This window comes from Mirounga angustirostris, unplaced genomic scaffold (genome assembly GCF_029215605.1).
Source record: "Mirounga angustirostris isolate CCGP_5_RB_7025 unplaced genomic scaffold, mMirAng1.0.hap1 SCAF_13, whole genome shotgun sequence".
NCBI classification, from domain to species: Eukaryota; Metazoa; Chordata; class Mammalia; order Carnivora; family Phocidae; genus Mirounga; species Mirounga angustirostris.
The window spans coordinates 9,869,006-10,414,404 of record NW_026991721.1 but is presented as its reverse complement, the minus strand read 5'-3'; the positions used below and the strand labels follow the sequence as shown (position 1 = coordinate 10,414,404).

At 52.5% G+C, this 545,399-nt stretch overlaps 16 protein-coding genes and 1 long non-coding RNA gene across 48 annotated transcripts; 11 read left to right on the top strand and 6 right to left on the bottom strand.

Annotated features, from left to right (window-relative positions):
* Positions 1-16,513: 16,513 nt before the first annotated feature.
* Positions 16,514-57,533, top strand: CD6 (CD6 molecule). The gene is made up of 13 exons (XM_064576358.1): positions 16,514-16,668; positions 44,455-44,523; positions 45,477-45,827; positions 46,587-46,898; positions 47,629-47,931; positions 49,291-49,356; positions 51,487-51,627; positions 51,968-52,063; positions 53,116-53,238; positions 54,950-55,021; positions 55,249-55,485; positions 55,786-55,890; positions 56,423-57,533. The coding sequence occupies exons 1-13, from the start codon at positions 16,608-16,610 to the stop codon at positions 56,485-56,487; spliced, it is 2,001 nt and encodes a 666-aa protein (XP_064432428.1). The 5' UTR covers positions 16,514-16,607; the 3' UTR covers positions 56,488-57,533.
* A 55,952-nt stretch (positions 57,534-113,485) lies between these two features.
* CD5 (CD5 molecule) lies at positions 113,486-143,840 on the top strand. Its single transcript, XM_064576600.1, has 11 exons — positions 113,486-113,508; positions 115,175-115,479; positions 135,638-135,943; positions 136,432-136,494; positions 136,734-137,072; positions 139,092-139,385; positions 140,288-140,413; positions 141,249-141,302; positions 142,145-142,264; positions 142,840-142,931; positions 143,557-143,840. Exons 1-10 carry the CDS (start codon positions 113,486-113,488, stop codon positions 142,926-142,928), a joined length of 1,719 nt encoding a protein of 572 aa, XP_064432670.1. The 3' UTR covers positions 142,929-142,931; positions 143,557-143,840.
* Positions 143,841-147,058: 3,218 nt separating this feature from the next.
* On the bottom strand, positions 147,059-173,966 carry VPS37C (VPS37C subunit of ESCRT-I). Of its 8 annotated transcripts, none has more exons than XM_045893575.3 (6): positions 173,776-173,964; positions 164,579-164,690; positions 154,169-154,266; positions 150,843-151,014; positions 150,032-150,114; positions 147,059-149,384 (listed from the first exon to the last, which is right to left on the bottom strand). In XM_045893575.3, exons 3-6 carry the CDS (start codon positions 154,259-154,261, stop codon positions 148,662-148,664), a joined length of 1,071 nt encoding a protein of 356 aa, XP_045749531.1. In that variant the 5' UTR covers positions 154,262-154,266; positions 164,579-164,690; positions 173,776-173,964; the 3' UTR covers positions 147,059-148,661. The 8 variants fall into 8 exon arrangements, with proteins under 8 accessions (XP_045749531.1, XP_045749530.1, XP_064432421.1 ...); XM_045893574.3 differs by having other exon boundaries at positions 164,586-164,690; positions 173,776-173,960; XM_064576351.1 differs by lacking the exon at positions 173,776-173,964 and adding an exon at positions 171,506-171,663.
* An 81-nt stretch (positions 173,967-174,047) lies between these two features.
* LOC123857101 (uncharacterized) lies at positions 174,048-178,503 on the top strand. 3 transcript variants are annotated; one of them, XR_006793791.3, is made up of 4 exons: positions 174,048-174,395; positions 175,604-175,791; positions 176,772-176,849; positions 177,454-178,503. It is a non-coding gene; the product is annotated as an uncharacterized LOC123857101 (long non-coding RNA). The 3 variants fall into 3 exon arrangements; XR_010406833.1 differs by having other exon boundaries at positions 174,048-175,068; XR_008507446.2 differs by having other exon boundaries at positions 174,048-175,791.
* A 14,272-nt stretch (positions 178,504-192,775) lies between these two features.
* On the top strand, positions 192,776-202,448 carry LOC123856363 (pepsin F-like). The gene is made up of 9 exons (XM_045892567.1): positions 192,776-192,831; positions 193,881-194,043; positions 196,980-197,097; positions 197,193-197,311; positions 198,670-198,869; positions 200,355-200,471; positions 201,376-201,520; positions 201,611-201,709; positions 202,136-202,448. Exons 1-9 carry the CDS (start codon positions 192,779-192,781, stop codon positions 202,286-202,288), a joined length of 1,167 nt encoding a protein of 388 aa, XP_045748523.1. The 5' UTR covers positions 192,776-192,778; the 3' UTR covers positions 202,289-202,448.
* An 18,348-nt stretch (positions 202,449-220,796) lies between these two features.
* Positions 220,797-229,273, top strand: LOC123856362 (pepsin A). Its single transcript, XM_045892566.2, has 9 exons — positions 220,797-220,852; positions 221,282-221,438; positions 223,320-223,437; positions 223,956-224,074; positions 224,790-224,989; positions 226,405-226,521; positions 227,539-227,683; positions 227,776-227,874; positions 228,976-229,273. Exons 1-9 carry the CDS (start codon positions 220,797-220,799, stop codon positions 229,123-229,125), a joined length of 1,161 nt encoding a protein of 386 aa, XP_045748522.1. The 3' UTR covers positions 229,126-229,273.
* A 6,146-nt stretch (positions 229,274-235,419) lies between these two features.
* VWCE (von Willebrand factor C and EGF domains) lies at positions 235,420-262,433 on the bottom strand. Of its 2 annotated transcripts, none has more exons than XM_045893573.3 (20): positions 260,164-262,433; positions 257,636-257,730; positions 257,440-257,529; positions 256,990-257,118; positions 254,669-254,785; positions 252,441-252,557; positions 251,425-251,553; positions 250,162-250,595; positions 249,986-250,079; positions 248,265-248,347; positions 246,774-246,861; positions 245,045-245,130; positions 243,610-243,727; positions 243,047-243,132; positions 241,653-241,749; positions 240,527-240,609; positions 239,375-239,465; positions 239,211-239,293; positions 238,810-238,900; positions 235,420-236,704 (listed from the first exon to the last, which is right to left on the bottom strand). In XM_045893573.3, exons 1-20 carry the CDS (start codon positions 260,271-260,273, stop codon positions 236,100-236,102), a joined length of 2,826 nt encoding a protein of 941 aa, XP_045749529.1. In that variant the 5' UTR covers positions 260,274-262,433; the 3' UTR covers positions 235,420-236,099. The 2 variants fall into 2 exon arrangements, with proteins under 2 accessions (XP_045749529.1, XP_064432420.1); XM_064576350.1 differs by lacking the exon at positions 235,420-236,704 and adding an exon at positions 236,854-238,380.
* Positions 262,434-264,528: 2,095 nt separating this feature from the next.
* DDB1 (damage specific DNA binding protein 1) lies at positions 264,529-294,774 on the bottom strand. The gene is made up of 27 exons (XM_045893572.3): positions 294,555-294,774; positions 293,203-293,351; positions 291,870-291,986; positions 291,303-291,524; positions 289,142-289,256; positions 288,155-288,252; positions 287,222-287,380; positions 286,529-286,612; positions 285,820-285,936; positions 285,115-285,217; positions 281,918-281,993; positions 281,713-281,821; positions 279,797-279,975; positions 279,535-279,698; positions 279,346-279,453; positions 278,986-279,193; positions 278,070-278,165; positions 277,849-277,960; positions 276,751-276,874; positions 276,237-276,401; positions 275,430-275,524; positions 269,239-269,409; positions 268,745-268,854; positions 268,309-268,478; positions 267,978-268,080; positions 266,128-266,251; positions 264,529-265,347 (listed from the first exon to the last, which is right to left on the bottom strand). Exons 1-27 carry the CDS (start codon positions 294,772-294,774, stop codon positions 265,264-265,266), a joined length of 3,582 nt encoding a protein of 1,193 aa, XP_045749528.2. The 3' UTR covers positions 264,529-265,263.
* On the top strand, positions 294,026-307,466 carry TKFC (triokinase and FMN cyclase). Of its 6 annotated transcripts, XM_054511884.2 has the most exons (19): positions 294,879-294,951; positions 295,971-296,144; positions 296,318-296,433; positions 299,048-299,237; positions 300,156-300,266; positions 300,341-300,522; positions 301,809-301,887; positions 302,195-302,284; positions 303,036-303,070; positions 303,149-303,233; positions 303,324-303,413; positions 303,962-304,078; positions 304,396-304,515; positions 304,676-304,813; positions 305,911-306,017; positions 306,122-306,225; positions 306,368-306,401; positions 306,506-306,595; positions 306,900-307,466. In XM_054511884.2, the coding sequence occupies exons 3-19, from the start codon at positions 296,431-296,433 to the stop codon at positions 307,059-307,061; spliced, it is 1,737 nt and encodes a 578-aa protein (XP_054367859.1). In that variant the 5' UTR covers positions 294,879-294,951; positions 295,971-296,144; positions 296,318-296,430; the 3' UTR covers positions 307,062-307,466. The 6 variants fall into 6 exon arrangements, with proteins under 6 accessions (XP_054367860.1, XP_045749509.1, XP_045749512.1 ...); XM_054511885.2 differs by lacking the exons at positions 294,879-294,951; positions 295,971-296,144 and adding an exon at positions 294,026-294,117; XM_045893553.3 differs by lacking the exon at positions 295,971-296,144 and having other exon boundaries at positions 294,858-294,951.
* A 500-nt stretch (positions 307,467-307,966) lies between these two features.
* On the bottom strand, positions 307,967-317,071 carry LOC123857094 (lysosomal membrane ascorbate-dependent ferrireductase CYB561A3). 2 transcript variants are annotated; one of them, XM_054511887.2, is made up of 8 exons: positions 316,909-317,071; positions 315,326-315,419; positions 314,551-314,658; positions 313,293-313,491; positions 312,433-312,641; positions 311,632-311,786; positions 310,742-310,898; positions 307,967-310,081 (listed from the first exon to the last, which is right to left on the bottom strand). In XM_054511887.2, the coding sequence occupies exons 4-8, from the start codon at positions 313,474-313,476 to the stop codon at positions 310,058-310,060; spliced, it is 729 nt and encodes a 242-aa protein (XP_054367862.1). In that variant the 5' UTR covers positions 313,477-313,491; positions 314,551-314,658; positions 315,326-315,419; positions 316,909-317,071; the 3' UTR covers positions 307,967-310,057. The 2 variants fall into 2 exon arrangements, with proteins under 2 accessions (XP_054367862.1, XP_054367863.1); XM_054511888.2 differs by lacking the exon at positions 315,326-315,419.
* A 312-nt stretch (positions 317,072-317,383) lies between these two features.
* Positions 317,384-339,007, top strand: TMEM138 (transmembrane protein 138). Of its 2 annotated transcripts, XM_045893567.3 has the most exons (7): positions 317,384-317,523; positions 319,393-319,659; positions 320,706-320,877; positions 322,209-322,284; positions 322,778-322,886; positions 338,258-338,359; positions 338,913-339,007. In XM_045893567.3, exons 2-6 carry the CDS (start codon positions 319,532-319,534, stop codon positions 338,259-338,261), a joined length of 489 nt encoding a protein of 162 aa, XP_045749523.1. In that variant the 5' UTR covers positions 317,384-317,523; positions 319,393-319,531; the 3' UTR covers positions 338,262-338,359; positions 338,913-339,007. The 2 variants fall into 2 exon arrangements, with proteins under 2 accessions (XP_045749523.1, XP_064432419.1); XM_064576349.1 differs by lacking the exons at positions 338,258-338,359; positions 338,913-339,007 and having other exon boundaries at positions 322,781-323,514.
* Positions 336,316-342,579, top strand: TMEM216 (transmembrane protein 216). Its single transcript, XM_045893570.3, has 5 exons — positions 336,316-337,695; positions 338,258-338,359; positions 338,913-339,005; positions 341,520-341,721; positions 342,003-342,579. The coding sequence occupies exons 1-5, from the start codon at positions 337,683-337,685 to the stop codon at positions 342,016-342,018; spliced, it is 426 nt and encodes a 141-aa protein (XP_045749526.1). The 5' UTR covers positions 336,316-337,682; the 3' UTR covers positions 342,019-342,579.
* CPSF7 (cleavage and polyadenylation specific factor 7) lies at positions 341,519-368,368 on the bottom strand. Of its 6 annotated transcripts, XM_045893562.3 has the most exons (11): positions 368,254-368,368; positions 367,524-367,642; positions 360,956-361,174; positions 360,015-360,118; positions 359,247-359,419; positions 355,991-356,405; positions 355,367-355,485; positions 352,998-353,166; positions 352,184-352,351; positions 348,268-348,288; positions 341,519-347,839 (listed from the first exon to the last, which is right to left on the bottom strand). In XM_045893562.3, the coding sequence occupies exons 2-9, from the start codon at positions 367,575-367,577 to the stop codon at positions 352,189-352,191; spliced, it is 1,416 nt and encodes a 471-aa protein (XP_045749518.1). In that variant the 5' UTR covers positions 367,578-367,642; positions 368,254-368,368; the 3' UTR covers positions 341,519-347,839; positions 348,268-348,288; positions 352,184-352,188. The 6 variants fall into 6 exon arrangements, with proteins under 6 accessions (XP_045749518.1, XP_045749513.1, XP_064432414.1 ...); XM_045893557.3 differs by lacking the exon at positions 348,268-348,288; XM_064576344.1 differs by lacking the exon at positions 348,268-348,288 and having other exon boundaries at positions 359,274-359,419.
* SDHAF2 (succinate dehydrogenase complex assembly factor 2) lies at positions 368,361-383,847 on the top strand. Of its 5 annotated transcripts, XM_045893552.3 has the most exons (6): positions 368,420-368,519; positions 371,694-371,751; positions 372,191-372,414; positions 372,499-372,608; positions 375,645-375,730; positions 383,490-383,629. In XM_045893552.3, exons 3-6 carry the CDS (start codon positions 372,191-372,193, stop codon positions 383,538-383,540), a joined length of 471 nt encoding a protein of 156 aa, XP_045749508.1. In that variant the 5' UTR covers positions 368,420-368,519; positions 371,694-371,751; the 3' UTR covers positions 383,541-383,629. The 5 variants fall into 5 exon arrangements, with proteins under 5 accessions (XP_045749505.1, XP_045749506.1, XP_045749508.1 ...); XM_045893549.3 differs by lacking the exon at positions 371,694-371,751 and having other exon boundaries at positions 368,361-368,519; XM_064576347.1 differs by lacking the exons at positions 368,420-368,519; positions 371,694-371,751 and adding an exon at positions 368,531-368,682.
* Positions 383,848-400,131: 16,284 nt separating this feature from the next.
* Positions 400,132-410,125, top strand: SAXO4 (stabilizer of axonemal microtubules 4). Its single transcript, XM_064576342.1, has 13 exons — positions 400,132-402,724; positions 403,173-403,290; positions 403,562-403,715; positions 404,737-404,865; positions 405,475-405,538; positions 406,007-406,119; positions 406,486-406,545; positions 406,684-406,770; positions 407,099-407,212; positions 407,294-407,388; positions 409,039-409,203; positions 409,669-409,750; positions 409,933-410,125. Exons 1-12 carry the CDS (start codon positions 402,559-402,561, stop codon positions 409,736-409,738), a joined length of 1,335 nt encoding a protein of 444 aa, XP_064432412.1. The 5' UTR covers positions 400,132-402,558; the 3' UTR covers positions 409,739-409,750; positions 409,933-410,125.
* Positions 410,126-423,492: 13,367 nt separating this feature from the next.
* On the top strand, positions 423,493-425,495 carry LRRC10B (leucine rich repeat containing 10B). The gene has a single exon (XM_045892564.3). It carries the CDS (start codon positions 423,493-423,495, stop codon positions 424,369-424,371), a length of 879 nt encoding a protein of 292 aa, XP_045748520.1. The 3' UTR covers positions 424,372-425,495.
* A 4,163-nt stretch (positions 425,496-429,658) lies between these two features.
* Positions 429,659-491,995, bottom strand: SYT7 (synaptotagmin 7). Of its 6 annotated transcripts, XM_045893548.3 has the most exons (13): positions 491,285-491,995; positions 467,024-467,127; positions 462,669-462,748; positions 458,556-458,687; positions 457,445-457,669; positions 453,599-453,967; positions 449,583-449,705; positions 444,583-444,718; positions 439,990-440,260; positions 436,513-436,682; positions 435,915-436,029; positions 435,173-435,372; positions 429,659-432,826 (listed from the first exon to the last, which is right to left on the bottom strand). In XM_045893548.3, exons 1-13 carry the CDS (start codon positions 491,313-491,315, stop codon positions 432,722-432,724), a joined length of 2,061 nt encoding a protein of 686 aa, XP_045749504.1. In that variant the 5' UTR covers positions 491,316-491,995; the 3' UTR covers positions 429,659-432,721. The 6 variants fall into 6 exon arrangements, with proteins under 6 accessions (XP_045749504.1, XP_064432408.1, XP_064432411.1 ...); XM_064576338.1 differs by lacking the exons at positions 449,583-449,705; positions 457,445-457,669; XM_064576341.1 differs by lacking the exons at positions 449,583-449,705; positions 453,599-453,967; positions 457,445-457,669.
* Between the last annotated feature and the right edge of the window lie 53,404 nt (positions 491,996-545,399).

The window sequence follows — 545,399 nt, the reverse complement described above, 5'->3', positions numbered from 1 at the left end:
TCCCCTGCCTCCCCTCCTCCCCTCCTCCCCGGCCCCCCGTGGCTCTCCCGTCCCGCTCAGCCTCTGTCCAGCTTTCTGCTTCTTGAGAAATTCTGGGCTCTCCTCGCTTCCTCTTTCTGTGGTAGGGCTGCGTCACATGGTGCTCTGGGGAGCTTAGGAGAAATGAAAGCCTGGGTCACAGGGTCTCTGCCTGCCCAGTTTTCTAAAAACTTCCCTCCCAGCCTGCTCTTCCTACCCCCACCTCTGGAGCCTGGAGGAATAGTTTCCATCTTTCGCTTTCACTTCTTCCCTGGATCCCACTTGGGCTGCATCCTCTTCCAGTCACAATCCAAAGCGACAGCAACAGAACTGGAAATGCCATTTGCATCTTTTGGTTCCCCCCTCCGGGTCCCCAGGAAACTTTACAGATGCAGCGACTGAGGCCCACAAGGACCTGTAGGAAGGGAGGGTGGGGATGACTGCTCATGATAACTCAACTGGGGGTGAACCACCAATGGGGCTCTTGAGTGACAGGGGAAGCTCTCGGAATGCAATTCAGATTGTGTAACTGCTGTTGGGAGGAAGGAAGTGGGGTCACCTTCAGGAAGCATGTGGCACCATAGAGGGCCCACAAGGGAGTCAAGATTGGGAGCAGAGGGACCTCAGACTTCATCCAAACCAGGCTCAGCACTCCCTCCGCAGAGCCCCACAGCACGCCTCTGACCCCTGCCCTCCTCCAACCTCACCAGAGCCCCATAGCCACTCAAGTCCAGCCCCAGGGACCTTCTTTCTGCTCCCCTCACTGCTGAGCTCTGCCCTCTGTTAGAACTGCTCTTCCTCCCGAGCTCTGCATGGCTGCTCTCTTCTCTTTATCCGGATTTCAGCTGAAATGTCTCTTCTTCATAGAGACCTTCCTGGTGGACCTAAGTAGTTGCCTACTGGATTCCCTCCACCTGTCACTCTGTCTTGTGTTCGTGTCTTCAGGGCATGTAATACTCATCCGGTTACTGGTTTATTGTCTTCCCCAACAGAATAGAAGTTCCACTGGGTCAAGGACCTTGTCTTTTTTTTTTAAGAATTGATATTTTTTTTAGGGGCGCCTGGGTGGCTCAGTCAGTTAAGCGTCTGCCTCTGGCTCAGGTCATGATCCTGGGGTCCTGGGATGGAGTCCCCCATCGGGCTCTCTGCTCAGAGGGAATCTGCTCCTCTCTCTCCCTCTGTGATCGCTCTTATTCTCGCTCTTCCTCAAATAAACAAAATCTTTTAAAAAAGAGAATTAATGTTTTTTAGAGCAGTTTTAGGTTTACAACCAAATTGAGAGGGAGGTACAGAGATTGTCATATACCCCCTGCCCCACACATGCACAGTCTTCCCCATTATTAACATCACTCACCAGAATGGTACATTGTTACCAAAGATGAACTGACACTGACACATGATAATCACCCGAAGTCTATAGTTTACCTTAGGGTTCACTCTTGATGTTGTACATCCTATGGACAACTGTATGATGACACGTACCCACCATTATAATATCAAGTAGAGCATTTTCACTGCCTTAAACATCCTCTGTGCTCCACTTACTTATGTGCCTGCTCCCTACCCCCCACCACTCCCAACCCCTGGCAACCACTGAATTTACTGTCTTCATTTTTGCCTTTTCCAGAATGTGATATAGCTGGAATGGTGCAGTGGGTTGCCTTTACAGCTTGGCTTCTTTCATTTAGTAATACACATTTAAGATTCCTCCATGTCTTTCCATGACTCCAAACCTCATTTCTTTTGAGTAATTGTCTGGATGGACCAAAATGGATCCATTCACCTACTGAAGAGCATCTTGTACGCTTCCAAGTTTTGGCAGTTACAAATAAAGCTGCTAGCAGCTTCCTCGTGCAGGTTTTTGTGTGAATGTAATCTTTCAACTCCTTTGGGGAAATACCAAAGAGCAGGATTGCTGGGTCATATGGTAAGAGTATATTTTGTTCTGTACGAAACCGCCAAACTGTCTGCCAAAGTGGCTGTACCATTTTGCATTCTCCCCGGCAATGAAGGAATGAGTTCGGGTTGCTCCATGTTCTTGCTGGCCTTTGGCCTTGTGGGTGCTCTGGAGTTTGGCCATTTTAAGAGGCGTGGAGTGGTATCTTATTGTTGTTTTGATTTGCTCTTCCCTGATGACGTAGGATGCAGAGCACCTTTCCATATGCTCATTTCTAATCTGTTTATCTTCTTCAGTGAGGTGTCTGTGAAGGTCTTGGCTCATCTTTTAATGTGGTTGTTTGTTTTCTTATTGTTGAGTTATAAGAGTTCTTTGTATATTTTGGGTAACAGCCCGGGTATCAGATGTGTCTTTTGCAAATATTTTCTACCTGTCAGTGGCTTATCTTCTCATTCTCTTGATGTTGTCTTTCCCAGAGCGGAAGTTGTTAATTTAACGAAATCCAGCTGGTCAATTATTTATTTCATAGCTCGCGTTGTATCTAAAAAGTCATCACCATACTCAAGGGTGTGTAGGTTTTCTCCTGTTATCTTCTAGGAGTTTCATAGTTTTGTGTTTTCATAGTTAAGCCCATGATACATTTTGAGTTAAGTTTTGTGAAGTGTATAAAGTCTGTGTCTAGATTCATTTTCTTGCACATGGATGTCCAGTTGTTCTGGCACCATTTGTTGAAGAGACTTGTCTAGCTTACCACTTGACCTCTCAAGAGCTGTGTGATCTTCATCGAGTTACTTAACCTTTACCGTTTCTTTATCTGAAAAGTGGAGAATGAAAAATACTTATACTACAGGCTTTTTTGTATCAAAATGAGATAACCCAGCCTGGTGGCTGGCATATCATAAGAACTCAGGAAATGTCTGCGCCTTAATTAACTAACAAATAAAACAAATGTTTAGAGATGGCTTACTATGTGCTGGGTGCTGTTCAAGGGGCTGAGGATACAACAGTGAACAAAATGGACACAAACCTGTGTCCTCGTGGAGGTGATGTTCCAGTGCTTGGGGTCATAGACAAGGAACCAAAGAAGAAAGGGGAATAAAACAGATCAGAAGGTGTATTTAATATCACATATAATAAAGGCTACAATGAAAAATAAAGTTGGAATGAGACACGGAGATGACAGTGGAGGCTTTTCACTTTTATTTATTTTTAAAAAAAGATTTTATTTATTTATTTAAGATTTTATTTATTTATTTGTCAGAGAGAGAGAGAGTGCGAGCAAGTGCGGGGGGTGGTGCAGAGAGAGAGGGAGAAGAAGCAGGCTCCCTGCTGAGCAGGAAGCCTGATGCGGGACTTGGTCCCTGGACCCTGGGATCATGACCTGAGCCGAAGGCAGATGCGTAACCGACTGAGCCACGCAGGCATCACCAGTGGAGGCTTTTTAGATAGGGTATAATATAATCCTAATTTATTATAAATCCAACTTTCTCAACCTTGACACTATGGACACTTCGGCCCAGATGCTGCTTTGTTGTGTTTGTAGGCTGCCCTGTGCATCGGAGGGTAGCTAGCGGTACCCCTCGTCTCTGTGAACAAGACACTACCCGTACTCCAGCCCCTCCGTTGTCACAATCAGAATGTCTCCAGACATTACCAAATGTCCCCTGGGGGCAGAAAACTGCTACTATACATACAGGTCTGCTGGGGAAGGGTGTAGTGGGCTTAATGGTGGCCCCTGAAAAGATACGTCCACAGGCTAATCCCTGGAACCTATGACTATTATCTGATATGACCAAAGATGCCATTAAATTAAGGATCTTGAGAGCAGGTGCTTATCCTGGATTATCCCGGTGGGCTCTAAACGCCGTGGACGAGTGTCCTCGTAAGAGCAAGGCAGAGGGAGAGGAGACTGAGCCACCCAGAAGAGAAGGCACTGGGAAGACAGAGGCCAAGAACAGATGTTGCAGCTGCAAATCCAGGAATGCCAAGGAGCTTGGGTCGCCATGACACGTGGTGGGGGGGCAAGGGACAGACGTCCCTACCGACATCCTGATGTCAGGCTTCTGGCCTCCTGAACTGTGAGAGGATCCATTTCTGGATCCACTTCTGTCGTCTGTCGCCAGATTTGTGGTACTTTACTAACAGCAACCACAGGAAACTAATCGGGAAGGTGTACATCATCAGCGAGAGGGTTTCAACATCGAATGTTCTGATGCAAGATTCAAATTGCCATAGGAGAATTTATGGAGCTGGCTGATGTTGGATGAGGGTGATCTCGTTTGCAGATCACACGAAGCTGGAAAAGTTGGCAAAACAAACAAACAAACAAACAACAACACAACAACAACTTTGGCCAGTGGACTCCAGACACCAGAAGATGTCCGCAGGGCAGTGGACAGATGTGAACGTCAGGCTCTCTCCATGGCGCGCTCAGCCCCACGTGGAAAGGGCCAGGATGACGTGGCTTAGTGGAAGCAGGACAAAAAACAAAATGAAACAAAACAAACAAACAAACAAAAGCCTTGGGGAGGGGCGCCTGGGTGGCTCAGTTGGTTGAGCGACTGCCTTTGGCTCAGGTCATGATCCCGGAGTCCTGGGATCGAGTCCCACATCGGGCTCCTGGCTCGGCGGGGAGCCTGCTTCTCCTTCTGACCCTATCCCCTCTCATGCTGTTTCTCTCTCTCTCTCTCTCTCAAAAAAAAAAAAAAAAAAAACCTTGGGGATTTCATCAATAGATTCAAGATGAGTCAACATTGTTTGGGCCACCTGAGGCCACAACAGAACGGCGGTTGTCAATGTGATGAGATTATAGTGGTTTGTTTTCTTTTCCTAAATTTCCAGAGTTGCTGTAATGTACTTCTAAGGCTTTGTTACCCAAAGGTCAAATTTGGTATCAGGAGGTTTTCCTTCCACTCGACTCCTGGGTTTAGCAGAGCTTTGGGTCCAGCGGGTACCACACTTAAAGGTCCAATGGGGAGCGACCAGGGGAAGGAAAAGCCTTGAAGTCCTGCCCATGGGAGAGAAGAGACAAGTGGCAGCATATCCCTGTTGCCAAAGGTGCCTCGAAGGCTGCCCCTCAAAGAGGGCGTCTTTTTTTCAGATTTATTTGAGAGAGAGAAAGAGAGAGAGAGAGCAGTGGGGAGGGGCAGAGGGAAAGGGAGAGAATCTTCAAGCAGATTCTGCACTGAGCGCAGAGCCCAACTCGGGGCTCGATCCCACAACCCTGAGACCCCGACCTGAGCTGACACCAAGAGTCGGGCGCTCAACCGACTGTGCCACCCAGGCACTCCTCAAAGAGGGATTCTGTGTCTCAGGTAATGCTTCAGAAAGAGCGAGGATTTCAGGGAGCGCGAGGTTTCAGCTCCGAGCCCCACAGCCTTTCCTTTGAAACGAGGAATTTTCAAAGCCGGGTCCATGGGCAGCGCCCTATGAGTCCCCGAGACCATTCCTGGGATCTAGGAGGTCAAAAACTATTTTCGTGCTCATATAAAGATATCGTTTGCCTTTCTCCTGACCTCATTTGCCTGGTACAAAAGCCATGATGGAGTGGCATAAAATTGTCCTAGAAGCCACTGAATTCTAGAACCCTCTGCTCAGAGTACAAGCAGGGAAAAAAACGGCTAGTTTTACTTAGGAATGTTCCTCCACAAAGCAGTTAAAATCGTTAACATTATTAGATTGCAACCATTGCGGGCACAATTTCTTGGCATTCAATGTGACAGGACGAGAATATGCGTAGCGTTCTTCCACTGAGTCCCGCGGTGCGGCCGTCACCACGGGGCTGAGCTCTGATGCTCCTCTCCAATTTGCCAGCAAGCGAGCTGGGCTGTTGGTTTTTTTCCATGGAACACTCTTTACTTGAAAATGATGGTTATTCAGCCTGGAGAATGTGGCAGATAATTTTTTGAAACCGAGCAAAGGAAACCTGTCATTTCAAAGGAAACGCATGACAGTATTTGCTGCCAGTGATGAAATTGGAGTTTTTGAGTGAAACTTAGAAGTTTAGAAAGACTCTCATCTGCCACCGTGCTCTTGACAGCTTCCCAGGACTTAAAAGTTTTCTGATGAGCTCACAGATGATATTAATGAATGTGATTTTTTTTTTTTTTTGGATACCATGCGACGAAATATGTCAACATTTGGAAGATCTGCATGACTTTTGTGAGCCAGTATGTTCCAGAATGACCGACGCATGTTATTACAGAACCATGCGTGGATAAAAGATCCGTTCAAAGTGCAAGATAGGCCAATGGATTTTAATTTAACTGTGGATTAAAGTTCACTGATACAGTTTCAGACCTCACACTGCAACTAACCTTTAGAAAACATCACTTGTCAAATTTTGTTGCAGTATCAGAGAATATCTAAAATTATCTAAAAAGGGTATAAAAAATACTCCTCCTTTTTCCAACTGCATATGATGAGGCCAGATTTTTTTCCCCCGTATGCTTTGACCAAAACAACACCTCTCAACAGATTGAATGAAGAAGCTGATAGGAGAATCCAAGCGTCCTCTATAAAGCCAGACATTAAAGAGATTTGAAAGCGTCTAAAACCAGGCTACTCTTCCCAATAATTTTTTGGGGTTCAGAATATATAGTAATTTTTCATGAAAAGTGTTATTTACATTGACATGTGGTGAGTTCATTGTTGCTATTTTTATTTATTTTTTTAAAGATTTCATTTATTTATCTCAGAGAGAGATAGCGAGAGAGAGCACGAGGGAGAGTGGGGGGCGTGGGGGGGGCAGGGAGAGGGAGACACAGGCTCCCCGCCAAGTACGGAGCCCGACTCGGGGCTTGATCCCAGGACTCCGGGATCATGACCTGAGCCAAAGGCCGACACTTAACTGACTGAGCCAGCCAGGCGCCCTGATTGTTGCTATTTTCAAATGAATTAAATAAATGTTTAAAATTTATCAGTTTAATTTCTAATATGATAGGTATCAATAGATACAACCCACATAAACAAAAGTTCTTTGGGCCCTTGATAATTTTTAAGAATATAAAGGAGGCTTGAGACCAACAAGGTTGAGAACTGCTGTCCTCTCTGTGTGCTCAGAGTGGGGAGACATGCCCCACAGAGATTTAAGCGGCTGCCATAGTGAGGAAGATTTTCGGTATCCAAAGGCCTGAGGCATGCTGGGACGCTGTCTCTATGACAAAGAGCAAGACTTTGCACCTTGCATCCTCTCCCACCAAGAACAAGGCACAGTACCAGGGGGCCTGTTTAGAATTTGGAGCGTAGACTATCCTTAGCAATTCTGTTCTGACCCATTGACCATGTGACTCGAAGGGGCTGCCAGTTCTGCGTGGGGCCCCGAGCAGGAGAAGGCTCTGTGGCAGCTTCCGGGCAGTGGTGCGGGCCGCTGCGCTAACGCGGCCGTAAGACCTGGACAGTCCAATCATGCCAGAGATGCCAAGATGGATAAGGATGCTGTGCCGAGTCTCCGGAAGGCTCTAAAGGGGGAGAATTTGCATCACAAGCTTCCAGAGCCCTGGAGCACATCTCTGACTTCTGCAGCAGAGAACCACTTGTCGTCCGAAAACCATCTCCTGCTGCGTGCCACCACGCACGCCCTGATAGAGACTGCGCCTGATGACGGGTCACCAAGGACGAGGCCACCTGCGGGCCGGTCATAAGCTCGGTATTATCACATACGCCGGGTTGTTAAAGGATTCACTGGACACAACAGCTTCAGGCCCCAGCAGGCCCAGAAGTTGCAAAGAAATGATAAAAACAGATGGCCTTGGCCTCCGTTGCATTCTTGTTTCTCTTTGAACTCATACCTCTAGCTTTCACGGAGCTGCCTCCGATGGAGGGGAAACACCCCTCAGGCCTGGTTCACAAATGGGAAAGCGGAGTAGGCAGTTCCTGACTAGAAATGGAAGTCCTCCCGGGGGCAGGGATGGGGGCAGAGATGTGAAAGTACCTTGGGTCACCTGCTGCCGGTGGAAGGAAGAGGGGCTGAAGGCATTGGTTGTGCATGAGTCCCTGGGTGGGGCCCCGGGACCAAACCCCAAATGTTCTGTGTCTTATGTTAATGCCCAGCAGAGAAGGTCTACCCACGGGAGGCTCCAGCAAGCCGCTGGACCGGGTGCCTTTTCCCGTGGGTGTGGCCAGCTTCTCTCCCTCGGCCTTGGGGTATCGGGAAGCAAGAATGGGGGCTGTCCCTGGGGCAGACCGTTCTGAGAACCATCTCATAAGCCTGACATCCAGTACTACTCGCTAGAGTGGGGCCAACCCAATGGCGTGCCCTTTTACTGACTGTCCTTCTTCTCCTTTGTCACCCCATGTTCCTCTCTGTTCCCCGGGATCACATTCCCTAGTAACCCATCTGCAAGCAAGGCTCTTCTGAGAGGGGACAGGCTGAGCCCCTATTCACAAGTGTGACGTCTCCCTCGCTCTCCTAGTACCCGGGACTCAGCTCTACTTCTTTTCTCGTATAATTTACATTTGTTAGGTCTATTGTTTATGATGTGACTCTCCCACCAAGGACAGCAACATTTGTCTGTTTTGTTCAGTGCTGTGTCCCCCGCCCCTAGAACGCATGACATCGGTGTTGAATGAGTGACCAAGTGAGGACAGTTAATGTATGTACATTTAGGCGCTGGATGTTTAGACTGTGGTAGAAAACGCTGGACCTCAGGAAAGACAAGGAGCTGGCTATGACCGTTGTGGGGACCGTTTCAGGACTCCGGAGACAGGAGAGGGCTTGGCTCGAGCTGGGGCAGGGATGGTCCAAGATTCAGAGCCCTGTAGAGCCAGAGCCTTCCTGCCAAAGAGGCCACGGTTTGGCCAAAGCTTTCGTGCCAAAGGCTGAACTGCCTATGGTTAAGAGCTCAGGGCCCTGGGGTGAACAGACATGAGTTCGGAGCCTAGCTCTCCTCCACGTCTTAGCTGTGGGATCATGAGCAAACGGCGTCTCTAACTTCAGTTTCTTGATCTGCACAGGTGTGTTAGGAACAGCACCTGTCTCCTTGCACTGCTGTGAGAATCGGGGCAGACCCCACGCGAAGCACGGGGCACAACAGGATGTACTCACTAAGGGTCAGTCAGCACGAGGCTTTCCCCTGTGCCACATAGGGTAGGGGGATGCAGTTCTAGGGCTCCCCTTCCTTCTGGCCAGAGAGGCAGACTTACGTCCCCCAATAATGTTGCATATTCCACTTTGCTGGGCCAAGGTCAGGAGAGAGACACAGTCTGGATGAAAGATGCCTGGGCTCTCCACAGCATGGCGGAGCACTAGGTGTTCTTGCAACTTGAGTTCAAAAGGGCTTGGCTCTGGGGCACCTGGCTGGCTCAGTAGGCAGAATATGTGACTCTTGATCTTGGGGTTGTAAGTTCAAGCCCCATGTTGGGCATAGAGTTTACTTAAAAAAAAACTTAAGAAAAAAAAGGTCTTGGGGCGCCTGCGTGGCTCAGTTTGTTAAGCGACTGCCTTCGGCTCAGGTCATGATCCTGGAGTCCTGGGATCGGGTCCCACATCGGGCTCCCTGCTTGGCAGGGAGTCTGCTTCTCCCTCTGACCCTCCCCCCTCTCATGTGCTCTCTCTCATTCTCTCTCTCAAATAAATAAATAAAATCTTTAAAAAAAAAAAAAGAAAGAAAAGAAGGTCTTGGCTCTAAGAGTTATAAATAAAAAGGAGCTCATTAAGGGACACCTGCGTGGCTCAGTCGGTTAAGCATCCGACTCTTGATTTTGGCTCAGGTCATGATCTCAGGGTCATGAGATTGAGCCCCATATTGGGCTCCATGTGGGGCGTGGAGCCTGCTTAAGACTTAAGATTCTCTCTCTGCCCCCTCCTCGGTCCTCCCCCTTCTCCGAAAAATAAAAAGAGCTCATTGAGTTGGGTACCCAGCCAGGTGTATCTTCTAGCTTCCTGCTCAGAGCTTCACATCCATGAAACATGTGACTGAGGTGTGTCCCATCAGTTCCCAAGGATGCACCCCCCATGCTGTCCTGCCTCGACTTACCCTGTGCCCTCTGCCAGAAAACCTACCATTGTTCTGTTTGTCCTTCATTTCTTTTCCTTTCCTGTCCTGACTTCTTATGGTTTTCATTTTTTTTTTTTTTAATGCCAGAAAGAGAGAGAGAGACAGGTAGAAGGAGAAGCAGGCTCCCTGCTGAGCAAGGAGCCCGATGCAGGATTCTATCCCAGGACCCTGAGATCATGACCTGAGCTGAAGGCAGACCCTTAACTGACTGAGCCACCCACGTGTTCCTCCTTACTGCTTTCTATCAGGCTCTTCAACTCATTCCATTTGATTGTTCCGCTGGTTTATCATACACATTTAATTGAACAAAGTAAAAAACTAGTCAATATTTTATGCTTCTGACAAATAATAGACCTTTCCAAAATTGCTCACTCCTTACTAATTCATGTCATTATCTTCTGGTTCCTTATTTTTATCTTGTTTTTTTTCCTAGACCCACAAATTAGACATTATTGTAATCATTGTATACCATCATTGCTTATTTAATTCACCTCCATGGTGACATATTTCTTTGCTCACCATTCCTACTTGAATCTTATACTTTCCTTCTGGGATTATTTTCCTTGTTCCTGAAGAACATCCTTTAAAATTTCCTTAGGTGAGGGTCTGTTACTACTCTCAATTTTTATCTGAAAATGATTCTGTTTAACCTCATTCTTTTTTTTTTTCCGAGTCTGTAACAAGGCCATTCTGGGTTTTTTTTGTTTTTGTTTTTGTTTTTTTTTTTGATTGAGGTATAATTGATATGCATCATATTAGTTTCAGGTATACAAGGTAATGATCTGACACTTGTATGCCCTGCGAATGATCACAAGAAGCTAATCACCCTTCACCACCATAACAAGTTACAAAAAAGTTTTTATCTTCCTTGTGACCAGAACGTCCAAGATCCACCATCCTGGCAACCTTCATATCTGCACCACATTACCACTAACTGGGGTCACCTTGCTGCGCACCACATCCCTATGACCTGTGCATTTCATAACTGGAGTCTATACCTCCTGACCCCCTTCATGCATTTTGCCCAACCCCCAGCTGCCTCCCTCACCCCAGCAACCACCACTCTGTTCTCCATATCCATGAGTTTTGTTTTGTTTGCTTTGTTTTTTAGATTCCACATATAAGTGAGCTGATATGGTATTTGTCTTTCTCTGTCTGACTTATTTCACTTAGCATAATAACACCCTCTAGGCCCATCCATGTTGTTGCAAATGGCAAGATCTCATTCTTTTTAATGGACGAGTAATAGTCCATTGGACATGTCTACCACAATTTCTTTATCCATTCATCCATAGATGGACATCTAGGTTATTTCTGTATCTTGGCTTTGGTAAATAATGCTGCAAAGAATATGGAGCTGCATATATTTTTTCAAGATAGTGTTTTCCTTTTCTTCAGATAAATACCCCAAAGTGGAATTACTGGATCATATGGTATTTCTATTTTTAATTATTTAAAAAAAACTTTTTTTAAGATTTTATTTATTTGGGGCACCTGGGTGGCTCAGTCATTGGGCATCTGCCTTCAGCTCAGGTCATGGTCTCAGGGTCCTGGGATCAAGCCCTGCATTGGGCTCCCTGCTCTGCAGGAAGCCTGCTTCTCCCTCTCCCACTCCCCCTGCTTGTGTTCCCTCTCTCGCTGTGTCTCTCTCTATCAAATAAATAAATAAAATCTTTAAAAAAAAAGTTTTTATTTATTTATTTGAGAGAGACAGAGTTAGCAAGAGAGAGAGCATGAGTGGGGAGGAGAGGGAGAAGCAGGCTCCCCATGAGCAGGGAGCCTGACACAGGGCTGGATCCCAGGACCTCAGGATCATGACCTGAGCCAAAGGCAGACACTTAACCGACTGAGTCACCCAGGTGCCCCTATTTTAAATTATTTGAGGAAACTCGATACTGTTTTCCATAGCAGCCGCAACAATTTACATTCCCAGCAACAGTGCACAAGGGTTCCCTTTTCTCTACATCCTCACCTGCATTTGTTATATTTTGTCCTTTTGATAATAGCCATTCTGACAGGTGGGAAGTAATACCTCATTGTGGTTTTAATTTGCATCTCCCTGATGATTAGTGATGTTGGACATCTTTTCATGTGTCTGTTGGCCATTCAAATGTCTTCTTTGGAAAAAGGTCTTTTCAAATCCTCTGCCCATTTTTTAATCAGAATTTTTTTCTATTGAGTTGTATGAGTTCTTTACATATTATGGATATTAACCCCTCATTGGATATATGATTTGCAAATCTCTTCTCCCTTTCTGTAGATTATTCAATCTCATTCTTAGAACATATTTGAGGTAGACTTATTTTCTTGGCACGTTGAGATGGTATTCCATTGTCTTCCAGCTTCTATTGCTAACATGAAAAAGTTAGCTGTAAGTCTATTTTGTAGTTCTTTCTAGCAAGTAGCAATCTTGTTACCACATGTGATTGGTGTAGATTTATTGATTGATTGATATGTGTATGAAAACATTTTTATTCTTTTTTAAATTATTTCCCTCCCACCCCCCAGTTTTATTGAGAGAGATTTCTTTTTATTTGACAGGTGGGGTGTGGGGAAACTTCTGGGATCTGAGGGCTAGGTATTTCATCAGTTCTGGATTTGACCTATTCACCTTGTTCCATCCTCTGTGTCTCTTAACTTCTGTTTCATAGTCTTCTCTTAGACACTTTTTTGTCTCTCTGTGCGGCATTCTGGGTAAGTTCTTCAGACCTACTGTCCAACTCACTAGTTTTCTCTTTGGCTATGTTAGTCTGTTGCTTAATCTATCCATTGGATTGCTAGTTTTGAAGATTATATTTTTCATTTATAGAAGTACTATTTTTTTTCCCCAAATCTTCCTGGTCACTTAGTTCCTTATCTATAGTCTCTTGTTCCTTATCTACAGCCTCAATTACCAACTGTATTTTTTTAAGCATAAGAAACATCCTTATTTTATATTATGTACACCATAAGTCCAGTAGCTGAAATGTTTGAAGGCCTCAGTCTGTTGCTTACTGCTTTGTGCAATTCTCACTTACAGTGCCTTGTTGTGGTGGTTACTTTTATGTGTCAGCTTGAATGATCTGTAGGGTGCCCAGATATCTGGTTAAACATTATTCTGGGTGTGTTTGTGAGGGTGTTTCTAGGTGAGATTAGACTTGAATCAATAGGTTCGGTAAAGCAGATTGCCTTCCCCATTGTGGATGGGTTTTGTTCAGTGAAGTCCTGAATAGGACAAAAAGGAGTAAGATAGAATTGTCTCTCTCTGCCTGTCTTCAGGTTAGGACACCAGTCTTCCTCCTGCCTTTTGACTCAGGCTCTGACTGGAATTTACACCATTGGTTTTCCCAGTTCTCTGGCCTTTGGACCTGAACTGAAGTGATACACTGGTTCCCCCTGAATTTCCAGCTCGCCAACTGAGATCTTGGGACTTTGTTTCCAAAATCACTTGAGACAATTCCTTACAATATATTTCATATAGGGGCTCCTAGGTGGCTCAGCTGGTTGAGCATCTGACTCTTGGTTTTGGCTCAGGTCATGATCTCATGGGTTGTGGGATCAAGCTCCGCACTGGACTCCACACTCAGTGGGGAGACTGCTTGAAGGTTCTCTCTCTCCACCCTCTCCAACACCCTCTCTTTCTCTCTAAAATAAATAAATCTTTTTTAAAAATCTCATATAAATTCCATATGTTCTGTTTCTCTGGAAAGCCCTGATTAATACACCTGTGTCCTGTGTTTTATTCTTTCTTTCTTCCTTCCTTCCTTTCTTTCTGTGCATGTGAGCTTATATTCCTGGGAACTTTTCTGTGGGAATTCTTTGAGACTTAAATTTAAGGTGAGTTACTTTACTTCAGAGAGGATTTTTGCATTTGTTTCTGCAAAGTGCCCTGGGAACTGCAATCTGCTTTATTATTTTTTAAAGATTGTATTTATTTATTTGACAGAGAGAGATAGCGAGAGAGGGAACACAAGCAGGGGGAGTGGGAGAGGGAGAAGCAGGCTTCCCGCTGAGCAGGGGGCCCGATGCAGGGCTCAATCCAGGACCCTGGGATCATGACCTGAGCCGAAGGCAGACACTTAATGACTGAGCCACCCAGGTGCCCCATGCTATCTGCTTTAAATTCGCCTATTGTTCTTTACTTGTTTGTGGTGGTGGTGTTTTTGCCTCACAAGTAGTGTGAATTCCCTCTCAGACCCAACTGCAGGTGGACTTGTGGTTAAGAGCCTTTAGGGTTAGCATTTCCTTTTCTCCCACTCAGAGTCAATGCTGAGCCAAGCACATTCTCTGTCAGATCCCTTTGAGAGGTGTTTTTTCTTAGTTCATTCACTGTGGATGTTGTTTTTCACTGGTTTTGCTTTAGGGGGTAGGTTTCTGATTTTGCTTTTCATTTGCTCAGGCTCTAGGTTTCGTCTCATTAAACTGAAGTTCTTGGCCAACTGGGATGAGCAGGTACCTCAAGGCAACCTCTGCTTCTGCTCTCAATTATCTCTTTGGATTTGTGTTTTCTTGTCATTTTTGCCTCTGATAATTATTGTTACCTTCTTGCCACCTCAACTTTGCATTTTTAAAGATTTTTACAAATATTTTGTCCCCCTCCATTTTTTTTGGTGTTTTGTATCAGGAGAACTTTCGGCATATACTGCTTATCATATTGTCAGAAATGGAAATCTAGCCATCCTCTCTAGCGCATTCAGCTGTGTTTCTTTTAGGATGCTGCTCATTAGCAGGAGAACTCTCCTTGTGTTCATCTTACCCTGGCCTGTGGTTGGGTCACGTGGGTTTGTGAGCTCCGTGCTCCTTGAGGGCAGGGATATGGTTTCCTGTCTTCACCTTCCACAGAGCCCATGCCAGAATTCCCCACACCAAAGTCTCCCTAAGTGTCAGTTGAACGGAAGTGAACCCAGGAGATGGAGGCCCCCATCGGCTGCCTGTGCTACCAGTGACCTTCCACAAGAGGGCAGCCTCCACTGGTGCCGGAGTCAGGTCCACCCCCTAGGTCTGGGCAAGGTTTACAGTGGACAGACCTGGCTCTCTGTGGCTCCCAAACCTGCAACGTCAGATGCCCCCTTGGCCTGGGACCCAGTGGAGAAATCCTCCCCATTCTACAGATGGGGAAATGAAGTCGAATGGGGAGGAGGGAAGTGTCAGGCCGGGCCAGGTAAATCTGAGAGGTCATACAGAGAAGGGCTATAATAGAACCAATCTCCTCTGGACTCAATTTCTTAAAGGATACTGCTTATACAAGCAAATTAAGTTTTCTGTTCTTTCATTCACTCAACAACATTCATTCAGCATCTACAGTATGCCCCACAGGGAGTGCAGTGGTGAATTAAACACATTAGATCCCTGGGGCACCTGGGTGGCTCAGTCTGTTGAGCGTCCGACTCTTGGTTTTGGCTCAGGTCGCGATCTCAGGGTTGTGAGATCCAGCCGTGACTCAGGCTCTGTGCTCAGTGCACAGTCTGCTTGTGATTCTCTCCCTCTCCTTCTGCCTCTCCCCCCACTCACGCTCTCCCTTGCCCCCCTCTAAAATAAATAAATAAAATTTTAAAAAATAAAAACCCACAGTAGGCCCCTGCTTCCTTTAAAAAATAAAAACCCAATGGGCGCCTGGGTGGCTCAGTTGGTTAAGCAACTGCCTTCGGCTCAGGTCATGATCCTGGGGTCCCTGGATCGAGTCCCACATCGGGCTCCCTGCTTGGCGGGGAGTCTGCTTCTCCCTCTGACCCTCCCCCCTCTCATGTGCTTGCTCTCTCTCATTCTCTCTCTCTCAAATAAATAAATAAAATCTTTAAAAAAAAAAACTCTTTAAAAATAAAAAAAAAAATTTTTTAATTTAAAAAACCCACAACCCAGCGTTTCCCCAGCAGCCCTGGCCTTTTGCTCCTCCTATTCCTTCTGGCCCTTCCAGAGGCCTTCTACCATCTCTGCATTTTGAAATCCTGCTCAATCTTCCTGGACCAGCTCCCATGCCTGACTCTCCCTGAGGAATGAGCACCCAGCCCAGTGCCTGCAGGTGGTGGTCCTGTAGCCTCCTGTGCCATCTCAGGGGACATTTCTAGCCTGTAAGGAGATGGGGAGACAAACCATCCCTCAGTCCCTTCTCCACTGATAATTCTTTGAAGGGAATCTGAGGCTCTCTCCTCTCAAAAGTGCAAGACCACACTCTCCTTCCTAGCCATTAACACACCCAAGGACAAAGTACGTTTTGGGATTTTATCCCAGAAGAGCTGGATTTCCAGGACTGGGACAGGCCGTGGGTCATGCGTCCTCTCTTCTTATGTGTATTGGTTGAGCATCTACTATGTATCGGGTCTCCAGAAAGGGAGCATGCCCCCACTCCCCGTTTCCTTAGGACACAGTTGGAAGAAATGTGTATGTGTGTGTGTGTGTGTCCTACTCTGTGACTCCTGGGGTTCAGCCAGGCTGGGTGGGCTCATAGCAGAGGCAGCTGGGCTCTCCCTCCCAACCCCTGTGATACCAGCCTGGCTTCCTGGAGACCAAAACCACAAGTAGAGCACAGAGGCGTAAGAGACACTCAGAGGCTGGGTTTGGTCGCATGCATGTAAAGGAGTGCTCTCTCTCTTGCAGAGAGAAAGTTATAAACAGAAGGAGCAAAGGTCCGAGCGGGTGTGAGGAACACATAGCAATCGCATCCCCCTCCCGGCCCCAGGATGGCCCTTCCCACGGGCAGGCACGCGTAGCAGTCAAAGATGGCCCCAGACATGTGGCTCCTCTCTACGATCATCGGATTGCTGACAGCAGCCCTCTCAGGTAGGGCCCCTTTCCCATCTCCTGCCACTCATGCTGGAGGATGTGGGTCCTGGCCTCTTGGCCCCCTTGCTGGTCATGTTCTCACTTACCTTCCTAGAGCCTTCTAGCCAGGACTGTCCCAGGGAGGCCCCAACTCTGTCAACGGCGACTGGGGCCTGGAGAGGGTCCAGGAACCCCCTGGAGGGGCCAGGGTTGTGCCTGGACGGTGCTAGAAGACTCCCGGGCATGAGATGATGTGGGCAGCAGGCTTGGTGTCTCCTCAGCAGGCTCCCAGGGTCTGAGGAGGGAGACACTCCCCACCGTAGGTTCGGGAACTCCCCCAGCCCTATTTCTTGGCAACTCTCAGTAGGGAGCGGCCTGCCTTCCAGAAAGGTAGGACCACGGCGATTGTATTCTTGACCCAAAGCTGAGGCTCTGGACTCACTAGGCTTCTGCCATTCATGGTAGAACTGTCCAGACATAGACCGTCGGGGAAGCCAATGGGCACCGAGGACAGCCCGTAGCTCGGGTGCAGCCAGTAGGGGTAGTTTAGGGCACAAATGAGTGGGAAAGCACTTCCTCCCCCATCCTGAGCTCCCCCTGGGCGCCAAGGCCCTTTGCGACCTGGGCGGGGGCATGAGGTGGCCAGAAAGTTTGGGGGCTGGCTGTGCTCATTGGATACTGTTGGCCTCTGCTGCATGCGGGGTCCAAGCTGGCAAGAACCGGGCAGAGGCCCATCCTGCCTCTGTTGGGACCTCACAATTTGGGGATGGGGAGATGCATGGAAACAGAATTCTGGGCCAGGGAGTCTGGGCCCACCTGGCAGGCAAGATACCAAGTGCTTTCACTTTGCTTTCAGAAGGTGACCGAGAGAGGCCCCATCGGGAGGGGCATCCAAGCCAACTAGGAGAACTGGGAGACCTGGGGAGTTTTTTGGGGTGGGGGCAGCTCTTCTCTCTGCCTCTATCTGGAGGCACATGCTCCCCCACACTGGTTCAGGGAAAGCCATTTAGCTCTGGGAGTGGGAAAGTGTGTGCCTTCGGCTCCATGTGGGGCGGCTTGGTTTCTCCTGCTCTGCCAAGAGCACTGGAGCTCAGCCACCTTCTGCCCCTGAGCTAAGACAGACAGACGGTCAGAGGGGCATCCCTCTCACCACCACCTTCTGTCCTTTTCCATGAGGCCCAGCCACCAGCCTCGGCTCGGAAAAGTCTAGGAGGGCAAGGTCTGCTGGCCGGCCCCGGGGAACTGGCCTGGAGTGGTGCCTGACAGCAGCTGGGACTCCAGGGCCCCAGCAGAGCTCAGCAGGGTGAGATGAAGGGGCTCCTGGAGCCAAGGTCCATACACCTGAGTCCTTTTCATCCCTTCCTGACACTCCTGCCTGGCCCACTCCACTCCCAGTACAGATATTTACTTTGTGTTTCTAAAACTGCATTTATAGTCAATGGCCTCACTTGTTACTAATACTAGTTTTGAAAGGAAACTTTATGTCACTACTGTTAAGTGGAAAACTGGTATCATGTGTCAGAAGTATAAGGTGAAGGTAAGCATAAAAATAAGTGGGGATGGAAACCAATTTCTATTACGTGTTAGCAAAAAGTGGAAAGGATGTGGGGTGCCTGGGTGGCTCAGTCATTGGGCGCCTGCCTTTGGCTCGGGTCATGATCCCAGGGTCCTGGGATCGAGCCCCGCATCGGGCTCCCTGCTCAGCGGGAAGCCTGCTTCTCCCTCTCCCACTCCCCCTGCTTGTGTTCCCTCTCTCGCTGTCTCTCACTCTGTCAAATAAATAAATAAAATCTTTAAAAAAAAAAAAAGTGGAAAGGATGCAAAGACCCTGGAGCCTGAAGCCTACACTTGTGTTCTCTGTTGAAGGGGGGATAGGGGACGGGGATAAAGACCCCTTGCCCCCAAGTTGTCATTTTCTCCTTGACTTTCCAGGGGGACTGAGAGCACTTGAGCAGAGAATAATTTCTTTGCCATGAGATTTCATAGCACTAAACGCTGCGTCCTTAAAGCCTCTGAGTGTTCCCCGATGGTGTCTGTCCTCCTGCTGAGAACCAGGGCCTGGCAGGAAGGACATGCAGGCCAAAGGAAACTGTGCTCTAAAGCCCTAGGAGTGGGGCGGGGAGGGCCAGAGCGAGCGGATGTGGGGAGGCCGTTCCCCCCCTCCCAACCCACCTGCCCGAGCCGTCCTTCCCTCCACCCAGGTCCAGCAGACCCCAACCCCGGCAGAACCGGGCCCTCGGTGGGCAAGATGGACCCAGATCTGCTCCAGGGTTCTCCTTGGCAAAATCAGTGTGTGGGGCAGATCAGGTTGGGGAAAGGAAGTGAGGGCCTCCCAGGAGAGAAAGAAAAGGAAAGAAAGACAACAGAGAACAAGGAGGGAGGAAAAGGGGCCAGGAGAATGAGGCCCACAAGGGAGTTCCAGGGCCTTCTGCTTGAGAGCTATGGAGCCCTGATGGGGTTATCAGGCTGTGCCCTGGGGCCATAGGCAGGTGCAGGCTGGCCCTCTGCACCCCAGCAGTCCCGGCCAAGGCCTCCCCTTGCCTGCTCTCCTTTGCAGTCCCAGCGCCAGGCTCCATCCGCGGCCTCACACGGCTATTTCTCTGGCCTGGCTGGCCTGTGTTCTGGGCTGTTCTCTCCTCAGGCTTGGGTGTGTGCTGTTGAATGACCAGGGCAAGGACCACACTTTCCAATTCAGCTGGTGCTCCCTGAAGGCCTGGGTCCAGGCCCAGTTTGTCCCCCTACCCTCCAGTTTTGTGCCTCAGTTTCCTGATCAGCCAACTGGGGACAAAGAGGCAGAGAGAATGAACTTGAAACACTTGACTGGGGAGGACGGGGTGCGGTCAGGAGACCAGAGTATTGCTTGGGCCCGGTCTAATTCACCATGCATTCTTCTCTGATCTGGCTTTTGCGCCAGTGAAAATGGGTGCTTTGGGCAGAAAACCCCTAAGGGCTCGGTCAGATCTAACATTCTGTGTGCAAAATAGTAACAAATAACCCGACCTTTCCCCGAAGGGCCGTGAGGAGTTCCAAGTGGCCCATGATCGGTGAGGTCCTGGGGAACTGCTTTCATGTACTAGGAAGGCCATTTGTGGTTACTCTAAAAAAAGCTTCTTAAACGAACAAATTTTTAAAAATCAGGCTTTTGGGGCGCCTGGGTGGCTCAGTTGTTGAGCGTCTGCCTTCAGCTCAGGTCATGATCCCAGGGTCCTGGGATCGAGCCCCGCATCGGGCTCCCTGCTCAGCAGGAGGCCCGCTTCTCCCTCTCCCACTCCCCCTGCTTGTGTTCCCTCTCTCGCTGTGTCTCTCTCTGTCAGATAGATGAAATCTTTAAAATAAATAAATAAATAAATAAATAAATAAATAAAAATAAAAATCGGGTTTTTCCCTTCACTTGTAAATTCAATATCCAAAAATCGTTTTATTTATAAGTCCAGTAATTTTTAACAGTGACTCTCAGGGAGCCTTTGATTAATATTTCATCAGATCAGGTCGAACGGAGTAAGCTTCCTTAAATAACAAATACCACTCACAAATGCACGTAATTGAGTGCCCTTAGATCTGTCATATCCCATACAGCCACCACCAGAATATGCATTTGAAACGTGGTAGTCTGAGCGCACAAGTGTTGGAAAGGTAACACACAGAGCAGATTTTGAAGATGTGTTCAAAAAAAGAACGTCAAGTATCTCATTAATAACTTGTTTATGCATTACATGTTGAAATGGTATTTTGCATAGGTTGAGTTAAATACATTTTACTGTTACAATTAAGTTGGTCTATTCCTTTTTGATTTGTAAAACACATGGCCACTAGAAAATTATAAATGACCTATGTGGCTTGCGTTGTGTTTCTACCGGAGAACACTGCCTTAGATAATCTAAACTGCATCTACAAATTTAATGAATTTGATTCTCTTATAAATGCTACAAATACCTCTAAGAAACAAGCCTTTTTCAAGGATTTCAGAGAATACTTTCTGCTCTAAAAAACTAACACTTAAACAGAGTGAATATTAAGTTCTCTTAAATATTCTGATAATGTTTACAGACATGGCCAAATTCTCTTAAATTTTTAAATTAAAATTTCAACTAAAGTCGGGCGCCTGGGTGGCTCAGTTGGTTAAGCGACTGCCTTCGGCTCAGGTCATGATCCTGGAGTCCCTGGATCGAGTCCCGCATCGGGCTCCCTGCTCGGCAGGGGGTCTGCTTCTCCCTCTGACCCTTTTCCCTCTCGTGCTCTCTGTCTCTCATTCTCTCTCTCTCAAATAAATAAATAAAATCTTTAAAAAAATTTTTTTTTCAACTAAAGTCAATTACTCGGCCACACACATAAGAAATGCTAGCAGCCAAGTGTTCGTAAACATCACAGATCTAGGACTTACTGCACCAACACACAGCAATTGATCCACCTGACACTTAGCATAAATGTATAATTACTGTGGGTTTCCATGTACTTCCACCATCTTTATTTTTAAAATTCTAATCTTCTTGGGCTTCAAAGCCACTTCCCAAGAAGAAGAGGACTGTCCCAGAGCAGATAACTTGGATGATCCCCAGCAGATGGGGGTGGCTCTGTCTTAGGGACTGCAATGAGGTCAGCTTTTTAATTGATTCCTATGTGCTGTTGATGGGTGTGCAGTGCGCTTTTGGATAGCCTCTGCCTTCCACTCAGGTTGGTCCCTCGACCCATGACCCCTGGACCCAAGTTCTACAAACCTAATTCTCAATGTCTCCCCCACCCTCAACCCAGAGGGCTTCACCACTTGATTGGATTTAAATTAAACAGATGTGTTTACGATTCTCTTCTTCTTTCCCTGCTGGCAAGACTGCAACTGATAGATGTATAAATAATGTATGACCGGCATTTGTACATTTCTCCCCGCTCAGTCTGGCTCTCTGGTTACAGGTCGATGACTGGTGGGGCCATTAGCTTGGCGGTCACCACTGTGGTGATGTGGGACAAGGCAGCTCCAAGGGTAACGTGGGTTATTACAGAGGGATCTAGAATGAGTAAGAAACACTGTCCTCAGACTCCCGTCATTCAGTCTCTATTTATCGAGGCCTGCTCTGAGCCAGCCTCACTTTCTGATTGGAAAGCTCGGGAATTAAATTGGGCCCCCAGCTGTTGGATTCCAAGGCGGAAGAATCAGCTGTCTTCCTGAGGGCAGGGAGGGAGGCCCCAACTCAGGCTCCGGGACAGGGGCTTGGAGGAAAGACCATGAAACCACCAACCACCACCCGTGCCGATGCTCAGCCCTGCACTGAGCAGACCCTGGTGGGGCTGGAATCCCCAGGCCCACCTCCTCTCTACTCAGTGTGTCCTCAGACCCTCCAGCCCACCCTCGGCGCTGCCTACCGCCCCCCCCCCCCCGCCCCCATCCCCACCCCCGGCCCTTGGGGCCAGGGCGACCGGAGTTAGTCAGGGCAGCACTTCCTGGGGGCCCTGGTTCCTGCCCCCACCCAGTGTTTGCCAAAGCTGCCATTTATCTGACAATTTACTTAATACTTTTAATTGATGTTTTAAAGTGTAAATACATGCATTTTTTAGAAAAAAACTTTATGTTCCTCCCTTAAAGATAGAGCCATTGTAAATCACCTAATGGTAGTTAATGGTGAAAATAAACATCATGGATACAAAACAATGTCACGAAATTCAGATGTGTAGCTGCTTTCCCTTTGCTCAAACGGGAGGGTTTCTAGAAATCAGGCATTAAGGACAAGTGCCCTGGGAGATTTTCTCCTTCAAGTAATCAGAAAGGCTGAAAGGGAAATACAGGGCATAACTTCCTTCACTTGGCTAATGTAAGACCATGTCAGTGACAACCTAAAGCATTTTTCAAACCTTTGGATATGTGCCTCACACTTTGGAAGCACTGATCCAGAGAAAGGACAATGGGAATAGACAATCTGTTCCCCTTACCGGACACAGCCCGGGGAAGCCTTCTGTTCACCTTCCCAGGGGACACCCTGGATATAGGGGCCCCATATTAGGCTGTCCCCAGACCCCCTGGGCAGCCCCTGGATTCCTGGTGAGCCTTGAAGTCGGGGATGGTGCCCAGATTCATGTCCCCCAATTTAGCTCTGGGAATCGAGCCCCTGCAGCATGGGGAGAAGGAACCTGGAGGAGGGGGGAGGTGGGGGTAGATTCTTAGAACTCACTGTGGCTCTCAATTGCTGGGTAATCTCGGCAGGCTCATTCCTTTCTCTGGCCCTAGTTTCTTCACTGGATAAATGGGCAAATTGAACACTAAAGACCCAACCGAAAAATCCTTGTACTTTATGTCTGTGCCTCAAGGTTATTACCGTTTGAGGAGCAGGGCTGTGGAGATCCAGCTGTTAGAAACCAGCCCGTGGGGACACCTGGGTGGCTCAGTCGGTTAAGCATCTGCCTTCGGCTCAGGTCATGATCCCGGGGTCCTGGGATTGAGCCCCACATCGGGCTCCCGGCTCAGCGGGGAGTCTGCTTCTCTCTCTCTCTCCCTCTGCCCCTCCCCTCTGCTTGTTCTCTCTCTCTCTCCCAAATAAATAAATAAAATCTTTAGAAAGAAAGGAAGGAAGGAAGAAGAAAAAAGAAAGAAAGAAAGGAAGGAAGGAAGGAAGAGAGGAAGGAAGAAAGAAAAAGAAAGAAAGAGAGAGAAAGAAAGAAAGAAAGAAAGAAAGAAAGAAAGAAAGAAAGAAAGAAAGAAAGAAAGAAAGAAAGAAAGAAAGAAAGAAAGAAAGAAAGAAAGAAGAAAGAAACCAGCTCCTGGTTGGGCACAACATGGTAACCCCAGCCGGCATCTGCCATGTGGAATCATGGACCTTGGCATCAGGCAGACTTGGGTTCTCAGTCCCAGCTCTGTGTGACCCGGGGTGATTTCTTAGCTTCTGTGTGCCTGCATGCTGCAAAAAACACCCACCTCGGGGTACTTGGGTGGCTCAGTCAGTTAAAATCTGCCTTCAGCTCAGGTCATGATCTCAGAGTCCTGGGATGGAATCCCGCATCGGGCTCCCTGCTCAGCGGGGGGTCTGCTTCTCCCTCTCCCTCTGCCCCTCCCCACGGTAGGAAAGTTAATTTAGATAATGCATTGGAAAGTACCTGAACATAGCAGTGCTTTAAAATGTTAGCTTTAAATGTGTTACAGAGCAAAGAAAAGGATCTTGTAAATGTGAATACAGGATTTAGTGGTTAACACGCAGTTTGCACATCGAGCTCGTTTACCCACATGACAACCCCATGTATAGATAAGGAAAGCAGGGGTTCTCAAGGCTGAGAGACTGGCCCAAAGTCTGTAGCTAGTAAGGGTCAGGACTTCAGCGTAAGTGTCCCGACTGGCAGCTCTGACTAGGGAGCCTTGGAGTCTCCTAGAGAGGAGTGGCCTGGCTCGTCTCCCGGCTTGCTGCCTAGGGGGCTCCATGCAAATACAAGGCATCTCCTCCTGCTATTACAGCCCCCCGGCTGCAAGCCAGAGGGGCCCCTGAGGGTCTGGGGTTCCCTGGAAAGCTTCTCGGGGACAGATGGGGTCAAATGGGGCTGCTCTCACCAAGGCCCAGCCCTCACGGGGTCTGCCCTGCACTTACCCACGTACCTGGGCCAGAAATGAATGAGGGCAAAGCTAGAGAGGTGCCATGAGCCTAGGAAAAGCTTGCCCAGCCGGAAGCTTCATCTAGTTCCGCTTATTGAGCACCTGCTGTGTGCCCAGCCCTGTAGGACAGTGAGATGTGAGATACGAAGGTTCGCCCTTGAACCCTTGGAGTGTCGTGAGGAAGATGATAAAACACACACACGAGGGTCAGCCTGGGATAGGTGTGATGACAGGTACAATCCGATGACAGCCATAACTAAGACCCACTGCAGGGCACTTACCATTCTCTGAGCAGTAGCTAGGCTGATCCTGTCCCGCCCTGACATGGGGGCAATCACCCCATTCTACAGGTGGGTCCACTAAGGCTCAGAAAGTTATGTATTTTGTCCCAGGCTGGTGGCTGGTGTGGAGTTTAAACCCATGTCTGTAGGTCTCCAAAATCCACATTCCCCATCACAGGGCTACACTGCCTTCAGGAGCTGGGAGTCCGAGGAGGGAGAGTTCAGGCCTCCTGGAAACACGGGGCGGCTTCCCAGATGGGGAACCCGGCTGTCTCAGGGGGCTAGACAGACAGAGGAGGCTGGCACAAAGACAGTGTTAAAAATGAGTGCACGTAAAAACTGCTGAGGTCTGAGTAAAGTGTATATAGGCTAGTTAGTTTGTGTTGCATCAGTATGAACTCCACACTCCGTAAATTCGTAAGTCATGTGAGGACTAGGACATGTGAGTTATTACCTCCATTTTACTGATGAAGTTGCTGAGGCTCAGAGAGGGGAAGGGACTTTTCCTAGGTCACACAGCTAATAGATGCACAGCTGGTAGATCGTTGACTTGACCTTATGACTCCTAATCCATGTTCTTTCCCAGCCCTGGAAAATAGGCAGGGCTTGGACCACGGACCCCATCCACCTCAAGATTTCTCAGAGAAGGTCTCCCCATTCTCAGGAGACTTTTCATCTCACCCACTGCCAGATTCGCTATCATGGAACCGGGGTAAAAAAAAAAAACAAAAAAAAACCCTGAAGCTACCTGAGTCAGAAGTCACTGCCTGGATGAGTACCCTCTCTGAGCCTCAGTTTCCCCGGTTGTAAAGCAGGGTTGATGGAAACCTCCAGAACACAGGTCTGGGATGAGGTGCCATGAGATGTTGGCTATGAAGTACTTGGGGAAATCTGGAGTTCCTTGGGGGTGCCAAAGAGCCCCACAGCCATAACTGCTGCCGGGCCTGGGGCCACGCAGGAGCTCACGCGGACAGCAGAGAAAGAACAGAGGGAAGCCCCAGTTTCCACCCATCATTTTGTAGATCCCTGTGGCTTGACTGCCTTCTGCCAGAAAACGGCCACCAAGGGAGCCTCCGAGAGGCCAGCCTCAGCAGGGAGGCAGCACGGAGGGAGAAGCCGTAGGGCCCTGGGGAGATGTGGACTGGGATCCCATAATAGGAAAGTGATCCCCTTGCTTTCCCCTGGCCTCCACCTGTGTTAGGAGGTGGCGGGGCACATTAGAAGCTCCACCCTATGTTTCCAGGCTTCCTCCAACCACTCCGTCATGGCCGAGCTGGGCTGGGCTCTCTGGGCAGTGCTGACAGATGCCCAGGGAGCCTACACATGGGGCTGGGGGCCACAGGCTGTGTAAGCGAGGAGCTGGGGGCTTCTCAACATGTCTTGGGGCTCTCATCTGAGCACCCCACTTCTAATCTGGAAGTCACCTGCTGAGCACTGAGCAAGGGAGGACACAGAGGTGAAGTCACTGTGTCCTCACAGCTACACACAAAGCCAAGCACAGCTTTGGCTTTTATAGAAGCACAAACTGATAGTTGGAGAGCTCCAGCCGTGTAGCCAGTTGCTGTCGGAATTGGGACCAGAGTCACTTTCTGGTCACTGTGTCGCCCGCCAGCCCGCTGCCTCTTTCAAAATGGAGCTTGGTGGGGGGAAGGATTTTATCTATGCTTTAGTATAAATTTTGGTAGGGTGCTCACCTTGTCTGGGAGGAGTGCATGGGAGCTGGGCCGGGCTGGGGACAGAGGTGGGAAACCACCATGCCCTGGACAGGGAGGAGGTCCATCCCCCACTCTGCTCGGGGAGATTCACTTTCCCCTCCTTCCATCAGCTAAACTAAAGTAAAGGCACTCTCCAAATGAACTAAACTCCTTGGAGAAATGTGCCACACTCTGCAGACAGGATTCTAGAAATTTCATGACAGTATCTGGGCTGGAAGAAATGCCAGAGGGCCATGATCTACTCCTATTTGTCAGAGGAGAAAACCGAGGTACAGAGTGGGGGGTGACACCCGAGCTCACGGAGCCAGGGTGGGCAGCCCGGTGGGTAGGGGCGGTAGCGGGGGTCCTGCGCTCTCTCAGCCTCGGGCGGTGGTCCACCGTGGTCTGAGGGGAGCACAGGTGACCAGGGCTCTGAGATGTCAGCTTGGCAAAGTGAGGAGCTGGCTTCCTACACGCACTCTTCCTGCACACTTCCATGGCGACCCCGTCCTCAGCCTCTACCTTCTTTTTCTCTCAGGTTTTTTTCTCCCCAACATTTTATTTCAACAAAATTTCAGACTGGCTGAGAAGTTGCAAGTTCCATATGCTCTTCACTCAGATTCCCCAACTGTTAACATTTTACCACAATTGCTTTACATTTTCTCAGCCTACCCATTTTTTGGCCTGTCTATCTCTTACTTTTGGCCTGAATCATTTGAGAGTAGGTTGTAGACATAAGGTCCCTTTCTCCTAAATACTTCAGTCTGTCTTTTTTTTAAAAAAAAGGACATTCTCTGATCTAACCGCGATACACAGGTCAAAATGGGGTAGTTGACGTCAATACAACATTAATAGATAATCCACAGACCTTTTTCAGATTTTGCCAATTGTTCCAATAATGTCCTTTAAGGCAAAAGAAAGTTCTAGTTGGGGTACCATGCTTTATTCTTGTCTCTCTTTATTTTCCTTTAATCTAGAACATTTTCTCAGATTTTCTTTCTCTTTCATGACATTGATTCTTTTGAAGAGTATAGTCCAGTTATGCTTTTTTTTTTTTAAGATTTTATTTATTTATCTGAAAGAGAGAGTATAAGTAGGGGCGGGGGGTGGGGAAGCAGAGGGAGAAGCAGACTGCTCACTGAGCAGGGACCCCAATGCAGGGCTTGATCCCAGGACCCTGGGATCACGACCTGAACCAAAGGCAGATGGTTAACCAACTGAGCCACCCAGGTGCCCTGATAGTCCAGTTATTCTGTGTAATGACCCTAGTCATGGTTGGTTTGATGATTCCTCATGAGTGGTCATACCTCCCGCGGCAGGAATAGAACAGAAGTGCTTGGTGTTCTCAGTGGGTCGTATCAAGAGGCCTGCCGAATCAGCTTGTCCCATCTTGGTGTTCTAATTTTGATTGCTTGGCTAAGGTGATGTCTGCTAGGTAAAGGGACTCTTTTCTTCTTTGTAACCAATATGTATCTTGTGGGCAGGTTCTTTGAGACTATGTAAAAATTTTAGCCCCCCCTCAAACCTTTACCCACTAGTTTTAACATGATTGATGATTCTGGCCTGAACTGGTTATTATCACCACCGTTTCTGGATGGTGATGTTGTAACTCCATCACTCCTTCTACAAGTTTAGTCGCTGACTTGGCTCTCTTTGCTGGTTCAGGGGTTAGGAGCCAATTGGCTCAGTGCCTGGAAGGCTGGAGTTGATGAGCCCATCAGGTTGAGCCTCTGGCAGCCGCCATCCTCCCGGCAAAGCCTCAGACTTCAAGGAGCTTCTATTTTAGTGGGGAAAATAGAGAAATGAGCAAGCATGTTTTATTTTTATTTATTTTTATTTTTTATTTATTTACTTTTATTATTATTATTTTTAATTTTATTATGTTATGTTAGTCACCATATAATACATCTTTGGTTTTTGATGTGGTGATCCACGATCCATTGTTTATTTTTTATTTTTTAAGATTCTATTTACTTATTTGACAGAGAGAGACACAGCGAGAGAGGGAACACAAGCAGGGGGAGTGGGAGAGGGAGAAGCAGGCTTCCCACTGAGCAGGGAGCCCAATGCGGGGCTCGATCCCAGGACCCCAGGAATGTGACCTGAGCCGAAGGCAGACGCTTAACAACTGCGCCACTGAGCAAGCATGTTTTAAAACTGTCTCATATCAGAGAGGAATATGTGCAGCAAGGGAAATAAAGCAAAGCAAGGCAGACGGAGAGTGAGTGGGATGGGGTCCCGGTAAGGCCTCTGGAGGCATTTGAGCAGAGACGTGAATGATGAGATTAACCTGGAATCCTGAGAGATCGAGAGATCAGGGAGAAGGACCTTCCAAGTGGAGGGAACACAGGCGTGAAGGCCCTGAAGTGGAACGGTTGATGGAGTGCTGGAGGAGATTGCCGAGGGGGAGGGAGAGCAGAGGAGATGGAGGTGGGCAGGCTGCAGGTGTTGGGGAGCACCACTCACGTAGGGGCTTGGAATGAACCCACAGGAAATGGGAAATCATCAGAGAGTTTTAGATATCAAAGGACGTGATCTGATTCGCCTTTATGCATATACAATTATTTAACAACCCTTGTCTATGATCAACTCCATATTTAAACCTAAGTCAGTTTATTTAAACCTAGGAATCTTCTATCACCATCATGCATCTCCAACAAATATTACTTCAGTAAATAGAATATGCCCATATAAACAAAACACTGAAAACACAGTGGCATTAAAGAGCCTGCTACCCAAGCCTGGGTCACTCTCCCCTTACGCAGAGTGTTGGGTGTTCAAGGCTGAACAGCACCACCCCACACTTGTAATCCCAAGCCCTGACAAGCAGCAAAAAGACGAATCCACTTGCTGTGGGATTTAGTACTATTTGATATCCAATCTTAAATTGTCTGGTTTGGGAAACGATGCACTGGTGGCAGGGTCAGGTGGGTGGGGGGCAGCAGGGAGAGAGGGGGGCAGCGCTGTGATGGAGGGAAGTGCAGTCTGAGGAGCACCCTCAAACCAGGAGCAGTCAGAGGCCGGAGAGCTGCCTCCCACTCTGGCAGTCAGACCCCAGCTGGCCCAGTTGGCCCATTTTAGCACGGAGAAACTGAGGCCCCCAAAAGGAACAGGGACATACCCAAGGTCCTAATAATGGCTGATGTCAATTCTACCCTCTTTCCTTGTCCCTCCCACCCAAATCCAGCTGAAAATTCACACCCTCCATACACATTCATCATCCTTATGGTAAAAACGTTCTCACAACCACATGAAAAGAAATCTCACCCAACTCGGCCTTTCATTCTGGGAGGAGGGAGTTTGCAAGTCCCCACAGTGATGTGGGTGTTTAGTCTCAGCATGAGGGCGGGTGTGAGGAGGGGCATCGTGCGGGCTTTGATTGGTCTTTGTCAGGGGGCTGTGAGAACGTGGACTCTGGGCTCTGGGAGGCGAGCATTTGATTCCAGGCTCCAGCACCTTCTCTGTGGCTCTGGGCAAGTTCCTGAACCCTCCCGAGGGAAAATGGGCACACCCGAATGCCAGCTCCTCTGTTCTTACACTCTAGATGGGCTTTACGCCCTCCCTGAAGATCCTCACAGACCCCTTCCAGCCACCTGCCCGTGTGCGGGCGGTCTCGGGTCCAGCCATGTCAGCACAAGCCGTGAAACGGTCCCAGGCAGCACTTGGGGGGTCAGACTCTGGCCCTCTGGAAGTGAAGGAGGGGCTCAGGCACGTACCTTGTGAGTTTCCCTCTTCTCCCTCCCAGAATCCCCTAAATGCTCCCATGGGCTCTCCCCAGCCCCTGCCTCTTACAGGCAACCTTTGTTACAGGAATGGGTGACTCAGTTTTCTAGAGCTACCATAACTCAGTACCACAGGTTGGTGTGTGAGCAACAGAAATGTATTGTCTCAAGCTCTGGAGGCTGGAAGTTCAAGATCAGGAGGTCGGCAGGGTTAGTTCCTTCTCAGGCTGTGAGGGAGTGTCTGTTCCAGGCCTCTCTGGTAGCTTCTGGTGATTGCTGGCTTTCTTTGCCTCTCCTTGGCTTATAGAAGCTCCATTCCCATCTCTGCCTTCATGTTCACATGGCATTCTTCCTATGTGCATACACCTGTGTCCACATTTCCCCTTTTCATGAGGACACCAGTCCTATTGGACTAGCGCCCACCCTAGTGACCTTATTTTAACTTGATTACCTCTGTGAAGACCCTCTCTCCAAATAAGGTCACATGCTTAGGTATTGAGGTTAGGACTCCAACATATCTTTTTTGTGAGACACAATTCAATCCATAGCTGTGTGTGTGTGTGTGTGTGTGTGTGGTTCGGGGGTGGAATTTCTGGGTCATGACTAAGGAAATGTTTTCTAAAGTGGTTGTCCTGACTATGCTGCCCCCAGCAATGTACAGAGTCCCTGCTGACCTCCATTCTCAACAGTCAGTATTACCCCACGACTTAGCTGTGGACAGTCTAGTAGGTATCAGGTAGTATCTCCCTGTGGCCCTGCTTTGCATTTGCCTGATGACTGTGAGGCTGGATACTTGCTGTAAGTTTATGGATCTTGTGTGTTTTCTCTACCATGAAATGCCGCTTCTGGCTGTTTGCCCATTTTTCTATTGCTTGCCTTTTCCTTATTGATTTATACACAAGCTTCCTTTTGGAGGAGGGTTTCCATTAGGAAAGGTGAGGAGAGGGGAAGAGGAAAGGGGAATTAGGGCAACTTTTCTGGCCTTAAGTTTGGAGGACTGACCCTCACAGTTACTCTTTCAGGGGAGAAACAGAAAACCACATTGAGTCTTCTGTCTCTTTCTGGAATCCGTGGGGCCAGGTACAATTCAGAATCTGCGATGTTTGGATTTCAGAAAGGGGACAAGGTGCCCTTTTGTAGACTTTGTAATGTCACAACAAGGGCCTGGCTAGGCACTGGAATCAAATACGTTAATATTTCTGCAGCAAAATGTATGATTTTCCACACCATGTGGAATAAACAAAGACTATGAACACCTTGCATCAGGTCAGGTCAGGTGTTGCCACCAACAGAGTTATGAAAACACTTTCAGTTTGGGGGTCTCTGGGGCTTTCAAATTGCAGTAAGGGATTGTGCATGCAAACTTTTAAGTCGGGCCCTGCGGTGCCCCCTTTCTCGGCTAATCCCTTGATTGCTCCACGAAGGGGATATTACCATCACCATTTATGTGGAGAAAGATCGTGGAAACTCAGAGAGGTTAAGAAATACAGATCCTGGATTTGGACTCACATTAGTCAGACTCCAAAGCTCACATGCCTCCAACTTTGCTGCTGTGTCTTCCCCAACCCTTTGGGGGTGACTTCTTGGCTTCTCTGCTCCCCAAGGCTCTGGAGTTTGAAAACAGAGTCACAATTCAGAGGAATGGATTGGGAGGGCAGAATGCAGCTAGGAGTGAGTAGGTGGGAGGTCAGTTGGCTGAGCCAGACCCTCAGCCCAAAGCAGTGGGTGCTGGTGGCCAGAGCCTGGGATGCTCACCTCAAACCTCTGCAGAACTTCCCAAGTGTCCATCATGCTTTGATACTGATCAAACATTCAGCCAGCTCTCTACTCACCCCGGATTGAAGCCTAGAGGCTTGACACCATGGGGAGAGGCACTGACCAGAGATTTTAGTCATCACTGGGGCAGAGGCTGAGAAAGCAACACGTCTTCCCAGTATTTAAATCAGGGCTCGAGCACCTTTGCAGAGAATGGTGGGGAAGCCCCGTGATGCTAGGCCACTGGCAGGGAGAACAAGGTATGTACAGAGAATGGTGGGTCACTGCTGCCCTTGGCCATCTCTCCTCCTGGTCCTCTCACCTCTGGAAATTTGCAGGTTAGGTCTCCCAGGTTGTCTAAGGCTTGGATAGCTCTTTCTCTCCATCACTTTCTCATCCCTGAGAACTCCTACTCATCCTCTAAGACCCCTTCTAATTGTCCCCTGCTCTTTGGACTCAAAGTTATTCCCTCCCACCTCTACTTTTCCCAGAGCCCTTTGCTCTGACCCCTGGGATAGCCATTAGACCTGACTATAATTAGCCGTGAGTACATCTGTGTCCTCCACCACGGCTGGGGCCTGGCATGGAGTCTGGCCGAGAGTGAAGAATGAATGAAGGAATGAATGAATGCACCTTCTTGGCTAAGGGTTAAGAGAGGCGGAAACGTTGGAAGGACTTTCGAGCCACCTCAAAAGCACCCTGCATGTGACTTGTGGAGGAGAGCATGGGGCGACCGTGAGGCCTGGTATCTAAGAATGTGGGCTTGGATCGGAAGTCATGTTCTGTCCCCCGCCCCCCGAGATGTTCTGGTCCCAGCCTGAAGTCATCGGCTTGGGAAGGGCCTGGTTCCTTCCTCAGAGGGAGGCTGATGAATTCCAGCAGCTCTGGGTGCCTGACATTAGGAGGGCCCTTGTCTTAAGGGGGCTTTAGGCCACCTCTGGAAGTGTTAGCCCCACCCCTAGGAGTCAGGGGGATTTTCATCCTGTGCCCACACTCGATCTTCATTCACCCAGAAACTGCAGCTCCAACAGCTCTCAGAGACTCGAACCGGAGTCGCTCCTGAGAGCCAGTGGGTGGGGACAGGTCCCCTGGAAAGCCCTGTGTGGCCCAGCAGGGTTTCGGCTCCCACTGAAACCGGAAAACCAGTCCTGCTCCCCTGCACAGGGGGCCAAGATCTGGGGGATTTTATTCTTGAATTTCACTCCAGCTTAGCACACTAACTAAATCCTTGGTAATTGTGGGTCTGTGGGTCTTTTCCCCTTGCCCCTGTGAAACACTCCTTGACCATCAAGGCCTGGCCCGAAGATCCCCTCCCCTGCAGTCACTTCCCGGACTTTCTCTCCTCTGGGTTCCTTGAGGACACCCTTCATGCCACCAGAGAGATGGGAGTTGAGCCAGCTCTTGACCCCTGGGCCTCCAGGCTGGGCTCTGGGCTGCAGGCCGGCCGGGAGCTCCCTCACCTCCACCTTCCCGCAGTAGAGCCCAGAGAGGGTCTGGCCATGGCACCATCCCGGAAATGTTGGTGGAGGTGAGGTGAGTTACAGAGACTTCTATTAAAAATAATGGTAACTAGAATTTGTTGAGCATTTACTCTATGTCCCGAGGTATTTATCAGGTGGCAACTAAGGCAGCCCAGGAAACCCTCTGTCTGGTTCAAATCCTGCTTTGCCTCTTATGAGTCCTGTCCTTCTAGAAAGTTCCTTAATCTCTTAGACCCTAAATTTCCCCATCTGTAAAATGGGGACAGTAAGAATACCTTTGTCTGAGCATTATGAAGGAGATGAGAGAATTGACCACTATTAAAAACCCATGTAGGCACACAAGAATCATTCACAAGTGGCATTGATATGACTCGAGCAATTTATAAAGGTTTTTCACCTATCTTGTCTTTAAAAAGACCAACTGTTGTTTTTATTTTCATCACCAAAATTATATATAATACAAAAGTTACTGAATTTAGAAAATAATTTCGAAAATAAAGAAAAAAACCACACCTGTCATGTTACTGGTAACTATTGTTACTATCCTGTTAAGGAATCTTCCAGATATTTTGTTAGAGAGGAATATTACACACATATAGAAATGAACTGAGAGTGTTTCAACAATCCCTAGGCATCCCCACCGCCCTCATTTAAGAAATGTTTACATTAAAAAAACAAAAAATGTTTACATTTTTTAAAAGACTTTACTTGTCAGAGAGAGAGAGAGAAAGAGCACAAGCAGGGGGAGCTGCAGGCAGAGGGAGAAGCAGACTCCCTGCTGAGCAGGGAGCCCGATGTGGGACTCGATCATGACCTGGGATCATGACCCGAGCCGAAGGCAGATGCTTAACTGACTAAACCACCCAGGTGTCCCTTTTTTTTTTTTTAAGATTTTATTTAATAATCTGCTTTATCCACCGACTACATGTATGTGCATACACACGTCGGGCACATATACACTTTTGTACTCGTTGACTCAGCAAGATCTTGGATATTTATGTGGGCCAGCTGTTGGGTCTTTCTTGGGATGGGACTTCAGTCCTGGGAGGGTTTTACACCTGTGAGGTGGGGGAAGCAAGTCTGGCATATAATGAGATTTGCCCAACATCCCCTGAGCGTGGAGGAAGCTGGGTTTCGAACCCAGGCAAGTTTGATTCAAGCACCCTACCCAAGACCAGCTGAATCAGAGTTCTAGAGGAGGGACCCGACATCCACCTCCTGCACTCAGTGGTCTGAGTTCTACAGGGGATGAAGCAGGTGGGGCCCGTGAAAGGCCCGTGTCGCTGGCCTGCTGGGCTCTCTTGGAACCCCATCCTTCCTGTTATCTCTTGGGATTTATATTGAGCCACTCATGATCCTCTATGCTCAGTGGCGTCTCGTCTTACCGTCTGGCACCTGCAAAGAAGGTATATAGTCTGGCACGGGAGCCTGAGCAAGCCTTAGGTCAGGACCACAGGAGTCTTTGCTTTTGGAGGAACTCCTGTTATCATGGCAACCGCAGGCCACCTCTCATCTCCAGGACCACCGGATGCCATGCTTGCAGAGCCAGGGAAGGCGGCAGCAAGAAGTGAGTGTGGGGCAGCTCTGCTAAGGTTCATAAGAAAGATGGAGAGGAAGGAGGAAAGAATGCAGTCTTTGGGGAACTGGAATAGTCCTTTTGCGGAGGAGAAGGCTGAAGGGCCCTCGGAGTCATCGATATGCCTGGGACGGAATGTGTAATCGATGGCCAGATGCCCTCCCCTGTGCAGTCTGGACTGGACAAGAGAGAGTAGACCAAAGCCTCAGGCTGCGGGTAATAATGACGGCAGCAATATATCACGTCCTAGGCCTCTCACCTCCGTTCTTCATGCAGCGCTCAGGGCAACACGCTGCAGCCCCCGCATCATATACGGTGTCAGCTTCAGATCAAGTCTGGCAGGGCTCAGGGACCTTCCCGAGGTCACACAGCCAGCGATCAGCAGAGAGGGCTCGGGCCACTATTCTGTCTGTCCCCCAAGTCTGCATTCTGAATTATGAAAAAAGGATTTCCGGAGAGATGCCCTGGTGCGTGGGAAAGGCCATGGACCCTCCCACTCCCAGGATCTTCCGGCCTCACGCATCTCCCCGGCACCTGCCCCAGTCACGCGCGTGGTGAACGGTCAGCGGGTGTTAATGGAATTGAACGCAGGCCAGCCACAGACTCATTTCTCAGCTCCCAGCATAATGTCACTCACACCCCCTCGCTTTCTTGAGCAAGAGAGGGGAGAATGGGGGAGTTCCAGAAATCTAACAGACCCCAGAGCTGGTTATGTTGCATTATTCTTATGGTGGCGCTTCTCTTTCAGTGGAGGTTATGAGTTGTTGTCCTTGACTCCCCGTGGATTTGGGGGTGGAGGAGGTGAATTCCACCTGGGCGTGTAGGGAGGATGCTGTGCATGCAAACATCCTCTGTCGTGTGTCAGGGTGACCCAAGAAAGGTAAAAAGGCTAGATTTCTCTGATGTTTAACCGTGCTCTGCCCCCCAATTCCATCACACTGGGGAGTAGGGCTTCAATATATGGTTTGGGGTGGGGGGACAAACATCCAGTTCGTAGCATGCACATTGAGTTTCCTTTGTGTCCCCAAGCTTTTCCGAGGTAGAAGAGGAGAGAGCAAAAACAAACAAAAACTGTCAAAGAAACTAAGGCCAAAACACCAAATCACTGACTTGCTTTTAGTTTCCAAGGGGAGAGAGGTCACCCCAACCTTCCTGGGCTCGGAGAATCCCAGCAGGTGCTGCCTGGTCTATTCCCCACAGGCGCCCGACACCGGTCACCTCTGTGAGCGAGGGCCATGCTGTCCAACCAAGCCCCCGGGCCAGCCTCAGTCTCTGTGTCAAAGTAAACTCAGACCAACTGGGTGTCACGACCCCTCCAGTCCCTTCAAAGACGGAACACCGTTAGCTGCTCCCAATCAAGTTCAAAGTTAACTCGTGTGAGCCAGCACCATGCTTCTTTCCAATTTTAATGGAATTATAGATTGTTCCGTTTTTCTTTCCAGTTCTTTTTTTTTTTTTTAAGATTTTATTTATTTATTTATTTGACAGAGAGAGACAAAGCAAGAGAGGGAACACAAGCAGGGGGAGCGGGAGAGGGAGAAGCAGGCTTCCCGCTGAGCAGGGAGCCCGATGTGGGGCTCGATCCCAGGACCCTGGGATCATGACCTGAGCCGAAGGCAGACGCTTAACGACTGAGCCACCCAGGCGCCCCTTTCTTTCCAGTTCTATGGATCGCTCCCCATTAACAACTTCAAGGAAAGTTCTTAAAAGAAAAACATTCACACAGTCCCAGCCCCCTCCCTGTGAGGGCGCCTCCCCCAAACGCCCCTGGTTCTGTTGGTGGTTGGTTCTCTTTCTCCTCAGAGTTGAAGCAGGGGCTTCCAAGGGTGCCGGAGCCAGCCTGTGTTGGAGAGCTGGTGTGGAAGGGGCAGGGCAGCTCGTGGCCATGTGAGGGCAGGGGGACAAATGTCATCCCAGGGGCCCCTGCTCGAGGAAGAATGGCCTCCTCATTGCAGCTCATCCTTGGCGTCAGGACCCCTTTTGGAAATTAGTCCCTGGGGCTTGAGTGCTGGGCTGTATCGCCACTGGGGGTTGAGCTATTGTTGCTACGTTCTGGGCTTGCTGAGCAATGCAAAGTTGGAAGGAGTTTAGAAGACCGCCCCCCCCCCCCCCACCGGCTTGTCAGAACTCCCAGCCCCCCACCCTCGGCACGGTCACTGAAGCAAAAACCAGGACGCTGGATTCCAACCTGTGGAGTAGAGTGGTTAAGAGTGTGGTCTCTGGAGCTGGATAGCCTGTGTTCAAATCCCAGCTCCGCCTTTTTCTAACTGTGTCATCTCAGGCAAATTACTAAATGGCCTTGTGCCTCAGTTTCCCCATTTTGTGGGCTTGCTGTGGGAATTAATCTGAATCAATCCATCTCAAGTATTAGAAAAAGACCACTGTCCTGGGAGTCTGACTTGCTGTGGGCTTTGGGGTACACTTCCTTGCCCCGGGACCTCAGATTTTGCATCAATTCAATGAGATCATAGGCCTGGGCAGTAATAATAATCACGTCTGAGTGGTCTCAACAGTTTACAAAACACTCGCTCACAAAAAGCCTTCTGAGAGAAGCATTATGAACTCCAGCTTACGGAAGGGAGAATAAGGCTTACGTGTCTAAATGACTCCTTGATGGTTAATGAGGGCAGGGCTGGGACTCCTGTCCAAGCCTGTGGGTGTGAGGCCCATGTTCTCCCCCACACCACGCTGTCTGATACAAATATGATGAGAGCCACACTTGTCATTTTAAATTTTCCAGGAGCCACATTTTAAAAAGTAAAAACAAACAGATGAAGTTAACATAATGATATATTTTATTTAACCCAGATGTCCAAAATATCGTTTCAACATGCTGTCAGTATAGAAAGTTAACAATGTACTATTTTCCATTCTTTGTGTTGCTTTTTTTTCTTACCAAGTCTTTGAAATACGGTTTGTGCTTGGCACTTAAAGCCCACCTCAATCCAGACATTAAAGTTTCATCAGCAGGACTTAATCTGTATTTAGATTTCATAAAATTTACTAAGGAAAAGGTAGATTTGCAGGTCTATGTTGCTCGAACATTTCTTTGAATTTTTCCCATGACTGGATTGAATATCAGTTTTTAAAATTAAATTTAAGTAAATCGAACTGAATAAAATGAAAATTTTAACCACATTGGACAGCACAGCACTACACAATTCTCCATTTCGGACAAAATGATCTCTAACATGTCCAGATTTCTACTCCTCTGCTGCATTTATACATAAAACTCTTTGCATATGACAAACCTAGCCCTGAAACGATAGACTGAGAGTAGGGGACAGATTTCCCATCTGTCTTGATAGGATGTTGGAAGTTGTACAATGTAGTGTTTTAAAAGAGTGGCTTCTAGAGCCAAACTGCCCAGGTTCTCGTCTTGCCTCTAATACTGACCAGATGGGTGACCCTGGGTGACTTACTTAACCTCTCTATGTTGCAGTTTTCTCTGCGACGACACAAGGATGCTAAGAGTACCCACCTCACTGGGTACTTGTGAGGATTCAAATAGCTACTACAGTGGATAAAGCACAATGTTATCTTCTACGGGGCATACAGTGAGTGTTCAATAGATGTTGTCTTTCGTTATATATTTTATCTAATTATAACAGAAGGATGGAAGGATTAGAAGAGACCAGAAAGCTATCAACCTGTTGTCTTGCAAGTGAGAAAACAGGTCCGAGGAGTATAAAAGACCCAACCAGGATCACACAGAAAGCTAATGGGAGAAATCAGCCGGGACCCGCTTCCTTAACACTCAGCCCAGTGACCCCTCCACTCTGCTCCCAGGGATGTTGACATTTACAGGAGAGGAAACACCTTGGCCCACTGAGCACACGGGCTCTTCATTTCACCCCCAGGAGCAAGGATGGCTCTCTGGCTGACATGGCCACATCGTGCCAGGCCCTCTCCACAGGCTCGGGAGAACAGAATGCGTGGACAGTTGGCTTAAAACTCATTGTTAATACTGCAAGCTAGCCACATGTTCCCCCAGGAAAAAAAGGCTTGTTTGTTTCCTTGGAGACCTTTGATTTTTATTTTGTTGTAGGAGATATTAAAAATTTAGAGCAACAGCAGTCGTTAAGCGTCTGCCTTCGGCTCAGGTCATGATCCCAGGGTCCTGGGATCGAGCCCCACATCGGGCTCCCTGCTCAGCGGGAAGCCTGCTTCTCCCTCTCCTGCTCCCCCTGCTCGTGTTCCTGCTCTCGCTATCTCTCTCTCTGTCAAATAAATAAATAAAATCTTTAAAAAAAAAAATTTAGAGCAACAAAGGGAAAGAGAAAACAACAAAATTCACTGTATGGGTATATTTCTTGCTAGTGTTTATATTTTTCCTATGCTTTTTTTTCTGTAGTAGAGATCGAATTTCATTTATTTATATCCTTTTAGCATCTCTTCTGGGCACGGCACTGTGCCAGGTTCCAGGGATATGGGAGTGAACAAAATAGAAACAGTCCCTGTCCCTATGACCCTGAGAATCCAGCGGGACTGATGGGAGTCAACAGCTCATCACCGAAAGCACTGTAATTGTGTGTGGCCAGGGCCACAGAGGAAAAAGGTCCCAGGGTTCGAGGAGAGGACAGAATGGGGGACCGAACTTGGGCTCCTTCTGGGTCCTGGGAGACCTTCAGAAGCTTGAAACCAGACTGCGCGGGGGCGGGGGCTGGAGGGGAAAGCACAACCATATTTATAGCTTTCCCCACATCATTAAAAACTCTTTGTGAATATATTTTTTAAAGATCTTATTTATTTATCTGACAGAGAGAGAGACAGGAGAGAGGGAACACAAGTAGGGGGAGTGGGAGAGGGAGAAGCAGGCTTCCCGCAGAGCAGGGAGCCCGATGCGGGGCTCCATCCCAGGTCCCTGGGATCATGACCTGAGCCGAAGGCAGACGCTTAACTGATTGAGCCACCCAGGCACCCCTCTTTGTGAATATTTTTTGCAAACATTTTTAATGTGGATCTTCCTAACCAATCCCCCACTTGCTTTTAGACAATTCCTTTGTCTGCAGCTTGGGGGGGCGTTTCATGTTTTTACTATGAGAAATGACAGAGGGAAGACCATCTACCATGCAGCGACTCTAAGTTCTGGCTGTAAGAGGAGTCTTCTCATTTTGTGCTCATGATGAGCTGCAACAGGGTTCCTATTGTTCCCAGTTTGCCGAGCAAGTGCCCGAGGCCAGGAGAAGTTAAATGATCTGCCTGAGTCACACAGTTCGAAAGGGGCCCAGCTGGAGAAAGAAATCTAGAATGTTCCAGTTCTGACACGTGGACTCTAATCTCTATGGGGTAGTCCAGGTTATTTCTGTAGGATAGGTTCCCAGAAGTGAAAATATTGGATCAGACGGACTTTGTTTGTTGCGGTTGCTGTCCTTAAGGCTATTGACGTATGGGCTCGCGACACTTCACACGGATGTTAAAAAGAAAACAGTGTGCACGCTGGTTCTCTCTGTGGGGTCCTCCCTCCACATGGCTGGAAGTCCGCCCTGTCCACCTGCCTTGCCCCCCAACCGCACCCCAGCAGCATCTCTCCCTCATCAGCCACTCGGCAAGCATTTACTACGTGCCTATGCATCCTGAGCACATCTGTTGGAGCTGGGGGCAGCAGGTGCTTCTCTTAGGCCTGGAGGGCTGTGTTGGGTGGGGCGTATGGGTGCCCAGGACGGTGTTCTGCTGAGCCTCTGACGGGACCTGACAGCTTCCCCGCCAGGCTTGCTCTGACACCGGGCCAACCAGCGGGGGCCTCAGCCTCTCCTTCAGTGTCGATACCTCCTCCCTTGCCATGTCCCCCAGCTCTCAAAGCTTCCAGGAATCCCACAGGCCTGGGTGACACAAGAGGACGAGTGTCCCATTTTCTCAGGCTCCAGGCACGGTGACTTCATTTTTCCTGTCCTCAGTCACCTTCGTTTCATGTCCCCTTGGCATCTTGTCTAGGCTACCCTGTCCGAGGTCCTGTCCCGTTCTGCTTGGGGCTAGCCTGAAAAGCTGCTGTCTCCCTGGGCTGGAGGAAAGCTTTTTCTTCTCCCACTCGGACACCCTCTCATCCATCCCTTATCCTTTGCAGAATGGGGGGCACAACTCAAGATGATTTTCTGGGGCACACAGGATAACTGAACTTAGTAGATGAACTTAGTATTGAATAACACTGAGCCGCGTGGTAAGAAAAATATTTAGGGGCGCCTGGTGGCTCGGTTGGGGTTTTTGGCCAGTGCGTTACAAAAGTTGTAACATATTACATTTTCTTCCCTGTATCTTGCTCCGTTCCTCAACATAGCATGGAAATCCTTCCAACTGGTGTGAGTCCAGTTCACTCTTTATAAAGGCTGCATAAGATGACATGCTGTAAATGGACCATAATTCATTCATTTTCCCCAATGAATGAGCACTCACTCTGTTTCCAGTGCTTAATTATCCAAGAAACGGCAATGAACACTTTTTTAAAAAAAGATTTTATTTATTTGGTGGGGAGGGGCAGAGGGAGGAGAGAGAATCTCAAGTAGACTCTGGGCTGAGCGCGGAGCCCGACATGGGGCTCGATCTCACGACCCTGAGATCATGACCTGAGCCGAAATCAAGCATTCGACACTTAACCGACTGAGCCACCCAGGCGCCCCTGCAATTGGTTCTAAGATATTCTCATATCTTAATGCTGTAAAGCAAATCCCCAGGAAAAGGTAAAGGTTCCTTTTCAAGTAATTTTACTGCAGCAAAATGTGAATCAATAAAGAAAATCAAAGAAAATTGTGAAGCATGGGAGCAGGCAAAGGCAGTAACACTGCTGGGGAAGCACCCATCCTACTTGGGCCCTCGGTGAACAGAGGCCTGGATGGAAGGAGGCGGGGAGGTACATTCTGCTTTTGTTCCGATAGGCACAGGTCACAGAGAACAATAGCCAGGATCCCTTCTTGGGATAGGGGACACGAAAACGCCTGTGAGCCAGAAAACAAACCCTTGAGTGTGAACAAACTGCGTTGGTGAGAGCTGGGCTTGTAGCCGGCCGTTCCTGCTCCCTCTTCCATCAGTCAGTCAATCAATAACCACTGAGGTGGGCACCCTGGGGGACACAGGGCTGGTTCAGCCTTGGGCCCTGCTCTCCAGGGTTTTCTGGTCTAGCAGAAAGCGTGTGTTCTTTCACACATGAGAAAGTGGTTTCCCAGACCCAGAGAGCCCTCCACATACACACACATGGCTGCACACACGCATACACACAAAGACACTTACACACCAATGGTCACGGCCACACACTCACACGCCCACCACAAACACACACACATACTGCGGCCGGCACCCCAGTCTCCCCCGTGCCCCAGCCCACGCACTGAAAACTACCCTGGGACACTGGGGCCGTTGCTGTGGGAACCAGGATTCTGCCACCCTACTTTGTGGGCCTCTGAATTCTCGTTCTGAATATTACATTAGCCATGGAGTCTGTGCTCTGAATTCTCAGTCCCCGCCAGGGGGTCAGGCTGGGCAGCCAACCAGGGAGTTGGTGAGGACAGGCAATTCTAGGCCTGATGACTTTCTGTCTGAGTGATGGAGTGGCCCAGATGGATGCTTGTAGGAGAGCAGTGTCTGCAGGCATGAGGGGGGGCGTGCGCGTGCGCGCGTGCACATCTGGGTGTGAGTCCCCAGTATCTGCTCAGGGGAGGCTGAGACTACGCAGCAGCATGTGTTTGTAGCTCCTAGCAGTCAGGCCAGGCCAGGCTGGGCTCCGGTAACAAGCGCAGGCTGAAATCTTCATGGTTTAACCCAATAAAGGTTCACTTTCTGGTTTGGGGGCTTTTTTGGGTTTTTGTTTGTTTGTTTGTTTTGTGGGGGGTTTTTTTTGTTTGTTTTATTTTGGGAGGGGGCACCCGGATCTGAATAAGAATATGGGTTCACTTCTTTTTTTTTTTTTTAAGATTTTATTTATTTATCTGAGAGAGAATGGGAGACAGAAAGCATGAGAGGGGGAGGATCAGAGGGAGAAGCAGGCTCCCCGCCGAGCAGGGAGCCCGATGTGGGACTCGATCCCGGGACTCCAGGATCATGACCTGAGCTGAAGGCAGTTGCTTAACCAACTGAGCCACCCAGGCACCCACGGGTTCACTTCTTACACAAAATTCTAGCGGGGTCAGCATCTGCCTCCATCTTGCAGTTGCATCAGGGCCTCAAATCCCGGCACCATAGCGAAAAAGAGATGGAGGACGCTCACTGCCTCTTATCTACGCTGGCCCGTCAGCAAGCACACGTCCTTCTTCCAGACAGCAATGGCCCAGCCTAAGTATGAGACCCTGAGTGCAGCGGAGCTCCTCTGGGAGCACCACGGTCTCCGCCTCAGCCCTCCTTTTGTGCTTCTGCCAGCAGGAATATTCCCGCCCGGCAAGGAGCTGATTCCGCGCAGACAGTTCAAATCCAGGTCCTGCTTCTTGCTGAGCTGGGTGGCCTCAGGCCATGGGTCAGTCAGGGACCCAACAGGAAATGGGTGGCACTATCAAAACAGGAGCGTTTGAAGGGGCTTATTTACAAAGGGCAAGGTAAGCAAGACCTGGAAGCCGAGGAGCTGTTGCCACCCCGGGGGCCCAAGGAGGCAAGGGCAGGGAGTGGTCAGTGAGACCAGAGGAGAGAGTCAAGGAGAGGAGGGATCACCTTCAGGTGGGGGAGCTCACAGAAAAGGAGAATAAACACCACCTCTCCACTCTCCTCCCTCCCTCCCTCCTATGTCTGCTGTGGCTCCCTATTGGCTGAGCCAGGCAGAAGCTGAAGGCCCCAGGAAGTTGCTGATTTATTCCCAACAAATCAGCCCATCAGGGCCGAGCAGACAGCGGCTCTGGAGGGATGAAGGGGCATCACCTGGCACAAGAGATGGATTTCTATCTCTGGGCCCCGCTTTCTGAGTTTGTAAAAAGTGAATGTTCATATCTACCTCCCGGCGTGGTTGAAGGGAAAAGGAATAATGCATGTGAATAATAAGTGCTAACCTATGTCCGGCCCTCGGCAAATGGGAGTTTTTCAGTATCTGAAAGCTTTACAGTTGGATGGTCCCACCCCACGATGCACCAATCACCCTAAAGTCTGGTATGAATTTCTTTTTTTGTTTCTTTTAAGATTTTATTTATTTATTTGAGAGAGAAAGCACAGAGGGAGAGTGTGAGGGAGAAGCAGGCTCCCCACGGAGCAGAGAGCCCAATGCGGGGCTCGATCCCAGGACCCTGGGATCATGACCCAAACCGAAGGCAGACGCTTAACCATCTGAGCCACCCAGGCACCCCCGGTATGAATTTCTCAAACAGATTTTCCAAACGAAAATGTTTTTCCTAACAATAACTCCCATTTTTGAGCTTTTTCTGTATGTCAAGTATGGTACAGACATTGACTCCTCTTTGCACAACACAACCCCTAGGTGCTGTGGCCAATAAATTGGGACTCTGGCCAAGAGAGGCTGGTAACTCATCCACAGTCACTGAGCCATTAGTAGGTCGGGCCCCAAAGCCCACAGTTGTTCCTCCCTGCTCTACTCTGATTTCTGAGTGTGTTTGTACAATTCAAAGACGAAGCAGAAGATGTTGCAGCAACAGAGCTTGAGAATTTCCCTACCCTCAATGAGGCAACCCTGCCCAAGGCCCAGGACCGTGGTCTTTCAAAGTCCCCATGTAGCCCCAGCTCCAGAAAGTGGCCCCTGACCTTCAAGGCACCTCTGTGCCTCTACCTCTGAGCTCGCTCACCCACCGGCTGCTGCTGGTTGATTCCAGGTCACCCGGCTCTAACTCCATCTGACCAGCCCAACACCAGCAGTGCAGAGAGCCTGCCCTTTGAGCCAGGTGAGGAAAGAATCCCTCTGGGGGCCCACAGCCTGCTCTCTGACACCAGGTAGGCGGTGTCCCGGGTGATGGGGAAGGAAAACGGACTTTTAGGGTGTCAGGGAGGCTCCCTAACTTCAGACAACACTTCTTCCTGGCTCAATGCCCGAAGGGCCACCATTCCATCCACTCTGAGAGCTTAGAACTACCATCTTCAAAAGGCCACTGATCAAATGTCACGTACGTGTGGGCAAAATGATCAGTGAGCATTTTAATGGGATTTGTTGAGAACGAACTAACGGACTCTTGGTGGGGGTGGTGGGGTTCCATCAAGTGGGTCCTTGATTAACTCAACAGGTATTTATTGAGCAGCTCCTCTGTGCAAAGCTGTGTGCCACCCTGGGGGTGCAGTCCCAGGCAAAAATGGGCAGGTGGCTCCCCAAGGAGGGCGTCTGGGGAAGGGAGAACCACCATCCCAAGCAGCCTGGCTTCAACCCCATCACCAACCCTGTATCCATCCCCCAGGGCTTCAAGGTCATGGTGGCACCCTCCAGAACAGCAGAGGGGCCTAGGAGGGGGAGGCGTGGCACCCACAGTACCAAGGAGGGCCCCCGAACCCAGAACTCTGCCCTTCTTTCATGCAAGGGTACCCTGGAGATAGAGGCAAGAGAGGGAGGTTTGTGGGGACTGGACCCCTGGTTCTCTGTCACCCCACACCTAATGAAGGCACCCTAACCTCTACAGTCACCCTCAGCCCCCTTCTCCGGATGCTAGGGAGAGTCAGGCCTCAAAGGGGCCTTGGGGATGGACCAGCCCAGCCCCATTTTGCAGATTGGAAGGCTGAGGCCCAGGGCCCAGTGGGATATTGTCCAAGATAACCGGGTGGAGCCCCTGGCAGCCCTCATCCCCACCCCCATCCCTGAGACCTGCCGCCCCGGTGGGCGGAGGCCTCAGTGGGCGTCTGGCTCTTCCAGGACAGCGGCTGGGGGTCCGTCTGGTGAACGGGAGCAGCCGCTGCAGTGGGGCGGTGGAGGTCTGGCTCGGGCTGTCCTGGGAGCCGGCCTGCGGGGCACTCTGGGACAGCCTGGCCTCCGAGGCCGTGTGTGGCGCGCTGGGCTGCGGCGGGGCCTGGGAAGCCACCCAGCTCACCTTGCCGTCCCTGGAGCTGACGCCTGGGCCCGGCGCCCGGAACACCAGTGAAGCCACCAACGCCACGCTGGCCCTGGCGCCCACCGTCCTGTGCAGAAGTGCCGAGTGGCAGCTCTGCAAAGTGGTGGAGCACGCGTGCGACACCAACGGGAGGCCGGCCAAGGTCACCTGCGCAGGTACGAGCAGACCACCCCCTGCGCCCTGCCTGCCCTAACTTCAGGCTTTCAGCCATTGCCCCTCACTCCTGTCCCCAGTCCTCGCCACCGGACCCAAGCCTTACCCTCCAGACTTCCCCCCGCCCTCCACCCCACCCCCATCACAAACACAGCTGGTTCCCACGTGCAGCACTGCCTCATTTCCAGCTCTGAGCACGTCCTCTGATCTGGCCCCCACACCTCTCCCCCTACTAGATCTCCAGTTTGACCACTTGGGTCCCCAATCCTAACTGGGTCTCGGCACTTACTGACGGGTCCCGCGCCTTCTCTCGCTTAAGACCTCTATCTCTGCCCCTACCCGCCATGTACATAAATATGCCAGGCTCCCCAGTGTCCCTTAGCATTGTCACTTTCCAACCCCCACCTGCTCTTCAGGCCCCGCCCACCAGGCCTCTAGCCCCACCCACCAGTCTGCAGCGCTTCCCCCCCACCCCCCAGCCCTGAAGCTTCCCCTGGCCCGCCCACCAGGTTACTAGCCCCTCCCACCGGCTCCATAGCCCGCCCCTCCCCCCCCAAGTCTCCCGCCCCGCCTGCAGGTCCCTAGTCCTGATGAGTCCCCCACATCTGCTCACTAGGGCCCCAGTCCTAACAGGGTTCCCCAGTCCTGCCCACCGAATTACCAGCTCCTCTCACTGGGTCCGGAGCGCCCACCACCCTCCCAGCCCTGCCTTCCTCGAGCACCCACCAAGCACCCACCAACGCTTTCCCCTCCTTCCGCAGAGAACCGCGACGTGCGGCTGGTGGGCAGCAGTAGTCGGTGCGCAGGCCGCGTGGAGATGCTAGAGCAAGGCCGGTGGGGTTCGGTGTGCGACGACACGTGGGACCTGGAGGATTCGCACGTGGTGTGCCGGCAGCTGAACTGCGGCTGGGCGGTTCAGGCCCTGCCCGGCTTGCACTTCGCCCCTGGCCAAGGACCCATCCACCGGGACCAGGTGAACTGCTCAGGGGACGAGACCTACCTGTGGGACTGCCCGGGGCTGCCAGGAGACGGGTACTGCGGCCACAAGGAGGACGCCGGCGTGGTGTGCTCAGGTCAGCAGGCGGCGGTGGAACCGGTCAGCCACCAGTCCTTACCGTGCCCGGGTGCGGGGAGGGATGGCCCCGGCTGGTGCGAGGTCAAGTCCACCAGGGAAGGTAAGACCCAGGCAAGCGCCATCTGGGGGAGAGAGTGATAAACGCCCTAGGAAAGGGGTTGAGTGGTAGCGGGCAATCCAGAGGGGGAGGGACAAGCCTGCCCACCTCCTGGAGGAAACCACATTGGAGGGGAGACTCTTCCCCAGTGTGAGTTGGTCACCTGGTTCAGAGCAGCAAGGAGAGACAGAGGCAGGGAGGCCCCTGAGGAGGCTGTCAGCAGTCCGGAGGAGGCCATGAAGTTCTGGTCCAGCCAGGGCTTCTCCGTATTGTGCACAGGAATGGCCGGGGGCGGGGCGGGGGGGGGGGCGGGGGGGGGGGCGGTTCTCGATAAAGATAGATTCTGATTCAGTAGGTCTGGGCAGAGCTTGAGATTCTGCATTTCTAACAAGATTCCATGCCAAGCTGATGCTGCAGGTCCGCGGACCACACTTTGAGTAGCAGGCATGCAGTGCCAGCCGGAGCAGATGAAGCAGATGAGAAGGGGATGCAGACATAGGAGGGAAAGCACACAGGATCTGGAGACCGATGGGCTGTAGGGTGTTTGCATTCATGAGTCTGGTCTGGTGGGGGTTTCAGCCCAAAGGATCCTGATCTGACTCTGCCCCCGCGCCCCCCCTCTCCCCTGCAGAGCACCAGTCCTGGCGCCTGACTGGGGGCCGTGACCCCTGCGAGGGGCAGGTGGAGGTCCATTTCCGTGGGGTCTGGAGCACAGTGTGTAACAGTGAGTGGTACGCGCCGGAGGCCCGTGTGCTCTGCCAGGCCTTGGGCTGTGGGACCATGGTCAGAATACCGGGCGGGCTGCCCCACTCCCTGCCGGGCAGAATGTACTACTCGTGCACAGGAGAGGAGCCCACCCTCTCCGACTGTGCCTGGCGGTTCAACAACTCCAACCTCTGCAGCCAGTCGAGCGCAGCCCAAGTCCTCTGCTCAGGTATCCCTCCTCCCCACCCCTACCTCACCCTCTCCCCCAGATTTGCACTAGGAATTCCACCTGAATCCGAAGCCTAAGAACTTGGACTAGGTCAGGGATGACAATTGCTGACATTAGAGTCACTTACCATGTCCGGAAGCCAGGGCTAATTAATCAGGGCATTCTTGCCCACAGAGCCTCAACTCAGCCCCCACATATGTATTAAGGCCTTATTATATGCTAAGCAGGGATCCCTGTTGACTGGAATTGGCTCAGGAGGTGAAACCAGCTGCCATCCCAGGGCTGGTGATCATAGGTGGTCATAGCGAAATGATATTGGGAGACAGGGTCTGGAGCCCCGATCATGTGGCAGGCACTGGGGAGCAACTGATACCTCTTTTTTTCAGCTAAGCCTCATGTCCATGCTATGAATTGGATTCTGCCATATTTCACCAAATCTCAGGTGGCATCGAGATGTCACCCTATTATTATTTTATGTCCCATAAAGGACAAAACTGCTGCCAAAATAAGCTCACAACATGTCATCAATTGTAGCAATTGATGCCATCACCCCAATTTCAGAGGAGTTAAAATGTGAAAAAGCCAGAGCATTAGACCCAAAGAAACATGGTATTAATATCCCTATTGGGTTCAGGCACCTGGCAATGAACTCCAGCTCTGGGGCTCACCCACTGGGAGGCTTCAGTTCCACGAATATGTGGATGCTGATCCTAACCACTTCACAGGGTAGCTGGGAAATCAGGTAATATCCACCAAGGGGCTTTGTAAGCTCCATCCCTTCCTTACCTGTCAAATGACTATGATAATGATCATCATGTCAGCTTCCCAGCTCCCAAGACCAATGTGAAGAGTGAACCCAAGACTTTTTTTTTTTAAGGTTTTATTTATTTATTTGACAGAGAGAGAGAAAGAGAGAGAGCACAAGCAGGGGGAGTAGGAGAGGGAGAAGCAGGCTTCCCGCTGAGCAGGGAGCCCAGTGTGGGGCTCGATCCCAGGACCCCGGAATCATGACCTGGGCCGAAGGCAGACGCTTAACGACTGAGCCACCCAGGCGCCCAGAGTGAACCCAAGACTTAACAGAGAAAGGGATCTGTGGTCTGTAGCAGATTTTTACAGAAAGAAGGGATACTTCTTTTTATTAGCCTCTTATTCTAACCAAAGAAGATCCATGAGATCTTCCTTATTGTGAGGGGTGGAAAAGGCAGGTTTCCTTAACCATATGCCCCGCCCCCCACTTCCCTTGGGACCACGCCCCTCACTACAGGTTACTTGTCTGTCTGCTTCGGTGTCTAACCCAAGGACTGGCACACAGTAGGTGCTCAGTAATGTGTTGAGGGCATGTACGGTGTTTTCTGACAGGCTCCCGGAGTCTGCTCAATCTGTCCACTCCTGAAGTCCCTGCAAGTGTTCAGCCGGTCACTGTAGGTGAGTGTCACTTGGTTCACGGTTTCTCAGAGCGGTGGGTGCACGTGCGCAGGGGGTGCGTGAACGCGTGTGTGCACCTGGGAGGGGCCCGATGGGTCATCCCCCATCCCCCACCTCCAGACAATGCTCTTGCCTCTCCCTCCGCCCCCACCCCGCCCCACCGCTCTGTTCTGGGGGTGCTTTTGTTCCTCTCCCCTCCCCTCCCTGCCATGTCAGCTCCCCAGCTCCCCGAATCCTGGTACTTCATGGACAGGAGCCCACTCTCCCGTCAGCTCCTGTCGGGCAGGAGGATAGAGCTAGAGAGAGCCCGCGCTGGTCCGGTAGGCCTCCGGCCGGTGGTAGGTGTACCAAGGGTGACAGTGTGTTTCTCACACCCTGGGCACTGTCCCAGAGCTCTACCAAAACTCTTTCCCGGCCCTGTAAGCCTCCCGGTATCCCCATGGGGGGGAGGTCTCCTTAGCCGTGCTGGTCTGCCTGCCAGCTATGGATCGTTTGGCTGACTCCAGGAAGACTCCCGAGGCTCAGATCCCAGCTGTGCCTCCCACCAGCTGTGAATGGTGGGCGAGTCTGAACCTCTCTGAGCCTCAGACCCCTTGGCTGTAAAATGGGGGAGATAATCATGATAACTTTCTCTAGCGTTGCTGTGAGTCTCCAGTGAGTTAATTTTTCCAAAGCCCTTGGAACAGGGCAGAGTCCACAGTGAGCAGTGTCTGAGTGTTAGTTATTCTTGTGATTATTGAGTCCAGGCGTGGAGCCCCTTGGCAACCCCAAGATAGCCACAGGGGCTGGCCCAGGTTCACGGCCTCTAGGCCGTCCCCTGCTTCCACCAGAGGAGGGTGGGCAGGGGCTTGGGGATGGAGTGGAGGGGCACCAAGTCCTGACAGAGAACCTGGCCGTGGAGGAGGGCACGGAGGGCACGGAGAGGGAATGAAAGGCTGGGAATGAAATGCTGGTGAGCTCCAGCCAAGACCCTAGACACCCACTCGCATGCTCTCTCTCTCTCTCTGAGGTCAGGGCCGGGACCCCACCTCCCAGGACCACACTCTAGCCCTTGGCCCAACAACCCGGCCCTCAGCCCCTGTCCCTCTGGGCCCGAATTCACTGGTCTCCCCATACCCCCCACAGCCCAGCCTCGCTCTTGCACTCACTTCCTGCTGCTAAGCCCAATTCCCAGGCTGGTCCAAGTCACCCCCTTTGCAGATGGAGGAGAAGGAAGAAAATGAGAACAGGGAAGGGGTGATCTCTGGGGGTGGGGAGCAGACACTATCCGCAGCCAGGGGATTAGGATGGTCACATCCCTCCGCCCCCTGTAAAGCTGTCACTACCCTTCATCCAGCCCTGTGGCCTACGCACCCCGGACCTTATACACTGAGCAGGAGGTGGTTCCCGTCTCCCCTGGGACGAGGGCTCCCAGCACCTGCCCCACTTCAACCTCTCTCCAGGTTTGGGGTTCTTTTAAGCAGGGGTGGGGTCGAGAGAGAAGACGGTAAGCCATACCAGGGCTGCAGGGCTGGGAGGTCCAAAATCACGGCCCTCACCCCTACCCTCAGGGAATGCATGTCTGGTAGGAAGGATGCATCCAGGGCACAGAAAGGAGATCTTGCTCTCCGATGGCCCATTCGCCGCCAGGCAGCTCCAAGTCCCCTTCTCTGGGAAGCCAGCCTTGGTCTTCCACCCCAGAGAATTAGGTGCCCCTTGTAGGGCCTCATGCCTGCCCATACGTCCATCCCAGCAAGCATGGCACCGTATTGGATCGAGCCAGCGTATGGATCTCTCCACGAGACAGCGCCCTCAAGGCCTGTGATCCTGAGGTCATATTCGTATCCCTAGGGCTTAGTGGGCACGCAGTGGGCACTCAATAATTGTTGAGCAGAGAGAGAGAGATCCCTGTGGGCTGGTGGCCAGGGGAAAGTTTCCTTCAGTCAGTTATTCATTCAATATGGATTTCTTGAGCCCCTACTAAATACAAGGCACCTAAAAGCAAATGGGTAAATTCGAAAAAAAGAAGAGGGGAGGAGGATAGGTCCAAAAGGGAAGAGGGTGAGCGCAGAGAGGCTGGAGAGGCAAGAAGGGCCAGGAGAAGTCTATGTCCATTCCTCTTTCTCCTTGATTTGGGGTTCTTGCTTCTAGAATCTTCTGTGACCATGAAAACGGAGGACTGGAAATCACGGGAACTAATGCTCCTCATCTTGTGCGTCATTCTGGGGATTCTCCTCCTTGGCTTACTCATCTTCATAGCCTTCATCCTCTTGAAAGTTAAAGGAAAATACGGTAGGTACAGAGTTCTGGGAGCCACAGGAAAGGCTCAGAGAGGGAAAGAAGCAGGCCTGAGGTGTGACCCTCTCAGGGGGATGTGGGCCTTGCGGGACTCCAGCAGGAGTGGCAGTGATCCGGCAGTGGCCACCCAGCCCTGGCCCCGGGGGGCACCTCCCGATGGGAAGGATTTTCCCAGCATGCCCAGCGGAAGTGGTCCATGTATGGAAGGACCGACCAGACTATATGTGTACGCGCATGTGCGTTTGAGGAGGAAGGTGTTTCAATGAGAATAGGACCAAGTAGACTGGGAGAGAGTAAAAAATGACTTGTAGGATCTCTGCCTCCCCTCCCTCAGCCCTCCCTGTGACGGTGAACAACCAGCACCCACTCACCACCACCCAAGAAGGGATCAATAGCTATCAAGATGTTCCCATCACCATTCCCAAAGAAGGTAGGATGTCCCCCACCCTGGGGGTGGGGAGGGCTGAGGAGGACAGGAAGGGTATCCTTTCTGGAGGGTCAGTACTGCTTAGGTCAAAGCAGTGCCCCCACTGGAAAGGAGACCTCAGCGAGCCCATTGGGGCCTGTGGGACCTTGAGCATGTCATGTCTCAATCTGGGCCCTGATGGGCAGATGACCTTCCAGGGTAGTCATTCTCTAGGCTTTGGAGTTCTGGAATAAGACAGGCTCAGCGCATTTCTCAGAGGACAGTTCTGCCCTGCTACTTGGTTGGTAGGTCTGGGATAATATGGCCTCTTCCAATGGTCTGCTCCATCAGCCTTCCTGCAGAGCCCCATCAAGATTTTCCTGGAACATAATTTTATTTAATATTTTCTGAATGAAAGAAAAATGGAAATCAGTCATCCATCTTTTACAACATATGGGTTTATACTCCTTGAAAGTCTTATAAAGGAACTCAAGCTTAATCACATTGCATTGGGACTGTATTAAATCACCCTTATTTGAAAGCATTCAATGACAGGAAAATCAATACAAATCTCAGCCAAATAATATAAATATTCCCGGTGCACAGAATCCATGTGTTCAAGGGAGGAATATGAATACAGAACCTAGCCCACAGGTTAGGCTCCGGGCATTTGCTCACTGACTATTACGGGCTAAGGGTTAAGAGCCACACTGCCTGCTTCTCTGGGCAAGGTGAGGACCTCCCTGTGCCTTAGTTCCTTCGGCTGTAAAATGGGGACACGGATGCACCTACCTCACAGAGTTGCTACGAGAATCCCAATGAGATCGTTTATTTAAATGTCCGAACAGCGCTGGGCATGCGGTGACTGCTCTGTGTTTGTGAAATAAACAAATGTTATTAGGTCCCCATGTTTGAAATGGGTGGGGGGAGCTTGGAAAACCCGGGCTGGATGGTCTTGTACAAGACGGGCTACCTGGTCCTCTCCCTGACCCTCTGTCTCTGGCCCCCACCCTCCATACTCTCTGCTCCCTTTCTGCCCACCACCTGGCCACGCCCCAACTCTGCTCTCTCCCCAGTTCCCAAGCTGCCCATCCAGGTCCAGGCCCCACTCCCCAAGGACTCGGACTCCAGCTCGGACTCAGACTATGAGCACTATGACTTCAGCGCCCAGCCTCCCGTGGCCCTGACCACCTTCTACAGTGAGTGCCTGGGCCTGGGCTCCCCGGGGGCCCACCTGACCCAACCAGGGAGAGGGCCCTGGTGGCTGGGGAGCTTCAGTGGGTTCCACCTGATCACCCCTGCACACCCACTGGACTGACTGGAAATGGTCCTGCCCTGAAGCTTTCAAAGTGCTTTGTGACCCCAGAGACAACTCCATGTCTCCAGCCTCCTTCTTTCCCACCTTTGTCTCTGGCCGTGTGGGGTCTTAAGACCCGCCCCTCGACCTTCACCTAAAGGTGTGTGTGTTAGACAAGGAAGTCCGGGCAAGAGACATGCTCGGATGGCTTCTCACACGCTCACACCCCTTCTGTGTCCCATCCTGCCGGTCCACCTCACCCCTTCCTCTCCCTTCATGGCGAGCCCAGCTTGACCCTCTTAGCCGGCTTTTCCAGCTCCCCTCCCTGCCTGCTGGGGATAGGAGGGGGGAAGACAGTGCTTAAGGCAGGGCCCACACAAGACTGGAGGTTAGGCCAGAGAATCCCACACCTACTGTGGACTCCCTTAGGAGCTTGTCCAACACTCCCCAGCTCCCCCCAGGACCCACCACGTAAGTTAGGATGAGAGTTTGACTGTGTGTGACCGAGGCCCCCAAACGACGGTGTCCTAAGTAGTTGGCAGGGGCCCAGGACGCTGCTTTCTTGTTGCTGTGCAGTCCCTAAGATGTTGCCCTCGTCCACATGCTCCAGCCTGGCTCACTACCATGCCCACATGCTGGGCAGCAGGAGGGGAAGGGAAGGTGGGGCAGGCGGTACCCTGAAAGGCAGGATGCTGGAGACGCCCACATCACTCCCGCTCACAGCCACACACACACACACACACACACACACACACACACACACACCGGCCAGAACTTAAGCCCATCAGCTGCAAGAGAGGCCAGCAGACGAAGCCTCTGTCCTGAGCAGCTGTGTGTCCAGATAAAGGCCAGAGGGTCTCCTACTCCAGGAGGGGAGAATGGATATGGGGGACAGCTAGCCGTCTGTGCCCCACCTGCTGAGCCAAGGCCTCTGGGGTGGGCGACGGGTGATTCCACTTCTGCCATGCCACACACCAGCCTTTGGGAGCCACCGGGATGCGGCATCCCTAGAACCTGAGGTTCTGCACCCAGGCCTGTAAGAGGCAGGACTGAGAGTCCAAAACCCTAAGACATTTTGTGACTCAGATTCAGTGGTACCAGGTTCGAGAGAGCAGAGTCCACGATCCCAGACGCTCAAGTCCTTAAGACTCAACAAATCCATGTCATCTCTCCAGTTTCGAAGCGAAGGTGCCCCAGAGCCTGCGAGGCAAGGATTCCAGACCTTCCAGCTTCCTCTCTGAGAAGGTTCCTAGATGGGGAACCATCCCCCAGAACCTCCAGGGCCCAAGGAGAGAGGCCAGGACTTGCCCCATTTCCTTAAGCAGAAGGAGGGGTGGCTGGGGAGCAGCAAGGTGCAAGGCACTAGGGCTTCTGGCCAGAAGCAGCCTGATCCCGAACTGGTTAGAGAGTGAGGCTCAGGGTCTGGCTGGACTAGGACAAGCACCTGGGATCTGATGGGAAATGCTAAGACCCTCTGTACACCTGGGGTGGTTCTCCCACACTGTTCAGCCTCAGGGCACCCTCCCAAGTCCCAAGGCACAGTGGCCCTTCCTCCGGGCTCCCGGGACGAGGAGGTGGACCTGCACCCCTCCTCACCACCGCCCTGCTTATAGATTCTCAGCGGCACCGCGTCACGGATGAGGAGGTCCGGCAGAACAGGTTCCAGATGCCCCCCCTGGAGGAAGGTGAGTCAGGCTGGGGAGGCACGTGGTGGCAGTGATAACGATATCAGCCCTGACTCCAGACTTAGCAACTCAGCCCACCCTGAGAAATGCGGGCAGCAACCCCCCTCAACAGGTCCTTCCTGATTTGAACAGTTCCTCTTGGCAGTTAGTTCTTTCTTGAGTCTCATTTAAAGCCCTCTTGGTGTATTGCTGCGTCTTTCCTCACTGTACCCCCTTTCCTGGGCCAGGACTTGAAGAGACGCATGCTTCCCAGATCCCACCTGTCAGCGCTGGGCATTACACGGCGGACGCCCCCTCCCTGGGCTCTCAGAACCACCCCAGGAGCAACAGTGGGTCCAGCACCTCCTCTGGGGAAGATTACTGCAATAGCCCCAGAAGCAAGCTACCTCCGTGGACCCCTCAGGTGTTTTCTACAGAGAGGAGCCCCCTCTTGGAGCTGGATGGCTCCCAAGGTACTTTTTCAGGTAAGCGGGGCCCAGGAGGATTCCGCGTGTGCCCCAGACTCCCATCCTACAGCCGACCTGGCTGGGGGAAGCATAAAGCCGGAAGCCCTGAGCCAAGCTGAGTTGAGGATTCTAGCCCCAGCTCTGTGGCCACTTGCTGTGTGCCCTGGGACAAGTCTCCACCCCTCTCTGGGCCTTCATTTCCTCATTCATGGTCAAGCCAGGAACTTGACTCTCGTGAGTCATGAGGGCCTCCCAGCTCTGGCATCTCTCGAGCTGGCTGTCTCCAGGCAGAGAGTGATTGGCTCTGGGTGTTTCCAGCAGGGCCCTCGGCCGATGACAGCTCTAGCACCTCATCCGGGGAGTGGTACCAGAACTTCCAGCCGCCGCCCCAGCCCCCCTCGATGGAGCAGTTTGAGTGTCCAGGTGCCAGTGGCAGGGGAGGTGGTCCTGGAAGGGGGGGGAAGGACAGGAAGCAGGGGGTGGATGAGTGGGGGAACTCTGGATCCATTGGATTCATTAGCCCAAGAGGAAAAGAAGAGAAGGAAAGGGATTTTTTTTAAACAAACAAGAACATGAGGAGGTCGGAAAAATGGATGCGGATGGGACAGAGAAAGTTCCAAAGAATGCCTTGAGAGGGAGTGAGCTCCCCATTAGTGGAGGCATTCAAGCAGAGGTAGCTGATGTCCCCTTGGGGGAGACTGTGGTAGCGGGGGGGTGCCAGCAGTCAAGTCGCCCATCATTTCCTGTGCAAGCATGGAGACTACAGCCCTAAACCGCACAGATGAGTCTCTGCCTTCTGGGCTGACATTCTAGCAAGGGCGATGGTGGTGAACAAGACGACGTGAAGGGAATCTGGTCACTGCACCCCACACAGCTTCACAGGGGAGGGGTGTGTCCCATGGGGCAGGAGGGGCGGTGATCAGTCTCCCGCTGACCCGAGCCTCCTGCCACACAGGGTCCCCCACCCGGCAGCCTGATTCCCTTGACAGCGAGGACTACGATGACATCGGAGCAGCCTAGGCTGGGCCCAGCGAGGCCCCAGGCGGCTCCTTTCTGCTGGTCTCCTGCTCTCCCTGCCCACTGCTCTCCCACCCCGCCCTCCCACATCCTCCCCCAGGTGGCTGACAGGCCTTCCCTGGAGAGATGCGGGGGAAAGCCCTCACCCTGCACTCACCGCTCAGTCTCCATCCTTCAGAGAGAGCCTGCTGGCACAGCCCTCCCTCAGCCCCAAACAGCCCCAAGGTGGAGGGCCCTGCCTCTGAGAGGTAGTGAGCTCTCGGGCTCAGGGATGGGCAAGCAGCCTGGGCCACGTTTCAGCAGGCTGCAAGGAGGGGTTGAACGGAATGCGTCCTAAGGCCCCTTCTGTGCTTTGGTTCCCTGAGTCTCAGCTCAGGGCCCGGAGGTACTGAGAGAGCAGAAAGGGGCCCCATCCCAGTGCTGCCCACGTGTAGGGGCTGCTGAGCTGCTGTGGCTTTGACAGGTGGATTCTGGGGCTGGGGGTGACACACCCACCGACCCAGGTTGGCGACCACCCGGGCACAGAGTCCAGCCTTCCTAGGAACAGCCAGCTGACAGCAAGCAGGACGACTGCCCCTCCCCCACGACCGAGGGGCTGGGGCCTCGGCCAGCGCTGCCTCTAGAGACCCTGGAGCCCACCAGGGCACAGCCCTGTTCTGCAGGGACTGTCCCTGGACAGAAGATCCTTATTCTGAGCTTCCTATGGCTTACAAAGATGGCCCTAGCCCAGCTTCCCCAAAGACTCAGAGTTGGGCCCCAGGCCCCGTGGGAGCAGACGTGTGCACAGAGATGTCTGCCGGGAGGGGCCCAGAGGCTGCACTAAGCCCTGCGTGCCCATCTGTCTGCTTGGATTGCTGGGAGCTTCCCTGAGGAGCACATGAATATGCGGCGTGTCACCCGGAGCCACGGACACGTCCAGGTGGCCTCCAGAGAGAGGCCAGAGGGCTCGGAGCCAGCTACTGGTGTCCTGGTCTGAGTGTCCTGAGATTAAAGTAATTGCTGAATAAAATCGGGGCATAGAGTGACAAGTCCTTGAGCTTTTACAGTGCCCAGCCTCTATGTGTGTGTGTGTGTGTGTGTGTGTGTGTGTGTGTGTGTTGGGTGGGGGCAGCTCTATCCATCAAGGTGGAAATGTTGGGGACCTGGAAACCTCCCGTGGCCCGGCGCCATGAAAAATGCTGGGGACACAGGAAAAGGAAGGCAGGGCCTGCCCTCCCGGAGAAGGTGGACCCAGACATGCCTGTGAGCTTAGCGGCCCGCTTCCCTCTCTTCTCGGCCCCACTCAGGCCCTGGCTCAGTGGCTCCCAAGAGTTTCGGAGGAAGGGCAACGCGGGGGGCTTTTATGCTCCGAGCCACCTGGAGAAGAATTGGCTCCAGGCCGGGAGGGAAGGGCTGGAGTTGAGGTGTACATACAGTGGGGAGGGGTTGTGGTTGTGTCCTCGCATCTGCTCAGAGGCTGGGATTTTCGCCCAGCTGCCAAGGCCAATGGACAGCTCTGCCTTCTGGGTGAGGGCTGGGGTGCGGGGTTCCTCAGAGCAGGCAGGTGTTGGAGGAGGCTGGGCTGTGGATCCTGACCTGCGGGGCTGAGTAGGGCCTGTTTTCCGTTCACCTGTCCCAGGGGGGGAGACTCAAGCTAGCACTCCCCAGGGCAACCGTCACAGGATGTGGTTGCTGGTGACAGCCCCCTTCGGGCCCTCTGCGCCCTCCCCAGCCAGCGGGGGGATTCCTAGGGGAGGAGCCAGGGCTGGGGTGGGCCGGGACAGAGGCCCGGGGTGGTTTGTGCAAGCCTTTTTTGTCCGACAGCCTGGGTTCAAATCCTGTCTCCTCCCCGTGGGGCCATTGGCAAGCCCCTGGACGTCTCCGAGCCTTTGCCGTGAGGCTCGTCTGCGAGGCGGGCACGGAGCTATCACAGGCCACACAGTGGCTGCAGGGGTCGGAGGCTTAGCTGGAAGTGTTCCCTCTCCGTAGAGGCGAGAGACCTCGTGCAAGGGAGACAGGGGAGGAGAAGGGAGGACAGCCAGCGATCCCCGGGGTCGCCATACACTGGTGCTGGTGGAGGCTTGGGGAGCGTCTTGTCCCCACTCTCACTCGCCAGATGAGGACGCTGAGCCCCGGGGGTGGGGGGCAAAGGACTTGTCCAAGGTCACTCAGAGTTAATAGCCGAGTTGCAATTCAGCCCTCCCCCTCCTCCCCGGCCCCCGGGGGCTCAGACAGGGAGATGGTGACACCCTCTGGGCTCTCTCTCATCTCTCACTCGAACCACCTCCCCATCCCGGGCCCCCTCTCCACCCACCCACACACCAGTCTGAGAGAAATTGGGAAACTCTGACACGTGTCTCCCTTGCCCCCTTGCAACCTGGCGACACCAGGATCACACAAGTCAGGAGGGGCTTTCTGACCGCTACTGCCCAGGGCCAGTCTCCCCCAGATGGTGACAGGGGCTGCGCACAGACAGGGCCTTTCCTGGCCATCTCTATGCCTCCAGGGCCCTCAGCCATTGCTAATGGAACCAGACTCGGTGCTGGAGGTGGAGAGGCAGAGATCAAGGACATGGGGCTTTGATCTGAAGGAGGGAGGGAACGGGAGCCTGGCAGGGAAGTCCCAAACATAAGCAGGTGCGCTCACCCTCCACTCTTAACCAGGCATCAGAATTAGCCTCCAGGATCTGGGAGAGCAAACACCAAGATGTTAAATGGATGTGGCAGCTGAATCGATTTCAGGAACATCGATGTGCAGGGAGGGGCTGCATCTGAGCACAGAGGCACTGCGGGAATTTTATGGCTCTGCAAGCCAGTGAGGGAATGAGCACAGCCCAGGAGAGCCCCTGACCCAGCTGGAGAGAGGCCATCCGGAAAGACCTTTTGGTGGGGGGCGGGGATGAGTTGGGTTGTAAAGGATGAGTAGGGTTGTAAAGGATGCCTGAGTTGGGTTGTAAAGGATGAGTAGGAGTTTGCTATCTAGGAGCAGAGAGGAAGGGGCATTCCAAGTTGATGGGATGGCATGAGCAAAGACAGCACAAGAAACCAGGTAGCTCACAGGGTAAAGGGTGGTCCAGCCTGATAAGAGAAGAGGCTGAGGACAGTCAGTTCTCATACCGGCTCTATTTTGTAAGTAAGAAAATGGAGGCTCAGAGAGGTTAAGTAAAATGCCCAAGTCGCCAAGCTAAAAAGCAGTAGCTTTTACGTGCTGTCTAGCTTCAGAGTCTGAGCATTAGCCGTGGCGCTTCCAGTGGAAACCTGTTCCTGTCCCTGTGCCCACTGGAGCCCCACTGCTGGACACAGCCAGAGCCCCAGCCTAACTCTGAGACTGGAGACGCCAGCCTTGTCTGCCCACCGACAGCACAGGCACCTACTGGGTATGGGGATTCCGGGCTCAGGGATGGAGACTGACTCACTGTCTGGGCACCTATCTGGAACCATGCTCTCTGCTGGCCCTGGAGCCCTTCACTTGGGGAAACGCACACAGATACCAGCAACTGCGGGATCCGCCATACAGCGGTGGTGCTGAGTGGCATTTGCTATGTGCCAGGCATACGACATTTCACCAAAGCTCATAAGAGCTCTCGCAGAAGGTATCGTCCTCCCTAACGTATAAATAAAGAAATGACGTCCAGAGAGGCTATGTGACAAGCCAGAAGCCACACAGCTTGGCAGGTGGGACAAACTTTTCTACCTAACTCCAAAGCCCCGTGTGAAACGACTGCGCTGCACATGGGGGCACATTTAACCCACACACACTTCAGTGTGTCTGCTCAGCAGCAAAAGAGAAAGAAAAGGAACAATGGAGCCCTCAGTGAACAAACATCGGAGGGAGGAGGGAAGTGGGAACTGGGGGCCCCCCTCTTCTCTCAGACCCTGAGAACTATGCACCGCCTGGGCATCTTGCCACTTTAGTCACTAACAGCTAAACTTTTTCAAACACGGTGGGCCTGAGCATGAACCCGTCACTTCATCTGGGCGATCCAACGCTGGAGGGAGAGGTGTCTCGGGTGGAGGCGTGCAGGACAGGCTCAGATACGGGAGCCTTCCCAAAGGAGCTTGCTTTTTCTTTCCCTCCCTCCCTCGCTCCTTTCCTTCCTTCCTTCCTCTTTCCTTTTCTCCTCCTTTCCTCTTCTTTCTTTTAAATAGTAAACAGTCCCATGGTTCAAAACTCCAAACAACATACGAATGCAGAGCATCAAAATCTTGTTACTCACCCATCTGCCCTCTCCCCTCACTCTTCCTCCTCCCCAGATAAACAGTATCGTTCCTCTGATGCAAGCACAAGCAAATGCGAATATCTCTTGCTTCCCCATGCCCCTGCTTGCTAAACAAAATTAAAAAAAAAAAAAAAAAAGGCATTCTACCCACACTCCTAGGCTCCTTGCTTCCTCTCACTTCTCAAGGCATGCCAGAGAATTCTCCTGAGGGATTTTCGAAAGTAGCGTTGACCATGTCTGAGTTTTGTCCCACGTGCTATCCAAGCTCACAACCTCTACTTTTTGTGACTCTGACACAGTGCTCCAGAGGGCTCTGCGGACAGAGCGGAAGAAGCCACTGTCTCTAACAGAGTTTGCTGGGGAGAGTAGGACAAAACAGAGAGAACAAATGAGTCAACCATTGAGGGATGAGTAGGAGTTCGCTGGACAGGAAAGAGAGAGAAGGGCGTTCCCAGTGGCAACATGGGCAAGCATGGTGCTTGTCGGCCAAAGCCTGGGGGGTGCGGGGAGGTACAGGGAGTCCACAAGTGGGGAAAAAAAAACACTGGGGAACATCTCAGAGGGTCTATAACCTCAGCCAAGGCTTTGGTCATCGTCCTCCAGGCACTGGGGAATCCTGAAGAGTTTCTAAGGCAGGGAAGTGATTGGATGAGACGGATGCTCTAGAAAGATCACTGCTGTGAGGTGGAGGTAGGTTGGAGGGAGACCAGTTGGGGGTGGTCACCGAGCGTTGATGGCCAGGACCGGGGGAGGGGGCGTGGAGAAGGATCCCAGGAGGTGGAGGGTGACCACATAACAGGAGGAGACTTTCTAACACGGCACCCTCCAGCCACAGTGACAATATGACAGTGACATTAAAACAGCGCCCATTCCCCAGAACTTACTATGCGTCAGGAGCTGTTCTGGGAATATTCCAGGTACTGACACAAAATGGAGCATTAGCTCCACCTCACGGCTAAGGAAACCCACGCTCGGGAAGACTCAGAGTTTTCTGCCAGGGCTGGCAGCTGCTCACAGTGTGGCTAGGCCCTGGCCACCACTCCACGTGGCCTCCTGAGGTGGGAAGGCCACGCTAAAGGCTCATGTCTGTGCTTACTGATCTGAACGCCCAGCCGGGAGCACCATACCCTTTATGCTTCAGGCCTCACAACTCATTGGCATCCTCCAGACATCTGGGAGAGCCCAAGGGAGGAGGCCGGGAGGAGGCTTGGGCACGATTCTCCTCCCAGGGGCCCATCTCCAGTCTGCAACCTGGGCTGCAGCAGGGGGCTCTGAGGCCCCTTCTGGGAGCATGGGCTTGGGTTTCCCTGTCCCGGCCGGGCATCGCCTGTGGGTACTCGACCTTTCCCACTGGAAACCTCACCTCCAAGCCACATCTGCCAAGTCCGGCTCAGGTCCCCATCCCTGCCAGCTGCCCCATCTGCGGTTTCCACTTCTACCCCTCCCTGAGACCCTCCCCACCATCCCGGAGGTGGCCAGAGCCCCGCGTGGCTGCTCGGCGTGGGCCGCCCTTGGCCTTGGCCCCAGACCCCGGTTCTGGGTTTGTAAAGATGGGATGGAGTCTCCAAAATGGGGAGGAACTGGGGAGACCCATCGAAGAAGGGATGAGTTCAAAGTAGCATCAGTGGAAAGTTCATCTCCCACCACATCCTTCAGCTGTTTACCAGTTTGACGCGGTTCTGGCATCCTGACATGAAAAGAGGCTCACCCCTCACCACCATCATTGAGGAAGGACCAAAATAGCAGCAGAGGAAGATAAAGAAGAGTGCGACAGAGGCAGGGAGGAGAGAGAGGGTGCGTGATGAGACAGGGAGGAAGGTAAGCAGGAGGCAGCATGGTGGTGTGCAGACAGTGGGAGAGACAGCAAGACCAGATGAAGCCTCCATCCCCCTCCCTACCCCTCCCCCTGAGCTGGGCACTGCCCTGAGTCCCTTACCTGTGCGGCATCACTTAAACCTCAAGGGCTCTCAGGGCAGCAAGATACTCCCATCTCCTTCCAGGGAAGAAAAGGGAAGCCCAGAGAAGTCATGGAACTTGTTCAAGGCCACCCAGCTAGGACCCAGATGGAGGGGTCAGTAGTGGCTCCCGCACGTCGGCAGGAAGGAGAAAAGGGAAGAAGATGGACAAGTAGAAGGCTGGAGAATGAGATGGGACGAGATAGAGGCCCAGGGAGGATGGTGAAGCATCCTCTGTTAGGGTGGGATTGCCCCCCACCAACGGGACCCCAGGGGGCCCCTTCCTGGCTCCTCCCACCCACCCGCCCCCCCCAAGTGCAGAAGGAGAGAGGAGCAGTCATCCTCCATGGCCTTCATTGTCTTCTGAGCAACCCCCTTTGCCTATGGGGTCTTCCGCCCCCCCCAACCACTGAGCAGGGCCCACCTCGTCCCCCTCCAGTCTCTCACAGCAAGGAGAGAAAAATGATCCACATCTGCACTCACAAACACATTCCCCCCACGGGTCTGTGAGCCACACTCCCCTGTCCCTCTGGAATACATGAGCAGGGGTCCTACTTTCCTCCAAAGCCTCCCCTTTGAGGCACAGCCACCCCTCCCGTGGGCCTCACGCAGACACCCGGGCCTGGCGTGAAGGCAAGTGGGGGCTACTCTCATCTGAGGAAGAGATGCTCACGTAACTGGAGTCAGTGCCCCCCAACTCTTCTGAGAGACTGAGACACAGTGATACCCTTTGTCACACGTCCATGACAGCCTCTCTCTTCTCCCCCAAACCCGTGGCCCCTTCCTGCTCTCACCCTCAAGCCTCCCCCTTTCTGGGAACCCGCAGGACCCCCCAGGGCTCATACCCACACTCCCCCTCTGGCAAGAACAGCCTATCCCTGGAGAAGCCCCTGCGGGGTCTCGGATTGTGCAAGGCCATCATGACCTTCTGTCCCCAGGCCACCCTCCTCGGGGATCAGTGCGGGACCCGAGGTAGCCAGGCCATCCTGCTCCTCTGGCTGCTAGGGAACACTCCAGAGTGTGGGGTGATGCAGCAGCCTTGGTTCTGAAGCGCCCAGTAAAAATCCTGAGCTACCTTCCCTCTGGTTCCAGAAAACTCATCTGTCCTATCCATATTCAAGTCTTCCGGCTGCTTTGTTGGGCTTTCTTCTCCATTCTCAACATTATGGGCTGTTCGTTCAGCGACCCATGCAGCTGAGATCTGCCCACATCAAAGCATGCCTTCCTCCCAGCAGCTGACCAGCCCCCAGGAGGGAGCCCAGCGCCGCCCCCCCCAGGCCCTGCCCCCCGAGGCTGATTTCTGCCCAGCGGTCTAGAATAGCTTCTGTCTCGTCGCTTGATCCACAGTCTCTAACCCAGTGGGATGAGGAGCCAGGGGCGGAATGAAGTTGATGTAAACCAACGTTTCTCAAACCTCAGTTTTCCGCGTGCCTTCATGGTTTCTCTTTATCGGCGGACCATTTGTTCTTCAGTTACTGAATCCGGGCATATCTCATTGTATTGCGCTTCGTTTTATCGTGCTTTGTAGATCCTGCGTTTCTTTTTTTTTTTTTTCCAGTTTGAAACCATACTTTATTTTTAATGTAGCTAGAAATCAAATAACTATATATTTTTAAGCAGAAAAAAACTCCTTTAGTTTTCCTTCTTATATGCTGGGTTTGAGATCCTGCGTTTCTTACAGATTGAAGCCTCATGGCGACCCTGCAACAAGTAAGTCCCTTGGCACCACTTGGCCAACAGCATTTCCTCCCTTGGTCTCTCTGCGCCTCGTGTTGGTAATGCTCACAATATTTCATTACTGGGATCGTTGCTATGGTGATCTATGATCAGTGACCTCTGATGTGACCATGGGAATTGTTTTGGGGCACCCACGTAAGACGGGGCACCTCATCCATAACGTGTTCTCTGTGTTCTGACTGCTCCACGGACCAGCCACTTCCCATCTCTCTCCCTCTCCTTGGGCCTCCCTATCCCCTGAGACACCACAACATTGAAATTAGGACAATTGACAAGCCCATGGTGGCCCGGAGGTGTTCTAGTGAGGAAGGGTCAATCAGTGCAGCAAACTTCATTGTTGTCTCATTTTAAAAACTTGCCAGAGGCACCCCAGCTTTCAGCAACCGCTATCCTGACCAATCAGCGGCCACCAACATCGAGGCAAGACCCTCCACCAGCAGCAATGATGACCCACTGAAAGCTCAGATGATGGTCAGCATCTTGGGGTGATATTTTAAATTAAGGTATTTACACTTTTTTTTTTAAGACATAATGCTGTGGCACGCTTAATTGACTACAGTATAGCGTAAACATAACTTTTACATACACTAGGAAACCAAACGGTTCATTGAACTTTCAATGAATTGCATATTTCAATACTCACTTTATGGCGGTGGTCTGGAATAAACCTACGATATATCCTAGGTATGCTTGCAGTTTTTCTATAGATAGATTCATATATTTTTTTTAACTTAGGTGTACCGTAAGAGAAGTATTTAGCCATTTCACAAAACATCTGGCACATGCTTTTCAAAAATGCTAATATTCCAAACTACAAAGATCCAGGAACTATTTCAGACCAAAGGAGCTAAGGAGATCTGGCAACGGAATTCGAGGTGTGATCTGGGATTGCCTTTTGCTACAAAGGATGTTACTGGGGCGGATGGGGAAATGCAAATAAGGTCTGCAGATTAGATAGTAAAGCTCTATCAGTGTTAACTCCCTGATTTTGATACATGAACTATAGTTACGTATGAAAATATTTTAGCTTTTAGGAAATGCACACGAAAGCATTGAAGGATTTATGAGTAAAGTGACAACCTACTTTTAAACGGTTCAGAAACAAACACTCTCTGCTTGGGGGAGGGGGCTGGGTAGGGGGAAGGGGGTGATAAAGTAGTAAAATAGTAACCCTGCGGGATACCAGAAATGAGGGGTATCCAGGGATTCTTTATATCATTCTTGTAACTTTCCTCTAAGCCTGAGATTGTTTTAAAATTTAAAACATATATAAAGGGAGCCCAGGGAGCAGGCACACGTTTAAAGGAAACGTGATGTTGTTGTTCTAAGGGGAAAACCAGTATCACTTGCTACAAATTGAAGGTAATTCTTTCAAAGCAACCACTGCTCTTGCTATAGACACATTAGTCGGCTGAGTGTGAGCCTAAGACCCGCCCGTTCTTGGTTATGTGTGGGGATGGGCAAGGGAGGGAGGGTGTTCAGACGCCCTCGCTCTGGCCTGAGGTGCTCCTTGCTGTCAGAGAAAGGTTGGCACAGGGCCAACAAGGGCGTCGCTTTCTCACTATGTGATCTGACGATAGAGTCCTGTCCTATGGCAGTGAGCTCAGGGACATTCATTTCGTGAGAGTTTAATGGGCACCCTCAGTGCCAGCTCGTTGCAGAGCCCTGGCACGGAGAGAGGACAGGATCCTGACCAGAGACAGTTAGGGGTGGTACTAGGATGGAAAGGGGTCCCAGTGGAGCTCACTTCTCTGAATCCAGTGTTTCTGAAGTCCCCAGAATCCAAAGATGGCGACCCCAGGGGAAGGGGGGTAGAAGGTGCCCAGGGAGCGGGCACACAGAGCTGGGGAAGAAAAGAGATCACCAGTGTGTGAGAAACAAGGTGAGAACCACCCCCACAGCCCATCACACCCAGGAAGACAGAACAGCCTGAACCGACTCAGTCTTTAGTGTCTTGTTTTGATTCCCCTGTTACCCTGCACCCATGCTCCTCCCTGCTCGGATGGCAAGGGAGACTTTCCCCCCACTTTTCTTATGACATATCTCATTTTTAAGAAGGAACTTTTTGTTTTAAAATAGTTTAGATTTACAGAAAAAATTGCATAGATAGTACAGAGTTCTACACCCCACACCGTTGCCCCCTGTTACTAACACCTTACATTAGAATGGCATATTGATCATGATTAATGAGCTGGTGTTGATACATTATTATGAACTAACGTCCATACGCTCTTCGGATTTCTTTAACCTCTACCTAATGTCCTTTTCTGTCCCAGCGTCCCACCCAGGATGCCACATTATTACGAGTCTCCTTAGATTCCTCTTGGCTATCACAGTTTCTCAGACTTTTTTTTTTTAATAACAATGACAGTTTTGATAAGTACCATTTAGGTATGTTGTAAAATGACCCTCGTTTACGATTTGTCCAGTGTTTGTCTTGACCTTAGACTGGGGTTGCGCGGGTCTGCGGGAGGAAGACCAGAGGTGACACGGCCTTCTCACCCGACGCAATCGATGGTACGTCTATGAACAGGACTTAACCCTGACGATGGGGAGCTGGCCGCGGTGGTACCTGTTACATTTCCTCACCCGACAGTCCTTCTTTCCCTCTTTCTACGCCATACTCTCTGGAACGGAGTCTCTGTGTGCAATCCCCACCTCGGAAATAGGGCATGGCTGTTTCTATGTCCACTCAGCTGACAGAGCAAGAAATGCATGTATAGGCACTCAACTGTGTGTGTGTGTGTGTGTGTGTGTCAAAAAGTCCATGAACGCTTCCAACACAGTCACCTGTCTGCGTGTGCAGATAAACATGAGCTCATACGGATGCCCCCAGCTCTAGTCCAGTACCATCAGGTCATCCGGACCTTCTCCTCCCACCAGCAGTGGGAAGCTGGCTCCCGCATCCGCTACCCATTTCCTTAATTGTCTGATTCTATGTTACTTTCCTTTCTTAGATTTTTCATATTTTCTCCATTAAGACTATACGTTCCTCAAGGGTGAAGCCTGAGCATTTTTTTGTTGTTTGTTTTCTCTCCTCAACCCCCTTCACACCAATGTCTAGCTGAATGTCCTCAAGGAAAAACAATATAATGAATATGTTTACAAGTGTCTACTATGAGCCATACTCTCCGCTCATGTCGAGGGATGTAAAGATGAGTAGGATGTGGTGCTGACTCTCCAGTTGCTTCCATTGCCAATAAATACTCATTGAACGTTAAATGAAAGATCTTGGCTCCTGCCCGGCCCGACAAGACTTCTAGATCACAAATAGAGGACCACGGAAAAAAGAGAGCTGGATGGAGCCTCAACTCATGCAGGTGGGGATTTTTGCCTAATTTGCTTACTGCTGTATCCACAGCACCCAGGGCAGAGTCTGGCATATAGTAGATGCTCAGTAAATGTTTGAGAAAGGGAAGGAGGGAGAGATAGAGGGAGAGAAGCGGGGAAGGAGAATAGGAGGGAGGGAATGATGGAAGGAGGAAAAGAGAAGGGAGCAGTCCTCAACTATTGTCCGAGTACCTCTCAGATGCGTGCACTTGGCTCCTCACACACAGACACGTCTAAACATCTCCTTGGTGCTGCACCTGAATCACTCATATCAGTGGATGGATGAGAACTGGAGCTCCTACTGCCTGCCAGCCACCTCCCAGGGGTTTGCTTGTGCCCTTATTTTGATATGATGGATTTGATATCATTCTATCAAATGAATGGGAACTGGAAAGGGCTCAGTTTCAGTAAGAAGCATCCATGTCAGTAATCCGGTGTAGTTAAGGCAAAGTAGAAACCATCTGGCCCCTGGCTCTGCAAAGCTCTCAGGAAAACCCTTGCAATTGGCCCTGAAGTCCCCCTTGCCAACCCATGTCACGATTTCTCCCTGTCGCTGGGAAAGGATGGGACGAAGAGGCCCTGACTGGACTGAGTCAGGTGCAATGGGCACACGAGCCCTCCGAGAAACAGATTCTACGGCTTTTATCCAGCATCGGAAGGTCTCTGGTTAATTGTCTCTCCATTTGAGAAGCAGGCTTGCTGGTTCCTTTGATGAGTGTTTCTATAAATAGATAGAGCTGCAACCTGAACATCTGTGTCCCCAAAAGGGTTTTTTTAAGTTGTCAATGGTTGTCACTGTCATCCCTCATTTCTGCTCCAATGTAAAACAATGAAAGGGCTCAGCCTTGCTCCTCTCCTACTCCCTTGGCACCTCCCCACCCCCCATCATGCCGCCCTCCGTGGGACACGCCTGATTTTCTGAAGGTTCCAGACCCACCCCAGGGTTGTTCTTTGTTGTCACTGAGCCCCATGCTGTAGGAGCCCAGGCCCCACCTGTGGGGGGGGGGCGGGGCGGCTAGAAGACCCTCTCATGCAGGCACAGAGCCCGGCATGAATCGTGAGCACCACCTCTGAACAACAAAGTCCCTGGGTATATTACTTCTTAATTAAGCAAGATGAAAAGATGAAACAGAATTAGAGAACAAGCCTTTGGGGCATGGTGGTGGGGACCGGAATGCTCTCCAAAAGCAGAGAGAAAGAATTCTTGCATAGTTGGGGTTTAGAACGAATGTCCCGTCCCCCCCCCCCCCGCTCATTCGGTTTGCTTTCATTCCATTTGCAGCCTGCTCTTCCTCCAGAGGCTTGCTGTTTGCTCTGCACCGGGCACCTGAGGTGCCTGAGGGATCCGGACAGCCCTCCACCACAGCCACCGCTCCTATCTCTCCTTTGTACAGACAGAACAACACAGACCTGGCAGCGGGCGGGGTTCTAACCCAGATCTGTGGGTCACGATCACGGCCACGGTCACAGCGCCCGCGGCGGGGAAGATATGGTGGACCCATCTCTAATCTTCCTGTAAGGGGAAAACGCCCACGCAAAAACCGGAAAACAGTCATTCGAGGCAACAACATCAGAGCCATCTGAGCCGCCGCCCCCTCCCCAGGGTCGCGATCAGTGGGATCTAAGCATCTCCCGTCTGAGAAGCTTCCTCGGGTGGGTGGAGGGCCCGCAAGGCAGTGCCTAAAAGGCCAAGATGAGGCAGTCACCCGGGTAAGTCCCGCCCGCCCTTCCAGAAGCATCCAGAAATGGAGCGGTGGGCCGCACCTCCAACCCACCAGATGACTGGCCCCAACTTCATTTCTCTTGTCATCAGGAGACACTGCCAGTTTCTGAGTCACAAAAGGAGGGACATTCATGAGGATGCCTGCGAGGTGGGGAACGAGGATCCCACCTGGGAGATGAGGAAATTGATGCTCTGGGGACCTCAAGTGACAGGCCCACTGGCCACACGGGCAGTGCCAGAGTGGAGGCTCATCCTGGCCCCCGGGGTCCAGACTTCAGGCTTTGCCCTCTCAAATGCCTCAATGTTGCAGCCTGGAGTCCAAATTTGACCTACAGATGTGCTTATTGAGGCCAGCTTGGTGGCCAGAGAGGAGACCTTTTGAGATGGGACAGGGCTGCTGGTCACCCAGGCTAGGACCGTGTTGGCACTGGGTTTGTCACCCCCGCCCCACTGCTCAAGGCCTGTCCCTGCACGAAAGCTGGCTGGGCCACGTTGGACCCATGGGGAAGCAGAGCGTGCTGGTACCCCGGCTGGAGACACTGGGGCAAGTCCGAGGGAGACCCCTTCCTTCTGTTTCTTGGGCTTCCATCTGTCTGAGACCCCAGGGCATAGCCCCCTGGAGTGCGTGGGGCATTGCACAGGGTCCTTGCAGGGGGCCTGAGGCAGCAGGGCCTGTCCCTGGTCTGCCTGTAAGTCACGTGGCGCATCTGCACTCCCTGCAAGCGTCACACGAAAGGGGGGCTCTCCATAGACAGAGACGGTGGGGGTGAGAAGCACCCGCCCGGTCCTGCTTGAGCTCAGCCCTGTTTCAGGTCTGTTCTGTGCCCGGCCTTCCCTGAGGCGGCCACGGGAAGTCTGTGGGCTGGGAGTGAACCGGGAGTGGCCTTTAGGGAAGCTGGTGGATGTTTGTCATGGGACGGTTTGTTCAAACCTTTGCTCACCACAAACGCTGAGACTGAGTGACGCTGGGAAGAGCCCCCTTCACCAAAACCGTGGCCGCCAACCCACAGCCAGTGCCCGGAATCCTGCCGTTAGCACTCCACCCCTTTGGGTTAAAGAGTTACCTCTTCAGAGGTCATTTTTACTTGTATTTATTTATTTATTTTTAAGATTTTATTTATTTGAGAGAGAGAGAGTGCGGGGGGATGGGGAGGGTCAGAGGGAGAGGGACAAGCAGACTCCGTGCTGAGCGTGGAGCCCGACTTGGGGCTCCATCCCAGGGCCCCGAGATCATGACCTGAGCCAAAATCAAGAGTTGGGCGCTCAACCAATTGAGCCACGCAGGCACCCCCACTGGGGTCATTTTTAAAGGTGAGTACTCCTGGGAGGTATTGGCCATTAGTACCCGAGTATGAACTGCTTTCCCAGACTTGCCAGATTTTTAGAGTTGGAAGAGAGCTCAAACACCACTCTGTCCTAGCGGCACATTTTTCCAGACCAGAAGCCCGAGTCCCAGAGAGGTGGAATGGCTTGTCCACGGTGAGGAGCAAAGCCAGAGCCGCGAGGCGGTTTTCCTTGGTCTGTGGTAGGCACACATCTTCCGTGAAGGGCCAGATAGCGAATACTCCAGGCTTTGCTGGCCATACGGTGCGTGTCACAGCCACTTGGTTCTTCCAGAGTGCTGGGAAAACAGCCAGAGACAAGACGTAAATGAGTGAGGTTGGCCGTGCTCCAGTCAGACTCTGTTTATGGGCACGGAAATTTGAATTTCACACCATTTTTTATGTGTCACAAAATACTCTTCCCTGTACTTATTTTACTTAAAAATGTAAAAACCATCCTTAATTTGCAGGCCACCTGCGACCAAGCCCCGGGCCTGATGGCCCAAGGATGAGAGTTGGCTTGCCCCCGGTTTAGGGAAGGCTTTCAAGAAAGCTACATCGGACGCCCTCGGACCTTCTTTGCTTGTTTTCTAAAATGTTGCATCAAGGGTCTGATGAAGCAGGATGTGATTCGCATTTCTTCCTCAGTGTCCTATTTTAAATACCGGCATTTTAAAAGAACACTGTTACCGTCATGCTTTTAAATGAACCTAGTGGAATAGAACTTTGATACCCACCATCATCCTTTTCTCCTCCCAAATATTCTTATTGTGGCAAAATACATACAACACAAAATTTACCATCTTAACCATGTTTAAGTGTACAGTTCAGTGCATTAAATACATTCATACATTCATACACGCCCCAGGGGAGGCAAATTTTTACCTCTATACCGTAGAGGTATTCATTCGTACATGCCACCATCCATAACCATAGCCTGTTTCTTCTTGTAAAACTGAAATTCTGTCCCCATTAAACACGCACTCCCCTCCCCCCCACCCCAGCCACTGGCAGTCCCCGTTCAACTCTCTGTCTCTACGATCTCGACCCCTCTAAGTACCTCACACAAGTAGAAGATACAGGATTTAATTTCTTGTGACTGGCTCATTTCCCTTAGCATAATGTCCTCCAGGTCCATCCATGCAGCAGGTGTCAGAAATTCCTTCCTTTGTACTCAGCCTTTGAGGCTGAATCACATGGAAGTATACGCCACATTTTGCTTATCCACTCACATCTGTCAAAGGGTTGCTTCTAAATTTTCCCCTGGTGAACAGTGCTACCAGGAACAGGGGTATCGGAGGGGTGGCAAAATATGCCACCCCAAGATACACCACTCTGGCGTAAGGATTATGTTGAGTGAAAGACACTTGGAAAACAGCAAATACAGGAAAAACACTCTGACCTTCTTTCTTTTTCTTAAAAGCAGGAGATGAAATCCCCATATGAAAAATGTCTTCCTTAACATACCAGAAGCAAAGTAGCATTCTTATCATCAAGGACCAGAAGTTGAGACGGAGAAAATTCTGTACACACAGACTTTGCTATAATCATTCTTATCTCCCTTTAGCCTCTCCTATGGTTTAGTTTCTTCCCCACAATCACCCCCCTTTGCTCAACCTGCTGTAGAAGCACTCAGGTTTCACCATGTCTTTGGGGCTTCACAAGGGCTCCCAGGCATGTAACACTTTCATAAATGTGGTGCTTTTTCTCCTACTAACTAATCCATTTTATGTCAGTTTGTCAGGCACACCCAGAAACCTAAGAGAGTGGAGGTAAAAATTTGCCTCCCCTGAGGCGCGTGGCTGGCTCAGGCTTGATCTTGGGTTGTAGGTTCAAGCCCCACGTTGGGTGTAGGGATTACTTAAAAATAAAATCTTAAAAAAAAAAATTGCCTCCTGCACAGTGTACGACCATTTAAAAATACAGTTGACCCTTGAGCAACATGGGGGTTAGGGGTGCCAACCTCCCCTCCCTGCCCACTCGCAGTCAAAAATCCGCATTTGACTTTGGACTCCCCCCAAATTTAACTACCAGTAGCCTACTGTTGACCAATAACATAAACAGCCAATCAACACATATTTTATGTGTTATATGTATTATATACTGTATTCTTGCAATCAAGTAAGCTAGAAAAAAGAAAATATTACTAAGAAAATCATAAGAAAGAGAAATACATTTACAGTACTGTACGTATATGGATAGGAAAAAATCCGTATGTAAGTGGATGCGCTCAGTCCAAACCCGTGTTGTACAAGTCAATTGTATATGAGGAAGCTCTTCTTTACCAGTTAGTATTACCACATCATCCCTTTTCCTCCTCGAACACTTATTCTACTCCTTCCATATAATGTTATCCTCATATATTTTCCTACTTTCATCCTATTGTGTTTTGAAACAAAAATATATCTACATTAGGGCGCCTGGGTGGCTCAGTTGGTTAAGCGACTGCCTTCGGCTCAGGTCATGATCCTGGAGTCCCGGGATCGAGTCCCGCATCGGGCTCCCTGCTCAGCGGGGAGTCTGCTTCTCCCTCTGACCCTCCCCCCTCTCATGCTCTCTCTATCTCATTCTCTCTCTCAAATAAATAAATAAAATCTTTAAAAAAAAAAAAAAAAAAAAAAAATATATCTACATTAAAATATTAAAACTTTACCATTTCCTGGGTCAGAAGGTTCTGGTAAAATTTCCCCCCTTGACCACAATTGTTATTACAATTATTCTTAGCGCACAAATAGAAGGAACATGGGTGTTATAATTTTGATAAATGATTATTAGCTACAAAAGGCTACATTTTTTTGGAAATGTATCTCTCTCTGAATTAGGTGTTAGGATCTTTCCCCCCTCATTTAGTTAATGTATCTGTGGATGGATATTATTTGTTGCTAAAACAAGATAGGTACAAGCATCCTGTTTTTCATTTTTATGGATGCGCAGGCTGGCCAGTGACACTGGAAGGGACTTTTTTTATAGTGATGCCACTTAATTTTTTCAACTGTGTCCACTTTAGAGGCTAAACTCCACAAAGTAATCTAGCATCAAATTACTTCTTGATTCAAGATTCTGTTGAAGATTAAAAACCAGAACCCATCCCACTTGCAAAATGATTTGTTCTCTTGGAGTCATTTAATTCCTTGTCACCAGGGCCGACACCTCAAATCATCCCTTTGTGGGTGCCCCAGTAGTTTGTAAGGGGGTGGGTTAGGCCTGTACAGTTTTAGTAAGGGGAAGAGGGAAAATTATGAAAGAGCACGAAAGGACGTGGTCTGGGAGGAGTACAAAGTGGATTTCCATTTCTAACTGGAAATAGAGTCCCCGAGGACCCCCGGGGCCCCTTCCCATCTGAAGACCAGCAGCCTGGGGCAAAGATGAAGAAAGGCAGACGAGCCGAGAGCTGCAGAAACCCTCGGCATGAACTTCCCAGTCCAAGCCTCTGCACTAGGGGATTGACCAAGCTCCTAGCAGCCTATGGCCACATCCCTGGGGTAACCCATCCTCCTTGAGCTCCCGTCTGCAAAAGCTCGAGGTGGCCAGAATAATTTACCATTTGTTCCAGAAAACACCCGAGGCTGGCTCCCTTTCCACGGAGCATTTATTGAAAAAAAAAAACAAAAAAAACCAAAAAACTTAAAATTGTAAATCTTTTCTCTGTCCCTCTGAGCTGTACATGCATCTCCTTCCACCCAGGGGTGTCTCAAGGACTGGAGAGCCATTCCTTTGAATGCAATTGTCAGGAAGGACGGGGCCTCTGCCTTCCTGTCTCAAGGTAGAATCCGAACTTTGAGGAATGCCACTTAGCAGACACTGGGTGACCCGATCACTTTGACATTCACCCACCTCTCACCTGCTTTTTGTCATTTTCACTTCCTGACTCTGCTCCGGCCCCCCACCCCTAGCTGCCTCTCCCAACACCCCCATCCCCTCTTCAGAGGACCCGGTCGCCCTGTGTGAAAGGCAGTTGACCAGACTGTCCTCGCGGTGCAGGACTAACACATCCCCTCCCCGCAGCTCAACTACCGATGGGCTACAGTGCTCTTCCCCGGGGAACCTTCTCAGGCGCGCAAGGCCCTCACCGACACTGGACGCGGATCGGCCCGTCCAGCCAAGAGAAAGCAGCGGGCTTGGCTGGGCAGCTGCCCTCGCCCCCCGGAGGCCCGCCTCCCCCGGGGCCTCTCCTCTGTTAGCAGAGGAGTGATTTGCCGGTCCTCTGGGAAGCCCAGAGCAGACTCTTTCAGAGAGAACACACCGCAGTCCTTCAAGCCAAGAAAAGGGACTCCTGTCTGGAGGGGGAGAGACCGGACCCTCACATCTGGGGCCTGGAAGAAACCCTCAAGACCATGAAAGATCGTCTAGTGCCAAGGTCGCATTGTGTAGCGAAAGTGGAAGCTGAGGGCGCCAGGTGACGTTCCTGAGGCCCGAGAGCTAGTCAGAGGCCACCATGCTCTTCCAACAACCCTGACACTTGTAAACGGTGCTACGTGGCCTGACACATGGCATGTGCCAAATAAATGTTTGCCTAACTGACAGAGGGCAGCTCCACGTCCCTCACACTGCACACAGCAGTGAACCTCGGCCCACTCCGAAGCCAGCAGCGGGAGGCCCGAGAGACTGTTCTGGGCGTGGAAAGCCAACATCAGGCTGTATATGGTAAAAATGTAAGTTGACACTTTCCTTCTTTTGAAATGTGGCAGGGTCCCTCCCCTGTGAGGATACTAGGCTATCCTCTCATGGTAGATTCTGGAAATCCTGAGGCTCGGTGCACTTCCTAGGGCACGGTTAGTGATGACCCTACTCACAGGGCCACCGGCTGCTTGACCCTGAGTGGCCCCAGCTGCACAACGTCTAGCCTTGTGGCCCTCCCTCGCGGCCTCTGGAGTGACAGGCAGAATCCGGGTGCAAGCGGTCAGGTGCCAGGGTCCCCTGGAGGGGGAGCGGTGGCAGAAGCCTCTGAGCTAAAGTTAATTATAGAGACCTACCCACTCTATTTAAAGCTCAAGAGAAAAAGAAAGCGGGAAAGGAAATGTGAAAGGCAAACAATCTTTAGGCACATCAGAGATGGTGCCTTGGCGGGGAGGGGCCCAGGCTGCTGGGAAAGGGCCTAGAAATTTCTGTGCACAGAGCCCCGTACAGTGGGGGTGGGTGCTGGTACCAGTGAAAAACAGAAAACATCCTAAACGCTATCAAAAGGAGACTGCTTACTCATTTACAGCACACAGCCCACTGTGGAATGTTCTCTGGAGAACGATGTACAGCTGGATTTGCTGGTTTAGGGAGAAGACCTCAGCATATTTTTGAGGGAAAAAATAAATTTAAAAACAGCATTTGGGGCGCCTGGGTGGCTCAGTTGGTTAAGCGACTGCCTTCGGCTCAGGTCATGATCCTGGAGTCCCGGGATCGAGTCCCGCATCGGGCTCCCTGCTCGGCAGGGAGTCTGCTTCTCCCTCTGACCCTCCTCCCTCTCATGCTGTCTCTCATTCTCTCTCTCACAAATAAATAAAATCTTAAAAAAAATAAAAAATTAAAAACAGCATTTGTAGTGAGATCCCATTTATGTAAAGTGGTATCTCACACACACACATGAGAGTATCTGAAAAGTCAGGAAACAGAAGCAGGGTCAGCATCATGGGTGTAGGACCTGTGCAGGGCCCCACACTCAGAAAGACCGTGCACGATTCAATGCTCTGCTACCAGCTTCATAATTCTTAATTATGCAGTTGACTCTGCATAGAAAACACTCACTTAAAAAAAAAAATCAACTAGGGCGCCTGGGTGGCTCAGTCAGTGAAGCGCCTGACTCTCAATCTCAGCTCAGATCTTGATATCCGGGGGGTGAGTTCAAGCCTTGCGTTGGGACTTAAAAAAAAAAATCAGGGGCACCTGGGTGGCTCAGTCGGTTAATTGTCCGACTCTTGGACACTTGGTTTCGGGTTGGGTCATGATCTCATGGTTGTGGGACCGAGCCCTGCATCAGGCTCTGAGCTCCGTGCGGAGTCTGCTTTGGATTCTTTCTCCCTCTCCCTCGCCCTCTGCCCCTCCTTGCTCTCTCTCTCTAAAATAAATAAAATCTTTTTTTTAAAAAATCAACTTTGCAGAGGCATAATTTACATACAACAAAGTGCATCCATTTTAAGTGGACAGTTGAACAAATTTTCACAACCTTGTCTATCCGTGTCACCACCACCACAATCAAGACAGAGAACATCTCCATCACCCCCAGAAAGTTCCCTCCTGCTCCGACCCGTCACGCTCCCCCCATCCCAGCCCCAGGCAACCACGGACGGGCTTTCTGGCACTCTAGCTGACTTTGTCCTTTCCAGACTTCTACAAAAATAGAATTGGGCAGTATGCACTCCTGCTCTGCCTTCCTCCCCCGGTGCCCTGTTCTGAGGTTCATCGTGCAGTTGTATTATCATTGTTTGTGCTTTCTTATTGCTGTGATGATATATGGCTATACCACAGTTTGTCCCTGTGGATGGGTATCTGGGAAGTTTCCAGTTTGGAGCTATTATGAGCATTGCTGCCGTGAACAATTCGTGTATAAGCTGTGTCTGGACATATGCTTTCATTTCTCTCAGGTGAATACCTACAAGTGGAATTACCATGTTTATGGTACAAGATGCATGTTTAACTGTACAAGACATGGTCAAACCGTTTTCCAAAGCCGTTGTACCATGTTTATATTTCCACCAGCTAAACTCATTTTTAAACAGCACGTTAAAATTTCAACACCGTGCACAATGTTTTTCTTCATCCTCCAGTGCAACAGAGTTTCCAGAAAGTCTAGAAATTCACATGAAATGGCAATTATTTATTGCACTTTTTTTTTCAGATTAACAATTGGACACATTGCTTCAAATTTAGAGGTCTTTCACATGAAACAGTATCTAGAGGTTGAAGAAAACAGATTGGAAATGTAACTAACATTGGTTTAAAACAAGCTTATACTATTTCCCGAGATTTTGAACACCCCGATGGTGCAAAAATGACTCGGCGGGTGGGGCGGGGGTCACCTGGACGTTTTAGGCTGTGGTTTACTTCCTGGCCATGAGAGCTACACTTATTTTGTAGAAAATCAGAAAATACACAAAAGAATAAAAGTATGGCTCAAAATCCTAATCATCAACTTGTTAGAATTCCTTCCTGTGTGTTTTGCTAGACGGCCATGTGTGTTTCATGATGCTGATTGGATTTTGTTAACTTCCTAACATAGCTCTTCATTTACAAAAGCATTACTTCCTCCTAGCAAAAATTCAAAAATAAAATTTTGGTTTTAAAATAGAAATAAGACGTCTTCCTCAAAGTCAACAAGCTGCTGTGCATTTTGCCAAAATTGCCACTTCTGTTCAGCCCTTTCCGTACTTACACGTAGAGGGACACTGTCCTTTTAAACACATATAATTTAAAAATGCATAGGATTTTACATCCTACGTTTTTTCACCTAATAATATATCATTAAAATTCCCTAGAAAACAAGGTTTTTAATGTCCACTTAGGAGTCCATGTATAAATACACCTTAATTTATTCAACTATTATTCAAATGTTGAACACTTTGGATGAGACTCTTTCCCCTTTTTTTGTAAAGATTTTATTTATTTATTTATTTATTTATTTATTTATTTATTTGAGAGTGAGAGCACAAGCTGGGGGGACAGGCAAAGGGAAAAGGAGAAGCAGACTCCCAGCTGAGCAGGGAGCCTGATATGGGGCTCCATCCCAGGACTCTGGGATCATGACCTGAGCCAAAGGCAGATGCTTAACCGACTAAGCCACCCAAGCCGCCTCTTCATTGTTGACTTAACTTGCATGTTCATGATTATTAGAGAGATAGGGGTTTTTAAATACACTTGCTGCCAGGCCTATCTTTTCATTTGCAAATTGCTATCATGTTCACTGGTTTTTCCATTAAGGTCTTATCTTTTTCTTATGGAAATATAAAAGTATATAATATATTTGTGAATACCCAGCATTTATAACAGTGCCTTAAACATCACAGCACTCAATAAATCTTAAGGGAATGAAAAAATCCTAGGGATGTTCATCCTTCTTCCTCCATGCTGCAAATATGTGCTCTTATCAAATGCCTTAAATTTTTGCTCATGATGCTTTTTGGCTGTATACTTTGTTTACATTACCCTTTTTATTTTGAAATAGATTGACAGTTGCCAGAATCAAGTTCCTGTGGGCTCTTCATAAGGCTTTCCCCATTAATAGCCTCATGCACCACCAGGATACATTGTAAACAGTAGGAAAACATGGGTGCAAGATTACTTTTTAGAAAGATTTATTTATTCATTTTGAGAGAGAGCATGGGGAGGGACAGAGGGAGAAGGAGAGAATCTCAAGCAGACTCCCCGTTGAGTGTGGAGCCTGGCATGGGGCTCAATCCTACGACACCGAGATCAGGACCCAAGCCAAAACCAAGAGTCTGACACTCAACCGACTGAGCCACCCAGGTGCCTATATTATTAACTTCCATACGTGTATAACGATTTTTTGTTATCATTGCACACCACTTTCTAGTACAATATCTGACACATAATTAGCTCTACATCAATATTTTTAAATATTGATTGGCTGAGACTATATGGAGCAATCCTATTTTAGTCGAAAGTTCTTCATCTGTGAAAGTATAAGACTGGGGTGCCTGGGTGGCTCAGTCATTAAGCGTCTGCCTTCGGCTCAGGTCATGATCCCAGGGTCCTGGGATCGAGCCCCGCATTGGGCTCCCTGCTCGGCGGGAAGCCTGCTTCTCCCTCTCCCACTCCCCCTGCTTATGTTCCCTCTTCATGGTGTCTCTCTCTGTCAAATAAATAAATAAATAAATAAAATCTTAAAAAAAAAAAAAAAAGAAAGTTTAAGACTGTTGTACAGAATGCCTCCACCTACTATTTTTCTTTTTTTGATTCTCTTTGCCGGTTTCACCCCACCCCCACCCTCACCCTACCCCACCCCCTCTTTTGGCAACGGCCAACCTGTTCTCTGTATTTATGGTCTTAGTTTTTTTCTCCTTTCTTTTTTAAGATTCCACTTATAAGGGAGATCATACAGTATTTGTCTTTTTCTGCCTGACTCATTTCACTTAGCATAATGCCCTCAAGGTCCATCCATGTTGTCACAAATGGCCAGACTTCATTCTTTTTTGTGGCTGAATAATATACCACTGCATATATATAATGCCACTGCATATATATAATAATATGCCACTGTATATATATAATATAATATATTATATATATTATAATAATATATATTATATATTATTGGCATTATATTATATAATATATAATATAATTCCACTGTATATATATGCACATACATATAATATAATATAATATAATATAATGCCACTGTAATAATATACCACTGTATATATATAATATATATAATATATAAAATATAATGCCACTGCATATATATAATATAATATATTATATATATTATAATAATATATATTATATATTATTGGCATTATATTATATAATATATAATATAATTCCACTGTATATATATGCACATACATATAATATAATATAATATAATGCCACTGTAATAATATACCACTGTATATATATAATATGTAATATGTAAAATATAATGCCACTGCATATATATAATAATATGCCACTGTGTGTATACACACACACACACACACACACATATATATATACACCACCATTTCTGTGTCTGTTCATCCACTGATGACACTTAGATTGTTTCCACATCTTGGCTATTATAAATAATCCTGCAATGAACATGGGAGTGCAAGTGTCTTACAATGTATAGTATTTTCATTTTCTCTGGATGTATACCCAAAAGTGGGATTGCTGGGCCATAGGGTACTTCTATCTTTAATTTTTTGAGGAACTCCATACTGGTCTCCACAGGGGCTGCACCAGTTTGCCTTCCCATTATATGTTGCAGGTATGTGCTTAGGTATCCAGTAGCTTACATTTTTGCTCGTGATGCTTATTTCCTTACAGAACTTTAAAATCTACTTCCATTTTCCTTTTGTGTTTTTATTTTCATTATTGGGTGTTTAGTAAGTCTTTTCTTCATCCTTCCATCAGATAAACACAGGTCTGTATAAGCCTCTACTTCTGTTTTCATAAAACACTAGAATTTTTTTTTTTAAAGATTTTATTTTTTAGAGAGCGAGCGAGAGGGAAACAGCATGAGAGGGAGGAGGCTCAGAGGGAGAAGCAGGCTCCCCGCTGAGCCAGGAGCCCAATGTGGGACTCGATCCCTGGACCCTGAGATCATGACCTGAGCCGAAGGCAGACGCTTAACCATCTGAGCCACCCAGGCGCCCGATAAAACACTAGAATTTTAATAGCTGGAAAGGCAAGCTTTCTTTTACCACTCCCATTTTTCTTTTTTTTTTTAAGATTTTTTATTTATTTAATTGACAGAGAGAGACACAGCGAGAGAGGGAACACAAGCAGGGGGAGTGGGAGAAGGAGAAGCAGGCTTCCCGCTGAGCAAGGAGCCCCATGCGGGGCTTGATCCCAGGACCCTGGGATCATGACCCGAGCTGAAGGCAGACGCCCAACGACTGAGCCACCCAGGCGCCCCTTACTACTCCCATTTTTCAAAAATGTCCTGGTAATTCTTATCAGTCTATCCTTTAGGTGAACCTGAAAATTACTTAAATCCACCCTCCAGCCCATGACACACACATCAATACCATTTGGATTTGGGGAAAATGGCCTTTAACCTCTAAGTTATGATATTTGGTCTTTCCATCCAATATTTCAGGATGCTTTTGTGCCAATCCTCCCTTTACGCCCTTTGGATGCCTGTCGGCTTGAACTGGAAGAGATGTGAGAGGTCATGAAGCCAACCGTAGGTGACGCCCACGGCACCCCGGAGCTCTGCACCAGCCTCCCGATTTTCCGCCTGACATACCTCGAACAGCTTCAAGATGACAGATTCATTTAGCAAATATTTTGAAAAGACAGTCACCACGTTGGAATGTAAATTGATAGACCGCTTTTTAAGGCAATTGGAAAATATTTGCTGAGATTCGCAATGCTGATCAGGAGACCCACGTTTAGGAACTGCTAAGAACACAGTGTGGATGAACATCTATGCACAAGCATGTCCTTTAGCACCTGTAGCACAAGGGAAAACTAGAAATAGGTGCCTGGCATCTAGGAAAACCATTCAGTCAATTCTGGAATGTGGATCAGATAGAATTTTAGGCCATTTTCAGAAGTGACTTTTTATAAATTCCAGCAAACAATGATGGTCAGGCTGGATGGAATTCTTTTTTCTTTCTATCTAAAAAAAAAAAAAAAAAAAAAAGTTTTCCATTATGAATACTTATTTCTTTGATGGTTTTTAAAACCTATTTTAAATGAGCCATTACCGGTTTTCAAAATTAATACACTTTTTTTTTTTAACTTTTCTTTCTTTCTTTTTTTTTTTTTTTTAAGATTTTATTTATTTATTTATTTGACAGAGAGACAGCGAGAGAGGGAACACAAGCAGGGGGAGTGGGAGAGGGAGAAGCAGGCTTCCCGCCGAGCAGGGAGCCCGATGCGGGGCTCGATCCCAGGACCCTGGGATCGTGACCTGAGCCGAAGGCAGATGTTTAATGACTGAGCCACCCAGATGCCCCAAAATTAATACACTTTTATTATAACAAATCCATACTCATTGAAAGAAAATAGGCTAAATGCTGCTCTTCTGCTGTATAGAAGAAAATTTAAATAATCTAAAATCCTACCACCTGGAGAGACTCACCTCTAACATTTTGTTGTACAATAACGACACAGACAGACAGATGATAAATGGATAGATAGATAGATGATAGATGATAGATAGATAGATAGATATTACACACACACACACACACACAAATGCTGTTTTGCAAATTGCTTCTTTCCTTCATTAATATGTCATGGACATCCTTCCATATCAAAAGTCAATCGACCTCATTCTTTTTTAATGGTCTGCATTATAGTATTTCCACCCACACACCTTGTGGGTGGATGGACCATTATTTATTTAACTAATCCCCTATTGATGCACACTGAGGTCGTTTGCAATATTTCACTCGGTAATTAACATTATCAGTAAGTGAGCCGGGTGGGGAGTCAGCCTCCCAGCTAGCTGTCATATCTACTGTTAATTCACTATTCCCGTCATGTCCTCAGTCTCCTCCTTTGTAAGAGGAGGACGTGGAGGGTGTCACGTGAACGTTGAGATGCCTCCAGCTGCAGCAATCCCTGATTTCTTGAGGTGGCAGCCGATTTTTCAAGAACATGAAGTGCTCAGTGCAATTCAGAGTAAATGGCACAGCTAAAAATAGTGTTCCTCTGTCAAATGATACTGTGAAGGCCCCAGATCCCTGCCAGGCTTGCTTCCTGATCTGGAGGGTGGCTGGAAAGTGACTTCCAATGCCATCTTGGGCCATAAACACTTAGGAAGGCAGCTCTGTCTTCAACCAGGCTAGCATCCCTGGGAGCGGTGCGGGGGCGATGTGGTCCCCTGCCACCCACCCAGTCACCGACACACTACCCTCAGTCCTGCCCTTCTTCCCCGCATCTTTCCTCAAGCCTCAAAAATGCAAGCACTGGGGTGCCTTGAGTTCTGTGTTTGCTCTGCAGCATATCTCCCAACCATCCCCTACTAGCAACAGCTGCAGATGCCCCGAAACAGGCCTCTCCTTTGCCAAGAGCTTTTGATGTTGTGTAGCAAGACGAGAGTGGCCTTCCACTGGGCGAAATGGCACTGACCCAACGGCAACCACAATACAACCGAACTGAGCACCTACTACGCTCTAGACACTGTTCTAAGCACACATCACTTTATTTCTGAGGCCTGGGCAGATCCTGGAGCACTTACGAAAAACCCTCGTCAAGAATCCCAGCTTCATCAGGCTCCCTGCTCGGCGGGAAGCCTGCTTCTCCCTCTCCCACTCCCCCTGCTTGTGTTCCCTCTATCACTGTCTCTCTCTGTCAAATAAATAAAAAAATCTTACAAAAAAAAAGGAATCCCAGCTTCGGGAGCACCGGGGTGGCTCAGTTGGTTGGGCGTCCAACTCTTGATTTTGGCTCAGGTCATGATCTCAGAGTCATGAGATCGAATCCCATGCTGGGCTCCACACTCAGCGGGGAGTCTGCTTGCGATTCTCTCTCTCTCCCTCTGCCCTTCTGCCACCCTCTCAAATAAATAAATAAATCTTTAAGAAAGAATCCCAACTTTACCCAGTGTCTCTGACGCTAGAAACCAGGCTTAGAAAGACCCAATCCTCTAACATGTAAATCTTTGCTGGGACCGTAAGTAAGGCCTCTTCCACAGGAATTAATTTGCTTTGGTCCCTAAAGAACTGCTTTCACTGAATTGTGCTTTGGAGCAATTTGTAGGCATTGAGGGATTTCATAAGAAAAAGCCCCATGAAACTTGCTGTTGATCACTCATATTGGTGACAAGAATGTCTCTCAAGACAGAAGAGAGTATCTTCAGGCCCCTGGGTTTAGCTCTTTGCTTTGGCCACCAGGTAACTCAGAAACAAACCAGGGATGGGCGCCTGGGTGGCTCAGTTGGTTAAGCGACTGCCTTCGGCTCAGGTCATGATCCTGGAGTCCCGGGATCGAGTCCCGCATCGGGCTCCTTGCTCAGCGAGGAGTCTGCTTCTCCCTCTGACCCTCCCCACCTCATGCTTTCTCTCTCTCTCAAATAAATAAATAAAATCTTTAAAAAAAAAAAAAAAAGAAAAGAAACAAACCAGGGCTTCACCACCTATCACATGGACAGACCCTTTGGCATCATGCATCACGTGGACAACCTTCCCCCCAAAATTCATCTTATATTCTATCCTTATTTTCCTATCATGCAGATTTTTCTAATTTTTTATCCTGTTCCCTTTTATCCACTGCTGCCTCATATCCTTGGCGGAACGAGAAGGGAAGTAACTGGATGTTGGAAGGGGCCGAGGACTGGTCCCCGGACTCCCAGCCCCTTCACCACATCCGATGATTGGGTGACCTGAGGAGGAAAAGGAGTTACCTTGATCAGTCACAGGTGGATCTGAGTCACCCCTAGTCCCTAACTTCAGAAGAAAGTGCATCACAGGCCTCTTTCCACATCTTCAACTATCAAAACAGACCTATTTTCCTCGCCCACCAGGTAAAGCAACAAAGTCGGGAAATTAAAATTGCCCTTGAAACCCCCCCTGCCCCCCGGGACTCCAGGACTCTACGGTAGCAGCCGACCTTGTTCTAAGGTGACTGAGAAAAAGTCTCGGTTAAAAACACAAAGCAAAAGCAACAAAACCTTTCACCCGCTAAAGCTCCCATGCTGTTGCAGAGACACAAGCAAGAAATTCACCTCAGGTGCCCCTCTGCTCCCCACCTCCACCTCCAGGCCGGGGAGGTGGGGGGGGGGACAGGGGGGCGTCCCTTACTTGGAACCCAAGCCGCTGCCAGATCTTAAAATGCCAGCAGCGTTTGAAGTGACATCACAGAAAGCTACCTGCTTGGCTGGTTGCAACCTTTCCTTTGTAACTAAATTTCAAAGCTGTCCTGAAGACCTGGCCTTGGCCAAGAGAGATGGTAAGCTCTCCGCACCGCAGGGTCTACCGGGGGTCCACATGAAGAGAAACCCCATGCCCAGCCAAGCATCACGAAACAGTGCTCCTCAGGAAAGGCTCCTGAGTCTACCCTGTGTACCCGGCAGACCAAGCCTTGGCTCATTGCACGGATGTTGCCTCCGTTGCAGCTTTGACCTTGAGCCATTACTCCGCCTGACTTCTTACCCTGGACGGTAGGTAATCGTGGCACCCCCCTCGCATGACTAACTGGCTGTTGACTTCCCCTCGCTGTCGGCTTCCTCATCCCCCGGGGGAGGTGATTCGAAGTGAGCCAAGGCGGGAGAGGCGCTCCGAACAGCACACGCCCACTACGAACGATGATACGGTTATGATTCTTGTCACCATCAAATGAGTGTGACAGTGCGGCCATCTCTGCGGGTGCTCACGGCTCAGCGCCCGGCAGACAGTAAGTGCTCAGTAAATCCCAGCGGTCGGTGCTCTGGGCTTACTACTGCTTCTGAGTTTTCAAAGCCCTTGACACCTGTTTTTCACAGGCGCAGCTATCACAGCCCGTTCCCCACCCCGGGCTCACCCCTGGGGGGAAGACGATGCTTTCGCTTTTCTACTCTTTTTCATTTGGTCAGGAAACATTTCATTGGATTTTCTCTGCTGTCCTTTTCAAAATGAACTGACTGAGGCTCCTCCAGGTTCTACCACCGGTGGGGAGACAGACATGGGCAGGAGTCCAGAGCAGAGAGAGGCCGCCCGGAGCCCATTCTGTGCCCCCCCACAAGCCACTGGGCCCTGAGCTGGGCCCCGCTGGTCCTGCTCCATGTGACTCCGTTTCCCCACATGGCCTCACTCGGTTCTGCCTTGTGTCACATCCTGTCACATCCCAGAACCTCCCTGGGGTGCTCTACCACCTCCCTGCCAGCCCTTTGTTTTTGTTTTAAGATTTTATAGATTTATTTATTTTAGAGACAGAGAGCACAAGTGGGGAGAGGAGCAGAGGAAGAGGGACAAGCAGACTCCCCACTGAGCACGGAGCCCGACGTGTGGCTCGATCTCATGACCCTGAGATCATGACTTGAACTGAAATCAAGAGTCAGATGCTTCACTACTGAGCCACCCAGACGCCCCCCCAGCCAGTCGTTTTCAATGACTGCTCAATTTGAGTGGCTTTTTGGGTCTTCCCTTAGTCACATGTGAGGTGGCACATTGGTTTCCTATCCAGTAGTCCAAGTCCACGGTGGACATTTGAACACACAGATCTCTCTTCCTTCGATTGTTTCCTTAAAGTTAACATGTTTAAAACAAGAAATGTAACCACATGTATCCTGATTTAAATGTAATATATAGTTAAGGGAATTCTACTCCTGAAGCCAACATTGCACCGTATGTTAACCAACTACAATTTAAATAAAAATTTGAAATACAGTTAAGGGAGATCAGAGCACGCCACCCCAAAGTAGACCACTTGGCATAAGGATTGTTTTGAACTGAAAGCAATTCACCCTCCACCCTCCACTTTTCCATTGGAAAGCGGGGCATACATTTCCTGTTGCAAAGGTAATATAAATTCTCACTGGTGAAGGTGTCCCTGTCTCCCATACAGGGAAGAGAAGGATACCTCTTAATCACTGGCGATGTCTCTTACCAATGGCAAAGGCATCAACTTGACCCCTCATTACAGACCTCACTAAATAACCCTTAATTTCTATTAGTTTCCCTCCTATACTTATCTTCCCACAAGAGACCTCCCGTAGGAGCCCAACCCCTCTTCCTTTGTCTAGTTATTTCTCCATGGTTGATCACCTTTTTTTGTCAATTGATCATCATTTTGTCAAAATAATGAATGCGTTCCCGAGTCTAACTTCTTCAGCTTTTCACTTCTTTCCTGTGAAGCCCTCATATTCATGCAAAATAAACTTTTTCTCCTATTAGGCTTTCTTTTATCAGTTTGATTTACATGCCCCCAGCACTGAACCTAAGAGGGTAAAGGTTTTTTTTGTTTTTTTTTTTTTACCTCCCCTACATAGTGATATGTTGACATTTTTAAAAATGCACAAACATCCAAAAAAAATTTAGTTGCCCATAAGGAACTTCTCCACCCCTGAGACAATCAGTGCTCCCACTTGGGCATCGTTTTTTCTAGCCTTCCTATCCCCTTTCTGCATCAATACATATGACACGTGTGTCTACAGAACAACGCAAAGATCAGGGGGGTTGAAGTCACAGAGAGCCGGGTACCCCTGCTCTGGCTCTTTCACCTCCTAGCCATGTGACCTTGGGCATATCATTCAACCTTCTTAAACCTCATTTACCTTATCTGAGCAATGGGGAGAAGAGAAGGATTTGCCCCAAAGGGTTGTGAGGCTTCTATAAGACAAGACAGAGCATGGGCTGTTTAGAAGGCCTGGCACACAGTGAGGGCCCACTAGGTGGGAGCTATTTAAGTATAAACGTCGCTTTTGTGATTTATTAGTAGCCAATATTTTAAAAATTAAATTCTATGCATACATTATATATTTAGTATTTTATAAATCCAAATGCACTTATAAATGACAACTTAAAATATATCACACAGCCGTGATTACACCGTAAATCCACAGGCCTAGCCTGGCACCGAGTCAGCAGTGGGTCCCATCGTTATGGGCTGTCGCAGGGTTTTTCATGAAGGCATAATCCTCACTCCCCGGGATGTTTTATTTTTAACAGAACTCATTGTTCATCTTGATGCCATAAAGATACAGCCAGGGTAGGAGAATCATTGAGATCCCTTGTTCCAGCCCCTAAAAAGGCTGTTTCCCACCCAGCCTCCCTTCGACCTCACTAAAATCTTTACGATAGTGGCTTTCTGCATATTTGGGCCTTTGATTTAAAATCACCAGCTAGGGGCACCTGGGTGGCTCAGTCATTAAGCATCTGCCTTCAGCTCAGGTCATGGTCCCAGGGTCCTGGGATCGAGCCCCGCATCAAGCCCCACATCAGGCTCCCTGCTCCACGGGAAACCTGCGTCTCCCTCTCCCACTTCTCCTGCTTGTGTTCCCTCTCTCGCTGTGTCTCTCTGTCAAATAAATAAAATCTTTTAAAAAATAATAATAATAAAATAAAATCACCAGCTAAGAGGAATAAATCATCCCTAGAGGAAAGAGTGAACATTTCAACTCCAAGGGCTTAGACAGAACTATCCTCTTCCTACCAGCCCAGCAGGTACCCACAGTTGCCTGGGAAGGAGCCCCCAAAAATGAGAGGCCCGAGCAGAGCCACACGGCAGCCACGGGGCCTCTCAGGCTTGAGCCGCAGGGTGTTTGAAACATGCTCAGCAGGAAGCAGGGTAGGTGTTGGTGCCCATTCTACAGGTGCGGACACTGAGGTTGGGAAAGGTGAAGTGCTTGGACCAGGGTCACACAGATAATGACAGAACCGGGATCCCACCAGGTCTGGCCAGGTCCCTGTCCAGTGCCCTCCTTACTCCATGACGAGATGAATGTCCTCCCAGGAGAGAAGCTTTGAGACAGGAGTCTCAACTAGGACAACCAGCTCCTGGAGGTCCCTTCCAATCCTGACCAGGGCCCTCCCACCCAAGGCCGGAAAACCCAGTATCCCACATGCCAACCTGAACCCCATGTGCACCATATATCATCCTGGGGTAGCTCCAGGCACGCCGTTGCTGCCACCCAGCCCTGCCTCCCTGGAACAGATCTTCCAAACCTGGGGGGATAAGGTGAGCCTAGTCTTTGCCCCCCATGACCACAGGGATCTGGGCTGAGTGCTAGATCCACAGATGGGGACCCCTGCCTTGCCCCCATCTCCCCAGCCACGGCCTGATCCCTGGAGCCTGAAGGGGTCCTGCCCTGGGGGCCAGAGACCTGGGTAGGTAGATGTCCCAGGTGAAGCGCTAGCATGAACAGTCAGTCCCCAGCACGACCAACACCATCTCCCCAACACCATGGAAGGGGAAACAGACCAGAAAATGCCATTTGTATGCCCTAGAGTGGCTGGCTTCTTGGTTTAGTTTCTTGGCACCTGTGAGCTTCACAAATGAACATCAGAGAGCCGCAGTGTTCTGTGAACTTCTAGCTCTCCTACCTGGGGAAGCTGGGTCAAGCCCCAGTCACACATCACTGTCCCCCTTCCCGCTGCAGGAAATGAGCTCTGTCTCTCTGGAGGGAGGGAGCCACTAGTCAATGGAAATTGATTTGCAGGCCTCAGCAACCTCAGGAAATGGCTAGCCTGCCCATGCCTGTCCCTTGTGGCAAAGCTGGAGGAGAAGAATAGAGGGGGAGGAGTGGGGGGAGGAGGGGGAGGAGGGGAGGAGAAGGAAGAGGAGGGGAGGAGGGACTTTGAAATTCAAATGGGAAAAGAGCTGTCCAGGCTTCCGGCTGAAGGGAGGGGCCAGGGGACCATGGAATGGGTTTGGAATTGGGCTGGCGGGGTTCGAGACCAGCTCTGACACTTCCTAGCAGGTTAACCAGCAAGATTTCAGCTGTAAGATTGGAACAGTCACAACTCTTGGCACTCAGTGTCTTCTGCTGTAAAATGTCACGGTAACGGCCTGAGGGCCTGGTGGCGATATTGAATTGGTGGTAGCCTGGAGCTGGGGTGGAATGGAGCCTACAGGTGGACACAAGGGATCTTTTGGGGTGATGGTAACATCATGAAAGTGGATTGTGGCGATGGTCATGCAGCTTTGTAAATTCACCGAAGATCATTAAATTGTTCAATTAACACGAGTGAATTTTATGCTATGTTAATTATCCATCAATAAAGCTGTTTTTAAAAAGTACCTAGAGAATAGTGTTAGATGGTAAAGATTCAAGTCAGAGACCGTGAACAAAAGTGTTTTGAAAACTGTAATGTGTTCCGGAGATGCCAGTCCTATTATTAAAAAGACCACAGCCAAGCTTGTGCAACCACACAGCACACGGGGACCCAGTGCTTGTGCTCGCTGGCTGGGCCCCCGCTCCTCCATCTCTAGAGCGGGGAGAGTAACAGTTTCACGGGGCTGATGTAGAGATGAAATGAGGTAAAGATGAAAGTCGCCTAGTACGTGCCTCGCAAATGGCCGTGTGCTCAGTAACCAGCATCTCATCACAACCTCATCCTAGCTATTACTATCCCAGCAGCTTGGAGGAGCTCCCCAAGAACAGGGCTGGAGACAAGTCCCCTTCCCCACAGTGTCCCTTCTGCAGCTCATGGCCCTCTGCCCAGTCCCTTGGGCTTTGGATTAGACTCGGTCGTTCAACCCGAACTCCCTCACAGCCACACACCAGCCCAGAGCCAGGCTATGCCTATCATAGGGTTGCTTCCTGTTCCCCAAGCACTGGCCATGCGGGGTCAGCCTCAGAGCCCCCCAGGGGGGTAAGGAGGGGCCCCTGGGAGGGGGCCAGGGGCAGAGGCTGGTCTGGGACCAGGGAGAAGCCACAGGTTGAGCAGCCCAGAGCCCAGGAAGGCACAAAGAAATTAACATTGGCTAGTGCATACTGCACCTGAGTGCTCACCCTGCTTTACAGTCAAGAGAACTGAGGTTCAGAGGGACGGGACACCTTGTCCTGTGTCTCACAGCAGAAAGGAGCAGGACAGGAGTCAAACCTGCTCTGTCTACACCAGAGGCCAAGTACAGGTACCCAAAAGAGATGGCTAAGTGAAGGGGGTCGGGATAACTAGGAAAGGAAGGGAAGGAGGGAAGGAGGCTCTGCTCACCTCCCCCATCTACACTGAGCTGTAGAAATCACTCAGAGAACACTTGTGAACATGCGGGTTCCTGGGCCCTCCCCACCCCCAACTAGCTGAAAAGGGGAACCTGCATTTTAAAACATGTACTCAGGTAATTCTGAAGAAGTTTGAGAACCACCAGCCCCAAATAATACAGGGAAACAGAAATGCAAATAGAAACGCAAATAGAGAAAGATCCAGATGTCAGCAGATCATGATGAGTTCTCTGTGTCAAAGGTAATAAAAACTGAGAAGCCCCAGGCTGATGTTAAGGCTTCAGATGTGCACAGCTCAGAAGCTGCAAAGTGCATTGTAAAGCAGAAGCCTTGCACCGGGCCCTCACAGCAACCCTCTGCTGGCAGGCTCACAGATCCCCAAGCGCAAAGGAGGAAACTGAGGCCTGGAGTGGGGAAGTCACGTGGCTGGCGGCTGACAGACCTGGCCCGCTAACCCAGAGCTATGGACCACACGAAGCCAGTCATCACCCCATTGGCTGCAAGGCTGAGTCAGTGCAAACCCCAAACCCCAGACCAGCATCATGAAGACCCCAAAAGTGCTTTTCCTCATCTCATCAATGTTTCATTACCCCCGTGTGTGACCAGACATGGGGTGCAAGGTCTCTGAAGAGTAAATACGGAGGCTGGGCCCCGGTGGGACTCATCTGTCAGCAGAGTGCTGCCCTAAGGTCCCGGGGCCTGCATGACGGGTTGACCTTATGTCCACACGGCCCCTGATGGCTTATGCGGTGCTTTTCCAGCATTATCCCCATTTGCTCCCGGTAAGAATTCATAGTCACAGTGACAAATGGGTTTGGCCCTAATTTGCAGAATGGGAGCTGAGCTCAGAGCACTCTGAACCCCGATGTCTGTGGTCACCCCAGGAATCCTGACTTAGCTGGTCTGGGGTGCAGCCTGGACAGAGGGATTTTTTTAAGCTCCCCAGGGGATTCTAAAGGGAGCCCCTAAAGGAAGCCAGGCTGGATTCCCCTCTCCTTCGAGGCTCGGCCACGTTCTCGGTGCTTTTCCCTGGACTGTTTGGACACCACCCTCAAACCCACATGTCCCACAGGTTCTATGGCCCCGGCAAGCTCACTTGCTTCAAGCCTTCCTTGCCCCCCATCCCATCTGTACCCTGACAGCCACAGCGATTCTTGGGAAAACACATTATAGCCGGATCCCAGAGCACGCCCCGGTCAAGTCGCCACCCCGCACTCTGGCAACTCAAGTCCAAACCCACCTCCTTGGTGAGACCAGCACAGAGTCCCAAGGATCTGCAGCGGGCCCCTCCCCACCCCCACAGCACCCAGCTCCCACATGGCCGGGCACGTGGCACCCCTACTCCCGAGCACGTGGGTCAGCTCAGGGCTTCAGGCCCTGAAAGCAGGTTAGGCCGTTACTCATCACCCCTGGGGAGTGACGGTTTCAGCTGTGAACTGCCTCGAACACTCATCGACAGCCCCGTGGTCATGACCGATGCCGATGCGAGCCGTGTGCTACGTGGTTTCCATGCATTCTGACAGTCAGTCCTCAACCCTAGGCTGTGACGTCCCTGCTATTATCAGCCGCATTTTACAGATACGGAAACTTGGGCAGCTAAGGGGCAGAGTCTGGATTCGCACCCGGGTCCGACAGACACTGCCCCACCTGTCCCCGGGGTTCACACCAGCACCCACGTGGCAGAGGGGACACGGCAGAAGGGAGAGCACCAGACAGGAGGCAGAACCGCTCGGCTAGCTGCTGGCTGCGCTGCCTCGGAAGGTCAGGGGAAATGGCCACGTCCAGAGCCCACGGGCACCTTCTAGCTGCTGTGTGATTTAGCCCCCGAGTCAGGGCACTTTGGGGACTGAAAGGGACTATTAATAATGACAGTGGGACAGTTGGTAAATATCAGGACTGTCCCGGGCAAACAGGACTTAACGGTCACCCAACTTGGGACCGAAGGTGGCTGTTCTGTACCTCCGTCTCCTCACGTTTAGAGTGAGGATATTATAAGGACCCATTTGAAATAATCTGTGCAACCACACTTAATAAACTCTAAAACCTTATGTGCAGGGAAGGTGTTTTGTTTTGTTTTGTTGATTTCCGGTGGCACTGCTGAGACTCGTGCACGTATTCATGGTCTCACGGGACGCTGGGAAGTCACCGCCACTCAGGACCTCCGTTCCCCTGGTGGTGCAGTGAGGACGCCTGACCGCATTCGAGTTGCAGACCGACGGCTCGTGGGCCAAGTTTGCTCGGTCTGACGGTTTTGTTTGGTCAGCACAGAGGGTTGAAGTGTTTGAATGTGAGCACCAGAGCCGTGCTGCTCCCCGTTGGCAAATCCCTGGCCTGATTCACATGACTTGGTCACCTGCCTGGCCCCGGTGGCCATCTGAGCTTGCAACCGCTCCACTAGACACATCCAGAAGCCCCTTCCAGTCCTGACACTCTAGGGCCCTTCCTCGCCTGGGTCTCTAGCACTGATATATATTCCAACGGAAGCTCTGTAGGCAGATGAGGTGCAGCGAATGTCCAACATTGACCTATTAGAGAGGTCACGTACAGCATTAATCCAGAAACAAGAAAATCACCCCTCATGCCATACCACGTGGTTAAGTCAACTGTCAGCTGGGAAAAATAGAGTCACAAAATCAAAGGGTCATCACATCTCAAGTGGGCGTTTTGGTTTTCCACCACTTGAACCACTGTCAACCTCTTCAGGTTAACCTTGAACCTGACAACTGGGGAGAGGACGTAGGGGAGAGGAAATCTTTTACCTTCAGTCTCCTGTTCCAAAAACTCCAGAGAGTAACGTGCATGTGACTGGACCGAAAGGCCTTGGTGACTCCACTGGGCACAGAACTCAGCCCGCGAGCCCCTCTGGTCACTTCCACGCTCACCCACCCACAGTAGGTAGAGTTGAAGCGGGGTCACTCTCTACAAAGAACAAATCCACTCTCTATAAAGAGCAAATCCACCCTGGTCTTTCCCGTGTGAAGCTTCTTGCCAAAGCAACGTGGCCATGCTTGAAAGCAGTGAATTTGGAGTTTCAGTAACGAATCTGGATCCTGGCTGTGCCTCTCAGGGGCAGTGTGACCTTGACTGAGCTCCTTGACCGCTTTGTGTCTGTGCACCAGCTAAAAGGGGATAATGACCCCTGTCCTGCCCACCTCACAGCCCATTGAAACCCTACCTGTGAGATCTTGCAGGGAACCATGTCCATGTTAATAGTCCCTGTTGACTGAGAAAGTCCTCAAGGAGAACCAAGCCCTTCATACTTCCTACCTTCTCTACCACTGAGCTAATTCAAAGGAATATCACATCCAACCTTTCATTTTCCAGCAAGGACTATCCATAGTTATGATCTACACAGGCTGAATGGTCCCAGGGGTCTGATTCTCATTTGGGGTATTAAGTAAATACTTTTCATAGAAAAAACAACAAACGAGATGAACAAATACGTCAATAGCTGGATCCTATCTACAGATGAAGCCAAGATTCTAACATGTAGTCAGTAGATTTAGTTCTTCATTATTCACGATACACGATCAGGGATGGACCCAGACTTTGCGAAGCTTGTAGCTTATACAGTCTGGGTGGGAGGGGGAGGTCTTCTTTGAAAAGGATCCAACAGAACACAAATAAAATTAGATAAAGGGCCATGGAAGAATCCTGGCAAGTGAGCAGCCCCGAGGCTGACCTTCTCCAGCCTCCAGACCCATCCACCTGAAGTGTGGGGAGGGGCAGAAGGGCACCCTCTCTGCCCCAGGACCTGTCTGCACATTGACCCTTGAATTTCTTCCCACTGGTCCTATATCACAGATGCATTATTGAAGACACAGACTCAGGCTCTGAGAGGGAGAGGAACTTGTCCAACCAAGTTGTCCAGGAAGAAGCAGAATCCACATCCCATATTCTTTCAGCCACACCACACATCTCTTGAACACATGTTCGCACATGATGCGGGTAATTGGCAATGATGAAGGGAACATGAATTTGGGGCAGGTTTCAGGTTCACCTGGTCTGCACTTCACCCAGCTCCTCCCAGAACTCCTGAATATCACGAACATTCAGCCGGGACCCCACACACAAAAAGTCCCAGGTCATAACGGTATTAGAGTAATGGAAAATGAGAAAATGGAAAAACCTCCATCATTCCCAGCAAAGACTTGACTGTGCCCTCACAGAGCTCCACCTCGTTCCCACTGAGGCAGCTTCCGGCAAGTGCCTGTTTGTTCAAGCAGCAAGAAACTGAACTCGTGCTGATCTGAATGTCTTACCCCCACTCACTTGCTTCTCTCATGATGACAGGCAGCTCGGCTGAGTTTCACAGCATCCCCAAAACGTGCCAGAGTGGGCTGGGCGAGACTCTCGGGGCTCAAAGTCTATCATCACATCTTAGTTGCGACCACAGAGGGTTTTTTTTTTTTTAACAGCAGTTGAAGAGCAGAAGAATTAGTCAGGGCTCAGAGGTTCAGGAACGCCACTGTATAGGATCATAACATCACTGTAAGGCCCCACAGCTGGGAGCAGTGAAAACTCCCAGGTACTTTACCAGACACTGATAACAACGTCCCGTTTGGGACACAGTCATCCGGTGTTCCAAGTTCTCAACCCATGGTAAGTGTGCTTCGTGCTTTTGAAACTGAAAGACGCATCCAACAAAATCTAGATGGCACACCATGACTCCCCTTCCCGCCCCCCGCCCCCCACCCTGGGGGCTCAATCCCTCTCATACCTGAAGTGAAACCAGACTGGTCAGTGTCTGTCGATTTCACTTCCTGTCTCCTGGTTTCCTCCCACCAGCGAGAGGAACTACTGGGCTGGATGGATGTCACACCCTCTAGAAGAAGCACATCCCTGGCCTGGCTTGAAAGATCAAGTGGTATCAGGCATCCAGCCCACCACTCATTCCAGGACCATCCATTCAGTCAGCCTCTCTGGAGGTCTCTTCCAGCCAGGCCGAGCTTTGCCAGGAGTTTCGTATGGAAAGACAGTTCTGTCCACTCAAGGGGTTCACAGTCTGGGGAAGACGGGCAGGCAAACAGTAAATGCAGAGAGATGGGGCCTGGGGTGGGGGCCATGGGCGCTACAGGATCCAGGGGTGTGGGGATGTCTGATCTCAAGGAGTCTGCAAAGACGTCTCAGAGAAGATGACAACCAAGAGAAGAAGGATGATACGTTAATGACAGCGACAACGTTAACTCACACTGGCTTAGCACGACGATGCACCTTCACGTGAGTTCGTCGACTCCTGCAGTCTTCCCAGTCAACCTTTGAGATAACTTCCATGATACTTTCACTTTATGGAGGAGGGAACAGAGGCACCAAGATGTTAAAGAACTGGCCCGAAGTCACCCAGCTGGCATGAGGACCACAAGAGGACAAGTTGACCTGCCGCAACAGCGTACGGATCAGGACGTGGGAAGTCACAGAGATGAAAGATCATGGCATTTAGGGAGAGTCGCTGACATCTTGTGAACATATAGCATAGGGCAAAGGTCACAACATGTGGGTATCTGGCTCACAGAAATCCTTTGTTGGTGGCCCATGTGGCCTCTTTTAAAAAGCATGAACCAACATTTGAAAATCAGATTTCAGGGCGCCTGGGTGGCTCAGTCAGTTAGGAGTCCAACTTTTGATCTCAACTCAGATCTTGATCTCAGGGTCATGAGTTCAAGTCCCGCATTGGGCTCCATGCTGGGCAGGGAGCCTACTTTTAAAAAAATGGGAGATTTCATCTAAAAACCCGGATTTCCCAGGTTGTGTTGAAAAATCAGGACCTGGGAATATTCTTCTATGGCAAGAAGGCTGGGATGGTTCTCCTTAGATGGGGTGCAGCCACCCTCCTCATTCCAGTTCACTGCAACCCCCCACTCCCTGGTGTCTCCCCTGCCTGGCATTACCTGCATGCTGGGGAAGGGGCTGAATTGCTTAGAATAAAGGGTTTTAAGTGGGGGGAGTGCAAAGGTGGTGTGACCAGATTTCTGTTGTTCAGAGAGAACTCCGGTGGCAGTGGGGAATATTGGACAGAGCACATGGTGGGAGGTAGGCAGCCAATTCAGAGCCCAGTACCCCATGCAGGATCCAGATTGGGGGAGGCATAAAGAGGGGCCCTGCCCCTCTACTGAACTTCCCTGGGGATTGGATTTGCAGAGAATCTTTTCTCTATTTTCTCCCTGGGGGCTCAGGATGTAAGTCTCACTTAGAAAGCAATATATTCCCAGATGGAAGCCTGATCCACAGAGTACCTACCAACATAACTTGGAGTCCAATGGGAAAATAAGGAAAGGTGCTCTGGGGAGTTAACTTGAAGGTACTGCAGCATTAAATAAGGTGACTCCATTCAGGGCTAACGCAAACCAGTCCTAGAAGCCAGGTCAACAGCGTGCCTAACGAACTAACTTCACACCCAAGCCCAGAAACCTCTCCTCCCTGCTATGTTTTCAACGTGAAGCCGCATGTAATCAAGGGAGCAATGTCAGGACGTTCGGAGGGAAACAGAGGGGAAGACCCAAAGCCATTTCCCACAAGGAGAGGGGATGGGGCCGTGCCCCACAGAAGGGCCAGTGAGAAAAACAGACTCTATCTTCATTTTATCTTATTTTCTCTCCTTTTTTTAAATTTAATTCAATTAATTAACATAGAGTATATTATTAGTTTCAGGGGTAGAGTTCAGTGATTCATCAGTTGCCTGTAACAACCAGTGCTCATCACAACAAGGGCCCTCCTTACTGCCCATCACCCAGTTGCCCCATCCCCCCACCCCCCTCCCCTCCGGCAACCCTCAGTGTGTTTCCTATATTTGCAAATGTCTTATCAGATAAAGGGCTAGTATCCAAAATATATCTCCATTTTACATACGCCATTAACGAGCTCAACTCAGGACACAGTCAGCAGCCGGCCAACAGGGTGACATGCTGACGGTGTGGTCAGGTGAGAAGCAGAAAAAGAATTCAAGACCTGGGGGATCGATGAAGACATTTCGCTTGGCAGTAGGAGGGTCATGGGGGTCACACGGGACGATCTGGGCCGTTCTTAGCTGGGTGGCCCTGTGTACATCACTGAACTTCCCTGTGTCTGTTTCCTCACCTTTAACATGAAGACAGTGTTACTCTTCAGGGTGGGAGGAGCACGTCCTAAGTCTCTGGAAGAGCACTTCGTGAACTGTAAAGCGACCTACAGACACGAGAAGCATGTTGCTGTTGGGTTGTTGTCATCACTGATACTTGTCTGTTTGTGAATCCCCGGCTGGCTCCAACTCAAAAGAAGTGAGGCAGGAGGGTCAAGCCCTCCATCTTTTGTCCTCTGCCTTCTCAAAGTTCCCGCCTCTGATGTTCCAAGACCCTAGCTCCCCCATTTCTGGAGTGGTCATATGTGTGTTGTGCATTTGCTACCCGTGTAGACAGAATATCTAGCCTCTTCACGCGGGCTCCCCCAGAAGTTTAGACTTGTGCAGACCCAGCCTCAGAGCAGGAAGGCGGAAGATCCGGGGTCTGCTGGAGGAGCCCTCCTCCCCCCAGAGAACTGGTCTTAACGTCCCGCCGAGTATTTACTCCATCATCCATCTCACTTTGTTTTCTAATGAAAGCACCCTGTCATCTTTTACGTTTCCACTCAGGAAACGGCGACCACGGAACCAAAAAAATCAAGATCCCATCTCCCTTGATGGATTCATTTCGATACAACTTCACTCAAGAGCTAGCCGCTTCCTGATTTCACATTTCACCATCAAAGACGAGGGCCAGGGCATGGCTGGGGGGAGTGGCCTTATCAGCAGCAGGCCTGGCTGAGCAGCTTCCACCTGCAGAGGGATTCTGGGATGGCAGCTTTGGACCCCAGCAGCCGACCAAGAAGGAACATTCTGAAACATCCCCCACTTGTCCCACCGAGCGGGCTCCCACAGCCAAGTGCAGCAACAGCGGACAGACTGAGACAAAGCCAAACTACCTGTACGGATGAGGGGAGCAAGGCCCAGAGAGGGCAGTCATGTGTCCACAGTCACACAAGGCTCTAGCAGCCAGTCTCTTCACCCTGGCTTGGGCATGTCACCCCTGCAGCATGCACTGCTTCAGGCTACTTGACATAGGGATGTCCCCACCCCTGTCCTCAAGGTGGGGACCAAGGGGTCACATCTAGGGCTCACGCAACCCCAGAACCAGGATTGTAACAAGGTGGTGGTTTGCTATGGCCTTGATGAACAAGACGACGTGCCCTCCGCAGAGTAGGGGGCAGGGACAAGGACTCTGGACGCTGGGTCCTCTTGGTCCTTGGCAGGTAACCCAGCGTGGCTGTGAGGCTGTCCACCGCTGAAGTGACCACGCACCTCGAGTCCAGACCTGGCTAATGTCCACTGAAGAAGGACGATTCATTTGTTTATTGGACAAGCTGTGCCAGGCTCGTGCCAGGCTCTGTGGATACAATGCTGAAAGCGACACAGCATCTAGGTCTTCACGTTGCTTAGAGCAAAATCATTAACACTAAATAAAATTGTGTTCACCCAACGGAAGACAACACAGCGACACGTGAGCACAAACCAGCACCACACGCAAAACCACGGATGAGTTTCACAGGCAGAATGATGAGAGAAGGGAACCAGACAGGAGGGTACATACTCTGGTTCCACTTAGGCGACGCTCCCGCACAACCAAAACTCATTGTTGGTGATGGAAGTCAGGGCAGGGCTTGACTCTGGGAGGTAGGGGGTTACTGTGGGCAAGAGGCGCAGAGCAGCCTCCCAGGACGGATGGAGACGCTCTGTCCTGAGCGGGGCGGTGGCACCATGGGTATGTGTGCGTCTGCTCGTGTGAGTTGTGTGTGTGTGTTATGCCCCACTCTAAGCTTTCTTTAAAATCGTTAACAGGGCACCTGGGTGGCTCAGTTGGTTAAGCGACTGCCTCCGGCTCAGGTCATGATCCTGGAGTCCCTGGATCGAGTCCCACATCGGGATCCCTGTTCGGCAAGGAGCCTGCTTCTCCCTCTGACCCTCTCCCCCTCATGTGCTCTCTCTCTCTCATTCTCTGTCTCAATAAATAAATAAAATCTTTAAAAAAAAATAAAATAAAATAAAATCATTAACAGTGTCTGTTTACCCATCTGTTTCAGAGCTAACCCTATACGTGCTATATGCTTGATCAGAAGATGAAAAGGCTCAGCCGGAGACGGTTTTGCTGAGTCTGGATCTTTCCTGTGAAATATGAGACCAGGGACTCTGCAACCCCATTTGTGTGTCCCCGTGATCACCGCACATAGCTCTCCTGCTCCTCTCGGGGGAGCGAGTCTGGCCATCTGGCTGCGGAAATGCAATGAACATAAGGCCTCTTCCCATGGCTGATGCTTGGAACCTGCTTTCTGAGCTCTAGCGAGGTGACCAGAGCTGTATGCGGCCCAGATGGCACTCTCTGGGAGCAGGGCCACACGAGTCTCGGATCAATGACGGACATGGCGTGGAGGCCCCGGGCTCCAGAGTGACCTAGTTTTAGAGCAGGCTGGGTCTGGCATGGATGTCCTCCAAAGCTCTTTCCTCTGTTCAGTGGGGGCAGGGGGAGCCCAAAATAGCAACCCCCTCCACACCCCACACAGAGACAGCAGGTGCCTGCAAAAGGAGAAGTGGTGGGTGGGGAGTGGCTGATGGGCAAAGCAAGGCAGGCTCCAGGTGGAACTTTGGGCTCTCTTCTCTGAGGCTCAAAGGAGAGGCAGAGAAAGGCCAGACCATAACTTCACATGACCACTGCCCACCCCTCTCCCACGTCCGCTTCCTGCCCTTACTCTCTTCAGTGCATGCTCCGCACGGCATACCGAGTTATCCTATAACAAGGCCCCATTACGTCTCCAATCTCACATCCTACTTCTCCACCCTGCTCGCACTGTTTCCACCACATGGCCTTCCTGCCATCAAACCCCAGATAACCCCTGTCTCAGGGCCTTTGCACAGCCTGATCCCTCTGCCTGGAAAGCTCTTCCCCCCGATATCCACAGGGCTCCCTCTCTCATCTTAGGTGTGACCATCCCTGGCCACCCTACTTAAAACTGTCACCTCCCAGTTCCCCTCTGCAGCATTAATCACCATCTGACACACAATGTTTTTATTTGGTGTGTTGTCTGTCTCCCCAAATGAGAATGTTGGAAGCATGAGGGCAGGGGTGCCTTTGTTCCGTTTTGTTCACGGCTGTCTCCCCAACCCCAACAACAGTGTCTAGCCTGCGGGAGACACTCAAAAACCCGTTGGATAAATGAATGAGTCCAGGTTCAGCGACCTCCCTCTGGGGCCATAGCCTCAGCCACGAAGGCTTCCTTTCCTCCCAGCCCCTCACTACCCACACTCGGGGTAGGGCGTGGTGTGCAGTGTGTCTCCAGCAGGTTCCCGTGTCCCCTCAGTTCTCATGGCTCTCCCACTGCCCTCATTCAGCCTCCAATGTGCCCCTTGCCTCCTTGTCCCCCTCACATCTGTCTTGCCTTTTGCAAGATACAAAGAGCTTTGTCTTCATCATATCAGCTGAACCCACACATAAACCCCGAGCAAGGTTCCAGCATCCCTGTCGCACAGGCCTTGTGGTTGATCCCCTTTCCCTTGGCGCCCTGGGGCTCGAGGGCACAACCCTCCTCCGTGCAAGGTGGTTGCAGCCCTGCACCCGCAGCCCTGCACCCACACTGCCGGCCGGGGAGTCGGAGAAGCTGTGAGGCAGCGACTATGCGAGCAGGGAGGGATGTCGAGCGGGGCTTGCCCCCCACGGGCCAGCAGATCCCACATGCCCCTGACTCAGGCCACTTGGGGACCAAGGGGTCACATCTAGGGCTCACGCAACCAGAACCAGGACTGTAACAAGGTGGTGGTTTGCTATGGCCTTGATGAACAAGACGATGTGCCCTCCGCAGAGTAGGGGGCAGGGACAAGGGCTCTGGACGCTGGGTCCTCTTGGTCCTTGGCAGGTAACCCAGCGTGGCTGTGAGGCTGTCCACCGCTGAGGTGACCACGCACCTCGAGTCCAGACCTGGCTAATGTCCACTGAAGAAGGACGATTCATTTGTTTATTGGACAAGCTGTGCCAGGCTCGTGCCAGGCTCTGTGGATACAATGCTGAAAGCAACACAGCGTCTTGGTCTTCACGTTGCTTAGAGCAAAATCATTAACGCTAAATAAAATTGTGTTCACCCAACGGAAGACAACACAGCGACACGCGAGCACAAATCAGCACCACACGCAAAACCACGGATGAGTTTCACAGGCAGAATGATGAGAGAAGGCCCAACAACACACATTGGAGAGGGTAAGAGGACCCCTCATCCAGACACCCAGCTTGGCCCTCACTTGGTTGCCCTGTCTCTGCCCCCTGCTTCCTCTAGAGCCACCAAGGCAAAAAGCCGGGGAGGCCAGAGGCCGTGCTGGGCAGAGGACAGGCAAATCAGCTCTGGCTGTGGGGGAAGAATGAGCCAGCCAGAAACCAGGAGACCAGCCCCTGCGAGGAGGATGCAGAAGGGAGCAGGGGGCTCAAGCAGCCTGGGGGACACCAGGGAACTGGTTTTCCCCCAACCGAAAGCAGATGCTGATGCAGACGCAGGAAGCCATACCCCAGCCTTTTAAATGTGCATCCTTGTGGCCCCGTAATCCCGCAACTAGAGATTTGACGCGAGGCTGTTGCCTGGTGACTGTGCGGGGCTGGAAAGACAGAACAATGACCGTCCGAGTGTCCACAGCAGGGCAAGGGAGCCAGAAATCACGGCTTCCCGGAAACCATCTCCCAACTCGGGGAGACGGCCATGACATGGAGCATGAAGCCGCGTGCTGGCTCAGCCCATCCTTGTTTTCTCAAAGGCGGGACCACAGTGGTGGTCCCTAGTTAGTGAGCCCAGGGGGAACCTCCTCTTTTTAAAATTCTTTTCCGTATTCTATGAATAATTTACAATTAGCTTATATCAATATTCTTAGTAAGTAAGGCAGAAAACGTGCATCCATTTTAGGGAAAAAACACTCGCCCCTGCCGCCAGACCTTGGCACCCACCCCTGAAGAGCAATCGAGGCAGAGCCCCTGGCGCGCGGGCCGGCCTCTCCTCCCCGTGGCGTCAAGCCCCCGTGTGGGACTGAAGACGGGGAAGCAGAGAGAAAAGAACCACTTCCTGCAGAGCTGGTGGGGGTGGCAGCTCTGGGGGAGGAGAGTTGCCCACCTTAGTGAGAACCAGAGGCTCGCTGAGCAAATGGCGGCCACCCTGATTCACCGGGGCCAAGGTCAACCACAGGCCAACCGGGTCACAGGCGAGGTGGGCCCGGCAGCACTCGGGGCCCCGTGGGGACGCTGAGCCTGGCCCTGTCGTAGGGAATATGGTCTGAAGCAAGAGGGAGCACAAGGCCACAAGCAATGGAATCCCCCATGGGTCTCCCGAGCCACTCCTACATCAGAGCCTCCGATGGGATCCTGTCCAACTCCAAGGAACACTTGGGCTTGTCCCCAGCATCCTGGGGGGAACTGAGCCCACCCCCTGCTGCCACCACCAAGGGAAAGGTATTCATCCCAATCGGGTCAGAATTGGTGAACTTGACTGTGTTCCATCCACCTCTGTAGGCGGGGTGCCCAACCCAGGCCGGGTGCTTGGTGCATACTTACTCAGTGAAGGTATGAAGGAAGGTATGAAGGAAGAGAATGAGCCATTCACAAAGACGAGCCACAACACTGTTTTGAAAATAAACATCTCAGCTCATGAGCTTCTCGGGGTTAGAAGTGCCTCTATGTCCGGAGGGAAAAAAGCTCTTTTGAAAGACACAGAAAAGAACCCAGACCTGGGGTCATGGGGCCCCGTTACAGAAACGGGGCCAAAGGACTTCACCTACCCCACCGTGGAGGGTGAGAGGGAGTCAGCTTCTGGGAAGAAGTGGGGCCTCACCTGGGGCAGTCCCAGAGGAGGGAGGTGACAATGACGGAGCTGGGCCTCAGCTTCCTGCCTTCAGCGGGTGAGGACCAGTCCACACGGGTTCAGGATAATTAGGCCCAAGCCTCATTCTCCGTAGGCATCCACCCACCCGATGAAGACTCTGGGCTCTTCTGCCCAGACTTGGGGGTGGGGGCTTTCAAGCTTTCTGTGGACCCTTGCCTGGGGCAGAAGGGGCCCGGGATTGAGCACGGGTGGTCTTTCCCTGAGCTGGGAATCACAGCGGCAGATTCCAGAGAGCTTGGTGCTGGCGGGGAGATGGGTCACTCGGCACATCAAGATGGCTTCTCAGTGAGTGTGGGCCTGAGGCCGTCACAACCTTCCCCACCCCCCACTGTCACCAACACACGGTACCTACGTTGTTCGCTGCCCACCAGCATCCCCCAGCACACACGGCCTGGCCGTGGTCACACTCCGACCAGCAGGATGGATGCACAGAGCCGCGGACCCAACCTGTGGTGGCGAAGCTAAAGGACACAGAAAGCCAGCTCTGGCGGCCCAGATGCCGGTGGGGGATTCAGAACCACCTGTTCCAGCTGCTCTTCTGCCCCGAGAGAGACTAGCCCAAGTCAGAATCCCACCCGGGATCAGAAGCCAGAACCCCAGAGCCCATGGCGAGTTTTCTAGATAAAAGTCGGGGCTTCCCAAGAGGCCTGAGTCAGGGGCATGTGGGATCTGCTGGCCCGTGGGGGGCAAGCCCCGCTCGACACCCCTCCCTGCTCGCATAGTCACTGCCTCACAGCTTCTCCGACTCCCCGGCCGGCAGTGTGGGTGCAGGGCTGCGGGTGCAGGGCTGCGGTGCAGGGCTGCAACCACCTTGCACGGAGGAGGGTTGTGCCCTCGAGCCCCAGGGCGCCAAGGGAAAGGGGATCAACCACAAGGCCCCCACAGAGCCTTCCCGAATTCTCCTGGCTCCAACACGCTGTGTGGCTTTGGGCAGGTCCCTTCCCCTCTCTGGGACTCGTTTCCCTGTTCAACACGATCAAGATTTGGGGCTCTGAGTTTTGAGAAGCTCTGACCCTGAGAAGCTCTGAGTGGCCAAGCCCGGACACATTCTGACTAAATCAGAGAAAAACAACCACTCACAAATTATTTAAAAATAGGGGCACCTCAGTGGCTCAGTCGTTAAGCATCTGCCTTCGGCTCAGGTCGTGATCCCAGGGTCCTGGGATTGAGCCCCGCATCGGGCTCCCTGCTCAGCGGGAAGCCTGCTTCTCCCTCTCCCACTCCCCCTGCTTGTGTTTCTGCTTTCGCTATCTCTCTCTGTCAAATAAATAAATAAAATCTTTAAAAAAAAAAAAAAGGAATAATTCAATTATAGAACCTGAAGGACACTTCACATCTACTTCAATCTTCTCTCTACCAATAGGGAAACTGAGGCCCAGCACATAAGTTTTACTTACTCTAACAATAGAACCTCAACTGGACAAGTTCCATATTGTTATCACGCTAATTCTACTTCAAATCAATCCATACATTCATTGAGATTTAAACCTAGTGGGATTTCAGGGCTGGGAGATTTGGCAAATTTATCTGAAAATGAGTGAGAATAAAGAAATGTTTGAGAAGAAGAATAATGTCCTTCCACCTATCGAGAGAATATTTAAGTCTACAGATTTATTGGAACTAAAACTGTGTGTATCATTTTGGGGAATAGATTAATTAATGGGAAATAAGAAAGAATCCAAAAAAATAAAAATACCCAAATTTATAAGGAAATTCAATAGCGTGGTAGTGTTTCTAATTGGGGGTGGGGGGAACGTGCAGTTTTCAAACAGTAGTGTTAAAGCAAATGCTTTCCTTCTGGGAGAAAAAAAATTAAAATGTAAAAACTTTAAAGATAATTTTAAATAATTAAAACGGGCCACATCTCACACCATACTCAAAAACCATGCAGGAGGGTTAAAGATGTCTGCATAATAAAACAAAACAACAAAAATACTGGAAGGAAATATAGAGGAAAATTTTTATAATTTCAATGTTGAAAAGCTCTTTCTAAGCATGATATAAAAACCAGATGCCATAAAGAGAAAGAAAAAGAATTCTGGGGGCACCTGGGTGGCTCAGTCGTTAAGCATCTGCCTTCGGCTCAGGTCATGTTCCCAGGGTCCTGGGATCGAGCTCCGCATCAGGCTCCTTGCTCAGTGGGAAGCCTGCTTCTCCCTCTCCCACTCTCCCTGCTTGTGTTCCCTCTCTCACTGTCAAATAAATAAATAAAATCTTTAAAAAAGAAAAGAAAAAGAATTCTGACCACATACAAATTTAAAACTTACGAATAGTGAGAGATACCATAAAAATAAGTTGTCACAAACAAAAGAGAAGGCTGGGACAAAATATTTGTAACGTGTAATAGACAAAGAATTCATATCCATTCTATTAAAGAGCTTCTATGAATCAACAAGGAAGAGACAGACAACCCCGAAGAAAACCAGGCAAAGAATATGAATAGGTAAATAACCAATGAAGAAATATAAATGTCCACAAAACATATGAAAAAGGGTTCACCTTCCCTGATAATTAAAGAAATTAAAATTTAAAACACAATAAGATATTTTACACTTATCATAGTGATAAAAGTTAAAACTACCAATAGCTCCCAGAATTGAGGACCTCGGGGGGCAAGGAGAGTTCCTACCTGGACAGTAATCATGTCCACCTGTTCAGCTGTCTTAAAGAACCATTTAGCATTATCTTCCAAAATTGTAAATGCTCCTGGGCACAGAGCAGCACCACCTCTGGAAATACATCCTAAAAGATAACTAAACACACCTGCTTAAAGGCACATTTGCTGCGCTCTCCTTGTAACAGGGGACCAGATATATGTTGACAAAGAGAAGGATAAGAGAAATCATGGCACATTCATAACGTGGATGATGGGCAGGTGTTACAAAGAATGACCTAATCCCCCTGTCCTGCCCTGAAAAGTCACAATTCACTGGGGGAAAGAAAGGGAAGCAATTTTATAGTGAGAAGTAGATTATGATCCCATTTTGTAGACTAAACAAATGAATGAAGATTCAAACCAAACTTTTAGCCCTGGTTACACGTGGGCAGCGGGCTTAGTGGAGAATGATAAAGATGAGAGGATGTTGCTTTTTAAAAATTTATGTTGGGGTTCTTTGAATGTTTCAATGATATGTGTGACTTTGCACATATGTATAGTGTGTGTGTGTGAGAGAGAGAGAGAAATTAACAACAAAACATGTTTCACAGGCCCCCACACAATATCGCTATTAGTTTTATTTTAGAGGTGAGAAAACAGCCCTGGGTTATATCACTTGCCGGAGACACTCAGATGCTGTGAATGCTAAGAAGGAGCTCAGTCTCAGCTTGCTTGAACCGAAAGCCAGGGAGGACCCTTCCCCACCACAGCCCCCCGGTCCTGGACCAGAGCGTGGCCATGTCAATTTTGTCTCGGCAGACCGTGGCTGTGGGAATAAGTGGTGGCACATCATTTCTCCAAGCGCTGTGTTTAACATTTCTGATCCTTCAAGTATTGGAGTCAGCACTTGGTATAGAAATGCTAAGAAGCAGGAAAAAATATATCAACCACCGGTATTTACTATTAATATTTTGGAATATTTCTTCCAATATTTTCACCACCTTTTTAAAACAATTGATAGTACATTGTAGGTATGATTTTGTATCTTTCCTTGAATATAACATTGTATCAGAGGCATTTTCTTATGTCATTAACACTTCGTAAGTATCACAATTTAAAAACGTATCGATGTTTCAAGTAGTGGTATTTTATTCACTATTTAATTTCACTCTGCTTACCCACCCCCCACCCAACCTAACCCACAGGCACCAAAGCGTCCCATCTGAGATAAAATGTATTGACTATATATTCTACGCCAGGCACAGAGATGACTAAGACATGCCATACCACATAACACACAGCAAAATTATTCTGGGTGGATTAAAGAGCTAGAGGAAAAAAAAATCACAGAAAGACTCGAATAAAGTTGATGAGAGAATTTATCAAAACTTTGTGAGGGGGAGGACTTTCTAAGCCTAAAGTGATGGGAGAAACCACAAAAGAAAAGATCACGAGATTTGGCTACCTAATTTTGATACTCTGTAAACAACATGAACAAAAAGTAAAGGTCAAGTAGCAACCTGGGGAAATTATCTGCAACAAATACAATAAAAGATAAATAGCCATAATGTAAGATTAATAGCTGTAATATATAAAGAGCTCATGCAAATCAATACAAAACATCCACTGAGACTCCAGTGTATAATTGGAGAAAGAGTCTTAAACCTGTGCTATCCAATATGGGAGCCAATAGCCATAAGTGGCCATTTAAATTTAGATTTAAATTAATTTAGATTTAAATTAAATCCTTAAACTAAATTAAACCTATATTTAGATTAAGTTAAATTGAAAATTCAGTTTCTCAGTCAAGCTAGGCACATCTCAAGTGCTCAATAGCCCCATTTGGCTAGTGACTAACCTACTGGACACTAGATACAGACCATTTCTATCCTCATTAAAAGTTTGATTGCAGGGCACCTGGGTAGCTCAGTTGGTTAAGCGACTGCCTTCGGCTCAGGTCATGATCCTGGAGTCCCTGGATCGAGTCCCGCATCGGCCTCCCTGCTCTGCGGGGGGTCTGCTTCTCCCTCTGACCCTCTTCCCTCTCGTGCTCTCTGTCTCTCATTCTCTCTCAAATAAATAAATAAAATCTTTAAAAAAAAAAAGTTTGATTGCAAAGCGCTTAATTAATAATTAACAAGCACATTTAAAAATTCAACTTCATTAGGAATAAAAGGAATGCAAATTAAACAAAGTAATATTTTATATTCATCTATTCAGGAATAAAGTGGATATTGCTAATTGAAGAACAGAGTTACCAACCATCTGTAAAACAATTTGGCATAGAAATTAAGAGCAATAAAAACCCTCGGCCCAGTAATTCAATTCCTGGGAATATATCCTTAAAAAAATTGAAATACAGAAACAGTTTTATGCAGAAAGTTAGTTATCTCTGGGCTCTATATAAATTCAGAAAGAGAACCCAACCTAAAAGTCCAGCCTCTGGGAAGTGATTACACCCACTAAAGACCTCCTACTCGATGAACCGATCAATCATCAATAAAAATCAGCTTTTTCTGAGAGGGTCTGATGACTTGGGAAATACTTAAGATGTAAGATTTAAAAAAAAAAACAAATCGTTCAAAACTAGCCAGCTAGGATAATATCCACTCTAAAAATACAGGGATGATGTATGCACAAAATGCTGACAGAGGTCAGAAATAAACATTACAGTGCAATGGGGTTCTGCATATTTTTTATGCTGTTCAGAAATTTCTGAATTGTTAACAATGATCATTTGCTGCTTTTCTATGGAACTAGAAACATTATTAAAAATTCAGAGGAGGAGACATAATAGAGTGATTAAGAACATGGACCTTGGGGCAGGAGGGCTAGCTCTCCAGCCTCAGACAAGGTCACCTCAGTTTCCTCCTCTGAAATTAACAACAGCGCCTGCCTCAAAAGGTTATGAGAAAATTAAGCGAGCAGTTGCCTGCAAAGTGCTCGGCAAAACCAGCACACAATAGAGTGTACAAGTCACTATTTTTATTAACATGGGAAATGGTTATTCACACTATTGCAGGACAGACCAGGACCCAGAATCCTCCTCTATAGAACACTCTCGCAACTGTAGAAACATATGCTTTAGACATACGCTCTAAAAAAATGTCTGAGATGACAAGGAACTATTCCAAATGCACAGTGGTCACATCGGGGCCGCGGGATTATGAGGCCATCTAGCTTCTTTGCTAGAGAAGCAAGAACATCTCTTTTTTCTGTGCTTCCCAAATTTTCCTCAGTGAGCGTGCAAACGTTACAATAATAAAAATGCTTTCAAAATGAAGAGCCAACACTGAAATACATTAAGGTTAACCGGCTGTGCTCAGGAGGTCAGATTTAAGCCGGCATCTCTGGGTGATGGGATTCAGGGAGGTGATTTAAATTTGTTTTCCGTGTATTTCATGTGCCTATTGAACAGGTCTTAATTTTTCTAATCACACACACACAAAAAGGTAGTTAAAAAGAAAACCAGGCTCCCTGACACCGACTGGGGAAAGAGACGGAGTCAGACAGAGACAGGTACTGAGGGGGTGGGGCTGAGGCTGGGGGCTGGACCCTGTCCTCCCGTCTATCCTAGAGCACAACACAGCTGTAGACCCAGCCAGGAGGTGAGGCCAGGTACCGGTGGCTGGAAGGGATCCCTTTTTATCTCCTCAGCTCCCCACGAGACATCTGTGAGTTTTTTTCCCTGTGGGAGCGAATAACAAAGGAATGTACATATCACGGTGCACATAGCTGATAACAGATCTATCCCATTTCTGTCACTTAGCGTTTTTCCCCTGAGCACCTGGGAGTGGCCGTCCCCACTCTGTCCCCCATGACCCCTCCAGAGCTAGGCCCAGTCATTCCCAAACCCACAGGTCGCAGGCCACACACGTAAAGAGGCAAAAAAAAAAAAAAAAAAAAAAAACACAAAAAAAACAAACTACAAAAAAAAAAAACAACCTTTTAACTTCCAAAAGGTCCCATGATGGGAACGGGGACTCCCCACATGGGCTTTGGCCACCCCATCTCCACCAGGCAGAGCTGTGTTGTGTGATTCCAGCTCCTGATCCCCGAGCTCCCCAAAATCCCTCAGGGCCTCTGACAAAGTGGGGGAAAGCTCTTTGTCAACCAGGAGCGGGGATCGGGTGGCACTGGGGCCGGACACCGAAGCCTGGTTATCGATCCATCCACACTGGGCAGTGAGCACAAAGCGGAGACAAGATCCCAGGCCACTTGCGGGGTTGTGGTGAGCGGCGAATGCGTGGAAAGTACTAGCGAATATTAACTCCCTCGGGCCCCTGGTCTCCTGTTGCCATAGCAACGTGGAAGGCAGACAGGTTGGAGAATGATGGGAGGAAAGGACCGAGGACTCAGAAGAGGAGGAAGTCCCAGCTGCCACGCCGGATGAGCTGGGCACACCTGTGCTGGCCACCTGACTGTGGGGGCCTCAGTTTCCCTCTCTGTGCAGCCGGGTTCATTTCACATCCAGGCCCCTGCCGCCAGAACCATGCCAAAGGCTCCTCGGGGTCTGAGTCAGGGAGGGGACGTAGTGCATGCGAGCTGAGCTGTCATCTCGGGCGGGACAACTGATGCACACAGAGCCCAGCGGTAGAGACAAAAAGCACACAGCCTGCGTCCCCCAGCAGCGGTTTACCAAGTGGGGAGAAGGTACATTGTCTGCAGCAAAACCCAGCAAACCAACAAAACATGAAACCACACTTCCATGGTGAATGGCTGGTCCTGCACCGGGGGTTCTGGGACCTCTTAAGGGGCGAGGGAGGCACAAAGGCTAAAGGGATGGCCTGTTCCTCCCAGAAAATACACACTCATGACAGTGGGCAGCTCGTGGAAGTTTAAAGCGCAAACCTGGACCCCGTGGTCAGGACCCCCGCCCACCCTGGGCTCAGGGGTGCCCTAGACAACTTCCCCAGCCTGGACAGCCCCCCAGGGGAGGCAGACACCAGGCTAGAGGCCCGGCAGCTTTCTGTGATATGCCTGAGCCGAGAGCTTCATCCCCAGCTCTGGGCCCTGACCGCCCATGCTGGTTCATCCCCTTTCCCAGGGCCCCCAAACCCTGGGGCAGAAGAAGTGAGCTTCTCAGCTGGCCCCAAAAGCCTCCCTTTAGATTCACTTACAACTAGAAATCAGTGGGTAACCAGGTTCCCAAAAGCTCGGGCTGAAAGACCCCACCTCCAGAGGTGTCCTATACCATTCTGGACCTCGACATGGTGGGGAAGCCCCTTCTGCTCCCTGACGCCCCCCTCCGCTCCCCCTCTGCCCCCCCCCCCAGCCTGCAGCCTCCCTCTTCAGGGACCCAGGCACCAGGGACAGGGAGGACACCCAGATGACGGTGGAGCCCTTGAGAAAAATCCTCATTCGTGTTTTAAATATGCTATTCTCTCCACCGACGATCTGGATTTGACCCAGAACTTCACAGTCCATCCTGTGGCCACACTGACCGTACCTTTAGCAGAGCCTGGGAAGAAGTAAGCTCTCAGGATCACAGAATTTTAGACTTTTAGCTTTTCTTTCCAACCCCTTTATCAGAGGGGGGAAGTCGGAAGGGAGTTGAGAAGAGAAAAGAAGATGGAGGGTGAGGAGGCAGGCCACGCCTCACTGCAGAGGGGGAACCAAGGAAGGCTTCCCGGGGGGAGGAAGCCTTGGGCACAGGCCTGGCTGAAAGTGGGGCCTTTCAGAGGAGAAAAGTGGGGGCAGGACCAGCTCCAGCTTCCTTCCGCCCCCCACACTCCTTCCCACGCCCCGCCCAGACCTCACCCCTGGGTGCATTGCCCCAGCACTGAGCCCGGCCCTTCCTCCCTGGTGCCTATCTCATCAAGGGCCTAGGCCAGCCCTACACATCCATCAGTCCAACCCCACAGGGGCACAAAGGGCAGGCTACCTCCCCCAGTGCAAGCCCACAGGCGGCGTGTGGTTTATATGTCATGAGAGCACATTTTCCTTTCCAGCCTCTTGGAAACCTAGCAGAGTGGCTTTGTCACAGAATCAAGGAACAACACTTGATTATTTAGGCGCGGGGTCGATCTGTTCATGACAGTCACAAACCCCTTCCCTTTTGGAACCTTGGAGACGGGTTTGTGCTGGTTCACCTTTCCCCAAAGCCAGGCGCATGCCCATCCTGAGCCGCCCTCCTTAGCAGGTGGATTGGGGGGAGTGCTCGGTGCCAGGAGCCTGTTTGGGCTTTGCCTCATTTAATCCTCATGACAATTCAGAAAATTTTATTTTTCTCATCTTACTGAGGTTACTCAGCTGGCAGAGCTTTCCAGGTAATAAAAAGGGGGCTCTAGAAGCTCATTTAACCCCTATCCTCACCAGGCAGGCTGCCCTAGACCCAATCTGTCTTGGGGTTCTCTGCTGATGCTCATGTCCCAGGCTTTCCACCCCAGCCCCATCCTGCAGGCAGCGGGATGCAGGAGCCTCGGGCTCTCACCTGGCCTGACCCTTCTTATTGTGTGTCCCGAGGCAGCCCCCTCACCTTGCTGGGCCCCCACCTCCCCGTGTTTCAGACCCCAAGGCCCCGGTGTGAGCTATGTCCTAAAAGCAGGGCTCCCCTAGAGGACAAGGCCCAGTATGGCAGAGAAGGGAGTATCCCCTTGGGCCCTGGGTCCCTGTTGGCTCCTTACTGGGCCCTGTGACTATGGGCCAGTCACTTCACCTCTCCGAAATATGGGGCAAACTTGATGTGCGCTGTCTTCCTCCCAGGGTGGTTATGAGATCCACTACAACAACAAATGTGAAAGTTCACCGCTCTGCTCAGGGAGGACGGCAGGTAGGCTTTGTCGGTCATGGTGACCATAGCCCTCCCCAGGGAGGAAGCAGGGACCCTCCCCCTGTTTTGCAAATGAAATGAAGTCAGGCTCAAAAGAAGGTAGCTTCTCACTCCAAAAAGCCAGGCACTCGGTTTGGCTTTAGGTCCTTCTCAGAAAGCAGCGAGAATCCCCCAGCCACGGGGGTCTCCCTGGCCTTACAAGCCCCCCGAGATGTACCAGGCAGCTGGGAGGAGGTACAGATAGCCAAGGATTTAGTGGCAGGAGATCTGAGCTCAGATCCGGGCTCTGTTTCCTTTTCCCCACGTGCTGGTGGAGTCACTTCTGTTGGCTTCCCCTTCCTCATTGATAGCATGGGGACAAGGCACCCGCCACCGGACAGGGCTGTGAGGTGCTGCTGGGAAAAGCGCTTTATAAAGTACAAGGCCACAAGACAGCCAGTGAGATCGTGCAAACCGCTCACCACGCCAGCCACCTCAAGGCCACCCTGCACTGAGGAAAGCACTAGTTCTGTAATTGTGGGTTTTTGTGTTTCACACCCTCCTTGGTCTCTAGCTCCTTGGAGAAGGTCCTGTTTACTGTGCAGTGTGCAGGTATCTGTTGGGGGCAGCAGAGCTTCAAGCTTTGCACAACCCCAGTGGCCATCTCGGGAGAAGGGGTAAATAAATTGTGATAGCAGCAGGCCGTGGAATATTATATGGTGAGGAAGAAGACCCAGCCCCTGCCGTACGCCATAATACGGATGAATCTTCCGACACAGTGTTGGCTAAAATAACGCCAGACGCAAAAAAAGTATAAACTGTGTGATACCAGTTAGATAAAGTTCAAGAACAGGCAAAAGCAATCTGTGATGATGGAAGTCCGGATGGTGGCTACCTGGGGAGCAGGTGGTGAGGGGCTGGGAGGACGCACGGGAGGGGGGCATCCAGGTGCCGATTACATGGGCGTGTCCAATTTGTGAAGTCACTGAAGCTATACGTGTATGATACAGGCACTTTTGGGTGTGTATCCTTTACTTAAATAAAATATTTTCTTAATTTGGCATCTGGGGCCAAAACCCAGCTCTACCATTTGTATATTGTGTGACCTCCGGCCAGTTAAACTCTCCGCTCTGACTTCTCCAAAATGGGGATAATAATGGTTTCTGCCTTTAATGGTCCCAAATGTCAACTATTTAAGTTCCACCTTCATATTGACCTTATAACACCAAGCATTAGTATTTTCCCTTTAAATCAACACAGCAGTGTTTGCTAAATAACCTAAAAATGAAATTTTATATTGCTCTCATAAATCATGGATTTGGTATGCTAATTATCTACTTTCTAATATATTCAATTGACACACGTTAAACACATAACTATTAAGATAAAAATGGTCATCTGTGAGCCACCTCAAATTATCCTCCAATTCAGTGATGGTTGCATATTCACACTGGGAAGAACCAAGATAATGGGTTACTCAGAGCTCCTAGCACTGTGCAGGCCCTTAGCACGTGGTAAACATCATCACCACCATCATCACCAACATCATCACCAACATCACCATTATCACTAACATCTTCACCGTCATCACCATCATCATCACCAACATCATCACCATCATCACCATCATCACCAACACCATCACCATCCTCACTAACATCTTCACCATCATCACCATCATCATCACCAACATCATCACCATCATCACCAACATCACCAACATCATCACCATCATCACCAACATCATCACCATCATCACCAGCATCACCAACACCATCACCATCATCACTAACATCTTCACCATCATCACCATCATCATCACCAACATCATCACCATCATCACCAACACCATCACCATCATCACTAACATCTTCACCATCATCACCATCATCATCACCAACATCATCACCATCATCACCAGCATCACCAACATCATCACCAATATCACCAACACCATCACCATCATAACCAACATCTTCACCATCTTCACCAACACCATCACCAGCATCACCAACATCATCACCATCATCACCAACATCACCAACATCATCACCAACATCATCACCAGCATCACCAGCATCACCAACATCACCAACATCATCACCAATATCACCAACACCATCACCATCATAACCAACATCTTCACCATCTTCACCATTATCACCATCATCACCAACATCACCAGCATCACCAGCATCACCATCACCAGCATCACACACAGAATCAGTAAATACTTGCTTCCAGACCATCTCATGGGGCCAACTCAACATGGCCCTAACCTCAGCAGAGCTTAAAGAACTCAGGACATGGAGCCTATTCTGAAGTTTTGGGACCTGCTGGGATGCGCATCCAAGTAAGGGCTCCATGTGGGTACAGACCGGATGGAGAACACTAGGCTGTACCCTCCCACACCCTGTGCCAGGCCAGAGCCAGTCTCTCTCTAGAGGCCTGCGTTGACTTGTCTCTTCCTGCAGGCCAAGTCTTACTGCACCTGGGCCTAACCCCCCATCGCTCAGAGCTTTACTCTCCTCATCTCTACAACACAGCAAGCTCCTCCAAACCTCCCACCAATGGGCCCAGAGCACTAGACACACAGAAGTCATCATAGGAGAGCTCTGGACACTCAGGAAATCATCAAAAATGTGCCAATATTATTTGACATTCGCCCTCTGGGATGTGTGTGGGCCCCTCCCTCACTGACTGTCAGCAGGTACCCAAAGCACCCACTCAAAGAGTAGGAAAACCCTGATCCTGAAAGTGCTTGTCTACCTATGTGGGTATGGCTCTTGTTAATTAATGCAGCCAATGAGGATGTAGATTTACTAGAACTCAGCTGGGGGTGAGGGGGGTCACTAATTCAATTTTTTACAAAGGCTTTTGGTACTTAAAATGGCCATAATCGAAGGAAGGGAAAACCAAAACAAGATGAAATCAGAGAGGAAGACAAATCATAAGAGACTCTTAACTCTAGGAAAAAACAAAGTTGCTGGAGGGGAGGGGGGTGGGTGATGGGCATTAAAGAGGGCACCTGCTTGTAATGAGCACTGGGTGTTATATGCAACTGATGAATCACTGACCTCTGCCTCTGAAACTAATAATACACTATATGTTAATTAATTGAATTTAAATAAAATTAAATAAAAATAAAATAAAATAAAGCAAAATGGCCATAATCTTTGATCCAAATAATTCTACTTAAAGGAAGTAAGGATATTTTTTAAAGATGCTTGTACAGAAATATTCATCACAGAATTATTTTTTAATAGTAAAAAAAAAAGTAAACACAAATGTCCAGTTAATAGGGATTAGTTAAACAAGCATCAGGACTTTTATATATTGGCTATTATAGACCATTTAAAAAAAAGCATGTTATATAAGTATATGACATGAGAAAACACTCAAAATATACGATAAGAGAAAAAACAGTTTATGAATATATATATGTTTGTGCATGTATATATATTTATATATAGATCTTTGTGTGTGTATATATCTTAATATGTACATATATACATCTTTTATATGTATAAAAATATCTCATATATAATACTAATCTTGAAACAAAATATAATTATTATAATTATAAATAGAAAAAATAATATAAATATATGCTCTAATACATTACCAGTAGTCATATTGGATGGTAAAATTACCGGTGGTTTTATTTTTTCCTTATAGTCTATTGTACTTGCTGATTTTTCTCAATAAACACGCATTACTTTTATTCTTAAGGAAAATGGAAAATGATATTAAAATGTGGTATGTGATACATAACCACACATGGGGCTTTGTTCTTTAACAACTTTTCTGCAAATCCCTTTTACATTATTTTTTTAATTTATTATAAAATCATAATATACATTCTTTGAAAATAGCTAAACAATACAGAAGTGCATAAAATAAAAACGAAAGTCCAACCCAGCCTTTCCCTCATCTCTACTGAATCCTGTCCCCAACCATTAATCTCTGTTATCATTATTTTGATGAATATCCTGCAAAACTTTTTTCTGTTAATGTAGAAACATTTTGTCCAGCTATTCAGTTCACTCATATTTTTATGAAAATAAGTTTGCAGTAGGCAGATTGTCCTGAAATGAGCCTTTTCACTGAGCAGAAGGGCCATCTCTCCGAGTGGGCACACTGTGGTCTATGTCCTCTTCCTTGATGGCTGTATCCTATTCCAGAGTGGACTTGGGTGGAATTTATTTGCCCACTACCCTGCCTTCCCGTGTGGTCATTATCCCTAAGTGACCTAAACACTCTTACGTATATTGCCTTCCACCCAGAGGGAGTATAGGAGAGCTCTCTAAAAGTAACACTGTGTATGAGGGTTTTTGTTTTGTTTTGTTTTGTTTTGTTTAATGTTGTGGCTTTTGCTACTCTGTCTTTCAAAAAAAGGGGCGGGCTGTATAGATTTGTTAGATTCTGGTCAACGGCATCCTTGAAATAAGATCTCAAGTCTTAACTCACAGATTAAGAAATCTTGGGGACCATCTGGTGTGGCCCCTTTATTTCATGAATAAATTGAGACCTGGAGGAAACACTCCACCCTAGACACAGAGCCAGTGAGGGGCTGAGTCAGGACTGACCCCCCAGGTCCCCCAACTTCTCGACCCCCTCACTTGTAGTTACACAGTTACTGTGCTAACATGACCCAGAAGCCTTTGCCCTCAGCCTGAAACACTGATCTGCTGCCAAACTGGCAAACTCCTACTCACCCTGCAGGTCTCAGCCTGGATGTCACCTCCTCCAGGAAGCCTTCCTTGACTTTCCCAGGGGCTGGATTGGACATATCTCCTCCTCCGTGCTCCCTCAGGCCTAGCCCTGCTCTGTCCCAACTGTCATTCAGGTCGTGTCCCCACTACACTGGAAGCTCAGGGCTGGGGGGTTGCTTGTCACTGTCTCCTGTGCCCTTGCTGAAAGCCTCCCTGTCATTCATTCCTTCATCTGCTCAAGAAATCGCTTTGTGGTGGGTGCTCGATGCTGGGGAGAGAAAGCTTGGGTCGGAGAATGAAAGAGATAGGAGAGCTTCCAACAGCTGCCAGGGACTTCAGAAGGCTGAGTGCTGCCCCTTGGGGCTGGAGAGTCCGGCGCTCTAAACCTACTACGCTAACAACCCACTGTGTGCCTTTTCCGTGAATGCTCTCGGCCAGTCCTCAACTAGCCTCCGGGCAGGTTCTGCTCCGCACATCTCACAGAAGGGAGGCTCTGAGAGCAGAGGCCAAGGACATACAGCTGGCCTGCCGGCCTCCATGCCCCCACAGTCTCTACTGTAACACAGTGGGACCCCCAAAGGGCAGGGGAGGTCCCAGCCCGAGATGCCTAAGAGGCTGTGCCAGGGAAGGGTGGCCCACAGCCCAGGAGACCTGGGGGTCCAGGCCAAACCTCGCTTCCAGTTGGCTGTGTGCCCTGGGGAATTCGCCATGCCTCTCTGATCCTCAGTTACTTCATCTGAAAAGTGAGCTTGGTTAACACTTGTCCTACTCTCTCTACTAGGTGGCCTTATTTTCTCAATCTGAACTCGTGCCCCATGGTGTGACAAGTCCAATCTTACTTACGGAAGCAACGGAAGAGAAACTGTGAGCGCTGAGTCCTTGAGATATGTGATTCACACCCCCCATGGGGCCAGGGGCTGGGGACGTGTTTCTTACACATCCACCTTGGGGAGGCCTGCTGCAGGTCCCGGGGTGCAGGGTGGGGGTCAGGGTGAAAGGGTAGGTGAGTTCATTCAAGGGCATCTGCTGGGCCTCCATGCAAACAGCCCCAGTGAGGAGTGTGAAGAGGCCCTGGGGCTGACTGGGGTAGACAAGGCCTCAGCTGACTGGCCCTCACACTCCGAGGAGTGCACTAGGGTTTACAAACCCTTCATGTCATTATGATGGAAACTTCCAGAAGCCCCTGCAATGCAGGGATCATTCCCTACTCCATCTTATAAAGGAAGTCCCCAAAAGGGAAAATAACCTGCCCAAGGTCACCCATCTAGTCAGAAGGAAAAGCCAGCTTCCAGATCCCCAAACCCTCTACTCCCCACCCTGAAATGTTCATCACAATATAACCAAGGTTCCCAGAACGCTTATGAGGAGCCAGGATTGTGTTTTGCTCTTTACACGGATTATTCTGGCTTCATCTTCAAAAACATCACGATTTATAGATGAGGAGTCTCAGTAACTTGCTTGAGTACTATCCCCAAGATTTCGCCACCAGGAGGTGAGGCCAGTATTAACAGAGAGCAAAACCAGGCTCCCAGGAGGGGCTGGGAAACATGGGGGCGGGGGTTGGGGGGGGAGGTCGGTTAAACATCTGCCTTCGGGTAGGGTCGCAATCCCAGGGTCCTGGGATGGAGCCCCACATGGGGCTCCCTGCTCAGTGGGGAGCCTGCTTCTCCCTGTGCCTGCTGCTCCCCCCGCTTGTGCACATACACACTTGCGCGCACGCTCTCTCTCTCTGACAAATAAATAAATAAAATCTTAAAAAAAAAAAAAAAAGACTGGGGCGGGGAAGGAGCCCTGACCTGTCCCTGCCGGCTGGACAGGACCTTGAGGGCAGCCCCACCTACCTGGGACAGGGGGAAATGCACACACCGAGCCACCTCACAGAGCCAGCACACCCCTCTCCGCACAACCTCCAATCCTCTGCCCGCTGCCCTTTGCCAAAAGCCCAGCACTTGACACCCTGTCACACACGAGGAAGAGTCAAACCCTTCGGGTCCCAGAACAGAGAACCAACTGACGCAACCCCAGAGGCTTCCTAGAATAAGAGAACGGGCCTCAGGACCATCCAGCCCCATATGTTACAGACAAGATAGCTGAGGCCCTGAGCATCCACCTGGCAATCTGGGGCATAGCTGGGACTGCCTGGGCCAGAGCCCCTCCACCATACCTGCATGCCCCTCAGCTGTCCATCCAGAACCAGAATCCGATCTTATCCGGTCCCACTTTCTCCCTCCTCCCCCGACCCCACCCCCACCAATGATCTGATTGAGCGGGAGCAAAGCTGGGGGAAGGGATGCACTTCCTGATACGGAGGAGGAGGGCGGGATGCTTCTGCAAAGCCTGCTCACCTCAGTTGGCCCCCCCTCCAAGGTTTTCAAAGATTGAGGTCACTGAGCCATTTAACGAATACTTGCAGAGCTCTTCCCACCCATCACGGAGCAGAAGCATCTCCTCTGGCCACCAGGCCATCCCGAGGTCTTTGGCAACCATCCCATAGATTCATTCGACAAACACTGAGGTCCTACTAGGCACCAGTCACATTTCCTCTCCTCCCGCCACTCCTCCCTGCCTCCCAGGGCTCAGCTCCTCCCCCTCTCTCCTGCGTCCCCTTTGCATTGGCAAGAGGGCAAATTCTGGGGGGCGCTGGGGAGTCACAGAGCCCAGAGGGGCTGACAGACGCATGCACACCCCGGGGTTACCTGGTGTGGGCCCAGGGCAGCGCAGGCAGGTGCCTCTCTGGCAGAGGCCAAGGAGGTACTGACGCCCGGGCCCTGGGGGCTGCTCACGCCCTCCCCGCCCCCCACCTTTGGCCCCACGCCGCTGGGCTGCTTGGAAAACCCAGCCCCGGCTCAGCTGACTTCCTCTTGTGTCATGGAAAGTGTGGTGATGAGAACAGGAAACTCCCACCTGGGATCTGGGGTCTCAGTGGGGACAGTGAGCCTGGAGGTGGGAGGGGTAACTCGAGGGGGGTGGGCATGGAGGGAGGGCTGGAGAAGGCCGAGGAGGCCGAGGAGGGAGAGGAGAGAGCCCACCAAGCCCGGGGAGGGAGGAAGGCCTGGGTGGAGGCGCCCTGACGGAGCTCCCAGGCCCTGAACTGCCTTCAGTTTTCCAAAAACAAACAGAAAGGATTAGAAACCCTGACCGCCCTTGCCTGTGATCACATAAATAGCCAAATTTTCTGTTTGTTTTCTTTGCTTTGGGTCCTGGGGCTGGGGGAGGGGGCAAGTGGCAGGGGTTTTAAAGAGGGAGTAAAGAATGAGCGTTCAAATCTTAGTTTTGGTCTCTTTTTTCTTTTTTTTAAAGATTTTATTTATTTATTTGAGAGAGAGAAACTGAGAGAGAGAGCACATGAGAAAGGGGAAGATCGGGAGGGTCAGCGGGAGAAGCAGACTCCCTGCCGAGCAGGGAGCTCCATCCAGGGACTAGATCCAGGGACTAGATCCAGGGACTAGATCCAGGGACTCGATGCAGGGACTCGATCCAGGGACTCCATCCAGGGACTCCAGGATCATGACCTGAGCCGAAGGCAGTCGCTTAATCGACTGAACCACCCAGGCGCCCCCTAGTTTCGGTCTCTTGGGGCCAAGTGCATTGCTTTCTGAGCCTCAGTATCCTCATCTGTGAAATGGGAAACCACCCCCCTCCCACAATGCTTGGGAAAAATAAAAGAGGCCCCACCCGGGCTCACCGAGGTGCTCAGTAAAATGCCTTCTCCCTTTCACAGTGCAGTTCTGTAAACCAAGTGTTAACCGGGCCTGTGAAAGGCCACTTGCTACGTGGGGCTAGCGTGACCAATACAAGCTTGCTAAACACTGAGACTTTAAGAGAAAAACTATCCAGAGGGGTCCTCGGAGTGTAAGCAGAGCAGGGCCCATGTCTGTCCCCTTCATCTTTGCATCCCTGGCAGTTAGCATGGGGCAAAATTCTGTTGCATAAATGAATGAGTGAAATAATGGATAAAAAGTCTGGGATTTCGGGGTGCCTGAGTGGCTTACTCGGTTAAGCATCCGACTCTTGATTTTGGCTCAGGTCATGATCTCAGAGTTGGGCTCCATGCTGAGCATGGAGCCTGCTCAAGATTCTCTCTCTCTCTCTCCCTCCTTCTGCCCCTCCCCACCTCTGTTCGCACGTGTGTGCTCTCTCTCTCTAAAAAAAAAATTCTTTTTTAAAGTCTGGGATTTCCAGAGTCCCAGGACAGGAGGGAGGGATGTGAGGGCAGGGGGCAGGGCCTGGAGGGCTGGCTGATGCTAAAAAGGCCCCTCCTATGCCTATACAGGTGGTCAGGGCTGTCCTGGGTCCTCAGTCTTTGATCCGGCCTCCATTCTTGCCTCTGGTGAGCGGATGCAAGCACCTGGAACCCCCCACGGAGAGATGGGGCAGTGTGGAATGCTAGGGAGCCAGGTGCCCAGGGAAGGAGGGGCCCAGGAGCTGGAGCCGCTGAAAGGGCTTGGAAGGATGTGGCTGGGAGGCCTTCACACTCACTTCACGCTTCATACCTGTTCACAGTCAACTGTGTGTCTCTGAACCATTTCGTGTCTCCTGGCGTGGCTCAGATTATAGGAAGCCCGAAGGAGCCCGTGGTCTGGGTCTGCCCTGTCCTGGAGAGCAGAGGGACTGAACCTGGCCGGGGCCCAGGGGCTGCAGCCCTTCCCCCCATGCTAGGTACCCCCCAGCTAGTTTGCAGAAACCCAGCCACCCTGCTCTTCCCCAACAGGCCAGAGGTTGCTTCCAGCCTCTGTGTGGGCAACATCGCATGGAGATCACACACACCGACATAGAAATCACACAGACCGACAAGGAGATCACACGCACTCGCACGCACGCACCAGGCCCAGCGTTCATGGAGGAACCCTCGTCCGTGCTCTATGGTAAAATACCACCTGTGGAGCTTCACCTCAAATTCCCACCTCATCCCCGTGAAGGGGAGACAGAGGTTTCATCTGGTTTTCCACCACTATGCCTTTGGCAAGAACTGGTGTGGCACCCTCCACGTCCCCTTGTCACCTCCTAGCACAGCTTAGCGCCCTTATAGTGAGACCGCCGCCCCCCCAGGCCCCTCAGGCCTCCTCCCTCCCAGCCGCCGGGCCCAGAGCTGCCCCATGCAGTGGCCCCGTCCCAGCGTGGTGTGGTGGGGGCACTGCCCCAGCCCTGGGCACCTCAGGCAGGAAGCTGGCAGAGGCCAGGGCCGCCATTCGAACTGGGGCAGATGGTTTTACCGGGAGGAAGTTGACAGTTCGACTTCAAACGTGGGTGACGCAGGCCCCACGCTGTCTCCTGCCTCCCCCCCCCGCCGTCCCACCCCTGCCGGCGTCTGCCCGCCCCACCCCCTCCTCCCGGAGAGGGAGACCCAGGACCAGACACCTTTCACCCACGGGTGCCGAGCTTGCCAAGGCTGAAGCAAGAGGAGGCCGTGCCCATGGGGTTTCAGCAACCGCCGCCAGCCGCCCTGTACCTGCTGGGGGTGCTGGGTGAGTACCGGGGCACATACCGGGCTACTGGGACTCGGGGTGCAAGGGGGGGTGCCAGTTCTTGCCCTGGTCTGATGCAGGCCCGCATGTCCCCTCTCTGGAGCATCACAGAGGGTTGGGGGCTGCCCTGCTTGTCCCCCCATCCTTTTACCACCTGTCCCAGCTTTGCTTCGTTCTTGCACTGTGGGGGTCTTCCTGCACCCATCTAGGTGGGACCCACGCGAAATCAGACTCTCAGCCCCCATCTGCGTGAGCCTCCCCTGCAGCCCCCCCCCCCCACCTTAAGTGTCTGGCCTTTCCCTAGATTCACCCAGGCACAGGGCACCCACAGTCTCCTGGGCAGTTCTGATGATGCTCTGAGCACAGTGGGCCATGGCAGGGTGGGGGCTGCCTCTGAGAACACAGCTGAGCATGTGCCAAAGACTCCCTTGGTTCCAAGTCCTCCTGACTCTCCCAGAGGTGCCCCAGCCAGGCTGGCCAGCCAGGGTGTGAGCATACACTGGGTCTGCTCTCACTCCAGGCCCAGGGGAGGGGCCAGTCTGGAAGCAATCTGGGGCCTCTGAGAAGCTGGCTGGGGGTCAGGTTAGAGGTGGGTGAGCCTGGGGCCTCCTGTTTGCTGGGAGGGAGTTGATGGAAGCTGGCGGTCCCCGAATTTATGAAATGCAGGGGGTGAACTGGGTGAGGTCTGACCACTTCTCAGGGGTTTGGAGGGTACTGCGGGGTGAGAGAGATGCTCGACCGCAGGCCAGGTGGGAACAGGGGGGTGTTTCGGCTTCCCAGTTTGGAGGGAAAGGACCGGGGGCCATTGCCTGCCTGATCAGGGAGCCTCAGTCCCTCCTAGACAGGCTGGTGTGTAGTGTGAGTAGTGTGAGTAGGTGTGAATGTGTGTGTGAGGATGTAAGTGTGTGTTGGTGTGTATGAGAGGTGTGTGTGTGTTCATGGGCCAGACACATCTCCACATGTAGGTTTCCCTTCTGCCCATGCATGTGATGATGGCCCAGCTGCTCGCATGTTCACACAGCCCTTCTCACATGAACCGCAAGACATACAAAATGCCTTCTGTCCCCAGGGCAGAAGACTAGAGATGGGACCCTCCTGAGGAGCTGCTGTGGCCTCCTTGGCCCTGGGGATTCCTAGGATGGGGTCACTGATGCCACCGGGGCAGGGAGGCTGGCCAGGCTGACCAGGGGATGGGAATGGGGTCCTGCTCTCCGGGCCTCCCATCTGAAGCCCGTCACGGGGCCAGGCTTCTGGCAGGATCAGGCAGCTCCCCGAGGCCAGCAGAGCCGGGATTCAGGGAGACGGGGAGGCAGCACCTTCCCCGGGAGTATGGGAACCATCTAGAACCCCAGGAGCTCATGCTTTCCGGTGTGTGTGTTTGTGTGAACTGGCAGATAATAAGCATTCCCATTGTTCAGTGGGTCACCGCTTACAAAATACCTTTAAAACCATTTTCTTCTGTAAGCTTCAGAATAGCCTAGGAGCAGGGCAGGCCCCAGTGCCCCATTTTATAGTCGGGAAACCGGAGTTCCAGAAAAGCCAAGAAGCAAAGCCCAGGGCACGGCAGCTAGTAAGCAGCAGGGACCCGGGGCCCGCACTCCTGCTCTCACGGAGGCCCCCTGTTACCCTAAGAGCACAAACACACCAAAGCCACTCCCACAAGTAGGAAAATGGCCACAGGTCACAACTACCTCATCAGACATGCCCCACCAAGGGCAGGGGACACCGAAGGCCAGGGCTGGGGCTGGGGGCCAACAGCACGCATACCCTTTAAGCCATTCCAGGAAGAGACACCTGGCCACCAGAGCCCTGGGGACGCTGTGTCTCCTGGCTGGCCATCAAGGTTGTGACTAGGGGATCTTTGGGGCACGAAGATGCCCACAGCACGCCTGGGGTGGTAGTGACAGCTGGTCCCCTCTGTCACTGCCCTTAGCCCCAACCTGCCTGGGGCTCACCTTGCTGGGGGAGCGGGGTTTGGAGACAGCCCTGAGGGTTAGGCCCGGCCACCAGGATGGCAGAAGCCAGCACTGGGGCCATGGCAAAGTCAGGGGCTCTGCAGTTTGGATTCTGATCTGCCGCTTGCCAGCTGGGTGACCTTGGACCATACTGTAAGCCTCAGTTTCCTCCTCTGCAAAACGGGAATAATAAGAGTCTGTGTCTCATGTAGAGATTTGTAAGGATTAAACGAATCGATGAATGTGGAGCTCTGCGTAGGAATGTCAGTTCGAGCGTAGTAAGTGCTCAGGAAGCATGGAATGTCCTAGTAATTACTACCATCATCATCACCAGGGTCGGAGTCGGCAGGGAGCAAGTGAAGTAGGGACGTGGTGGAGAGTCTCGCCAGATGCCAGCCTGGCCCTCGCTCCTTCTGTTCCCCAGTCCTCTGACCCCAGGCGACTCCCGCCTTCATTCATCCACCTACAAATATTTATGGGCCATCTGCTGTGCATCCAGTGCTGTGTAAGGCGCTAGGGCTCGTGCAGGGAGCACCCAAAATAGTTACGAGTTCCTAAATATTGTGGTGAGTGCGAGGCAGAACACAACAGCACCCGTGACTCGGTGGCCAAGCTCCCAGAGGAGCAGGCCCAGTCCAAGGGGAGGGCCTCTCTGAGGCGGTGGCATCTCCTCAGAGACACGGACGCAGGAAGGAGCCAGCCAGGCAGAGCAGAGGGGGAAGTGTCCCATAGGGGTTGGCAAGGACAAACGCAGCGGGCGGGACAGGACCAAGAGGGGCTGGGCATCCACAGGAGACAGGGGGGCGGCCCGGGGGCTCTAGCTCCGAGCAGGCTTGCCCGGCCCGCTGTTCCCTTGCTGGCTCTGGGCGCAAAGAATCCAGCGCCCAGCCCCCCAAGCTCCCCACTCCCAGTGGGGAATAGAGAAACCCGGCGGCTCCGGGGCTGGCACTGGCCCTTCTGGTCACTCTGTCCAGCTCCAACACTTCCCCGCAGAGCCAAGGAGGGATTTCAACTCCGCCTGATGAAACTGATTGAACACCTAGCCCGTGTGTGCATGTGTGTGTACGTGCGGCGTGTGTCCTTATGAGCGTGTGTGTTTTGTGTGCACGCATGTGTGTGAAGGCCTGTGGGGTTTTGGAGTCGCGCGGATTGGGGTTTGATTTCCTTTGAGCCCCTCACAAATGCTAAGAACACTTCTCAGAATCTCAGTCTTCTCATCTGTAAAATGGGGATAACCACCGCGCCCACCTTCAAGGACAATGCAATTGTAAATCTGGTTCATTCACTCATTCAGACAGCAAGCGTTTATTGAGCACCTACTATGTGCTGGCCACTATTTGAAGTGCTGGCGACACAACTGAACCATCGAAATCCCCGCCCCGGCAGATCCAACATAAGAATCGGGGTGTGATGGGGAGACAGACAGTGACGGCATGGGTGCTGGGAGGTCATGAGTGGGGTGGGGCTGGGGGGTTGGGAGTGCTGGGCACCATGCTTACCCAAGGAGGGTGCAGCGGGTCTCGTGAGAGGATAATGTTTGGGCAAATGCTTGTAGGAAGTGAGTGAGTACACAGTGTGGGCCTGGGCAGGACGATCCAGGCAGAGGGGCAGAGTAGAGGAGGAAGTGTGATGAGTGTCCTCGAAAGGAACGGTCCCCCACACCTTTCCAGGTCCACACACCCTTATCCCCAACCTTGGGCCAGATGCGTTTGGGAATTCGGAATTTTCCAGATTGTGGGTCATACCGTGTATGTGCTGTGTGCTCATCACCTGCTAACGAGGTCTTGGGCAACACCCCCGAATCGAACACATTCCCATTCAGTGAAACATGAATTCACACCCTAAGAGAGACCCATAAAGTCTGCAAATACCCTCCTGCCAAGTGCACTAGAAAAGACTTACGGTTTTGGGTTCTGAGTTGCAGATGAGGCATTATAGCCCCAGATCACTTCCTCCATAGATACTACCATCATCACCATCATGTCAGGTCCCCACGGGACCTCTGAAACTCCCTTTGCCGTTGGGGCATAGCGGGGACAGATGTGGTGGGAACAGGATAGGAAATTGGTGGTGACTGGCAGAGGCAAAAAGCGTCCTGTGCCAACACAATCACCCATGGAGACATCCACGGTGAGCCCGTCCCTCCTTGGCCTCAGTTTCCCCTCTCTGTACCCCGGGGTGAGCAGGCTCCAGGTTCTCCCAGTGGTAGATTCCTGTGATGCGGTGGTGATGGGGTTTCTTGTCCTGACTCTACCATCAGCAAGCTGTGTGACCTTGGGCAAGTCGCTCGGCCTCTCTGAACCTCAGTTTGCTGATCTGAAAATGAGAATGAGCGTGGGCCATGGGTGGAAAAAACTTTGGGATTTGTGACGCTCTGAACAAAACGGAGGGCTTGTCACTGTCCCAGTGGAGATGCAGTGGAAATTCGTGCAAATTCAGTTGGACACAGCAGGCCACCAGCGAGAGAGCGCTCACGATTTAGACTGTGACAGCCATTCTGCCCGCGATCGGCTCACATCCACGGGTCAGTGCAGGCCCCGTGAGTGGGATTAGAGGCCCGAATCCGCTGTTCCTTCTGTGGGCACCAGTCCCGGGCTTCTCCTGACATAAGCTCGGCGTGACTCTCTGCGTGTCTTGCACATAAAAAGGCTCCTGATCAAAAACCAGCCACTTCATCTGGTTCTCCACCAAGAAACAGAATTTGGGGCCTTTGTGATCTCTGCTTCCCTAGAGCCTTGATACAGACACGGGGTAGACAGCGCTCTGCTGATTAGTGTCATTTCAGAAAAAGGGGGTTTCTGACCTTCCAACCCAGCCTCTCATCAGAGGACGAAAGGAAGAAACATCCAGAATGCCCCCAAAAGGCAGTCCGACATGTGGTGCTCGCTGTGAATTGATGAGACGTTTGTGGACTATTAGAGCGACTCCTTGTTCATGGAAAATACGGAAAATCTGACTTCCGACCTGGGCTAAGTCCTTCTGATTCCTGAGCTGGGAATCAGGGTGCTAGTAGCCCCCTTAAGTAAGGCTGTCAGGGGCGGGGTCTCCCGTGCAGAGAGCTCGCCCTGGGGTCTGCACGAGGTAAGAGTGCCATAAATGTTCACCATCACTGTTCCTATCAGTGGCATCCCAGCTCCTCGCTGGGTCCCCACTGCCTTCCCAGTGAGTAGCAGCTGCAAAGGCAGATGTTCGCAGGTCCCAGCAGGGTCTGTGAGTGAACCTGGGGCCGGCCAGCCTGGGCCAAGTTCTGGCTCTGCTGAGTCCTGCAAAGGGGAACCGCTAACACGGAACACTCACCAGACATTCCAAAACCCAAACCACACCTACAGATCTCTGGAAAACGCCTTTGGTGCAAATCCTGACCTGAATGAATGGCAGGCTATTTATAATCCTGCGCATCCCACATAGTGTGACAATTCACATTTCGCTGCAGAACCCATCGCGAGTCTGAAGCTGGAGCTCCAGACACAGGGGGACAGTAAGGTGCCTCGAGGCGCTGGTAAACCAGATCCAACAGGTTGCCAGCTGGGGCTCATGGGGATGCAGCCCAATGTGGCCAGAGCATCCTCTTTTTCTTTTTTCTTTCTTTTATTTATTTTTTAATTTTATTTTATTATGTTAGTCATCGTACATTACATCATTAGTTTTTGATGTAGTGTTCCATGATTCATTGTTTGCATGTAGCACCCAGTGTTCCATGCAGAACGTGCCCTCTTTAATACCCATCACCAGGCTAACCCACCCCTCCCACCCCCCTCCCCTCTAGAACCCTCAGTTTGTTTCTCAGAGTCCATAGTCTCTCATGGTTCAGCTCCTCCTCCGATTTCCCTGCCTTCATTCTTCCCCTCCTGCTATCTTCTTTTTTTTCTTTCTTAACATATATTGCATTATTTGTTTCAGAGGTACAGGTCTGTGATTCAACAGTCTTGCACAATTCACAGCGCTCACCATAGCACATACCCTCCCCAATGTCCATCACCCAGCCACCCCATCCCTCCCACCCCCCACCACTCCAGCAACCCTCAGTTTGTTTCCTGAGATTAAGAATTCCTCATATCAGTGAGGAATGTAAGGTCATGTAATACATGTCTTTCTCTGATTGACTTATTTCGCTCAGCATAACACCTTCTAGTTCCAGCCATGTCGTTGCAAATGGCAAGATTTCTGTTTTTTGATGGCTGCATAATATTCCATTGTATATATATACCACATCTTCTTTATCCATTCATCTGTTGACGGACAGCTCAGCTCTTTCCATAGTTTCAGCTTATTTTTCAAGAACATCTGGCTCTTGGGATTTTTTTTAAGCCAAGCAAAACAGAAAGAAACCTTTTTTTTTTAATTGAAAAACAGGTTAAGCACCACGCAAAGCAAATACAACCCAGCCAGGGCCTGATGTAACCTACCATGTTGCTGCATCGAGAACCAGAGCGAGAATCACCGGAAATGCTGGGGAGGCAAGAGGACGGGGGTGGGGGGTGAGGGTATAAAAGTCTGGGGGCTGCCTTCAGGAACGCATGCACTCCTCACAGAGATCCTGCCAGCACAGCAGGGTTGGAATGGCTGAGTCTCTGTAAATGGGGGGATGAAGAGAGAGGCCAGGAAAGTGAAACGCCTTCTAACTCTCTCGGGCTTTCTCGGCCCTGCGCTCAGCCTGCGCTCAGCCACTCCAAGCCCGAAATTGTAGGGGCCCAAGGGGAGGCTGACAGGGGAGAGAAGGGGCCTTTGGAGGATTCTCGTTCCTGGCCCCAGCTGCTCGGCTGCAGCTGTGGATGGCGGATTAGGAAATGGCAAGTGCATCCAAGCCCTGCGTCCCTCATGGCCCCCAGGGTCTCCAGGCTTCTGTTTGCAGCTCCTGCAGCAGTAGAGCCGGGGACCTCGGGCTGCATGCGGGGCCGGCTGAGCTGCAGCCCCGGATGGTCTCGGAGAGAACCTGAGCATAGTCCGCAGGGTTCCAGGGAAGGAGGCCCCTGGTTGCACCCCTGTGAGGAGCAGCTGAGAGAATGAAAATATGTCTCGGACAATGAAAACCTGAGCATATCTCTGGACACACAGAAAGAAGAAGCATCCAGAAGGCTCGGAGTCAGTCACTCATCTCACATCCACTTCTGCCCGGCCCCTGCCAGCCACTGAGATACATCAGGAACCAAAGGTTATAGATCAGAGAAGTCTGAACGGAGAAGAAGGTGAGGGATTGTGGCGTCAACTTCCTCATTTTACAGATGAGGAAACCAAGTCCAAGGAGGTTGAGTGACTTGCCAAGATCACAGAGAGCAAGTTTGTGGAAAAGTCTCCTCATGGCATGTTTCACTAACTGAACGGAATTCCAAATTCTTCCCGTTCCTCAGGTCTGCACGCCACGAACATGCAGGGAGTTGGTGAAGGGAGGGGAGGCAGCTTGGCCCAGCAGTCAAGAGCACAGAGTCTGTGACAGATGGCTTGGCTTTGAGTCCCAGCCCCAGCAGTGACCTGCTGCTTAGCAGCTTAGTTCATCTTTCTCCACTTCTTCAACTATAAAATGGAGATCAAAACAATAGTGCCCTACTGGAGCACCTGGGGGGCTCAGTCGGTTAAGGACCCGACTCTCGGTTTCAGCTCAGGTCGTGATCTCAGGGTCCTGTGATCGGGCTCTGTGATGGATGGGAAATCTGCTTGAGGATTCTCTCTCCCTCTCTGACTGCCCCTCCCCTCACTCGCACATGCTCTCTCCTCTCTCTCGAAAAGAAATAAATAAATCTTACAACCAACGATAGTGCCTATTTCATAGAGCTATGGTGAGGTTTGAGAGAGTTAACATATACAAACGCCTGGTTAAATGTGAACTCTAAAAGTGTTGCCGGTGGTGATGATGGTGATGGTGAGGCTGATGGTAAGGCTGATAGTCATGGTGAGGCTGATGATGGTGAGGCTGATGGTAGTCATGGTGACGGTAGTCATGGTGATGCTGGTGACAGGGACAGTGATGGTGATGGTGAAGGAGGGAAGAGCCAGGAAATACTGCTCCACCGAGGACATCAGGCGCCCAGACGGAGGCAAAGCCCTGGGATACCAGACGCCCTTCCTCAACAGAGCATTTTGAGGATTTTACTTGGTTCTCCAGCTTGTTCAGTCTTTCCCAAGAACGTTCTCTGAGAGGGGCCTGGGCCATCCTGTGTGAGATCTGCCAGAATGGTCTGGTCTGGCCCCTGTCTCCAGGGGTTCCAACATCTAGGGGCTCAAGCCCCTCGGGGACAGGGTCTAGGCTGCGTTCATCTCTGCATCCCCGAACTTGGCACTCTGGAGGCATAACGAGGTGGCAGCGAGCACGGGTTTGGAAGGCAAACTCACAGTTTAAATCCAGGCCCTGGCAGTTGCTGGAAGTGTCCCCCTGGACAGGGCATTCTCCCTCTCCCAACGTCTACACCATGAATATATTCAACTGACATCACGGAGCCGTGTGGAAGAGTAACAGTGATAGCTGTCAGGAGCCACCCTGAGTGCTGAGTATACAGTAGGTGCTCAATAATTGGTAGCTGCTGTTAATAATGAACATTGACCATGGTGACCTGGGGAATATGAAGTTCTTGAGTGGGTAAGAGAAGTGGCGGGCCCTCCACGCATCCCAGGCCGGCAAAGCACCCAGCCGTCCTCCTGGTGCCTGCCCCAGGCCCCGCCAGCTCCACAACCAGTGGCCCCAGCTCCGAGCACTGGACGCCAAAACCTCACAGTGTTATTACCAGGAGCCTTGGCTGCGGGGAGAGGGCCAACTGGCTGGGGCCTGTCTCCCCTTACAATTCTACCACCAGCTCCAGAACACTCAGGCAAAAACAGGCTTTTTAAAACACACCTTTTTTTTTTTTTTAACACGTGTCAACAATTTCTCCAAAGCAATTTCAATGGAACCATTTACTTCCTAGTCGTCATCCTGACTGTCCCTGCTCCCGGTTGCGAAGCGCCCAGGGGTCAGACAGATGGAAATCAGAGCCCCGACTTCAAGGCTGACAGAGCTAAGCGGCAAACATTGGGGTGGGGGTGCCCTGAGGCCACACAAGCGCGCCCCCCTGCCCCAGGCCCGCCCAAATCCGACCTCCACCGCAGCCACAGATGAGCTGGCCATGGGGGCTGCTCCGTGAGAGTCCCTGCAATGAGCCAGTTCGCCCCCCAGCTCCGGAGTCAGACGGGACTTCCCAAATGGCCCCCGTGGCTATTGAACGGGCCTGGGCAGGAGCCACACCAGAGGGGTGGCCAGCTCCCCAAGACCCCTGTCCACTGGGGCTCTGGTCCTGACTCCTTTGTGCCCCCCGGTTGCACTATCTCGGGGGGGGGTCCCCTCCATCTCCGAGCTTCAACTTCCTCCTCTAAAAGCTGAGCCATTGAAGATAAATTGCTCTCATTCCTATCCTGCCTCGGGGATACTAGAAAGTAGCAAATGATGCCTGGGGTGCCCATTCTGCGTCATTCCTCTGGTTCTCTACACCTGTGAAGTTCAAGCTCTTTTAGATTGAAAGCAACGCTCAGGAGGGGTTTACCCTGCAGCCGAAACGCACAGAAAGGGATCCTTATCCTCACAACCAACCGTGTACTCTGACATTCTCTATTCTAGTCCATTTCATTTTGTAAAAAACGTGATGGTTGCATGACTACCTAATTTTTAAAAAGTAATGGTTGCAAGGCCACCTATCACTGCAAAGGGAGAGCACGAGGAAACATTGGGGGGTGATGGAAATGTTACCTTGACAATGATGGTGATCACCTAGATCTCTGTATGTGTTAACATTCATAGATCTGTGCACCAGAGGAAAATCCACTTTGCTGATGTTCATTTAAAAAGTAAAGTTTTAAAACGGGGAAAAATTTGATAGTTGCAACCCAATGAATTGGTTTCATGACCCACCTAGGGGTTCTGATGTATAGTATGAAACCCTGAACCCCATATTGGGGGGGGTGCAGAAGAGGCCACTGCTCAGGCTGTGGGTGGGTGTGAGGTGGGGTGGGGGGCTGGGGGGCAGGAGGGAGGCTCCACTTCCTGACCCTCCTCTCTCCTTTCTGCAGTCACTTCCTGCCTCGGGGGGCCCTACTGGGAGGACTCAGGTAAGGAAGAGCCCATACAGAGGCCTGGAGCAGGGGGTGATGGGGGGGCAGGGCTGCGATTCCATCAGGCTATAGGGGGACCTGTCAGAGTGAACCCCACCCCACAGAGAGAGAGAGCCCCAGCATGCCCAGACACGTACACCCACACTCGCATATACATTTAGATGCCCATGTGCCAACGGATGCCCTCAATGGCCTGAATGCTAGTTCTCAGGATAATTTCTATTACGACCCACTCACCATGCAGAGAAAACATACTGGCCCATAATGCACCCTGCAAAGTCCTGTTTCCTACTCGCTCCTGCCAGATCTCCCCAGTCAAATGCATTTGCAGCTGATGCTGTAGAGAGAGGCTGCACCAGATTTAAAGTAAGTGGAATGCCCTGCCTTCAAGGTTGGACTTTAAGAGGTTAGTGTTTCCCAAACAGGGCTCATGGAACGTGTTGGATAAAGGTAGGCAACACCGTCCCTCACTGGAGACTGACTGTGTCTACCGACCTGGGAAAGGCTCTGAGGAGTCCTGCAGTGAAGAAACCTGTTCAGTAATTTTTAACTCAGCAGTTCTCAGATTCACTTCACCCCAGACCTCACTCTTTCACATTTCTTGAGATAACATCATGCTGAATGTGTTTTTGGGAGAAATGTGGCTAGAGAGTCTCAGAAGCCACGTGCAAACAGAAGGAGCCGCAAGGGCCTTGGGGGGCCCTGTCCAGGACCTAGAGCCCTGCGGTGGCATCCTAGCTCTGAGCTCTAGTGAGTGCTTTGTCCTCTCTAAGCCCCAATTTCCCCACCTATAAAATGGGGAGAACATCTGCTCCCTGGTGAGGATGCAGTGAGTCTGCTCAGGAGGGAAAGTGCAGAACATCCTCCCAGTGTCAAGGGTTGGACGAGCCCCCTTTGTCTCCAACTAGTCTAGCGCCCTTGCCAAGCCCTAGCGCTGTGCTCTAGGCCCCAAGCCCCAAAGAAAAAGGTAGACTGCCCAGAAGTTTCCAACCAGGGAAAAACCTCCATCCCCCAATCACTTGGAAAAACATTTTACATTTAAAAAAAAATTCTTGAATAGGTAATACAGTTGCCTGGCTGAAAACTTTAAAAATATAAAAAGACCTACAGCGATGAGCCTCATTTCCATTTCTGTCCACCATCTGCCCAGTCTTTCCCCCACCCTAACACCCCAGGTAACAACCACATGGACTCCTGTCTTGTCTCTCCTTCTAGAATCTGTGCAGATACAAATATATATCCTTTTATCCTTCACGGAGCTTTAGAAAATCACACTAGTCCCGTTCCTACCTATGATCCAACAATTCCACTCCTCGGTATTTACCCAAGAGAAACGGAACACGTGCCCACAACAGACATCAGTTCACGAACGTTCCACGCGGCTTTGTTCACAGCAGCCAAATGGTGGCTAGATAAATAAATCGTGGCATAGCCACACAGCGAGACCTTATTCCACAACAAAAAGGAATGTGGTGCATGCAACGATGCAGAGAAACCCCAAATGCCGAGGGAAGGGGATCAGATGAGAAAAACAGAGTAACAGAAACACAAACACGCTGCATGATTTGCATGATTCCATGTACATAACATTTGAGAGGAAGCAAAACGCGTCCCTAGCAACAGAAAGCAGATCAGTGGGCGCCTGGGGCTGGATGCAGGGGAATCAGCTGCACCTGGGCACGAGGGAACTTTCCAGCTGTGTGATGGCAGTTCCAGACGTGCATGCGTTTGTCAAGTTCCCCTGAACCACTCTCACAATGAGCGCATTTCACTGGGTCTAAATCGTACCTCAACAACATTGATTTGAGAAGTCAGAAAGAGAAAAATAAAAACGGGCAACAGGCCCTATTTCTACTGAAGCAGAACTTGCAGAGTGGGGCGATCCTGCTGGACAGTGGGGTGCTGAGCACCCCCTTGCCCGCTGCTCTGAGTTCCCCTCAGCTCTGAGGTCTCCAGCCCCATCCCCTGGGCCCCGGCTGCAGGGGACCGCCTGAGTGTCTGGGAAGCCCCCCAGCCCCACCCCGCCATGCCCACGAGGACAAAGCTCCCGCGAGCCAGGCAGGCAGCCCACGGGGTAGAAGGCAGCCTGGCTGGGTGGGAGCCTAGTGGGGAGAGGGCAGAGGAGGGTTCCCAAGGAGGGGAACCCCCCCCACACACACACCTCTTTGACCCCCAGGGAACCCGGTGAGACTGACAGGCTCCAGCTCGCCGTGCCAAGGGCAGCTGGAGGTCCTCCTCGGGCCCACGTGGCGCACAGTGTCTAGCTGGAGCTGGAGACAGAACCCGAACCGCTGGGAGGACCCCAAGAAGGCCTCGAAGCTCTGCCGGAGCCTGTCTTGCGGGGACGCCTTGGCCTTGGCCCACTTCCCTGACTTCAACAGTCCCCAGGGCCCGGTCACCTGCCATGGCCACCTGGGGTCCTTCTCCAACTGCAGCTCCAGTGAGGCCACCCAGAGGAGCCCTCTGGGCCTGATCTGCCTAGGTGGGTGACTAGCCGGCCACACGGGTCCCCTGGGCCTGCGCATCAGCCCCTGGGGAGACTGCCCAGGACCTGGGATCTGGGGCCCGAGCTGGCAGGTGGGAGGAGGTCCTGACTTACAACAATCCCCCCGCAGAAACATATACTGGTGGGGAACTGGAGGGGAAGGGCTGAGGGGGTGCTGGCACCTGTCTGGGGGGATGGAAGAGGTCGAAAACCTGGTTCTGCCATTGCTAACATTCCCGTCTCCTCTTAACCTTCACTTTACCAACGGTAAAATGGGCTGGTGCTGCCCACGCACAGGACGCTTAGAGACAATGTGGATCAAGTGGGCCTAATGGGGCAAATGGCACTTACATCACGCGTTCTAGGTCTTTCTCCAAACTGTCTGGTACCCCAGCCCTCCCCCCGACCCCGCATTCTTTCCCCCCAACCTCCAGTCCTCCCTCCCAGGGCTCCTGCCTCTCCCTCACCAGAGTATCTCGTTGCAGAGCCACAGAAGACAACAGCTCCTCCCACGAGCCCCCCACCCACCACCACTCCAGAGCCCACAGGTAAGAGAATTCTGAGGTTCCTGGCGGCAGGGTGCGGGATTTAGCAAATAAAAACCCGGGATGCCCCGTTGCATTGGAATTTCAAGTGAACGTGAAAAAATTTAGTCGTAAGTAGGTCCTGAGCAACATTTGGTAGCTCACCACCTCCCACAGCTGTCGACCTGTCTTTCCTTGGAGTCAGGCAAGCGACAGCCACCCGGGCAGCACTCAGGCCCGCTCCCCGCTTTCTCCCTCCACAGCTCCTCCCAGGCTGCAGCTGGTGGCCGGGCCCGGGGGCCTGCGCTGTGCCGGCGTGGTGGAGTTCTACTACGGCAGCCTGGGGGGGGCCATCGGCTACGAGGCGCAGGACCAGGACGGGACCCAGGACCTGAAGAACCGCATCTGTGCGGCCCTCCAGTGTGGCTCCTTCCTGAAGCATCTGCCGGAGGCCCAAACGACCAGGACCCAAGATCCAGGGGACAGCGAGCCCTTGCCCGTTCGATGGAAGATCCAGAACGCGAGCTGCGCCTCTCTGGAACAGTGCTTCAGAAAAGTCCCCCCCTATGAGGGCGGCCAAGTTCTGGCCCTCGTCTGTTCTGGTGAGTGAGACCCCGCAAGGACCATGGGGCGCCCCCAGATGCTCTGCCACCACCTGGTCCCAGAAACCCCTGCGTGGAGCACTGGGCACTGGGCACCATGGAGAATGGGAGGGAAACAGAGGGCGGGGTGGGGTCAGGAAGCTACACTCCCACCCAACGCCCTGGAGATCTCCACAAAGTAACATGAAACAAGCTCAAATGCTCCGGCGGCCTGGCTGCCGCTTGGGAAGGTGGGATCAGCCAGGACGTCCAGGAGGAGGCGAGGTCCCCTCAGGGGTTTGGAAGGAGGAGAGGAGAGTGGGTTTGGTGGAGCAGAGATCCCACCTCTTTAGGTGGGACTCGTGACTTGTGGCAAGGATTGAAGCAGGTGGAGCATTGGGAGGGGACCAGCCTTGCAGGAGGGGACGGAAGAGGCTGGAGCAGGGGTGACAAGTGGGAGGTCCCCCGGGCACAGCAGGCAGAGGGAGACCAGAGCAGGTCCCCAGAGAGCTCCCCGAAGAGGCTCCTGCACAATGACAAGCAGCCTGGCGAATCTGGTATGGCTGAGGGGAGGAGACCGAAGAGGATGGTCTTGGGGACCCCAAAACCAGGATCACTGGGGAAGTGGAGGAGGAAGAGACCACAGGTCAGAGTAAGAATAATCATAGCATGCCTCGGGAGGGAGTGGGTTCCCATCACCAGTCCAGACTATAAGAAGTCAGACTTACTGAGCACTTCCTTGGTGCTAGAGACCTTCCCAAGACGGTCGTTCATTTTCACAACAACCTGAGGAGGTGGGTGCTATTATTATTCCCACTTTACAGATAAGGAAGCTGAGGCTCAGAGAAGTTAAATTTCTTGCCCAATATCACAGAGCATTAGCAGTGACACTCAAGCAGTGTCACTCCAGAGCCTGCTGTCTAAGCCTTAGCTACCAAAAGCATGGTCCTGGACCAGCGGCACCAGCTACATCAGGCTGGATAGAAATGCAGATTCACAGGCGTCACCCCAGACCTACTGAATCCGATCTGCATCTCAGCAAGGTCCTATGGGTGTGTGTGCACACATCTGGGAAGCCTTGCTCTGGACCACTGGGCTATCCCGCAAGTACACCCGCCCCCACCCCCTACCCTCCCCACCCCCCAACCGCCCCCCAGCCCCATGGATACCTGGTGTGAATTAGTGAGACACGGCCCCCTCCAGGTAGAAGCAGCCCCCAGGGTTTCTCGGCCCCAATGAGGGGAGATGGTCTGGCTCTCAGCCCCACCCGCCACTGCCCTCCCGCAGTCTACAACCTGCAAAAACAGACAGGGAGGGCTTGCCTTTGAAATTCTGTTCTAAGTAGAAAATTTCCTAGGGCCTTTTAGATGGATGTTGCTTTGGAAACAGGCCAAGCTGGTGAGATCACAACTCACTCTAACCTGAGCACAGGTGGGCCTCAGCCCTGGAGCCCAGGCCCCACCCTAACAAGCAGAAATGGACTCAGTCCTTTCATGAAAGCCCCACCCCTTGAGGCTGGGCAGCAGGATTCCTGGGTCCTGTCTCACCCCTGAACTGCCAGGACCCAGAGCAGGAAGTGTTTCCCGTTCCTGGGCCTCAGTTTCTCCTTTCTGAAAAGCCCTCCCACCTCCTAAGGAGCAGCAGGCGAAGGAGAGGATGGTTCTCAGAGGGACTTGGACCCAGGGGGAGCCTGTTTCTCATTGCTCTTCTCTTACCCTCACCTGCCTGGGGGCCCCGGGCATCGGGCATCGCCACTCTGCAGCTTCTTCCCTGAAAGCGCCCGTGGTGTCACATCTCAGGGTAACTACCAGCAGCTGCCCATACATGCCAGGGCAAGAGCGTGATGCGGGAAATGCCAGAAGATGCCAGAAGGAGGGAAGGACAGAAAGGAAGGTGGTACCAGCCCCCCCAACAAGCTGGGCTTTGCCAGGGCCCCCCCTTGGCCAGCGACACGGGGCCCCAGTGGCCAGGCACGTAGGCTAGGGCCGAGGGAGCGCCCTCCAAACCCGCCATGTGCCTTCCGTTGCTTCCCCTCTCCAGATTTCCAGCCCAAGGTGCAGAGCCGCCTGGTGGGGGGCAGCAGCTTGTGCGAAGGCTCCGTGGAGGTGCGCCAGGGCAAGCGGTGGGACGTCCTGTGCGACGGGCCCCGGGCCAAGGGCACAGCGCGGTGGGAGGAGGTGTGCCGGGAGCAGCAGTGCGGCAAAGTCAACTCCTACCGGGTGCTGGATGCCGCCGAGAAGACCTCCCACGGCTTCTCCTGTCCGCAGGAGAAGCTGTCCCAGTGCCACCAGCTGCAAGAGAAAAAAGCCCACTGCAAGAGGGTGTTTGTCACGTGTGAGTTGGCCACAGCCCACCGGGGCAGAGGGCAGTTCTGGATTTTCCCCCTAGGACCTAAACACTGAGCGTGTTTCTGAAGGACAGGCTCCAGGATTAGACAGAGAGCTGCAGAGCCCTGGAAAAGGATGGAGAGCTGGCAAATTGGGGGCGGGGGGTGGCAATGGTGTTCAGAGAGCAATGAGCATGAGCCATAAAGAGGAGACTGGCCTTGATGGATGAGAGAGCTTTCATTCTATCTTCTAGTCTTCCAGGATGGAAGACAGAAAAGCAAGCGAGAAATAGTAATCGAATAACACACAAAAGAGGGATGGACGGGTGGATGATGGATGGGTGGACGGATGGATGGACGGACGGATGGACGGACAGGTGGGTGGATGGTTGGATGGATGGATGGATGGATGGACGGACGGATGGACAGACGGACGGGTGGGTGGATGGACGGGTGGATGATGGATGGGTGGACGGATGGATGGACGGATGGACGGACCCGTGGGTGGATGGATGGATGGATGGATGGATGGGTGGACGGATGGATGGACGGATGGACGGACCCGTGGGTGGATGGATGGATGGATGGATGGATGGCTATTAGCATATGATGGCAAGGTGATCACTTATAAGCAACTGGCAAAGGGTAGAAAGTTAAATAGTTGATAACAAGAGTGGCCAATGATAGCTGGATGATGAAGTGCTGGATAATAAGGAGTAGATAGATGAATGGGTAGCAGAGAATTCCAGAGACGGCTGGAGAGGCGGGTGTATAACTGCCTTCTGCACATGCTGGTGTTACTGCCAGGAGCAAGGGGGGGCGGGGGGAGCCGGCCAGCCAGCAGCCTCCCTCTGAGCAGACGGTTCCGATGGCCCGGGCAGCACCGCCCTGACCTCTCTGCCTCCCCCAGGCCAGGACCCAAACCCGGCAGGCCTGGGCGCAGGCACCGTGGTGAGCATCATCCTAGCTCTTGTGCTCTTGGCAGTGCTGCTGGTCGTGTGCGGCCCTCACGCCTACAGGAAGCTGGTGAAGAAATGTAGGTGCGGGTGCCCCAAACCCCGTCCCTTTCTAGCCCCCGTGAGGGGAGCCGGGAGGGGCGGAAGAGGGCACCTCCGCTTTGCCACCCTTCCCCTCCCCTCCTCGCAGCCCCTCTCCCCCCCAGCCCCTCCTCCTCCCCCAACCCCTCCTCCCCCTCTGCCCCCCCCGCCCCTCCTCTTCCCCCCCTTAGGAACAGAAAATCAGGAACCTCGTAAGCGCTGATTGGCCCACACCTGACCCCGCCCCCACGACGCACCCCCAGGCCGAAGGGGCGTGGCCTTTTTCAGACTGGAGCACGCCCCCAGCCTCGGGATCTGGGTTCCAGGGCTGGCTCCACTCCCTAGCGACTGCAAGACACTGATTGAGCCACTTCCTCTCTGAGCCTCAGTTTCTTCATCTGCCTAATGGGCGATTGCGCACAGTGTGAATATAAGGGGCTGGTATCCTTGCCTTGCAGAGCTCTGAGAAAAATTATTCAGAGACAGGAAGTGGATTAGAGAGGCTGAGGCTGAAAAGAGAAGGCCTGGAGATGCGCAGTGTTGGCCAGGTCCCTAGCGCCCTCCTCGGCTTTATTCTGGTTGTAATGCCCCGTGGTTGTTTCTTCTGGAGAAGCAGCCCCCTCAACACGCTCCTTTAGCTCTAGGTGGGTCCAGTTACCCTCCTAAGCAAATCAGAAAACTGAGACGCGGAAAGACTTCAGGGGGTTAAGTCCAGCAGTCCCTCCTTCAGCTGCACCTACCGCCTCTTGCCTCCCTTCCCCCCCCCACCTCCCCATCCTTCCCTCCCATGATCCCTGCCCACCCCCGTCCTCATGTGCCTTTCCTGTCTCCCAGTCCGCCAGAAGAAACAGCGCCAGTGGATTGGCCCCACAGGAATGAACCAGAACAGTAAGTGTCCCGGGAGGCATGGTCCTCCCTCAGCCCCAGCCAGTGTCCACATGGGTCATGGTTCATAGCTGACCACTATCAAAGCCAGCAGCAACTTGAGGCCTCTGGTCTCCACCATGCTCGTCTAAGGTGGGACTGTGGTCAACAGATGTTACCAGGTGGTACCCCGAAAGAGGACTCCATGTTCATATAGATTTAGAAATCAGTGAGTTAAGCAACATTAGACTTGGTTCTTTATCTCAGGACTTATCAGAACCTTAATAGGCATTTTTGCAAGAAGGGCTGTCCAATCTTTTTCTCATGGAACAACTTAAAAAGGCCGGTCTTAAAACATTAAAACCGTCTGAAGCAGCTAGCCCATCCCGCACCCTCGTTCTTCATCCTCTCTCCCCCTAGCCACAGCCAGACCATCCTAATGGATAGAACCATGGCCCTCCTCCCACTCCACATTCTTCCTTCCCTTTTGCAAGTCAAGGTGTGTTGTGAAGTCTCTTTTACAATATAGAGCCCCTCCGCTCTAGGAGAGGAGGGATGTTATCTGCCCTATCACTTGTATTCCAGTTCCCTGCTTAATAAATGCTTGATGAATGACTGACGGGCGGAAGGGCCACCCCGCCAATCAGACTGCTGGCCAACCCCAAGCTGCTCTAAAACTCTGGCCCCTGCAAGAATGAACCTGCCCAGGGAGAAAGGATAGAGGGATGCACTGAAGGAACTGTGGGTGCCCTTGCCCCCCCCCCCATCACACAGCAGGAACAAGAAATTTAAATTCCCAGCCCCTGTTGGGAAGGAGGAGGGACAGAGCAGCGAGGCTAATGACACCGTCTCCTGCCTCTGCTCAGTGTCTTTCCATCGCAACCACACGGTGACCGTCCGGTCCCAGGTTGAGAACCCCACGGTCTCATCCGTGGAGAACGAATACAGTCAGCCGCCCAGGAACTCCCACGTCTCTGCTTATGCAGGTAAGCGGCCGCCGATGCTTCCGGGGATGAAGGCGGGAGGCAGCACGGGTCACGTGATTGCCCAGAGAAGGGATGCCCCGGGGGACAGGGGGCTCTCACTGCCCTTTGACAGCGGTCCCAGTAGGGTATGGAACGGATCCAGCCTTCCCGGGCCTCGGCTTGCCCCCTGGAGACCGTGAGCCGCTCAGCTCAAGAGAAGAATACGCTGGGATGCCATTAACCACAGCACCGCTGTGACCTAACAGGCCTGTTTCTCCACAGGGCCTTGTGGGCCGGATGGTAAATGAGGCTCCTTGGATTCCTTCCAGGCAGAACAGAGCTAGCAGGGGCCTGCAGAAGCCCTGTATTGTAGGCTCCCTGACTGGCACGAACAATTAAGCCCCAGGGAACCTGGAGATCAGTATCATTAGTGAACACTGGCTGATTTGATCAAAACAGATACAGGACTGTCAAGGCACCAGCTCATAAAGCCCCTGTGATCTTCAGGCCCCCACGGGCTCCTGGGCTCTGAGGGGCTCTCTCTGTGTTGCCTGGTGGGGTAAGCCTGCTGCAAAGGGCCTCTTTTCTTTCTGCAGCTCTGGAAGGGGCCCTGCATCGTGTTTCCACCCAGCCTGATAATTCCTCCGATAGTGACTACGATTTGCACGGGGCTCAGAGGCTGTGAAAGGTGAGCCCCGCTCCCTGGCCCCCTGGGATCCCCGAACAGCCCCACGGATAAGCACCAGCCCCTCAGTTCCTCACCTCCTGCCCGCCCTGCCCGTCCGGAATGGGGGGCTCTGCACATCTTGACTCTTTTTTTTTTTTTTTAATTTTATTTATTTATTTGAGAGGGAGAGTGAGCGAGAGAGAGAGCACAAGCTAGGGGAGGGGCGGAGAGAGCGAGAGAAGCAGACTCCCCGCTGACCAGGGAGCCCCATATAGGGTTCAATCCCAGGACCCCAGGATCATGACCTGAGCTGAAGGCAGACGCTTAACTAACTGACTAAGTCACCCCGGCGCCCCACATCTTGACTCTTGCAGGCAGAAAGAATAAGCATTAGCAATTTAGGTGACAGGTGCTGATTTGGCAATTATAGCAGAAGGATCATTGACCTTAACCCCTCCTCCTAAACTGCATCTTAGAAGGCCACCCAAAAGAGCCCCTGAGACCCCTATAGAGCTGTCAGCAGGAAGAGGGACAGCCTCTGATCCCTGACATCAAACCGGGGGCTCAGGGCCTGTCCCCCACCTCCCTGAACCCTCTCCGGGGTGTGAGGTTTCCTCCTCTGACCTGTTTCCTTCTCTCCCCACAGAACCAGGCACCAGGCACGAAAAACATCAAGAGCCAGACCTGTCTCCTGAGAACACTCTTGCATCCGCCACCTGGAAATAATTTGTGCCCCAGCCAGAACATGGACCGAGTAAAGGGGGCCTTCAGATAGGTCCCCTGTCCCTGCAGCTGCGGGCTGCTGGAGCCTGGCCCAGGGAAGACCCCCAACACAGCCGGGCTGCCCCTCCGCATGTGGGAGCCGTGAAAGGCACAACCCAGAAACGAGACCCCCCCCCCCCTGCAAGCAGACATGTGGGGAGCGGTAGCCAGAGGAATTGGTTCTCTCCTCAGACTCTGACCCCAGTGAGAAGGAAGCTCCGCTCTGGGGCGCGGGGGGGGGCGGGCGGGGGGGGGCTCAGTTTTCCAGTGTCTTTTTAATATGTTCTTTGTAAATAACACTTTTTCTACTTCCTGCGAGCCAGAGGGCCTCCCCTCCTCAGTGCAGGGTCCAGCCCCTGCACCCCTCTGGGGACAGCGGTGTAGCCATCCTGGTCAGACGGAGCGGCTTGGCATGGCGGGCAGAGGGGAGGACGAGCGAGAGGGGGACAGTTCACTGGGAGCCTGAAGACCTAGAAAAGGCAGAGGCCAGGCCGGGCCCCACTAAGCCCTTGGGCACCAGTCTCCTAAGGAGGCCTCTTGGGTCACAGTCTGCCACTGTCTGCACCAGGAGCAGCAGCTCTTCACAGCCCGAGCCACAGAAGCCAACGCTGGAAGAGCCACGGGGAGTTACTAGAAGGATATGGGGGAGGGCTGCTCACAGAATCAGGGGACCCAGGGGCACTAGCGTGCCAGAGGAGTCTGGTCAGCCCTCTGCCAACACCTTCCAACCGGGCCTCCCGTCCTCTCCAGAGTCCCGTGAGAGCCCAGCGGGCGAGCCCAGCTCTCGGACCTGCCCCGACCATGCTAGGGATCCGGACACAGGGGCCCCCAGTACCCTTCCTACACTTGGCAGGGGTGAGGGGTTCCTCAGGAGGGAACAGAGAGGCGGCTTTTAGGGAGAGCCGTCGGGGAGCAAGAATTCCGGTTCCCCCAGAGGTCCTTCGAGCTGGACTAAGAATCAAACTGACGTGAGACGGAGTAACAGGAGAAAATCAAAGTTAAGAGGAGTGTGTACGGGGAATCCACACAGACGTGGAAATTGCAAGGCCAGGCCAAATGAGGTCTGTGTGTCGTTTTGAACAAAGGAGAAGGCGTAGGGCTCTGGGACTTCAAAGGGAAGGAATGCTCTTCACAGGGCAGTAAGACGAGCAGATGTTTGGTGATTAGATGTTTGCCCTGCTGTACAGATGGGCCACTCAGATAACATTTATCTCTGGCAGTAACTCTTATTCTGGAAAGACCTCCAATTTAGATTCTTCTATGCAGTTGAAGGAGGGGCAGCAGTGTCTCGTGAGCACTCAGAGTCCTGATGGCCTTCAGCTCAAAACAGTCGCCGAGCCAAGCGGCGCGTCTTGGGGAGGCGCACCCTCCACCCCTATAGGGCAGAGGCTGTGAGGCGCCAAATGTCGCCGACCAGCACCTTTCTTGGTAAAAGCTCTCCACTCTCCAGCTGGGCCACCGTGCACGGCCTCAGCACAACCATGGCCTACTTAAGCCACCCCCCCCCCCCCCCCGCAAAAAAGGAGCTGCATTGAGGTGTTAGGTCTCTTTAGAAAACGGTTTTCCAAGTGGTGGCGGGCCTGGGTGGGGCGCCCCCCAAAGATGTGTTTGGTAAGCAGTTGCAGAGGCGCGGTCTCGGCCTTGGAGGTGCCTTTTGTCAGGCTCCGGCCTTAGCAGGAAGACTCAGGCCACAGGCCCGGGCTGGGCGCTGCTCCCCGCCGTGAGCCCCTCACGGGCCACCTCGCTTACAGAAGAGGAGCCTGGAGGCTGTGCCGCGGCCTGGGCCGCCTCGGGTCCACCCTCTTGCCTTACAGCAAGCTGCCAGAGCAGAGTAGGGGCCAGCGGCCCCCGAGCCAGAGAGGATAGGGCTCACTGCGTGTCCCCAGCCCACCCCCACGCCAGCCCATTTCCCTAAATTACGGCACCCGCCTGACCGTCGGGGGCATGTGAGCGTGCCGAAGCCTCTCTCCATCAAGCCCCTTCGGAGAAAGTGGTGCTTCCTCTCGTCAGCCCCTCGTGCCCCCTGCCGCCACTCCAGGACCCGGGGCAAAGCCAGTGACTAGACCGTGTTGCCAGAGTGCGATTTGTTGGCTTCTTCCTACAGAGCCAAGTTGGCTTCTGACTCTCCCTGGTGTCGTGTGTCCTGAACCCTGGACACATGGAAGGCGCCACCAGAGTTCAGGAGGGGGCAAAAGGCAGTAAAGGTTTGACTAAAGCCCAGGGATTCTTAACGTGGGCTTCCATTCCGCAAGCTTTCTGCAGGGCGGTGGCCTCTTCTGACACCACAAAGGCACGGCCTGGTGGCGGAGCAGGTCAGCCAGCCAGGTGCCAGCCCGGCCCCCGCCCCTCCAGGCTAGGCCACCGGGTCCCTGACCCACCCACCCTGCAGTCTCCTCCCTTGCTTAAAATTGGGGGTCAAAGGGCTGTCGAAAGGACCCAACAAGACGATGCATGCATGTCGGGTGGCCCTGTTGCATATCCGGTACTGACAATCCACAGCATCTCTGCACGTTGCCCACAGGCAGCCTGTCCCGGTCACTTGGCCGGGAAGGAAAAGCAGAAGCGCTGACTGGAGGGTCCATCAGAAGCCCCCAAAGCTGCCCTTACTGCCGAAAGCAGAAGACATCCTCCCAAACCTCATGATAGAACCAGCTGAGCTCAGGGTGGGCTGGAGAAGGAGCAGGCTGGGCAGTGGCCGAAGACCACCTAGCTCACAGCCAGCGTCACGGCCCCTCTCTATCCGTTCAGAAACTGGACGGGCTGACGGCCGGGGGCAGGAATGTGGCGCCGCCCTCGCTAGGCTGAGCCCCGTACGCCCCCTGGTGGCGACCTGTGGCAAATATGCAGGTCCCCGCGTGGAAAGGCCGAAGATGGAAAACCAAAGTGTAGAAGAAAGGAAAAGGCCACAGGAGAGTCAGAAGCCAACTTGGCTCTGTAGGAAGAAGCCGACAAATCACACTCCGACAACACAGTCTAGTCACTGACTTTGCCCCGGGTCCTGGAGTGGCGGCAGGAGGCACGAGGGGCTGATGAGAGGAAGTACCACTTTCTCCGAAGGAGCTTAATGGAGAGGCTTCGGCACGCTCACATGCCCCCGATGGTCAGGCGGGTGCCGTAATTTAGGGAAATGGGCTGGCGTGGGGGGTGGGGTGGGGACACGCAGTGAGCCCTACCCCACCAGACCCGGGGCAAAGGAGCAGGGGAGGGCAGCCGCTCGAGAGAGGATATCCAGATAGATGAGGCTTTGTGGACATGATCAAAGAGGCCCTTCAGCAGAGCATGATCCTGACTTCCACCCCCCCACCTCCCCCCGACCCGGGCCCCCAACCCCCAGCCCCAGCAGCCACACCTTCACTTCGCAAACCCACCGGAGCGACCGCACGATGTGTAACTCCTCAAAGTTTATTATGGCAATTAATTATACAAACATACCAGCGATCGTTCACCCAGTTCAGAAGCTCTCGAACCAGTAGAGTCCATTAGTGATTTCTCTTCATAAATAACTTAGGAGAAGCAAGCACAATTGGCAAGCAACCGACGCGCAAACGGAGCATCTCCTGGGGAATACCCACTGATGGCACGCAGGCCAGGGAGGGGGGCAGGCACCAGAAGGTCGAGTTTCCTCGTGGGCCCCCAGCACCCCGGGCCCACCAGATACTGGGTACTCAAGTAGTGGACATAGCAAGGCACATATGACTTCCTAGCAGATAGCAGCTCCAGAGTCTGCCCTTGAGACCTGGTTCATATCCGGAACAATCAAGTTAATGCTTCGTTCATCACACCCCTTTGGTCTACTGCCTTTGTTATTACTGAACACGCGTCAAACCCCCAGTGTGCCGGGGGCTGTGTGGGGCACGGAGTCACATCCCTGCCCTGTACATTCTGAAGACGAGAGAGAAGCACAGAAATGGACTCCGTCCGACAGAGCGATGGTGTCTGCGAAGCACCAGGTGGGAAGTCACTGTTCGGGCGTCCTCTGTCTGAGGAGGGGTGCTGGGGCGGGGGTCGTAACACCAGAGAGCCAGAGGACAGAGACGAAGTGGGGGGGCGGGCTGCTGTGGATGAGATTCAAGGCACTAGAGGAGTGGATGGATGGGGGGTGGGGAACCCCAGAAGTCAACCGGAAATGGAGGGCCCCAGAGAAGAGAGGGCGGCTGGGGGAGGTGACCCGGCCCCCCACTCCTAAATGAGTCCGGTGTTGAGCGCTATCTCCCGGGCCAGAGCTGCTCCCTCTCCTTCAGCCAAGGCGACTCCCGGATTCTCCAACCAGTGTGAGCAAGGTCTGGGGTCCACCTTCACAATCCCCAGCTTTCTCGCTGCTCCAGCTGCCGCCGTTCAAACCAGCTCACAGAACACACTTCTCTGACACCGGCCTATCAGAGTTCAATTATGGCTTTTTGTGGGACTTAAAAATCAGCAAGAGTTCTTCCTAACTGCGCCCTCCCCCTGATCCAACTCCAGCCATGGTACGTGGGGCAGGCCATCCTTGAAAGGACCGGACAGACACAGAGCTGCATCCCTGGCCACGAGCACCAGGTTGAATGCGCCAAATCCCAGGAGGGAGGGAGGGGGGTGAGCAGGGGCTGGAGACCGGCCCCCTCGTCACTGAGATCATTGCATTTGGTTCCAGTGTCCGGGAGCGCAGGCCCAAGCAGATGTCCACAAACGCGCGCCTGCTCACTCACATGGACACCCACGAAGAGGGACCAAACTCCCCGCCTGGCTAGCACCAGGAAAGCTGAAGCCAGTCACCGAAAGGAGGCACTCCCTTCCCCCCAGGAAGCCAGCAAGTGCTGTGACCAGCCACGCGGCCAAGCCAGTCACACTGCCTGGTGCTCTCCAGGCCTGCACGCTCCCAACCAGGCCCCCCCAGGGCCCCCGTGTGCTGACCCAAGTCCACTTCCAATGTAACCTCGAATCTCAGTGGTAGGCGGGCCAAGGGCTGTGGCACAGGTGGGAGTAGAGAAGGGCCGAGGGCCAGGACGGTGTCTAATACCCAGGCCAGGCAGGACCCTGAGGTGGTGGAAACCCATAGGGAGGGGCAGGCCCAGGGGGGTAGGGCGGCTGAGGGGGGCCTGAGGGCTGGGGCTGACCTGGGAAGCTCGGGAGCGGGGACTGCGTTGGGTAGGGAGGTCTTCGTCCTGGCGAGAGGTAGGGGGCCTGTTGAGGATAACCAGGACTGGGGGCCCGGCTCCCTGCCAAGGGGTACCCGGGGCCAGAGGCAGTAGTCGGGGCCACGGGATAGCCTGGCCGGGAGGGTGTGCTCCTCTGTGGGGACCAGGAGTAGCCCGCAGCACCCTGGGGTCCCGGGTGGGCTGACGGGTACAGGGGGCCCAAGGGCCCCCTGTAGGGAAAGGAGGGCTGGGACACCACGGGGAAGGGGGCCGGCTGGAGTGCGCCCTGGGCGGTGGGGCCCATGGGTATGCCAGGAGACGGGCTATAGGGCAAAGGGTAAGGAGGCACTACTGATGGGGGCGGGGGCGGCTCTTCGGCCACAGGGGGTGTCGCCTGCGCAGCCGGCCGAGGCGGGGGCGGCGGGCGTGGAGGAGGGGCGTCACCGGCCGGCTCCTGGGAAACTCTGGGCTTCCTCATCACATCCTGGAGCTTCTCCACGCGCACCCTTCGCAGATGGGACAGCATCCTCATGGAGGAAAAGTTCTCCAGAAATGTTTCCAAGGGCACCTCGCCCTCCAGGAACTTCTCGGCCATGGCCTAGAAGACATAAGGTCTGGTGACAACAGGGGCCTGCCTGGGATCAAGGCTGCCCATGGTCCCCAGGATCAAAGGCCACCTGCGGCCCTCCCGCACAGCCCGCTGCAGGCGCTCCCTGTCTTCTCTGGCCCCCACTTGGGACTTTCTCCTTATGGCACTTATCACCGCTGACCTCTTCTACCTGCACTCGCTGGGTGTTCTGTCTCCCTCACCAGAATGGCAGCTCCTGGAGGGCAGGGGCTGTGGTGGCCACTGCTGTCCCCTGCCCCTGGCATCGTGCCAGGCTCACGGCGGCTCCTGCATGGCTGTGATGTATAAATGGATGAACACTAGCTACTCAGTTGCCAGTGCAGGCGGGCCCCGGGCTGGGAGGACCTGGCAGCTTCTTCCACCCAGGGCACGGAGAACCGGAGGGAGCCCGTCTGCCCACAGACTGAAGAGATGGCCAGAGGGAAGCAAAACAGAGAGGCCAGGCAGCAGGGGTGGGGCCGGGGGCCAACAGGGCCTCCACTGGGACTAACCGTGTCATCCACCTTTGCCATCTACTAATGCCCCTCGTCCCAACTTTGCAGACACCCAGTGCTCATTCCAAAGGGTTCTCGCTCCAGGGCCTGACACGGAAGAGGGTGTGACAACAGCCATCCTACCTCAGACTCTTCTTCGATCTTCATGCCTTCGATCTGCAGAAGGTCTAACAAGGTCTCTGGCTGCAGTGCTGAAGAAAATTTCTCTGGAAGGGAGGGCAGAAAGATCGACATTCTGCAAGTGCCTTTCCATTCAGTGTTGGAGGCTGAGCTTTCGGCAAAGACCCTCACAGCGTCCTCTGTGTGCTCAGAGGCCCAGCCCTGGTCAGGGGGTCTGGGGTGGAGCCCAGTTCCCTGAGGTCCCTTCCTGAGCAGAGAGGGCTCTACCAGGCCCGGCCCAGACCTTGGCTAGCCAGCCGTCTCAATGCCAGCAGAAAGGACTCGAGCACCAGAGCCCACCAACCAGCCCCAGCCCTGTGCTGCCTCATGGGGGCAGGGGGTGGGGGGGTGGAGGTTACTGCACTGTCTGAGCACCAAGCTTCTCCACGGCTGAGACCGACAGCCCCCCTCACTGATGGCAGGTCCCAGGACACGGAGAGCCCAGCCCAGCGCCGCAAAGCGCGGTGTTGCCCAGCAACAGCGGGGAGGCAGGCTCTCTGGACTCATGTCCCAAATCTAGCCAGAGAAGCCTGGCCACGTTCCTGACTCTCTCTGAGCCTCATTTTTCTCATCTATGGAACAAGAACAACAGTCCCTCCCCTTCTAGGCTGTTGGGAAAAACATACGTAAGCACTCAGCGCAGGGGGCCGGCAGGGGGTCTTTCCTATCCTGGGGAAGGGGGAGGGAACGTATCCTTCCGCACTATTCCCGGAGCTTGAACGGGGCCTCCAAGTTGACAGACAAGCACCCAGAGCTTGCTCCAGGCCGTCCCTACCAAGCTTCGCCTTCTGCTCCTGGCACCGCTCCACGAGCTTCCGGAGCTCCTGGTACTTGTCTGAGAGGTTTGAACGGCTGATCTCCAGGGGGCCTTGGAACTCCAGGTTCTGCTCCGCCAGGCTCCGGTTGGTGGCCAGTGCCATCTCCCGTTCCAGCTGCAGGTCCTGGACCTAAAAGAACAGGACGTTGACCGTAAGAACCATCCTCACCATCACCACCACTCACCTCGTGGCAGGCTGCACCTGGGGCTTCTGGGACTCGTCGCTCCCGGTGGGAGAAGGGGGTAATACCCCCAGCTTGGGTCCAATGGACCTGAGCCAAGCACTCTGACCCGGGCGCCTCACTGAATCGCTAACCCAACACCCCATGCGGTGGACACAGGCAGGAAGCGCACTGAAGGTCAGCAGCTTGCCCAAGGCCACGTGACGAACAGGAGCCAGGCTGCCACAGCCCTGCAGAGCTCCAGCAAGCAGGTAGACCAATTAATATGCACGAGGCAGAGGCTTTCTAGGAGGGAAGGGACCAAAATCCCAAACTACTTATCCCCAAGATTCTGAGGCAGGAGGCCTACTCTGAGGTGCCTGACTCACAACCACAGGCCGGACATGCATGAGGCCCCAGAACGGTTACTCTAAGGGGTGAGAAAGGCAGGGCCAGACCGGGACACTGACTCAGGGGAGACCTGTCCTTGCTTCCTGGGCCACAGGTAGGTCCTGCAGAGAAGCTGTGCAGATGAGCTAACAGCGGCGTCCCCAAGAACTGGAGGGGCCTCTCAGCCAGCAGAAGGCACCCACCGACACGGATGACCTGAGGCCCTCATGCCAACCTTGGCCCCTGGCTGTGCCCCCCCTGAAAGCACTTCCCCAAGCAAAGCAGCGCCTTCCCCTCAGCCAGGTCCCTTGTGGCCATTAGCAAGAGAGGCGACAGCCCCAGGAGCCCTTCCCAGACCTGCTACGGCCTGAAGCTCCATCCCTGCGTCGGAGTCCTCTTTACCGGGAGGAGGGCGGAGAGTTGGACCCACCACCCCCGAGACAGCGACGGTCCACCGAGAGCCCCGCGTGGCATGAGAAGAGAGCGCTCAGCGCCCAGTAGAGGGCTCAGGGCACCGCTGCGCATGAGTAGCCGCCACGGTTGGCACGTGATGAACAGACCGGCTCATCCCCCACAGGCCAGGGGTGTCCCGGAAGCCTGCCCTCCTGCTGCTCCCCGGCCACAGGGCCTTGAGCTCCAAGCTCTGGGGCGGGCCTGGAGCCCGCTCTTCACGCTCCAGATGGGACAGAGGGGGTACAGACCCGCCTCCCCTCCACAATGCAGCCGCTGGGGCCCAGGGATCCTGGGGCCTGCCTGGGGTCTCTCCGGTCTCCCCACAACAGCAAGCTGCCCCACATCTGGGCTGACCGGTTTGCTGCCATGAGCACTTCGGAGCCACTCGGCGAGCTGCAGAGTGGGAGGCCTGAAGCCCTCTGCTCAGCTGCCCCACTGGCCCCCCTAGGTGTCCACGGCCTTTTCCCTGGGTCTCAGCCAATAAATGTAAGCTGTGTCATTCAGCCCTGCACCTTGTCCTACACATTCTGGCCTGTTCTCCCACAACCTCCCCCAAATCTTTCTCCATGGGGGTTCACTATGAAGCCTTCCACCAGTCATTCCGAAGAGGTCAATAAGACAGTTCTAGCACCCCGCCCAGAGGTGCTCACCAGGCCTGCGTGCACCCCACCAGTCACTGCCCTCTGTGGAGAGAGCCCCCCTACTAGCTAGCTTTCTTCTCTCCAAGCAACGTCCACATCCCACACCGAACCAGCTCACGTCTCTCTGCACAGCCACGCAACTAGGATGTGTAAAATTATGTTTGATAGACCATGATGGAAACCTCGTCAAGGGGTTTTGCAAATCTAAGTAGCTTGCCCTACTTCGCTTCCCCTTGATCCCAGAAGTGTTTTTCCCCTCCAAGAACTCAAATCGACTGGTCTGACTGGCTGTAGTCCACAAAATTCGAGTCGCCTTCAGCCCCAGAGGTTGTCTGCGCTTACATTTTCTGCAATTCTGCGCTTCGGCATCAAGTCTATCAGCCTGCTCAGCTTGGAAATCAATTAATTATACTTATGTGAAGGCTCGCTTCTGCCAAGTTTCCCACACTTTAGAGCTGGCCTTGGAATTCCTAGAACGCTGTGCTCACGGCAGAGTCAAGAAACACTTATGCTTAATTCGTGACAGACAAACGGAGGATGAAGGAGGCCGGCATGGTGCTGGCTGGGCCAGATCCTGGCCACGTCACAGCCTGACTGACCACTGAGGCGGGCTTGGGCTTAACCAACACAGGCTTTGCTTCCAGTCCTCGCCGAGCGAGGCTCAAGGCAACAGAATGTGCCACACGGAGCCCCCCTACCCGTCCTCACACCCTGCCCCCTACTCTATCCCCCCTACCCCCCAGCAAAGATTGCTCATTTGGGTAGCGGGGCAGGTGGGGGGAGGTGGGGGCAGCCAGAGCACAAGCTAGGAAGGGGCAAGGGAACACGGCCGCACTAGGCACACCGTACAGAAGGCAGGGAGAAGCTGGACAGGGTGACTTCCCTTGTGTTGAGAACAGACTGTGAATCCCCAGCAGAGACACACCATACCTGTTGATCAGTGAAAATAAAAATCTATTCCGAACGCTAATCCAATGAGATGGACACTGCTTGTACTTGTGTCCGTCCCCAGCATGAGGGGCGGCAGGGGTAGCTCCCAGAGCAGGGGACAGGCTGCAGCTACTCGAGGCGGGACTGTGGGTATACCCAGCTCTTGGCCCCATCCAGTCACCTGACCTCGCGGGGGTCACGGGATCGAGGAGACGGGAAGGCCTTTATAAATATAAGCAGAAAGTTCTATACATTCGGAAGGGTTATTTTATTCCCACGGGGACTGTGATGAGCTGAGACTGGTTAGGTGCCAGTTATTACAGGAAACGGGATCAAACAGGAGATGGGCCCATACCCCAGGCCAAGAATGGCTCCTTCCCTAGATGCAGGGCCACACAAGGCCCTTGAGGAAAGACAGCCGCAAAATGGTATGAGTACTTGCAGAAACCGCCTCCAGGGTCAGGCTGGAACAATATGTGCCAACTCACAGGGGGGCCCCGGATGCCCCAGCACTGTCCCCCAGAACTCCCAGAGAGCCCAGGACCTAGACTCAGATCTCAGGGATTCCCCTGGCTTGGTCCAAACCAGAGGGAAGGCCACAGAAAAGGGAGAAGAACATGGCCCCAACTCCCACCAAGCCAGTGTCCCGAAGCAGGGCCAAGGTCCCATCTGCTGCCCTTCCTCAGGTCCCATGACAGCCTTGCTCTACCTCGGGGGCCTCCTGGGCCAGCCGGTTAATGGCCTCCGGGTCATTCTGCATCTCCTCCAGCTCCTCCAACGTCTTGTCTTTCAGAGTCTCCATCTTCCCTGTGAACACAGAACAGAGGGAAAGACACACTGTGGTTTCCCACTATGCTTCCACTGGGCAGGAAGCCTCAGGGTGGGACAAGGGTCCCAGCAAGCAGATCCCGGCCACCCTGCCATCCCCTGTCCCCAGGGAGACCAGGGAGCCCCACTCCTTCCACCAAACCAGGAGCAACAGGATAGGTGAAAGCCCTTGGCAGCCAGAGGCAACACCACGACTCCTTGGGGTGCTAGATAAAGCTGCCCAAGGATCACACAGGAAAAGGCAGAAGGAGAAGCCAGGCAGCCAGGGACAGAGACAAAGCTGGGCCCAAGGCCGCCTGTGAGCCTGGATGCCAGCAGGCCCTCTGGTGTCTATTTCTGCCTGAACCAGAAACACACCCGAACCTTCACATGCGGGGGCTCTACAGACTCAGCATCCCAGACTCGAGGGCATCACTGCTTGTTCTGCTTAGTACCCTGACAACCTGGGGTTTCCCTCAACTGTGCTCGGCGACCACAGTCCTCTCCACGGGCCACAGAAATGGACAGTCACAGGCAGGGCCTCCTCGGGGAAGAACAACAACAACAATCATCACATTGGCCCCCAAGGCACTCAGAAGGCAAAGAAAACTGACCGACCCCAACAGAACATCCGCCTGGTCAAAAGAGCTGGTTTCAGCGGGCCTCCCCCTCCTCTGTCACTCTGCCAACAAGGACACCGACTGTCTGTGTGACAGATAGAGGGGTCACAGCCAAGCCCCAGGAGGGAGCCCCGGGGACCAAGAGAAGGAAGTGCAGACACACTGAGGCCACTCTTCCTTTCTGCCGACAAGGTCCTCTGTTATCTTTTCTAGACATGCATCTTATAGCCCTGATGTCGATCTTTCTCATTACAAAAGTGATGTTCGTTTTCAAAAGATTCCAGGTTCCGGAGAGACCCAGACGGGGAGGCCCTTGTCCTCCCCGGCACCAGTGCTCAGCCTGCGGGATCCCATGCTGCCCGTAGTGGCCCACGCCAGAGGCGGTAATAATAAGTAACTTCTCTAGTGTCGGGGCCCTTCACCAGCATTTGTTCCTTAAGCCCACGCTGTGTCGGCCTCATCTTACTGAAACTTACACCTGCCCATTTTGCTGATGGAGAACCTGAGGCTCAGGGAGGTCCCGGTTGTGGGAGGTCCCTCGGCTGGGAAGTGTAGTAAGTGTAATAAGGTCCAAGAAGGGGCTCTGGAATCGAGGACCAATGTGGCACCTGTGTGGCCAGAAGTGACCTCCAGGTCCTAGCTTCCCGTCTGGAATGGAAGGGAATGGTCTCTCCTAGGCCATCGGACAGATGAAAGGAGAACCTGATCAACAGTGACAGCCTCCCATTGGCCAGCAAAGTGCTGGTTTACTCCTCACGTGCCGGCACAGCTTTAACGGTGCCCCCTTCTCGTGTTCAAAACTCGTTTCGACAACAAATTCTAGGGTCACTCTCCTGAGAAAGAGCTGGCCAAACAGAGTAGTCAACCACCATCTCTTCTCTCCCGAGGGTTGAATGTGGTCCCCAACCTCTAAGGCAAGGAATGCTGAGTTTTGCACGTGCGGTCTCTTCTGATCCTGCCAGGGGCGGGGGGGTGGGGGGGTAAGCAGGCAACTGTCCCTTTACAGGTGGGGATCAGAAAGGTTAGTAAAGGGCAGAGTGAGAATCCAAACCTCCCTTCTGTCCCCATCTCACCCTGCTGCTCTAAAAACTTGGTCTGAAAGCTGGCGCAGGGGAGTGGCAGACTACACAGGCCGCGGGAAGGAGAACTCTGGGGGTGCACCGCTTCCCACCCTGCAGACCGAGTGAGTCCACCATGAACGGGACCAGCGGGGCAAACACGACACGTGGAGCAGCGCTCTAAAAACAAACCTCGTCTGAATCCTGGCCCTGCCACTTCCCAGCCGAGGGACCTCCCACAACCGGGACCTCCCTGAGCCTCAGGTTCTCCATCAGCAAAATGGGCAGGTGTAAGGCTCGGTAAGATGAGGCCGACACAGTGCGGGCTTAAGGAACAAATGCTGGCGAAGGGCTCCGACACCAGAGAAATTATTACCATGGCCTCCGGCATGGGCCAGATCCCCGGGGCGCTGGCAGTGCCGAGCCGGGCTCCAGCACAGAACCGGGTGTCCGCCAGCTCCTGCAGTCGGGGCCGGGCCCAGAGAGCCCGCGGCCGAGGGAAGCTCCGGCCTGGGCAGCTGACCACACACCCCCTGGCGCGGTCGGCAGGGTGTCTGCGGAGGCCCCGGGCAGGTGCACTCCCACACACGGGGGGAGCCCTGAGCGGAGCAACTGTCTCCCAGCCCCTTCCCAAGGCGGGTGTCACCGTCCGTGCTCAGTAAGTCCCACACAAGGCAGCACGGCCTCGAGCAGTGGATCACATGCTTTCTGGTCTCAGGACACCTTTCACCCCTGACGTTACTGAGGAACCCGAAGAGGTCACCCTTATGTGGTGGATTTTAGGTATTAGTATTGACCATATGAGATATTAAAAGTGAGAAATTTTTCTACTTTATTTTCTTTGAATGTTCACAGCAGCTTTCATTGGAACAGCCTGGAATTGGAAACAACCCAAATGATCTCCAGTTAGCAGAGAGTCTTACAAGCTGTGCTACGGCTTATAGTAAAGCGAGACTCTCCGGTAAAAAGGAAGAAATTGATGTCTGTGACTTGAATGGATCTCAAGGGAATTTTTCTGAGTGAAAGGTCATTTATAGAACATTCTGCTTATATAACATAGGATTCTTTTTATATAACCTTCTTAAGATGAGAAGGTTGTCGAGATGGAAAACATGCTCGTGGTTGCCACGGGGAGACATCTGTAAATACAAGACTATGCAAGCGCCCATATGTCAGAAGCCACCAGAAGGATGATGTGATCGCATGCCATGTACCCTCCAAAAACCCCACTGTATACTCATGCAAGAAACACAGTAAAAAGGAAAGTAACACCTTAGATTATGAGAATCATTCTGACCTCACAGGCAGCCTGAAAGGGTCTCAAAGACCACCCCTCCACCCAGAGCTCCCAGGAACACACTTTGAGAACCACTGGCCTTGAGGTTAGAATGGACTCTGCAGCCAGATAGCCTGGGTTTGAATCCCTCCCTGTCACCTACAAGCCCTGTTGTATAACTTCTTTGTGCCTTAGGTCCCCCATCTGTTACAACAGCGGTGCATGGAACACAGCGAGCATTAACCACTTGCATTACGAGGACCCTCGCGACCAGCGGATGCAGCGAGTACTGCCAGCACCCGGCCTCGCAGAGGAGGCTCAGAGAGGGGAAGTCACTTGCCCCGGGCCCTCCCCAGTGGGGGCTTTGCAGCATGCCCCTCAAAATCGCCGGAGTCCCAGGTCCTCCTCCAGACCCAGAACTCTCCAGGACTCTTCGTGTGACTTTTAATGAAGTTTTCATTCTAACTTCTACCCAGGGTCAAACTCGTGTGGCATCTGTGGCCTTTCTTTCCCCTTCGTCCGGCACTCTGAGGGAACTCAGGTGGGTGCAGCCTCCCCTGACAGAGGAAAAGCAAAGACCCTAGAGAAGAAGGGGTTCGTCAAGCAGTCCATGCGGAGGCAGATGCGAAGGCGGGGCTCGATCCCCTGTGTTGTTTCTACTGAGTGACCTCTGCCAGGACCCCAAACACACTTCCCTCGGGTGCCTGTGGCTTGCCTCGTGTAGGCAGGGTGGGACCAGGCATGGGACGGGGTTCTCCCACTCCAGGACCGAAGCTCCAGATTTGCAGCCCCATGGCAGGGGGCCAGGCGAGGCAGCCTAGGCAGCCTACCACAGCGTCAAGACCAACCAGCAGAACGTCGAGGCTACAGCTCCCGAGAAGACAGCCCAAGCTCTGGCCAGCTCCGTGGGGAGACCCACACAAAGAGCCTACCTGCGACACTGTCAGACTTCTACAGGCCAGGAGACCCACGCTACCCAGAGGCCAAGTCAGGGGAAGTCCAAGGGGGGAGGGTCCGCACTGGGCTCAAGGCCCAGAAGGCACTGGGAGCACGGGGAGCTGGCCTGACTGGAAGGCCCTGACGCAGAACCCACCCTGCAGCCAACCGGGAAGACTGCCTTCTTGACCGGCTCACCTTCACCAGCCACTTTCTCTCCCCCACCCCCCAAAAAGGGAAGTATTTTCATCAGAGGAAAGTCAGCAAAACAAAATCTTTGTAAAACATTCAAGTGTTCTGTAACATTCTGAACTGTTTTCTCACGGGGGCTGACAAGCTGTTATTGATCTCTCTTACTGATATCTCTGTGGACCTAGTGTGTGTCCATCCCGGAACCAGCAGTGCGCACGCACGTTCAGTGGATGTCTGTGGAAGCAAAGCGGCCAAGTCCCCTCTCCAGGTCACACTTAAAGGGGCCCGATATCACTATAACTGGCGCGGGGTTGGCACTGCTTCTGTGAAGGACAGGGACAGCTATGGCACCAAGGATGTAACTTGTCATCAAAGCTTGGCAGTAAGTGACCGTAGACATTTAGCCAGAGAGGGGACTTTCCTGGGTTAAAGAGTGCTGGCCAATCAAGAAATAAGTGTACTCCCCACATAATTCTGGGGCGCACTGAGGTCTGCAGCCCCTCCACCCACCACCCCAAATGACAGTCTTCCTCTCCAGTCTAGAGCCCCACACCTGGCTCTGTTTGATGGCCTTGAAATCCCAGAGACACAAATCTTCCAGCTGGTGATCCGAATAATCACTGTCTTTTAGACAGTGAGAATTCTCCCCGAAGAAGGTCTCATACTGAGACCTTCCTCTCCCAGCTCGGGTCCCTGGTTGGGGGAATCCCATCCCCAGCGGTGTGCTCCTAGGTGCTAAGGTCACCCCCACTTCCCTCGGAGGCTGGGTATGCACTTGCTTGAACTCGGAAGACCAAAGGGACTGGAGAGTGTTCTAGCTCAGGTCTGGGAGGACTCCCTCGGCCACTCCCTGATTGGGAAAGATGACCGCCCCCATATTCAGAAAAGAAACATTGCAGCCCCGTGGTTGCAAAAGACCTCTCTCCTGTGTCAATCCCCTTTCGTGGCAGACTTCCCAACAGGCCACGCACGCTTTGAATGCCTCAAGAACTTCAGGTCTGAAACACCTCCGTTTTACAGCAGGTCAGCCCCCTTAGACCCAACTCTCAAGGGCGGCCTGCATCTTCTGGCAGGCTTGGCCTCAGCGGGATGGGGGCCACGGCACTTCCAACTCCACCTTCTCTGGTCCCACTTCTACCACGCCCATTTCACAGGTGGTGACACTGAGGCCGAGTAGCAGATAGCTTGCCTGTGCTGACAGAAGAGGGGACACCTGGCCTAGGAGCCTGACCCTGGCCTGCTGCTCCTTCCGCCAGGCTCCCCACCTGCTCTGTGCCCTGGCCTCCTCACACCACCTCACCAGCTCAGCGGGCACATGTAAGAGCCACGCATCCCCACTTCTTCCAGAAGGAGGTGTGCTCGGGATCCCACACCCAAATGTACCACACATTCCTTTTAGGGACTCAACTTTCCTTACCTGTGAAATGGGTAAACAGTCCCTGCCAGTCACATGGCTCCTTTCTTCTGAGATCAAAGCCCTCTGCAAACTCCCCCATTAATTTATATAATCGCTCCAGGGACTAAAGCAAATACAAGGCTTAATTACCCCTATTTCAGAGATGAAATGAAGCCCAGAAACAAATAAGGGTATTGCCCAAGGTCCTGTAAGCTGTTGGGGTCAAAGCACCGGAGGTCCAAGTCCCCTTCCATCCCTGGTGTTCTAACATCACAAGCATCTTTGCCCCACCTGCTCCGCCCATCACGGGAGAGCCATGAAGATTAGTTATAAGGCTGTCCAAGTTGCAGAGCTTACAATCCCACGCAAGCCCGCTGATTACCTAGGCCCAGCTTCAGTCCCTGCCTCCAGGATGGAGGTGGCTCACGTCCTCGCCCTCTGACAACAGTTCTGGGCCTGGGCTTTACTGTGGCACTGCCCACCCCTGGACGTTACCGATGCCTTTCTTTCGGAAGTCACAGAGACGTTCCCTGATTCTCAGGGCCACTCAGTGAGGTTGAACACAGCACGCACCTCTCTGGGTTCGTAATTCAGAAACGGCGGGAGAAGCACACGACACTCTGCCCAAGGCCCACAAAGCAGATGCCCCTGAAGCCCGGTCACCCGATGTGCCAGAAAAATCCAAACTGGCACTTCTCACAGTGGCCACAACCACCAAGGATGTCACCATGCAGAGAACTGGGACATTACTGAGAAGTCACCTGGGGCCCCAGGGTCCAGGGGCTCTGTTTCCGGAGGGCCTGACAAGTGCAATTACCAGGCCCCTTGGCACCCCAGGCCCTGACTCAGACCCCCTTCTGCTTACCCAGGGGCCCAGGAGGATGCTGGGTACTGCTCAGGTGGTGTCTGGGGACTGCTGCTTGGGGGAGGGGACAGGAGAGAAGACACAAGCCCCTTGAAGGCAGGGAGATTGTCTTGCTCACCTCTGTCTTCCCAGCGCCTGGCCAAGCCTCTGGCACGCTGATAGCTCACAGCAGTGCTTGCGAAAGATGGACCGAGGCAGGGAGGGAGAGACCCAGGCAGAGAGGGAGAGACCCAGGCAGGGAGGGAGAGACCGAGGCAGGGAGGGAGAGACCCAGGCAGGGAGGGAGAGACTGAGGCAGGGAGGCAGAGACCGAGGCAGGGAGGGAGAGACCCAGGCAGGGAGGGAGAGACCGAGGCAGGGAGGGAGAGAACAGGTCGGTCAGCTGGCAGACAGTCAGACAAGACACGGAGGTGCGGGAACAGGGCTCCCCCCCTTCTCCCGCCCCCCCTCATTTCTCCATGCCTTCACTGAGTAAACATTTATGGAGCCGTTACTACGTGCCAAGAACTGCACCAGACCCCACGGCAAAGGAGGCAGGATGAATGAGGTGTAAATAAACACCAAGTTCTTACTATGTGCCAGGCACAACCTGAACGTATAAACACTGGTACTAACTACCCCCAGCTCAATTCCGTTTTAAAAAGCAAAAACTTCACCACCACTCACAGCGAGTGCAGGTACCAGGGGATGTGACACAGCTGGGGGCCGGAGCAGTAAGCTACGGGGAGGTGGCCGGCTCTGAGGGCTGGGGGCTCTGAGGGCTGGGGCGTGAGAAGCCCGCCAGGCCTCCCTGAAGGTGGGGGGAAGTGCTGCTGCTTGTGCGGGGACAGGAGTCAGAGGGCCACAGGCAGGTGACAGCGGGGCCCTGGCAGGAGCGGCTGCAGATCCCCATGGCTGGGAGAAGGGAACCGGAGGCTGCCGAGGCAGGCAGGTGGCTACACAGCCCTCACGGGTCCAGCAAGACCAACACCTCTTTTGGGGGGGTGACGCCATCGACTCAAAGATCAGACAGGGACCAGAGTGGGAAAGGCCACGCATGTGCTAATCCGTGTTCCCTCCACAAGAAGAGAAAAATCTCAGTTTCCCTGTCAATAACCCAAGAAGGAAAAAAACTTCCTTTCCTTTCTCTTTTGGCTCCTCTGCAGCTTTCACCTCCAGGCAGGCACCTGCGGCCAAGGCCAAGCCACCGGATGGGGAGTGTGTCCCTCTGGAAAAGCGGGGGCTCAGCCCAGCTCGGGTACTTCCTGCGGGCAGGGGGGCAGCCAGGCTTGGCCAGACCTGCTGGGTCCCCCGGGGAAGCTAGAAATCCAGATCCAGGTGACCTCTCTCCAACTTTTAAGTTGTAGTAGCCAATTCAAAAGTTGTAAAACAACAACAATAACAACAACAACAACTGGGCGGGGTGCGGTTTGTCAACAGCTCCCTCCAGGAGAGACACGTGCCTGCCACAGGAAAGGAGGGAGGGCAGGGGGCGAGGTGACAAACACCTTCCCCAGGCCCCCTGGAGCTCCCCTCCGGCAGCAAGCAGAACCAAGGGGGCAGGATCGAGTGAAGATAGCAGGCCCAAAGGTGACTCCACTACACCCCAGGGGACTCAGGCCACTTTCCCACCGCTCCCTGGGGTGGGGAGGAGGGGGCTGAGAATGGAGCTGTGGAGAGGGGATGCTGGGAAGGGCTCAAACTCTGGGCCGTCTTCCAGCTCTGTCTTTAATGGGGGTGGGGGGGAGCAACGTCTGGATGGCACTTGCTCAATGTGGATCTTTGCCAGGACTGTTGAGCTCAAAAAGTTTCAACTGATATCAGAGCCTTTACAAGCATAAATTAAAAAAAAAAAAAAAAAAAAGAGTAAAGACAAAAAGCAAAAGACAGTCTTTTCTAAGCTCAGATCAGAATAAGGTGTGCCAGCCTTGGAGATGGCTTGCGATGCCCAGGGCCCCCTGCCTCTGTCTGAACAGTCAATGCTAGCTCTCCCCTGATAGGATGCAGAGAAAAGCACTGATGCCCGGGGTTTGCCCTTTGGCTCCATAACCCTTTAGCTGTGTGACCTTGATCAAGTCTCTTAACCTCAGTTTCCTTAGCTGGAAAATGGGCACCATGACGGTAATCCCACCTTAGGGGTTGTGTGCCTCGGATGAGCAAACGGCCCTGGAGAGGGCTTTGCAAGCTCCTGAGCATGGGACAAATGTTAATTACTCTGCCTCTTGGGGGTAATCCGATGATTAGGGGCAACTCTTGACACCCCTGGGGCTCGATATAGAGTCAAGCAAATGTGACTGCTATTACTGATTCAGAAGACAGAACTGGGACTAAGCAGGGTGCCTCTGTTTCCCCGGCTCCCACTGGCAGACAAAGCACATGTTCCTATCACTCCCCTCCTCACCATAAGGAGACCACGCTGACCCGCCAGCTACTTCAAGCCCAAAATCACACTGCAAGGAGAGTTGCAAAGGCCTTGGGCTTGTGAAATTCCCACATCCCCTTACGGCAGCACAAGAAGTAGTTACCATAGCAACCTGCACAGCTCAGTGTGCCTGAGTTAGAGAGACCTGGCCCCATCCCAGCCCTCCTGTCAAAAACACCTGCGGTTGCCTTAGAAACCTTCCTATTCCTGCTGCTTAATGACGACAGATTTGTTGACCTGATCTAGTTTTCTTTCCCTAGAATGATTCTAGCCGTGCACCCGAGTATCAGACCATTAGTCACCTGACTTCCCACAGGAGTTAATAAAAACAAATCAAACCATCATGCGCTCCTCACTTGGTCCAAAGCACCATGGACCTGACCTTCCCTTCAATTTTAAAGTTGGTGTGTAAGCGCCAGAAGGGAGCCTCCTGAAGTTTCCTCTCTAAGGAATTTCTGAGGTTGGGGCAGGGAACTCCTCCCCATTCCCCAGCGCTAAACAGTTAAGACAGCAGGAAGGGAAGTGGAAAGAGTTCAGGGCTTAAGAGCCAAATATTCCTGGATTTAAATCCCAGCTTGACCTTTTACTAGCTCTGTGACCTTGGGCAAATTATTCCGCCCTTCTTACTCTGTTTCTCTTTGGCAAAATGGGGCTAACACTACCAACATCGCCGGCTGTTTTAAGGACTTAAAGAGAAGTAAGGGAGATATAACCTCTAGAGGTGCTAGAAAAACCACCAAGCAGTCGCTAGGTAGCATTAATCCACACACTCACACCTTACCACTGTTGCAAAATGCTGCCTGACACCCTGGCCAGGCACCCAGCCAGGTTCGGGAGGGAGGGCAGGTCCTCTGGAAGGCAAAGGGTGGGGCTTTCTGAAACAGTCTCCAAACCGATCTGAACAAAGATCCTCAAATAGAAGTGTGCTGACACATCGATGGGGGCATATACAACCTCTCAGGACAAGGTCTTTTGACGGCAATTGTCATCTTTACATAAATATCTACGTAACAACCACATGCTCCTCAGGTCCACTGAATAACTCCATCTGATGCCCCCTTCCCCCAGAGGCAAGCCACTAAGTGGGAAGACCCAGGAAGGATGAGCCCCTTTCCTGTGCCGAACATGGGGACACGGGAATGGCACAGGACTTCGGCCAACTGCTTTCTCTACTCAGTGGGCTGCTAGCCAGGCTGGGGTGGTCCATCAGCAGAGGACACCTGCGGAGCCGGAGGGCAGGGCTGGCAGGGTGTGGGGCCCCTGGCTACCTACAGTCCTTGGATGGGCCAGAGCCCTGTGGAGGCCGGCTGAAGTCTCTGGGAGAAAGAGCAAGAGATGCTTCCCAGAGGAGCTGACCTCTGAAGGACAGGCAGGCACTTTCAGGATGGGGAAGGCCCAGGGCAGAGTATTCCAGGCAGACGGAAGGCAAGAGCAAAGCCAGGGCGCTACAGCTGGGGACGCCTCGCGGACAGGAGTCAGACCAGGCTTTACCGCCACCACTCAGCTTCCCCTCCAAGCCGCGCTGGGCCACCGGCAAGAGAGAAACGATGACCGTGCGGAGCACTTACAACGTACCGAGCAGTGTCCTAGGCGCTCTGTCCACAGCAGCTCGTGGGATCCTCACACCGGGCCCTCGCGGCTGCGCAGCCTTCGGCTCTCCTCATTCTCCACACGAGAAACCTGGGTCGAGAGAAGACTTGTACCTGATCCCAGTCTCACGACGAGGAAATGATTGAGCCCAAATTTCACTGCGGTGCTCTGGCCCTGGGGCCCGTACCCTTCACCACGGCACCATGCCGCCCCTCAGTCAAATGCACGCCCATGCAACACGGTGCCCAGCTCTGGGGGCAAACTTAGGATGCGGTCATTCTTGCTGACATCTTTCCATTAGACTTCTAAAGAACAGGGGCTGGCCACACAGCACCCCGGGGCCCCAGATCTCCCAACACCTCCTTTGGGCCCTCGCCCTGCAGGGACAGCCTAGTGGCTAAAGGCTCTGGGGGACAGACAGCCCCGTGCCCTCGGTCACTACTGGCTGGGGAGCCTGGGCAGGTCCATCTCTCTGGACCTCGGTTTCTCTTCTGACACAGGCCTTTTACAAGGATGAAATGAATTAGTGCCTGTGAAGTCCAATGCCCGGCTCTCAGGCCGGGCTCAACACACGGTCAGGATCTTCTTCATCACCATGGCTGAGCTCCCACCCGGCCCATTCCCTCTGCAGATGCGGAGGACAGAGAACTGAAGATTCCTCCGGTGCCACAGAAATCCAGTGGCTGGATGTAACACAGATCAATAACGTTCCACTTCAGTCAATATGATGGCCAAGAAACAGGTTATTTAGTAAGTAGCCCATTCCTCAAACTTCCTGACAGTAAAACACAAGCGGGACACTTTGCAAAGCCTCTTCCTCCTTGGCCCACGGCTGAGTGAAAAGAAAACCATCCTAAGCTACTCCACACCCAATGGCCACTTGTTTCTCTGTTGCCCCAACTGTTCGAATGACTCAGAAAGGATTTCAGGCTGCAGCTGTCAGCCTCCCCCCGACCCCCACCCCAACTTCCTAACCGACACAGGGCAAGCTGAGCTAGCAGGTTCGACCATCCCTTTAGGAAGGATCAGGATTAAGGTCAAGGCAAACACCCAGGAGTCTGTATGAGGTCACTCAAGGTCTGTCTGTTCAAAGGCCAGGACAACGAGACCATTGTTCTCACTGACTCGGGGCCATCCTAGGCTGGCAGAAGGCGAGGCACCTGTAGATCCTCTCCCTGCCAGGGATGTCGGACGCTATGGACTTCTGGGTCCCCCAGAGGGAGGCAGGTGTGCCGAGGGCAACAGTGGAGCCACAGAAAAAGAGAAACTAGGCCAGAGCCTCCTCATATCTGCTCTTGACTCAGGCAGGGATCCATGAAAGCCGTTATCAAACGCACGAAGGCCATTATCAAACAGGCAACACGCTATCAGCAGCTACACCGGGCTCTGGACCCAGTTCCATGCTCCGGCAGAAGGCCTACTCTGAGCCAGCCTCTCTGGCAGCTGACTGCCAGACTCTAATAGACTCCACCCTCTGCAGCCCTCTCCCACACACCCCAGGACTCTCTAGAGAACACAGCCAATCAGAGCTCTCACATCCCTGCTTAGAACCTTCCATAGTTCCCCAGTGCTTTGGTATTTCATTCAAAACCTTGTGCTCCTGTGCTTGGCATAGAAGGCCCTGTATCAGCTGACCCCAAACCTCCCTTTTCAGCTAGATTTCCTTCCACTCCCCTCAGGGACTGCTCACCCCACCCCAACTCTCCATTCTACCTACTATTCCCAGAAGAAGCAACATGCTTCCAATCACTTGACAAATATTCTGTACCTATAAAAAGATCAGTATGACAGGGATCCTGCCCACAGGAGTTCCCAGCTCTGCCCCCCAGCCTTTGTCCCTACCATTCCCTCTTCCTGGAATACTCTTTCCTATGCCTTCTACAGCTTGAAAATGCCTGCCCATCCTTCAAATTTCAGCTCCTTCTCCCAAAGACTTCATTCTACCCTCCCATGGTGCTCTGTAAGTACTACCTGGCATTTATTATATAGGAATCGGGCATGTTTCTCCATCCAGACTGTGAGCCATGTTGCTCAGGTCTGCATCCCAGCACTAGGTCAATGCCTAACACACAAGGCACTCAGTCAGTGCTGACTGGACAGGGTCATCCAACTCTGGACCAACAGAGAGGAACAGGGGCCAGATTTCTCTCCTGCCTCGACCAACCAAAAACCAGACAAAATAAATGGAACAACAGTTTTCAGACACTGGACATCAGGCATTGCAAGAAAGGGATTCCTGAGACGGGAGAACACACGATTGTCTGCAGCTCACTGCCCATAAAGAGGTTCCAGGCCATGATACAGGGACAGAGTGCCTAGGCAAAGCCTGACAGTCTCGGAGCCCGACAGTCTCCCCACACTGGGGAAAGGAAGTTGGGAGTCCTGGGAGGCCAAGGCAGCCAGACTTTACAGGGCCTATACCAGAAAGGAGATAGCGACACAAAGAGAGAACTCTGGAAATCTGCAAAGGGTCCTTCTCCATTTTTCAGCTGAGTGTTGACAGTACAGATCAGGATTAGGGGGAACACTCCTTGGACCTCAAATTGAGCCAAGAATAATTTGTATCTCGGCCAGAGTGGAAAAACCTAGTAATCCACAGGGTATCCGTGGAGCACTGAAGAAGGTGCTGTTTTGTTAGTGGGGAAAAATTAACCCTGGTCTAAAGATTGTTCTGATCCCAGGTAACAAAACTTAAGAGCAAGCCTTTAAAGAATGAAACTGTTTCCAAGTAACTTAACAGTGTCTCAAAACAATGCCAAGAACATACACAGATATACAAAAATATCCAGCACCCAAGGGGGGAAAATTTGCACCATCTGATGCTGACAAAATTACGAGACATACAAAGAAGCAAGAAAATGGAATCCATGATGAGGGAAAAATCAATCAAGAGAAACAGACTCAGAAATACAGATAACGGAATTTGCATAAAAGGACATTAAAATGGTCACTACAACCATATTCCATATGTTCAAGAAGCTAAAGCAAAAACTGTTAAGTAGGGACGCCTGGGTGGCTCAGTCGTTAAGCGTCTGCCTTCGGCTCAGGTCATGATCTCAGGGTCCTGGGATCGAGTCCCACATCGGGCTCCTTGCTCAGTGAGGAGCCTGCTTCTCCCTCTCCCTCTGCTGCTCCCCCTGCTTGTGCTCTCTCTCTCTCTCTCTGACAAATAAATAAAAATCTTAAAAAAAAAAACAAAAACTGTTAAGTAGAGACATGGAAAATATAAAATAAGATCCAAATATAAACTTGCAGAGACAGAAACTATAATGTTGAGATAAAAAGCATACTGGATGGAAGTAACAACAGATTAGGCACTACAGAAGAAAAGATCGGTGAACTTGAAAAAATAACAATATGAACTACCCAAAACAAATCACAAAGAGAAAAATAAAAAGCCCAGGGGAGGAAACGAATGAAGCATCAGAAAGCTGTGGAACAACAGCGATCAGACCTCCCAATATACCTGTAACTGGAGTCCCCAGAGAAGAGAAAGGAGACAAGAGAAACTATCTGAAGAATTAATGGGCTGCAAACTTTCCAAATTTGATGAAAGCTATAAATCCACAGATCCAAAAAACTCAAATAACCCAAGCACCGTAAACAGGAAGAAAACTATACCAAGGCGCATCATGATGATTAAGTTGTTTAAAACCAGTGATAAAAAGGGGCGCCTGGATGGCTCAGTCAGTTAAGCATATGCCTTCAGCTCAGGTCATGATCTCGGGGTCCTGGGATTGAGCCCCACATCAGGCTCCCTGCTCAGTGAGGAGTTTGCTTTTCCCTCTCCCTCTGCCCCACTCCTGCTTGTGCTCTCTCTCGCTCACTCTTTCTAAAATAAATAAATAAAATCTTAAAAAAAAAAAAAACAGCGATAAAAGAAGGAAAAAGGGCACAGTCGAAATGGAACAACAAAAAATAAAAAGGACAACTGATTATTCATATGAAACAATGCAAGCCAGAAGACACTGGAACCACATCTTTAAATGTTGAAATTATATGGACCAACTTAGAATTCTATACCCAGGGAAAACACCTTTCAATAACAAAGGCAAAATAAAGACTTTCTTAGACATCCAAAAGCTGAAAAATTCATCACCTGCAAGAAATATTAAAGGAAGTCCTCAAGTCAGAAAGAATGTGAAACAAAATGGATCTACACAGAGGATATAAATATAAAATAGATTTTCTTTTTGATTTCTTTACAAAATAATTGACTGTTTACAGCAAAATAATAATAATGTATTGTGGGATTTATAACATATGTAGAAGTGAAATGTGTGACAACAAAAGTACAAAGTCCAGGAGGAAAGAAATAAATGTATACAAAATGGTATATCATTTGATGACAGACTGTGACAAGTTAAAGATGCATACTATGGGGGCGCCTGGGTGGCTCAGTCGTTAAGCGTCTGCCTTCGGCTCAGGTCATGATCCAGGGTCCTGGGATCGAGCCCCACATCAGGCTCCCTGCTCCGCAGGAAGCCTGCTTCTCCCTCTCCCACTCCCCCTGCTTGTGTTCCCTCTCTCGCTGTCTCTCTCTCTGTCAAATAAATAAATAAAATCTTAAAAAAAAAAATTTTTTTTAAAGATGCATACTATGAATCTAAGGCAACTGCTAAAAAACAAACAAAAAAGAGTTACAGCTAATAAACTAGCATAGGAAACAAAATGAAATCATAAAAATTACTCAACCCCAAAAAGATCAGGAAAAAGAAAAAAAAAGGAAATGGGAAGAAAGAATATTGGACAAATTGAAAACAAACAGCAAGATAATAGTTAAGCCCAACAATACTAATAATAATATTAAACGTAAATGTTTTAAACAACCCAATTAAAAGGCAGAGATTATAAAACTGAATTTTACAAAATGCAAAACCTATCCATATGTTGCCTACAAGAACCCACTTTAAAGACACACATAATTTAAAAGTAAAAGGACATAAAGAAATACACCAAGCAAACATTGATTTTTGAAACACTATCCATTTTTAAATTGTAATAAAAAATATATAACATAAAAATTACCATCCGAACTATTTTAAAGTGTACAGTTTTATGGCAGTAAGTACACTCACACTGTTATACAACCATCACCACCACCACCTCCAGAATTTTTTTTATCATCCCAAATTGAAACTCTAATTCCCATTAAACACTAATTCCCTATTTTTCCCTCCTCGGCCCCTGGCAACCACCATTCTTCTTTCTGACTCTGAACTTAACTACTCTAGGAACCTTACATAAGAGGACTCATGCAATATTTGTCCCTTTGGTGATTGGCTTGTTTCACTTCACATTATTTCTTCAAGTTTCATCCATGTTGTAGCACATGTTAAAATTTCCTTCCTTTTTTTTTTTTTAAAGATTTTATTTATTTATTTGATAGAGATAGAGAGAGGGAGAGCACAAGCAGGGGGAATGGCAGGCAGAGGAAGAGGAAGAGGCAGGCTCCCCGCTGAGGAAGGAGCCCGACGTGAGGCTTGATCCCAGCACTCTGGGATCATGACCTGAGATGAAGGCAGCTGCTTAACTGACTGAGCCACCCAGGCGCCCCAATTTCCTTCCTTTTTAAAGCTAGATAATGTTCTATGTATGTACCACATTTTGTCTGTCCATTCATCTGTCAATGGATGTTTGGGTTGCTTCCACCTTTTGGCTACTGTGCATAATGCTGCCATGAACCCCAGTGTACAAATATATTAGTTGAGTCTCTGCTGTGATCTCTTTAGGGCATATACCCATAATTGGAATGGCTGGATCATATGGTAATTGTATATTTAATTTTTTGAGGGATTGTCATACTGTTTTCCACAGCAGTTGTGCATCTGACATTCCCACAGCAATAATAAGAGTTCCAGTCTCTCTACATCCTCTTGCCAACACTTCTGGGTTTTTTGATAACGGCCATCTTAATGGGTGTGAAGTGGTATTTCATTGTCATTTTGATTCTCATTTCTCTAATGACCAGTGATGTTGAATATCTTCATGTGCTTATTGGTCATTTGTATATCTTCTTCAAAGAAATGTCTATTCAAATCCTTTGCCTATTTTCATCAGATCACTTTTTTTGAGATGTAGTTCTGTATATATTCTGGATATCCAATAATTTGTTAAAAGCCGGATTCACTATATTAATATGAGATGAAGTAGATTTCATTACCAGGGGTTGAAAGGGTCAATTCATCAAATGACACTCCAAAATGTTTATGTATTTAATAACAGAGCTTCAAAATACATGAAGCAAAAACTGAAAAAACTACAAGGAGAAATGGACAAATCAACCATTATAGTCATAAGTTTCAATGACCCTTTTCCACTAACTGATAGAACAAGTAGACAGAGAAAAGCAGTAAGCAGTTAAGACTTAAACAGCACTACCAACCAACTTAACTGACATTTATTCAACACTCCACTCAACAAAGCAGGAAACACATTTTTCCCAAGTGTTTATAGAACATTTACCAGGGAAGACCATATCCCGGGCCATAAAACAAGTCTCAGTAAATTAAAACATTTCAAATCATACAAAGTACATCCTTTGTTTACAAAGAAATTAAGTTAGAAATCAGTGTTTACTGGACAGAAAGAGAAAGTATTAGTATAATGCTGACTTTGTGTCTTCTACTACTTGTTATCCTGCCAAGGATAGATACATTAGCAGGGGGACGAAAGTACTTAATGTCTTCGATGCTAGGCATACCTGACCTGGGCTATCTGTTTGATACCGTGTTCATGGTTGAGTCTCTCCTCTCCTCTCCAGCCCATCCTAAGCCCCAGGGGCCCCACTTGTCAGCACCAGCCAAATCAGGACAAACCTGTTTGGTATTTGCTCAAGGCTCTCACAGAAACCAACGAAGGGGAAGAGAAATGCAGTAGAAGGAACACCTGCGAAGTATACATACCTTTTAAGTGCCCCAATCCTCAGAGACATCGCCACTACAGAGATCTCTGTGTTACAGGGCAACTATTCAGGAACAAACTGGAACCTTATGAAAACCCTAGACCCTGAACAGAAACTAACAGAATTTTGGAACAAGAGGATCCAGTGGGATGAAAACAAGGTATTCAATGACCCGATTATGTCAGCCTGGAAAAACCCTACTGGTACTGGCCAAAAGTATCTGGAAATGATTCACATGGCTAGTTAGCCCAATGCCCTTTTGATGGCAGATTTATGTCAGATTAGCAAATTTCACAGCAATAAGTAAAAAGAAAACAAGAATCCTTAGAAATAATCTCACTTCCAAGTATAGAAAATCTACAAAGTCCTTAAGGTGGTGCTTCTCAAATTTGACTTTCAAAAAGAATCACTCAGTGCATATGTAAAAAATACTGATTCCTGGGACCCCTCCAGACAATCTCCAGAAGTTTGGCTCTGTATTTTTAACAACCACCACAGGCAATTCTTTTTTTTTTTTTTTTTTTAAGATTTATTTATTTATTTTCGAGAAAGAGAGAGAACAAGAGAGGGGAGGGGCAAGGGAGAGAGAGAGAGAGAACCCTCAAGCAGACTCCCTGAGTGTGGAGCCCGACACAGGGCTCAATCCCAGGACCCCAAGACGATGACTGGAACTGAAACCAAGAGCCAGATGCTCAATCAACTGAGCCACCCAGGCTTCCCTAAGCATCACAGATGATTCTTAAGGTCCAGCAAGAACATTAGCTTTGAAATGAGACTAAGGGGTTAAAAATCCTGACTCGGCACTTCCTGGCCCTGTGACCAAATTATGTAACATCTCTGCAACTCCCTTTCCACCTGTAAAATGGGATCACCACTGAAGTGTTCTCAGAATTCACTATGTTCACAAAGCCCCTAAAACAGGCCAAGAGCACATGGCAGTCAAGCAAGAAATCAGAGCTAGTGCTACTTAAACCCAGCCAACAGAAGCTGCCCAGATGAAGAAATCTAAAATGAAATGTTCTATCTAATGGAAATTACAAAGGCACCAAGCCAGTTTCCAAGATAATTGAGGAAAAAAGCCTTTCTGGGCACTATGACCGCCAAGAACAAAGACTCTCACTTCAGCAGCCAATAGCTACCCAAGCCCTTCCTCCCACCCAGAACCACAAGGTCCAGGCCTGGGCTGCAGCTTTGCACAAGAGCCAAAGAAAGTCCTTCCTCCCCAAATCCCTCTGTCACCGCCACCTGCAGCTCTAGGGCCGACAGTCCTAAGAGTCAGGTGGCAACATCTCGGGGGCACCAGTAGTAAACAGAACTCCTGGAAAATAGGCAAGGAGCCAACGAAGGGAGTGGAAAAGGGCTGAGTCAGCAACAGGATTACTTAGTGAAGGGCAGTGAGTCTGTGAAGTTTCCAGGGCTAAAGGAGGCATTGCTAGGGTGGGTGAAGCCCGACACTGTGTTGGAGTTGATGCAGGGTCAACTCTGCCAGTAACTCACAACACAGCCCGAGGTAGCTCCTTCTCCCACCCATAATGTGGGAAACTAAGCACCTTATTGGATGTGGGGAAGAAATGAGGAGGAACCAGGCACCTATGAGAGATACACTGACACGCAAACACCCCACTGCCCTTTGTACCCAAGGGGAACGGGACATATACTGGAGAGAGATACAAATACATACAGATACACACACACACACACACACACCAATGCCCTTTGCACCCAGCAGGTCCAGGGGTAGGGTTTGGTCAGGGATGCTGGGCGCTCCTAGTCTGGGTACAGAAAAAAGGAGAACAGAGCCGAGGCTGAAAGCCCCTTTCTTTCACTGTCCTGGGGAAAGGGCACAGGCAGGGAGTCACAGACCAGAGTCTCTGTGACCCCACCCTGCCACCGGCCTCCCGTGTGACCTCTGGCTCCCACTCTTAGGCCTGCTTCCCCATCTGTACAATGGGCAAACGCGCTCTAACGTCACTAGAACTGTGCCCAGCAAGATGCTCAAATATGGGGTGGAGGGGTGGAGGGTGGAGGTGAGGAGTGGGGCGGGGCCGGAGGCGCCACCTGCAGGGGGAAGGGACGGGAGCGCGCTAGGGGCAGGGGCGCCGGCCTCCCTCCCTCCAGCGGCGAGGGGCAGAGGCGCCCGCGGCAGTGACGCGCCCCTCGCACCCAATCACCGGCCTCTGCCAGGATGAGGCCGACAGGCGGAGGCGCGCCGGGAGCCACTGCCAGCGCCACCCCCTTCCCCGTCCTTGCCCCTCCCCGGGTCCCGCTCACCTGCCCGGCCGCCGCCACCGCTGCCGCCACCGCCGCCGCGGGTTAAACCACGGCCCGCGCCCACACTTCCGGGGCCCGCAGGCCCGCCCCCTCCCGCCGGATGTGACACCCCTCCAACGTCCGGGCCTGGGAGAGGGGCCCGCGCCGCTCGTCCCGCACCACGCTGGGTGGCCCGTGGGTCTGAGTCACCACGACACCGCTCCCCGCCTTCACCCCTCCCCCGGGCCACAGCCACGGGAGTCCCCACGAGACCCTCCCGCGAGCGGCGGACGCCCGGCCCCGCCCCCTAAAGGCCTCCGCCCCTCCCCTGGGAGGGGCACCGCCCATTGGGCGGAGACTCGACCGCCCAGGGCGAGTGCGCCTGCGCAGACATCTGGCGTAGTCTCTGGCGGGCGAGGAAGGGGCAGGTCCGTTTTATGCGGCTCGGCTTTGGGGAGGCTGTTGAAAGCGACCCGAAAGGGGCCCGAGAAGAATCGAATGGAATCCCAGCACGTGGGGAACGCCCTAGGTGGTCCGAGCTCAGGCTGAGGACCACACGCCCGCGGCCGTGACACCGTTTGGCCCCAGGACGGGAGTCACCACGGACCTGTCTTGTGTCCTTGCTTGGCAGATAAGTGCCTGTCAGTTTGGAACTGGCTGGCGGGTTCCTCAAAACAACTCTGCGTAGTTTCCCGAGGCCCTAGACTGCACTTTTAGTCCATTCTGTGTGGGTAGTGCTTGACGGATGTCCTCATACATCCTCCCTTGCCCCGAATCACGAGACTGATGACCTGGGAGGAAGGGCCTGATGCCAGCCAGCGCTCTCTTCCCTGGGCAGCCCAGTCCCTGTTTTGCCTCTCAGCAGGGTCCATGATAGCTTTGTAAAAGTGGGGCCCCAGGAGGAGAGCTTCTTAGACCAAGGAAACCGTACCGCCCAGAACTCGCAATCTTATTAGGTGTTGAATTAAGACCATCATTGCTAGTGACAGAAACCCAACTCAAACCAGCTTCGGGAGATTGGGAATTATTGGGTCACATAACCATAAAGTCCAAGGCGGATGGTAGCACCAGGCACAGCAGTATTCAAGGCCTCATCCTCCTTACTTGACTCTGCTCTTTCCTTTGTGACATCAAAATTCCTTTCAGAAGATAGTCTCAAAATTTCTATTTCAAATTCTAGAGAGAATGGATCTGATTGGCTGTGGTGATCACCACCGCCCCTGTTGGGCAGAGCTTCCTCTTTCTTGCCCTCTCCCGGCTGCCAGGTGGCTTATGGATCAATCACCCTTGGGCCAGATGATCACACTTCACTCAGTGAGCACCCCTAGAGCGCAGAAGGGATCATGAGGAAGGCAGTCTCAGCTACTGACTTATTTGAGGGATATCATGGCTGGTTTTTGCAAACATCTCACTTTGAACATAACATCAGAGTGGCTCCTGTTGACAGCAGCTGTCCGAAACTGGGGTGAAACTGTTTCTGAGGGGTTGGGCGGACCAGGGCAGATGACCTTCACTTTGTGTCATAAACCTTTTGTGCTATATAATTTTTAATCTTGTGCATATGTTACTTTGGTGGTTAAAAAAAATTAGAAAACACAGGGCGCCTGGGGGGCTCAGACAACTGAAGATCCGACTCTTGATTTTGGCTCAGGTTATGAGATCGGGCCCTGCATCCCGCTCGGTGCTGAGCTTGGGATTCTCTCCCCTCTCCCTCTGCCCCTTCCCCCTTCGCTCGCGCACGCATGCATGTACTCTCTCTAAAAAAAAAAAAAAATTAGAAAATACTACTGATGGATTAACTTGAGTTTATATTCAGCAATCCTTTCATTCACTGCTACTGTGTTGGCAGGTGAAATGGGCATGTGATGCTTGGAGGGAAAGTAGTCATCTTGAACTGTGACTTGACCGTGGAATGGAGGCCGTACCTGGAGGCACAACAAAACAGAAGGAGCCTGAGCCCTGGCGCCATGGAGCATCGTGACACTGCTGGATGCTTGCCTCTGGACTTCCACGGGAGAGGGAAATAAACCACCTTGTGTAAGCCACGCTTGTTTGGGGTTTTCTGTCACTCGTGCCCCTTAGGTATTAGACTCTACTGGAAAGCCCCTCTTGTACCCCCAAGACTCGGGAAGTGCCCCCTCATCTGTTCTTCAAACACCCCACACTTTCCTTTCTTAGCATTTACTACATTTTTGTGTAACTGACCTTTCACTCCCCCTGGATAGTAATTTTCATAAGGACAGGCAGAACCTATTTTATACACCATTTTCTGCAAATGCTAGAAACTCCTGAAACAGTGACAGTAATAACTTGCGAAGGTGACAGACACAGTGATTCCACCCAGGGTGTTGAAAGGAAATGACAAACTGCTGCATACTTTCCGCATCAAACGGGTCATTGCCAAGTCATCTGGGTTTGGGAGGTGGGGGTGGGGCTGGCCCTAATAAATCACCAAAGATGGAGAATTAGGGCAAAGGAGGGAGGGAGGAAAAAGTGGCAGGAAATTTGAGTCATCTGAAGCAGATGGCACCGGGAAAGGGTGCTCTTCCTACTTTGTTTCCTCCATTTTTCCACTCCTGGCTCTTTTCAGCTCCCCCTGGCTCTAGCCCACCCCCTTTGGTCCTGGTGTCCTATCACTGGCACTTATGTCCCCTCTAACATGCCTCATTTATACCCAATTTCATTCATATTTCAGAGTGACCCTGATACATGCAAAAGAGAGGGAGAGAGAGAGCGCAAGAGAAGACAGCTCCTTATTCTTCTCTTATTCTTTCATTCCACACACATTCAGTGCTAAGAACTGCAGATACAAAGGTGAACAGACACCATCTCCAGCCTCAGGGAAGTTACACTGTTGGTTGGAATTTGAGAGGACACAGGAGATCTGTGTTCCCCAAGACATCTCAGTCCTTCAGACAATCAAGAACAAAAAAAATAGCAAAGTCAAAATATTCATTGTGTTTCCTCTCTACCCCCTTCTACAAAGTGTTTGTTTGTTTGTTTGTTTGTTTGTTTAGCTCCTCAGCACTGGATCTTGTTATGTCCATTTATTGGATGGGGAAGTGATGTCAACGGAAGTGAGGAGAGCTAGACAGGTAGGTCAGAGTTTAAGATATAACAAGATATTTGAGAAGCTGAGGTATTGGGGGGCAGGGATTTGGGAACTGACTGAAAAAGCAGTTTTAAAGGAAGTTTCAACCTGCGGTATGCATGATCCCCAATTCGGTCTCCAGGAGATCTTCAGTGAGGACTTTGTCTAATTTTTTTCTGGACTTGCAAGTCAGATTGGTCTGGCTGGTTTCTCACTGGGGCTCCTTCCTTCTGACTGCCCCTCCACGCTCAGCAGTTCTACCTGTACGACTCAGAAAGAAATTGCACACTATGGTGGGGGCTGGTAGCTCCCAACAAAGTTACCCACTCTCTGGCCTTCCTTAAAAACTAGGATATATTTTATTTTATAGCAAAGTTCCCAGTAGCTTAAAAACTGCAATTCTCAACCTCCTTTGCTGTTATGACTGGGTGAGTAGGGGTGCCTGGGTGGCTCAGTTGGTTAAGCATCTGACTCTTGATCTCAGTTCAGGTCTTGATCTCAGGGTCGTGAGTTCAAGCTACTTGGAAGGCTGCTTTAAAGGAGCTGAGTCAGCTGGGAGGTGAGTCATTTTGCCTTCCCCACCTTCTTAACGGCTGCTTCAATTTCAGATGTGATGGCTGGAACTTCTGCAGCTGTATTGGACCATGAGGTGACCTAGAAAGTGGAAACCATTCAAGCTCTGGATGGCCTACCCCCAGACTGGTTTAAGTGGGAGCGGGAAAAAAATTAAGTTTTATCTTGTTACAATTACTTTAGGTTTTTTGTAATGTGTATCCAAACTTAAACCTGATATGGTTATGGTTAATATGGTACTGCTTTATTATTATCTGGTTGGGTTTGGTAAATGAGTTTATGTTTTACAAATTTCTTTCCTTTATTATTTTATTAAATTTATACAGAAACCACACACACACACACACACACACAGTCTTCTGTCAATGCAACATTGTTATTATAAACATATATGCTCTCTTAAAGTATAGCTTTTGAATTTTTTTTCTTTTCATTTTTTGCCCAGGGTTTCCCTACTTATTAACAGCCTAGTGTATATCCTCTCATATAATCTCATCCAAATCTGAATCTACTGACTGAAAGAGGCTGAGGGGCAGGGTGGGGAGAAGCAAAGGAAAGTAAAGTACAGGCACGTGAATGAAGGTGGAGACCATTATTGCTTGTCATAAATATTCTAGCTGGATCACATTTTCCTACCCCCCCTCCAGCCACCCCCCCCTCCCCGATTTGCCACGACTGTGGAATTTACTTTGGCCACTGCAACGTGCGCAGAGGTTACTATATGTCACTTCCAGGTAGAAGCCTTCACAAACCAGAGTCCAATTTGCCACCCATCCCCTTCCCTTGCATCAAGAGGGCACATCCATCAGCTTTTCTCCCTGCGTGACTGTGATGAGTAGGGCACCCTGTTAAGCCATGTCAGATGTGAGTAAGCAATAAGTCTTATTAGAGTGACAATTAGAGTGTGGAGAATAAAAACCATATCTCCTGGGCCGCCTGGGTGGCTCAGTTGGTTAAGCTTCTGACTCTTGGTTTCAGCTCAGGTCATGATCTCTCGGACATGAGATCAAGCCCTGCATCAGGCTCCACGCTGAACATGGAGTCTGCTTCAGATTCTCTCTTCCTCTCCCTCCCCCTCAGTTCCTCTCCCCACTAGTTTGCTCTTTCTCTATATATCTCTCTCTCTCAAATAAATAAATAAAATCTTTTAGAAACCAAGTGTCCTTCCATGGACTTAGGAATGAGTCAAGTGAGATTCCTGCCCTCCAGAACTTGTGGTCTAGCAGGGGTTTCAGAAAATTAAGCAAGGGCAAAGCCACATGGCAGAGAAAACTTCAGGGTGCTCTAGGAAAATATGGGAGAAAAACTTAAGTGGGTCGAGGTCTCGGTCTATCAGTTGCCTGAAAAAGAAGCAGAAGACCATCTTAGGTCTTCTTAGGTCAGTGTCCCCAGAAATAGCCCAAAACATGAGGTTTCATGTCAAAGAAATGTATTTCAAAGTTGCTCTCAGAGAAACCAGTGAGGGGCAGGGGAAGCAGGACCGGGATGGGACCAAGACAAGCCTGGGTGTGATTCTGCACGAGTCTGCAGACGGAAGCTCCAGCCTGCTCCCACAGCAAACCCTGGAAGGTAAGCCTGGCCTCCAAAATGCCCAACCCAAGGCAGAGGAGCTGGGCTCTCCCGCGGCCACAAGCTCGTCTGAGAGCCATCCTGTGGCCACTGGGCCGTCGTAGTAGATCCTCCAAAGACAGGTGACAGGTGCTGCTAGAAACAAAAGCACACCAAAGCCAGGGAAAATGCAACCTCAGATAATGTCGACGTGTCTCGAGCCCCCCCCTGCTCTCACCAGTGTCAGCTCAAGAATCCCACCAAGGCATAGAGCCTCTTCTAAGTCTCTAGAGTGAGCCCATTCTGGTGACCTAGGGAGGAGCCCTCAGTTGGAGCAAGAGGGTACATCACCGCAGCATTTAAATCCCCCCACACTCCCCACATAGTCACACAGACACACGCGCGTGCACACATTCATAGACACACTCACCCACTCGCACGCACGCACGCATGCATGCACGCACATTCCAGGTTTTTAAGAGCAAGAGGGAGGGCATGGTGTGATTGCTGATGAAGTGCTCAGCAAGACAGGCCGGCTCAGTGTCCAGCTTGGGCTCCCAGGAACTTTAAGCCTTGGTGTCCCACCGTGGCTCCCCACGCTTCCATCCACACTGGCCTTGGGATGGGCCATGATAAGGCCCGCAGTCAAACACAGCTTCCCACGCCCAGGGCCAGCTGGTGTCAGAATGGAAGGACAGCCTCTCCTCTAGGCCGCAGGCCCCAGGCAGACCCCACCAGGGGGAGGTCAGGCAGCTTCAGGCTAGAGGCCCACCACGCAACCCGTTCATCCCAGGCTGGACAGCCCCCCAGACCTAACATCACACAGCCAGGGAGAGGCCGACTCGGGCCTCAGACATGGGCTCCACCAGGCCTCAGAGCTCCAGTCAGTTTTGTCACTCAGTGGTCTTGGTCCGGGGTGACCTTGGCCGAGTCCTTGCTGTTCTCTGGGCCTTGATTCCTCATCTGTAAAGCCAGAGATGGAACCAGATGGCCCCTCAGTCATGACATTGCACTAAGAGACAGCTCCCTCTTAACCCCTAAACCCCGGACAGTCTTCCCACATACAGCAGTCTAACGGGTATGAATTTAAGTCCAAAATACATGATCAACTTTATGTAATATTCACATAGCACCTACCAAGAATCGAAGCACCCTACACATATTAACACAGAAGGCTCTGTTATTGTTCCCTCTTTAAAGGTGGCGATGGGCACCTGGCTCGGTAGAGCAAGGGACTCTTGATCTCAGGGTCCTGAGTTCAAGCCTACTTAAAAATAAATAAATAAATAATGAAAAAATAAAGATGGTGAACAGGAGGCACAGAGAGAGGAAGTAACTTGTCCAAGTTCGCACAGCGAGTCCATCTGGCCTCCAGCGCTGCGTTCTTAAGCTCTGCTCCCACTCCTTTATAAGCAATGTTACATCCTTTCATTACCCTGACTCAAGTGCAGTCTTCCCTCCCTTCCCGGCCACAGAATCCAGTGAGATTTGCAGACTGTTATGGGGTCAGGAACAAATGGGGGTGGGGTCCAGACAACATGGGGGTCACCCATACAACCGGAGCTCCCCCCCAGCTACGGACGGTGACATGTCAGTGCCCTCTGTCTCTGGACAAGTCACACAGGTGCCCCTCCCAGGGCCAGCCCTCGGGGGTCCCACCAGCTCCTCTGAAGGCCACATGCTCAGCACCCTCCTACCTCCGATCACTGCCCCTCCCGGCAGAGCTGAGTGGGAAGAGAAGCAGCCTCGGCCCTGCATGGAAGCCGCCAGGCCCTGTGTCCCCCAGAGAGGGCCTCCCCCTCCTTTCCATCCTGGCACCTGCTTCTGTACCCACCTGCCCACTGGCGGGCGCCCTCATGGAACCTCGCCCCCCAAACCCGGGCAGGGGCAGGAGTTTTCTGCAGGGTGGTTCTGCACCATGGCAAAGCTGCCATTCCTTCTGTCCTGCTATGAGAACAGGAAGGAAATTAACATTTCCACATATTACACCAAGCTCCTTTCTGTGCAAAGCGCTTGGCAAATAGTTCAAGGAACAAGAAGTTGATAACAGAAGGTGTTACAAAATTCAAGTTAAATCTGTCTTCCCACAGTTGAAACTTGGCCCTGTTCCACTGTGAAAATTCGCCGTAGAGTAAGTCTAGTCCCTCGTTTTATCGAAAACCTTCCACCTCATGGAAGTCTTGATTTTCCAGGGTCAACAGCCCTCCAGGACGTCTGTGCCCTCTCGCTCTTCCCCATCGCCCCTCCCTCTCTCCCCTCTCCCACGACCTGTCCACACACTCCCCCACCCGTTTCCCCAGTCCCCCTGCTCCGTCTTATGTCCTCCCTTCCTCTTAACCTCCTTCTTCTCTTGCAGCCTTCTCCTGGGCCGGCCTCCTTCGTTCTCCACGGTCTGACATCTCACTCCCCTACTCGGCGCTCCCCATCACGCAGGACGAATTCCACGCTCTTGAGCGTGGCATTCAAGGCCCACCCGTGGCCATGACCTGGTCTTTGCTCTCCTTTCCCGAGTTATCCCTTGTGTATCATTAGTGCTGTCCTCCCAGATTTTTCTAGTCTTCATTCTAAACACATGCTGGATTACACTTCCATGGTCCCTTGAAATTCAGCATGGCCCTGTGACTCGTTCAGACCCGTGAAATTCGAGCAGTAGCGGCGCGTGGCACTCCGGGCAAAAGGGCTGTGACGGCCCGTGTGCGAGCTCGCGTGGGCCCCGCCCCCGCCACGGCAACCGGAGGCGCTGGCGGGTGGCCAAGTCTCCATCGGTCTGCGTCCCCGAGGGGCGGCATCTCCAATCACAGCCCCACATGACCTGCAATGGACACACGGAAGTCCTAGAAAGAAACATTATTTTTAAGTGGGGTGTTGCTTGTTGCTGCCCATTCTAATATAATGTGTCCCTTGGGCCTATGACCTTTGCAATTCCACCTTGCCTGGCTACTGAACGTCCCTTGGGCTCACTGGGATGCCAAGGCTGCCCTCTTTGACTGACATTCTCTGCTCCCCGTGCCCCCTCAGCAAAATCCTCTCATCCGTTGAGACTCAGGGCAGTTGCCACCCCTACCAGGAAGCCCTCCTAACTTTCCACCCAAGGCAACGGAAGGGAAGGAAAAATTCTTCTCTACCCTCAAGGTCTTCTAGCTAGACTAAGAATTCAATTTACATGAGACAGACTAATAGGAGAAAATAAAAACCAAAAGATTTATTACATGCACACAGAGGCCAAACAATGAAATCGAGATCCAAAGAAATGACCAAGGCAGGGAGTTTTTATACTTTTTAGACAAAGAGACAATAAATTTGTGAGGAATTGACAGGACAAAGAAAACTTAACTTTGGGAGCTTTGATTAGGAATTCTAAACAGAATTTGTGCTGGGGTAAATTAGTAAAAAGTAACAAGGGTCATTTACACAGTCTTCTTGGATCTAAATTTCCCATCTCTGGTGATAAGGATCTCTTTAGCTCCTAGTACAGGGCGGGGACCTTTCACAGGGGAGATTTATTTTCTGCTTTCACGGGAACAGAGGAGGGTATGAGTGCCCTTCTTGCCAGACTGTCTCTTAAGTAACTTCTATTTAAAATAATCAATATGCCAGGGCACCTGGGGGGCTCAGTAGGTTAAGCTTCCGAATCTTGATTTGGGCTCAGGTCATGATCTCAGGGTCGTGAGATCAAGCCCCGCGTCGGGCTCCACGCTCAGTGCAGAGTCCGCTTGAGATTCTCTGCCCCTCCTTGCCTGCTCTCCCTCTAAAAAGAAAGTGTTCACTGAAAAGAAGAGTCTCTAACATATCTAATAATTATGCCCTCCGTCTCCCTTCCTCCCCTCCTGTCGCTCCCCCACATCGTGTCCTGACCCCCACGCCCAGCATTAATTGACAGAAGAGCAGTCAAGAGCATGGAATTTGCAGTCAGGCAGACCTGGGTTCAAATCACGACTGTACTACTCACTACTAGCCGTATCTCCTCAAGGGAGTACTTGACTCCTCCAAGCCTCAGTTTCCCCATTTGTAAATTGGGGACAATCTCAACCTCGTAGGGCATCCATGGAAAGCACATGGGAGAATGTATCCAGCATCTGTGGGGCTCCTTGAATGAGTCAGGCTCTAGGCCTGGGAGACTGGAGTGGCCACGGAAGGCCTCGCTGAGGAGGGGATAGTAGAGATGACAGCTGAAATGGGGAGGAGCCAGCCATGCAAAGGGCTGGGAGAAGAACATTCCAAACAAGGGAAGCACAATTGCAAAAGCCCAGGGTAACCAAATTCCATAAATGGCCACTTTTCCCTGATGGCTAATGATGATGTATTTACCCCAAAGACACAGATGTAGTGAAAAGAAGGGCCATAAGACCCCAATGTTCATAGCAGCAATGTCCGCAATAGCCAAACTGAGGAAAGAGCCGAGATGCTCTTCAACAGATGAATGGATAAAGAAGATGTGGTCCATATATACAATGGAATATCATTCAGCCATCATCAATGATGAATACCCAAGTTTTACATCAACATGGATGTGCCTGGAGGAGATTATGCTAAATGAAATAAGTCAAGCAGAGAAAGTCAATATCATATGGTTTCACTTATTTGTGGAACATAAGGAATAGCATGGAGGACATTAGGAGAAGGAAGGGAAAAATGAAGGGGGGGAAATCGGAGGGAGATGAACTATGAGAGACTATGGACTCTGAGAAACAAACTGAGGGTTCTAGAGGGGAGGGGGGTGGGGAGATGGGTTAGCCCGGTGATGGGTATTAAAGAGGGCACGTACTGAACGGAGCACTGCGTGTTATACAAAAACAACGAATCATGGAACACTACATCAAAAACTAATGATGTAATGTATGGTGACTAACATAATAAAATAAAATAAATAAATAATTTTTTAAAAAATGGCCACTTTTCCACCTCCAGTCTTCCTTGCACACCTCGACATCCCACAGCCCACCAGGGGACATCTAGGCCACACGTCACCCACATGACTTCGTCACATACTTCACTTGTGAGTTACCAGCAAGGGCCTGCTGCAGACTGAGGCAGGAAGATCAGGGCGGAACTGCCAAATGGGCTCTAGGCCCTGGGCTGTGTGGATAAGCCGGCTATCACCGGGGGCCCAGGGGCCATCATGCCTCCAGCAAAGGCTCTGAGTCCCTCAGTTTGCTTATCCTCCTGGGTGGAACCTCCAGCACACCGATAAGGCCAAGAGGAAAGTAAATGCTCTTGTCTGATCTTCCCCTGTGTGATCGCCAGAGGTGGTGGCTACCTGGGCAGAATCCGGTTCCTCCGTTCCTTCTCCAAAGACGGCCACGGGGCATCAGCATCAGCACCCGACCCTGAGGCCTGCTGGCTGGAACTCAGCTCGCAAGCAGTTGGGACGGAGGTAATGCCCAGCCTGTCCTTATGGGTCTGCCCTTTTCCTCCATCCAGATCCACACAGCACAGTCCCCATAGAGCGGGGGTGGTTTCATCCCCCATCAGGGCCCTCAAAGCTCCAAGATCTTTCCGGAGCATCAGACAAGTCCCTTGTCAGAGGCTCCTGACTCGGCCACGTATTCCCTGAAGAGCAAATAAAACATTGGGTAGAAGTTGCCAAAGGCTGAGCAGAAAGGGTTCATTGCTCTAAATTCCGGCCCATGCCGTGCCATCCAGCAGGGTGGCTATTGCCTGCCAGGGGAGGGGGAGCCGTGGGACTACTGCACTGGGCATGAGTCAGGGGCTGTCACGGCTGCCTCCTGCATCCGCGTGCCACTCCAGCTGGCCCCGGGGAGAGCCAGCTCCCAGGATGGCTTTCCTGCTGGCCCCAGAGGCAGGGCTGCGGACGGAAGCTGGCCAGACTGGAGAAGGAAGGGGAAGGAGCTCAGCTCTGGCACCAGCCGGCCTCTGAGAGTTGCCCACGGAGGCTGGCAGCAGGGAGCCTTCTCTGAGCTGTCCCGGCTCAGAGCTCTCCCAGCCTGAGGACCAGACACCTCGAGTCCCAACGCTTCGCTAATTCACCTTGCGACTTTTTGGTAAGTGACACTCCCCGGCCTCGAGTTTCTTCCTCTCTAGAATGAGGGGATTGGACTTGTTCCAGGAAAACAGACTGCACGCCAGTGCTGGTTAGTGTGACAAGTGGCTGGGGGTGCACATTGCTCAGGACGGCGAGGCCACATCCAGCGCTCAGATTGCCTGGCCGTGTCTGCCCCGCACTCGGGGTGGGGGGATGGCAGACCAGGGGCCATGTAACTGCCACCCACGAGCTGGAGGGCCTCGGGGCCCCATCCCGCAGAACATTCTGCCCCTCGGAATCTGTGGTCAGGAAGTTAAAAGGCAGACGTTACCAGCGGGAAAGTTGTGGATTCTTCAACAGAAACCCAAGTCAGGCTGATGAATCACCTCTCCTAAAGGAATAAATACCAACAAAAGGACTCTGGGGACAAGACGTGACAGGAAGGTCAGCTAAATCAGACAATATTTCAAATGTTTTGGATGACCTGCCCTCTTGCTGTCCAGCTTGAGAGGATGCCGACAGCTAGGGAGTAATTGAAGGGCCACCAACTGTGGTTGTCCCTCTTCCCCATGACCCACTAGCAATAAGGATGGCTCTTACCACCTCCATTCCAACAGGGCATGATGGCACCTCCAGCATTTCCTGGAAGACCCAGGGGGGCTTGACCCCTGGTCGGTACCATTCCTTCTTCCACGTCCCAGTCCCTCCTGGGTCTGCACAAGCTGACCCCCTCTCCTTCCTTTCCAAGTCTCCCCCACCCCCCACCTCACTCCTTGGCTCCCTCCCTACCCAGGCCTTTCCCTCACCCTGCAGATGGCACCAAAGAAGAGGGGTCCAAGGAGGGGCATGCCCAGTTGGGTTTTTCCTAAAAATGTCCTCATCCCTTCCACGTCCAGGCCCTGGCATGTCTCCTCAAAGTCTCAAGCTGGATGGTCAAGCAGCCCCGGGTGGGAGGGAAGGGGGCAGTTCTCAGGTGAAGAGCGGGAGGGTGAGCAGTGGAGGCTCCCAGTGACTCAGTTAGCAAGGTCCCATCCACATCTGCTCTTCTTGGACCCCTTGGGGTAACACTAAAGGCAGAAACTTCAAAATGCAAGTTTGTCAAACTTCTGATTACACAAAATCTTTCAAACCTAACAAAAGTGAAAAAGGATAGTGTCATGAACTCCACAATAGCATCACTCAGCGTCAAGAGTTACAACACTACTCCTCAGCCCAAGCCACCATAATGAAAGACCATATAAACTGGAGGCTGGAAGTCCCAGATCAAGGTGCCGGCCAGTTCCGTTCCTGGTGAGAGCCCCCTTCTCACTGTGCCCTCACATGGTGGGGGGATTGAGGACAGCTCTCTGGGGTCTCTTCTTTAAAGGCCATCAGGAGGGCCCACTTTCACGGCCTCAGCTAAACCCAACTCCCTCCCAACCAGCCCACTTCCAAATACCATCGTATTGGGAGTTAAGCTTCAACATATGAATTTGGGGGGCAGGGAGGGAGATACAACTCCGTCCATAGAAATTACGCAAATCTTTGTTTTATCTAGACCCTCATGTTTAAAAATGTTGTTATTCATTCATTTTTGCTGGTGCACTTTAAGACACAGATTACCATTTCACTTTAAGACTTTATTGTACATCTCCAAGAGGTAAGGATTTTTAAAATGTATGTAATCACAATGCTATTGTACCCCAAACAAAATTACCAATAGCTTTAATATCATCTAATGTCCAGTCCATGTTCAAATTTCCCTAATTCCCTCAAAATGCCTTTTAATGGTTTATTGATTTGAATTAGGGACTAGGATCTAAAGAATATATACATGGGTTGCATTTGGTTGTTGTCTAAGACTTTGAATAAATAATACTTTCCCGTTTTTATGCTTTTTTCTTCAAAAAGTGAGGGAGCGAGGGGCGCCTGGGTGGCTCAGTAGGTTGAGCATCTGACTCTTGATTTCGGCTCAGGTCATGATCCCAGGGTTGTGAGATCAAGCCCCATGTTGGGCTCTGCACTCAATGGGGAGTCGGCTTCTCACCCTCTGCCCCTCCCTCTGCTCTCTCTCCTTCTCTCTCTAAAATAAATAAATAAATCTTTAAAAAGTGGGAGTGGGTGGGGGTCACTTATCTTCTAGAATGTCCCAAGTATTGGGTTTAGATGATTGCCTCCTTGTTCCTTTATCTACATACTTCCTGAAGACTGCTAGTTAGATTCGGACTTAAGTTGAAAATTTTTTATTGGAATACTTCATAGACAGTTCCGTGGATCTCTTACTACATCATTTCAATAGGTACATAATTGATAGATGCTAGGGTTGATCAGTGGGTCCTGATGTGATCAACATCTATTGGACTTCCCCCTTCGACCTCTCATTTATGGGTCCAATATCCGCTGATGCTCTTCCCCTAGATCCATTGTTTTATTAGGAACTGCAAAACAGTGATTTCTTCATTCTACCATTCCTTCTGAGTTTAATTTCTAGAATTCTTCAATAAAGAATTTTCCTTCAGCATTATTTGTAGTTACTTGAAATATACCTGAAATATTCGCTCAGACAAAAACAGCATACATACTGATGATTATTTCCCTTTCTCTATCAATGATCAGAATAATGAGTCGGTGCCCTAGCAGTCCCCCCATGGTGATGAAGTAGCTGCCGTATAGTATCATACGGAACTCATGGCTTTTTGTGTGTTTAATTTGTTTCGATTGAGTTGATGTGATGCTCAAATTGTCCCACTTTTGGCCACAGGAAGCCTCCTCCTACTGATTCCCGAGCCTTGGACAGGACTCCAGTGATCTTTGGAGGCTCCCAACTTTCTGGACTTTCAAGATATTCTTGGCTCCTTCTGTGCATTTCTTGGCCCAGCCCTGGAATCAGCCATCTCCTCAAGAATCCCTGATCCTCTAGTGGTAAATGGTATCAGTATCTGGAGGCCACAAGCTGGGCCTCAGGATACTCCATGCTATCACATTATCATGGCTTCTAGGTTTTTCGGCTGCCAGAACCAAGAGATACAGTCAACTCGTGAACAACACGGGTCTGGGCTGTGCAGGTCCAGGTCTGTTTACACACAGAATCTTTGCAGTACATGGGGTGCAGTGCTATAAACATATTTTTCCCTTCCTCGTGAACTTCTTAATAACATTTTCTTTTCTCTAGCTCACTTTATTATAAGAATACAGGACATAATACACATAACATACAAAATATCGTATAACATAACATAACATACAAAAGTGTTCATCGACTTTTTAGGTCATCGGTAAGGCTTCTGGCCAACGGCAGGCTGTTAGTAGTGAAGTTTTAGGGGAGTCAAAAGTCATATGCGGATTTTCAGCAGCCCGTGGAGAAGGGGTCTGTGCCCCTAAACCCCACATTATTCTCAGGTCAACTCTACATATTTTGTTAGAAAGAGAAAAATAATTAATTAGTACAAACTTAGACTTCCAGTTCAAGTTTTAAGATGGCAGGGTTTTACTTCTAACTTTTTTGTTGTGGACTTACATCTCTTTATTCTTCCACTGAAAGTCTTGGTTCAGGACAACATTCGCATAATTAATTACTGACTGGCTTTAACCTCTAACTTCAGGGTTTCAAAATAACAGTGGCAACATGACCAATAATAAGGTTACTAGAGGAAGTTGCAGATTTCGTTGTTTTTTTCCTTGTTGTCACTGTTGTTTATCCTTGGAAAGTACCCCCCACCCTGTGAATGTAGAGTCAAAATTCTGCATTTTAAAGACACTTGAGGGGCACCTGGGTGGCTCAGTGGGTTAAGCCCCTGCCTTGGGCTCAGATCATGATCTCAGAGTCCTGGGATCGAGTCCCGCATCGGGCTCTCTACTCAGTGGGGAATCTGCTTCTCCCTCTCCCTCTGCCTGCTTGTGCCTCTCTCTCTCTGTGTCAAATAAATAAATAAAATCTTTAAAAAAAAAAAAAATAGGGGCACCTGGGTGGCTCAGTCAGTTGAACGGCTGCCTTCGGCTCGGGTCATGATCTCGGGGTCCTGGGATCAAGCCCCGCGTCGGGCTCCCTGCTCAGTGGAGGGTCTGCTTCTCCCTCTCCCTCTCCCTCTGCCTGCCTCTCTGCCTACTTGTGCTCTCTCTATATATCTCTGTCAAATGAATGAATAAAATCTTTAAAACAAACAAACAAACAAAAAATAAAGCCACTCAAGGTTTTTTTTTTTTTAAGATTTTATTTATTTATTTGACAGAGAGATTGACAGCGAGAGAGGGAACACAAGCAGGGGGAGTGGAAGAGGGAGAAGCAGGCTTCCCGCTGAGCAGGGAGCCCGATGTGGGACTCGATCCCAGGATCCTGGGATCATGACCTGAGCCGAAGGCAGACGCTTAATGACTGAGCCACGCAGGTGCCCCTCGAGGTAATGTTTTGCTCTGTGTGGTTATGTTACCAACTTGGTAACCGTTGGGTTCATTTGTTTTATTTTATTATTATTATTCTTTTAATGAGCAGAGAGCCCAATGACGGGCTCCATCCCAGGACCCTGGGATCATGACCCAGGCTGAAGGCAGACGCTTAAACAACTGAGCCATCCAGGTGCCCCGGGGTTCATTTGTTTTAGTTCTCAATTTTGAGGGATGTCTTTTTGATCAATGGATTCTGTAAAACATTTACCTGGTGGCAGAGTCAAACTAGAAAACAAGAAAAATCTCACCTCTATCCCTGCCTTTCCCCATTAATACCTAGTCTTATTAATTTTGGGTTTCTCCTTGCACTGATTCTTATTAAAAACATGCGTGTCTGGGTATGTAAAAGCAGCAAGCTATAAATACTGTTCTGTTCTGCCCCCTCTTTTTTTCTTTTAAACAAACAATATACCCTGGAGATTTCAACCATCCCCTTCTTTTTGCCATCTGCATTATACCCAGTTGTGCGGCCCGCATTGTAGCTTATCTGACTGATGTCCCCGGTTGATGGTCACTTCGGGCACACTGCTAATGTTTTGCTTTTGCAAATAACATTGCAGTGCAGAGCTGGTGCGTACGTCTTAAAAAAAATCACAGGCCCAAAATGGCATCACTTAGGCCAAGCCCCCAGTGGAAGCTTAATAGAGAATCTAACTGCAGTTTCAACCTCCCCCAGAAAGGTAATCTTAACTAGTCAGTCAGGAATTTTCCGATGCCCGCCAATGAGTCAGCCAAACGGGCCCTCTCCATCCCCTAGAGGAAGATGAGGTGATCTGTCTGATAAGACGGCTTGGTTTCCCCCCCAAGGGAAAGCAGCCGCACCTGGAAAATCTTTTTCTTTTGCTGGTAACTTTCTTACCCCACCCTCCTTCCATGAATACTTTCCATGTTGTACAAACGCCTCAGGAGTTCCCCTCTATTTGCTAGAAAGGATGCTGCTCGATCCGTGAATTGTCCACTAAAGCCAATTAGACCTTTAAAATTGACTTGGTTGGCTTATCTAACAGTAGTTTTCTATTGTTGTCAAAATGTGTCTTTGGATTAGAATCCTAGAAGTAGAATTGCTACATTTAAAAAGGGCATGTAGGGCGCCTGGGTGGCTCAGTTGGTTAAGCGACTGCCTTCGGCTCAGGTCATGATCCTGGAGTCCCGGGATCGAGTCCCGCATCGGGCTCCCTGCTCGGCAGGGGGTCTGCTTCTCCCTCTGCCCTCTTCCCTCTCGTGGTCTCTGTCTCTCATTCTCTCTCTCTCAAATAAAGAAATAAAATCTTTATTAAAAAAAAAAGGGGGCATGTATGTGTCATTTGCTAGATGCTGTCAAATCCCTTCCATAAGGTTGGACCACCAAAACGAAATTTTAACAATGCGGAGAATTGAGGGGTAAGATGCAGTGCTCCCCACTCCATCGGCCACCCAGGCCTGGGGACCAGGCCAGCCTCCTACTCAACGGTCAGGCCTGGACAGATCTCACAGAGGAACACTAGGTTCCCCAGCAGTCCTGGAAGGAGCCATAAAGTTCCATTCTCCTTACTTTGGCTGGAATGATACCAGTTTGATAGGTAGCCCTGTTCATCTCAGGCTGAGCAGAAGCTCTGGATACTTTTTTCTTTTTTTTACCTTCTTTAATTGACAAACTTAAAAATTAATTATTCCTCTGTGCATTTGGTTTGGCAGACAAAATAGTTCGAGGTATGGATCCCATGGGGGAGCTATGTCAGGTGCTCAGCAAATGGAGATTACTGGTAAGTTTGTTAGTTGATCTGACCTTGGTGGTCTTTCTTTACAAATGCAAGGAAAACTCGCATGGCTAGGATGCATTCAGTCTCTTCTTCATCCAACCAACGTGAATTGAACACCCCCTCAGTCTGCGCCCTACTTCCGCCTCTAGGCTAGAAATAAAACCCTATACAGCCTACTTGTTGACTCCAGCCCATAGTGGCTTGAGGCTTGGCTCACCCTATGTTTGTGGGTCTGTTTTTTGTTTTTATTTTTGTTTTAAGAAAGTAGTTGCTTACATGTGAAGATAAGGATTTCACATAAATATTGAGACTTCTTTTTTTTGCTGAGCAGGGAGCCCGATGCGGGACTCGATCCAGGGACTCCAGGATCATGACCTGAGCCGAAGGCAGTCGCTTAACCAACTGAGCCACCCAGGCGCCCATAAATATCCAGACTTCTGACATCTCTTGAAAACATGGCCAGTCTGGCATCGCCAGCCAGACATGGAAACTGCTGGTGGGAACAGGGTAGAAGGGGCCTCCTTGTCATGGGGTTCGTGCTGCCCCGGGCCCAGGATGCCCATCCAGCCCTTCCATTCATCTCCCTCACCTCCTAGATCATGAGTTTGTGAGCCCCGCCCTTGACTGCTAGCTTCCTGAAGGCAATGACCACTAGTGTCTTTTTTTTTTTTATAATCTCTACACCCAACGTGGGGATTGAACTTACAACCCCCCGAGATCAAGCGTTGCATGCTCTTCCAAATGAGCCAGCCAGGCACCCCAAGGACCACTTGTGTCTTATTTGACTTTCCAGCATCTAGCCCAGGCTCCAGCACACAGTGGGGCCCCAATAAGTGTTTGTTGTATGAATAACAGATCTCTTGGATGCCTGCATCACATTTCTTCTAACATTAAAATTATGCAATTGTAGGGCACCTGGGTGGCTCAGTTGGTTAAGCGACTGCCTTCAGCTCAGGTCATGATCCTGGAGTCCCAGGATCGAGTCCCGCATCGGGCTCCCTGCTCGGCAGGGAGTCTGCTTCTCCCTCTGACCCTCCTCCCTCTCATGCTCTCTCTCTCATTGTCTCTCTGCAAATAAATAAAATCTTAAAATTATGCAATTGTAATGTGCAGAGCGGCATCATGCGTGCCCCTGGTCTGTGCCATCCCACCACCTAAAGTCACTTACATGCCCGTGTGCTGTACTTGGTGTCCTCACGGTGACATTTGACCCCCTTCCTCCTAGCAATCTCCTCTCCAAATGAGGATAGCAATGCACACCTCACGGGCCCTGGGGAGACTGCACAAGATCAGAAAAGGCAAGCATAGCACCTGCCACTTATTTTTAGCACATTATTATCAGCACCTTTATCTCCAAGATAGGAAGAGTCTCCCCACTCTTTGTTAGAATTTATGGTTTAGGATTGTTTATTTGGTTTGTTTTTTGGTTTTGTTTTTTTTTTTCAGCCAAGCTCCAAGGAAGAGATCACAATAGAAATCTCTGTATTCTGTGAATTTTCTAAATCCCCTCCTCACAAACACTGATGGGGATAGAGATCTTATCAGAGAGGGTCATATGTCTTATCAGGTCTACTTAGCAGCCCTCAGGGACGCGACTAAGGCAGGTCAGATCACATATAACAAGCAACTCATGCTGGCCATTGCTTGCTCAGAACCCAAGAAAAAAGCATGAAGTGGTTTGGGGTCCTCGGGCTGGTGGCCCTCTCAGAGTGCTTAGTCACGTAAGTACAGGGCATGCAGGCGGCATCAGCTCTCTTTCTGGGCTCTTTCTTGCCCTCTTATTCTCCTGCCCATCCATGGATAGAGAAGAGAATATAATCACTCCCAGACTGTTTTAAAGTTCAAGGCTCCATTTATTGATCAGTAACTTACCACATGCACTGTGGGGTCCAGGTGACTTGAGACAGGCCTGCAGGATTGTACAACTCCAGGAGTGCCAGTCATATCATGAGCTGTATGAAATGGCACCCCTTGGAATTGTTCAGTGCACAACCTGTGCAACTGTAGACATGGTCCTGTCTAGGAACAGCATTTTTCCTGCATTTGTTTCTAGGTCTTCTCTCTGCTCTCACTCCATTTTCATATGTATATGTCTCTGTCTTTTTGGATGTCTCTCTCCATGCAAAACTGTGTTTTTCCTACTTTGAGTCCTTCTTGTTTCTCTATCCTCTTAATTTCTCTAATTTATTCCCCATCGCCTCACTTCCTTCATAACCCCTCTCTTTAGGTTGAGCCCTGGAAAAAGATCAAAAGGGCTACTGGTAGGCCCAGTTTTGCCTCTAACAAGCAGTGTGACAATAGCCAAGTCACCAGCTCCCTATAAAAAGAGGATGATGATTTCCATTCTACCTCCTTCCCAGGGTTTCTTTGAGAAAGACACAGAAAGATGACAGTGGCAATAGGGACAACTGCCACTGTCAAGAGTTCCTATCTGTCAGGTGCATGATAGCCGTCATTTTGCTTAACACCCCAAACATTCTATGTGAGGGGGTTATTATCATTCCACCTTTTTGTAGGTGGGAAAACTGAGGCACAGAAAGGCCACATGGCTTACCCAAGATTACACAACAGAACCTATATTCAAACCTAAGTTTCCTGCCATAGTCTTTCCATGGTGTTGGGTGGCCCATCCTGATGATAAGATGACATCATAAAAATATTTGGGAAATATGGTAGGATTACAGCATGAGATGTAATAGTTATATTGTAACACAGGGCAGGTGAGATCGCTGTCTCTCATTTGTTTCTCTTTCCCAATGCTGGCTTAAAGAATCCCTCTGACAAGGATCAAGTCCATGAGAGAAAACCTCAGGGAGAAAGACAGGCTGAGAGATTACCTGGAGAAGCATCCTTACAACCTGGCCTACAAGTTTGTTGAGTCTGTAGATCCGGACCTGGGGGTATATTATGAACCCATGAGGAACTACCTGGATGTAAGTGTGGTGGGGAGGAATTGGGGGGAAGCGGGGGTGCGGAGGACTCTCCAGAGCAGACCCTAGGGCTCCGGCCAAGTGCTGGGGTTCATCTGGAAGTGTGAGCAGAGATGCTGGGGCTGGGGCTCCTGCAGGCAGAAACGCCAGGGAACAGGGACCCCCATCCCCAGAGGAGAAGTCACCCCCACCCTTAACTCCTGGCCTGTGGTGACCAGGTTCAGCAATGAGCAGGTGACAGGAAACATCCATTTCGGTGCCGACGATACATCCTTGGCACGTATGCACCACCGCACTTGGCTTGAGGGATTTTGTTCTTTCTGAACTAAGCAAATCACTGAGTTAGAGTAGAAGGGTGAGCATGTCTGCTCCAACGACAAAGCCCACTGCAAACCAAGTTGGACACCCCAGGCAGAAGCAGTTCAGCCTCCCCAGCCCCAAGAACGACACCAGTAAAAAAGTTATTGAGCGCCTACAATGTGTGAGGCCATAAAAAACTAACATAGATTGCTGCCTGTGTTCTCCTTTAGGATGTTGATGGACTCCTGTCTCACATTGAGGTCTTTCAACCATTTGGAGTCTACTTTTGTGTGTGGTGTAAGGAAATGGTCCAGTTTCATTCTCCTGCATGTGGCTGTCCAATTTTCCCAACACCATCTGTTAAAGAGACTGTCTTTTCTCCATTGGCCATTCTTTCCTGCTTTGTCAAAGATTAGTTGACCATAGAGTTGAGGGTCCATTTCTGGGCTTTCTATTCTGTTCCATTGATCTATGTGTCTGTTTTTGTGCCAGTACCATACTCTCTTGATGACCACAGCTTTGTAATACAACTTGAAATCCGGAATCGTGATGCCTCCAGCTTTGTTTTTCTTTTTCAACATTCCTCTGGCTATTCGGGGTCTTTTCTGGTTCCCTACAAATTTTAGGATTATTTGTTCCATTTCTTTGAAAAAAGTGGATGGTATTTTGATGGGGATTGCATTGAATGTGTAGATTGCTCTAGGTAGCATTGACATCTTCACAATATTTGTTCTTCCAATCCATGAGCATGGAACGTTTTTCCGTTTCTTTGTGTCTTCCTCAATTTCTTTCATGAGTATTTTATAGTTTTCTGAGTACAGATTCTTTGCCTCTTTGGTTAGATTTATTCCTAGGTATTTTATGGTTTTGGGTGCAATTGTAAATGAGATTCGACCTCAGCCACAGCAACTTCTTCCTAGAAACATCGCCAAAGGCAAGGGAAGCAAGGGCAAAAATGAACTATTGGGACTTCATCAAGATAAAAAGCTTTTGCACAGCAAGGGAAACAGTCAACAAAACCAAAAGACAACTTACAGAGTGGGAGAAGATATTTGCAAATGACATATCAGATAAAGGGCTAGTATCCAAAATCTATAAAGAACTTATCAAACTCAACACCCAAAGAACAAATGATCCAGTCAAGAAATGGGCAGAAGACATGAACAGACATTTTTCCAAAGAAGACATCCAAATGGCCAACAGACACATGAAAAAGTGTTCAACATCACTCGGCATCAGGGAAATCCAAATCAAAACCTCAATGAGATACCACCTCACACCAGTCAGAATGGCTAAAATTAACAAGTCAGGAAACGATAGATGTTGGCGGGGTGCGGAGAAAGGGGAACCCTCCTACACTGTTGGTGGGAATGCAAGCTGGTGCAGCCACTCTGGAAAACAGTATGGAGGCTCCTCAAAAAGTTGAAAATAGAGCTACCATATGACCCAGCAATTGCACTACTGGGTATTTACCCCAAAGATACAAATGTAGGGATCCGAAGGGGCATGTGCACCCCGATGTTTATAGCAGCAATGACCACAATAGCCAAACTATGGAAAGAGCCAAGATGCCCATCGACAGATGAATGGATAAAGAAGATGTGATATATATATACAATGGAATATTACTCAGCTATCAAAAGGAATGAAATCTTGCCATTTGCAACGATGTGGATGGAACTAGAGGGTATTACGCTGAGCGAAATAAGTCAATCAAGGAAAGACGTGTATCATCTCAGGAAACAAACTGAGGGTTGCTGGAGTGGTGGGGGGTGGGAGGGATGGGGTGGCTGGGTGACAGACATTGGAGAGGGTATGTGCTATGGTGAGCGCTGTGAATTGTGTAAGACTGTTGAATCACAGACCTGTACCTCTGAAACAAATAATACATTATATGTTTTAAAAAAAGAAGAAGAAGAAGATAGCAGGAAGGGAAAAATGAAGGGGGGGAAATCAGAGGAGGAGACAAACCATGAGAGACTATGGACTCTGAGAAATAAACTGAGGGTTCTAGAGGGGAAGGGGGTGGGGGGATGGGTTAGCCTGGTGATAGGTATTAAAGAGGGCATGTACTGAATGGAGCACTGGGTGTTATACACAAACAATGAATCATGGAACACTACATCAAAAACTAATGATGTAATGTATGGTGATTAACATCACATAATAAAATAGAATTTTAAAAAAAGGGGAAAAAACTAACATAGGGTTATCATTATTGTTAACATAGGGTTATCGTTATTGTTAACATAGGGTTATTGTTAACAAAAGGTCTCATCCCTTCTCCAAGAATGCATAGCCCAGCCTGAGAGACAAGCAGAAAGTAAATGAATGTCAAGGAAAAGGGCCAACTGCATGGTATTGATGTTCTATTTTGAGTTCAGAGGAAGTGGTCTGGGGTAACCTAGGAGGGCTACCTGGAGGAGGAAGCACTCAAGCTGGGCCAAGAAGGGTGGAAAGGATTTAGTGAGCTGCAGGGGACACTGAAGAGCTTTTCAAGTGGAGGCACTGGCCTGAGTAGAGGCTATAAGGTAGAGTGGTCGAAAGCTGATTTCAGGACACCCGACAGAGGCAGGCACCCTGGGGGTCAGGGAAGACTAGGGCAACCTGCCTTAACCATCCCTTCCCGGCCCCTGCAGCTGGCCTACGTCGGCACCATCAGCATTGGAACACCCCCGCAGGAGTTCAAGGTCATCTTTGACACGGGCTCGTCTGACTTGTGGGTGCCCTCCGTCTACTGCTCCAGCCCTGCGTGCGGTGAGCGCCTGCACCCGTCTCGTGCCCCCCACCCCCACCCTGCCCCGTCCTCTGTCCTTGGCAGGCTGACAGATGCTCACCTCCTGTGTCTGCAGCTAATCACAATGTCTTCAACCCTCTGCTGTCCTCCACCTTCCGGACCTCGGGCCGACCCATCCACCTCCAGTACGGCTCCGGGAGGATGTCAGGATTTCTGGCCTATGACACTGTTCAGGTAACGTGGAAACCAGAGGCTGAGGAAGGCTGGCCTGGGGAGAATTGACGGCTTATAGGATCAAATGTAGGGTCAGGTGGGAGCACCTGTCTTTCTCAAAGTCCCCCAGCCTGCCCTGTGGGGCTGGCTCCCTAGGGAGACAGTACCCCTCGCTGACACATGGAATCCCAGAATAGCTAACCCAGAGAGTGGGTCACCGTGCTGGCGGGGCTTGGAGGCATGGATTTGCAGCTCCTTTCCCCTTGGTTAGCTCAAGGCTGATTTGGGGGGAACAGGGAGAGGTGTGGAAAAACCACCCACTTTTATATTTTCAGCACGGTGCTGGGTGCTTTCATGGTAAGAACTTGTTTGATCCTGCACCAGCCCTACGTGCCAGGCACAGTTACTACCATCATGCAGATGGGTGAATCGAGGGAGAGGGAATGCCTTTCCCAGGGTTATGCACCTGCTAAGTGGCAGAGCTGGGATGCGAAGCAGGGCTCACACAGATGGGGGATGTTTTGGAGAAGAGGGCAGAACTGATACGGAGCCTCTGGGTGCAGCTGAGGATCCAGGCACCCAGGCAAAAAAACCAAGGGCCACAGAAGTGGGGAGGGGGGCTGAAAAATGGGTCCTTACCCTTGGGGGCCTCTGAGACTCTAATAAAAACTATGAGCTGCCTCCCCTAAAGTGCCTGAACACACACACACACACACACACCAGCATATTTCCCAGGCAGAATTTTCCTTTTTTTTTTTTTTTAAGATTTTATTTATTTATTTGACAGAGAGAGACACAGCGAGAGAGGGAACACAAGCAGGGGGAGTGGGAGAGGGAGAAGCAGGCTCCCCGATGAGCAGGGAACCCCATGTGGGGCTCCATCCCAGGACCCCGGGATCATGATCTGAGCCGAAGGCAGACGCTTAACGACTGAGCCACCCAGGCACCCCCAGGCAGAATTTCCTAAGAGCTCTGATGGCATGTGGTATAACAGGCATCTCTCCTCGGGCGGACATAGAATCCACAACTGCAATGAATTCACTCCATTTCTGTCATCAGATCACAGTCATGCCCAAAAGAAGACTATCCTCCTCTCTATTCTTTTTGTCCTCGAGTGGAAACAATTCAGTCCCACTCTGAGTCAGTTTCCCCACCTGTAAAAAAAAAGGGGGGGGGATAACGTCAGCAGGAGGAGCAGGTGTTGGTTAAAATCCCCAGGGTCCACGCACACAGAACCTATATCTCTGTTCTGGCTTGTCATAGCAGCCGAGGTCCCCAAGAGCACAGCCACACCTTGGTTTTTCTCTGCTGTTAGTGGCCTCTCCCAGCCCAGCCCCACTTTCCAAACCTTTCCCTGGTGACACCCTCTTCTCCCACAGTTCGGGGGCCTTATCGATGAGTCCCAGGCATTTGGCCTGAGCTTGAGGGAACCCAGCAAGTTCATGGAATATGCAGTCTTCGATGGCATCCTGGGCCTGGGCTACCCCAGCCTCGGCCTCGGAGGGACCCTCCCCATCTTCGACAACCTGTGGAAACAAGGTCTCATTTCTGAGGAGCGCTTCGCCTTCTACTTGAGCAAGTAAGTCTGGGCTGGACGAGCTGTTTGTCCAAATCAGCTGTAAGATGCTTCCAGTTACATGAAAAAAGTGTAGACTACTTGATCCTGAAGTTTCTTGAGAGATAGCCTGATCCAGGGGTCAGCAAACTATGGCCTGGGGGCCCTATCTGGCCCAGCCCCTGTTTTTGTAAATAAAGTTTTATTGAGATGCAACCATGCTCATCTGTTTCCATCTCGTCTGTAGCTGCCATTGCTCTACAACCACGGAGCGGAGCAGACACAAGGGCTATCTTGCAGGCGGCAAAGCCTAAAATCATGATGATCTGACCCTTTACAGGAAAACTTTGCTGACCCCTGTAGTCCAAGTCCCTCATTTGACCGACAGGGGAACTGAGGCTCAGAGGGAAGCTTTGCACAAGATTGCCCAGGCAGGTGGCTATAGATGGGCTGTAGCAAAGGCCCCTGAGAGCTGAGGCCTCTGTGATGGGAGAGAGCCGGCCTGCGGAGGCAAAGTCCCAGGCAGAGGGAAAAACCCGTGCAATGGTCTGAAGGAGCACCCGAGGCCCAGCGAGGGGGCCAGTGTGGCTGGAGCACTGGGGGAGGAGGGGAGAGGGAATGGAGCCTGGCAGGGAGGCCGGGGCAAGGTTCCCCTGGGGTTCTGCACCACGTGGGAGTGGAGGCCTCTGGCAGGGGTGAGGCAGGGAAGAGACATGATCCAATTTCCATTTTCGAAAGCTCACCCTGGTTGTGTGCTGGAGAATGATGCAGTGGAGTGGAGGCAGGGAGGCCAGGGAAGAGGCTACAGCAGACTCTTTAGGAGAGAGAGGGTGGCAGCTCGGTCCAGGGAGGTGGAGGGAAGAGCGAGAACAATGGAAGGAGTTGGGATATATGTTGGAAGAAGGGGCAACAAGATTTGCCCACAGGTTTGCTCTGGAAGGAAGGGGAGGGGTCAGCAGAGACATGTCCCCCCTCGCGAACAGTGTGCACCCAGGACCTTCTACATAATTTGCAGGAAGAGTGCAACATGAAAAGAGGAGGCCCCTTGTTCTACAAGTATTAGGAATTTCAGGACAGGGACAGCAGAGAGGCGGGACCTTGCTGAGCATGGGGCCCCACAGCCCGCACCCCATGTAAGCCCGGACACTCGGCTTTTCTGAAAGAGGACAGGCCAGACCTCCCTGGCTGGCACGTCCCCCGACCACGTGGCCGAGTGCTCTGATCGCCGAAAGGGACTGGCAGAGGGGGTGGTCAGAGCCAGCCCTGCAGCCAAACTGTCCAGGTTTGAACTCAGCTTCACCATCCATTAGCCAGGCCTCAACCCCTCTGTGCCCCAACCTTCCTGTCTGTAGAATGGAGAGCAGAGGAGTGCCTCCTCCGTGGGACTTTGTGACGTGTGGACAAGTGAGCCACGAGAAGCGTGTCTTTAGACGATGCTTTAGACAAAGCAAATCCCCCCTCCTGGTTACTTTCCCCTCACAATGAACACTTTCCCCCTCCCCCTCTCAGAAAGGAGGAGGAGGGCAGTGTGGTGATGTTTGGCGGTGTGGACCACTCCTACTACAGCGGAGAGCTCAACTGGGTGCCTGTGTCCAAGGCCCTCTACTGGCAGTTGTCCGTGGACAGGTAAGCCCGTCGCTCTGAAGGTGGCCCCAGGTGATGCCCGCACACGGACACACATGCGCACACACAGACACATGGACACACACACACCGCGCACAGGTTCTAATAGCCCCACGCCTCCTGACAAGGTCCTGATACCAGCAGACAAAAGCTTAAAATGTCCTTTGGAAGCTTCCGTCGCCCGTGTCCTGCCCCCTGGGCTAGCTCAGGCATTGTCTGGCCAGGGGCCCTGGCATCTGAGCTGGGAGCTGGTTGAGCAGCCTGTGACTCCCTTCCTGTCATTCTGAGCACCTGCTGCCCATGAGAACCTCCATCTTCACTGTGTGGGCCCCATAATGAGCCAGACACCAGATATAGGTCTCTCGTCCCTCCCTCACTTACTGGTTCATTCATTCATTCAACAAACATATGTTCGGCATCTGCTGTGTGCTGGACACTTGAGGGAGGAACTGAGGATAGAAATTGCTCTTACAGAGTACATCTAACAGGGCAGATGTACATGAAACAAGTCACACAAATAGTGAATTTACCACTTTGATAGATGCCAGAAATGAGTAAAAGTGTGCCGAGGTGACCAAGAGAGGAGCCTGACTGAGTCTGGGTGTAAGACTTCCCTAAAGAAGTGACAGTGAAGCTGGAACCTGGAAGATGAGGAGAAATTAGCCAGACAAAGGGAGTGGGGATGGTTCTAGAAAGGGGAACCGGCACATTCAAAGGCCCTGAGGCACAAGAGAGCTTGGGACATTCAGGAACTGAAGGAAGTCAAAGAAGGTCAGTAGGATCAGAACAAGGGGAAACAGCTGTCAGGTAAGAGCTGAAAGGGTGCCCTGGGGTCAGCCAGGGAGGGGGTGGTAGTGAAGGGAGCCCCCAGTGTGACCCTGGTACCTGCTTCATCCCCGTCTCTCAGCATCTCCATGAACGAGATGGTTATTGCTTGTGATGGTGGCTGCGAGGCCATTATTGATACCGGAACCTCGTTGCTGATTGGCCCATCTGACGTTGTCTTCAACATACAGAAGATCATCGATGCCAAGCAGTCCTACAGTGGCGAGGTGACGGGTCATGCCGCAGGGACACTCTGGGCTCTCCAGGCATAGAAGGATCGGCTGGGCCAACCTTCTCTCTCGCTCTTTCTCTGACAGTACATAATTGACTGTGACGCCGTCAGCACCCTGCCTGACATCGTCTTCACCATCAACGGCATCAACTACTCAGTGCCAGCCAGTGCCTACATCCGGGAGGTGAGGAGCCCACCCTGGGACCTGGTCCTCAAATCTGGGACTTGCAGGAATGTGGGGTAGCAGCCGGGAGGAGGAGGCCCCCTGGAGGCCAAGCCACACCATTGCAGACGCTGCCGAGTGGCCGCGGAGGGCCCGCCTGGGGCCTGGAAGGCTGCCAAGAGAGGGGCTGAGCTCAGTCTTTGGGAGCGGGTGGGGGTGAGGAGAGAAGGAAAGGTATTTTCCGCAGAGGGAACAGCCGGAGCGTGAGTCACAGGAAAGACAAGGCAGAGTGTGAGGACAGCGGCAGAGAGTTCTGGTGCCTGCATGGGCACCCCACTTCTGCAGCTGCTCAGAGAGCCACGTGGCTCCCGGGAAAGGAGGGAGATCCAGCAGAGAAGGGCTGCAAGTGAGGGCTCGGGCTGACTGGTGAGTTTCTGTCTCCTCCAGGATCATCAGGGCACCTGCTACAGCAACTTTGACGAAGGCAAAGGCGGCTTGTTGCTCTCGGACTCCTGGATTCTGGGTGATGTCTTCCTGAGGTTGTATTTTACCGTCTTCGATCGAGGGAACAACACGATTGGCCTGGCTCCGGCAGTGTAAATACTGGAGCTGCTTCAGGAAGCAACCACGCCCGTCCCCCCCCCCCCACACACACACACAGTCACTCGGGGCATTCCCGCCCAGGGGCCATCCTGAACTCTGTCTGGGGCTCTGTAAAGCCTGCTCTCGGTAGAGAATAAAAGACCTCATTTTCCATGGTGCTGAAATGAACCAGCGCCTCTCTTTGCATGGGGGGGGGGGGGGGTTGCATCAGAATCAGGCAGGACTCCAGAATCGAATCTGGACGACCCGTGAGAGAAGCCCAAGGCCAGCTGGCTTCAGTGAAGAGGGAAACTACTGGAAGGCTACTGGGGACCCAGGATGCAGGAACCAGAGCAGGTCCAGAGGGCTCAGTGACCCAAGAAATCAAAAGCCGTCAGCTCATTCTTTCTCTCCCTCCCTCTTTCGCTTCTCTCATCTTTGATCCTCTTCGCCTGGCAAGTTTCTTTCCTCGGTCTTCTACGAGGGCCGAGGGCCGAAGGACCCTACTGCTGCCCGCCTCAGGGCTTTCTAGCCTTAAGGGATGCAAACGGAAAGGAAGAAACCCTAGAGAGCAGCTTAGTACCAGGCAGGGCTCTGATTGGCCCAGCTCGGGTCATGTGTCCAGCCCTGGACCAACCATTGCGGCCCGGACCTGGGGTACTCTGATTGGCTCTCCTTGGTCACGTGGCCTCACCTGGGCGGTGGGTGTGATTGACAGTTTCCTACACAACCACTTGGCAGCGTGAGCTGAGGAGGAACAGTCCCCCAAAGAAGTGGCAGAGGTGTGTTCTGGACAGATGAGCAGGTTCGTGGCTGCCTCCCCAGTCGCCACCACCTCCACATTCAGAGGGACGGGAAAGGATCGAAAAAATAGATTCTATTCTGACCGCAAAAGACCAGTTGGCAGTGGCCCTCTGCTGCAGAGGGTCTCTGAGTGAGGCTCTTCAAACTCGGATGGTTCCACCCTGGCCCCCCATAGCAAAGCAAGCAAAGGACTCCGGCCACCAGCTCGCTGCCACCCACGCCTACAGTGTCCTTTCCAGTCCTGCTGCCCGAGTGACAGGCCCACGTGGATGCCTGAGCTCTCCCCACCCCTCCGAAGCCCAGCAGGGCCCTACCCTTGGCCTCTGAGACTGTCTTGGGGAGACTGACCCCATGTAAAAGGGGACCCACAGTGCACAAAGCCTTCAGCCTCCCAGAGCATGCCAGCCTGAGCCCCCTCCAGGCACACAGCCATGACACCATTTGGTGTGAGCTGCCATGGTTTGGGAAGTTTGGGATGGAGGCATCACTTCCTCCCACCTGGACACCCCAGGCGGTGGCCCAGGATGGGGCCGCAGGAGTCAGAAGGCAGAGGGAGGGAGGCCCAGACGGAAGAAGGAGTACAAAGGTGGAAAACAACGTCCTATCAAAGTGCATCGTGCTGCCATTAGTCCGGTGGGACAAACAGCAGTGACAGGGACTTTTCTTCATCCTGCATCCTCTCATGGATGTGCCACACATTTACTGAGCACCTACTATGTGCCAGGCAGTGTGGTGGACCCCTGGGATAGAAGGCAAGGAGAAAGAGAGAGACAAATGAGAACACCCACCGGTGAGGGCCGGGTGGGAAAACAACAGAGGTGTTAGTAGGAGGCCAGAGCACTGATGGGCTCTCTCTTGGGGAGCCAGGGAAAGGTTGGGGGGGTGGGCATTGACCTCAATCTTGCCACCTCAGCGTGAAACATAGCCCCAAGCCCTGCAGTTACCATCCGTGTGAGATCCGCTGTATGTCCACAGTTCCGTCCCAGTCCCTTCAGGAGGACAGAGGATTACGATCACGTGAGGGGAGGCAAAAGAGGACTAGATGCAGAGCTGATGGAGGGTGAGGCTACAATTGGTAATGTTTTCAAACAAGTAATAAAAATCAAAAACGTGGGGCGCCTGGGTGGCTCAGATGGTTAAGCGTCTGCCTTCAGCTCGGGTCATGGTCCCAGGGTCCTGGGATCGAGCCCCGCATCAGATTCCCTGCTCGGTGGGAAGCCTGCTTCTCCCTCTCCCACTCTCCCTGCTTGTGTTCCCTCTCTTGCTGTGTCTCTCTCTGTCAAATAAATAAAATCTTAAAAAAAATAAAAAATAAAAAACGTAATGGAGACTCAGCTGTGTACAGTTTGTAAACTCATTTTCCAAGGGGGTCTTCATGGAACCATAGGCCACTTCTCTCTTGGTCGGAAGCCACCTATAAGAGCAAGAATAATAGGTCCAGGTAATTGCCTATGCTGTCTCCCCATGACCCCCTGCGAGGCAGGAAATGTCGCCCTGATTGTACAGATGAGGGAGGTGTCCGAGCTCCTGGCTCCAGCTCCCAGTGACAGACACAGAGTAGGCCCTCAAGAAAGACACGTTGAATAAATGAATAGATGAATTAGTTAGTGCTCCCACTGGCGCATCCTGCTGCATCCACGGCGGGAGACCTGGGTGGTATCAGCCTGGCTTCCTGCCATCACCTCAACCATAAAAGGTCGAGCCCAAGCTCAAGGCTGGAGCTGACGGCTTTTAATGAACCAAACTTTCCTCGAGGCTCTGTGTGTGTAGCCTGTGCCCCCAACAAGGGCATTAATTCTGATCTTCAAAGCAAAGACCCCTCACCCCCCAGCCCTCCACTTTGATCCTTTACCAGTCGCATCCCGAGGGGATGTTGATAGCCTTTGGTGAGAGAGAATGTAGGGAAAAAGGAAAAAGATAGCTTTTGAACACTTCTTGTAAGAATGTAAACTGGTACCAAGTTTTTAGAGCTGATTTGTCGTTAAAATAGGGTGGGGGTGGGAAGCTAAGCATTATTCAACGAAAGAGAAAGGTTTCCAACAGAGAGGAGACGCTGTGGTTGCGCTGGAACAAATAAATCCATTCCCATAGACAAGCCATCCGGGAACAGACTGTGACGTGCTGACATCTGGTGGCCAAAGTGGATATTGCACACACGCTCTTCCCGGTCACGGCTGCACCTGCCCCCGGGTTCCATCTGCTTGAATGGCTATTTGGCAACATAAAACCATTGTCACATCCACTCTCCCACCTTTAGACCTGCTGATCCCTGTTCAGACTTAGACAAATATATTCCAAATATTTATACTTAGCTGAAACTTATTTACTAGCTATACATATTTTCCCAGGAAGCTATACTAATACAAGTTGGGAAGTGGTACGTAAAGAAATGTGCAGCTGGAATTGTGGGTCACTCCCTCCCTCACCGCCTTCAGGTGTGTACTGCAAAGGCCCCTCCTGGGTGGGGGGGGGGGGGCTTCACTGGCGCCTGTCTCTACAATGTCAACCCTCACCGACACTCCCCGTCCCCTTCCTTGTCTTCACTTCCCTCCACCATCACCATGTCACACACAATATAATGTATTTGTTTCCCTTGTGATTATCTGTCACCTTCCCTGGAGTGGAATTTCATGAGGGAGCGATTTGGGTCTATCTTGTTCCTTGATAGATCCCCAGTGCCTAAGTTAGGGCCTGGGCCATTAGAGATGCTCCATAAATATCCTGGGGATGAATGTTATGTGAAACCACTGTTAAGAAAACCACATCATCGGTAACGCTGAGCACAACTCTGCAAAAGCAAGAAGTGTGGACGTTATCAACTAACTGTTATCAGTTTGCTCCGGCTGCTGTAACAAACACCATGGACTAGGGGGGGTCGGGGGGCTTACACAACGGAAATTTATTTTCTCATGGTCCTGGAGGCTGGAAGTCTGAGGTCAAGGTGTTGGTAGGGTTGTTTCTTCCGAGGCTCCTCTGCTTGGCTTGTAGGTGGCCACCTTCTTCAGGTGTCTTCACGTGGTCTTTCCTCTGGGTGTGTCTGCATCTTAATCTCCTCTTTTTTAAAAAGATTTGTTTATTTGAGAGAGAGAAAGAGCATGAGCAGGGCGAGGGGCAGAGGGAGAGAGAGAGAGGATCCCAAGCAGACTCCCCACTGAGCACAGAGCCCCACATGGGGCTTCATCTCACAACCCACGAGATCATGATCTGAGCCGAAACAAAGGGTCGGACGCTACACCGACTGAGCCTACCAGGCACTCCTAATCTCCTCTTCTTATAAGGACGCCAGTCAGATAGGATGAGGGCCACCGATATGACCTGATTTCATCTTAATCATTTCTTTAAGGACCTTGTCTCCAAATACAGTCATATTCAGAGATCCTGGGGGTTAGGACTTCAACGTATGAAAACGCTGGGGGAGGGAGAAATCATTCAGCCCATTACACAGATAAACACAACTCCTGGGATGTGTCAAAAGAATATAGGAGTCAGATGAAAGGGGTTCGGGGGCCAAGCCCAGGACAGTCTAGGCATGAAAAGGAAGAATAATAATACCGGATTATAACTCACTAAATAAACCAAGAATCTACGAGTACAAACAGATAAATAAACACATACAGTGAAAGGACAGCTAGTCCTCACCATAGACTGCCAATCAAAAAATGTCAATAAAAATTGGCATCAGTTTAATGATCGATTCAGGCACAAATCCTCAAGGGATGCTTCAACTTGGGTGAAGGTCTCACGGGGAACAGCCTGTTTGCACAGTCTCAAAGCACCTCCCCACAGATCACCTTAGTAATCTCAGTGCGAGAACCGCAACGGACAACCTGGGAAGCAGTGCCGCCTTAGCCAAGTCACCAAAGTCAGCAGCACCCAGAATGGGACAGACCGGCACCTGGTGCCTCCCGTGACATTCCTGCGGAAAATAAAACAAAACAGAACAAAAAAAACACACATAACCTGAATCAAAAAGTACGAATACCTCAAACAAGCCCAAATTCAGGTACTCTCTGCAAAACCAGCCCATATTCTTCAAAACTGTCCATGTCAAGAACAGCCAAAGGCAGGCTAAGGAGCTGTTCCAGACTGAAGGGGAGTGAAGAGACCAGGCAACCCAAAATAAGGCGCGGTCCTGGATGGAATCCTGGGCCAGGAAAAAAAAATCACTTCGAGGGACAATCTGAGGATAGCTGGTGAATTTAAATACATGCTGTGTATCAGATTGTGTATAGTATTGTGTCAATGTTAAATTTCCTCAATATGACCATTGTGCCGTGGTTATGTAAGCCAATGTCTTTGTTCTTTGGAGATACACTCTAAAGATTTAGGAGTAAAGGGTCATGATGTCTGCAACTGACTCAGATTATTCAACCAAAATAATACTCCGTGTGTGTGTGTGTATACACAGAGCAAAATGGCCAAATGTGAATAACGGGTGAAACTGCGTGAAGTATACATGGGAGCTTGCAGCCAATTTTTCTGGAAATTTGAAAGATTTTCAAAATAAAAAGTTTCAAAATTTAGAAATGGTTTCATGCTTGGTGCCAGGGGTGAGACAGCCCCAGGACTGGCAGGGGAAGGGATGGTGCCTTACCTGAGCCAGCCCCGGGACAGAGAGAACAGATGGGGGCTCCGCTGCCAGCCCACACGGGCCCGCCTCCGGCTGAGAAAGGTGACCCATGGTGCAGACACACCAACAGTGTGATTTCCTGTCCTTAGTGATCACGAGCTCCCTCCAGAGGGTCTGTTGGGGTGCTTGACCGCTCACCCAACATCTGCTCTGTGCCACTTTCAAATGCCTCTAACAAGTTGGTTCCCCCTGGGAATCTTAGGCTTCTCTCATTAAGACAGTTCAAATGCCTCCTCCTCCATGATGACCTCCCAGATGTTCCCTGGAAGTGAGCTCTTTTTTCTAAATGGCCTGCAGCACCTTGACTCTTTTCGGTATCCTGCTCTAGTGAACGATTACGATCATTTTCTGCCCATTATTACAGTGATTTAAGTCTGGCTCTTATTCCTCCCACTCAGATGTGAACCCAAGGAAGGCAAAATTCATGGCTAATTTGTCTCTAGCAGACCTATTGTCCAGGACGTGGAATGAATGAATGAATGAATGAATGAGGAGATGGACCAGGCAAAGGACTCATGGGGAATCTGGGTGCTCAGGGACCAGTCCAAGATGGGTGATGCAAAGCAGTAAGAGGGTCTAGAAAGACGCCAGAGGCTTCTGCATGCATTCGTGGCCTCACCACCCACCCCTAGGCCAAGGCCAGACGCCCTGTGCACTCCTGCAGCAGGTCCTCCGGCTGGATATTCCAGCTCTTTCAAGAACAGCTTTTTTCATCTGGAGCCCGAGGCCCAGGTCAAGGGTTTTAAATACCCTCTGGCCACTTCCCCAGCTCCCTCCACTTTAACCAAACATGATAAAGCCACAGGTCAGAAGCCAGGACCCAGGTCACCGCCAGAAAGAACAGGGCCTCGATCAGATCAGATTGGACCAGAATGGACACAGAGGATCAGGTCCAGAGGCGTGCTCACCAGGGAGTAAGGTGGCATTCGGAGGATAAAAGAGCTGGTGCCCTGTGGGGCCGGACTCCTTACCAGTGACCTTGACCTCTGTCCCCAAAAGGAGTTCACCCCAGGCCACCAGGCAGATCCAGCTCCAGGGAGGCACCCTGAGGAGGAGCAGGGGCTGTGAGGGGCAGAGGGGCTCTCTGAGAATCCCTTTGTCCCTGCTGCAGGACTTCAGGCCAACTCCTTGGTTATGCTCCAGTTCCCGAGAATTTTCCATACCCTGGTTAATATCTCCATCCTCTGCCAGCCCACTCCCAGGCTCCAAACATTTCCTTCTCTGCTTCCAATTAACCCCTGTTCTGCCCACTTCCAAATGCCTATCTCCCCCAAGCCCTTCTCTTGCGTTTTACCCAAAGCTGGGCTGGAGGCTCTGCTTACATCCCTCCCGCAGGGCAGAGCTCGCTACCTCTCTGTTGCCTTATCCATGGTCAACAACTCCATCTGCTTGAGCAGAACTTCTCCCCCTAGTTGGGCCCCAGGGACGAACAGCGGAAGTTCAGAAATTGGGTGTGTGCATCGGTGTGTGTCTTCCCCGGGAAAGTGGCAGTAAATGCTTACAAGCTTGGGCTCAGGCTCCAGACAGCCTGGGTTTGAACCCCAGCTCTGCCCCAGCTGTGAACTTCGGTAACCTTGAACCAGTCACGGAGCCTCTCAGCAGCCTACCAGTAAAACCTGAGGAGGGGGCAGCCCTTACTCACAGGATTGCTGAGATGAGCCTTAATTCCCGGCACACACTTGCCTTTGCACCTGTCAGTCATTACCATGCTCACTGGCATCCATGCCTTATCATCACTGCCGCTGACCTGCCTCTTCGTCCCAGGGGCTGGCCTGGGTGGGAGGGGCTTTGTCCCCCTCCCCCCCGCCCCGGGGGAGATGGACTGGGCCAGGACGAGTGTCCTATCTCCCCTGTGCCATTTGCCAGCCCTTGGAGGTCTGGAAACCAAACCAAACCAATTAGAAATTCACTTTCCTTTTTTTTTTTTTTTTGAGATTTTATTTATTTATTTGTCAGAGAAAGAGAGAGAGAGAGAGCACAAGCAGGGGGAGCAAAGGCAGAGGGAGAAGCAGGCTCCCCGCCAAGCAGGGAGCCCGATGCGGGACTTGATCCCAGGGTCCCGAGATCATGAGCTGAGGCAGACGCTTAACCAACTGAACCACCCAGGCGTCCCGAAATTCACTTTCCTTAGTGCATAAGGAGGATCCAGAGCCAGAATGAAGAGACTACCTGCTTTTTCTTTTTTTTTCAAGTGTGAAGCATAACCAACATGTAAATAGGCTTCAAGCATAAATACATGATTTAACACATTATCATGAAACACTTATTGAAATTGAAATTGAAGAAGACACAAAAAGACCCCATGCAGGCCAAGAAATGGAACACACCAGCCCCCGGAGGCCTCTCACATGTCTCCATCAAGAGAATTTTCACCCTTACTATCCCAAGAATCTCAGGCCCAGCAGGGCAGGCAAAGTCAACAACAGACCCTCTGGGCAAAGGAATCAAGGGTGCCAGCTCAGCCTTCCACTGCTCTGCACTCTAGGCAAGCTGCTAAACCTCTCTGAGCCTCAGTTTTCCAGCTATAAATCTGTGAAATGGTGCCATAGAGTCCTAGACCTATCTCCCAGGGAGATCTCATGCAGGCATGTGGGTACCTGGCCCCACACAGGTGAGTGCTCAACACCTGCAGGCAATTACTTCTACTAATTTGGGTGGGGACAGCTGTCGGGGTGGGGGAGAGATTTCTAGGAGGGCTCTCACCTCTGCTCCCCCAAACTCCAAATCTGCAAATGAGATAGATACCCAAGAGGTAAGTGTGAGAAGAGCCTCTGTTGCACGGGTTTTTCAAACTGTGTACCTTCAATTCCCAGGGGTGCCATAGAAATATCTTGTGGGGTTGGTGGGTCTTCATGCCCTCTGCTGCCCAGGCAACTCAGCTGTTCCCCTTTTCCTATAATGGCATTGCATGCATGTAAGATTTTATAAAGATATTTTGTCCCTAGACAATTAAATTATTGATGCAAAACTCGTTACAAGTTGCAATGAAAGACAAGCAATGTAATTGTTTTTTAAATGAGCAAAAGAGCAGGCATAAATGGCCAATAAGCACAGGAAAAGGTGCTTAGCTATTACTATTCAGGAAATACAGATTAAAACCACAATGGGGAAAAGCTGAGAGCCTTTCCCTTAAGATCAGGAACACGTCAAGGATGCCCACTCTCGCCACTATTGTTCAACATAGTACTAGAAGTCCTAGCAACAGCAATCAGACAACTAAAAGAAATAAAAGGCATCCGAATTGGCAAAGAAGTCGTCAAACTCTCTCTCTTCGCAGATGACATGATACTTTATGTGGAAAACCCAAGACTCCATCCCCAAATTACTAGAACTCATACAGCAATTCAGTAATGTGGCAGGATACAAATCAATGCACAGAAATCAGTTGCTTTCTTATACACTAACAACGCAACTGTAGAAAGAGAAATTAGAGAAACGATTCCATTTACAATAGCACCAAAAACCATAAGATGCCTTGGAATAAACCTAACCAAAGAGGTAAAGGATCTATACTCTAGGAACTACTGAACACTCAGGAAAGAAATTGAAGAAGACACAAAAAGATGGAAAAACATCCCATGCTCATGGATTGGAAGAATAAACATTGTTAAAATGTCTATGCTACCCAGAGCAATCTATACCTTCAATCAAAATTCCAATGACATTTTTCAAAGTGCTGGAACAAACAATCCTAAAATTTGTATGGAATCAGAAAAGACCCCCAATTGCCAAGGAAACATTGAAAGAGAAAAACAAAGCTGGGGGCATCACGTTGCCTGATTTCAAGCTATACTACAAAGCAGTGATCACCAAGACAGCACGGTACTGGCACAAAAACAGACATAGAGACCAAGGCAACAGAATAGAGAACCCAGATATGGACCCTCAACTCCATGGTCAAATAATCTTCAACAAAGTAGGAAAAAATATGCAATGGAAAAAAGACAGTCTCTTCAATAAATGGTGCTGGGAAAATTGGACAGCTATATACAGAGGAATGGAACTCAACCATTTTCTAACACCATACACAAAGATGAACTCAAAATGGATGAAAGACCCAATGTGAGACAGGAATCCATCAAAATCCTAGAGTAGAACATAGGCAGTAACCTCTTTGACATCGCCCACAGCAACTTCTTTCAAGATACATCTCCAAGGGCGCCTGGGTGGCTCAGTTGGTTAAGCGACTGCCTTCGGCTCAGGTCATGATCCTGGAGTCCCTGGATCGAGTCCCGCATCGGGCTCCCTGCTCGGCAGGGAGCCTGCTTCTTCCTCTGACCCTCCCCCCTCTCATGTGCTCTCTCTCTCTCAAATAAATAAATAAAATCTTTAAAAAAAAAAAAGATACATCTCCAAAAGCTAGTGAAACAAAAGCAAAAATGAACTTTTGGGACTTCATCAAGATAAAAAGCTTCTGCACAGCAAAGGAAACAGTCAACAAAGCAAAGAGGCAACCCACAGAATGGGAGAAGATATTTGCAAATGACACTGCAGATAAAGGGCTGGTATCCAAGATCTATAAAGAACTTCTCAAACTCAACACCCAAAAAACAAATAATAAGTCAAAAAATGGGCAGAAGACATGAACAGACACTTCTCCAAAGAAGACATCCAAATGGCTAACAGACATATGAAAAAATGTTCATCATCATTAGCCATCAGGGAAATCCAAATCAAAACCACACTGAGATACCACCTTACACCAGTTAGAATGGCCAAAATGGACAGGGAAAGAAACAACAAATGTTGGAGAGGTTGTGGAGAAAGGGGAACCCTCTTACACTGTTGGTGGGAATGCAAGTTGGTACAGCCACTTTGGAAAACAGTGTGGATTTTCCTCAAAAAGTTAAAAATAGAGCTACCCTATGACCCAGCAATTGCACTCCTGGGTATTTACCCCAAAGACACAGATGTAGTGAAAAGAAGGGCCACATGCACCCCAATGTTCATAGCAGCAATGTCCACAATAGTCAAACTATGGAAAGAGCTGAGATGCCCTTCAACAGACAAATGGATAAAGAAGATGTGGTCCATATATACACTGGAATATTACTCAGCCATCAGAAAGGAGGAATACCCAACTTTTGTATCAACATGGATGGGACTGAAGGAGATTATGCTAAGTGAAATAAGTCAATATTTGTGGAACATAAGGAATAGCATGGAGGACATTAGGAAGAGGAAGGGAAAAATGAAGGGGGGGAAATCGGAGGGAGAGATGAACCATGAGAGACTATGGACTCTGAGAAACAAACTGAGGGTTTTAGAGGGGAGAGGGGTGGGGAGATGGGTTAGCCCGGTGATGGGTATTAAGGAGGGCACATACTGCATGGAGCACTGGGTGTTATACGAAAATAATGAATCATGGAACACTACATCAAAAACTAATGACGTATTGTATGGTGACTAACATAACATAAAAAAATAAAATTTTAAAATAAATAAATAAAAACCACAAGAAGTTACCTCCTTACACCCACTAGACTTGCTAAAATTAAATGGCGGACATACGAAGTGTTCACCAGAACATGGAGTAGCTGGAACTCCCATCCACGGTTGGTGGGAGCACAAAATGGTACAACCACTTGGAAAACTGTTTAGCAGCTTCTACTAGAGCTGAGCCGACCCTATGATCCAGCAAGTCCACTCCTGGGTCTACACCCAACGGAAATGCATCCATAGGTTCACCAAAACGCACGTATTAGAATGTTAATTGCACCACAGCTCCTAAGAATCCCTACTCTGGAAGCCACCCAAATGCCCATCAACCAGAGAAGAGGTCCAGAAAATGTATATTTACGCAACGGGATGACATACAGCAATGAAAATCACCGACTTGCAGCTGCCCAATACTGAGGTGAATCTCACGAACGTAATTGGGAGCCAACAAGTTAGACCCAGAGCATGGGTGTTAGATGGTGCTGTTTCCCTAAAATACTGAAACAGGACAAATTAGTCTTTGCTGTTTGAGGTTAGAGTGGTGATTTGGTTTGCGGTGGGGGGGCGGAGGGCAGGTTTGGATCTGGAAGGGGGCACGAGGGGGCTCTGTGGGTCCTTGTAATGTTCTGTTCCTTGACCTGGTAGTGGTTTATGTGGATTTGTTCCATTTGTGAAATTGCATCAAGCCATTCCCTATGGCACGCATCTTTTCGTGTGCACCTTATACATCAAGAAAAGCTTTTAAAATGATGGTGTAAGCTGACAAGAAATCACCTGGAAAATACACAAGCATTTCATTTTTCTTTTTTTTTTTTTAAGATTTTATTTATTTATTTGCCAGAGAGAGAAAACAAGCAGGGGAGCAGCAGGGCAGAGGGAGAAGCAGGGTCCCCACTGAACAAGGAGCCCGATGCCGAACTCGAACCCAGGACCCTGGAATCATGACCTGAGCCAAAGGCAGATGCTTAACTGTCTGTGCCACCCAGGAGCCCCTCATTTTTCTTTTAAAAACAGGCTGCAAAACAGTGTGTACTGGACTGGCCCCATTTTTGTAAGAAATAAATATATTCCTTTGCAACATTAATGCTGGATCATTCTGGGTGGGGTTGAGTCGCTTTAAAAGTTTTATTTGCCTATAAGTAATCTATAAGGGACATGTATTATTTGTAGACTTGGGCCCAAAAAAATGTTATTATAAATTTAATGTTAAAGCCTGTGCCCATCCCTAGAGCAACTCCGCAGATCGGGGACTGGGGAATGGAAGTGTGTGGTGGGTGTTGTCAGAAGATTGCGTGCCTGGGGCGAGGCCTTGATTGAAAGCCCCTAGGGGACCAGCCGGCCCACTGCCTAACACAGCAGCTCGATAACACTTATCGTGCTTAAATGCTCCACTTCGGTCTTGCCAGAATTGGGTTCTTTAGATCTCATTCCATTGCTTGCTTTGATAATGTTCGCGGAACATTTCTGAACACCTGTGCCTTTGGCAAGGGGTGCCCTGCCTTGGGGATGGTGTTCCCAGTGCCCCTCAAAGCTGAGTGCCGGGCAGGGCTAATGGCAAAGTACACAGTGTTGTCTAATCTTTCTGCCAGGCCAGTCTGGCACGATGAGATTACCTGGCATCCCCCCCCCACCCCTTGGCAGCCACGAAGCGGCTCTGGCTGACGATCAGACCTGCTCATGGAGGACACGTGGTCCTGGAGTTGGGGCTCCTCTTTCCCTCCCAGGAGTTCCTGTGGGCACCGGGCGGAGTGGCTTCCCTGAGTGTCCCCGGGATGGAGGCTGTGTGGGTCATGGAACGTCCACTTGATGCTCTAACCTACAGGCAGGACCCAGGTGGGTGGGTGAGGGCACGGAGTCGGGCCCGGGGGAAACAGTCTCCCAAGACCAGAGGCTTCTGTGACATGGGTTCTAGTCCCTAAACAGTGCCACTATTTAGTTATATGAACCTGTGTTGACCACTGAAACCTCCTGGATTGTAGGGATAATGCAGGATGATCATTTTTAAAAGCTCATGCATCTCAAAGCACTGAGAAAAGCCTGGAGAGCCATGGAAACACATGTCTTATTGTCTGGTTGGAGGCTTATGTGTCACCTCCCTCCTTGTCAGATCGTTCATGTTGCCTGGGCAGAAAACTGGCTTGCAGGGCTCTGGAACGGCCTCGAGTGGGGACAAGCGGAGGTGGTTATGTGGATCTTTGTGGAATTTTCAAGGGGGTTTCTATTGTACTAGTTTCTATTGCTGGTGACAAATTAACACAAATTTTGCAACTTGAAACAACTCACATTTATTATCTCACGGTTTCTGTGGGTCAGGCATCCAGGCTCAGTCTAAGTGGTCCTCTGTTTCAGTGCCTCTCATAAAGCTGCGGTCAGGGTGTCAGCCAGGGACATGGTCTCATCTGGGGTTCAACTGGAGAAGGGTCCGCTTCCCAGCTCCCACAGTTGTTGGCAGGATTCAGCTTCGCGTGGGTTGTCAGACTGGGGGCCTCAGTTCCTTGCTGGCTATTGGCTGGAGACCACCCCCTGTTCTTCGCTGTTTGGAGCTCTGCATGGGGCAGCTTGTCTCATCAGAGTGAGCGAGGGAGAACATCTATACAGAGAGCCTACTGGCAAGACAGAAGTGATGATCCCACATAATGTAATCACAAAAGTGACATCCCATCTGCTCTGTCATATCCTATTGGTTAGAAGCAAGTCACAGGTCCTGCACACGTTCGGCCGGGGGCGGGGGAGCAGGACAAGGGGCATGGATACCAGATGGCAAGAATAGTTGGGGGTCAACATAGACTGTGCCATAAGCTGAGAATTGGTGCCACCAAGCATTTCAGCCTCCCTCAGGGTGTTAAAATCTCTAATATGGGAAGACTCGATTATCTTCACCAATTCAAGAGCTTCCCATTAGTGCGATCCAAAGATCTAACCGAGGTGGGAAGGAAAGAGCCTCCCCCCACCCAAATCATCCGCCCTCTCTTGACTTGACCACAAACCCCTTGAAGGCTTGGCATATTTCCATTCTGCTCTTGGATGTACCCCCAGCCGCTGGAACATGCCTACCCAGCACGTAACAGGTGCATAATAAAAACGTACTGAACGAATGTGTAAATGGCTCCTTCAGGTTCCTGCCAGAGGAGCCTTCCTTCTGTTTCCCAAACATATTTCTCCTCTGTCCGAAGTTCCCAGGTGGGTCCCACAGACAAGCTATGCCTCCAAATAGACGCCCGTCTTCGGACTCTAAAGCCCTCAACCCTCTAGTGAGCCCAGAGGAGCCTGGACACTATCTGCCCCTCCTAGGAGGACCCCAGCCACCCCACCCTTACCCCCAGGATGAGGTAAGAGAGCCCGCCAGCCAGTAGCTCTGAGGAAGGTTGTGGTCAGAGCTTCTCCTCAACGGGCCAGCTTCGTCACTGCCGCCATTTGACGTGGAGGAGAAAAGCAGACTGTGACAGATTTTACTCGGGGTTCCAAAGGACCAAAACGGAAGCAGGGATGATGAATGTGTCATCGTTCTTTTATTTTGCATTTCCTTTAATGGTATTGCAACATCTTATTTGAAACAAATCCTGTGTGTCCCCTCCAGGGCGCCCCACAGGCAGAACCTAGCGCCCAATTTCCCTTCGCCCCGTCCCTTGTGTGGCTATCACTGGCTGAACGCATCACCTGTTGTAAAGTCAGGTGCATCGCATCTGACGCCCTAGAGTGAAACGTACCTTTCCAAGTGTACGATCTAGAGAGAGAGTATTTCCACCTCCCCAAAGTCAACGTCTTCCCCTGCACTCTCACCTGTGTTCTGTTCCCATTATTTTTGCCTTTTCCAGAATGTCATATACAATGAGATTCATCCAGTAGCTCATTTGTGTCTATTGCTGGGTGCTCTTCCATCAGGTGGCTACAGCACCATTTGCGCATCCAGGGAACAGCTAGAGGACTTCCAAGTTGTTTCCAGTTTTTGACAATTATTTTTTTTTAAAGATTTTATTTATTTATTCTTCAGAGACAGAGAGAGAGAGAGAGAGAGAGAAGCAGAGGGAGAAGCAGGCTCCCAAGGAGCAGGGAGCCCGATGCGGGACTCGATCCCAGGCCCCTGGGATCATGACCTGAGCCGAAGGCAGACGCTTAACCATCTGAGCCACCCAGGCGCCAGTTTTTGACAATTATGAAAAAAAGCTGTTTGAAATATCTGTGTACAGGTCATTGTGGGGACATAAGGTTTTCATTTCTTTTCAGTAAATACCCAGGAGGGGGATGGCTGGGTCAAATGGTAAGTGCATGTTTACTTTATACAAAACTGCTAAGCCTTTTTCCAAAGGGGCTGACCTCTTGCGTGCCCCCTGCTGTGGTGGCCCAGCATCCCCACCAGCACGTGGGGTTGACGGTTGCTTCCATTTTAGCCACTGTAAGTGCATGGCTGATTAGGGGCGCCTGGGTGGTGCAGTCACTTAGGCATCCGACTCTCGGTTTTGGCTCAGGTCGTGATCTCACGGTGGTGGGATAGAGTCCCGAGTTGGGCTCCGCATTCAGTGTGGAAGCTACTTGAGATTCTCTCTCCCTCTCCCTCTGCTCCCCCCCGCTCATGCTCTCTCTCTCTCTCTCTCTCTCTCAAATAAATAACTTAATCTTTGAGAAAAAAAAAAGTGTGCGGCTGGTTAACATTCCATATTTAATCCTCACAACGATCCCATGAAACTGGTGGGACCATTATCCCCATTTGACAGACAAGGAAACTGAGTCTCAGAGAGACTAGATCACTAGCTCCAGGTCTTACAGACATTCAGAGGCAGTCTGGGATTCCAACCCAGACCCTGGATCCAGAGCTCTTCATAAGATTCCTCCATGGCCTACAGTAAACTCCGGTCAGGGGACTGAGGCAGAGGAAGGCACAGGGACCCACAGAGACTGGCCTGGATTCAAGCTCCCTCAGGCAAGTGGCGCAACTTCTCTGCACCTCAGTCTCCTCATCCATCAAATGGGGATCATAATATTACTTTTCAGAGTGAGCGAAGAGTAAGAGGTCAATAAATCCAAGCTCCTCTGTCTCCTCTAACTGCCAAGGGAGGGAAATATATGGGTGATGCTGCTCCAGGTAAATTAGCAGAGTGGCTAATTAGGGACTCATGACCGCACTTGGAACCATGTTCCCAGGCTGCTCTTAGCTCTTAGTTTGCCCGGGATTAGTCAAAACACGGTGGTGAACACTCCCGTGCACCATATAATCCACGGAGGGAAATGAAAGATGAATAAAACACACATAATGATCTTCGTGGTTCATTCCCCACACCTCAATCCTGAGGGCTCCCTGACTCTCCCTGCTACCACCCTCCCACATTTCCCTTCATTTCCAAGTTGAGAAGTAGGCACAAAAGACTCGGTCCTTCTTCCTTTCTTTTTAAAAAAATTCTGATGAGGGCGCCTGGGTGGCTCAGATGGTTAAGCGTCTGCCTTCGGCTCAGGTCATGATCCCAGGGTCCTGGGATCGAGTCCCGCATCGGGCTCCCTGCTCCTTGGGAGCCTGCTTCTCCCCCCACCCCCCCTCTCTCTCTGTCTCTCATGAATAAATAAATAAAATCTTTAAAAAAAAATTAAAAAAAAAATTCTGATGAATGGTTTCAGATACACATGACAGATTACATAGAGTATAAAGAATAATGATGAGCACCCAGGTACCCGCCCCCCAGTGTAAGACCTCAGTTACCTTTGAAGTCCTAACGAGCAGCCCCCCACACATCGCCCCACACACCTCCCCCCCACACACCCCCACATTTCCTCCTGCCCCGTGGCAGCTTTGAGCCAGGGTTTTATCTGGAGCTCCCAGAACTTAGGCAAGCATCTGCAGGACCATCAACTCCACCATATAAGGGCTGAGATCAGCCCACAGGTCAGAGTGAGGAAGGCTGGAGGGGAAAGAAAAGAGAGGAGAGGAAGCAGGTACCAAAATACGCAAAGGATCCACATTTGGGGGTACAAAGATGTCTTAACGGGTAAGTCTGAAATGCAAATGTGCTATGTACTAACCACGCCTGGTCCCGAACTTGAACCACACTGCCCACCCCTCCAAGCCCACCCAGAGGCACTGGGCAAAATTTGGAGCTTTCATAGGATCCGTGTCTCCGGATGCTGGAAAAATCAGGGGTGGCCCAGGGAATCAGATTTCAAAACAAGACCCACAGATAGGGCTTGCTACTGACTGGCGACCTCCCTCCTGCCTATCTCCGTCCCCCACAATTTCTTTTTTTTTTTTTAATATGTTCTTCATAATTTTTTTTATTCTTATGTTAATCCCCATACATTACATCATTAGTTTTAGATGAAGTGTTCCATGATTCATTGTTTGTGCATAACACCCAGTGCTCCATGCAGAACGTGCCCTCCTCAATACCCACCACCAGGCTAACCCATCCTCCCACCCCCCTCCCCTCTAGAACCCTCAGTTTGTTTTTAAGAGTCCATCGTCTCTCATGGTTCGTCTACCCCTCCGATTTCCCTCGCTTCATTCTTCCCCTCCCGCTACCTTCTTCTTTTTTTTTTCTTAACATATACTGCATTATTTGTTTCAGAGGTACAGATCTGAGATTCAACAGTCTTGCACAATTCACAGCGCTTACCAGAGCACATACTCCCCCACAATTTCTGAATCAAAGTTTTCACTCCACTTTGTCCACTGACTAAACCCCACAAGGTAGAGAATCCTGTGGGTTGGTAAGCATCCTCTTCTAAGAAGAGGATCCTCTTTTTTTTTTTTTTTTTAAAGAGGATCCTCGTTGAAATCACTCACATGCTAGTATGAATTTGCCCAGATAGCTTTGCTCTACTGTAGCTGCTTGGGCCATGTTTTAAGCATGGAGCACCTGGGAGAGTCAGCCCCTGGTGGGATCGCCAAGGTGGAGGCTTCCAGCAACCTGAGAGGGTAAGAGAGGAGGGGGAGAAGGGTTGCAGAATGAGAAAGGCGCAGATTCCAATGACAAACCCAGCCTGGTTCAAGTTTGCTTCCTCCAGCAAAGGAAGGCATCTTCTCCCACTTGCTTGGCTCCCTCCCCTTCCTCTGTGCTGCACGCCCCACTTTCCCAAAAGTCAGCCCAACTGCTGTGAGAAGCCTGTAGGCTAGTTTGACACCCAGCAATCCCACAGGAGGACATTTCTGTGTGAAAACATGTCCTGAGTCCCGAACCACCGACCTAGAAATGTGCTTTGGGGAAGCAGCTACGGGAACACGGTCCATGGCTGAGTGGCGGACTGTTCTCGCAGGCGCATCCCACAGCGGCGGGGGCGGGGTACAGTGAGCCCCCTCGACATCTGTTCAGTGTTAAGTGCACTTTAGAACAGTTTTGTCAAAACATGCAGCTTGTCAAGTTTTAACGAATTCCATTATTTAAGAAATAAGCCACCGCTCCGTAGCTTGCCCTCTGCAGGTCCATCCCCACTGCAGGGGTTCGGTCCTGGTGGAAATCTACTCGATTGGAAACTTCCCAGAACAGAGCTGAGGGGCGGGGACAGTCTTATCAGGAACTTTTCTATCTGGGGTTATGAAAACGGGTGACATTTGGAGGCTGATAAGACTGACCCCCAGCCCTTGGACTGTATATAAGGAGCAGCTCCTGCCGGCTCTCCTGCACTTTCCAGCCTTCGACCCTTCTCTGGAGATCGGGATCGAGAAGAACCATGAAGTGGCTGCTGCTGGTCACCTTGGTGGCACTCTCTGAGTGCGCTATCATCAGGTGAGTCTCGGGGACGCACAGCCCCCGGCCTGGCTTCCCAGGGCTGTTTCCTTCTGCTGCCTGTCACGTTCCTTCCTTTCCCCTCACATTTTTCTTCCTTCTTCCCTCGTCCAACTCCTCTCTGCTCTGCCACCTCCAGCCCCCCTTCTGGTCTCCCTCTGCCCTTTTGGGGGACGTGCATCTCGAGTCGTACCCGGGCTGGGTTCCCGGCTCCAGGACCGGGCCGGGTGACTTTGGGCAAGCACTCAACCTCTTTGCGTTCGTGTGCCAACAAGAGAAGCGTCTCCCCTCTTGGCTTCCCCCTCCTTCTCCCTCTCTTGGGCCAGCTTCCTTTTCCTTCCGAGGCTTCCGCGGCGCCCCACGAGCAGACTCCTCGCTTAACTACTCTGCCTCCTCCTAAGCCCCCTGTTTGCCAATGCTCCGTCGCAGGGTTCCCCTGGTCAAAAAGAAGTCCTTAAGAAAGAACCTGATGGAGCATGGGCTCCTAGAGGACTTCCTGAAGAATCACAGCCCCAACCCAGCCAGCAAGTACTTCCCCCAGGAGGCCGCTGTGATGGTCACGGAGCCCCTGGAGAACTACATGGACGTGAGTGTCCAGGCCGGCCCCGGAGGAGAGAGAGGGGCTCCCGGGGGTCTTGGATGATGGGCCGGGGCTCCCAGGCAGGAACCCAGGGGTCTGTGCCCAGGATCGCAGATGCGCAGGGGGTGCAGGAAAACTCACAGAGCTGTGGTTCTCATTGGCTCTTTTGTTCAGCCATCCCGTGTTCATGCACACAGAGCACCTCCTTCAGTGCCAGGCACTGTGCCGGGCCCAGGGGCAGCTGCCGTGGACAAAACCAAGCACAGCCCCTGCCCTCATGCAGCTCACAATCTAGGAGGGAGAGACAGACAGCAAGCGAGGAGCCTCACAAACCATGAAAAGCACAACGGGGCCAAGGGCTGCACAGTAAAGATCTCAGGCTCAGAGGGTGCGGCCGGGGCAAGCAGCAAAGGAAGAGCTGGGGTTTCCAGGGGACAGAAGAGTGTCCCGGGGGGTGATGGCTCGCGCCAGATCCCGTGACAGTGGAGAACAGAGTGCATGTGAGGAAAGGAGACTGGTATTCATGGAGAGCGGAGAGCGAGGGAGAGAGGCACAGCGAGGCCTGCAGGGTCAGTGAGTGGAGCCAAGTCAGAGTCTCAGGAGGGTCTGCAGCCTAATTGGCACTGAGTTGCCTTCACCGGAAGGGCTGACATGACCAGATGGGAGCTTCAGGAAGATCACTCCGACTCTCCGATTTGGGACCCCATGGCAACACCCAGCCCTTCGGTAGATACTATGCGTCCCTACCGTGAAAGGCCCTGGGCCAAGGGTATGAGACCAGGTTGCCCGTCCTTACGAGCTTAGCCTATTTAAAACCTCCAGCCCTGGTGCCTCGGCTCTCTTGCTTGGGAGCCACGTGACTTTGGGCAAGTCATGTACATTCTGAGTGAGCCTCAGCTTCCTCGTCTGTAAGACAGAACCACTAATATCTACCATCAGGGTGTTGTCGCCAGTAATGGATGCAGTAATGTTTTTTGGGGTGCTTAGCATGGGGCCCGGTCCTTGGTAAGAGCTTGGTAAAGTCAGCCCACCTGTTCACTTAACAAATATTTATGAAGCACCTACTATGTGCAAGCAGCTAAGGAAACAGTGGTGGAGAAATAAAGTTCCTGGAGCTTATATTCTAGAGGGAAAGACGAATAAGAGACAAATAAATATGTAAGATAATATCAGGGAATGACAAGGGTCACAAATTAAAAATCGAGTAAGGGGGGGCAGTGGGGGAGGGGCAAATGTAGGTAAAAGGGTCAGGGAGGGCTGCTTGGCAGAGGGGACATTTGACTGGAGCTCTGAATGAGTGATGAGTAGGAGCCAGCCAAGGAAAGATCTAGAATAAATATCTTCCTAGCACAAGAAATAGCAAGTGCAAAGGCCCTGGGAGGGGAAGGAGCTTATCATCATCTAAGAATCACGAGACCAGCGGGGCTGGAACGGAGCTAGCAAGGGAGAAGTGCTGCCCATCGTTAGGTGACTCGTTGATCTCCCCATCGACAATTTACTGAAAAAAGCATTTCAGCATATACTCTGATGGGTGTGTCAGGTTGCACCTCTTTCTGAGAACGTGCATTCTCTAGGACAACGAGACTAAGCTATACGAGACGAGAGCTGAAGGGGGTGCAGCAGACTGGGTGTTCATGGTGCTTAGAAGAAAACAGTCAGAGGGTAATGGGGGAGCAATCAGGGAAAACTTCCAGGAGGAGAGGAGACCAGGCTGGGCCTTGAAGGATGGATGCATCGGACAGGGCGAGAAGGACCAGGAGAACAGTGAAGGGAAAGGTGGCAGATAGGCTGAGGAGCCGACCCAGACACAGTCCCCGGGGACGCCGGGCTGGGGAGTCCCAGGGAATGGTGCTCTCGGTGACCTGTGCCCCCACCCCACCCGGACAGATGGAGTACTTCGGCACCATCGGCATCGGAACCCCCCCTCAGGAGTTCACCGTCATCTTCGATACAGGCTCCTCGAACCTGTGGGTGCCCTCCGTCTACTGCTCCAGTCCTGCCTGTGGTGAGTGCTCGGCCCCGCCCGGCCCAGGCTCCCCATCACCAGCCCTTCAGGGAGCCCACGGCACTCAGGGATTCACTCCACAGGCATTTACTGAGCACCCACCTTGTGCCAAGCATGGGGCTTAGGTGCCCGAGGATAACAGGGTGAATCACACACAGCCCCTGCCCTCAGGGACTTCAGTCTACTGGCAGAGAGAAGCGTGAAGGTGCTTAGCACCGTGGCTGGCCATGAGCCTGCTCTGCTCAGGGGAGCAATCAGGGAAGACTTCCAGGAGGAGGGGAGACCAGGGGGTCCTTGGGGACCTCCCATCGGGTGCATGGTCCCAACTGGCCCAACTAGACAGAAGTGGAAACTGGGGATGCTTGGGCTCTAAAGTTTGGGGGAAAGGTTACTTTTCTCCTCCAAAGCCCCCCCCCCACCCGCACAGAACCAAGACACTCACCCTAGGAAGACACTCTCAGCCCATGACTCTCACTCGGCTTTTTGAGTTTGACGTCATTACTTCTCGCCCCTGGCAGCCAACCACAACCGCTTCAACCCTCAGCAGTCCTCCACCTACAAGGGCACCAGCCAGCCAGTCTCCATCGCCTATGGCACTGGCAGCATGACAGGTGTCCTGGGCTACGACACCGTCCAGGTGAGCACCTGCGGGCCGGCCACCTCATCCTGCGCAGCCCTGGAGCCATCTTCCCAGGACCCTGGGGACCACAGTGTACCCCCAGAGTGAGCTTATTCAAGCAATGTGGGTCTCGGTGACGACAAAAGTAAGCTGAAAGGGGACGCAGGAGGGGAAAGTGGCAAAGATGTGGCAGCCATTTCTAGGTGGAGCAGTAGTGGGTGAGGGGGTGGGGCGCCGGGAGCCACAAGCCAACTTCAGCACCAAGTTGAATGCCAGGTAGGGGACAGGCGCAGAAGGCAAAAAGGCTCAGTTCTCTTTCAGCACCTCCTCCCCCTTTTCATACCCCCACCTGCAGCCCCCCTGAGTCAGGTGAACTCCACGAGCCCCACCCCCCACCCCGCAGGGTGCAGCAGGGGTCAAGGGCTCTGACTTGCCTGGGGTCTGCTTTGCATCCAGTCGTCAGAAACACACACACACACACACACACACACACACACACACACTGCGACCATCTGCTCTGCAGCAAATTCTCCCTCTGCATCTCAGACCATGGCCATCTGGAGATCAGTAACAAGCACTCCCGGGGCCAGTCCCTCCCCCTTCCTTCCAGCCTGCCGCCCTGGAAGCCAAGTCCTACTCGAAATGAAGCAGGGATGCTCTGGGCCCACGGCGGGCACCACAGTGCTCAGTCAACACGTGCTGATGGTGAACATCTTGGTTTCCCCCGATTCAGGTCGGAGGCATCTCAGACACCAACCAGATCTTCGGCCTGAGCAAGACTGAGCCCGGCTCCTTCCTGTACTACGCTCCCTTCGACGGCATCCTGGGTCTGGCCTACCCCCAGATTTCATCTTCCGGGGCTACCCCTGTCTTTGACAACATGTGGAACCAGGGGCTGGTTTCCCAAGACCTCTTCTCTGTCTACCTAAGCGGGTAAGTTGGGAGGGTGGGGGGGGGGGGCGCAGCAGGGGGCCATCCAGGGCTGGGTGAGGTGGATAGCGTCTCAGCAAGCAAGGGATTTGAAAGGTCAAGGTGTAAGTCTCAAGAGGTAAATCTTGGAGACAATGGTGCTAAATCCCCATTTGCTCCCCAGCACCAGTACCCTCGTTGTTGGCCCCCAGGAGTGGATTAAGTGAATCCACTTAAAATGGGGGCCAAAATTCCATAGCACAAAATGAAAATAGGACTTTGTTCGAGACAAATGTCTTGAACAAGGGAACTTTTAACGGATGAAAGCAAGTTTCTTCTGTTAATTAACAAAATCTAGATTCCGGTTGTGACTATGAGTTAATTGGAACAACGAATAAAGAATAAGCCAAGGGCTGGTTTGGTTGAGTAAAGGTTTATGCAAGAATATCAGAGGGTGTCATAAATTTTCTTGAGACACTCACCCTTCCTCTGACACATCCTTCTCTCTCTCGAAGTGATTTGTTGTGCTCAATGTTTTTCTCGAGTTGCTAACTGTTCTGCTGTAATCTCACTGGGTCGCATCATACGGTCGGATGTTTGCAGGGAGTTGAGGTGGGGTTAGGGGAGTGGGGATCGTTTTATCTGTGGCCAGTTCTTCCTTGGTTAATTTCCTATCATTGCCCGCCTTTGCTTCTCTATCTGACCCGAAACCGCAGAGATTTAGAAAGTGAATGTCCCAGTAACAAGGACTCCTACAATTTACAACAGGGGGAGCCATTCATCCGTTTCTCCTCTTGGCCACTTAATATTCCAGTCGTCTCATGCACATAACCTGTCTTTATGGCTACTTCAGTATTTCTCTTATTTCTCCAACCGATCAGGGTTTTCTCCATCACAGCACTCTGGACATTTTAGACCAGAGAATTCTTTGCTGTTGGCCGGGGAAGGGGAGGGGGGGCTGTCCTGTGCATTGCGGGATGGTTAGCACCTCCCCGGCCTGTCTACTAGCTTTCAGTAACACCCCCTTACTCCTTCCGAATCACAATCAAAACACATCCCAGATGTTGTCAAATTGGAAACCACCCCTGGCTGAGAGCCAGTGAACTACACCATCAGGTCCTTACAAGCGGCCACTGCCATGCATTCGCTTCTCTTGAGCTCCCCGCAGCAATGGGAGTGAACATGGGGTAGAAACCACACACCTTGGAAACAGAAGGACATGAGCCACTCCCTGGCTGCGTGACCTGCGAGTTGCCTCATGTCTTTGAGCCTCACTGCAAAGTGGAAATAAAAATAGTGACCCTGTCTGTCACTCGCCACAGCTCCTGGCACTGGCAAGAGCGTGATCAAGGGCAGCTCTTAGGATGGGCATGGTAGATGTTCAGGAGAATGAGTGAATGCGTGAATGAATTCCTGCCTCTCACCCCCATTTTCCATAGCAATGACCAGAGTGGCAGTGTGGTGATGTTTGGCGGCATCGATTCTTCTTACTTCACTGGAAACCTGAACTGGGTGCCTGTTTCTGTTGAGGGTTATTGGCAGATCACCGTGGACAGGTGAGAGCACTGTGGACGGCCAACACCCTGCCGTGGGCCCCCCGTCTCCTTTCCATATAGACTCGGAGGTATAAGCTTTCTAGAATCCCCCTGGAAGAGCCAGCGCCGGGAAAGGTACCCCAGGGGGAGAAGGCGGAAGCTGGCCAAGCCAGAGAGACCCCAAGAAAGGTACCTCACTGGAGAAGGAGAGTCACTTTCCTTCTGGTCAAGCGGGCAGGACAGTCTCCCAGCAGACATGTCCACACATCCCAGCACTTAGCGGACCTTGAACTAGCTCATGACCCTCCCTCCCACCCTAGGGTGAAGGGGCTGACTTGTTTCAGGGCATTCCCTTTCTACTCTCCCCTTTGGGGCCCGCCCCTCCCCCAAGCAGCCTCGGTCCCCAGCTGTTCGTCGCCCAGCTGGCCTGCCAGGGTGACCAGTGGCCCAGGTTTGGCCGGGAATGAGCCGTTTCCTGGGACACCAGACTCACAGTACTGAACCCGGGACGGTGCTGACCAAACTGGCACGTAGTGGTCACCTTGCATCTGCCCCAGCCCTGCTAAAGCTTCATCACGTCTTGCACCTCCCGCCCCTGCTCCGTATCTCCCTCACTCCCTGCCTGTGATGCCCTCCTCCCACTCTGCGCCTCCTTCGCAACCTCGGGGGTCTGCTTGCCGGAGAAGCCTTCCGCGGCACCACCACCCTCCCCCTGCATTATGCTTCCATTCTGCGGCCAGGTGTCCAGCTCTTCCTGCTCTTGTTCCACCAAAACCCATCTTTCCAGCCAGACCGTGTGCTCGCAGCAGCCTGGAGCCATGCGGCTGTCTGGTTCTGCGTCTCCCATGCCTAGCGCAGAGCCCGCACTCAGTCGGTATTTGTTGAGTAACTGAATGCGTGAATGAATGAGAACGGCTGGAATTTTATGTACTGGCCAATGGATGGAAGGGGGGGCCCTCTGGGGCCACCTGGCTCCTCCTTGGGGAGACATACACCCCCTGGGGACTCCGGGGACCCTTACTGGCATCTCGTCCTTAGTGTCACCATGAACGGAGAGACCGTCGCTTGTAGTCAGGGCTGCCAGGCCATTGTTGACACAGGAACCTCTCTGCTGACCGGCCCAAGCAACGCTATTGCCAACCTCCAGAGCTACATTGGAGCCAGCCAGGGCTCACAGGGCCAGGTGAGTCCAGCCCTGAGTGCCCTGTTCTAGACCCAAGTGGTGGGTCTGCCATGCAGAAGAAACGAACGTCTCCTAACCCTCACTCTTTCCAGATGGTGATCAGCTGCTCAGCCATCAACAACCTGCCCGACATCGTCTTCACCATCAACGGCATCCAGTACCCTCTGCCTCCCAGCGCCTACATCCTGCAGGTAAGGGGGCTCTGGGCCAGTCACCTACAGGTACCTGCAGTGAATGTGGCCACACACCATGGCACTTTGCACAAGGGAAAGTGCTCTTCCAAGGGCTGAAGCTGACATCTGTTCTGCACAGCCTCCAGAGAAAAAGAAGACATTTAAAATAAATGCAAGAATGAAAATGTGGATGCAGCGCCCCCCCCCCAAGGGGAAAAGTGAGGCAAAGACTGGTGGCAGGAAAAGAGGATTTCCGGTTGGACACCTGAGTCCAAGTCCTGGGTCTCAATGACCAGCTCATTGATTCCGAGCCAGTTGCAACCTCTCCCAGCTCTCAGTGTCCTGGTCTAGAAACTAGAGATGTCAGCGTTCCCCACCCCCAGAGCGTGGGTAGGGTAATCGAGTGGGATCGACCACATCAAAGCTACAAAGGGTTGAGCAAATGGAAACCATACCTTCCTTAGGGTCAGGGCTTGTGATGCTCCTAATGTCTCTGCAAGTAACAAATATCTACTTGGTAGGGTATGAGCCGCAGGACGACGCTTCACCCACTATTATAATGCCAGGTGGAAAACCAGTTCTGCCCTGGGAGTCGATGTTATTCAGCAAGAAGTATTGATGGCCAGGCGGTTCCCTCGCAGGGATGCCGATTAATTAAGAGGGGGCGTGGCCTAAGCAATGAAGGGGGGTTGGGTTTCAAAGCTCCCCAGGTGGTTCTAATGTGCAGCCAAGGTGGTGGCCCGGTGCCCTAGTGAGTGAAAAGGACTAACAGCTGATCTGCTTTGCCACCGGACGGGGTCAGAATGAGAAAAGGCTGTGTCACCAGGGCTTCCAAAATCCTTCTCCCTAAACCTCTTAGCTCCGATGCTTGATGTCAGGGTTTGTACGTTTGCCAGAAACACTGGTTCATGTCTAGTAATCCCTGGAAACCAATAGCAGAGCTAACAGCTTATCCAGGCAGACCCCCGGCCAAGAAGAGCCAAGTCCCCAGACACAAGCCAGGAAATTCTTTCCTTGCACGTGCCATGCGGTGGCCCGGGGACCTTGATGCTTCGTCCCTGGCACCCTGGCACCTCAGAGTCTGTGCCCCGTCTCCAGCTTTCTTCTCCTTTCCTCCAGAGCCAGGAGGGCTGTGTCAGTGGCCTCCAGGGCATGAGCCTCCCCACCCCCTCCGGAGAGCTCTGGATCCTGGGTGACATCTTCATCCGCCAGTACTTTGCTGTCTTCGACAGGGCCAACAACCAGGTCGGCCTGGCCCCCGTGGCCTGAGCCGGCGTCTCTCCCGCCGCGTCCCAGGAAGATCTAGCCTTAGTCGCCCGCTCTAGATGTATATAATTCTCCCGATTGTTCTTCCTATGGGGCTGTGGAGGTGGAATCTTGGGCCCCTCCCCTGTCATACCAATAACGTAGAATAAAAACCTACCCTCCTGGAAAGTGTGCCTTGTATTTCTCCCCACACCACCAGGGTCAGAACACCAGGGCAGGGGGACAAGATGACCACGTCCACTTGGACAATACCAAACAGTAACAGGGCCACACACCCCATAATAGAGCCGGGAAGATGATCGGCCTTCAGCAGGTCCAGCTGGGAGAAAGACGGGCACCAGAAATACCAGGCCTTTTGCCTCCTCGTGGAATAGAGCACCTAGGTTCTTGGTGAGGGAGTCAGCTTCTTATTTCTCCCAAAGGCAGTAAGAGATAGTGAGAAAAGGGAAGAGATTAGGGGGAGGTAGCATTCCACTAAGCAGGCCAGGCAGGGGACTGAGGGGTGACCAAAGCTGACACCCCCACATCTACCGGGCTGCTCTCTGGGATTAGCTGGTTGGTCCAGACTAACACTTGAAGACCCCTCGAAGCTCTGGGTGCGGGACACTGAACTGATCCGGTGGTTTTCCACTGGGGAGGGGGCGTGCAGAGGTTGTGAGAAGGCAGTGGGCATGCCCTTTAGCAAATACACCCTCGCCTGCAAGTGGAAAAAACCTAGAGCAGCATTTCTCCCAGTGGGTTTGGTAGCCAAACCTCCAGTGAAAAACAAAGTTACAGAATAGCATGCGACATGTAGCATTCCAGGCCCTGCTTGGAGGTGCAGGAGGCCCGTTTCCCGAAGGCTCTGAGAAGTGCTCCCACAAAGTCATCTGTTTGACCTTGACCCAGCTCAGCCTGATGCCCAGTGCCTTTCTTGCTCGCAAACCTTTTGCAGTCCTATGCTCCTCGGCTGGACTGTTGGAAAACTCCCACAGCTGGCGAGCTGGATTCCAGGCAGAGGGCTGGCGCTGGGCCTCCCTGAGGGGAGGGAGTGACTTTGGGGTGTCCAGAACGGGATGGCTTGGGAAACTCTCTTGTCACATCCTCCTCCAGTTTGTCGTTTGTCACTCACACAAATATAAGATGTTGGGCTCTAGGATGCCCTGGGTCTCCCCAATGTCACGGATCCCCTCCCTAGCCCATTTTCCAGAGCTGAACAGTCTTTTTGAAATAGAAATCTTGATCACATCTCACCCTTGCCTAAAACCTTCAACTAACGCCTTGCACTTGCACTTGGAATAAGACAATACATCTTCCAAGCTCTACATGCTCTCTGGCCCCCGAGTACCTTCCCTGCCTCACCGTGACCCCCTCCCCTCATCCTGAGCCCCCCACCCACCCACCCTGGCCTTCTGCCACCTCCACAAATACCCAAACTTCTTCCCTACCTCTGGACCTCTGCACACCTTGTGCCCTTTGCCTGGATTGCTGCTCCTTTTCTCTTGACCTGCGACCACTGAGCATCCTGCAGATCTCAGCTTACAGAGCACCTCCCTGCGAAGCCTTCCCCGACCACCCTCTCAGGGAGCCCGGCCCTCCTATCTGTTAGGGCACTCGGCACACCCTGCAGTCATGCATTTCTGCGAGTGCTCGTTTTAGATCCAAGAGGGCAGGCACTGCTGAAGCCCCGGCATCAAGAGCAGGGCCTGGGGGCGCCTGGGTGGCTCAGACGGTTAAGCGTCTGCCTTTGGCTCGGGTCATGATCCCAGGGTCCTGGGATCGAGTCCTGCATCGGGCTCCCTGCTAGGCCGGGGGCCTGCTTCTCTCCCTCTGCCTCTGCCTCTCTCTCTCTCTTTCATGAATAAATAAATTAATTAATTAAAAAAAAAAAAAGAGCAGGGCCTGGCACATCGCAGGTGCCCAATAAATATTTGCGGGCTGAGTGATGAATTCAGGATGACTTTTTGAAAGGCAACAACAAGGAAGTGGATCTGCTTTCACTGAGGGCATGCTTAAGACAGCAGATGGGTCCACTCCCACCCCCACCAACGTTCTGTCCCAGTCCTATTTTATTTGGTCCTGAGACAAACAGGTGGACTTCTCGGGTTTCTGGGGAGGAATTTCACACTGTCCTGGCTCCTTTGCTGTGTTTGTGTTTCTGGCATTTCCCGAGCACCTCCCATGAGCCAGGCAGCGTGCTAGGCTCTGGGGATGCGGGCCCGTACTCCTGGATCCTTCCTGCTCTGCTCCTGGCCCCTGCAGCTGCAGCTCAGCTCCTCCTTCCCGCCCCTCTTCCGTTTCCTCGCCCTGGGATGCCTGGATCCAGACAGAATCTAAAAAGACTCCCCTTTAAACAGGCCATTTGGACTGGGAAACCTGGAGCTGACATGTCTGATCTGACTCTTTCCGCTTTGCCCCACGAGATAAGATAGATTCACATTCCTGTTCTACGGTCTCAGGCTTCCCTCCGTTCATCTTTCTCCATTCCCTGCAGGCCTTGGGGGTCTAAGCACAGCTCCATCCATCCTTCCGCTTCACATTTGTCCAGGAGTATATTATCATCTCCTAGGTCTCTGCTCCACTCATCTGTGGAGCCCACATCCTCCCCGGACGTGGGGTCTCGTGCAGTGCCGGTGGGAACATAAACTGGTAGGCTCCCTAAGGAGCGCCACTTGGCAATATCTATCAAAATGAGAAATGTGTATACGTTCTGGCCCAGTAACTTCCCTTCTGGGAATTTATCTTTAAAACATACACTTGCACACGTGCAGAATGATGTAAGTACGAGGTTATTCTTTGTAGCATCTTCTGCAAGAGCAAGATTTGAAACAACCCAAATGTCCACCCATCGGGTCCACCCTGGTTAAGCAGGCTATGGTGTGTGCCCATAAGGAGCTACTCGGGGGGATCATGACCCGAGCCAAAGGCTGTAAAAAGGTTAAAAATGAGTATGCTCACATGCTCGCTTCGGCAGCACATATACTAAAAACGAGTATGCTCACCAGATGCTGGGAAAAAATCTTGAAAAGAGATTGTTAGGGGAAGCACACACATGCACACAAACAGGTGACAACCAGGCTTATACTATGCTATCTTCGGATTACAAAGAAAGAAAATAAGATTTGCTTGCACTTACACAATGGAACTGGGAAAGGACACCCAGAATCAGAAACCGTAAAAGGAAGAAGAGGGGGAGCTGGGTAGACGTGGGATGGGGGAGACGTCTCACTGAATACAATTTTACATATTTTTATTTCTAATGATGTGAACGCATTACATGTTAGAAATAAGTTAAGGGAGGGCACCTGGGTGGCTCAGTTGATTAAGCCTCTGACTTGGTTTTGGCTAAGGTCATGATCTCAGGGTCGTGAGATCGAGCCCCACGTCAGGCTCTGCACTGAGCGTAGAGCCTGCTTAAGGTTCTCTCTCTCTCCCTCTGCCCCTTCCCCCACTCTCTCTTTCCTCTCTAAAACACACACACACACACACACACACACACACAAAACAAAAAACAGGGCACCTGGGTGGCTCAGTCATTAAGCGTCTGCCTTCGGCTCAGGTCATGATCCCAGGTCCTGGGATCGAGCCCCGCATTGGGCTCCCTGCTCCGCGGGAAGCCTGCTTCTCCCTCTCCCACACCCCCTGCTTGTGTTCCCTCTCTCGCTGTGTCTCTCTCTGTCAAATAAATAAAATCTTAAAAAAAAAAAAATCTCTTGGGGCACCTGGGTGGCTCAGTTGGTTTAGCATCTGCCGTCAGCTCAGGTCATGATCCTGGGGTCCTGGGATCAGGCCCCAAATCGGGCTACCAGCTCCGCGGGGAGCCTGCTTCTCCCTCTGCCTGACACTCCGCCTACTTGTGCTCTCTCTCTCTGTCAAATAAATAAATAAAGTCTTTTTAAAAATTATTTTTAAAAAAAGTTAAGGGAAGGTAACCTCTGAGTTATCCTAATTTTTTTCAAAGATTTTATTTATTTGTGGTTTGTCCTACTCGGCTTAGTTTGTCCTTGAGCCTATTGATCTAAAAACCTCCAAAATTAGGTCTCTTGAACTGGGTCCGATCATTGGGCCCTTTGGGAACTCCCTGGGTCCGGTGAAACTGACACCATGGACCAGGCTTCAGGCATCCTCTCTTCCGCATCCTCTACTGCTTCTCAGAAGATTCCTGAAGTGTGGAATCCAGGTAAGGGACCCTGAATTGTGTGTTCACCCAAAACCAAACTCCCCCCCCCGAGTGTTAGAGCCTGAGAATTCAGACCAGCTCCTGTCATTCATTAAAAGCAGCCCTCACCCACCTGGGGTCTTGAAGGCAGTCCCCCGGCCTGCTGGAGCCAGCCAGCCCTGGACAGGGGCCCAAGCATCCTGAGGCTTCTCTCGGGCAGAACATGTTCTCAGCAAGTTGGATCCCACCGGGGCCTTCCAACATGTCACGTCAATACTACCTGAAGGAGGACAGCTCTGAGCCCCCCAGGGGTCCTGGGAAGGGACTATACTGACCACAGTGTGAGGGAGTGAGAATCCTGGGCAGCCCGGAGGCCCTCGGCGGACAGCTCCCTCACCTCTTCCCCAAGAGCCTGCATGTGCCCAGGGGCCAGTGGAAAGGAGGCAGGCTCCATCCTCGGCCCCAGCCAGCTGGACGTGCTGGAGAGCCAACAGCCTGGGAACAAGAGAGGGACGAGAGTGGCATCCTCAGGCCCTCGGGAGGACAATGCGGAGTCGTGTACCACACGGTCTCCCAGAGGGTCTGCAGAAGGACTGGGTGCCCATCGCCCATAGCCGTGACCCGCTCTGTAATGCACGGTGGTCGGTTTTCTTCTTATCTCTGTCTCACCACCCCTTCCCTCACTGTGCTCCCTGGGATCACCCCCCCAAGGTCAGTGACTCCCCCAAATATTTCCCTCTAGGTCTGCTCCTCGGGGAGCCCAAACCAAAATAGGGTAATCACAGTGCCCTCCACAAACTGTCTCTGAAACCAGAAGAATCCCACCAGGTGTGATGCGTAGGGACGAAAGCGAGCCTGGGAGTCAGAGAACAGGGCTCTCCTCCCAGCTCAGACGTACAATCCATGCAACCTCAGGACACTTCTCTGGGCCTCTGTGGTCCCCGCTGTCAACGGGGAGAGGGAGCCCAGAGAAGCATTCTTTAGATTTGGACCACCTTAGGGAAAATGTTTACAGCTATCCTCCTGCCCTTCGTTTTGTTTTTTTTCTAACGTTCAAAATAAACACGATTTACTTGAGCTCTATGGAGGAGAAAACTCCAACTGCACACTTTATTGAATAGCGATGAGCAAATTTTGGCACTGACTCTCAGTTACTACCACCTTGACAGCTGGATTGTTCCAGAAGTGGCAACGTGGAGACAGCCAGCATACTGCACGTTCATCCTGAAATTAGATCCCAGGGGGCATTGTGATGTGGGCCGGCTGCCCCGGGGTGCAAGCAGAAACCACTGAGAGGTTTGGAGGCATTAGCACATGCCATGGTCACAGCCACCTGGGACATTTACAGGTGAGGGAGGTGGACCTAAGGTCGCTGGGCGGGTCACAGCTGACCAGGGCATCCCAGACCTCACTCTCCATCACATACCTCAAGTCTTACTGGACAAGAAGGTCTCTAAGTCCTTTGCATCTCTCAAGCCTTGGGTTTGCACGCTCCCAGCTAGAAATTCATTATTCCTGCCACCGCGCTGGGATTGGGACCTCACTGCCACACTGGGGTCTGGGTGGGTGCCTCAGATGGCCTTGCATCCAGCACCTCTGCAGATGCTCCGCCCTGGGGTGTGTGCTGAGCAGCCGGGCACAGAAGAGCTGGGGGGGGGGGCGAGGGGGGCGGGGGGGGGCGGCGCCCGCAGTTGTGGGCGGGGTCTGTGCCCTGGGGGTTGCCAAATGAACGGATTTCGGTGATAGCAAGCTGGTGACCAGGTGACAGCTTAGCTCCCTGTCTTTCATCTCCATCCCGCCCCCATTAACGATAGCACCTTCCTCTTTCCATCTGTCCTGTGAACTGGGCTCCACCACCCAGATCCCCCCTCAGGACTGATGATGTGGTCCCGCAGCTGCTGGCAAGGTTGTCCGCCCTCTCGGGGAACCGCCTGGGCTGAAGGGAGCCGCCAAGGTCACGCCCCTTTCCTGGGGCAGCCCAGTTAGAACTACTGGTCAACACGGGGTACAGAGCCCTGGCTCCTAGCACCAACTCGGGACAACTCTGAAGGGCCATCCTAGCCGCAGAGGGGGTTGGCTGAGGCTTGGGACTTCTCCCTCGCTGCTGCCCTCCCCCCCTCCCGCCCGCCCGTGGGTGCCACTGCTGAGAGGGTGCCCTCGGGACCTGCCCGCTCCCGTTCCAGCTCTGAGGCTCCCACCCAGGGTACCCAACCCGCGGGGCCGCCTCTGTCCGTCTTTTCCCTTCTCACGGGAGGAGCCCCCGCCAGCCAAAGGCAGCAGGTGCTTCCACAAGACGTCACCCCACGCCACCCTCATTTGGTGCCGGCTTTTCTCCCTCGCTGGAGGGTTGAGGTGGGCGCTGGTTCACCACCCGTGGGCTTGGAGTGACACTTCCCCACCTTTCCAAAGGCGAGAGTGAACGAGCAGGGCAGTCTGGGGGAGACTGAGACAGCCTTTAATCAGGAAACCTCAGGGAGGGAGGCAGGATGGCTGGTGGCACAGTCCCAGGGAATCCCAGGCCCTCTCCGACTCTTCTCCTCCAGAGCGGGGAGCTCAGCAGCCCGACCTTCCTCAAAAGACAGGCCGGCCGTGGTGTCCAAGGAGGATACTGACCATGGAGAGTGCCGATTACCTGCTCTCACAGCACGTTCCAAATGCTTCTTGGGGACAAGGCTGCGTGGGGCCCTGGGGACTTTCCATCCCTCCAGGAGCCTTGCAGAAGTGAGCGTCGGGTGTCACTGGCCTCATTGGCCCCAGAGCCTCCCCGCCAGCGCCCAGGGCTGCTGGCCGTTTTCTCTGTCTGGCGTGTCCCAGGCACGGCCCTGACCTGGAGGCCTGCTTACCCGGTGGACTCATCCTCCCGTGAGGTCCCCGTGGCGGGCCGCTGGGGGCTAGAGCTGGCCGCGGCTGCGAGGGCTGCAGAGAGTCTGGAGGTGGCGGGAGAGGCTCTGCGAGGCCTGAGGAGGGTGGCGGCGGTCTCTGAGGGGCTGGGGGCCATCGTGGAATGGGCTGAAGCTTCAGTCAGGACAATGGCAGACAAAGAAGGCCTTCTGGTCACTGTCTGGGCCCCAGAGGCTGAGGCTGAAGGCTCTGGAGTAACAGGAGGAAGCCTAGGAGCCCCGGGCGGGGCTGGAGGTAGAGTGGAGGCTCCTGGAGGGATCGAAGGCCCTGGTGAGGGCTGGGAGGCCCCAGGCTCCCCTGGGAATGTGCCCCCAGGCCCCAAAGGGGGTGAGGGTGAGGCCTGGGCTCCTGAGGGGCTCGTGGGTAAAGTCTGTGCGTTAGACAGGTTCGTTCTGAGATGGAGCTGGAGGACGTGGAGCACCGACTTCTGAGGCAGCACTGCTGGGGGGCCTGGGCAGGAGCTACAGTTCACCGGGGCCTCAGCATCTCCACGGGCACTCCGAGCTGCTTTGCCGACCTCCACCGCCTTCCTCTCTGGGCCATCTAGAGAGAGGTGGAGGAAACAAGATGCACTGGGGTTCTCCCGATGGCCGAGGCGGCCCCAGGACGAGCTGCACGGGGAGGGACAGGGGCTGCTCACACCTGGTAAGGACCAGTGGCCCCTGCCTCCAGGGGGAGACCAAAAAGGAACCATGAGCAGAGGGAAGCAGTCCGCCAAAGTCACTCTGCCAGGCCTTGGCTGTGTGACCTTGTATGAGGCGCATAACTCCGCTGGGCTTCTGCGTCCTCATCTGTAAAATGGGCATCCTAACAACTCACAGGGCCACTCTGAGCACTGACTGAATGGTGCGCGCGGGAAATCCCAGCCCAAACCCGGATGTTAACCACGGACTTGGGCTGATAATCCTGTGCCAGTGCGGGAGGCTCACGGATTGTAACAAATGTCCCATCTGGCGTAGGCTGTTGTTAGTTGGGGAGGCTCTGCCTTCACTCACTTTTGCTGGGAACCGAAAACTGCTCAAAAAAAATAAAGTCTATTGAAAAAAATAATTTCTTTTAAGTCTCAGCCTGGAGCCTGGCACATCATAAGGGCTTGATATATGGGAGGAGAACAAGCAGAGGAAGAGGCTAGGCACAGAGAACATGGGGCGGGAAGAAGCACAAGAAGGAAGAGTGTTGGAGAAAGGTATATGATCAGGAAGAGACAGATGCTGTCAAGCCCGGAAAATCTGGAATGGACTGTATTTTAAAAATCACCTATAGGACGGTCACACAACTCTGAACCTGCCTGAAGGCATCGGATTGTATACTTTGAGCATGTGAATTGTACGGGATGTGATCTATACCTCAGGAAAACTGTGACTTTTATGAATTATCAAAAGGAAACAATTCATATTCTAGTGCAACAAAAAGTGCTTTCTCCTTCTATGGCGCTCTTGTTAGGAAGAGGCGCGTGCGAACGTAGCCAAAGCAGTGTGTTCCAGGAGAAGGGGCCCGGCTCTGCACCTCACCTCCCTGGGCCTCTGTTTCCCCATCTGGAAGCAGCAGAGCACAGGGGAAGGAATCAGAGAGACCTGGGCTTGAGCCCAGCGCCGCCAGCTAGAGTGCAGCCTTAAGACAGAAACCTAACATCTCTGAGCCTCCATTTGCCCATCTGCAAAATGGAGATATAATCACAGCTGAGGTAACACGGGTCACACGCTCCACACGCGGCCTGGCATCTTAGCTAACGATTAGTCTCTGGACTAATCAGGGGGAATAATCACCATCGGCTTGCTGAGGAGTCTGTGGCGGGTTAAGTGAAGCAAGATCTACAAAGTGCTCGATGGTTCTCAAAACAGGGCTATAGGGGCTCAGGATGCTTCCAGCCCCCCCAGTCCTGACGGCAGCTCTTCTTCAGCCACGGACCTAAAGAGCGACCCTAAATATGGAGGATCCTCTTCAAAAGGCCAAAGGAGTTAAACAGGTATTTCATCCAAGAGGAAATCCAGGCCACAAATCAGTAGAAAAATTCAATGTCTTCCTGGAAGTTTAAAAAACATAAAGCAGGGGCACCTGGGTGGCTCAGTCGTTAAGCGTGTACCTTCGGCTCAGGTCATGATCCCAGGGTCCTGGGATCGACCCCCGCATCGGGCTCTCTGCTCAGCGGGGAGTCTGCTTCTCCCTCTCCCTCTGCCGCTCCCCCTGCTTGTGCTCGCTCTCTCTCAAATAAATAAAATCTTTTTTAAAAAAGAAGCAAAAAATAGCCACATTTAAGGTACTTTATGGACATGTTAAATCAGAAAAATTCAATTCAAGACACACAGCGTAGAGTTGGTGGGAGTATGGGGAGCCAGCTACATCATGGTGAGTTTCCTGTTTCTCGAGAACCCTGCTCAGATGAGGATCCCCATCTGGTGCCGCGCTGTCCTGCCCCAGGAGGTCCCACACCGCTCCCAAAGCTCCACCACCCAGTACTCCACCTGCTAACCACAGGGCCCCAACCATGTGTCCTCACCACATGCTGGCTGTGTGACCTCGGGCAGAACACATTCCCTCTCTGAGCCCGGGCTTCACACATCCAGCCCTTTACAAGGGCTAGGTTTCTGGGAAGAAGAGTAAAGTGCAGGAAGACACGGAGAAGCTTCAGGACCCAGAGGCCCACTTACCTGGGCAGGAGGGACAGCAGTCCCCGGGGGGCCCAGAGGGGTCGGAGCAGGCCCGAGGGCAGGGGACCTTCTCACAGCTCACCTCTCCCAGCTGGGGAAGCACAAGCACACACATAAGGAAGCCCAGATCGTCTCCCCTCCTGTAACAGTGCCCCTAGGCGCCTCTTCCACCCACAGAAAGATCCTGGGATGGAGGCTGACACAGTAGGGCTGCTTTAAGGAACCCACAAAGAGGGAGGATACCATCAAATCCAAAGGCATTCTAGCTGCTGTTTAAAGTTGGGAAGGCAGGAGGAAGATGGGCTTCTGTGGCCTAAGGGGGCTCAGAGTTTCGCAAAGGGACAAAAGGCAAGCAGCAGTCCCCTGGCCGGGCCGCTCCCGAGTCCCTAGGCCCAGCTTACCTGGCATGTGCACTGGGTACAGGGCTCATCATCCAAGGTGAACACCTGGCCGTTCACCACCTTCCTTCCCTCGTAGTTGCAATCTGCAGGGGTGGAGGAGACCAGGCCGTGAGCCAAGGCCTCCCCGGGAGCCTGGGACACGAGGCAGCGGCTCCCCCACTCACCTCTGCACACCGGGCAGCACTCCCCATCAGGGTGGAAAGGGTAGGTGCAGGTGATGGGGCAGTCCACAGGGGAGCAGGCCACGGAGCCCAGCTGCACGACACAGAAAACACACGAGTCCCTTTGTTCTGGGCTGCCGATGGGACACTCGGGAAGGATGGCCACAGAGCCACTGAGTGCCCATCAGAGCCCCCGTGGTGCAGGGACAGGTTCATTCACTCAGTCAAGAGTCTGTCTTCCTGACAGAACGCAAGCCCCATAGGGCCAGGGGCCTGGCCTTGTTCACGCAGCTCATCTGTCAAAAGGCCCTAGCGGAACAAACCCACGAATTACCCGGGAAAGGTGAGCACCAAATACCAAGGAGAGAGAAGGACCCAGAGCCTGAAGCTCCCCGAAGCATGTGAGTGAACAGGCCCACTCAGAGGCCGAGACGTTCGGCGCTAAGCTCCTCTGATCCCGCAGACCTGTCGCTGGCCACGCTGCGTCCTGACCCACTGTGAGCAAGAAGCTCCACCGGCATCGAACGTTTCCAGCAACACAGGCAGGAAGGCCTTTCTGCCCCATTTTCCCAGTCCTAAACAATACAGACAATCCCATATGCTTTTTCAGACTGAGAGGCAGTCTGGCTTCGGGGCAAAGTGCACCTCTGAGATCACGGCCTCGGGATACCAGGATTCCGTTCTTGGCACTTCTCGCTGTGCCTCATTTTTCTGACCCACAGATGGAAAGGAGAGTGGCTCCCACCTCACAGGATTCTTGCAAAGATTAACTGAGCTCATGCAAGGAAAGGGCCGACAGCCAGACTGGCACACGGTAAGAGCCCCATCGTGTGAGTCTGAGACCGCAGCTCAGAGTCCTGGGCTGGAGTCCCTCACCTGTGCTCAGGGAGCACTCCCACGCTATACTACAAGGAGCCCCCCAGATGCCCTCTGGTCACCCAGAAGCAGAGGACTTTTGCCATGCAGGCTTAAAAACGATTTCTCTGGCCCTGGGTAAAGATTCACCCCAGGCAGGGCTAGAGGGAGCCAACCTTCCCCGTGACCCAGAGTGACCCTTCTCATGGAGGGTTCTGGATTGCGCCTCCAAGGTCCAGGAGCTGGTGTCAGCCCCTGGGGAGTCTCCACAGACAGGGGTCAGGGCTGGGGGGGCCGTACCAGGCAGATGCAGCTCAGACACGGGTCCAGCACGGACGGGAAGGTCTGGTTGTTGTAGAAGATTCTGCCTGTGTAGGTACAGCCTGCCAGAGAGAGCACGGGGGTGAGCGCCCGCCGGGCAGGTGGCCGGTGACCAGGCTCCTGCCAAGGGCTCAGGTCCAAGAGCTTTCTGGGTAGCAAAGGTCAGGCCAATTGCCTCCCCAGGCAGTCACCCCGGGGTTTGGGGAAGGGACAAAACACAGGTCTGGACTGGGTGCCACCTCTTTTTTTTTTTGCCCTGGATTTAGCAGAGGGATCAGAATGTTTCCACTTCCAGGGAAGGGAGTGTTTACTCCTCTGCCCCTCCCTGGGCAGGATCAGGCCAGAGGGGCTGGCCCAGGCACCACTGCCATCCTCTCTGCTCTTTCCCCCCCAGCCACTCAGCCAGTCCCCACCTTCCAGAACATTCCCCCACACCCCTCCCCTGGGCTTCCCCAAGCCCACTGAGGTCTGATCTGAGTGTTGCCACCTTGATGACATTTATCACATCCTAGGAAGCAGAGAGCAGATGATAGGACAACAGGGAAATGTTTTAGAACATCTGTATGTTATTTGTTAGATACAGACACATGTTATAGACCTGGGACATAGAGACAGAGACACTTCACGAAGAGAGATTAGAAAAACAAAACCACGAGGCTAAAAGTGATAAGGGGCCCTTTTTTAATTGTTTTTATTTTTGCTTTCTGTATGTACTTCAGTAAAATGTTACTTCTGAAATCATGGAAAAGCGGAGCATTAATATAAAAAAAGAGCAGCATTGTTATGTTCTCTCACTGTTCCCTGATTGTTTCACAGGGATGGTTCCTTGGTCCCCCCACCCGGGCTGGAAGCTCAGCGTATCTCCACATCTGCTTCTGGCACCCAGACAGGGCCGGCCTTGGGCAGATGGCTTTGTATCTCTGAAGCCTGCGTTCATCATCTGTACCACGGGCTGGCCCCGTGGGGCTGCGGGGATGAAGCCCGTGTGGTCCATCCTTTGCACAGAGGAGCCTGGTGCAGGACAAGCCCAGAAGCAGGGGGAGGGGGGCAGGATCCCGCCAAGAGGAGCAGGGGGTGCTGGGCAGCCCCCCAAGGAGGAAATTACCTGCAGAACAGTCCGGGCAGCACTGTCCAGGGATCCGAATTGGGTGAGGGCAGGAGTCTACGCAGTCTGTCCTCTTGCAGCTCACTGAGCCATCTGCCTGAAGGAAGGAAGAACTTCACCAAGACCCCACCTGTAACACCAGGCCCCGCCTCCCTGCCCCACTCCGCCCTCCCAGCACCCCCCACCCCCAAGAAAGGACAGTGCTGCAAACTGGCCGAGGCTTGTCATGATGGGAGGTGGCGGGTCCCCCACAAAGAGGACCGGCTCCTGGGGAAAGGGGGTGTGAGCCTTCCACGAAAGCCTCCCTATCTAAGGAGAAGGAAGGTCAGAGAGGGGTTTCGGTCTCCGTGGCTTCCTGTCCCTCTCCAGCACCAGCCAAATCTCACCACCACCCCATCCAAATTCTTTCACTCAGCTTTTGCCTGGAACCCTCGCTCACCCCAAACCTACGGAGTACCATAAAATCCTATTTTTATAGAAAACTATTCCACCGGAAATGTCTATTTCAGAAGACAAAAGCACCACATATGGTTTCTTTCTTTCTTTTTTTTTTTTGTCTAAGACTCTGAATGTTGATGAAGCTTTTGTGTAGCTTTCTCATACTATGAGTGCCCTGGATCAGTCATAAAGGGGAAAGGCAGCGGATATGCCCTCCTCCCAACTGTAATTCCGATGAAACGCTTCCAAGTTTTGCAAGGGTCTAAGGCTTTTTCACAAACGGTGCATCCGAGACACTCGAAGGCCGTGCCTCTTACACACCAGTCACCCGGGGGATTAAAATGCAGATTCTGAGTGTGGAGGTCTGAGTAGCCAGACCTCTGGATCTGGAGATTCTGCACGTCCAGCAGGCACCACTGGGGCACGGACCTCATTTTGAGAAAGAAAGCTCTAAGCTCCAATGGACGAAAGACTCTTCTAAAGCAGAAAGGAAAGCCAGCGTGTACTTCAACAATGAGCTGTAACCAGTGTTTCCTGGTAAGCGGCTGTATTTGCATCTGGGCCCATCTGACTCTAAGACCCGCGCACCGTCTCCTTATCCGTTTCGGATGAGCTGAGGTCACAGATTCAGGTCATGAAGGAAAAACCCTGCAGTGTCGCAGGAAAGGCCCGAACCACGGAGCCTCAGGTCACCCCACTCCTTCAGTTATCCGTGCCCAGGGAAATTCTACCCTTGGGACCCCTGACTCCTCCCAAGCAGCAGGTCACACCCCCTTCTGTACAAATGGAAGCTGCCGGCATAGGAGGGAGAAGGAGGGCAGGCTGAGGTGGCCCAGCTTCGGGCGCAGCAGGGAGGCCTGGCCAGGAGGGCCCGGTCAGGGCCGAGGGGTCTGCTCGGGGTGAGGCAGGGACAGCCGGAGCGGGGAGCAGCTGAAGGCGTGCAGGTTGCCATTCACCTGGCAGATGCATAACTCACAGGGGTCACCGGGAGACCAGATCTGTCCGATCGGAAACTCAACCCCGTTGTCGTCCAGAGAGCAGCCTGGCCAGGGGACAGTGAGGGAGAAAGCGCGGGTGGGCACAAGGGCCGAGGAGGGCCCTGAACGCCTGCCCAACCTACAGCGTGCCTGCCACCCAAGGACAGCCGCCTCGGCTCACTCCCACCACAGAGGGTCCCGCAGAGCGTCCATCGCCCCACCTGCTGGGCCCAGGGGCTGCCTGCAGCTGCCGATCCAGCTCCAACATTTAGGGACTTTTCCCCCCAGACACGTGCCCGGTCCACACAGGCAGCTCACGCAAACAGATGCTTACCTCAGAGCCCGTAAATGCGCACTTACACACAGTCGCACAAACACGCACCCTCCCAGAGACATACGGGAGCAGATGCCGCTCCCACACACACAGACACGCTTCCAGAAACACACACAGGGTCTCAGCAGGTGAAGCGCCGCCGCCCTCCTGGAGGGCATCCAGGCCCCAGGTGGGGCAGAGGCCGGCATGCAGGGCTGGGGGCCCTCACCTGTCATGGGTGTGGGCTCCCGGCAGGCGAAACAGCACTGTCCAGGGCCCAGCCACCAGTCCTCTCGGGGGCAGTCCAGGTCTGGACATGGTGTGAAGGAACATTCTACCTCCCCATTCTGGAAGAGAACCAAGGGCACAGGCCAGTGAGGGCAGCTCCCCAGCCTCGGGCCGTCTGAAAGCTAAAGAGGAGGCTGGCAAGCGGCTGTCACCCTCCTAAAAGTGACAAAGAATCTGTGGGGGGTGGGGGGAGGAGTAGGAGGAGGGGGGGTGGGGTGATGTGGGGGAGGGGGGCAGAAGTAGCGGGGAAAGGCTGGGAGCGTGTTCTGGGATGTCCCGGCTGTTGGGCTGGGGGTCCCTGCCTTCCCAGGCTGCAGCCCCAGCCCCACTTCCCCTCACTTCAGCAACAGCCTCCTGCTCTCCCTCCAGTCTGCCCTCACTCCGCGGCCAGAGAAAGTTCTCGTGCACCAGTGGGATCGCACGGCTCCAAACCTAAAACCCATCAGCAGCTCTGCCAAGCCCAGAGCCCTCAGCCTGGCCGGCAAAGCCCTTCATGACTGAGTCTGAGGTAGAGGCTATGGGGCCCCCTCCTCCCCAAGACCCCTTCCCCTAAGTACTGCCCTTGGCTGACAGGGGATGGGCCCTCCATGTACCTGGACGGTTCCTTCTCCCCCCACTCCGCTCTCCGGGAGCAGAGAGAACATACACAACTGACTGATGCCCAGCTCCCTGGCCTCTGGGCACAGCCATCTCTGCCATGCAACTCACTCCAGAGCTCCCTGTGGGATCAGCCTGAGACCCCGTTGTCCCCTGCCTATCCCGCTTCCCTGGCTGGCTTCTCCTGAGAATCTTCGGAAAATCACTTACAGGCCCCAGGCCCTGCTTCTCGGACCCCAACCCAAGCACCATCCCTGTCTGCAGCGTCTTCTCCTGCCTGACTCGTCTCCCACATTCTGCGCCCCAACCAGAAGGGACACCTTCAGGCCCTGACAACAGGCCACACGCTCTCACCTCCTGCCATCTGCTCATGCCAGGCACCTGCTCTGCCTCGGATCCTCTTCTAATAAATCCCTCACCCCTCAGATCTCGACTTAGCACCTCTCCCTCCAAGAAGCCTTCCCCTCCAGTCAGGAGCCCTAGTCACCTGCCCATGGCCCACCTAGGCTGTGGGCCCCCTGAAAGAGGGGACTGGGGCTGTCCTGTGCTTAGCTGTGTCCCCAGCACTCAGCATTGCTCCAGGCATACAGTAGGTGCTCTATAAATAGTTCTGCTGAAGGGTGAACTTCATGGAGACTGTGGGTAGCCCTTGGTGAATGCAGGTCCCCATAATGCCTTTGCTGCCTCAGTGTCCCTTCTGCTGCATGGCAGCTCCTATTCTTCTGGTCAAGGCATGCCAGCGAAGGCCTGTGCCCGGCCTCTCTCCTGCACCCACCTACCTGGCAGACACAGGTGGTGCACTCGTCACCACCCCCACTGAACACAGCCCCGTCTGCGTACCACCGGCCGTGGAAATAGCATCTCACTGCAGGGGAGAAAGGGAGAGGCAGCTCAAGGTCTTTGGGCTGGGGCAGCTAGAGAGAAAGGGGAACAGTGGGTCGGGGGGGCCTTGGGGAAGCTAACACACTCCCACCATGCTCCACAGCATGCACCACGCTCAGGGAGCCAACCATTCCCCTCCAAACCCTGACACAAACTAAGCTGCTGCTTAAAAACTGATGGAGAATGAACCACATGTAAACTAAGATCCCTAACCAAAAAGGGAGGGGACTTCCTGAATCACTAAAAAGTAAGAGAAAAGCAGAAATGAAAAGAGACTGCCCCAGGGGTTCCTGGGTGGCTCAGTTGGTTAAGCATCTGCCTTCAGCTCAGGTCATGATCCCAGCGTCCTGGGATCAAGTCCCGCCTTGGGCTCCCTGCTCAGCAGGGAGCCTGCTTCTCCCTCTGCCCCTCCCCCTGCTTGTGCTCTCTCTCTCTCTCTCTCAAATAAATAAATAAAATCTTAAAAAAAAAAAAAAAAAAGGAAAGAAAGAAAGAAAAAAGAAAAGAGACTGCCCCGGATGCCTAAGACAAGGTCTGGCGCCGAAGCCATCCCCTGGAGACCAGGAGAAGTCAGTGAAAACCTCTAATCCGAGGATCCCCCCACCGAAACAGTCCGCAAGCTAGCCCAGGCCCACCTGGCTTAGTCAGACTGCCCTGGGTTCAAATCCCAGCTATGCAACTCAGTGGGGAGGGATTTGAGGCAACATCCTTAATTTCTCTAAACCTCAGTCTTCCCATCTGTAGAATAGGGTTGATAAGAGCTGATAACGGTTACTACTTCATAGGCAGTATATTAACTATTCAAAAATGTCTTAGCTAAAAATAACATTTAAAAGTTAAGAAAAACATTTTTTTAAAGAACACCAGCTTTGCAAGCAGGTAGGCTTGATTTCAAGTTCTGTTCTTGTATTAACTGGTTGTACGTCTCTGGGCAGTGACGACCTCAGTGAGCCTCGGTTTTGTCACCTATACAATGGGGCTCTGAATAGTACTCCCTCGAGGCTGAGCCACATGGATTCAATGAGATCAAGGGCTGGCAAGCAACAGCACAGAGCCGTCAGGGAACATTCGTGATGATGATGAGGTCATCCCAGGAAAAGAGAACCACATTTTTAACAAAGGACCAACTCATTAGTGGGGAAGGGGAGACGCCCTCCCAGCCTCAAGACAGAGCCATGCCAAGGGTGGACTCACACCCCTTCCTGGCTGTGTTGAAGGCGCCTCCTGGGGCGGGGAGCCCTATCTAGCATCCAAACCACTGTGCACAGAGTAGGTGCTCAATTAAACTGGTACTTTGAAATGCTCCACTTGATCTGAGTTTCTTTTTTTTTTTTTTTTTATTTGAGAGAGAGAGAATGAGAGACAGAGAGCATGAGAGGGGGGAGGGTCAGAGGGAGAAGCAGACTCCCCGCCGAGCAGGGAGCCCGATGCGGGACTCGATCCCGGGACTCCAGGATCATGACCTGAGCCGAAGGCAGTCGCTTAACCAACTGAGCCACCCAGGCGCCCTTGATCTGAGTTTCTAAAGCAAAAATCAATCCCTATCCTCTGCTCCGCTCACCCTGCTCCCAAAAACACACAAAAGAGCTAAACTACCCCCCACCCGACCCCCAAAGAGTCACTGACCTGGAACACAAGTACAGCAATCTGACTTCAGGGAGGTCTGACAGGGGCCGGGAGGACACTCGGGGGAGATGCAGGACACATTTCCGGCCTGACGAGGGGAGAGATGGTGCTGGGTGGGGGCAGAGGGGAGGAGGAGAACCAGGCCCTCCCGCCTCTCAGCTCATTCCCTATTTCAAGCCACTCCTCAGGTCTCCTGCCCAACCCCAAAGCCTCCTAAAGGAAGCCATCCAAGATCTCTGAATGCCACCACGGTGACAACAAGGACAGTGTGCAGGGACCCAGGTCCTGGTGTTTACTACGGTGTGCTGAGAACATCCTCCCACAGCATACAGAAGCTCTGGAAGGATGCCGGGGAGAGGCGAACAGAGGTTACTCCACCGGAGACACCTTCCTGTGCATCTGAGTTTTGAACCAGGTGACTCTATTGGCTAGTCAAAGAATTAACTTTAAAACTAAATTTCAAAATTTGAAATTAAGGCAAAAAAAAAACCCACAAAAAAACAAAAAAACAAAAACCCTCCTCTGGAGCCAGCCAGAGCTGAGAAGCAGTGTTTGCTCCTCCACTGAGTCATGTGACTTTGGCCAATGTACGTCAGCCCGCTAAGCCTCAGTCTCCCTATCTGTGAGGAGCTGGAAACGGCGCCTCCATTGGGGCTTGCGGAGGATTCGTGCCACATGACCCACGAAAGTGCTCGGCCGCTGCATATGCGTGGCACCCGAGGGGGGGCTCGGTAAAGGGTGGTGCTCATCGTCTCCATGCCCCGCCCTCTGCCTTCCATGACGGCTGCCACCCTTCGCCACCAGGCCAGTGATGGTCAGAGGGAGGCAGTGAAGGGTGGGAGGAGGAGCCCAAGCCATGGATACAGAGAGACCTCGCCTCAAAGCCCAGCTCATGCCTCCGTCTTTTCATCTGTAGAACAGGGACAGGAAAGCTGACCCAGACGAGCTGCCAGGAGCCACGGGTGAAGTGACAGAAGAAAAGCCCCAAGCCCCGAGCCTGGTAGCACGGAGTGCTCCTAATCTAATCTGTGGGACAGCACCTGGCCGTGTCCGGAACATAGTAGGTGCTTAGTAACTATTCTTAGAGAAGCAAATTGGCCTACAGCAAAATAATACTCTTAACAAGCTGAGCCTGGTAATAAGCCTCCTCCGTCCCAAATGTGGATACCTTTATTGTGCTGGCAAATATTTTGCCTGGAGGGAAAAACAGCCTCCCTGGTGGGAAGTTTCCGAGGGAGTTCCATCACCTCCCCTTCCTAGACAGATGGACCCTGTTTGCCTGCTGGCTCTTCGCTGCTCAGCACAAGGCTCCTCGAATCCACAGACCCCCACGCCTTTAAATTCGACAGGTTCCGCCCAAAATCCACAACCTGGGAACTGTCCCTCCATTTGACAAGCTCACCTTTAACAAGCTCATCTTTCCCTCCTCCTCTAAAACCCCCAAAGGTTAGGAAAATACCCGCAAGGCTTTGGGGCTCTTGTGATGCTCACCAGGCAGACACACACAGTGCAGTTCTCGTTGGGAGGGGAAAACACGTCCCCTTCAGCTCGGATGACGCCACTGTCAAAACAGCCTTTGAAAGACAAACAGGAGTGGAGGCATCAGACCTCTTCAAAGTAGAGGAAGCTTGAGGTCTCATTACTTTTCCAGGCGTAATGTACCTGGAACTTTCTCTCACCAGCCAGGACGCCCCAGGCATGGCAGATCCAGGTACCCAGGACTGTGCTGTCCTAGGACCCCTGGAGAAGTAAGCAGGAGACACCCACAGAAGATGGCCCAGGAGGGTTCCATTCATGTCTGTAAACCCCGGACTCTATTGAGAACATGGCATTTTATTCCCATATGGCAAGAAAGGCAGCCAGGCAGCCCTGGGTTCAAAAACCTGGTCTGTCTGTTCAGTTAACCTGAGTGACTTTGGACATGTCACTTAACCTCTACGGACTCAGTTGTCTTTACCGTAAAATGGGAACACTACCACGTGCCCTGCAGGGGCCTTGGAAGGATCCACAGCCTCACACGTCAGGTGCCCAGCCATTCACATTCAGGGCTCAGTATATAGCAGGAACATGGCAAAAGGTCACGATTATCATTAAGAAACCACTACGTCTATTCTCATTCTAACCCTTCAGAAGATGTCTTCACTGCAGCGTCTTATCCCCAGAGCTTCAGAGAACACAGAATTTCAGGCCCCTCCCCAGATCTACGGAATGAGAAGCTGTGTTTTAACAAGATCCCAGGGATCCCCCTGTGGAGTGAGTTTGAGAAGCTCTGTCAAAGGACTCGTGAGGATTTAGGGTCTGTATCCCAACAGCAAGGGGAAACAAGTGAAAAACTGTAAGCAGGTTATGGGAGTAAATTGGAAAGGGGACAGACGAGCGCCTGGGTGGCTCAGTCGTTAAGCGTCTGCCTTCAGCTCAGGTCATGATCCCGGGGTCCTGGGATCGAGCCCCACATCGGGCTCCCTGCTCGGCGGGAAGCCTGCTTCTCCCTCTCCCTCTCCCCCTGCTTGTGTTCCCTCTCTCGCTGTGTCAAATAAATAAATAAAATCTTTAAAAAAAAAAAAAAAAAGGAGCGAGGACAGAATTTACAAAGGATTACTCTCCCGGCTGTAGGAGGAGAGTTGGGGCAGGGTAGGGGGACTGCTGGGTAGATCTGGAGAAACTCACTGAATGAATGAATGAATGAATGAATGAAGCTCAAAAGGATCCCCAGAAGATGAAAAGTTCCCCCTGAGGGATACCACAGCATACACCAGTGGTTCTCAAAGTGTGGTTCCTGGACCAGCAAGAGCAGTATCACCCGGGATCTTGTTAGAAATGCAAACTCCTTGGGGCGCCTGGGTGGCTCAGATGGTTACGCATCTGCCTTCGGCTCAGGTCATGATCCCAGGGTCCTGGGATCAAGCCCCACGTCTGGCTCCTGGCTCGGCAGGGAGCCTGCTTCTCCCTCGCCCTCTGCCTCTCCCCTACTCATGCTCTCGCTCTCTCTCTGTATCTCTCTGTCTCAAATGAATAAATAAAATCTTTAAAAAAAAGAAATGCAAACTCCCAGGCCCTGCCCACACCGGATAAATGAGACCCAGGAATTAACCTCCAAGTGATTCTAATGTCCCCAAAAGTTGGAGAACAGCCTTTCAGCTGCAGAAGGGCTGGGGAAGGGAAGAAGTCGGACCATGTGGGGAACTCACAGCCTTCCCCAGACCAGCTCCCACCTGTACACGATGGGCAGCACCCCCCATCTTTGGAGGGAATCGGGTGAGAACAAGCAGCTTCACACGTCACCTTTTCACAGGTCACCTCCCCGTTCTGGAAGCAGAAGCAGGAGTTCCAGCCATCACAAGGCCCCGGACACCAGACCCGGGCAGCCCCCAGGATCCCTCCCACCTACCTGACACCAGCACTGGGAACACCCAGGCTCTGTCCAGCGGCTCCCTGATTCATACATGGCTCCCAGGTGCCAGCAGGCAGAGAACCCCGGTGCCATCTGTGTGGCTGCTGGGCCCTTGGGCAAGGGCGGGGTCACCTCCTGTAGTCGTGAGGGAGGTCCGAGGGTCCCCAAGAGGGAGGCACCAGGCACGGGGGTGGCCACCAGGGTGGCCAGCAGCCGAGTTGGGGCGGAGGGCAAGGATGTGGGTGGCACAGGGGTGGGAGACAGCAGGCTCGTGGTCCTGACCCCAGGTGGGGGCCCCGGAGCCCTGGAAGGAGGGCTGTGTCCGGGGGAGAGGGCAGGCCGGCCCGCCTCTGGGGGCAGCAGAAGCATCTTGGACGGGTGCTGCAGGGGCTGCAGGATGGCCGATGGGGCCAGCACGGCTTTCGGGAAAGCTGAAACGGAAGACCAGGGGGCTTAAATGCAGCTCCTCCACCACCAGTCACTGGATGTCTCTGGACCAGTTTCTTCATCAGCAAAACGGGTCTAATACCACCAGTTCGACCCAAGACCACGGGGGCTGCAGTGACGATCGCACAAGGGGGATGGAAAAGCACCACAGGAGCAGGCCCAAGTGACAGGTTAGGAGTGGGTCCCCTGCTCCCGCCCCCCCCAGATGTGGCTTCCCAGGAGGGCATGCTGAGGTCGGGATGAAGGAACAGTCTGGGGAAAGCTTGCCGTGGACTAGAAAGAGCATGCTCAGTATTTAGATGACCTTGTACGCATGTTTACGGGCGCACTGCTGACGTATGTCAGAGTGAGCTGACCCCACACTGCCCAAAGTGTCCCTGGGAGCCCAGGCTCCCGGACTCCTGTCACATGCTCCTCTATCATTTGTTTTCCCCTTTTACCATTTGCAAGAAAACAAAAGCGCTAGGGAAACGGTAAAATGACAAGGGAGGATGAGGATAAAAAAGTGGAAGGCGTAAATGAGAAAGTGAAGAGTTGGAAATAACAAGATGAATTGAAAGAGAATGGATGGAAAAGGAAGAAGGCCCAAGGCCGGCAGGGTGCGGGGCCTGGGAGGGCCAGGGGCGGGGCCTGTGTGTGAGGAGGGGCCCGGGAGGGCGGGGCGGGGCCCGAGAGGGTAGGGGTGGAGCCCGGGAGGGCAGGGGCGGGGTCTGGGTGAGCCGGGGGGCGGAGGGGGTGGGGCCTGGGTGGACCGGGGCGGGGCCTAGCGTTGGGTCGGCGCCTGGGTAGGTGAAGGCAGGGCTGGTCGCTCACCTTCACAGGACACGCGATCAGCTCGGAGCCTGAAGCCAGGTCGGCAGGTGCACAGGAAGCTGCCCACGGTGTTATGGCAGGAGTGGTGACAGACTCGCCTCTCCAGCGGCCTCCGACACTCGTTTACATCTGTAGGAGAGCCTCGCTGCCAACAGCTGCCTTGTTGGGGCGATCGACCCCTTCTTCCAACATCCCTAAGCCCAGAAAGCTGGGGAAGTCTCCTTGCCATGTTCTTATAGGGTCTATCCCTGCCTCAGGGTGTGGGACGTGACTCAGACGTCTAGGAGTGGGGCTGAAATCCCTTTGGAAGGTTCATACACCCAGTTGGCATTTAATGGATGCACCAGTGACTCATCCCCCAGCACTACCCAACGATGGTTACGCCCTGGCTGGTGGGGATGAGCCCCGCTGGGAATCTCATCTCCAAACCTTCCACCTTCCCACGTGTGGGTAGGGGATGGTGTGGCTCCTTCTGAAAAAGAGTCTCAAGAAACGTTGCACTGCTCAAGGTAGGCTTTGGGACAAATACCAAACTCTGCCAGAACAAGGTCTGTTTTCAGGCCCATGGGACCCCACCTTCAACCCATGAGCCAAGCTTAAGCCAAACATGCCAATCCCTTTCTGGAAATTTCCGCTAATGGGCTGAGAAAACAGGGGTCTCCTTCTAAACCAGAGGAACCAAGACATAACATGCTTTATTTACCAAGGGGAGGAAAGGCAGCCAAGAAAATGGGTGAGCAGAGAGGAATCCTTGGGGCGTATCTGGGAGAGGGGTGGAAGAGAAACATAACAGGATAAAAGTGGCACGTGGCCAGGAAAAGTCCAAGACAGGGTCTTTCACGAGGAGCCACGCCAACCCCAGGGAAAGGCAGGCTCTGAGCAAAGGCTCAAGTGCTTACAGGCTCCAGGCGGCCAGGAGGTCCAGACCGCTGGCCCTTCCCTGTCCCTGGGCTCGCCCTGCCCATCTTCCTGACGGGCATCCTAAGTATGAAGACGATAGGGTCCCCCCACCTTACCTACACAGGAGTGCCGGTTGCCATGGAGATGGAAGCCGGGTCTACAGGAACACCGGTAGCTGCCTATGCTGTTTTTGCATCTCTGCTGACAGGGGGTCCCGAGGCATTCGTCAGTGTCTGCAAGGGACCAGGGCAAGGCTGCAGCTCATTTCCCCATGGAGTGTCAGAACCGTGTGCTCCCCTCTTCCTCTCCCGTTGCCATCCCCTCCCCCACCCAGGGCCGTGGGAGACCCTCCTAACCCCTCCTTTTCTCACCACCCACATTCAGCCTATCAACGAAGTCCTCTCTGGGTCAGCCCTCTTCTCTCCATCCTTACTGCCCTACCCCAGCCTGGGCCACCTTTGCCTCTGGTCTGGAGAAGAGCAACAGCTTGATGCATCTCCCCTTGCTCCTCCCAAGCCTTGTGCTACAGTGTCCTGGATAATCTGACCAAACATCTGAGCCACTCTCTGCTCCCACAGGCATCGATGCCGCACCACAGCTCACAAGCCCTGGACGGCCTTTCCCACCTTCCCTGTCCCCCACCTTTGTTCTGCCACCTTCCAAATGCACCATGTTCTTGTGGGCCTCCCTCTTTGCCCATGTTCTTTTGTCTGCCTGGGATCCCTGTCCATCTTGTCTGGGGGAAAACTCCTACTCATACCTCAAAACTCAGCTTCTATAGTACCTCCTGTGTCAAAGCTTCCCCATGCCATTGTTTGAAATTGTGAAAAACTGGAAATAATGTATATGTCCATCAATAAGAGAAGAGTTAGTCCACTGTGGGATCGTTGCACTGCAGAGCCCCAGGCAGCAGTTAAAAAAAGCAAGGCCGGTCCATTTACCCTGATGTGGAGAGATCTTCAAGACAGATTGCTGAGAGGAACAAGCAAGCAGAGGCTCAAATCCCAGCTCTAACATGATCTTGGGCAAGTTACTTAATTTCTTTAAGCCTCAGTGTTCCTATCAGGAAAATGGAAATAAATAGTACCAGCCTCACAAGTTCATTACGAGAAAGAAATGAGAAAATGCATGTAAAGTGCTTAGCACGATGCCGGAATCCAGCTCTGCACCTGTTAGCTGCTCATCCTATCTCTGTGAGTGTGTATGTGTGTGTACACGTCGTGGGGATAGGCAGGGAGGACATGCATCAGAGCAATAACCAGGTGCTAGGGTGAGCTGTGTTCCCCCAGATGCACATGTTCAAATCCTAACCCCTCATGTGATGGGATTTCGAGGTGAGGCCTTTGGGCAGTGATTGGGCTTAGATGAGGTCTTGAAGGGGGCTCCCTCATGATGGGAGTAGTGCCCTTATAAGAACAGCCCTCAGAGCTTGCTCTCTCTCTCCATGAGCACATAGCATGGAGACCGTCTGCAAGCCAGGAAGGGCTGTCAGCCGAAAGTGAACGGGCTGGCACCATGACCTCGGGCTTCCCAGCCTCCAGAACCGTGAGAATAAATTGTTGTGTAAATGGCCCAGTCTGTGGGATTTTGTTATAGCAGCCCAAGCAGACTAAGACATCAGGGTTGTTCCCGTGGGAGAGCGGAGCGCAGGAGTAGCAGAGAGGGTCTGGAGGTAGCCATTTTTAAAACTTATTTTACAATTTATGACTATTTCAAACAATAGAAAACAATACCACACTTTCACGGGGGATCTTTTGCCTTATCTGCCTCGCTTCCTTCTGTAAGTAAAAGGCATCTTCAAGGAAGAGGTAATTATGTTACAAGATCTCCCTCATCCTGCTCACTCAGGAGCAGAATCCTTCTCTTCCTGGGGCTCCCCCAGAACTTACCCCTCACCCCAATGTCCTCCTGCCCCTCCCCACCAGATAGGGCAGCCAGGCCGCCAGCAGGGCAGATGGAGTTAATGAAGGCAGTGGGTGAAACACCTCTCCCATGGCCCTCCCTCATCTCCGTGGCCTCCTCCGTCCTGCCCCTGGCCCTCCCCTAGGCCTCTCCTGCCCTATCCCTCCACCCTGCAGAGCCAGCTCAGAGCAGGGGCCCTAGAGTTGGACATGCCAGGATTCAAGCTGACCCCAGCGCTTCCTGCTGGAATGGCCTTGGGTGACCCTCAGTTTCCCCATCAGTAAAGCAGGGAATGATAACAGGATCTGCCTCGGGGGACCGGGAAATGCAGTAATACATGGAGCGCACACACGTTGGGCTGGGCGGGGCCGCCATGCCTTCGACTCCAAGCCCAGCCGCCGCGGCAACGGCATCATCATTACCTGTCCCCGGGGCCACTCACCTTGGCAGCTGTGGCGGTCGGCAGCCAGCTGCATGCCCGGCCCACACTCACACACAAACCCGCCTTCCGTGTTCACGCACTGGCCCTCGCAGGAGGCGCTTAGGCATTCATCGATGTCTGCGAAGAGAGAAAGTATCCTTGCACAGACCACTCTGCACGTTGTTTGCGTACAGGGGAAGAAAAGCGACCCCACAAGGACGCTGTTCCCAAGCAAAGCCTGCCTTCAGCAGGGGGGAAACCACCACCCCCCCCCCGACACACCCCAGGAAGAAAGACCAGGCACCACCAGGAAAGTCATCAGCCATGAGGGAACCACCAGAGAGCAGAGGCCGAGGGGCCAGGCTCCTTTGTGACCCACACAGACCAGAGGACAGAGAGGACGGCTGAGACAGAACCATTTCCAATGGCCCCACCGCAGGGCAACCCTAGCAGGGCAGAGGGGAGTGAGCAGGAAGGCTGATTCAATTCCATTAAGTGCTTATTGAGCACCACCTGTATGCAGCAGATCTGGAGGAGGACCGCTGAGGACACAAATGTGACCAAGACATGGCACAGACTCTCTAACTGGTTACAGTCTGATAACATTAAGAGCCACGCCACATGCCCACGAGGCCGGAGGAACGCCTGGAGGACAGATGGGCAGAGGACCAGGAGGCACTGGGAGGAGAGAGAGCCTGAGGAGCTTCCTCCCACCACCAGGCTGGCCAGAGCTGAGGTTCCTGCTGGGGCAGCGGGAGGCTGGAGCAATGGGTTGAGGCCCGGCTGTGGAGTGCCGAGGAGGCCCTGAGGCTTCTGCCCAGGGTGGGGTGACTAGATCCAAGCAGTCCTTTGGGGAAGTTCAGGACTGTGGGGTGAGGGGCACCACCGAACAGAACTCCCCACCCTGGTTTCACGGCCTCCCTTCTCTAAGAACCACGGCGGCTCTCTAGGACCTACAAGATCTGTGTCTCCCACCCCCCGACCCCATGCCTGCTAGACACCTTCATTCTCCCCACTTGCTCTCCCCACAGCCAGCCCCTTGGGACCACACCCACCGCCTCTAGAAGCCCACCCTGACTAACCCATCCCACTGGGATCCCTCATGGTGGTGCCCCCCCTCCCCCACCTGGGGCTAGCTTTGACAATGTTCTCTGGCTGTCCCCAGTTCCGGTTTGCCTCAGCAACAAGAAGTGTGTGCAGAAAGTGCTCCCCAGGAAGCATTCAGGGGAGGATGAATTGCTTCAGCCTTCCTCTGATGTTGCAATGAGCCCCGAGCACCAAAACTCCTCAGTGAGACCCTTGACCCAATGGTTCTCCCTCTGAGAATAAGGAGAGAGGCTGATGAGAAGCCTCTTTACTGCAGCCTTTACTAGGAGTAGTGAAACCCTGCAGAGAACCTACAGACACGGCCGCAAAAAATTATGCCATAAGGACTAGTCCCCCCCACAATATAAAGTGAGAAAAAGAATAAAAACTCTGCATAAGGTATGAGCCCAATTTATAAAACACACACATATGCACACCTAACACACACACACACACAGGTACACACACTCACAAACACACATCCAGGGAAAAGGGCAGAAGACACAATTTCATTTTAGTAACAAATATCTCTGGGTAGGGACTTTGGGGACATGTTAGTTTTCATCTTCTACCCTTCTTTTACTTCCCAAAAGTTCCAAAATAAGTTATTTTTTACTTTCATGTGTGCAGAAGAAACATTATTTTTACCAAGTCAAAACTCAAAAAAAAAAAACCCAAAAAAACCAAGGGTGGGGGCTTCCTTTCAGCTCTCTGGAAAGATATGCAAGAAACTGGTCCCAGTAGCTGCCTGTGAGGACGGTGACAGACTTTGCCTGTAAGAACGTTTTAGAATCCCAAACACACAGCACTTTTACAAAATAAGTATTGAGGTTGGCTTTCCTCGTCTTTCAAACATCACGATCCCAAGGGAGCCTTCCGCGGTCAACCCACCTGCAGTGCCGGTTATCTGCCCCTCCGTGGGCCCGGCTCCCGGCACCTGGCCAGTTACGGCCCCATCACATGGGACCATGGTTATCCTGACCTGTCTCCCCTCCTCCTGTTCAGAAGCAGGGACCAAGCCACCACGCGTCACCGCAGTCCCTAGCTCAGTGCCTGGTCCATAAGAGGTGCTCATTAGCAGAAGGGGCCCATTTCTTGGGTTTGCCTGCCTCCCTGCCCACGCTCCCAGCAGAGCTCAGCCTCGCTCGGCCTGGCCTGCATCTCTCCGGAGACTGTCCTGGCAGGATGGACAGACGGACGGAGGAGGAGACAGAATTCCCGCCCGCTGCACCCCCCATGGCGCCCAGGTCTCTCACCAGTACACCTGATGCCGACAGCCGTCTCTGTCATGGAGAAGCCCACAGGGCACACTCGGGCCACCTCCTGACAGCCGCCATGATTACAGGTAAGGTCACAGCCGTACTCTCCACAGGGTCCGTGGGCTTCTAAAACAGGCACCACACCCGTGAGCACACCGCACGCCGCAGTGCCCGCCACCCCCACCTCACCGGGGCTCCTCCTAAATCCTGCTGGGAAGGTGGCCCTGGAGGCTTAAATCCAGCTCTGGCACTTACTAGCCAGGTAACCCTGGGCAAGCCACTAACTTCTGTGCCTCAGTTTCCTCATCTGTAAAATGGGGATGAGAAGGCCTACCTAAGTGGGTTGCTGGAAGATGATATTCTAAGTAAGACAAAAGCCCAGTGCCTGGCACATAGTCGCAGCGCCAAAAGAATTCTTCCCATCAGCCATGGCCCAGCCCCGGTTACCTGGGCAGGTGGCTCCTTGCTCTCCATCCTGGCAGGAGCAGACGTTGGGAGCAATGCAGATGCCACTCCCACAGCCAAAGGAGCAGAGGGCTGAGAGGAGAAATGCAGGTGAGGGAGTGGGGGCCCTACTCAGGCCAGCCCAGGGAGCCAGCGCCCTGCTGGGGAGGGTGTCTGGGGCATGGGAACAGGCACTTACGCAGGGTGCAGTGCCCGCTGCCCACGGAGGGGGCCCAGCCAGGGCAGCAGCCACTCCCGAAGCCCGAGAGGCAGACGTGGGGGCCCAGCCGGCGTCTAGGAGAGAGGAGAGAGCACTTGCCACATTTCTGTTCTGGGTGAGGGATTGGCCTGCCGTGCAGTGAAAGCCTCCCAGCCAGTCAGTAAGTCAGTCAACAAACAGTTCTTAAAACCCACCAGAGGGGCAGTGGGAAGTTCCCAAAGAAAAATGACCCAGTCTCTCCTGGAGGCAGGACAAAGACAAAGGTGTGAGAGAACAGACAGCAGCCTCCTACAGAGACCTGCCATGTGAACACGGAGCAGAGTGGCTGGGGGAAGGGGGGCGGGGCAGCCTCCTACAGGGACCTGCCACACGAACACGGAGCACAGTGGCTGGGGGGGTGGGGTGCTCAGAGGGGCCTCAGCACTGAGGGGGAAAGATAGCAATAGATGAAGAGCCCCAGGCATGGCTGCCATAGGGCCTTTGCACTTGCAGTTCCCTCTATCAGGAAGGTTCTTGCTCAGAAATGTACCCAGCTCACTCCCTCCTTTACCCAGGTCTCTTCTCTGCTCATGCACCTTCGCAGAGAGATCCATCTTACCCATCCTTATCTTGCTTTATTCTTCTTAACACTTACTTCCTGGGACCTTAAATTACTTATCAATTCGTTGATTCGTTCATTGTCTGTCTCCCCTCTCATTCTCTGAGGAGCAGGGCTTCATCCTTTTTGTTTCCCTCAGTGTCCAGAGCAATGCCTGGCACATAGCAGGTGCTCACTAAATGGCTGTTGAGGGAAAGGTTGAGAAAGGAAGCCAGCAGAAAAAGGAGGAGGGCAGCCCCAGGGGAGCCAGAGATGTCATTCCCCAGGTGTGGGTGCCAGTAAAGGGGAGCCAGAGTGCCCAACACTGGGTGATGCATGGCAAAAGAGCCATGAACGAGCCACTTTCCCCTCCCCCAGGGGCGCTGGGCAGACAAAGACCCAGGTGATAACAAAACAATGTAACCAGTGCCCCACAATGGGACAGGCTTTGGAGTCCCGAGGAGGGTCAGGGGAGGTTTCCTGGAAGGCCAGGATCTGGGCTGAGACAGGCAAGAGAAGGGGCAAGCTGTGGGAGTGGAGAAGGGGAGGGAGCAGCAGGTGCACTGCCCAGCCGGGGTCGGAGGCGGTGACTGGAACTGGTCCTGTGATGGGCTGGGCAGAGTGATGGAGTCCAGCCCGCTCTTAACTGGGAATCCTGGCACCACGGAAGAGGGACAAGAAAACCCTCCCCAACTGTGCGCTCCCCCTGCTGGGAATATCCTGCCGGTCAGGCAGTGTACGGAGCACCCCCCAGGTGCCAGGGGCGGCAGCAGGCACTGGGGGACAAGGATGGCGAAGGCAGACTCGCTCCACTCAGGGAGAAGAGCTGTCAAATGTGACAAGTACTCTGGGAAGGAGAACTGCGGGCACGTGGCAGCACAGAAACACCTGCAGCAAACTGTGCCTGGAGCCTCAAAGAGACGTTTCCTTCTCTGAAGTCATCACAGAAGAAGCAAGGAAGCGGGGCCCTGGGGGTGGGAGGTGCCGGCGGCCGCGCTGTGTCCCCACCGCCCCGGCTAGAGCCATTATGGCGGCAGCCTGGGAAAGCGGAGCCCGCAGCTCCTTCTCAGACGGGGCTCCGGAAGGATGCCCCGGAGGCTGGTGGAGCCGCACCCTCGGGTGGGCGGGGGCCGAGCGCCCCAAGGAGCCTCCTCGGGCGGGCGCTGACGGGGAGACAGGTGGCTGGAAGGCTCCGAAGCGCCGCGGAGCCGGGCCCATCTGGGCAGGAACTGGCGGTGGCTGCGGAACACACGCGCGAGCTGCGAGCCCGGCGGGGCCGCCCCCCTGCGCGCCCCCCGAGGCGGTGGCCGCGGGCCAGGCCGCGCGCTGACACCGTGTTCCCTCGCACGGAGCATCACGCACACACGCGCTCGCGGCCCGCGGCGGCCCGGCCTTCGCCGGGAGGAGACTCGAGGGGAGGGTGGCATCCATCGGGAGAGAGCAAAGGGGCAAACACCCCGCCCCCGCCCGCGCGCACACACAGGCGGAAAGCGAAACGTAACCCAGGGAGAGCCCGGCGGTTCCAAGGTCCACGGCGTGCGTGCAGCCTGGACGCAGGGGAAGCCCCCAGCCCCGGAGCGGCCGCGCCGGCCGGGGAGGCCCGTTCGCCAGCGACGGCCAGCCGCTCCGGAGACCAGGTGGCACGTCCCGGGCTGCCCTCGCCAGGGGTCCACGCCCCAGGGCAGACTCAGAGGGGCTCACGCAGCGCCTGGATCTCCAGCCCCCCCCGCCACCGGTCCTTGCCAGGACAGCTCCCGCCCAGAGCACAGGCTGCTGTCTCTTTGTCCGGACCCCCTGGGCTGCGCCCGCGCGCGGACAGCGCCCCGGAGGGGAGCCCCGGCCGGCGGCTGCCGGCGACTCCCGGGAGCCCCTCTGCCCCACGCCGGGTGCGCCCCCGCGACGGGACAGGGGAGGGGCGCGAGGCGCTTACCTCTCGGCCGCGAAATGCCCGGGCGGCTTCCTCCCGGTGTAGCCGCGGGCCGGGGCCCCCGGCAGGAGGAGCGCGACGCAGGCGGCCCGGAGGAGCAGTCCGGCCCACATGACCGGCGGCGGCGGGTCCCCCCGGCTTGGCTGGGCTCTGGCGCGGCGCGCGGGGGAGGGGGCTGCCGGCCCTCGCCCCTCCTCCTGGCGCCGCGGGGAGCGAACCAGCGAGCCCCGAGCTGGCACGCGGAGCGGAGCAGGGGGGCTGGGGACTCCGAGAGGAGGGGCCGGGGGCCGCGAGGAGACGCGGCGGACGGCTGGGGGGGGTCTCTGGCACCTCGGAGCGAAACACACAAAAGGTAGCGCCGCCCGCCGGCCGGTGGCCTCTTGGGGAGGCGCGGAGCCCGGGGCGGGGGCAAAGATCAGGGACCCCTGGGGGCGGGGTTTCAGCCTCGGCCCACGCCCCCTGCCCGGGTTTGGGAGTCGGCTTCCTGCGAAGGGGTGTGGGCGTCAGACTGAGGCCGGGGGAGGAAGGAGACTGCCGGAGCAAGGCTGGTGCTGGAGGCTGTGCGCCCGGGGAATTGCTGGTCTCGGTGGAGCCGGAGTTGCCAGCGTTGTCCCGAGAAGGTGGGACGCTGGGTCATTTCGTTGCTGGGCAGTTCTAGGCTGGCTCTCCGCCTGCCAGCAGCAGGTCTGCACACTGGTCCTGGGTGTGCGGGTCAGTGGATCCACCCCTGGCCAGGGGGCACTAGAGGGTCTTGAACCTAGAGGCTCCTCTTTGCCCCCTTCTGCAGCTGCCCCAGGTCACAATCAGAGACTGGGAGGCGGGCAAGTGGTGAGCAGGTGGAGGAAAATCGGGATCATCCAGTGGGAGGAGGCGGGAAGGATGACCCTCTGCCTTGTGTAGGAGTCCTCCCTAGGCACCCAGATCCTTGCTTAAACACTTCCAAGGATAAGGAACTCACTACCTGTCAAAAGGCAGCCCAAGCCAGTTTTGAAAAACTACATTTGTCAGCAAGTGCTTTTATTTCTCAGCTAAATAACCCCAGTTCCTTTGGTTCTGCCTCTGCAGCTGCCCTCCCACTGGCTACCTTAGGCTGTCACTGAGCTCCTTTACACTGGTGACCACAAATGACCATGGGGTGCCAACAATGGTCTGTCTGGACTCTAGCTTCCTTCCTTCCAGATACCATACTTTTATTAACACAGCCTAATAGGACTTGGTTTTTCTGGCAAACGCATGATGCTGGTGGTTCATAACAGTCTCCACTGGAGGTGTTTCTGGCTGTCACCCTTTTATGTTGCTACTGTTGTTTCCTAAACACAAGCAGCTTACTAAGGCAATCTCCCTACCTGAACCTGTGTGCTTGAGCTTTCCCAGACGTTCAGATTTAGGCCCACTATCTCACCTTGTTAGTCTTGGTCCATCTTCTAATTTAAGCAATACATCCTCAGCAAGTAGATCACCAAAATACTCTGTATCATGAGTGCAACTTTCATACGTATGTCCATCCTGAGTCCTAAGGACGCTCAGGCTCCTAAAGAATCTTTCTTTTATGCCTTAAACATACAAAGGCTCACTTTCTCCCTGCGCTCCTCATGCTGAATTCCTCACTGTTACTTAAAAGGTGTTTCAAGGGGCACCTGGGTGGCTCAGTCGGCTGGGCGTCTGCCTTCAGCTTGGGTCATGATCCCAGGGTCCTGGGATCGAGCCCCGCGTTGGGCTCCCTGCTCAGTGGAGCGTCTGCTTCTCTCTCTCCCTCTGCCTGCTACTCTGCCTACTTGAGCTCTATCTCTGTCAAATAAATAAATATTAAAAAAAAAAAAAAAGTGTTTCGGTGTTTGGGCACCTGGGTGGCTCGGTGGGTTAAGCGTTTGCCTTCAGCTCAGGTCATGATCCCAGGGTCCTGGGATTGAGCCCCGCATCGGGCTCCCAGCTCAGTGGGGAACCTGTTTCTCCCTCTCCTCCCCAGCTTGTGCGCTCTCTCTCTCTCTCTGCCAAATGAATAAATAAAATCTTTATCCAAAAAAAAGTGTTTCCGTGTCCACATTGTCGAGAATCTAGCCTTGATTTATTCAAGAATAGGGATAAACACAAAGCCCTTCCTTCACTTGAGCCCACAAAACCTACACCACTGCCCTTTATCTTTGCTACCTAGGCCACCACTCAATGTCAAACAGGTGCTCCTTCCTGATACTAGAAGCCCCCCACAAATGCTCAACACAATTACGCTGGACAAAAATTCCTTTTTACACACCTGTCCCTCCTCATGGCAATCCTCTCCCACACTCCGGCACACCCCGCCTACCTCCTCCCTGAACTCCGCTACTCTCCCCCCCCCCCCCCCCAACAACCCCATCCCCGCCTCAGGCTCACCGGGAACTACGGCAGGGTTTGCTCCAGACTGGTCAGTGAGCAGCGGGCATAGCTGAGATGCAACTTTGTCCTTGAAGAAAATCCTCATTTTCCCTCCAAACTCAGGATATTTAAGACTTAGCAAATTCATACTGGTGAATTTGAAAAGAGACACCTCTCTAAATAGCCCCTGGCATTTCCTTCCTTCCCCTAATGGTTCCTTTTGACTTAATGGCATTCACCTTGCTCCTCTTAGAATGTTTGCTTCTTTCCCTTGGTGTTTGCTCCTTTTTGCCTTTTGTTAGACCTTGAGGCTTCTCAAAGTTTGAGCTCTGAGAGATTCTAACTTAATATTGTTCATCTTCAAGGACTGGTTTATCCCCTGGTTACAGCTCCTCCGTGTTTCCTCCCCACTTCTGTGGCCTGTGGCTTCTCCGTAACAAAAGGGACCCTCCACTGAGGGTGGAGGATCCAAGTTGTTGTTGGCTGCAAAAAGGCAGCCTCTGGCTTGTGACCCTTCCAAATGGTCATGTGATGAGTCAGTGTTTCTATTATTCTCCCAAAGGTCCATTCGTGCAGAGGCCTGGAGTGAGTGGCTCATCAGCGCCTACATGGAAAGGAGCCATTCCAGCTGGCTGCAGCAAAGCTCCAAGGGCAACCTTTCACCCCTGGAGAGGTGATTAATGGTTTTTAAGAGGGGATGTGGGAGTGTGGCAGCAGAATGTCAGTTTCCAAAGGACTGCTAGAATTCAATCCTGAGTGAATATACCCAAGATTATAGAAAACAAAAAAACTGCAAGGACTCCAAGGCTCCCAAAGTCAAGCCTGAAGCCACTGGTAATAACCTTCTACTCCATGCAGCAGGTCTCCGTGGTGCAGGTCAGACCACGAAAAAGCACCAGAATATTCATCCCACCACCTTCTCTTTCTGATCTTAGCACCTTATAGGCAATCCTCCATCCAGGATTAACATTTTAAAACGATCACCATCTGGAGACCGTTGCTTGCTTGCCCCATTAAAGCTCGTCTCTGGCATGGGGGCAGGCCTTTTCAATTCAAACCATGACTTGAAGAATTCAAATCACAGTGTTGAGTTTCAAGTTCAAACTGTGGTTTTTGAGAGATGCTGATGATTTTTTCCCTTTAGGACCCTTATCCCCCACCCTCAGAAATCCCAGAAGAAGAAGGGGAAAAGAACAGTAATGAAACACAAGGAATGCCTCCAAGGAAGGAAACGGACCCCAGAAGACCCCCAAAGTAGAGATGCTTCCTTGCCCTTTCTCTTTTAAGCTAGAATCTCTCAAAACCACAGTTTTCCTGACACTGTGTCAAAGGCTGGTCTTGAAGGCGCCTGCCAATATGCCTAGGATCAACCCTACTCCCCACTGTTGGGACAGAGCAGCCTTTATTCCCACTGGATCACTGGTGGAAATGTGGGCCCAGGCACTCTGACCCACTGAGCTGAAAGAAGACAGGCTCTGTTTGCTGCACAGAAGGGTGAACCCCAAATGTGTCCTACTCCTGAATTTTCAAACCAAAGGCGCCAAAGGTTTACTTGATTAAACCAGAGGAAATAAAATCAGCCTCCAAAGGGCATGTGCCAACAGGAAGCTGGGAGGTGCATGAGGAGCCACTTGCCCCGGCCAAGGAGCAGCGCCCCGGGGGCTAGCTGGCCGGGCGCTGTGCACACATCTAAAATGAGATCAGCAAAGGCAGCCCAAGCGACTCCCAGGCTCAGCAGGTTACTAACAGAGACAACTGGGAATCACATGGTGGCTAGAGAGTCAAGAGCACCCAAAGACCACTGAATTTTGAAAACCTGACACCCGTTATCCTTGGGATCCCACCAAAAATGACCGCATGGCAAAGGAAAGACACAGAGCCCATTTCACTATTCGAGAGGAGCTGTGGCAGCAGCCGCTGCCCTAAGGAGGGAGACAACTGTGCCTGGACTGGGCGTCGTGTGACTGGGATGCTGGGAAGCTGAGGAGCAGGAAGGAAAGCGGAGGCAAATGGATCTTTCTTCTTAGATTCTACTTTATTTGGTAAAACTCAGAAACTAACAACCAATTCACGGCCCCCCACCTCTTTCCCTCTGAAGAAGGCAGCTCCCCAGAGATAAAAAGGCTATGGCGGCTTGGGTATCACCCACCATCTCCAGGTTTCAGACTCGGGCAGCTCATGGCCTGGTGGTCAGGCCTCCAGACCCAAAGCTCTCAGGCAACAGAGAAAGCAAAAGGAAGCTCTCACTTCAGAGACAATGAACCCATCCCGCCCCTCTTCCCCCCCTACCCACAGCATCCCCGCACCCCCAACCTAAATAAAAAGATAGCAGAGGACAACGCATGAGTGTGAGACACACGCACGTGCGCGCGACACACACACACACACACACACACACACAGCACACGCACAGAGCTTCCTTTCAGCCCAAGAGCTGCAAAATCCCTCCCTGGAAGGAGGACAACTGGCAACACCAATCAATCCTTGGTGTCCAAAGTGATGGTTGGAATCCTCTGGGACTGGTAAAAATCCAGGGAGAAAATATTCCACCTTCACCCCATTCCCAGGTCTCCAGTGAACTGGTTTTAGTTCAAAGAAATCCCCATTTCCACACAGGTAGACTGTGGCTTCTGGGACAGCTGGCTTAGGGAAAGGCTTCCCACAGCTGAGAAGACAATGGTGGGGGAGGGGAGCAGGGCAGGAGAGCAAAGCCTTCGGGGAGGGCCTGGGAAAGGGGCTCCCAGCCCTGGGCTAATGGATCCGCGTCAGCTCCTCCACAACCTTGATCAGGTCATCTGCCGTGGCCTCTCGCTTCATCCCGCTGCCATCATCATACTGCAAGGAGGAAAGGGGAGGGCTGTGAGGGCCACAAGGGCACTCTCCTTCGCGGGGGGAAGGGGACAATCACAGCAAGAGGGCACCTGGCCCCACTGCTGCCATGGCAAGGAGGAAGGTCTCATCAGAAACCCACACCCCTCGGGCACCTGGGTGGCTCAGATGGTTAAGCGTCTGCCTTCGGCTCAGGTCATGATCCCAGGGTCCTGGGATCGAGTCCCACATCGGGCTCCCTGCTCCTTGGGAGCCTGCTTCTCCCTCTGCCTCTCTCTCTCTGTCTCTCATGAATAAATAAATAAAAAAAAAAAATCTTTAGAAACCCACACCCCTCTCCTGAAAGCCACAAGTCAGCAAGGTCTACTGATGGCAAAGCTGGTTTGGAGGCCACCATCTGGCATACATCTCTCCCCTTCCAGGATGTTCCCCAGAGGCACCATCTCCAGGGAACAACACCCCAAAACTCCACACTGTGGAAACTTCTCTGCCCTGCAGAATCCTGACCTGATCCCTGTGCCTCCAGTCTGGGTTGCCAGAGATCCCTCACATGCCCGAACACGCCCTCGCTGCTGCAGCGGGGGGGGGGGGGGGGGGTTGTTCCTAGTACTGTGCCATGCCCCTCAGCTACATCCCCTGCCCTCAGACTCCACTTTCCCATGGGGGAAGGGCCATCTGCACTTGGGGATCGAGGGGGCGGCACCCGGCACTCCGACGCTCTCCAGCACGCCCGGCCCTGCCATGGATTTGGGTCACAGGCCCAGGGCCAAACATCGCACAGCTCACCTGCAGGTTTGCCACAACCTCCTGCATCTTGGGCCGGCTGATGTCCAGGAAACTCTCGATCAAGTCTCCATCGATGAAGCCCGTGGCTGGTTCTGTCTTTCGCTCAGTATGAAAAGATCTCCAGGTGGACAGGTGAGTTAAGGAATGTGCGGTATCTGCAAACAGCCTTACTCTCGGTCACCCCCACCTCTGCACAGACCACAGTCTAAAGCAATCATCAGGGGCACCTGGGTGGCTCAGTCGTTAAGCATCTGCCTTCGGCTCAGGTCATGATCCCAAGGTCCTGGGATCAAGCCCCACATCGGGCTCCCTGCTCCATGGGAAGCCTGCTTCTCCCTCTTCCACTCCCCCTGCTTGTGTTCCCTCACTGTGTCTCTCTCTGTCAAATAAATCAAATCTTTAAAAAAAAAAAATAAAGCAATCAATCATCAGGATGAGAACAGGAAACATTTTCAACTAAAAATCACATTGCTTTTTAGACAGCTTTGGGACTGAAAGACATTAGGCAGAATTATTACCCAATCTAATGATTTTCAACTGGGGTGATCTTCAAGACAATGTTTTTAAAACTACAGATCAGGGGGCGCCTGGGTGGCTCAGTCGTTAAGAGTCTGCCTTCGGCTCAGGTCATGATCCCAGGGTCCTGGGATCGAGCCCCACATCGGGCTCCCCGCTCGGGAAAGCGGCGCGGGGCGGGACGAGCTTGCGGCACCTCTGCCAGTCAACTCCGAGGCGGCGTCCAGCTGCTCGCCCCTGTCCCTCGGAATGCTGCTGAGGGAAGGGGCCCGCGTGGCAGGGCACCCTGCACCTGCTTCTCCCTCTCCCACTCTCCCTGCTTGTGTTCCCTTTCTTGCTGTATCTCTCTCTGTCAAATAAATAAAATCTTTAAAAAAAAAAAACAAAAAACAAAAACTACAGATCAGACCCTCCTTATTAGCGCAGAGCCTGGACGTATATGGACATTTTCTACAAGTGCTCCAGGTAGTCAGATGTGCATGCCTAGGAAGAACCATGCTCCTGAGTCTAGCCTTGACCTTCACAGGTGAATAAACTGAGGCTTTGTGGGACCAGAGCCAACACACCAGCCCATCGCCTCCCTCCCAGGCGAGAGCAGGAGCCCTCCCACCCCCTGCTTGGGGAGGACCCTTTCCATCTCCTGGAACAAGCAAATGTCCAGCAATACTTGGATCCTGGGTGTCCCGGGGCAGGGGGCTGATCCCTGGGCTTCTGGATTTTCCGGCTTCTTCACTTTTCCCCTCTTCTTCCACTAGCCTTTCTCACAAGGGTTCTCAGACACTGCTGTCCCCAACAAGATCTCCGAAAGTATGTTCCTAACGTGGTCATCCACACTTCCCGTTTGATGTGTAAGGCCAGAAAGACCACAGGCAGACATATTTCAAGAACCTTTCCAGGGGCACCTGGGTGGCTCAGATGGTTAAGCATCTGCCTTTTGCTCAGGTCATGATCCTGGGGTCCTGGGATCAAGCCCCACATCAGGCTCCTGGCTCAGCGGGGAGCCTGCTTCTCCCTCCCCCTCTGCTCATGCTCTCTCTCTCTCTCTGTGTCTCTGTCAACTGAATAAATAAAACAAAAATCTTTAAAAAAAAAAGAACCTTTCCAAGATGAACCAGGTAAGCTCGGTGGCGGTACACGGGGATTCACTATACAATTCTCTCTACCAGCGTGTCTGAATTTTTCCATGAGCAAAAGTATATTTAAAAAACAGGACAGAAGCCTGTTCCCCACAGGAAGCTAGTCAAGACATTTCCTGAACGGACCGCAGTTTCCAGAGGCAGCTTAGGGTAACGCGGCGGTCTACCTGTGCTGGGACATGCCTCTGGGAAGGATATAAGGAGTGCTCGATCTTGCCCACACTCTTGATGACTTTATTGAGTCGATTCTGCATGTCCAGCAGGAGGTTGTACCAGCTCTCTGACAGTGAGGTCACCAGCCCTGAAGCAGCAAAGGGAGCCGGGAGCTGCAGAGAGCTGCGGAGCGCGGAGCCCACAGCGAGCCGCCTCTACCAAGGGCAGCCCGGGAAAGCGGCGCGGGGCGGGACGAGCTTGCGGCACCTCTGCCAGTCAACTCTGAGGCGGCGTCCAGCTGCTCGCCCCTGTCCCTCGGAATGCTGCTGAGGGAAGGGGCCCGCGTGGCAGGGCACCCAGCAGCGGCTAGCCTTACCGATCATGCCGTTGACTGTGCCGAAGAGCACCGAGCCCTGTGTGGGGGTGGACGTCTCGCCCAGATTCTGCATGACCAGGGAGCCGTGGCAAAAGACGTTGACGAACTCGCCCAGGTGGAAGAGACCGACCTCCTGGAGGTGTTGCCGCTCCTCGTCGGTGGTGGCAGCGCTGAAAGGCAGTGTGCGAAACTCACTGCCCGCACCTCCTGTCCCCGCCACGGGGCCCCGGCGAGGACCCCATGCGGCGGACACCCCGTGCTCAGCCTCCCTGGTGAGCCCACAGTGGCAGAGGCGGTCCGAGAAGCTGACTGTTGCGGCCTCTTTCCCTCGTGAAAGAACTCTACCTCCGCGAGGAGGAGCACCTACGCCTGCGAGGGCACCCGACGTCCTCATCACCAGACCGGGGGGCCCGCCCCGCCCAAGCCGGCCACTCACCTATCCTTCTGACACACAAACAAGTTAAAGGCATTTTCAGCCCCCAGGAAATTGTCATCATCCAAGATTTCCACAGCACTCATCCAGTTAGGATTAAAGTCTCGAGCAATCTTAAAGTAGATAAGGTACAACAAGAAAATATAATCACCAGTTGCCCAGAAGCCAGGTCTGGGACTGGCCTCTGGCCGGAAGCCGAGAGCCTGCCCCGCAGAAGATGCAGCCCCGTGTTTCACAACCGCCACTCTACGGGGATTCTACCCCCGATTTCCGGCCAACACATCCCATTTGGTTGCAGCTGCCCAGAAATGGAGCCTACTCAGATTCAAGTTGGGGGGAGGAGGTCTCGGAAAATACCTCATCAATGCAGAATGTATGCTCCAGGAAAAACCTTCTGCCCCGGCCCCCGCCCCGGGCTTGATGACCCCTCACCACCAGAGAAACACTTGCAGGAGCCCCGTCCTAAGTGAGAAGTCTGCCCCCGTCCCCCCAACTACCTCTTCAAAGTTCCCCTCCATGGGCTTGTAGGCAAGCAGCAGCACTGAGCGCATCAGGTCGCCCACCAGGATGAAGTCGCCCTTGGTCTTCAGGTAGAGGGCCATGATGTTGTTGTAGTGATTGCACTCGGTGCGAAGCTCCTTTTCTGTTGTCCACTCATAAAGCCGCACCTGGGAAGGACATCTCGTCTCTCTCAATTCCAGGGGCCAAAACCTCTCGGACTGACCGCTGTGAGTCTCCTCTCTCCTCCATCTGCAGCACCATTTCCCGAAGTGCAGCATGGGATGTGACATGGTTTGCCGTGGTACTTGCGTGAATGTTTTTTTATTTTGGTATTATGCATTTACGAAATATGAAAACAGAGCAAGCACATCAAACCGGTAACAGTTTCCCTTTACATAAAAAATGAGTCAGTGTAAAAAATACTAGTGGCGCAATACTAAGGACACGACAAAAGATGGTTTTCTTGTGACTGAAGGATAACTGACCTACAGAAAATATTTCCGAAAAAAAATCCATCTCCAGTTTCCTGATCAGAAAGGAACAAGATCACCTCCAAATGGACTGTCTTTTCTGAACCCTTCTCAAAATATACGGTCCCAGAACATTCTGACGTGAACCCACTGAGTAGAGCAAATGGAATGGAAATTCCGAGAGAAACATTGTCAAACAGCTAAAGGACTCTTCAAGCACGAGTCTGTGGCCACCCCTCCACCAAAGGGTTTCTTCCCCCTTTCTGACTTCTCCTCTGCAATGTTTCTTCAGTTACGATCACACCTCCAAACCAACGAAGATGCTTTACAATCAGCAGACAGACCCACAGATACCAGTCAGAGGAAGACAGACTCAACCCCTGGAGAAGCCTGCCCTGGCAGACCCTTCAGGATCCCGGTGGTCCCACCCATGGCTTCTGCACACACAGGAACTCCTGGGCAGAATGTATCAAGCCATGATTTCTCAGGGTTGTAAAGAACCCGAACTCCAATGGGGCGCCCTCCAAGAATTATGCATGACAATTACATTGGCTACCACACCTCCCATCGGCAGGGTCAAGGGTGCCCAGAGCCCCCCATCTTTGTTAAGCCCAGCCTAACAGTGGAGTGAAAATGGGGCCAAATGTTCCATGTGCTATTGGCTACACCCACTACCCCTCCACTCCACACTCTCAGCCTCCCTATCTGCTGTGGAAACAGTCAAGGCCAAGGTAAGACACTACCAAAAACCCAAGATGCCCACCCTTAACCCAATAGGCTCTACATCTCTGCTGCCTAATATGGCAGCCACTAGCCACATGTAGCTACAAAGCACCTGAAAGGTGGGGCGCCTGTGTGGCTCAGTCGGTTGAGCATCCATCCAACTCTTGATTTCCACTCAGGTCTTCATCTCAGGTCGTAGGATGGAGTCCTGTGTGGGGGGCCCTGTGCTCAGCAGGGAGTCTGCTTGAGATTCTCTCTCTCTCCCCCTTTCCTCTCCCTCTGCCCCTCCCCCAGCTCACATACATGCTCTCTCTCAAATATATAAATCTTAAAAAATAAATAAATAAAAGGGGGCGCCTTGCTGGCAGAGTCAGTTGAGCATCCAACTCTTGGTTTTGGCTCAGGTCCTGATCTCAGGGTCATGGGATTGAGCCCCATGTCAGGCCCCGCACTCGGCGCAGAGGGTGCTTGGGATTCTCTCTCCCTCTGCCCTTGCCTGCTCGTGTGTGCACACACGTGTGCGTGCGCGCTCTCTTTCTCTCTCGAAAATAAATAAATCTTTAAAAAAATAAGAAAGCAGGGTGCCTGGGTGGCTCAGTCATTAGGCATCTGCTATCAGATCAAGTCATGGTCCCAGGGTCCTGGGATCAAGCCCCGCATCGGGCTCCCTGCTCCGCGGGAAGCCTGCTTCTCCCTCTCCCACTCCCCCCACTTGTGTTCCCTCTCTCTCTCTCTGTGTCTGTCAAATAAATAAATAAAATCTTTAAAAAAAAAATAAAAAAACAAGAAAGCAAAAAACCCACCTGAAATATGGCTAGCCCAAATTGAGACGTGCTATGAGTGTAAAATATAAATCAGATTCTGAAATCTTTGTATGAAATATATCCGCAAAACATCTCCTAATAATTTTTGTATTAATTACTTGTTGAAATAATAGTTTAGCTCTATTGGGTTAAATAAAATACATTCCTAAAATCAATCTCCTCTGCTTCTTACTTTTATTCACACGGCGACAAGAAAGTCTAAAATCCCACCTGTGAGCTCCTGTGATGTTTCCATTAGACAGCAATGGCCTAGACACCTCCTACCCAACCTTGCACCCAACGCTCCCGACTTCTGTGCACTGCTCTGCCCCCGCTCGAGCACGGTCACTGGGCCATCCCCTTGCTCTAACTCAAGTGTGGCTCTTTCACAAGGACCCCAGGCCCTCTCGGCTTCTCCCTGCCACTGTCCCCGTACAGCTGGGACTAGAGGAAAGACAGCCCTCCATGCACTTCCTGCTGGCCCTTTCTCACTTCCATCTTGCGTCCTCCCTAAGGTGCCAGTCCCGAAGCTCAGCCCCCCAGACTCCGCCCGCACCGCCAGCCTGAGAGCAGCCATGCACACCCTCACCCCGCCACTCTCCCCCACACAACCTTCCTGTCATTCTTGGTGACTTCTACATTCACAGAGAAGACCCAATACCGACCTCCTTCCTTTCTTGACTCCCTTTTTCCTGCATTATCTTGTCCATCCAGCAGTTACCCCTCAGAGCCTGTCACTAAAAATTACTCCAGAATTGGGTGCCTGGGTGGCTCGGTCGTTAAGCGTCTGCCTTCGGCTTGGGTCAGGGTCCTGAGGTCCTGGGATCGGGCCCCGCATCGGGCTCCCTGCTCCGCGGGAAGCCTGCTTCTCCCTCTCCCATTCGCCCTGCTTGTGTTCCCTCTCTCGCTGTCTCTCTCTGTCAAATAAATAAATAAAATCTTTTAAAAAAACCTCCAGAATCTTGTGTCCTCAGTTTCACTGCTTCTCAGATGCCCCAAGTCCCTCACCATAAACCTGCAGATTCTCAACCCCACTGCCCTCTCTGTCGTGATCCTGCTCACCAGACAAAACCAGACTCTGGCATGAGTTTAGTCTTCAACAACAGCTGAGGAAAAGCAATGGATCACTTGAACTTCGAGACCACTTGTGACAGTGAGCTCCTCAGGCTCCCCAGTAATTGGATACTTTCCCGGTCCCGAAACAAGGAGCCATACCTCCTCAAACCTCTGCTACCTCCACTTCCACCCTTCCTCTCGGCTCCTTCACGGAGGAGGGACACAAACAAGAGAGGACCTCCTGTGCTTTCACCATCTGAGGCCCACATGGAGGACTGGGTCCCACCTCCCATCAGTCTATTCAAAAACACAGCTCCGGCACCTCCTCTCTAATGGACCATTCTTATCAGCACAGAAACATGCAGCCGCATTTCCATGCTTGAAAAGCTAACAACTCTATTGTCCTGCCGCCGCCCCCCCGCCGCAGTCACCCCATGACTCTCTTCTCCTTCACCGCAAAACCCCCCGAAAATGTTTTCTAATGCTCACGGACCTCCCAGTCCTACTCAAACCTTCTTCTATCAACTTTCCACCCCACCACTCAGGCAAAGGAGCTCTGGTCAAGGGCAGCACCACCTTCTCCGTTGCTAAAACCTGCGGCCAACTCTCAATCCTTACGTTACCTGACTTCAGGCAGCACTTGCCATTTACCAATTCCCTCCTACCTGAAGTGCTTTCTTTCCATAGCTTGCAGAAGTCTTCTCTCCTGGTTCCTCTCCTACTTTACTTGTCACCCCTTCTCCATTTGGAGCGATCTTCCTCATCACTCCAACTTTTAAAAGCTGGAAGGCCCCAGGGCTCAGCCTTCCCATCTCTCCTCTACCTGCTCTCAGCGCCCGGGGGAGCTCAGGCCACCCCACCCAGACTGCTGGCATGTTAAACGCCATGCCGTTACCACTGCCCCGCCAATCCCCAGCAACCACCCTGACATCTTCAGCCACCCTGACGACTGAAACGACACATGTCCAAAATCAGGCCTCTGGTTTCCCCACCGGGACCTACTAAGAACGCTGTATTTGGTCTCCGCCCCCAGTTCCTAACCCAGTGCTCCGAAAACCCTTGTAACTTCCTAAGTGTGAGCAGTGTTTTACACTGAGTCCCTCAATCCCCTGGAATTCCCTGGGTGAAAGGAGTCCTTTGTTCTGATGAGGAAGCTCTTGGTGGTTCCTGGATAGCTCAGGATGTGGGCTGGTCACCACGATTAGAAGCCTGGACCTGTCAGCCCTCCTCCCCCATCCTCCAGGGAAGGGAGAGGCCAGAGATTCACTTAATGATCGATCAGGCCTGTGTGATGGAGCCTCCATAAAAATCCCTCAAGCGTGGGTTTAGAGAGCTCTCAGGTTGGTGAAGACACCCACACACTGGGAGGATGGCATACCTCAACTCCACAGGGACAGAAGCTCCCGCACTCAGGACCCCTGTGGACCTCACTTGATGTTCATCTGGCTATTCGCCTGTACCCTTTATGATAAGCCAGGAAATATAAGTAAACATTTCCTTGAGTTCTGTGAGTTGTTCCAGCAAATTATCAAACCTGAGAGGGGACTGTGGGAACCCAACTTTGTAGCCATGTTGGACAGAAGTTTGGGCACCCTAGAGCGCCACTGCTTGGGATGATGTCTGAGGTGAGGACAGTCCCTGTGGGACTGAGCACTTAACCTGTGACATCTGACACCAACTCCAGGTAGCCAGGGTCAGAAGTGAATTAAATTACAGCACACTCAGTTGGTGTCAAGAGTCGGAAAACTGGTTGGGGTGGGGATAAAAACCCCACACATATGGTGTCACAAGTGTTTGGAGTAAAGAAGCGTTTCCTTTTACCTTCCAAACGTGCTCTACTCAGTCTTACCCCATTAGTAAATAAATGGTCATGCCACCCATCATATTGTTCAGGCCAAAACTCTCGGCCCTTTATTCCACCCGACCCCAGCCCGTTTCCTGTGTAGCACCGAAGTCTCTCGGGGCTCATGTGCGCAGAAGAGGACCACGCCTCACCTCCTCCAGCAGCGCCCGGAGGCTGCTGTCTGCGTTACCGATGTGGTCACCACTTCTGCCCTTGGGCCCCTCCAGCCTTTTCCAAGGTGTAAAGTGATCTTTCCAAGACCGAAGTCCAATCACTTCCAAACATTTGCTCAAACCCTCCACAAGTTTCCATCGTCCTCAGAGTAAAACCCAAAGTCCTTAAACAGCCAGTGCCTTCAGTCCCCTGGCTGCCGACTGACCTCTCCCTGCACCTCCGGCTCACTCCCACCTCCCACTGCTTGCCCCTGGCTTCTCCCGTACACAGACATGGCTTCTCCCTCCCTTCTCTCAGGAACCCGCCCAGAAGTCACTGTATCAGCAAGAACCCCGACCCTGTGACAAAACAGCCATCCCCACCATGTCCTCCTTCTAACACTCCTCTAGTCCCTGCCCCATTTTTATTTCTCACCATCTTGAGAACATATATGTACTATTTGCTCGTAAGCCCAGAGCAAATAGTCCATTTGCTTTGTCCATTTTGTCCACTGCTATATCTCAATACCTGAACAGCACCCAGCACACAAGTGTTCAATGACTAGGTTGTGAATAAACACGACTACTGGAAAGCCTCAATTTAAAGTATTTAATTGATGCTTTTTCACTCCCTGACTTCTCAGCACCTTGAATATCCCACAATGCACTGGGGAGCTCCAAAAGGGCATGCAGGACACGGTTATTTCCCAAATATATTTGACTATGAAACTTTTTAAAATCTTTTTGCAAGGGAGGAGGAATCATGGCAGAAGAGAAGCAGACTTTCATGGGACCAGTGTTTCAGGGACATACTTAAGATAACATGGTCTGGCTCACCTCGTTCCACACAGATCAGAGTCCCCCACAATGACACACTCGGAAGTACAGGGGCCATGGCTCTTACCCTTTCCTCAACAACCACAGCACTTAGGGTCTGATTTGCCGCGGGGGTCTCCCATAACCAAGGCTAACATCTAGGCCAACCTGAGCTCCCCGGACTCCCAGCTCCACCCTCCATTCCCACCACTCTGTCATTCTTAAAATCTAACGCATACGTGGCCCCAGGGAACATAAAGGAGACATGCTCTGTAGACAGTGGTGTGCAACCGAGGGTGGGATACCAAGCGGTGTGGGCCTCACCGTGCTGTTGATGCTGGCTAAGAGCTTGCCGTTGAACTCCACCATGGAGTACACAGCTCCTTTCACTTCCTTCTCGGCCACAGTCTGTAGTTTTCCTGAGGGGAGAAAGAAAGACTCTGAGTCTCCTTTATGAGCCCACACTTCAACTCATCAAAAGAATCCTGATTTCCCCTCTGACTCTAATTCCTGCTCCCAAACCATGCATCTGAATGTAGGAAATAGAGTCAGTGTCTACTGCGGTTAACCATCACCACAACTATGAGCCCCGACAGAATGTGCAGGGACTGCAGACTGTGTCCAAGGGCTGCCTCCCCCGCAAAACTGCAGACCCAACTCTCAAGATGGAGACCAAATTCCACCTCGCCCATCTGAGCTGAGATTTGGGGGTTGACAGTCTTTAGAACCATCTTGCATAGGGGAATTGAGATGAAACAGATACGAACATGAAGTGCTAAAGCTGGAAAGAAGACCTACTTGGCTGAGCAACCAAGTGGAAAGCAAATCTAGGATTCCTCTGATCCTGGCCACTAGATTCTCTTACCAGTACTTCACCTCTCCCTTCGTCTTCCTTTCAAAGAGTAGAAAAGGAAAAAATTCAAGCCAGATTTTACTCGTGTGTCTGCTCGCTCCCCTCCCCCAAAACTCATTCAGACCACCAGCAGCTTGAGTGGAAGGAACAGAAAGTCTCGTGTCACAGCAATTAACCCAAGCTCTTCCACTGCTTAACTAAAAGCTCTGAAACCAAAACGGTCTGTTACTTTCCCAGAATTTCAAATCTCTCAAAAGCTGGGGACTGTGCCCACTTACCGTCAGAATACTGAAAGACCACGATTCGACCCTGCTTGGGCTCCGCCTCTTCAGGATACACCATGGCTGTTCCCACGATGAAGTACGTGTTGGGGTCTTTGCCCAGCTTGCAGGAGACCAGGCTGAGGGCATATTCATTCTGCAGGAACTGGTGGGCATGAAGCACTGGAAGGAGAGCCGGAGGCGTGACTGGCTGCTGACCCCCACGCACACGTAACCCTGTACTCCGGGGGGGGCCCCAGCCCGGGTCCAAGCAAGGTGTGGGTGGTGGCGGGGCACCAGCTCCGGCTGCTCCTGTCTCCTCAGCCTGTCCTGCCCTCACCAGCCTGCACTGAAAGGAGGAGGCCCAGCACCCTGGACTCCTGGCCAACCCAGAGGTCTCCACCCCTCCTTTCGACTCCTCCTAGGATGGTCTGTCACAAGGTCTACCAAACCATGGAATCTGTCAGAGCCCAGAACAGGCTAGTTCAGGGAGGCCGTAGGCACAAAAATGATAGGAAGAGCTCATCTGCACCTTCGAAGGTGTGCTGGTCGATGATGAGGAGATTGTGCACCTCCACCTCTTCTCCAAAGGAGGTCTCGTGCGGTGCTGTGCTGCTGGAGAACAGCTTGCTAGAGCTGACGCTGCTGGACAGGGCCTGAGCACAGAGAACACACACCCCCTCTCAGAAGCAGACCAGGGGCTGGGAGCATCTGGGTGAAGGGGACAGCCAGGATCAGGGAACAGAAGCTGAGTCTGAACGAGGAAAACTCAAGGTTGGCAGCTCAAGCAGAGCCTTAAGAACAGAGAGCTCTGGAGGACAGGGCTCAGGGACTGAGGATAAGGAGCCAAATTCTGTATAAAATTGACACAGCAGTCCAAAATAGAAAAATCTAAGGGTTACTAATGACCATTAAAACAGTGATGCCAAGTCAATCAAAGCTAACGAAGAACTACAGCAACCTAATAAGGGGAGAGACTCCACCTCGCTCGATGGGAAAAGCAGGGAGCACGTGAAATAAAAAGAAAAGTGTAAAGACTGTATATTCTGGATTATGGAAAGATGTCCCACCACAGATGTTTGGGAGCAAGAAAAACAAAGAATACGTGACCTAAGATGATCAGCTAATATCTCCACCGAGTCTACTCTGTGGGGCTGTAGACTGCCCTACTATCCTCTGTATTGCGCAGATGAGGAATTTGAAGTTTAGACTTGCCCAAGGTCACACAACTAGCGATAAACCTTGAAGCCAGTTCTGTCAGACTCCAAATCCCACCTCTTACCTATAACGCTATGCTCTCCCCAATTACACACACCCTACAAAGCGTCCAAATTGATGACAAGAGAATTATTCATCCTGCAAGACTATGGAGTAGCAAAAATCACTGACTGCCACACTTACCCCAAATTCCTCCCAACCCTCCAAAGAGGGGGCCACATCCAGCTCGCTGCCCGTGTTCACAAATAAAGTGTGACTGGAACCCAACTATCCCACCTGCTGACTACGGTGGCTTTTGTAATGGCCAATTAGAGTAGTTCCCGTATGGCTGACAAAGCCATACCTGTTCCATGACCCTTTCCAGAACAGTCTGCCAGCCCTGCTCCAATGCCATCTTTGTCTGCACCCTCACCTGGGTGCTGGCACTGGGCCTCAGGGCCGTTGTGCCGCCACTCGTGTCCTGGACTTCGATCCGGCTGGAGAGGACCCCAAAGCACTGGGACACTTCCTGATAGCAGATCTTCCTGGGGAGCAAGTGTGGACAGTGCCTCTCAGAACAGCTCTGAGAGGGGAAGCACCTCACACCAACACCCAGACCATGGCGCTCTGCAGCCCTCCTCCCCTGGCCCTCACCTGGGAGACTCGTAGAGGGGAACCGTGCGGATGTGCAGCTTCTGGATCTCGTCGATGGTGCCGATGGTGAGGGTGCTGTTGTTGGCCAGTGCCAGGCTGGAAAGAAGGGTCTGGGTTTAGACTGAGTAGACCCAAGGAAGGAAAGGATTCTATGAGGCAGCTCCGTAAGGGGAAGAAAAACAAGGCAGAATTACACTAGCTTCCTCCAGGCAGTGGCTCTCACCTCTGACTCCAGGCTAAGAATCACCTGGGGAGCCGTGACCCGTTCTGATGCCTGGTCCCACTGCTACTTCCCATCTTATTGAACAGGTCTGGGTGAGCCTCAACTGAGGTTTTTAACTGCTTTCTATTTAATGCTAACTGCAGCATTAGAATCTAGAACAGTGATTCTCAAATGATCATTTGCATCAGAATCAGCAGGCGTGCTTGCACTTCTTAAAGCTGACTGCTGGGCCCCACCCCCAGAGTTTCTGATTCAGTCCCCTCCCCCTGAAGGCCTGAGGAGTTTACATTTCTAAAGAGTTCCCAGCTAGTTCGGTGGCTGCTGGTGGGGGACCCTACTTTGAGAACCCCTGCTCGAGAGGCATACAGAATGATCTCTAAATCAGGGGTTCTGAAACCTGACTAACCATTTGAATCACTTGGGAGGTTTTCCTGAAAATACAGATTCTATGGCTGAAACCCCCGATCTACTGAATCAGAATTGGAGTAGGATTTGAAAAAACCTGTACTTTTTCAAAAGTGCCCCAAAGATTTCCGATGGGTAGCCAGATAGGAGAACCTCTGCTCTACACCTCCCGCCTCAGCGATTTATACTGATTCGACTTTGGGAGAAGGCGAGAGAGAAAGGGCTTGAGGAAAACGTCAGGCTGCCCTCAATGAGTGGCTCTTGCTGAAGAAAGAAAAAGCGGCTCACCTGTCAGGATAGCCATCAGAGTTGAGGGGACACATGTAGTTGACTTCCTTGAGGTTGACATTGGAGAAGACCAGTTTGTGGTTGCTGCTGTAGATGACAGTGGGACGGTCAGAGCAAGCAAAGACGTTGGTGGTAGAAAGAGAACGGAAAGTCCTCAATACCGTGGGCTGGGTGCCCAGAGTCACCTTCTTACGGTCGCTCAACAGGCCTACAGAGAGAATGGCATCAGGAGGAAGTAGGAAGGAAAGGAAACAGGACAAAGAGCTGGGTCGTGAAGGTTCAAAAGCAGTACCCCGAGGCTAAGGCAACTCCACACTCCTTGTTTCTCCGAGGGCCCTCCATTCAAAGTGTTCTTCTCACCTGTCTCAATGTTGAGCCCGAAGTAGAAAAGCGCCCCATCTCCCAAGGCACAAAGGAGGTAGTGGCTACTCTCAAAAGTGGTCATCAGGATGGAACGAGGAATGATCTCTGTGGGAGAGGGGCACATTAAGATCTTGTTCCACATTCTGACTGATCCCAACCCTTCAAAGGTCCTTACAAGCCACCTACCTCCACCCAGCATCTCTTTGTGCAGTAGCTCAAAAGAAGGCAGCTTCAAGATACGCGCCGAGATGTCGGTCCAGAGGCCAATGGCACAAAGAGGGGACAGCCCACTGCTGTCCCCCAGTGGGGTGATGTCCAAGCAGGCCACTTCATGTTCCATCTCTGTGTGGCTGAACAAAGAGGAGTATGGCCGAGGAAGGACTCCGAGGATGAAAGAAGCCCCGGAGAACAGGGGAGGGGGACAAAGAGCAGACAGATAAGCACACACCTGATCTGCCGGAGCTCCTGAGGACGGATCTGCAGGTAGTAGAGGGCCCTTCCCACCGCCACCACCACCTGGCTGCAGTTGCAGGAGGCCACACTGATGTTCTTGCCCTGAGGCTCCTTCCACTCACCGACCAGAGCCTTAGGTTCCTGAGAGACCAACCTCACAGATGCTGAAGTGATCTACAAAAGGAAGAGAAAGGTCTCCGAGCACCTGCTGGGATCCACACACCAGTGGGAAGGTGGTAAACGCTGCCCTAGTGGAACCCTAAAAATAAACTACAGCAACCCTCTTCGCCCTGTTTTACCCCAAACCCAAACTCCTACAACAGTTAGTTCTGACAGATGCCATTTTGAGCTGAAGTCCCGAAGAAGACTGGCTTAAGGCCGCTTCCACCTTACCTATCGGCAACCTGTTTCATTCTGATGAAGTCCTGGGAGAGGGATCAATGGAGGAAGACCCGGTGACTACAGTCTAGCAGTTTTTCTCATCCCAAAAATCAGTTCTCTAAAATAGCCACGTTCTTTACTGTGCACGAACCATTAAAATTATTTAAACTTCTGGGGTGTCTGGCTGGCTTGGTCAGTGGATTGAGCATGCGACTCTTGACCTCAGGGTCGGGAGTTCGAGCCCCACTCTGGGTGTGGTGACTATTTAAAAATAAAACCTTAAAAAAAAGAAAATTCTTTTTTTTTTCAAGATTTTATTTATCTGACAGAGAGAGAGACTGAGCACGGGGAGCAGCAGAGGGAGAGAGAAGCAGGCTCCCTGCTGAGCAGAGCCCAACGATGTGGGGCTCGATCCCAGGACAGGACCCAAGCCCAAGGCAAACACTCAACCAACTGAGCCACCCAGACATCCCAAAAAATAAAATTCTTTAGTATAGGCTATAAAATTATCTTGAAATATGCTTAATCAATCTATTTCATTACTGAAATAAAACAAAAAGCAGGCTGATGACACTGTAACGGACGTTATGAATTCATCTTAGGATGAATTAGGATTGTCCCTATCAAAGCTGAGCTCCTATTTAAAGAGGAAAACCCTTTAATAACAGATACATGAGCTGGTGCCAGTCTTCAGGCCACTAGTTAGAAAAAACTCAAAGCAATGAATCATTAGTAACTGGGCACCTCCCACACTTGGTCCACAAACCAACAGAACGTTCCGTCTGGCTTTTGTCAAATCCACAACTGCCTGTTGGCTAAAAGGAAGACCCAAGTGGATAAAAAGATGGACAAGATTCATTCATCCTCAGCACACAAGTACCACACCCAACACTGGCAAACACTGACTCTAGCCACAGTTAAGAAAAGTTCCAAAGGCTAAAGAGATGTGCAGAAAGTGAAGACCGCCAGGAGTCACTGAACTCAAACAACCAGGGAGTAGGCAGGTGCTCAGAAATCAGACTCTCGTGGCTAACAAGGGCCAAAAGGATATCTGACCCCCATATCGCATATAGATTTAAAACAAAATCAGAACAGAGTAAAAGCTCTGGTTCTAATAATCAATGTGGAAAGTGCTGCCAACAGTCATATATGGACGGGAGCACTAAGACTAAATAGGTATGTATTAGTACAAAAAGGGAAAACACGTGTCTCAGAAAACTGGGCATAATTAGTGCGAAAATGATACCCCAAACCATAAAAATATTATGATCCCAGTCTGTAAAAGACAATACAAATAAATACTACATATACTTACAGAAGAAAAATAAAGCTAAAAGGAATAACTCCAAAGTTAAGGAGCTGTTAAGTTGTTTTCTCTGAGTGGCGGGTTATCAGGTAATTTTAAAAATTTTTTCGAGGATCTGTTACTTTTAGAGCCATAAAAACAGACTGTGGTAAAATCCTGCAGTGCTCTACACTGCACTCTAAATCAAATTTAAGTCAACAGGGCTTGCCCCTTTGAGTCATTACCTGGATGAGTTGCTGATGAGCCACGTTGCCACAGAAGAAAGTCTGCTGATCATCCACGAAACCCATCAGTTCGGTTTCTTCCACCTCTTCTCCGTTTAACATGAGAACTCTGCAGGGGAAGGGAAGGCCTGGGTCAGCCAGACCAGCTCTCCCACCCTGTAACCATCACGGAAACGCATGCAGGAGGCGCCAGACTCACCCTTACCTTGTTTGGCCCACAAAAGAGAGCACCAGAGTGTCATCAGTCTCCCGGTTAGGGTCAGAGCGCAGTGGCCACAGACCTGGAACAAAGATCAAGGATAAAGATGCAGAGCACAGCCCAACACTCGACTCCCCACATCTAAGGAAAGGCAGCCAGGCCTCAGGGAGGAGCAGGAACTTTGTGGAGTCCGTCCTGAAGCTGAAACAGTCACTCTGTTCTTTCCTGGTTTTAAGACCCTGAAGAAGTTATTTTTAAAACTGCTTTGAGCCTAATATTTTAAAGTGTTTCCTTTGACTTTGGATAAGATGATACATTTCTATGACTCAAAATCAAAATTTACCTTTAAAATGTGTACAGAGAAGTTTCACTCCTATACCTCTCCCTGAAACCTATCCCCCAAATAAATCAAGTCTCTTATTCTTCAAAAAAATATATTTTTTTTAATTTAAGGAATTCGGTAGTCACTGTTTTATAACCAAATACAAATATAGGGGCGCCTGGCTGGCTCAGTCGGTAGAATGTGTGACTCTTGATCTCAGGGCTGTGGGTTCGAGCCCTGTGTTGGGTGTACAGGTTATTTAAAAATAAAAGTTAAAAAAAGTTACACACACACATATATATAAAACTGCCCATCATACACTGTTCTGCACTATGCTTTTCCATTTTATACTAAAGCCCTTATCACAATGGAACAGGACCTTGTTTTCGAAAGCTACACAGCATTTAATGACACAGATGTACCAGTTTTAAGTCTCCACTGATGGATACTTTTTCAGTATTGTGCATACAATGCCACAACAAATGATCTTATATTTACATCACTCTGTATAAAGGTTTAGGGAGTAGATGCTTAGAATTAGTCACTAAATTAAATGCAGGTGCAGTTTTGGCAGACGTTACCAATGAGCCTGCTTAGCTCCTCCCGGCCCTCACCAACACAGTGTTGTCAAACTTTTGGATTCTGGTCACCTGGTAAAGAATGGTATCACTATTCGATTTTGATTTGCATCTCCCTTAGTACAAGTGAGGCCTGCTACCTGTCCATGCATACCCTTCGCCAATTTGGGGGCAAGAATTTTGGTGACCTTCTTTGTAGAAATGTTTCGATAAATTAGGCCTTTGTCTGTAAGATGAACTACAAAAGTTTTTATCTGGATTGCCATTTCTTATGACTTAGCTTTACAGAGTTTTGTTTTTGCCATGCAGAAGTGTTTCATGTTGTTGAATTAACCAATCTTTCCCTTTGCTTCTGCACTTTGAGTCATAGTTTAAAAGGCCTTCCCCACTCTAAAATCATAATAAATCGAATAAAGGAATTTGACTTTTTCTTTGAACTTTTATATGGCTTCCTTTTTACATTAAGTCTAATCCATTTGGGTTCTAGCAAGGCATACAAAGTACAGTATGGATCCAAACTTACCTTTCCCAGTTGATAACTGGGAACACCATTTATTAAAAACCATTTATTAAACATTTAAAAAAACCATCTTTATCTCACCGAACTGAGATACCACCACCATTGTACACTAAATTCCCACATGTAACTGTGTCTATTTCTGGACTTTTTTTTAATTTCTGGATTTTTGAGTCTGCTCAAGGAACTCTGCCTATTAGTGCACCAAAACCACACTTTCATTTACTAAGGTTTAATGGTATGTTTTAATATCTGGTAGGACTAGTCCTGTCTTGCTGATCCTTTTTAAGTCTTCCTGGCTTTTCTTGCTGCTTCCTTTTTCCGTTTGGACTCTGGCTTATCTAGGTTAAGAAAAAAAACCTCTTGATATTTTTATTGAGATACATTAAATACAAAAATAAATAGGCCAAAGAGGGGCGTCTGGTTGGCTCAGTTGGTTAAGCGTCTGCCTCTGGGTCAGGTCGTGATCCCAGGGTCCTGGGATCGAGTCCCACATCGGGCTCCCTGCTCAGCAGGGAGTCTGCTTTTCCCTCTGACCCTCTCCCCTCTTGTGCTCTCTCTCTCAAATAAATAAAATCTTAAAAAAAAAAATAGGTCAAAGAGAGACCACTTTATAATTTAATTTATAGGATCTTGGTATGTTTTTCATTTCATCAATCTATCCTTTGAATCCTTAAGAAGTATTTTAAAGTTTTCCCTGTATAGGTTTTACACATTTCTTTTTAAATTTAGTCCTTGGTTGGGACACCTGGGTGGCTCAGTTAAGCATCTGCCTTCGGCTCAGGTCATGATGCTGGGATCAAGCCCCACATCGGGCTCCCCTACTTCTCCCTCTGCCTGCCACTCCCCCTGCTTTTGTGCACACACATGCACTCTGACAAACAAATAAGCTTTTTTTTTTTTTTTTTTTTTACAAATAAGCATCTTTTAAAATAAAATTTATTCATTGGCATTTTGCCTTTTTATTACTATCGTAAATTAGCTCCTTCCCTCCACTATACCTTCAAACGGACTGTGTTTTCATGTGAATGCTACTGATTTCAGTACATTAATTTTATATCCTGCTGCCTTAATGAACTCTCACTGTCTAGTTTTCAGTTGATTCTCCTAGATTTTGTACTTTTATCATCTCTTCCTTTCTAATTCATAAACCTCTATTTCTTTATCTGTTCCCATCCTCTTATCTTCTGATAGTCTAAATAACTTTTTTCTGATGTACCCTATGTTTTACTTTATGATTCAATCGGATCATTTTTTTCTTACAATAGGTGAGTTTAGCCCATTCACATTTACTGATACAACATGTCAGATATATCAGACACATGTGCAGATTTCGTATCATCCTGAGTCGTGTCTACTACTTATACATCATAAAAGTCTTCCACTACGTAGTCTTCCTTTGATCTTTTTGTTATAGTTCTCCTGGAATTTAACTATGTATTTTTGTTCTAGAAGTTAATAACTTCACACTTACACCTTTGTATGATATTCTCAGTCTCCTCTTTTTTCAGGAATTCTATCAGTTCCCTTACAAAAACATTAAATTTAACTTACAAACTTTTACTTTCCATTTCTCTACTCCATGATCCAATTTTGGTCAATCAAGTTTACTCTGGTACTTTTAAATATGTTTAAGCTTCTACCACTTATTTGTCATTATGACTTTTTTTACTCTTCATCTGACCTGCTTTCCTCTAGCTCCCACCCACGTGCCTTCACAACACATGAGGCCAAAGGCCAAGGTCACTTGAATACGATATGCATCCTATGTCTACCAAAGGGTTACCTTTGATGCCGGGTAAGTCAATGCTGGCATGCTCATGGATTCCAATTCCGTTCCGGATGATCCTCAAGGAACCTTCCTTGAAAGCCCCAGAGCAAGTAACCAGCTGCAAGCAGAGAAAAGCTTTCTAAATACCTCCCTCCAGAGCCTGAGGCCATCATACCGATGCCCAGAAAATAAACAAGCTATACCTAATCCCAAGGACCCTTTTAGTGGAGCTAGGTTTGAGGAAGCTCACTTAACAGAGGCTGCTTTCCAAGCCCCCAAGTTTACCAAGCGGACAGGACGTTCGAGTCCAAGAAGCAGAAAGCAACTACCACTGTTCCTAGCAAGCTGGCTTCCATCCATAGAACCTAGTTTACTAGAAAGAGCACAGGATCTAGAGTCAGACACACCTGCGACTTGGAGGTTATGTGACCTTGGACAAGTTACTTGATCCTTCCCAGTCCCAAGCCTCCCTCACTTCTGAAATGGTCAAGAATTCCTATCTAATTAGGGTGCTCATGTGACCACAGATGATGTAGATCTGTATCACAGACCAAGCGATACACTCGATAAATGGTAGTTATCCTTGCATTATTGGGATTAGTGAGTGATCCTAAAAGTTAACTTCAGTGGGCACTCCACACTCCAAACAGGCAAGTCTAGGAGGACACGGTTTGAGTGGGCAGGCGTATCAGCTATTCATTTCTGGGATGACCCCCTTACCTGTCCCTGCCCCTGCCTCTCCAGGTCCACTACGCACATGTCCACGATGGGTCCTAAATTGGTAAACGTTTCCATGGCCACTACATAGGAGCCTTGTTCATTGCTGTCAACATTGAGCTAAGAAGAAAAAAAGAGTTAGTCCTGGAATGCTCTTAAGAGATTCACCCTAGAGAGATGGTTATCATCCAAAAGAAACTCTCAGTCCTATGAGATTGCCCTTCTTGTGCTCCACTGCATGCTTCTAGAAGGGGACTGCTGACTAAGAAACATGGTTGGCCTACAGGCAAGCCTACAGGAGACCCACTAATCAGTCAGGAATTTCTAATCTGTGAGTCCCGTGGATGGATTTCAAAGCAGCAGTTTGGAAATTAATGCAAAATGCTCGCAAGCATTTTTCTGCAGGGAAGGTCCAAAGTTTTTGTCTTCTAGAGGGGGTCCAGCACAGCAGACTATGACCTATTTGAAGGTAGCAGCTAGGTCTTGTTCATAATTGTATCCACTGCATCCAGCACCTTGCCTGACACATCTGTTGAATGAACCTTTAAGACAAAGAGCTAGTCAGGGGAGGATGTGAAATCAGCCAAGGAGAAAGCTGCATAGTACGGACATGGATGAACTGAAGAAATTCTGCGAGGCTCCAAACACAGGAGAAACCTGAGGAAGCAGTGAAGGCACCAAAGTACCCAAAAAGAAGAAAGTGTCTTCTCACCTTCACAAGCTGGGAGTCCCCAAGGCGAGACCCAACGAACACAACACCGTTATCGAGGTATGTCAAGCATTCAGCAATAGAGGTCTAAAAGAGAGTCAATGGCATGAGAGACATCAGAACGAACACCCCATGGGAGACTGACATGTCCTACCACCTCCTCAACACCTGTTAAGAAAATGAACAGCTGTGGCCGTGAGTCCTGAAACAATTCTCCATTTCAAATCCCCAGGTCACCCTAAGCAAACGTTCCTAAATCTCTGAAGCTTATGACTCCATTTATCACATCCTTACAGTCAGAAAAATCTACACTTTATCTTGCAGGTGCCTGCCCCAAACGATCATTTTAATCCCAATGGCTCTAGTCTCCTCAAAATAATTAGAAACCTCTAAAATTCACTGCATAATTCTTAAACTTTTGGGGGAACCTCTTCCTGGAATTAAATATCAGCATTAAATTAATGTTTAATTCTGAATGCCATCCTTTTTCTCTTCCTTTTTATGCTTGAGGTAGTGCCCAGCTGTCTGTGAGATTCTCCAACATTTCACTTATTCAAAAACCAACTTCCACAGCAGGACTGACCAGTTGTTGCTGGGTGCTAAGTACCACAAATCTCACACTGCTCACACTGTGAGTCACATTCCCACATTCGCTATACCCCTAGGAGAACGTAACAGATGTGGGTCAAGCCCCACCTCTCCGAGGAGCTCCACACGGAGATCTTTGAGGGTGACAGTGCCATCCATCTGTTCCTCCTTCTCCAAAAGCAGCATGAAGAGCCGTCCTTCCATGTCTCCCAGCAGATAGCGGGAACCATTGGGGTCCACACGATTGTGACACACAATTGTGCTTTGCTGCCAAGAGGGAAGACATGATCATTAGAGATTAAATGTCTCCCATAACCAAAGAGCAAACCCTTGTGAGGCACTCCCTTTACCAAACCCAGCCATTTCACAAGCAAGGAATCCACTTAGCTAAGACTATATGTGTGATTAAAGATGGGGACATTTTTATTCTGAAGACAATTTTCTGAGGAACTCAATATACCTTAAATGGTTATTCATGTATTATTCCACAGGAACACAGAAATATACAGAAAGTAGGAAGCAGCTCTAAGTATTCACTGGACTATGGATACTATCACAGATTTTGTTATTTCCTCACTATTACTAATTACCTCCCACTGCTAATGCTATACCATGGATTTTGTTATTTATCCTTTAACTTACTTTTGTATTAATCCTTATGACTTGAAACATTAAGATTTGAAACTTTTAGGACTAGTTAAGTCTATACAACTGATTGCTAAGTTACCTTCGCATGACCTGAGCTCTGAAAACATTCAAAAAAATTTGCAAAATTCTTCCCTTCTTAAAGTTGCCCCAGTTGATGGAAACGGTACACCTACTTTGATTACTACTTCTTTCTCGTAGTTAGCAACCAAGCTCTCAGTAAGCAAAACCAGACCAGTCTCTCTTTGTATTCCCAATGACCAACACAGTATCTTCCATAGTAAACAGTATAACAGACATATGTAAATATCCCTTTGACGAAGAAAGAGAAAAAGAGGAGCAGGGTTAAGAATAAGGGCGAAAAACAGGAGGGAAAAGTAAAAGACCGCTGCTCACCTTGATGATAGGAGGGGCAATTGCCAGGTACTTGTCACCATTGTGATAGGTGATGGATTCCTGTCCAATGATGATGGCCCCTCCGAAGGGCTCTGGGACTGCGGGAGAGAGGGCAGCATTAGAATGCTCAGCACTTCGCACCTGCCAAGCACTGCAGCAGCAAGGGCACTGATCCAGCCATCTCTGAGGCAAACCTTAAGATAATCATTCTTTTTAAAAAAGACATCAAAGTCCAGGGAACATGATAGCCTTTAACTGAGACTGCTGTCTGAGAAATTTCAGGCTGGCATTATCTAACCCTGGTTGATATTTTTATTGTCACTCTTTTGGTGTTTCTGAGTTCCTAGGGGTGAGGAGTCGTCTGTGCTCTTCTGCCTGCATTCCTCCCCTTTTCTCTCCTAAACTTTGGTCCTTTTCAAAGTTTTTTTTTTCTTCCTTGTTCCTTAGCTTAATTTCCCCCATTAGCAGGGCCACCATTTAGAAAAGCCAATTCTCACTTGAGAGTTTTAAAATTTCTCTCCTAAATGAGACACACAACGTAACGTCGTGGGGAGGATACAGAAGGAGCAGAGGCCTGGAGTCAGGCACAGGCATGGGCAAGCCCCTCGGGCCAGGCTTCCTCATCTGCGAAACAGTCACATTAGATTAAACTCTGTGGGTTCCCTGCAGTTTTTAAATGTTATGCCCAACAATAAAATGAGAATAATTTCTACATGCCACTTTGAAAATCAATCTCAGTGGTTCATAGTTAACCCCTCTACCCCAAAATAAAGGAAAGCTATACTTTTGGGAAGGAATAAAAAAAGAGATAATCCCAAAGACAGCAATGGGAAAAGCAAAGGAAAGCACATTTAGATATAGGAGACCTCAGGGCTGCTGAGTAATAAGTGTGCGTAATAGCACCTGAGCACTGGAATGAAGGAGCAGAGGTGAGGCAGGAACAAGAGTAAGGAACAGGCCCTGGACATATCCAAAACCCCAACCAACCTGCAATCACCATGGAAGCTTCAGCTTCTACGTTTTCCTGTTTCCAAGGGCCCTTATTGAACTCCTTCTCTCGGAGAGATACCTCGTAGGTTTTCACGTGCCGCCCCTGAGGGTCCTAGGTGGGGAAAGGTGGAGTGGTTAGCCCTTAGGACGGGCGAAGCTTGGACTGGAAAGGAGTCCTGAAAGGGACAGGCCACTACCACCCAGCATGTGACCATCCTATCACGTTGGCCTTACTATCCTGACCCATCTGTATGTTGACAGCCACCAACTAAGCCTGAGACTGGGTAGACTGAGACTCAGACCTACTGTTTCTAACAATTCAACCAAGCAAGACAGGGTTAAGAATTAGAAAAATCAATCTGACACACTATACTAATCACCATAGGAAATACAATGTACACAGGTATTATCTGTGGGTACTTATAAGATATATGCATGTTCTATGGCCTCAAGGAATTTTTGAAATAGCTTAAAAAAAAAAAATACATTGAGAAGCTAAATATACACCTAAGAGATTAAAAATTTTGTTTGAGGGGTGCCTGGCTGGCTCAGTTGGTGAAGCAAGCAATTCTTGATCTCGGGGTCATGAGTTTGAGCCCCATGTTGGGTCTGGAGATTACTTAAAAAAAATTTTTGCTTGGGGGGCGCCTGGGTGGCTCAGTGGGCTAAGCTTCTGCCATCTTCCCCCTCTTCCTCTGAATCATGACTCAAACCAGGCCTAAGGCTGTCAAAGTCACCTCTGAGAGACTAAAAGAGCAGGGACGGGGAGGGTGCAATCAGCCAGCGGGAGACGGCCTCAACAACAGCCAGATGAAAGCCTAAGAAGTTATGGAAAGAATTCAACACTGTGTTTCGGGGCAGGGGCCATATCTTAATCACTGTTAATAGCTCCTGACATACTTATAATGACTACCTTTTGCACAGTAACTCTCTAAATATTTACACCCATATTTGAATTTTGGGCACAAAACAGGAGATAGTCATTTTTAGTTGATGAAAGATCTTTCCATCAATGACCAGGGGTAAGACTGAACTTCACAAAAAGTTCAAGCTGGGGGTTTGATTTGGGCCCGAGAGCACACGCACACACCCGCGCGCGCGCGCGCACACACACACACACACACACACACACACACAGGAATGAAGATGGGTCACAACTGGCAGCCCTGAGGCTAGGAACAGAGTCAGCCTTGAATAACCAACATCAATGTTTTAATGACCTGGTATTTACAAAACTGAAGAAGGGAAAGAAATTCTAAGTTTTTATTTCACCTATGATCAGTAAAGCACAGTGAACAAGATCAAACAAAATCCCCTGAAGTAATTTCAACCTTATTCAATTGAACTTCATCCCAACAAGCCTCTGAACTCTAGCACTTATGGTGACACTAAGGAATATACAAAAATACATCAGTGTTCCCAATACTTAACACAGCTACCAAACGTGCCCACACACAGCACTTGGACTCGGACTATGTTTCCTTCCACCATTTATTCAATCATATGCAAGTGAAATGACCGCATGCTGTATGGCTTCTTGTTAAAACGCTGAGATTTTACCAAGATAGAGCAAGTTAGTCTGATGCTCTGCCACCCCACCCCCCACTTAACAAATCTGGCTCAGAGAACAGCTGCCCTGGATCAGCTCTGCTAAAGTTTTAGGCACAGCCTAAAATAGAAGTCAACAGCCAACAAGTCACCAGAAAGTGAGTGCTGGACAAAATGCAAACCCCTTCTTAGAAGACATAAGTAAGTAAACGTCACCAAGATGTTTTTTTCTTTGCTTATAAGGGCAATTTCTAGATCATTTCTCTACAGCTAAGTTTTAATAATCCCATAGCATGCCGTTAAGAGACTCAGACAAAGTATAAACTGGGTCACCCTATAAAATCTCCAAGGTCCACAAGAATGTAATCTCAGGATTAAAACCTGCTACCAGCGCCAGAGAGCTTCCTGCCTTATTAAGTACTACTGCACTGCAGACGCAACTGAAACCTGACCCATATTAATTATGCTGTTCAAAGCATTTCAGGACAAATACATTACACTCTCTGCCTACCCTACTACCAAATCCAGACAGTCCAATTAGTGAAAATCAACTCCCACAATGTGAAACCACATAGCTTTTCCCTCTCTCCTCCTCTCTCTCTACCAATACCTGGTAGACAAAGCAGATGGTAGGTGCTTGGCAACCATATAGAAACTTGACGTCGATGACATGCAGCTCCTCGAGGCGGATGTTAAAGGCCTTGAGCTCTTTATTGTCCCGATCTAGCGGAATAACCTTGAAAAGGCCATCATAGAGTCGCAGGCCAATCATCCGGCACTCAGGGTCGATGATGCCAATAATGCCCGTCTCCGAGGGGCGGCCAATACGGTCCTGGGAAGTAAAATTGGGGTTAGGGAAGCATCTCAACACTCAGAGTAACAGAGGACATCGGGCACCTCTTCCCCAAGATGATTTTACGGGTGGTGATAAAGCTAGTGGCATCCAACTGACACGCCAGGGAGGCCAATTACAGTGCATACCTTCTTGCAAAACGCTAATTCTCAATGTTAGTGCCCTGTCCCTTGGACTCTTCCTTTCTTCATAAAAGCTTAAACCCTTAGTGTTTTCTCCCTGTTTCTCTGATCACAGAGAGAGCCCCCAGCAGTTCAATTTTCTTTATCAAGTCATGACAGCTCTATCCAAAAAACTCTCATCAGCCTGAAGCAACCACCTCACCTGGACATTGCCATGGGCTCGTGTTATGATATCAATGCTCTCGCCACTCTGCTTATACTCCAGGATGCAGGCATTGTATTTAGCTGTCAGGATAAACAGTAGGTCCTTGCTCTCGCCCTGGAAACCAACATAATACCATCAAAAGAAGTTCTTTTTGAAACAAGAATACTATCCAGCCTCTAAGCATTTTTCTTTAAGGATGCTAAATTCCTTAAGAACTTTCTTTTCTCCCTGAAGAGAAAAATCCATAGTGAGTAGGTAACACACATCAGATGCATACACCCTAAGGGTGTGTGCAAAAGGCCAGAACTGAAGCTGGTAAACATCTAGTCTGCACTTTGATGATTGTACATCTCTTTGCCCTACCTACAATAATGTCTTGTCTATTTCCATCTCAAGCTAATCTCACTCATTCCATTCAAATTCTGAAAGATGAATGTAATGCCTCCTCTAAACATCTCCCAACTATTTGAAGGGAGAAAAAAACATGATTAACAATGCAAGCTAAAATGGATCTACAAAGTCTTACCTACTTATTAACAGAGTCCCCCAAAGAGTGAATATTTTGTTCAAAGGGTTACAATTAAAATTTTGAATCCACTGTGTTCTTGTCAGATTCAATTAAAATATAATGAAACAATATGGATGAAAACATCTGAATTACAATAATGATAATACTATGATAACTGTTAACACCAAATGTTTGCTATGATTTAATAGCTCCTATGTTATTAAACATTTCATCTTCTTAATAACCCAGAGATTTTATACTGCGATCCCCATTTGGACAGGCAAATAAGGCTCTGAAAAGTTAGGTGATACCCGAAGTTAAAATTAAGAAGGAATAAAGCCAGGACTGCCCTAACCTAGAGCCTACTCTGAATCAGTATGGTGACCCACATTTCAAACTGCTTTAATTTCCCCTTCTAAAGAAGTCAACTTAATCAATTTTTTCCTAGTGACTCTCTTCTACTTCTAGGAACCTTGTTCAAGAATATAAATTGAGGGAAGCCTCAGTGGCTTAGTTGGTTAAGCATCTGCCTTTGGCTCAGGTCAGGATCCCAGGGTCCTGGGATGGAGTCCCGCATCTGGCTCCCTGCTTAGCGGGGAGCCTGCTTCTCCCTCTGCTTGTGCGTTCCCTCTCTATCTCTGACAAATAAATAAAATCTTAAATATATACGTATATATATATATATATATATAAATTGAAGCCCGCCATTCAAAAGAAAAAGATTTTCTCTCCTAAACCTCACTCCACCCACCCCAAGCAAAAGTGTAAAACAACGTAAAACCATCTAAGTTCTCGTTGCTGGGCCCAACCCAGAGCACTTACCTTGGGCCTGAAAAGCTCCATGACTGCAATCTTCCCATACATGCCCACCTCTTTGACGGGCCGAAGCCCCTCAGCAGTGACCACATAGATCTCTAATCTCGTGTTTTTGGCAATCAACAGGTTCAAGTCTTCAGCTGAAGTAAAGTGTCCTGAAAGGAACAGATCCTCTAACTTTTGAAGCCAGAGCAGTACCTAAATAATCCTATCACTTCTACTTAAATGCCTCCAGAATTCTCATTTACTTCACATATTTCTCTGGCTCCCTCCATTCACTTAACTTCTCGCCAAATCCAGCACCTCAAAGAGTCTCACTTCATACATTCAAGAAAGCTACTTCCCTAATCAGACTAAGAAGAGTGGACTGGGCCTAAGAGCAGCATGTCCTTCAACTGACAATGACTGTGAAAATCTTTCAGATGGCTCTGTGCCCTCAAATTTGACTTTTCCTACTGCAGTGGCTGACTTAGATCTAATTAAGGGACGCTAGAAAAAGTGTACATCTCCATTCAGTCCTTATCTAAATTTTCACAAAATCTTGACCAAACAGAGCAGAACAAATGCAAATTCTCAGAGCTTTATATGAAAACACTGCTTTGTCCACATCTCTTGCCTTCCCCGCAGTCTACCAATACCCTGGTCCACACTCCTTCAGAGCTTCCCACTCTACAAACAACAGAGTTTTGTTTTGGAATCATGATCAGTATTTACATAAACATACAAATTTGAGGTCTTCATGTTCTGCTGAGAACATGTGGATCATGATGCTTATTCCCGGGTTCTGGACATCTGTGTCCTTTGTAATCCTTGCAGTCAACAAGGCAAACCCAGCACTGGGCTGGGCCACCCGAACCCTCTTCTCCAGCAGCTCCCTCGAGTAAACAACAGCCCCGGGCAAAGAGAACTCCTCTCCTTTGGGTGAGTGCGTGCATTCCTCACATCCCTCCACCTCCTGCACCTCCCAGGCTCTCCCCCAAGAAAATTCTGACCCTCCAAGTCGCCATCACCACGGCCCCTTCCCCTAACCACACGAGGCCAATCTGGGGGCCCAAGCACCACCGCACAATCAACTCACACATCGCTCTCTGCCCCAGTGGGCCCGCCCCTGTCCCCGAGGCCAAGTGACCTCCCAGGACGAAAGGGGACCCTCGAGCGTAGCTTTTGCTCCCCAAAAGGCGCGTGCTGAAGACAGCTTCTTTTTAAAGTCGTGGGCTGGGGGGAGCTCCGTCGGCCGCCAGCACCTCCCATTCCCGGGACTCGGTCCCGCCCGGCCGCCCCAGGGGCCGCGGGCCTCCCTAGGCCTCGGTTCCCCCCAGCTCCCTCCCTCGCGGGGTCTCCTGCCCTGGCAGCCTCACCGGTTACGCAGCCGTTCACGGCGGTGGGCTTCTGTGCCGTTACCACGTAGTTGTACGACATGTCGAGGTCTGGGACAGCCCGTCGGCACCCGAGCGCAACGATAGGGAAATGGACACAGGCGAAGAGACAGGGGCCCCCACCCGCGCGCGGCGAACTCCACTGCCGCTGCCTCCGCCCCAGAGACACGTTGCAGGCCAGAGCGGCCGGGGCGCGAGGCATCACGGGACGGCCTCTCCTGGCCTCTTGGAGGACTCACGGCGCCCTAGGCGGCCAACCAAAGGAGGCCCCGCCCTCCAGAGGCCCCGCCCCGTCTCTTACCGCCAGAGCCCGGAGTACCCGGATGAGGGCGTGCCGTCGGGGGTCGTTGTGAAGCGGCAGCGACTACGGAGGTGGCTGGTGAGGGCGTGAGCGGGTGGGGGAGGTGCGCGGACACCCCCTCCGCTCTCGGAGCCGACCCGCCGCCCTCAGCCCCGGTCCGCGCCCTTCGCCCGTCCACAGACCCTGTCCTCTCCCCCTGCCATTGCTCCGGGAGCTCTCGGGGCTGCTCTCCCTTTTGGAACCGGAAGTACTGCAGAGGTCTAGAGGGGGAGGGGCCTGACAGCAATTTGTGCACCTCCCAGACTAGAACCGAGGTCCGGACCTCCCTCTCCTTAGCACCCCCAGTTCATCCAAACTCAGCCGGTACCCTCACCTGACCCTAGAATGATTGATCACCCCACCTCACCTCGAAGGACACCAGGAGGCTCGCCTCTCCCATTATAAACTGTTCTATTTTTCAGGTTTTGAAGGACCCACTGGGCCACTTACCCAGCATTATTCGTGCCCCTGTTGCTGTGCAAATTCTGACCATCAAACACAATATCAGAATTTCCTGGATGAGACCCTTAAAGGCCCAGGAAAGCAGTCAGCCCCGCAATTTCCAAGCCACTCCACACCAGAGAGGCTTTGCTAGGAGTAAGGGGGAACCACGTGGCTGAGAGTACCTTCAGAATGCCACAGAGAAGGCGACCCCACTTTACAGATGAGGAAGCTGAGGTTCCAGGGAATTTGTTTACCTAGGATCCCCCAGTAAGTCAGAGGCAGAGCTAGGCAGGGACCCTGGTGTGGATTCTTTCTCTTGCAGACCCAGCATAGGACCCTGGACGACCCCAAAAGACCTCTGAACAAGGCTGAACTGTGGGGAGCTAAAATGTCATTGTAGTTTACCTGTGTGATCTCCCACACCAAGGACTCTGCCTGACTTTGGGGGTACTGAATTACCGCTAGAAAGAACACAGGCTTTGTAGAAAGACTAGGTGTGGGTTTGAGTTCTGGCTCTTACCAGTGTGACCTTGGACGAGGCACTAGAGCTCTCTGAGTGTGGTCCCCAGAAGTAAAATGGGGTCAGAGATTCAGCTGCCTCCTTCCTGGTGCAGTGCCAAGACCAAGTGTGTGAAGATCTTCATAAACTAATTCACTGCACATGGTGCCCACGTAAGAGATGAAGTTACTCGGTGGGTAACTGCCCGTTGGTGATGAGTTGGGGTGCTGTTCCTGGGCATAGAGGCAGCCCAACATGGATCGATCTGTCTTCTGGCAGCCAGGTGCAGGTGTGAACCTTGGTCAGTCCCCATGCTCTTCTCCATCCCCAGTGCACGTACTAGAGTTTGGACTTGAATCAAAGTCTGGGGCAGCTCCCTCATTACCAGGACCCTGGAAGCGTGATTGTGCCAGTAGGCTGCCAGTGCCTCCAGCAGCCCATACTGTTCCCCTCCTTCTGCAGGTGCTGCTGCCACGTTCATTGTGCTTAGATCCCCGTAGCACCCACAGGGTTGCCCGTCCTCCAGTGCCTCAGTGCGAAGGTGTGAACTCAGCGTGCTTCAGAGCCTCCCCACCATGGTGAGTCCCACGAGGGCCAGGGTAGGGGAAGGACACTGTGGTCTTGGAGCAGTGGGGGTGCCAGCCCTAGGTGTGCTGGAGTTCCTTACACCTTGACGAAGAGACGCTGCTGCCTCCTGAGGTTCAGAGAGGTTAAGAGACAGCGTCATCGTCCCTCTCAGGGCAGAATCCCTGCTTCCCTCCATTTCCCAGCTGGTCCCAGCCAGGCCCGGGGCTGCAGCTCCTGAGTCCCTGCAGGGCCCATCTGGCCCTGGTCTCGGTCATACATTTAGATTGGCACAATTATTAATTACCTACTCTGTAATAGGCACTGTACCAGGAGCCATGAGGGATCTGATGCCTGTTCCTGAGCCTAGGACAAGTGTGGGCTGGTCCCAGAGGTGGGATCTGCACTGTGGGAGGCTCAGCATGCCCCTGGGAGCATCGCTCCAGGCCCACTCTAGAACTAGATCTGAACCAAAGCAGGCCTTGGACAGACCTGGGTTCCAATTTCAGCCTGTCACCAACCAGAGACCTTCTTACAAGAGACTTGATCTCTCTGAGCTTTTTTTGCCTTCTCATCTGCAGTGTGAGGCAGATTAAGGCCCAGCCTCCAAGTGGCTGCAACGCGTTAATCAGACCAGAATCCTGGGGGCCTCACTCAGTGCCTGATCAACTTCCTTTCCTTTTCATCCTCTTAGGCTACTGAGAACCAGGTTTGGCACTGGTCGCCGAGCCCTCCTATGGCTCTGGTTCAGAAGGACTGTCAGGGGTGGTGGGGGGGGATACATTCTTGGAGGGTGGTGGCGCTGGAGGCTGGGCTTCAGGTTGAGACCAACTCACAGTTTCTCTGCATATTCCAGTCCCCGGAGGGCTCTGAGAGCCACAAGCCCATGCCCTTACTAGGGCAAGACCTCTAGCAGTCTCAGCCTCCCTTAAGCCCCTGGGGAAAGCAGCATGATAAGGCTAAAATGGAACCATCTTTGGAGCCAGGCCAACCTGGATACTTGCTGGCTGTGTGACCTTGGGCAAAGTCATTGAACTATGCCTCAGTTTCCTCTCCAGGCTAATCTTTCCTCCACGGGGTTATTGGGAATATTGAGTGAAACATGCTCAAAAAGCGCTTAGACCCTGGGCCTGGCTCTCAGTCACTACTTGGGAACAGAGCCAGTAATAACAGAGTTACCATTCCGCTTGCTTCCTGCTGACCTGGACTGCTCTCCTTAACCCAGAGCAGGTGGCTTGGCTTTGGCTCCTGCCAGGCCCAGGAAAGGCCAGAATTTGCTCAAGGGAACCAGGTGCCTGCAGGTTTGGGGTAGGAGCCTCCGGGAAATGCCCCTTGACAGGACCTGGCTCAGCTGCAGCTGCCCAGGGCCACCAGGCGGCGCTAGGAGCCTGCCTTCTGGGTCCTTACTGGGCTCCAGTCTCTCTCTCTCTGTGACAGAGGCAGAAGTTCCAGCCTGGTCTGCACACCTCGTTCAGCTAGCAGCACCTTTTCAGAACCTGCTTGAAAAAGGGAGTAACTGCCTTTTATTCAGTTTTTAATCTACAGCAGGTATATTTTACTCTAGTTTAGTAAGTCCCCGATTTGCTGAGTAGGACAAAGGTCAGAACAACAAGGTGTCCTCCCTGAGTTATCACAGCTGGTGAGAGGCAGACAGGGATTTGAGCCCAAGAGCTTGTAACCATGACCGCAGAACCCAAAGCCTTTGCCACTCTAGCCCCCACGCTGTCTACTTCTGCCTGCACCCCATGTCAACTCAGCTCTACCCTCAGGCCAGCTGCCCGAGACCCTCCCACCAGAGGTTTCCCATGGCCAGGTTCCACTTGCCGCTTGTGAGGACCTGCCCACCTCTTCCTGGTGGTCACTGGTTGCTCAGGTCATTCTAACTTGCTTCCTGGCCCGGCCACCGAATGATTTCACACCTCCAGACCCTGATGTATACTCTCCTTCTGCCTGGAATATCCTCGTCCTTTTTGCCTTCCCCCATGCCCCTCACGCCCTTTACTTCCCTAACTCCTGCTTCTCCTTCCCGAAGACTCCCAGGATCCACCGAGGAGGTGGTACAAGCCCATTCCTCTCGTGTAGCACTTCACACAGCATGTGGAGATGATCTCTCTGTTTCCATCAAGGGCAGGACCAGCATTCTGTCTGGACCAGCACTGGGCACACTGAGAGGCTCAGGAAATGTTTGTCTGGCACCAGAGGCCCCGTTGGAATAGCAAAGGAGTGTGGGGCCTGTCTCGTACCTTCTCTTGGCACAGGAGCCTCAGCTGGGGCTTCTTCTCCTTTGACAGAAGAAGGCTGTTGGGCCCTAATTTTATTAAATTTTTCTAGACTCAGGACTCCAGTTCCCTTCTTTGGTCTATACTGAAGCCCTTCTTCCAGATAAATTTAAGCCGTAGTCCAAAACACTTCATAAATTTTGCTCTTAATCAATTAATCCCAAATTAAGAGAACTCACAGAAACCTCCGCTTGAGAAAGTCATGCCCAATTCAAGGTACTGCCATGTCCCTGGAGTTTCCCTGGAGTCCTTATGGCTAAGGGGGCTCAACCATAGCGGTGTGGCTGGGCAGGATGGGAGTGTCCCTGCCAGCCACGCCTGGAACTTCCTCCCGGCTCCTATCTTGCAGACCTCCAAAAAGCTGGTGAACACGGTGGCGGGCTGTGCCGACGAAGCCTTGGCTGGTCTGGTGGCCTGCAACCCCAACCTGCAGCTCCTGCACGGCCACCGCGTGGCTCTCCGTTCTGACCTGGACAGCCTCAAGGGCCGGGTGGCGCTGCTGTCGGGTGGGGGCTCTGGCCATGAGCCTGCCCATGCCGGTGAGTAGTCTGGGACAGAGGTAGGGGGGCAGGTGCTGGGCACAGTGGATGGGGGCTCCTGGGAGATCCTTGGTGCTGCTAGGAGGTCAGGCCCTGGTTCCCGCTGTCTCAGTCCCTCAGGCTATCATCTGGGACCAGTCATGGTCTTTCTCTGGGCCTCAGTCTCTACATCTTTAAAAACACAAGGTTGGGCCAAATGATCTCTCGGGCCCTTCCAGCTCTGAGAGTCAGTGATTTTGTGAATCCTGGCTTTCCAGGCCCCTGAGCCCTTCCCCTCCTCCATGAAGCCTTCCTGACTTTTCTAACCTAGAGTAGTATCCCTCTTCTGAATTCCTACCCCACATTTCCACATACATCACAGACAGCCCTGGATTGTTTCCTGCTCAGTACCAGGCATGTGAGCTTTCCTCAAGAACTCCTGGCGGGGGCGGGGACCAGGCTTTGTATCCTCTGTTCCTTTCCTGTCCCCCTCGGCAAATCCATCCATCCACTAAGCACCCTTCATGAGCACCTGTCGTCATCTGGCACCGTTTGGGGCACGAGGGATATAACGGTGAACCAGAAAGACAAGGTGCCTGCCCTCACAGAGCTTCTGTTCTCCTTTGGGGAGACCATAACCAGGTAAATGCATAAGTGAAAGAGAGTGTTCCAGAGCATGTTAAGTGAAGTAGCAAAGATGAGAGCGGGGAAAAGGAACAGGGAGTCGCTGGGGATGGGGTGATGACTGCCTCCGTTGGGAGGTCAGGGAAGGCCTCTCCAAGGAGACTGCTCCCGAGGAAAGGTCTGTGGAGGGCGACCCAGGTGCTCTTTCAGCACCAAGCCCACCGCGGGGCTCACCAAACCATGAAGCCCAGCAACGTGGGAAGGCCCCGGGGACTGCAGACACGGGTCCCAAGCCAGTATCTGCTCCGTCTCCAGGTTTCATAGGGAAGGGGATGCTGACGGGGGTCATCGCGGGGGCCGTGTTCACCTCCCCGGCGGTGGGCAGCATCCTGGCAGCCATCAGGGCAGTGGCCCAGGCAGGCACAGGTAATCCTGGCAGGCGGGAGGGGCTGCTGTGGGGAGGGCAAGCGCTGATGGGGCCCTGCTGGCTGTTCCTGCAGTGGGGACCCTCCTCATCGTGAAGAACTACACTGGGGATCGGCTCAACTTCGGGCTGGCCCGAGAGCAGGCCCGGGCTGAAGGCATCCCTGTGGAGATGGTGGTCATTGGGGACGACAGTGCTTTCACAGTCCTGAAGAAGGCGGGCAGGCGGGGACTCTGCGGCACAGTGCTCATACACAAGGTGAGATTTCCCACCCGGGACACTGGCTGGCCGGCGCCCCCCTTCCTAGCCTTCTCTTTCCAGGCAGCACCGGGGACCTGGACCTTTCCAGCCAGCCCATGCCCCCCGCCCCAGGAAGCCACTCCTTCCCCAGGACTCCCTGATCCAGGAAGGCCCACCATCCCCTCAACTCCCTAAGCCCAGAATCTAAGCGTTTTCCCAGACCCTTCCCTCTACTTCCCCCACACCCAGCCAGTTGCCCTGTCCTCGTGATCCAACTCCCGAATTGCCTCTACAATGCACGTGCCTCTCAGAGCCCTGCCCTTCCTGTCCCAGCCTTGGTTCAGTGCCCATGTGCTCATGCCCACCCAGCCGCAGCTGCTCCTCACGGGGCTCCCCACTTGCTTCCTGCCTCCCCCTCCAATATGTTCCCCATGCTGCCCCAGAGATACCTTTCAAAAATGTGTACCTGACCAGGTTGTTTGCCTGCTGAAAGCTTTCTAGGGTTCCAAGAGTCAATCTAGGCTCCTTGGTCAGGCGCCCACCACACTCTTGCCCCTGCTCCCCAACTTCCTAAGTTCATTTCCCGTCGTGTCTCTTAGGCTCCATTAACACCAGTTCACTGCATGCCTGGGCTGCGGCTTCCTTCTGGGGCATTGCTGGTGCTTCATCTAAGGCTATGAAAATCCTTTCTTGTCCAGCCCCGCTTGGGCCTGGCTAACTCCTACGATTCTGCAAGGGCCCACCACCGATGTCCCTCCTGTGCAGAGGCTTCCCTCCTCCGTGCTCACATGGCATGCTGTTGTGATGGACCACCTCACATTTAGTGTTCAGTTTGTGTGTGTCTGTTTCCCCAGCGCCACCCCAGATTCAGAGTCCTCCAAGGTAGGGACTGTCACTCCGTCACCTTTTTTCTTTTTAGCACACACTAAATGCTTGGCAAACGGTAGGTGGGTGTGTGAGTAGGGAAGGACAGCCACAGTGTATATGCCATGGAGAACCAGCTCTAGGCTAGTAATCAGGAAACTGGCCCCCAACTAGCTATGTGACATTGGACTAGTCACCTCCCTTCTTTGGGCCCGTTTCTCCATTTGTAAAGTCCCTTCTGGCTCCCACAGATTGGGGTTCTTGAAGATTCCAGGCAAGTGCCCTTTGAACACAGAAGGTGCGCTGTTCTGCCCTAAATATGGTGGGCTAGGCTGATGTGGCAGTACCGAGATGCCTTCTTCCCAACTAGAAACTCAGGCCCAGCCTGTCTCCTCCCCGCGAGCCGTACACTGACTCCTTCCTCTTATCTGTGGGTGCAGGTGGCAGGTGCCCTGGCTGAGGCAGGTATGGGGCTGGAGGAAATCACAAATCGGGTGAGCGCGGTTGCCAAGGCCATGGGTGAGTGCTGGCCCAGGGATTTGGAAGGGGAAGGCGGGAGGTTGAGGCTGACCTTGGGACTGACTAGGCACAGGTTCCTTGTGGCTGCATAGGACTTTCCAGGTGATTCCCCAGGGGCTGGGGGAAGGTCTCCCTGGGGGAGTTCCTAGGGACTGGTAGCGTGGGGTCCCCAGGCTGGGTTTCTCCTTCACCACGGAGGTGATGAATGTGGCATCCTGGCTCAGTGAAGAGGCTGCAGTGGCCAGGGCCCCCGAAGCCTGACGCCAAGAACAGAACAGTCACCCTTTCCACACCTCACTTCCCGTAGGGACCCTGGGAGTGAGCTTGTCCTCCTGCAGCGTCCCTGGCTCCAGACCCACCTTTGAGCTCTCACCGGATGAGGTAGAGCTGGGCCTGGGTAAGTTTGGGGCCACCTCCTGTCCTGGGCCTGCCTGCGCCCTGGGTTTTGCCCGCATCTTATGCCCTGGGAGCTGGTGCCAAAGTGGTCTTAGTATTTTTTCTAGGCTTTCTGTTTTTTTTAAGTTTATGTATTTAAGTAATCTGTACACCCAATATGGGGCTCAAACTCACACCCTTTGAGATTAAGAGTCACATGTTCTTCTGACTGAGCCAGCCAGGCGCCCCAATATTAGTATTTTTAAGTGGGCACTTGAGGCCCTTCTGGCCCAGCCTGTCTGATCTCTACCCGCTTTGCCGTCCGTACCCAGGGCTCTGGCCACAGGGGCTCTGTGCCCCACCTACCTGCTTGCCTTTGCTCACGCCCTTCCTGGGCCCTTGGGCCCCTGCCAAAATGCAGCCCTTCCTTCAGAGGCGGTTCAGAGGCTACCCAGCTCCCTTCTTCCTCCCCCCCCATGCTTCCAAAGTGATGGGCAGAGACCTCAGGTAGCCTTGGCTGTGATTGCCTCTAGTTGAAGCTACTTAACTAGTTAGAAGTTAAGTAGTTAAGGCTCTGGTTGTCTCCAGCACCCAGCCATAAGCTCCCAGAGAGTGGAGACTGTGTATTTTTCTTTATTCTGTCCATCATCCCCCACACCCCTCACATCCACAGCGCCTAGCTAGTGCTGAGCGCTTCGTAAATCCTTGAGGAAAACATGATGAGTGAGTCCCCAGGCCCTGAGTGGGTCAGCAGTGACCAAATCTGTCCACAGGGATCCACGGGGAAGCTGGCGTGCGCCGGATAAAGGTAAGTGGACTCCCTGGCCCCGGGTAGTCTAGGACCAAGGCCGTCCAGCACAGCTCATGCTGGCTCTCGCTCTGACAGATGGCAAGCGCCAATGAGATTGTGACGCTCATGTTGGACCACATGACGGCCTCCTCCAGCGTGTCCCGGGTGCCTGTGCAGTCCGGTGAGGGGCTGTCACGCTGTCTCCCAGCCTTCTGTCCTACGCTGGGCAGGGGCCTGGAGAGTCTCACGCTGGTGTTGTGTCTGTCCACAGGCTCCTCAGTGGTGCTGATGGTCAACAACCTTGGTGGCTTGTCATTCCTGGAACTGGGCATCATAGCCGACGCTGCTGTCCGCACTCTAGGTGAGCCCCGCACCAGAAGGGGGCCTCCCCAAGCCCTGGGGCTCCTTTCCCTGCAGCTCTCTGAAGCTGGACAGAAGAAAAGCAGCCACGATGGAGTCTTGAGATGGCCCTGAGCGGGGGCTGTGGGGGCAGACAAGCCCAAGTCAAACCATCACTGAACCAGCTGATTGCTGGGTGCCTTGAGCCTCTCTTCTTGTCTGTGAAGAAGGGGCAACAGTAGTTCCTGCCTTTTAGGGTTGTCATGAGGATTACATGAGATTAAACATACGTGTCACACTTAGCACAGGGCCTGGCACCCAGTGAGAACTCAGAAAAGGAGACTTGTAATTACCCATCTTCCCTGTAGAGGGGGCACCTCCAGGGAATGTGGTAATTCGGGGCATCCTTGAGGGATGGTGGGAGGGAATCTGGCCATCTCCCTACTAACCTCAGGGTCCTAGCTTCCAAAGTCCTTGTTTTCCTCTTCCTGTTTCTTTCTCTGATGCTCTGAGGATAAGTGCCCATCCTCCGCTCCTTACCTCATGGACTTCCATGCTCTGGTATTGCAGAGGACCGCGGGGTGAAGATTGCCCGTGCCTTGGTGGGCACCTTCATGACAGCCCTGGAGATGCCCGGCATCTCTCTCACTCTTCTGCTGGTGGATGAGCCTCTCCTGAAACTGATCGGTGAGACCTGGAAGCTGCGGTCATCCAAGCCAGGCCTCCTTGTGGCCAGAAGGAGCCACAGGGCACTTGGAGACAACACCCCATCAGGGCTGACCATCACCTCTGTAGAGACACCCTCTGTAGAGACACTCTAGCCTTCAGCTCTCACTTGAGGAGTTGGTATTAGGATCCTCCCCAGGGACCCTCCATGCTTCCCTTGTATACAGTAGGCATTCGGTACTTGCTTGTTGATATGGTGGGAGCCAGGTGGGGAGTCCAGGTCCCACTTGATCCCTGACTGGCTGACCCATGTCTACGAGTCATCCTGCTGTCCCTAGATGCTGAAACCACCGCGTCAGCCTGGCCTAACGTGGCCAAGGTCTCTGTGACTGGGCGGAAGCGGAGCCGGGCCGCCCCTGCTGAGCCTCTGGAGGCCCCCGTTTCCACTGTTGCAGGAGGTACCAAGCCCTGCTGTTGGCAAAGGTGGCCCGGGGCTTTGCCCTGTTCTCTGAAGGGTGCAGGGTAGGCGGGGGCTCTTGTACCCACACCTTCCACACTGGTCAGGGTGGGTTGTGGGAAGGCTGGGTGGGCCTCTGCACCGCTGTCCTCCATCTCCAGGTTTGACCTCGGAGCGGGTGGTCCTCGTGCTGGAGCAGGTGTGCACCACCCTTCTGGGCCTGGAGGAGCATCTGAATGCCCTGGACCGTGCTGCCGGTGACGGGGACTGTGGCACCACCCACAGCCGCGCTGCCAGAGGTGGGTGCAGGGTCCCTCTGGGGTCCAGAGAGGGCTGGTGTAGAACATGGGTTCTGAGATTTTGGCATTTCGTGAACCGGAACAACTTCAAAAGCATGGCGAGTGTTCGCGTGGAATGGCCAACATTTATTTTGCCAAGAGAGATCATTCACAGAACCTGGCACCCCTTTCTCCTTTTTCCTAAGAAAAGGCTCTCCTAACACTACAAATGTAGAAGGGTTGTTATTACAAAATAAAATGTAATCTTTTTAATGTTTTTTTATTTTGAGAGAGAGTGAGGGGGAAGGGGCAGAGGGGGAGAGAAACCCAGACTCCACACCAAGTGTGGAGCCCGGCACAGAGCCCCATCCCACGACCCTCAGATCATGCCCTGATCTGAAACCAAGTCGGACGCTCAACCAACTGCACCACCCAGGCGCCCCAAATGTAATTTTTTTAAAAAAAAAAATACGTATTTACGTAGGTGTGTATGTATGTACCCCAAAATCAAGAGTCACATGTTCTGAGCCAGCCAGGTGACTCAAAAAGTAATGTTTTACAGTGAATAATAACTTTAGGTTCAAGGGAAACTCCTACAATTGTCCTTGTTTTTCTCAGCTTAACGGAGACTGATGAAAAGCTCTTAATTATCCAGCATAGTTCTGTCAAGAATCAGGGCTACCCCGGGCCTGGCACTGATCTTGCTGCTCTGAATACAACAGTGAGCAAAGCAGATCAGACTCCCTGCCCTCACGGCTCGTGGCTTATGTTCGGGTGGGGGAGGCACACCGTCAACAGGGACTATCAGGAAGAGATAGAGGGTGACGGTGCGCGGGGCTGAGGAGGAGAAATGAAGCCGGGAAGCGAGGCATGGAAGGTCAGGTTGAGGGTGTCTGGGGCACGCCCCAGCTTCTGGGTGATGGCCAAGGTTCCTGCCAGTCCCTGTTTCCCACCTCTCCCCAGACCACACCCGGGATGTAGAAGGGGAGCTTTGGCAATCTCCTAGGTTGGTTCCCTCGGCCTCTGCCAGGGGCCATGCCTTCCACTTGGCGGTGAGGTTGGGGCGTGAGCGGATGGGAGGGAGGGTCTCTGAGTTCATCATTTTTCTCTGCCTGCAGCCATCCAGGGGTGGCTGAAGGAGGGCCCACCCCCTGCCAGCCCTGCCCAGCTACTCTCTAAACTGTCCCTCTTGCTTCTGGAGAAAATGGGAGGCTCATCTGGGGCGGTGAGTGCCAGCAGCCCCTGGGACCAAAGGGCTGACCCAGAGGGGTCCCGGACTGGCCGAGGCCCTGGCCAGCCCCATGTGCTCAGCGTTCTGGTCCTCCCCAGCTTTACGGCCTGTTCCTGACTGCAGCGGCCCAGCCACTCAAGGCCAAGACCGACCTACCAGCCTGGTGTGCTGCCATGGATGCCGGCCTGGAGGCCATGCAGAAGTGAGCCCTGCAGAGCCCCATGCCTTAGACCAAGGGGGGTACTGGGCGCAGTGGATGGTGTCACCTGCTCCCAGCCAGGCCCTGTCCCCACCCCCACAGTGAGTCCCTGCAGGGAGTCTTACTCATCCTATTTCCCTGCCAGGTACGGGAAGGCTGCTCCAGGGGACAGGACCATGGTGTGTATTCAGCCCAGCCCTTCCCTCTTTGCAGTATAGAAGCCTTGAGGGCCACCCTCAGTGGCAGCGCCTGTCCTTACTCCCCTTTCCCTCACCTTGTCCAGCTGGATTCCCTGTGGGCAGCAGGACAGGAGCTCCAAGCCTGGAAGAGCCCAGGGGCCAATCTGTTGCAAGTTTTGACCAAAGCAGTCCAGGTGAGTGAGCAAGTTGATACCTTTCCTGTACCTGTTTCCTCCTCCAAACACGGAGAGCATTACCCGTCTCAGAGGGTTGCTGTGAGGCTTGAGGTACGTGGCGCCCCAGGGCGTTGAGGACATAGCAAGCCCTCAGTAGATGGTAGCCTCTTGCCCTGCTAGAGGTAGGCGAGAGGTGATCTCTCCACCCTGGTGACAGTACTTAGGGTGCTGGTAGGGCTGGGACAGGAGGGTGTAGGGCCCATGGGAGGAAGGAGGCCTACTGGCTTGTCCTTGAACCTGCCCTCACGCTCCCACCACTCAGAGCGCAGAAGCTGCAGCCGAGGCCACCAAGAACATGGAAGCTGGAGCTGGAAGAGCCAGTTACATCAGCTCTGCGCGGCTGGACCAGCCAGACCCTGGGGCAGTGGCAGCCGCAGCCGTCCTCCGCGCCATCCTGGAGGCCTTGCAGGGCCAGGGCGTGTGAGGGCCTCCTGGGCCTCGGTGCCTCTCTCACTGCTGTGCAGAGGTGACCACTGTCGCTTCCTCCTGTCTTCCAACTGTTATCCTCCCTCACCGCTGGCCCCCAGGGCCTTGTCCTGAGTTCAGCAGGGAACCTCTACCAGCCTCCAGAATTCCTACAGGAACGGCAGGCCGAGTGGGTCGTGTACCACTTTGGCCCTGCCTTTCCCCTCTTCACGGAGGTGGAATTTGGGGGTCACCCCCTCTGCCCCCAGCCACCTCCGGGCCTCCACGATAGGCATTTTCCTTGGGTGGCAATATGGCCTTGAACTGGCCATGCTGATTCAGTTTTAAGGCTCTTTGTGGAAGGCCTTCTGGCATTGAGTGAGTGTAGAAAAGCAAGCGAATAAAAAACCACATAGAAGCAAGAGCTCCTGCTTCTGCTGAGGGACCTTTTTCCAGGTGTGTGAACCAGTGGGCCCACTAATGCCCCAGGCACAAGGCCTCAGCCCCGGGTTGAAAATGATCATGACCCATCCCCTACCACCTGAGACCCAAGGGCAGGGTCTGCGCCGCTGGGCTGTTTCCCCATTCCTGTTTTCCAGTACACACACCACACCCGATAGGTGTGTTTTTCTCCACACTAAACTTAAACAGAATTCACATATTCTTCGGGAATCAAATGGGACACTGGAAGAAATCACCACATTCTAAAGCTCGGTGGTTGAACAGAAACTGCACCCAAGCCAAACCCCAGGTCTCTCGAGAGCAACACTGACGGTGAGTGGGCAAGCAGGAAGGGGCTGTGGAGTCCGGTGCACGACACACGCCTGGCCCATCCTTGGTGCAGGGGCGCGGTAAAAGGCACCGGCATGGACTCAGACCACACTAAATCCTCATTCTGCTTCCAACCAGCTACGTAAACTCAGGTCTACTATTTAGCCTTTTGGGACCTGTAAAACCAGAACTGTACCCGTCTCATGGGGACATGGATGAGCGCTGAAATAAACTGATGAAGGTAAAGCCCCCGGTACAGGCCAGGTGCTTATTCACTGAGAGTCACTATCATCACCGTCCCCAACTCCTTCTGGGTCGTCTGCTCCACCGCCAGGAGGTGTCCACAGCTGGTCACCTTGGGAAGGGGGCTCTCCATCACAAGTTTGCCCAAACTTGGCTGCAGGCCCCCTCCATCCCTGGGCCTCTCTATCCAGGGTCCCCTGTCCCCCGTGGGTGTGCACCATGGGTCCCGGATCGCTAGGTATGGCTATCAGTGTGCACAGGATGCACATACCCAGAAGCTGGGAAGGAGACTGACATAAACATCTGGCCTGTGGATCCCGACTCTACCACTTCCTGGCTGAGGGACCTCAGTCACCAGTGACCAAGTCCCTTATCCTTTTTGAGTTCTGGATTATAAAACAGGAAACATCTCCTTCCTTGTGAGATAACCCAGTACTCAAAAGCTCTTCCTTTTTAAGGACGTCCACACAGACCACGAGTCACATACGATTCCAGGAGGACAATCATGGGATCTTTGGTGCCTTTTGGATTTCTGCTCCCAGGGCTGAGGGTCAGAACTGTCCAGAGGCTTTAATAAGTTTCTCAGAGCTCATTTAACCACAATGTCAGTACAGTAGAGAAGGCTTTGATTCTTAAACACATGATAATCGGAAATCAAGCTTCAGGTTACAGGCCTCCCACGTGGAAAGGGGGGGCGCTGGTCACGCTGACTGAGGTGTCTGGCAGTCATCCCGGTGGCTTCAAACGCTCCATCCCCTCAGGAAGTCCCGTCACAGGCCCGCCAGCGGGCCACGTCACGGTGTGGTGGACAGTCAGCCTCGTCTCCACCTGCCACAGTCAGTGCAGCCAAGGCCCGGTGGCCTGCTGCTTGTCACTAAGGACAGCAGTACGGAGCCGGGGGCCTGGCAGGGCGGGAAAAGCCACAGCGCCATCTCGGAAGAGAGGAGCAAGAACCCCGGCACCCCAACCCCAGCTTCTCCTCGGGAGGCGAGCAGCTGCTCACCCTCTTGTGTAACGGGAGACTGGATTGGGCCACGCAAGTCGCCCGAGGGGGAAATGACGCAGCCTGCCACTCAGCAGGGAGCACCTCGGGAGGTGGTCGTGGCCCCAGGGATCTGCCGGGCACCATGCACCACAACTCTGGCTTGTTTCACGCTGAGCTGGAGAGTGAAAATCAGCTGGGCGGGGGTTCTGCCGGCCTGCCCGGGGACAGACAGAGAAGCCCTGATCCGGGGAGCGGCAGCTTAGGAAGCCTGAGGCCCCCCTGGCGCTCAGCCCTCCCGGGACAGTTGGGGGAGCAGGCTGCCAGGGTTCGTCGGGTTGCCTGACTGTGACGGGGGTGCATGTCACGGGGCGAGGCCAGGACATAGGCCAGGGCTGTAGCAGCAGAGGGGAGCCGCACGGTCCCAATGCAGGCGGACGTGAAACAGAGTGGCAAGGGGCAGTTAGCCCCTCCGCCGCTCTGCTGCCGTTCTCCCCGCTCTCCTTCCGTCACCTCAAGATGTGCGTGCCCAGGCTCACGTGTGGCTGGGCTGGCTGGAGGTAACGGCAGATGATGCCCACCCCACGGTGGGGGCGGCCCAAAGGAAATGCAGGCCTTTAAGGGAAAGCTGCTGGACGCCGCCGCCTCCCTCACTTCTCACATGCGGACTGCACTTGAGTCCGGGCTCATCCGCGCCGTCGAGATTTTCTACCACATCCTTAGGGCTCTAGAGGGGAAGTCAGCTTGACTTCACACGCAGAGCGGGGGCAGCAGGAGCAGCTGTGGTGGGGCCAGGGGGGGCATATGTAAATGAAGACCGAGAAGTTGAGGCCAGGAAGGAGCACGGAAGCCGAAGCCACCAAGCAAAGCGGGCGGGCAGCACTGGCGGAGGGAGCAGGCCCCGCATGGAGGCCAGAAGACGTCTGGGCAAGGAGCCCGGGGCAAGTGTTGCTGAAACCAGACAGGAGCCCCAGGCAGAGCAGAGCTGCTGAGGGGAAGCACCTCCACCTGCTCCTGGCTCACTCCCCATCACGCAACAGGGGCTGGAAAGACAGGCAGAGGCACGGCGGTTAACAGCCTCACATCAGAATAGCCCCTAACGTGCAGGGGCCCCCCGGGCCTGAGCTGTTCAGATAGACCCCCAACCTGCAGAGCGGTCCCCGCCCAAGCCACCACGGCTTTCAGGGATGCCCCAGAGCCCCTCGGCCTGATAGACACCCCATCTCACCGCATCCTTCAGGCACCTGAGTGGCCAAGAACAGGCAAAACCCACTCTAAGCACTCACCCCTTCGGTAAGCGCCCATTAGGTAAGCTCCCGCCCCACAAGACTAGCCCCAAGGCTGGAAGAGTAGAAATTACAACACCCTTTCAGCATGCCCAAGCCCATCCTTGGGGGAGAGAAGGCCACACTTTCCCCTCGTGAAACCACAGGAAGTTGGGGAGGGGCATAAAGACCAGTCCTCTCCCAAGAGACAGGCCCCCAGAGCCCCTGAGCCTGAGCAGCTGCATTTGCCACAACGGCTGGGGTACGCTACTTTGATACCAGTGCTCCCCATCAGCCAACCTAACCCCACCTTCAAGCTACTTGGTTTCCCACCACGCCACTGAGTGGTCTTCCTGGCAAGGCCCAAGACTTTCCTGGGCGACCCCTCTCGAAACCTGGCCCTACCCCAACCTGGAAGCGGAGACCAGGACCCCATACCTGTCCTTCAGTCAGGATCCCTGGCTCTGGGCGTTTCCAAGATGAAACCAGGAGGATGTAGAGCACCAGGAGCCCGAAGATCACCACCAGCATCCCAAGGCTGTTGGCAAAGATAGCCTCACTGGGCAGACTGGAATATGGCTGGGTGGCATTGTTCCTGAAGATGACAAAACAGTATGGGCCCTTGAGAGACTTTCCACCTGTTTTTGCCCAACACCATTAGCAGATGGTGAGAAAAGCTTCCAAGGACCATCTATGACCTGGAACGTTAACATACTAAGTCCCTACCACCATGCAAATATCTACAGACTGCTTTCTACCTCTGAGGGAACTGAAGCTCAGAGAGGCAGGTGAGCTTGCCCAGAGTCAGAGAACTAGTAACTAGTTAATGGCATAGCCAAGACTTAAACCCCAGTCTGACCTCGTACCTTATTTGCTTTCACTACCCACCCCCCTGTCTTAAAAGAATGGGGGACGGTAGTGGTTAGGCATGCAGGCTGTAATCTTAACCCAAACCCCAGCTCTGCCGCTTACTGGCTGTGTGCCCTTAGGTAAGTTAGTTAACCTCTCTGTGCCTCAGTTCCCTTATTTGTAAATGGCAATGGCAATGACAACAGTATCTATGTTGTAAAATGATTAAAGGATTAAATTTAAGGTGCTTAGAAGAGTTTCTGACACACAGTAGGTACGAAGTCAGTTTGATGGTAGATAAATGTTTGCTGACCAATTTACCAATCTCAACCTAAAGACTCCAGGACCTTCCAGATCAGGAACAATCCCAACCCCAAAGGCTCCCCTCCCTTGGCTAAGTCCTATGATCACAGGGTACATCTTCTGAAGACCCTATGCCTTCCCCTCCATGTCAGAGTTGGGGGCCCCATCCCACTCACAAACTGAAGAAAAGCTTCTCATTAATGCCGGAAATGACAGACGCGATGGACAGAGAGAGGATGATGACGCCAAAGAAGAGGTGGATGGGTTTAAGGAGGCTGCGCAGCCACACAGATGCCCAGGGCAGCAGGAAGACGGCAAAGCCCAGGAACCACTGTGGACACAGGGAGGAAGGACCTGACTGCCCTGTGCTGGGCCCAGAGGTGCAGCAGGCCATCCTGCCCCACTGGGACTTCCTACCCTGCAATGGTCCCTCACCCTTCTTTCCCAGCTCACACCTCCCACCAGGTGCCACCCCTAGCTTCCGCACTATGGTCGCTTTCTTAGCCAAACCAGAATGTTCCATGAAATGCTTAGCTACAAGCCCAGTCTCCTGAAAGCCCAGCCATCCTTGTAGGTCTCTGCTTCCTTCCAGTCCTGGCCCATGAAACTCCTCACTTGTACGGGGCTGACCTCAGAATGCGGAGACCGCTTTCAGAATTGCTTCTGGTTCAAAGAAAGGTGGGAATGGGGAAGGTGGAAAAGATGACCTAGAGTCGGCGTGGCATGTGCTGTGATCGAGTCAGCTCAGCGTGCTCCAGGACGACAGAGGGGCAGCGTGACAGGTAAGAGAAGGAACAGACGAGTGTGGGAACCGGCAGTCTCCTACGACCATTTAAGCTGCCGACGCTATGGGGTGTGCCCTACGGGGCCGTCTCCAGGCGGTGAGCAGAGGGAGTATGTGGTGTGGGTGCAAGGGAAGCCCCAACCAGAGCCCACGGCCGCCAGCCAGCAGCAGGAACCCAAGCGAGAGCACGCACCTGGCAGGCAAAAAGGAAGACAGTGACAATGCCCAGCCAGCTGTGCAGGGAGTAGAGTTTGGCGACCTTGGAGTGGTGGTGGAACTGAAAGACGGCGACCATCCCCAGCACGGTCAGGATGAAGGCCAGCAGGTGCAGGGCCGCGTGGCCAATCTTCCATGGCAGCTTGGGCCCCACCCAGGACCGCGGCAGGCGGTACACCAGCGAGGCTGCAGAAGAGAACATCCCAGGGCCCGGCCTCTTCCCCTCGTACTCCCCCACACTACTGTGATCGACGTTATCATCGTTTCCATTTTACAAGCGGGGAAATGAGGCTCCCCTGGGCCCCGGAGCCCAGCTCTGAATGCATGGGGCAAAGCTGGGTCTGGCGGGAGTAAGCAGCTTCCTCGTGGAAGGACCTGACTAGGGCATGAGAGGCTTCAATCTCCTGCTCCCTAAAGCAGAAGTTGGCAAACTACAGCTCACGGGCCAAATCCAGCCTGCCACATGTTTTTGTAAGCAAAGTTTTATTGGAACACAGCCACGAACATGTTCTGGGGTTATCTATGGCTACTCACAATACAATAACAGAGATGAGCAGTTGCAACACAGGTCATATGGCCTGTAAAGCCTTTGCCATCTGGCCTTTTACAGACAAAGTCTGTCAATCCCTGCCCTAGAGTATCTGTAAAGCTACCCTCCTCAGACGCCCCCATTCTCACTACTTCTTCCTGCAAATGACACCTGGGCCCAGAGACAGCCCGACCTACCCCACTCCCAGAGCCCCAAACCCAACAGTGACAAAGGCCAGCCCCGGGTAGGCAGAGCTCTGCCCCAGCCAGCTCTGGGTGATGGTATGTCTGCCATGACCGCGTACTCACCAGCACTGTAGAGTACCACTAAGCCCACAACCATGAGCACTGGGTGATAGTTGAACATGAGAATGGTGCCATCCCAGGCAAAGCCACCATGCCATAGCTGCATCCAACAGATGGTGAGGATGATGCACATCAAGCCCAGGAAACACAGTGCGTAGAAGGACAAGTAGAACCATCCCACAGCCATTCTGAGCAGGCGCTCCTGGAAGAAGCAGAAGTCACACGTCCCTGCTGGCTCTGCGGGCTTGAGTGCACCCCACCTACCTGCTACAGGAGTAACACCGAGCTCGCTCTTGCTGGAAGGGTGGACACTCTTCAATTTAGTTCTCCTGCCACCAGCCTGGGCACCGCCCCATGAGACCTGGAGCGCTGGGCAGGCCTGATCCCTGATTGTGGACACTAAGGATGGCCCCACCCCAGTACCTGGCAGCACACAGTGCTGGGGCCGGCTCTGGAGAGGGGCTGGACATCAAGGCTCTCAGCCCAAAGCCCTGGGGTTAGCCTCCCTTCATAGAACCAAAAGGTAAAGAATCCACCCCACCGTACCCCACAAAAAAGGGACAGGAATCCAAATCCAGGCTAGATCACACAAATGCCTAGGCCCTCAGTTCTACCAGAAGGAGGCAAAATTATCATCTGCAAGGAGCCAACACACTATTAGGCCAGCTGAGAGGAAGTCCTATGATCTCCCACTTCTACAGGAAAGTTCTTCGCCAGACGGTGAACTCTGTGTGGCTAATCCTCCCACTGAGGAAGTAAGATCAGACCTTCATTCTGGGGTCCCCACACGCCACACCTTGAATTGGACAGCAGCCCTCAGATGTCTCTAGGCCTGAGACTTCTGCTTTCTCTTCCTCTGAGGAAAGTTCAGAAGAGAAAAGAGGAAGCAAGAACTCATGGTCTAGAAAGCAAGAGTTTATTTTGAGATTTCTCCATGTCCTTGATAAACTCAGAAACCAACTCTGGTTTCAGACAAATGTCTAGGGCCCTGAGCAGCTGGTCTTACAAACCAGGCAGCTGGGCGTGAGGGCTGGCAGGCACACACACAAAGCCACGGGACCACCTCTGCTTTCAGGGAGCGTGTAGGCAGCACGGGCCCAACTCTCAAGGCTGTCACCCTGTCCCGCGGACTCACACCAAGGAGGGGACACTGTGGCATCCTGCAGTTGAGATCCCTCAATCTGAACCAGCTAACAGAGAGAAAAGGAAGTCCCTGAAACAGCCGAGAACTCCCATGGCGATAAAACACTTGATTCCTCACCTTTAGACTTAGTGACAAGCTGACAGAGTGGTGGCCGAGGCTCCAATTCTTATGAAGTGGGGCACCTTGAGCAAATCATTTAGCATTTGTAGGACTCGGTCGTCTCATCTGAAAGAAAGGCATGGTAATAAGAATATACTAAAGAGCAGCTATGAGGAGACACCCGACTAGAACCCATGAACATTATGATCCCATTTGCTCCCATGAGCAGTTATCATCCCCATCTTATAGACGAGGAAACCAAGGCTCAGGAAGATTAAATACCAGCATTAGGACCCAGTAAGTTTCAGGAAGTTTCAAAGCCTTGTCTGTTTGGCTTCAAGGCTCCTGTTTTTTCCTTGACCACAGGTTGTCGAAAGGGCAAGTGAGAAAATGTCCGTAAGGACATTGTGAGAGCAAAGTACTCTCCTTTTCTTGGTGTTGTCACAGCAGTTCATCCTACCTACAAACTACAGCCTGAAGCTCGTGGCCTTCATGGCAGCCCAGGCCTCTCGGTGGCCCTGATACTAGGCCGTACCAATTCTTTCCACGGCTTGTGTCCACCTAACCAGAAACAGACACTGAACTCTCACAATGTGACCCGAGTTGGCAGTAATCACTGAGAAAGGAAGATCCGAGGGGCTGGGGGAAAAACAAGCTTCCGTAAGGCCAGGGGAAAATAATGCCACCATCTTCCTAGAAGTTTCATCACTCAACTACTAAGCTCAGAGATTTGCCACCCAGCCTCAGAGGTGTCCCCATAGGCCCCGGAAGAGCAGAGAAAGTTTCAGGTCACCAGATGTTCAGTCACCCCCCCGGTGAAGTCGGCATGAAGCACTTGGTCAGCAGGCTCCATCCACCAGACAATTATCTTTCATGACTTCCTTTCCCTTTGGAGAAGAAAAAACAAAAGTAAGTATCATCCAAAAGGGCTGTGTCCACCCTTCTCAAAGAGGTCCTGGATTACTGCTCTGGGACAGACTTAAGAGTTCACGATGGGGACACTTTTCTGACAACGGGCTGTGATGTTATACTGCTCACAGTACACAGATGACCCTACCTCTACGCAAAGTGCAGAAGAAAAAAGAAGAATGCAGTGAAATTGCAACCCTAACACCGAGAATATTCTATCATTTATTCCAAGAAAGTAGGTTGTGCTATGATTTCAGGATGTGTTCACCATTGTTGGGTCTTTGATTCCGCCCGCACTTTGTAGAGCCCCATGCTAAGGCAGAAGTCAGCATGCCCTTCCATAAGGGCCGGAATGGAAAATATTTTAGGCTTTGCAGGCCATAGTCTCTCTCCCAACTCTGTCATCAACTCTTCTGATGTAGCGCAAAAGCAGTCATAGACAGTACCTTCACAAACGAACACAGCCATGTTCCCAAAAAACTTTATTTATGGACACTGAAACTTCAGGTTCAGATCATTTGTACAAATCAGAAAATATTATCCTTTTCATTTCTGTTAATCTTTTAAAAATGCAAAAACCATGCAGGCGGTGTGTCTTACTCTATCCACCATGATCTAAGAAATGTACTCTCCAACCTAATACTCTCCTCAGTCCCTTGACAAAAAACGATTCTCCCTGGCTGCAGTAAAAGAGGTCAGGCCCCCGTGTAAGAAATGGGTAAGCTTCCATTCAGCCCTTGATCTTAGGAAAAGGCTCTATTCCAAACTCTTATAATATTACTTTTATAATTTAGAACTACTAATAGATGAAGGAACAGAAAGTCAATTGGTTGCCCGGCTTCCAGGATGAATGGTGGGGATTTTGGAAATCCTGAGAATCAGACTTCAGGTTCAAGTCCTACACTCTTCTCTTACAGATCAAAATCACTGGAACCCAAAGAAGGAAAGCGACTTGGCCACGCTGAGTGGCAGAGCTGGTACAGGAACCCGGGTTCGCTTCCCTCAGCTCCAAGGACTCCTCACGTCCAAACGTGGCTTCTGTAAAGTCAGGGCTCAGGAGTAAGGACCCCTAAGTTCCAGTCGGGAGGTAGACAGGCAAGGCGCTGCTTAGCGCCACAGTGATTACAGACCCGCCCTTCCAGACTGCCCCGGTCGGGCTCAGGTGTCCGGAGAACCGTTCCAGGAACCCGGAGCCCGATCCCCGACTCTTCTGCGGGGACGAAGGGCTGTCGGTCCTAGCTAACCTTCGGTGACAATTAGGGCAGGGGCTCCGCCTGCTGACTGCGACTTCCGAAGCGCTTTCGTGCCTGGACCACCACACCTGTAGGAGGAAGGGCGCGGACCACAGCGTCCATTGCCTACAGGAGAAAGCTGAGGCCGAGTGAAGGGTAGCGACAGCGCGGAGAGGTAGCAGCGGAGCCAGCACTCGAACCCAGATCCCTGAACTCCCCATCCGAGCTTTCTCACCCCCGAACCACAGTGGGTCGCAGGGGTCTCCGAGACCCGCCTCTCGCCACCCGGCGCGGCAGCTACCAGGACTCCAGGCGGATGGAATCACGGACTCTCTGGGAGGCAAGCGACGACGCAGCCCGCACCGCAGCCCCAGGGCCAGTGAACCGAGCCGCCTCCGTCCCTTATAGGCTCACAGCACTTCCGGGCGCGCGCGCGGCCGCCTGGGAAATGAAGTCCGAGGTTGCAGACTCCCAACTCCAGTTCCTGCGCGGGCGTTTCTTTCCCAGGGAGCGCCGCTAACGGCTCGGCCCGGTCCCTCACCCCCAACTCGTGTTCGGGCGGACGCGAAGCCTCTGGCCGGGGACCGGCCCTCCGCAAGGCCGCAGGCAGCGGCTGGGAAGGTCGGCAGCTGGACGCGGCGACGCCGGGAGGGCAGGAGAGGAGCGGGCCCAGGAAAGCGGTGGCCAAATATGGCAGCCGGGCTGGCCGCAGAGCGCGGAGCGAAAGCTGAGGACCGGCGGGTAACACGGTACAGACGGAGCCCGCGTCCGCCATCTACTTCCGGGATTTAAAACCGGTTTCCGGAAGCCAGGGCGGCGTCCCCATGACAACCGACGTTGGGTCTTGGAGGTGAGAGTGCTTGAGGAGTGGGTGAGGTGACCAGAGTCGGAATTTGTGTTGTTACTGTTTCGGGTGGTTTTTTTGGTTTGGGGTTTTTTTTTTTTTTGCCAAGGCAGCCGCATTTTGAGGTGGATTGGGAAGGACTGGGAGGAAAGCTGCCCTGGGACAAAGGGAACGCGGCAGGGAGCGGTGGACAGACCGAAGACGGCTCCGTTACCTCGCGAATCTCTGCCTCCCTAAAGCGGAGGCGACGGGCCTCCTTCCCGTAGAGTTGGCGGCGGGCGGGTCTCTGTCACGGATCCTCACGACAGCCCGCCGCGGTGGCCCGTGAAGTCGTGGTTTAGAGCGCGGGCTTTGGTGTCATCCCCCCGCTGTGAAGCCAGGCTCTGCTCCCCTGCGACCCGGAGGCACGACCTGAACTCTGACCCTGGGTTCTTGCCTGTGTGGCGGGGGGCTCCTTCTTGCCCACCTTGCAGAGTAGTTGCGAGGATTAAAGGAAATTGTCCTGGTCGCCAAGTGGACCATGGTGCTGGTAGTAGGTGGTAGCTGTCCGCTCAGAGAAAGTGCCATCACGCAGCCACTAAGGTGGGACTTCTCCACCAGGTGAGGTGGATGCGGTTCCTTAACCTCTCAGAGCCTCTGTGTGATACGGGCATTATATTCACACAAACGGCTGCTTCTCAAGATGGGTGTAGGATTAAGTAACCTGATGAATATAAAAGGAGCTTGTAAATTGTAAAACATTTTGCAGCTTAATTTAATCTCATCCTCTTAACACCTCAGAGCTTTGGAAATTTGTTTATAGATTTGACCCAGCTGGAGGGGTCACAGGACACCTGCAGAGCAATTTCTGGGCCTTGGAATATATGAAAGTAAAGGCCCAGCCCCCCTTATCTGGTGCCGCTGTGTTGCCACCCCCTTAAACACAGAGCTTTGCAGGAGAGCATCATTTCCTCTGCGCTGCCTGCACCACTTCCCACTTCTGCGCCAACGTCTTTCCCACCAAATACATATCAGCCTGTTACATGAGAGGCAGCTCTGGGCATTGGTTAAAAGCACAGACTCTGGACCCAGGCTGCCTGAATCCCAATCCCAGTTCTGCCACTGCTACTAGCAGTGTGACCTAGGACAAATTATTTTCTCTCTCCAAGCTCAGTTGTCCTATCTGTGTAATGGTAGAGTAATAATAGTGTGTCTTCTACTTCATGGGGTTATTGTGAGAGTTACAGAATTTTAGTGCTTAGAATAGTCCCTGGCAGGGGTGCCTGGCTGGCTCAGTCCGTGGAACATGTGACTTGATATTGGGGATCAGTGTCATGAGTTTGAGCCCCATGTTGGGTGTAGAGATTACTTTAAAAAAAAGAAAAAGGAATAGTCCCTGGCATACTGTAAGTGATTATATAAAGGTTTGCTGCTGCAATTAGTATTAGAATTAGTATTAACTACACGACTACACAGTCACTCTTTGTAGTGCTCCTAGATTCCTTTGAACTCAAAAGTGGAAAGAGCTCTGCGTTGGGGCGCCTGGCTGGCTCAGTTGGAGGAGCATGTGACTCTTGGTCTCAGGGTCATGAGTTCAAGCCCCACGTTGGGTATAGAGATTACTTAAAATGAATAAATTAAAACTTAAAGAAAAAAGAAAGCTCTGCATTTAGAAGTTTCCAGGCATGCAGAAAGTTTGAGGATGAAGGTCCCTAGGAATGACTAGTTGGGTTTTTTGGGAGGTGGTAGTGGTTTTGGTCATTGATGTATCCCAAGCAGCTAGAATGGGGCCTGGCATGTAGTAGGTCCTCAGTAAATATTTACTGTACTAATGAATTTCTAACCACCTCTCTTTCTCTCTCTTTTTTTTTTTTTTTTTCCTTTTTGCCTTGACAGGCCCTTGTCTTAGCGCAAGGAAAACAGCTCCGATTTGAGGAACTAGTGCTTCTCCCTCAGTGGTGGGGAGAGAGCCCAGAGCTGTCTTCTGGGGAACTGTGGAATGTGCCCCTGGGGGGCCCAATAAAGCAGAAGGAAGATGCTCCAGACCAGTAACTATAGCCTGGTGCTCTCCCTGCAGTTCCTGCTGCTGTCCTATGACCTCTTTGTCAATTCCTTCTCGGAGCTACTCCGGATGGCTCCTGTCATCCAGCTGGTGCTCTTCATGTGAGTTCAGTGGGTGGGACTGGACAGCTGAACCCAAACAGTTTGAAAGCCCTGGCGATTGTGATTTAGCATTTTAAAGTTATTAATGGAGAAATTTTAGGGAAAATAAAATTTCATGTATCTTGGGTACTCCACAGACATGTCACAGATCCTGTATTTATATGCTTCTAATAAGGGTCTGGGATCCAGGGAGCAGTCAGAGGGTTATTTTCTCCATCTGTGAGTAGAAGTATTGTCTTACATTGCCATGAAAGAGGATTACAGAATGGTGAGCTCAAAGGGCAGTCATATCTGTTATGTATATGGGATGGAAGCTGTTGGCATTTTTCTTCCACAATGATTTATAGACTCCACAAGGCAAGTTATTAACAGAAAATCAGTCTTCGACACTGTCTTCCTTCATTCAACAAGTGTTCATTGGCCTGCCAGACAGTGTTCTCGGTACAGTAGTAAAGCTGACAATTTCCTGCTCTCACAGGATTTCCACTCAAGTGGAAAAAGACAATGAATACATTTTTTTAAAGATAATTTTGAATAGTAACAAATGTACAGTGGATGGAAAGCGGATGGGGCGGAGAGGGGAGGGCTCCTTGAGGCAGTGGGGTTAAAGGAGGGTTTCAGAAGAGGAGACATTGGAACTGAGATTTGAATGGCCCTAAGACACCGGCCGTGCAAAGATCAAGGGAAAGGTGTTGCCATCTCTCTAGGTGGAAATGTCTGGCAGGCCCAGGTTATGTGACAGGCGGGGCTGGCTTTTTCTGGATATAGGGAAGAAAGCAGCTTCTCCTCCCAAGTGTCTAGAAGGTTAAGAGCACCAGAGCAGGAAAGCTTTGTCTGTCGGCTGCACCTCACTGATGGGGCCAGCAGGGAGTTCGAGACTCATGTCATTTGGGACCCAAAGCCCATGCCACTGTTGGGGGGGGCGTGGTTTCAGGGGCCTAGAGCACAGGGAAGGCCAGACTTCATGGTGTCCCTTAGGACTTAGGGCCAGCTCTTGGGTTGTCCCACAGACCTCCATTTAGTGGTGTTTTGTTTGATGTCTGCAGCATCCAGGATATCGCAATCCTCTTCAACATCATCATCATTTTCCTCATGTTCTTCAACACCTTCGTCTTCCAGGCTGGCTTGGTCAACCTCCTCTTCCACAAGTTCAAAGGGACCATCATCCTCACAGCTGTATACTTCGCCCTCAGCATCTCCCTTCATGTCTGGGTCATGGTAAGAGCGGAGCTCTGAGTTCCTGAATCCTTAAGGGGCTAGAAGTATCTTTTTTCTAGGAATCCAGCCTCAATTTTTTACATCTCACAGAAACCTTGACAGGAAATAGGTGTGTTGGTGGTGAATGAACGTGGTGCCGCCTGGGCTTGGGCAAGTTGCATAAGGCGCTTCTGCCCAACCTTTTGTGTTAAAGAACTGCCTTATCCAAGAGTCAGGGGACACTTCTGGAATATTCTGTTCACCTTTGCCCCAAAACAGTCCTGGTAAAACAGGAAGGTGACTGTGTTTCATCATTAGCTGTTTGGGCAGGTGGGTGTTGGGACAAGGTATTCTTAGACATTGGTGTCCCATGGGAAATGGCCAGGCCAAGAGTGTCTTGGTGCTGCATTTAGAAGTTTCATCTAAAGGTGCTGACACGGCCTCACAGCAGATCCCAGTTTTCATGGTTCAGATTCTCCTGCTTCACGAATTGTTCCATCTCTTTGGGTATTGCCTGTGTTTCTCATACTCATTTTGATGGGACACATTAAAACCTCAGGGTTCTCTAGTCACTTCTCTACTAAAGCCACCTTCTTAGACTGAACCTTCCATTAAGTCGCCCTTGTTATTCCACAGAGAGAAGTAGAGCTCACGGGGAAGAAGTAGCAGTGCCAGAGTCTCTATAGTGCTTCCTGAAGAGGATTGTCTCTGCTCTGGTTCTTGGGGCCAAAATAGGTCCTGGCTTTGTACTTTGTACTATAAAGCTGTTAATCTGATTAAACCCTGAGTGCACTAAGCCTTTATCTGACAGGAACTGAGCCTGAGATCTGCAAGGAAAGACAGTGACCACACTGAACTGAGATAATGTGTATCACTTCTCCTTGGAAAAGGCTATGGAATGGGGGCACCTGGGTGGCTCAGTCATTAGGCGTCTGCCTTCGGCTCAGGTCATGATCCCAGGGTCCTGGGATCAAGCCCCGCATCGGGCTCCCTGCTCCGCGGGAAGCCTGCTTCTCCCTCTCCCACTCCCCCTGCTTGTGTTCCCTCTCTCGCTGTGTCTCTCTCTGTCAAATAAATAAATAAAAATCTTAAAAAAAAAAAAGGCTATGGCATGAAAGGGAATAAATAGCTTAGTTCAAACTTTCTCCTTCAGGGTTAAAAGGATAGTTCCTTTGTACAGAAAAGGGAGTTTGAAGCTCCTTTGAAAAACTCCTTGGGGTTGTGGGAAGAAAGAAGGAGGGTGAGATTAGCCTAATTTGAAACCAAGCGGCATTTCTGCAGCTAACCAAGTTGGAGATTCTAGGGCCTCATCTGGTCACTAACCTTCCCCTGTCTACTCATGTCTCCTTCAGAACTTACGCTGGAAGAACTCCAACCGCTTTGTCTGGACAGATGGACTTCAAACGCTGTTTGTATTCCAGAGACTAGGTAAGGACCAGAGCAACCTCAGGCCTCCCTTCGGTGGCACCCATGGCTCAGGCAACTAAGGGCCGCGATCCTGGCTTTCCCAGTCCATCACTGCCAGCATGGGACGAGTAGAACAGCCATGACAAGAACAGGAGGGATGATGGCCAGCTGCCCTTGCAAGGGAGTCCCTGGGAAATCATGAGGCAGGGCCCCTCCGCCTTGTTAGGTTGTGTTCTTTTTTTTTTTTTTAAGATTTTTTATTTATTTATTTGACAGAGAGAGACACAGCGAGAGAGGGAGCACAAGCAGGGGGAGTGGGAGAGGGAGAAGCAGGCTTCCTGTAGAGCAGGGAACCCGATGCAGGGCTTGATCCCAGGACCCTGGGATCACGACCTGAGCTGAAGGCAGATGCTTAACGACTGAGCCACGCAGGCGCCCCGTTAGGTTGTGTTCTTAGCCTGAAACGGATATTCAGGAGCATCCCTGACACTTCTTTCCTGCATACTGCCCACAGCAGCGGTGTTTTACTGCTACTTCTACAAACGGACAGCTGTGAGACTGGGCGATCCTCGCTTCTACCATGACTCGTTATGGCTGCGCAAGGAGTTCACACAAGTCCAAAGGTGACCACTTCTTGTCACACTGATGGATGGATGCCTTTCCTTCCTGACAGAGGCTATGTTTGTGGCTCTGTGGGGTGGGCGTCGGCCCTATGCATAGGAAGCACCTTGACTTTCCTAGGACAGTCTCAGGCCACTTGTGTTCAGCAGTCAAGAAGGAGGATCTTCCCTCTTGCAAATTAAAGTGTTTCCCAATACAGGCTTCAGTACATAACCCTCCCCAGCCTCCACCTCGGTTCTGCCCCTTTTCCTTTCCTGCTCTCTGTCCTTCTTCTCACACAAGGCTGTGCGGCTTGATCCTTGGGAAGCTGTCACTTAGCCTGGTACAGGAGGGGCTCCTGGCACCTGCTTTCTTTGCACCAAACATAATTAATGGATGCAAAGAGTGACATTTCTGAGCTCCTGACTGATCACACTGTAGACATTTAGATTTTATACCCAAGGTGGGTGTTTTTTACATTTTATAAATAGGAAATAAATTGAATTCTTTTTCTGTAAGTGGTAGAGTCTGTTTGTGTAGCTAGATCTCTTCGCAGATAAGAGGCATATCAAGTCCTGGCCTTGGCATTTACTTGACCCAGTGGGCAGCTTGAGCCACAGAACAAATAAAGATATTTATTGAGTGCCGTTATGAGTACGAGCTATTTTTGTAGAAATTCAAGATGCAATCTGATGCCCCACCCCAACCCTTGGAATTCCAGACTGCTTTTTTTTTTTTTTTTTTTTTTTAGGGTTTTATTTATTTATTTATTTTAGCTGAGAGAGAGAGAGAACATGTGTGCATGTGTGCATGTGCGCCTGGGGACAGGTGGGCAGGGGAGGAGTAGAGGGAGGACAATCAAACTCCGCGCTGAGCAGGTAGCCCAACGTGGGGCTCGATCTCATGACCCTGAGATCATGACCTGAGCCGAAGCCAAGAGTTGGACGCTTAACCAACTGAGCCGCCCATATGCACCTGGACTTCCATGCTTTATTCAGCACAGAGCCCTTAACTGCCCTCAGAAGAATAAAAATGTTCCTTAGCCTGTTTTGGCAAAAGAAATTTTTAAAATTCATATGCCCATGGTATCAGCTTTCTTTTGCTAGAATAATGTGTAATAGACCACCACCAAACTTCAGTGGCAGGTACCAATAAATAGTTACATGGCTTTTGAGCCTTGGGGTTCATCTGATTGGGCTGGTTCAGGTGATTTCTGCTGGGCTTGCTCATGTGTCTGTGGTCATCTGTGGGTCAGCCAGGCAGCTGTGATGATCTTGGGATTTGGGGCTTTTGGCTAACCTAGGCTGGTCTCAGCTGGACTGACTGGGCTGTCCTGGTTCTCCTGAGTCATCGTCCAGAGGACTAGCCTGGGTCTGTTCACATGACAGTGGTAGAGGAGCAGAAGAATGAGCTCCATTGTGCAATCTTAACTTCAAGCCTTTACTTGTATTGTGTCTCTTGGACTCCCATTGGTCAAAGCAAGTCATATGACTGAGCCCAGAGCCCAGGTGGGAAAGCACTACAAAGTGTCCTGGTAAAAGGCGCAGATAGACGGAGGGCCATTAATTCAGTCTAACCATGTCAGAAAGTTGCTCTGTAAAACTCATCATTCAGAGGCATTTTAGCACAGGGGTTGGCAAACTTTTTCTATGAAGCTCCAGATAGTAAATATTTTAGATTTTGAGGGCCATATGGTCTTTGTTGCAACATAAGCATACCTTGCTTTATTGCGCTTCACAGGTACCGTGTTTCTTACAGATAGACGGTTTGTGGCAAATTCATGTTAAGCGAGTCTGTCGGCACCATTTTTTTCAACAGCATTTGTTCGCTTCATGTCTGTGTGTCACATTTTGGTAATTCCCGCAACATTTCAGACTTTTTCATTGTGATTATATGTGTTATGGTGCTCTGTGATCAGCGATCTTTGATGTTGCTATTGTAATTATCGGGGGCACAATGAAGCGCACCCATGTTAGTTAGCAAGTTTAGGCTATAGATGTTCGGCGTGTTGTTGTGATTCCACCGACTGGCTGTCCCCCGTCTCTCTTCCTCTCCTCTGGCCTCCCTCTTCCCTGAGACACAACAGTATTGAACTTAGGCCAGTGAATAACCCTACCATGGTCTCTGAATATTCAAGTGAAAGGAAGAGTTGCATGTCTCTCACTTAAAATCAAAAGCTGGAATGACTAAGCTTACTGAGGAACACATGTCAAAAGCCAAGATGGGCTGAAAGCTAGGCCCCTTGGGCCAAACAGTCAAGTTGTGAATGCAAAGGAAAAAAAATTAGAAGCGCTGCTCTGGCATTCACGCAAACAAAGTAAAGCAGCCTTGTTGCTGATATGGAGAAAGTTTGAATAGAAGATCAAACCAGCCTCAACGTTCCTATAAGCCCAAGCCTAACCCATAGCAAGGCCCAAACTCTTCAGTTCTGTGAAGGCTGAGAGGGGTGAGCAAGCTGCCCAAGAAAAGTCCGAAACTAGTGGAGGCTGGTTCATGAGGTTTAAGAAAAGCCATCTCCATAACATACAAGTGCACAGTGCAGCAGCTGCAGCAAAAAGATTAGGACTGGGGACACTTGGGGGGCTCAGTTGGTTGAGCGACTGCCTTCAGCTCAGGTCATGATCCTGGGGTCCTGGGATCGAGCCCCACATCGGGCTCCTTGCTCAGTGGGGAGCCTGCTTCTCCCTCTGCCTGCCACTCCCCCTGCTTGTGCTCTTTCTCTCTGACAAATAAATAAAATCTTAAAACAAAAGTTACAACTCACTGAAAGCTCAGATGATGGTTAGCATTTTTTAGCAATTATTTTTTATTTTTTATTTCATTTTATTTTTTTAAGGATTTATTTTTTTAGAGGGAAAGAGAGGAGGGGGAATGGGCAGAGGGAGAGGGGGAGAGAGGATCTCAAGTCAACTCCCCACTGAGTGTGGAGCCCGACACAACACAGGACTGGATCCCACCACCCTGAGATCATGACCTGAGCCGAAACCAAGAGTCAGACACTCAGCCAACTGAGCCACCCAGGCACCCCAGCAATTATTTTTAATTAGATATATATATAGGTATATGTGTAGGGTTTTTTTTGTTGTTGTTGTTTTTTAAAGATTTTATTTATTTATTCATGAGAGACAGAGACAGAGAGAGAGAGGCAGAGGGAGAAGCAGGCTCCCAAGGAGCAGGGAGCCCGATGTGGGACTCGATCCCAGGACGCTGGGATCATGACCTGAGCCGAAGGCAGACGCTTAACCATCTGAGCCACCCAGGCGCCCGGTATATGTGTAGGGGTTTTTTTAGCCATAAAGCTAGTGAACACTTAATGGACTATAGTATGGTGTAAACACGACTTTCATGTACACTAGGAAACCAGAAAATTCATTTGACTCGCTTTATTGTGGTATTTCTTTACTGTGGTATTCTGGAACCAAACCTGCCATATCTCAGGCGTGCCTGTGGTCCACTTCGGCATCATAGTGTGAAAGCAGCCAGAGGGGCGCCTGGGTGGCTCAGTCGTTAAGCGTCTGCCTTCGGCTCAGGTCATGGTCCCAGGGTCCTGGGATCGAGCCCCGCATCGGGCTCCCTGCTCCGTGGGAAGCCTGCTTCTCCCTCTCCCACTCCCCCTGCTTGTGTTCCCTGCTTGTATTCCCTCTCTTGCTGTGTCTCTCTCTGTCAAATAAATAAATAAAATCTTTAAAAAAAAAAAAAAAGAAAGCAGCCAGAGATGATACGTCAATGAATGGATGCAGCTGTGTTCTAATCAAACTATTTAAGGACACAAATTTGAATTTCATATCATATTCATGTGTCACACAATATTTTTCTTTAGACTTTTTTCAACTATGTAAAAATGTAAAGCTATTCTTAGCTAAAGAGCTGTGCAAAACAGGCTAGATTTGCCCCAGGCCATAGTATACTGAGCCCTGGTTTAGAGGCCTAGAATAAAGTTCTGGAGAAAGAGAGACTATATAGTTAATCAGCTGTGCTGTCAAGATTTTAACAGTTATTAAAAAAGAAAAGGTACAGTGTTCAATAAACTGTGTAAGGCCCCATATCCTATAATTGGAACAAGTGATCTAAAAAGACCTAACAGGGGCGCCCGGGTGGCTCAGTCGGTTGGGCGGCTGCCTTCGGCTCAGGTCATGATCCTGGAGTCCCTGGATCGAGTCCCGCATCGGGCTCCCTGCTCCACAGGAAGACTGCTTCTCCCTCTGACCCCCCTGCCCATGTGCTTTCTCTCTCTCTCTCATTCTGTCTCAAATAAATAAATAAAATCTTTAAAAAAAAATAAAAAATAAAAAGACCTAACAAAGCAACCATCATCTATACTTACTATACCCTCATCTATAAAAAAAAAAATAGCCCAATTTTGAACTTTTCACAAAAGCTTATATAGGAATATTATATTCCCCTTTGCTCACAACAGTGCAGTTTTTTTGTGCCCCGGAATGAATCTGGCCTAGATTGTTCTCTATAGTGTTTGCAGCTAGTGAGTACAACCAAATGCCTGTTTCCTTAAAATATTTGTGGCACTTTGGGGCCCTGTGAGTTCTGGGATGTGTGTGTGTGTATGTGTGTGTGTGTGTATGTGTATTTACTTTCTTTAATAGTTAATATATTCATGTGATACAAAATTCAAGTTATTAAAAGGTTTATGCGATTAATTTTCTTCCTGCTATATCTCAGCCACTGAGTTCCTTCTCTGTGCCCTCCCTGACAATCTACATTTACCTGTATACTTCTTACAGATAATATAACATTTCAGAAACATTTTTACCAAAAACAGACATACAGTTTGCCACCATCCTCTCCCAGTTGTTTATGTCAAACCTTTGACAATATGTGTATATATTTTATATGCAGCCGTGAATATGGGGAATATGCCATAAAACAGTTTGCTTTTTCCCCCACTTAGCAGTAGGAATGTGTATTTATTTATTTATTTATTTTTCTTTTTAAAGATTTTATTTATTTATTTGACAGAGAGAGAGAGAGAGAGAGCGAGAGAGGGAACACAAGCAGGGGGAGTGGGAGAGAGAGAAGCAGGCTTCCCACCAAGCAGGGAGCCAGATGTAGGGCTCGATCCCAGGACCCCAGGATCATGACCTGAGCCGAAGGCAGATGCTTAACAACTGAGGCACTCAGGCGCCCCAAGGAATGTGTATTTAAGATGAGATGTTAAATTAACTCCCTGGGGACAGTGAGCGAAAAGCAAAGCATTTCACAAATGCTTAGAGACTTTTAGTAGGATAGAGTTGCTCCTGGCTGACCAGTGCTCCAGTTAGTAACTAGAAAAAACAGATAAAATGCCTTGGGCTCAGTTCATGATCCCAGGGGCCTTTCTTTTTTTTTTTTTTTTTAAGATTTTATTTATTTATTTGAGAGAGAGAGAGTGAGAGAGCACAAGAGGGGGGAGCGGGAGAGGGAGAAGCAGACTCCCCGCTGAGCAGGGAGCCCGATGTGGGACTCGATCCCGGGACTCCAGGATCATGACCTGAGCCGAAGGCAGTCGCTTAACCAACTGAGCCACCCAGGCGCCCCCCAGGGGCCTTTCTTAAGGGCCTCAGAGAATTACTGAAGGAAAGAGGATTGGGGGACCTAAAATTCTAAAGTAGGGAGATTCATAGAGAAGTGAGCTGACAATCTGCAGCAGATTTTTGCCTGGGGGCATTTGCTGATTCTGGGTTTGAGCAAGAAGCTAAGAATCCAGGCGTTGCCCAGATGGAGGGTTATAGCCAGGAAACAGAAGCTGAGCCGGGTTGTCTGACAACACTGGAGAAACAAAACTGAGGGCTGGAGGAGGCTTAAACACAAAACAATTACCTCCTCAAGATATTTACCAAATCTTAGGGCCAGAGGTTATCAAAAGCTAAACCTCAAAGCTCTGAAGAGCAGAACAGAACTTTTGGCAGATTTTCGGTGCTGATAATTAGAATTCAGGACCCGCCAGCCGGAGGGAACCAGTGAACAGATAAAAAGCTCAGGACTCCTTACTAGGAACAAGATGAAACAGGTAGACTGACGCTTATCAAAATTGCAGTGCAGCCTCAAACCATCTAGTTCCTGAGCAAGTTAAGGTGATCAGTCCCCTTCTATCTGCCCTTCAGAGAAAGGAGTGGAAGAAAAAACATATAGAGACACTGTATTTTTTATACACAATTTCTGGATCTAGTAATAATTACTGGCAAGTCAAGGGATAGGCCCGTATTATTTAAAACCAGAGTAAAAGTAAAAAAATAGAAACAGGTGATCCAAATATTGGAGAAAGTAGACAAGGAGTTTAAACTATGATTGATATGCTCATGAAATAGAGGAAAACATGGAGGACGTAGATAAAATATTTAAACTATACCTAGGGATTTCTAATAATGGCTGAGATCCTATGGGAATGACCCCTCCACAGATAACTGTAAAGTCTGGACATAATATGAAAAACAGCTCCTTGAAGATACTGGAGAATGAAGGGAAAGTTTGATGGGCATTCCACACTCTAAAGAGGAGAATTATGCAGAGAAATTTCCTTATTTTTGCTGCTTATAACTTGGCAGTAGGCGAAGTGGCATGTACGTTTGCTGTTGGAAAATCCCAGTGCCAGAGTACCGAGTGAGGGCAACTGAAGGCGTGGGAGAGATGAGAATCTCAGAAGGGAAGAAGCCAGAGAGGTGGGAATCCCCAGATTCTGTCTGCCCACATCTCTGCCCAAGCCCCGCACCAACGCACGTGCAATGCAGACTCATGGCAACTCAGCTAAAGACAGAAGATCTAGACTGAGATTGGAGCCCGCCACCCAGTAAGTGTGGCCTCAGGTGTGTATCCAACCAGGCTGATTACCTGATGCAACCAAAGGAACATTAGTCTTTGCAGACAAGGAACAGAAACCAGAGTCTCCACGCTTTAACATTCAAAACTGACATGGAGGGGTGCCTGGGTGGCTCAGTCAGTCAAGCGTCTGCCCTGGGCTCAGTTCATAATCCCAGGGGCCTGGGATCGAGCCCCGCGTCGGGCTCCCTGCTCAGCGGGGAGCCTGCTTCTCCCTTTCCCTCTGCCTGCCACTCCCCCTGGTTGCTCTCTCTTTCCCAAATAAATCTTAAAAAAAAAAAAAATACACAACTGAGGGGCGCCTGGGTGGCTCAGTCGGTTAAGTGTCTGCCTTCAGCTTGGGTCATGATCTCAGGGTCCTGGGATCGAGTCCCGCATCGGGCTCCCTGCTCAGTGGGGAGTCTACTTCTCCCTCTCCCTCTGTGTGCTCATGCTTTCTCTCTCTCTCTCTCTCTCTCTCACTCTCTCTCAAATAAATAAATAAAATCTTTTAATTAAAAAAAATAAAAATAATTTTTAAAAAACTGACATGGACATTGAGATGAACCAGATATGGGAATTAACAGACAAGGATATTAAAGCAACAATGAAAATACATTCTCAGCAAAATGATAGGTGACCTCAGCACAGAAGCAAATGATTTTTGAAAAACAGAAATTCTGGAAATAAAAATGACAGCAACTGGGAATTTTTGAATTAAATGGATGGATTTAACAGCAAAAGCAGAGATAACAATGAGTCAGTGAACTAGAAGACAGATTAGTAGAAATTACCCAAGCTGAAAAACAGAGGGGAAAAAAAGATTAAAAAAAAAAAGCTTCCACAGACTAGTTATATCATATCAGACAGTCTGACATATGTGTAATTGGAGTCCTAGGAGGCAAAAAGAAGGAACAGAGCAGAAAAAATATTTAGGGAAGCAATAGCCAAAAGTTTCCTTAATTTGATGAAAGAGAGATTTGCAGATTTAAGATAGTGCACAAACCCACCTTGAGAAACACAGAAAGGCCACCGCTAGGACATCCTAGTCAAATCATTTAAAGCTAAAGGCGAAAAGGAAATCTTGAAAACATCAAGAGAAAACAACACACCACACAGAGAGGAATAACAATTGAAAGCTAGCTTCTCACTAGAAACTGGAAGCCAGGAGAGAACATAACATCTCTAAGATGCTAAAAGAAAAAGAAAAAAAAAAAAAAGGTCATCAGAATTCAGCATTCACCAAAAATATACTTCCAAGAATGAAGTTGAAATAAAGACATTTTCAGATTAAAGAAAACTCAGGGAATGAGCTGCCAACAATCCTGCATTACAAGAAATGCTACAGGAATTCTTTGGCCTGGAGGAAATAGTAACAGACAGATGGAAACTCAGATTCTCAGAAAGGAATGGAGCATAGCAGAAATAGTGCCCAGTTAAATAGAAAGACTTTTTGTCTTTTTTCCTATTAATTTCTTTATAACATATAAGAGTGTAGAATGCAATTTTTTCCCAAGTACACAGAATATTGACCAGTATATACCATAAAACAATTGGGCCATAAAACAATTCTCAATAAATTTAAAAGTGTAAAGAGTATGTTCTTTAAAAAAAAAAAAAAGATTTTATTTATTTATTTGACAGACACAGCGAGAGAGGGAATTCAAGCAGGGGGAGTGGGAGAGGGAGAAGCAGGCTTCCCGAGGAGCAGGAATCCTGATGTGGGGCTTGATGCGGGGCTCAATCCCAGGACCCTGGGATCATGACCTGAGCCGAAGGCAGACGCTTAAAAGACTGAACCACCCAGGTGCCCCTAACGAGTAGTTCTTTGACAATAATGGGATTGAGCTCGAAATCAGTAACAAGATAGCTAGGTGGTTCAGTCTAGGTCCAATCAGGAGACAGAAACCATACAGTAATTTAAACATGACAAGTTTACTATAAATTAACTATAAAGTTATGGCAAAAGAGTAACTATAAAGATGTAAAGAGAATTCTCAAAAGGTACCTGAGGGCTGAGGGAGAGTACCCAAGAAAGGAAAACTTGGCAGGGTCCCACCCTAAGACTGGGGTTCAGACCTCACTGCAGCCCTCCAGGACACAGGGGAGCCAAGGCTGGTGAGCAGGTGCACAGGGAGCGTAAGGGCACCACCCGCAGGCACCAGGCCCAGAGTCCACAGTATCCACATTGGGCAGATCCCCTGAAACAAGCTTCCAGGCCACAGGTGAGCCAAGACTGTTGGGAAGGTGACCAAAGGTGTGCGCACGAGGCGTGCAGTGCATGACCGCCACACAAAGCGTGGAGGGCCACGTGAATCGACCCTCCCGGGGGAAGAGCCGAGGTTGGTGAGCAGAGGTACAGAGGGAGTCGGGGCACTGCTGTGGGCACGTGGTGTCCATGCCTGGGGGGCTCTGGGACAAATGGTCCGGGGCATAGGTAAAAAAGGCTGAGGGTGCAGGTGCAGAGAGTCCGGGAGTAGCCACAGGTGCAAGGCCTGGAGCATGCAGCATCCCTCACGGGGAGGGCCACCACAAAGTAGTCACCGGGGCTGGACCTGGTCTGCAAGGTTGCCGGGGGATTGCCTGCTCCTGGCGCGGAGATGGAGCAGAGCACCGGCCCCCGCATGGTCCCTGACATCCCCGTGCACAGGCACTGCTGACAAACCATGGCACCGGAGCAAGGAAAAGCAAACCAGAGCTCCCTGCAGCAGAGAAAACAAGTCCTTTCCTTCCTCGAGTGTCCTTCCAGTGCCCTCTACTGACAAAGCTAACATCAGGCTCACTGTAAGGAAGAAATGCTGAGACCAGTCCATTATCAAAGAACAGGTACTAAAGGGTGAATCTGGAGCCAAGAGGCAAAACAGAGATAACAGAATCCATCTTCTTGGCTACTCAGAATCCATACGTGCTCTTCTATACATATTTGGACTTCCCTATCAGTTATATTCCTGCCAATAAGATATATCTATCCTTAAAAGTGATGTTCTCACCCTTCTCCCAAATGAGAAGACACAGTCCTAATACTCACTGTATCCAGAGCTGGCTATAGTAATTACTCCACAATTTTAGTCATGGTTCCATGAAATATTCTACTACCTAAAGATTAAATTATAAAGTTGACCTCCCACAATTTGTACATAAAACAAAAAGGGGAGTAAAAAGGAGAAAATGGTCAGTATAGACAAATATACATACAAGAATCAAAGAAACACATGCAAAGCTACTACAGTCCTCGTTTTTGTAACTGGTTATTTTTGTAAGTGGTCACAAGGTCATAGCTGACATCCATGGCTTCCTTCTTCAACTACCCATTCCATATTTCCCTTGTCCTCAGCTGAGATTCTGGGGCTCTGGGCTCTTTACCTGGTACAGTAACCCAAACCCTCATTCTAAAAGACCTTAGTCCTTAATCGCCCTGCTTTGGGGGAAGCATGGGTGTACTGAGAGGTGCTCCGAGAATCCTCTGGGCTCTAGACACAGTCTTCCTCAACCCCATTGTGTAGCAGCAGTGGAATTTTCCCTTGAGAATCAGCATCAATTACTTCACCCAGTCGATTGGACCCCCTCCCTTTGCCCAGTGGTTTAGTGGCATAAGGGGCCCAAAATGGCCAGGTGGCAGTCCCTTCTTCCAATTCCATGGTACCATTTTTGTGTCCCTTTGCGGAACATTCCTCACTTGAGAACTAAAATCTCCAAATCAGCAGGCTCCAGTTTTTCAGGATAAGAGGCAAAAATTCTGTGAGTGGGTAAGGTGTAATAGGACGAGTCATTCCTACTCCCACCCCTTGGTTCCTGGACCCACGTTGTGCTCGCCAGGGGGATGACAGCACCATATAAATGGTCTCCCATTCAAAGAAGTACTTCGTTCTGTAAAGCAACCCTCATTATTTCATGGTGTTGTCTCCCACGTGGTGCTAGAACCCAGTCTTCAGTAAGCTGTTCCACTTTTCAAGGAAGCCCCCTGGTTCCAGGAGAAATATGTGTGGGAAGACCTGTTAATTCCATGGGCATAAGCCCATTGCCACACTTCCTCCACTGTGAAATGAGTAGCTTGATCAGATGCGATGTTGTACGGAGTAAATGGTGTACGTGGTGTCCTGGGAGGGCCCCAGGAAACGACACCCCAGGGTGTGGGTGAGCCAAGGCCGGTGGGCGGGGATGCAGAAGAGTCAGGGCACTACTGCAGGGTGAGATCTGGAGCCTCTGGTATCCGTATCAGGAAAGCTCTGGGAAACAGCCCCTGGGGTGCTGCAAGCTGAGGCTGGTGGGCAGGATACAGAGGGATCCTGATGCACTGCAGGTGTGAGGCTGCGGCAAGGTGAGCACCAAACCTGGGCCGAAGCTGGAAGATTGCCGCGGGGCCCTCCACTCTTGGCACACATCCAGTGGTGTCCCCCCAGTACACATCTCTGACAGACTGCAGCAAGAGCAGAGGCACACTGGAGCCACGAAAACCCCTTTTCTCCTGCAGTGTCCTTCTAGCATCCTCTTTTTTTTTTTTTTAAGATTTTATTTATTTATTTGAGACAGAGAGAATGAGAGACAGAGAGCATGAGAGGAGGGAGGGTCAGAGGGAGAAGCAGACTTCCCGCTGAGCAGGGAGCCCGATGTGGGACTCGATCCTGGGACTCCAGGATCACGACCTGAGCCGAAGGCAGTCGCTTAACCAACTGAGCCACCCAGGCGCCCCCTTCTAGCATCCTCTTATCACCGAGCTCACTATACGGGAGAAATGCTTCAAGTCCAGTCCGCTATCACAGAATAAGTGCTGAAAACTGAATCTGGAGCTGAGGGGCACTATACCTATAACTGCCACACGGGGAAACCACTAAATATTTAGCAATTAAATAATACACTTGTAAAGAATGCACGGGTCAAAGAAGAAATCATAAGGAAATTAGACAGTACTTTGAACTGAATAATAATGAAAATCAAACATTAAAATGCCTACGATGTAGCTTTTTACTAGCAAAAAATATTTAAAATCAATGGTCTTGGGGCGCCTGGGTGGCTCAGTCAGTTAAGCCTCTGCCTTCGGCTCAGGTCATGATCCCAGGGTGCTGGGATCGGGTCCCGCATCGGGCTCCCTGCTCAGCGGGGAGCCTGCTTCTCCTTCTGCCGCCGCTCCCCCTGCTTGTGTTCCCTCTCTCTCTCTCTCTCTCAAATAAATAAATGCAATCTTTGAAAAAATATTTAAAAAAAACCAAAATCGGGGTGCCTGGGTGGCTCAGATGGTTAAGCGTCTGCCTTCAGCTCAGGTCATGATCCCAGCGTCCTGGGATCGAGCCCCGCATTGGGCTCCCTGCTCGGCAGGAAGCCTGCTTCTCCCTCTCCCACTTCCCCTGCTTGTGGTTCCCTCTCGCTGTCTCTCTCTCTGTCAAATAAATAAGTAAAATCTTAAAAAAAAAAAAAAATCAATGGTCTAAATTTTTACCTTCAACTAGAAAAAGAGAGCAAAGTAGAATAAAACCAAGACCAGAACTAAAGAGAACATGGACAAAATAATAAAGAGAAATATATAAAACCAAAGTTAATTCTTCAAAAAGTTGATAAGTCTTTAGCTAGAATGATCAAGAAAAAGAGAAGACACTATTACCAATATTACAAATGAAAAAGGGAATGTTCCTATAGATCTTACGCATATTAAAAGGATCGTAGGGTTATTTATAGACAATTTTACATCCCCATGACTTATTGTAGAACTGGAAGTTTGTACCTCTTGATCCCCGTTACCCATTTTGCCCCCCCCCCTCCCACCTTCCCCTCTGGCAACCATCAAATTATTCTCTATCTAGGAGTTTTGTTTTGTTTGTTCATTTGTTTTTTGTTTTGTTTTAGATTCCACATATAAGTGGAATCATATGGTAATTTGTCTTTCTCTGACTTGAATTTCATTTAGCATAATATGCTCAAGGTCTATCCATGTTGTTGCAAATGGCAAGATCTCATTTTTTTAATGGCTGAGAAGTATTCCATTGAATATATATACAGCACATCTTTCTCCAGTCATCCATTGATGGACACTTAGTTTATTTCCGTATCTTAGCTATTATTGTGAATAATGTTGCAGTGAACACAGCAATGCATATATCTTTTCTTTTTAAAAGATTTTATTTTTGAGAGAGAGCGCGCGCGAGTGCGCAAATGAGCGGGGCGGTGGAGGGAGGGTTGCAGAGGGAGAAGCAGACTTCCTGCCGAGCAGGGAGCCCAATGCGGCACTCGGTTCCAGGACCCTGAGATCATGACCTGAGCCGAAGGCAGACACTTAACCCACTAAGTCACCCAGGAGCCCCGCATCAATCTTTTCAAATTAGGGTTTTGTTTTCTCTGGATGAATACCCAGTAATGGAGTTACTGGGTCATGTGGTACTTCTATTTTTAATTTTTTGAGGCACCTCCATGTTTTGTAGAGTGGCTGCATTAAGATACATTCCCACCAACAGTGCACAAGGGTTCCCCTTTCTCCACATCCTTGCCAACATTTGTTATTTCTCATCCTTTTGATAATAGCCATTCTGACAGGTGTGAGGTGTTATCTCATTGTGGTTTTGATGTGCATTTCTCTTATGATGAGTGATGTTGAGCATCTTTTCATGCGTCTGTTAGCCATCTGTAGGTCTTCTTTGGAAAAATGTCTGTTCATGTCATCTGCCCATTTTTTAATTGGATTGTTGTTTTGTTTTGTTATTGAGCTGTAGAAGTTCTTTATATATTTTGGATATTAACCCCTTACTGTATATATGACTACACTGTAATTGCTCCTTCCCCCCAGGGGCCCTGGCTTATTAGCTGCTTGCTTACAAAGGTGCTGAGCCATTACCCTGGGCTCCTCAGATGTGGCATCATCTATTGTGTGCACCGCTTTCTGGGCTCATTGTCACTCAGAGGACTTGGGTGCAGGGGAACCATGCTGACATTCCTGCTGCTTGGGGGGCTAGGAGCAATTCAGTCTTACCTCCCCATCTTAGCTCCCCGTCACTAAAGAAAACCTTCAGCTTGCATTAAGTTCTGCCAAGGGGAAGCACAAGCGGAGATAGGAAGGCAGAGGAGAGGGGAGGGAAACAAGGTTGGTGATGTACCCACCAGCTTCTCAGATTCTCCCACCTGGTGGGAGGGCTTCTCCATACCTCTCTCCAGGTGCATGGAATTGCTTCTGCTCCTTCCCCTTTATGCCTAGAAGAAAAAAATTCCCGCCCCACCTCCAATCCCACTAGCGAGGGGTACAGCACTGTCCTTGAGGGTTAGTCACTCTATTCAAATTACCTGTTTCCTGCCCTGCCAGGACCGACTGCGGGTTAACAGGCATGTCAGCCTGGGCCCACTGCAAACCCCTTTTCTTTCCACTCCCCTGCGGGAAGTGATTACTCCAAATGGTATTCAGGCTTCAAAACCCAGTTCACAGGCCATCCCTTGGAAACTTCTTTCAATTCCCACCCAGGAGTACTTTGGCCTCTCAACTCCCCTGCACGCTCTGGGTCACGTGGTGATCACGTTTCATCTCTGTGTCTTCTCGGAGCTTCTTGGACGGAGCCTCCAGTTCTGACGCCCTTTGGTGCCCGCTAACTACCTGGTACCTGCTAACCCCCACCCGGCATTTGCAGAGCACCATCGCGCAAACCGTTTCTCATTGTAAGACCGTTGTTAGAAAAGAGAAGCGTGGGCCTAGGGCCTATTTACTAATCCTGTGGTCACGCTGCCACAACCGACCACTTCGGCCAACGCCCTGTCACCCGGGGTTGGCGAGCCCGAGAACGGCCCCTGCCCCGGGGCCCCGCGGACGACAACCTTGCTCCCCGCCACTGCTCCCCCAGGCTCAGCGAGCCGAAAGCCCAGCGGCGGCGGTCTACGCCCGCGCTCCTCCCCGCGCACGCGTGGCCGGCCTCGCGCGGGCCCCGGGCCCTGGGAACCATAGAGTGCCGCGGGCGGACAGAGGGGCCAGCAGCCGGGGTCGCTCCATCCCCGCTTCCGGCCGCGCCTCGCTGCTCTGGGAGCGGCTGTAGCGGCGTACGCAGTTTCCATGGGGACTGAAGATGGCGCCGCGAGGTGAGATTCCGGAGGTGTGTGAGTCTCTGGTCCTGATGCCTTCAGTGTCCCTCTCCCCCCCGTTAGAGCCCGACTCTTCATTCTCGGGTGTTAGGGACATCTCTCCTCACTTGTCTAGAGTGGGGTTTCGCAGCCCCACTCTCCGTGAGTGCCTGAAGGTCTCGAGGTGCAGGTCTCAGAAACCCCCAGATCCTGGGCTGGGCCTCTTCCAGGCCGGCTCAGTTACGAATTTGCTGCGTGACCTCGAACAGGCCAGTGCTGGCCAGTGGTGGCCTTTGCGCCCCGATGGCCCAAATAGTGACGGGGTTAACATCTTAGAGCGGCCTTGACTTTCACCCCGAAGACAAGAGTCGGGTTTGACGGTGATTCCGGGGAAGGAAGGGGATTGATGGAAGCCCCCCCCCCCACACACACACCCCCTCTCATTATCAGCAGTCGGAAGTACCCCAAGTGGCCTCTCCCAGTAGCTGCGACCTCGTGTTTTCTTCAAGTTAGGCACAGAACCAAAGAACAGAGATTGACGTGCCGTCGTGCCCATCCCTCTTATTTGTGCTCTTTTCAGGTAAACGGCTGTCCTCTACCCCCCTGGAAATCCTGTTCTTTCTGAACGGGTGGTATTATGCCACCTATTTTCTGCTGGAACTCTTCATATTTCTGTATAAAGGTAAGGCCTGGGGCTTGACTACCCTTGCCCCAACATCCCTTCCCCACTTCAGCCCAGAGCCAACTCCCATCAGGAGCCCTCTTATTTTTCATCCTTTTCTGTAGCTCCTCTTCACTTCATCATATGGCTTCTTTGAGAATGACTGACTAGGAAGCCCCTCAGCAAGAGTTCCCTCAGTTGGGGAAATGTGGGCTTCTCCGTCCTTATTCTCCCTCGTCACCTCTCTTTGCTAAGCTCCACTGTAGGCTCATTGGTGACCCTCAGAAACTATTCAGTGGCCAGTGTTCCCATGTAGATCCAGTCACTTTGGAGACTGGAGGCCTCACAGACTTTTCGAGTTAGGAGTGAAATCCCCTAATAATGAGTCGGCCTCTAACAGACATAGTCACGCTGTGAGTTAGTGTATCCTGTAGCAGGTTAGCAGATCCTACCCTCATCTCACTAACTAGTTCATGGAAAGCTGATAAGACGCATGCCCTCTTTATCCCCAGGTGTAGGGGAGTTCTTGTGGGTGCTGTTACATGTTTGCAAACTCTGGCTTTTGTGTCGGCAGCTCTCCTGCTACCATATCCAACAGCCAACCTAGTACTGGATGTGGTGATGCTTCTCCTTTACCTTGGCATTGAAGTAATTCGACTGTTTTTTGGTGAGTGTTATCCAGAGAATATTTCCATTCCTTCTCAGACAGACTTGATTAGCTTGATTAACAAGAACAAGTACATAACCTAGTCTCACAATAAGAGATTGGATCTGGTGGAATGTCCCATTACTCCCTCTCTGAAGTTTCAAGCTGCTTCATATTTTGGGTCAAGCTTTACTTGTTGTTGCTCTGTAGGGCCAGAGGTGGGCAGTAGCATGATATTTTAGATAGTTCCTTCCTAATTTCCTAAGTGCTAGGAGAGCCTGGTTCCTCTCACTGGCTTGCTTGGGAGAATAGATTTGACTGTAACCCCACGTTCAGGGCAGTATGTCACACAAGTTGGCACTTAGGTCCCCTCCACTCTCTGAACAGGGATTTCTTAGGACACTTTTTTTTTTTTTAAGACTGTATTTATTTATTTGACAGAGCAGAGCACAAGTAGAGGGAGCAGGCAGAGGGAGAGGGAGAAGCAGGCTCCCCGCTGAGCAGGGAGCCCGACATGAGGCTCAATCCCAGGCCCCTGGGATCATGACCTGAGCCGAAGGCAGATGCTTAACCAGCTGAGCCACCCAGGCGCCCCTAGGACAAGTTTTTTATCCTCACAGATCCAGAGCAAATTCATTATTAGTTAGAATATCTTATCCCAGAAAACAGTGTTAAAACACAAGCTGAGAAGAAACAGTATTTGCAACACATGTAACAAAGGATAAAGAAGGCTCACATAAGTCACTAAAGAAAAGATGACCTAATTTTAAAAATTGGTAAGGGACACTAATAGGCAGTTCATATAAGAATAATTACAGAGGATCAGAAATAATGATAAAATGCCCAAACTCATTAATAAAAAGCAAATTGAAACAACAAAATAACAGTTTCATCCAGCAGATTAAAAAGATTTCCAAATACCCAGTATTAGAATGGGTGTGAGGACCAGGTCTCTCTATTCCCACACTCTTTGGGAATATAAATTAGAACAATTGTTTTGCTAATAGTTTTGCCATGTAAAATTTGTATTTTTTTTTTTTTAAGATTTTATTTATTTGAGAGAGGGAGGGCATGAGTGGGGTCAAGGGGCAGAGGGAGAGAATCTCAAGCAGATTCCCCACTGAGCACAGAGCCTGATGCAGGGCTTTATCTCACAACTCTGAGATCATGACCTGAGCTGAAATCAAGAGTCATACACTCAAATGACTGAGTTACCCAGGTGCCCCTAAAATTTGTATTCTTAGTCCTGACAATTACACATCTAAAACTGGTTGAAAAAAACAAACACTTCTACAGATAGCAAAGGTACCTATTGGAGAAAGCTTATGGCCACGTATTTTGTAACATCAAAACATTAGAGGGGCCCCTGGCTGGCTCAGGCGTGGAGTGTGCCACTCTTGATCTTTGGGTTGTAAGTTCAAGCCCCATGTTGGGTAGAGATTACTTAAAATACAAAATTTAAAAAAAAATTAAATTAAAAAAAAACATTAGAGGGGCACCGGGGTGGCTCAGTCAGTTAAGTGTCTGACTTCAGGTCAGGTCATGATCTCAGGGTCCTGGGATCGAGCCCCACGTCGGGCTCCCTGCTCAGTGGGGAGTTTGCTTCTCCCTCTCCCTCTGCCCCTCCACCCCCCATAGTGATCTCTCTAGCTCAAATAAATAAATAAAATCTTTTAAAAAATTGGAAACAGGGTGCCTGGGTGGCTCAGTTGGTTAAGCGACTGCCTTCAGCTCAGGTCATGATCCTGGAGTCCTGGGATCGAGTCCCGCATCGGGCTCCCTGCTCGGCAGGGAGTCTGCTTCTCCCTCTGACCCTCCTCCCTCTCCTGCTGTCTGTCTCTCATTCCCTCTCTCAAATAAATAAATAAAATCTTTAAAAAAAAAAAATTTAAAAAAATTAAAAAATTGGAAACAACTAAACATCTGTCAATACAGGATTAGTTAAATTATGGAATTGCCTCAATGAAATCATCCATAGCCATTAATAAAAGAATAGGGTAGTTATACGTGGAAAGATGTCTAACTTAAATGGGAAAAAATAAGTTGAAAACAGTATGTAGAGTATGATTCTGTTTTTATAATAATAAGTAGTAATATGTAAGTATATACACATAAAAAAATCTGAAGCAATATATACCGTTCTGTAATGATGGCTCTCCAGTGGGGAGTCATGGGGCCTTTTAGTTTCTGTATATTCTAAAATTATTTTCTGTACCTATATTAGTTGAAAAGTTTTCAATGATTATATATTATAATTAAAAAAATATTTTCCCCAAGTAAATAAGTCGCTGTCCCTTGAGTGGGAGCCACACTTGAAGCAGGACCTTTGGAGTGAATGACTCCATCCTGTGGCACCTCCAAAGCCTCTCATTTTTAGCACAGTGGGACCCCATTTATAAATCTGCCCATCCCCATTCAGCATCATTTTTCTCTGCCTTGCCAGTCCATCCCATCCCATCCCATCCCCCCAACCTTTTCTCTGAGTCCAGGGAAAGCAGGCCACCTGGAGATGACTCCATGGGCTGTGTCTGACAGGTACAAAGGGGAACCTCTGCCAACGAAAGATGCCACTTGGTATTAGCGTGGCCTTGACCTTCCCATCTGCCATGATGGCCTCCTATTACCTGCTGCTGCAGACCTACGTGCTCCGCCTGGAAGCCATCATGAACAGCATCTTGCTCTTCTTCTGTGGTTCAGAGCTGCTGCTTGAGGTGCTCACCCTGACGGCTTTCTCCAGGTACCGCGCTGAGGGACCATTTCCTGCCACCTGAGGGTTGGGTTCCCATCTCATCCTAGGGAGGGACTCATTGTTCTTCTGAAGCCTGAGGGGTCTGAAGGACTTTCAAGGGGAAAAGGGGTGCCCGTGGGATTGCTTTTCTTATTCAGGGTAGACAGTTACTCAGGGAAGACATTTTCCTTGTTCTCTGGGGCCAAGAAGCTTGGAATATAGAACAGTTCAGACCAGCTGCTCTTGTTCACTGGTCTTTTAACGTTTTCTTTCTTTCTTTCTGCCATCAGTATGGACAGGATTTGAAGTACAAACACTGCAGCCAGCAGCCCTCATGGGCTGAGACCACAGATTCTTCTGGTCTTTAGCCCCACCAGTGAGAATTGGTGGGTCAGGTTGTCCTGGGAACGGTTGCAGCTTTTCCTCAACACAGACATTTGGGCAACAAACTGAGCGTGAGGCCACTGGGCATCATATTCTAAACCAGGACCATCAGCCTAAGAGACTGTTGTACACTCCAGTGTAGGGAGGGGCAAGGCCGGCCCATCCTGGCCCGTCTCAGAACCAGTTCCCTGCTGAGCTCCAGTTCTTTGATCCTCGTGGCCAGAGCATCTTGTGTGGACCCCGTAGGCTCCTTGGGCTTCCAGCAGGACCAGAGCCATATACCCCCCGTAGGTGCTGTGCCAGCCGTCATACGAGCACAGAGAGCCTCGGGATGGTCTGCTCCCAGGGTGATGCACAAGCTTGTCACCTTGTTCCTCAGAGACTGAGTTCCAGAACTTTTTTAGCAGCTCATAGTGTTATTTTTCTATTCTCATCGTGAAACAAACATTATTTTATTTTATAATAAACGTGTATTTTCTGTCATTGGAGTTGCAGCCTTTTCCTTATGGCACCTGTCCCTAGAATTTCACTGCCTCCAAGGGAAGGTAGGGACTCTCCCCGCGGTTGGTTCTCAGGCTGTGCTGAGCGATTCTGTGTGGACACAAAAGCAGTGATGATTTTCTTACTCCAGCTCTAGCCTGAATTAATCCCTAAAGGCACTGCCAACTTCTGTATCTTCTTCAAGCCTGTCATCCTAAAAGCCTGCTTATATTCTTCACCTCTGCCTCAAAGCCAGCATCTTTTCTTTCATTCCTCCTACAGATCATTGTCAGCTTACCAGAATGAGGCATGAATACTTGGAAGAAGCATATTCAAAACTTGCCAGTATTTTTTGGTCATTTATTTTAAAATTTCAAGTTAACGTAAAAGGAAACATACTTTCTTCCCTTCCTTCCTTTCTTCCTTCCTCTTTTTCTTTCTTCCCTTTCTTTCTTTCCCTTTCCTTTCCCTCCCCCTCTTCCTTCCTTCCTCCCTCCCTCCCTTCCTTCCTTTTCTTTTCAGCTGGAGAAATACTGCCCTACATGCATATATCATTTCCTTTTCCAAGTAACCGTCTTTAAAACTTCCTCATCTTACTCAATAGTGGCTTTTTTTTTCTTTCCTCCCAAGAAGCCACCAGGAGCCATGACAGAATCCATTTTAGAAAACCTTGAGCCATATGGTCCCTCTGCTGTCAGATGAATATCTGCTCTTGCTCAAAGTCAAAAGTTAATTGATCTTTAAGCATTTCCATGCTGGCTTTTAATTCTCCTTGTTTCCTGTGATCAAGCTCATTCTCATCCTGTGAAGGTCTCCACTGTCCAAAGCACTTACCATCTTTCTTGTTTCCTACCCCTTCTGTGTCCTTGCCTCCTGGCTGCTTTTGGAGTCTATCCAAAAACTATAGTAGACAGGTCTAATCCACCATGAAACAGTGAAACCGTAACAAAAAATCCAGTTGGAACCCCCTTGATATTTCAGTGACAAACCCCGCTAATCCCCTGACTTTCTGCTGCTCACACTGCTGCTTTCTCTAGCGGCGCTTTGAAGAAGTTGTTGGCATCAAGCTAGACAGGGACTTGTTCTCCATGGCCGCCCATTTCTTTTAGAGGTTCAGTGGTTACAGTCACTCTCCTGGCAACACAAGATAAATGAATGCAAGGCTCAGCTGGAAGTTTAGAGGTGGCTTATAATTAAAAGGGAACTTAGAAAGGAATCTAATCCCCCACTTTGCAGGCTTAGAGACGAGAAAGGAACAGCCAAGCATCACACAACTGGTTACTAACAGTTGGATCTAGAAATCTTGTCTTCGGAGTCTCAGTCTAGATCAAGTAAATTCTACTCCCCAACAGGTACCACTTAAGGAGAATGAGTGGTTGGAAATGAGGACAGAATTAGAGCAGGAAGTCCTCTCATTTATTTCCTGGTTCTCCGGGAGCTTAATGCATTGTGCTTCCTGTGGATGGCTCCACGGATGTTCATTCTTCCCGGTGCTTGCTGGAGCCACACGTGCAGGTGTAGTCACCCCAGAATAAAACATCATACAACAGAAACTGAGGCAGCAGGGGATGGGAATGAGCATAGCTAGTCTTTCAGGGTTAATGTGGTCAGATGCTGTATTTGAAGTCCAAGGGAAGTCACTTTACTGCCCATCTAGACCTGAAGGATCAATATTCTGGAACCGTGGAGAGGGATCTGAGTGAAGGAGTAGGGCTTGGTCACATGGGCTGGTAGAGACCTGCTCAGATATTCACACTCATGGCTAGAACTTGACAAGTGACTGCGGTGGCCATCTCTAGAGGCTGAGGTCTGGCCCAAATCAGGAAGCACTTGGGACACACAGATTGGGGTTTCTGGCTCTGTACCATGACTGCAATGTATAGGAGACTAATGTTCATCCAGTGCCTGGCAGAGTAGGTTTAATCCATACCGTGGTCCTGTGAGGCAGAAGAAAATCAACTCGAATGTTAAGTCACTTCCTGTCTGAGGGCATTTAGCTTAAAAAGTAAGAGTTGGGATTTGAACCAAGAGTAACCCAAAGGTCATTCCCTTTCTGTTCCACTATGGTAACGCTTCGATGAAGAATGTGTTGCCTTCTCTAAACTACCAGTCCTCGCTTTAGTTTACATGAAAGTCATCTGGGGACATAAAAAGTGGATTTCTAGACTTCATGTAGAAGTGGACGCAGCCCAAGAACAGGAATTTTAGCAAGCATAGCACGGGACCACGGAACTTGCCTTGAGAGCCCACTCCTATTTCCCTCACACTGTGCATTGTCATAGAGATTCTGGGCCCCCGGAAGGTTTCTTGTTTTTATGCTGATCTTGCCTTTGCAGGTCCCAATACACATTACGTATCACCTGATCTCTGGTTCATCTTTTTATACATGTAACTCTCCTCTTGGCTCAGCTGGCTTTTTGAAAAGCCAGAAGCTTTCTGGAATTCCAAGGAGCTCACCCACAACTCTCTCCTAAACTTCCTAATCTGTACTTCCCGATGTTCAGACAGCAACCCAGTTCCCAAAACATGTTCACATTTGCTGATTTTCTTTTTTTAAAGATTTTATTCATTTATTTGACAGAGAGACACGGCGAGAGAGGGAACACAAGCAGGGGGAGTGGGAGAGGGAGAAGCAGACTTCCTGGTGAGCAGGGGGGCTCATTTCAGGGGGCTCAATCCCAGGACCCTGGGATCATGACCTGAGCGGAAGGCAGACGCTTAATGACTGAGCCACCCAGGCGCCCGTACTCTTTCAGATTCTTAAAACACCGCTGTGTAAAAGGCAGAATAGCTACTGTTCTCAGCTCAGTTAGGTTATGCTGTTCACCCCTCCCAAGCAGGCACTGGCAAGCGTATTTCCAGACTCCGAGCAGAGGAGTCTTCCCTTCCTGGATTTGAGAACTTCAGAACTGAACTGTAAGGGGAGGACGTTTACTCGGAGAATGAATCTTAGGAATCCTGAAGGACAAAGGACAACTTGGAATTTTTCTTCCCTTAGTTTAGATGGCCAAGGAAGCAAGCTAAGCCTCAAGGGTGCACTTCCAAAGATCTGCACTAGAGGCCCCCTAGTGTCCCGCAGGCCACGCGGGCCACCACACGCCCGACCTGGGATTCCAGCTCAGAACTCAGGGGCTTCAGTGTCATCCCACAGCCTCTACATCAGCCCCGGCCCATGTCCCAGACACCTCAACAAAGCTATTCAATGCAGAATCCATAAAACAGCTCACACCCCATTTATTATTTAAAAATATTTTGTTACAAAAGGAAAAAAAATACAATGCAGTATAAAAGATTGACAGCGTCATCAAGTTTATTACACAATTTTCAACCTATCAGAAAGACAAACAGATCACCGACAACAGGGGGACGGGGCCTCGGCCTTTTTGAGGGCTGGGTTTTTTTTCCTTTTGCTATCAGGAAATAAAACTAAAATTTGTGTCATTGAGTAAAAACAAAACAAAAATGGGGAGAAAAAAATTCTCCGGGTAAACGGCTTTTCTGGTATTCTATATATTTTTTTTCCTTAAACTGTCACCGTACTCCGTTTTCTCTACATTTTAAAAAGACACCCGGAGCTGCTCTCGAGGATAAGCACATCACTTAACACTTGGCCAGTTGGGCGGGGGGCCATGTTCTGAAGTGGAGGTGGGGATGGGGCTGGGGACAGGGGAAAAAAGCTACAAACGTGTAGCCTCTGTCCCAAGGGAATATGCCTGTCCAACCGTGGGGGGGACCCCCCTCACTGACTGACTGAGGGCTTCGTCAGATACGTGCAGGGAACAGAGGAAGGGTTCAGTCCAACTCAGTCTCTTCCATCTGAGCCAGAAGGGTCTCCAGTGACCCTACCGTCTCACATGCCACGTCTCTCCTCCTGCTAGGTGTCATATGCCCTGTACGTGCACGCGGTAGCGCAGGACCGCTGCGGCCGCCATCCACAGCAACCACACCACAACTTGGATGTTAGGGGAAAAGCAATTCCATTTGCCTGTGTAGAAAATGCCCCCAGAGTGGTGGTCCTTAGAACTCTGAGCTGAGCTCATCTGAGTCAGGCTCCACTTCCTCCTCACTCCTCATCAGAGGCAGGAAGCACCTCCACGTAGAGTGAGGGGAACTATTAATACGTCAACAGTCAAAAGGTGGAAAGACACCAAATCTGTGACTTCACCTGCCTACTAGTGCCAGGTTCTCCCACAGTTAAGTAAAATACGTATGTACCTGGGGGATGCAAGCCCATGCTCACATCGAACCTGAAAACAGAAAAGCCTCTATGGAAGTAGGCCACAGCTTGCCCAGCCTGCCTCCTTTCCCACCCCTCCTGGTAGTTCACAAGGGTTCTTCAGTGCTGAGGTCCGCTGTCTGTCCCCGTCTCCCAAGGGCAGTAGCTTCCTCTAAAACAAGGAAGCAGCCTTCCTGGGGGAGGGGCTCCACGTGTGAAATGGAAAAGCCCCAAGAAAGGGAACACCTAGTACAGCTGGTTATTGCAAGAGGCAACCAAGCACGAAGCAGCAGAGGGTGGTAACTGGCTCTGCCGGGCTCCCCAGCAGCAAGCAACCTCAAGGGCCTTCTTTGCTTAGGAGGGGCAAGTCCACTGAGGCGTCTGGGCAGCAGGGAGGTGGAAAGGTTCAGCCCTCTGGGAGGTCAGGGAAACGAACCGTCAATATGTAAGAGGGAAAAGCAAGAACAGGAGAAGCTCCTCCTAAGGGAATTTCTGTTCTCAGGGTCCCTCCTCCTCAAAGGGCTGGGAAGGTAAAGGAGTTAAACAAAGAAGTGGTATGTTAGCAAGGGGTTTGGACCCTCTTGGCCCCATCAAACCTAGTGCTGAGGGCAGGACCCTGGGCATATTTTGGCACACCCAGTCACTCTCCTAGATCCTGCATGGAGGATCCGTTTTCTTTGGGAAGAAAGTCTTCCCATCAACCTCACCACCGAACTGCTCCTGGAGAATCAGAAACTCCTACGTTTCCTTGGACAAAGCACCATTCTCTATGGAGACCAGGGGCCTGGACATGTTTTCTTCCTGTCTGCCACCCCTCCCAACCACACAAAGTCTTTAGGTTCCTTCCCCTGACAAACAGGAGGTGTGGGATTGGGAGGGCTGCCAGGCAGTCTTCAATCCTGTAGGGCAGAGGGTATTCCCTGGGTGTCTGAAGGGGGCTAGGGGCTTGGAGGAAGGGGGAGGGGTGGAGTGGCCTCCGTCCTTTAGTCCTGATCAAGGTGAGGAGATGCAAGTCCATTAAAAAAACATTTGCTTCCAACCAGACTCCTGCAATGAGAACATCAGAAGAAAAAGAAAATACACGTTAGAGGTTACCTTCTGACTGATGGGCTTACTCAAATTACACTGGCATTGTCTAAAGTTAGAATGTATGAAGTAGAATATATACACAGACAGAATGCAAGCCTGGGAAAGTGAAGGAAAGAAAGCAGGATTGTCTGGGGGTGTCTGGCACTGTGCGCAGTGAGGGAATGGTTGCAGGAGCTATAGTGAATAGAGAAAAAAGCAGTGACATCTCACTTTAAGGTTAGGGGGAAACAGACAATGAAATGAAGTCTCAAAGCAGTCTGACTGAAAAGGAGACTTTGGCTGGAGAAGTATAGAAACTACAACAATCCAAAAAGAGTTGCAATAAGGAAATATGGGGAGTTGAAATACCATTTCAGAAAATCTGTTCTGAGCAAGTCAGAGCTTACCTTAAGGGGAGGGGTAAAAATCTGGAAATGGGAGGTACAATGGTAAGAAAACAAATGTGCACATAACCAAACCCATTAACCCCCAAACACCCAAGAGGCCCTAGCAGGGAGCACGTACTTACACAGGAAACTCCTCAACTTTTCTTTTCAGGAAGCCTTGTTTAAAACACTCCAAACAGTGTCCTTAGAGTACGTGTGCATGCACACACACAAAGAGCTGGGAATGTTCTAACCTCTACTGAAAGTCAAGGGATTCTAAATCTTTCCCCAGACAACAGCTTTGAGTAAGGGATCAAGAAACAGCCTAATACCACAAAAGTGTTATCTGGCCAGGCCAGAAGAGAAGGCAGAGCATGGAAATAAAAAAACCAGTAGTCCCCGTTCAAGAAACCTAAAAGCACAATTAAGAACTTCTGCCAAACAGGAAGGCACTGTTAAGCCACTTACCACATCTCTACCAAACTTAAGGTCCCTAGTACGCCCAGCCCTTTTGCAGTGTTGCAGCATCAGTAAGCCGGGGAGCAGCCCGGTCAATCTGACTGCATGCACAGAAGAGAATTAATAGCTAACAGGAAAAAGGGAGATTAAATCCAGGTTTAGGACTTCTACTAATGGCCAAACCCACAACATAGCCTACACACAAATGCTCACTCTTTACGTATGCTCGTCCGTAACCTGGAGGAGCTATCCAAGAAAAAAACATCCCCAAGCTGCCCGATCCTTCAATATTCTGAACTGGCACTGTTTAATCTTGGGCTCCTCAGAATCTGTTACAGAGGCTGCTGCCTTCTGGCTTCTCTAAACACCTATGCTGGCAGGCGTTTGTCTCATTCTCTACGGGGGAAAACTGAAGCCCTCAGTGCCTCTCCACTTCACACCATTTGGGTTTTTGAATCTTTGCACCAGGAGGAAAGGAAATGAGGTGAGAATGATTAGATCTTAAGTAGGATAATATCCTCAAATAATAAGCCAAGAGCCGAGAACTACAAGAAGTTGAAGCCAAAGCCACACATTACCTAAGGATATCCTCAAATTTCAAAGCCTACACACATACTCCAAAAGAGATATAATTTGGGAATTGTCCGTACAAAACAACAAAGGAGAACTAGTACATCAAAAAAAGTCAACTGTAGCACCCAATTCTTAGAACTTGTAGTTACATTTGGTGGTAATGTTTGGATGCAGGCAGAAGCCAAAGTGGCCGATGAGACTCTGTGCCCCAGTGGTGCTGCCCACCCTGAGAAGAATGGAAGAAAAGCTTGCTGTTTGTATTGCTGCCTCTAGACGGAACACACCTTTTGGCTCTTAGGGAACACCATCCATACAATACGAACACTAGTATTTTCTAACTAAAACGTGTTGTACACAGAACTTGCACAGTTCTCCAGCTAAATGGGCCCAAGTACCATCTCCCCAACATGAGACCTCCTACCTCACAACTTGGTGACTACAGATAGAATGCAGAGTCCTTAAGATGAGGATGTGAGAAACTGACATTTTTGGGGTGTCTGATTCAATTCTTTTGGACTAGTTATTTGGATGGAGTAACATATCTAAAGAATAAAAAATGGGGACCTGGAAAACCTGTTTCAGAGTTCCTTTTCCTCCTCGTCACAGGCCCGCACCAGCCAAATGACTGTTTTCTGGGAACTACTGGGTTATAGGTTCTTCAGAGTTATCCAAAGTGCACCACTCTCATAATGGAAAAACAGGCCCACTTTACAGGTAGAAGAAATGAAGCAAAATGACAGCTAATGTTTCAGGTTCAGATGTTCAATCCCCAAAGTACTCATTATCAGTGGATCTCACAATTTCTCTGTCAGAAGGCTGTTAGAAGCAAAGCCACCAAGAATGGCGACATGCAGTTATATGTTCTAACTGCTAAAGGGAATGTGGCCCCAGAGACTGTCATTCATCCTCTGCACAGACAAGTACCTCCCTGGTCACTATTCTAGTCTTTTCCACTCTGAAGGACCCACACTGTGAGCAGCAGGGTTAGGGAAGGGGTGGCACCTGACCCACAGCAACACTAGCAACTGGGCCAGCTCCAACAAGAGCCGGGAGACGCTGCTACTGCCACAGAAGGGGGGACAGGGACAGAGGTCTACCCTAGTGCCCGCCCTCCCGCCCACTCCGAGGCTGAGCTAGGCCAGAGCTATTTGTGAGCCCCATCTCCCCCAGCGTCCTGGAGATACATGGGTATCTCCCCCAACTCCACTTGTTGCGAAATCTAGAACCCACAGCCTAACTGTTGATTTTACATGGATTATCTTAGATTTCAGTGATGTCAAGCACTCTAATATTTTGTGGAATAAATGAGTGGTTTAAGAACAGAGAAGGAAAGCAGGTAAAAAAAATGGTAACTTTTCATTTTCCCACTCATTCGCCTCCTAAAGAAGACAACAAAACGAAATTTCCAGCTATAACTGCTTATATTAATGGCAGATAATGCCAAACAACAAAGTAGAGTGCAGCAGGAAAATATAAAAGAACTCCTTTCTTTTAGTAGGCTGTCAGTAGGCCAAATGCTGCACTTGCCGACTGTTTAGGGTCCAGCTACTGCTGGTGAACTATAGGCATTCCCAGGTAGTGGCAGGGTCTCTCTTCTCGTCTTCAACCAGTCACCACCCACCTAGCCCCTAGCCACCTGAGAGCCGTTCCTAATCCTCACCCTCCTGTTCAGTTACCATTACTTCAGATCAACCAAATTGGCAAAAAAAACACACACAGAAAAACAAAAAACAAGGACATCTTCATAACACACCTGATGTGAAACCAAAGTCGAGAAGAGACTCTAAAGTCATCTGGGTCATGCAGTAGCTTCTAGGAACCACAAACAGATCATCCTAGCCAGAGTCTAGACTACTTTTAAAGGTCTCCAGACATACAGAATCAAAACCACTCTTGCTTACTTGTATACTAGAAACAATCTTTGCTGGAAGCTTTCTTTCAGTTGGGATAGCTAAATTGGTGGGATATAATGATGGGGCTGAAACGATGGGGCTGCTGTCGCCTTCCCCCCTCTCCTCCCCCACCCCAACCACTGAGGCCTGTCTGAGGAGGAAGACTGAGAAAAAGCAGAGCTGGTGATGCGGAGGGGTTAAGTCCTGAAGACACAGCTGGAGCCCCTGGATGCAGCCAAGCCTAACTCAACTTCTCCATAACCTGAGTTAATATAGTTCCCCTCACAACTCTTCTGCTTTTGTTTTGCCAAAAAAAAAAAAAAAAATCGCTGTAAGTTTTTTGTTCCCCGAACAAATATATCCTTCCATTGAAGTATCCTCCACACAGTCTCTACATTATTAAATATGATTTTTTTTTTTTTCCACATCAGCTTTCTCCTAAAGTGTCCTGAGTTTCAAAGTCCCTTTAATAGATGCTAATTCTTAAAATCATCAATGTTGCGCCTCAAAAACTAACAAGTAGGCCATGGTCTTACTTTTTTGTCTTGGTCGGTTTCCTGAAAAAACCTTGAAAGTTTAGTGGGGTGAAAATATAATTGGCTATCATCTACTGAGAACTTGGTATGTAACAAGTACCATGAGTGCTGAATGCTCTGGATGGACTGTCGCACTGCATTCAGCGAGACAGCTGCTCTTACCATGTTCGTTTACAAATGAGGAAAACTGAAGAGCAAAGTAACGCGGCCTGCATCACTGTGCTCTCAGCCCGGATGCCATGCTGTCTCTTGGACACCAGGTTAAGGCAGACAAGACACAAACAAAACCAGCTCAATCTCAGGTCCATTTCAGGGCGAGACTTCTCCAAACCTGCCCTCCTCAATTTTCTGTTACCTAAGTCAAAAAGTCCTCCCTTTCCCTTTATTTGCTTTAGCAAGAGAGAGCAGGATCTTCACGATCAGTACTTTTTCTTTTATAAAAGATGGCCCACAGCCAGGAGCGGGGCTTCGTCCCACCTTTCTCAGTGGTGCCGGTCCCGTTCTCTATCCCGGTGTCTCTCGTGCTCCCGGTTCCTTTCTTGGAAGTAATCATCATGCCGCTCTTCGTTATGAAGCAGGTCCCGGTGCCTCCTACTGCTCTCCCGGGACCGGCTAGGCGACCGCTCTCGGGACCGGTGTCTCTTCCTATTAGAAAGATCCTTCAGCCTCACTCAGAGGACCTACCACATGCCTTCCAAGAGTGTTGTGTTTCGGTGTCTTCCAGTACTTGTCTGAACCACTTTTCTATGATGGGCCCAATGTCTGAGAATGTTAGCTCTTTGACGCCTAGTCTTTTTGGGGAAAATCGTTAAGTCAAATGTGTTGAGGTCTTACTAATGTATCAGGCACAGTGCTAGGAGCTTTACATGCTTATCTCACCCAATCTCTACAACAGGTCCATCAGAGAAGTACCACTCTCGTCCCTTTTTTTAAAAATGAGAAAAATGATACTTAGAAAGCTGAGTGATTGCTATACTCAAAGCCATACAAGTACTCGGGAGCAGAACTGGGATTCGAATCCAAGCCCGTATGGCTTCAAAGCCCACGTTCTTAACTACACCGGTCTATCTACTCCTAAATAGCCCACTGCCTCACCCAGCACGGACTGCAGACATTACAACATTTGTTAATGCAGATGCTTGGTTAATTCCTTCCCCTTAAAGACATCAGGGCGAGCCTGCTCTTCCAGCCAGGGTCTTGCCAGATCCCCTGGGCTCTCTTCCTCCCCCTGCCAATCCCTGGAAGAGTGCTGCTCGGGGCTGGTAGGCCGCTGGAGCAACCGACAACTCACCTGGACGAGCTCCCGCTGGCACCCACACTGTAGGACTTGGCTTCAATGCCATGAAGACAGTCCTTAAGAGAGGAGATGAGGACACGGCAACGCTCATCATTGGCGACCCGGGACTGTTTGATAACAGCAATGGCTGTGAGCAGCGTCTCAATCGCGTCACTGTAATCCCCTGACAGGGGACGGATGGGAAAGGCCAAGGATGAGCAGAGGCAGTAAACTAACTGGATCAAAAGGAGAACTCAGGAGGACACAAAGCAAGAGTAACTAGTTCCCACAGAACCATGGTAAGATGGATGAGGCTTAAGTGGCAGGTGTAAAAGTGGACGGCACCTATATTCCAACAGTTTGCAATCAGACAGGTTCTCCGATGTTGCTAGTGGACATGCAAACCAGGGCAGGGCGGTCTGAGGGTGATCTGACAATACCCATCACAATAAACAATGTGCATACTTTCTGACCCAGCAATTCTAAGAATGTCCTACTTCTGTTCACAAGTATGTATGCTTAACAATGTTACATTTCAGCATTATTTTATCAAGAAATCAGACATAAAGTTCCTTCAGCAGGGTGCTATAATAAATTATGGGACATTGGTTTTATAAAATACTACATAGTTGTTAAAAAGCACACGATAAATCTGTAGGTAAACAAAATAATCCACATAAAGCGCTTAGCACAGTGCCAGGCACACAGTAAGGGCTCAATAAATATTAGGTACTATTTATACTGACAGATGTCCAGATTATATTAATTTCTAAAAATCTGTAAAAACACTATTCCGTTTTTGTAAAAATAATAAAAATTATATATATGTTGTCATATGCACAGAAAAAAAAATCTGAGGGACAGACACTAAATTGTAGAAGGTGGTTTTGGTGGTGGTCCTTGTATAAAGGACTTTTATTAATTACCACTGCACATTTCTAAGTCTGAATTATTTTAAATCTGTCATCAAATGCGTGTACACATATATATAATGTGTATCTAACACGTCTACGTGTGGAGTGTATTTATATATTTTTTTTAAATTACGCTGCCATCAAGAACTAGCCCCCTTCATTCCCCAAAGGGGAGCAATGCCTGGCTCAGGGATCGTGGTCAGGGGCTGGGTACTTGCACAATGCTTTTCCAAGCTAAATCAAGCGCATTACAGACAGAAGATAATGCGAGGAAAGCATAACATCAGACAGGGGTCCAGTGATGAGGACTGGCTGCCTCCTCTGTGCAGGGCAGCAAGAACAGAATGGAAACTGTGCAGGAACTGGGATTCTGTGGAAGTCCAGGAACACCGGGATGTCAGCTCTATTGGGGTAGGGACTTTTTGCTTATTTTGTAGGCATTCAATAAGTATTTGTGGTTTGAATGACTGGAATGAGAACAACAAAAAGGGAGACAGAGATTCAGTTACTGATCATCTCAAAGTGAAGGAGTTGGTAAGGAAGTACAATGACTATTTCCTTTATACTCCTCTGTATATTGGACTTGTTAAAATGAGCACAGATTACTTTCTAATTAAAAATCCTTCAGATGTCAATGAAAGTTTTCTGGAGGAAAAAAAAAAAGAGAGAGAATACATGTATTTCCTGTCTTTAACCTACTCTGTGGATTCAAATTTTGCAGCCAAAGATGAGAAATTACAGAAAACAGATGGTAATATTTAGTGTTAACTTATTTCTTAGGAGATCTGACAGTCCCCATTTACATTAATGTGGGACACTCACAAGAAGGAAGCGAATATGACTCATATCATAATGTGAAACTTGGACCAGAACCCTATAAAGAACCAAAGATTCCATGCCAGGGCTCTCCGAGTCACAGCTCCTGGTTCTGCCCACTTAATACTGACAGCAGAGCAAGAGTTAGCTGTAAGGGCACATTATGTCTTTCGATGACACCCAACAGACTTGCCCCTTTCTAGGATAGGCTACAGGCAGGCCAGAAGTTCTGTCTAGACCCCCAAATATAAAGAGATTCCATATCAAACCACATCTAGTTGGGGCATCAGTCCTAAAAAACCTGGGATCTACACTAGGCACTACACAGACAATAGATCCACTGATCAACTACTGAGACCTCCACAAAGCCAGGAATTTCATTCTACAACAAATACTACAATAAGATATTATTAGTTATTTATAATCTAGTCACTAAATTTGTTTTCACGGGGCAGGTCTGGATACAAGCTAAATAAATAACACCCTGGAGAGTCCCTGAAGCCACACAATCAGGTTACATACTACTCAAAAGGTGCCACTCTAGAGAATCTAACAGTGTGCTCAAACTTTATCTAGTTGAACTTGCCAACGGAAATGAGAAGACACGAAAGAACTAAAGGTAAGGAGAAGACAGCAAAGGTAAGCGTGAGTTACCTGCACTGGCTCCAGATACCGCTTTGGAAATGGCACTGCTGGAAATTGCTCTATTTCGCTTCATGATCTCTTCAAATTCTGCTTCACTCACTGTGGAGGGCGGAGGGCCCGAATCTCGGCTGCACAGAAATAACACCGTTCCTGATTGCCCGCACCTCTCATCATCTTTACCATATCCTACAGTACATTGTTACTTAATCATGCTCTCCTCTATGATGTCTTAAATGGTTCTTAGCCTGCTGACATTTTATGTGTTCACATTCTCTTCAAGGACAGGATTTACAACATATTCTTTTGTAATTCTGGCGTGACCCAATAGCGCTAGACATTCACAGCATCCCTAACAGCCACATACAGCCCTCGATTTAATCAAGATCCTTAAAGAGGAATATGAAAGACACGGTTTGGGTCAAGAGACTTAGATGCAAACGAAACACCAAATAAAAAACATTATCTAACAGATGGTTAACTATTTCCCAGGACTCAACACTACGACAACAGAGTTTCCACAAGGGAGAACACAAGAATTCACTCACTCACTTCCTCAGGGAGAACAAAATGCTTAACACATGGTCTACCCTACTATACCTGGCTCAGATCTGAAAGGAACAAAATAGTCCTTACCTGCCATGGTGGTTATAGGGTGCTGAGGCCTTCATGTAAGTATCTGGTGGAGGCCCCACTGTAGCATTTGGTGGGGGGAAGAAGGCTGGATTGAGGTGAAGGGCAGGCGGGATGGCCCCAGGGGGAGGTACAGCCAGATGAGGAGGTAATCGAGGAGGAGGGGGCATGAGATGCTGGTAGTGGATGCCAGGAGGAGGAGGAGGGACCCCAAAGCTTGAGGAGAGAGGAGGTGGGGGTGGAATTGGGGGTGGGGGCAGACCCATCAGGGGGAGGGCTGAAGGAGGGCGATTGAAGTAGGGCAGCACACTGGGGGGCTTATCCACACGGGCAGATGAGGGTACAAGGTTGTCAGAGGGCGTGGCCCGTCCATCAGCAGAATCACTAGAATCCCGGGAATGGGCCCGTGGAGGTATTCCTATGAAGCAAAACAGAACTAACGTTACTGCCCAAGGCTTTACACGTACCCATGGGAGCACATCATCTTTCAGCAAGAGTCCTCCGACACCATACTGAAGAAGGCGACAGGCAGCTGAGAAAGAAGGTAAAATCATCTACTCCCTTTTCTTCAGCCTCAGAAAAAAGGGCAGAGGCAAGTTAGTTAAGTCATAATCCCAGAAAGCAGTATCACCCCAATTCCATGTCAAAGAATGATCTTTATCTAGAACTCTTTGTGCTTCACACTTAATTTATCCTTAGATTTGTTTTCTATTTCTAAATGCAGGATCCTAATTAACCCATGAGAAAATGACGCTGTTGAGAAGTATGTTCATTACAGTTCAGCTGGATTCAAGGGGATGTGAAATCACCCGTCCCTGATTAAGAGGTTCAGGGCCTCTCTCCTTAGACCAGTACTATGCCACTGTGCATCTGAAATTTTCTCTTTGCAAAGGCACTTTGGCCAAGGGATTTGGGGTAAGTGAGGGAAGGGCAGGGGATAGATACTTCCTCCATCCACATACCAAAACTGGTCACTGGGATGGGGAAGAGACATACACCACAGAAGACTAGAGGTCAAGTGAGAAAGAGAGAGAAAATGGGAGGTAAGCCAAGACAAGATGTGCTCACAGAATGAGCAGATGGCACAGGTGACAGCAGGGACTCCTAGTAAAAAACAAGCCTCATATCTGGGGAACTCCCACTACATTTCAATGGCCCACACACAGTACCCCACAGGAACATCCCCATAGCACCTTGGTGTGGTGGTATGCACAACAAGGGCTCACACATGCTTGTTTACAACTGGGGACGTGGCTGTCCATTGTCAAATCACTCAGTTAAACTTGTCCACTCTCTCCAATTTAAGTCTACTCCAAGCCTGGTTAATGTGGAATCCAATAGAAGAACATGAGCCCATGGCCTTTGGAGTCTTGGGAGACAGAGAGATGCTGTTAGCAGTCAAATGTGGACAGAAAGGTGAGCGCTCCTTAAACTAACACTTGCTGGTAAACCCAACTCGTTTCAAGCATGGGGGGACCCATCATCTCAGCAACCGTCTTGCTTTCTCCACTGTAGTAGATCACTGGTGCCTATCGTGGCACGCCTGTGCTTCATGTCTCATCCACATGGCAACTTGTTTCTTCCCTGAGTTCTCTCAAACCAAAGAAAGAGGTATTAGCAAGTGGGATCCTCTGAAAGTTAGTCTTCCTCCCAGCTACTCTTCCCACTTCTGCAAGGATTCTGTTTTGTACCTATGGCTACAATCCCAAGAGTAGCAACCATTTTTAGGCAGAGGAAGTCCACCAGCTGCACTTAGTGAATTAACAGAACCCAAGTCTGTCAACGTGACAGAGCAGAAAAACACCAACTCAGTCACCACCATCATTTCAGCAAAGAAAGGGAACACTGAGGAGTAAATAGCTAAGCGGAAGTAGGATGTTATCCCTGATGCAACTGTACATTTATGCAACTTAGGAAAATCAGAAAAGGGTTGAATTATACAAAGGCTCTTAAACAGAGGAACTTGAAAATTCAAGTTGTCAAAGAAAAGTGTGTGCCTTTTAACCCAGAGCAATGAGAGTTCACACTATACCCATCTAGGCTCTCAATCTAGTTAAAAGAACACTTGTTCCTATGCAAGAGAGAAGTGGCCGTATCTCCACCTTCAATAAATCAATACAAGGTCCCAGTGGACCACCCAATTCAGTACAAGGCACTATTTTGAGAGCAGGACCTAAGATGACAGAACGCAGGTGATGACACTTCCCCCCCACCCCCACCCCTCACCCCCACTGTCATAAAAGAAAAGTAAAGGCAGTTGGCTGCTTCAGGCAAGGCCTTGCAGGGTGGCTGCACCTTGTGAGGTCAGGACAATCCAAGGTCTGGTCCTCAGGTTTCGCAGGTTCAGAAACTCGACTTTAACAGTTCACCCAGGGGTGACTGGACCCTAGGAAATTGATTCACGCTAACCAAACTCACAAGAGACTGATTCATAAACCAGAATGCCAATTTATTAATTTACAATGAGAAATATAACTGCCAAGCAGACCGGAATACTTGTGTCGGCTGGTCAGCGCATTCTCTTCCCAGTAGGAGAGCCTAGTTGGGAAACCAAATTAGTATCAGAAGGTGGCTTGGTGAGTACAGAATCAGGACAAAGGGAGTAAAGTGAACTCAAGGGACACTATCATCAAGCTAAGGTAGTATGATGCAGCTTTATCAGTGGGAAATACTTGCCAAGCAAACTAAAATATCAGGTTAACTCAAAGGGCACCCTCTCCCCTGGACAGTGCTGGAGAAACATTGTTAAACTCTTCTTTTCCAGCATTCCTTTTGGTTGATTCCTTACAGAGCACCCTTCCAGCACATGTTTATGACAAGATTATAGCCATCTTTACAAACATTACCTGCATGTTAGGGCAGCTGCTTGTTATTTATAAAGAGCACGTATTATAATTAAGCCCATTCACTATACACTGATTTGTTAGACAAAACCACATAATTTAGAGTTGGCAGGCACTTTAAACATCATGTATCTACTTCAGAGAGGGGAAGAGGCCCTAAGCAGTACAGTGACTTGCCCAAGGTCACACAATTGAGTCAGTGGCAGAACCAGACTATAACCAGAACCTACCTGACTCTCAGCACAGTGCTCTTTTCTGTACACAGCCTCATTTTTGGGTCTACTAATTGAACATGCCACCACCCATAACCACCACCACCCTCCCCCCACCAACTCCTCCACATAGCAGGCAGAACCCACAACACAGAAAACAAACCCACAAACTTGCCCCCCTTCATACAGATGGTCTCCACGTACCCCCTCTTGGGACTCGGACGCACTCACGTTTCCGAGCCTGTGCCTCAAACTGTGACAGGTTCTGCCGGGTGGCCGGCCTCACGTCCACTTTTTCTCCATTAAGAACTTTTCCTGGAAGGAGTTCCAACAATTTGTGGACAGAGTTTTCAGAGGCTACCACCACCTCAGCATACCTTGGGGAAGAAAAATTAAAAATGAGTGAGATATACTAGCCAACCAAGAGAAAAACAAAGAAACTCTCTTCCACTTTTAGTGAAAATGGGTAAAGCAAAAGATACCTTACTAATACAACATACACAAAACTACCATCAACAAAAAGGTGTCAGCCTATAATCTTCCTATTTATCTGGAATCAGAAATCAGCTCTTTTTGCCCCTCAATGTATGGACATTGTTACATTGCAGCTAGGTCCCCATTCTAAGGTGCTCTGCCAAAACCAAGGCAATAACCTGGGCCAGGGGTCGGAGGGATTAAAATCCAGGGCCAAGGGGCACGTGGGTGGCTCAGTCGTTATGCGTCTGCCTTCGGCTCAGGTTATGATCCTGGGGTCCTGGGATCGAGCCCCGCATCGGGCTCCCTGCTCCGCGGGAAGCCTGCTTCTCCCTCTCCCACTCCCCCTGCTTGTGTTCCCTCTCTCGCTGTGTCTCTGTCAAATAAATAAATAAAATCTTAAAAAAAAAAAAAAAAAAATCCAGGGCCAAAATACAGCGTAGACCTGTTATCCTAATGATGACAAACTAAAAGGGGCTTCTCGAATCCAGACCTCACCCTTTGGACTGGCCATTTGCTCGATTCTCTGCAAATTTCAACTCCACCACATCATAGACTCCTATAGAGCGAATAACCTGGATCAGCTGCTGGTCTGTGGTCCACTGGGGCCGGCAAGATGGAAAAGGAAGAAATGTCAAGAGCTACACCCCCTCCCCACCTAGAATGTCCCAAACCCTTTCCCCAAACCTAGGATTCTAGTCACAACCATGACCTCCCACAGAAACCCAAGAGCCCATCAACAGTTCAATTAGTGCAGGCTTTTCTTATTATCCTCACCCACCCAGAATTCCAAAACCCCCCACCCCCTTCCCAATCCCCATCTTTTGAGATTAAGAAAATTAAAACCTACTTTAACTTTGACTGCCATTTGGGCTGGCGGGTCATCAGTTCAAACAATGATTACTAACGGCTTTTAATTACAGACCTGACAGGCTACAGTTTGACGACTGTCAGGAACTTTCCCCTCAGTACGTACATTTCCTAATTTGGACCCTCCCTCCACCAGCCCCAAAACTTGTCTGTCACACAAGAACTTTTGCAGAACAACAATGACCACCTACCCTGAGTGTACTAGAACTATCAAGGTCTTTGATCCCTGTCACCCACTGTTATCAAAGAACCACTGAATGACCACCAAGAGTTCAAGGTGTTCATTCTAAAATCTCATCCCACAGACGACCCTGCTAGACATAAAGCCCCAGGGTCAGGGGCATTAACAAGATGGCAGAAAAAGCAACTACCCACTTATTGCTTTCTTCGGCACCAGTACGTCCTCAGGATAGTTCTCTTTCAGAGATCAATCCAACCTGATCCCAGGAAAAAGAAATCCAACCCCATCAGAGCACAAAACAGTGCAACAGTGGTTTTTGAAAATGCCATCACCTCCCAGCGCTCTCCCTCCAGCCTACCCAGGAGGCTTTTTGGTTCCCCATGCTCACCCAGGAGAAGCTGCCCACGTAAACAGCAGCTCGCCTATTGCGGAGGCCGCTGTACGTGTACAGGATCGCAGGACTCTTGTTATTGGGCTTGGGAGATGGCTCCTGGCGAACAGGAGGTGGTGGCTCAGTGCTGCTGCTTCTGTCATCTGAGGGCTGTGAGGTGGCTGTCAACACGTCATCGTACAGGTCAATCTGATCTGTATTGTTGAACTCTGGGTCCTAAGAGATGGGTTGGCAAAGGTGGGTTTGCAGACCTTCCACTGGGTTCATTCTATTTCATTCTAGTTTACTTAGAATCCACAGTCAAATACTTTGTAAAGCAACGTACAAAACTTCCTTGTTCTACTCTAGGAAGCTAGATAAGAATAATTTTCACTTAAAACCATTTCACTGAATTATGCTTCTGCAGGTTTTTCTCTCAAGACCTTGTTAGTAGGCTATAATGTTTCCAGCTTCAGCCAACTGTAAGAATCAAAAGGTACATGATGATTACACAAGCAAACTAAGAACACATAAAGATACACCTGGCTACTGCTGTCAATGAGGTCAGCTTCTAAAGACCACATCTAAGAGTAAGGAAAACTTTCCACATCTTATGCTATTTCTAAAATCAAGAGTTACACAAACCTTACAACTCTATTTAATAAGAGAATATATTCATTTAGAAATAAAAAGCAGGGAAAAGCATATTAAAGTGGGAACCCAGAATGCAAAAAAGAATTAGTGTTACTAGTTTAAACTTTTAGATTTACACAAATGATTCAGAGAAGCTCTAAAACTCATAGTACACAATCCCATCTTTCCAGTAACCATCAAAGGAACATTTTTAAAAAAGGGAAAAGGATAACTCAGAGATTTTCCCTTACTATTTCTCAGATGACAACGCAGCTCCAATACATTATTGAGACACTTAGACATAAGAGACTTTTGGGAGCAACACCAGAGATGTTCAATGATACACAAAAACAGTGAAGTTCTCGCAAATCTAAGGGTCAGAAAACAGGACAAGCACCCACACCATAAGCTATGTCACAGTAAGCATTTACAACATGAACATGTACTCCGAAACATAATCAGAAATATACTTTTTATGTGTTAGTGTTTACTTGTTTATTACTGTTATGGACTGAATGTGTCTGTCCCTCCAAAATGCTATGTTATAACCCTATTCCCAATGTGATGGTACCAGGAGGTGGGGTCTTTGGGAAGTAATTACAATTAGACCAGGTTTTGAGGGTGGAACCCTCATGAACAGGATTAGTGCCCATATAAGAGCCAAGAGAGAGAGCTTGCTTGCTCTGCTCTGCATCCATGAGGATATAAGCCGGCATTCTGCAACCTGGAAGAGGGCCCTCACCAGCACCCAAACCTGACTTCAACCTTCCAGTCTCCAGAACTGTGAGAAATAAATTTGTTGTTTATAAGCCATTAATGTTTTGGTATTCTGTTAAAACAGCCAAATTAATGCTATATACCCAAAATCCTAAAACCATAAGAACTACTACCAGGAGATCTTAATGTTTCAGATTTGGAATATTATCTCAAAGAGCTCTTTTTATGTTAAGTCTCAAACAGTACTTTTTCAAATAATATTCTAAAACATCCCAACAGTGCTAAAGATGATGCTGCCAAACTGAAAGAGAAAGAAAGAAGTTCAAAGTGTTTTAAGGGAACTACAGCTCATTCATGTCATTGCTGTGTTTTTAAAAAGGGAATAAAGGAAGAACCCACGTTAGGTAACTTGTCTAGTTCCCTGAAGAAAGAGAGCACTTCCTCCAATGCAACTCAGGACAGGAAGCCCCAATAACTTTCTCTCTTCAATTCCATCATAAGAACTGTGGAATCTAAAGTGAGACTAGAGAGGGCACTCACTACAAAACTCATTCCTAGACCTATATACCATCACAAACTTCTGGAAACCATCTTTTAGTTTCTCAGTTCATCTGAAGTACAGTGGAAGAACAGGTACACAAAGGTAGCATTATCAGACTGTTCTGATAATGAAGGGGAAAGGATTCTACTTCCTGAGGCATATAAATAATTTCAAATATTACAAATACTCTAAAAAACCCCACAAGAGAGGAATTTATACCTTGTAAAAATATCAGAGAGAATGGCAAAAGAAAGTAACCTTTTTAGAGGGAATACAAAAATAAGAAAAGGCAGGGGATGCCCAGATAGCTCAGTTGAAGAGTCAGACTCCTGGTTTCCACTCAGGTCATGATCTCAGGGTCATGGGATCGAGCCCCATGTCGGGCTCTACACTCAGTGTGGAGTCTAGTTGAGATTGTCTCCCTCTCCCTCTCCCCTCCCCTGCTCATGTGCTCGCTCCCTCTAAAATTAAAGAACTAAAATCTTAAAAACTTAAACAACAAAAGGAACCAATGAAGACAAATAAGCACAGGAAGACTGTTCTAGGTAGTCAAATTTATAAACAAAGAAGCATCCTGCATAAAAAGAGTATGTAAAGAACAGGAAGAGAAGCTAACATTGGAGAGCACAGGGTGGATAATAAATTGAGTAAAGTGAAATGCTAAAAACTTGACAAATACAATGGGTATAAAATACTTCATAGCCCTTATGTCTCAAAGAACTGCAACTCTAAACAAAATCATTTATTTACTCATTCATATAGTAGGTATGGTGATATGCCCTTATGGTTCAAGGTAAAGGAAGAAGATGGAAACCACTGGATCCTCTCTGATGTTCTAATCCTTAGAGAGCACTACTTCACACCAGGGTGCTTTTTCAATTTAAATCAAAGATTCTGAAATAAAACTTAAAAGGGGAATGAGGAAACACACTATCTTGGATACTCAGTGGAACCAAACTGTAATTCCTTCTAGGCAGTACCTGTGATTCAGAGATTGTGTCTAAAATTTATAATACAAAAATTACCACTGATAATTGGGTAGTAAACTAACACCCAGATCTGGACAGCTCAGAGACCGCACACATCACCAGGAAATCTCCAATATTGCAAGCCTAGGCCAATAATCTACTCTTTCAGGACCCTTAAAGAACACAATAGACTCAAGTCCTGAAAAACCTTGTATATGGATTACCTTACCACTTTTAAGAAGCACAAAAGGATTCAATGAATCCAAAACTGTCACAAGATTCAAATGGTTTCTCTGGGCCATAGAACCTTGGTTCAAAATAGTTGGTGGAAACTGCTCTGATGCACAGAGCAGGCCTGTTGAGGAGTCTGTTGAAGAAACAACGTATCAAGTTCTGTTTGGATTTAAATCTACTCGCAACACCAATTCATTTTAACTTCTTCAGCTGGTAAGACAGAAAAACAGGTTAAGGGCCTGAGGTTTTTCTGATTACCAAATGAGCTGGTGATTTATGCAGTATTGGATTAGGTTAAAGCAAAATCTAATTCTACAAATTAAGTGAAAAATACAATGTTTTATGTGCACTGATGCTGAAGGTTTCATTCCAGGGAGATTAAAAAGTAAGTATGTATTTAAAACTGAATAAAGATCTCAAGAAAAATTTTGTGTTTAATAGCATAGGAAGAACTATGACTGTCTCTGAAGCTTTTTAGATAAAAAAGAACTTGCATGATTTTGAATTTAAGTAAGAACTTCTCCAACTGTGTGCTCAATGTTTCTACCCTCCAACCCCCTTTTCCTGGTATCTGAGGGAAGTAAGAAAGGCTAGGATTTATGGTTCTCAAAGCCACCTACTTGATACCATTGTTCTTTTAATTGTAACTAAAACTCTCAGTTTTTGGCTTTATAATGACTAGCTCTAGTCCTCACCTTATGCCCTCCTTCCCTGCCACTGTCCACTGCCCTCAACCACCAGGAACGAACTCTTTTGAACACAGGGATCCATTTCTTCCCTGTTCCCTCATTAGTACTGACACTGTGCCTAGCAAACAGAAATTGCTAAGTACTTGTTGATGGAAGTAGCGAACAGAATTGGGCAATGTGCAAAGCACTTTGCTTAGCACTAGGAACAGAGGCAAAACACTCAGCAAAGCGGCAGCTCTCACTTTTCCAGAGTACCTCTCTCCAGCCCAAGAGAGCAGCTGTGAATTTTGACTCCTAATGTGACAGGAGTATAGTAGCTCTGCAAAAGAGCTCGTCGTAAGAGATCAGGGAGTCAGCACCATAGGGTTCCATCCAGGAACTGTGTTCATTCTGCTTGGGGAGCAGAGTACGTGTGACAGGGCTCTTGTGCACGAGTCGGCTCGGGATGAATCCTTAATATTCCTAAAACATTCTAAAATACAACCTGTACTGGCTGCCTTCAGTCTAACCTTGCTTTTAACAATCCTTGCCAAACAGAACTTTAATCACTGTTTTAGCAGCCTCCAAACTACACTAAGCCCAGCTTTACCAAAAATTAACTCATTTGGTGGAGGGGGGATGTGGGCACTAGGCGGCACCCCTCCCTGGACCTTCCACAAATGGACATAAAACATTCAAAATCTATACTTCTTTCAACTTGCCAAGCATTAAATATTGTCCGTTTGGTATAAATGTCTACTAGATTCCACATACCATCTTTGGACTATCTTAAACCCATAAAAAAGTCCTTTCTAACTAGAGATAGGAGAACAAATCGAGGCCAATGTCTTCTACTCTGACAAAGCAGTGACCACTGGACAAGGCCTGTGCCTTGTCTAGAATCTCCAAGTTATACTGCTTAAGAAATTAGATTTCCATTTTTTTCAGATCAAATGTGGCTAGACCTGCCCTGTTCTTCCAGTTTCTCAAAGTGAATCAGAACCATTGTTATCAACCCACAGAGAAGGAAATTAAGGGGGAAAAAGGGTTTTTATTAATGAAGAACTATGAGAACCTCCTTTTCTTCCTGTCTTGTATTAAAAATGAAACAAAAACAAAAATAACCCTCAACTTATAAAGAGTAGTAAAGATCTGATTCAAAGTTAATATAGAAAACAATAGTGTATAACTAAATTAATATACTAAACCTTTCTTTTCATCCATAATCATTTGACTTGTTTGAGCTTAAAAAGTTTTTTTCGGGGCACCTGGGTGGCTCAGTCGTTAAGCATCTGCCTTCAGCTCAGGTCATGATTCCAGGGTCCTGGGATCGAGCCCCACGTCAGGCTCCCTGCTCAGAGGGAGGCCTGCTTTTCCCTCTCCCACTCCCCCTGCTTGTGTTCCCTCCCTCACTGTGTCTCTGTCAAATAAATAAATAAAATCTTTAAAAAAAAAAAAAAAGTTTTTTTTTTTTCACATATTTAGGTCAACCGGCAGCCACATGTAGATGACTCCAGTTTATCTGAGGAAACATGGCAAAATGTTTAAGTGGTGAAGCTGATGGGTACAGCTCACTATACTATTCTACTTTTGTGTTCTAAAATCTCCATGTTAAAATGGCACAATGTGTTAAAAAATTTTTTAATGTAAACTTACGTTTGCTGTAGTATTTTTAATTTTACATTAGTCAAGTAAAGAAAATGACATGTATAAGACCTCTGTTGCCTTGTATAAAAGTCAGGGTCTAACCAGGGGACCTTCTTTCTCTAATCTGTTCTTTTTATCCTCTTTCCAGGTCCTTATGTGTACCACTGAAAGATCCTAATGGGAAGAACCAGTTTACTCAAGTAAACTGGGGCTGAAAACAATCTGCACAAGATATTACTAAGTTTTAAATAGAGACTATGGAACATTCTTGATTGACCTCAGTATGTTAGATTATTGTTTCAAGGGACATCACTACATAATGTTCCTTAACATAACATAATCAACCAACAATCCAGGGTATATGAGGGGGTCTACACATACTTTTTAACTGGTTTGTCCAACACCTTTACTCCTACCCTCAAAACAATCAGATTCATCAATAAAATAAAATCTATTACACCAAAATGCCTATGTACCTCTCAAGACTACAAACTACTTACAGAAGGAAGACCCAAAACAATCAGAATGAAGCTGCAATTAAATGCTAAAGTACGTTTTATACTGTTTGCACTGCCTTATGGAGAAGAGGATTATATTTCTCCAGCTACCCTTTCAAAGCATCGCAAAGCGGGGGGCCTGGGTGGCTCAGTGTGTTAAGCCTCCGACTCTTGATTTCAGCACCGGTCGTGATCTCAGGATTGTGATCTCAGCTCTGCACTGGCATGGAGTGCTTAAGATTCTCTCTCCCCCTCCACCCCCTTTCCCTCTCTACAAGAAAAAAAAAAAAAGAACTGCAAAGGAACGGGTATGAACACCGTCCTCATGAATACTACGGCAAACGTTAAGTGTGATTTTTTAAGTGTGGTTAGTCTTTGAGGAGACTGACACCCAAGTTTGGCCTCCTGGGGGAGCAAGTTCCACAGGTTGTTTCATCATTCTATTAAACCTGATTTTTATTTGCTCTTAAAGCTTGTAAAATTAAGCCTTGGGAGCTGAAAATTAACATAAAGCGGAATGATCAGGCGTCTTGAAAGTCTGTGATAGAGTAAAATTTTAGACCCGATAGAGGGATGTTCAGGCCGAGCAAAGACTGCCATAGCTTGGAACCACTGCAAGTTTGGTGAAAGTGATTCTTCAGCAGATCCAGTAAAGTCCCAATGCTCCCGATGACCCCTCACCTGATTGAACTCCTCGTCAGCATATATATCAATCAAGTCCACTCCTTCTGACATGGCTCCGGAAGGAAGATCGCGAGACCGGAGAACGGACAAAGTAAGGAAGATGCCACTGCGGTATCCTGAAAGAGGCAAGAGTTCGAAGGCATGAGGGTCCCGGGCCGGGAGAAGAGCAATGGTTGCCAACCTCCCGTCTCCAGAGACGCAGCATCCCGGCAGCCCAAGCTCGGTCCCACCCGCTCCGCCCCGCCCCCGGCCTCGCGCCGCCCCTCGCTCTCCCAGGCCGCCGGGGCTCGCGGGGCTCGCTGCCCATCACCCTCGGGCCCGACCCGAGTTGCGCCGCAGCTGCCCGTGGCGCGACGGCAAAGTCCAGGCCTCTGCTCCTAGGGGCCCTGGGACGGCGCTGCGAAGAACGACCGCGGCGAAGCCCGCAGCCCCAGCCCGCCGCACCTGCCTAGGCCCCAAAGCGGTCCCGGCTAGAGTCCCCGCGGGTCGTGGAGCTCCAGCCGCCTCCGCTCCCCACCCAGGCCTAGTCCTCGCCCCCAACTAGGCCCGCCCCGCTCCCTCCCCACAGACTCGGCCCGGCGCCCTCGGCCTCCTCCCTCAAAGGCCCGCACCTCCCCCCGCCCGCCGACTCCGGCTGCCCCAAACTCAACCGACCCCCTCCCAGTTTCAGCGCTGGCCCCGAGCCCTCTTCCGGCCCAGCCGGCCCCCGGCCGCGCGCCCCCGTTACCGGGAATATGGCGGCGGCGGCGGCGAGTCCGGACTAGGCCCGAAGCGCGCGAACCGCTCTCGGCCCCAGGTCCCGCCCCCCCGCCGCTTGCGTCACACGCACAGCCACTTCCGCCATACGCAGGGACGCATCTTCCGGCTCAGGCCCCTCAGCGCTGAAGTCCGTACTTCAGGCGTCCGGAAGTTCCCGGAAGTGGCCCGGCCGTAGGCTTCCGGTGTGGGTCGGGAAGGATGGCGGTGGCCACTATGTTACCGGGTCTGGCACGGGTGAGGAGAGTAGAGGTTTTAGGGTCCTGGGCAGGCCGTAGTGGGGATTGAGTCTCGTCTTCCAACGCAGTCATGGAGACTGCGAGGAGCATCCAGCTGCCTGATAGCCCAGGGGCAAGGGCAGAACCAAGGAGAGATCCGCCTTGCAACATGGGAAATTCAGGTCACATCCACTCTTTTCTTAGCCCACTGTGTGCCTGTCGCGTTCAGAGACCCAATTCAGATTTCACCTGTTTCCCAGGTGGAGCTGGCTGCACCGCCTCTGTGCGCCGCTTCTCTGTGTTCTTAGGTCTGTTCTTTTGGCTAATGCCTGTTATGATTCCACTTCTTAAGATCATTTTTTTTTTAATTGTAGGCTTTTCACACTGTGAACTTCTCTCAGTACTACTTTTGTGCTTCTTCTCATAATTTTTTTGTATCTTGCGTTTTCGTTGGTCTCAAGATATTTTCGAATTCCCCTTTTGATTTCTTCTTTGACCCATTTGAACAATTGGTTATTCATGAGCTATAGAGTGTGTTAATTTTCACATATTGGTGAATTTTCCAGTGTTCCTTCTGTTGGTCTCTAGTTTCATTTCACTGTTGTCATTTGTATCATTTTAATCTTTTTTAATTTGGTAAGACGTGTTTTGCAACCTAAGGTGATGTATCTTGGAGAGTGTTCCCATCCAAGGAATACATCCTTGAAAATAATGTAATCTGCTGTTGGGTGAAATGTTCTTTACGTGTCCGTTTTGGTCCATTTGGTCTATAGTGTTGTTCAGGTCTTCTGTTTATTGATCTTCTATCTAGATGGTCTATCCATTACTGAATGTGGAATATTGAAATCTATTTTTATTGTATTGCTGTTTATTTCCCCCTTCAGTTCTGTCAGTTTGCTTCATATGTTTGGTGCTCTGATGTTGTTTGTATATATAATTGTTTTATATTCCTGATACATTTACCCCGTTATCATTATATAGTAATGTACCATATCTCTCGTGACAATTTTTGACTTAAAGCTTGTTTTGACTGACATAAGGAGGGCCATCTTTGCTCTTTGGCTACCCTTTGCATGGAATATCTTTTTTCATCGTTTTGCTTTCAGCCTATGTATTCTTATATCTAAAAGGAGTCTGTAGTAACAGCATATAGTTGAATCCTGGTTTGTTTGTTTGTTTTTAAGATTTTATTTATTTTTTTGACAGAGCGAGAGCACAAGCAGGGGGAACAGTAGAGGGAGAGGGAGAAGCAGACTCCCCGCCAAGCAGGGAGCCCGATGCGGGGCTCAATTCCAGGACCCTGAGATCACAACCCGAGCCGAAGGCAGACGGCTTAACCATCTGAGCCACCCAGGCGCCCCGGATCCTGTTTTTTAATCCACTTAGCCACTCTAGTGTTTTGATTGGACAGTTTAGTTCATTTACGTGTGAAATAATTACTGATCGAGAACTTATTGCCATTTTATTAATTGTTTTCTATCAGTCTTATAGCTTTGTGTTTCACTGTCTTTTGTGTGTGTGTGTGTGTGTTTGTGTGGAGACAAGCTTTAATCCCTTTCTCAGTTTCTATTGTGTATCTTCTATGGATGTGTTCTTCTTGGTTACCATGGGTCTTACATAAAACGTAATAATCTATTTTAAGCTGATAACAATTTAACTTCAGTTACGTACCAAAAAAACTACTCTTTTACTTCTCACAGTTTACATTATTGATACCATAATTACATATATTTTTTTTAAAAGATTTATTTATTTGAGAGAGAACACGCATGTGTACAGAGGAGGGGGCAGAGGGAGAGCGTCCCAAGCGGACTTGCAGAGCCCCAGCACAGGGCTGGATCTCAGGACCCTGAGATCACAACCCAAGCAGAAACCAAGAGTCGGTCGCTTAACCATCTGTACCGCCCAGGCGCCCCCACAATTACATATTTTTGTGTTGTATATCCATTAGCTTATGTTTTTCTATTTTAACTTTTATACCAGAATTATGTACCACTATTACAGTATCCTGTATTTGTCATATATTTATCTTTACCAGTGATCTTTATGCTTTCATATGCTTTTGTGTTGCTGTCTATTGTCCTTTGGGTCCTTTGGACTTCTTGAATTTGGATGTTCATTTCTTTCACCAAATTTGGGAAGTTCTTAGCCATTTCTTTGTATTATTATTATTATTTTTTTAAGTATGCTATATTCCAACGTGAGGCTTGAACTCATGACCCCGAGATCAAGAGTGGCATGCTCTACTGACTGAGCCAGCCAGCTGCCCCTGGCCATTTTTTTAAATAAGTTTTCTGCCCCTTTCTCTTTTCTTCTTCTGGGTTCCCATAATATTTATATTGGTCTGCTTGATGATGTCCTATAAGTCCCTTGGGCGCATTTCAGTCTTTTTCATTCTTTTTTTTTTCTTCATCTGATTGGGAAATTTCAAATGACCTGTCTTTGAGTTCACTGATTCTTTCTTCAGCTTGATCACGTCTGCCGGTTAACCCCCGTAGTGAATTTTTTTCATTTGGTTATTGTATTCTTCAGTTCCAAAATTTGTTTGGTTCTTTTTAATATTTCTTCTGTTGATAATTCTGTTCATGCCTTGTTTTCGTAAGCTAATTGAACATTTTGTTGACAGTTGTTTTGAATTCTTTGTCAGGATATTCATATGCCTCTGTTTCTTTAGGGTCGGCTTCTAGAGATTTATTTTGTTCCTTTGATTGGGCCATGTATTCCTGTTTCTTCATGTCCCTTGCAACTTTATGTTGGATCCACACTTGAAAAAAGTCACCCCTCCCAGTCTTTTTGGACTGGCTTTGTACAAAGAAAGACCTTCACCAGTCAGCTTGGCTAGAGATTCCAGGAGTCTCTCAGACTTTTTGTGTGGCTAGGTCTTCTCTAGGCTTGTGCATGTAAATTCACAGTTCAAGGATTTGCTGGCTTCTTTTTTCAGGAGTCTCTGACCTGGTTTCTGGATTTCTCATAAAGGGAATTGGTGCATGTATTGTTGAGTTGGTGTCTCTGTGAGAGAGAGTGTGGGACTTCCTGTTCCATCATCTTGCTGGTGTCACTAACTTCTCACTGCATCTTGATAGGTTTTGCCCTTCTCTAGATTGGGAGCCTTTGGGGGATTAGGGACCATGCCATCACTGTATGCTCAGATTTCAACACAAGCAGGTGACTAAAATATATACCATTCTATAAGAATTTTAAGGGAATATAAAGGAAGGAGAAAATATTTCTGCTGGAGAATTTCTGGAAAGGTACTAGTTAAGAGCACATTTGCAGTTAGGGTTGGGTTCCAATCCTAACTGCGGTGACTATTTGGGTGACCTTGATAAGTTATTTAACCTCTCTGAGCCTCAGCTTCCTATGCTATAAAGTGGGGACAGTATCAACATAACTTTTTTTTTTTTTTTAAGATTTTATTTATTTATTTGACAGAGAGGGAACACAAGCAGGGGGAGTGGGTGAGGGAGACGCAGGCTTCCTGCTGAGCAGGGAGCCCGATGCAGGTCTCGATTCCAGGACCTGGGATCGTGACCTCAGCCAAAGGCAGACACTTAACAACTGAGCCACCCAGGCGCCCCTTAACATAATTTCTTAAGAACTAAATGAGATTGAATGCATTTAGCACCTAGTAAGTGTTGAGTGAATGACAGTGATGGTAGTCCTTATAAAGATGTTTGTGGTTTATTTCAGATGCTTGCTCTGTCAAGGCGCCATCTAGTGTCTCCTTTGCTCAGCGCACCATCTTTCAGCCGTTTCTACAGAGGTGACAGCCCAACAGATTCCCAAAAAGACATGATTGAAATCCCTTTGCCTCCATGGCAGGAGCGAACTGATGAGTCCATAGAAACCAAAAGAGCCCGGCTGCTCTATGAGAGCAGAAAGAGGGGAATGTTGGAAAACTGTATTCTGCTTAGGTAGGGAAATATGAGACTTCGTGTCACTTTCTCTTTTATTGGAGATAGCTTTTTCAACTTTGTTCTCTCTCTTTCTTGTTTTAGCCTCTTTGCTAAAGAATATCTGCACCACATGACTGAGAAACAGCTGAACCTCTATGATCGTCTGATTAATGAGCCCAGTAATGACTGGGATATTTACTACTGGGCCACAGGTACTGGGCATGATCAGCAAGCAGCATGATGTGAAAAATAGGATGACTCGCACTGATTTGGGTCTGGAATTGTGTCCTAGGCAATTTCTTTCTTTGTTCATGCAGTCGATCCTCAACCCCAGCACTCTTCAAATTTTTCAAAGTGTGCAAAATTGTTTTATTAAAGTTATTTGTTTGCAAGCAATAGAAACCTGTCTAACCTAAGCAAAAGGGGGAGTTTAGTGGAATAGTGTGGAAAGGCAGAGTTACAGAAAAACCAGGCTGAGAATGGTGTGGAACCTGACAGCTCTAGAAAGCTACAGAGCAAGAGTTCCTCGATAGTTTCACTCCAGCACTGCCTTTGGGAAGAACAGTTCTCACTGTGTATAGTTAGGATTAGCTTTGACTATCAGGTTAAAAAAAAAAAAATCAAAACAATAATAGCCTAAACAAATCAGGACTGTATTTCTCTCTCATAACAGCAGTCCAGCGGTAGGCATTCTATTCAGAAGTCATGAGGTCCAGATTCCCCTTGATGTGTTCCTTCATCCTCAGCATGTGCCATCTACCTTGTGGTCAAAGGTGGTTGCTGTGACTCTCTCTGTCACGTCTGTGTTTCAGCCAGGAGAAAATGTGTGGCAGCACACGCCTTATTTTTTATAAATCCTTCTCAGGAGGTTATGCACCACACTTCCACTAGTTTTCCATTGGCCACAGTTCAGTCACATGATGACGCCTAATGATGATGAAAAAATAATAGAGTCTATTTCATGCATCCAGTTACATCGGGAGTTCTGTTGTCAAGGAAAAATGGGAGAATGGATATTAAGGTACATCTCATCCATTTCTGTCACACTCTGGGTCTTCTGGTTTTATGTTTCCAGTCCAGATTTGAGTCATAAGACAGAAACCATTCTGTAGGTTCTGAGTGTAAAGTGTGATAATACAGAGTCTCGAGGCATATATAAACATTGGGAAGCCCACAAAATATAAAATATTTACTCTCTGGTCCTTTAGTATTGAGTAAAAGTCCATCATGTGACTGTACCCCCACAGTTTATCTGTTGACCAGGTGAGGGACGTCAGGGTGTTTCCAGTGTTCGGCGAGAATCTGAATAAAGCCACTATAAGCATTGGCATATAGCTTTCTATGGGTGTAGGTTGTAGTTTTTCTTGGGTAAATACCCAGGAGAAGGGTCACTGAGTCACATGGTAGGAGTTACGACAAACTTCCTCTTTGACGGGGCAGGGAGGAAGTACTTGAGGCCGTGCAGACCGTACAGTTTTCCTGCTGCCGTTGGAGCGCACTCACTGCTCCGGTGTCACAGTCACATTTTACTGACAGACACTGAACTTGAAATTTCATAGAATTTTCATGTGTCACGAAATACCCTTTTGACTTTTCTCCTGAACCATTTAAAAGTCATTCTTCGCACACAGGCCGTACAAAAACCGGCAGGAGGCTGTAGTTTGCTCCCTCCTGTGTTGAGTAGAAGGAACCAGACTCACAGTCCAGCCATCCATACTGTATGATGCCATTTTTATGATATTCTGGGAAGGGCAAGACTGTAGGGGCAGAAAACAAACTAGCAGTTGTCAGGGACTGGATGTGAAGTTCCCCATCCTTACCAGCACTTGGTATTATCAGGATTTTATTTGTTTTTGTTTTTAGCCATTCTAAGAAATAGGCAGTGATATTTCACTGTAGTGAATTGGCATGGCCCTGATGATAAGGATATTGAGGGTCTTTTTTTTTTTTTTTTTTTTTTAAGATTTTATTTTTATTTACTTGACAGAGAGAGACACAGAGAGAGGGAACACAAGCAGGGGGATTGGGAGAGGGAGAAGCAGGCCTCCCGTAGAGCAGGGAGACCGATGCGGGGCTTGATCCCAGGACCCTGGGATCATGACCTGAGCCGAAGGCAGACGGCTGAGCCACCCAGGCGCCCCTTGAGGGTCTTTTTTAAGTGCTTATTTGCCATTCATACATCTTTGCTAGTATGTCTCTTCAAATCTTAGCCCACGTTTTTTTTTTTCTTAATTGGGTTGGTTCATTTTCTAATTGAGTTTTGAGTGTTCCTTACTGATGTCAGATTCAAATCCTTTGTCAGATACGTGTCCTGCAAATTTCTTTCTCCTTGCTTATGGCTTGTCTTCGCATTTTCTTAACATTGTCTTTCGAGAGCAGTTTTTAATTTTGGTGAAGTACAATGTTTTATTTGGTGAGTTAGTGGATTGTGCTTTTCATACTGTGTCTAATAATCTGCCTTATCCGAAGTCACAAAGATTTTCTCTGTTTTCTTCTAGGAATTTTATAGTTTTAGAATCACCTGTTCAGTTTCTCCAAAAAAAAACCCAAAACAAAACAAAAAAACCCCTACTTGGATTTTGATTGGAGTTGTGTTGATCAACAGATCAATTTGGGAAAATTCCTTTAGCAATTTAGAATTGTCTAATCTATGAACATGCTGTATCTCCATTTAGTTTGGTCTTTGACTTTTTTTTTTAACATTTAATATTTTAAATTTATTTATTTGAGATAGAGAGTGAGCACATAAGCTGGGGAGAGGGACAGAGAGAGAGGGAGAAGCCAACTTCCTGCTGAGCAGGGACCCTGACATGGAGCCTGATGTGGTGCTCGATCCCAGGACCTTGAGATCGTGACCTGAGCCAAAGGCAGATGCTTAATCGACTGAGCCACTCAGGCACCCTTACTTAGGTCTTTGACTTCTTTAATCAGCATATTATCTATTGTTGTATAACAAATTACCCCAAAACTTACTGGCTTTAAACAAACCCACCTTTAATATCTCAGCCTTTCTGTGGATCTGGAATCCAGTCATGGCTTAGTTGGGTGCTGTGCTTTACTCTGTCACGAAGTTACAATCAAGGTGTCAGCCTGGGGTCGGGTTTCATCTGGAGGCTCAGCTAGGGGAGGATCTGCTTTAAGTTCTCTCTGGTGTTGGCACGATTAAGTTCCTCATAGATTCCCCACCTGCAGGCCTAAGTTCTTTGCTGGCTGTTGCCTAGAGGCTGTCTTCTGTTCCTTGTCCCAAGGGCCTCTCCTACTTGGAAACTTGCTTCTTCAAAGCGCGCAAGCCAAGAAGGCAAGAGAGGAGTCTGCTAGCAAGATGGACGTCTCGGTATTTTGTAACCTAATCATGGAAATTACATTGTGTTATCCTTGCTGTATTCTCTTGGTTAGAATCAAGTCATTAGGTCCAGCCCAGGGCAGGGGGTAGGGGTGAGAATCACACAAGAGCATGATACCTGGAGGTGGAGATCATTGGGGGCCATCCTAGAAGTCTGACTGCTACAATCCGTCTTTTGTAGTTTTCAGTATATTTTGGACATACTTTGCTGGATTTGTACCTAAGTATTTCATATATTTTGGTGCTATTATAAATGGTACTTTAAGAAAAATTTTCAATTTCCCGTTGTTGGTAGAATGCAGAAATACAGTTGATTTTGGTATACTGTGACCTTGTTAAGCTCACTCAGATCTAGAAGCTGTTTTGTAGATTCTTTGGGATTTTCTGTGTAGACAGCTGTGTCATCTGTGAACAGAGAATGTTTTCTTCTTTTCCAGTCTGTATGCCCTTTATATCTTTAATTTGCTTTATTGCACTGTCTGGGCTCTCCAGTGTAATGCTGAATAGTAGCAGTGAGAGCATCCTTGGCTTGTTCCCAGTGTTAGGGGGAAAGTATTCAGTCCTTCACTATTAATATACTGTTAACTGTAGATTAGTCGTAAATACCTTTTATCAGATTGAGAAAATTTCATTCCGCTTGTAGTATATTGAGCCTTTTTTCATAAATAGATGTTGAATTTTGTCAGGTGCTTTCTAGGCATTTCTGTAGAGGTGATAATTTGTTTGGTCATATGATTTCTTTCCCCTTAGTTTATTAATATGATGAATTTTTGATTGATTGATTTTCAAATATTGAACCAACCTTGCATTCCCGTGATAAACACCACCTGGTCTTTATGTATTGTTTGATTTGATTTGCTAATATTTTGAGGATCTTTTTATCTGTCTTCATGCGGGTTTTCTTGTAGTGTTATCTGGTTTTGATCAGGGTAATGCTGGCTTCATAAAATGAGTTGTGAAGTGTTCTCCTCTTTCATTTTCTAGAAGAGTATATAGAGTTGGTATTATTTCTTTTTTAAATATTTGGTAGAATTTGCTAGGGAAGCCTTCTGGATCTGAGGTTTTCTCTGTTGGAAGTTTTTAACTGTAAGGTCTAATTTCTTTTAATAGCTATGGAACAATTCAAGTTACCTGTTTCTTGGGTGAGGTTTGTTAGTGTGTCTTTAATAAATTTGGCCACATCACATAAGCTGTTAAATCAATGGATATAAAGTTGTGGTCATATTCCCTTTTTCTTTAAATGTCTGAAGAGCTGTAGTAAGGTCCCTCCTTTATTTCTAATATTGGTGATTTGTGGGGTTTTTTTCTTTTTTCTTGATCAGTCTGGCTAAAAGTTTATCAATTTTACTTATTTTCTCAGAGAACCAGCTTTCGATTTTATCGTTTTTTTCCCTATTTTTCTTTTTCTAATTTCATTGATGTCTGCTCTTTATTTCCTTTTTTTCCACTTGTCTTGGGCTTAATTTGCTCTTATTTTTTAGTTTCCTAAGGTGGAAGTTGAGCTCATTGATTTGAGACCTCCTTTTTAACTGTAAGCATTTAATGCTATGAATTTCCCTCTAAGCACTGCTTTTTAGTTTCATGTTGCAAATTTGGATGTGTTGTTATCATTTTCATTCAATTCCTAATTTCCCTTCTGACTTTCTCTTTGACCCATGAGTTGTTTAGAAGTTTCTTTCTTTTTTAAAAAGATTTTATTTATTTATCTGACAGCAAGAGAACACAAGCAGAGGGAGGAGCAGAGGGAGAGGGAGAAGCAGATTCCCCACTGAGCAGGGAACCTGACTTGGGACTCCTCAATTCCAGGATCCTGGGACTCAACTGAGCCACCCAGGCGCCCCTAGAAGTTTCATTCAAAATATTTCCAGATATTTTTCTATTACTGATTCCATTAGGACCACAGAACTTAGGTTGTGTCGTTTCAGTTCTTTTAAGTTTCTCAAAATTTGTTTTATGGCCTGAACTATGGCTGTGATACTTGGTAAATGTCTTGTGTACACTTATTTGAACATCACGTGTCTTCTGCACCTGTGGTTGAAGTGTGCTGTAAATGTCAACCAGGGCAACTTGGTTGATGCCGTTCTTCATGTTCTCTGTATTCTGACTGGTTTCCTCTGTACTTGTTTGTTGATTAATAAGAGAAGAGTGCTGAAATCTCCAGTTGTAATTGTGGATTTGTCTATTACTCCTTTCAGTTCTCTGTTACCCTTCATATATTTTGAACCTCTGTTCCGTGAAAACATATTTAGGATTGTTGTAATCTTCTTGATGAACTGATTCCTTTACCATTATATATAATGTCTTTTTTATTGCTGATAATATTCTTTGTTCTGAAGTATCTGATAATAATTTAGCCACGCCAGCTTTCTTTTGATTATTAGTGTTTGCATGGTATGTGTTTTTCCCATCTGTGTTTTCTATGCTACATAATAAATTACTAGAAAGTTAGTGACTTTAGATAACTTAGTTCATACATATTTACACATATACTCATAGTTCTATAGGTGAGAAGTTCTATAGGCCTAGAACGCAGTCTGAAATTGGTGTCAGCTTTTCTGCATTCCTGTCCGGAAGCTCATTCAGGTTCTTAGAATTCATGTCCTTATAGTTATAGGATTGACGTCCCATTTGTCTTGCTACCTGTCAATCTCTTTCAGCTCCTGGAAGCCACTTGCAGGTCCTTGCTACAAGGTTCCTTCCATCTCAGCAGTGGGGATTCTCCCTCACATGGAATCCCTCTCAACACTTCAAATCTCTCTGACTTTCCTTCTGCCACCAGCTGGAGAACACTGCTTTTAAGGAGCACATGTGGGGTGCCTGGGTGGCTCAGTCAGTTAAGAATCTGACTCTTGATTTCAGCTCGGGTCGTGATCTCAGGATTGTGAGATCGAGCTCCGTGCTGGGTGTGGAGCCTGCTTAAGCTTCTCTCTCTCCCTCTCCCTGTCCCCCCCTTAAAAAATAAACGAAATAAAGAGCATGTGTGATTAGGTCAGAACCACCTGGATAATTTCCCTGTTCTGAGGTCAGCTGTGCCATATAACATAACCTAGTAGTGAAAATCATCAAGTTCACAGTCCTGAAGATTATGCAGGGCTTGTATGCCAGGGGAGTGGGAAATACTGAGGGCCAACCTAGAAGTCTGCCTTCCACACCATTCCTTTACTTTTGACCTATCTTTATCTTTATACTTAGATCAAGCTTCTTATAGATAGCATATGTAGTCTCTCTCTCTCTCTTTTTTTTTAAGATTTTATTTATTTGACAGAGAGAGAGAGCACAAGTAGGCAAAGCGGCAGGCAGAGGGAGAGAGAGGAGCAGACTCCCTGATGAGCAGGGAGCCTGACGGTGGGGCTCAATCCCAGGACGCTGGGATCATGACCTGGGCCGAAGGCAGATGCTTAATTGACTGAGTCACCCAGGTGCCCTGTAGTCTTTTTTATTCAGTCTTATAGTCTCTATCTTTTCATTGGGGTGTTTGGCCATTTGCATTTATTCAGTGAACAATGTGGTTGAATTAAAATTACTGTCTTTTTGTTTCCTGTTTTTTCCATCTTTTCTTTTTTCCTTTTCCCCCTCTATTTTCCATGTTTTTTTTAATTGAGAATTTAAATTTCATATGACCTCCATTTTTGGTTTATTGTTTATACTTCCTGTTATCATTTTTTGTAGTGCTTGCCTTAGGCTTTACAATATGCATCCTTAATGAATCAGTCTCCTTTCAAGTTATATTATACTGCATCACATAAGATGTAAGAACTTCACAATAATATACTCCCAATTCCTCCCTCCCATCTTTAGTGCTGTTGTTATCGTACTTTTTACTTCTACTTATGTTGTAAGCCCATACTATATTTTAGACAATTTAAAATTGTTTAGAGCAGTTTAAAATAAGGAAAAGAATAAGATATTTTATATATAATTTATATAAATTATATATTTTATTTATTTTTTTTAAAGATTTTATTTATTTGACAGAGACACTGTGAGAGAGGGAACACAAGCAGGGGGAGTGGGAGAAGCAGGCTTCCCACGGAGCAGGGAGCCCGATACAGGGCTCGATCCCAGAACCCTGAGATCATGACCTTAGCCGAAGGCAGATGCTTAACGACTGAGCCACCCAGGTGCCCCTAAATTATAATTTTTATAGTATGTCTTATATTTGTACAATAATAAATAACAGTGTATCAAATATATTTTATATTTACCTTTATTTTAGTTCTCTCTGGAGATCTTCATTTCTTTGTATAGATCCATGTTTCTATCTGGTATCCTATTCCTTCTGCCTGAAGAACTTCCTTTAATATTTCTTGTAGTGCAGCTCTGCTATTAGGAATTATCCCTGTTTTTGTCATTTTTAGGAGGTATTTTCACTGGGTATAGAATTACAGGTTCACAGTATTGTCTTTCAGCACTTTACAGGGGCCCATTTGTTTTGCTGTTAGTGTGCAGGATTGAGTCTGTCTGGTTGGGAGCTGTGCTGGGTTTGGGTTTGCTGTTTTGGTTACCTTCATCATACCTTTAACTTCCAATTCCTATAGAGTTACCATGTGCTGTTTCCTGGTGTGTGTAGTTTCTGACAAGAGGTCCGCTGTGTCTCTTTATTCCTATATATGTAATGTATCTTTTCTTCCTGAATGTATACAGCATTTCATCTTTGGTTTTTAGCTGTTGAATATGATATGTCTTGATGTTTGTTCTTGATATTTTTCCTGCTTGGGTTCTCTGGGCATGTTGGATCCCATTACACTGCGTACTTTTACCCTACAGCTTTTGGATTCTGTTTTGTGTCTTTAAGTCTTTTCTTTTTATGTATCAGTTTGGGAAATTTGTATTGTGTAAGACTAATTGACCTGTCTTCCAGTTCGCCAGTTCTTTCCTTGACTGCAGTGTTGAGTCTCTTGATGAGCCTGTTGAGGTCAGTCTGCTTATTTGCTACTGTATTTTTATTTTTAACATTTACATTTGGCTTTTACAATTTCCAGCTCTTTAGTGGAGTTGCTCATCTGTTCCTACATTTTGTCTACTTTTTCTGCTAGAGCCTTTAACATATTCCTTTTTTTTTTTTTTTTTTTTTTTAGATTTTATTTATTTGAGAGAGAGAATGGGGGAGAGAGAGAGGGCATGAGCAGGGGAAAGGGCAGAGGGAGAAGCAGACTCCCTGCTGAGTGGGGAGCCTGATGCAAGGCTCGATCCCGGGACCCCGGGATCATGACCTGAGCTGAAGGCAGACACTTGACTGAGTCACCCAGGTGCCCCTTGTCTACTTTTTCTACTAGAACCTTTAATATTTTAGTTATTATTTTTTTAAGATTTTATTTATTTGAGAGAGAGAGAGAGAGAGGGCATGAGCAGGGAGAAGGGCAGAGGGAGAAGCAGACTCCCCGCTGAGCAGGAAGCCTGATGTAGGGCTTCATCCCGGGACTCCAGGATCATGACCCAAGCCGAAGGCAGATGCTTAAATGACTGAGCCACCCAGGTGCCCTAACATGTTAATTACTTTAAATTCCGTAATAGTTGTAACATATGGGTCATCCCCAAGGCTTTTTCCATTGATTGCTTTGTCCCTTCACAGTGTGTTGTGTTTTTCTTCTTCTGTGCACATGTGTATCTCATAATTTTTGATTGAGCGTTAGACATTATAAGTAAGACCGTAAAGAGTGAAGTAAATAGTATTTATGCCTAGAAATGGGCATGCTTTCAGTAGGCTGTTAGTATGGGGATCAAGTCAGTCTAGTTAGGAGTTAAGCTCACCTAGATTCTGTTACTGCTTTGCTCCCCTTCACTGCAGCATAAGCCTCTGTTGCTACCATCTGCGTAGAGCAGGGGCTGAGTTTCTGGAGGGTATTTCTCCATGTTCCTGTTCTACCCTCAGCTCTCAGCCTTCCTCCTATTTCTTTTTCTTTTTTTTTTTTTTTTTTTAAAGATTTTATTTATTTATTTGACAGAGAGAGAGATCACAAGTAGGCAGACAGGCAGGCAGAGGGAGAGGGAGAAGCAGGCTCCCTGCTGAGCACAGAGCCTGATGTGGGGCTTGATCCCAGGACCCTGGGATCATGACCTGAGCCGAAGGCAGATGCTTAACCATCTGAGCCACCCATGCGTCCCCCTCCTATTTCTGTGCCTCAAAGGGAATCTCTATGCTCTTGCCCTTTCCCGGCAGTAGATCTCTGTTACTTCCCACTTGCGGGGAGCGAAGTTGGGAGGGCAGTCTCCATTATCCTGGTTCACCTTCAGTCCCTGTGGCCCCGGGTCTTGGGTGGGCTTTCTCCGTGGCCCTGTCTGTCCCACAGGACGAGTTTTTTTTTTCCCTTTTCTCTTTTCACCATCCCAAATGGATCCTCACATGTTCCAAGTAGGAGACAGGATTTGCAGACCTACTCCCAGTCTCTTAAGGCTTTTATTCGGTAGAGGAGAAGGGCTGGGCTAGGCTTTATGCTTTTTTTGCGGTGTTGGCTGCTTCGCTGCTCCTGGCCTACATCTCTGAGGGAGGCATTCTCCCGCCTCTTGCTCTGACCCTGGTCTTGGTCACGAGCACACTCTGGAGGTTTGTTGAGAACAGCCTGTAGGGCGTGTACTCACTCGTGTGGTGTCTGTGGCTAGCCGCTACTTGGCTTGTAGCAGTTGGTTAAAAATTTTAGCCGAACTCTTCTTACCTGGCCGGATGGTATCCAGTGTCTCTTCTTCCTGGGCCCTGTCTCAGGCGAGCAGGTGCTCATGTACAGTTTCTCCTTTGAGGGGCTTCTCTTCCCTTAGATTTTATTCTACTTGGTTGCCCTGTGACCTCGGTTCTTGGATGACTTCGCAGAAAGTCATGCTATTTGTAGTTTTTCTGAGCACGGTGTTCTTTCCAGCTTGCAGAGTCCTTGGGGGAAGCCTAAACCTCCTGGACTTTATTTCAATCATTACAAAAAAAACCCAACACCAAGCCCACTAGATGCTGGGCTCTGTGCTGAGTGAGGGGGAATTAAGCTTTGAGGAATTCTCTCTCCTAGCGTTGTAGTCTTGATAGGAGGATCATTCTCGAGCACGTTACCTAAGCTTCCCCCGTGGGAGGCTTTGCTTGTAATTGGAATCTTAAGCGATGTCTCCAGGTGGAGAGGTGGGAGGTAAGCAGGCATACTGGGCCCCCTTGCACACCCCCAAGACAGCAGTCTCGTGGCTTTGCTGTCCATGCCCTTGTGGCCTCTCCATCCACATCTGGTTCTCCAGGTTCATGTCCATTTTGTGTACCTCTGATAGCCTTCTAATGAATTCTTTTTTGCTGAAGTTGGTAGAGCTACTAGTCTGTCATGTACAACCTAGGACTTCTGCCTCAGGAAATGTATAAGCTGGAAGGAGAAACACAATACCCAGAAAACACTGAAATACCAAGTGCAGAGCAAAATAGTGCCACCGAGCTTGGACAGGCCAGGAGTCAGCTGACTTGTTCATAAAAGGCCAGACAGTAAATAGTTTAGTCTTGTGGCCATATGGTCTCTGTTGCCAACTACTCACCTCTACCATCCTAGTGCAAAAGCAGCGTGGACAGCACGTAAACAGATGGGAGCAGCTGTTCCAGTAGAGCTGTTCACATGTGCAGGCAGCCATGGTTCGCCAGCTCCCACTATAGGCCACCGTGTATATTTAGAGGAAGAGTAGAGACAGGCTGTATATCTACTGGTTCTTTGCAAAGGCCAGAGTTTCAAGAGTCAGGGTCCCCATGCCTGAGTATTAATGGACCTCATTCTTTCTGCCCATTCTTCTCTTGCAGAAGCAAAACCGGCCCCAGAAATATTTGAAAATGAAGTCATGGCACTGCTGAGAGACTTTGCTAAAAACAAAAACAAAGAGCAGAGGCTGCGCGCCCCAGATCTGGAATACCTCTTCGAAAAGCCGCACTGAGCTGTGCACCACCGCCTGCCGTCGGGGCTCGGTCCACGGACCCTAACTTAGGATAGACACTGGCCTCGGCTTCCTGCTTCTCCTGAGACACTCAGCCCACCCAAACTGTTTGTCTTGCTTCAAATGATGGACCCATCTCTCAGGACATGTAAATACTGGGTGTGACTCATTCTAAAACTTTGTTGGTTCAGTTTTAAGACTAAAAGCGGTTGCTGGTGTTGCTGGCACTCTGGCCTGTTTCTCTGGCTCCCGGCTCCGGAGGTGGGCCTCTGCCACAGGAGGGCAGTGTTGGGGAGGGGATGGTGCTGGCTCATTGCTTTAGCGGGAAGTGTGTGTGCTCAGTGCAGAGAGGCAGCCAGCTGTGGGGGCTGGGTGGTAAGCTTCCCCAGCAGCCCAGGGCTTTGTTCAAGTGAAATCCCTCCCCCCACCCCCCCTTTCCCACCCAGTAGGGTCCTTCCTGCCAGGGCAGCAGACCCAAGCCCCCTGAGCTGAATCTTTCAGAGGCACGGCAGGCAGAACGAGGGCAGCAAGCAGGGATGTGTGGGCATGCTACTGACAAGTCCACATCCTCCTCATCAGATTTTCTCTAGAACGTTCACTCTGTAAACTGAAAGATAATTAAATATTAAAGAATATTTTATGAAGGAAGAATCACAGTTCCCGGCCCTCACACAATTATTTTAATTCTGTCCTCACATAATCCATAGTCATTTGTCTCCAGAGTTATACAAGGTGACAACCACAGGGTTTATCCCCATGTGGCACGATGGCAAACTTTTTCTGTATTTCTGCAGTCTTCCCCATCATTGTAGTTGACAAATTGACAACACATAAGCAGTAACATCTTAGAAGGAATCGGTTGGAAGTGCTGAGCTCCCGGACCGGAAGACTAATGTGTGGCTAGCAGTGGTCTCCCTGGAGGGATTTTGCCCTCAGATCTGTAACCCAGTCAGAGCTGTCGGCACCCGAGCTGGGCCAGGACCAGCCAAGGGTGTCGACCTCAGAAGGCGGTCCGGGATGGATGAGCACGGGGTTGGTGATCACAGAAGATGCACGCAGAGAGGAAGTGCCTGCTTCCAGCATTCTGGAGAGCCTCCTCCTGGTCCTCCCTGCCCCTCCGTGTACCCTGCTAAGGAGAGAAGAAAACTAGCCTTTACTTACACGACCCTGTGAAAGCCTCACAGCACCCCTATGGACAAGTGGTGTTATGCTGATTTTGTAGATGAGAAAGTGGGCCCAGAGAGCAATTTGTCCAAGGTCAAGTAGCTATTTAGTCAGAAAGTGACAATCTCCTTTAGTTCTGCCTCCAAAGCGTATGAACTTTCTACTAGACCACTCTTTACTGGTGGAAACTTAGTAGGAATTCATGCTTTGCAAAGTTAGGGCAAAGACGTGATCATTCTGAGACCGTGAACCTGCCAGGTGCTTTCCAGAGTAAGCCTGTGGCTGCCCAGGGCAGCTCGCGTAAGTAACGGAGCAGTGTCGGCACTGGTTTCAAGTTCGGATCCCGGTTCCGCTGCTCATCTGTTGGCTGAGTGCATTGCCCTGAGCCCCCATTCCCTCATCCATAAAATGGGGGTGATGACTCTCCCTATCTTAGCTGATTGTAAGTTTCAGATGAGAAGAGAAAAAGCTCGAAAACTCTTCCACGGCCCCCAGCACACTCAGCTCTATGTAGATATTAGGTGTCAACAACGCTTGGTCGAGGCCTCAGCCTGAGCCTTAAAAGCCACCTCCTAACACCAGTCACCTGGCATGTCACTGAGGTCACCAGAACTCGTGCGGGGCAGTCTCCTGTGCAGGTGGGAAAGCCGAGCCTTCTGCAGAACCACGGGGGTGTCTTAGCAGCCAGGGGAGACAGAAGACGCCCTGGAGGCGAGAAGCAGGCGTCAGAGTGACAGCTGGGAGGCAGAAGCAGGGCTCTCAAGAGAACGTCCCCTGGGACTCCCCGCAGACTCCGGCCACTTGGGGACTCGTTTGACGTGCTGGGTGGAGGGCGTTAAGCAGCCGGAGAGTTTGTGGAGCGAGCTGGACTGTAAGATGTGCACACAAACCGGGCAGCGACTTGCCCATCCATTCTGGACGCTCCCGCAGCCCACCCCAGCGGCCTAGTGGGCAGCTTGGGCCTTTTCCCCCCAGGGTTTCAAGGTCTCCTGACCCTGATTTTGTCTCCTTTAACATGATGTTCAACTGTTGGCACTGCCATCCGGGCCTGGCATGCTTCTAAAGAACGGTCTTCCTCCCAGGCTGCTGGCTTGTGTCAGCTCAGGCAGTGAAGGATCTTGCTAACTTCAGCTGCTCAGTGTCAGACCCAGGGGTGCTATGTAAACAGTTCTTCCCTTTATTAGGCGTTAACTAAAACTAGGCCAGCCCACAGTGCATTTTTTAAAAATTAATAAACAAATAGCAAGGGCCAGCAGCCCCCCAAGGACTTGTGGGGAACAGGAGCCGGCCCCATCGCTCTCAGTCTGACACATCACGGCCCAGTGACCTCTCTCCAAGCCGGGGCCTGGCAGAGGAGCTTCTGGCCCTGCGCTGCCCACCTGAAGTGGTTTTGTGAGTCCTGCCCGCCAGGCTGCCTCGTGACCCGTCACACTGGCTCACAAAGGCTGTTCTCTTCCCATTCTGGCCTCTCTTAATCATTTCAAGTCTTCAGAATGCACAAGCCAAACCCCTTTGCCCGAGCTCCGTGCCCCGGAGGGGGTCTGTCGGGGTCATTGCTGGCTTCGGGCATTATCTGGAGGTTCTCTGGTCTGTGTCACAGCTCTGGCCAGGGTGGCACGCTCACAAACCTGGTTCATATTTTTAAACATCACCAGGCAAAGAGATTCTGCTGGCACGGTTGAGAGTCTCACATTTGTCTGTCAGTCCATCCGCCACGCTGCCGTGGCTCGAGGAAGAGGAAGGGTTCACGATACAGAAGCCGGGCAGCCTTAAGGGGCCAGCAGGTCTGGGAGACTTCTGAGCCGACAGCCCCCCAATAGCACAGCCGGCCGTGTCTGAGGGGGTGGGCCTGCCATCCTGCAGTTGTCAGGTGAACAGTGTCAATCAGCTTCCAGTGAAGCCACCCTGGACGCTTGAGTTTCCCAGGAAGCCCTCTGGGAGTGAGGAAGGGTGCCTTCCCCAGCCGGCTACAATGGCATTGGTGGGACAGATGGCCTGAGGCAGGGGGAGCCCTTGCCGCTTAAAGGAACACCTGTCTTGTCAGCAGTCTGGCATTTTAAGGTGGATTACAGAAAAGGGGAAGCTATTCAAGATAAGAGGCTTGAAAGGGAAAGATGTGCAGAGAAGAAATCTACCACGTCCTGACCTGTAGTCCCAGGAGAAGAGTCAGAGTCTTTTGCTGGGTCCCAAGTCTTGCCTGAATCCAGATACTCCTGCCAAAGAGGAGGATGTTCTCTTTAAAAAGGGCACCGTGAACACATCTTCCATAACGACACATCATAGCCTGTAGTTTTAAAGCAAACGATGACATTAAGATGTGCATTTTGTTTGCCAGTGGCTTTCAGGTTATTTCGTTAGTATCGAGTGAAAGGTTCACCTTTGGCGATGCCTGGGGACACACGGTTAGGGCAAATAGAGCCGGGCAGGTAAGGGCAGCAGCTTGAGAATCAGACCTAAGTAAGACTCCCAGATCTCCCATTCATCAGCCAGGTGGGCACGTTAATTTAACCTCTCCATAGCTCTGTGTCTTTTTTTGTAAAACGGAAAGGAAAGGAACCTCCCCGCACACGTGGGTGTAGGGACCAAATGAAGTCCTGCATGTAAGGTGCCTAGCACGGGACCTGGCGCCTTAGTAACCGTGCTCTTTGCTAATGGCGGGCCCAGTGCTGCTGAGAGCCTCCCCTGGACTCTCACTGAATGCCCACGATGGTCGTTAAGAGACAGGCAGGGTTGTCATTCCCCTTCCACAGATGAGATAAGTGAGGCCTGATGAGATTAAGCTACTTGCTCAAAGTCACAGAGGAGAAGCATTTGAAGGCAGGCCTTGGGCAGGCGCCGTGGGCTACACGCCCTCCGAACAGGAAGGCCATCATCAGCCCTCCCCAGCTGCTGGCTTCTCGTCCCGGATCTCATCTTGGTCTGTGGACCAGGAGCCCCTCCCTTGGTTCCCTGCAGGACCCCTGGGCCCTGACTCTTGCAGAAATGACCGCATGGCCTCAGCAGCTCCAGCCTTAATCCCCTGAGCCCTCCAAGCAGGACCAGTGCCACCTCCAGATGATGGTTTGGAGTTGAGAGAGACACTTTGGATTTGGGGGGCAGTCCGAGGGCAGGGCTCAGACTGCCCTGTGTCAAGGGTTTTATCCTTACCTCGAGCAGCAGAGATGAGGTTTGAAGCTTTTTGGATCTTCCTGTCACTATCTGTCCTTTCCCTCCGAGTTGGAGGCTGGCTCTGGGAGCCGGATGTGGCTGGTTGGGAAGGCCACACGAACCCCATTCCAGGGTACAGAGATGAGTTTCCCAACCTCCCGCACACCCCCGGGTCCTGTGCTTTTGCTGACAAGCCAGTGCTGACTCCTAGCCAGAGACTCATGCCAGGCCCCTCACTCCCATGTTTCTCTTGGCTCCCACCCTCTCATCGGGGTCCTGCAGAGGTGAAAAATGTTTATAGATATTGCACTAGATAATGTGTCTCCAACTCAAGTAGAAAAAGGCAGTTAGTTAAAAAAAGAAGTGATGCCCGGAACTTAATTTTAACGATGCACTGTAATGGTCTTCACTATGTTATGCATTAGCAGAATGTTTGGTAAAGCTGTTGCCTTCTCTAACTTGAGAGGAACCCCACGTGCCTTCCAAGCTGGCAACCCACGGAGAAGAGGTTGGAAAGCCAGAAGCTAGTCCTCTCTGTCGGTTACTTTTGTCTGCATTTGGTGAGGAGTTACGAGGAGGAGGTGAGCTCAGGGAAGAATTACATGGTGTTCAAGGGAAATAGAATCCAGAGATCCAGGGCCTTCCAGGGTTGAAAAATCTTCTATATCCTAAGTAGAAAAAGATGAGAAATAAGAAAAATTGGGGGCAACAAAAACCCAGTAAAACTTTTCCCTTGGGTAATGTGACTCAGGACAGGATCAGACTAGGGCATGCCTCTATTTATTATTCTAAATACCCTCAAGACAGTCATCAAGGAGAGGAGAGGTATGGAGGTGAACCAGCAAGACATGTTAGGTGCTAGAATTGTCTAGGAAAAGACTTGGGGTGAGTGTGGCTATGGGCACCTAAAACTGACTAGAAGCAAATGGGTCTGAAGAATTGCATTGCCAACGGAACCATGAGCTGGGGTTCCCCTCCTCTCACAAATAAAAGTCCTTGACAATTTGCAGCTGTAAAAGGACCCTTGGACCTCCAACCGTGGACCTCAACCATGAGCAGGAGGGAGAGTATGCATCCCCGCAGGAGGACAGGCTCCACCTTACCCATTTCAGAGGTGGCCAAAGAGGATGGTGGCCAAGGAGGAGGCCCCCAGACGGAAGAGCCGGGGCCAATGCCAACAGTGGGCGGGAGTCTCCTGCAAAGCAGGACCAGTGAGTGAAGGAGCCTCCTTGCAGTGCCGTCCCTGTCCCACCGCTGTATCGGGTCCCCCAGGGGATCCCCGGGTCCCTGGCCCAGGAAGAGCCTCTTTGGATGAGAAGAGGCTGGGGCACCAGTGTCACCAGAGACCCCAGGCTTTGAGCCAGGTGCAGGGACTGGACAGGACTTCCGGCGGTGTCCCTTGGGGAGAGCGTGAGCGTGCCATGTGTGAGAAGAGACTGGCTGGTTTGGCACACAGAGGGTTGGGTTGCAGCAGAGACTACGGTGTCTGCCCACCCCACCAGCGCTTCTTCCTGAGCATCTAGGAAGACGACAGGCTCCAGCCTGCCTTGCGTAAGGCCTGGTGCTGTGTGATTGGGACTGGACGTGGGTGGAAGTAAGGAAAACCACTTTCAGGCCCGGCCCTTAGAAACACCCCAGGTGATCCTCAGCCCGCTCCTACCCTGCCACAGACATCCAAGACATGTTCTAGATGGAGTGCCTACACAAAGGAGGAAGGTCGCCTAAACTCTCAAACTGCACGAATGAGACATAAACCTTCACTGTGTCAAATGAGGGCGATTTTGTGCTTTATTCATTTCCTCGTTACAGCCTATCCTACTCTGACTAGCACATCTTGCTGTATCAGACACATAGTGCAGTTGACCCTCGAACAATGTGGGGGTGAAAACCCATGTACAATTCAACTCACCAAAAACTTAACTACTAATAGCCTACTGTTGACCAGAAGCCTTATCAGTAAGATAAACAGTCGGTCAGCACATATTTTGTATGTATGTGTGTTATATCCTGTAAGCTAGAGAAAGGAAAATGTTATTAAGAATATCATAAGGCGCGGGGGGGGGGGGGGGCGCCTGGCTGGCTCAGTCAGTACAGCATGTGACTTAATCTCAGGGTTGTGAGTTCGAGCCCCATATTGGGCATAGAGCTTACTTTAAAAATAATATCTTAAGGAAGAGAAAATACATTTACAGTGCTGTACTGTATTTTTTTTAAAAGATTTTATTTATTTTGAGAGAGAGAGAGAGAGAGAGAGAGAGAGCATGAGTGGGGGAGGGGCAGAGGGAAAGGAAGAAGCAAGCTTTCCACTGAGCAGGGAGCCCGACACAGGGCTCAGTCCCAGGACCCTGGGATCATGACCTGAGCTGCAGGCAGACTCTTAACTGACTGAGCCACCCAGGCACCCCAGTATTGTACTGTATGGGAAAAAAACCAAACCACGTAGAAGACCCACATAGTTAAACCCATGCTGTTCAAGGGTCAACTGTACGTCACTGCCACTTCTTAAATATCAGACCTCATTTTGGCCAGCTTCTCTCTGGTTCTGTGCTCCAGCCTTTAAGAGGCTCCCCACAATCCCTCCCACAGGGCCTTTGCACATGCTATGTACTTGTGGTCAATCTGCCATCTCACTCTCCACAGTGACTGGGTTAAACCTACCCATCCTCAAACCTGTGACTTCATTTCCCTCCATTCTCAGGAGATGACCTCACTGACTTCAGGGAAAATCGAAGTCATCAGATAGGTCCTTCCTTCCTTCCCATATCTGCACAAGCCGTTCTGTTCCCACACAGGAGCTGTCTCTCCTCCCACGTGCAGCCAATCCCTCTACCTGTACTTCGGATCCCATCCTCACCTCATTCCTTCCTCCTCATCAAACAGTCCTTATATGTTCATGTGTCTCACTCAGCGGCTTCCAACTTGCACGCCCAGACTTCTTTGCCAGAGCCCTTCCCTTTCCTCCCCTTCACACCCCAACTTCTCCAACTTCCCCTTCACAACTGTACTTGTCTCCATTCCTTATCTTCCCCCGACTAGCTGTCCACTTCATTATTCTATGAGTGCAGCCCTCACCAGGTAGTGATGTTCTCTGCCTTTCTCATAAGCAGGGACGGAAGGTCCGCTAGCTGTGATCTGCCAACCCGTGTGTTCGCAGGAGGTCTCGTTCATACTCCCCACATGCCTCTTTTCAGAAGAGATTGCATTACCCCATTTCTACATGAGGAAACAGAAACTCAGAGAGGCTTGCCTGCGGTCACACAGCTGGGAAGCAGTGGGACAGGAGGGAAACCCAGGTTTCCCCAGATCTTGGTGTGTACTTCCCAACACCCCACCTGTCCCAGACTTACCCTGACCGCTCCTTGCTTTCCTGAGCTTTGCCATATCCATGCACCATCTACACTAATATTTCCTTACTGTCTTCCTTGAGTCCCTTCTTTATTTAAACCAATTAATTTTTAAAAGGGAACTTGACATCACAACTGTAAATGGGAAAAACCATATCGATGGTGTCACTTGCCAAAATTAACAAGGTAGCTATAAAAACAAATACTTTGGAGATGCCTGGCTGGCTTAGTCAGTAGAGCATGCGACTCTTCTCAGGGTCATGATTTCAAGCCCCACGTTGGGCGTGGAGCCTACTTTAAAAAAAAAAAAATTTTTTTTTAAATACATAACATGTTGTGGACTTTTTCTAACATTGTATTATAAAAAATTTCATATATACAGCAATGTCCAAAAGAGTTTTACAGTGAATAACTGTATGTCCTATCCACCACTTAGATTCTACCATTAACTTTTTACTTACCTGATTCATTGCGTATCTGCCCATCTTTCCATCCCTCTCTACCCATTAATCCATCTACTTTTTGATTCATTTCAAAGAATATTATAGGTATCAGAATGCTTCCCTGAAATATTTTGGAATACATATCGTTAATTAGACTTACACATTTATTTAAAGTTGTTTTCTTTCTTTTTTTTTTTTTTAAGATTTTATTTATTTGACAGAGAGAGACACAGTGAGAGAGGGAACACAAGCAGGGGGAGTGGGAGAGAGAGAATCAGGCTTCCTGCCGAGCAGGGAGCCCGATGCAGGGCTCGATCCCAGGACCCTGGGATCACGACCTGAGCCGAAGGCAGACGCTTAACGACTGAGCCACCCAGGCACCCCATTAATTTAATTTTTTAAAAAAGATTTTATTTATTTATTGGAGAGAGAGAGAGACAGAGATAGCAAGAGAGAGCAGGAGCAGGGGGAGAGGGAGAAGCAGGCTCCCCACTGAGCAGGGAGCCCGATGCGGGGCTCGATCCCAGGACCCTGGGATCATGACCTGAGCCGAAGGCAGCCGCTTAACGACTGAGCCACCCAAGTGCCCCTAAAGTTTGTTTTCTTTTGCTGTAAAATTTACATACAATGAAATGCCCAAATCTTAAGTGTACATTTGCTGCCTTCTGGCAGGTGCCCACACCAGACTCTTATCAGGAAATGGGAATTACCATCACCCTAGAAAGTTCTCTCATGCTCCACCCCGGTCAGTCCCTACTACACACCTCCCCACACCCCAGGCAACCATATCTCTGACTTTTTCTTTCATCATAGATCAGTTTTGTCTGTTCTAGAATTTCATAAAGATGGAGTCATGCGGTATGTACTCTTCTGTGTGTGTCTGCTTTCAGTCAGCATAATGTTTTTGGTACTGCCCACACCAGTATTTGGTTCTGTTTCTTGTTGAGTCGAATGTGTCACATCGAATGACTCTACCCCATTTAGTGTATTCTTTCCACGAACGGGCACCTGAGCTCCTTCTGGTATTGGGCTCCAGACAATTCTTTTTGTGATCGAATGTTTTTATTTCTCAGTAAATATCTAGAGGTAGAATTGCTAGGTCATAGGAGGTGTATGTCTAGTTGAAAAGCAAGTGCCAGCACGTTCTCCAAAGCAGACGTACCATTTTACACTCTCACGGACAATGTATGGGAGATCCAGCTGCCCTGCAAGCTCGCCGGAGTTTGGTGTCAGTCAGTCCTTCAAAACCTAGCCATCCTTGTGGGAAGGAACTGGCACCTCCCTGTGGTTTTCACTTGCAATTCCCTGACAATGAATGATGTTGAATATTTTTTTCACGTGCTTATTGGCAATTCATATGTCTTCTTTTGTGGGATGGCAGTTTTAAATTTGGTTGTTGTCATTTTATTATCGAATTATCGGAATTCTTTATACATCCTGCATACCAGCCCTTTGCTGATACATGTTTGCAAATATTTTTTACTGCATTTGGGATTTATCTATTCATTTTCTTCAGTGTCCTTTGAAGAGCCAAAGTTTTAAATTTTTTTAAAAGATTTTATTTATTTATTTGACAGAGAGAGACACAGTGAGAGAGGGAACACAAGCAGGGGAAGTGGGAGAGGGAGAAGCAGGCTCCCCACAGAGCAGGGAGCCTGATGTGGGACTCGATCCCAGGATCCTGGGATCATGACCTGAGCCGAAGGCAGTCGCTTAACCGACTGAGCCACCCAGGTGCCCGCCAAAGTTTTAAATTTTGATGAAGTCCAGTTTACCAGCTTTTCCTTTGATGGTGTTATTGCTTTTTGTGACCTGCTTCAGAAGCCTTTGCTTCCCCCTGAGCCACGAAGGTACCTTTATATCTTGAATGAATTTTTAGATATGGTGTGAGGTAAGGTTTGAGGCTCTTTTCTCTTTCTCTAGAGATACCCAGTTATTCCAACATCATTTATTAAAAAGACTTCCTGTCCTATTGGCTTGCTATGACGTCTTTGTCAAAATTCATGTCTGTAACTGTGAAAACAAACAAAACCACATTATTGAATTTTTTTAAATTTTAAATAAAATGTTCAAATGAAAATTAAATGCAGCTAAAAGTAGTCTAATTCAGTTACAAAAACTCATTTAAAAATGAGTTCCTCAAAAAAAATAAGTTCCTCACTGAGAAAAATGGGACTGTCAAGGACTGGTCTATCATAAAAGATTTCTTGGTTTCCTAGTATCGTTTATATCTAAAATGAAAACCAAGGGGCGCCTGGGTGGCTCAGTCTTTAAGCGTCTGCCTTCGGCTCGGGTCGTGATCCCAGGGTCCTGGGATCAAGCCCCGCATCGGGCTCCCTGCTCTACGGGAAGCCTGCTTCTCCCTCTCCCACTCCCCCTGCTTGTGTTCCCTCTCTTGCTGTGTCTCTGTCAAATAAATAAATAAAATCTTAAAAAAAAAAGAAAGAAAGAAAATCAAGTTCTCCATCAAAAAAAAGCAATTCTCTTCTTAAACCGTGGTCTGAACCAGCTTTGAGAATGCCAACAGCCCATATGTATGTAGGTGGAGAGAGCCAAAGATGTGAACTGTCTTTCTGATACAATTATCGATCAGTTTGTCACATACAAAATGGTCGTCAGCGTCCAGAAGGGTTGTGGTGAGATGCAGGTGTACAGTCGGTGCTTGGAAACCCACACCAGTGACCCCCATCACCTACGGTGCCCGTCGACCGTGTGGCAGGAGGGTCACGTGGTCGTGTGGGCGGTGTCCTGGTCAGTGTCAGGAGGACTGCCAAGACCACGCTTCTTTTAGCTTTCTCCCGAGCCTAAGAATAGCGACGTGTGCATGCGCTGTGAGGCACTCCTCTCGTTTTAGCTGCCTTACTCCTCCCAGAGAAGGGCAGACGCACCCTGGTCACCCCGCCTTTGCTGGGACCCAGACGTGCACCAAAGCCACGCGCCACCTGCCCGAGGTCGCTCCACTGGTGGGCTGGGGAGGTCGCACGTAAAGCCGGGCCGCCTGGCTCCGCGCCCGCCCTCCTAAGCCCTCTGCGGGTTTGCCTTCTCGTAAGAAAAGAGCTTGGCACGCTGCCTACATGTACTCTTCCTGTTACTCGGTGATTTCGGTTTATAAATTGTTAAAAACCTGTCTGTCTCTATCCGTCCTAAAACATCAGGGAGTGTCCCCTTCGGGAGCCCTACAAGGCTCCTCGGGCGCCCGCCGCCTGCATCCTGCCCAGCACCTCTTGGAGGCCCCTTCCGGGGCTGCCGCAGCCAGAGCACCCCGAATCTGTCCCCCGCCGCGCGGGCAGTCCCCGCCAGTACCCCACTAGCCTCGCTGTCCATGTCCCTGACATGGCCTTCATCTCGGACGACAGAACCCTCTTGTTTAGCTGGAGAATGGCTCTATGTGAGCCATGTTAACAGAGAAGTGGCTCACGCAGATCTGGGCTTTAGGAAGACCCCTGGGACAGGGAAGGGCCCTCCAGGCGGAGGGAAACTGCAGGGGTCAAGGAGCTGACAGAACGCGGGGCATGTCTGGAGGGTCTCGAAATGGCTCGTGGTGAGGCTGGAGCAGTGGGGCACCTGGCCGGTTAGCCTATGATCATAAATACACCTCCCAGTCTCAGTGGCTTAACAAAGCAAAGTTTAGTTCTCACTTGGGCCAAGTGCAGTGAGAACGGGGCAGCTCCTTCATGGGGTGGCCAAGTGTCCCAGGCTCTGCCTTCTCAGTGTGTGGTCGCCACGCACAGCGAGGGTCAGCAACGAGGCCTGGAAGGACGGCGGATTTTCGATGTCATGCCCAACCTTTTGCACTTAATTCTGATATAATAGTGTTGAAAGGTGATAATGCTTCAGTCAGAACGGGCTAGGTTGTGCTGTGCTGACAACCAGCCCCGGACGGTGGTGGCCCCCGACAGCTTGCTCACACCGCATGCGCGTCAGGCCCGTGGGGAGCTCCGCGTGACGTCTGTCGCCGTCGTGCCCGGCCTCACACTGGTGAGCAGCCCCTTCTGGAACACTGCAGGTCCCAGTGACAGAGTGCCTGGGTCAGCGCAAGCTGCCGGAGCAGAGCACCACAGCGATCCGGGCAGCCGACCTCTGTGCGGTGACTCGGCCACCCAGGCTGCTCCCATCTTTCATTCTTCTGTCCCAACACGGGGTCTGCACCCAAACGCACGGCCACTTGTAACTCCCTCCGGCTGGGAGTGGACACACTGTGTTTATCAAACCACAGGGGAGCCCGGGGAATGTAAAACCATCCCAGACACTTACCGAGTGCTTTCTCTGTGCCAGGCTGCGTGCTGAGCACTTAAATGTGTCTCTTCTGAATCCCTCGGCCTAACTGTGTGAGTTCTGCTGCGGGACCTCACCACTGTGACCTCGTCATACAGCTAAGGGAACAGCCTTCGAGAAGTTAAGGGCATCCGAGAGCACAGGGCTGGAGATTCGAACCCAGACCTCCGGACATCCAGGACCCCTGCTCTGGACCCCTGCCCTGGGTTCCCTGCTGATCACTGCCGAGAATGTCTTCATCCCCTTGGAGCCCTGGGATTGGGTTCTTATTTTCTGCTCTGTCTCATTTCATCTTCCCCGGGAGTCATGAATTTTTAAACCTCGTGCAAGATCAACCCGTTCACCCAGAGGAGACAGTAAAAGAACAAGAACAGGCAGAAACGGAACAGCCATCAAACAAGCAAGCCGGAGTTCTTCCAGGAAATGTCCACCTGGGGCGGGGAATGAACCAGAAGAAGTTGTGCAGGCATGGCGGGAGGTGGAGAGAGAGTGCTCAGGTCATCAAGGGAATTGTTGCCTTTTAGGAAAAGAGAGACAGAGAGTGGACTTAGGCCGTCAGACTCGGGCTACTGCAGTTTCTGGTGGTGAGGAAGGACCTCGAGAGAGAATGAGCTGGGGGACCACTCTGGCTCTGGCACAGATGATGGACGGGTGGAGGAGGAGGTGTGGAGCCAACCATCATTTCCAGGGCTGTTTGGAGAGAGAGTTCCTAGGCCCTGAGGCCAAAACAAACAGCACAGCTCTAACTTCAAACAAACAAGCCCCGCCTTCTGTTCTGGCCCCGCCCTTATTTTCACAGGCAGCAGAACCAGAGAGGGTGGTTAATTAAGGAAAGTCACACGGCCCCGTCTGTGCCGGAGCTGGACATCAAAGCCAAGTCCTAGAAGAGGCTCAGAAAGGAGCAGGGATGTGACCTGGTCTCACTCAAGACAGGAGCCCTCCTGCCCCTTCCTCTCCCACCAAGGGGTATGCACCCCAAAGAAATGAGAGCAGGCATTCAAAGAGGTATTTGTACACCCATGTCCATAGCAGGATTATTCACAATAACCCAAAGTGGAAACAACCCAAGGGTCCATGCATGGCTGAATGGATAAACAACGTGTGGTACATCCACACAATAGAATACTATTCAGCCTTTTTTTTTTAAAGGAAATTTTGACACATGCTACATTGGGGATGAACCTTGAGGACATGATGCTAGGTGAAATAAACCAGACACAAAAGGACACACACTGATCCCTCTCACAGGCGGTCCCGAGGGCGGTCCAATTCATAGAGACAGAAAGTAGCACGGTGATTGCCAGGGCCTGGGGGGGACAAGAGAGTGCGGAGTGAGAGTTTCATGGGCACAGTTTCAATTGGGGAAGATGACAAAGTTCTGGAGATGGACGCTGGTGATAGTCGTGCGACATCATGAACATACTTAATGCCACAGAACCGTATGCTTTAAAACCGTTGAAATGGTAGATTTTCTGTTACGTGTCTTTTGCCACAATTTAAAGAAAAGGATAACCGAGTCCTCCCTCTGCATCACCCCCAGTCTCCCGCTCAACTGCACCCCAGAGGCCTGCTTCCTGCTTCTTAGTCATCTTGGCCGATTCGGATGATTTTAAACCTTTCTTCTGTGGATTTTCGCCCCAAGGCGCCCAGCATGACCAAGGAACTGAGTGCGGAAGAGGACAAGGGAGGCACAAGTTTCAGAAAACTGCCATCAAAGCTCAGATTTTGGAGCTCTGGAGAACCTTCTAGTCCAACCCACGAGGCAACATCAAAGCAGCCACCAACTTGCCCCTCGGGGCCAGCTGCCTGGATTCAAATAATGACCCCTCCCCCATACGCTGTGTGACCTCAGGCAAGTGAAGCAGCCTCTCTGTGTCTCAGTTTCTTCATTTGTAAAATGCAGGTGCTGATGCCACCCCCCACCCAGGAGCACACCTCACTATGGTCAGGTTTGAATGTGTTAATACACCTGAAGCACTTAGAACAGTGCCTGGTACCAAATAACAGCCCAAAAGAGAGTTTGCTATTATTGTCGTCCAGATTCAAGTGAATTCAAACTTCTGCTTGAATGCCTTCTGGGATGGAGAGCTCACTCCCCACCAGGGCACCCTGTTCCCGCATTAGAAGGTTGGGTGTGTTAGAAAGCTTTTCCCTCCTTGAACCTCTCTTCCTGACAAAGTTGGCCCTGCCCTCTGAGGCCTGTCATGAAGACACACGTCAGTCAAAGTCAAATGACACCACCTGCTCAATGGTGTGCTGCCTCGTTTGCCTGAGCTGATATTCCTCCGGGGACCCAAAGCTCACACAGCCCAGAGCCCAGAGTGCAGCTGTCTGTCCCCATTCAGGACTCAGCAAAGGGTGGTGTGCACCTGCCCTGGACGCCCATCGGGGCCCTCTCCCATTGGTCCTGGCTGTGGAGTTCTGTGCACCAGGGGGCCCCCAAATCCTCTAGGTGGTTCCCGAGCCTCAACCTTCCAGGCTTCAGAGAGGAGGCACTGCTGGTGTCTGGGGCCAGCCCCAGGGTGTCTGTAGCCCTTTCTTCTCGCAGGAGGGAAACAGGGCTGAACATTACTGCTCAGGACTGGGAAAGTCTAGAAAGGAGAAAGAGGTCACCCATCTGGCCGGGGCAGTCTGTCCCTTTGGAAAATCGCTGAGCTCAACCAAACAGTGTTAGAGTCTACTGCTACAGTCCCAGCACCTCACAGGTGAATTTGCCAGCATGTTCTAGCAGGGCTTGGCGTGGGTTCTGGAGTCAAAGCTGACTCTACCCCAACCTGCCCGTGAGGCCTACGCAGTTTCCTTGTGTGTAAAGTGGGGGCAGTAACAATAATCCCTGCTCGTAAGGCTGGACTGAAGAGTAAACAGACGGCGCAGCTCTGCACCTGCATGGAAAATGCTTAATAAATGGGAACGGTTATGGGAAGAGGGGCTGAGGTGGGCGCCCTGGATTTCCCACTTAAAATCTGGAAGGATCATTTAGTCTGCTGCGTCATTTTACAGTTAGAAAAACAGGCCTCGAGCCAAGAGGTCTAGAAGTCACGCGGCAGTTTGGTTACCGCCCAGAGCAGCACCTGGTGAGCAGCTCCAAGGCTCTTGCTTCTTGTAGGCTCTGGCCCTTGCCCTGCTTGCCAGGCCGGCCCCTTGTCTTCTGGAGGGCAGGTGAGGCAGGGTGGCTGGGGTTGGGGCGATAGTGGCTCTGCCCGCTCCTCTGTTCCCTCCAGGAGCCCCCCAGCCTTATGAGGGCAGCACGTGCTGCATCTCCTGCAGTTCCGCGTGAGAGCCGCTGGGTGTCGCCACACAGCAAGAAAACAAAAACAAAAACAAAAACAAAAACAAACGACAGGCCGCTGGGAGCCCAGGCCTAATGGGAGTTCAGTCTGGGAGCAGACACCTCCCAGAATTGCCCCCCATCCTCTGTGGGCTCCAGGCCAGGCTGTCCCCAGCAGCTCCAGATTTCCCCTCACAGCGCTACTGACGATTTCAAACCTTTCACCACCTCCTCTGCCCCACCAGCTGCTGAAAGGGAAACCTGGCACAGCCTCTCGCAGCTGAGCGCCTCCCCGCAACAGTGCTCCAGCCCCCTGGGACCCGTCACCGCCCCCCCGCCTGCCAGTGCTACCCACCTTTGCCCTTGCAGGGCCTCCAGGTGGCGAGCCCTCCCTCATCTCCATCTGGGACGGGCCTGCCGCCTGCTAGACACTGTGCACAGAGGATTTCGAGTGCTTTATGTGTACCACAACCCCATAGGTAGGTACCATTTTCCAGAAAGGGAAACTGAGGCACAAATAACACGCATCGAATCTTAGTTATTAAGTAGTAGAGCCAGGGCTTATGCCATCGGCTTCAGAGTCTGAGCTCTTGCTGGTAACCACTTTTCTATGCACACTCCATCCCTCTCTCCTGACCGCCCATGGAGGTCTTACCCTCTCGGGTGTTTCATGGGTGGGGCTCACCTGAGCCTCTGTCATTAGATGGGGAGAGCAGGACTGTGTGCGTTCACCTCTGGCCTTGCAGCTTCTGACCCCTGAACAGAATAGTTACTCTGGTGGGGGCCTCTGCTTGGCCCCGGGCACCTCTGAGTCCAGGGCCTCTCTGCGGGGCTCAGGTGTGGTCGCAAGCTCCGTCTCTGGCAGGTCCAGTCACTTCAGGCCGACTGCAGCCAGGGCATCTCCTGGGTGGGGCAGCCCGCTTTCCCTCGGCATCCTCTTCATCCACACCTCGCTTTCCCTTATGAGTCGGGGTGCTCTGGAGCCGACTCATACCAGCTCGTGAGAGTTGAAGGCAAAACCTCCAGGAAATCTGTGAGCTGGTTGTTGAACTCCGCCATTGTTAAAAATCAAATTATATAAACTTACAATTTAATAAATTATATAAAAACAAAGGTAATAGGGGAGACTGGCTGGCTCAGTCGTTAAGCGTCTGCCTTCGGCTCCGGTCATGATCCCGGGGTCCTGGGATCGAGGCCCGCATCGGGCTCCCTGCTCCGCGGGAAGCCTGCTTCTCCCTCTGCTGCTCCCCCTGCTTGTGCTCGCCCTCTCCGCCCTCTCTCAATCTGTCAATAAATAAATAAATAAATAAATAAATAAATAAATAAATAAAATCTTAAAAAAAAAACCCTGAGGGTAATAAATACTTCAAAGTCATCACCTCTTATTATATTACTACATTTGTCTGTCCTTCATGGTCTCAAGGTCACTTCTGGCTATTGGATCTGTCCGGCGCAAATTCTGTATTGTGATGGCTCCACAGCGGGCCGAGCATGATTTCCCAACCCCCTGCTCGGTGACCTTGCCTTAGTAGTTTGAAAGCAGCCCTGATGGGAGTATTTACACCACAGACACGTGGCGAATGCTGCACATCGAGGCTCCCCACCCCCACCCCATCAGAGACCCGGTTAAACCGTTACAGGCTTCAAAGCCCCTTGGGGCAAAGGGCCCGGCCCAAGGGGAGCGGGCCTCACTCCCCTTGTAATCCTTCACCGACTCTGAGGCCTGGCCAGTGTCCTTGGGCCTCAACTTTCCCATCTGCAAAATAGGCTGAGAATACAGCTTTGAAAAACTGAGGCGCCGAAACCATGCCCTCGGGAAATCTGCCAACAGCCCCCCGAAGCGGGTCCAGTTGCGGCCCTCGGTGAAGAGGAGGAAATGGGGGGCTGTAAGGGGACAGGTCCCCTCATCAGAGATGACACATCAGGGTTGAGCCACACTCCTAGCTGCTGGGGCTTGTTGGCCCCATAACCATAGTACCCCGGCCACAGGGTGGTCTGGGGGATTGTCCGAGGTAATAATGTGTGTGGAAGGGGGCGCCTGGGTGGCTCAGTCGTCTGCCTTCAGCTCAGGTCATGATCTCAGGGTCCTGGCCGGGAGCCTGCTTCTCCCGCTGCCTGCCGCTCCGCCTGCTTGTGCGCTTGCTCCCTCTCTCTCGCTCTCTCGCTCTCTCTCTCGCTCTCTCTCTGACAAATAAATAAACAAAATCTTTAAAAAAAAATGTGTGTGTGGAAGAGCTTGGCACCGATCTGGCTCTAGCAGGACACAGGGAACAGGATAATTCCCCGAGAGGCTTACGAGTGGGGATCTGAGCCCACCCACGTTTGAGTCTCAACTCTTCTCTTTCCTTCTGTTTTCGAGATCTCTGGCCAGTCAAGACACTGATTGTCTAAAGCCTCATTTTCCCCGCATGGAAAGAGGGATAATTATAGCCAGCTGGAGGAGCCGCTCAGAGGACTGGCCATAAAGGATATAAAGTGTCTGCTGAGAAGTGGATACTTAATGAGTAGGAGTGATTGTTTGAGATTCTCTTTTATTTCTTGTCACTCAGAAGACAGCAACAATGCCCAGCCTGGTTCAGGGAAGCAGGCGACTGGGGGGGCCAAGGAGGCAGGACCTTGCCCTCATCTGGGCCAGCTTGGCCTCTCAGTGGGCCCTGGCCCTAGAAGGGCCTCAGAGGCGTGGGGACGCTGTTGCTAGGCACTGGTTGCCAGGCGACACACTGTTTATCCTGGCCAGGCCACCTCCCAGAAGGCCTGGGCTTCCCTGGAGCAGCTCCTGTCCCCTGCAGCCTCTCCCCAGAGCCACAGCAGAGGGCAGGTGAGGGTGGGGCCCGCTGCGGTTGGGCCCCAGGAGGGCCGAGCCAACGTCCCTCAGCAAGGCCCCCCGAGCGAGCTGAGGGAGGGACAAGGAGCCCCGGGCTGGGCTGGGAGGGTGTCTGTCCATTCAATCCCCAGAGGAGGCCAGGAGGGGATTAAGATAAGATCCGGGGCGGGGAGTCAGATACCCCAGGGCCTGAATCCTGGCTCCCCACGCCCATTGTGAGCTCATCCTTCATCACTTGGCATCCTAGTTTCCTGGCTGTAAACTGGGGAGATGATAAGCTGTGGGGAAGGGGGAATGAGTGTATATGATTACGTGTTGACGATGACCAGTCCTTCCTTCAGTTTGGGGTGTGGGTGTCGGTGGAGAGGGACGGGGCCGAGCGGAAGGCCCTGGTTGGTGGGGCTCGGGCTTCGCCTCCGGGGCCTCTGCAGCCTGAGCCTGAGACGGGCTCGGGGCCTGGGGCTGCTGAACGGATGGGGCTCCCTGTGCTTCCTCCCCAGGCGCCCCCCGGGGCCCTGCCCCACAGCACCATGATGGGTAAACTCCCCTTGGGGGTTGTCTCCCCTTATGTGAAGATGAGTTCAGGGGGCTGCACGGATCCCCTGAAATTCTATGCCACTAGCTACTGCACCGCCTACGGTGAGCGCCCCTGTGTGCTGGAGCCGCCCTAGGACGCGGGCCAGGACGGGGGGCGGTCCCCCCGCCGTGGGAGGGGCAGCCCCGTGCCCTGCCACACACGCTCAGAGGGACCCCAGTGCGCTGAACCGATCCATCCCTGAGCCCCCCCAACGACCGTGTCCACGCCTGTCCCATCAGGCTGGCTTTGCCCCGCTGCCCCTCCCCCGAGTCCATCCTGTGATTCTGCCACACTGACCTTGTCCCTCCCCATCCTTTCCATTCCCCGCTGCCGCAATCTCGAAGGGCCAGGCTTTCACGGCTCTCTTGTTCCGGCCCCTGGCTCTATGCCTTCTCCATCCCGAGGACCTCTGGGCCCTGGGCGGGGTCGGGGGGATGTGGCTGGCCCTGCTTGGGAGGCCCTGCTCACTGTTCTTCCACTCCCCTGCCCCACGGGCTTCCCCTCTGGCAGGTCGGGAGGAGTTCAGGCCCCGCATGGGCAGCCACGAAGGCACAAGCTACAGATCCAATTACCGGCCCGTGGTCTCTTACCACGCCAACCTCGATGCCCTGGACAACCCAGCCATGGGGTAAGGTCTGCAACCCCTTCTCCCTCCCTGCCCCACTGAGCCTTAGTGCTCAGGGCCATTGGAGCTCATCGGACCGACTGCGGGCTCCATGCATGGGGACCCTGAACCTTGCCTGGCCTAGGTCTGGGGTCCGGGGGCACTCAGGGCACGGCACCCACCTGGGGCCCTAAGGCAGGCGGACTCCTGAGGCATCTGTGGGAGGTTTGAGGGAAGTGGGCAGCTTCCAGAGATAAGCACTGCAGCCTCCGGGTGGCTCCTGCTCCACCCTCAGGGAACAAGTCCGCCACAATTTCCAGTCAGTGACCAATCAGAGCTACCGCCCCCTGGAGGCGCCTGATGGCAAGTGCCCACTGCCTTGGAACGTGCATCAGACCAGCTCTGGCTACTCGCGGGAGAAGCCCAGTGTGGCGACCCCCACTAAGGAGGTCAGTGCTGGGCTAGGACCAGGAGACAGGGGGGCCCCGAGGCTGGGGTAGAGGAAGGACCGAGGGGCCGGAGAGGGTGAGGATCCCTCCAGCAGGGTGGGATGGCCCTGCCAAGAGTTGGTCAAGGCTGAGATGCCTGGACGCTGAGGAGCCATATGCGGGCTGGGAGTCTGCTCACCTGTGTCACCTTCGTCCCCATCCCCGAATGCACCATCACCTCCCCTCCACCCCCATTCCCCATCCCTGTCCCTGCCATCACCTCCACCACCCCCATCTCCAATCCCAACACCAACCCCATCCGCATCCCCATCCCATGGTCTCTACCATCCCATCCACATCTCCAACACCACATGACCATCCTCCCCACCAATGTCATGTTTGCTTTTGTCATTGTCGTCCCCATCTTCTTCATTCCATTGTCATTATGATCATCGTCCTTATCACCAGCAGTAGAATGTATTCTACTAAGTCATTCATTCGTTCATTCGTTCATTCATTCAACTGATATGTTCTGAACATCTCTTTTACATATGAAGGTGCTAAGTGTGGGGGGGAAATGCAACAGGGAAGAGGCAGGGGTGAAGCAGTAGTGAAGGGGTTGCAACTGCAAGCCAGGAGGGTGGGAAAAGAGCTTGCTGTGGAGACGTGAGTCAAAGACTCAAGGGAAGTTAGTGTCCTCTACGTGCAGTGATGTGAGAGAGCGTTCCAGGCAGTGCAGATTGCAAGTGCAAAGGCCCTGAGGTGCGAGTATCTGATGTGACAAAGAATAGCAAGGAGGCAGGTGGCTGGAGCAAAGCAAGGAGCCAGGGTCCTTGTGGGTCTCTGTCAGCCCATGGGGTTCTACTCCTAGTGAAATGGGATGATTGCAGGGCTCTGAGCAGAGGGGGGACATGACTGGACTTCATTGTCAAGGGACCCCTCGGGCTACGGATACTCTGTAGGGGTCAAGGGCAGAAGCAGAGTCAAGACATGGACTGCCATCCCTTTGCCTGGAGCGTGACTGGCCGCTTCCTCCTCCCAGGTCAGGAAGGTCCATTTTGACCCCCAGGACTATGGGCCTCAGGCCATCACAGGGCTGGAGCCCGAGGACGGGCCCCTGCTCCACCAGCTGCAGGGCAAGGGCTCGATGGAGTGGGAGAACGCCCGGCATGTGAGTGGGCAGCCCCCGGTCAGGGCTGTGAGCGGGGCAGAGGGGCCAGACCCACTTCCTTTCCCTCCTGGAGACCGGCACTGCTCTGACTTGCCCAAAAAGCCAACTAAATGTGGGCTCAGAGTACCTAGAAAAACTGGGGAGAGCCAAGGATATTTGGTATTTCCAAGACAGCATCAATGGGGTCAGCACGGGCTTCCTTACTCAGGTCTTAGGACTTAACCCCAGAGGCCCCTTCCCTCCCCTCGCCCATCCAGACTCCCCGAGCTCTGGGCAGTGCAGTGTGGCGGGAGGACCTACTGTATTGCCTTAGCCTCTCTGCTTGCCTTGGGCCCCCTCTTCGTCTGGGTGCCTGGGTCCCATGTTTATTCCTGGGAGTCCAGTGTGGGTGGGACGGACTTCACTGTCACAGGAGAACTTACCGGGAGTGTGTGGGGTTCTGCTGCCCCATCAGAGACGGATTTGTGCCGGGCCTGCCGTCCTCGGCCTCCCCTCGGGGACTATACCACACAGGTCTGCTGGGAACACTGAAGAGCCATCACTGTGGCCAACCAGCCCCGGGCCCTGGTCCAGTCCGTAGGCCCCAGTGCTCTCCCTTCTGTGTTCCAGGACCCGCGCTTCATGACCTATGAGTACAATTCCAAGTATTTCAAGGAGCCTTCAAACCAGCCAGGTAGGCACATGTCTGAGCTCATGCCTTCCTCCCACCACACCTCCCTCCCCCCGCCACAGGGAGAGACACGGTGGCGGGGGGGGGGGGGTGCAGACGGAGCTGGTGCAGGACAAAGAAGGCACCAGCAGAAAGAAAGAAGGATACAGAGGCAGCCTGGGGGACTTGTGCCTTAACGCCAACCCTGCCGAAGGACGACTCACTGGTTTAGGAGGGCTGTTGATCCTGACCCCAGCTGCCTCCCGGCCTGTTGGCACCTGCCCGTCCTGCACCTCTCTTCTCCTCCTCTCCCGTCTCATTCTCTGTCCTGAACTCTGGAGTCTTCCTGGTGCCCATGATCCTATAGCTCAGGCGTCCAGATCCTTAGAGCCAGCTCCCTCCCCACTGGCTGGGACACGGAGCCTCAGGAGGCCCTGTGGGCAGGGCTAGGTGGCCGGGGTGGCGGGTAGCACGGGGGGATGTCTTTTGCAGATCTCTTGCAGAAGAAATCAATTGGCGCCAAAGAAGAGACTGGCTTCACCGAAGAGTCCACCAAGAACCCCATTGTCTTCCAGCCCCCCTCCCAGGCCCTCCCTGGGGACCCGGTAAGTCAGGCCTGTGCCCACTAGAATCTCAGGGTGACTTCTAGCTTAAAATGTGTGAGTTGCCGAACCCTGTGTTCAAACACGAGATGAACGAGTGTGGGTAAAAACCACTGCTTTGGTCCAGCTCCCCCAGTTTACGGATGAGAAGACTGAGGTCCAAAGAGGAGAAGGGGCAGAGCCAATGTTACTCAGAGTCTGAGCGAGGGCCCTGGCCTGCTGGTCCTCACTCAGCATCGTTACTCCCCAAACTCTTCCCTTTCCTCGGTTACCCCAATCATACGCACATGTCGTGAGCCCCTTCTGCACTCAGGACCCCGGGGCAGCTGCCTCTGCCGGGCTGACGTGCTTCTGCGGGCCTCTTTCCAGGTCCTCCTCCCCGTCCAGAGTGTCACCAGGTCCGACTTCCTCCCTATGCCCCACCCTCATGTAAGCTGAGCCGCTGAGGGTGGAGGGCGGTCTGACCCCAGGGCCTGGGGTCCTTCCTCGGGGCAGTTGGGACAGTACCTGGAGGACGGCGGGAGGCGCAGCTATGCTCTGGTGCCAGGGGCTCGTCTGTGGCCTTAGGGGGACGAGTTCCTGCCTGTGCTGGCCAGAGGCTCCGAGAGGGAAACAGGCTACAACCGGGTGACGGAGAGGACCCTGAACCCCAGAGTGAGTGGCCTTCGGTGGGGGGGCTCCCTCAGAGCCGGGGCGTTCCCACAGGAGGGGGCAGGGAGGTTCCTTGGACGCACACGCACTTGGGCGCTGAAGGATGGGAAGGATCAGGATATTTGGACCCTCCAGGGGAGGGGCGAAGGCCCAGGAACTGGAAAGTGAGGGGTGTCTTTGACCCAGGGAATTCCGTGTGCCTGGAGGGGCAAGGACGAGGTCCTGGGGCTGGGGGCAAGTTGGGGCCGCGTGTGCCTCTGCCTACCCTCCCTCTGTCCTTGCCGCCTCACCCTGGCCACCCACCGCCTTTCTGTGGCTCCGTCCCCTGCAGGTGCCCCCTCCTGGCCCAGAACCGAGCAGCATGAGCCACCGGCATTTCCAGCCCCCGCAGCGCATGCAACAGACGAACGTTGCCTTGCTGGGCCGGGAGACTGTGGGGAACAAGGTGAGGCTGGGGTGCCCAGCCCCACTCCCAAATCTCCACCCCCTCCTGACCTCACAAGTCCCCTCCGTACCTCTGGTGCAGGAGCCCACGGGGTTCAGCCTCAACAACCCCAGCTACTTCCGGAACCCTTATGACCCTGACATGGATAATCGGTACCTGACCACCTACAACCAAGGGTGAGCACCCCCCTTCGCTGTCCAAATCCAGGGCTGTGAAGCCAGCATGCATTTCACAGACAGACACTGGGACAAGTGATGAGCTTACAGCCTGTGAAGTAGACCAACACTGAGTTAGTGTGATCCCCCAGAAGCAGCCCCTGAGCCAAGGATCTGAGCGCGAGTCTCTTACTGGGGAGTGTGGGGGAGCTGGGAAGTTGTGTGGGAAAAGGAAGGCAGCCCAAAGCCAGCGTGTTATTAAAGAGATATCCCATGGGGAGGCTCTAGAAAACAGTGCAAACACACGACTCAGAATGATCCCGGCCAAGGGGAGAGCGAGCTGGGGGACTGGTACCCCCACAGCCATCAGTCAGAAGTTAAGGGCAGTCCCTGAGGACGATACTAAAATCCCAGACACCTCTTTGCTACAGGCAAAGCAAGCCCCAGCAGCCCAAGGGCAGCCGACCTCTGCGCTTCTCCCTGATGCTGTGCCCAGGCTGGTGGGCAGGGAACAAATAAGGGGCTGAAGGGCGTCTGGGTGGAGCAACATGGCATCTGCGAAGATACTACGTCCAGTCCACGGTGGGGGGGCTCTGGGTTCCCAAGAAAGTAAGCTCTTTGCTGAGCATCCAGGAAGGCTTCCAGGAGGAAGTGGCCCGAGAGCCATGGGGAGGACTCCCGGGGCCAGGACTGGATGGGGAAGGCATTGCAGGAGTGGGATAGAGCCTCCTTGCACGACATCTGTCATCTGTGTCAGTGTGTGTCACCTGTGTCCCAGTACACTGTCCCCCCACTCCTTGGTCTCCCAAGTTGCCTCCCATCCTTGGGGCTGGCCCCCCTCTTTGGGATGGGGACCTTGAGGCTCAGATGGGAGAAGTGGCGACTGAGCCACATCGCAGATCCATGACACAGGTGGCTGCTCCAGTCCCCACGAGGGGGGAGGGGGAGGGGCAGAGACTCACGCTGGGTGTCAGGGGACAACAGTGTCCCTGTCCCTCCCTGGGCAGACGCCCTCCTCCGGCAGCTCCGGCAGCTCCAGCAGACCCTCGGCCCCAGCCATGTCTACAGGGTCCTTCTCCCGCCCGCCTGTCGGCTTTCCCGAGCTCCCGCCAGGGGTCAGGCGCACGGCTCCTTCCCCAGGGGTTGTAATCACTGACTTCCTCATGTATCTCTCTGCACCCCCACTTCATACGCTCAAGGGCGGGGCCCACATCTTACTCATCGGTGGCCCTTTCAGAACCTGACCCAGTGCTCAGGGAGCATCAGCAAAATGGAAGCAAAGTGGAATGCCCAGAGAGAAATGAATGAGCCAGGGTCTCCACTCCCCCACCCCTAAGAAGTTCATGGGCCAGGGAGGGAGGCGGCGCGCAGACCGTCCTTTCGGCTCCCCCGTGCTGGAGCAGCATCAGGGGGCTGGGCGAAGGAGGGCCGTCCAGCTCCGGGGCAGAGCCAGGGCAGGCTTCCCGAGTGAGCAGCGTTCCCCAAGCGGACTGGGGCTCAGGACAGAGGACACAGCATGAGCAAAAGCAAGGAGGCTGGAGGGATCTGAGGCCATGTGTGCTCTGCTGGAGCCAAGATTCCTGTCCAAGAAGGGCAGAGAGGCTGCAGAGGTGAGCGGAGGCCAGCTTATCACCAGCAACAGCCCCCCCCCGCCCCCACCCCGTGCTGCAGGTACTTCGAGAATATCCCTAAGGGTCTGGACCGAGAAGGCTGGACTCGAGGTGGCATCCAGCCGCAGAAGCCCGGAGGCTATGCCCTCAACCAGCCGGTCACCCACATGGAGGCCACCCCCAACCCCGCGGAGAGCCTACAGCACCTGCACCCCCACGTGGGAAGGTAGCCGGCCCTCCCTCCCGCTCTGTCCTTTGCGGCATCCAGGCCTTTCCCCAGCTTCTTCCCTCCCTCCGTCTGTCTGAGAGGCCTATTTCTTCTCTCTGGCTTGCTCGCAGCTTTTCCGGCTCCTCCCCCGCTCTCCCCAGCGACCCCTCCCCCTGCATGGCTGCCCCCCACGCCCCCCAACGCCTCGTTCCCATCCCAGAGGCCAGCTCCACACCTGCTCCCTGCCAGGCTGCGGGGGGTGGGGGGGTGGGGACAGAGTTGAATGGACTGTGGTTCTGCCTCACTCTGACTCCTTTCGGCTCAATTCAATTCCTCAAAAATTATATTTCTAAGACAATGGCCCAGACTTGGCAGGCAAAGAATGTGGCTTGGCTGAGGGCTGCCCCAGGGGAGGGGCAGGCAGAAGAGCAGGTCCCACCTTGCCCCACATCCCCCTCACGTCCACCCCTCCCCTTCCTGCAGAACCCTGATCTCCGTGGACCCCTTCTACCGAGCCCCGCCTCACAGCAGCTACTTCATGACACCCAACTGAGCCTGAGACTGGGTAAGGGGCGCCCCGCATGGGCCAGCCCCACATCCCCAGCCCTGGGTCAAGCAAGCCCTGCTGGGGACCCAGCCTCAGAGTGAGGGGTGGGAGACCGGGGGGTGGGGCTCTCAGGGCTGGGGGAGTGCACTGAAGCCCCCTCCCCCTGGGAACCCCTCGGGTCTCATCTCTGTTCCTCCCAGGTTTGCCAACCCAACGGACAGGACAGGAGCCGGCTACAGTCCCTACCCCCACCCCGTCCCTGCCCAGACTCCCCTGACTACTTTCCTAATGAAATAAAGAGCAGTGAAGCAGCCCATGTGTCCAGTCACTGGCAGGGGAGCTGGGAAAAGGATGGGGGGTGGTGCAGGGCGAGCATGCAGGAGTGGAGGGGCCCGGGCCCGCTTTGGAGTCAGGAAGGTCGGGTTGGACTCACGGTGACACTAGGGACAAGGACACAGATTCCTCTCCTGTCAGGGGGTCTCCTACAGTTGGTGCTGAATGCTCAGTCGGTGTGGAAGGCCAGGAGCCCTGGCAGGGAGCAGGCGGGACAGAGTGGGGAGAGGCAGAGAGGAGCAGAGGGGCAGGCAGTCACAGAGATCTCTCTCTAGAGACAGACGGAGGAGGGTCTGTGACAGATGGATGCCTTTACACTGAGCCAGGGAGGGGCAGGGGCTGGTTGAAAAGGCTCGTGCCTCAGGGCAGCCCTTTTGTGAGGATTAGAACAAGGATTCCCCCCACCCCCAAGCACAGTCCCTAAAGAGCAAACTTCTTGTGGGAAGAATGCATCCCTTCCTCCGGATGCTGCCACCTGACACGGGGTCCCTCAGCCTGCAGGGCGGAACCCAGGCTGCCTCTCAGTGCCTTCCCTCACCTCCAGCAGGTGCATTTGCACAGTGCACAACTACGCAACCGTATGCTGTGTTCCTGCCAGCACCAGCTCCTCGTCTTATAAAGGGGAACCTGGACCCAGAGAGTGTGCCTCAGTTGCTTGAGGTCCTAAGGGTAGAGAGGCAGCCGCAGCCCAAGGCCGGGATGTCTCCAGCACCTTCCAGGCCAGCTGGCATGCTGAGGGGCAGACTCAGTGGTCTAGCAGCTGCCCCCCACCCCCTCCCCCTCCGTGGCAGCGTCCTCGCTCGGCCTGGCTGGGGATCCATGTGGGATGTGGGTGGCTCCAGCTGGCTCCAGCCCTGGAGGAGGGGAGGAGGGGACACAGAGTCTCTCGGCTGCAAACCCAGCCAGACTCGGACCCAGTGACAGCCCCACAGGCTGTGGGTGGGTCCTGCAGGTCCATGGCCTCCAGCATTAGGGGTGAGTTACCAAGTCAGAGATTTGCCAACTGCGCTGGGTCCCAACTGTGGCCTGGCCGTGAGGAGGTGGGGGAGGGGATCGACAGGTCCCCTCCCGCCCACAGTCCCCCCCAAATACACAGACCCCTGGAGATGCACACGTGCTAACACATACGTGCCAACAGACAAGTACACACAGACTAACACAAGCGCGCCGGAGACCGAAACACCCGAACGCTTGTACATGCAGACAGACACACAGACACAGAGGCAGACTTACAGACATGCAACGTGCTTAGACACAGACACACAGACACACCCAAACAGATGTGCAGAGACGTACAAGACAGACGGACAGACACACACACACCACTGCACGTGACCGTGTCCTTCTTCCCCACCAGTATCCTTTTATAGCTCACCCCTCCTCTGTCTGACTCAGTAGGGGATATGGTGTTGGGGACACTGGAGCCTCATCACACCCTTTCTAGGTCTCCTCCGCCTCCCATTGTCCTGCACCCCGTTTCCAGGCCATGTGAGCTGGGGACACCCCATGATGTTTCCTGAGCTGGAGCTCTGGACCGCACCCGAGGGAAGGGGGCTGAGCAGCACCCTTCTCTTTCCTTTAGCCCCTGCCTTCACCCCCTTCGGCCTCTCTCCAGGCAGCCCATCCCAGCCTCCCCGTTTGGATCCTGGGTCCCAGCCCGAAGGACTGTGTAAGGACGGGGTGACCCAGGGCATGTGGTAGCAGGAAGGGGGGGCCAATGCCTAGCTTAGGTGGTTCTGGAACTCCTGCCTGGAGCAGAGCATGGATTTCCCCAACTTCTGGATGAGGAGACAGACACCCAGAGAGGCGGAGCCACTCGCCCCAGGTCACACAGCAGCAAGGACTGTGGGTGGGCGCCTGTTGGTAAGGGCTGGCATGGGAGCCCACGGTGGCGGCTGCCTTGGGGGGGATGTGAGTTGACTCCGAGTCATAACCGCCTTCCTGACCTCTGCCCACCCCACTGAGTTACTCGGGGCAGGCCCAGTGGGGGAGGGCAAGTGTGAGCTGGCCCTTGAAATGGGCAGCATGGCCAGTGGTGGGGGCTGAAGGAGGCAAGGCTGTGGGCCAGGACACAGTGCAGGGGCCAGCTCAAGGCCTGGTCGGGGGTCAGTGGGGACGGACAAGTGAGGCTGTGAGGTGGGCAAGCCCATGGGGAAGGCGGGTTGGCTAGGTTTTCCTACCATGCTAAGGAGCCCTTCTCTGTCCTCCTCCTCAATTAGGGGACTCTGTGTCCCCAGGGCAGGAGGGGTGGATACTCCCCACCCTGTGGCTACTGAGGTTGCTGAACCCTCTGTTGAAGCGAAGGCCTTTGCCCTGTCACTCCCCCTCTTTGCTGTCGGGTGAGTGTGGGCGTGGGTACTAGGGCTTCATTTCGCCTCGCCCTTTTGAGACTTGAGTCCTCGGTCAGGCCCCAGCCAGCCTCAGCCCAGCGCCCTCTCTTCCCCACGGCGGGGCCTGAGCTCTGGGGTCAGACTGCCTGGGCTCATTCCCGGCTCTCCACACCCAAGGCTGCCTCCTGCGCTGGGCTGCGAGGCCACCTGACCATTCTGAGCAGAAGCGAGTGGCAGGACCCAGGCTGTGGGCTACCCAGGATGGCGGGCATAAAGCGCTCTGCGGGCGACAAGTAGCTGCCTTGATTCTGGCGCAGAGGGAACAGGGGCCCAGCTAGGAGTCGGGACTTGACATAGTCACAGGCTCTGGCTCTTGCCTCCTCCTGCTTGGCCCTGGACAGGCCTCCTCAGGACCCTTCTCCAGGAGCAGCCCCCTGCTGGGTCAGGCGACCCACTGTACGGCCTCACGGGGAGGCCGAGGCTGCCCCTGTCGTGTCCCCAAGGCCAACTTCTGCCAGGCTCTCCTGGAGGCGGCCCACCTGTCCCCTCACTGGAAGCCAGGCTTTGGGCGTGGAAGCGAGTCACCCGCAGTGGGTGCCCAAATGTAGCTGCTACCAGAAGCTTCCTTCCACTCCCCACAGATGCTTTAGAAACTGTGGTGGGGTGCACAATGACGACTGCTAGCTTTCTGAAGCCCCCACAGCCTGCTGGGTGCTGGGAATATTCCGTGGGCCTTCAGCTTTTCAGCGAGAACCCCGGGGGGCCCCCCTCCGGGGGAAGTTTGGGGGCGCAGGTGGGAGCTGCGCTGACAGCCGTGGTGTGGGGGTGTGCAGCCCCGCGGGCCAGTGGGACAGCAGGTCGGGGAGAAGCGCTGGATGCCACGCTCTCGGGCCCCACTGCGGACGCACGTGGACGCGTGTGAGGCTCTGCCCGTCGCCGAGCTGGGGCAGCTGACGTTGACAGGTACTGCCTGGCCCAGGTCACGTGGTGACGCGCAGAGCCACCAGCTCGCGGGCTTGACAGCTGGCCAGTGGGGAAGGCATCTGTCTGTGGACCTGGAAGACCCCCCACCCCCGGGGGAGGGGGTGGCAGGAAGCCTGCGTGGGGAGGACGGTGGGTTTGCTACACCCAGACAGATGGAGGGCCTGACAATGAGAATCCGATCCCCGCCTTCTTCTTTGACCATCCGGAGGGCCACCCATTCTCAAGGACATTTTCTGAACAGCCAAATATGCAAGGGTAGAGGAGGAGTCAGATCCAGGAAGCCCCCCCCCCCCACCCCGCCAGGGTCTCGGTTCAAGGTCAGAGGAGGCTGGCCAGGTCTCCCAGGCATTCAGACACTCCACGCTTCTCACGGGACCGGACGCTGCTACAGGCAGGGCTCTGAGGGCAAGTTCTTGGCACCGTAAAGCTTCACTCCTGGGAAAACCTTTGTGATAACCAAGTAATCTGGGCCAGCGAGGAAGCAACCTCCTCCAAAGCCATGCAGCTTGGTGAGCACACGCTCGGGTGTCGGTGCTCTGAACACAAGGCCTTTCCCATCACGTCACTGAAATGGGGCTCTCAAGTAGGCAGAAGTGGAGGCCTAGAAGCTTCCTAGCAGGGCCGGGTCATGGCATTAGCAGCCAGCCAAACATGGGGCTTTGTTTTCTTTTGCTGAAGGATATGGGATACGAAGGATATGCTGAAGGGATATGCGAGTGTGTGTGAATGTGAGTGTATTTCCTCCCAGGTCTGCAGGTAAAGGGACAGATCAGAAGGGCATCGGTCTAGCCCACCCATCCTAAGAGATCGACTGGGTGAGATGCCGAAGGAGCAGTGTTCAGAAAAGACTTTATGGGACTCTGGACCCCAGCATCCTTACTATGGCCCCAATGACAAGGTGTGGTCCCCATGATAAGAGCCTTGCAGCAGAGACACGTTCTCCTGGAGGGCTCTGGCTCCAGGGCAGGAGGCTGGCTTTGAAGAACATGGGCAAACTGATTCCCGAGCATATACAAGGCACCTGGCAGTGTGGGCACCCCTGGGTACCACAGTGAAGACCCTGCAGCATGGGACAGTGGACCCTCCACGGTGGTTATGGGGCTCTGTTAGTGCTCACAGGCTGAAGTCTGCTCACGCACGGTAGGGGTCAAAGCTCTTTGCAAGCAACAGAAACAGACGTTAGCTAATGTAAGCAGAAGAGGAATTTATTAAGGGACGCCTGGGTGGCTCAGTCGGTTGAGCGTCTGCCTTCCGCTCGGGTCATGGTCCCAGGGTCCTGGGATCGAGCCCCGCATTGGGCTCCCTGCTCCACGGGAAGCCTGCTTCTCCCTCTCCCACTCCCCCTGCTTGTGTTCCCTCTCTCACTGTGTCTCTCTCTGTCAAATAAATAAAATCTTAAAAAAAAAAAAAAAAAAGAAGAGGAATTTAGTAAAAGGAATTCAGAGCTCACAGAATCTTCAGGTAGACTTGAGAACAAAGCTTAGAGGCTACCCAGCCAAAAATGGGGGCCAAAATTGTCCCATGAACCTTGGCCCACGGCGACAGCCTGTCTCCCCCATTGCTGGGCACTGGACGTGGCTCCCGCTGCCCCAGCCCCCACCCAACCTTGGAAGGGATCCTGCGCAGTCCGCCGTGCTCTGCGTCCCTCATTTCCGATTCCAAATCAGGGGTGGGTGCTTCTGATGGGTGGCTCCCTGGTCCCCTACCTGTACCCACCCAGCTTGCAAAGGAAGCTGGCAAAGTGAGGTCCCAGCGTTTTCACCCTGTGCGGGAGGGCGGGCGGGTTCCGTTTTGTAGGGCAGTTGGGGTTGTCCGACATAGGAGAATGCTGAGAGGCTCAAGGACTTCAGATGTCCTTCACATCCATGCTACCATCAAGAAGAAGGGGATGAGCATTTGTGCAGTGCCTTCTACACCTGGCGGGGACGCTCCCAGCCTTTAAGGACCCTCTGTGATACCCTTCCTCGACTTCCCTAAAAGTACACCAGTCTGCCGGGTCCCCGATGCCCATGGGGCCCCTGGGACGGGGTTCCACTGTGCATGGCACCATCTGCTCAGTTGTGCGCACAGCGGGTGTGGATTTCCCAAGCCACAGTATTAAAGGTGGAAAAACCTGGATCCCCAAGTCACCACTTAGAGATGAGTGAGTCACCACTTAGAGCTCCCATGAGTCGGGAGCTCAGAAATGTACGCTGGTCTATCTGTAACTGAACTTAGCAAAGACGTCCACCCATTGCTTTCCAGCCCAACCTCCTCATCCCCTTTGAATTCAAATTGTTCGTTCAAGATTCAAATCCAATCAAGTCAGGAGTTCTGCCCCTCCTCCCTCTTGTGTCCTACTCCCCAGGAGGGGTGGCACTTGCTCTTGGGGGAGAGGCATCTATCTATATGGCCTCCCCCTGACATGTGTGATCTTCATGGGTTTTGGTCCATCCACCTGTGTCCTCCCAGAAGCAACTACGACCTTCTGACCTCTGGTTGCCGGGGTTACACAAACAACCCTTCAGCTGGACCACACATGGAGCCCCTCCAGGTCCATCAGCTGCTGTCAGCCCACCAAGTCCATCTCAGAGGTGCAGAAACTTCTGGATGTTCTCCCTCGTGACACGGGTGTGTAGGGGATTCAGGGGAGGGGCTAGCTCCCCTCAATTTCTACTCTCCTGGGGCTTCTCCATACAGCCAAGGGGAGGCTTTAGGAGGCCTCTTGAATTCTTAGGCCACATGTGGTAAGGAAAGGACAGATTCCCTCTGCCCTGGTGTCCCCTCTATGTATCTGGGATATTTTTCGTGCCGCCCTCTGCCTCAGCCCAGGGCAGGTGGCACCTGAGCTCCTTTGCAGGCCATCCATCTGTAGGGGTGCTCTGCTCTGCCCCTTCTCTCCCACCTACTGGCTGAGGCTTTATCTCTTGTTGGGTGGGATCTTGGCTTCTGTGATGACACATGCTTTCCCGCTCCCAGGGCTTACATCATCAGCTCCCTTCTCTCCAAGTTCAAAGCCAAGCTTTTGGACCTTCAGAAAAATTTTTCTCTCTCTAAACCCAGCTCTTGCATGGCTGTAGTCCGAACTCTGGGTTTCAAAGCTTCTTTTGCAACTCAAAGCCAAGGATTTGACCCTTTGTTCTGAGTTTCCCTTGGAGAGTGGAGAATACAGGAAGCCAACTTACGGGAATGGATATGTTGAAAATTGTCTCCGGTGGAGCATCAGTTAATATCTCAGAATGACAATCCCCAGGTCCCGTATTACTCCCTGAAGCTTCATGATCATTCTTCAAGAGAGGGTGACTGCGCCCATTCCTGGGCCAGGACTAGGGTGAAGGGAAGGAGGCCTTTTCCCAGGCACAAAATTCAGAGAAGTGCCGGAAAACTCAGCAATCAAGAGAAATAATAGTTGAACGCCATTACTTAAAAAAATAAAAGTGAATGCAAAAAATTCAAATGAACAAAATACCAACATTTTAAGTAAAGACAGCTTGAGTACTGTTGATTTTCCCTTTTGCCAGAGGCTTTGATATGGTTCATCATAGATAGCACTGATAACTGATCCTATCTTCATTTAAAATTTTAATATTTTGTTCATCATAGACTTTTTGCATCAATTTTGGATTTAAAAATATTGCATTAAACTGTCACTTATCTTGATTACTGAGTCTTCTTTGGCGCCCCCTTAAATTTTGTGCCTTGCTCACCAACCCCTAGCCCTGGGTTCCTTCTCCAGATGTGAAAATTAAGGTTCAGAGATGATGAGTAGCTCAGATGGAACAGATGGCCCCAAGACACATGAGGAAAAGACGGTCTCCATCTGTTCATTCAACACATATTCCTTGAGCGGGCTCAATGCAGTAAGCACAGGGCTGAGTATGTGGAATATCAGCAGACAAGGTCCCTACCCTCATAGAGCTTATATCTTATAACAGGGGAAACAGTTTTCAATCAAAGAATTCACAGGGAATTATTTCTTTAATTGGAATTGGAATAAGTACTTCGAAGGAGAAACGTGGAAGCTCGAGGATCTATAGCGTGGCGGCTTGATGTGCCCTGGAAGATTCTGGAAGGAGTCTCTGAGAGAGGAAAGTTTGAGCTGAAACCTTAAAGATGAGGAATGCGAGCCACGTCGAGAAGGAAGAGGAGAACCCAGCATGTGTCTAGAGGTCCTGGAACAGAGAGAAGCCGGCACATTTGAGAAACTGAGAGCAAGTGTGCTAGTCAGTCCAACAGCCCTTAAGTCTAAATGGCTAAACATACTAAAAATGTATTTCTTGGGGTGCCTGGGTGGCTCAGTCAGTTAAACGTCTGCCTTTGGGTCAGGTCATGATCTCAGGGTCCTGGGGGGATCGAGGCCCATGTCAGGCTCCCTGCTCATCGGGAAGCCTGCTTGTCCCTCTCCCTCTGATGCTCCCCCTGCTGTGCTCTCTCTGTCTCTCTCTCTCTCACATAAATAAATAAGATTTTTTTTAAAAAATTGTATTTCTCATTTGCCTCACAGTTTAATGTGGGTCGGGTCACTCATCTCTAAGTGGTGACTTGGGGATCCAGGTTTTTCCACCTTTAATACTGTAGAAAATCAAAGAGTGGAGGATTGTGTATGGATGTGGCATGTAGTACTTCTGCCCACCTCCACTGGCCCAGGGCTCAATCCAGCCCCACCCCATCGCCCTGGGAGAAGGAGTTGGGCTGAGTGCTCAGGAAGAAGAAGTTGTGACCCTCAGCAGCCCCTGCCCCAGAGAAGGGGACCAGAGCAGGCAAGTATTTGGCAGTCCTGGTCGAGACCTGGGTGTAGAGTGTCAGGGCAGAAGATCCAGCCTGCCCTTGACCACAGATGGAGGAATGTATTAACATAAGGGCAGCTGCTAGCCATGAGCACTGCAGCTTCTTCCTGGGAAAAGAAGGTGTCATGGCCAGAACCCCTTCGAATGGTCGGGTTCCCGTCCATGGCATGGAGGTGTGGCCTTTACTCTCGGCCTCTTTTGCTCCAGCTCTGGTGTCCCTGGAAGAGGTAAGGGAGAAGACTCACCTTCCAACAGTCCTGGCAGGTCACCCTCAGGGCTCAAGTTCCAGGGGAATGTGATCCTCAGGACATGTCTAGACTCTAGTTTCGAAGGAGTCTGGGGAGCAGGTTGGTAGTGGCTGAGCTAGCCTCATGAGTTTGGCTACCTAGTGAAGGGCCCTGGGCTAATCATGGGTCGGAGACTGCCTGGAATTTGCTAATAGGCAAACCCTGAAGCCCAGATCACAGCCCTGGGGTGCCCCTGGACTTGGGAACCTCCTTGCTCTGCCTTCTTGAACCTGTTTGAGGTTCCTAGGCTTGTCCTGTGCGTCCTAGGACGCCCCCAGTTGGTCAAACACACCGAGCCCTGGGGCCTGGGATCAAAATCTCCAAGTAGGGCAGTCCTGGAACCTTTTTGCTGTTTGCAGGATGGGGGCAAGCGTTTAGACAACCTGGGTGCTTTCTTCAATTTCCCCCAGCCGAGAGAGACAATGAGACATAGTAGGAGAAGCCCAGACGTTGCAATAGGATGGCCTGGCTTTGCCCCTTCCCAGCTGGGTAACCTTGATCGAGCTACTTCGCGGGATCTGTTTTCTCATCAGTCAAAGAAGGGGCATTTAGTACTGCCTGGCAAAACTGTGCTGGGAGGTGGATGAGATGATCTACAGGTGCTCAGTAAGTGATAAGCAGCGTTTTCCTGTGGAAGAGAATCAAAACGACAGGGGTATGAGTTGCACAAACTCCTCCCCCCGACACACACACACACACACACACACACACACACACCCCTTTCTTACAGCCGCAGCCAAATGGATTCTGTTGAAATACGTGTCAGATTGTTTGCCACTCTTCTGCTCAAAGTTCCCCAGTGACCTCTCTCACCCAGAGTCAAACCAAAGCGTCCGCAAAAGCCACGGCCCCGCTGAGGTCTGCCCCCTCCTCACTAGCTGTCTCTGGCCTCATCTGTAACCATACTCCTCCTTGCTCCCCAGGCTCCTTGCTGCTCCAGAACCCTCTCCCCCTCCCCACTCCTGCCCCAGGGTCTTGGCCCCACCACCCCCTCTGCCTGGAATGCATTTCCCCTTGACATCTGTCTGCAAGGTTTGCCCTCTCTCTTCCTTCCCATCTTTTCTCCAAGGCCATCCCGTCAAGGAGGTCTCCCCAGCCACTCTGTTTTAAATGGGGTCCTCCATCCTCCTTCTCTCTCTCCCTTGCTTCATTTCCTGCATAGCCTGACTAGCCCCTGACCGACTGTGGATGCATTTTGTTGCTTATCTCCACTCACAGGGATAGAAGTTCTACAGTCAGGGGTTTTTGTCTACAATGTTCACATTCACAGCAATCCCCAGTGCCTGGGCACACAAGTAGGGACTTCCTGTTTGTTGAATGAATACCTGAATGGAGGCAAGGACTCAAGTTGGGGGGCGATGCAGGTCAGGGGAGTGAGGCGTGGCATGAAGGACACATGGTCAATGTCCCTTTTCTCCGAATGAGGGAGTTGGACTAGACCCCAGGAGATCATGAACCCCTGGGAATCGTGCACATCAATGATGAGTTCCTGTCTCCACGCATTGTTCTGGGATGAGGGTCCCTAACTTCTTGCGGACATTTAACAAAGCTCAGCATCATCCCTGCTCTGGTGTTTCCTGGTTGGATCTAATAGGCTCAAAGCCTTGCTAAGAACCTACGATGCTGACACTCCACGATCTTATTCTAGTCTCAGCAACCCCAGTGGTCCTGGCCCCAGAGAGGGGAATGGGAGCCAGAGGGGGCCTTGGCAGGATCAGCGCGGGGGAGGGGGGGGGAAACGCACGGGAGGGCACAAAGGAGACTTTTGTATGACTACATGTGCTGCCTTCTTTTTATTTAAAAGAACATAGATGTATAGCAAGTATGACAAAATGTGAACAATTGTCAACGCTGGATGCCGGGCACAGGGGTGTTTGTCACAGAGAGCTTTGTACTTTTTCTGTATTTCAAAAATTTATTTTAAAAAAACCCACACAGATTTGGAGGTGGGCAGGGCAGTTATAGCTCGTGAAGAGGCATAGAGAAGCCGTTTCTGGGGGGCCTGAGGGACGTGCACTTTGGGCATTTTTCCGGGGTGTGTGTGTGTGTGTGCGCGCGTGTGTGGGCAGAGGGGACGGCTGGGTCCGAGCCCATCCCTGGAGCCATTGGAGCCCTTTCTTCCCTCCCCGCTGCTCCCCCTTCCCGGGTCTCAGTTTCCTGCCTTCCTGGGGAGCAGGGAAAGGCTGAGAGGCCCCGTGCTGGGGGTGAAGCTAATTCATTAGTGATGCTCGACAAGGACCGGGCGCCTGCAGCGCTCGCGTGATTCATCAACATGATTGCCCGGCTGCCAGCCTGCGTGGGCCCCGAACGCCAGCACATTTTACCTTTACCCACCGAGAAGGTCCTGGTGGGAGGTGAAGGCACATGATCTACCCAGAGCAAGAAAAAGATTCGGAGGAAAAAGAGAGGGCTGGTCCCCTGTGCCCTTGAACCAGGAAGCTCTGCCAGGCCGGTGCTGGATTTGCAGGGGCTCCTGTGGCTCCTGCCAGGTCCGTAGAGCCCAAGAGGGCCGCCTGGTGCTGGAGTGCCAGTTCCGAGAACGTGGCAAGGGGGGTGGGGGGTGCTGGCGGGGCTTCCTCCTCCACAGCGAATGTTCCCTTGGGGAAACTGCCTGGGGGGCGGCGGCGGGGGGGGGGGTGGGGGGTGGGGTGGGGGAGGGTGAGAGGGAGGGGCTCATCCTCTTCCCCAGTAGCCTGGCTGGGTTCTCTTCGGCTTTTTGGTCTCTTCCAAAAAGTCTCCCAAATGAGTAGAAGAAAGAGTTGGGTTGGGGCTTAGATGAAGTACAGAAGGAGCTCAGAAGCCTCTTACACCCCAGGTCTGGTGTCTGGGCTCCACTTAATCTCTGCCTGAGTCCCCTGCCTCGGCTCAGAGTCCCGCCTTCATTTTGCGAGTGCCCCTCCCAGGACAGGGGTCCGTGGCTGGGTTCCTGGCTCACAGCGATACCTGCCTCTGTCTCCCATCAGCTGTTCACCCCATGCCTTTTCATCCCTTTATCCAACAAGTATATATGGCGCATCTGAGCAAAAGAAGCCAGGAACAAGGAAAAAAAAGAAAAGAACAGGCACTGAATAATCTCATTTATATGAAATTCAAGAACAGGCAAAACTGATCCGTGATGATAAAGGTCACACTCATGGTTGCCTCTGGGAGGCGGGGATTGACTGAAAGAGGCTCAGGGGAGCTCTGAGTGATGGAAGTATTACATGGGTGTTTACATTTGTCAAAACTCATCAAACTGTACACTTACGATCTCAGCATTTCATGGTATGTAAAGTTTGTTTCCATTTAAAAAATGTTAGAAGTTTTCACTGAATACCTACTACGTGCTAGACATGGTGCTGCAGCGAAGGAGATAAACTTGTCTGCCCCGGGAGGTGACATTCCAGCTTACAAGTGGTTCTCATGCTCTCCTGGCATTGGCCACTCTCTGCCCCTGGGCTGGCCTCCCTCTCTGCCTGCAGTGGGGATGGGGGTGGGTCAAAGGATCAGGGTGCATCAGGGATGGGGGTGGGTCAGGGTGCTGCAGGGGACAGGGTCAGTTACACGCGCACACGAGCCAGGTTCAAGGGGAGGCAGGATGGAAGAAGCATCGAGCCTGCAGACGCCGCTGCCTGGATGTAACTTCTACTGGCTGTGGTGACCTTAAGCAGATTCCCTAATCCCTCTCAGGCCACTTTCCTCATCTTCCACATGGGACTAATGATGCTTTCCTTGTAGCTTTGGCAGGAGAGTTAGAGGCTCCGGGGTGAGAAAATTCGTTGTTTCTTATATGTTAGTGTGGTACAATGATTAAGAGCACAAATCCCAGCCACTCACCAGCGCGGTGACCTTGGGCAGGTCACCCAAGTCAAACCCCTCAGAGCCTCAGTTTCTCCGCCTTTAACTTTGGGGTAATGAGGGTACCGAGCTCAGACGTGTTGCAAGGATTCAGTGCAATGCTCTTAGTAGAGCGCTGGGCACATGGCAGGCTCGGAGGACACGGGGGCGAGGGTTTCTGCCAAGAGCTCTGGCAGGAGGGCTCTGAATGGGAGGGAAGAAGGCAGGGGCACACAGCTGTTGGTGGGAGCATGCGCAAGAGAGTTACAGAATGACCGTGGTCATCCTTGGTGGTGCTCAAAGGGGCTCACGTGTCCCTGTCCTCTGCCCACCGCAGCCACACGCAGACCTCGAACGCAGCTGGAGGGACAAGGCAGGAGACTGGAGCGGGAGCGCACTGACGAGGAACCCGTTGCGCAGTGGGGGCGGGGGATGGGGTCCAGCCCAGCCCGGGTCCCCACAAAGCCTCCGATGTGACCCACCCTGAAAAGGGCCAGAAGGGAACACCGCTCCGAGTTACTATCCTAAAGTGAGAATGGGCGCAAGCCGTTGGCGACGAAGAGCCGGCACTGACCGCGCCCCTCAGTCCCTCCCCGAGAGCCACTCGGCCAGAGTCCCGGGTCGCGCGCCACGTTTCCTAGGTCCTCGGTTCCTTCTAACTTGCTGCTCCGGGTCCACACAACCGCTCGCCCAACGGCTCGTCGTGTTGCAGGTGCAGACAGCGTCGGACGTCGGGTCGCTGTGGGCGCGGCGCCCGGCCTTCGGGGCGCGGACCTGGGGTTGCCTCGGCGTGCACGGCTCCCGGGGCGGGTCGCCCGGGCCGGCGGGGGGCGGGCCTGGGCGCCGGGTCCCCGCTCGGGTGGCACCTCGGCCCCGCCCCGCCCCGCCCCCCGTCCGCCTCATTGGCAGCCGCACACGCGTCGGGGGTTGCCAGGGCGACGGGTCGCGGAGCCGCAAGTCAGCGCGAACCCGAGCCAGTCGGCCTCCGGCGGAGGGAGCGGGGGAGGCCGGAGGGCGGGCGGCGCAGCGTGGCGGCGGGGCCCCGAGAGGGCGCCTCCTCCCCGGCCCGGCCCGGCCCCCCTCCCGGCGCAGGGACAGGCTGGGGCGGGGGGCCCCCCCGGAGCCGGCGCGGCCTCGGCCCCGTCGGGGAGGCCCGGGGGCGGCCGGGGCGGGGCGATGCCGGGAGGCGGCGGCGGCGGCGGCGGCGGCGGCGGCGGCAGCGGCCCGGGCCGGGGCCCGTGACCATGGGCATCGCCGAGTCCACGCCGGACGAGCTGCCGTCGGACGCCGAGGAGCAGCTGCGCAGCGGCGAGCAGCAGCTGGAGCTGAGCGGGAGGCGGCTGCGGCGGCTGCCGAGCGCCGTGTGCGCGCTGAGCCGCCTGCAGAAGCTCTACGTGAGCGGCACCGGGCTGCGCGAGCTGCCCGAGGAGATCGAGGAGCTGCGCGAGCTGCGCATCCTGGCGCTCGACTTCAACAAACTCGAGCGCCTGCCCGACGGCCTGTGTCGCCTGCCGCGCCTCACGCGCCTCTACCTGGGCGGCAACCGGCTGCTGGCGCTGCCCGCGGACTTCGCGCAGCTGCAGAGCCTGCGCTGCCTCTGGATCGAGGGCAACTTCCTGCGGCGCTTCCCGCGGCCGCTGCTGCGCCTGGTGGCGCTGCAGTCGCTGCAGATGGGCGACAACCGGCTGCGCGCGCTGCCCGCCGAGCTGCCGCGCATGACGGGCCTGCGCGGCCTGTGGCTCTACGGGAACCGCTTCGAGGAGTTCCCGCCCGCGCTGCTGCGCATGGGCCGCCTGCACATCCTCGACCTGGACCGCAACCGCCTGGGCGGCTTCCCCGACCTGCACCCGCTGCGCGCCCTGCGCGTCTTCTCCTACGACCACAACCCGGTCACTGGGCCCCCGCGCGTCGCCGACACCGTCTTCCTCGTGGGCGAGGGCGCCGTCGAGCGCATGGCCGAGCGCGACGAGCCCACGCCCCGGCCGCCGCCCCGGCGCCCAGCTCGGGCCTTTGAGGATGAGGAGGAAGAAGACCTACTCATAGGGGGCGGTGGCCCCCGGGCTCTGGGGCCCCCCGGGGGCAGCCTCCCCGCCCTGGAAGCCGCTGCAGGACTGGGCACCTGAGCCTATGCTCTGGGTGATGGACTTGGGCCATTCTGGGAGGAGGGGCTCTGGGAAGGTCTGTGGGAACGGTGGACCCCTACCACGGGGCACTGGAGGGGCCACTTGGGGCGAGCTGTAGGGACAGGCAGGCCTGGGCGTCATCTTCACATACTCCTCGTTGGTAAGCAGCCTGCCACCTGGCTCATCTCCGGGCAGTCCTCAGACAGAGAAGTCCTGGCTCGGTCTAGTCCCCTCTGGCTCTGTCCCGTCTGACAGAGTCACTGACAGCACAGTGGGGATGCTGGCTTCCTCCTGGAGCCGTGTCCGCGCTGTCCCGGAATCACCACCTCTGGCTGAGTCTGGATGCCCAGGGTGCCACACCAGCCCCTCCTCCTCCTGGAGTTTGGATCTCCTAGACCCACCCTTCCTGGTGCAGGAGCAGCTACCTCTGGGGTGGGCCACAAGCCCGTGTGAGCCCGAACTGTCCTTGGAGGAGGGCCTGGGCCGAGCGCCAGTGCCCAGGACAGAAGTGGGAGAGTGGGATTGGGGCCCTAACACCGAAGCTGCCCTTGCCCCTCCACTGGGGCTCATTGCACATACCTCCCTTCCCAGGCCCCCTAAAACTTGCATGGGGGAGGGGGCGCTTAGAAGGCAGGGTCTCCACCCCCACCTTTGATTCTGTTCTGTTCTCTTGTGCCTGGAATCTCGCTGGGAGCCGAGCGCTCTCTCCCCCTTCCCCACAGCCTGAGCCTTCCAGCTGTCAAGTTTGAAAAGAAGCCACTGGGCCTCTAGGGCCTCCTGCACGGAGGAGAGAGGCTCTCTGCTCTGGGAGGCTGTTCCAGTGCCTCTCCCACTGCCTGCACTCTCCATTCCCTTAAATGGGCACAGTCGGGGTGGCTGGCACGGCGTGGGGCACGGGACAAGCGCTGTGTCCCTCCACTCCGTCACCAGGGACAACCTCAGGGGCTGAGGAGTGGGGTGTCGTTCTGCAATTCCCAGGGCCAGATCTTTCCCATCCAAGCAATAACGGAAGGAGGGGGCCAGGGCTAGGGACACTCAGGGACACTGTCAGGGGCAGGGGCCCCACGTGGTAGTGTTTTCTTTAGGAAGAAAAAAAAAACCTGGCTGTAAACATAAATAATATTTCTTGGAGAAAGAATGTGCGTTTCCCACATGCCTGTTTATTTATAAGCCCTGGGAGCACCGCGTCCCATGGCTGTGGGGAACCTGGGCTCCCTGTGGCACTGCGGTCTTGCCCACGTGCACCAGCTCTGTGTCAGGCGGGCCGTGGCCAACAGCTGTGTCCTGCCTGGGGACCAAGCGCCTGTCCTCAGTTACATTTGGCTTTGGCTGCTCGAGGCTGGCCTCCTGTCCCGCTGTCCCTCGCTCTGCCCGCCAGGCAACCCCCCTTCACTCCCTTTCCTGTTCTTTCCAGCTTGCTTCGAAGGTTCCCAGCTCTTAATATAATCTGAATCTCCCTCAAGCTGGGCTGACCTTTCTCTCTTCTTTCACTGGTACTCAGCCCCCTCTCTCGCCCCCTCTCCATGTGTCTATTCTTCCCTCCTTCCATATCCCTCACTCCGTTTTCCTTTTTCTTAGTCTCTCCCTCTTTATCTCTTTTTTACTCAGTTATGGTATTACTTTCTCCCCTCATTGTTCTGGGGAAAAAAAGGAAAGTTTTAAAGAAAACATCATGAAGCCTCAAGCCTAGAGGCCCATCTCCCCATGAGAAGATGCTGCCGGCCACCATCACCATGGCAACAGGGCTGATGTCATACAAGGCCCAAAGGTCGGCCCAGCAGCTCTGTTGGTCACCGGGCTGGGCCTGGGTTAGAGGGAGGCTTGGGCTGGCTCTGGGAGCAGGCGGCTTGCAAGTGAGAGAGAAGGCCTCGAACAGACAGAAGGAGCGGGTGGGTGGGGCGGATTGGAGGCTGCTGCCTGCCAGGAGGATGAGGGGGTCTGGGGCTCAGCTGCAGACCTTTTCCCTCCGGGGACTCTTCAGGTGCCCTTGCTCCCCTGGCTGGAGCTCCGTCAGGGTCAGTGGACCTTCCTGGGGTCTGGGAACTTGGAGGAAGGGATTTGAGATCTCAAGATCACTCGAGGTAGGAACCGCACGCAGCCGGCCAGAGACTGTCCTCTTGCTCCGTGACTCAGACCATGGCAGAGAGGAAATAGCCCCAGGGCCGGGCTCAGAAGGCGTGGGTTCCAGTCCTAGTTCTGCTATTGGCCAAGTGACTTGGAGCACGTCGTGGTCCCCTGGGCCTCGGTTTCCCCATCTGCACACACGATGTTGGGTTCATTTAGGTGTGATGCTGCAGCTCAGAACGCCATGCAGCCTGGTGTTTCTCTACCTCCCTTCATGCAAATCTTAGACACAGGGGAAGTCGGGGTGCGGGAGGAGCCACGTCACCCTGGAATAACGCTGGCCCCCATAGCCCAGATTTCCTTCCTCTCACTGGTGTGTTTCCCTGTACCTCTTCCCCTGCTGCACCTGCCTGAGAACTCTAGGTGAGGCAAAGGTCCCACGCGTACCCTTGGGGCCATGTCCAGTGCCTTTCTGCACTGTCAAACGTGGCACCCTCAGCCTTGGCCACTCACTAGCCAAGCAGGGGCTGCCAAGGCTGAGTTTCTCTCCAGGGAGAGGAAGCACCTGTCGGGGCCCAGTTTGTTACTTGCTTGCGCCACTACCAGAAACCAGTTCCTCTTGGGAAAAGAGAAAGCTTGGTTAAAGTGGGCACTAACTCAGGCTTGAGAGCACTATCGAGTGTCTGGGTCTCCATCTGGAAATGGAGAGACCAGGGTGGGAGGGGGGCCGTTGCCAAGGACAGCTGGGCATCACAGATCCCCTCAGTGCTGAAGAGAGCACAGTATTGGGAGTCCTAGTTCACCCCCACCTAACTGCCTGCGACTTCTCATTTGGCCTTAGGGGGCAGGGGGAAGGGGGAGAGACTTTTGGAGGGGCATTTGCAACGGTGGCCACGTCTGCAGTGGCCCGGCCGGTGCGGGGCAGTCAGCGGTGGGTGGGCCTGGGGGGAGCACGCCGCGGCAGCTCTGCAAGAGCTGTATGTGTGCCCAGGAGTCAGGGATCAGAGCCGGAGGGCAGGCAGTGGGGACCGTGATGACAAACGAGCAGAGGCAGTGGCAGGGCTAGGAACAGGTCCAGGGAGGGAAGGGACTTGCTCATCCAAGGGGCTCAGGCCGCCTAACCCAGGGCTGAATCCACACCACAGGAGACCCCCTCTGTCCTAAGCTGATGGTCAGGTCTCCGTGTGGAATCGGTGGGATCTTGCCCACTCCCGGAGCCTCCCCGTGGCCAGACCGGGCCAGCAGAGTGGCAGAGACATGCGTGTGTGTGTGTGTGTGTGTGTGTGTCCTTTCTTAGCTTTGTTACAGTCATCCCCTGCTTCCCACCCACCCTCTGGGGCTTGGGCGAGCAGAACACGGTGCTTGGGAACTGGGGGCCCTGCCCAGACCCCCCTCCTGCCTCCAATGCCACCACACTGGCTTGCTCAGCCACCTGTCCCAAAGCTTCCTTAAGACACCCGGGCACTCTTGTTCTGAGGATGGACATTTATTAGCACACCTGGGCGTGCCACACGGAACATGTATTCAGACAGGGGTCCCTGCCCAGGGGGGCTCACAATCTAAACAAGACACAACGCACACACACATACACACACACGCAGGACACAGACAGGGAGCAGGGCATCTTCAAGGGACACGGATGGCCAGGGGAGCCACGGGCTGGGGCGCACAGCATGTTCAAGCGTTGTCCTTCTGTTGTCTTTGTGGGGGAGGGAGAAGAGAGCAGGACGTGGCCCAGGCTGGCCTTCGGGAAAGCAGTAGCGTCCGGGAGGGACTTGCGTGAGGAAGAGCACACCAGAGGACAGGGGTCCCAGGCACAGGGAGAGATGGGCACATCTCTTGGTGAAGGCATGGATACTGGGAGAGCCAACAAGGTGAAGGTGGGAAAACTAGGCAAAAAGTCCAGGAGGAGCCCAGAGCCCCGCGCGAGGAGCTGCCGCGTCTGCCAGGCTGTGAGGGGTCCTGCTTTCAGGCCCAGCTTTCCAGAGAGATCCTGAACAGAAGTTCTGGCAAGGAGTGCTCTTCAGGCTACTTACCTGACCTTAGGGCTCCCTCTAATCTCTGGGACAGAGATCAGAAGCCAAAAGAAGAAAACCACCCTTTAACGGGACACTGAAGCCAGGTTGGAAGAAATCCATGGGGCGGAAGGGCACAGGGCAGGCAGCTTTAGGTGGGGGTTCTTGGTGCAGCGCAGGAAAGCAGTTGCCTACCCCAGGTGCTGGGGAACAGGGGCGCGGTGGCCCTCTTCACTCTGGAGGGGGGCAAGGCCAGCAGGTGGACACATGGTAATAGAGGCGCACTTGTTCCTTTTGCGTCTGTGACAGATGTAGCACCTTCCTTCTAAAGTAGCCTGAGAGCTACCAGGCCTTGGCTTCCCCAAGGCTGTGTGGGGAGGGAAGGGAATGGGCTGGGATGGTTATTGCTCTTTTGTGAACTAAGGACACTGGTCCCGGGGAAGGAAGTAACTTGCCTGGGGAACACAGTGGCTGGAGAAGGAAGACACTGGGGCCCAGCTTCCTCAGACTGGGACTGACCATGGCCTCTTTTGAGTTGGAAAGACTCTTCTAATCCTAAAGGATTAAACCAGGAAAGGGTGGAGAGAAGCCAAAGATCCAGCCAACAGATCTAGAGCTCTTTCCTGGTCCCCGCAAGGACCGGGAAGGAGACGCTGGTCCAAAACCACAACGGGCCAGCCAACATTCAGGGGGTGATAGGCAAGGCGGAGGTTCCTGCTTTGGATTGTCTGACCTGCCTTGGAGGGTGGTGATCGTCCCTTGGGAGCTGAAGGAGGTAATGCTGGGCTGGGTGAGCTAGAGGGTCTCAAGGAGACTCCACTCCCGACAAGCCTCGCTTCAGGCCTGATCAGGAAATATGGCTGCTCTCCTGTTTTCTGGGCAGCTGGTGGGTTCATACTCTAGATCTGAGGAGGGGCTGGAAGCTCAGGGAAGGCCTCCTCACCAGTGAAGCCAAATCCCAAAGGTGACAAAGGGAGACTCAGTCCCAGGCTCCCCATCCCCCTCACCCCACTGCCTCTTCCCCTGGGAGTTGAGGTAGGGCTGGGACCCACGGAGGAAACAGCCGAGGCCCTACTTTGTCATGATCCTTTATTGATCAGAACGGGCCCTGCCACAAAAAGCAGGGCCCATTCCCACAAAAATATGATTTTGCAAAGAGGAAATCTTGCTGGCTTAGAGGGGGTGTGTGGTGGAAAAATTTTGTATGGTTCTTTTTTCCTTTTTTTTTTTCCTTCTTCAGTTTTTCTTCATTTCTCTTTGCTGCAATTTTTTTTACTTGTGATAGTGGGTTTGTCTGTCTCTTTTTCTTTTTTTTTTTTAAATAAAACACTTGCACTCAAGGACTCCAACACAATACAAACAGTGGCCACCAACCCCACCCCTGGGGCCCCAGCCGGGCTGGGGGCTCTGGGGGCCCCCTTGGGTTTTTTGTGGCTGTTTTCCTTGTCCCTTCCCTGGCGTCTGGCGCCAGCGGGCAGGTGCGGGGTACTGTGGCAGGTGGAATTTGTCAGCAGTTAGGTAGGGAGATGGTCACAAGAAAGGATACCCGAACAAGATAACAACTAAGTCTAGGGCACCCACAAAGACGGCAGATGACGCTCATGAAGGGACCTGGGACACAGTGGAGAAGAGATAGATGGGCCCAGGCGGGCCTCGGCTATCCTTGGAGACGCTGCAGGGGGAGGGGCAGGTGGGCCTTGCTTTCAGGCTACAGTAATAATACTTTGCTCCCGGGTAGCACCTTCACAGTCCTCCTGCCTCAACCCCCAGGTCAGGTGACGGCGGCCTCACAACCTCCCCTATGAGGTAGGTGAAGTATTATTACCATCATTTTACAGATGGGGAAACTGAGGCCCCGGGAGTGTGGGTGATCTGCCCAAGGTCCTGGGATGGTGGCAGGGCTTCTGTGCCCGTCCCCCCCATCCTCAAGTTCCCCCCTTCTCAGTTCTCCTCTAGCCCTAGCCCACCCCCGCCCTCACCGCATACCACCCGTCTCCTCCTGTGCCAGCCCACCGGACCCTTGGCCCACCACTTGCCGCCCCTCCCCGGCCTCCCGGCGGCTGCGTATCTGGGGCTTGGAAAACCCACGCAGGGTTCACCGGTTCACCAGTTTGCCTGGGTGGGTCAGGTTGGGAACAGACTCCGCCCGAAGATGCTCTCTACATATGATTGGCTAAGAGCTCCGTGGGCGGGGCTCGGAAAAAAAGAGATGCAGTTGCCCCGCCCACTCATTGCAGGTCGGTTCAATCCCTCCCCCAAGGCTGCGCAACAGGCAGGGAGACATGGGGGCGGGGCTGGCACCGCGTGGTGGAGGGGCACAGGATCTGAGGGAGGGATGGAGGACAGATCCCTCGCCTTGCAAGGCTTCCCACAAAACCCTCTGATCACTTCCACACAGCCTTCGGAGTTGCTGCCTTCCCGTGCCGCTGCGGGGTCTGGTCCCCAGCCCGCCCAATAAAGACCCCGCAGTTGGGGCAGGACCCCATTCTAAGCAAAGCTACAATATAGAAAAATTGGGATTTACAAGGAATGTGGGTGACTATTTGCTTTACAAGAGTACTCTTCAATCTACGAAATGATTCACCTACGCTGTATGATAGTCCTCCAGATTCTAGGGGGAGGGAACGGGGGCAGGGGTGTGAGATTCAGTGTAATACATTTTGATACGGGCAGCTCAAGGGGCAGCCTACTAAAAGAAAATGGCTCCCAAATTCCCACGCTTTTGCCGTGCTCTGTAAGTGGGGACCCTATCCAGAGTCCTCCCTTGGGGTCAGGCGCATCTCCGGGCAGAACTGTGGTCCCAGGCCGCGGCCACAGACGTGGTGTCTGGGCGCCACCTGGCGGCCGGTGCCGGAAATGGCAGGCCCAGGCGGGCGGACCCCTGGACTTGCGACTGTCGCCCGCCGTCTTGTGTCAATACCAGGACCCTCGTGGGGCTGAGCAGGCTTAAGCAGGGATCATCCCGGAATCTGCTGTCTCCAAGGGGAGGCCAGTTTTAGTCTCTGCAGCAGCTGAGGCAGAGAAGCCATGGCTTCTCTGTGTCGGGCAACCTCAAAATTTGTAGAATCTGGACTTTTCCCTGCTTCGTCTGCCTGAACTGGGAGGGGCAGAAGGAGCTGCTCTGAGGGACTGGGAGCAGTGGGGAAAGAAGGCTGGGCCAGAGACTCCGACCCCGAATGGAAGGGAGGAAGGAAAGGTCTGCGAGCTCAGGGGATGGAGGGGTGGCAGAGGGCAGCACAGACAGAGAAGGAATCTGGGAAGCACGGAGAATTGTGCCAACTTGGCTGGGATCCGAGATCTGGGAAGGCTGAGGGTGTCTGGGCGAGGGTGTTAGGGAAGAGAGCTAGTGGGGGCTTGGGACCCCTGAGAAGGAAAGGAGGGGGTCCTGGTGGAATGTGATACACGCAGTAGGTGCCTAAAAGGTGTGAAATGATGTTCAAGAGATGAAATTGCTCGGCAAGGAGCAGAAAGGAGCAGGGGGTGGGGGTGGCGGGAGCAGCCAAGTTCTCAGCCCTCTTCCCCCGCCCCACATTTCACCTCTCACCCCTCACCTGCCTCTCCTTGCCCATCCCCCTCTCTGTGCATTGACCTCTCTCGGCCTCCCGCCCTACCTCACTTTCGGAAAGCCTGCCTTCTCTGCACGGCCGGCCCCGGGGGGACAGGGGAAGTGTGCCCCCACCCCCATACACACACACGCACACACACGGTGGACGCGACACCAAGTACATGGGCTGCGGCTCCAGGACCCTGGAGCAGGCTATATACCATCCTTGGCATTCAGGGCCCAGCCGGCACCTGAAACTGCCCTGGGATGGGCCTCTCCTGGCCAGGCCGGGGCCAAACGCCTCGGCCTCCCCTCTCCTGGGCCCACATCGGGAGCTGGGGAGAGGGCAGCTTCTCTCCACTCCAGGCACTGCCTGAAAGAAAACGGGGGACCGTGCCCACCTGGCGGGTCTCTGGAGGGATCTGCCGGTCTGCCTGTCTGGACTTCACACTCTCCCCCACTTCTTTAGTATCAGCAAGTCAGGAAGGAAAGGGGCAAAGCAGGAAAATGGCTCCCAGAGCCCCTCCCCCAGAGCTGGACCGGTGGAGGATGAGGCTGGTACTTCCTAGAAACGGGGCCCAACTGACTCTTGGGACCCCTCCTTGGCCAAGCCCTCAGGGTCCTCCCCTCACCTATGGCGGGGGGCCAGGCCGGGCATTGTGCATAAAGTGGTGAGGGCATGATGGGGACCCGGGCCCTCAGCCCCCTGGGCCTCCCGTGGCCACACTTAGGCCTTCAGCTGGTGCCACTGGGCCACCGGCTGCCGGGGACGGGCAATCATGTCCTTCCAGTGCTTCACCTCCCCAGGCCCGCTCTTCCAGGACAGGTAGATCTGGGGAGAAAGGGAAGAGCACAGTATGAGTGACACTCTTGGAGGCACTGTCCCCTGCCCCCACCAGGGGGTGACGCTCCAGCTCCCCACTGGCACCCTAAGATCATGATCACGGGGACCAGGGGGCCTCCGCCTACAGTGACAGCCTACCCTCAGAGGCTTCCTCCTTCCTCCCTGCCAGCCTGACCTATTTTCCTTGCTGTGCCTCCCTCTGGGAGCCTGGGCACGCCTGGCCCTTCCCAATTAGACTCCTGACCTGTTTTGCGGTGGGGGTGGAGGCACTTGGCCCCATGCCCTTCCCTGCCCTGTTGGCCACTGTCTGCCTCTTCTCACTTTCCATTGCTCCCACCTCCTCGCCACTTACTGCACACCAGGCACCGAGGTCAGGGCCTTAAACACACAGGTCACCGAATCCTTACCTGTGAGGCAGGTATATTATCCCCATTTTACAGATGGAGAAACGAAGGTGCAGAGAACCGAGACTCACCCAGAGTCATGGAATTAATAACTGGTACAGAGGAATTTACATCTAGGCCTTTCTGGCTCTGGACTACCAGCCCCACCCTGCTGGCTTCTGTTTTCGGAGCTTCGCAGCCTCGCGGAGCTGTGTGCATGGTCCCCCAGCTGACCCCAACCTTGTGACTGGAGGCTGGTTAGAAGCGTAGGGCTCCCTAAGGGACCAAGGCCGAAGTGAGAACCAATCCTCCTTCACATTGGCTCAGTCAACAGAAGGTAGGATGGGTCTCAGAAGGAGCTATAATTGGTATCTCAAGAACACCCAACTCCAAAAGGCTAAGCTTCCAAAGAGCTTCAAAGCAGATATGGTTACTTGGCCTGAGCTGATCAAGGAGGGGGCTCAGTAGGCTGCAGGCCTGCTCGGAACACAGGGTCCCACTAGGGTGTGGGTGTCACCGCCCTGAGGAATGGTGCCACTTGTGACCACAGGTTGGCCGGACATGTTCCCGGGGCCCTGCTTTGAGGTCAGCTGCTTCCCTTAGCCCCAGTAGCTAAGTTCTCCATCCCTATCTGAGAGTTGCCTCCATCTTGGCCCTCTTCCCCACGGGGGCCCAGGTCACTCCTCATTTACCCCATACGGGGCCGTGGCCCAGGTGATGAATATTTTTTCCTCACGTGCTCCTGGCATCTGCCCTTCCCCTCCACCTGCCCTCATCCCTGGCTTCCTGCACTGCTCCTCGTCAAAGCTCCACGGCCCAATGGACAAACATGCCCATAATAGAAATGCTTCAAAAATAACTTCTATTAGGGGCGCCTGGGTGGCTCAGTTGGTTAAGCGACTGCCTTCGGCTCAGGTCATGATCCTGGAGTCCCGGGATCGAGTCCCGCATCGGGCTCCCTGCTCAGCGGGAAGCCTGCTTCTCCCTCTCCCACTCCCCCTGCTTGTGTTCCTGCTCTCGCTGTCTCTGTCAAATAAATAAATAAAATCTTAAAAAAAAAAAAATAACTTCTATTATAACGGCAGCTAACACATACATTCTAAGCACTGTACCAAGCATTGCACCCATGTTGTCTTATTTAATCTCAGCACACTGTGAGTTTAGGACTGTCTTCCTTCCACTGTGGAAATGAAATGGGGCTCAGATAGGTCACGGCTGACAAGATGGGGGCTGGGCCCAGGCAATCTGATTCCCAAACCCAAACTCTCAACACTAAACCATAAACGAACATGGGGATAAGACCTTTCAAAGTAGAGAAACTGAAGGGTTTATGTCACAGAATCACATCCTAGAAAAACTCAAGGCCAGGCACATGGATTTTTTTGATACGCCTATGATGAGGAGAGCTCACTTTCCACAGGGAGAACATGCACAGATCTCAGGCAATTCTCATACCACCCTGTGAAAGCTAGAAGGTTGGTACTATTAGCTCCATTTTATAAACGGGGACACTGGACGTCAGAGAGACAAGTGACTTGCCCAAGGTCATACAGCCATTTAGCAGCAGATGAGGTGGGAACCGGAGCCAGGTCTTTGGAGCCTGACTGCGGGTCTTGACACTCCCCCACAGAGCTCACCCTCTGAAGATGGGACCTGGGTGACATTGTTCTGAGGTCCTTACCCTGCCTGAGGGTCCTGTCCAGAAAACTCCCTTTTGGGGACCCAAGCCACGTCCTTCTCCCACTTCCTCCTTTCCCTGCCCTTCTAGTGGCCTGTCCTGAGCTGATCAACCCACAGTAGGACACCTAGGGAAGATTTTGTCCTATCCCCTCATTTTTAGGTGAAATGGAAGCCCAGAGAGGGGAAGGAACTGGCCCAGCACTGAGCTCACCCACTGCCTCTGTTGCTTCTTGTGAGGACAGGTGTGTCACCCCACCCACCAGGCCCCTACCTTGCCAATAACGTCGTTGCGGCTAAGCTTGTCCTTGTCCATGACAGTGATAATGATGGTCGTCTCCCTCAGCTTCTCCGTGGGGATATCAAAGGCAAAAGACTCGTTGAAGATGGGGTTCAGGTTCCTCTTCATCGTCACGGTCTTCTTCTTCTCCACCCGCTTGTCTTTGTACATCAGCCACACCTTCACATAGGGATCTGGGGGACGGGTAGAAAAGAGGTCAGAGGAACAGTGTGGGGGCTCCCCGGGACCCCCCTCCCTCTCCAGGAGTAGCAGCTGGGGCAGGAGGGGCTGTATGCTTCCCCCAGATGGTGAGGAAAGCCCCAAGCAACAATGAGAGGGATCTGGGGGACCAGTGGATGGACAAACTGGAAGGGACCTTGGCCATCACCTAGTGCCCTATTATGAACAAGGAAACTGAGACCCACAGAGGCCAGGTCTTGCCCAAGGCCACAGACGACAGGTGTTTGAGCTGGCGCTGGAGCCCAGGTCTCCCACCACAGTGCTCCCCTTCTCCTTGATTCTGGTCAGGACAGAGTCCAAGATGACACAGACCCTGAGGGTGTTCCAAAGGGGGTCACCTAGGGCTCTAGGGTAGCGGAGTTGAGATCAGAGGTGGGGGCGAGAAGGTCAGGGGTGAGTACCACAGCTCAGACCCTGCTCTCCACATCCAGCATGACCATCATGTCCCCAGAACCTCCCCGGTCCATCCACCCTCTATGTCGAAAAGCCCCAGCACCTGATGTGCCCCCGATGTCCATGGCTTTGAGGTTTCGGGCTTTGATGATGTTCACGATGATGGAGTTGGCAGAGGGGTTGTAGCAGAGAGACAAGAGCAGCTCCCCTCGGCTCCCCTGGGAGGGAAAGGTTGGGGGTGAGCCTGGGCTGTGGGGAGGGGTGTCCCCCCACTTGCCTCGGCTCCCCTGGGAGGGAGAACAGGAGCGGTGTGGGGACGAGGGGAGAGGGGACAGTTAGAGAACTCTCTGGCTGGCCCCACAGCCCCAGGTCCCTCCCTGCCCTGGGGGTGCTCACCCACCCCCATCTGTCACTTCTGTCACACCTCATGTCTCCTCACCTAGCAGTTCTGTGCACTGCCCTCCATGGGACCCCTCCTCCCTACACAGGTGCCAGGTCCTTTACCACAGCTCAGGCAGCTCCCCCCAGGGACCAAGCACCAGTGCTGAGACCAAGGGTGGGAACTCTGCACCCCTGGGTGTCCGTTTGCACCTTCCCCACCACCCTCCTGACATTACCAAGGTTGCAGGGGGACTAGGACCAGATCTGCCGGCCCTGATCTGCCAGCTCCCCAAGCCAGGGGCCCACAAGTGGGGTCTTACACTCCCATCGCTGCATGGCTTCAGATCCTTCCAGAAGGTCTGCATCTGGGTCAGGTCCACCTTGTTGAGAGGGATGGACACCTCCCCAATGGGGTCATTGCGGCTGAACCGGTCATAGTCCAGGACCTGGAGGTAGAGGATCCTCTGCACCACCTTCTCGTAGGGGAAACCTGGTGGACAGACAGCACGGGTGAAGAGCGGGACAGAGGGGCCACACGGGGCCTGAGCAGGGCGACGCTCCAGGGCACAAAGTCCCTGTGCCCCGTGCCCACCCGCTGCCACCCCACTGAGGTATGGCGTGCAACAGCTGAATTCAGACCTTCCTGAAGCATTAGCAAGAACTGTCACCATCACACTTGTCCCTCTTGACAACTCTCCAAGGTGGACGGCATCTTGTACATTTTACAGATGAGGAGACAGAGCCTCGACGGCTTACATTACCTGCCCACAGTCTCCCAGCTACTAAAGAGCAGAACTGGGACCATTTATGCACTCCTGTGTCACGTGTCTGTCTTGGTGGCTGGGCAGGGGCCCCTCTCTCCCCAGGCAGCCCCGCCACTGCCAATCATCCCGGGACAAGCCTGGACAAGTGGCACTGTCCGAGCTGGCCTCTGCCTCCAGAAAGCCAGCCCCAGGAGGCTTCGGGTGGAGGGGAGTGGCAAAGACACAGAAACAGGAGCGAACGCGTGTCCTCGGATGCTGCACTTCTCCCTCTAGTGATCAGCCTGTCCTTCACTGTTCCTCAACAGATCCCGAAGCTGTCCCCTTCTCCACGGCCACCTCCCTCATCCCAGCCGCTGGGACATTCTGCCTAGACAGTCACCAGAGTTTGCAAACCTTCCTCCCTGCTTGCGCAATTTCTCCTGCCATCCATTGTCAACACAGCAGAGTGAGCCCTTAAAAATAGAAATCCCATCACAACACTCTCCTGCTTAAAGCCTTTCAGTGGCTCCCAGCGCACTTAGAGTAAAAGCCACGTGCCCTGCCTTGGCTTTGAGTCCCTCAGTACAACCTGGCCCGCTGTCCTTTCCCGGCCCCTCTTGTGAGCACTCTCCACTCAATGACGGGCTCCAGCCACACCAGCTTCCTTTCCCGCATTCTAGTACCCGGTGTCTCCTGCCTAGAGGTGCCTCCACCACCTGCCCTGGCCGAAACAGGTCTCAGCTTTCCTCCCTGACATCCCAGATGTCGGTGGGTCCCCTGTTCTAGATTCCAGCACTTTCTTTTCACATCACGCACCATGGGCTGTAACAGAGACTCATCTGTTTCCTTGGGCCTGACTCCCACCAGGCTAGGATTTCCAGGAAGCAATCTCTGTCCTCACCCACAGTATCCCAGCATCCAACAGTTTCTGGCACGTAGTAGGCACTCGATAAATATTTGTTTAAGTGGATCAATACTTGTAAGGATGAATAAATGGCAGTCAAATAGCCTGATGGAGCAGCAAGAGTGTGTTGCGGGGGGAGCGGGTGAGGAGGCTGCAGGGGGAGCCAGGAGAAGGAGCCTGAGGAAGGGCTGAAGCTGGAGTCACTGGGCCTGCAGAGGCTTGGTCTCCCCTGAGGAGAGGCCAACCTGGGAGGCACAGGGGGTGCAGGTCAGCCTGGAGGCCTGAGGTGGTGAGATCCTGAACCACGGTGTGAGCAGGAAGGAGAGAGGACACCTGACGCCTTAACCTGGCTGGTGGAGAAGATGTGGGGAGAGGAAGAGCTCTGGAGGATTCTAGCCCTTTCGTCAGACGCTAGAAGCAGAACTGCCTCTGACGGCAGCAGGTGTGCTGGAAGAGGAAGTCCTGTGTCCCCCAAACTCCCAGCCCTTGAATTCCGTCAGGGCTTCCTCCTCCCACCAAAGGGGGCTACATCTTGCTCATCTCGGGAGTCCCCGGGCACCTGCCCAGTTGACCTTTGGCATAGATTCAGGTGAATGGTTCTCAAAATGTTGTAGGCTCCAAGAGGTCCCCACATCAGAGACAGCTCTCTTCAGCAGCAGAGGAGGTAGTTTTTTATTTGGCAAACACCTAGTCATCCGTCGGAACCCATCCTGAATGGCCCCTATTCTGGGAAACGTTTTCCAGCACCATCAAGGGGAGTGGACCGTGGGTTCCCACAGCATCTGCCGTGCAGAGTATGGCTTGGTTGTCTACACACCTATGTCCTCCACTAGATCAGGGATGCCTTGAGGGCCAAATGGTGCCCCCGTCTTTTCTGCACCCCCCCCAGTACCCAGCACAGCACCCAGCCCATGGTTGGTGCTGGATAAATGTCTGCCCAAGAGACCAAGGGATTGAAGCTCTGCCCATAAATCTCGCCCCACCAGCTGGCCTCATACCCCTCCAGAGAGCTGAGCCTCTCCCATCTCTAAACTGGTCGCCACACTGAACTGGGAAGGAGAAGGGTCCCCCCGGCCCCCACAAGCACCCACTAGCTCACCCTCAACGATTCATCTAAGGTGAGCTCGCTCTCACCTTGCAGAAGGGGTGGGGTGTCAAATGGCTGGGACACCAGGTGGGGAAGATCCCCTGGGGTGCACACTGAAAATTCTGGAGCACCGAGGCAGCTGGTGGTTGGAGGGATTTATTCTCACTGGCTGAGCGTGTCAGGAAAGGATAATGGCTTCTCTAAGCGGAGTCCAGGCACCGAAAATGCCCGGGACAAAAATGGCTCCCTGAACACAGCCCAGCTTCCTGGTTACCTTGGCGCCTCACAGGTAAGAGACAAAGATGGCCTACAGAGGGTCTGCGGGAGAGAGGAAGGGCATCCGCCTCAGCGGCCTCTAGGAACCAGGAGCGTGGTTCAGCACTGCTGTTCCCAGGCGTCCGGATGTGGGGCAGGGGTGCGGGGGGAAGGGCCCAGCGAAGGGGATCAGGCGTGTCTTCGACAAACTGGTGTAAGGGGTTTTCTGGGCGTTGTAAGGGCTTTCACAATTCACTGATTTGTTTCGTCCTTGGATTGCTATCCGTGTTGTACGGATGCAGAAACCACGGCCCAGAGAAGTTCAGGAACTTGCCTTGGTCACACAGCCAGAGGGGGCGGAGCTGGGTTTCGAAGAGCCGGCCTGGGCCACAGCCTGTACTCCGGGCCACTACACTACTCCCGGGGTCCCCCTCTGGGCCCTGGCCCGCCTCCCCCCGCCCCCGGCCGCCCGCCCGCCGGGCTGCCCTCCTCAGGACGAGTCCTGCGTCCGAGCTGAGGCCCCAGGTGCCGGCCGCGCCGGGCTCCTCAGTCTCTGGCTCTGGTCCGGCACCAGGAGGCCCTGTCGCCTCATCCCAGCTGGACGCGAAACGCCTCAGGTTAGCGGGGCTGAGACACGCGCCTGTGTGGGCGAGCGCCAGCAGACGCGAGCGTGCGTGCGTGCGCGCGCGTGCGCACCGGTGCGTACGTACATGCGTGCGCATCGGCGCGTACATGTGCTCCTGGGTGGGGGGCATGGGGGAGGGGAAGGCGGGACTCTGGGTGGGGGCGGGGGCAGCACCGGCCTCACCTTCGAAGAGGAAGGTCTCGTTCCAGTGGGGGTTCAGGTTCTTCCGCTTCACCTTGGTCTCCAGCTTGTGCTTCTTGTCCGGCAGCAGGTAGATCTTGACGAAGGGGTCGCTGGTGCCGCTGAAGTCCTTGGCGGGCAGCTCCTGGGCCTTCATGATCTTCACGGTGAGCGTGGACTCCTGGAAGTTGTAGCCGACACTGAACTGGATCCGGCCCAGGTTCTCCCGGCTGCAGCCCTCGTGGGCCTCGTCCTCTTCGGAGCCTGGGGAGAGCTGGGGGCGGGGGGGGGGGGCGGAGAGGAAGGCCGGCAGGGTTGGGGAGGGTTCTGCTTCCCACTCTCTCCACCCCGGGGGGCGCCCACCACAGCCCAGCACAGTCAGGAAGCCTCCCTGGGCCTGGAGAGCTTGCTCTCCCTCTGGTCACCATGTGGGGCTGGCGGTGACCCGTCTCACTGACATTCACACCTGGGTGAGGACGGTCAGGTCACACGGGAGGGGCAGAGCCAGGACAGCCCCTGTCCCCCGAAACCCCAGAGCAGTGTGCACCCTACTCCCCAGTCTGCCCTGGAAGCCCTGGGTCTGCCCACTGCCCCTGCCCCAAGCTCCCGTCGCACGCTGCTTTGGCCTCCCCCGTCCCGAGCTCCCCCTCCCACTGTCCCGCCTTCCACAGCCCAGCCTTCCACAGCCCAGCGGGGCCCACTGTGAAATGCACCAGCACAAAAGCCCCAGATGAGGGAGATTGTTCGCATCTCAAAAGAGTCTACCAGGCTATTTCTTTGGAAAGTGAGTCTCCGGGGTTGAGGATGATGTGATTTACAAAATGAGAGAGGTGAGTTTTCAGCAGCAACATCTAATTTGTGTAAGGCATAGATCCACGTGGGGATACAAAAAGTACAGGTTCCCAGGCCCCATCCCGAGAGAGCCTGACTGGCTGGGGCTGGAGAGGGCCTGGGCAGCAGAGTTGTTTAGAAAGCATCTCAGCTCACTCTACAGCACACCCACACCAGGGCTGAGGACCCCCGGGAGGAAGGGCCCCGCCTGCATTCAGCCTGCAGCTCCCAGGGGCTGGCCCTTGGGCCAGCCCAGCAAGGGACATACACATGGAGGGTGGTGCGGGTGTCCCCTTCCCATGCTGACTTTGAAAAACTAGGGGGAATTAATTTGGGGGAGGGTCTCCCAGGCAAGTCTCAGCCGTGGCTGCTCATGGGAATACCTGGGGAAGTTTCCTGGCTGCCTGGGTCCCATCCCAGACCCAGGGGTCCAAGTGGCCCAGGCATCCTTCTCTCTGAAAGCTCCTCAGGTGACTGGATGAGAGCCCGAGTTGCGGCTTGTGGTACCACACTTAGGACGAAACTGCTGGCCCAGTTTCTCTCCCCACTTCCCCTACAGGAGCCTTCCCTGTGCCCCGTCCTTCCTCCTAGGAAGCGGCCCCAAGGTCTGAAATACTACGTAGTACAGATAGTAAGAATATATATAGTGTGCACCTACCATGGCGGAAGACTCTCACATCACCTTCTTACTGAATCCTGCCAACAGCTGGGCGAGGCAGTTATCACCACTCCCTAGCTGAGGAGACTGGCTCAGAGAGGTTAAGTCACACAGCCAAGATTGCACAGCATTATGGATCCTCTCTGACTTGAGAGCCCACTCTTTCCACCAAAGCAGGCTCACATCCCTGGGCAATTTTGAGACATCCCCCCAAGCCAGTGAGAACTCACCTGCCCCAGGTGAGAAGATTCAAATCACACTAAGAACAGTAACCACCAGGCCTGGCCTCATCCTGTGCCCTGCGCTTTGCGCTCATCGACTCCCTCCGACATCTGGATGAGGCAGGCACTACCATGTACCAGTTGGGTTTCAAGGAGAGAGAGGTGATTAGCTTGCCTCAAGTCTCCCATGAGGCAGTGGTGAGTTGAAACTCAAGACCAGGTCAGTGCCCAGCTATCATGGGTGTCTTCCCGGCTCCCCTCACTCCGACACTCAGATCCAGCATCTGGGGCTTCATCAGCCACACCCTGGTCCTGCCTAGAGCTGGAAGGGGGTGGGGGCTGAACTACCTTCCCTGCTCTTCCTCACGGTGGAAGAGGGTCCCTCCGGCTCCTGCCCCTTGGCCCTGCAAGCTCCCCTCCAGGCCCACTGAGAATGTGGCTTCCGGACCCAGGGAAGTTTTCCCGTGCTCCTGCCCATTGCCGGTACCAGCCTCACTCCCTGTGCATCTTAGATTCTGCACCTGCAGAACGGAACCATAAGATCCATCTTGTGAGGTTCCTGGGATGGTGTAAATGGGCTCAGGTCCCTTGGCAGCCTGGCCCCTGCCACTGCTAGCCCTGGGACCAGGAGCCTGGGGCATGCATGAGTAGGCAGTGCCGGCAAAGACCACTTGCCCCTCCTGTTCCTTCTGTAGTTTGGGTGGAGTCCCTGGTGACTGGAGCCCAGGTGACCCCAGCCCCGTCTGAGGTCCCTCTGGTCACTTGGCTCTTGGTTCCCAAACCGGGTGGTCTGGAGGTGAGAGGCCCAAGGTGGGCCTGGCTCTGTGCCTGTTCCCAGCTTTCCCAAACCACAGTCCCAAGCCCTAATTAACCAGCCGGGGCAGCTTGAGGAGCTGTTTCCATGGCAACCAGACTGGCCACCCCTACCAGGGCCCCAGGCGAGGTGCAGGGGGAGCCCCTGCTCCAGTAGAAGCAAGCATCAAAAAGCATGCCAGGGCTGGGGTGACTCAGATGGGGGTGTGGCCTGGCCTCCTCTCTGACCCCTTTCCCTCAGTCCCTTCCTCTGGCCAGCTGTGGGCACCTGACTCCTGACCCCCAGCTTCTGAGAGCCTGGGGCCCGCTTGTCTTCCTCATCACCATTAATGGCAATGACCCAGCTTTGGCCTAGGGCTGGGCAATTAGACCTCGCCTGCCCACCTCTGAGCTTCCGCTGAGCCCTGAGCCCGTGAGTGGGCCCTGAGGCTTACACTTCCTTCCTCTGCCTGAGGCTGTCAGTTCCTCCCTGGGGGCAGCAAACGGGCCCGTAAGCTGGCTGGGAATGGACTGCTCCTTCTTGGAACCTAACTACCAGGAAGCTGTAACCAATTAAGAGGCTGGGCAGGGAGGCAGAGCGGGCTGTGGCTGGCCCATCCAGAGGACAGTGTGGCTGGGCCCATCTATGTGGGTGGGGGAGATGGACAAGAGGGCAACAGAGGGCCAGGCGTGCAGGGGCCTATGGTGGGGGTGGTGGGTAGAGGCCCAGGGGAGACCAGCTCTAGAACAGGGAAAATCTGATGCCCGAATCTGGATCCACGCAAGAGAAATGCAGATCCTAGGGCCCACCGCAGGCCTGCTGACTGGGAATCTGCATTTCTAAAAGAAGTTTTATGTATCTAAGTCATCTCTGTACTCAACATGGGGCTCGAACTCATGACCCCAAGATCAGGAGCTGCGGGCTCTTCCAACTGAAACCAGCCAGGTGCCCCGTGGGAATCTGCATTTTAACGAGATCTCCCAGTGATTTGTGTGCATATTATAATTTGAGAAGCGCTGGGCTAGAAAGGGGCAGTGGGGGTGGATGGTTGGAGCTGGCTGGAGCCCTAACCGGTAGAAGGGTGGAGCCCGGGGGCCCCAGAGAGCATGGCAGCTGTCATGCCAGGACCTGGGCAAGGGAACTCTGAACTGAATGATGTCAGGACTGGCAAGGGCTTGAGAGCCCACAAACTCTCCCTCGATCTACAGGAGGGACTGGGGGGGGGACCCGGGTCCAGGGAGCAGAAATGACTTGTCTGCGGTCACGTCCAATAGGAACACAGCAGGCACCAGGTTCCCAATCTCATACCCTAAGCCTCCTTGGGACTTGTGAGCTGGCAAAGCTCTGACTGACAGCCGCCTGCAAACTGCTGGCTGCCGCATCACAAGGTCCTCGCCCTGGGGCCCCGGCCCTCCCCAGGCTCTTCCCCCAGCACAGGTGAGGTACAAGGCTGTGCCTTACTGCTGCCACCAGGGGGTGAGACAGGAGCCTCAACCTCTCCCTTGGTGGAAACGCCCCAGAACCAGAGGGCTGGGAGCCCCGTGTGTGCACAGAAGGGTGTGCACGGAAGACTCTCAGCACAGCTCTTCCCTCCCAGGAATCAGGACGGGGAGGGCGGGCAATTTCCTACTCTCCTTTTGTCTTTGGGCCTCAGCTGGCCTCCAGCAATGGGGGTAAGGGGAGGTCCCTGAGAGAGGGACATGAGACTCGCTCCACTGGGAGCTCCACCTCAGACCTCCCCTCACTGGGACACCGCTCCAAGAGAGGGGACACATTCTGCCCCAAGCATTTCCTCCTATGATCATAAAAATCCCTCCCATGAGTAGGGTTTCTTGGACCCCCACTCAGCCCAGAAAGAGACTGGAGGAAGATGGGCATTCTTATTCTCACTAGACAAATGAGGAAACTGAGGCACAGAGAGCCTGTTCTGGGGGAAAAGCTGAGAAAAGAACCCAAGCCTTGCTCACTCAGTCCACGTTGGTTCCCCTTCCCGACTGGACAACTCCCACGCTGTCACCAACTGTCACACGCATCCCGGCCCCGGCCTCCCAGTTCAGCTCCTGCCTGGGGCCCCGGCGTCCTGCCCTTCTCACCATGAGCATCTCACTGGTGAGGGAGTTGACGAGGTCCGAGACGGAGGAGCGCGGCTCAGTCCGGCGGTCAGACTCATCATGGGGTGTCTGGCCCGGCACTGGGGCTGTGTTCACTGCCTTCCCTCCTGCAGGCAACCTGGAGGTGGGGGGAATCCGAATGAGCGCAGGTTGGGAGGTGGGCTGGGCCGGGCACCTTGGCCGGGGTGGCGGCAGCATCTCCTCTGAGACCCAAGCAGCCACCCCCTCCTGCAGGCCAGCAGGAGCCGAGCTCTTGTCCACAGGGAGGCCTGGTTTTCACCTAGAGCGGCGCTCGGGGCCCATCTCCCTCACCTTAGCATGATGCAGCTCGACTGCCCCTGTGGATGCTGAATTGGTGGGTACTCGCACTCCTCCTGGTCCCCAGAGAACGCCCCACCACCCAGTCACTGCCTGCAGGGTGGTCTCTGAGCGTGGCCCTGGCCCCAGAGGCCCCCGGCACCCCTGCTCGCTCCAACCTGGCAGGGGAGGCTCCCCAGGTGGCGTGTCCAGGTCACCCCTCTGCATCATTACCCTCTGCAAACACACCCAGGGTGCTAGCTCCCAGAGGCCCCACCTGTGTTTGTTCAGCCTGAGGGCGCACAGGTGCCCTTCAGACCCAAGGCTGACCAGCAGAGGTCAGGACCACCGTCCACACACCTCTGGCCAGTAGAACTTTCTACGATGGCAGCAGTGTTCTATGTCTGCGCTGTCCCTGTGTGGCTACTAAAGCATTTGAAGTGGTCAGTGTGACTGAGGACGGAATATTTCGTTTTGTTCGACTCAAACTAATTTAGATTTAAACAGCCACCTGCAGGATAGGACGAGTCTACACCCGCTTGCTCCCCAGTCCCCACCTGCCTCCCGCTCTGAGGACTGTGTGTGGGATAAGGCTCTCACCCAGGGTCAGAGAGAGACGGGGCACCACTGAGAAGCCCCAGATCTGACCATTCCACGTGAGGCCCTGTGTGCACCCCGACTCCATGCTGCTCCCGGGAAGCTGGGCTCTCTGGCCCGGCAGCTGGGTGGTGAGCCCAGGCTCCGTCCAGCTGGGGCTCAGGAAGGGGGCCCTAAAAGCGTGCCCAGGGACCAGGCTGGAACATCTCATGAGGAGGAAAGGTGGGGCAGGCAGCGAGGAAAAGACTGGAAGACTGGCAGCATGGGGCTTGGGACAGGCTACAAGAGAACAGCTCTGAGAGTCCCAGAGCCTCAGACTCGGAGACACACACAGGCTAGACACACCCTCGGTATGGACCAGCCGCCAGCACACGGTTGACCACGACAGGCAGACAGACATGCACGGAATCTGCCAGGCCCTGGAGGGGAGATACCAGGACCCAACAGCAAGGTGTGCGCGTGCACACGCACGCACGCGCACACACACGAGTGCACACAAGCCCGACAGACACCCAGGGGGCACCAGGGAGAGAATGGCACAGCAACAAGGCAGGTCGACCAGAGCAGCGAGATCACACACACACACACACACACACACACACACACACACATGCGCGCGCCCAGCGATGCACACTTAAATCCCGAGAGGAAACATCCAGGGAGACCCGGGCATGCCAAGGTGGGTGTGTGAATCGGGACCGACTGAAACAGACCAAAGTGGGGAGCCGTTTCAGGGACAGGCACCCTGAGAATCAGACACACGCACACCCGCTGTGAGAACCTGGCCCTGCCTAGACAGCACGAAACACCGCGCCCCGCCTGGGGCCACCCCGGGGTCCCTGCCAGAGGTGCGGCCACAGCGGGGCACGCCCACGCGCACGCACACACGCAGGGACACACACTCGCAGACACGTGCTTACGCAGACAGGCATGGGGAGGAAGAGGACACCGAAATAGCTGGAGAGGTAAAGTCAGGTTAAAAATAGAGTGGGACAGGAGGAGAGCGCCAGATTGACTGCTGAAGGTATGAGAAAGTCGAAGTTATTTTGGCCACACCACAGCATCAGCGCAGCTGCAAAGCAGCCTGGGAAGATGGTCAGCGCCACTGAAGCTACCGGAGGTCACAGGACAGAGAGAGACAGAGAGACAAGTGCACAGAGAGGCAGAGGGAGAGGCGCAGGGGCCCCGTCACTGGCCCAGGGACATCCCTGTGAGGAGCAGCTGGGAGGAAGGAGAGGGGGAGAGAGAGAGGCCAAGAAAGGTTAGTCGGAGACTAGTGAAGGAGGCTGCAGGGTGGACAAGGGGACGAGCGAGGCGGCCGAGAGGAGAGGCAGAGAGGAGGCGGGGGACACACACCGGGACGGAGGAAACATGGTGGTGTGGGGGCGAGGAGAGCGATGGGGGTGGCCAGGTCCCCGCCCTGCCCCGCGCCCCACTCGGGGGGTGGGGGGGTCACGGTGGACACCATTCGGATCCCAAGGAGCGATGGAAGGGATGGCAGAGAGCATGACATGGGGATGATTGCAGGGCAGCATGGGTGAAGGCAGCAGGGCACGGGGGCCAGGGGTGGTCCTGGCCTCCTTCCTTCCTCCCTCCCGGGGCCAACAACATTCTGTTCTTGGGGCCCACAGTACTGAGGCTCTGGGCCTGGGAGGTCCTGGATGGGGGGCTTCCAGGCCACCAAGGATCCTAGGAGGGAGGTACTGACCAACCTTCCCGTCTCCATGTTGCTCGCTAGATGCACCCCTACTTTGTTTGGGAATTAGAATGGCTGTTCCTCCTCCCAGGGCCCTCCTGTCGCCCAGGGACTTGCCGCTGACAGAGACCTCAGGGGCTGAAAGTCCACAGCCAAGGGGTCAGCTGGATGGTAAAGGGGGGGCGGGAATCAGGGCAAAAGGGCAGACAGACTCTGGGTCTGGAGGCAGAAGCTGAAGAGAAAGGGACAGCTGACCCAAGCCCAGCATTCCAAGGTCCAGTGAGCCAGGGCTCCAGAGGAGTGGAGCCCTAAGGTGCCGAGAGCCTGGTGGGGTGGGGCCAGTGCCGATGCCAAGCTTGGGGTGGGGGAGAGTGCCGGGAAGGAAGCCCTCAGTGCTGGACGCCCTCACAGTGCCCGGTCACCTGGGGAACACCCCAGAGGCCATGAGACGGATGGGGTGGGTGTGACCAGGTGGGAATGACATATGTCCACCTGGAGAGTCAGGCAGGGTGGGGGCGAGGGCCCATGGCCTCTACCTCCACACCCACCTTTCCCAGGAAGGCAGGGACAGCTGATGTAATGGTCGGAAGAGATGGGCGTGTTAGAATACGGGCGGGAGACCTACATGGCAGGGGTAAAAATAGGCTGTGGGTGGAAATGGAGCCAGCTAATGAACGCATGGGTGATGTGAAATCTCGTTTCCAGCCTGCGTCTGCTCCCGCACACTTCACACCTTCCCCCCCCCCAAGAGCTCGGGTTCTCAGCAGGCTTCCAGAGGCCTCCAGCCCCCTCCTGCCGCCTCTCCCCCATGGCCCCTGGCCCCCTCCCCACGGCACTCTGGCCTGCCCGGGGCCCAGCCCAGGACTTCTGGGGCACCAGGTGGGCTGGAGGTGGTAGGCTCTGTTCCTCCCGCTGCTGACCCCCCCCCCCCCCCCAGGACATGGGCTTGGGGTTTGACACCATCTGTGCCAATGAGTGAAAGAACCTGTCCCGCTCTTCCCTCCCACTCTCCGGGGATTTCTGGCTGTGTCCACCACAGACATGCAACTGTGAACTTGGAATAGGAAGAAAGTGCGAGAAGCCGCTGGAGGGAGGGGCAGTCAGCTGTGTAACTCTTGGCCTAGGCTTCTGTAACCCACAGGCCCCTGGTGGCAGCCTGGGACAGTCCCCTCCTGCCTTATGGGTCTCAGGGAATGGCAGGATCGCTGCCCAGCTCACAGGCTCTGACAGGTGCCCCAGCCTGAGGGTCTGTGCTCTCATGAGAAGCTTAGCATGCCCAAGCTGGAAGGGGTCACCCTCTCCAATCCTTCATTCGACAGACAAGGAAGCAGAGGCTCAGAGAGGGGCAGTGACTCGTCCACGTCTGCAGAGCGGGTCTCTGGCAACCAGAGCTAGAAGCCTGGCATCCTGGCCATCAGCCCATGCTCTCCGGTAGGCCTTTGGTCTGGCGAGAAGCAGACCTGACTGAGGTGAGGAGCCCTCCCCCTGTGACTACAGGTGTGTGGCTGGCCCAGCCCAAGGCCAGGTGATGCGAGGCAGCCACACCAAGGGCAGGATCACCCCACCTTTGCGACGCTGCCCGAGCCTCCGGCCCTCCGACCTTTCCCCCGTCTCCTTCCCGACGAGTGCTCCACGCCCTCCCTGAGACGGGAGGCACCAGGAGGTGCTTCCCTGAGTTCCTGATGGCGACACACGGCTAAATGCCCAGCCCTCTGCTCCACCTGAGCAAACAGGCCTACTCTCGGCCTCTCCCCCTATTCCCTCCTCCTGGTACCTCAGGTTCAGGGCTGCCTCTCGTTCTTTCTGGTCCCCAGGCCTCTCCCGTGCCCCACACCCTCCCCACCAGGGGCTCCTCTTCAATCAGCCAAGCAGCTCAGCCACACCTGTGCAGTACCCCTGCAGGGAGGGGGGTGCTACCGTCACCCCAGCGGGACCTCCAGGCAAGAGGGAGGTTGAGGTGGCGGGGATGAGGGAGAACAGGCTGGTGCCCCTTCCCTACATCCCCCCCCGCCCACCAACCACCAGAGAAACTGGGATTTCGGGGTTGGGGGTGGGGCAGAGATGAAAAATGAGGGGCAGCAAGGGGTGGGGGGAGCCAAGCAGAGAGATGGGGCAGAAAGGCTGACTTGCTCCGGGCGAGGGCAAGCATGCCTGGGGAGCAGGCTTGATCCAGAATGGCCCCAGGACGGCCACACTGGCTTTGGACCCAAGGGACAGCCCGGGGTGGCGTGTGTGAGGGCACCAGCTGGGGAGGGGGCTGTCCTCCCACTCCAGGATCGCTGAGGGCACCGCCGCCTCATCCAGCAGCCGGGCCAGGGCTGGTGGAGGTCGGCAGCCTCTCCACGCCTCCATCTCGGCCGCTGCCGCCGCAGGCCCTCGCCTGAGCTCGTACCTCTTGTCCCCCTGAGCGTTCTGGTTCTGCTGGGTTCCTGGGTTTTGCAGGTCAGGGATATTGGCAAAGTCATCCTGTTCCGAAAGCCCTAAGACCAAGGATAGCACCACCATCCTGCCTTCCCTGCCCGAGGTGGGCAGCCCACCGGCCGGGAGGAAACGAGGAGGCCCCACAGGCGGGGGCAGGGAGGGGAAAGAGAGAGACAGAGACAGAGACAGAGACAAAGAGAGAGAAGAAAAAAGCGTAAGAAACTGGCCCTGCAGGAGAGAAACCACACACTTTAGCACTGTCAAAAGTTGTAGAGCAGAGTCGGGTGGAGGCGGGAAGGGAGGGGATGAGGGGAGGTGTCCACAGCCTGAGACCCAGCCTGCCTCGGGGCCAGGGAGCGGGACGCTCTGGAGAGATTCTGGGAAGGGGTTGGCCAGAGGCCCGCTGAAGCGGCCTGTGCCCCGGACGCTGCCGAGGAAGACTCTGCCAAGGAAGGTTCGGGGAAGGCCGGGGGAGGGGAGCTACTCGCTCTGGCCATCTGGGCCCCTGGGAGAAGAGAGGGGCTCCATCGCCATCTTGCTTTGGGAAGGGCAGGCAGGTTTGGGCTCCCAGGTGGGAGGTTCTTAGAAAGTTCAGAAATCCAATGGGTGCTGCACCCTGTGCTCCTCGTAAAGACATCTCTGGGTCATGGTCAGCCAGATGTCCTTGACACCAGGAGGGGGTCCCTGAACACACAGCCCATCAGAGGAGAACGGAAGTCCCTTCTGGCTTATGGTGTGCTGGCCATCATGGGCCTTCTCTTGAGTCCCCCTTCCTGAAGATCCAGGGAATAACCACCAACGCTTTTGGGTCCAGTTCAGGGGCCTTTCCTTGGAGAAGCAGTCCAGGAGTCACCAAAAAGCAAAGGTGGAAAGAGAAAGTGCAGGAACCTGGCTGGCAAGGTCTGGAGGAATTTCTGCAGAGAGGAAGATCTGGAAGAGGCTGGAGTCATCCTGCTTTGAGGGAGGCTCAGTCCAGGTGGACAAGGAGCTGCCATGTGGGCAGCAGCGTGGGGCCAGAGGTCAAGGTGTGACGTTTTTCATAGGCGGCATTCTCAGAGAACCCCTGGGCAACCGTGGGGTCTCCCTGCATTTTCCAGGGACAAAAGGTGACCTGCTGCCCCGCAAAATCATGAGTTCACGGGCATTTTCTGGAGCTCGTCCAGCCCTGCGTCTCTCATCCGAACAAAGGAAGAAGGGGATTTCAGATGGGGCAGGGAGGAAATCATGTCTCAGGAAGGGCCAAGGGAAGGATGGTAAGCCTAACGGAATGTTCCAGAGCGGGGGATCCGGGGTTGGGAAGTCTGCCCTTCAACCACCGTCCAGGGGGGCAAGGTTTAGACAGGAAGAGGCGGCTGTGGCTATTTCCTAGAGAGGTTGTTGGAAAGGGAACTCAAGCAGGTGAGACATGGCACCTGGGGGGGGAGGGGGGGCGCAGGGAAAATGGGAGATGGCAGTGGGGGCCCAGGGAGGGGAGGAAGCTAAGTGGCTGCACCACCTTCCATGTCATGCATCTTTGTCCTGGGCACATTACTCCAGGCTGACACTCATGCTGGCCTCCAACTTTTGGGTAACAACTCCCCCTTCCCTCAGGACAAATCCTCGTTTTCTTTGTTCTCTGCCCATCGGTACTGTTTTACTGTTGGTAAAATTCCATTTGGCTGCTTGGGAGCTGGGTTGAGCTGGGGGAAGGAGAACCCAACGAAAACAACATGTTTTTTCCCTGTTTAATGCATTTTTCAGATACTCCTTTTGCTCTTCTTAAAAACAAAACGGCTCCTCTGCATGAATTCCCAATTTGTCATTCTCCCCAGCAACACAGGCTGCAAGGGTGAGAACGAGGGGCAAGAGGAGAGTCTGGGGAGAAGCTGGTGGTATTGGGGGGGGTGTCATACCCATTAAGCTGGAGGAATGTCATCCTCCCTGCAAGAGGGGGTGGGGTCCTGGGAGGCCTGGCTAGCCCTCCCGCCCTGGCTGTCTCTGTGGACCAGCAGCATTTGGGGCAAGAAAAGGGCCTCAGAAGCACACCAGCTAAACTGTAAGGCAGGGGGTCAGAGGTGGGCAAAGTACAGCTGGTGGCCTGTCTTTCTACAGCCCACAAGCTAAGAATGGCTTGTGCGTGTTTAAAGCATTGCTTTAAAAAAATGTGATCGAGACCACGTGCCCCACAAAGCCTAAAATATTTATAATCTGGCCCTTTACAGAAAAAAATTTGCCGACCCCTGCTGGGAAGAATGACAGGTGGAGGAGGCGGGGGGTTGGGTGATCTCTAGCGGTGGCCAGCAGGCGAGGGGCCCATAAAGCTGTGGTGGGCGCAGCAGTGTGGACTGAGGATGTTGGCACGGGGCACCACTCAGCAAATCCCAGTTGAGCAGGGGAGCAGCGGGCAGGGGAGTCGGTACACAGAGGCTTTCCTGCAGCGGGCTCCCTTCTTCCCAGGGCCTGGGGACGGCCCCTGCCCCAGTCTGATGGCTGCTAGAACAGGAAGCAGGGTGACAGCTGTGCAAAGAGCAGCCGGAGGGCAGGAGGAGCAGAGGGGTGCAGGGGCCCGCCGGCTCCCAGTTCTGTTCAAGCCACAGAAGAACCAATTCCTTCGACTCTCCTAATCCACACCAGTGCCACTGTATCCGTCCCCAAACAAACCGCCGCCCGGAAGCCAGGAGGCTCTGCGGGGCATCTTGTCTCATGCAGGCACCAGCTGGATCCCCAAGGGTCCTTGGGTCGGGGAGAGCCCCGGCAGATGCGCTGCCTGGATGTACCAAGCAGAGGCACAGGCAGCACGAGCTGCCAGCCGGGCCCACGAGCCACTTGCACGGGTATGGGAAGCTGGCGTGGCAAGGCCTCTTCTGTTGGGGTGCGCCTGCTAGGGACAGCACCCCCGTCTGCCCTGGAAGCCTGGGCTGGGGTCTCAGCTGGAGAGCTAGGAAACTCGGAGGGACCTGCTTGCCTTCAGAATCCCCACATCTTGCCAATGAGCTGGGCCTTGCATCTTGCCCTTCCCCTTCCTCCTCCTTTCTCCTCTCCCAGGCTTAGTGCTGGTCTCTTGCTCCATGAAAAGTGCTCCCAGGGAAGACCTGGGCGATGGGAATAATCCCCAGAGCCTGGAAGGAAGGTCATGTTAGGCCGGGGGAGGCGAGTGATATCAGGGACAAAAGCCCAGGTCTGCTCTGGGCTCTGAGAGTGAGCGCCGATGCCCAGAGTGATGCCGGGGTCGGCGGGGGGGGGGGGGGGGGGTGCCCTGGGCAGGGCCCCTACCTGTGGGGCGGGGCAGCATGGGATGGCGGGGGGATGAGGAATGGCTACAGTTAGATACCCGTGGTGTGTGGTTACTTCTCAGGCCTGTACACTTGAAAGAAGCCTCTGATTGACAAAGAACCTTTTCTAAAGCTTTGGGAGGAACATCTGAGGTTTGTCCTCAGGGGATGGGTCATTCTGGGAGCTGGAGGACAGGTGGCTGGAGAAGGTCAGAGAGGCAGAGGACAGGGCTGATGGCAGGAACCGTGAGAGGGAGGGAGGAAGTGCGGGGCAGGAAGGTGAGCCGAGTCGGGTTACAGGGAAGAGGCGATCTGGAGGCTCGGAGGCAGGGCCAGAGCCCAGGTTTGGGAGGGGGGAGGCTAGCAGGGAGGCCAGGAGCAGCCTGGGACTAGCGGGAAGAGGAGGAGGACCAGGCGGCCTCAGGTCTCAAGGGCATTGTCCAGTGTCCCCACTGACATTTGGGGGAGGGACCTTCTCCGAGCCCCAGGAGGCACCGAAGGGGGAGGAGCCGGGGTCCTCAGAGGGGTGGCCCAGATAAGAATCCTTCCATGGGGGGCTGCAGGCACGGAGCCTCGAGCCACAGGAGGCTGGGGAGGGGGGGGCCGAGTCTGCTCGGCACCCTGCCGCGGAGATGGAGGGCCAGGAGCCGGGGCAGGGCCAGCCGCTCCCAAGGAGATGAGGGGAGAGAGGCTGGGTCGGGAGGTGGGGGCCGGCCCGCTCAAGGGGGGGACTTACAGGAAGGATTTCATGTCCAAGCCTCGGTTTCGAATCTGCCCCACCACGTGGTCCCAGCTGCCCGGGTTGGAGCGGCTGCGGCCGCCGGCCGCCCGGTACTTGGTGCTGGCCGAGGCGCCCTGCCGAACCTGGCCCCGGCCGTGGGCCCGGGGGTTGGGGCCCGGCGCCGAGGCCGCGTGGGCCTGCAGCTGGCCCAGGCTCTGGCTGGTGGTGGGCTGGCTGGGCTGCCGGCCCCGCTGCTGCTGGCTCAGCGGCTGCTGCAGGCTCTGCTGCCGCATCAGGGTGCGGGGTCGCTGGCATCTCGGCTCTCCCGTGGAGCTGGGGATAGACTCAAGGGTAGTGGCCGTGGACAGGGTGGAGTCCTCGAAACTTGGGGCGGGTGGAGGAGAGGAGAGAAAGGAGAAGCAGGTGAAGGGATCACAGTGGAGGAAAAAGAAGCCGAGGGTCAGGACTGGGAGGCCCCAGTGCAGGGCGCGCTCTGCCGGACCTCGCCGGGCCTCCATCCCTGCTGTCACCGCTGTGCCGTGGCTGCCACCACCTCACCCAGGAGGCCACCGAACCCCGCGCCCGCCCTGACCCCCCCCCACCCCGCCCCTGCCGGCCCTGCCCAGCCCACCCTCTGGCCTTGGCTCGCCTGACGCTCCAACGCCTCCTGTCTGAGCCGCGGGAGCTGTGGAGGCTGCGTGGTGAAGGCGTCCCCGGGGCCCTGGGCCTGGCATGCCCAACGGCAGGGGGTGGAGGGAGCTGCTCCGCCCCCCCCCCCCCCGCGGTCTCGCTGGGGGACCCCAGGAAAGTCTGCCTCTGTGCCCGAAGTGCGACCGGCCTTTGGAGACCCGAGGAAATCCAGGCCAGCGCAGAGCTGGCCTAGTAACATGTGGCGGGTCAGGGAAAGCCGGCGGTTCTCAGGCTTGGGCCACGGAGGCTGGGGACTGTCCTCGGACACCCTCTGTCCTCGGGCCTCTGCCTTGTGGCCAGGGCTGCCCCAGGATTCAGGCTCTGGAGCAGACCTTTGCCCTCCTTCCAGGGTCCCTTGTTTCTGAGGTGCAGTGTCCATTCCTGATTTCTTGGGAGTGACTGGCAGTCAGGGGAGGGGACCCGGGAAAGGAGCAGATGAGGTGGGAGCCCTAGGAACCACTTGTCTGGTCACTGCCCCAATTCTGATGGAAAACAGGGTGGCTATACGTTTGCAAGAGGGCGCCTCCTAGCAGGCCCACAGGCACCCCTGAAAAATGCTGGTAAGGGGGCAGGGACGGACAGGAAGCAGGACGTGGCTGATCAGAGGCAGTATGAGGTCAGAGGGACCCAGGTTAAAGCCCCAGCTCTGCTGCTTCCGAACCGCAGGACTTTGGAAAAGTGAGTCCACCCCTCAGTTTCTTCATCTGAGTGTCTTCGTAAAACCCCGGGCGAAAAATCATCCCTGAGCTGCCTCTGTCCCAGGGTTGCCATGAGGACCTAATGAGGCCGGGCCCTGGGACACGTGTTCAGCTAACGCTCCCCATGCCAGTGGTACCTGTAAATGTCTCAGGAGACGGAGGTAGGAAGAGTCAGAGACCCCTGGCTTCCCCAGGCAACCTGCCTGTTTCGTTCTCCTGGCCAGAGACATCAGCACATCCCATAGGCAGGGCCAGAGCCTCAGAGGTCCCAACCTCCTCTTCTGTCCCCTCCCTCCGTCTCCCGATCCAGTGGTCGAGGGCAGGGGTTGGCAAACTATGGCCTATGGACCAAATCTGGTCCACCACCTGTCTTTGTAAATAAAGTCTTACTGGAACAAACTAACTTACATCCTGTCTATGGCTGCGACAGGCTTGAGTTGGCATAAAAGAGACTATGTGACTTGCAGAGCCTAAGCATTTCCTATCTGGCCCTTTACAGAGAAAGCTTGCCAACTCCTGGTCTAGGACCACAGGGCAGCCAGGTACTCCCTGGGGCTGCCTGCAGGAGGGGCCCCAGGGCCCCTGGAGCCGCTTTCACCACTGCAACCAGACCTCAGCTTTGCTCCCTCCCGAGCCTACCATGGGAACTAAAGGACAACAGTTAAGCTGCCCCTGTGGGCTAGAGAGGGAGAAAGAAAGAAAAAGAGTGAGAGCAAAAGAGGGAGAGAAAGTCAGAGAATAGTAAAGAGAGAATGAGAGAGAGAGAGAGAACAAGAAATAGAGGAGAGAGAGAGAGAGAGGCAAAACATGGCTTTAGCTGGGAGCGGGGGTCCTGGAGGAGGCAGCAGCCTTGCCTAGCTCAGGTCTGGAGCCTGGGCTACCACCAGGGACAGGCCCAGGCCTGGCCGGCCAGCCAGGTAAACCCACAGCTCCCTAGGGGCAGGCCGAAGCAGGGGAGGACGACAGTCGGACGGCCTCCTCCTCCTCCTTGCTGACCTCATTTTGGTTTCCTATCACATCCAAAATTAGTCCAATTTACAACCTCTCGGTCACAGGAAACTAAAATTGGTGCCTCCATGCCTGGAGCCAGTGAATGGCATGGAGCCTTCAGCCAGCCTGGAGTCTGTGGCCAGAGCAGCCTGGGGAGGGCGGGGTGCTGGGCCTGGCTCTCTGAGGGGGTGTGGGGCTTCCCTCCGAGACCTTCCTGAGGCTCGACATCAGGGGAGAAATGGGCCTGTGTGCCTTCAGGCCAACAAGCAACAAGGTCTCAGCACAGTGGCCCTCAGTGGTCCCAAAGGCAGGAATCATAGGCCTTCTAAAGAGAACCGGGGGCGGGGTGGGGTGCTGAATGAAGGCAACAGGACAGCCCCCAGCTAAGAAGGGGTCAGGGCTGCCGGTTTTCTAAGTGAGAGGCTGTCCCTTAGCTGGGAATGAGGCAGTTCTAATAGCTGAAAATGGAACCTATGTCCCAGTGGGTGAGAATGGTCATAGTTCGAAGGATTTAGAGCCTGGAAGGGCTCAGCTGTGGGGACATGGAAGTTTCTAAAAGCCAAGATGAGAATAAGGCAGCCCCATGGTGGGGGAGGAGAGAATATACTTTCTGCTGTGAACAGGGACCAGCCGTATGTCCATGGCCCAAGAGAGGGACTGTCTCGTTTGGCAAGCTCAGAGAGCTTTTAAAAGGGAAACGGCTCTTCTGTCTGACGTCCAGACCACCCTGGTCAGAAAAGAGAAGCTAGCTGGGGGGCTCAACAACCCAACCGCCAAGAACACACTACCCACCAGCTGCCAGTGGGACAGCTTGCTGCCCAAGACTGGGACAGCCCATGGGGATGGCTGAAATGAGGACGGACCCATGGGGACAGCCCAGCTGCTCATGGTGGGCCTGCAGGATAGACGGGGAAATGGTGCAAGCAAGAGTGGGACAAGCCGATGGAGGCGCCAGATGGTCAAAAATGGAATGGCTCAGCCTCTGGGTCTAGAGCCGTCTGCTGGCTGTAAGAGGGAAGGCCCGGTGGCAGATGAGGGGCATCAAACACAGGCTGAGAGTGGGCCAGCTCCCCAGGGATGGGATGGTCCAATGGCTGACCAACCACAGGTGGCCCACAGAGGGATGACCTGACGGCTGGGATGGGGCGGCCAGTCAAAGGGGATGGGATGACCTGAGGATTGAAATGAAGCTGCCTCGGGGGTAGAGAATGGAATGGCTTGGTCACTGGCAAGGAAAGAGACTGATGTGGGGGGGGGGGCGGGGGGCACAGCCGAGGCTGGGATGCGACACCGACACCGCATGGCTGTTAGTTGTGCCCGATGGCGAGGATGATGCGCGTCTCACGAAGGGATGAAATGAGCCAGGGGCCGAGGACGGCACCTCTGGGGGCAGCAGGGGGCATGCCGGGGGGGTCCCGCTGTCCCCCCCCGGCGGGGGCCGACCCGAGCTCGCGGCTCCGGCGGCCACGGGGCCATGACTCACTTGGACAGGTTGAGCTTCCCTGCGGCCAGGTGGCTCTGCACCGTCCGCCAGCGGCCTCTCCCCGCCTTGCCACGGCTGCCCGGCTCGCTGGGGGCAGCCCCGCCGCTTCTCGAGGTGTCCTCTCTGGGTGGCAGCACCAGCGCTGGCTTCTCCCCCGGCCGGCCTTCCCGCCCCACCGCCAGCCCCGCCGCGGCGGCCACCTTGGCGCCCGACAGGAGGGTACCACTGAAGGCACACGTGGGAGGCAGCCGGGCCAGAGGGGCGCCGGGGGTGGCGGTGGGGGGGGAGGGCGGGCCACAGTGGGGGTAGGGGTGGGGGAGGAGAGAAACATGACAGATAAAAGGAAGAAAGAGACAGTGAGAGAGGAGGAGAGAGACAGACGGACAAGAGACAGACAGAGAGAGAGAGAGAGACATCAGCACTGCAAGTGGGTTAACAGCAGAGCCTGCAGAGAGGAGAGAGGGGGCCGGGCGGGCTGGGGTCGGAGAAACGCACCACGACAACGGAGGGGCGGCCCCTCCCCACCGCCTGGGGCGGGGGCGGCGGGGGTGGGGGGAGGGCAGCCACCTCCAACTCTATCCCACAGGACAACGAAGGGTTAACGACGGAGGAAGAGCGGGCTGTCCAGGCCAGGAGGCCCCAAGGCAGGGAGAAAGAGAAAGCCGTGTTAGTCAGAGTTCATCACCACCACCACCGACACCGCCATCACCGACCACCGCCACCGCGACCACCGACCACCGACCACCGACCACCGACCACCGACCACCACCGCCGAGCAGCCAGGGCAGCAGCACATGGGGGGAGGAGAAAGCGAGCCACGCCGAGAGGGAGGGGCCGAACGGGCAACCCCATCCTGACTGCACAGAGCGGGGGACCCGCTGGGGGGCCGGGTGTGGCTGCGGAGGGCTGGCCCTGGGGGAGGGGACTGGAGAGGGGCGGGCAGGCGAGAGGAGGCAGGAGGGGTTGCTCGTCTCCATGGTCGGCCTGCCCATGGGTGCACGGCGGGGAGGTCCAGGGCGGACAGGAGCAGGAGGGAAGTGAGGGCCAGGAGGGGAAGGAGGGCGTGCGCGGATACTCGGTACATAGGATCAAACCAGGTAAAGTCACTCACTTGAGGGACAGTCGTGGGTCGCCATAAGGGGCGTAGGGTGAAATGTTTAGAATAAACTCCTTGGGAGGATAGGAACTCCATTTCTGCTGCACTGTGCTCTCATTGTTATTCCAAAAGTCTCTGTCTAGATCGCTGGAGGGGCAGAGAGAGAGGGGAGAAAACAGGGAGATACAAGAAGAAACAAGAACCGCAAGTCCTGCGGGGGCAGAGGAGACGGGGCCCCGGGGCTGCGCGCACAGAGAGCCGAGAGGGCCAGGGTCTGCTCCTGCGGGAGGAAGAGAGGCGGCAGCTGCGCCCCGAGCGAGCGAGTGCACGCGCGCGCGCGCACACACACACACACACACGCATACGCTCACAACCCTCGAGGGCCGGGAGAAGCCACGCAGAAAGGAGGCGAGCTGCAGGTGGGCACGCTGAGCCTCGAGCCTGGGAAGCTGGTGGGAGAGAGAAAGATGATGAGAGGGAGCAGGGGAGAGAGGGGGCTGGGAACAGGCCTGGGGGAGGCTGGCGTGGGGAGTGGGAGAAGGACAGGGTGCTGGTTTCTGGCTGGAAAGAGCTGAAAGGTAGATCAGACCCTGCTGCCAACTTGTCCGGGAGCCCACCGCTCCTGACCTCAGTCTCCCTGCCTGCCAAACCAGAAGATTGGCTGTAACCGCTGGGCTGTCAGCTCTCCCACAGTGGAGACCCAAGGTTCCCCCCTCTTCCATCCACCTCCACTGAGCCACTCCTGGGGCAGGCCCAGCTCCCTGCCCATCTTTCTCCTCTTCCTGTTGGCCTGAGGTTGCCCCAGCCTCCTCTGCTCTCTGCCCTCCTAGGACACAGCCTTTGTATGAGCTTGGTGGGATCTCAGCTGAGCTGAAGACATTCTCCACTCATTGCAGATGTGGTGACTGGGTGGCCCCCCAGAAAAGAGAAGGGTGTCCAGGCCTCTGACCTTGCTGAGGGCGTGATCAGAGTCACCCGGGCCCTTCAGGTCCAATGTTTTGGGGCGTGTGGAGGGAGCCTGCCCTTCTCTGTGGGGGTTGATGGGCAGACTCAGCCCCAGGGCCCTTGACACATACCTGACCTGCCAGCCAGGGTAGCCTCTCCCTGTGCCCCTGATCCTTCCCAAGGTGGAGCTGCTAGGTCTGGAAGGGACCCTCTGCCCCAGTCTTCCCACCCCCTTCTGCTCTGAGACAAGTCATACCAATGAAGCAGATAGGCTGGAAGCACAGAGAATGTGGGGACTTCCTCTGGGGGCAGGCTGCAGAAGCCTCAGACAAGGGCTCCATCAGCTTGTCAGGCTCCTGGGGCCCCGAGGAGCAGGCCTGGGAGCATAGGGAGAGGAAAGGCAGAAGACACAGGCCAAAGGAACATTCTAGAAGGGAGCCATGCCTGAGCCCTCAGAAACGCATCTAGGGGAAGGATCTCTAGGGGTTCTGGGGGTGGGCCTGGCCTGTGCTGAGGCCGTGCCGCTGCTCAAGGCCAAGGCGAGGGCCCTGTTGTGGGGGAGGCCACATGGGGAGGCACACCCCCTGAAGATGGAGCAAACGTGTTCTCGGGGCACCTGCTTCTCTCCCCCCGCCCCGACCCCACACCAGAGCTTGACTTGACCTTGGCTCTTAGCCTCAGACTTGGGAACAAAGGAGAGAAGCTGGGCGGCCACCACAGGCCCAGAGAAGATGGTGGTCCTGGCCCAAGGGGGTGTGGACAGCGTCTGTCTGTCCAGAGCAGAGTGCACCTCAGAAATGTCTCACAGGACTCCGTACACAGGGTTCGAAGCCAGAGTCCTGAGCCAGTTTGTGAGTGGCACAGTGGAGGCTGAGACGGGAGAGGCAGGACAGGCCTTAGCACTGGGAGGCCCCTCCCCGGGGAGGCTCCCTCAACAGAAGACCCTGTTCCTGCCAGAGACATCCTTTGGTCCCCCTCCTCCAGTGTAACAGAGAGAAGGAACCAGTTGGAAGGCCTCCCTCCCCTTGGCCCCCTCCAGATCTCCAAAATCAATTGTCATCCAATCCTAGGTCCTGGAGAGAAAGAGCCGCCAGGGTCATCACTGCCAGGCTGGTCTCCCACCCTCTGTTCCAAGGAGCTCCAGGGTCCCTCATGTTGTCTGTTGCAGTACTGAAAAAGACCATCTTTAATTTTAAAAGTTTGGGAAACACAGGTTCCTTTACTGCAGGACTTCTCAGAGCCTCTAATGGGTCAATGAATACCTGTATCTCCAAGAGGGAGAGAGAGTGTGCAGTGTTTCCCAAACTTAGTTGGCCATGAAACCCATGAAACCTCAGTGATTCATGGAATAACTATTCATCATTTACACAGTTTGGGAAGCACTGCTAAAGAATGCAACTTCCCAGCATCCTTGACAAAAGATCCCTTCAGAGGAGGTCCTAAGCCCATGTGGAGATTGTGCAATGGGTAAGCCCTGCTTCCTGCCACTTGACTGGCTTTGGGCCCTGGCAAGAGAGAAAGGCCTAGGAACCTAGGGGCCTGTAGACTGGAACGGTGACTCCCTTCCCCTGAGGCAGAGGCTCTGACAGCTCAGCGGGGTGGGAGGGGGCAGCGGCTGCAGGGCTGTAGAGAAGAGGGGATAGCCACTGTTGCCCTCACTTTGTCTTAGAGAGCATTCGTGGGTGTGTCCCAGCCTGCAGAGCCTGCTGCCCCCCGTGCTGCCTGCCTTCCCCCCTTGCTGGGCATCCCATCCCCTCTCACGGGCCCCTTCCACGACTATCCAGAACATACACATCCCCAGGTTATGGTCATTTGGCAGAGACGGGGCCCCCGGCCCAGCTGCAAACTGGGTTAGGGGCCTGGTCTGGAGGTGACATAGGTGCTGGGCTGGGCCCCACGTGGTCCCTCCCTGCCTTCAGAAAGCCTGGGGCCTGGGCTCTGCATCAGCCCCTGAGACCTGCCGGCTCTCGGCTTTGAAGACCGGAGAGTGTGCAACCAAACCCAGCTTCAAAGGCTCCCTGAGGCCTCTTCCCGAACCTCCTCCCACCCCCAACCTCGGCAGGCCCACCCCTCCACTTGCCCACCCCCCCCACAAGGCACACACTGGAAGCTTCTGTAAAGACCCTAAACAGGGTTAGAGCAAGAGATGAAAACAGGGGAGGAGCAGGGAGGGAGCCCTCAGGAGCAGGGGAGGGGGAGAAGGGAGAACAGGAACAAGAAGAAGGGAGGACGGACTAGGCTGTGGGAAGGGGGGCAGAAGGGAAGGTGTGGGGCAGAGATGGTGCGGGCCTTGAGTTAAAGGAAGGAAGTGAGGGTCAGGGAAGGCTGGGGTGGCTCCCCTTCAGGCAAAGCCCCTTGCTGGCAGGCTCGGCCCTGGCCAGGCTAAGACGGAGGGGCACCCAGCCCCACCTCAGGCTGATGGCCTTCCAGCGAAGGCCTGGGTTCAGCAGAGAGGAGCCCTCCAGAGAGAACCCTCATTCCCAGAGCCTCCAGCCAGGTGGGGTGGTTGGTGCGGGGGGCTGCCCTGGGTATGTCCCAGCGACCACCTGCCGTGGGCTGGCCAAGGTGGTCTGCGGAAGGCAAACCCACCTCCTTGAAGGGGGATCTCAGAGCACAAGCAGGAAGCCTGGGTGGGGCAGAGGCAACAGGACAGGCCGTGGGGACCAGAAGTGACAGGGAAGGGAAGAGTCCCCATTGCTCTGCTTCCCAAGTGGCCCAACACTGAGGTCTGCCCACCTTCCAAGTCACCCTCAGGACACTGGTGAGGTCTTAGAGAAGAGCCTGAGCCCCCTGAGAGAGGGGATCCCAGCTGAGGCTGGAGGGGGGCCCTCGGATATGCAGGGGAGCTAGGAGGGTGCTGGAGATGGTGTGTGATATGAGGGTAGATGGAGGAACCAGCAACCAGGGTTGAGGGAGGAGGCAGACAGAGCTGGAAGTGACAGTTGCCAGAAAAGGGGGGAGCTGGGGTCCTTGGAACATGGTGAGGGTCTGGGGGGGCGGGGCATGGGCAGAAAAGCTGGAGCCTGGGAGCTACCCTGAGGCACTAGGAGTGTGCAGGCACGGGGCAGGGAGAGAGAATGGTGCCAACGTGTGAGGGTGTGTGGCCAGCTCTGGGGAGGGGGGAGGCTCCTCCCACTGGGGCTGCCTCTTGCTCCCGCCCCAAACTGGAAGCCTGGCACCTACTTGATGGTCTTCTTCTCGTTGCGCCCACGCCCTGAGTCTGGCGTGCCCACAGTCTCCAGGGAGTTCTTGTAGCGTTTGCCCTGTGGAGATAGCACCAGGGTCACTCTGGGCAAACAGCACTGCGCCCTCCCTGCCTCCCCAGCACGGGCCTGGGGAGGGGAGCAGGCTGGGACCCAGCCTTGGCCACAAGGTCCAGGGGCCCACGTGTGAAGGTGTCACCACCTCACGTGGGGGGCCAGTCCCACTGCTATCTGTTCACTGGCTAGTAGCTCCTTGGCCCCATAAGGCTCGAGGACCACTGCCGCCCCTCGAAGGGTACCCCTGACCCCCAGGGATGGGGCCCCTCCCGGCTGCCTGTCTCCTGGGGCTCTGGCCTGGCTCCCAGAAACACATCTCCCTCTGCCACGGACAGACGGCTCTCAGGCGCCTGGCCACGTCACACTGGCCACGTCACCACCCCCAGATGGTGGGGGTGGCATCCTGCAGGGGCAAGGTTGGCAGTGGCCAGTGACGTGAATGGCGGGGGCAGGGAGAGGGCCCTGTGCCCAGTCCGGCCCAGGACCGTGTCCAGCGTCGTCTGGGGGCTCCCTGGGGTCCTCCTGCCTTGGGCAGTGAGGCAGGGCAGGGCCTGAGCACTCTTCTTTACAGGAAGGCAGTCTTAGGAAGAGAGGCTGCCCACTGGCACCCCAGAGTTCCTCACACCAGCATGAGCGGGGAAAGGGCACGGCAGGCCGGACGGGGGCTCCAGGTCCCCTGGCCAGAGGAAGGGCCCTGGCTGCAGTGGGGACCGGGCCTGCCGCTGGGAAGGTGAGCACCATTCACCTTCTCGGTTTGGGTTTCTAAATTTAGCTCATGCAGAGCCGGGCACCATTAACATTCCTGGCTGCCACGGAGCAAGCTCACGCGCACCCACGGGCCACGGGCCTGGGCCAGGCAGCGCGCACGCGCACACACACACACACCCTGACGCGAGCACACACATTTCCCCAACATCCCATCCTGTGCTCCCACACCACAGTCACAACAGCCAATGATTCCACCCTCCCTGAAACAAAGTAAGAGCCGCACAGCCATGTCCCCAACACTCCCACCAGTGGCAACCCCTTCCAGGGCACAGGAGCTGCCCACGGAGGGAGCCCAGCAGCGGTGAAGCGGCCCCCCAGAATGCTGTGGGTGGAGGGGCAGAGTCCTCACTCCACCTCCGGCGCCCCCAGGTCTCAGGGATGCCTGGGTCCTGCTCCCAGCAACGCCGGACCCTCCCCGTGTCACCCTGGTCAAGTCCCTTGTCCTCTCTGACCTTCTTTTCCTCCTTTCCAAAAAGGGGTGCTGTCATCGGATGGGCCCCAGGTCCCTCATCCTTCTAGGCTCTCGTCACAGATATGTCTAGCTCTCTCCTGACTTACTTCAGGCCCCTCGACCCCCGAGGGAACGCAGCCGGAAAGGGCAGGGACTGTCTGGTCTCTAGGTACCCAGCAGTTCTCAGAATGGATAGCATGGGAGTGCCCCCCTAGTGCCTCTTCCCACCAGGGTCTCAGCCCCGGGCTGTTGCCTCCGAGCCAAAAACCAGAATGAAAAAAAACCAGAGCTGTTGGATCCTCCGAGTCCACAAAAGCTGCCCTCTCTCAGCTTCAGCTCTGCTCTCCCCCATCATTACCCAGAAGTTCAAATCCCCAATAATGCCCAGTCCGGACTGGGAAGATCAGGGCCTGGAGCTGCCCCACGCTGGCTGAGGCCCTTCTCTGGGCAGGACACAGGGAGGGCCACCCCCACCAGCTCCCCCCAATCTCCCCCTACTTCAGGCAGTGTGGGGCAGAGAGGACCTGCTGAGGGCCCCCCAACCCCACCTCTCCACCCCTCTCCTCTTTCTCCCTAGTCTTGGCAGGAGAACTTGGCCTAGGCAGCACTTTCTTCTAAGGTGGGTCAGCTGCCCCTTCCCCAAGGCCAGGTATGGCTGGGTGGGCTGTCCAGGGCCTGCCCCTCTTCCTTCCACAGCTCAGGGAACCTTCCCGTCCGTCTGGCTACAATGATCACTCTGCAGCAGGAGCTGCAGGGCTGGGGGGGCGGGGTGTGGACAGGAGCCAGGGCAGGACTTGACTCAGGGCTGGGGGGGGCAGGGTGAAGTTAAGGGGGCAACGACAGGAAACCCAGGCAGAGTCCAGGAGACACTGGGCGGCTCAAAGGGAACCCAATACCACCAGCCTGCTTCTCAGGGAAGGGGTTGGCCAGGCTGATCTGGAAAAAGCCAGCTGGAGATTAAGGAAGTTATTAATGTTTGGAAATGGGATCTGGGCTGTCAGGGTATCACATCACTGCTGCTGAGGGGACAGGCAGGCAAGGAGAGCCCAGGAACTGTGCAAGGGGCATGTGAAAGCCCCTCCCGGAAAGCACAGAGACAGCCCAGGCAGAAAGCCCCCCAGCTCCTCCGATATGGGGGGCAGGGGAGGAGTTGTGGGAGGGTTGGGGGGCTGGGCAGCTCAGGGGAGAAAGTCGCAGGGGATAGACCAACCAACTGTGGCTGGGACCCCTGGGGAAGTTTCTGGCTGGAGGCTGGGAGGAGGGGCTGGGGCCAGGGGCCGTGCCTCCCGCACTGGTGGGGGGAGGGGGGTCCCCGCCTGCTACAAAAGCTGTCATCTGTGAACATTGGTCCCCAAGTGAGTGGGGGGGAGGCTCTCACCACAACACACACACACACACACACACACACACACACTGCGGCACTTACCAGGAGAGGCCAGGACAGTGGGGATGAAGCAAGTGTCAGCTCACTCGGGTGGAGATCTGATGAGATGAAGCACATCCCACCATGCAGGGGTGAACAGACACACACGCACTGCACCAATACCCTCAGAGTCGGCACACTCAGCACACAGACCCCCACTCAAGGTCACCAGCAGCGCCTGCTCATAGGCCTTCCTCGGCCTTCAAATGCGGACTTGAATACAGACAACCGAACAGACCCTGCAACTAGACGCACAGGGCTACGGTGCATGTGTGCTCAGCCCCTCCCACGGCCTCTGAGGACACTCGCACACACAGGCACGTGGCCAAGCCCCCTCCTCCACCTCCTCTGAAACTCCGAGACCAACGCAGACACCGGGGATCCAGGAACAATGCAGGGCGGCCAGCCCGGCTGGCTCCACGCACCTGCACGCCCAGAGCAGGGCCCAGGTTACCCATGCACTCACACTTGGGGCACATGGGGCCGAGCTGGCCTTCTCCATGGCGCCTCCCCAGGGAAGAAGCTCCCTGAAGCTGAATGTCCCAGGATGGAGAGCCATGTTCTCCATTCGTGGGTCTGCCTCTCCTGAAGGAGACGTGCTGGGTTATCTGCCCCTTCTCTTCCGTAGGATTGCAGCTTGAAGCCCCCAGCTACATGGTGCGCACGACCACGACCCTCCCCCCTCGTCCTTAAGGCCCCTCTGTGTCAGGGCAGGGAGAGAATGGGGGTTCCAGATGTGCCACCTGGCCCCCACTCCCACCGTTCTCAATCTAGGGGTTGGAGGTGTCTGTCAGGGACGCTTCTTCACCTGATCCCAGGAAAGGCCCAACATCTGGGACACCTCTGGGTCCACCTCTGGGGGTGCCCCACTGCAGCCCCCAAAGTCCCCACTGCACTGCTGGGCTGGGGCAGCAGGACTGGGGGTGGGGGGTGGGGAGAAACGGGGTGGTGGTCTAGCCTTGCAGCCGGCCCCTCAGCCCCTCTCGGGGAGCTGCGGGCTGCGGGCGGGGTAGACCCCTCAGCCCGGCTTCCCCTCCCGGGCCTTCGGGTGATGAATGTCCCTCCTGATGGTCTCGTTACTTATTGATGGCCTGATCCTGCTCGTTAATTCCCCAGCCCTCGTTAAAAATGAAAAGAAGCCGTTTGTGCTTGTACAAACCCCAAGAACCAGGATGGATGTGCGGGCGCTGGGGGGCGGGGCGGGGCGGGCGGCGCCTCCTCATTGGCCAGGAGACCCGGCTCGGCCACGCCCAGCCCTGGGTTGGGGTGGGGCGCCAGGCACCGGGGTGGGAGGGGGCCGCGGCGATTCTCAGGCTGCGCTTGCGGTTCTTCCTACGGGAGGTGGGGCGTGTGCGCGTGTAGTTGCGAGCGTGCGAAGGCCCGTGAGGCTCACGTCTGTCCTCAGATGTGTCCCTAGGTGTGTGGTTCTGGGTGTACACACGACACACGGGGCCAACACCCAGGCAAACGCAGTGCGTGCGTGCGTGCGTGCGTGTGTAATTCCTACGGAAATGGGCCTGACTACGTGAGCAGGTGGGTCATCTGCGGGCGCCCTTGAGAGGGTTCGGGAGCCAGTAATTGTGGGGGGGCGGGGCGCAGGGCCAGGCCCCGCCCCCGGGACCCTCAGGAGCCTCACCAGTTTGCGCTGACACCAGTGGCAGAGGCCGCAGAGGACGAGAGTGATGCTAAGGCTGACGGTGATAATGGCAGAGACCAGCAGGACATCGCGGGTGGGCGCCCCTGGGGAGGACACACACAGGTCAGACCCTCATTGGCCAGGGCCGGCCACCCTCCCTCAGCCCAGAGACCCCCCCCCAGCAGTTACCTTACCCTACCACCTGGCCCCCCACACTGGGAGTTCTGAGCCACAAGTTCCTCTCCCAGCTATGCTTGCTGGCTGACCTTGGGAAGTTCTTTCCTTTCTCTGTGACTCAGTTTCCTCATCTGTAAAATGGGGGCACTGTGCAGGTTGAAGTTCCTCCCACACCCTCCCTGCATGGGCTCTGTGTGAGCCCAGAGGATCCACACCATTGCCCAAACTTGACACCTCAAAGGGAGAGGCCAAGTGTACCCTCTGCCCAGCCAGGCCTCAGTGGACACTTTTACTTCCCCTAAAAAAGCCACTTCCTCAGCACACCCTTCCTGCCCAGCACCCTTCCATCTCCTCCAATACTCTGAGCCACAACTCCAGCCCCATTTGCCCAAAGGGCACCATGTCTGAGGACATTTGCCCCATGGGCTCTAACAGACCCTCAGAAGTGTCTGGCCCAAACTCAGCGACAACATGTGTAATCCAAAAGGGAATTTCCGTAACCCTCTGACCAGCCCTCACCCCCTTCAGCTCAGCTTTCCTTGGGCTGGAAGCCCACCCAAGTGGCCTCTGTACACCCTGCCCTCCCAACCCTTAGCCTCCTGAGCTTGCCCCGTCGGCTGTAGCCCGGGCGAGAGGGGGCACCAGCAGCTACCATTCCAAGAGCTCAGGGGTCTTATACTTCAGGAGTGGCAATGTTGACAAACCTGCCCCGGGACAAAAGCCCCAGGTTTCTGTGCAGATCCTACCACTTGCTTGCTGTGGCTTTGGACGAGTCACAGAACCACTCAGTTTTCTCCTGTAAATGCGGATTAAACCTCCTCCCTGCCTTCTCACAGGTGGTTGCAAACATGAGCCCAAACCAAATGCAAGGCAGGCAAAATTTCACCAGAAATTCTCGTGTGGGGGAGTGAGTCGAAAGAGAGCAGCATAGATCACACGTGCACTGTAAATATGTATGCACTAGGATGCGTCCTAAAGGCAAGGAGACGCTGTTTATTTACAGAGGAGACTGCGTGGGCTTTTCGGTGCCAGTGAGGGTGGTAATTAAGAGTTGACGATATCTGTCTGGTCCCGGTTCCTGCGGTTTTAGCTTCTGGGCTCCCAGTATCTCTTGTTTGGTTGTGGGGCCTCGTGGAGAAGGGCCCAGCAGTTAGCCCAGCTCTCGGGGCCCTTGGGGCTCCCTCCTACCGCCATTCTAGTGTTCTGGGCAGCCGGTTCACCACCTGCTCTCCCTAGAGTCCTGCTTGGGCCCCACCTCTCCCTTCCCAACTTCCTGAGCCTCCCAGCTGTGGGAAAAGGCCACCTTCGCCTGGTCCCCACCAGTCTACCTGCCAGGCCAACTAAGCTTCCTCCTGTCCTGAGTCTGTAGCCTCCCCCTGCCCCTGCCCCTGCCCCCGCCCAGCCTTGCACCCAGTTCACTGTCACCCTCAGGGCCCTCAGCACCCAGGAGCTCTGACCTGGACAACTAGCAGGCACCAAGGACCTGGTCCTGCCCTTCCCTTCCTGGGGTGGAGGAACACAGCTCTGCAAGACTGGAAAGGCCACATCTGCCAAATGGGAGGCCTCCATCTTTAACCTCCAGGCTTCTGAGGGAAGGGGGCAAGACGAGTGGGGAGAGTGAAGGCCATAACACCACAGGTCACGCCCCCAGAGCCCCAAGACTCAAGCCTGTGGCAAAGAGAGGGGCAAATGTACCTCCCAGGAAGGGGACCTGCACTTTTTCCAGCTGTCTCCACAGGAACTGCCCCTGCCCCACTGGAAGAGTGCTATGTGGGCTGGAAAAGCAGGTGACCTCACACTTTCCTCTGTTGAACTCACTTTTAAATAAAATAAATTCCATTTTTGGTCTGAGCTTTCTTCAACCACTATCTGTTAAGAATCTAGCATGAGGCACGTGCGACAGGCAAGAGGCAAGATTTCAGCGAATTATTTCTTAGCATGTCAGGTGCCCCAGAGCCAGTGAGTGGCAGAACACCCAGCCCGGGGCTCCAGACTCCAAAATATCCGAGAGAAGACCAAAGTGTGAGTGCAGTTTCTGCCTCTTCATAGCTGAGTGGCCTTGGACCACTCACAGTGTCTTAACCACTCAGTGTCTTCCAGTGGAGACAAGAGTAGCACCCCCTCCATGGGGTTACTGTTAGCACTCAATAGTTACGTATTATGATTAAAGTTAGTGGTGTTAGTGGTGTTAGTTTTCCCCCGACCATACACAGAGGGCTCTGGGAGCACAAATGAAGAAATGACTGCTGGACTAGAGGGCTATCTGGGAAGGCTTCCCTGAGGAGGTGGTACTTGGTGTGGTCTGGGGATGGCTATGAGGTGAGGGCACAGGGAAAAGCAAGAGCAAAGGCAAGAAGTGGGGGGGGGGCAGGCATGTTGTTTGAGGAGCTGGTCTAGGTTAGTGGGTGTGAAGTGGAAGGGGACAGGCTGGGAACGGAGTGGGGCCTGATGGGGAAGGGGCTTGTCTATCAGGCTGAGGGGCCTGCTGTGTTCTGCAGGACATGGGAGCCATGGAAGGTTTTTGAGTGGGGGAGGAGCAGGACCAGAAGGGGCGTTAGCAAGCTCTTGGTCTGGTAGATGTGGTGCTGTGGTAGGAGGCGATGCTCCAGCTGGGTTCTTCTGCCCCCCCCCACACCCTCTCCACCCACCTCCCCCTCCACATCTTGGCCATGGGGCGATTCTCCAAGGGGTCTACCTCCTCTCTTTGCCAAAAAAGTCCTTCTCAAAACTGCTCCTCAACCCCTGCTGTAGGTAGAGGGCCCCTGAGGACAGAGCCTGTCAATCCCAGAAGCCAGTGGGCATGCTAAGAAGAGCCCCCAGAGATCCAGGGAATGCCCGTTTGAAACAAGTAGCATGCTGAGGGCAGGCAGAATGAGCACTGGGCTCGGAGTCTAGGAAAACTGGTGGAGGCCCTGTTCTGGCCACTAACCAGCTATGTGGCCATGAGCAAGGCGTTCAGCCTCTTGCATGTCAGCGCCTTCATCTGTGGAAGAGCTGACCCTTCCTCTGATGATAAGCCAGGTGTTCCAGATGCTTCCCACGAGCTAACAACTCAGTCCTCACAACAGCAACTGAAGTAAGCATTATGATTGTCCCCATTTTGCAGATGGGGAAACGGAGATGCAAAGGTGGTCAAGAACCTTGCCCAAGGTCATTCTGGTAGTAGGTAGTGGAGAAAGGGTTCTAACCTAGGCAGTCTGGCTCAAAGTCAGCTCTCTTTGCTTTGTGTGCTCTCTGGAACTGTTAGGGATCCTAGGGATTTCTCAGGGGCCACAGAGGTGGATGCCGAGTAGATGAGGCTGGGGTCCCTCAAGCCCTCTTCCAAAAAGCAAGAGCATTTCCCTCTTTCACATCTTGGGCTTTCGTAGAAAGTTCCATTTGAAGAAAGAGCTGTGTTGCTAAGGCAAGTTGCCCCCCTAGATTGGGACCCCCAAGATCTGCTGCTGTCAGCTCACAGGCATGGAGCCCAACCCCTCCCCGCCAGGACCCGGCTGTCCACCCACAGCCCCTGAAGCCGGGGTAAAACAAAGGCTTGTCACTGCAAATTGCATTGATGTGGTGACCGAAAGTGACACGGTGTCCTCAGCCGGCAAGGGCTATTGCCATCAAGGGGGTGCAGGCGTGTGTCCTTGCCTGCCAGCCAGAGTGACCCCATTCCCAGAGCACGGATCACTATGTTTGGGGCTGGAAGGGACCTCTGCCGTCATGGAGTCTGGCCCCAGCGATGCACGAACCCTCTGGTCAGCCCTGTCTGTGACAAGTCGCAGGAGACAGGCCCTGCACCAACAGGCATGGTTAGGGAGGGTTGCTGTGCCCCGTGCTGAACGGAGTCTGTCTCCCTAGAACTCCTCCCCACCCCCGTCCCCCCTTCGCTCCCAAGCTGGCCCTCCAGAGCTGCTGGGAACACGTTGGCTTCCTCTGCCACATGACAGGCCTCTAAATCCTTGCCGACAGCTCTCATGTCCCCTTCTAGTCTTCTCCAGGCATAGACGCCCCGGCCCTTCTAACCCTTCCTCCAATGACATACATGGTTTCAAGTCCTCTTAGCGTCAGCATATTAACATCGGGGGAAAGAAAATATCATAGCCCTCGTCAGCCTTTGACAGGGCCGGGTTCCACAACCTATCCTTGGGCAGAGGAGACATCCCGGGTCCCCGGGGTGAGACACAGACAAGGGCAGACAGATGACACCGGGGGCCCTGGGTGGCAGGGGGAGGCAGGAGCGGGGAGAGCCAGGCCTCGTGGGTCCGATCCAGGGGTGTCCTAGGAGTGAGGCACAAGCTCGGGCACGTGGCTGTCCCTCTGCCCAGGCCTGTGGTGGGGAAGTTCGGCTGACCCGAGCTCCAGATGAACGCTGATCCGGTGGGGGTCCTGTGCTCCTGACCGTGCCACCAGTCAAGCAGCTCTCGGGGTAAAGCCTGTGTGTTCGAGGAGGCAGCCACCTCTGAGGGTGGACGACATGCTCAAGCTCATGCCGTCTTCCCCTCTAGAATGTCCACTCCGTGAGGGCAGGACTTGCTCTCTGTTCACCACTGTCTTCCCAGGACCAAGGAGGGAGCGGGGCATACAGCAGGTGCTTGACAAAAGCTTGCTGAAAGAATGAGTGAGCAGGAACCTCAGGCCTCTAAGAATAATGATAATAATAGAGGCTACCATTTATTAAGCACCTACTGTGTACCAGACTCCAGGGTCCATGAAGGCAAGGGCTGTATCTGCTTTGCTCGTTCTGGATATTCTGCGACAGGCTGACATATGGGAGGTGCTCAGTAAATGTTAAATGTTCAGTGCTTGCATGTTATCCCGCTTGTCATCCAAACATGATGGGAGGGAAGAGATGGGAGAGGCTGCAGGGACAGAGTTTGAGCCTCTCTTTTATTTATACACACACACACACACACACACACACACACACACACACACACCCCCCAGGACCCCTTTCAATCTTCCCCCATGCCATCTTTGCCTGACAATTCCTGATTTTTCTAGACCCCCATAAAAAGCACCTCCTCCAGGAAGCCTTCCATAAGATCTCCCAGTGGGAATGAATTTCTCCTGCCTCGGAGCTCCCATCACACTGTGCCTGCACCCTTCTTTTAGGTTGCAGTGATTAAGTACCAGGACTCTGGAACCGGACTCTCTGGGTTCAAATTCTGGGTCTTACTCTTCCAACACATGTGACCTAAGCTTTGCGTGCCTTTGTGTCCCCATCTGTAAATGGGGGCTAATAATAGTACAGGTCTCATAGGACAATTGTGAAGTTTAAAGGAATTAGCACATATAATGCACTTAGCACAGTGCCTGACACAAAACAAGAAGGCAGTAAATGCCAGCTATTATCATAATATCACCACGTCCGCCCAGTATTAGAGACATCTGGGGCACGGAGCTGGCGCTCAATGAGTGTTGAATAAAATACTGAACCAGATACACATCTAGTTCTTCCCCACCAGACAGCAGAGGCGAGGGGTCCTGTCTTACCCAATTCTGTGCACCCGGATCCCTGCCCCGGGGCTTGACCAAGACCAAGAGCATCAGTGAATGCCTGCGGCAAGGAGTGGGGAGGGCTGGGGCAAGGAGGCGTGGGGGGGCCTGGCTTTGCCAGGCTGGGCTTCAGGTGTGGACCGCAGACCTGAGCCCGTCCCTTGCCAGGCTCTGCCCCCACTCCCAACTCCTTCTCATCTCCTCAGCAAGCCATAATTTATGGATGAACAGAATCAAACAGGACGGCTGGCTGCTGGGATGCCCTAGGGAGCTGCCGGAGAGGGAATGGACTTCTGAGGGCATGCTCACCAGCTGCCCGGGGAGGGCGGGGAGGGGGGAGAACAGCAGGGGAGCCAGAGGGGGAGGAGGTCACACACAGGTCACAGACATGGACACCCATGGCTCGTACAACACACGTGCACACACCACAGAGGCTCACTCTTGGCACAGACAACCATGCGGCCCACGCCGCACGCATGTGCATGCAGGTACGCGCACGCTCACACACACACACACACACACACACACAGCCCCAGAGACCCACCCCCTGCACAGACACCCACGCTCATTCACACACAGGCATAAACACACTATGCACAGATACCCATGTACACACAAATACACACACGCACGCAAGCCACGGAGACTCATGCCGTGCACGGACGCTGTGCTCACACTCATACACACAAGTACACACACGCCCATGGCCACGGCCACGAGTAGACGCCCAGCCCACTCCGCCATCCACGAGGTCTAGATGTTCATGCACATCTTCTGGCCTGGAATCCTTGCCCAGGCCCGTTACTCCTCTACTCAAATTCTGTCTGTCTTCTGAGGCAGAGCAGTGGGACAGGAACTAGACCTGGGGGCAGATGGCCTGGATACCAGTCACATCTCTGCCCCTGGCCAGTGACCTCAGCCCCTAACGTCCCCTACTGGGGTTCTGTCAAGATAAAATAATAGCTCCCATTAACTGAGCACTCCCCTTTTGTGGCAGACGCTGTGCCAGGAAGTTTATATGTGATCTCTACAACCAGGTACCAGGATCATCCCCATTTCACAGAGGCAGAGACAGGCATGGAGGGTTAAGGATGCGAGCCTACCCTTTACCGCAGCTCCAGCTGCCTCCCTCCGAGCTGAAGAATGGACCAGCGCTCCACGTTGGGCTCCACTGCATGACCCAGCCTCGCCTCACTTTCCTCCCGCCTTCAAGACGCCTAACCTCTTCCTCATTTCGGCACAAGCTCTTCCCTCTGCCTGGAATGCCTTCCTTCTATCTTCTACTGTTATTATCCTGAGACACGAGATGGTCTTCATTCCCTCCCACATTCCTTTCTGCTTCCCCCGTAACTATGGCAATTCATCATTGTGGGTTAATAATTAGCACTTTCTATCTTTCCCCCACTGGGAACCCCTGGAGGGCCGAGACCCCAGACCACTCATCTCTGTAGGCCAGGTCTGGTACCTAGGAGAAGCTGGATAAGTAAGTGCTAAACAGATGCATGAAGTTATTCAAGGCCCCCAGGCAAGCCTGCCTCTTCCAGGAAGCCCTTCCCGATGACAAGTGCTCACAGCAGTCTCTTCATTCTCCAAGCTTGAATTAACTGACCTTCTGTCCAGCGTCCTTTTCTTGGGGGTAGGCCTTTCCTCCAAGCAGAGCCAATGGGGTACAATCATGTCTTCCCGTCGCTTGGGCTCTCCCACAGCCCACAACCCACAGCCCAGGATACGAGACAGAGAAGCTGCTGGACATGCTGGAAATCTGTGCACACACACTCTTTCCCCCAGACTTTGCTTGCTCTTGCACTCTCAGCTGGTGACACGCACACTGTCCATATCCAGGCCTTCCAAAGTTGTCCCATCACCCCCATGCCCTCCCAACCTAGACTGCTTCTGTCTTTCGGGATCCCCAGATCCCAGGCCCTTGCTCTCCTTACCAAATACCTCTCATCATAGTAACTAAGGTACGCTCAACACTGAATCATATTTACAGTCTTTAGCACCCCTCTAGAGGTAAATACGCTCATGCTCATTTTACAAAGAAAGACACTGAGGCTCAGAAGGGTTAAATACTTGCCCATGAGTAGAAGAGAGGTAAAGCCAGGATTGCACCTGGAGTCTGTAAACCTCAAACCTTACAGTTCTCTCTCTCTTGTTCTATCCAAGAGGAGCTTGAACCAAGTCACTCTGAGGACAGCCAAGAGAAGAAACGGAGGGAACACAAAATAAAAGGCAGTCAGGGAGAGGAATTTCCCCCCAAATTTTACCAACTAGAGCCATGCCCTTGTTACTCCAAAGCCGCAGACTCCTCTCACACACCCTTCCCAGGGATCCTTCCTCCTTCCACTGGCCCAGCCCTCAGCCTTGGTAAAGCACCCTCATTAGAGAGAGGCTCAGTCCACCTAAAGGTCCCCGAACAGGCTGGGGGGTTGGGCCCCTGGGCTTAGACAAGGGTGAGCAGGAAACAGAGACGGGTAGGGTAGTCCAGGATTTGCCCAGGGCCCTGTCTCTGATACCACCTAGGGCACAACAACTATTCTGGAGATAAAGCACAGTGATGTTGGGGGTGGTTGGGGCTACGTCTGCCAGTGCCTTCCTATCCTAATCCTGCCTCCTCCCACCTGATTCTGTACTACTTACGACACATCATGCCCCAGCACCTCCCCGCTATCCTTTGGTGGCTGCATGATGACGTTCAAGGTGGAAAGCAGTGAAAGCTAGAGTCACAGGTTTCCAAAGGAAGCACCCCTCCTCCACGTGCATGCTGAGCAGATGGAAACGGGGGAAGGTGGGAGGGCATTTACAAATGCAGAGCCTACCAGTCCTAGGACTATTTGAGCATGGGAAGGGGGGACATTTTTGGTACCTATCCCACCGTCCTTCCTCCTCCTGACCCAACACACACACAAAGCCAGAAAAAGGCCGAACTGGGGAGAAAGCAACAGAAAATCAGTGAGCAAAACTCCGAACACTACACAGCCAGGCAAAGCTCTGGGCCTCCTGTCATGCTGAATTTTCTGCCCTCTCTCTACTCTAAAACTCCCCCTCCAATCTACCCACCTTGGGAAAAAGAAAATAAGATGGGCAGGTAGGAGGAAAAGGAGGGGAAAGAGAGCCTGGCATTCATTTCCCAGGAAAGCTGGGCCTCTACCCTACCCCTGTGTCCCCTGGACAGTCTCCCTGAGTGTCCTTCAGAAAGCCAAGGAGACACCCACAACCCCTCAGGCTTCAGCCAGGGTGGGCGCAAGGCTGGTGAAAGAGGGGGCCCAAGGGGAATTGTTTTGGAAAGTTACAAGTAGCTGAAAATAGGGGCTTAGCCCAAGCAAGCCTCTTCAACCTTGACTGTAATAAAAACAGATAATGTGTGAGTGAGCTAAGGAGAGAGTGCTGGCTGGATGCAGACGGTTTAGAATTCAGAGGCGATGCCAAGTGAGTAAACAGCGAATGAAGGATTGTCCGGATGGGCCAGGAGCCGTTCCAGCAAGAAATTGGACGGGGACATGTCAGGATCCACCAGCACTTTGACTCCTCATCGGGGGAGCAGGGCCCGGGTGAGCTACGAAGACCTCATCCACGCATTCTCTCTGCCTTCTCTACCTTGGCTCTCTCTTCCAGCAGAGAGCATGGCCTTGGTAAATACGGCTCACGTTTGTTCAGCGCCAAAGAGTTTACAAAGTACTCCAGAGTTTACCTAGGGTTTCATATCTCTTGCCATATTTAATGGCGATGGGCTATCTTCGGCCTGGTGACCCCTCCCTCACCACAGCCACCCCCACTTCCCACAATTCCTGGCTTAGGGAAGCCTGGCACATCTGACTTCAGTCTTCAGCTTCAAAAGATGGGGGGGGGGGGGGCGGTGAGACCATCTGTAGACTCCAGAGAGCTGCTAAGTCTGGAAGTCATGAGGGTCAAAGCCATTCAAGACAACAGAACCAGGTGCCAGCTCTGAGTTAGCTGGGAATCAGCCACCCTCCCCAATCACCCTGATCCCAAAGCCGATGAGCCACCTGGGCACCCCTGAAAATGATCATGTCCATCAGAACAGTAAGTGCCCAGGAAAGGAGGAGCCCAGGTGGAGGGCTTCTCCACCAGGAGTGTGGAGCAGGGGCAGGATCAGGGATGTGTGATGATTAAGTGCAGGCCTTGACCACTAGTTACTCCTATGAATAATGCATTGTTGTGCCTTGGCCTAAGTCAGCATCTTATTGTTATTAATAATACATGGCTGTAAAGAAGCTGAAGTTGGAATGGTGCGCTCTATTTTATTCGAGGATCTCAGAGCACTTAAGAGTTCCTCATGCTGATGACTCAACTCTAGCTCCCCAAGTCACAGGTTTCCTTACAGGACCCAGTCAGCACCTGTCCTGCCCCGACACCCTCCCACCTGGTGCTTGGAGCCATGAAAAAGCCTCAGGGGCTAGGAATCTTCCATCCTGAGATTCAGATTCTTGACTGGGTTTTGGCGGGGGAAAGGATACACTTAATCTTTGCCAGCTCAAGGGCTCTCAGGGATAGACTAGAATGTGAAGCTCCTCCCAGGGATGTTTAGAAAGGAGGGAGAGAACTAGTGGAAATCCAGGTGGAGAGAAATGGTTGGAGACCACTGGGGATCTGAATCCAGGTCTGCCACCCACTGTGTCGCTGTGGGTGTGTGGCCTGAGGCAACTAACTCAACTCTGGTCCTAAGTGTCCTCGTTAGAACATGGGACTGAGATATTCTGAGGTATCATTTGCACCACAAATACTAGGAGGGAGCGTCTGAGAGCGCCGCCCTGGGATCTGTCCATGGTTCTGAAACAGGTGACGGTCGCGGTACCCCTGTCCTTGGTGCTGAAATCGTTTGAGTCCCGGGACTGCTCCCTCCTCCAGGCCGCTCTGCATTGCCCCTAACGAGCAGGATCCCAAGGACTGGAGCTGTTTTTAGGACTGTTTTTAGGACCACTTTCCTCTACCAATTCCTCCCTGATCAGCCACGAGCTGAAGCCAGGGCGGCGACGAGGCAACTTCGAGAGCTCCCTTTCCCCAGTGAGGTCCTCAGATGCTGAGGACCCAGTCAGCACTCCGACTCAGAACCAAAAAAGCCTCCCCGCTAATGTAAATGCCGCCTCCCATTTCCTCAAGTGGAGCCCGCCGAACTGCCTCCTGGCGGCTGGTGAGGGTACTGCGCTTAGAGCAGAAACACAGAAGGTCCCGAGCGGTGGCTCTGGGCGGGTGGGGAAGGAGTGGCCTACGGTCCGCCGTCACCGCCCCCTCACCCATCCCGGGAAAATATGGCTCTCTGAGCTTGCAGCGCTGCCCAATAACCTGCACGTTCCAAGCAGTTCGACCGCCCGGTGGCCGCCTTGAAATACCATGCTGCCTGTTTCACAGCGAAGACTCAACGCAGTGGTCAACCCGGGCCAAGCGAAAAAACTTCTTGCTCCCTCTAACACAACGTTTCCTCCCGCTGTAGGGTGAGCCCTACCAAAATGAACACAAAGGCTTGTAATAGGCCCTCCTGAGGGCAAAGGCTCCCTACCTCACATCCACCCAGATAAGAAACTTGCCCACAGCCCCTCTCTAGGAAAAAATGGGAGTCAGAGGAGAAAGCCAATTTCTGCCCACTCCTGTTCCCTACTCCACAGGTGGGGGTTCTTTGAAAAGCAGATCTGCTTAGTGCTTCTAGGGACTGCTTCATATTAGCCTCACTGGGTGTAGAAATTTCCCTCTTTTCAAAAACAAACATCAAAGCAAATAAAACCACCTGAAGACAACGCCCAAATCACTGCCTCTCTGGATCCAGGTAGGGAGTAAAGATAACAATCTTTACAGTAGATACAAATAATATAACTTATGGAGCACTTACTCTAGGCCAAGAACTGCTAAGAGCTCTGCATTTTCTCATTGAAAACTACAACCCCAACCCCCCCCCCCCCGGGGGAGGAAGCATGATGGTCAGCATTCTACAGATGAGGAAAGGGGGGTCCAGAGAGGTGAGGTGACTACTCAGGGTGGTGCAGCCGGTGTGTGTTGGAACTGGCTCTGGAAACCACATCTGTCTGCCCTTCATCTTGCAGCTCAGCAGGATCCACCTCCCCATCCTTCCCCATTCTGGAAGCCTCACTGCTCCACCCCTCCACATCTTCACATCTCATCTGAGAGCACATTGGAGGAACACAGTAACACCTCACACTCCCACAACACTTCCAGCCTGCAAAGTGATTTCATAGCCATTGTCCGAATCAACCCTCATGATACTGAGGCATTCTTCCGATTTGACAGGAGAGAAACCTAAGGCACAAAGAAATTAAGTGGCTTGCCCCAAGTCACACAGTGAGTAGTGGAACCAAAACTCAGATGAAGACGGTGGTACTCCCAGCCCAGTGCTCTCTCCGTACTTCCATAAGGTTGGGGTCCTGGGGGTAAGCCAGGGAGGGGGTCCAGGGGCTTCCTAAGACCCTGACCTGGGCTGCTTCACTCCTCCTGGTCCCCAGGGGCCATCAGTTGGCTCAGGTCTACCTTGGAGTCTCAGAGTCTCATTCTAAATGAAAATTTTTTCCAGGCAATTACTTCCTACTAATTAGGAGGCAAGGCTGCCAGTCCCTGGGCCCTGGGCTGACCCCCTTTCTCAACTCACACAGGCGGGGGGTTGTTGAGGTATTGAATAGCAGTGCCAGCCACAGAAACTGCCTGGCTTGGCCCCATCAGCCCCATCATCTGAAGGAGGCAGGGAAACTCTGAGGGCAGGGGAACCGGTGGAGGAGTAAGGAGCGCAGAGGAAGTGGGAGAATGGAGGTGGAGGGGGGGACACTGGGGTGGGGAGGGACTCTGAAGTGGGAGAGAGCCAGGGGACAAGGAACAAGGGAGCCTAGACATGCCCATGCAGAGTAAGAGAGAGACCTAGGCTCAGGAGCAGCAGGGGGAGCCAGGAAGATCCAGAGAAACAGGGACATTTGTTCCATGTTGTAGAAAGGAAAGAGAAGGAATCTCAGGAAGCAGAGAGACAGAGGAGGGGGAAGAGATGAAGAGATCTCCCATCTGTGGAGGGAGAGGTAGGAAGAAGGCACCCTGGAAAATGGTCAAAATTACTGAAGTGGAAGAGGCAGAGAGAGGGAGATACTGGGAGACTCCCAGAAGGGGAAGGAGAGAGGAAGGACAGGGAGGAAGGAGGCATTGCTGAAGGAAAGCCCTGGGGAGGAGGGGAGGAGAGCGGGGGAGGACGGCTGGAGTGGCAGCTCCCAGGGCCCCAAGAAGGGCTCTCTCTAGTCATCGTCCTTGAGCCTCCCCCAATGTCAGTGCCCAGCCAGTCGGGCCTGCATGCCCTCCTACGCAGCCACAGGTACAGGCCAGCATGATGGCAGGCTACCAGTCGGCTCAGGGCCCAGATGCTCCACTCACCCAGGGCAGCCAGCTGACCTCTCTTCCTGTCAATCTGCCACCCGCCTCCAGTGGGCTGAGCCAGGGACCCTCCGGGGTCACACAGCAACATGACCAGGAGGCTCTGGGACTATGGGGTCCAGCCTCTCTACTTGACAGAGGGAGGACCAAGGACCCAAGAGGAAATGGTGCTTGTCCAAGTTCCTATACCGAGTGGGTGATGAGGCCAGATGTAGAGGGTTCAGGGTCAAAGTCCCACTGGTGGGTCCTGTTCCCTCCTGGGCAAAGCCAATAACAGGAGACAAAGACAGGTCTTGGTTGCTAGCAAGTCAGTTCCTGATCAATCTAAGGGAGTAAGGGCAGCCAGGGGCTGAAGGAGAAGCAAAGGAAGAGACTGTTTATGGAGCACTGGGTGGGAGGATTCTGCACGAGCTCTAACTGCAGCTAACATAATTGAGCATTTACTAGGCACAGTGTTCCAGCCACTTCAGACACTGCATGCATGATCTCATTTAGTCCTCATGATAACCCTATAAAGTATGTATTACTGGAATTCCATTATAGGGAAGAAACTGAGACTCAGGAAAGTCGAGTCATTGACCAAGTCCACAGGCTAATTGGTGGCGTGTTTCTAATTCAGGCGACCGACCACTACCCCGAGGACCCATCCACCCGGCGTTATCTGAAGATGCTCAGATCCTCAAGTTCCCATGATCCCAGCCCAGCTCTGGCAGAATCTAGGCCCCAGATGCCAATGGGGTTACAGTCCTGTGTTGCAGGGCCTTCTTGTGGTCCAAAGTGGGGGCAGGATCATCAAGTGCTACATTTGAACAAGCGTCGTCTTAAGGCAGGGGAGTCTGGCTTCTAGTCCTGGCTCTGCCACTAACTTACTGTGTGACTTTGGGCAGGTCATTTGCCCTCTCTGGACTTGGTGCTCCCACCTGTGTCACTGAAGGGGCGAACCAGATGGGAAGAGCTAGCATACCCATGCTGCCAACGTGGCAACAGGCACGGTTCCAGCCAGTTCATATACAGCAAATCCTCAAGTCCTCCCAACAGCACCCTGAAGTGGGTGCTATCATCACCTCCCCTTTACGGATGGGGAAATGAAGCAATGAAAGTTCAACTTGCCCAAGGTCACACAGCTACTTGATACATGGCAGAACTGGGATTTGAACCCCATTACTTAAAAAAAAAAATTTTTTTAAAGATTTATTTATTTATTTTGAGAGAGCGAGAATGAGAGAGAGAGAGAGAGAGTACATGAGTGGGGGAGGGTCAGAGGGAGAAGCAGGCTCCCCGCCGAGCAGGGAACCTGACGCGGGACTCGATCCCGGGACTCCGGGATCATGACCTGAGCCGAAGGCAATCGCTCAACCAACTGAGCCACCCAGGCGCCCCCCCCCCAAAATTTTTTTTTAATTTTTATTTACTTATTTTAAATCACCTCTACACCCAACATGGGGCTTGAACTCATGACCCCGAGCTCAAGAGCTGCATGCTCCACTGACTGAGCCCACCAGGCACCCCAGGAACCCCATTACTTTTCATCCGGAGCCCATGCTCTGGCTGCCATTCTGCATTATTTCCCTAATGAGTCTCTTAGGTGCAGTCTTCCCCTGCCCTTCTGCACAGTCACACATGCCATCACGTTTCCACACGGGAAGCACACATGACCAGCATGGGTCTGCGTGATACACCTGCTCCTGAGCCTTCACCCAGTTTCTATCTGGAATAGCTACCCTCACTGGGTGCTACATCTCCGCAGGCTTTCTGGCACCCAGAGCAGGTCAACTCCAGCAGGTCCACATGCACGCACATGCAGGTCCCCTTTTCTGGGCGCTGGCAGACTCGTGGGGGGCCCTGTGCCAAGCATTAGCATACAGCCACGTGGCAGTGACGTGGGCCACCACACCCCTTCTCCTCTGCCCCCACCCCCAGTGCCTGGGTGGCTCACACATCACACCGCACACCTGTCAGCACCCCCCTCCACGCTGCCTTCCTCACGCCTCTCCCCTCACAGAAGCGAGCACCTTCTCCGGGAAGGAAGCAGGCACACGCCCAGCCTGGCTCCCACGGCCTGAAGATTCCAGCCAACTCAGGGGTGGGGAGGGAGAAAGAGCCCTCGGCCGGAGGCTCTGAAGGGCCTGGGTTCCACAGTTCCTGTCTGACACTAAGCCCTCCCTTGGGTCTGAGGGCCCGAACTCTCGAGACCCAGAAGTGGGGTCAGATGGGGATCGCTGCCCATCACATCTGAGTAGGACCGTGGGGCCGTGAGGGTTTCTCTGGCCAAGTTAGCATTGCACCCCCCCCCCAGCACCCCATCCTGGTCCCTGCTCTCTCCTCCCCCTGCCCAAGCATCTCAGAGTTCTGGGTATTTTTAGGCCTCAGCTGACAGGCTGTGAAATCGCTTCCTTCGCACCTCCCCAACCAGGCGGGGGCTGGAGAGGGAGGAACGGGGCTGGGGGGGCCACACACAGCCGATTCATCAGGCTCCTCCGGGGCTGGCAGGTGCCAAGCAGGGAGTGAGGGGTTCCTCCCTTTCTCTTCAGAGCCTCCCCTTGACTGAGAGGAACCTTCCACTGAGCCTGCAGAGAGGGAGAGGAGTTAGGGTGGGAAGGAAGCTCCACCCCACTCCAGGGACCTGAGAACAAAGGCTTTAGGGGATGCCTCAAGCACTAAAGGAGGCACTGGGGACACCCTCTGAGTCCAGCTCTGCAGCCAATACCAATTCCCAGCATTCACTTCCAAGTGATGGGCCGAGAGACATGCTGGCTCGGATCCCAGTGGGATTAGGGAGGCACCGAGCAGGAGAGCCTGGTGGTTAAGACCCAGGCTTTGGAGTTAGGCTGCCTTGCAATCTCATGACCCTGCTCTGAGGAGTGACCTGGTGAGAGACTCCACCTCTCTGGGCCTCGGTCGGGCTCCTCACCTGTACAACAGTGGGGGCGATCTCTCCCTCGTAGGGCTGCCGTGAAGATGAGAAGAAATGCCGAATGTGAAGGACAAGGTGATCTGTGGACTTGCCAGTCCCTGCTAGGAGATTATCCCCTGCCACCTTCCCTGACCTGCCCGTTCCCTCCTTACTGCTCCTTCTCTGGGCTGCCTTCCTCACCCTGATCCCTGAGGCTGGGGCTGACGGTTCAGCCTGGAATTATGCTCTTCAGTGCCCATCTGACCCAAATCCCCAGGGGAACGAATCCCCAGTTCAGGTGGGCGGGCAAGGTAGACCGTCCCAGGCTCCCTGCTTCCTGCGCACATCCACATCACATGTGCACATGGACCCAAATACCAACATGTCTGTGTGCTGCCGGCGCCTGGGGGTGAGGGCGTTTGCCCTGGGACGAGCCCCCAGGGAAGTGGGAAGATGTACCCAAGCCCTGCTGGGAATGGGCCCCTGTGCCAGGGGCCGTGGGCATGGAGAGGGAGGGGCCTGCCCAGTTGCCGTGGAGACAGGTTGGCTCTGGTGGGGCTCTGGAGCTCCCGGCTGGCAGCTGGAGCATGAATGTGTGGCTCCCCCGGGGCCTGGCCCTGATACCCATGGTGTGGGGCGGGGTGCAGATCCGATCCCCAGGGGCACGGATTTGTGTCCACTGGGTCCTAGACCTGTCCACCTGGGCGCTGTATCCTTCTCTGGAAGGCTGTCTCTGATACCCCATGTCCCTAGGTAAGCCCCCGGGGTGTGCCCATGCATACCTATCTTCACCTGGTGCTCCCCGACAGCCCATTACCTGCCACAAGCTTTCCAAGGGCAGGGCCCCCGTCCAGCTGAAAGCTGCAGATGTCCTGGTGTGGTGTCCTGGACTCAGCCCTGTGCAGGGGAGAGACCCAGGAGGGGCTGGGCAAAGGTGGGGACAGATGCATTAACCTGGGACTCCAGCTCCATGTACCTGCCTGCCTCCAGGCTTCCTACCCTCCACACTGCTGCAGAGTTCAAGTTCTTTATAGTATAGAGATGTGCTTGAAAGTCATCCATGGCTCTCCATGGTCCTCGTTAAAAAAAAAAAAGAAAGAAAGAAAGAAAAAATCCAGTTTTCCTGTTTCTGAATGCCAAGACCTTCATAATCAGGCCCAGCCCACCTTTCCCAAGCCTCATCTCCTGCTACTGCCCCCCAAAGGCCTCTCTTCTAGCCCCATTCAAGCCCCCACGGAACAAGACCCTGCTTCTGGGCCACAGCACATGCTGTCCCCACGGCACCGAATGCCTCACCCCTGCTGGTCATGTGACAAGCTCTTATTCTTCCTTCAAAACCCCAAGGCCCTGGACTCCAAGCTCATGTTCTTGGGTCTGCTGGTGTTTGCTGGAAGCCCCAGCTGACTTCTAACTGCAAGTTCCCCTTTCCCAGGTTGGTCGGAGGATGGAAGAGCTAACGTATGTCATATGCTTAGAACAGCACCTGGCATGTAGGGATCATTCAACACGTGTTTGCTGTTCCGAAGGTAACCGACTGACACCGCCTCAGGGAAGCCCTCCCTGACTCCTCCTCCACCACGGCTGAAGCAGGCATGTCCTCCTTGGAGCTTCCGGAACCCTCATGCCAGACATCAATCACTTGGTGCAGGATAATGTTGATGACAGCCGTCATTGGCTGACTGTTTACTATGTGCTGGGCTCTCTGCTAAAGATATTTCCCACCTCACCTCGCCTCATCCTCCAACCCTGTGAAATAAGAACCATCATCAGACCCATTTAACAGAGAAAGAAACCGAAGCCAGAAGAGAGGAGTCACTTGCTCCAGACACAGGGCAGCAAGTATCTCTGCCAAGGTTCAAACAGATGGCTAGCTGTTGGACCCCAGAGACCTAGCTAAAAAGCAAGCCACCCCCTGCGGCACATACATGACGTGCTTAGCACATCCCGAGTGCTCCCCAAGCAAGAACCTGCTATTATTATGGTGCTCCTGTTATCAAGGGAGGGAAAAGGGTGGAGCGGGTGACCTGAGAAGGGCCTCCTGAGGCTGGACCCCCTACAGAGCGTGAAACCCCCATTCCTGGAGAAAGGGAGTGAGGGCTGGGAGGGGCCCTCAGGCTGCCAGGGGCAGCACGGTCAGGAGGCACGCAGGGCCTGGCAAACCTGAGGGGTACTGGAGTGAGCAAATGTGCCAGGGGGCTGGAGCGGGCCCAGGCTGAGCAAGGGGGAGAAGGCCTGCCGCGTGCTGGCTGAGCTGGCCACCGACCGCTCTCCGGCCCCGCTGACACCACCCGTGGTAATGAGACGGATCCAATTTGTACCCAGGGCCCCACCGGGAGCAGCTGCCACCGCAGGGTTGAAAGTAATTTAATTGGACACATTAGCCACAGAGTTCTCCTCTCTGCTCCCCTCATGCAGGGCCTCACGCGGGCACCCCTGGTGGCTGCCCACACCCCACACCGCCCCAGCCTGGCTGGGGGCAGGGTACACCCTTCACTAACCAGCACCGTGGGACCCCCACCTACTAGGGCTGACCCGCACCCCCACCCCCGCCACCGCCCCGGGCCTGGCAGCCCTGCTCTCTCATTTCAGGGGCTCCTGAGGGCTCTAGAACCAGAGAGATGGCTGGGCTCTGCAGGAGCCAAGTTCTCCCCTTTCTTGGATGCTAGTAGCAACTGCAGGCGCCCCCTGGGGCTGGGGCTCAGACCTCTGCCTCCTGTCTCCTCCGATGGGCACAACGGGTCTCCCCCTTCCCCGACCCAGCCTGCCCTGCCGAGAGCCCCCAGCTTCCTGCACTCTGAGAAGGGCATCAAAGGAGCAGGGCCACTACCAAGATGGGGATGGGCGGCCCTCCTGTCGGGGCTCTGGGGGAGGGCTGCGTGCACACGCACAGAATCAGACATAGTACGCACACACAAACACACACGCGCGCTGACAGACCCACATGCTGTCTTGGAAATGCCCGGATCTGTACACACCAAAGCTCCCACAGCCTCCCGTCCACACCTGCCGCCCACACAGCCAGGTGAGGCCCTCCCTGCTCCGGGCAGATGGAAGCCTCAGAGGCAGCGGGCCGGCAGGTGGGAGGGTGTGGCAGGGGGCAGGCAGGGCCCCTGGGGGGGGCATCGGCCGGAGGGCTGGGGATCAAGCCAGGGGAGGCGGCCTCCCCGCTGCTTCCTGTCACAGCTCCCCGCGCACCTTCCGCACCTAACTGCAAATACACTCATTAGCTGCTGTTTACGGCCAGCACTCGGATGAGCGAGCGAGCGAGCGGGCACGGCTATGACCGAGTCCAGCCGGCACCCGAACTCGAACTCGCTCACGAGCTTTCCGCCTCGGGCCCTGCCCTCCCTCTGCCCTGGGGCCCATGGCCCCGAACGTTCAATGACAAGAAGACATCCGTTCCCCAAACACTCTGGCTCCTGATACAAGTCAGCTCCCGGCCCAGCCCCCTGCCCACAGGAGACACACCTCTTCCAACGGGCCCTCCAGGTGGAAGCTACAGAGCCCCCCAGAGCAGGCCCGACGTGCCGGCCCACCTCCCAAACCAACTGGGTCCGGAATTCCAGGCGCAGGCTCTGGGCCCCGTCCAGCCCCTTCCACAGGTCCCAGACTGTCTTCTGCCAACTCCGTTCCAGACCTTGGGGAACGCTGCTGGGTGAGACCAGAGCCCTGCCCTCCAGACGCAAGTTGGACAGGGCCCAGCCAGGCTGCCCCTACTGCCTGGAAGGTCAGGCACTTCCATGTCCACGGAACTGGCACAACCCTCCTGGCACCACCGGCTGGGGTTCCCTTTGCAAGGCAGGCGGGCACCCGGGCTGGGCCTGGCACCGGCTGGCTCCGGCAACTGGCCAGACCAGTGACTGCCACAACAGAGGGAGCCGACCTCACCAGCCTCACGTGCCCCCTGCTGCCCACGGAGCAGGGAGCCAGATCCACGCAGAGCTGCCCATGCCAGCCCTGGGAGCAATGGGGCCTCTGAGGGGACTGTCCTAGCGATGCCCCTTCCAGCCAAGCGTCCCTGGCTCAGGACTCGGCCTCCCGCTACCCCCCCCCCAAGAGGCCCCCCCCTCACTGCTCCTCTCCCTGCGGTTCACAGCCTGGCTCCCCTGGGGGAAGCAGTTATTGAAAACGGTCCATCAGATTCAATAAGGATTCAAAGTCCCTCAGAGAATAGAGGGTGGGCGGGGAGTGGGGGGTGGGAGGAAAGGAGGGGTGCCAGAGGGAAGGAGCCACCCACTCCTCCCCTGCCTTTCCCTCAAGGCCTCCTGCAACAGCTGGGCTGGCGGGGGGTGGGGTGGTGAGAGGGGGAAGCCCTTCGCTGCTAGGGCCCCTTGGGCTTGAGCTTGGGGTCAGCCAGGGGCAGGGCCCAGCTGCCCAGGGCCTGACACCCACCTATTCCCCCACCTTCCAGCTGTCCCTCACCTGTCACCTGCTGGCTGGCCTGTTCCCACCCCAATCCGGCTCGCTCTAGCCTCTCTTCCCCCACCAGGAGGGGCTTCGAGGCTATCGCCCTCCCCACCGGCCCCCAGTTCTCAAGTACCCAGCCCACTGGTCAGGCTGTTCCCACAAAGCCACCACAGAGCATGCGTGACCAAAGGCCTAGGAGGGTCGTGTCTCCACAGTCACATGCAGCTTGGGGGCACTGGCTACCCTGACCCAAGCCCACAGAAGCCATCCCTCTCACCCAGGGTTTCAGACCTGCCCAGCCCCAGCCCCCACCCCTCTTGGCCATGGCCTGTTGAGAGATCGTTGGCTCTTCAGCCCTAGACCTGGATCCGAGCCCGAGCCCGAGATGCAAGGGAGGTCTGGGCCTGTGCAGGTGGGGGTTGGGGGATTGGGGCATAGATGGGGGGGCGGAGTTTGATAGTGAACCAACTGGTCAGACAAAGTCAGGCCTCATTGGACCTTCCCACACCCCAGCCCACGTCTCTAATCCTGGTGGCCCTTTCAGCCATACCCCTTAACTCCTGCCCTACACACCACCCAATGGCCTCTTTTCTTAACTTGTGCCCACCAGGTAGAGGGTTGGCCTGGACAATCTCATGGATCCCTCTGCCTTGAGAGAGGAGATCCACTGTGCCAAGGCCCCCTGCCCCATGCAGTGTGTCCCCTGTGCTCCTGAGATTGACCTTTCTGGAAGAGTTGCTGTAGAGGGCAGAGCCCACTAACAGGTGGGACAGACAAGACTTCAGGCACTGCTACCCCCAGGGACAAGCTCGCAGAGGGCTGGGGGCAAGGCAGGCAGCCTCAGGACCTGACCTCTCTCCCAGCTCTGCTGCACTGGCCCAGACTTTCCCTCTCTGGCCTTCTTCGCTCACTCACTGCAAGGTCACCTCTCCTTCCCTTCCTCCCTCCCTGAAACTGTCTTGCCTGCCCACTGCAACGCTGACCCCTGCAGGCCTGCTGAGGCCCTGCCCGGCCTGGGGCCTGGGTCGAAGGGACACAGGGAGGCCTGGCCAGGCCACCTTCAGGATGAACACAGGAGGAGGGTTGAGGGCAGGGAGAGGGCCGCCTGCCTCAGGGAGGAGACAGAGAGGAAGTTGCAGGCATGGCGGCTTGGGGGACTCCGGACAGAGTTTGGAGTAGAAGCCAATGGGGGTGTACGGGAGGGGGGCTGGTCTTCGTTCTTCACTGGGCTCTGGCTTTTTCCCACAGTCCCTTGCTTAAGCTGAGCTAGATCCCAGAAGGGGCTGTGGGCCCGAGTGGGTAGGGAACTGTGGACAGGGTCTCAGCCAGCAGGCTGAACCCTGTGGAGACCAGGGTGAGTGGGCTGAGGGAAGGAGTACGTCAGGGACACTCTGGAACCAGCCTGGAACATGGCAGAGCAGAACACAGGAGAGGGAAAACTGTAAAAAACGACTGGGCCACAGGTGTTCCTGGGAGTGGGATAAGGGGATCAGGACAGACAAGGTACTGGCCCCTGGGGGACCAGAAGGGGGGGCCTGAATCACACAGGCATTAATTTGCATATCTCACTCCTACCAGGTGCCAGCCAAACGGGAGGTGGGGGACAGAAATGGGGGGCACATAGCCCTGCCTGGGGGAGCAGAGTCTAGGGAGCCTGAGAGGAGCTGGGGTTGGAAGGAATGCCTAGTCTGGCCTGGAGCTGTAGGGATTCTAGGAGGTGGGTGGGGATGCAGGGGGGCTGGGGTACAGAGGCCAGATTGATGATTCTGGCCCCTCAGAGAGCCCCGGGGGACCCAGGATCAAAAGCAGACTCTGCCCTCTCCAGCCTATTTCTGACCCCATCCAGTCCAGTGGCCACACCAGAGGGAAATGAACCCCAGGCCCAGTCTGTTCTGGGTTGGGTTGGTCAATGCTGCCCTGCCCCTGCCCCTGGCACTGGTGGGCCCTGCAACCGCAACTGGGCAAGACAGGTTTCCACCCCAGAGGGAGGCCTGTTGGGGGAGGGGGGCGGAGGGTGGAAGAGGGAGATGCCCCGGGGGCTGCCAGGATGCCAGGGGCAGCACTGGGTTGCAGGCCCTTTGCCCAGAAGATGCCCAGCGTGTCAAGTTGGCCTCCATGGAGAGGGCAGAGGTGCTCCGAGGAGCAGTGATGTCATGGTGCCCAGGCGTGGGAGGAAAGAGGAGGGAGGGAGAGGGGATGAGGACACGGACCCAGGCCACTGGGCTAACTGGAAAGGGGAGGCTGCCAGCCTGGCAGGGCAGGGGGAAAGTGAGTGTCCTCACTGCATCTCCCCTTCCAACCTCATACCGGAGAGCTGGCCTCTGAACTAAGCGCTTGGTTTCTGAGACGGTGATCCCGGCCAGAGACTGCCTCTGCCCTGGGTCCGAGTGCTGGAAGCTGGCAGCCTCGTGGGGGAAGGTGCCAGGGTTGGCGACCTGGGTTCAGACAGAGGAAGGGAGGGGTCTCCAAAAGCAATGTCCCTTCAGCCATCACCTAGAGGACATTCATGGATGGGCAAGAGGTTCCGGAGAGGGAGACCGAGTCTCTCTCACCCTTATCCCCAGCGCAGTGGCTGGGCACTCAGTAGGTCCTCCTCAGTGGACTCAGAAGGCTGTGACGATTTGATGGGGGTGAGGGTCCGACCCCTCAGGAGGCAGGGACAGGCTGAGGCTGCCCCTAGAGGGAGAACAAATGTGGGGCTGGGACAAGAGTGGACAAAGCTGGTGTCCACTGGACTGCCCTCAAAATCCTCAGGGGCTCAAGGTCCCTTCTGCAGAGGGCCTTAGAGCTGTCCCTTCCCTGAGCACCCCCAACCCTGGGAGGTCAGCAGCAGTAAGCCTGGAGGCTCTTCATTTGGGAGCAAGTTCTCAGGCTGGGGTACCTTGCTTTTAGCATCACAGAGAAAGCCAGAAGCAGAGACCCTGCTGCCAGAGCTGGCAGACTGGGGGGTGCTGGGTCTGGGGTGGGGCACCGCAGGTGGGAGCTGAGACGGCCTGGGCAGGAGCTGCCGGGGACCTGCCTACAGGTGGGCACTGTGTGAGGAGGCGTCAGGAGCCAAGGAGGAAATGGCAGAGCAATTTCCAGAGGATGGAGGAAAGATTCCTAGCCAGGGCTTGGAGGATAGCAAGCAGACGTGGGCTCCCGGGCCACTCCCCAGCTCCCTCCGGAGAGATGCAAAGGAGCCGGCCCCTCCCCCTCCCTCCCCCGACAGGACTGGAGTGAGTTTGGGGATCTTTGCTTTCCCCCTCCCCAAACCCGGGAGCACATTCCCCTGGCACCCCCCTTCTCACCAATCTCTGCTCTCTTTCCCTTCAGGTACTCCTGTCTCCCCCACCCCCCGACAACACTCCTGCTGTTCCCCACCCTCCCTCTCCGAAGGCCCCCTCCCCTGCTGCTGCACCCGATTCCCACTTGCCCCTTGGCACCCTCTCAATTCACAGTTGGCACCGCCGATGTCACTCTGCTCCCCGGTGCCCACAACCTTGGCCCAAAGCTGCCTGGGATCCTTGCCCTGGGGTCCCCCAGCGCTGGCACCCGTGGGCACCGGTGCTGGGGACCCGGGGGTGCCTCTGAGGGCACTGCCCGGTTCCCGCGGGGACAGTGGCTCCTCGCTCCGCCACACACGTTGTCCTTGGGCTGCTGGGGGTGCGGGGGGGGGGAGGTCCTTGTGGGGACACTGCGAAGCCGGCGCCGGGCATCAAGCCTGGCAGCGCCCGGACTGCGGGGGCCGGGGTCCGAGCCGCTGACGCTCAAGCCCGCGCCCCCGGGGCTGGGGTGACCCCGTGGCGGGGGCGGGGGCGGGGGGGGGAGTCCGTGCGGCTCCGGCGGACGGCAGCCCCGGGCTGGGGCTCCGAGACGGCGCCTGGCGCTGCCGCCGTCCTGCCTGCCGGTGCGGGGCGCCCCAGCCCGCGCGGGGCCGCGCTTACCTGGGCTGGCCGCCTCCGGGTCCCGGTACATGGTCCCCTCGTCGCCGGCTCCCTCCTGGCTCCTCAGAGCCGCCCGCGGCCGCGCGCTGCTCCGCCGCCGCTGCAGGGCATGGGGCCGGGCGACCCCCGGGGGCGGGTCCGAGGGCGGGGGCCGCGCGGGCTGCACCGAGCCGCGGAGCCGGGGAGCGGGGGCCGCCCGCCAGCCCTCCCGCCCGCCCGCCGAGCACGCTGCCGCCGCCGCCGAGCCGCGCCGAGCCTCCTCCCTCCGGCCTGCGCGCCGCGAGTGCGCGCCGGAGCGTGTGTGAGTGTGTACGAGGCCGTGTGTATGTGTGCGTGTGTGAGCGCGTGTGTGAGCGCGCCCGGGGCACCGCCGGCGCCGCCCGCCCGCTGCCACCGCCACCGCCACCGCGGCCGCCTGCGCCCGCTGCTGCCCGCTGCCGGCCGCGCGCCGCACTGCAGCCCTGCGCCCGCCGCCGCCCGGAGCCGCCCCGAGGGCACCAACACCGCCCGGCGCGCCCCGCCCGCAGCCCCCGCGGGGAGGGCACGGAGCCCTCGGGTGGGCCCTGCGAGCTTGCGGGTCCCGCCGCACGGCGCGACCAGCCCGGCCGGGGCGCCCCTGATGGCAGCGGCTTCGAACCGGGCGGGGAGGGGTGGCTGGCCACCTCCTCCGAGGTGCCCTTTGACTCCGTTCCAAGAGGCGTGGAAAGCCACTCCGGGTTTTCCGCTTGGCGGCGGCTCGAGGGCGTCAGCTCGGGACTCGACACCGCGGCGGTCCCGGGAAGTCGGGCTGGTGTGTGCAAAAACCAGGAGTGGATTTTTTGCCAGCGCTGAGCCTGGGTCCGTCACTGTGGCCGTCTCCTCGAATTTGAACACAGCTGCAGCAGAAAGGACCAGGATCGCCACCCTCAGTGGGGGACGAGGCCTAGCGACCCTCTCCACTTAACCCAGCCGCAGACCTTTCGGCCTCTGTTCATCCCTCTCCTGCATCGCTGCTCCACTTCACCCCCCTTTCCTTTCCTTGACCCTGGCATTTCAGTGGGGAAGAAAGAAATCCCTCCTTCTTCCAACCCTGGGGCTCTCTTGGCTCTCTCAGCCCCTCTGTCAGGTCCGCACAGCCCAAATCAGGTGAACCCTAGAATGGGAAGTGTTTGATTCTGGGGCAGGGAGGAGAAATTCTCCCCCAAATTTTCAAAGCCTGAAACTGAATGAACTCTTGGTGGTTTCAGGTACCGAGACCTCCCAGCACACACCTACATACCTAATCCACTACACCACCACCTCCCTCTACACACACATACACCGGCACACAAACACAAGAGATACGCACACTGCAGCAGTACTCCTGCTCCGCAAGGGGCCTGCCCCCACCCTAAACTGAGAGGGGTAGGCAGGAGGGCAAAACCCCTAGCCCCAGTGCAGCATCCTGCCCTCCCCTCCACTGAGAATGAAGTTGGAAGGTGAGCCAGGCTTTGTAAAATCAAGGATTCCTAATCCCACCCGGAGAAATCCACTTAACTGACTATACTGCACAGCTCACACCCAACCACACCTCCATCTTCCCCCAACACGGGAGGCAGCCAGCACGCACAGCCTGTCTCAAGTCTCCCCCAGTACTCGCACACACACCCCCCCCCATACTCTTGAACTTGCATGGAGCTTATTACACACGCGCGCGCACACACACACGCTCGTGCGCAGGCACACACCTCCACCCACAGCTTTTCGGTTGAGAAACAGATAAGGAAATTCCCCCAAGCAAACCTCCTTAAAGAGCGTTCCGGTGGAGAACAGATTTCCTTGGATTGAACGTTCTAATTAAAAATGGAAGGAAGAAAAGAAAAAAAAAAAAAGGCAGTCATAGATTTCAGCCCATAATTAGTCCCTGGCCAGAAATCTCAGCCCTCATCCCTTGGTCAAGGGCCATTATGTTTTGTATACCCTGCAGCCATCCCCACCCATATGCAGCCAAGAATCTAGGATATATACATATACCGCTTTTTGGCAAACCCCAGGAAGCCAAGCCAAAAGGCTGGGACTCCAGGGTCTCCAATCTTGACTTCTTCCTGCTCCCATCCTCAGCTCCCTCTCTCAGTGCCTAGCTAGTAAAGACCAGATAGTCCGCCCCTTCCCACCCCTATCTCATGTCATCAATGGGCTCCACACAGAAAGGTTCCCTGCTCAGGAATCTCCCCATCTACCAACCTGAGAGTCCAGATTGGGACAGCAGAATTCATCATGGCAACTCAACAGATCTTTATAAGCATTTAGCATCATGGAGTTTTTAGAGTTGGTGGGGAGAGGACCTCTGAGAGGCCACCACTGGGGTGACAGATGGTGAAGACAAGGCCTCTATAGGGGGAAAGAACTGGCTAGGGAGCTCAGGGCCCCAGAGCTAGCAGCACAGGGAGCTGGCAAGAGAATCGGGAGGAGACCCTTGGTCCTGGCTCCAGCCTTTTGCCAACCACTATGAGATTCATGAGCAGACCCAGTGCTCGCCCCCATCTGAGAGCTTACAGCCTGTCCCTTTCAAACGTAAAAATCCCAAACTCACTCACTCCCAGGAGGCAGTAGACAGTCATTGTTCCAGAACGTCAGAGATGGACAGTCCGTCAGACATACTAGATAAATCCCATGAGATGTTGCTGTGGAGACCAAGGCTCTGGGGCATTGGTAACCTCAGTGGGTTTTACTTCCTGCCTGCATCACTGACACAGGAAAAGCTTTGAAGACACCCTTTCTCTGGGTCTCATTCACTTTGTCTAGGGGATGCAGAATCACTGGGAAGAGAGAAGAATACAGATTTACATGGCCCTGCCATTCATAGCTGTGTGACCCGAGGCAGATAACTTGACACCCCTGGGCCTCAGTCCTCATCCATACCATGGAGATAAAAATACCACCTGTTTGACTATTATAAAGAGTGAATGAGATGATACCAGTAAGGCACTTAAAACGATACTTGGAACACAGAACTTATTCCTGATGGATCTCGAACGTACTCCTCGTTACCATGTTTTGCCTCTCAAGGAAGTTCTCCTAGATGTCTGACCTCGAACCATTCGGCTGCATTTGAAGGCTACTCTCTCCTGGGGGAGCATCAACAAGAGCCAAGGCCACTGTGAGGCCCTGTCTTCTGGGCACTCACGGAGGACTGGGCACAGGCAGGAAATGAAGTGTGCGGGAAGTGAGCAGGTCCTCTGAGAAAAGAGATCAGAGGGTGGGAATCACCCTAGTCCTGACTGCAGGTCGTGGTCCTCTAAGGTGAGGGCCTGGGCCTTTGGTGCTCTGCCCCTCCCCTTCCCATCCTCCCCCCCCCAACATCCCCCCCCACCCCGTAGACGGGGGCCTAGAGAAAGCTTCTCATTCTGTGACGCTGCCGGCTTCTTTGTCCTGGGTTCCATGATGTGGCAGGAAATGCTGGTAGCACCTGGCTCCCCAAGGAATACCCCACTGAATACTGTGGGCCCCTCAGGCCTATTTCCGATCTGGTGTGGTCATCAGGGCCCAGGTGTCCTGGGTTGGCTTCTGGAGGAACAGAGCAGGGAGGGACGGACGTTCTGTCCCTCTGGAGCAGAGACCAGGCCCGCACTCTCCTAAACAGGGCCCCTGAGGCTGCCGGGCTCTGTTGCTAGGCCACGGCTGGAGGCAGGGCTCCGGGGTTCCCCTCAGCCTCTACCTGGCATGGTCTCCAATGCTGCTGTCTCCCCACAGCTCCTGTCCCCCCTACCTTGCCCCCCTCGCCACGGGCTGAATTATTAATAAAAACGCTGAGGAAGCTGTTTGTGCAGCTCACAAGACAGAACAAACACACCTCTCTCCTTATCACCATCCGTGTGGTGAGAGGCTTCAGCTGAACATTTGCTGGATCCAGGAGGGGCAGGTGGAGACCAGCCGGAAGACAGCTTTGAAGGGCAACAGCAGGTAGAAGCATAACATGAACACCTCCTTGCGAAGGACAGAACAACGAAGTTCTAGAAGGCAGCTCTGGCCATTCCTATGCCCACCTCGTCCCAGTGGAGACTGAGTCAATGCTTGCAGATCAATCACCTCTTGTCCCCAGACCCAGGGACCACTGAATCTCAGAGGCTTACCCAAGGCCTCGGCACACGTGGCACACTTCTGCTGGCCCCCACTTTGGAGACCTGATACTAAAGAGGCATCCAGCATCCAGTGAAGAATCCTAGACTTAAAATTTGGTCTTGCCTCTGCCACCATCTACCTGTTTGGCTTTGGCCAGTGACTTGACATCTCTGGGACTCAGTTTTCTCATCCATAAAATAGGACTGTAATGGCACCACGTGGGGATGGCGAATATACTGGGAAGATCGCAAGGCAAGGGCTGGGTGTCTTTCTTGGCTCCCTTGAACCAAGGCACCTGACACCTCCCGGGCACCAAGGTCTCTGCCCCAAGCTGACCTTCCATAGCCCTGGGTCCCCATTCTGTATCCTCAGGTCATGCTTCAGGGCCAGAAGCCCCTTCCGCACTCCCAACCCCACTCACATCCTTTCTCCCTGAAACCTCCTCTCTCTCTCTCTATTGTCACCCTGCCACCCACCCCTCCCTCATATGCTTGGCTCAGCCCCTCAAACTCCAAAAGATGAAAGCTGGTGCCCCTTCTCCTTGCCAGCTGCTGTGTGGGATAGCCCCAGCCTCAGTCAGAATCTTGGCCTTAGGCCTCTGTTTTCAGATACCCCCTACCTCTCAGTCTTGGGCAGCTCCGGGACCCTGACATAGGTTGACAGCCATGGGATCCAGTGAGATGCCCTTATCAGGATGTACTGTAGAAGCACCTTGGCTTGCCAATTACAAGCTGAGTGACCTGGGATAAATCACTCGATTCTTCTGAGCCTTAGCCTACCAGTCTATACTACAAGGATATTGGTTTTTAATCTCGATTCCGCCTTGGACTCCTTTGGGAATCTAATGAACTCCACAGACCTCGCCCTCCCTAGAAAAGTTCATATTCAAATATAGACACAATATTTTGCCCATAATTGGGTGGGAGGGGGTCCTACAGGTTTCAGATTAAAATCCCTGGTTCAGGGGCGCCTGGGTGGCTCAGTTGGTTAAGCGACTGCCTTCGGCTCAGGTCATGATCCTGGAGTCCCAGGATCGAGTCCCGCATCAGGCTCCCTGCTCAGCAGGGAGTCTGCTTCTCCCTCTGACCCTCCCCCCTCTCATGCTCTCTCTCTCTCTATCTCATTCTCTCTCAAATAAATAAATAAAATCTTAAAAAAAAAAAAATCTCTGGTTCAGAGGCCTACAAGGTTGCTTCCAACTCTGACAGTCTGTGCCCAGTTTTCGGCCCTACTCACCTCCCCGCAGGGATTCCTGGGATCAGGTAGGGGTGGGCTGGCGGTCTAACCCCACCATTTGTCCCTCCAGCTCAGCGGCCCCCTCCCCCGGCGCTTGCTGTGGTTGACGCCAGCTTGCCCGCAGCTCAGACCAGCGTTTCAGTACCTTTTGGAGGCTACCGAACAGGCTTCACCTGCCTTTCAAGGTATTTAAAGGTTCTTTGACCAAATGCTTTTTGATCCTCCGCTGATGGGAAGCGGAGGCTCTTTCACCAACGGCCCCCCTCCCCCCATATATTAGTGACTAAGAGCTCTTTTGATATTGCAGAAGCCTTCCGTGGTTTGTTCAAAGCCCTGGCCCTTGTGGCCACCTCCTCCAGAGACCCAAACCTGTCAGCTCCAGCCGCCACCACCCACCCCCAGCGGTGGCCTAGTTAATAGGGGCCCCCCAGCGCTAGACGGCTCCGGCCTGCAACTGGGAGACCCCAGACCTAAGCCCAGCTGGTAGAGGCGCTGCTTCAGTAAAGCCCCGCTCCTCCCAGGGAGCCCCCGCCCCGGTCCGGGTAAGATGGGGTCGAAGTGTCCCCCCAGACCCTGGGGAAACACGTCTCTTCTTCCCGCCCAACTTAGGCTGCACAGACAGGCATGCGGCCCACGGGTTCGATTAACCTGTTTCCAGGGTCCAGTAAATGTGATCCCTTAGCCTGGGGCTAAGAAGGGGAAACTGAGGCTTTGAGAAGTCCCGAGTATAGGCGTTGGTGTATGAGGGACAGGAGCCGGCACCCACCGACTCAAGACCTTCGCCCGCTCTGCAAGCCCCCATCACAGCCGACGTCACTCTGCCCCCCGCGCTCCTACTTCTGCAGGGCAGAGCAGAAGGCCCTGGGGTGGGCGCCAGCTGCAGAATCCGTGGGGGGCGGGGCACGAGGCCCTGGACTCCGGGCCGCCACTGCCCCGCGACGGGCGCCCCTGGCGCGGCTGCTCTTCTGGCCAACTTGGACCGACCCACCCCAGGCGCCCCGAGTCTGCCGCGGGGCGGGGGCGGGGGCGGGGGCCGGGGCCGGGGCGGAGATGCGCGTGCGCGGAGGGGGCGCCGCCGCGGAGCCCGCGTGAGCTGGTGAATTACCGTGTGCGGGAGAGGACGCGTCCGCCCCCGACCGCGGTGGGCTGGGGGAGAGGCGCGGGTGCACCCAGAGCCTAGGTGGGGGCCGCGACGTGCCCTGAAGGAGCCCCAACACTGGACTGAGACCCCAGCTGGAGTTGAAGACTGCAGTGGGGGTGGGGTCCTATTTCTCAGCAGGTGAAAGGGTCATCAGCACCGAGAGAGCTGTGCCTGCCCCCAGTCCAGGATGTCTGGCTCTGCACTTGGGAGATCGTAGGAGGGACCCAGCACTCCGGGAGCTGCGCGAGTTCAGGTCACCTGGCCCCTTCTCTCTTAAAGGCTCCTTGGGGTGCTGGGCTCCTTGGGCCGCCCAGACCAAGCGCCAGAATCCAGTCCTGGCCTTGTAATAATTATATCAGCAGCTGCCACTATTTGTTGAACTCTGAAGGCTTGACAGCCCAAGTGCCAAGTGCATAACAAGCATTATCCCACTGGGTCGTCACAGCAGCCCCATGAAGTCTGGTTGTGATCCCCTCCTGAAGGTGAAGAAGCTGAGGATCAGAGGGGGTATGGCTTGCCTGAGGTCACAAAGCCAAGAGAGATGAGGGATGGGGGCAGCTGGGAGTCCCACCCAGCTCTGACCTGTTCTAGAGTCTAAGCCTTCAACCACTAGGCTTGGCTTTCTTTCACTTTGGAGCTTTCTGGAGGCTGGGCAGGCCCCTGCTTCTGCCCTTCAGCCCAGTTTGGCCCAGCTCATGGGAGATAACGGGAGAACAGAGGTGGGGCAGCCCTGGAAAAGAGTGGGACCCCCAGCCCCCACCCCTGATTCTCTGGCTGCTCCATTTCCTCCTGGATCCTCTCTCTTCCTGCCCCCCAACTGTGGGTGTCCCCCAAGGCTTTGTCCTCAGCGGTCATCTGCTTTCTCACCCCACACTCTCCCCCGTGTGAGCTCATGCACTCCCACCGCTTCAGCCTAACTCCCAACTCCGTCTCTGGGGCCCTCACCTCCCTCCCAGGCTGGCTGGCATCTGCCTCCGTGAAGCATTCCCTCTCCCCCAGTGGAGTAAATTCATTATCTGCCTTAGAGCAGCTCCTCCCTGAGACCATACCAAGCCTGTTAAGGCCCCATCCCTCTCCCAAGCTCTAGATCAGGTCCCCAAAGCCTCCTACTGCTCTTCCCCCACACTGGATCGGTTTCAGAGGCTTCAGACCCTTTCTCTGTGGACCCTCTCACACCCACATGGTAACCCTTGCACCTGCCTCCCTCAGTCAGACTCTCACAACCCTCCGCCTCCACCTTCGCAGCAGCTCCAAACCAGGCGCCACCCTCCTCCATTCCAACCCAGTGCCCTCCCTGGCTCCCTAGTGCTGCTCCCCAGCTCTCTGGCCAGCCCCCACCCCCCCAAGGCCTTGATCGCCTCCCCACAGCCTGTGGAGTCAGGTACAGGAAACTTCGCCTGAAACAGAGTCCTCCCCTGTACGTGGACCCTGCCCTCCTTGTCCTGCCTTCAGTTAAAAACTGTTCCTGAATTTCTGCCATGTGTTTCCACCCTTCAAAGCTCCATCTCAAAAGCCACTTCTTCCAAGGAGCCATCCCTGATTCTCCCAGGTGAGTTTGAACTCTCCTCTTCTGTAGCCTCAGCCCTGGTGGAATTATCCACTTGAGTAGTGTTTGTATATCTCTCTAATCCTGCTCTCTGCCCACCTCTCCCACCTATGCAATGGGTTGGGAGCTCCTTTGAAGGCAAGGATGGTCCATTACTATTCTCATCTTCATTCATTTTTTTAAATTGATCCATTTAGCAAACACTGAGTAGCTACTGTGTGCTAGGCGCTGCAAATACAGGATCTCTGCTCTGGGCTCCTCCTCTGGGTAATTGGCATACAATGGGTCAAAGGCACTAATGGAGGGATGCTCAGGGCACATTCAGGGATAACTTTGCCCTGGGAAAGCATTTCTCCAGGCTCTGGAATGCCAGGCCCTGGCCTAGGTACTAAGAAAGAATACAAGCTGGAGTAAGACCAAGCCCAGGATTGTAGATATATAGAAACAATATGATCTATGTGCAGTGTGGGTCTGAACAGAGTGCTGTGAAACCATAGAAGATGGGATAATGACTTTGGCCCTGGAGAAATCCAGAAGCTTCCCAAATGCCCAGTACTTGCACCAAGTGGGAGCCTCTTAAATCTTTGCTGAATTAAATTAGGTGGGGAGAAGGGGATATAGTAGAAGCTGAAGAAGGAAAGGTTATGGAGGGGAGGGCGATGACAGAGCATTGTCACATGTCTACACAAGATGGCCCTGCTACCCACCCCAGAGGGAGGGCTTGTGGATAAATGAGATCATGAGTGTGCAGTGCTCCGAACTCTTGGGAAGAAAGGATATGTATATGTGTGTGTATACACACACACATATACATATCGCTGATATTATTAGTCTCTTCCCATCAGATCAGTAAGTTGTTCTTTCCGGGAAGTCTGTTTCCCCCTCAGAAAATCAGGTGTACCCCATGACAACTTGATTCTCACTCTGGGCCTCAGTTTCCCCATGTGCAGCGTGAGGATGTGGGATGAGGCAGTCCTGAATGTCTCCGGCTCCTCCAGGGAGAGGCTCTGTGGGACAGCTGTGCCTGCCTAGGAGCTGCCTTCTGTCTTCTCCTGCCCAACACACCCCGGGCTGAGCACGGGAGTCCAGGTGATGTCACAAAGGCCGCTCCCTGTCTTGTTTATCTTTCTGGGCAAACAAGAGCACACAGACAGGGAGACAAGTGTGGACTTTCTGGCTGGAAGCTCCCCTGTAAATTTTGGGGTAGAGGCTGCAGGCCTGCATTCTGAAAAGCCCAGGGGCACCTGGGTGGCTCAGTCGTTAAGCGTCTGCCTTCACCTCAGGTCATGATCCCGGGGTCCTGGGATCGAGCCCCGCATCGGGCTCCCTGCTTGGTGGGAAACCTGCTTCTCCCTCTCCCATTCCCCCTGCTTGTGTTCCCTCTCTCACTGTCTCTCTCTCTGTCAAATAAATAAATAAAATCTTTAAAAAAGAAAAGCCCTCCTGTGTGGGCCCCTCCCCTCATTCAGTTCTGGGGTCTGGGTTCCCCTGGGGAACACGAATCCTTCTCCAAAGCCCCATGGGCTTCTCCCTTTATGGCCAGAAGTGTTGAGGTACAAAATGCCCCCCGTGAATGGGGATGGAGGCTGTAGTCGGGGGAGAGAGAAGCAAGCACACCTACTGTATGCCAGGCACTGTCCCCATGCTGGGTCTCCAGCAGTAACCAAAACAAAGATCCCACTGGGGAGCTGGCATCTAGCAGAAGGAGAGAAGCAACGGTAAATAAATGTCCTTATATGTTAGGGGATGATGAGTGGTAGGAAAACAAAGGTTCACGAGAAGCAAGCGTTATCTGGAAGGCTAGAGATGGATTGAGGAGGTGATATCTGGGTACAGACTTGAGGAAGGTGAGGGATTTAGCCCTGTGGCTATTTGGGTAGCAGTATACCAAGAATAGGGAATCGCCAGTGCAAAGGCCCTGGGGGGCAACTGTGCTTGGAGAGTTTGAAGCCGAGCCAGGAGGCTTGTGGGGCTGGAGTAGAGAGAGTGAGGCAGAAAGGAATAGGGGAGGAGGTCTGGAGAGAAAGGGGGAGTGGGGAGGGTGGGTCACTGTAGGAACTGTGGGAGATGGGAAGCTTCTTATGAGGTAAAGGGACACGAGCAGACTTAGACTACCAAAGGATCGCGCTGGTTGTGTGTTGAGGGAGCCGGGGCAGGGAGACCGGTTAGGAGGCTGTTGCAGTGATGCACATGAAAAACCATGGCAGCTCAGAGCATGGGGCTGGTGGGGAGGAGTGGATTCTGGATCTATTTTGAGGGCAGAACCGACAGGACTTCTTGATGGATTGGTTGTGGTCATGAGAAAAAGAGAGGAGGCAGCATCACCTCCAAGGTTTGGGCCAGAACAATGGAAGGATAGGATTGCCATCAACTGGAAAGGGCAGCTCGAATTGGAGTAGCCCTGTTTCTGTCTTCTCTTCGTTATTCCCCACCCAGAAAGAGCCTTTTTAGACTTTTTTTCTCCACTTATTGCCTATGCAATCTTAACACTGGGATTTAAGTGATAATACTATATAATATTATAATGCATATATGTTTATGGACTCTGGCCCTTTGAAGAGTCACAAACCATTGCAGCATCTAAGAGTTTTTGCTCCCCAAGAGCCAGTTTTCACCCCTCCCTCCCCCAGGGAGGTGGCTGCCCGTGGAGAATGGACGGTTCCAGCAAGCAAGGAGCTCAGGCTCACCGGATCATTGGATTCGAGCTGTCTGTTCCAGGGAGAAGGTGTCGAAGCCACAGTTGGGTATTTGAAGTCCAGGCTGGAGGTATGGGGTTTGGCCGTCATCGGCATACAGCTGGTGCTTAAAGCAGCAAGACCAGAGATGGCCAGGGGAGTGAGTACAGACAGAGACCAGGCCCAGACTGGGGGCTGGAAGAAGGAACCAGCAGAAACCCAGAAGGAAGGCACGGAGAGGTTGCTGGGAACCAGCTGAGCACAACAAGCCTGGAAGCCAACCAGAAAGAGTTGTTCAGGGGGAGAAACGCCAAACTGTGTCCAATGCGGTGGGGAGGGCCCGTGGTGGCAGACTGAGCCCCGCGGAGGCCACTGGAGATCTGGATGGGCATTTGCAATGGAGTGGGAGGAGGGGGTGAAAGCCAGATTGGAGTGATTTCAGCAGAACAGGAGGAGGGGAGCATCCCTGCAGAGGGGAACAGGGAATGGGTGGGAGCAGCAGGGGAGGTGGGATCACGACAGGTTTGAGGGAAACGGGAGGAAGAGCAGTGAGCTGGCTCGCTGATGGGGGTGCTGGGGGCGAGAGGGTAAAACCTGATGCTGTGGAGACAGAGGAGGCCCAGGGAGACCTGCTGGAGCGGTGTCCTTGAGCGGAGCGGAGGGCTGGGCTCCAGTGCCCCTGCCCGGCCCACTGGATGGAGGCGGGAGCGGGGGCAGTCATGCCTCATAGGACGAGGGAGGCAGAGCGTGTGGGTGCAGATGCTGGTGGGGGCGGATGTGCCTGCGCATCCAGAAGCACTTCTGAGAGACTGGATTGTGTTCGGGAGTGTGGGAAACAAGGTCAACAGCTGAGAGCGAGGGTGGGGGAGGCATGGGGGGCGGGGCGGGGAGATCGTGAGAAGCAGTCACCCACAATCAGGGCGGCGGGTGTGAAGGGGTCAGCCGCCTACCTCTCCAGCTCCCTGGGCTCCCCCACTCGCCTGGGCTCCAGGTGTTCACTGCTCTGGCTGTCCCGAGACAGGGCCTCTCCTTTCCCTCAGCATTTCTGTTACCAGTCAGGCAGCCAGCGTTTGAATTCGCCGTGACTCACTTGCTGGGGAACCCCGGGCGAGTATTTTAATGTCCCCGTGCCTCAGTTTCCTCGTATGTGGACGAGGGACAAGGGGTAGGAGTATCCTCTGCTGTTCTGCCCCCGTTGCCTGGCACGGATGAGGGCTCAGTAAATGAAGCGAGAAGGCATGGATGGAGGGAGAGGAGTTTGCTCAGGGCCCCTGGCACTGAGGGGTGGGCTGAAGAGGGCTAGTGTCCGATCTGTGTCCTGGCTGACGGCAGACCTGTTCCCCCAGCCCTGTGCTCAGCTTCCACCACGCAGCTGGGGGCCCTCACCTAGCTCTCGGGTGAGCAGTGGCCAGCCAGGGACCGACCCACCAGCGCCGCCCAGGACCGTCCCTCGCTGGCCTTCTCTCAGCATGGCCCACCAGCGCAGGGAGGGACAGAAGAGTTAGAGTTGGCACCTCTTCCCCCAGCCCCACCCTCGGGACTTCCTCCTCAGCCTGGCCCTTCCTGTTTTCCTCCCTGGCGCCTGGAGGCCATTTCCTCCAAGGAGTCACAACAGGATGTTGCTTTCTCTCTCCAGCTCCCAGAGCTTTCTGGACTTGCAAACTTCCAGATCTGGGCCTTTGGGACCCCCTAGATAATTGTCTGCTGGCTAGTCCCTTCCTCGAGGCTGTGATGTCAGGGCCTCTGCTGGGGACATAGAGTGTGTGTATGTGTGTATGGAGAAGATAGGAGGCTTCATGGGGGCCAGTGTGGCCTTGCATTCCTCCAGTGGGCTGGCAACACACCATGGAAAGACCATGGGATGGGAGCTGGCATCCCTAAGAGGGGGCTCACAGCCCTGGCATGGGTACCTGCCCTGCCATGCCCAGCGGGGGCCTCTTGCTCCTGGAACTTCACCCATCCCTCACCCCCCTACAACCTGGAGGAAGCATTAAAGACTCCCTTATAGGGGGCCTGCCAGGAGCAAGAGCTAATGGCCAGAATGGGCTCTGTAGACTGTTATGAGATCTGCAATGTTCCTTACTGTTCCCCAATGGCTGGCAGGGAGGAGTGGGGAGGGAGCTGTTAAGTGCCAGGTGTTGGTAAGGCTGGAGTGGGGGTGGGGTCTGATGAAGTGCTCAGCAAGGCCTTAGCCCTGCCCTTCAGCCCCTTAATGAACTAGGCGGCGCCCACCATCAGCTTGCTTCTTGGGCCCAGCTGCCCTGCTCACGCATGTGTCCCATAAGCAGGCAACCTGATAGAGCCCAGGCTCTGGGACATCCCCCCGAAACTGGCTGCCGCCTCCTTCCCATGCCTCGTGTCCAGCCCCGCCCCTCAGCCCCTCCCTCTGGGTACCCCAGAGGGGAAAGGTCCTTGCTCCCAGGTAGGACCATGTCACAGGGTCCAGGAGGAGTCCCTGGAGCTGGGGGACTTCAGTCATCACTTGGCAATGCCCTCCCTGCACTGCCTGGAGAAACCAAACAGAAAGGGCTTGGGACGCGCCTAAGGATGCACAGCTGTTCTTTCTGGGATACTAGCTGCCTGGCTATGCAACAGTCAGACTCCCCCGCTGCCCCTCAGGGGACTATAGAATGAAAGAAGTCACCCCTTTCTCCTCCGACCGGTGACGCTGAGCCAGAAGGAGCACGGCACAGAGTGATGACGACCCTTCCCTTTTATGGAGGGCCTGCGATGTGTCAGGCAGTGTTCTGGGGGCTAGCAACACAGTGGTCCATGAGGCCAAATCTACCCTCCTGGGGCTCCTATTCAACCCTTACATCACCCCATGAGCTCAGAATTTACAGGTGGAGAAACGGAGGCTCAGAGAGAGAGGGAGTGAAGTGAGGTCCTATGCCCAGGGAGTGGCAGAGCCGGGATTCGAGCCCAGGTCTGTCAGTCTCCATCGGCAGCCCGATCTCTTACCCACTGTCAGAGCACGCAGAGCCCGAACTGGGAGTCAGAAGACAGGCATTGGCCACACCCTGGGGTCTGGGCTTTGGGACAGTCTTCCCCTCCCTGGGCCTCAGTTTCCTCATACGCAAGTGACCCAGAAAGTTCGTTCCAGTATTTCTGCAATTCTGAAATGTCAAAAGACCTAGCAGGCTGTCTGGCTAGAAGATCCAGGCAGGAATTCCTTTTCTCCCCACCACTGTACTCCAGGTGGGAGGGAGGACAGGGACCCAGCTTAGCCATGAACAAACCTTTGCCACATGGGGGAGGACGAGGAGCCGTGGGCAGGCTTGGACCCTGATCTCACAGCAGCCTGGCCTGCCTTTGCCTCAGTCCTCAAGGGGACCCTGTTTTCCATCCCCGCTGCTGGTCCCAGCCTGACTCTGCCCCCTCTAACTCGATCTGTTACCTTGGGGAAGCCCGGGCCCCTCCCTATGCCTTGTTTCCACATTTACTGCATGAATCCATTTCTGAAGTGCCCCTGACTCTGCCAATCCGATTCTAAAAGCCTGTTGAGCCCTTCATGGGGGCCCAGACCTTCCTGGAAATGAAGCCAGGCCCGGCCTGTCTGCTGACCATGAGCTCTATTCCTGCCCCACACTCTCCCCATAAACCAGAAAGGGAAGAATGACCTGCCTCAGATTGGTCCTAGGGCTTCCCTGTCCCCTCTCTGTCCTCACCCACACCTAGGCTCTGAGTCAGGGATGTCTCCTCCACCACCTCCCCCAGCCAGTCACGGGGTGGAGAAGATAGGAGGCGGGCAGCCAGAGGATCACGACAGGTAGGGCTGGGTGGTAGCAAGGACGCCACAGAGACCAGGCTCTGCAGAAAGGCATTTCTCATCACGGGCACGCCTGCCAGGTGGTGGGAGGACCATTTCTTTTCTTTTTTTATCCCCATCCAAAGTGGCTGGGAGGGAGGGGGGCCCAGCAGGAGAGACTCCTGAGATGAAAGACAGGGCTCTATGGCCTAGACTCAGACTGGTGGGCACTAGACCCCAGGGGACCTCCAGTTCCCCCAGGACCCAGTCCTCTCCTTCAGGTGTTGTGGGCTTGAGTGCCCTGCCCCACCCATTTCACTGATGAGGCAGCAGAGAGATGACTGGTCGCTCAGGGGGCATGGGGTCAAGTGGGCAGCCTCCTGGGAGTCCTCTGTCCTCTTCAGGCAGGGATAGGGGTTTGGAAAGCTTACCCAATGGGAGGGAATGATCTCCCCTCCTTCTGGTAGAGAGGGGGGAATGAGCCAGGCAATAGGGAAGAGCAGAGTGTAGCCCAACTGTTGAGAATTCCCAGAATTTGCCGTGTTTCCTCTATACTTCAGACCTCTGCCCGGGCTGTCTCCTCTTCCTAGAACTCTTTCCTCCACCTGATTAACTCCTTCGCACCCTCCAAGTCATAATTATATGTTGCCTCCTCCAGGAAGCTCTCCCTGGTTTCCCCAGGGTCAAGTAGCCCTGATGTGTGCTCCACTGCTCGCTGGGCTTCCCCACCCAGGACACTAATCAGCTGCTATGAGGTTGTGTTTCTTCTCCTTAGACTGGCAGCTCTTTGAGAGCAAGGCTGTGCCTTATTAGCCTCTAACATCTGGATCCCACTACCCAGCATGGAACAGGGTACACAGTTTACTCCAAGAGCTGTTTGTTGAGTGACTGAATGACTGAATGAACATCTATAGAGATCAACTATGTCCCAGGCCTGTGAAGGGGCCCAGTGGTGAAGAAAAACCAGCCCTAGCCCTGTGGAGCACCCCCATGCACAATGGTCCAGGACACTGTCCAGAGTGATGATGCACAGGGGATGCTGAGAACTCAGAGAAGGGAGGGAGGGGTAGCATGGGAGAAAGGATCCTAGGAAGCTCTGGGAAAAGGTACGAGGGGCCTAGATGACAGATAGTTTGGATCAATGGTGACAGCTTGGGGGTGCTGGCTTAGTGACCCCAAAATAGGTTGCTTTGTCCCAAACCTGGGACTGTACCCAGGAGAGGACCGGTGAAGGGGTCACTGGACAGGGGAGCCGGGTCACGGTGTTATGGAGAGCCATTTCCAGGCAAGCGTCATGCTCAAGGTAACACAGCCAGACAGCGGCTCCCCACCAGGGCTCTGGGCCATCCACTGCCCCACACCCCCCACCTGGCAGCCTCCCGGCTCTGGGCAAACAAGCTGCCCCGGGCCCCGGAGACGCAGCGCCAGAGGGAGGTAACAATAAAAGCTTATCAAACAGCGTGTAGGAGGCAGGCACAGATTTCAGAGGCGAAATAATCTGTGTCTAATGTTCACTTAGCAGAGCGTGAGCCTCTGAAATGTCAGCGCTCGCGGTCTGACCCTGCAGTGGCCAAAGCTTTTGAAGTGGAGGGAAACGGAGTCATCCTACCTTCCCAGAGCTCTGCGGTGTAGGTGAGAGAGTTTCAGATGCCAGCCCATCCTGGTGGTCCCAGCTGGCTGCATCCAGGGAAGTCAAGCATCTTTTTAGGTCCCGGAGAGGCCCTCCAGGAGCACGGAGTCAGAGCTGCCCATTTACAGATGGGGAGACGGGAGGTTGGCCGTGGGGACCCACCACTGATCGACTTCGGAGCTGGTTTTACCCGTGAGCCTCTGCTGCTGCTGAGTGCCCTGGTGTCCCGCCCCAGGGGCAGAGGAGAGGGGTCCTGCCCTTATCCGGCACCAGCCCTCACAGGGCCATGGAAATGATGCCGCACAGGGCATCTCACCTCTGAGCCCGCGTGCTGGCCTCGGGGCCTGCTTCTACCTGTTCAATCTCAGGCACATCCTCAGCCCTCCTGGACCTCAGTTTCCCCATCTGTCAAGTGGCTGGAAACCGGTGCAAGATTCCATCCTTCTACAATATCCTACAAATGATGAATAAGGCAACCGCCCCACAGCCTCCCTTACTCTCCCTGTTTTCCACAGCTTGGGGTCTTTGTTTCGTTCACTGAGGTATCCCAGCAGGTGCAGGAGTGCCTGCAGCATAGTAGGTGCTCAGTAAATATCGGGGGCTTTGAAACTCCCAGCAGGCACCCGACTTCCCCACGGAGGGTCCCCTCCTGATTAATAACAGCCCCCCATCCTCCCGGGTTTGTTTAGTCCCCTCTTCGGGGCTGCATTGCAGACTGATATGCACGTGTTGATATGCAAATCTGGAAGCCTCCCCTGTTTCTATTCCACCTTCTCCTTTCCATAGTGGGTGCGTGGGAGCTAGCCATGTCTTCTTTTAGACCACCCCCCCAGCGCGGCTAGGCTGAGTGCCAGGGCCTGGGTGGTACAGCTGTTGCTTGTTCGGGTTGTTTACAGTCGGCCCAGTGACTCACGCACAAACAGCCGGGGGAAGGCTCTGCCCAGGCTGGGCCCAGGCATGGGGAAGCAAGGGAGACCAGGGTCTTAAAAGCCCGCTGAGATCCTGGAACAAGGGCAGGGGGGCCAAAGACCTTCCAGAATAGTCCTGGCCCAAGGGAGCAGGCCTGGGGAGTTGAGGGGCCAAAGACGGCTGGGCCAGGGTTGAGAAGATCTGTTCTAGCTCACGACCACTGACTCTTTTGTTGCCAACCCTCGATCCAGGCCTCCCTCTGGGCTGGGAGCTGGGGGGCCTGAGATGCGTCAGTCCCCATCTTGGCCTTTAGGAGCTTACAGGTTGATATAGATATACCCGGGTAGCGGGTATTAGGGGTTATAATGGAGGCAGCCACGAGGTGCTATGGGGGTGCAGATGAGGTTGTCATGCAATCAGTGGGCTGAGACTTTACTGGAGGAAGGCCCTTCCCGGCGAAAGGAACAGCACATGCGAAGACACAGAGGCCGGGCTCAGACAGCAGGGAAACGTCCCTGCGGGCCCTGCCCTCCTGCTCCTAGACCGCGGGCCACGCCCACCCCTCTCTGTTGGTTTCATCTGAGAAAGTAGAGGTGGGGTTGCTTGGGTTCGTGGTTGGGGATTCTCCTAAACCTTTCCCATGGGCCTCTCCAGGTCTGATAGCGATTCTGTGGGAGCATGCGTGGGCGAGTTACTGACGGGGCAGGGCTCTGGGCGATAGTGAGGTCCTGGTGGCTGGGCAGGCAGGACAAACAGGGCTGTTTAGGCAAGGAGGGGAACCTGGAGTAGTCAGCCAATTAGACTGTCTCTCCAGACCCACTGTTTGCTGATGGAATAAGGGAGTCGGGTGTGCCAGGAGCAGGGAATGAGGTGGCCCTGATCTGCACACACATGGGCTTTCCCTGGAGCGTGTCCCCTGGAGAGCCGGGCAGGGCTGTCTGGCAGAGCCCTCGGAGCGCCATATACCCACTAATGGAGGTGCTCAGAGAAGGCAGGCCAGGCTGGGTCTCGAGCCCTCCTCCCTAGCCTCTGGCTCCGCCTGGGGAAAGGGGCAGGGGGAGTGGCCGTCCCCCTCTGGGAGGGAAGAAAGACGCTGGGGTTCCAGATCCTATGCCGGGGCATGAGTGGCTCCGTGGCTCCGTAGGAAGGCTCCAGAGTCACACACACTGTGGTTCACACTTGCTAGCCATGTGGTCTTACCTAACCTTTTGTGCCTCAGGTCCCTCACCTGTGGGCTGGGGACGAGGAGAACCACCCACCCGTGAGGCCAGCTGGTATGAAGCCTTCGGAAGGTGCATGATGACAGCTGCGTAAGCTTTGGCTGCTCTTATTATTCCCGAGGATCCTGACAGCTGCCCCCAGTTCTAGGAAGGCTAGCCCCATGGAGAAAAAGTCCCACAATCCAGGCAAGAGTAGGAGAGAGGAGATGGAAGACCCCAAAATTCATAGGGAGCCTGGGGTTGGGCGGGGGTGCCTCTGCCCCTCATCCCTCTCCACTGTACCCCATCCACACCCCAAAGAAGTCAGCAGGTTAATGGTCCTCTGATGGATTCCCCCACTCCCACCGCAATACACACACGGGCCTCAGGAGAGAAAAACCTTCATGCTCTAGGTCTGGTTGGCTGGAGAAGCAGGGAGGGAGCCAGACAACCATTCCATCGTGCAGATGGAAACACTGAGGCCCAAGTGTCAGGGAAACAAGTCATTCAGCATCCATCAGGGCCAGGGAGAGACCCCAGGCCTCCTGAGGCCCCAGCCTGGACCCCTGCCTCATTTGTGGAGAGCAGTGAGGCTCAGAGTCCCCTAATACCAGGCCAGGTGTGTCTTCGCTCCACCCTGTCCTTCTAGGGGGCCCAGCCACCCTGGACACACCCTCTGTGGTGCCTGGCTCCCCCAGGGGAAGCAGATGGTGCCGGGCCTGCCAAGAAGTGTGTGTCCTGGAGCCCAGCTGTTGCATAGATGTGAGCCGCAGCGGCAGGGGGGCAGGGGGGGAGGCTGCGGGGTGGGGGTAAGAAAAGCAGGGACCCTTGGCAGCGCAGGCCTGAGTCACCCCTCAGCCCAGCAGTGGTAATGAGCGGATTAGAGTCATTACAGCCGAATGGCTCGGCGTGCCCTCGCTCACCAGAGCAACCGCCGGCCAGGGCTGCTCTCACGCGGCCGTCCCTGTCCCTGCTGTCATGCCAGTCCCGCCTTGCTCCTGCCCTCCCGGCGACCTCACCTTCCCAGCAGCTTCGCTTCGGTGGCCTTCACATGCCTCATTAGGGCCTCCCAGGCATGCCCACCTCGCACTTCCGAGATATCACCCCATCCCCCTTCTCCTGGGCTTGGCAGGGGGGACCCTGGAGCCTGACTCGGAGGCTGGATAAGGGGGCCCAATCACCCCTGCCCAGGGAAACTGGTATAAAATCCCCCTGTCCACCTCCCCCTGGAACCAGGGCCAGGACAGGGTGTGGCAGGGACCCAGCCACCAGGGCCCATCCTTGCCCGTCTGGCCACCTACCAGGGGTCTGAACACATGGAGGGCCACCTAGTTCTGGGCCAGGGACACCCTAGTCCGCAGCGAGGACAGTTCCCCCTTTCCCACTGGGCTTCATGTCTTCCCATCAGCTTCCTCCCGCAGCAGGAACACAGAACCAACATGTCCCATAGCTTAGGACTGAGTACCAGGGTGACGGTGCTGAGACCTAGTGCTTACGATGTTCGAACAGGCACTGCTCTAAGTGCAGGACATGTTTCAATTGGCTTTGTCTTCACGACAGCCCTATGAAGTGTATTATTGTCAGCCCCATGTTTAGACGAGATGATTTAGGCCCAGGGCTGTTAAGTAACTGTCTCAAGGTCACACAGCTTGTCAGCAGTACAGCTGGGCTTCTGTCCCGTCTCCTTACTCCAGAACCCTCTCTTTCAACCACCACATTCTGCTTGCCACTGGCCCAGAACCTCTCTGACTGTCACCCTGCTCGTCTCCCGGGGAAATCAGCTCTGGAAAGACACTTCTCATCACGCCTGTCCCCCAGGGAGAAAGCTCTCGTGGCGCCGCGGTGCTCACCACGTAGGCTACTGTGCTGGCATTTGAACCCCACCCTTCCTGGCTAGCCTCCAGCCTCCCTCCGTTCCTCATGCTCAGCTCATCCTCCATGCTGTGGAGACTCGGCTCACGTCTCACACTTGCTGGCCACTTTCAGAACGGTCCCACCTCCATGCCTTTGCATGGGCTGTGCCCTCTTCTTGCAATGCTCCTTCCCATAGGTTCTACTGCTCGGCTGCCACCTAGCCTGTGTGCCCAAGCTGACCAGGACGTACAGGCACCTGCAGTGGACAGCGGGAGGAGGCAGTGGGGGGGGGCAGAAAAGAGAGCAGGGCTCTGGGGGCAGGTGTGTGACCTCAGGACAAGTCACCATCTCTCTGAGCCTCAGTTTCTGCAAAAGGAATACGCGGGAAAATTTATCCTCGCTTCTCATGTTTCGCCATCACGTACGGGAAGGTCCCGGCACACAGTAGGTCCATCACCACCTGTTGTGACAGATGTTGGGAAGCCCCTGCTCCATTTGTGAAGTCCAGCGAAGACCCCACCTGGTGTGGGCAATGCAGGGAAAGCCATCGCCGGAGGGCCTTGTCCCTAGGAAGACACCCACCCTCAGTGCCTCTCTGCTCTGGTCCCATCACTAATAACAAGGCCCAGGAAAAAGTTGCTGTACACCAGGCAGCCCCCGGTGGCCAGTCCTGGCAGAGCTCCGGCCCCCCATCTCTGGGACCCCAGCACCAACCATCTCCGGCTCCAGGAAGGGGTGGGCAGCACCCTCCTTCCTCCACGGCAAGGAGTCAGAATCCAGGGAGTTCCTGCTGCCCGCCCTGCATGGGTGTCCATGATGCCACCCCGCCCCGGGGGCACAGGTGCTCCTGCATCAGCTCACTAGATCCTGGGAGGGGGCAGGGGGTCCAGCCAGGGAGGCTGGAGACAGCCAGCCCCGGGTGCCTACTTGCCAAGAGGCAGGTACCAGGATGGCACCCCCTCCCCAGGGAGTTTGGGCGGGTGAGACAGTGGTCCTGGCTGCCCCCAGCTTGTGCCATCATGAAAGAAAGCACCTGGCACAGATACACAGCAGGTGCTCAGTGAGTGGGAAGACCTTCCCTGGTGCGATGCTGAACACTTTGAGGGCCAGCAGAGCCAGAATCCCTGGGGGGGCGGTGGGCACTTGACAGTGGCTGTTGGGAGGATATAAATGTTATAAATGTTCAGTCTTTCCTCGCAAGAGGGGCAGTGGTGACCTCAACCCCAGGACACTCCTGCCCCTGTTCACACCCAGCCACTGCCCCCTCTATACTCCTGGTCCACGCCGGTCTCAGCTGAACGGGGGGCCAAGGCAATGACGGCAGACTTGTCCTCTGGGACTTCACACCAGCACTGGGGTTATGGTGGATGGAGCTGATGCAACTCCTCGGTCCCAACCTTCTCCTGCGTTTGGGGTGGACTTGAGGTCCCAGGCCTGTCCTCCCATCCAACTCTAGGGGTCCCACCTCACTGTGCAGACCACTGGGCCCAGCTTCTGAGGGTCCCTCGTCACCATTCCCCACCCTGCCACACAAAACTAAATGCTCATCTGAAGCTCAGTCTCAACCAGGAGGGTCTCATGAAAAATGGATATTTAAAAAATAATTTACAAATATAAACTTAAAGGGGCGCCTGAGTGGCTCAGTCGTTAAGCGTCTGCCTTCGGCTCAGGTCATGATCCTGGGATCCTGGGATCGAGCCCCACATCGGGCTCCCTGCTCGGCGGGAAGCCTGCTTCTCCCTCTCCCACTCCCCCTGCTTGTGTTTCCTCTCTTCTCTGGGTCTCTGTCAAATAAATAAAATCTTAAAAAAAAAAAAAAGATAAAAAAAAATTAAAAAAACAAATATAAACTTAAGAAATAATTTACATTTATATATTTTTTAAAGATTTTATTTATTTATTTATTTATTTGAGAGAGAGAGAGTGTGTGCATGCACCCATGAGTGAGGGGGAGGAACAGAGGCAGAGGGAGAAGCAGGCTCGCCGCTGAGCAGGGAGCCCGATGTGGGACTCGATGCCAGGACGCTGGGATCATGACCTGAGCTGAAGTCAGATGCTTAACCGTCTGAGCCACCCAGGCGCCCCCACATTTATATTTTGGATGGATAATGCATTCACATGATTCAAAGTTTAAAATTCAAATGCGAAAATTCACATTTGAAACTTCACATTCAAAATGTGAAAAGTCATTCCTCCACTGGGCCCTGGCCACCCATTCCCCTCTCTAGACAGGAATACTGGCTCCAGTCTTGTGAACTATTCCAGAGATTTCAGTAGATGAACCATCACCTTCATACCTGTTCTCATTTGTTAGCCTTTTATTTATTTTTTAAAAAGATTTATTTATTTACTTTCAGAGAGAGAGAGCACGGGCAATGGGGGGCAGAGGGAGAGAATCTCAAGCAGACTCCGTGCTGAGCATGGAGCCTAATGTGGGGCTTGATCTCAAAACCCTGAGATCATGACCCGAGTTGAGATCAAGAGTCCGACACTCAACCGACTGAGCCACCCAGGCGCCCCTCATTTGTTAGCCTTTGAAAATGCATCCACAGGGCGCCTGGGTGGCTCAGTTGGTTAAGCGACTGCCTTCAGCTCAGGTCATGATCCCGGAGTCCTGGGATCGAGTCCCACGTCGGGCTCCCGGCTCAGCGGGGAGCCTGCTTCTCCCTCTGACCCTATCCCCTCTCATGCTGTTTCTCTCTCCCTCTCAAATAAATAAATAAATAAAATCTTAAAAAAAGAAAGAAAGAAAGAAAGAAAGAAAATGCATCCACATCCTGCTCTCTACCTGGCTGTCTTCCCTTAAAAATATATCTTGGTTATTGTTTTATGTCAATTGTAAAACCGTTCCTCATTCTTATTTTATGGCGGCATAGTACTTCGTTGTATGGAGGGACCCGGAGTTATTTAACCAACTCCGACTGGAGCACATTTACCTTGTTTTGGGTCTTTGGCAATTACATTAAATGCTGTAATAAATAACCCTGTATGCAGGCCTCTTCCGATACGCGCTTGCTAGCAAACCTGTGAAGAGGATCCCAGGAGTAGAACGGTAGAACGGTTGGGTTGGACGTGTCCACGTGTGCACGAACAGCAGGAAAGGGGTGGAGAGGGTCACATGGTCCTCTTCGGGTGGCTACACTCCCACCAGCCGGGTCTGCCTTTGCCTGTTCTCTCGTAGCTTTGCCGGCGCAGTGTTTTATCAAAAACTTTGCAAGCTTCGCCGGTCTGATCTTTGAATAATGGTGTATCGGTGTGGTTAGAAATTTTAAAACAGCCATTATATGGGTGGCTGTTTACTGAGCAGGAAGACACCATGCCAAGCCCGTGACATGTGACATTATACTCACTTTTCACAAGGAACCATTGGAAGCAGAGGGCAGGGGTCCCATTTAATACAGGAGAAAACTGAGGCCCAGAGGGGTTAGGTCCTTTCCTAAGGTCCCACAGCCTTGAAGAGGCAGAGCAGAGATTTGAACCCAGATTGTCGGCCTGGAGCCCATGCTCCTTCCTCATTCCATGCTGCCTTTCAGTGAAGGGCTGCTGAAGATTCCCCGGGCCTGGGCACGACCCCCTCCTCAACCCCATCGGGGCTCTGGGCCCACCCAGGACTGTTGCTTCCCAGGAGTGGGTGATGGAGCGGGCTTGGTCCCACAGCCCTGCCTGGGGGTGGGGCCTGCCCTGAGAAGGACTCTCAGAGCCCCAGCCCTGCCCTCCCAGGATCGAGGCTCAGCAGGAGGTGGGCTCCCCTGGTCCCAAGCGCCAGGCAGCTCGGCATCCCCAGAGGGCAGAGCCAACACCAGCACCCTTGGCACTCATGGAGGCTCGTTTCCTGGCAGCAGCTTCCGGAGGCTGCTCCCCCAGGCCTCTCCCTTTCTGGAGTCTCCATACCTACTACCTTCCCCAGGCAACCTGCAGCCCCAGCGGCCTGTCTAGCTTGGATGCTGGGCCCCTCAGGCCTTGGCCCCTCTGCTCTCTGAGTCTGTGCCCCCAGAGCCCTGTCACTCGGTGAGTGTCTCTGCGTTCTCCCCTGCCAGGCCCGGACTCCGGAGTCCGCCTCAGCACCGTGTGGCCCTGGGCCTTGGCCTCCTACAAACTGTCAAGTGCTCCCGGATGTGCGGCTCTTCCGGGGAGAAGGCTGAGGAGACTCCAGCTGCCAGCAGGAGCTGCTCCCCTGACACCATCCTGCAGGAGACTTGCCGGCTTCCCCTCCTAAGGCCTTTTCCCCTGCTCCCCTCCCCCCAGGCTCCGAAGGGCTGACCCCTCTGAACTTGGATCCCAGCCTGTCCGGCGAGGGTGGGGCAGGAGGTTCTGTCAACAGCGGCAGAAACTCATTAACTGAATGTCAATAGGATTAAAGGCTCTGCTCCTCCGTAGCTGACGTGATGGACAGAGGGAACGGGCTCCCCGGGGCCACGGGGCGCATGCGCGCACACGTGTGAGTGTGTGTGTGTGTGTGTGTTTGGGGGGGCTGGGTGTGTGTGCGCGGGTGGGGGAGAGAGAGAATAAGTTTGCAAATGAAGACTGAGCCTCGAGAAGCCTTCTGCCCTGGGAAGCCTTCTGAGGAGGCTGTGGACAGTGTCCTCAGGGACTCCCAATGGCAGGTTTGTCACTCAGGCAAGGATGAACTGTGTCAAGCACCCACGGGGTGTCAAGCTCCTCACTGGGTTCCCGGGGGCAGGTGGGAGCTGGAAGAGCCCAGAGGGATGAAGATTGCCTCTGCCCCGGGGGTCCCGACACACACAGGAGCAGGAGGGGCTCCGACTTAGAAAGACCCACACCCTTGGTCACTGATGAGTCTGAGGCCCAGAGAGACTAGGGAAAGGTCTCGAGGCCACTCAGCAGGCCAGGCGGAAATCTGGTCCTGAGCCCGGTGCCCCTGCACACAACCATGCACAGCACAGTGAACGTGTGCATGCGTGCGTGTGCGAACACACACACACACAGACTCTCGGTGCCTAGTGCAAAGGTGTGGAGGACATCTTTCCAAGTCTGCTGGGCTAAGCAGTTCGAGGGGAGGTGGCCAGGAACAGTGAGGCTGAGTGAAGATTCGAGTCCTGCTCCCTGCAATGGAGGGGATGCTGGAGACAAGGGTTTGAGTCCCGGCCCCACCATGCTTTGGGCGCATGGTCTTGTCGGGGGACTTTTCTTCTCCGAGCCCTGGTTTCTTCTCCTGGGACAGCAGCTGTTAGGAGGTTGAAAGGGAAGCCACTGGCCCATGGCCGGCCTGCGTGCTTCTGCCTTGCCTCTCCCTCACCCCGGGTGCATGGGAAGATCCGTAAAGTCGCACTGAATGGCACTGTCCCTGGGTGAAGTCACATAAAAGGAAAAGAGGACTGGTTGGTGTCCAGTTGTTCTTCCCATGTCTGGCCCCCGGGATTTTTCAGCCACGATGATGGAAATCCCAGGCAGGTAGCCCGGGTCCAGCAGGGTGGGCCCCACCCAGCCAGCCAGCCCGAGCAGCACTGCCCGGTCCCCCCGGAGGCCCCTTCCCCCAGGCACACCTCAGGGCCCTCCTTGAGGACGTGCCCTCGGCAGTGGGGAGTCAAAGAGCTACCCTTCCGGGGAGGGCCCGGGACTTGGCTGTGCCCATGCGGCCCACGCTGCTGGCTGGCATCCAGACAGGCAGGCAGGTTGGCCAGCAGGCGCTCTGGGAATGTAAATTCCACATTTGCATCATGAATGTTCCTGGCCCCAAGGGCCACTGACCTTTACAGTTGCTGCCTGGGTCCTTCTTCCCCTTCTAGTCGGCCAGGCTGAGCCTGGCTGGCCATTAGATGCTGGAGCCTTTTAGAACAGCAGGAGGGGGAGGGGGGCCGGCACCAGGGGCCTTTGGGGAGGGGGCCCTGGAGGTGGGTCCTGCAGAGACCAGCTTGCCCTCCCCTCTTCACCAGACAGGGGAGCCCACAGTCCCCTGACTCAGCATCAGCTGTCCCTCACCCCCAGCCAGGATCCTCTCCACCCCCCAGTGCGAGTCATTGCCTGACGCACGGGCAGCCAAGCCCCCAGATTAGCAGTGACATTGAGATATCAGTCGCCCCCAGCTGCCTGTGACGTCTCCCCAGGGAGCGCCCCATCTCTGTGGAGTGACAGCAATGCTGAGCATGCTGTCAGCTTTTCCGGACTCAGCAGTCAGGCCTGCCCCTTGAGGGGCAGAAACCCCTCCTCAGCCCACCCCTACCCCCTCCAGGTCCCAGAGGACTCTTGTCACAGGTGGCTTGGGCAGCCAGCTGGCTGGGCAAATTCCCTAAGATGCATCTAAATTACAATCCATCTACAGACTCTCCAGGAGAGCAGGTTCTGCCCTGGGTCCCAGGAGCACAGAGATGGGGACACTGAATCACGCCCCTGGCGACTCACAATCAGAAGACCCCACTTACGAATTTTTAGTGTCCAGCCCACGGATATCTCTTGGGCCAGATGCTGGGGATGATTTGATGAATGTTAGGGGCTGAATAGTGTCTCCCAGAGGGTATGTTGAAGTCATAACCCCCAGTACCTCGGAGTATGAACTGATTTGGAAATAAGGTCATTGCAGTTGTCATCAAGTTAAGATGTGGTCATTCAAAAGTAGGGTGGCCCTTAATCCAATATGACTGGTATCCTTATTAGAGGGAGGATGGCCATGTGAAGACAGACGCAAGAGACAGCCATGTGACAACAGAGGCAGGGATTAGAGAGAAGGATTTAGGAGACACTGAGGATTGCTGGCAACTGAGAGGCAAGGGGGGATTCTCCCCTCCAGGTTTCGGAGGGAGCACGCCCTGCTGACCCCTTGATTTCAGTCCCCGGGCCTCCGGAGCTGTAGACCATCCTGCTTTGTTGCAGGGCACCCGGCCGGTGGTCCTTTGTGATGGCAGGAGTGGGTACAGCAGGTGACGTGGTCCTGGGCGCCCAGAGCTTACAGTGCAGCAAGGGGAGACCGGCCCGGTGAAGCAAGTTAACAATGAATATATAGTCACAAGACATGGCACTCTGGAAATAGTAGCTGACCTTTATTAAGTGTTTGCTAACTGCCTGCCACTGTCACAAGACTTTTTATATACCTCTTTTCATCCCCACACCGAGTCTGTGAAGTAGCTCCCATGATGTCTGTCTCACAGACGAGGAAACGGAGACAGGAAGGTTGAGTAACCTGCCCGAGGTCACGCAGCAGGAATATGGCACGGAGGGAAATTGAATCGGCCAGTTCGGCTCCGGATCCCACAGGCTTAGCCGCTGCTCTGTGCCGGGATGAAGGAAGCCAACAGGAAAATAAAGGATGGGGGGTGGGGGACCATCTAGAAAGAGAACTAAGGAGCCTTTAAATACAAATGGGACCAGGTCACTCTCCTCTTGTCAGTTGGCCCTTCAGTGTTTCCGGTGTTTCAAAGTCCAGGCTCCGCACTTGGTTCCTCACCCACCCTTCCAGCTGCAGGAGGCAGATCCTCGCAGGGGCTCAGGGCACCGACTGGGGTGGGAGGCTGACCCGGGCGAGAATCCGAATCCGGCTCTACTGCTCGCTAGCACTTGGACTTCTGAGCCTCGGCCCCTTCACCTGTAAAGTGGGAATGGGAAGAGGACCCCATGGTTGCTGGAGGGGCTCATGGCAGGCCCTGCATAACAGTCCTCCCCTGCACCCTGGGCTCCCCACCGCCCCTCACTGGGCCCCCCACCGCCCCTCACTGGGCCCCTCACTGCCCCTCACTGGGCCCCCCACTGTGCCTCACTGGATCCCCCACCGCCCCTCACTGGGCTCCCCACCGCCCCTCACTGGGCCCCCCACTGTGCCTCACTGGATCCCCCACTGTGCCTCACTGGATACCCCACCGCCCCTCACTGGGCCCCCCACTGCCCCTCACTGGGCTCCTCACCGCCCCTCACTGGGCCCCCCACCACCCCTCACTGGGCCCCCCACCGCCCCTCACTGGACCCCTCACCGCCCCTCACTGGGCCCCCCACCGCCCCTCACTGGGCCCCCCTCCGCCCCTCACTGGACCCCTCACCGCCCCTCACTGGGCCCCCCACCGCCCCTCACTGGACCCCTCACCGCCCCTCACTGGGCCCCCCACCGCCCCTCACCTGACCCCTTCCACCCCTCACTGGGCCCCCCACCGCCCCTCACTGGACCCCTTCCGCCCCTCACTGGGCCCCCCACCACCCCTCACTGGACCCCTCACCGCCCCTCACTGAGCCCCCCCCCACCCCTCACTGGACCCCTCACCGCCCCTCACTGGGCCCCCCACCGCCCCTCACTGGGCCCCCCACCGCCCCTCACCTGACCCCTTCCGCCCCTCACTGGGCCCCCCACCGCCCCTCACTGGACCCCTCACCGCCCCTCACTGGGCCCCCCACTGCCCCTCACTGGGCCCCTCACCGCCCCTCACTGGGCCCCCCACCGCCCCTCACTGGGCTCCCCTACCCCCTACCCCTCACTGGATGTTGCAGCAAAACGGACCCTGACAAGCTGGCAGCTCCCTATGTCTTTGCTTGTGCTGTCCCCGCTGCTTGGGAGGGCTTTCTCTCCCTTCTTGGCTTCCTCCAACTTGAGGCATCCCCTGCTCTCCCTCCATCCCCGACCTGGAGTTAGCTGTGCCCCATCGGGGCCTCCCAGGGAGCCTGGAGACCCGTCATCAAGAGAAGTCCTACAGGTTGGCTCGCTCTGTCCGCGAAGCAGGAGCCTAACTTTGTCTTGCCTCAGTTTACCCATCCTGGCAGTGCTGTGGCACCTGGCATCCTTGCTCTGCCTCTGGTCCCCACTGTCTTCTCCCACTTGTCCATTTGCCTCCCAGCTGTCCCCTACCACCCTTCCCTCACCGGCTGTCCTGACACCCTCCCCTGCCAAGTGTCAGCCTTAGCCGGGGTGGGGGATAGAGAACAGGGCCCTCTCTCCAGCTGATGTGCAGATTATATGGCTGTCTTTCCCAGAAGAGAGTGGGTGACAAGGGTAATTAGCCGCCTGCCCGCTAGCCACTCTGAAGAGCCAGCTCTGCCTTGGGAGTTGGTGACAGCAGGGAAGGCCTCGTTCACCTCCCACTGTGGTCAATGTCGCCCTTCCTCCTGAAGAATTCTGGGTGCTGGAGCCTCGGGAGTCCCCAGCTCCTGGGTCCCTCTGAAGGGGGCTTGTCAATCGAGAAGTCCTATCATGTTACAGAGGCAGTGGAGAAAGTTCTGCCTGTGGCCTTAGAAGCCCTTTTGTGCTATGTGACCTTGGGCAAGTCAATTCCCCTCTCTAAACCTGATAAACACGGGGCGCCGGGGTGACTCAGTCGGTTAAGCATCTGCCTTCAGCTCAGGTCATGATCCCCGGGTCCTGGGATCGAGCCCCGCATCGGGCTCCCTGCCAAGCGGGGAGCCTGCTTCTCCCTCTCCCACTCCCCCTGCTTGTGCTCTCTCTCTCTGTCAGATAAATAAAATCTTTGAAAAAAACATTTTAAAAAACCCTGGTAAACAGCATGATATATACAATATGCCCTAATATACAAATGGGAAAGGATGAGCTCCAAAGCCCCTCCATCGTGCAACTCTGGCAAAAATGGCTGAGTGCCCATCCCCGCTTTGCTAACCACCCTCAACTTTGTTTGGGGTTGCCTTGTCCCCCATCTCCTTGGATGGATCAGGGCTAGTCCCAGCTAATCATGCTCCCCAATTTCCCAGCTTCCAATTGCTGACCAGCGAGGCATAAGTAGAAGTTGACTGTGTGGAGTTTCAGGAGAGTTTTTTATTTTTTTAAATAAGGAGCAGACCGGGCTGATAGTGTTCTTTTTTACTCCAACTTCCTTCTTTCTTGTCAGGAACCTAGACGTGATGCCTGGAGGTGTGGCAGCCATTGTGGCACCATAAGGTTGAAAGCCAACATCTAAGGATGGTGGAAGACATTATCAGGCCAGCGAACCAGCCCAGGCAGCTTACCTGTAGATTCCTTGTTATGTGAGAAGAGGGTACCCTAACATGTTTAAGCCACTGGTTTCAGGTTTTCTTTGACTTGTGACCAAAGGCGTTTCCCAGATGCAGCTTAGTATCTGTCTGGGGGATGTCTCCATTGCTGTATCCGCTTTAGGATATTTGGAGCCTTGCTCGGGGGCACTATTACATATCTGCCGACCAACTGACTAAATAGTAAGGATCAAGTTTTTACAAGTTAATAATAATGATAATAACTGTCTTATCATTCCTGTCAGTATTATTACCCCATGTATCGAGGACTTGCTCTACCTTACTCTATCTGAAGTGTTATCTCATTTAACCCTCCCAGCAACACTCTGAAGTGGAATCTGAATTGTCCCCATTTTACACCTGAGGAAAACTGAGGCTCAGAAGGGGTCACACAGCTGGTCGGTCATGAGGCTAGAGTTTGGCCCAGGTATGTGGGCTCCGGTACACACCTTCTGTTCCCCTCACCTCACACGCTCAGGTCTAGAGAACCAGCTTGATCATTTTGTCTTTGGGCCAAAGAACAGTTGAGGGAGGGACAGTGGCCTTGCTAGACAGGGTGGCCCGTGGCTCCCTGAATCTCAGCTGTCATGTGTAACTGTGCTGAGCTTGGGGAGCTGAGGTCTGGGTGGATGGCTGGAAGTTAAGGGAGGCTGACAGAGGGGACCTTGGAGGGAGGAAGGTAGAGGGCAATGAAGAGTCTGTTCCCAGGTCCTCTGGCCTTGGCGATCCAGATCGTGAGGGGACCGTGAGGGGCCACCCCTGGCCCCGACTCTTCCTCTGACTCCTCTGGGAGGGCCCCACTTGGTCCTCGAAGACACCAAGCACAGAGGAAAAGGCTGTGGAGGAAGCCAGGCCAAGCCCTTCTGACCCCTCACACGGTGGCACCCCCTTGCTCAGGCAGCTTGGCTGAGGCCCTGTTCTGGGACAGGGACAGAACGGGAGGTGCCTGCCCTCTGTGAGCTTAGACTCTAGGTAAGCCCAGAGAGGTGAGAGAGCGCCCAGAGGGGCACCTGTCCCAGAGGAGGAAGGCTGGGGAAAAGTGAGAGCCAAAGCCACAGCAGGAGAAAGGGGCAGGTCCCTGGGGCTTGGGAAGCCTCGTGGTGTTTCATGGAGGAGTGGAGGTCATGGAAGGCTGGGCCAGGGCCACACAGATCCCTTTGCTCACTCCAGAAGGGGATGGGCACTGGGTTTGCATTTGGAACATCCCTCAGGTCTCTCCTGGCTTCACTGTTCTGCGTCTCTGAGGCTAGAGCTTAAAGGGCTGTGCAAAATGGCTGCCACCCCAGGGAAACACTCCTGAGAATTACCCCACTGGGATGGGCAACCCAGGGGAGGTCTGCAATTTCCCCAAGTCCTACCCTCCGACGAGGGGTTCCGGTCAGGCGAGGGTCTGTTTTCTTGCCTTTCTTCAGGTACTAACTCTGGGTTCCAGCAATTCTTGGGAATTAATGCAACATCCACAATGATGCCCCTGGTGACTGAGGAACATTTATCTTGCAATGTCTAAACAACTCGTATTACTCTTAAGTTTGTGTATATAAATTTGAATATAACGTGCATGGAGTGTGGTGCTGATCCTTTACATTACCCACTAGATGGGCTTTGAACACTAGAGTTGCAAATGATGTTATTTTTTCCAAAATGTTTACTAACATTTAATTAAAATTTCAAAAGAATTAATAAAAATTTAGATTCGATTTAAAATGTCATATTAGGGGCGCCTGGGTGGCTCAGTCGGTTAAGCATCTGCCTTTGGCTCAGGTCATGATCTCAGGGTCCTGGGATCGAGCCCCACATCAGGCTCCCTGCTCAGCGGGGAGCCTGCTTCTCCCTCTCCCCCTGCCTGCCGCTCCCTCTGCTGTTCTCTCTCTCTCTGTGTGTCAAATAAATAAATAAAATCTTTTAAAAAATAAAAAAAAAGAAATTGCCAAATGTCATATTAATTGTAATTGTATTTTGTCTCTTCATTTCAAACAATAATTTTGACTTTTTTTTTTGAAGATTTTATTCATTTATTTGAGAGAGCACAAGCAAGGGGAGGGGCAGAGGGAGAGCGAGAAGCAGACTCCCTGCTGAGCAGGGAGCCCGATGCGAGACTCTATCCCAGGGCCCAGGGAGCATGACCTGAGCCGAAGGCAGACGCCTAACTGACTGAGCCACCCAGGTGCCCCTAATTTTGAGTATTTTAGAAAAACATCTTTTTGAAAAATATTTTTAAAATTTTACATTTACTGTAATTTACCTTTTGGATGAAAACTATATTTTATTTCTTTAGTCTTCTTAGATTATGCCTGTTACTGGAACACAAATTAGTAATTCTGGTGAAATGAAGGCATGAACATTTTTATGGAACAAAACCATAATAATTTATGAATTATGTGTATCCTTATTTTACTGCTTGTCCAAACACAGCCGGTCCATCAACAGAACACCCAAACACACGGCTTTTGAGCATATAAAAACCAGAGCTTTATACAGACTTCTCAACTTCACTATGGAGGTATATTTGTCAATGTAAGAGACGGGAACATATTTTATTCCACAACTTGTTTGCTTGATTTTTAAATATTTAAGCATATGGTATGTGGGTCTCCATTTGTGCTCCTGCAAATATTAGAGGCAGATCTGTCTTTTTAAATAACAGCTTTATTGATCGATAGTTCATATACCATAAAGCTCACCCTTTTAGGGGTGCCTGGGTGGCTTAGTCTGTTAAGCATCTGCCTTCGGCTCAGGTCATGATCCCAGGGTCCTAGGATCGAGTCCCACGTCAGGCTCCGGAGCCTGCTTCTCCCTCTCCCTCTGCTATTCCCCCTATTTGTGCTCTCTCTCTCGCTCTCAAATAAATAAAATCTTTAAAAAAAAAAAAAGCTCACGCTTTTTATTTATTTTTTTAAAGATTTTATTTATTTGACAGAGAGAGACACAGGGAGAGAGGGAACACAAGCAGGGGGAGTGGGAGAGGGAGAAGCAAGCTCTCCACTGAGCAGGGAGCCCGATGCGGGGCTCGATCCCAGGACCCCAGGATCATGACCTGAGCCGAAGGCAGACGCTTAACGACTAAGCCACCCAGGCACCCCAAAAGCTCACCCTTTTAAAGTGGACAACTCAGTGGGTTTTAGTGTATTTATAAAGTTATACATCCACTACCACCACCTAATTCCAGAACATTCACATCACCCCCACCACCATGAAACTCTGCACCCATTAGCTGCCACTTCCCACCCTCCCCTCTCCCCAGCCCCTGGAAATCACTGGTCTACTTTCTGTTTCTATAAACTTGCCGATTCTGGATACTTCGTATAAACGGAGTCATACAATGTGCAGCTTTTTGTGTCTGGCTCATTTCATTTGCCATCATGTCTTCAAGGTTCTTCCATGCTGTAGCAGGTGTCAGGACGGCATCCTTTCCAAAGCTGAACAATATTCCATGCTATGGATAGACCACCTCTTGTTTACCCCTTCATCAGTTGATGGGCTTTTGGATTGTTTGCACTTTTTGGCTCTTACGAATCGTGCCGCTGTGAACATTTGTGTATAATTTTTTTGTGTACATATGTTTTCAGTTTGCCTGGTCACATACCTAGGAGTGGAATTGCTGGGCCATATATATGGTGACTCCATGTTTAACTTTCCGAGGAGCTGTCAAAATGTTTTTGCGAAGCGGCTGCCCCATTTTGCATTCCCACCAGCACTGCACGAGGGGTCTGATTTCTTCACATCCTTGTCAGCACTTGCTATTGTCTGTCTGTTTGATTATAACCATCCTTGTGGGTGTGAAGTGGTAGCTCATGGCAGTTTTGATTTGCATTTCCCTGATGACTAATGATGCTGAGCATCTTTCATGTGCTTATTGGCCATTTGCATATCTTCTTGGGAGAAGTGCTTATTCACATCCATGCCCACTTTTTAATTGGGTGATTCAGGTCTGGTTTTAATAGGTATAGGGATATGGCAACAATCAGGACGACCCCAAAGCAGAAGGCTTGCTTCTGCACCAGCCTGTGCACTTTGAGGTGGGCAGACTTCACACTTCAGTCTTTGCAAAGTCTGTTCCTGTCGCCTAGGATGCCTTCTCTTTTCAGCTCTGCAGCAAAGCCTTCTTGGTAATCCTTCTTCGGTCACAGAGTGATGACTGGCCATGGTGCACCGAGTCAGCTATGGTGCAAGGCTGGGGATACGGGCTTGGGAGCCGGGCTGCCCGGTTCCTGCCCAGACCCTGCCATGCCTCAGCTGCGCAGACCTGAGCTGCTAACTGCTCAGTTTCCTCCTCTCTAAAATGGACATGATGATGCCTTCCTTAGAGAATTCTTGGAAGGGCTTGCTGAGAACATCCATGCAAAGTCTATGGCATACTGTCCACAATGAATACGTGGCGGGTTGCCCCGAGCAGAGCACTTCCCATGACGTGGGGGGTCACCACTTTTAGGGCAGGACTTTTCATTTCCAGATGATATTCACTGGAGCAAGCCCTTGGGATGTTTGGCTGAAAATTGCCTCCCAGGGTCCCAGGGCAACAGGGCAGTATTCAGGCCCAGGCAGACACTGCTCCTTGAGCTGTCAAGTCTGGGGTGAAGGCTGTGGGCTCCCCCTCCTCCTCCAGCCCTGAGTGTCCACCCACTCCTCCCCTCTGTGTCACCCACGCTTCCTCCCTCCTTCCTGAGTGGCATGTGACAGCCCAGAGGAGTGAGAAGCAGTTGGAAAGTGATACAACACCCCTTAATTACCTTTGTTCCTTCTCTATCCCAGTGCCTAAATTTAGCCAGCGGAGCCTGGGCACTGGGGACCCAGCTCCTTCCCCCACCAACCCCCTACCTTCAGCAGAGGCAGGAAAATGAGTCCCAGGACAGGGCTTCTCCCCCAGCACCTGCTCCTTACTGCCCTGGGGGCGGGGGGGGGGGTCAGGGACATCTCCGAGAGGCCTGGGGGGGACGCTAGACTCCAGGAGGGACCCTTCCTTCTGCAGCTGCCAGTTGGAGCTGCAAGGCCTGATGGAGAATGCTTCTTGCCGACCCCCCTGCCCTTTGTAACAATGGGGGAAGCTTGGGGCGGGCGGTGGGGGTCAGAGAAAGTGGCCAGAATGTTAGGGACACAGGCTCTGAAGTCAGATAACCCTGGCTTCTCAGTTTTCACTCTATCACCTGCCAGCACTGGACAAGTCAGCCGACCTCTCTGGGTGTGTTTGCTCATCTGAAAAATGGGGACAGTCATAGGATCTCCCAAGTAAGGTGGTCAGGGAATCGAAATGGGATGAAACGAGTAAAAGCATGGAGCATCAGGTGAGCGCCCAACAGACTCAGCCACTGTTGGTATCAAAGTCGCTTGACATGTTGAGGGGCCACCCACACCTCTGGCCTCGCCCTCCTCCCTCGCCAGTGACTTGGCACGCCTCTGCTTCAGGGGAGGGCACTGAGGCAGAGAGGAGTTAGTTAACGGGCCCTAGGGCAAACCCAGCTAGTTGACTACAGGGCTGGGATTCGAATCCAGGCCTGCCGCCACCAGATCCCTCAGCAGCTATGCCCTTCCATGTGTTGCTTTGGCAGAGGGACCTCACCTCTTCAAAGTTTGTCCCAAGGCCCACCCCTTCCAGGAAGCCCTCCTGGCTGGCTCTAATGCGGGTCCCTCCTTGTTCTCTAGGGGCAGAGTGTATCTGCTGCAGACCATGACCCACTCCCAGGCTTCAGGACAAATTCTAGAAGAGGAGGGCTTGCTTGTTGCTTCCCTGAATCATTGAAGTTGCAGGACAGAGTCGGTGGGAACTACAAGTCTCTGGTCTTTGGGGTAAAGAGACAAAGGGGGAACCAGCAGGTGGGAAGAGAAATTGAGTTGGGGCAGGAGGTTGGACCTGGAGGGGGTGTCAGGTGTGGGAAAATGTCACCCAGAGATGGGTGACAGGGGCTTCACCCCAGAGCCAGGAAGCCAGGCAGTCCTGGTCAGGGCTGGAGTCAGGGTCAGTCAAGCCTGGGATCCATACCCTCATTTCTGGGTCTCTGGGCCTCAGTTTCTCATCCCCAGAATGGGGCAGTAAATGCGGGTCTCCTAGGGGTGGAGAGAGAATGAGATGGGAGTGTGTCCCAGTCCTGTGCCTCTCATGGCCTTCAGCCCAGTGTCACAGCTGGACAGAGCCTGAATCTCCCGTTTGGCCTGAGGCAGAGTCACTCAGGTATGGCCCCTCTGCTTGGGCAGCTTCCTAGGCTACAGCTAGCTCTCTCTCTCTCTCACACACACACACACACACACACACACACACACACACACACACACACACACACACTGTCCCCACTTCTTGGCCACGCTGGATCTTGCAGACAATCCCTCAGAGGCACCAGTTGAGGGTGGCAGGGGGCAGCTGTCCCCCCTCCCCTGTACCGACATGGTCTCCCCACATCTTCAGTGCCAGGCTGTCATCAGGCCTCACCAGCTTTCATTACCTCACTGCTAAGGCCCTTTCATCACCCCATGCCACGAGTGAGGAAACCTGGGCACAGAGGGGTTAAGGAATGTTCTGGAAGGATAGAACTTGGATTCTGACCCAGGCAGTCTGGCCGCAGAGTCGGTGCTGGAAACCACGACACTCCTCTGCCTTTCCTGATGGGCTGGAGTCATTAGACAGCTTTACGAAGGAGGCCCCTAAGGTGTGTGTTGGAGATGGCGTTTCTGAGGTAGCGCCTCGAAGTTTCGATTCTTCACTGGAAGTTCCCCTCACTGAGGCGGCTCCTTGACTTGGGGTTTCTCCCTTGTAATACCTTCCCCAGTAGTAATAATAATAATAATAATAATAATAATACAACTAGCAACTAATATTCTTCCAGCCCCTTTTATGCACCAGGCAACCGTCCTAAAACTTGACTTGTGCTAAGTCATTTCATGCGCATGGCAGCCCTAAGAGGAAGGTATTGTGAGTTCCCTCGTCCGGATGAGGAAACCCAGGCTCAGAGAGGTTAAGTTCTCAGGTGACCCCCAGAGCTGGGATCAAACCCAGGCGGCAGGCTCCCAGCATTCCTCCGCACTCTGAACCTCAGCCCCCTGCCTCCTTCTGCCGCACTTGGGGTAAACCCCCGTTCCCCTCTCCCCCAAGCTGGGAACCTTTGTACGCCACCACCAGGAGGGCCTTCCCAGGATAAGGAGGGGTGGCTGAGGCAGCCCACCTCAGCGTGGGCAGGAGGGGGGCCCCTGGCCTCTGGGGCAGCCCAGGATGGTCCTGGCAGACGCCCCAGCTGCCCCCCGCCCCAGTCCTCCCTCTGCAGGAGTGGCCTGGCCAACTAGCTCTGGGAGGCTTCTACTGAAGGCAAACAAACAGAGACAGAACGGCCTGAGCTGAGCCCGATAAGGAGGAGGGAAATGTTTTCCTAGCTGCCCCCCCTTTCTTGACATCGCTCCCACCCTGGATCCAGTAAGTGGCATGACCATGCAGAGCAGTGCCCAGGCCTTGAAGGATTGCTCCCTTATTTACGCAAGGAGAGGCTTTTTCCCGTAAAGGGCTCCATTAAATCCTTCGCCACCGGCTATATTCTCCTCTGTCTCCATCTCAGCCAAGGAGCAGAGAGGGGCGTTTGTCCAGTCCCCTCCCAGAGGTGAACACTGTAGGGTCTTCCTTAAATGGCAACTTTACTAGTAGTAGTATTATACCATACGACTTTATGTATGGGGGAGCGACCCACCCGGGAAGGCCAAGGGCGTTAACTAAAGTTTGTCTCATGAACACTATCTACTCCTCAAACAGCGAGTGGCTCATATCTCTGGTGCCTCTGTGAGTCCATGGGTCTCGGGAGATGGGCGCCTGAGTCATGGCACCCAGAAAACCAGGCATGTCTGGATGGGGGCGCCTGGCAGACGAAGCCAAGCTCTCTCATGATGTTGATGTTGCATGTTATCTGCAACAAAAAGCACATTTTCTTCTTTCTTTCTTTCTTTCTTTCTTTCTTTCTTTCTTTCTTTCTTTCTTTCTTTCTTTCTCTCTCTCTCTCTTTCTCTCTCTCTTTCTTTCTTTCTTCTTTCTTTCTTTCTTCTTTCTTTCTTTCTTTCTTTCTTCTTTCTTTCTTTCTTTCTTTCTTCTTTCTTTCTTTCTTTCTTCTTTCTTTCTTTCTTCTTTCTTCTTTCTTTCTTTCTTCTTTCTTTCTTTCTTTCTTTCTTTCTTTCTTTCTTCTTTCTTTCTTTCTTTCTTTCTTTCTTTCTTTCTTTCTTTCTTTCTTTCTTTCTTCTTTCTTTCTTTCTTTCAGCACATCTCTAAACATCCTACTGAAACTGCAGGGAAGAAAGACTCTGAAAAGGGTCCAATGAGCAGGGGATGATACCTGGGGTGGAATTGTAGCATGCCTATTGTTACGGCTGAAAAGGTGTAAATACCCCTGGGGTTTGCCTTTCTTATTTTTGTTTATGGATTTCAGTGGCGGAACAATGGGGTATAAGCGCTCTTGAGGTTCACTGCTGACCTATGATGTTGTTTAGGCTTATATTCAGCTGAAGGAGATAGAAAAGCCCAAAGAAATAGTGCATCAAACAATATAGAAGTTATTTTTTCTCCCAAGTAAACAACATTTGGCAGAATCGAGTCCAAGACTGATGTGGCAGCTCCACAAATATCAGAACCCAGATCACTTCTTGGTTGCTTGGTACCTTATGATCCAAGATGGCTGCTCCAGCTCCAGCAATCACATACATATTCCAGCCAGCAGAAAGGAAGAAGAGGCGTAAAGGGTGAATGGCCATGTACTTTCTGTCCCTGTGCCTCAGGTAGCCTGGGACTGCCCTTGACTTGTTACTGTTACTCTTAACTCCCCATCACAAAACCAGAACCACACTGAGAGCAACACCCAGAGCCCTTATTCCGGCGTTTCAAGGCCCTTGGCCATTGGGTTCCTCACCTGCCACGATGGCATGCAGCCTTTGCCCAACCACTCTGAGCTACCTGCCTGCTCCATTTCTTGCTTCACCAGATTGTGCCCTCTGCCTTCTGCCCCCTTCCGGACCTCCTCTGCCAGGGGACTCCTGTTCAACCCCAAAGATTCACCACAGAAATGTTACCTTATCAGGGCAACCTCACCGAGCCCTTCTCAGGAGAACCAGAATCCCTTTCTCCAACCCTCCCTTGGGCTTCCGGAGCCTTCCGTCATCCCTCTATTTATAGCCCGTTCAAGTCAGGTGCCCCTGGACACATTGCTGGGAGGGAGGGAAGGGCCCCAGGCTGGGAGAGCATGTTCTGTGACCTGCCTGGGGGAAGGGCTGGGATTTTCAGGACAACTCCTCTGGCCTGAGGTCCCTTCATTCATGCCTGGAGCAACCTCACCATTGTTGACTGAGGGCTGTTGCCCTGTGCCCTGGGGCCTAGGTGTGTCCATCTCTGACTCCAAAGCCAAAGCCCAGGCCTGGGCCTGACCCCGCCTCTGTCACTGTGTACGGACCTGAGTAATGCAGGCAGGGTTAGAGGTCTCTGTGCTGAGGTGGGTCCTAGCCAGAAAGGGCTTGCCTGGGTGAGAAGGCAGGGCTGGCTGTAACTTTGGGGGAGTCAAAGGGGTGCTCTCTGTGAACACTCAGCTTCCCTCCTGCTTCCCTGGCAGGTCCAGGCCGCCTGCCATGGATGGTGGAGAGGATCAACCCTCCAGGAAGCCAAGCAGGGAGAGAAGAGCCCTACAGCCCCAGGACCCACGTCACTGCCCACTGTTGCCTCCCCTCAGCCGGCCCAGCCCCTCCTCTTAGTCAGCTCGACACCAACTCATACTGGATCCTTCAGCCTGTTCAAGCCATCGCTCATCCCCATCCCCAGATCTCAGGCTTCCCATCCTCATCCTTAAAGGCCTCTCCCCACCCCAGTTCCCCAGTGGCTCCGCCCCCATTCCTCCAAAACACTGACGAATCTGAATTCTGAGTCAGCGTGACCCCTTCTGCCCTCACCCCCCACCTACACACCCACTTTCAGATGAAGATGGTGACGCCAATGCCAGGATATGTCCCGGCTGCCAGCAGGGTGCCTCCCCCTGCCCTTTCATAAACCCCCATACCTGGCCCTGACCTCCTGGGCGGAGCCCTTGACCTTTGAGTGGCTGGAGAGGCACTCCATGGAAGACTCAGCCTCTTTGTCACCACTGAGGCTCACAGCCCCAGCTGACCAGGATCTTCCTCCTTGCTACGGGCCACATGACAGGCTGAGTCCAGCATACCTGCCCTGAGCCTCACCTGAACCAGGACTGGGACCCAGCATTTAGAATCAGACAGGCCAGGCTGTGTGACCTCTGGCAAGTTACTAACCCTCTCTGAGCCTCTGATTCCAGTTTGGCACATGGGGCTCCCAAGGGACCAATGGGCCCTCACCTCCCTGTGGGTTTGAGACCCCTCTCTTCCCTCCCTCACCCTGGGAAGATCAGGGCAAGAGACTCCTTCCTCCATGGGAGTGGATTAGAAGGAAGAGGGAAGACTAGTGTGCCTTCGGACCTTTCCCCAGGAGCTGGCCTCCAGCTCCACCTAGCTTAGAAACCGCTAGTGAAGTGGGGGAGAACCACATGGCCTGCCTGGAATCTAGGTGCTTGGTGCCAAGGAGGAGAAACAGTCTAGGGCGCCTCCTAGTGGACACCAAGAAAATATCTACCTTGGCTGAGGGCAATTGAGGGTCTCTGGTCCAGCCCCTTAAGTATGGCTCTCAGCTTGGAGTTGGGGTCCAGTACCCACCCATCACTGCCGGCTGTGGCAAAAGCCACCCCCCATCAGGGAACCCCAGTTTCCTCATCCACAAAACAGAGATGATGATCACACCACCACCACACAGGACCACAGTGAGGCTCCTGTCCGGTCGCCAGGCAACCCCGCCTTGCACCCTGTAATGTTTTCCAAGGTCCGGAGAGGCTGGATCTTGCTCAAGGCCTGCAGTGAGCTGGTAGCTGAGCTAGGGTGAGGAGACAGGGGCTCAGCCTCCTGGTCCAGTGGTCCTTCCACTCCAGGGTGCTGTTCAATGTGACCTTGGACTCCCCGGGCCTAGTAATTCCTCTCGGTGGCTCTGGGCGTTTTCAGATGTTTTAGCACTATTAACACACCTGTCCCAGGAACTAGCTTACGACCGCATCCAATTAACCTGCCTGCCAACAGTGAGTTCTTTTCCATGCACTTGCAGGGATATCTCTGTTCCCATCTCTTTCCCCAAAGACAGAAGGCTTGCGTGAGCTCGGAGGTGGCTGTGATGTCCCTCCAGCTGGGGCCCCTTGGGTCCTCTGCTAGGAAGCAAGGAGGACCTGCTCAGCCAGCCCCCACAGCCCTGGTGCTGGGATCTTGCTGCGGTGCCAGGTCAGGGTGTTTGTGTGTGTGTGTGTGTGTGTGTGTGTGTGTGTGTGTGTTGTGGGAGGTAGAGGAAGGAGACCTCCCCAGGGCAGAAGGGGGATGCAGAAGCGGAGCCCAGAGCTCCAGACCCAGACGACCAGTCTATTTGATCTGTCATGGAGTGAGAGGGGCCCTGGATACCAGCCATTCCTGAATTCCGGTTCCTCTCGGGTGGTGTTGGGGGCGAGTCTGGGACACAGAGCGACCGACGGGCGGGGAATCGGGCCAGCCAGGTGCGGCTGCATACCCAGCTCGGCTGGAGCTCTCCCAGCTCCCTTGCGCCGGGTCCCTCTCGATGCCGCCCCAGAAGCCCGTCTTATATCCCGGGAAGGCCCCAGGACTTCGCTAGAATCTGAGGGGGCCACACTCATAAACCCACACCTGCTGTGACACATCCAACTTCTAAGAAACTTCCTCGAATACATAGACCCAAGGCAAAGACAGGGACTGTGTGGCCACATGACCAGGATGAGACTCACACAGACACACAGCGACAAACACACTCAGGCAAAAGGAAAGGAGCAGGGTCTAAGGGGCAGGCCGGCCCTTGGGGAATGGGCTGAGAGCTAGCCGTATGAATGGGGAGTGGGGGAAGCCATGGGGGTTCCAAGCAAAGGGAGCTGTGCCCCCTCCTGGCCAGATCACCTTGTCCAAATCCCCATCATCAGCCAGCTCACTGGGCCTGAAGCTGGTAACCTGAGCCAAAGCCTGGACAGCCACGCTGGGGATCGGATGGCTCCAGGAGGCCCTCGCCCCCACCTCCCACTGGTACCCCCGCTCAGTGGGGCTTTACTTTCTCCCTGCTAACCCCTCACCCACCTCTCTGGCTGCCAGTTCCAATCTCCCAGCTCTCCTCTCCCCTCCCCTCCTCTCTCTGGGGCAATGCCCTCCTTGCCTTTACCCACCTGTCCCTGGCCTGCCCCCTCCTACTGTGCCCCCTCCCCGAGACAAAATTAGTCTCTGCCTCCTGGTGCTCCAGCGGCCCTTGCATGGACCTCTGCCTTCGCTCTGAAAGCTTCCTGATGCAATGTTCTGGCAACGCACCTGACTCCCTGACCCCGCTGAGAAGCTTGTGCTTTTTCTGCTGTGTACCAAGGGCACCAGGAAGCCTCGCAACACTTTTAACCGAGCTGGGCAAGGATGGGATTTGTGATTGAGGAAGGTCACCGGGGCAGCTTCATGGCAGCAGGAGTCAGGGAGAGGGAGCGTGGGAGGGGCGGGCAGGTGGGGAGGTGGGCAGAGTCAGATATTCAGGGTACCACCTCCCCACAACCGGTGTTCCCCAAGCCTGGCTGTGCACTGGATCCCTTGGGGGAAATTTAAAAAATAAATAAATAAATTCCTAAGCTCTACCCCAGATACACCTAAATAGGGTCTCAGGGGTCAGGGCCAGAATCTGTATTTTTTTTTTTAATTAAAGTTTTATTTATTTGACAGAGAGAGAGGCAGTGAGAGAGGGAACACAAGCAGGGGGAGCAGGAGAGGGAGAAGCAGACTTCCTGCCAAGCAGGGAGCCCGACGCGGGGCTCGATCCCAGGACCCTGGGATCATGACCTGAGCCGAAGGCAGACGCTTAATGACTGAGCCACCCAGGCGCCCCCTGTATTTTTTTTATAGTAGTAAAAAAAAACCATAAAAAATCTTAACCATTTTTAAGCATACAGTTCAGTAGTGTTAAGAACATTCGCCTTGTTGCAAAGCCGATATCCAGAACTCTTTCCATCTTGCAAATCTGAAGCTTTACACCCGTTAAGCAGCTCCCTTCCAGGCCCCCCAGCTCCTGGCAACCTCCATTCTCCTTCCTGGTTCTATGAATGTCACCTCTTTAGATGGGTGAAATTATATAAGTGGAATTAACCAGTATTTGTCTTCTTGTGACTCAGAATCTGTATTTCTTTTTTTCCCCAGGATCTGTATTTTTTAGACTCCTCTAGTAGTTCTGATGCACCTGGTGTGTGGCCAGGAGTTTGGAAACCACTGTCCATGTTACTCAAGCTAGAAGGTGCCCACTCTCTGTCACTCTGCTCTTAGCAACAAAAATCAGATCCTAGGACCTCTGACCTTGAGTAGGTGTTCCCTATGACCTCGGGGAGAATTTTCTTCCAAATAGCCCTTGTAGTCTATGGAAATCAGACCAGCTAATATGTCAATACCCCAAATGATTATTACTTTTTATGCCCTACGTTTATATAATGTTTTGGATCCTGGCTACTCCAGTCTGGTCCCAACCCAGCAGCATCAGCATCCTTGAGAGCTGGTGAGAAATCTGGACTCCCAGGCCCCTCTCAGCTGTTGAATTAGAATGGAGCTCCTCAGGGCTTTGTGTGTACAATAAAGTTTGGGAAGCCCAGTTTAGGGTTTACAGAGTGAGGTCTGCTGGGGGCTGGGGGAAGGAGACTTGACCCCAGAGGCCCCCCCCACCCAAGAAGGGGTAGCTGACAGACTAGGGAGGTGACCCAGACTGAAGTGGGCTTGGTTTTGTCTCTGCCACCCCACTGCTGGTCACCTTTGAATGAGGCTGTCTGTCCCTACACGCCTGTCAAAGGCAATCTGCCCCAGGGCAGCCCCTGCTGGCTTAGCCCCTGGCCCTCAGTCACCTGCCTCATGGTCAGCTCTCCCAAGCCTTAGCCGCAAACTCCTAGGCCTTCGGCCTCTGCCTGGGAAAACCACTGTGTCCTTTGCAGCCTGGCTGGGGGAGGATGGCCCTGCACTTGGCCTGACCCAGACCCTTCCAGTAGGGCACCCGCTCTCGCGACATGCCAGTGACCCCATCTGGTCCTCACAATGACCCGGAGAGGGCATACTTAGATGATGGCTTCCTGAGCACTTACAAAGCAGCAGGTACTGGGGAAAGGCTGGGTCCTCCCAGGAACCCCGTGAGGACGTCTCAGGGATGTTTCACATTCGGCAGGTGAGCTAACGGAGGCTCAGGAAGGTAAAGTGATTTGTGCACTGCCCATAACTAAGTGCTAGCGTCGGGATCTGCATTTAAATCAGCCTGTCAGTTCTGAGGGCTTAACAGAGGTGTCTCTGTCCTTGCTGTCCTTTTATAAAGGGGAGACACTGAAATTCAGTTTTGCGACCTGTCTGAGGTCTTATCTGCTAAGTGCTGGACCAGGGACTTGAACTCAAGACTGCGTCCGCCAGGTCCTCAATTCCTAACGGGTGAGCCTGCTTTCTGTACCCCATTTTACAGACGTGGGAGCTGAGACTCTGAAGCAGAGCCATGTGAGCTGGGTCTGTCCACCCCATTTCCAGCTGCCTGTGCTCACCCGTGGCATCAGGCCCCTCCGCCTGGGCTGTCTTCCTAGTGGTGGTGACACCGACCGTGGGAGTCCGCAGCCGCAGCCCAGAATGTGTGGGGAGCTCAGGGCCGTGGGGAGAAATGGAAAGTGACACTTCCCAGCTGCACGGCTCGGCGCCCAAGCGGGGGTGCAGATCGCACACCTGGGCCCCAGAGGTGCAGAGCAGAGCAGCTGTTGGGGGATCAGGAGGCGGCGGGCATGGAAATGGACAGCTCAGCCACCCGGGCGCCACCGGGCACCCAGCACAGCCGGGGCAGAGGCCGGGGCGGAGGCCGGCGGGGGGTGGGGGAGCCGTGGAGCTCCTGGGGCCACCCCTGGCTGGCCAGGCAGGAGGGGCAGCGGCTTCGAGCTGGCTCCCCATAAGCAGGCAGGATGTGTGGGGGCTACAGCGTGATTCGGAGAGCAGCCTGACCCCTCACGGGGTGAGCCGCTTGACCTCTCTGGGCCTCAGCTCCTCATTTATGAACTGTGGACGGTAAGAGCATCTCGGGCATGGCGGAGAGCCTCAAGAGCATATATTAGGTGCCAAGCACCCAGTACACATCATCATGGGGGCTGCCCAAGTCTACGAGGCAATTTGCACCTGGCTGCAGTGAGGGGACAGACAAATTATAAATAGGAAAAGCATGGAGAGCCTGGCATGCAGTAAGCTCCGTGTCACTAATAGGTATTATTATCAGGAGCAGGGCTGGCTATGTAATCTGCAGAGCCCAGTGCAAAATAAAAATGGGGGGGGGGGGCGGCTTTTAAAGCAATTATTAAGAATTGGAAGACAGATAGCAGAGCAGTGAACCAAGCATGCGGCCCTGTGTGACTGCCCTGTTGCACTGGGGAGCTGGCCCTGACTGGGGCACTGGACACGGGGGTCCTTAGAGCTGCACAGCGGTCTGCCCTGGGGAAGGCTGCCCGCCCGCTCAGCGCTGGAGCTGGGTGGAGGTTTCTCCACTCCAGCCTCCCCTGGTCTCTAGATTATTCCAGGAAGCCTCCTTGTGGCAGGGAGCTCCTGACAGCCCCCTCTCGGTAGCCCAGCCCCAGATTCGCTTGTCCTGCATGACAGAAGCACTTGAGTCGGCCCTGGGCTTTGAACCCTTCCCAACAGCCCGAGAATCCTTGCGTGTCAGGGCCCTTCGAGATCATCTCCATGCACGCTCCCCCAGGACGAGAAGGCTCTGCCCAAGGAAGCACGGGACTCAGTGGCAGGACGGGAGAAAGACCCCACCTCGGACCCCCAGGCGAGGAGTCCCGGCTCTCAGAACTGGCTTCAGACACAGCAGCGGATTGCAGGTGCTGTGGTGGGAGAAGGGTGGGCTAAGGAAGGACATCGGCCCATAGGTCAGCCTGAGCTGTCCCTGGAGGTGGACGTGAGGGAGTTTCTGTTCTCTTGGCTTCTCTGTGTTTTCTGCAATTGCTTTTGTACAACTTGCTTTGGTAATAACGGGGGAAAAATCATAACGGAACCTTCATTTAAGGAAAAGCAGCGTTTTCACAGGAACCAAGAAGACAAGCCCTTGCTACAAAGTGTATTCAGAGGGAAGACAAGAATACAGCGATGGTGAGATGAGAATAACGGAGGTTGTAATAAGACCTCGCAGCTCCAGCCTCAGGGCCAGCGGTGATTTGCAGCCGAGGGAGGAGGGGGCTCTGCGATTCCGGGTGGGGGCCGGGCGTGCGTGCGGGCCCGTGCCAGTGTGTAGGTGGTGTGACTGTGTGTGAGTGGCCGGTGTGTGCGGTGGGGGGCCCGGCGGCCCCTCTAGAAGCCGTCCCAAGGCGGGAACCCCAGCCCCATCAACGGCCCTGTTGGAGCTGCTTTCCTCTTTAATAAAACAGAGGAAACAGCGTCTACTTCACAGCTTGGAGCTGTGAGGATTCAAGAAAAGAAGGCCCGCACAAAGAGTTAGCACATAGTAGGTGTTCGACCCTCGCACCCGCCCCCTCCTCCCCCAACACCGAGAGTGCCCGACAGTTTCAGAAGCGGGATCCCAGGGCGGAGCCGGTGGCATCCGCAGGCTAGGCCAGGGCATTCTGGCCTGTCACCATCCAGCCGGGGCTGGGGGGTGGGGTGGGGGGGCGCCCCCCCCCAAGTTGCCACTGCGAGCCCTGAGCAGCGGAGCCCGCGGAGGGGCCCTGGAGCCATTTGGCGGAGCGTGGGGACCTCTAGTGGCCTCCTGGGGGATTGCAGCTCTCTTTGTGAAGCCTCCCACCAAGTGGCGGGGCTGCTCTCCGCCCCTGGGACTTCTCTCTGCGGCCCAGCAAACGTTTCTTGAGCTCCTGCTAAGTGACAGGGCTCACGCTAGGTGCTGCGGTGGCAGAGAGGAAGTGATTCGCACCCCAGAGGAGCCCACCACCACCAGAGTTGCAGAGGCTGGGCTACCCTACTCCCACCCCCACGTACAAGTCACAAAGAACTCAGGAATGAGTGAGGAGCCTTCTGGCAAGACACCCCAGCCCCTGTGTCTTGCTCTCCACATCTGCCTCGTGGGAGTGGCATCCCACAGAGCCCCTGAAATGAGCAAGAGTTTAAAAATGATCATGATGGGGCGCCTGGGTGGCTCAGTCGTTAAGCATCTGCCTTCGGCTCAGGTCTTGATCCCAGGGTCCTGGGATCGAGCCCCGCATCGGGCTCTCTGCTCTGCTCTGCCGGGAGCCTGCTTCTCCCTCTCCCACTCCCCCTGCTTGCGTTCTCTCTCTCTGTGTGTCTCTCTCTGTCAAATAAATAAATAAAATCTTAAAAAAAAATAAAATAAATAAAAATAAATAATAAATAAAAATGATCATGATATTAAAAGTAGAAAAGGGCAGATGCATTGAGCCAGGGGTCACACTCCTTTGCTCCTCTCAAAGCACATTGCAAACTGCTAGATACTTGCTTGAACAGCGCTCACGATGTGCCAGGTACTGGAAGGAGCCCTTTGCATGCGGCATCTCACTGATCTCCAGCCCGTGGATAAGGAAGCTGATGCTCCCTCCCCCTGGGCCCAGGTCTTCTCAATTACCTTTCATTCCTTATTTATTAGATAAGACTTGCCCCTTTAAAGTGTACGGATTGGTGGGCTATAGTGTATTCACACGGTTGTGCAACCACCCCCTGCTACACTTAAATCACCCTAAAAAGCAACCCTACACCTGCTAGCAGCCACTCCTCATTATCCCTCCGTCCAGCCTCTCGAAATCACTGATCTACTTTCTGACCCTACAGATTTGCCCTATTCTGGACAGTTCACGTAAATGGAATCACACAATCGTATGTGGACTTTTGTGTCCAGCTTCTTTCATTTATCATACTTTCTTTCTTTTTAAGCTTTTTTTTAAGTAATCTCTATACCCAACATGGGGCTCCAACTCATGACCCTGAGATCAAGAGGCGCATGTTTTTCTGCCTAATCCAGCCAGGTGCCCTACACCGTATTTTCAAGGTTCATCCATGTTGTAGCATGTCCCATATTGACAAATAATATTCTCTTGTATGGATGTACCACATTTGAAAATCCATTCCTCAATTAACAGACAGTTTCAAGGTTCTCACACTCTCTTGGCCAAGAGAGGTGGCTTGATTTACCCAGGTGGTGGGGCCAAGAGAGGCACCAGGGAGTCCGGACACCGCCTCTGGAGCCTGCATGGAGGAAATCCAGCGGAGAAGGGTTGTGAAAATCAACCCTGAAGACCTCCCAGGGGCACAGTGGACACCCCTGAGCACCCCTGTCCCCCCACGTCTTTCAGTGAAGATCAGCAGGGACCTGGGCAAAGCTGGATCCCCAAAGCTGCATCACCAAAGCGTGGCTGAACAGTGGACAGAGATAACTTCAATGTCTGACAATAAAGAATTTGTTGAATAAACTGTCATGTCAATCCAAGGGAATACCATGGAGTCAAAAATGATTCACTCCCAGCCAACTATTTTTTTTTAAGATTTTATTTATTTATTTGTCAGAGAGAGAGAGAGAGTGAGAGCGCAAGCAGGGGGAGTGGCAGGCAGAGGAAGAAGTGAGCTCCTTGTGGGACTTGATCCCAGGACCCTGGGATCATGGCCTGAGCCGAAGGCAGACGCCCAACCGACTGAGCCACCCAGGCACCCCATCAGCCAACTTTTATTATGCTTCCAATGCCAAGCCCCATGTGTGCATGTCACATGTACTAACTCAACCCTCAGAGCACTCCGATGAGGTAGATGCTCTGAGGATTCCCGTTTAATTTAATTTAATTTTTTGGGAAAGATTTATTTATTTATTTATTTGAGAGAGAGAGTGACAGAGAGACAGAGAGAGTACAAGCAAGGGGAGAGGCAGAGGCAGAGGGAGAGGGAGAAGCAGATTCTCTGCTGAGCTGGGAGCCCGATATGGGGCTAGATCCCAGGACCCTGGGATCATGACCTGAGCTGAAAGCAGACGCTTAACCGTCTGAGCCACCCAGGCACCCCAGGATTCCCATTTTAAAGGAGGACACAGAAGCAGGGAACAGCTAAGGAGTTTGTTCAATGTTCTGCAGCTAGAAGGTGGTGGTGCTGAGATTTGAAGCAGGATCCACGTGCTTAATGTCTCTGTTCTACCACCTCTCCGAGGGTAGGAAAAATGTTAACCAAAGCAAGAAACCATTCACAAAATATTGGCTCGGGGAAGGAATCAGGTTATGGCAGAGTATGAGAAGTATGAATCAAGACTCGAAGGTAAGATGCCCAGCTGCAAATAGGGAAGCTCTCTGCCCATTTGCAGTAGGTATAATTTTATTTTCTGCTTCATGATTGTATTTTCCCAACTTTCTACAAGGAGCGTGTTTTTGTTCTTGGGAAGAGAAATGTTTTATTTGGCTCACTTTGAAAAAATAAACAACTTACATGCTTCGCTGGCAGGGCTCATACTGGGGTACCCCCAGTGGAGGGCAATTTTGCAGTATTTCTCAAAACTGCAGATGCCTTTGTCCGTTGACTCAGCAATCCTGAGTCTACATTTTACCCTATAGGTCGAGTGAGTATGAGGTTACTCACTGCAGCATTGCTGATGACAGCAAAAGAGCGGAAACCACCTAAACATGCATTTTATAGGGATTTGGTTAAATAAACTCTGGAAGGAATAATATACAACTGTAAAAAAAAAAAGAAAGAAAAGCAAGGAAGCATTCTATACTGCTAGGGAAAGAGCACTGAAATATTTTTAATGAAAAGGGCATGATCCAGAACAGTGTATTCATAATGTTATTTCCATGTCAGAAAGAAGGGAAGGGAGAAAAAATACTTTGTATCTGCCTGTACTTTATCCAAGAGGTGCTGGACAGTGGAGCGATAATCAAAATATTGCACATCCAGTCCAGTACAGAACAGACTACATCTGGCCCTGTGACCACCGCAGGAGAGACAGCCAAGAAACTGAAGAAGTGGCCGCTGGTAGAGACAGGAAAATGGGGTGACCAGGACAGGGGTGGGAACCAGACTTCCCAGCTTCTGACTTTTTAGATTGTTTTCATTTTTGAACCATAAACTTGTATTGCCTGGGGACGCCTGCGTGGCTCAGTCGTTAAGCCTCTGCCTTCTGCTCAGGTCATGATCCCAGGGTCCCAGGATCGAGTCCCACATCGGGCTCCCTGCTCGGCAGGGAGTCTGCTTCTCCCTCTCCCTCTACTCCTCCCCCTGCTTGTGCTCTCGCTCTCACTCACTCTTTCTCTCTCAAATAAATAAATAAAATCTTAAAAAAAAAAAAAAGACTGAACCACAGGAAAAAAAAAAGATTGTATTGCCTGGTCAAAAAAATGATAATTTTTAAAAATACCACATACAAGATGGTGGCTTCCAGTCCCTGCTCCCCCCACCCCCCTGGGGCATGGGGATGGCTTGGGGAGGAGAGGGCTTGGGGGATTGTGGTGAACTTGGGTGTTGGGGACAACCCCGTTGGGGCTGCACCATCAGTCTATCTGTCTGGTGCTTCAGCTCAGGGGTGAAGGCTCACACCGTCTCTGGGGCGTCACCTCTGTTGTATTGGCCCAGGTATGCAGAAGATGACAAAGTTCTAAGGGCAGCGGTGTTCCTCCCCTCCTGGAGGACCCCTCAAGCTTTCTACTGGGGACCAAGAGCCTGGGGCTTCCTCAGCTGCCTCGGCTTGGCCCAGTGCTGGCACATAGTAGGTATGCATTTGATACGCGTTTGCTTAATTAATTGCTCCCTTGCCAACCTGATTAGCTCACCCTTGGGGTGGTAAGCCTCTTACTCACACAGATCTGCCCCAGCGGCTTAAGCCGTTGTGTTGCTGGTACGTGGGGCCATATTCCTTTAATCAGATAATCAGATTACTCCCTTCCCTTGCATCTGGCCGAGACCAGGGCATTACAGAAAGGGAAATGAAAGCCTCAAGTTTCCATCCCATTGGGTAGACGTTTATCACATACCAGCCATGTGCAGGCCCCAGGCCTAGATGCAGCAAAGCGCATACCCTTGGACTTCCTCTCCTGGGGCATCCCATTCTCTGCGGCCCCTCTGCAGGGGGGATTTGCCGTAGCTAACATTTATGGAGCACCCACACATGTAAAGCTCCATGCTGAGCACTCTTTGGCATGCAGCCTCTCTCTTGGTCTTCACGATAGTCCTGCATGGAAGTGTTTTCTTTATTCGCAGCCTGTAGGCCCAAGGGACACGAACCTGACTTAAACTCACTTAAGCAAGAGGAGATTTTATTGGCCCATACAACTGAAGGTTTGTAGGCTTCAGGTATGGTGAGATCAAGGCTCTGGCTGTCTCCAACTTCCCCTGTGTCCTCTTTGTGCTCATGCTGGCCTCCTCGTGGCTGAGATATAGCCACCATAGCAGCAGGGCAGGTATGTTTCTTTGTCTGTGTCCAGCAGAAGAAAGACTAAGCTTCCCAGCATTCTGTCTCAAGAATAAGAGTTTTTTCCAAAAGCTGCAAGCGAGCCTCACCTCCCATCTCATTAGCAGAAATTGGCTTAGACCTGTCCATCCCATAACCCGGCGGTTCTCAACCCTGGGGCTGCACATCATAGTCACGCAGGGGGGTTTTTGGAAAAATTACCTGGTGCCCAGACACTACCCCAGTCCTGTTAAGTCAGAAACGTTGTGGGTGGGACCCGAGGATCAGCATTTTACAAAAGCTTCTCGGGTATTTCTGATGCATGGTAAGGGCCTCGGGGTTAGGCTTTCAGCATTGTCTCCCAAGGGAGTCATCTGTCCAGTGACAGAGAGCTGGCCTGACTGAACCAGGAAACTTCCCACCTGCGCCCATGGCTGGACCCTGCCTGCTGCCCGCAGTGTACCAGCAATTAATAATTTTAATAAGTCCTATAATTTTCTTGTGAATAGCATAATTATATTGCTTGGCAATTTGTGTGTGTGCTAAAAGCATTAATTTGTTCAATGTAAACATCTAAAATATGCCACGATTATTGTAAGCCTTGTTAGCCTGTCTTTGGTTTTTTATTCAAGCTGGGAGCTTCCAAATCCAGAATTGGCCCAGGCCCCTCTCTGCTTCTGAGACATTCCCAACCCGATGTCCAGCCACAGGCCAGCTCACCTAGTTCTGGACTCTTCCCAGCGTGGGACGCTGTGTTTTTGAGCCCAGCTCTCCATCGTCCTGGAGTTGCATTATGCATTAGCCTTTTACCGTGGCCTCATGGTGTCTGGATGCACTCTCTGCTCTTGACACTGAGCTTGATCATGTGACTTGCTTTGACCAGTGGATTACGAGCTGAGCAGAGGCTTGAAATGTGCTTTTATGGATGAGTTGGCCCCTTTGCACTTCTGCAAAGGCACTGGAAGAACATGTCCCGGATGCTGCTGCCCCTTCAGTGTGGCCCCAGGATGAGCCATGCATCTGGGCTGAGCCGGACCTGCTGCCTGCAGCTGAGCCACTTAGCCGAGCCCAGCCAAGCTGCAGACCCATGAGTGGGAGAATATGCGGTTGTCTTTTTAAGCCCCTGAGTTCTGGGGTGTTTTGTTATAAAACAGTCTGCGTTGCCTACTACGCCTTTGCAGACTGCGCTGTGGGCAGACATACCAGCCTCAAGCTCTTTTGGCTTCAGAGCACATGAGGGGCTCAGCACAATGGTGGGGAGTGTCTAAATCAAGAATGTTCCCCTCCTGGGACCCAGTGATAGCATCTAGTGTTTATGACGGTTGCGACCAGGCCTTATTGGAAACACGGTGATTATAAGCACAGGTTAATTTGGAGCCAAACTGCCCACTGGTTTGAAACCCAGCCCCCCCACTTATGCGCTGCGTGACCTTGAACAGGTCACTAAACTTCTCCGGGTCTGGGGTACCTCCTCTGTAAAATGAGGGTGAGAATAATACTACCTACCTCTGTCACACAGATTCAGCAAATTAGCTTGTGGGAAATGCATCGAGCGTGCCTGGCACGGAGTAGTAAACACCATGTCCGTTGATTATTAAGCACTCTCCATACTTCTCATTCTCTCAACAAAGCAACCAGAGAGATTTATCGTTGTTTTGTGGATAAGGAACTGAGGTTAAGAGAGGTCAGCTGACTTGTCCGAGGTTAAACAGTGTGTGAGTCACTGAGCCAAGGTATGAAAACAATTCCATCTGATTCCAAAACATTTTTTTGGTTTCCATATCCCCCGCATTTTGTGCGAGCCTGGTGCACATCAGGCAACAATAAATGCTGATGAATGAACGAACAGCACGGGAAGGTGGAAAGCAGGTTGGACCGTGACTAGGACTCCTTATCCAGTGCTCTCTTTACTTCACCGGGCTTTTAACTGGGCTGGGGACTGGCTGGTGAGTGGGCACCTCCACTGGGATGGTTTGTGGGGAGTGCGGTACAATGGCAGCCGCCCTGGGTTGGGAGGCAGGGCCCTGCATTCTCTGCCACATCCAGCTGTGTGTACCAGGGCCAGCTACATTCCAAACCCTCTGAGACTCAGTTTACTCCGGAGTCAAAGCAGGGTCTTGCAGGGAGGAGGGCCAGGGAGCAGCAGGACAAAGCCAGGACTGCCTTCAGAGCCCCAGAGCCTCGCCTCTGCCCTCTGCCATCTGCACAAAGGCCCCCTCCTCCCCAGAGGGAAACCTGAGCCCAGCTGAGCCGGCACATTCCGGGGTCCAGATCTCTGTGTCCCCCGCCTCCCAGCCCGGAGTGAAGGCCTGTCAGTCCAAAAGGCAAGGACAGGTGCCAAACCTCCTTGGGACAGCAGCGTGCCCTGGGCTTGACCCACAGGCTGGGCCCAGAGGGCTCCAGGGCCAGATAGGCCCAGGCCTCTCCTGCTGGAGAAGGGCAGGCAGAGTCCCGTGGCCAGGCCTAGGGAAAGAGAAAGGACCCGGAGGCAGGGATCAGGTCCCCACTCTGGCCACTTCGCCCCACAGACCCCCAGTTTCTTTGAAATGGAATCATAATTCCTGTATCTCAGAGCTGTGCAGAAGCTCCCAAGGAGGTCCCTAGAAGAAGAAGACCCTCTGTTCCAAATATATGAGGATGACAGTGTTACATCTTGACTTAAAACCCTTCTGTGGCCCCAGGTGCCCTGTGGCTCAAGTTGGAGCCCCTCTGCCTGGCCCGCAGAGCCCCCGCACCCCCCCCCGCCGTGATCCATGTGCAAAGCACAACCTCATCTCAGCCCTCACTG

Excerpts from the sequence above, each read along its gene's own strand:
- LOC123856363 (XM_045892567.1), top strand. The coding sequence starts at position 192,779 with ATGAAGTGGTTTGGGGTCCTCGGGCTGGTGGCCCTCTCAGAGTGCTTA. Across the intron at positions 197,312-198,669 it reads TGGCCTATGACACTGTTCAG|TTCGGGGGCCTTATCGATGA; the intron begins GTAACGTGGAAA and ends CTTCTCCCACAG. Across the intron at positions 201,710-202,135 it reads CCAGTGCCTACATCCGGGAG|GATCATCAGGGCACCTGCTA; the intron begins GTGAGGAGCCCA and ends TGTCTCCTCCAG.
- DDB1 (XM_045893572.3), bottom strand. The coding sequence starts at position 294,774 with ATGCCTCGCGCCCCGGCCGCTCTGGCCTGCAACGTGTCTCTGGGGCGG. Across the intron at positions 279,699-279,796 it reads CAGGAGCTCCGGCAGATCAG|CCACACAGAGATGGAACATG; the intron begins GTGTGTGCTTAT and ends CTCTTTGTTCAG. Across the intron at positions 268,855-269,238 it reads TGGAGGGGAACTTTGAAGAG|ATTGCTCGAGACTTTAATCC; the intron begins GTAGTTGGGGGG and ends ATCTACTTTAAG.
- SDHAF2 (XM_045893549.3), top strand. The coding sequence starts at position 368,484 with ATGGCGGTGGCCACTATGTTACCGGGTCTGGCACGG. Across the intron at positions 372,415-372,498 it reads GAAAACTGTATTCTGCTTAG|CCTCTTTGCTAAAGAATATC; the intron begins GTAGGGAAATAT and ends TTCTTGTTTTAG. Across the intron at positions 372,609-375,644 it reads TATTTACTACTGGGCCACAG|GGCCTCTCCTACTTGGAAAC; the intron begins GTACTGGGCATG and ends CCTTGTCCCAAG.
- TKFC (XM_054511885.2), top strand. Across the intron at positions 299,238-300,155 it reads CCATGAGCCTGCCCATGCCG|GTTTCATAGGGAAGGGGATG; the intron begins GTGAGTAGTCTG and ends CTCCGTCTCCAG. Across the intron at positions 304,079-304,395 it reads GCCTCTCCTGAAACTGATCG|ATGCTGAAACCACCGCGTCA; the intron begins GTGAGACCTGGA and ends TGCTGTCCCTAG.
- LOC123857094 (XM_054511887.2), bottom strand. The coding sequence starts at position 313,476 with ATGGCTGTGGGATGGTTCTACTTGTCCTTCTACGCACTGTGTTTCCTG. Across the intron at positions 312,642-313,292 it reads AGTGGTACTCTACAGTGCTG|CCTCGCTGGTGTACCGCCTG; the intron begins GTGAGTACGCGG and ends TCTCTTCTGCAG. Across the intron at positions 311,787-312,432 it reads TCTTCCTTTTTGCCTGCCAG|TGGTTCCTGGGCTTTGCCGT; the intron begins GTGCGTGCTCTC and ends CTGTGTCCACAG.
- CD6 (XM_064576358.1), top strand. The coding sequence starts at position 16,608 with ATGGCCCCAGACATGTGGCTCCTCTCTACGATCATCGGATTGCTGACA. Across the intron at positions 46,899-47,628 it reads CGCCGGCGTGGTGTGCTCAG|AGCACCAGTCCTGGCGCCTG; the intron begins GTCAGCAGGCGG and ends TCTCCCCTGCAG. Across the intron at positions 55,022-55,248 it reads GATGCCCCCCCTGGAGGAAG|GACTTGAAGAGACGCATGCT; the intron begins GTGAGTCAGGCT and ends TTCCTGGGCCAG.
- VPS37C (XM_064576352.1), bottom strand. The coding sequence starts at position 154,261 with ATGGAGACTCTGAAAGACAAGACGTTGGAGGAGCTGGAGGAGATGCAG. Across the intron at positions 151,015-154,168 it reads TGGCCCAGGAGGCCCCCGAG|GTCCAGGACCTGCAGCTGGA; the intron begins GTAGAGCAAGGC and ends CTGTTCTTTTAG. Across the intron at positions 149,385-150,031 it reads AGATCGAAGAAGAGTCTGAG|GCCATGGCCGAGAAGTTCCT; the intron begins GTAGGATGGCTG and ends TATGTCTTCTAG.
- LRRC10B (XM_045892564.3), top strand. The coding sequence starts at position 423,493 with ATGGGCATCGCCGAGTCCACGCCGGACGAGCTGCCGTCGGACGCCGAG.
- SAXO4 (XM_064576342.1), top strand. The coding sequence starts at position 402,559 with ATGGGGCTCCCTGTGCTTCCTCCCCAGGCGCCCCCCGGGGCCCTGCCC. Across the intron at positions 403,291-403,561 it reads CTGGACAACCCAGCCATGGG|GGAACAAGTCCGCCACAATT; the intron begins GTAAGGTCTGCA and ends CTCCACCCTCAG. Across the intron at positions 404,866-405,474 it reads AGTGGGAGAACGCCCGGCAT|GACCCGCGCTTCATGACCTA; the intron begins GTGAGTGGGCAG and ends TCTGTGTTCCAG.
- SYT7 (XM_045893548.3), bottom strand. The coding sequence starts at position 491,315 with ATGTACCGGGACCCGGAGGCGGCCAGCCCAG. Across the intron at positions 436,030-436,512 it reads AGCCATGCAGCGATGGGAGT|GGGAGCCGAGGGGAGCTGCT; the intron begins GTAAGACCCCAC and ends TTTCCCTCCCAG. Across the intron at positions 435,373-435,914 it reads GGACATCGGGGGCACATCAG|ATCCCTATGTGAAGGTGTGG; the intron begins GTGCTGGGGCTT and ends CCCGTCCCCCAG.
- CD5 (XM_064576600.1), top strand. The coding sequence starts at position 113,486 with ATGTACCAGGCAGCTGGGAGGAG. Across the intron at positions 135,944-136,431 it reads TCTGGGCCTGATCTGCCTAG|AGCCACAGAAGACAACAGCT; the intron begins GTGGGTGACTAG and ends ATCTCGTTGCAG. Across the intron at positions 136,495-136,733 it reads CACCACTCCAGAGCCCACAG|CTCCTCCCAGGCTGCAGCTG; the intron begins GTAAGAGAATTC and ends CTCCCTCCACAG.
- LOC123856362 (XM_045892566.2), top strand. The coding sequence starts at position 220,797 with ATGAAGTGGCTGCTGCTGGTCACCTTGGTGGCACTCTCTGAGTGCGCT. Across the intron at positions 223,438-223,955 it reads CTGCTCCAGTCCTGCCTGTG|CCAACCACAACCGCTTCAAC; the intron begins GTGAGTGCTCGG and ends CGCCCCTGGCAG. Across the intron at positions 224,990-226,404 it reads TTCTCTGTCTACCTAAGCGG|CAATGACCAGAGTGGCAGTG; the intron begins GTAAGTTGGGAG and ends CATTTTCCATAG.
- TMEM138 (XM_045893567.3), top strand. The coding sequence starts at position 319,532 with ATGCTCCAGACCAGTAACTATAGCCTGGTGCTCTCCCTGCAGTTCCTG. Across the intron at positions 320,878-322,208 it reads CCCTTCATGTCTGGGTCATG|AACTTACGCTGGAAGAACTC; the intron begins GTAAGAGCGGAG and ends TGTCTCCTTCAG. Across the intron at positions 322,285-322,777 it reads GTTTGTATTCCAGAGACTAG|CAGCGGTGTTTTACTGCTAC; the intron begins GTAAGGACCAGA and ends TACTGCCCACAG.
- VWCE (XM_045893573.3), bottom strand. The coding sequence starts at position 260,273 with ATGTGGGCCGGACTGCTCCTCCGGGCCGCCTGCGTCGCGCTCCTCCTG. Across the intron at positions 246,862-248,264 it reads GCACTGTGTGTGTCTGCCTG|GCCGGAAATGTGTCCTGCAT; the intron begins GTGAGCATCACA and ends TCCCCTCGTCAG. Across the intron at positions 243,728-245,044 it reads GCACCACCTGTGTCTGCCAG|AATGGGGAGGTAGAATGTTC; the intron begins GTAGGTGGGTGC and ends GTTCTCTTCCAG.
- TMEM216 (XM_045893570.3), top strand. Across the intron at positions 338,360-338,912 it reads CTTCATATTTCTGTATAAAG|CTCTCCTGCTACCATATCCA; the intron begins GTAAGGCCTGGG and ends TTGTGTCGGCAG. Across the intron at positions 339,006-341,519 it reads AGTAATTCGACTGTTTTTTG|GTACAAAGGGGAACCTCTGC; the intron begins GTGAGTGTTATC and ends TGTGTCTGACAG.
- CPSF7 (XM_045893562.3), bottom strand. The coding sequence starts at position 367,577 with ATGTCAGAAGGAGTGGACTTGATTGATATATATGCTGACGAGGAGTTC. Across the intron at positions 355,486-355,990 it reads CCCTATAACCACCATGGCAG|CCGAGATTCGGGCCCTCCGC; the intron begins GTAAGGACTATT and ends ATTTCTGTGCAG. Across the intron at positions 353,167-355,366 it reads GGTATCTGGAGCCAGTGCAG|GGGATTACAGTGACGCGATT; the intron begins GTAACTCACGCT and ends GTCCCCTGTCAG.